The sequence below is a fragment of the Bos indicus genome, chromosome 2 (assembly GCF_029378745.1).
Source record: "Bos indicus isolate NIAB-ARS_2022 breed Sahiwal x Tharparkar chromosome 2, NIAB-ARS_B.indTharparkar_mat_pri_1.0, whole genome shotgun sequence".
Taxonomy (NCBI): domain Eukaryota; kingdom Metazoa; phylum Chordata; class Mammalia; order Artiodactyla; family Bovidae; genus Bos; species Bos indicus.
This window is the reverse complement of record NC_091761.1, coordinates 37,018,336-37,551,596: the sequence shown is the minus strand read 5'-3', so window position 1 is coordinate 37,551,596 and position 533,261 is coordinate 37,018,336. Positions and strand designations below refer to the sequence as shown.

At 41.8% G+C, this 533,261-nt stretch overlaps 3 protein-coding genes and 1 non-coding gene across 16 annotated transcripts; 3 read left to right on the top strand and 1 right to left on the bottom strand.

Annotated features, from left to right (window-relative positions):
• The first annotated feature begins 65,378 nt into the window (after nucleotides 1–65,378).
• DAPL1 (death associated protein like 1) lies at nucleotides 65,379–92,181 on the top strand. Its single transcript, XM_019985162.2, has 4 exons — nucleotides 65,379–65,486; nucleotides 75,700–75,787; nucleotides 79,911–79,971; nucleotides 91,905–92,181. The coding sequence occupies exons 1-4, from the start codon at nucleotides 65,429–65,431 to the stop codon at nucleotides 92,019–92,021; spliced, it is 324 nt and encodes a 107-aa protein (XP_019840721.1). The 5' UTR covers nucleotides 65,379–65,428; the 3' UTR covers nucleotides 92,022–92,181.
• A 49,635-nt stretch (nucleotides 92,182–141,816) lies between these two features.
• On the top strand, nucleotides 141,817–141,888 carry TRNAY-GUA (transfer RNA tyrosine (anticodon GUA)). The gene has a single exon. It is a non-coding gene; the product is annotated as a tRNA-Tyr (tRNA).
• A 53,112-nt stretch (nucleotides 141,889–195,000) lies between these two features.
• Nucleotides 195,001–447,861, top strand: TANC1 (tetratricopeptide repeat, ankyrin repeat and coiled-coil containing 1). Of its 7 annotated transcripts, none has more exons than XM_070799215.1 (27): nucleotides 195,001–195,164; nucleotides 255,579–255,688; nucleotides 278,175–278,254; nucleotides 308,799–308,999; nucleotides 352,884–352,988; nucleotides 369,265–369,392; nucleotides 370,416–370,602; nucleotides 384,533–384,796; nucleotides 390,392–390,514; nucleotides 391,607–391,888; nucleotides 392,631–392,785; nucleotides 395,522–395,753; nucleotides 397,116–397,282; nucleotides 399,037–399,644; nucleotides 404,483–404,591; nucleotides 405,854–405,976; nucleotides 416,068–416,304; nucleotides 418,092–418,277; nucleotides 420,695–420,773; nucleotides 433,942–434,075; nucleotides 435,605–435,728; nucleotides 436,072–436,247; nucleotides 439,109–439,241; nucleotides 441,016–441,107; nucleotides 442,779–442,925; nucleotides 443,824–443,924; nucleotides 444,535–447,861. In XM_070799215.1, the coding sequence occupies exons 3-27, from the start codon at nucleotides 278,194–278,196 to the stop codon at nucleotides 445,928–445,930; spliced, it is 5,550 nt and encodes a 1,849-aa protein (XP_070655316.1). In that variant the 5' UTR covers nucleotides 195,001–195,164; nucleotides 255,579–255,688; nucleotides 278,175–278,193; the 3' UTR covers nucleotides 445,931–447,861. The 7 variants fall into 7 exon arrangements, with proteins under 7 accessions (XP_070655316.1, XP_070655326.1, XP_070655319.1 ...); XM_070799225.1 differs by having other exon boundaries at nucleotides 195,002–195,164; nucleotides 390,392–390,493; XM_070799218.1 differs by having other exon boundaries at nucleotides 195,002–195,164; nucleotides 369,262–369,392; nucleotides 390,392–390,493.
• A 1,839-nt stretch (nucleotides 447,862–449,700) lies between these two features.
• WDSUB1 (WD repeat, sterile alpha motif and U-box domain containing 1) lies at nucleotides 449,701–518,472 on the bottom strand. Of its 7 annotated transcripts, none has more exons than XR_011569469.1 (12): nucleotides 518,294–518,471; nucleotides 515,837–516,284; nucleotides 513,965–514,149; nucleotides 504,680–504,772; nucleotides 500,983–501,076; nucleotides 489,009–489,042; nucleotides 487,694–487,734; nucleotides 487,507–487,613; nucleotides 486,377–486,553; nucleotides 477,008–477,148; nucleotides 452,769–452,912; nucleotides 449,801–449,984 (listed from the first exon to the last, which is right to left on the bottom strand). XR_011569469.1 is itself a non-coding variant. In XM_070799407.1 (12 exons), the coding sequence occupies exons 2-12, from the start codon at nucleotides 516,232–516,234 to the stop codon at nucleotides 449,969–449,971; spliced, it is 1,401 nt and encodes a 466-aa protein (XP_070655508.1). In that variant the 5' UTR covers nucleotides 516,235–516,284; nucleotides 518,294–518,472; the 3' UTR covers nucleotides 449,801–449,968. The 7 variants fall into 7 exon arrangements, 6 of the variants coding, with proteins under 6 accessions (XP_070655494.1, XP_070655500.1, XP_070655505.1 ...); XM_070799407.1 differs by lacking the exon at nucleotides 452,769–452,912 and adding an exon at nucleotides 476,020–476,134 and having other exon boundaries at nucleotides 518,294–518,472; XM_070799393.1 differs by lacking the exon at nucleotides 452,769–452,912 and having other exon boundaries at nucleotides 449,701–449,984; nucleotides 518,294–518,469.
• Nucleotides 518,473–533,261: the final 14,789 nt, after the last annotated feature.

Here is a 533,261-nt window from a genome sequence, read left to right as displayed (position 1 = left end):
CCCACACAGCTGTGTGACAGAGGAGAGACAAGTGAAACTGACTTGGGCTCAAGAGTGATATGCTGCTTGCTCCGTTGTCTGCAGTACTGGATTGCTTTATTATCTAGGTCATTATCAGGTCTGTTCCTGGCTGGGTTTGCATGTGTGCCTGTTAATTGTTTGTGTAAATAAGAATGACCCTGGATGGTAAGAGGAGCTGCCCCCTCTTCATCTTCCTGGCACAGGGCTCTGCGTTCCAGGTTGATGGCCTTTGTCCTGGTCTCCTGCTCACTCCAGCACTTGCTGAGAACATACAGGCTTGAAAAGGGGAGGGAAAAAACCCACTCCAGGAGCTGAGCAGACTGAATATGTTCTTCAGCTTCTACCACTGTGTTCTGGAAGTGCCACGGCTAACCCTCTCTTGGGAGAAACAATGGCCCCTGTGAACAGGGCCCTTTATTGGGAAGCTCACGTTACCTCTCTCTCCTAGGGCTCACATTACCTCTGTCTCCTCCAGGAAAAGGCCGTGGCCGGTCCTCAGGTAGATACGATGCCCTCCTCCCTGTTGTCATCAAGACGATCGAAGCCCTGACATCGTTAGGTTGACTCTAGAAGGGTTGAGATGTGGGGGTTGTTTTTCGGCTTCAGTGAGGAGTAGCTTATTTGTAAACTCTACCCTGCTTCTGAACTGAACCTTGAAACTCAATTTGCTGAGGAAACTGCCTCTTTTCAGAGTATTTATTACGGTGTGTGCGCCACCTAGTGGCTGCTGTCTGAAAATCAGACAGTCCGGCCACCAATCTTTCGTCTCATTTTTCCGTGTCAAACAAAAGACCTTAGGAAACCTGTCTTTGCTGAGTAAACTCCGTTTTCCTTCTACCCCCTCGCAGATGACTCTCTGTGATCCCAAACTCTCCTCTCGTGGAGCTCTCGTCCTAAGAGAAGCCTGGACGTCTTCCCGGGACTTTCCAGTGTCTGTCAAAAGAATTTTACAGGCTGCCTTGAGACTTCAGAAAGCTTCTCAAGAAAGAATAGATGAGCTTTCCTGCTTATGTCCCAGAGCTTCACAAGTTCCCTCGGTGCCAGCGGCACCCTGAGTGGCGCTCTGGCTGGGTTCCTGCACGTGGGATTCAGTCACCCAGGACTGAAGGGTGACTAGGGGGCCTCTTACCCTTCTTCCTGGGACCACACCAGCCACACAGCATGGAGTATGAGCTGTCCCTGGGGATGGACATTATGTTCAGGGAACCATAGCGAATATTTTATTGAAGTCATTGCTGTTTATTTTGTTTTATTGTGGCAAAATATACATATCATAAAATTTACATTTTTGACCACATCTAAGTGTACAGTTCAGGGGCATTAAATACAAGCACATTGTCGTGCAGCTCTCATCAACTGTGCATCTCCAGAGCTTTTTTGTCATTCCCTACCAAAAACTTTCACACTCTCCACACAATCGCTCCCCGTTCCTCCCTGCTGCCTGCCCCTGCTTAGGATGATCCTGCTTTCTGTGAATTTGCCTCATCGAATTAGATACCTTATATACATGGAATTATACAATTTTTGCTGTTCTGTGTCTGGCTTAGTCAAATATTTTTAGTTGTGGCTGTTTTACTTGGGCTGTAGAGACCTTTCTTTTCTGTTTTCTCTGGAGGAGAAACGGGAAAGAAGTCAGCAAAATGAACTTAAACCTTGCCCTTGAGCCCACGCCAGCCCTGGATGTGCTCTGCGGCTGGGTGTGCCTCTGAAAACTGCTGTGGTGTCAAGCAAAGGAGGAGCCACCACTGAAATCTCTCAAAACAAACAAGGAAGAGTCCATTGTTCAGTGGCTTAGGCGAATCAGGTCTCGCCTGGCATTTCCTGGCCCAGGTTTACAGGGACCCTAAGGAGGCAGTTACTGTGAAGTCTGACGCCAGGGGCTGTCACTGCAGAGCCTGTGGGGACCTGGAGGGTCTGACCCTGAGGGTTTGTGGCCAGGCAGGCAAGAGGCAGCTCTGAGTGTCTGGACTTGGTGGTGCAGTGGCTTTGGGGTTTGTGTGACTGGAGGTAACCTGAGGATTCAAGGGGGTTTGTGTCTATACTTCTTTCTTCCTCCATTCTGTAGGAACAGATTGTTTACCTATTGAACAGAAAGGACCCTTTGGTAGAAATGGCTGTTATAATGTGCGTAGGTTTCAACTCTGTTATGGAACTATAATTCTGAAAATGACACTTTCCAGGGAAAAAGGGTTTGGAGCGCCAGAGTGAGTCATTGTACTGGTAACAACTAACATTTACACAGCATTTAAATGGCTTATAAAGCACTTTTCACTCACATGATCTCATTTTTCATCCCAAAGAACAGAAAGAGGCAAGAAGCATCTTTAAATGGCACCAGGAAATGGTGTTTCATTTATTGGTGTCAATTAATTGGTGGTTATCGCAGATCTGCCCATGGGCTTCAACTCTTTTCCTTGGCTGAAAAGAGGGATTCACTAGGAAGTTCTCCCAGAAACAAGGACTCTTGGCCTCTAGGCCAAGGTCTTTTAGTTGATAAGCGGGACCTGTTGAGTTCAATAGTAACTTATTTCTTTGCGGAACTTCTCAGAGCCTTTAACATGTTAGTGTGCATTGGGACTTTCCCAAGGTGGGGTAGAGTATATGTTTCTCACACATATTTTATAATGGAAAAGTGTTTGAGGCTAACGTTCCTTGGGACACAGTTTGGGAAGTACTGACTCAAGAGGGTGGGTCCCTTGGACCAGGGCTACCAAAAAACTGGAACCAAAGAGCTTTGCAGAGAGGTAAGAAAGCTGCAGATCTAAGCAGAATGGTCAGAACCCCATAGAAGGAGAGCACGTGGTGAGGGGCTCGCTCTTGGAGTAAGGGTAGAATAAGTCTGAAGGCAGGATGTCCAGCCACAGAACTTCCCATGGCTATCCAACTCGTTTGAGCAAGATCGGTGCAGCATCTGCCCTTCCAGTCTCTACCAGGTGGACAGCAGTGGGATATGGAAGAACCTGCATCCACTCAGGTTCAAGGGGAGTCCCTCAAAATGGTCAGGCCCTCTCACAGAGGAATTGAAGGATACCTGCGTCATTTAATCCTGTGGGGATCGCACTTAACAGGAGCCATCAGCACAGGTTTGGAGACCCCTCAGTCATGCCTTTTGAATGACACATTTATTTCAATGGGGTTTGATTTTTATCATGGACAAGCATAGAAGTTGTAGAAATATTGCTTTCCCAGCCTCTTAAATCATAGGTACGGCAATAGCTGCCCTTTGGAGGGCTTTCACTGTAACACACACTGTCCTGAGCATTCTACATCGACATTTTTACCTGACTCACAACAAACCTCTGCAAGAGGTTTTATTACTTTCTTCATTTTATAGATGAGGAAATTGTATCTTAGAAATATTTGGTGTCTTGTTGTTGATCACTCATCTATAGCTCAGACATTAACCCAAGTAACGTTGTAGTCTCTATGTTTAACCAATGATACTTGACTGCCTCATCACATGTAGAAAAGATTGCTGGTTGCCCTACCTGCCTAGTCATTCTCCCCATCTAATTTTCCAGAAGGGTCAAATTTATTCCAAAAACTCAAGACTATTTCCCAGCTTCCTTTTCAGCCTGTCCACTGAGATGTGAGCAGAAGTTGTTGGGTGTTGTTTCTGGGAAGGCTACTTAAAGGGCTAATATACACCCTGTTGACCTTTTCCTGATTTTTGTGCATGCTAAGTCGCTTCAGTCGTGTTTGACTCTTTGCGACCCCATGGACTTGTAGCACCCCAGCTCCTCTGTCCATGGGATTCTCCAGGCAAGAATACTGGAGCGGGTTGCCATGCCCTTCTCCAGGGGATCATCCTGACCTAGGGATCGAATCCTGTCTCTTAAGTCCCCTGCATTGGCAGGCAGGTTCTTTACCGCTAGCGCCGCCTTTCCCTGATTCCACCTGCCTAAATCTTGGAGGTGGTGGCAAGAGTTCCAGCAGCCATCTCGGACCACTAGGTGTCCTTGATTCTAATGATGACAAAGCAGGAAGGTAGATGTCTCTGCCAACCATGGAATCAACACACCCACTATTGAATCCATACCATCAGAGATAAATTAGCCTTTATTGTTTTTAAACCACTGTTAGATTTTCTTTCAGTTCTGTTAAATGAAACAAATTCTGACAGATACACCAAGCCATATTTCAAATTGTGCTTCCTGGTGTGAATTTCTGCCTGCCCATCAATGAATAATTTCCTCCATTAAGCCGTTTCCCTTCCACGCCCCAGGGAAGCATGTTCCCTCCCTGTCTGATTCAAGTCCTAAGTCCCAGTGACCTTTTCCACACCCACCCAGCCTCTTCCTTTCTAAATCCAGCAATTAATACCATTCCCATACACATCTGGCCCTGCATTTTTCTCAGCACCATTCAAAATAATATTAGGAATGTTTTATACCAACAACTGTTTGGGGAGAAGCACGGTTTAGTGTAAAAAGCACTGACGTGGTAGAAAAATAAGGGGGTGACTTGCCCCTTTGCAAACAGCAAGGTTGTAAAGGGAGAGCTGGTAGGTGATCGCTTCCTCCACATGAGCCTGAGACCCCCTGACTCGGCCAGTAATGACTTTTCCATTTTATGGGAAGCAGATGGGATTTTAATGGACTGTGACTATTGTCTATTTTCTTTAAGCAACATACACCGAGATCTCTGTGCCCCTTCCAGGCACGAGGAAGCATAGTCACAAAAAAGGAGGTAATGTTTGCAAGTTCCTACTTAAACCCTTTCCTTTAGAAATCATGCTGCTTTTTTTTAAATTTCCTATAAATAAGAGGAGACCCCAGCCCTCTGTTTCCTAGATGAAGCAAAAGAGTTGTGATTAGGTAGTACCCCAGTGCCACTTTTTTTAACCCTGAAGAAAACAAACAAAAAAAATGGGTCATTTCTTGATACAATAAATATGAGGATACTCTTAGCAGGGGCTTCCGGGGGGGCGCAAGTGGTAAAGAATCTGCCTGCCATGCAGCAACCATAGGGGAAAGACTGGGTAGAATTTGGGGAGAGCAGTGGAGAGGGGTCCTGGGAAGGCTGGCAAAATTCTGCCTTCTAACAAAAGAACTGATTATGAGAGTTTTCACTCCATAGTAACTTATGAAGCTTACATTTGTTTTATGGCACTCTCTGTGTTTGGTAGCTTAGCTGGTAAAGAATCCACCTGCAGTGTAGGAGACCTGGTTCAATTCCTGGTTCTGGAAGATCCCCTGGAGAAGGGATGGGCTACCCACTCCAGCATTCTTGGGCTTCCCTGTGGCTCAGCTGGTAAAGAATCTACCTGCAATGCGGGAGCCCTGGGTTCGGAAGATCCCCTGTAGAAGGGAACAGCTACCCACTCCAGTATTCTGGCCTGGAGAATTCCACAGACTATATAGTCCCTGGAGTCACAAAGAGTCGGACACGACAGAGCAACTTTCACTTTTTTTTCTGTTTATTATATTTAACATAAAAGGTTTTAAAAAGGGGAGAAGAAGAGATCACATCCTCCCATTAGAACTGTCTCTTAGTCATGTTCATATGCAAGTATCAGGGTTCTTTAACCCCCTCATTGCCAAGGAAGCAGTGCAGGCTCCAGAAAATAGAAGAATCCCATTTCTGTAGAGAAGGTGTGACAATAATAATTGTCCAGCTGGTTGCAGCTAAAAGAGTATTATATAATTTTTTCTCTTCTGATCTTTAGTGTGACCCCATAAGACATGCTTTAACAGTTTTTTATTTTATATTGGAGTATAGTTGATTTACAATGTTGTGTTTCAGATATACAGCAAATGAATCAGTTACACATACACATTCTTTTTAAGATTCTTTTCTCATGTAGGTAATTACAGAATATTGAGTAGAATTCCCTGTGCTATGCAAAAGGTCCTTGCTGATTATTTTATATATACTAGTATGTCTGTGTTATCCCAAACTCCTAATTATCCCCACCTCCCCCCAGTTGCTTTCCCCTTTAGTAACCATAGTTCTTTTTCAAAGTCTATAAGTCTGTTTCCAAATAGGAAAAGGAGTTCGTCAAGGCTGCATATTGTCACCCTGCTTATTTAACTTATATGCAGAGTACATCATGAGAAACGCTGGACTGGAAGAAACACAAGCTGGAATCAAGATTGCCGGGAGAAATATCAATAACCTCAGATATGCAGATGACACCACCCTTATGGCAGAAAGTGAAGAGGAACTGAAGAGCCTCTTGATGAAAGTGAAAGTGGAGAGTGAAAAGTTTGGCTTAAAGCTCAACATTCAGAAAACGAAGATCATGGCATCCAGTCCCACCACTTCATGGGGAAATAGATGGGGAAACAGTGGAAAGAGTGTCAGACTTTATTTTTGGGGGCTCCAAAATCACTACAGATGGTGACTGCAGACATGAAATTAAAAGACGCTTACTCCTTGGAAGGAAAGTTATGACCAACCTAGATAGCAAATTCAAAAGCAGAGACATTACTTTGCCAACAAAGGTTCATCTAGTCAAGGCTATGGTTTTTCCTGTGGTCATGTATGAATGTGAGAGTTGGACTGTGAAGAAGGCTGAGTGCAGAAGAATTGATGCTTTTGAACTGTGGTGTTGGAGAAGACTCTTGAGAGTCCCTTGGACTGCAAGAAGATCCAACCAGTCCATTCTGAAGGAGATCAGCCCAGGGATTTCTTTGGAAGGAATGATGCTAAAGCTGAAACTCCAGTACTTTGGCCACCTCGTGGGAAGAGTTGACTCATTGGAAAAGACTCTGATGCTGGGAGGGATTGGGGGCAGGAGGAAAAGGGGACGACAGAGGATGAGATGGCTGGATGGCATCACTGACTTGATGGACGTGAGTCTCAGTGAACTCTGGGAATTGGTGATGGACAGGGAGGCCTGGCGTGCTGCGATTCATGGGGTCGCAAGGAGTCGGACACGACTGAGCGACTGATCTGTTCTGATAAGTGTTTTGTAGATAAGTTCATTTGTATCATTTTTTCTAGATTCCATGTATAAAGGCTTTGTCTCTGTCTGATTTACTGCACTTAGTATGATAATCTCTAGGTCCAACCATGTTGCTGCAAATGATATTATTTCATTCCTTTTGTGGCTGAGTAATATTTCATTGTATATACGTTCCATGTCTCTTTTATCCCTTCCTCTGTTGATGGACATTGAGTTGCTTCCATGTCTTGGCTATTGTAAATAGTGCTGTACTGAATATTGGGGCACATGTATCTTTTTGAATTATGGCTTCCTCTGGATATAGGCACAGGAGTGGGATTGCTGCATCATACCGTAGTTCTATTTTTAGTTGTTTTTTTTTTCAACAAGTCTCCTGCTAGTGGTAAAGAATCCGCCTGCCAATGCAGGAGACATAAGAGACATAGGTTCAATCCCTGGGTCAGGAGGATCCCCTGGAGAAGGGCATGGCAACCCAGTATTCTGGCCTGGAGAACCCCATGGACAGAGGAGCCTTGCAGGCTACAGTCAATGTGGTTGCAAAGAGTCGGACACAGCTGAGCAACTTAGCATGCATGCACATGCACACCATTTTCCATAGTGGCTGCGCCAACTTACATTCCCACCAACAGTCTAGGAGGGTTCCCTTTCCTCCACACTCTCTTCAGCAGTTTTTGTTTGTAGACTTTTTGATGATGGCCATTTTGAGCTGTGTGAGGTGATTCTTCACTGTAGGTTTTTTTTCACAAGTCAAAAGACATACTTTTTTTTTCTTAACAGTTGTCTTACAAAGGAAGAAGCTGGGGCACCAAGGGGTTGAGTTAACTTGTAGTTAGGAAGTGCCCAGGTGGGAACTCAAATGCAGGCAGTCTGGGTTTTCCTCACCACCTCTTTGGGGGATGGGAAGTGGGGTAGAACCTTTTCTCTCTGGGTGTCTTACATTTCTTCCATCTCATTTAAATGAAAATAAAACAGGATCTTACCAGAGAGAGATGCTTCTAATTTTGGCATGGCTAGCATTAGCCAGTTTGGTTGTGCCAACAAGCAGGCCCAAGCTCCCGTTCCCTTCTCAGTGTTGCAAGTCATCCCAACGTACCCAGGTCTGAGAGGTGTCCTCACACACAGGACTCTTGGTGCTAAAAGAAGGAAAATCCCAGGCACCCTGGGAGAGTTGCCCTCCCTGAATGGGCCCCTGCCTCAGAGGGATGCAGGGACAGTCTCCCCAGAACAAAGCTCAGGTGACAGAGGGATGCTATGAGGCATCCATGAGCCACAGACCCCACTGGCAAACACAGCAAGCAGGGAGATGTGGCGCTGCAGACTGAGTCAGCTTCCTAACGTGGAAGGCTGAGTTAAGCCTGACACCTAGAGAAGGAAAAAAAAATCGATGATAGCATAGGAATGGTTTGAATGAGAGCAAAATTTGCATTTCTTTGTATTGGGCCATAAATCCCTTTTGGACTTCCCGTGAGTCTAGACCTTGTTTAATTCTGTCAGTCACTCTAGCCGGGCACTGTGGTCTTCAGATGAGGATTTGTGCATGCTGCTATAATCCCTTGCCACAGAACAGGGCTCAGGGCATCCACAAATGTCACGGTCGCCTCTGCAGCTCTTAAGTGATGGACTCGTTGTCAGAGGGGATGTGATTCAGCAGAGGCCACACAGCTTGCCAGCAGCATCCTTTTCCTTGGGTCATGTCATGGACAGGAGAGGCAGACATGGAATTGTAGAGTCACCGCAGTGGAAGGGACATGGGAGGAGATGTGTAGCTGAGGCCTGGGGGAGGGGTGGTACTGCCATAGGTGGTCGGGGCTGGTGAGGGAGCAAGGACATTAAACATGATCACCCTGTGACTTCCTTTCATGCATATTCCTCACTATATTGCTTTTAATATTAATTCAACAATATTTGTTAAGCATCCAGTGAGTGTTTATTCTAGGCTTTGGGGATCAGCACCAAGTGTCATGGGTGAAGTCTGTGTCCTCGTGGCATTATGTTCTGGTAGGGGAACTGACCTTCTGGAAGAGCTTATACTCCTAGGCCTGGGTCTCACAGTCTTGCTGCCTTTGCTGCCTGTCCCCTGTAGATCTTACACATGGAGTGCCAACGTGTTACCTTTAAGGATCTGTTGCGAAGGTACCCATTTTGAAAAACACGCTCGAGAAGGGTTGGTACAGCTGCTCCCCACGTCCCCAGTGAACATCTCTAATCCAATCTTAGGAACCCCGCGGACAGTCATACAGGTTGCGCTCTGCACAATGTCATAGGGCACCATACACTTAGATCCGCCTTGACCAGCACCAGCTTAGGTGATACCCCTGCCCCACCATCAACCTCAGGCAGAAACCTTATCATCTCATCCTGCCACAGGAGGAGGCCTTTGAATTTATCCCTACAAATGAGTTTACCCTACTTGACTTCCAGCTCTAAAATCTTGACCTGTCTTTGTTTCTTCTAAAATGAAAATTGATCTTATTACTCTATTCAAATCCTTCTTAATTCAGTGGCTTTCAAACTTCAGTGAACTGCATCTTACATTATGACCCAGTGTATATTTACGTGCATGCATTGCTGCTACTGCTAAGTCACTTCAGTTGTGTCCGACTCTGTGCGACCCCATACACAGCAGCCCACCAGGTTCCCCTGTCCCTGGGATTCTCCAGGCAAGAACACTGGAGTGGGTTGCCATTTCCTTCTCCAATGCATGAAAGTGAAAAGTGAAAGTGAAGCCACTCGGTTATGTCCAACCCTTAGCGACCCCATGGACTGCAGCCTACCAGGCTCCTCCATCCATGGGATTTTCCAGGCAAGAGTACTGGAGTGGGGTGCCATTGCCTTCTCCGACGTGCATGCATACCTATACACAAACAGATAGACAGACAACTAAAACCTTCCCCTCAGCTACTTACATTGTGTTCTCTTTCCTACTGAGAAAAGTACAGTGGTTCAGAGTGGCCAGGATCTGGTTTTCCATCTCAGTTCCTCAGTTATTAGCCGTGTTAACAAAGCAGCACAACCTGAGTGGTTTTAAACGGAAAATATTTATTCTATGACAGCTCTGGAGGCTATAAAATCTCAAATCCAGGTGTCAGCAGGGTAGACTCCTCCTGAGAGCTTGTGAGGGAGGATCTGTTCATGCCTCCCTCCTGGCTTCGGTGCCAGCCACCCATCCTGGCCGTCCTTGGTTTGTAGACCCATCACTCTCCTCTCCTCCTCCATCTTTACATGGTGCTCTCCCTGTGTCCCTGACTTCACATAGTCTTCTTCTGATATCAACACCAGCCATGTTGGATTAGGGGCCACTCTGCTCCAGTATGACCTCATCTTAACTCATGATATCTATAACACCTTATTTCCAAATAAAGACCCATTCTGAGATGGTGGGGATTCCCCCTGGTGGCTCAGTTCAGTGCAATTCAGTTGCTCAGTCATATCCAACTCTTTGCAACCCTATGAACTGCAGTATGCCAGGCCACCTTGTCCCTCACCAACTCCCGGAGCTTGTTCAAATTCATGTCCATTGAGTCGGTGATGCCATCTAACCATCTCATCCTCTGCCATCCCCTTCTCCTCGTGCCTTCAATCTTCCCCAGCATCAGGGTCTTTTCCAATGAGTCAGTTCTTTGCATCAGATGGCCAAAGTATTGGAGCTTCAGCATCAGTCCTTCCAATGAATATTCAGGACCAATTTCCTTTAGGATGGACTGGTTGGATCTCCTTGCAGTCCAAGGGACTCTCAAGAGTCTTCTCCAACACCACAGTTCAAAAGCATCAACTTTTCAGTGCTCAGCCTTCTTTATTGTCCAACTCTCACATTCACACATGAACTACTGGAAAAACCATACCTTTGACTAGATGGACTTTTGTCAGCAAATGTCTCTGCTTTTTAACATGCTGTCTAGGTTTGTCATAGTTTTTCTTCCTAGGAGCAAGCTTCTTTTAATTTCATGGCTGCAATCACCATCTGCAGTGATTTTGGAGCCCAAGAAAATAAAGTCTCTCACTGCCATGAAGTGATGGTACTGGATGCCATGATCTTCATTTTTTGAATGTTGAGTTTTAAGTCAGCTTTTTTACTCTCCTCTTTCACTTTTATAAAGGGGCTCTTTAGTTCCTCTTTGCTTTCTGCCATAAGGGTGGTGCCATCTTGATATTCCTCCTGGCAATCTTGATTCCAGCTTGTGCTTCATCCAGCCCAGCATTTCACATGATGTACTCTGCATACAAGTTAAACAAGCAGGGTGACAATATACAGCCTTGATGTACTCCTTTTCCTATTTGGAACCAGTTTGTTGTCCCATGTCCAGTTCTAACTGTTGCTTTTTGACCTGCATATAGATTTTTCAGGAGGCAGGTAAGGTGGTCTTGTATTCCCATCTCTTTCAGAATTTTCCACAGTTTGTTGTGATCCATACAGTCAAAGGTTTTGGCATAGTCAATAAAGCAGAAATAGATGTTTTTCTGGAACTCTCTTGCTTTTTCGATGACCCAGCAGATGTTGGCAATTTGATCTCTGGTTCCTCTGCCTTTTTTAAATCCAGCTTGAACATCTGGAAGTTCTCAATTCATGTACTGTTGAAGCCTTGCTTGGAAAATTTTGAGCATTAATTTGCCAGCATGTGAGATGAGTTCAATTGTGCGGTAGTTTGAACATTCTTTGGCATTGCCTTTCTTTGGGATTGGAATGAAAACTGGTGGCTCAGTCAGTAAAGAATCCATCTGCAAAGTGTGAGACCTGGGTTCAGTCCCTGGGTCGGGAAGATCCCCTGGAGAAGGGAATGGCAATCTACTCCAATATTCCTGCCTGGGAAATCCCATGGACAGAGGAGCCTGGAAAGATACAGTGCATGGGGTCACAAGAGTTGGACACAGCTTAGTGACTAAACCACCGCCTGAGATGGTGGGAGTTAGCCCTGTAGCATGTTTGTTTTGAGGGGGACACAATTCAAGACGTAACAGACCTTAGACAAGTACTTCAGCTTCCTCATCTGCAAAATGGAGATAAAAATGGAACCAACATCTGAGGATCAGAGTTAACAGTGATACATGAAACTCTCAGAGAAGTGCTGTGATAGACTATAGTAATTACTACTTAACTCACCATTATTTTTATATGTGGGTTATGAACTACTGTGTTGATTTCATACCCACATTTTGAAGATCATTGCTCTCAATGTACTTGACCCATTGCTGTCAGAATAGAATCTCAACTCCCCCACATGGTTTCCATGGGCTTTGTGATTGGCCCCTATTACCCACCCAGCCAACTCTATCTCAGTCTCCCCTCCCAGGGTGAACTTCTCTCCACTTCCTGAATATACTATAATCACTCTTGCTCCCAGGGCTCTCATGCAAGCTCTCATTCTACTACTACCGCTAATCATCTGGAAAATGCCTATTTTATCTCAAAGAGCAACTCCTCCAGAACTCTTCCCTTGCCACCAATCATGGGTCACTGCCATACAGTTCTTTCTGCATAGCACCTACACACGATACTGTTAATGCCAGTTTACTTGTCTGTGACCTCTCATACAAGCTCCCCAGGAATGGTGTCTGTCTTAACTACTGTTGTGTCCCTGCGTGCTCAGTCGCTTGTGCTAAGTTGCTTCAGTCGTGTCCAACTGTTTGGGACCCCATAGACTGTAGCCTGACAGGCTCCTCTGTCCATGGGGTTCTGCAGGCAAGAATACTGGAGTGGGTTGCCATGCCCTCCTCTAGGCTTAACTACCGTATGCTCAACACCAACTACAGTGCCTAGAAAATACCCTTGGTTGCCTGCCAAAAGCGATTTATTCCCTTCTGTCTTTACCTAATTGATTTTTTTCTGGCATCAACAATTCTGGAAAACTAAGGGACATCTCACAGTCGCTCCCGTGCCATGCAGCCACTGCTTATGCATCAGTTCCAAATCAGGAAAGGAGTATGTCAAGGCTGTATATTGTCACCCTGCTTATTTAACTTATATGCAGAGTACATCATGAGAAACACTGGGCTGGATGAAGCACAAGCTGGAATCAAGATTGCCAGGAGAAGTATCAATAACCTCAGATATGCAGATGACACCACCCTTATGGCAGAAAGCGAAGAAGAACTAAAGAGCCTCTTGATGAAAGTGAAAGAGGAGAGTGAAAAAGTTGGCTTAAAACTCAACATTCAGAAAACAAAGATCATGGAATCTGATCCCTTTACTTCATGGCAAATAGATGGGAAACAGTGGAAACAGTGACAGACTTTATTTTGGGGGGCTCAAAATCACTGCAGATGGTGACTGCAGCCATGAAATTAAAAGACACTTGCTCCTTGGAAGAAAAGCTATGACCAACCTAGATAGCATATTCAAAAGCAGAGACATTACTTTGCCAACAAAGGTCTATCTCGTCAAGGCTATGGTGTTTCCAGTGGTCATGTATGGATGTGAGAGTTGGACTATAAAAAAAAACCTGAGCACCGAAGAATTGATGCTTTTGAACTGTGGTGTTGGAGAAGACTCTTGAGAGTCCCTTGGACTGCAAGGAGATCCAACCAGTCCATCCTAAAGGAAATCAGTCCTGAGTGTTCTTTGGAAGGACTGATGCTGAAGCTGAAACGCCAGTACTTTGGCCACCTGATGTGAAGAACTGACTGACTCATTGGAAAATACCCTGATGCTGGGAAAGACTGAAGGTAGGAGGAGAAGAGGACAACAGAGGATGAGATGGTTGGATGGCATCACTGACTCAATGGACACAAGTTTGAGTAAACTCCGGGAGTTGGTGATGGACAGGAAGGCCTGGCATGCTGCAGTCCATAGGGTCGCAGAGGCAGACACGACTGAGCTGAACTGAACTGAAGGGACATCTCAGGGTGGATGACAACTGGTCCATTCCCATCACAGAAGCTCATTCATCTCACCAGGAACTGATTCAGGGAGGAGCAAAGTAAGCCACTTTTGGTCCATGAGACATGAGATAAGGTCTGTTGGGGCAACTTCTGGAAAACAGTTCTAGGAGAATTCTGAAGAGTTGCGTGAGAGGAAAGAGCCCAGGCCCACTTCCAGGAGAGTGAGGAGCCGCTGTTCTACAGCCTTGGAGAGAGAGGCACCGGGACAGACATAAACTTGCTGAGGACGACGGAGCTAAAGTAGCAAAGGAGTCAAGTCCTTGGTAATTGTGCTGAGACTCCACAGTAACCCACCCTAGAACTGCCCTGCCCAGACCAGGGATTGAACCCAGATCTCAGGCAGGTTCTTCCCTGAGCCACCAGGGAAGCCCAACGAGATAATACCTTTTCCTTATTGTTTACTGCCATTTAGGTGAGGTTTTCTGTCACTTGCAATTGAAAGCAACCTAACTGATACAGGTACTCAGGAAATATTCTTGAATGAGTAAGTGTTAATAAGCTAGACTTGCTAAAGAGGGAGAAGAGAGGAGAGAACTAGAATATTCACTGTCTACAAAGAGCCACGTAGGAGAGCACTCTCACGCACATTATGCTATTTACTCTTCATAGCCAGCTGGTAGCCATGATAGTTTTCCCCATATTAGAGATGAGGAAAGAGTTTCAGAGAAACTGTGTATCCAGCCCAAGGTCACAGAGTTGGTAGGTGCTGGAGCTGGGCAACATTTCCAGACTGTCTTATGAGGACTTAGTTCAACATCTGAGCTGAGAGTTCTCATTGATAGTACAGGTTTTTTTGTTTCTAATTCCTTTTTTTTCTTCCTTCATTTTCACTTATAGTTGAATTTTTGTCTGCTACTTTAGAAGTTAAGCAATCTAATTTTGACCTCTAAAAGGCCACTTCTGACTTTTGACCTACACTCATGCTTACTCACCCCACTTAACTTTCCCATCCCATCACTATCTCCATGTTCCCCTCCAGAATAGTGTCTCATCACCCCTTCATCTGAAATCAGGGCCCGAGGGCCCCAATCCAAGGGACAATCCTAACACCTCTCGACCTCGCATCAGGTTACTGTTGGAGTTTCTCCAGGGTTGCCAGCAGCCCTCTTGACAGGAAGCTTGGGAAAGGGAAATGAATCCCATATAGACCTAATTCCACACTTTATTTATACTATACCATGAAGCCTGCTAGACACATGTAGCCCACCAGCATATTCTACTAGTAATCTCAGGAACAACAAAAATCATTTGTCCAACTTTCTGCAGCCCTTTTCTTCTCCCTGGGCTGGGACTACGCGAGAGAAACAGAGAATGCGGTCTTTCCTTTGCCCGCCAGAATGTCTGCTTCTCGCAGCCAACATTTCACAGATGAATGCCGTAGAAAATGCCTTAGCTGCATCCTGGGAATTTCAACTGCTTTCCTCCTGTTTCTGAGGGAAAACAAACAAACAAACAGAAACTGTCCTTTCTATAGCAAAGCCCCAGGAATTGGCTGTTGGCTGTGCAGAGGGCCTTATGAGCTGGCAATCATGTGCCCTCTTGTGGTCATCTGGAGGAAGTCCCACCAGATGGCCCTGTCTGCAGAAAATCTGCAGGGAGTGTGGGATTCAAAAACAGAATGCCTCAGAACACTTTAATGATAAACTTTATGGTGGAAAGTCAATTGCTTTAGAGTTTTATGTTAAGTACCAAGTACAGGTCGTGGGTAAAAAGGGACATCCAAGCCGTCAAATCCTGGCAGGTTTCACTGACGTTGCCCTGGGACTGGCCTCCCAGCCTGAGCCCCTAAGGATTGGATGGGTTCCCAAAGCAAGAACTCCCCCGGGGAAGAAAAGGCTGTTTCTGATAGGAAAATATTTGATAAGAATCTGAGGCCTGAGTGGACACAATGGTTCTGGCTACACCCTGGGGGAGGACCTCTTTTATTTTTAAAATTGCAGCCTAAGAAAGGGAAGATGAAAAGAACAAATGGAAAAATAAGAAAGCCAGGTGAGAGAAGGCTGGCCACACCTTCATGTGTAAGCGTCCCTGGACTTGCCCCCCCACAATCCCATCAAGATTTCAGAGTAGTCTGTAAGGCCCACTGGTGAGTCAGGGGTCCTTTGGGGGCATCTCAAAAGGGGACTAAACTCTTCATCAGAGTCAGTGCAAAAGTGAAACCAGCAGGTGGGCACAGAAGTGGGGAGGCCTGGAGAAGCACAAGAAAGGAAGCCTGATGAGCCCACAGGTATCAGGGGAAGGGATTGGGGCATAATTATCCAGATCTAACAAGATTTCTGTGGGGCACTCTGGAAGGTAAAGCCACACAACTTAAACTTGGTTAAAGCAGATGTTCAGGCTTTGGTGTTCAGAGACAACTACCTATCTTAACAGCAACTCTAGCCTGAAGGCCGAAATTCATATCATACTAACAACAGCAGGATAGCTTTTACAACAGTCCATCTGAACTCAGAAATGAAGACTGTGACATTAGGGTTCAAGAACAAAGCCTTTGATCTCAGAATGGTGTAATAAGCTGTTGAAATGCCTCCAGATTTACTTATTCAAATTCCTCAAGATAGGGATGTGACGGGAAAGATAGACCCCAGTGAGCACCCCAGGTCCAGAGACTTGTCCATTGGAATATGACTAATGAGTAGCAAAACTGGGACTCAAACCCAGGACTTTAATTGCAAATCTCACCTTCTTATCCTAAGTTGCCTCTCCCATACATAAAGGCCTTTTTTATTATTTTTTTTAATGGTGAAAGAACTTCAACTGAGAAAATCTCAATAGTCAGATCCTTCTCCCTGACCTAATCTACTGCCTTTCTATTGGTGCTAGAAAAATAAGTATTATAATAGCCCTAAAACTGCCAACACATCTGAAAAATATTTAGCTCTTTGTCAAAGGATGGGACCCACCCGACAAAATAAAACCAAAATAAAGCACCTCTAACTGCTCTTCCCCACATCTGTCATGTGTGCCTATAAACAAATGTTATATTCCCTTCCATGGAGATTTCTTTCCTCCGAAGTAATCCAGATGTGTGGCTTCTTAACGTGCTTCATCTTACACAGGGATACACTGGGAACAGGATGTGACCTGATTTATGTTTGCTTTCCTAGGGCCTAGCACGTTCTGATGCCTTTTGATAAATGGAAAGTGGACAAATGCTCTGAAGTGGGTGGCAGGAGCAGGAATGCTAAAGCTCTTCCAATTTTACAGTGACAAACAAGGGAGAAGAAAGGGCTAAGTCACGCAGGGGCACACATTCACCTCGTCACTAGGCAAGAGCGTTTCGTGCCAGAGTCAGTTTCCCCAGAAGGCTTACATTTATTGCATGATGATTCATATATGCACCTCTAAGAGCTCTTTTCATCCTCCAAACTTACTTGTTCAGGCAAGATAAAGCAAAGACAATTTGGAGTCATTTACTTTGTTTCTCCAATAAAAGATGTGGATTTACACAGGCTCTCTTCTCCAAAGAGCTCAGCATGCTTGCCCATCTGGTGTCTCATTTGTCTTCATTGGAAGGCTTTTTGTATGTCAGGGCAGACCAGGACAGGTGAGACTGCGTGAGTGCTCAGTGACTCAGTGTTTGTGACCCTTTAGACTGTGGCCCTCCAGGCTCCTGTGTCCATGGGATTTTTCAGGCAAGGATGCTGGTTTGTAGGTTTATTTCTGCTCGCCACAGGAGGGAGCCCATGAGCCCTTCAGTCACACATTTAGGCTTCAGACACCTATTGCAAACCCGAGGGGCCAGCACTTCTCTGCAGGTACCAAGGGATCTCTGCCCACAAGCAACCTCAGCCTGGCAAGTCTAACGATGGAAAGAGATGTGCAAGCACAGAATAACAGTATAGAATTACAATATAGTGTGATTAAGGGCAGTGCTGCAGGAATGGATCAGGTACGGGTATGGAGAGTCTGGAGGGGGCATAAAAGGGAAGAAATTATTGAAGGGTTTAAAAAGTAAAGCTGCAGGGGCTTCATTGGTGGCTCAGTGGCAAGGAATCCACCTGCCGATGCAGGAGACAGGAATTCAATCCCTAAACCAGGAAGATCCCACATTCCACAGAGCAACTAAGCCAGTGCACCACAGCTATTGACCCTGTGTTCTAGAGCCTGGGGACCACAGCCACTGAGCCCCGTGCACCGTAGAGCCCATGCTCCACAACAAGAGAAGCTCCCACAATGGGAAGCCCAAGCACTGCAGTGAGAGTAGCCCCCGCTCTCCACAACTAGAGAAAAGCCCATGCAGCAAAAAAGACCCAGCACAGCCAAAAAGAAGCAAAATTAGTTTTAAAAGGCCCACATCAACATAGTAAAGCTTCAGCATAAGTCATAGTAAATGAAATAACTGGAAAGGTGGTATTCAATTCTAATTAAATTAATTAGCCTGTCCATTCTCCAAAATGATTGCCTTCTATGTTTTCTATGCTTGATTGGAAAATTCGGCTTAAAGAACTAAATGATGCTTCACATAATAATCACAAAGTAAATAGAAAAACTATTCCCCTGTTTTTTAAAAAAGTAAAGCTTCAAATAGCAAGTGTTAATGAGGATGTGGAGAAGTTGGAACCCTTGTGCATTGCTGGTTTGAATGCAAAATAGTTCAGCTGTTGTGGAAACACTTTGGCAGTTCCTCAAGAAGTTAAACATAGAATTACCATATGACCAAGTAAATCCACTCTTAGATATATATACAAAAGAACTGAACACTCAAACAAATCTCTGTACTCGCATGTTTATAGCAACACTATTCCCGTAGCAGCACCATCCACAATAGCAGGAACAAGCCAAACGTCCATCAGTGGATGAAATGATAGACGAATTCTGGTGCATCCATGCAGTGAAATAGTACTCAGCTATAAAAATGACTGAAGTGAATTAGCACTGTGTACTTTGTACTACAACTTCAGTGAGCCTGGAAAACATTATGCTGAATGAGAGAAGCCAGACCCAAAAGGCCACATCTTGTGTGATTCCATTCATATGAAATATCCAAGACTTGCAAATCCATAGAGACAGAATGTGGACTGGTTGCCAGGGGCTGGGAGAGTGTTGAAAGAGGAGCAACTGTTGAATGAGTATTAAGTTTTATTTTGGAATGCTGGGAATGTTTTGGAACTAGACAGAGATGTTGGTTGCATAACATTGTGAATGTACTGGATGCCATGAAACTGCTCGCTCTAGAATGATTCATTTTGTGTTATATGAATTTCAACCTTAATAATTTTTTAATTAAATTTTTAAAAATTAAATAATTTTTTAAATTTAAATTACTTTAAGTTTTTTAAAAGTAAAGCTTGAGCCAAGAGGTGAAGGGGAACAGGAGGATAGCAGGATTTTGACAGATGGCTGGGAGGAGGGCGTTTGAGTCAAAGCATCACGTGTAAGAGAGAAGCAGCGTGAAACAGAGGGTGTGGGCGGCGTGTCTGGATGGGGGAAGCAGTGTCGTGTGCTGGGTGGAGATCCCCGTGGGGAGGAAGGCTTGAAGAAGGCCGTACCCAGGAATCGAGAATGAGACGGCACTTCGTTCACAGGTATATTGCCATCAGTCTCTGTGTCTTGTCGCAGGCATTTCCAGTTCGTAGACAAATGACTGAGGAGTGTAGGAGTTGGCCCAGCCTGGAGCAGGGGCCTGGGGTGGTGGTACCCCAGCACTACATAGAGCACTCCAGGTCTCACCTGAGGCCAGGACAAGAGTTTCCTCAGAAACTATCAGCTCTCGGTCTGTCTTGAACCACTACGGGAATGAATGAAGGATAGAGGCCCCGGGCTCGGAATCCACAGGGCAGGGCTGCAGCTGTTTTCACTAGGGAGCCTTCTCAGACCTGTAAGTTACAGCCCGGGGCAGAGGTTCCTAAGCTTTACTATGCCACGGAACTCTGGGTGCTCCTTAGCTAACAGAAACTGTGCAATAACATAATCCAGAGGCAGTTCTAATAATTATGCTGCTGCTGTTGTTCAGTTGCTAAGTTGTGACTGACTCTTCGTGACCCCATGGACTGCCACACACCAGGCTTCCCTGTCCTTCACTATCTCACTGAGTTTGCTCAAACTCATGTCCATTGAGTCAGTGATGCCATCCAACCATCTCATCCTCTGTTGCCCCCTTCTCCTCCTGCCCTCAATCTTTCCCAGCATCCGGGTCTTTTCCAGTGAGTTGGCCCTTTGCATCAGGTGGCCAAAGTATTGGAGCTTCAGCTTCAGCATCGGTCCTTCCAATGAATATTCAGGACTGATTTCCTTTGAGACTGACTGGTTTGATCTCTTTGCAGTCCAAGGGACTCTCAAGAGTCTTCTCCAGCACCATACTTTGAAAGTGTCAGTTCTTCGGCACTCAGCCTTCTTTATGGTCCAACTCTCACATCCGTACGTGACTACTGGAAAAACCAAAGCTTCAACTATAGATATGTCAAAACTTTGTCAACAGCATGGTGTCTCTGTTTTTAGTGATAACTATAAATGAAATTCTGAGGGTCCACAACATCTAAAATGTGATAGAAAAATACCCATGATTTCTCCTGCTGAAAAGACACGGGAGTTAATGACTGAGGTGGTGGTTGTCTCTATTCATGACTGAAGGAGATACTGAATGTCAATGAGAGGCTGATGAAAACAAAGATGTGTTTCACAGATTCCAGCTAAGATCCTTGGCATTACAAACCAGAAGGGAGATTGTGAAGCAGAGGCTAAAAGCTCCCCTCCTCAAACTGTTGGGTTGTCACTGGTGTCTAACAAAAAGAATTGAGGTATTATATACAACCTGGTTGGCTTGAATCTGTTCTCATCAAGGTTAGCGTTAGGGGAGAGGTGATGAGCTGAAGGAGCGAGGGGTGGGTAGGAAAATGCCAGGGAGGGAGAGATTTCCAAGGGCAGGGTCAGTGGGAGGGAGACATCAAGGCAGCCTGAGGCTTCCTGCCTGCACAGGTGGTGGCGTCTGTCTGCACTTCCCTCTCTGTAGAACTGGTTGAGTGAGTTGTGCTCAGTGAGGTATGTGTACTTCCAACTGAGCAGGGCTTAGTAATGACACCTTTGCTCAAGCAGCTGTGTGTGTGTGTTTAAGGGTGAGACATATGTAGAAAAAGTTCCCCAGAAATTGCCTTTTTTTGGCAAATGGTAGAAGAGGGAGGGAGAACTCAGTGCAGTGTGCCTTTCATTCTACTCTAATGACCAAAATGTAAGCCAGCCCCCTGTTTTAAAGTCCCTCATTCCCTTGTGGGGCACCTGGAAGACAAGGCTATTACACCTGTGTCCTTCCCTCCATCCTGATTGCAGCTTCTGCCTCAGAGCACCCCCAGCTCTGTTCTGCCCCCAGAACCTCTGTGCTCCCTGCCTATATGTCATCACCATTCAACTTGGCCTCCAAAGCCCGACGTGAACTGGGACCAGTGACCTCCTCCCCTCAGCCTCCTTAATCATTCTCTCCACCCTCACTGGAGCACCCAGCAGGACCGGGCCGCCAGGCTCTCTCATTTCCAGACCCTTCTCTCCTGCTCTGGCCCCTCCCAGGTCTGTCTCCACCACCCAGTGATGAAAGGGACTGTGTCTCCTTTACAAGACTTGGGCTTCAGTGTCAGGAGATAGTCAGTGCCTATTTGTTGAGTGAATGAACATTTGAGTGACAAATTAATACTCACTAAATACAACAGAATGTAGCTGTTTGGGTCTCATATTAGTCTGCTCAGGCTGCCATGAGAAAATATGACTGTTTTAGTGGCTTCAACACAGAGAAGCCACAGTTATTTTCTCACAGTTCTGGAGGCCGGAAGTCCAAGATCACACCGTGGGCAGGTTTGGTTTCTCCTAAGGCCTCTCCCCTAGGCTTGCAGATGGCCGCCTTCTCACCGTGCCCTCTCCTGCTTTTCTTTGTGTGTGCACGTCCCTGAGACCTCCCCTCTCTTCTCATAAAGACAGTAGTCCTGTCAGATCAGGGCTCACACTATCAGATTAGGGCTTGCCTCATTTCCACTTAATTATCTCTTTAGATATAATTAGGAAATACTGTATTTGGAAATGCAGTATTTCCAAATAGTCACCTTCTGATGTACCGAGGGTTGGGGTTTCAAAAGATGAATTTAGAGGTGGGGGCATAATCCATAACAAGTCTGGAGCAATTTATTGAGCAGGGTAGATTGCCCTGAGGCAATATAATGGATTTGCACCCCTCAGAAGAGGTGTGCAATATAATGCAATATAATGTGTGCAATATAATGGATTTGCGTTCCTCTATTTCCTATGCTACCATCTAAATATCTTAATAAACATAAAGCCCACTAACTGAGACTGAGCTCCAGCCTTTGTCTTCCAGGACAGTAGCCTCCTTAGCAGACTTCTCCCTCGAGGAGCTGGAGCTATGGTGGGTGGGGGTGGGGGGGGGTAGGGAGAAACTCTCACAATCACACTTTCTTAAATGCAAAGAAAGGCTCTTACAAAACTTTCAAAACAAGTTTAAAATAACGAAACAGGTACTAATCTCCAAATCAGAGGTACATTTTGTCTTCATATTTACTGGAGACCTACTCAGAACACAAGATCCAGAGGACCTTTGGAGAATCACTGGTAGCCTTTGGTCCCTCCAAAGGCAGATTCTTTACTACTGAGCCCAGGAAGCCCCTTAGACAGCAAGGAGCTAATGTGGGTTTTTGAGCAGAGATAGATTATGAGCAGATTTGTGATTCAGTAAGATCCCTCTGCAAGTTAAATGGAATCATTAAACCATGAATCCCTGAATGGCAGAAGTGTCTCCAGTACATAATAGTAGTTAGTAAATATTTATTGAATCAGGAGATAATGACAGACTCAATAGAGGCAGTAGCAGTGGGACGAGAGAAAAGGGAGACATTTTGAAAAACATTTTGGAGCTAGAATCAACAGGACTTAACAATTAGTGAGGAAAAAAATTAAGAATGATTTAAGTGGTTTCTCTCTAGAATGACTAGATGGGTAGAAACAAGAAACAAGACAGGTTTCCAGGTGAAGATGTTAGCCTCACTTTGAACAAATTAGACGTGGGCCTGAATTGCAGGGTGAACTTTTTGGAAGGAAGTTGGTTTAACAAACTAGGAGCTCAAGAAAGTGGTCAGGGCAAAAGATGGGAGGGCCTGGAAGTCATCATCCCAAAGAGGCAGCTCAGAAGAGGGAGTCTTAGTTGAGAGAAAATTGCTTCTGAAATGCTAGAAATTAGTCAAATTATGATCGTCCAAAAGAATTAAGAACAGCAAGACTCGCCTAGTCCCCAAACCCCCAAACAATGGTGGCAAGTGCCCCTGCACTACAGCAGGGATAAAACAAGGAAGACTCCAGAAATTTGACTACTTGGCACGTCTGGGCCACAAACCAACCGACCGTAGATTTCTGGAGATTCTGGCTGGCAGCTGATGTTGGCCCATTCATGAGAAAAAGCACCAGCCTCCGCTGACCCAGACAACATTCAAAGTCCTGCCAACACTTGGATGATCACAGAGCCTGGAGGCCATTGGATTTTCCTGCCAAACTGGCTACATGCTCACTCTCCCTCGCCAGGAGTCCTTGCCTGAGCCTCCACAGGCACTTGATAAGATGCCATGGTCCTTGCGGTGGACACACAAGGAGCATGGGGGCAAGCAGCAGCGGGAGCCAACAGCCCAGGGCCAGTTGTACCAGTGACACTCAGCTAAACACTCTGGATGAGCTGAGGTTCAGAACCTGATTTAAATATGAATCTATAATACTGTCAGAAAGTAGATTACTTATTGTGATTATATCCAGATGAGTTGACATCAAAGGGTATCTATTCTATAAAGTGGATTGTATGGCCATATAATAATATGACCTGAAAGTATTAATTGCTCAGTCATGTCCAACTCTTTGTGGCCCTATGGACTATAGCCTGCCAGGCTCCTCTGTCCATGGGATTCTCTCCAGGCCAGAATACTGGAGTGCGTAGCCATTCCCTTCTCCAGGGGATCTTCCCTGACCCTGGGAGCAGACCCAGTTCTCCTGCATTGTAGGCAGATTCTTTACCATCTAAGCCACCAGGGAAGCCCAATATGGCCTGGGTTTTATATATTTGTGCTTCCCTGGTAGCTCAGACGGTAAAGTGTCTGCCTGCAATGTGGGAGACCTGGGTTCGATCCCTGGGTCGGGAAGGTCCCCTGGAGAAGGAAATGGCAACCCACTCCAGTACTCTTGCCTGGAAAATTCCATGGATGGAGGAGCCTGGTAGGCTACAGTCCATGGGATTGTGAAGAGTCAGACATGACTGAGCAATACAACTTCACTGTGTATACATATATGTGTGTGTGTGTGTGTGTGTGTGTGTGTGTGTATACGCAGAATATGCCTGAAAGAATATATCCCCAGCACTGGAAGCTAGGATGAGGGAATGCAGAACTTTTTATTGTTTCATATAGTTTGCCTTTTTTTTTTTTTTTTAAAAAAGTTAATTTTCAAATAAAGCTTTTTTCAAAAAGCATCAAACATTTAAATCAATCATAGAAGGACAGCCCGATGTTGAATAGATTTCCAAGGTCTGCGTGCGAGCATGCATCACTGAACATCGTGGTTTCCTAGCGATGCTCTTAGCCGAGTCAGGACAAGTCTCAGATGACTGACTGAAGGAGCAGGTGGCCTCCTGTCCCTGGAATCCTCCCTGTTGGTCTCCCTCCATCTCGCCCAGGTCAGGTAAGAACTTGTCTGAAGAACACGTGTAGGAGAAGGGAGTTACCATGATGGTACCTGTGAGAGTCACTAGCTGCAAGGACTCCCATGAAACAAGACCAGGCGCTGGATGACTTACTGCAAGTTCATGGGGAATTTAACACTCTTGGTCCAAACCAACCCAGGCTTATCATCCCCAATCTAAGCTAACATGAAATTCATAATCAGTCAATGATCACACCTAAAGCTAGTTTGTTCCTGGCTTCAAGGCAGGTGGATACTTGTTCTGGGCTGACTTCTTTCCCTTGGCAAGACCTCAATTCCTGACTGATTAAGGTACCTTCCTTGCCAGCCTGGGGAAAAGCCATTTGGAGCATAAATCCTGAGATCCTTTTCAGAAAAATCAGAATAAACCACGAGGAATCAGGATGAACTACCTCAGAAACACTTCATAAGGGCAGATATTTTTTTAAAAATTCTCATTTGGGGAATCTAAAAAATTAAGTAAAATTAAAGAAACATAAAAATCAACTTGGAAAATAATATACAGGCATACCTCAGAGGTATGTTTGGTTCCAGATCACTGCAATAAAGACAAGTCACACAAATGTTTTGGTTTCCCCGTGTGTGTGAAAGTTATATTCATTCTATACTGTAGTCTATTAAGTGTGCAATAGTGTTGTCAAAATAACAATGTCTATACCTTAAATTAAATATACCAAACAAAAAACAGTTACAATAGTAACATCAAAGACCATGATAAATGTAATAATGATTTTAAAAGTTGGAAATATTGCAAGAATTATGAAGTGTGACACAGATCACTAAGTGAGCAATCACTGTTAAAAAATGACACCAATAGACTTGTTCAAGATGGGATTGTCACAAAGCTTCCACTTGTAAAAACACAATTATTTGTGAACCACAATAAATTGAGGTATGCCTATACTCTCTATTCATTTTTGATGCTCTTCAAATATTAGGAAATTGAAAATTTGACCATCAATGACAAAAAAAATTTGACACCCCAAATAGGGAAGAGGGTTTCTTTGCATCTTGCAACATCGCCAATGACTCCATTGCAAGAGCCCCACCTGACCAAGGGCTCCCCTGGTGGGTGGCTTATTTGGTAAAGAATCCTCCTGCCATGTAGGAGAGCTGAGTTTGATCCCTGGGTCAGGAAGATCCCCTGGAGAAGGAAATGGTAACCCACTCCAGTATTCTTGCCTGGAAAATTCCATAGACAGAGGATCCTGGCAGGCTACAGTCCACAGAGTTGCAAGAGTCAGACATGTCTGAAAGACTAAGCCACCACTACCTGCCCAAGGCAGGGGGAGACTGCTAGGAAGACAGCTTGAGAAGCTTCCTCTCTGCTCACTCAGCTCCCCATTCCCTGCACCCTCTACAGCCCCCATCACAGGGTTTGCTTGACTATTCCTACCACTGCCACAGAATGTCCTCATCCTCCACTCTCTCTCTCTCTCCTATTTTATGTTTGTCCATATATTTCTTTAAAATAATCCATTTCTATGCCAGGCTCAGGTAACAGAAGGGCTTTCTGAGTAGTTTACATTGTCTAGACCCAAAGTCCGCTCCGCAGTCTGGAATGAAGTGAAAATGACAACTTTCTAAAGAGAAGTTGGAAATTCTAAGCCAGTAAGTTAAGCTACTTCTTTCTCTGGGAGCAGGGATGAGTTATGTGTCTGGCCACAAAGCCACCATTCAAAGGTATAACCAAGAAAAGAGGGAGCAGATCACAAAAAAAAACAGATCAGCCATGGGATATACCATGTTACAGTACAGCGACCATAATTCAAATTACCTGCACTCAAAGGTGACCTACAAAATCTTTGTAAGGTACACGCACCATCCAAAGTGAGGTCACTGCCGTTGGTAACGCGGTAGTTTTCTAACCTATGTCGCACTTAAGAGACATCAAAAAAGGCTTTTATAGATGCAGAGAAATTAGAACCCTTATGCATTGCTGGTAGGAATATAAAATGGTGTATCCACTGTGGAAAACAGTAGGTAATTCCTCAAAAAATTAAACAGAATTAACATATAGCCCAACAATTCCACCTCTGTGTTTACAACCAAAATAAGTCAAACTAGGACTCAAAACAGGTATTTGTACACCTCTGTTTATAGCCGCATTATTCACAATAACCAAAAGGCAGAAACAACCTAAGCTGTCGATTGGGTAAACAAAAGGTATTAGGTACACACAATGGAGTATTAATCAACTTAAGAAGGAATTCTGACAAAGGCTACAACATGAACGAACATTGAGGACATTATAGGAAGTGAAATAAACCAGTCATAAAAGAATAAATATTGTGTGATTCTGCTTATGTGAGGTGGCTAAAGTAATCAAATTAATACCAGCAGAAAGGAGAAGGGGAGTTGCCAGAGCCTGGGAGAGGGATGGAATGGGGAGTTGGTGTTAAATGGATACGGAATTTGAGTCTGAGAAGGTGAAAAAGTTCTGGGGGGTGAATGATGGTGACAGTTGCCCAACAGTGCAAATGTACTTAATGCAGATGAACGGTATACTAAGAAATGGCTAAAATGGTGAACTTTTAATCTTTAATAATTGTAATAAAATAATAGCTGTAATTATTATTTACAATAATTGTAAAAAGACTGTTCTTAGGCCACAGAGAATAGCATTAAGTTCAAGGCTTGTTAACCCATGTTCAGGTAGATCCATTTCCACTTCAGGAACTTGGCTTATGTTTCTGGTTATGGTATCAGAAGTCATCAGGTTTTCCCTGATGGTATCACCTGGTTCATAATTTTCCATCTTGAGCTGTATGCTCCCCTTTTCTCCGCAGCTGGCCACTCCCCTGGTCCTTCTGCCACGCCCAGCGCCCTCTGATCCAGGCACAGCCATCTTTGGCTATCCTCATTCTTCCGCATTTTAACCCCACAGGCCTGCCCTGACTTCTAGTTTTATCAGCACTCACTATTAGCATCATCTAAAACTCCCGAAGCCTGCCAACCGGCTCTATACAGAGCAGATAAAAGGCCTACTTCTCATCCTGGAGATAGCATTCTAAAGATGACAATGAGTTGAAGAGGTCAGGAATTCTTTCTTAGGTTGTGTTTTTGAAATTCTTAGTGGAAGGAGTCTGGCCCATGTGAATTTAGAAATGTAGCCTAGAGGTGATAATTTCTCATGGTTTTATCTCATCTCTTGCCTCTTCACTCTATTTTCTCCCTCCCTGTGCAAAAACAAACAAACAAACACAACTCTACTCATCTCAGGTAGAGTATGAGTGTTCACTTCCTTCTTTGAAATACTAGAATCTCACCTTCATTCCTAAGCAGACTTATCAGAAAGTTCTTTTCAAATAAGGACTTTAAATATATTTTGGTAAATAAAAAGTAAAAATTTCCACCTACTTATAAATATCTCATACACATCTTACAATTAATTATATACTGTTTTGGAGCTGGCCACCTACTTTAACAAGCATGATCTGATTGATCTTGCCAAGAACCCTGGGAGGAAGGCAGGATTATCAAGCCTCCATGTTGCAAATGAGGAAACTGAGGCCCAGAGAGGTTGTGTGTAGCCTAAAGTTAGAGGTGACCAATCAAGAAAACCAAGATTCATTCCAAGTCTGCTTCTTATTCAACGACTATGTGTGGCCAAAGCAATTAGCCTAACACCGCCAGCAGCCACCACATGGCTTCCTTCTGCGTACGGGATTTGGAGCTGACCCTAGCGTACCAAAATTTAGTCCCTGCCATCAATGGATAGATCAGTGAGAAAAGAAGAATTTAGTCAATAAAATGTGGCATGTGCCAAACACCAAATATGCCCTGGAGGCAGTAAATGCAACAAGCAAAGTGTCCTACACCTTCTAACGCATGAATGGGCCAGACCTACGTGGAATAGTACTGACACCCTGGCAGGACCTGTGAAGGCAGTCTGAGAAATCTAAGACCCTCTAGAAAAGGGGTACCAGTGTATGGTTCAAACCCCTTTCCAGGCACTGACTGAGTTGGTCTAAGCCAATTGTTTTGTCTGGCATGGTTATACCTGGGCCTTTCCTACCCTTTCCTGTGGGAGACCCCAAAAATGACTCACCTCCTTCTCCAATCTTGCTACATGCTCAGGTGGGCTGACGAACCTGGCCTAGAGCCTCAGATACCCTTGCTCTCATTTCTGCCTCCAGGCCGTATACCCATACATAATTGCTGCTCCTCCTCTGGAACCACTGCTGGAATATTTTTGTTTATTTGTTTCAATTTACTTTTTTTTTTTTTTTCAAGTGATTTTTTTTTAAATTTTATTTTATTTTTAAACTTTACGTAATTGTATTAGTTTTGTCAAATATCAAAATGAATCCGCCACAGGTATACATGTGTTCCCCATCCTGAACCCTCCTCCCTCCTCCCTCCCCATACCTCAATTTACTTTTTAATTTTTAAAAATTTCTGTTTTATGTTGGAGTAGAGTTGATTAACAATGTTGTGTTAGCTTCAGGTGTAAAGCACAGTGATTCAGTTATACATATACATGTATCTACTTTGTTTCAAATTCCTTTTCCATTTAGTTTATAACAGAATATTGGGCAAAGTTCCCCATGCTATACCACAGATTCTTGTTGGTTATCTATTTTAAATATAGTAATGTGTATATGTCAATCGCAAACTCCCAATTTATCCCTCCCTGCCAATGGCACCCCACTCCAGTACTCTTGCCTGGAAAATCCCATGGATGGAGGACCCTGGAGGGCTGCAGTCCATGGGGTCGCTGAGGGTCGGACACGACTGAGCGACTTCACTTTCACTTTTCACTTTCATGCATTGGAGAAGGAAATGGCAACCCACTCCAGTGTTCTTGCCTGGAGAATCCCAGGGACGGGGGAGCCTGGTGGGCTGCCGTCTATGGGGTCGCACAGAGTCGGACACGACTGAAGTGACTTAGCATAGCATAGCATAGCCACCTTTCCCCATTTAGTAACCATTAATTTGTTTTCTAAGTCAGTGAGTCTGTTTCTGCTTTGTAAATAAGTTCATTCATATAATTTTTTTTAGATTCTACATACAAGCAATATGTATTTGTCTTTGTCTGACTTCATTTAGTGTGATAATCTCCATGTCTATCTATGTTGCTGCAAATGGCACTATTTCACACTTTTTAATGGCTGGGTAATATTCCACTGTTTATATGTATCACATCTTCTTTAGCCATTTATCTGTAAGTTAATGTTTAGGTGCTTCTATGTCTTGGCTATTGTAAACAGTGCTTTCTACAATGAACGCTGAGGTGCATGCATCCTTTCAAACTATGTTTTTCTCTGGATATATGCCCAGAAGTGGGGTTGCTGGTTCATATGGTAGTTATTTTCTTAGATTTTTATGGACCTTCCATACTGTTCACCATAGTGGCTGTACCAATTTACATTCCTACCAATAGTTCAGAGAGTTCTTTTTTGTGCACACCCTTTCTAGCACCTCTTGCTTGTAGATTTTTTGATGATGGCCATTCTGACTCCATTCTGCAAGGAGATCCAACCAGTCCATGCTAAAGGAAATCAGTCCTAAATATTCATTGGAAGGACTGATGCTGAAGCTGAAACTCCAATACTTTGGCCACCTGATGTGAAGAGCTGACTCATTGGAAAAGACCCTGATGCTGGAAAAGATGGAAGGGGACAACAGAGGATGAGATGGTTGGATGGCATCACCAACTCAAGGGGCATGAGTTTGAGTAAACTCTGGGAGTTGGTGATGGACAGGGAGGCCTGGTGTGCTGCAGTCCATGGGGTTGCAAAGAGTCGGACATGACTGAGTAACTGTACTGAACTGAACTGATTCTGACTTATGTGAAGTGATATCTCATTGTATTCATAGTTTTGATTTGCATTTCTCAACTAATTAATGATATTGAGCATCTTTTCATGTGCCTAATAGCCATCTGTATATATTCTTTGAAGAAATGTCTATTTAGGTCTTTTGTCCATTTTTTGATTGGGTTGTTTGGTTTTTGGATATTGAGCTTTATGAGCTGTTTATAAATTTGGGTGATTAATCTGTTGGGTGTATTATAAATATTTTCTCCCATTCTATGGGTTGTTTTTTCATTTTGATTATGGTTTCCTTTGCAGTACAAAAGCTTTTGAGTTTAATTAGGTCCCATTTGTTTATTTTTGTTTTTATTTCCATTACTGTAGAAGATGGATGGAAAAAGATATCGCTACCATTTATGTCACAGAATGTTTTGCTTAAGTTTTCCTGTAAGAGTTTTATAGTATCTGGTCTTACATTTAGGTCTTCAATCCATTTTGAGTTTATTTTTGTGTATGGTATTAAAGGATGTTCAAATTTCTTTTTTTTTAATATGTAGTTGTCCAGTTTTCCCAGCACCATTTATTGAAGAGACTGTCTTTTCTCCTGCAATATTAGCACCCTTCCTGTCCCTGTAATTTAAGAGAGCAAAATACTTGGGTAAAGTCTAGAAAAGACTACTTTAGCCAACAAGCATCTATTTAGCAAAACATTTATGCAAAACATTTATGACTTTAAGCAATCAGCAGCCATCAATTACATTAATAATTAACCAAACATTTATGTCTATAATTTACCCTGCATGTAGGTAGAATAGGTAGCCAGTGGAAACTGCCAAAAGCTTGCCCAATTTATCTTCCAGTGAGACTGCCTATTGGAATTTGCAGGGAAATCTGCAAAACCTGACACACCTAATTGCTACCGCTCAATAGACTCTTGTTGATTCTTTCTGGATCCATTAGCCGTCTTGTGATATTAGCTGAAAGATGGTCTCAGAGGGACACTAGAATAGGACAGTTTATAGGGGCAGAGAAAATGGAAACTCTGAAGCATAAAACATTGGCCAATCAAGGCTGGTCTAAGGGATAAACAACAGTGAGTGGCCTTGGACAACCAAGGTTTAATGAGGACACAGAGCATCAGGGGAAGGATATCTAAAAGACAAAAGAGAGGAAGGAGAGCACTGGAGAGGGAGCAGCCTCCCCCAGGGGGGCCCTGGGCCAGCCCTGAGCACAGCTAAAGGAAGCCTGTGGAAAAAGAGACACCGCCTCTCATGCCTCCAGCCTCACCTCTGCCTGGGAGAGAGCAGACAGAGAATGCCGAGGCTGGAATTGAGTGTGCTCTCCCATACTCTGCAGTCTCCCAAAACCAAAGAGGCCTCTTCTTCAGAAGCTCTCAAGCTAATGTTTCTCTGAGGCAGCTACTCTGTCAAGAAGACAAGGCTGTATGTAGGACTTCAAGATGCACAGCTCCTTGGAATCTTCTCGGTAGAATGGAATCTTGCTCTTAAGTTTTCCAATCCATCCAATTCTGTGGCCAAATGATTTTGTACAAAACATTAAGTCTGCGACTGTCCTCCCTTTGGTGGGCTGCCATATTGTTAATGTGCTAGAAAACAGCTGAAATTAAAGCTGAATGGAGCCGAGGGAGATAGGCTGTAATGAGCATTAATAAGCACCAAGTGTGAAACTATTAGTGGGATTGTTACTGGGATAAATCACCTTTTTAAATGGCATGGATTACTTTGTAGCCCATGGATTCCAGCCATCTGTTCCTGATACTTTATCAAACTCAGGAAAGCATTCAGTGTTCAACCAATTCTCCTGGACATTCTTCCACTGTAGCTATGAGAAACTGAAACTGTATCTATGATGGGAATTTTAAGAACAAAATTTTATAGTGGTTTCAGTTTTAAATAAATCTGAATATAGTGATATTTTGTAACTGTTTACTTTTCCATGACTTTCTCTTTTTTGTACTTGTAAATATAAGAACCAGTCTACTAGGGAGTCATTAACATTATAATTTAATTTAATATTAGAATTTTAATAATTTTCTTAAACTGTACAAACTATGATTTCTCCCTTTTGGGTATTTTAGTGGGGATATGTACAGTGTGAACCATGTTTCCCAGAATCTCCTTATGGTTCCAGATAGAGTTGGCCAAAAGAGAAATTTAAGGTTTAGAAAGCAGGAGGAATACATGTTCATTGTTCTTCACAGGTGACAGACAGAGGTGTGGGCAACTTCCATGCTTCCTCATTTTCTCCTGCTCTGGATCTAGCTCTTCCAAACTGCCAGCACTACTGACAGAAAGCCCCCCACCTGAAGCTCGGCTGCAGGCTTTGAGAAGCAATAGTTATGAAGAAATCACATCTTTCATCAGGTCTCCATGATCCTACTCTGGCAATTAGATGTGTCTGGTTTCCCAGGTAGATTCTCCTGCAAGTTCCATACTGCCCGCCATACCATCAGATCAATGACTTTTCTCTGATCCTCCAGCTCCCACTTTCAGGCCCGCACCTCCCCAACATCTCCCACAGCTGTGTAATGAATCCCTTCCTCCCTGATACACCCAGTAGTTCTTCTTCCCTGATTAAGTCCTGACTGAGTCCTCTGCCTCACCATGTTGGAAGCAGTCAATCAGCCAAAAAGGTTTCACAGGGTTAAAGAGTTGCTTCCAACACTCATTCATACAGAAAGGTGTCCAAAGCTAAGCTCAATATCCATTAATGATTCTCAACAGAAATTGACATGAAGCATGTAAAGCTGTAATATTCTATGTAAATCCTCCTTCTTGTGATCTAAAATGAAGATCCAGCCTTTAAGGGAACTAAGAAGTTAGTTTTAAAATTGTCCTTTGTGGATTTCAAAGATAGTGCTAAGATGAGTGTCAGCTTTCTGACTCATCTTAAGGCCCCAATTTTACCTTCTTGTTCACAACAATGTACAAAGGAAAAGGGAATTGGAATCTGTGGTTTTTATGCTGTTTAAACTGTAAGGCTCCCATCTTTAGTCATGAGCTGGGTACAGCAACAATGCAGCAACAATAATCATAAATATTTTTCCACCTTCTGAAAGTATATTACACAGGAGATCTCCCAAGCACTAAGACTCCTTTATTATTCAGATATTTCACCCTCTTACTTACCCCCAAGGGTCTCATCTCAGTCTCTGCCAAATGCAGCTTCTCTTGATTATCTTAGGAATTCCTCCATGAGCCATAAGCAACTCTTGTCTGTCTCCTTGCTTTCTCTGCACTTCCTTAGGTGCCCAAGAGACCATCCAAGCCCCCAATCCTTTATCTGCTGGGACTTAAGAATATTCTGCCATGTGGTGTTAAGTGTCATGAGAGGACCCACACACAGTATCACATACATTATCAGAATGTCACACACACACATAGGGAAATAACAATTTAGGAAAACCTGATAAGTCACCAGAGAGGCATCTGGCCATGGTAGAGAGATGTATGCAGTTCAGTGGGCAAGATAAGGAGCTGGAATAAAAATAATACTAAACAGCAAGTAACAGGAAACTTGGGAGAGCTGGCTTCTATCCGGTTCTGACTCTATACTAACAGGTGTGTAACTGTTAATCACACGTATCTGTTGGTTCAGAAAGTACTAGTTTTGCTGCAATAGAACGTCCATAGTTTATCTGAGCACGTGGCAGCCAGAAACAGAGACTCAATTTTCTAGCCTTGTTTGCAGTTAGGTGTAGCCATGTGACGAAGTTCTGGTCAATGGGCTGTAAAAGGAACAATTACATGGAAGTTTCCAGAAATTTCCTTAAGAGAAAACTGAGACTTGTGCTCTTGGCTTTATCACCCCTTCTTCTTCTTCAGATGTGGCAATATAGAAAGAATTCTATCTTGGAACACGATGACATGAGACATGCTCTAGTGACTCTGAAGTCAAAAGGGAGAAATAGCTTGAGTTGCCAATGACTGGTGAATCCCTACACCAGACTTTCATGTGATAGAAAAATTAATTTCTGTGTTGTTTAAGCCAGTTTTTCAGATTTCTGTTACAGTGAGAGCTAATCCCAACAAAGGTGTATGTCATTATTTTTTCAATTGTATTTAGATGTTGTTAAAATTAATAAGATAAATAACCAATTGAAACATTACTGCATTATATACATATTTAAATTTCTTTGGCTGTACTGGGTCTTAGCTGTGGTAAGCAGGATCTTCCATCTTCATTGCAGCAGGCGGGATTTTTTGCTGTGGCCTGTGGACTCCTAGCTGTGGCATGTGGGGTCTAGTTCTCCAGCCAGGGACTGAACCCAGACCCCCTGCACTGGAAGCGCAGAGTCTTGGCCACTGGATCACCAGAAATTCCCTAGATATTCTTGATACTATGTGTTTTTAATCAGTAGAAGCAGCTGCTATTGCAGTTTTTCTGGAGACCTTTGATGTTAAAAAATCTTTATTCTCACGAATTTGGGACACTCTGCTCTGGACGTTGGGAAGAAGTTGGAAGTGAAGAGAGGAAGGAGCAGGAGTAGAAGACAAGTCATGCAAGCTGCCTTTTTCCACTTAGCAAATTTACACGGTTGACCTACTGGGCATAACTGGAGAAAGAAAAGTAACAGCGGATGGAGGAAAATAGCGCATGGCTTCTCCAAAGCTCAGTAGGGTAATCGACAGTATAGCTGGGGTTTGTCCCCAGGGTCCCAACTGGGGGCCCTAGCTGGGCCCTTAGCTGGGCCTCTTTGCCATGTTGCTCAGGGCTTGTGGTGTGAGCTGCACAAGTCTTCAGTGATGGGGGAATGTCTGTTTCACTTGTCCCTTTCCTTGCTATCCTCTGCCATTCCATGTCTGCACTTGAGCTAGCATCGTGATGGAGCTTCCTGCCCAAATTCTATCTAGAATTCTAGCTCTTTCTCTCTTCCCTTCTTGTTCCTCACGTCATCAGTTTCACTCTCCCAGAGCTGTAGTCTCCTTTCCCCTCACCTCTCCTGCCTCTCTGCTAGGATGTGCAATATGTACATTTTTATTAGAAAAGAACCTCCACTGGTCAGCCATCCCTCATCCAGATGTTTTAACTACACCTTGGTCCTTGTCAACTTGGAAGCAGAATGCAGACCCTTCACTGATTATCACAGGAACCTCATTATTGCAAGCACTTTTTCTTTATTTTCTGGTCTTTACCGAATCTCTGTGGATATTAAAGGGAGATCAAGTCAAGCAGCACATTAGATATTTCCCATTTCCAGGATCGTTGTCACCAGAGTAGTTTTCTCTCCAAGGTTTCCCATCCTCCCACGCCTCCCACCCTTCTGGCTTCTCCCGCCTTAATTTCTCCCTCCATACTCCCTATTCCTTTTTCTGTAAAGAGCACTTGAGTCCATTTTTCATAGCCTGTCTCTGCAGATTCAGACTCTCCAAGGTGCTTAAACAAATACCTGTGAATTGACAGAAACCCTCTTAGGAAGAAAATTTACCCATTTCCTCTTATTACCTGACTTTGCCCCTGGGGCCTCACCTTTCTCTCAAGCTTATCACAAGTATTTCTTCCAAACAAATATAATGCCCTTCTCAAGGGAAAATCTACCAGCAGATGAGAGAATAAAATGTCTCTATTTGTTTCTGCCTTATGGATTTCCATGGAACCAATAATCTAACCTTGGTATATCCTCAATTAACACTTCACAGTTTGTTAATTTCATGAGTTCATTGAAAACTATGTAGCTCTTTCCCTTTTGCTTTATTTTTTTTCTTAAAATTACTTTTCACTGTGAGCATGAGCTACAGCAGTTCTGCATATGCACTTAAAGTCAACCATGCATTATCCTTCTAGAAGCGTAGTTCCTCTTAGGTTTTAATATTTGCTAAAGAATATTTCTAAAGAAACTACATGTACATATAGCAGAAGGGACAACACTAACTTTATCCTGAGAAATTCAAAACAGAATTTAGTGAGTTGACCCTTAGCTCTGGGCCTGGGATGGGTGTGTGTTCAGTTGCTAAGTCCTGTCTGACTCTTTGAGACCCCATGGACTGTAGCCCCCAGGCTCCTCTGTTCATGGGATTTTCCAGGCAATAATAGTGGAGTGGGCTGCCATTTCCTTTCCCAGGGGATCTTCCTGACCCAGGGATTGCACCTGCATCTCCTGCATTGGCAGGTGGATTCTTTACCACTGAGCCACCAGGGAAGCCCAGCTCTGGGCCTTACACCATGCGTATAATTTCCAGAAGATGGATTCACTTCTATAGCATAAGGAAAAAGCATAATTCATTAGTAGGGCATATGACCATTTCATTTGCTGAGGACAGTCCTGGCATGAGTATAAATATTAGCCCTTTTCATTCTCAAAAATGTCCTATTTTGGACAATAATCCATATGGGCACACACAGAGTCTGGAGCCCAGCACAGTGACTATCTTCAGTAGAAGTGGTGCCTGTGGAGCTTAAGGGTATGGGTTCTGGGGTCCAACTGCCTGGGTCAAGTTCTGGCTTCTCCACCGGAGTGCCCGAATCAGTTAGGGCTCTTAACTATGAGTGCAGAAACTAACTGCCTGGTTTAGGCAGAAAATGAATTGATTAGGATTGGGAGTGGCTCATCCAACATTGCCAGGAAGGCTGGAGAACCATGCTTGAAGCTAGGTACCTGGGTAAGATCCGAAATCACAGGGCAGAAGAGGTGTGACGGTGGCTTCCACCACTGGGCCCTTGAGCAGCGGCTGACGACAGTGCAAGGCCAGCACTACCCTGAGAGGGCTTTCCACGCCCCTACTTTAGGAGGCAAGACAGTCACACAGTGGAGCCCCGGGTCACCCCTGCTTTAGGTCATTTGCATACACTTCTTGAACATTCAATTTTACTTTGCTCTTGTGGACTCTCATCTGCCTTGGAGCTCTTGGGTCTCTGATTTTAACACATGGGATTATTCTGTCCCAATATTTGTAAGAACATGTAAGTTAATAAGCACGAAACAGGCTCTAAGCCATCACTATAGATAAAGAAGAAACAGGTAATACAAAAATCTTCTGTTTAACCTAGAAATATTAGAGGGGTATATTCAGACTTTATTTTGAAAAACAGTACATACTGACAAAAAATTTATCTATCACTAAATCTATCCCCACAGTAGACTCTGATACACCTTGGCTTTTTTATGGCTCACCTTGAGCAACTTTTTTAGACTCTGTCCAGCTCCTCAGGACAATGCACAAGCTGGGATTTATGCGTTAGCTACTGGCCTTGCTAAATCAGCAGGTGGTTATCTCTGAGTCCTGTGCCTTTGAGCTCTCTGGAGAGGTCATGGATACGAAACACTCTCCAGTCCCATTCAGATTTATCCTAATGGTTTGGCAAAGATGTCCAGGCAGATGAATCTATGGGAAGACAGAGCACAGAGTCAGCATTAAATGCAGAGGCAGACGCTGTTTATGCTGGTCTCCCCAAAGCTGGCGTTCCCATCCCCAGTGAGCAACCAAAATACTGTCCCTGCTTGCCAAACTCTAGAATTTGAGAGCTGAGCCTGGGCTACTGTTGTCCCATGAATTTAATGGACAATGACGAGATTTTAAGGTGATTCAAATGTGTTCAGCACTCAGTCATGCTCTTGGGAAAGGACGTGCCTATTGTGGTAGATGGAATTTTCTGTTTTAATTACAAACTACTGGTGAATTATGTTTGAAATTTCTCAAATAATAAGCAAGTCCAGGTCTCAATCTTCGCCTCACAGTTGGATGCTGTGAGAAAATAGGGCAATCATTGTTCCTTCTAGATTTTCATATGCTGAGCCTCTGAGGCGCTTGTGAAACCAGTAAGAAAGGGAAGGCAGGAAGCCTGGCTAAGTCACTTATCTGGATCCTAATTCATCTGAGACATAGCATAAACTTGCTTTGCATCCTTCCTCTGAACCTTGAAATTTTACAGAAAATAAACTATGACGGTGATGCTGTTTCTGCTAAAAGAAAGATTAAGTCCTTTTTAAAAACATAAATAAATAAAAGAGATAATGTAGTGTATGCATGGATATAAGCACAGAACAGAATTGGGGGGAAAAATCTATGTTCAGTACAGCAAATGTCTGTGAATAAATAAGAAGTTGACTTCATGGTACTTCAGCTAGCTTGTAGAGCAACTTGTACAAGTTAGAAAAAGGCAGCCCCTTTTGGGAGGCTGAAAGGGAAACAGGTCTGTGCATTAAGACAAAAGAAGGCATACCCCAGGGTGCTTGGCATGGTGAGCATCCTGGTTGGACTTGGTGAGGGTCATCCAGAGACCTGAGCCTCAGGTCAGTTTCTTGATGGGCTCTTCTTGTCCTGCACTAAAAGCAGAGTGTAGAGGTATAAAGGCTGGGGCTGTAATAGGTTGAATTATGTCCCCACCAAAATATGTAGACAGTCCAGCCCAAAGTACCTGTGAATATGGTCTTCTTTGAAAACAGGGTCTCTACCAAAAATCAAGTTAACATGAGGTCATTAGGGTGGGCTGTTATCCAATGTGTGTGTGTGCTCAGTCATGTCCAACTCTTTGTGACCCCATGGACTGTGGCCCACCAGGCTCCTCAGTCCATGGAATTTTCCAGACAGGAATACTGGAGTGGGCTCCCATTAACTTCTGCAGGGATCTTTTCCAATGCAGAGATCAAACCCACGTCTTTTGGGTCTCCTGCATTGGCAGGCAGATTCTTTACCACTGAGCAACCTCCTTATTAAAAGGAGAAATTTGGACGCAGAGAGAGACACACAGATGGAACCGAATGTAAAGACACAGGGAAAAGAAGGTCACCGACAAGCCAAGAGCGTCCTAGGCCACCAGCAGCCAGGAGAGCGACCTGGAGCCAGTCACTCCCTCTTATCATCAGGGAGACAGAGCCTAGTCCTACTGACAGCTTGACGTTGGACTTCTGACCACAAGAATTGTGAGCTGATTAATCTCTGTTGTTTAAGCCACCAAGTTCGTGGCACTTTCCTACAGCAGCCCTCGGAACTCAGGCAGGGACCGACAGTAGGGTGCAATGGAAAGAAGTCTCCAAGGGAGTCCTGTGATTCAACAACCCCAAGTTGTCTCCAGGGCTATGGAAACCATGTAGCTGAGACCAAAAGTGAGCTTTGGGAAGGGCTGTAGAACTGCTAGCCTACATGGGAGAATGGAGCCGAGCTCTGCAGGAACATGTAGGGTGGACAAAATCCTGGTCTGAGTTGTGCAGCTGCCACTATAGGCCTGTGGGGAGAACGTCAGCAGACACCTCCCCTATAAGACAGGAGTAAGACGATGGTGTGATCACTGACCTAGAGCCAGACATCCTGGAATGTGAAGTCAAGTGGGCCTTAGAAAGCGTCACTACGAACAAAGCTAGTGGAGGTAATGGAATTCCAGTTGAGCTATTTCAAATCCTGAAAGATGATGCTGTGAAAGTGCTGCACTCAATATGCCAGCAAATACGGAAAACTCAGCAGTGGCCACAGGACTGGAAAAGGTCAGTTTTCATTCCAATCCCAAAGAAAGGCAATGCCAAAGAATGCTCAGACTACCATACAATTGCACTCATCTCACACGCTAGTAAAGTAATGCTCAAAATTCTCCAAGCCAGGTTTCAGCAATACGTGAACCGCGAACTTCCTGATGTTCAAGCTGGTTTTAGAAAAGGCAGAGGAACCAGAGATCAAATTGCCAACATCCGCTGGATCATGGAAAAAGCAAGAGAGTTCCAGAAAAACATCTATTTCTGCTTTATTGACTATGCCAAAGCCTTTGACTGTGTGGATCACAATAAACTGTGGAAAATTCTGAAAGAGATGGGAATACCAGACCACCTGACCTGCCTCTTGAGAAACCTGTATGCAGGTCAGGAAGCAACAGTTAGAACTGGACATGGAACAACAGATTGGCTCCAAATAGGAAAAGGAGTACGTCAAGGCTGTATATTGTCACCCTGCTTATTTAACTTCTATGCAGAGTACATCATGAGAAACGCTGGGCTGAATGAAGCACAAGCTGGAATCAAGATTGCTGGGAGAAATATCAATAACCTCAGATATGCAGATGATACCACCCTTATGGCAGAAAGTGAAGAGGAACTAAAAAGCCTCTTGATGAAAGTGAAAGAGCAGAGTGAAAAAGTTGGCTTAAAGCTCAACGAAAACGAAGATCATGGCATCCGGTCCCATCACTTCATGGGAAATAGATGGGGAAACAGTGGAAACAGTGGCTGACTTTATTTTTCTGGGCTCCAAAATCACTACAGATGGTGACTGCAGACATGAAATTAAAAGACGCTTACTCCTTGGATGGAAAGTTATGACCAACCTAGATAGCATATTCAAAAGCAGAGACATTACTTTGCCAACAAAGATCCGTCTAGTCAAGGCTGTGGTTTTTTCTGTGGTCACGTATGGATGTGAGAGTTAGACTGTGAAGAAGGCTGAGCGCCAAAGAATTGATGCTTTTGAACTGTGGTGTTGGAGAAGACTCTTGAGAGTCCCATGGACTGCAAGGAGATCCAACCAGTCCATTCTGAAGGAGATCAGCCCTGGGGTTTCTTTGGAAGGAATGATGCTAAATCTGAAACTCCAGTACTTTGGCCACCTCATGCGAAGAGCTGACTCATTGGAAAAGACTCTGATGCTGGGAGGAATTGGGGGCAGGAGGAGAAGGGGACGACAGAGGATGAGATGGCTGGATGGCATCACTGACTCGATGGACATGCATTTGAGTGAACTCCAGGAGTTGGTGATGGACAGGGAAGCCTGGTGTGCTGCAATTCATGGGGTCGCAAAGAGTCGGACACAACTGAGCGACTGAACTGAACTGAACTGAAGATGAAAGTGCCAGACCTCAGGCCTACAGAATAAAGAGGACAAGGCCTCAGGCAGAGCTTGGGGGTTCAGAAAAGCATATTTGGAGCCAGGAAACTTGAGCCATTTGGAAATGAAAAGAGAGGTTCCTGACCACAGTCAAAGCAATTGGGCTGGGAAAAAAAAAAAAAACACAACAGGAAAAAAGAGTGCTTCAAAAATAACAATGCCTTTATAATATGTTGCTTTTACTTCCATGAAAATAAACAAGATACAAAATTAAAATGTGTGTTAGTCATTACTGGCAGGTCTGTATTCCTTACTGTCTACAGAAACCAAGGGAATTCTTGCCACTGGAGGAATTTCGGCTCCGGCCAGAGAGGGATACCCCAGGTCTGCATGATTGCACCACATTGAGACTGTAATTGGCTCCTTTAGGCTGCATTGCTGAATGTTTTCTATTGACATTTCCTGCAGATAAACATCAAGTCATAAATCGAGTGTTTGATCCAACAGAAATACCGAAGCAGTTGCCAGTTCAGAAAAAATAACCTTTGATGGCCTAGGAGGGAATTAACTGAGTCTCGTGTTACATTTGTGAAACATCCAGAACTGAATTGAGTCTGCAAGTGAAAGGCAAGTCAGCGTTTCAGAACAAAAATAGAATAATGCATGAACTCTACCCACTCTTGATCACATCTGAGTACAGGCAGAAGCGCTGGGTTTCCTTTCTGTTCGTCATTCTTGTCTTACCCACACATAAATGAACTAGCTAAGTAAGGTATAATCATAGTGTCCCAAATGGCTCCATTTTCCTAGACAGTTTCAAATCATCTCATAACCACATTCAATTCAATATGCTCTCCCTTAACCCATAAAAGGGATGTTACCTTCCTCTGCCACACAAAATATGAACATTATCCACATCTCCAAACAAGCAGGAGACTGCCCAGATGTGTGTTATTCTGAATCCTTCAATTCGAAGAAAAACTGGGAATCTTTTTTCTTCTGAAGAAAACTGTCTCCATCTCTTAGAAGAAAGGACCATAAATATATCACATATTCACAGCAAAACTATCTATAAAATCTTTGGAAATACAAATAATGATGGCAATGCTGTTTTTCAGCTCTGTTTGCTGTAGCAGCTGAGATCAATGCCTGTGGATGTGGCATTTACTTTACATTATATGACAGCAGTGAAATGCTGCCATATGACACCAAGCAAATAATCTCGGAAGAGCGTTCCCTGGAACTTAATTTTATTATCTCCTGGAGCTCTTTAAGGGAGGAGGTCAAAGGTCATTTGTTAAATATCATTTGATATTGTTTCACCAGGTTAAAAATAGCTTTGCAGGGAGTTCCCTGGTGGCCTAGTGGTTAGGACTCCAGGCTTTCACTGCCATGGTCCAGGTTCAATCCCTGATTGAGGAACTGAGATTCCATAAGCCAAACTGTGAAGCCAAAAAAAAAAAAGAGCTTTACAAAAAATGCAATAACTATGTAAGGTCACAGAATCATCCAGTTGGGGAACATTTTAATCAGTAATTAGACTCAACTACTAATCAGTCTAATCTTGGTGATAAAAATGATCAGAAATACTTAACTGACCATTTTTTAATCTGCTGTGTTCATTGTGTGAAGACACTGAGAGGAAGATATACACACACAAACCATGCACACGAAACCCGACCAGTGCGATGATTGCACTAGAATCTTTCTATCTAATGGGAATTACAATAATAGAGTGGCAACTGCCACACTCCCTCGAGGACCTATTATGTCCTGGATGGTGTGCTTATTAGGCTTTACCTGCAGCATTTCCGTCATTCTTTCAAGGCTTGGAGGCAGATATTAGTAACTCCATTTTACAGAAAAGGAAACTGAGGTGTAATGAAGTACTTGCCAAGCATCTTACTGTCACTAGGAAGGGTTTGAGATTTTATTCTACTTGCCAGCTAGTAACTTAGCCTGCACCATTTTCATGCATGATGGTAGAAGACACAAAACTCCTGGGTCAAAGACTTCAGAAAACTGTATTTTCCTGGCGTAGCAGACAGCAGGAGTTTCTTGTACACATCAGTTTCCTACTTAATTGGAGTGACCAACCATCCCACAGTTTACACAGGACTGTTTTAGTTTTAGCATTGAAAGCCTGGGGCAAACCAGGACGTTGGTCACTGTAATGCCCCCTGGCCCCCAAGTCTGATGAAGGGACTGAGAAGCAGCCCAGATGTAATGACTCAGAGCTGAGGAACCCCAAGGTTAGGATATTCCCACTCTTAGAAAGAAGCTGTTAGTAAGCTTGCCCACCGTTTTGCCCCCAAAGTGACATTATTTTTATTATTTTGGATAGCAAACAAATCTGCCTCCTGCCCCAGAGGGAGACACTGTATATTCTAAGACTATTCACTATACAAACATCCTAGGAAAGATTATCTGATACAAAAGCTGTAACCAGTGCAGAAATGTGAGAGACTCATAGAGAACTATCTCCCAACTCCCAGGCAGTCTTCAAATTCAGCTTCTTCAGCTGTTAAAGCCCATGTGCTATCCTGCATCTCAAATTATTATGCTCAGATTTAGAGAGTTAAGTTCAAAAGAGCGGGAGTTTTTCTTTCAGTGGAAGGTTTGAACTCTTAGTTTTGATGATGAAAATTCAGCCTCTGTACATTGGTGCTGAATTGAATCTTGGAAACAGGTTTGGGTGAAGTTAGAATAGCTTTATTGCTTTGCCAGGCAAAAGGGGACACAACAAGCTTGTGCCCTAAAAAACTGTGTCCCAACCTGGGGCAGGATTGGGGAAATTTAGTGAAGAGTTTTATACCGGTGATTCAAGGGTGGAGTTGCTGATAAGGATCAGGATGTGTGTGCAGGGCCTGCACTGCTTTAATCTGGCCTCAAGTGGTCTCCTGGTGAGCTTTTTTGGTTCTCAACATTGTCAAATTGTGATCATCTCTGGAATGAAGAATGATTAATCAAGGAGTTAACATCTTCCATTTTTGGGGGGGGTTTAGTCCTGTTGTCGTTGTTCAGTTGCTCAGTCATGTCTGACTCTTTGCGACCCCATGGACTGCAGCATGCCAGGCTTTCCTGTCTTTCACCATCTCCTGAAGCTTGTTCAAACTCATGTCCATTGAGTCGGTGATGCCATCCAACCATCTCATCTTCTGACAACCCCTTCTCCTCCTGCCTTCAATCTTTCCCAGCATAATGGTCTTTTCTAATGATTTGGCTCTTCAAATCAGGTGGCCAAAGTATTGGAGCTTCAGCTTCAGCATCAATCCTTCCAGTGAAAATTCAAGGTTGATTTCCTTTAAGAATGACCAGTTTGATCTCCTTTAGTTCTGTTGTTGTTCAGTTGCTCAGTGGTGTCTAACTCTTTGTGATGGACTGCAGCTGCCAGGCTTCTCTATCCTTCACCAACTACCAGAGCTTGCTCAAACTCATGTCCATAGAGTCGGTGATGCCATCCAACCATCTCATCCTCTGTCATCCCCTTCTCCTCCTGCCTTCAATCTTTCCCAGAATCAGCTTTAGGATTGACTGGTTTGATCTTGCAGTCCAAGGGATTCTCAAGAGTCTTCTTCAATACCACAGTTCAAAAGCATCAATTCTTCAGTACTCAGCCTTCCTTATGGTCCAACTCTAAACATCCATACACGACCACTAAAAAAAACATAGCCTCGACTATATGGACCTTTGTTGGCAAAGTGATGCCTCTGCTTTTTAATATGCTGTCTAGGTTTGTCATGACTTTTCTTCCAAGGAGAAAGTGTCTTTTAATTTCATGGCTGCAGTCATCATCTGCAGTGATTTTGGAGCCCAAGAAAATAAAGTCTCTCACTGTTTCCCCATCTATTTGCCATGAAGTGATGGGACCAGATGCCATGATCTTTAGTTTTTGAATGTTGAGTTTTAAGCCAGCTTGTTCACTCTCCTCTTTGCCTTCATCAAGAGGCTCTTTAGTTCCTCTTTGCTTTCTGCCATAAAGGCGGTGTCATCTGCATATCTGAGGTTATTGATATTTCTCCCGGCAATCTTGATTCCAGCTTATGCTTCATCCAGCCAGGCATTTTGCATGACATACTCTGCATATAAGTTAAATAAGCAGGGTGACAATATACGGTTTGACATTCTCCTTTCCCAATTTGGAACTAGTCTATTGTTCCATGTCCAGTTCTAACTGTTGCTTCTTGACCCGCACACAGGTTTCATAGGAGGCAGGTAAGTTGGTCTGGTATTCCAATCTTTTTAAGAATTTTCTGGGGTTTGTTGTGATCATATAGTCAAAGGCTTTAACGTAGTCAATGAAGCAGTAGTAGTTGTTTTTCTGGAATTCTCTTGCTTTTTCTATGATCCAACACACGTTGGCAATTTGATCTCTGCTTCCTCTGCCTTTTCAATTCTGTAGAAGACGTCAAAGATACTGTTCTGTGTATCTCTTAAGTCTGAACCAGCGTCCCAAGGCTGCACTATTGTTTCTTGACTCCTTCTCACTAGTCTCTGCATCCCCTCCCTTCCCTGATTAGCAACTGTTCGAATCTGCCCTTTGGAACTCAGGGAAGGTCATGGAGACTGGAGTCTATTTCCTATAAGAAACAGGGAACACATAAAGGCTTCTGTGCCCAGGAGCCCCATAGGCACTGCTCAGTTTCAGTTATATTTAAAAAAAAAAAATGGCATGTTCAATCTTGAGTGAATGCTATGTTCAATCTTGAGTGAATTTACAGACTATAAGTTTGGCAATATTCTAGAAGTGACACAGTAATCCAAAATAAAGTTAAACGAGTTGGTTAAGCTACTTGACTCCTGCCCTGAGAGTCTATTATTTTCCTCCCACTTTATTACTACTTGCTATTTTCTTTCCTCTTGTTGTGATGAATGCCTTACATAAAATTGTATTCTTCTGCCTCATTTTGAATCCAGGCAAAATTTCAGCAACAGAACTAGTATATGTTCTGTTACCAGAGTAATTAAAAAACAAGTTCGATTATAAAAAGAAAAACAAATAAGATTATAACATAGGAGCTCACTTTTTCAAAAACAGATTTTCATTAATCGTACAGTGGTAACCACAGCATCAAACAGATGTGAATTTTTTTTAGGCAGACAGAGTTTAAAGTATATTTTTTCTCTAATATTCAGATCAAATTTCCTTTCTCTTTTTTTTAACCTGAGGTGCTAGTAGGGGAGGATATTACTGTATGTTTTAAAAGGTGATTTTGATTTCCTTTCTGGATAGAGCTAGTTCTTCTGTCTATTGCCGTCTAAAGATCAAAGAAAGATGAAAAGAAACAAGTAAGCAGAGAACAAAAGACCTGTGATAAGTTTCTATATTGCCTGAGTCATAGTTTGCACAAAAGTTAAGCAAAGTATGAAAAAGTTGATAGGAACAACTCCTCCTTCTAAGAGGTAGCTGGTGATTAAGGTGCCCTCAAGCATGGTCACATCATACAGAAACCACATGGATTAGCCTGCAGGAACAATATGGTTCCCGTTCTGGGATCTCAAGCCTGCTGGGGGACTATGTAGATTAGCAGTCAGGATCCAGGGGTCCTTTCAGTGAAGGGAAATCACTTACTCCCCCAGCAGGGATCCTCAAGAGCCAGACCATCCATCCAAATGCATGAAGCAGAAGCAACACCTTAGGGAATGGTGTAGCTTTTGGCAGACTAGAGAGCACTTGTCCCCCCTGAAAATGTTCAAATTCAACTTTAACAAAATGGCCCAAATAGAGGAGCTTCCCAGTTGGCACTGATGGTAAAGAACCTGCCTGCCAACACAGAGACATAAGAGATGCAGGTTCTGTCTCTGGTTCGGAAGATCCTCTGGGGGAGAACATGGCAACCCACACCAGTATTCTTGCCTGGAGAATCCCCATGGACAGAGGATCCTGGCAGGCTACGGTCCATGGGGTTGCAAAGAGTTGGACATGACTGAAGTGACTTAGCAACAGCAGCAGCCCATATAGAGAATTCCCTGACAGTCCAGTTATTATGACTCTGTATTTCACTGCTGGGGGCCCAGTTTCAATTCCTGGTCAGGGAAAAAAGATCCTGCAAGCTGTGAAATGGCCAAATAATAATTAAATAATGGGATGGCATGGCCAAAGAATAATTAAATAAGTAAAAAACTTTTTTTTGTTTTTTGCAGTACCACGTTTTTGTTGCATGCAGGATCTTTAGTGAACTCTTAGTTGTGGCATGTGGGATCTAGCTCCCTGACCAGGGATCAAACCTGGGTGCCTTGCTTTGGGAGCTCAGCATCCTAACCACTGGACCAGGAGGGAAGTCCCATAAGTAAATTTTTTTTTAAAAAAACTCTGCCCATATAGACTCTGAGTTATTTTGCACCATCAGAGGACCAAACTGCAACTCTGCCTCCCAGCTAACTCAGACACAATTTGCCGTAATTTTAGCAGCAGTGAGAAAATGCCCATAAAAAGCTTTGGTCCACACATCTGATGAAGTTAAAATATGACTTGCTTATAAAATGCAGTCTGGCTGATAAATCTTTCAGAACACAGAGTCCATGAGATAGAAAAGAATGAAAGGGATACTTAGAATGGGATTGGTTTTCTCTCCAAATGAAGCAGAATCTGGCATGCAAAGAAAAAAACCAGAATGCATTTGGATTGTGGAAGAAAATTTAATAAAATTTGTTTTCAGGAGGCTTATTTTGAGAATAAATACTCCTTTGAGACCTAAGGCCTCTGTTTTCTACTCCCCAACACAAAGCATGAAGACACTGCAGTTTGGGAAGTACAGGCACACAGCCTTATTGATATTGCCACTGCTCACCTGAATGGGGGCAACAGAGGATATTGTGCTTTTCCAGGCATTTCCTGCTGGCTTAAGAGCACAGAATTCTGGCATTTAAGTAGGGTCCAGGTACCTCCATAGATTCGCTCTTGAAATCAGCTCCCCTCCCCTGACTGATACCAACACATCACCACACAATTGCCATTTTATACAAAATACTCTTTACATCTTCTTTTTACTTGCTTCCCTCTCTTGTGCCCGATTTTTGACATTTCCATTCTTTGCCTGCTACCTTGGCTCTTTTCTGACCATTCCCACAGTTCACAGGCTTAAGATTCTTTTTTTGTCATTTCTATTTTCATGGAATACATATTGGTCACAGAGGAGAACCCTTAACATGACCATTTATTACACCTGTTTGTCATATTGTCTTCCAAATGCTTCAGTAAGATTGTTTGGTGATCTGGTATAGCAGTCCCCCCTTATCCATGGGGGATATGTTTTAAGATTCCCAGTGGATGCCTGAAACTGAGGATAATACTGATGCTGAAAACTTGGCCTCTGCACATTGGTGTTGAATCAAGTCTTAAGAACAGAGTTTTGGGTGCAGTATGTAAGAATAGCTTTATTGCTTAACCAGGCAAAGGGGGACACAACAGGCTCATGCCCTCAAAAACTGTGCATTCCAATCCAGGAGGATTTGGTAAGGACTTTTATAGCAACAGGGCTTCCCTGGTGGCTCAGAGGTTAAAGCATCTGCCTGCAATGCAGGAGGCCCAGGTTCGATCCCTGGGTCTGGAAGATCCCCTGGAGAAGAAAGTGGCAACCCACTCCAGTGTTGCTGATAAGTATCAGGGTGTGTACAGGGCCTGAATTCCTTTAATCTGGCCTCTGGTGATCTCCTGATGAGTTCCTCTGGTTCTCAAGGTTGTCAAACTGTGACCTTCTCTGGAGTGAAGACTGTTTCATCAAGTAGTTAACATCGTCCATTTGTTGGGATTTTAGTTCTGTAGTTGGGATTTTAGTTCTGTAGTTGGCATCACCAACTCAATGGACATGAGTCTGAGCAAGTTCCAAGAGTTGGTGATGGACAGGGAAGCCTGGCATGCTGCAGTCCATGCAGTCACAAAGAATCAGACACGAATGAGTGAGTGAACTGAACTAGTTCTGTAGAAGAGCTCAAAGATATTGTTATGTGTGTCCCTTGAGGCGGAACCAGGATCCTATCCCAAGGTTTCTTGGCTTTTCCTCCCATGTCTCTGCATCTCCTCCCTTTCCTACTAGCAACTGTTTGAAAGGCTTCCGTGCCCAGGAGCTCCATGGGGCCCTGCTCGGCTTCAGTACTGAATCCTCTACATACTATGCTTTTTACCTATGCACACAGACCTAAGATAAAGTTTAATTTATAATTGGGCACAATAAGAGATTAACAACAATAAAATAGAGCAATTGTAACAATATATTGTAATATAAGTTTTGTGACTGTAGTCTCTATCTCATATCTTATTGTACTGTGCTCATCCTTCTTATGACGATGTGAGATGATAAAGTGCGTATGTGATGACGAAGTGAGGTAAATGATAAAGGCATTGTGGCGTGGCATTAGGCTACTAATGACCTTCTAAGCACACATCAGAAAGAGGGTCATCTACTTCTGGTGATCCTGGATCATCAGGCTGTGACACTGTCAATGGCTGGAAATCCTGGACAAGACAGACTGGGACAGCACGAGATTTCATCACCCTACTCTAGGAATTGCTTATTTCTGGAATTTTCCATTTAATATTTTCAGACTATGGTTGACCACAGCTAACTGAAACCACAGAAAATGAAACTGTAGATCAGGAGGGATGACTGTATACTCAGCATCAGTAACATGTTTATTTTGCCATGAGTTGCCACATGCCATGAGATCTAAATAACAGATTCCACTCTCCTAAGTCCCATCCCCACCACTTCCAAGCATATGCAAAGATAAAAATGTTGAGGTTGTTGGAGAAGGAAATGGCAACCCACTGCAGTATTCTTGCCTGAGAAACCCCATGGACAGAGAAGCCAAAAAAAAAGAAAAGAAAAAAAAATGTTGAGGTTGTAAATGTGTATCAACAGATGAATGGGTAAAGAAGATGTGGTATATATACAATGGAATATTACTCAGCCATTAAAAAGAATGAGATAATACCATCTGCGGCAACATGGTTAGACCTGGAGGTTATTCTTCTAAGGGAGGTAAATTAGAGAAGGACCAATATCATATGGTATTGCTTACATGCTGAGTCTAAAAGAAAAATGACACAGATGAACCTGTTTGCAAAACAGAAACAGGCTCACAGACTTGGAGATTAACTTACAACTGGAGGCAGCGGGGAGGGACGGAAGGAAGGGTAGATTGGGAGTTTGGGATTTACACATACACACTGCTATATTTAAAATAAATTCCCTTCCATGAAAAAAAAAATGCTGAGGTTGCAAGTCAGCTCCTGTTAAAATCCATGCATGGGCTGAAGAGGCCCAGAATCCTGAGTTGATTTTTGTCCTAACTGTTCTGCATCATGAAATCCATGGCTTTGTATGTACCACACCTACACAGAGACATAGGATTTCGAATAGTATACAACCCAAGCGAAGAAAAGAAAACAAAGGGACTATTTTTTAAAATCTCTTTTGTTATCATCATGTAAGATAAAAAGGAATTATGTTATCATTACTTACCTTGAAAAGGTATTATATTCAGAAACCAGAGTATTGGGTGATATAATTCACTAAATTTATTGATATACTATGAGAATTTTAGTATAATATATACATGTGTGTCTTATTTTTTTTAATCTCCAACCAAAGCTATAAAAGAGCAGATGATTTTTGGAAAGTAGATATTCTCTCACAACTTCTCTTTAGGAACAGTTGAAATCAGAATTCTGTCAGTCTCTTCAGATTTTCATGAACTTTTCCATTTCTGAAGCACATCAATCACCATATACATCCACAGCACAATATCCAAGGGAGAGCAAAGAACATGTGCCTCCTTCTCAAGCCTGCCCACACCCCAGCCCGCACAAACATACATCTTTTGCTACAGGCAGGTTATTGTAGTTTCTTTCATACATGCAAGAAAGAGAAGGCCCAAAGCATGGGCATCTGTAGAAATCTTTCAAAGAAGACATTTTGCTTCTAATTTCATCAGTTTATCATGTTTCATATCACAGCATAGCCGTAAGATATATTTAGAAAAGTCATTTTTAATGGTTTAAATGGAATTAGCTAATAGGATTGAGAGAATTATAAAAAAACCATTCAGAAAATAGGATTATTCACTGTTGTGTTTCTATTATCTTATTAAAAAAAATATTTTTACACGGGAGCATGGTTGATTAACAGTGTTAGTTCCAGGTGTACAGAAACTGATTCTATTATACATATACACGTCTATCCATTTTCAAATTATTTTCCCATTGAGGTTATTGCAGAATATTGAGCAGCATTCTCTGAGCTACATAGTAGCTCCTTGTTGGTTATCTATTTTAAATATACCATTGTGTATCTATTCATCCAAAATTCTCAATTTATGGCTTTTCCTACCTTTCCCGCTTGGTAACCATAAATTTGTTTTCTGTGTCTATGAGTCTACTTTTGTTTTGTCAATAAGTTCACTTGTATCATTTTTTACAGTCCATATATAAGCAATATCATATGATTTTTCTTTTTCTGACTTACTTCACTAAGTATGATAATCTCTAGGTCTATCCATGTTGCTGCAAGTGGCATTATTTCAATATTTTTAATGACTGAGTAATATTCCATTGTGCATATGTATCACATCTTCTTTATCCATTGATCTGTAGATGGGGATTTAGGTTGCTTCCATGTCCTAGCTATTGTAAACAGTGCTGCAATAAACACTGAGGTGTATGTGTCCCTTCGAACTATGTTTTTATCTGAATATATGCCCAAGAGTGGGGTTACTGGGTCACATGGTAGCTCTGTTTTTAGCTTTTAAGGAATCTTCATACTGTTCTCCATAGTGACTGTGCCCATTTACATTCCTGCCAATAGTGTAGGAGGGTTCCCTTGTTTGCACACCCTCTCCAGCATTTATTGTTTGTAGAGTTTTTGATGATGGTCACTCTGCCTTGTGTGAAGCGATAACATCTTTGTAGATTTGATTTGCATTTCTCTAATAATTAATGATGTTGAGCACCTTTTCATGTGCCTGCTGGCCATCTGTATGTCTTGTTTGGAGAAATGTCTAGGTCTTCTTCTGCCCATTTTTTGATTATGTTGTTTGTTTTTCGGATATTAAACCACAGGAGCTGTTTGTAAACTCGAGAGTATTTCAATGTCAGTCTCATCATTTATAAATATTTTTCCTGTTCTTTGGGTTGTCTTTTCATTTTGTTTATGGTTTCTTTTTCTTTGCAAATGGTTTTGACTTTATTTAGGTCACATTTATTTTATTTTTATTTCCATTACTCTAGGAGATGCGTTGGAAAATGTATTGCTGTAATTTATGCCAAAGAGTGTTCTGCCTATGTTTTCCTCTAAGAGTTTTATAGTATCTGGCCTTACATTTAGGTTTTTAATGAATTTTGAATTTATTTTTGAGTTAAAGATTGTTCTAATTTTTTTTTTTTTTTACACATAGCTGTCCAGTTTTCCCAGTACCATTTTTGAAGAGACTATCTTTCCTTCATTGTATAGTCTTGCCTCCTTTGTCATAGATTAATTGACCACAGGTGCATGGGGTTATTTCTGGGCTTTTTATCCTGTTCCATTGGTCTATATTTCTGTTTTTGTTTCAGTGAAAGTTAGTTGCTCAGTCATGTTTGACTCTTTGCAACCCTGTGGACTACAGCCTGCCAGGCTCCTCTGTCCATGGAATTCTCCAAGCAAGAGTACTACAGTGGATTGCCATTTCCTTCTCCAGGGGAGCTTCCCAACCCAGGGTTTGAACCCAGGTCTCCCACACTGCAGGTGGACTTTTTACTGTCTGAGCCATGAGGGAAGCCTTTTGTTTCAGTACCATACTGTTTTGATGACTAATTTTGTAGTATAGTCTAAAGTCAGGGAGCCTGATTCCCCCAGCTCCATTTTTCTTTCTCATGATTGCTTTGACTACTTGAGATCTTTTGTGTCTCCATACTCTATTATGTTATTTGAATAATAGAGAAATATCTTTTACCCAAGATGATCATGAAGTTGATATTCACTTCACCTAAACATGTAAGCACTTAGAAACAGATATTGTAGAGTGGCATTGGAAAAAGTGATTTTCCATTGAGATACCACAGAGGCTAATTGTCCTAAAGAAAATGCAATTTTTAAAGTAGCATAAAACAAAGACACTCAATTGCCTTCAAACAAGTACTTCTTGAGGACCTTCAGGTTGGTCATATCTAGGATACAATGAAATTCTCTTTCATCAAACCCATAGAGCATTATGGATGTGGGAGTGGGATGATTGTAGGAACATCGAACAGACTGATGGAATCAGGGAAGGCTGTGGGTCAACCAGAGCAGGGAGCTGTAGAGAGAAAGGAAAGTGAAAGCTCAGAAGCGAGGAAGACAGGGTGAGCAATAGACATTCAGACACTTTTTAGGAAACTGAAAGCCATTGTGATCACAGCTCAGACCTCAGACATCAAGTCTTTTGGGGAAGACATTTTCCAAGCCCCCTAACCTTTTATTAACATTTTAGAGGCAGAAGCATTTTAAAAAGTGAGATATAAAAAGCAAGATAAGGACATTTTTATTCCAAGTTAAATGAAAAGAAAAAGAAACAGAAAAATGCCTGAAATACTTCGTTCGACACAATGAGCCTTCAAATACCTGAATGTTGAACTAAAAGAATGGTTTTCTTCTGAGGCTTTCACTATATTAAACATGAGAGCTCTTGACATCACGTGTTCTTTCCTCCCAAAATGAAGGGGTGCATTTCTCCTTTGGCACTTCATTTTCTATAGAGAGATAAGTTTTGTTTTCACTCTCTAATAGCATTTTTAAAAAGCAATGTCAGTAAAACTGACAGACAACCTCAACATCACACAGAGAGAGACAGCCAGACTTTGTGGGCCTCTTGACATGATTCAGGAGGACGTGCACGATAGCCCCCATCAAGTATACTTATCCCCACCCCCCCACCAAATAATAATAAACCTGAATCTGATCAAGTCTCTAGATCTAAACACCAGTTTGCAGGAAATACAGTCAGCAGGAAAACATGGTAAACACAATATGACAAATCCAGCAAAATGTAGAATGTGGCAAGTTCCACTGGACTATAGACCCAACTTCTTCAACATATAAAAACAAGAAAGAAACCAAGGGAAGGGAACCTGTAGATTTAAGAAAAGTTAACAGACATATGTCCACCAAATGCAATATGTGTACTGGTTTGAGCAAACCATCTATAAACAAAAATTTAGGAGAGAATCAGGCAAATTTGAATACTGACCAAAGATCTGATGAAATTAAAGAATGCCTACTGATTTTGTTTAGGAGTCTAATAGTACTATTTTAAAATAAGAGAAGCCATTGTGATGAAATTGTTTACCACCAGGGATTTTGCATCTAAACAGCTCAAGGTGCAAGGGAATTTTTGTGTGTGAGGGTGAGGTTGTGGGTGTGAGGGAAGGTTACATTTGAAATAAGATTGGCCATGTGTTGATGATTGCTGAAGCTGGATAACAGGTACATGGTTGTTTGTCGCATTGTTCTCTGTTCTTCTGTATATGATTGAAAATATCAGTAATAAAAGGGTTTTATTTAATGACTAAAAAATAATTCTTTTAGAGAAGACTTCTGACATACACATCAATAATCTATATGTACTTTCTAATTTACACAAGAAAATTATCAGTGTTGTTTGCTATACTCATAAAAGTGTACAAAAGCTTCTAAAAAGTAATAAGAAAAATGACCAAAATACCAACAAACCAATAGAAGAATCAAAGTAATTTATGAATAAATGATTCATAACACATCAATGGAAAATACCACTGTTAAACATTAAAAGATATTCAACTTTACTCATACTAAGAGAAGTGCAGATAAAAATAAAATACTGTATTTCACCTCTCAGCTGACAAATATCGAAAGTTGGCATATTGGCAATACCATAGGAGGAAAGAAGAAAGAGAAGTTGCTCAGTCATGTCTGACTCTTTGCAACCCTATTGACTGTAGCAGGCTCCTCCATCCATAGGATTTTCCAGGAAAGAGTACTGGAGTGGGTTGCCATTTCCTTCTCCAGGGGATCTTCCCAACCCAGGGATCAAACCCAGGTCTCCCGCATTGCAGGCAGATGCCTTACTGTCTGAGCCACCAGGGAAGCCAAAGGAAAGGCACTCATATGTTTCTGGTGAGAATTGCCCTCCAAATTTTATGGAGGACAATTTGGCAATATCAGTATTATAAACACATGTGCCTTTTGATACAGCCGTCTACTTCTAGGAATTTATCTTACAGATAAACTGGCACACACAGGCAGTACTGCATTTGTACAAGATTATTCACTGTAACATTATTTGGAATAATAAATGGCTAGAAACAACTTAAATCTTCATCAGAAAGGTACTAGTAAAGTAAACTGTGATATATCCAAACAACAGAGGGTTATAAAGTCACTAAACAACAGCAAAAATTTTATGTCTAATTAGAAAACTATGTTCAAGATATACTGTAAGTGAAAAATGTTAGGTATATAATATATACACATATGACCATATGTGTTATAAAAAGAAATACACACACACACAAACACACCCCTATAATTTCTTAGGAAAATTGATAACCTTGGTTGCTCCCAGAGACCTGGAAGATGGAGAAAGGTGGGCAAGGATTGGGGAACAAGTGCATATAGATTCACTATATATGCTTTTGTATCTTTTGAGTTTTGAATTATAGGAATATGTTATTTATTCAATAAGTAAAAATGTAAAACTCTTTGGAGATGTTAAGTTAGATGACTAATTTGTAGGAGACCTAAGACAGGTCTTTGTCAGTACAGAGATATATAATAAATACTTGCAAGGACTCAGAAATCACGTGAAGTAATCCCCAGGCTCAGAAATTCATTCCCTACTCCATGTGGCACCGAGAGAAGGCTGCCATAGACAAGTATGTCTTGGCCTTTAAGCCAAAGGACCAAGTGAACACTTTCTCCATAGAATCACCCCCATATGCCAACATCTTGCCTAGAGTACATTTCATGGGGAAACAACAGAGAAAATATTGAATGAAATTAAAAGAGAAAACAAAGATCCAGGCTAAAGATGAAAATTACAGCAAAGTCTATGAATTTCCAGCTCTGGTTTTCCCTCTAACAGGAAAGGCACGAGCACCTTGGGCAGGAGAAGAAAGCCACGGGCAGAGCAGATAGTCAAACACTGGCCCACAAAAATCTGGTGCCCGGCAACCCTGCAAGGCATCTCTTTCCCATGGCTAGTCTGGCCATGGTTAGAACTTTGTTCAGAATCTTTGGTACCTGGGACTTTCTAACACATCGACATATAACCTGGTATTAGCGTCTGCCGCTCGGAGAATAATGCTGCTCTTAGACTGTTTTCTTATCAGTGTGCAATACAGATTCCCAGTAGAACTTTTCAGGTGTTTGATAGTTGTCAAGCACCTGGACAATAATACAGATTAGGCCAACAATGGCTCAGTAGCAGCTTCCAATCATTTCTCTGCCATTTTATAATATTTAACAACTAGTTTGCCTCTCTTTAGGTCATACCTGAATGGTCTAGTGGTTTTCCCTACTTTCTTCAATTTAAGTCTGAATTTGGCAATAAGGAGTTCATGATCTGAGCCACAGTCAGCTCCTGGTCTTGTTTTTGTGGACTGTATAGAGCTTCTCCATCTTCTAAATCAAATCCCTTATGATTATACAGTGGAGTGAGAAATAGATTTAAGGGACTAGATCTGATAGATAGAGTGCCTGATGAACTATGGACTGAGGTTCCTGACATTGTACAGGAGACACGGATCAAGACCATCCCCATGGAAAAGAAATGCAAAAAAGCAAAATGGCTATCTGGGGAGGGCTTACAAATAGCTGTGAAAAGAAGAGAAGCAAAAAACAAAGGAGAAAAGGAAAGATATAAGCATCTGAATGCAGAGTTCCAAGGAATAGCAAGAAGAGATAAGAAAGCCTTCCTCAGTGATCAATGCAAAGAAATAGAGGAAAACAACAGAATGGGAAAGACTAGAGATCTCTTCAAGAAAATTAGAGATACCAAGGGAACATTTCATGCAAAGATGGGCTCCATAAAGGACAGAAATGGTATGGACCTAACAGAAGCAGAAAATATTAAGAAGAGGTGGCAAGAATACACAGACAACTGTAGAAAAAAGATCTTCACGACCCAGATAATCATGATGATGTGATCACTCACCTACAGCCAGACATCCTGGAATGTGAAGTCAAGTGGGCCTTAGAAAGCATCACTACGAACAAAGCTAGTGGAGGTGATGGAATTCCAGTTGAGCTATTTCAAATCCTGAAAGATGATGCTGTGAAAGTGCTGCACTCAATATGCCAACAAATTTGGAAAACTCAGCAGTGGCCACAGGACTGGAAAAGGTCAGTTTTCATTCCAATCCCAAAGAAAGGCAATGCCAAAGAATGCTCAAACTACCACACAATTGCACTCATCTCACACGCTAGTAAAGTAATGCTCAAAATTCTCCAAGCCAGGCTTCAGCAATACATGAACTGTGAACTTCCAGATGTTCATGCTGGTTTTAGAACCAAATTGCCAACATCCTCTGGATCATTGAAAAAGCAAGAGCATTTCAGAAAAACATCTATTCCTGCTTTATTGACTATGCCAAAGCCTTTGACTGTGTGGATCACAATCAACTGTGGAACATTCTTCAAGAGATGGGAATACCAGACCACCTGACCTGCCTCTTGAGAAACCTGTATGAAGGTCAGGAAGCAACAGTTAGAACTGGACATGGAACAACAGACTGGTTCCAAATAGGAAAAGGAGTACGTCAAGGCTGTATATTGTCACCCTGCTTATTTAACTTACATGCAGAGTACATCATGAGAAACACAGGGCTGGAAGAAGCACAAGCTGGAATCAAGATTGCCAAGAGAAATATCAATAACCTCAGATATGCAGATGACACCACCCTTATGGCAGAAAGTGAAGAGGAACTAAAAACCCTCTTGATGAAAGTGAAAGGGGAGAGTGAAAAAGTTGGCTTAAAACTCAACATTCAGAAAACGAAGATCATGGCATCTGGTCCCATCACTTCATGGGAAATAGATGGGGAAACAGTGGAAACAGTGGCTGACTTTATTTTTTGGGGCTCCAAAATCACTGCAGATGGTGACTGCAGCCATGAAATTAAAAGACGCTTACTCCTTGGAAGGAAAGTTATGACCAACCTAGATAGCATATTCAAAAGCAGAGACATTACTTTGCCAACGAAGGTCCATCTAGTCAAGGCTATGGTTTTTCCTGTGGTCATGTATGGATGTGAGAGTTGGACTATGAAGAAGGCTGAGTGCCGAAGAATTGATGCTTTTGAACTGTGGTGTTGGAGAAGACTCTTGAGAGTCCCTTGGACTGCAAGGAGATCCAACCAGTCCATTCTGAAGGAGATCAGCCCTGGGATTTCTTTGGAAGGACTGATGCTAAAGCTGAAACTCCAGTACTTTGGCCACTTCATGTGTAGAGTTGACTCATTGGGAAAGACTCTGATACTGGGAGGGATTGGGGTCAGGAGGAGAAGGGGACGGCAGAGGATGAGATGGCTGGATGGCATCACTGACTTGATGGACATGAGTCTGAGTGAACTCCGGGAGTTGGTGATGGACAGGAAGGCCTGGTGTGCTGCGATTCATGGGGTCGCAAAGAGTCGGACACGACTGAGCGACTGAACTGAACTGAACTGAACTTACCTCTCTTTATCTCTTTATGGCCGTTTTCCATCCATAAAATGGGCTGACTACATTTTACCTTTTCAGCATTGGGGACGTTTGGGTATTGCAGAAATTGGTGTCTTCACTTATCTTCTCAAGTGTGCTTCTGTAAATAAGTGGCGATTATTGTCTCGTAATGAAGACTATCCACCCCTTTGTCCTAACACCCAAGGCCCAAGGCAAGAGTATGCTCTTCACTGTTTACCTTATTAGGGCTTTCCAGGTGGTGTTTGTGGCAAAGAACACACCTGCCAGTACAGGAGACAAAAGAGAGACAGGTTCAGTCCCTGGTCAGGAAGAGCCCCTTGAGAAAGACATGGCCACCCATTCTAGTATTCTTACCTGGAGAATCCCGTGGATGGAGGAGCCTGGCAGGCTACAGTCCATAGGGCCGCAAGTCGACTTGCTTCAGGACTATGCCTCTATGCCATCCTGCACACAGAACAAGCCTTGTTTTGTTGCTGGGGAAATCCCCCATTTGCACAGGCATATGTATGTGTGACAATTCAGAAACAACATCCCTACATACGTCTCTGAATTATTCACAGATTCTTTGTTTGGGGACCAGCAAGTGGACAGAGAAAATAGCACAAGCTTGCTGCTAAAGAACACTAGAAATTAAAAATGTGCCTGGAGGAGAGGAAACATCCAGCGTTTTGGAGAGACGGCAGCAGTTAGGGAGTGGGGGAAAGAGGGGCGGGGGCGAAGGAGTGCTACTTCTGCAAAACAGACAAAGGAAGCTGGTGAACCCAGGGGGCAGGCAGGTGCTGGAAGCTCAGAGACATCTTTCAAAACAAGGCACAGGGCCCCTTGCAGGGGGCCTTCCCACTAAGCCACCTTCTCATGTGAAAGTCACCACCTTCCTGGTTAGCTTTCTTGAAGATCGTTCCTGACATAGATTTCTCATACTTTCAGAACTGGGGATTAGATGCAGTGTATAACTAATATAATGCAAAGAAGTAGATGAAAACAATAGAATGAGAAAGACTAGAGATTTCTTCAAGAAAACTGGAGATATTAAGGGAACATTTCATGCAAGGATGGGCACAATAAAGGACAGAAACAGTAAGGACCTAACAGAAGCAGAAGAGATTAAAAAGAGGTGACAAGAAACACAGAAGAACTATATAAAAAAGGTCTCAATGACTGAGATAACCACAATAGTATGGTCACTCACCTAGAGCCAGACATCCTGGAGTGTGAAGTCAAGTGGGCCTTAGGAAGCATCACTACGAACAAGGCTGGTGGAGGTGATAGAATTCCAGCTGAGCTGTTAAAATCCTAAAAGATGGTGGTATTAAAGTGCTGCACTCAGTAAGTCAGTAAATTTAGAAAACTCAGCAGAGGCCATTGGATTGAAAAAGATCAGTTTTCATTCCAATCCCAAAGAAGGGCAGTGCCAAAGAATGTTCAAACTACCAGACAATTGTATTCTTTTCACATGCTAGTAAGGTTGTGCTCAAAATCCTTCAAGCTAGGCTTCAGCAGTAGGTGAACTGAGAACTTCCAGGTGTACAAGCTGGTTTTAGAAAAGGCGACCAACCAGAGGTCAAATTGCCAACATTCATTGAATCATAACAAAAGCAAGAGAATTCCAGAAAAACATCTGCTTCATTGACTGTACTAAAGCCTTTGACTGTGTGGATCACAGCAAACTATGAAAAATTCAAGAGATGGGAGTACCAGATTATTTTACCTGTCTCCTGAGAAACCTGTATGTGGGTCAAGAAGCAACAGTTATAACCTTACATGGAACAACTGACTGGTTCAAAATTGGGAAAGGAGTACAACAAAGTTGTATATTGTCACTTTGTTTATTTAAGTTAAATGCAGAGTGGATGCAAAATGCCAGGCTGGATGAAGCCCAAGCTGGAATCAAGATTGCCAGGAGAAATATCAACAACCTCAGATATGCATATGACATCACTCTAATGGCAGAAAGTGAAGAGGAACTAAAGAGCTTCTTGATGATGGTGAGAGGAAAGTGAAAAATCTGACTTGAAGCTCAACATTCAAACAACTAAGATCATGGCATCTGGTCCCATCACTTCATGGCAAACAGATAGGGAAAAAGTGAAATCAGGGGCAGATTTTATTTTGGGGGGCTCCAAAATCACTCCAAAACTACAGCCATGAAATCAAAAGACTCTTGTTCCTGGGAAGGAAACCTATAACAAACCTAGACAGTGTATTAAAAAGCAAAGACAAATGTCCATATAGTCAAACCTATGGTTTTTCCTCACACGTACAGGTGTGAGGGTTGGACCATAAGAAGGCTGAGTGCCGAAGGCTGATGCTTTTGAACTGTGGTGTTGGAGAAGACTCTTGAGAGTCCCTTGGACTGCAAGGAGATCCAACTAGTCCATCCTGAAGAATATCAACCCTGAATATTCATTGCAAGGACTGATGCTGAAGCTGAAGCTCCAATACTTTGGCCACCTGATGAGAAGAGCCGACTCATTGGAAAAAACCCTGATGCTGGGAAGATTGAAGGCAAAAAGAGAAGAGGGTGACAGAGGATACGATGGTTAGATAACATCACCGACTCAATGGACATGGATTTGAGCAAACTCCAGGAATTAGTGAAGGACAGGGAAGACTGGCGTGGTGCAGTCCTGGGGTCACAGAGAGTCAGACATGACTTAGCGACTGAGCAACAACAAATAACTTATATTAAAAGGAAAAAGTAAAATACAAGCATGAGAAGCAGACTACAAAGCTGCACGTGCATGAGGAGGTAAAATCACGGCTCCCCACACACAGATTAAAAGAAGAAAGTACTACGATGAAAGTGTTGTATAAATTTAAAATATTATTCATGCCTTTAATATTATATTGTCCTTTCATTTAAAAAGACAAAAAGCTCCCTGGCAACCTCAGTGTCCAGAGAAGCCATTTTACTAGGCTTTTAGCATTACAAAGCACGATCCCAAATACTTTGGTCCTAGCATGAACTACTCTCTCCCTGCAGTTAACTAGACTAATGCCTCTCTTAAAATGAGGTTTACAAGCCTATTTAAAGGGTAATAACATACTGCTTTTCTGGGATGAGACTTTCATGCTGATGAAGGCTCTAGTATATCTCCAAAGTAAATGATCAGGCTCGGCTCACCTCACTGGATGCAAAACGAGTCTGGGCTTTTAGTCACTAATATAAGACAGGGCGGGGGAGGGGCTGAGGGGCTACCCCGTGTGGTGCACATGCACCAGAAGTGTCAGAATTGTGTGGAAGCAGATGGTGGCAGAGTGGGGAGGAATGCGCTAGAAGCGGCCACAAAGGAGGAAAACTGTGGCGGCCTCATCTTTCCTTCTCCCCTTCCTCTACTGGCATTTCTGCAGTAAGACAGGTTGTTTGTCTCATAAGAAATCATGCTGCTATCTCATATATTCTCATTTATAGTCCTGGTATTAACTTACAGATATTTTCCATGTTAGAAACAACAAAATAAGTTGAGCCTATTATCTATTATTCTATGATGTTTATGCTCAGTGTGTAGCGTTGGGGGGAGGATAAAGGATACTCTGTGGATTCTAACCAATTCTTCCTATTTCCTTGGTTATTTGTTTGTCACAATCACCTCCTGAACACCATCACTCCCGTCACCTCGGATTAGAGTTTTCCTACTTGAGTTTCAAGAGCAGTAACTCTAAGAGTTTTCATCCAGGGCCATTAGAACAAAGAAACCTGAAAAGAACTCTGAGTTGCCTACTAACTCTCCCTATGGAGGTTCACGACATACATCCACCGTGGAAAGTTCTGCATGTAAATGAGGTGAAAAGGAGAGTTATTTAATATGACTTCATGGTTACATAAAGCAACACGTGCTCAGAAGATGTCTTCCCCTCTTGAGCATGCATTATGTTTTAGTCCTTATTAATAGTTGGTCTGTCCTTTGCACAGACTCCTAAGGGGATGGTTGCCCTTTGATGTTCTCCTTATCTTCTGCAACCTGTAGATGCAGAGAGTAATCCATGAGATCTGGGCGAGAATCACATGTCTAACTTTTATGCTACCACCCTGTGCCATTCAGAACAGTAGCCACAAGCCACTTGTAGCTATTTACATTGGACTGGACAAAAAGTTCGTTTGTTGGCACAGAAAAAAAGATGGTGCAGAAAAACCCAAATAAACTTTTCTGGCTAACCAAATATTTAAATTATTTAATTGTTATTAAAATTAAAAATTCAGTTCCTCAGGGGCACCAGCTGCATTTCAAGTGCCCGCATCACATATGGTTGTGGCTACCATTTCGGTCACAGCAGAAGCAGAAATTTCTGTCTGACCTTGCTGCTGCTGTCACTCATATAAGGAATCCTCTTAGCCTTTTTCTCATATCATCTTCCACATCCCCCATGAGCCTGTTAATTTCTCTGAAAGCATGGATGGGGTTGTGTGACCTCTGATACCCAGCCCCTAGTCCAGGGCACTTTAGGGAAGGTCACTCACAAAATATTTGCCAATAATATGGATGATCCCTTCTCTTTGCTCCTACAGCATGTGACTACTTGGGTCAATGCTATAGCACACTCCCCTCCCCCAAACCCCACCAATTTTTATAATTGGTTTTCATTAATTTTAAAACCAACACACACACACACACACAAAAACTGAGAAAAGATAATAAAACTCAACAGGCAATACTCTCACCTGTAGACAACCACTCAAAATTCTGTAACATTTTCATCCATTTAACAAATAGATATTTTTATGTACTGAGGTATAATTTACATGTAGTATAATTCACCATTTTCATCTAACATGTGTATGATGTGTGTAATCACCACTATAATCAAGATATAGAACATTTCTATCAGCCTCCAAAAGTCCCATCTCCTGCTTCTTCATGATCAAACTTCTCTTCTCGCCTCCTCCTCTGGCAGTCACTGGTCTGATCTCTGTTCGGTAATTTTGACTTTTCAGGAAGATCATATAACTAGCCTTGTCTAAGTGGCTTTTTCTGTCTCACTTCTTCCACTTAGCACAATGCTTTTTAGATTCACCCATGTTGTTGCAAATATCTTTTCCTTTCTTTTATTGCTGATTAATATTTTATTCTATGGCTATGCCACTGTTTATCCCTTCTACACTTGGTGGACTTTGTGGTTGTTTCTGACTTTGGGCAATTATAGAATAGAGCTGTTATAAAAATTTACACACATGTTTTTATGGGTACATATGTTTTCATTTCTCTTAGGAAAATTTCAAGGAATTCGATTGTTAGTCATGTAATAAGTATATGTTTAATTTTATAAGAAATACCAGACCTGGCCTTGCCAGTTTGTATTCCCACCAGCCAGGTATGAGATCTTCACTATGATACTATATTTTCCATTTTTCTTGGATGAATCATTCTAATACATATGTGATGTAGCTCATTGTGGTTTTAATTTGCATTTCCTTAATAATTAATGATGTGGAGCATCTTTATATTTTGTCAATATCTCTATTTGCAGAGTTTCTGTTTGAATCTTTTCCCCATTTTTAAATGGGTTTTTTGTACTCCTTTTATCGAGGCGTGCTGCGATTCATGGGGTCGCAAAGAGTCGGACACGACTGAGCGACCAAACTGAACTGAAGAGTTCTTTATATAGTCTAGATGCCAGTATTGACAGAAATGTATTCTACCAATATTTTCTCACAGTTTGGGGCTGGTCTTCACTTCCTTAACAATATCTTATAAAGAGAGGACATTTTTAATTGTGTGGAAGAACAAAGAGACATTTCTAACTATCGGCAATATGCTGAGCTTTGATCAGCACTGGAAATATAATAACGCCTCAGCTTACATTTGTACTTTTTCTTTTTAGCAAAATAGGCATCTGTTGGTTTACAGCCTCCTTTTTCACTGTCATATCATGACTATTTTCCACATCATTAAATATTATTCAAAAACAGGATAATGTATACAGAGTACTCTCATGGATATTTCTTAATTTATTTAACTATCCCTCTCTATTTTGGGGGTACTTGGGCTTCCCTGGTAGCTCAGTTGGTAAATAATCCACCTGCAATGCAGGCGACCCCAGTTCTATTCCTTGGTTGGGACAATCTGCTGGAGAAGGGATAGGCTACCCACTCCAGGATTCTGGCCTGGAGAATTCCATGGACAGGAGCCTGGCAGACTACAGTCCATGAGGCTGCAAAGAGTCGGACACGACTCTGTGACTTTCACTTTCAAAAAATAAGAGAGAGAAATATATGATTACCACCCTTTGCAGAAATCTCTGTGAATATCCTCAATTATTTTCTTAGTATGAATGCTTACAGTTGCAAAGACTGAGACAAAGACACAACACTTTGTTTCCTAATTGCCTCTGAAGAAAGACAGCTGATGTCTTGAAGATCTCATCTTGCCCTCTTTGTCATGCCAGTACACAACAGAGAGCCTGTCACATTGTAAGTGCATCGCACATACTTGGTGGATAAATAAATAGTTGGAGAGAAAAAGAATTCCCCTGAGCTTGATCCTTTCCCCTTCCTCCTGTGAAAGAAAGTAAGAGTACCCTTCACCTCTCAGATGAAGGGAATAAGAAGAAAGCATTCTTCTAAGAGAGAACTGGTCAAAGAGATGTAGGTTCCCAGAAAAGCTAGGTGCTAAGCCCTGTTGCTGCTCAGCAAAGCCCTTAAGGGGCCCCACCCCCAGCCCATATAAAGCCAGGGTGCAGTGGGGCGGCTGCAGCAGCTGGCACTCAGCCTCCAGAGCACCGGCACTGCCACTGGCCTTGGCACACACTATGGCAAATGAAGTGCAAGTCCAGCTCTCCCCACTGAAAGGGGGGCATCCTCCTGCAGGTAGGCTGCCCACCCACCCTCTGCCCTGCAGATAGCAAGGCCCCACTGCTGCTGCCCCTGCCCCGCTTCCATCAGTGCCTTCAACAGAGGTACCCCAAGAGAGCCAAGGCTCTGTCTCCCGTGTTAGTTTAACTTCCTGCAAACTGATTTCCTCTTCTGTCTTTGACCCTTTTAGGCTTATGTATAAAAACCACCTGGGGACTTAACAGGCCCCGGTTTGGTTGAATTAAAGCCTAATGTTCTATGAGAGCACAAGGGATTGGGCACTGGTGGAAAGGAACAGGTGGAGAGCTTGGATCTTCCCTCTCTGGCTGTAGGTTTGTAACGACCAGTCCACACTCAAGAGGTGATTTCCTACTCATGGAAACCTTCCTCCCTAGAGGTTCCAGCTTCTAGACTCAGTCTCCCCAAGACGCCTACACATTATCTGACTTGGTGCCCAGGCAAACCAGCTTCTGCACAGAAGACAGAAATGCAGTTTCTCTCGCCCTCCTCAGGTGTGGGGTTGGCAGTGTTATCAGTAATCTCTTTTGTCTGTCACCAAGCTGAGGAGCACTTTTTTTAAAAATTTTATTTTATTTTTTAACTTTACAATATTGTATTGGTTTTGCCATATGTCGAAATGTACGAGGAGCACTTTTAAAAAAGGATACAGGCCTGGCAGAGGCTAACTGGAAAAGGTAGCTATCGAAGTATTTTACAAAGGATCCACAGTTCTTTTTTTTTTTTAAGTATGCTATTTATATCAATTCTCTGGAATATGGAAATTATTTTTATTGTACTTAACCATATGTTCATATAGATTGGCTGAGGCACTCAGGCCTATTTTTAGCCAGTTTGATGTTCTTTCTACTGTCTTTCTCTTTTTTTCCTTGAGAATGATCTCACGAGCTCAACTGCTTTGTTCTTGCCTTTCTCCAAATAACCAAATTTATTTGTTGGTATCATTCTTTGGCTCTTCTAAGCCAAGGTTGTTTCAGTCATCTTTGCTGCAGAGGACAATGGCAGGTATAACCTTCACAAAGCATCAAAAGCTGACACAAGGCTCAGTGGCTTTCTGGTGGGCAGCCCAGCCAAAAAAGAGTCAGAATTTTTACACTAATTCTGAGTTTACACGTCTTGGCACCCTGTCATGGTCTCTTGTGGCAGACTCCTGACTTTTTATATTTGTCATTGGATTTAAGAATAATTAACATTATCTACATGTAAAGTTAATGATGCTAACTAATGATCAAGAACTATTGATGTCAATTATTAGAAGCTTGTGAAAGTGAAAGTGAAATCGCTCAGTTGTGTGTGACTCTTTGCATCTATAGCCTACCAGGCTCCTCTGTCCATGGGATTTTCCAGGCAAGAATACTGGAGTGGGTTGCCATTTCCTTCTCCAGGAGATCTTCCTGGCCCAGGGATTGAACCTGGGTCTCCCTCATTGTAGACAGACGCTTTACAGTCTGAGCCACCAGAAAGTCCTACCTGGAAGGACTAATTTAGAAGTTTCTACCTAAGGACAAAAGAAGACATCATTATCTTCCTGCAGCTTCCATCCCAATCGTTCATAAAACAGTTCAGCTAATGCCTGATTTGCTAAATGACATTTATACACAAAGAACACAGAGATAAACTCAAGCAAATAAAAATGTGAATGAAACCACCAGGAACTTTTTGTCCCCACTGCTAATGATTGCTAATTACTCTGTGTACATAGCACACCATGACGCCATCAAGCATGTCACAATGCCTCTGGCATGACAATTAATTATTATGAACTGTGACACTTCAGATAAGAGGTTTGGGATAATTAGAATGGAGATGAAGGCAGACTTTTGCCTCCCCGCTGAGAACAAGGGAACAAGAAAGCCTCATCCTTCAGCTTGTCTATTACATAGTTTAACTCTGAACCAGATTGCTAACCACACAAAATTTTATTTATAGAACAAAAATAATTCATTGCCAGAATTCCATTAAATTTCACCTGAGTTTTATAAGCAATAGATAGGCCCCAGAAAGTAGGATGCAGACATGATAAGGTGGAAAGGTCTGACATGGCCTTTGGAACCAGTCAGTCCTAGAATAAAACCCTGCCTCCCTTCCACATCGCTGAGCCTCAGTTTTCTTATCTCTAAAACAGGAGGGGGTGTGCATGCATGCTCAGTCATGTCTGACTCTTTGTGGCCCCATGGACTGTAGCCCACCAGATTCCTCTGTCCATGGAAGCGGTAATAAATAACATTGATATTGTAAGGTTGTTATGACTGTTAAAAGAGATAACCTGTGTAAGGTACCCAGACATGAATGTTAATCCCTGTAAAGTACAGGCCTGGGAAAACACATAGCTGTCACAAAAAATGATTTTCTTCCATGGCAAGACCTCCTGATGTTTGAGGGAGGCATTAGAAACTACTGCAATCATCAGAACAGAAGGAAATTGCAATGGGAAAGAACCATGTGCCTGCCCCATCACAGTTAAAAGTGAAACCACTCAAAAGTCAGCCAGCTGTAACTCTTTCCCACCTACGCGGCAAGTGTGTCGTGGTTTTTTCTTTCATGTATGTTGTATAATATATGGCACCTCTGTGAGCCCTGCTTATTTATGTTGTGAAACAAGACTACATTAAACATGAGGTGGCCTGGGCTCTAGGAAGCTTAGCTTTTGGTTTTCTGCTGTTTTGATTTGCTTCACTCTCAGTTTTATAAGACCTCCATTACATGAACAGCCGAAATTGTGCGAGTAGGAAGTAATCTAAGGAAGCTAAGGGCATACATATTGAATGAGAAAGAGCAGCATTCATGAGTTTTCTGTATCCCTCACACTTTTTTATTTGGCGTAAGACAAACGAATCAGAGCCATCAAAGGGGCCACTGCTGAACCCCCAGAGAAAATCGTTTACTGACTCATTCAAGAGAGAGGGAAGTCTAGGGAATGTATCCCCTGCATGAGTGAGTGTTTAGTCACTAAGTCATGTCTGACTCTTATAACTCCATGGACTGTAGCCCACCAGGCTCCTCTATCCATGGGATTCTCCAGGCACCTCTGTACAGGGGATTTCCCAGGCAAGAATATTGAAATAGTTTGCCATTTCCTCCTCCAGGAAATCTTCCCAACCCAGGGATTGAACCCCAGTCTCCTGCATTGCAGACAGATTCTTTACCATCTGAGCTACCAGGGAAGCTCCGTGTATCCCCTAGGGTTAAATTAATGCAGAAAAGGGGGAAGAAATCATAGTTGCAGAAGGGCCAGTATGATTTTTTTTTAAAGCAAACACTAGAGGTTTAATTCTATCGACTCCATTCTGTTCATGTCAACTTCTGGGAGTTGATTTGTGAGGTTTGACAGAGAGATTTGCGAGACCACTACCCCACACGCACAGCACAGGGGTTTGATGACAAGAACAGCTGCTTTTCACTTAACCCTGTGTGCTGGCACTCCACGGAGCCTTCTAGACATGAAACCAACCCTGCAGACCAATAATAGAGGAGCAAACTGAAAGTTAGCAAGGTCAAGGGATATGCTCAGCACCACACAGCTGGAGAGCAGGGGTGCAGAGATGGACAGTCAGGTGGACCCATGCCAAGCCCTCTCTCCTTGCTTCACAAGCTATTCCTCATGCGGCTCTTTTGACGGATAGTTTAGAATTTACCAAAAACTCAACTGTGAAAGCAAAGAAAGTGTTTTGCAAACATCTGACTTTTCAAGTAAAATGTGCAAATGAAAGTTCTAAGTCACAAGGCAGAGTTTGCCCAAACCTTCATGGTGGTCATCTTGTTCACACATGTTCTCCACTGATTATTGAAGGAAAGAAGCTCAATTTTTCTTGGAGGTTTGTCTTTCTTTATCTTAACCACCCTCTACCAAACAAGATGCAAAATGCTTGAAAAATCTTAATTGGAAAATTATTGTATAGCATTCTAAACTCAAGGGTCCACTTTTGAAAACTACAAAATCCATAAACTACAAAAGTGACCACAGAAGTATAGCACCTAGTCATAGATGGGAAATCAAAGTTTTGTTTTCTCCACATCATTGTAGGTTTTCTAATGAAACTATTAAAAAAAAAATCAGCTCTCTCACATTCTTTAAAAATCTCTAGTTCATTTTGCTTATTAAAAGGACCTGCAGTCTTGTATTTGAATATATTTGTATTCAAATCCTGTTAAAATATTAAATCAGTTCATTTTGTACTTTGCCCAATTCTAGTTGGTTGTTCTACAAAGGTTCAAAAGGCAATATAGTCCCAAACATGGAATTACATGAATAATTACAAATTTAATTGACCTAATTTAGTTATAGTGAGACTTTGAGGTCCCATGAGTTAGACCAACTAGTTTAAACAAAACTGGCAGGAATCTGATTGCAAATGTTGGTTGCAAATGTTTTTTTTTAATGGCTTGTTTAGGGAATTGCTTGGTGGTCCAGTGGTTAGAACTCTGAGCTTTCACTGCTGAGGTTGTGGGTTCAATTCCTGGTTGGGGAACTAAGTTCCAGCAAGCCACACTGCTGCTGCTGCTGCTAAGTTGCTTCAGTCGTGTCCGACTCTGTGCGACCCCATAGATGGCAGCCCAACAGGCTCCCCCATCCCTGGGATTCTCCAGGCAAGAACACTGGAGTGGGCTGCCATTTCCTTCTCCAATGCATGAAAGTGAAAAGTGAAAGTGAAGTCACTCCGTCGTGTCCGACTCTTGGCAACACCATGGACTGCAGCCTACCAAGCTCCTCCGTGCATGGGATTTTCCAGGCAAGAGTACTGGATTGGGTTGCCATTGCCTTCTCCAGCAAGCCGCACAGCTCAACCAAAAAGAAAATGAACAAAAATAAAAAGCAATAACATAAAAAAAAAAAAAAAGGCTTGTCTAAATCCAGGGATATCCAGGAGATAAGTGTCAACAGTATTCCCTGCAAAATTTTGAAGATGACCCTCCCACAAGGTTCCATCTGGTTCAATCACCCCTGTGTAGTGAGAGCCTTACTCTATATCTCGGTGTATCCATCTATAGTGTGGAGGGATCCTCCTCTGCTCCTTTCTACTGTACTTTGCTGACCAAGTGAGATTACTTATCAGAACAAGTTTGGTACAAGAACTATACTCTGAAAATTCAAGGTGTGGTTGACTTGTGCTTCCTAAATCACTCAGAGCCCGCAGCCCTGGATAGATTCAAAGACTCCTGGATGAAAGTAAGAATCTTGTGAGAAGAATTTTTTCAAATTGGGTACAGCTGCTTTGCAAATTGTGTTAGTTGCTGCTGTACAGCGAAGTGAATCAGCCGTATGTATACATATGTCCCTTCCCTCTTGGATCTGCCTCCCTGCCCCACCCCACTGTACCCCACCCCAGCCCACCCTCACCCCTCCAGGTCATCACAGAGCACCAAGCTGCACCCCCTGCACTATACCGCAGGTCCCCACTATCTGTTTTACACACGACAGTGCACCTATATCAACATCCGTTTCCCAATTCATCCCCTTTCCGCCCGCTGTGTCCAAACATCTGTTCTTTACGTTTGCATCTCTATTCTTGCTCTACAGAGAGGTTCCTCTATACCACTTTTCTAGATCCCTTATATATTCATTAATATACAATATTGGATTTTCTCTTTCTGACTTACTTCACTCTGTGTGACAAACTCTAGGGTCTGTCATGAGAGGATTTTTAATTTCCCCTCAAATGTCTCTGTTTTATTGTTCTGAAGAATGAAGAACTCCTAGGTGTGCATTCTCTTTACTTTTTTTTTTTCTTTTTCTTTTTTTTGCCATTTACTTTTCTAAGTGCACTGTACTCTTTCGAAAGGGAGGGAATATGATAGATTTTCTTTTGTAGGTAGATGGGAATAGTTAGACTCACATTAAAGACGTTACAATAAAAACCATCTAGTTAACTTCTACTGAGTTCCCCAAAACCCTTCTAAAATATTCATGACAGATACACTTCTTTTCAGCACACTGTGGGGCCGGAGAATATACTATTGTACTATGCAGTCTACTTCACTTTGAATAACAGTTATATGCAGCCAGGCTCTGCCTTTCAGGAACTTTTGCTCTTTGGTTTTCATTCTCTCCTCTGGAAAAACAAATGTAAATAATAATAACTACTAATTATTAAGTGCCTCCCGTGTATCCAGGTGCTTCTGTTACCTCTATTTTCTAGGACAACTCACACAATCAGTATTATTCCCTTTGAAGGATGCAAAAACTGTGCCACAGAGGAGTTTAAGTATTTTGCCCAAGGTCACAGAGCTTGGGCAGGGCAGAGCTCTCTGACCCTAATAACATCTCCTTACCTGGAAACCAGGCCTCCTCCATAAGACAGCCTCTAAAATCCTTGAAAATGACACCAGAAGCTTCCCTTGTGCCTCTGCTTCCTCAGAAGTGGTCTTTCCAGTGTGACACGGCTTCTTCTCCTCTCTGGTCACTCTCCTCTGGACATTGTCTAGACTGTCCACGTCCTTTCAAACGAGCAGCACAGACCTCAACATTCCAAAATTCTTCTCACTTTAAACTGGTGCTCATTTTAACTATAACAAGTGTGCTTCTGTAGTTGGCAGTAATAATCAGTGGAAGAAAACATGTGAAAACCATAAGAGAGAAAACAAAAGGAATACTAATAGGAAAGTAATTACAGCACTCCATGTTTGAAAAGCATTTGTCGTAAGAAGAATGAAGGATACTACTGAAGGGTTCTGAAGACCCAGGCTCTAGCTCTGGAGCTACTGTGATCTGATTCTTCTTGGCAGAAGGGAGAGCGGTGCTGTGAGCAACACCCTTCATACAGAGGCATACTCTCCTCAAGCGGTCTCCAGAAAAGGGCGCCCCTCGGTTATTTTCATCTCTATTTCCCACGGCTATTCAAAAGATGTTTCCACATCATTTCCATTTCTGTTGCTGATTATTTTGTATGCTGTGTGTGTATATGTGTGTGAATTTAAAGCAGAGCCTAGTGGCTCAGATGGTACAGAATCCACCTCAATGCAGGATACCCAGATTCAATCCTGGTTTGGGAAGATTTCCCCTGGAGGAGGGAATGACAACCCACTCCAGTGTTCTTGCTATGGACAGAGGAGCCTGGTGGGCTACACAGTCCATCGGGTTGCAAAGAGTAGGACACAAGTGAGTGACTAACACACACACACGTGTGTGTGTAAACACAGGACTTTTTCCCCCCCTGGACTATATCTAGTATTATAAAAGTATAGTGATATGCTTTTATTATCAATAGAAAAACTTGGTTATTCAAAATGACCAAGAAGAGTTTATTCCATGAACACAAGAATGGTTTGATAGTAAAATATTCATTAATATATACTTACAAAACTTTTATCTATTAACATAATTAACCACATTAAGGAGGAAAACCATATGATCATATACATTAATTATAAAAGAGCATCTAGTCAAATTCAACATGTGTTTGTAATTTTTTAAGCCAATGAAACAGTAATAGAAGGATATTTCCTTAATACAGTAAAAGAAATGCATTTGAATAGATATATATATTACAGATATGTGTTTGTGTGTATATCCAACTAAGTACACATTATACTTAATGGGAAAACACTAAAAGCAATCCCCTAAAAAATTAAGATGACAAAGATGTCCTTCATGACCACTATTTAATATTATTCTAGAGGAAGTAATATTCTATTGTTTGCAGATTATATAATTTTTAACCTGGAAAATAAAAGGGAATCAACAAAAATACTATAAACAATAAGAGATTTCAATAAGATCTGGATATAAAATCAATGATATTAATATAAGAACAACAATCCGTGAGAGCTATAATGGAAGAATAGACCCTCTTTACAATTGCAACAACAACAACAAAGAGAAAATGCTTAGGGAATAAACCTAATAATAAATGTGTGAGATTCATGTGAACAAGTTACTAAAGGACCCAAAAGAGGATGTAAAAAAGGAAAAGCATACCATGGTCTTGACAAGAGAGCAGCCAGGATATGAAGATATGAATTTTCCCTTTAAAAATAATCTAAGGGCTTCCCAATGGTGAAGTGCCTGTCGATGCAGGAGACACGAGTTTGATCCCTGATCCAGGAAGCTCCCACAGGCCATGGAGCTGACTAAGCCCACGCACCACAGCTATTGAGCCTCTGCTCTAGAGCAAGTGCCCCTCAACAATGAGAAGCCTGCACACCACAATCAAAGCGTAGCCCCCTCTTGCCACACTAGAGAAAAGCCCACACTGCAAGGAAGACCCAGCACAACCAAAAATGAATAAATAAGATTTTTTAAAAATCTATAAATCTAAAGCAAGACCATTAAAAGACTACCAGCAGGATATTTTTGGTGGGAATTGACAAAATGGTTCAAAAGTTCATATGGAAAAATAAATAAGAATAGCTAATAAAATTCTGCAAAGTAAATACAGCAAAGGAAGACTATCAATTAAAATATAAAGCTACAATCATTAAAATTAAGTTGTAACAGCATATAAAAAGATAAAATTTAAACAGTCTTTAAAAAGAAAAGACAACTGCCTTCTGAAACAGAAATAAGCTCAACTTTTAATAAAATAGAAGAAATGCAAATTACCTTTCTTTTTCTTATTGGTTAATGAAACCAAATATTTTCTAGTTCACATTGTTGCTTGAGGTGTAGGGAAACAATCACTGTCATTGTAGCTAGTGAGATTGTAAACTAATGCAACTTCTGTGAAGGATAATTTGACAAGATTGAACAAAATTACAAATGCACATACTCTTAAGAATTAACAAGATCACTTCTAGGAATTTATCCCATGGATATACTTGCACTTGGGCAAAATTATGTACATGAAAAGGATATTCATTACAGCATTGTAGAATGCTGTAATGTCCATATTATAGAACGTCCATATAATGAAATTTTAAAGCAGATGTCAAAAAAAAAAAAGACATTCTCTTTTTACATATATTCTTTTTTTTACATATATATTTTTACATATATATGTGATACATATATACATATATATCTCTTTTTACACACAGATAGGGAACTTACTCCAAAGTGCATGACTGAATGAAAAATATAAATAAACAAGATGTAGAACAATGTCTGCTGCCATTAAAAAATATATAGGTATGTGTATAGAATGTCTATGGATGAATACATAGGAAACTTGTTAACGTTAGCAGTATTTAGGGAGGTGAACTGGAGACCTAAAAATAATTGTAGAAGAGACCTTTCCATGTTTTTTGAATTGTGTGCTTTATGAATGTATATTACATAGTCAAAAAATTAATAGTTTTAAAAGAAAAATGAAGTCAATTCACGAGGGCATTGAGAAAGAGAAGAGGTTTTCTTATTTTTCGCTTTATTGAAGGCAGTTTTAGAAAATTGCCAATCTAACATTTCCATAAAGAGAATTAACAGGCTCAAACAAATCAATGTCCATTTAGCTTTTAATCATTTGAGCTTGTCAGATTTCAAATGTGCAAATTTCCTGGGAACAGAAAAAAGTATTTGCTTTGACTTGCAATATGAAATGGGTTGTTCCTTTTCAAGTTGATTTCATCTGACATTGTTAAACACTTGAATTGCTGTTAGGTCATCTGTAGCCTAATTAACACTAATTGATCTCTTGAACGGCAGGATTATTAATGCATTTTAATTACTCATTAGAACATCTGAGCTTCTCCAACATCGGAGGTTTGAGGTCTGGGATGGAAGGTAGGTATCTGGTGGGATCAGAAGCATCTCTCTTGAATTAAGTGCCTGTTATCACCACTGCCCTGACTTTTGGCTCATTCTCCAATCTAGCTTTTGAAAGCTTCGGTTGGATTAAAAAATTTGCAAGCCTTGCACTTTAATCTTGTGGGAAAACAGGAGGGTCACACTGTAATTGTCAGTTGCTATCATGAAGAATGTAATTGGTTTGATAATAAGAAAAAATGTTTTTCAGTGAAATGCCTAAGGGAGTGCATTGTTATCTCCTCCCAAATCAAAGGTATAAACACCACTGCCTTTTTTAGCCTTAGTTCCCCCTCTCTGAACACAAACAGGCAAAAACCTCAGCCCTTCTCTCCTTCCCACTTTGATTGAATTTTTTTTTCTTCTGTAACATTAGCTCAAGGTACTTTTTTTATTATGTTGTTTTAGAAAAAAGTTCAGCTCTTCAAAAAGTTCTGAAATTCTTCAAATGTCAATTCATACCTTGAATAATAAAACTAACTTTCTCTTGCTGCCCTAACCATGTCTCCTGTGCTGATTCTTCTTTGTTTATAGTAAAAGCTGGAGGAAAGCGAATTTCCAAAAAACAGGAAATTGGCATCTTGGAGAGACACACCAAGAAAACAGGGTTAGAGAAAACAAGGTAGGAGACTGCTTCATTTCTTTTCCTTCGTCATCTCGAGTTTTAGATAACTCTGCTGCCAGAAGTCAGAGGCGTTGCTGTATCTTAGGGCAAACCAAGGCTCCCCAGGCACTGGCTAACCAGAGTTAGAGGCAGCAGGTGGGGTGGGGTGGGGTGGGATGGGGTAGGTGATGGGGGTCAAGATAGGAGGGGAAAGCAGTGGGGGGAGGTAACTACCCTCTGGAGACTCTCTCTGCCCAACCTCCTCCTCTCTGCAGACAGCCTAACTGCCTGCTATTAAAAAACACAGTCCTAAATGCATCAAAACTGGACTCAACATTTCTTTTTCACCTTAGCCTTTAAAGTACTATGGTCTTGTTTTTGTAATATGCTTTCTGCTGAAGCAAATCTCCTGAATTAAAAATAAATGCTTTCTTGTTTGTTTATTTCAAATTCCTCACTCAATTATTTAGAAAATAATGGCCACTATATTTGGCACAGCCAAAAGGCATTTGGATACTGAGGTTGTTTTCTCCCTGAATTCCTTCCCGGATAACCTTGACACAGTGTGCTTTTCTCAGAGCTAAGCAAAGAGCCATGGGCTGGATCTCTTGTACAAATGGCCCAGCCCTCTATGCCTGGGGTAAGGAAAATGGTGCCTTCAAAAAGAAGCATATAAAGTTAGCTCCTCCAAATAGGGGCATTTCAGAGACTAATTTCAGGGTAATTTTCATAGGTGAGTACACGAGTAATTCAAAAGGAGTAAATTAGAAGATGCTCAGATATGTCCTTAACACTTAAAATGGTAACAGTTTCAGAAAGAACATGTGAAAGGAAATAGGCTACAGAATTTCTCAGATTTTTTTTTCCATATAAAATTACTTTTTAGATCACTTTAAAAGTTTTCTTTCTTCTGGAAAGAATTTTTGTTGAGGGTTTTTCTACTTTAAAATGAAATACTCTATCTCATACATAGAGAATTCATACAATTCAGTAGCCAAAAAGCAAACACACCAGTTTTAAAACGGACAGATTTGAGCAGACATTTTCCCAAAGAAGAATCAGATAACCAACAGGTACATGAAAAGATGCTCAACATTATTAATTATCAGGGAGAAGATGCAAATCAAAACTACAATGAAATATCACCTTATATCTGTCAGAATGGCTATTACCATGAAGTCAAAAAATAACAAACTGTGGCAAGGATGTGGAGAAAAGGGAACATTTGTGCATTCTTAGTTTCTAATATAACCACTATGGAAAGTAGAATGGCGTTTCCTCCAAAATTAAAACTAGAACTGCCATATGACCCAGCTATTCTACTTCTGAATATTTACCTGAGGAAAATGGAAACACTAACTTGAAAAGATACACACATTCCCACATTTATTGCAGCATTATTATAGTAGCCAAGATATGGAAGAAACCCAAGTGTCCATTAATGGATGAACGGATTTTTTAAAATGTGATACCTACATACATACACATATGTGCACACGCACACCCACACACTCACACAGAGGAACATTTTTCAGCCATATAAAAGAAGGAAATCCTAGCACTTGTAACAATATGGATGGACCTGGAAGGCATTATACTAAATGACATAAGTCAAACAGAAAAAGACAATTAACATGTGATCTATCTTGTATGAGAAATCTAAGAAGAAAAAACCCCAGGACAACAGCAGCAAAAATCTCAAGCTCTTAGATACAGAAAGCAGATTAGTAGTTGCAAAAGCTGGCGGGGGTTGGGGGGGGCGGGGGTGGGGAGGGGGGTTGGTGACGGGTAGAAAATGGGTGAAGGGGATCATCAGGTACAAACTTCCAGTTATAAAGTAAATAAGCCATGCGGATGCAGTGTACAGCATACTGACTATGGTTAATGATTTTGCTGTTGTTCAGTCGCTCAGTCGTGTCCGACTCTGTGTGACCCCATGGACTGCAGCACACCAGACTTCCCTGTCCTTCACCTTCTCCCACCATGACCCCTCCATCTTGGGTGGCCCTATGTGGCATGGCTCAATATTTCATTGAATTAGACAAGGATTGTTAGTGATACTGTATTGTATATTTGTAAGTTGCTAAGAGAATAAACCTTAAAACTTCTCATTATAAGAAAAAATATTTAACTATATATGGTGAGAAATATTAACTAGACTTATTGTGATCATTTTGCAGTATTCACAATATCAAATAATTATGTTGTACACCTGAAACTAATGGAATCTTTATGTCAGTGATAGCTCAATTTTTAAAAAATTTGCCCATTTGGCATTGAGTGTTTGTTTCTTCTGAATCACAAAATAATCACCACATAGTGAAAGCAAAGCTCTAAGCCCTCAAGAGTGAGAGTCACATATTATTTATCTCCTGACCCAGCATCTAGGACAGTTCCTAGAATAGAGAAAGTACTCTGTAAATGACATCAGACTGTCATTGAATTGTCAGCTGGTTAACTTTGAAAGCCTATCCTGATGTTAAAATCTGACTCAAGCATAAGCTCTGTTTATTGTGACACTCGTTATCATGCCTAGGCCAGGGACTCAGGAACTAAAGAGTCATAACTTGAAAATGGCCTTCTATGTTGGCAGCCTTCTATGAAAATGGCCCTGGTGCACTGGGACGACCCAGAGGGATGGTATGGGGAGGGAGGAGGGAGGAGGGTTCAGGATGGATTTTCTTTTAAAAATTTAAAGAGAATTAAAAATAAAAAAAAAAAAAAAAAGAAAATGGCCTTTTAGTTGGCAGCCAGTGGACAAGTCATTTTTCTCTATACCTCAGCAAGTGGGACTTACTGTTAATCCGAACATCAAGTGAACATTATAAGGAGTTGCCTAGACAGTTATAAAGTGGTGAGTGGAACCCTCTTTAAAAATGCAATTATTTGCTGCTGCTGCTGCTGCTAAGTCGCTTCAGTCGTGTCCGGCTCTGTGCGACCCCATAGACGGCAGCCCACCAGGCTCCCCTGTCCCTGGGATTATCCAGGCAAGAACACTGGAGTGGGTTGCCATTTCCTTCTCCAATGCAGGAAAGTGAAAAGTGAAAGTGAAGTCGTTCAGTCACGTCAGACTCTTAGCGACCCCGTGGACTACAGCCCACCTGGCTCCTCTGTCCATGGGATTCTCCAGGCAAGAGTACTGGAGTGGGGTGCCATTGCCTTCTCCGAATTGTTTTCTAATAGTCATTAAAAGATGAGAATTGGACAACTGCAGAACCTAAACAGCTAGAAGTAGCTTTCTTGCGATATTTACTGGGGATAGATATAGGTATGTGGGACTCGAAGCTTACAGAATTGGGAGGCTGTTTTAAGGAAAGACAGTATAAAATTATAAATATGAGATGGTTAGGGCCCCCTTGGAAGGAGACTGCACAATGAGAGGCCCTGGAGCTTCCCCAGCTTCCCCATGAAGTCACCTCTGTTCTTCATATCCGCTTCATGTTTGCACGGATATGATTGCTTCCTTTTCATGGACAAATATCTCTCCTTATATATTCTAGGAAAACAGCTTCTGAAAAATATATCATAGAAAATAAATTCCTAAGCATCTTCAAATTTATTTTCCTTTCCTAATAACTTCTACTAACCAACCCACACATACACAAAATAGGCCAAGAGCAGAGTTCCTTCAAGAAATTACACTGGAAGCTCGTCCCTCGTTGAAACTCTGCTACAAAATAACTTGGCCTGAGAAAAGAAGTCAGACACAGAAGAGTACCTGCTATGTGGTGCATTTTACTATGTACAAACAAAGTCAAAACTAATATATGGGGCAGTAAGGCAGGGTAGTGATTATCCTTAGGGGCAGCCAGTTTGACTAGTGCTACAGGTCTGTCTGTAAATATTCACCAACCTATATGTTGATAATATGTGCACTTTTCTGCATGTATACTCTACTTTGAAGAAAAAATTTTTAAATATTAATAAATATTATTATAATTAAAATTATAATAACTTGGCCTGCAAAGCTTGTAGTTCATGGTCACACAGAGCAGGGTTTTGTGGGTTTTTTTAATCTTCCAGAAGTAGCCAAGCAGCATGAAAGCTTAAAGACCAAGTAGAAAACCATCTATACAGATCATTTAGCGTCTTTAGTGGGAAAGTTGCTGTTTCTATATGAGGTTTCTTTTCATCTTCACAGTGCCACTGCAAATGTTGCCAAAATACAGACGATGGATGCCCTGAATGACACGCTGGAGAAGGTGAGCCATGGGTGAGGCAGATCACATGATACTCCTAGCCAGTTTTCACCTAGCTGATCATGCTACATGGGTGAATGAGCTGATGACTGGAATTTTTTTCCATCTCAGAGGTTTGATGTCCCTGTGAAAGAATCTGCTTTCAGTTCAAGGAACACAGAGCCGTTTTGATGGGAAGAGCTGATGCTCCCGAATTCCTAGCATCTATTTAAGAAATCATTTCAAAAATAAGATAGGAAATTAATCAGAAATCATGATGCCAAATTGGCAGAACTTTACGTTGCCATCCATTTATTTCCTGGAGACCTTGGCATGTTGCTCAAATAAGGCAAACTGTGTGCTAGGAATTCAGCCCTTTTTGACCTTCCTCCCCACCACTGCTTTCCCATATGGAAATGTTTGATCTGAGGCCAGGATGGGTGGAGGGTTGCCCAATTTAAGACTGGAGGAAGGCTGGGCACTGGCTGGCTTTATCTAATAGAGTCTATTTATAAAGGTGGTCGACCATTACTATTTTTATTTCTGTGTCTTGAATTCTTTCTTAGTAGCTCAGGAAACTCAGAAAATTCTTCCTGAATAGACAGTGGTTTAATTTTGGGTTCAATAGTTTGTTTTTAAATGTTGTAAGTGATCCGAGTGAGGATCTTTATTCTACTCCTAGGGAGGGGGCAGATACACTGAATTCAGGCATTGAAGAACCACCATTTCTGTTACCCCAACATATATTGAAGGTACAGGACTGGGTGTCCTTTGTAGAAGGAAGACTTGCTGTTATTGCCAACATCAGGGGTCTGAAATATTAATAGATTAGAATGGAAATTGTGCAGCTAAACTTCTGGGACCTCTCTTTGGTACTGGCTTCTCCTCTTACTGTCTTTAAAGCCTTGAGCAAGTTATTGATCTTGCACCTCTGATTTGCCATTTGTAAGATGAGGATAAGGAAGAAATGGTTGTTGTGTGGAATCAATGAGATTCACACACAGGAATCTCTTAGAACAGTGCCTGACACATGGAAACCTGTCTGCACTCTCTGCTCTGATTAGTAGCATCCATTTTATGACAGTGCAATGGAAAGTTATGTCTGAAGCCCCTGAGGCAGGCAGTAGTACCAGATGAGATCTTGACAATAGACCATAGCTACAGAGCCTTCTCACATGGTGGGGTGTGGTTCTCCCATCAGGTAGATCAGCGGGCAGGTCATAAATGACTGTTTGCCTTCCTGACTTTAGAAGAAGGGAAGGGGTGGATGGTGATCTGCCTCTTGCATTCTCTGGCTCCTGCTGTCCAAACACCTCATCCTCAGGGGCAAAAGATATCCACAGTAAGTGGAACTGAGTGGAATAGATACATTCCTCTAAAATATGTTAACCCAAAATAAAGTGTTTAAAAAGAGTGGTCAGTAAAGGTCAATTATGCTGTACTTTAGGTATGATGCTGGAGTCTTCACTGTTTTTTAATAGACACATGTGTATATGTCTATGGCATAAAGGACTCTTTCCCTGCCAGTTAAAAATAGCACCTCTGTATTTCAAAGATAAAATAATCAAATAGCAACAACAATAAGTTATATTTTGAAATCATAAGAAAACACAGATGGTGTGCTGTTACAAATATTTTTAACAGTAACTATTCTATATTTTAAAAACCCTTTAACACTTAGCTCAATGTGTACTGTGTGGGACTGTGTATATTACTAATTATGACAGTTTCTGGCATCAGATGTCAGGTACCTGGGTCCTGTGCCGGCTCTGTCACTTGGTAGCTGTGTGTCTTTAGTCAGGTTGCTTCACTTTTCTGTGCTTCTATTTCCTTACCTGTAAATAGGAATGTGATTCACAGAATCCACTTCACAGAGATGTGAAAATAAAATGAGGTTATATAACATGTGCAAAGGACTCAGCACAGTGCCAGACACACTTAGCCCTCGGGACGGGTTAGCTTCTATTCCCCGGGGGAGATGTCCTACAGAGCATCACTTGGAATCCAGGCAAAGAATAAGAGACCAGTCATAGAGTCCCAAGATTACTCTAAGTCACTGTATTGAATATGGAGGTTTGTGGGATCCACGTGTTCCCTTACAGCTGAGTAAAATTTTCCATAAATCCATAATTCAACCTGAAGTGTAACAGGATTTCATAATAAAGGTCAACCTGAGGTGGAAAGAACAATGCCTTTTAAAAAATAGATCTGCTGAGATCAGTGGTTGCCAGAGAGTAGGAGGAGGAGTTGACCACAAAGTGGCAGGAGGGAATTTTGAAGAGTGATAGAAAGGTTCTATATTTTGATTGTGGTGTTGGTCACAGACTGTATGTGCTTAAGAAAATCCATAGAACTGAACACTGAGGAGGGCATATATTTTACTGTGGATAAATTATTCTGTAATTTTAAATGTAAAAATTGTATGATTATTAATAAACAGTGTAATACAAAAAAAAGATGTAAAATACAGAGATGTAGATTTTTGCTCATAAATTTCCATCTGCATTATGATGACTCCCCCAACAATACATATTGTCATGAAGCTCTAACCATATATAATTGGCCTGAAGAAATATTGTAGCAGTAATGAGGGTCATAGACTCTGCATTTATTAGCATTCATTCATGCTCTCAGCTAGAATTATATCTAGTTAGTAGAACCCATGTTAATTCTCATGCCAGTTTAAGAACTTAAGAGTCCAAAACAGTGAGAGTTACAGCCCTACTCATAGGATCTCATTAACAGTTCAACCATGGCAGGAAATTTCTATCCATATACTATTCATGTCTGTATACCCTTTTAAAACCAACCTAGATTTAAGATTTGGGAGAATGAAAAACAATTCCCCAAAGGTTGGAATTGTACAAATCTAAGTGGAAGGGAGGGCTTCCCTGGTGGCTCAGTGGTAAGAACCCACCTGCCAATGCAGGAGACGTGGGTTCAATCCCTGAGTCAGGAAGATCCCCTGGAGAAGGAAGTGGCAACCCACTCCAGTATTCTTGCCTGTAAAATCCCATGGTCAGAAGACCCTGGAAGGCAACAGTCCATGGGGTCTCAAGAGTCAGATACACCTTAGTGACTAAACAATAACAGAATGGAAAACAACCTAAAATTTCCTGTCCCATTATTTCACCCACTCATCCCCACACAGACCTCATGACCAACTACCTTCCTCCTACTCTCCCTTCCTCTCTTGCCAATCCTTCCTACCTGTTTCAGCCATAAATAATGAAAGAATTCATGTTGCCCAGTGATGGGCCATGCAACGTGTTTATTCTTGCAGAAGATGGGTTATATAAGCTCTCCAAGCTAAAAATTTGGGAGATCTGGTCTTAGACCAAGTTCCACCTACTCCCTAGAGGTTTTTGACCTTTTAGAAGCCACATAGCTCTTCTGAGATTTATGATTGCTCATTTACTTGATTATTTTAAGGCAAAGAATAAGAGAGAATGGTACTGCCAAATATGTTAATTCTCTGGATAGTCACAGAAGTATGTTTGGCAATAGTTGTGAAGCTTCTCCCAACAGAAAAGTATCCAGTTAAGCCATTAGTAATGGGGTTGGGTTATAGTGTGGATGTGGGTGGAATGTTGAAGCCTGGTTAAATTGGGGCCACTTTTCAAGCTGCCAGCTGTGTCACCAGGCTCACAGTGAGACGTATGTGAAATGGGATCCTGGGGAAGAGGAAGCCATCAAAGGCATCTGCAAATCTAAAAAGGTTTCTCTTGTTCTGTGGATTAACATCACCATAGGAGAATCCTTGAATTTCATCGACTGAATGTTTTGTTTTAAGCACTTTGCGTAATGGGGTGTAGAAATTTAAGTGCCAACATTCAAGTTGGAAGTTAACACCCTGGAAAGATGAATGGAAGAGCTGCCAGTCTGCTAATACCACCTGACTTCAGGCTCTAAAACAAAACCTGCCACTGAGTTTCTTTCACAGCTCTAATCATAAAGACTTTTTAATATACTTCTTTGACTTTTTCTCTGAAATGAAAAATACCGGTTCTGAGGTCACAACTACCCGAGAGGAAGGTACATTCTCAATGTGGAAGTTTCTATTAATCTGCTTTTCAAGTCCAATGTTTTGCCCCTTATGGGACGGAGTTGCAGCCAGGCAGAATCCTTACACACATACTGGCCTTGAATTCTTTCTCTTATGGAGTTACCATGGTTTATTTTATCTTTTTTTTTTTTAATTAATTTTATTTTATTTTTAAACTTTACATAATTGTCTTAGTTTTGCCAAATATCAAAATGAATCCACCACAGGTATACATGTGTTCCCCATCCTGAACCCTCCTCCCTCCTCCCTCCCCATACCATCCCTCTGGGTCGTCCCAGTGCACCAGCCCCAAGCATCCAGTATCGTGCATTGAACCTGGACTGGCATCTCGTTTCATACATGACATTTTACATGTTTCAATGCCATTCTCCCAAATCTTCCCACCCTCTCCCTCTCCCACAGAGTCCATAAGACTGTTCTATACATCAGTGTCTCTTTTGCTGTCTTGTATACAGGGTTATCATTACCATCTTTCTAAATTCCATATATATGTGTTAGTATACTGTATTGGTGTTTTTCCTTCTGGCTTACTTCACTCTGTATAATAGGCTCCAGTTTCATCCACCTCATTAGAACTGATTCAAATGTATTCTTTTTAATGGCTGAGTAATACTCCATTGTGTATATATACCACAGCTTTCTTATCCATTCATCTGCTGATGGACATCTAGGTTGCTTCCATGTCCTGGCTATTATAAACAGTGCTGCGATGAACATTGGGGTACACGTGTCTCTTTCCCTTCTGGTTTCCTCAGTGTGTATGCCCAGCAGTGGGATTGCTGGATCATAAGGCAGTTCTATTTCCAGTTTTTAAGGAATCTCCACACTGTTCTCCATAGTGGCTGTACTAGTTTGCATTCCCACCAACAGTGTAAGAGGGTTCCCTTTTCTCCACACCCTCTCCAGCATTTATTATTTGTAGACTTTTGGATCGCAGCCATTCTGACTGGTGTGAAATGGTACCTCATAGTGGTTTTGATTTGCATTTCTCTGATAATGAGTGATGTTGAGCATCTTTTCATGTGTTTGTTAGCCATCTGTATGTCTTCTTTGGAGAAATGTCTATTTAGATCTTTGGCCCATTTTTTGATTGGGTCATTTATTTTTCTGGAGTTGAGCTGTAGGAGTTGCTTGTATATTTTTGAGATTAGTTGTTTGTCGGTTGCTTCATTTGCTATTATTTTCTCCCATTCTGAAGGCTGTCTTTTCACCTTGCTAATAGTTTCCTTTGATGTGCAGAAGCTTTTAAGTTTAATTAGGTCCCATTTGTTTATTTTTGCTTTTATTTCCAATATTCTGGGAGGTGGGTCATAGAGGATCCTGCTGTGATGTATGTCAGAGAGTGTTTTGCCTATGTTCTCCTCTAGGAGTTTTATAGTTTCTGGTCTTACGTTTAGATCTTTAATCCATTTTGAGTTTATTTTTGTATATGGTGTTAGAAAGTGTTCTAGTTTCATTCTTTTACAAGTGGTTGACCAGATTTCCCAGCACCACTTGTTAAAGAGATTGTCTTTAATCCATTGTATATTCTTGCCTCCTTTGTCAAAGATAAGGTGTCCATATGTGCGTGGATTTATCTCTGGGCTTTCTATTTTGTTCCATTGATCTATATTTCTGTCTTTGTGCCAGTACCATACTGTCTTGATAACTGTGGCTTTGTAGTAGAGCCTGAAGTCAGGTAGGTTGATTCCTCCAGTTCCATTTTTCTTTCTCAAGATCACTTTGGCTATTCGAGGTTTTTTGTATTTCCATGCAAATTGTGAAATTATTTGTTCTAGCTCTGTGAAGAATACTGTTGGTAGCTTGATAGGGATTGCATTGAATCTATAAATTGCTTTGGGTAGTATACTCATTTTCACTATATTGATTTTTCCAATCCATGAACATGGTATATTTTTCCATCTATTAGTGTCCTCTTTTATTTCTTTCACCAGTGTTTTATAGTTTTCTATATATAGGTCTTTAGTTTCTTTAGGTAGATATATTCCTAAGTATTTTATTCTTTTCGTTGCAATGGTGAATGGAATTGTTTCCTTAATTTCTCTTTCTGTTTTCTCATTATTAGTGTATAGGAATGCAAGGGATTTCTGTGTGTTGATTTTATATCCTGCAACTTTACTATAATCATTGATTAGTTCTAGTAATTTTCTGGTGGAGTCTTTAGGGTTTTCTATGTAGAGGATCATGTCATCTGCAAATAGTGAGAGTTTTACTTCTTCTTTTCCAATTTGGATTCCTTTTATTTCTTTTTTGGCTCTGATTGCTGTGGCCAAAACTATGTTGAATAGTAATGGTGAAAGTGGGCACCCTTGTCTTGTTCCTGACTTTAGAGGAAATGCTTTCAATTTTTCACCATTGAGGATAATGTTTGCTGTGGGTTTGTCATATATAGCTTTTATTATGTTGAGGTATGTTCCTTCTATTCCTGCTTTCTGGAGAGTTTTTATCATAAATGGGTGTTGAATTTTGTCAAAGGCTTTCTCTGCATCTATTGAGATAATCATATGGTTTTTATTTTTCAATTTGTTAATGTGGTGTATTACATTGATTGATTTGCGGATATTGAAGAATCCTTGCATCCCTGGGATAAAGCCCACTTGGTCATGGTGTATGATCTTTTTAATGTGTTGTTGGATTCTGATTGCTAGAATTTTGTTTAGGATTTTTGCCTCTATGTTCATCAGTGATATTGGCCTGTAGTTTTCTTTTTTTGTGGCATCTTTGTCAGGTTTTGGTATTAGGGTGATGCTGGCCTCATAGAATGAGTTTGGAAGTTTACCTTCCTCTGCAATTTTCTGGAAGAGTTTGAGTAGGATAGGTGTTAGCTCTTCTCTAAATTTTTGGTAGAATTCAGCTGTGAAGCCGTCTGGACCTGGGCTTTTGTTTGCTGGAAGATTTTGGATTACAGTTTCAATTTCCGTGCTTGTGATGGGTCTGTTAAGGTTTTGTATTTCTTCCTGGTCCAGTTTTGGAAAGTTGTACTTTTCTAAGAATTTGTCCATTTCTTCCTCGTTGTCCATTTTATTGGCATATAATTGTTGATAATAGTCTCTTATGATCCTTTGTATTTCTGTGTTGTCTGTTGTGATCTCTTCATTTTCGTTTCTAATTTTATTGATTTGATTTTTCTCCCTTTGTTTCTTGATGAGTCTGGCTAATGGTTTGTCAATTTTATTTATCCTTTCAAAGAACCAGCTTTTGGCTTTGTTGATTTTTGCTATGGTCTCTTTTGTTTCTTTTGCATTTATTTCTGCCCTAATTTTTAAGATTTCTTTCCTTCTACTAACCCTGGGGTTCTTCATTTCTTCCTTTTCTAGTTGCTTTAGGTGTAGAGTTAGGTTATTTATTTGACTTTTTTCTTGTTTCTTGAGGTGTGCCTGTATTGCTATGAACTTTCCCCTTAGGACTGCTTTTACTGTGTCCCACAGGTTTTGGGTTGTTGTGTTTTCATTTTCATTCGTTTCTATGCAAATTTTGATTTCTTTTTTGATTTCTTCTGTGCTTTGTTGGTTATTCAGCAGCGTGTTGTTCAGCCTCCATATGTTGGAATTTTTAATAGTTTTTCTCCTGTAATTGAGATCTAATCTTACTGCATTGTGGTCAGAAAAGATGCTTGGAATGATTTCTATTTTTTTGAATTTACCAAGGCTAGATTTATGGCCCAGGATGTGATCTATCCTGGAGAAGGTTCCATGTGCGCTTGAGAAAAAGGTGAAATTCATTGTTTTGGGATGAGTCAGACAAACACCTTTCATTCTACATATTCTATCATTTTACAAAGACTAATAATGAAAAATCCAAAACAACTCCAAAGTTAAGATGCCAGACTAAAGCTCAGCTGTTTGTAGGTTGGAAAGCTATTCCTACTTATTTTTGGTTAAGACTTGAATACAAAAATGTTCCTATCTCCATTGATATAAAATTTACAACAAATTAGGGCATTTAAGGGTTGATTACTTACCATTTCATCAGTTCTGAAGGTAGACCCTTTATAGGCTCTCTACTAACAACCTGCAAGTCTTTCTACTTTATTTTATTTATTTATTATTTTTTTAAGTTTTTCTACTTTAGAGTGCCCCTGATCGAGGGGGTGAAGTATTTGAGAAAAAGAACTCAGCTCTCTTGTATTTTCATGCATTGCTATAAAGCCCTGACCCTCCCAAACTTGTACAGTTGTAATTTAATAATCATGAGTGGTTCCTCTAAGGTTATTATCCTTGGCAGAATTATTTCCACTATATTCTCAGTCCTGTTGATTTTTTTCCCCTCTAAAATTTACCAGGTCAGTTCACAGATGGCTAACAGCCCCCAGGGGCAGTCTCCCTTTCATTCTGACCTCTGTCATTCCTCTGTGGGGAAGCCATTCAGCAGAGCTCTTAGAACCTCAGTTAAATGCCTTAGTTAAAAGGTAACCCCTAACCAGTGGGAATAAAAAATGGAAGAGCCACTATGGAAAACAATATGATAGTATCTTAAAAAATTAAATATAGAATTACCGTGTGATCTAATAATTTCACTTCTCAATATATACCCGAAAGAACTGGAAGTAGAGATTTGAAGAGAAATTTGTGCAACAGTATTCATAGCAACATTATTCACAATAGCCAAAAGGTGGAAGCCACCCAAGTGTCCATCAACCTATAAATGTATAAACAAAATGTGGTCTATAGACATACAATGGAATATTATTCAACCTTTAAAAGGAAAGAAATTCTAACACATACTACAACATGGATAAACCTTGAAGGCATTACGCTAAATGAAATAAACCAGACACAAAAGAACAAGTATTGCATGCTAAGTCACTTCAGTCGTATCCGGCTCTTTGAGACCCCGTGGACTGTAGCCCACCAGGCTCCTCTGTCTGTGGGATTCTCCAGGCAAGAATACTGGAGTGAGTTGCCATGCCTTCTTCCAGGGGATCTTCCCATCTCAGGGATATTGCATGGTTCCACATACATGAGATACTTGGGGTGGTCAAATTCACGGAGATAGAAGGTAGAATGATGGTGGCCAGAGGCTGGAGGAGGAGATAATAAGGAATTATTCTTTAATGGGTACGAAATTTCAGTTTGGTATGATGGATAAGTTCTGGAAATGGATGGTAGTGATGTCCATGTTAGCACAAGTTCGTGTACCTGACACACAGTGAATCCAAACATGCCAAAACATCAGAGTTTAGAGCAGAGATTATTGCAGGATCATGCAAGGACACAAGTGACTCACGCCCTAAAAAAGCCCTGAGCTCCCCAAAGGTTTTGGCAAAGCATTTTTAAAAGCCAGGTTTGGGGGTGGAATCTCAAGGTATTGATCAGCTCTGCACAGTTCTCTGGTCAGCTGATGGTGAGGTAGCAAGGTGACGTCACAGGGTTAACATTATCTGTCCTTAAACTCCAGGAAGCCTGGGGCTATGTACTTGTGGTCATCAAGTAGTTAACATCAAGTCTTCCATTTGGTGGAGGGGTTTTCACATCTGTAAAATACCTCAGGAAATGTGCATCAAATACTATTATCTAGGTACTTCAGAGAGTAGCTAAAGCAGAGGATAAGGGGGAAGGCCTATCCTGGGAAAGTCCCATAGGGTCATCCTCAGTTTTAGTTACGTAACAATGTAAGTGTACTTAATGCTGTACTTAAAATGGATGAAATGGTAAATTTTATGTTATATGTATTTTATCACAATTTTTTAAATTACAAAAGAAATGTAGCCCCTGAACTGTGGAGATAACCCTGGAAATGATCAAATAATGAGTTAGTGCCAAATTAAGCAATAGGCGTGTCATTACCACTGTTCTCCTCTCCCCTTTCCTTTTGCACCTCCACCCATCATCCGTCTTGACACCGTAAGAACAACAGTCACACTGTGGCTGTCTCTCTTCTGTCTCAACTTGTCATCTTGCTCCATCTCACCTTGGCTAATTGCCCAGACTTCTGTTCTATCAGAGCTACTCGTTCATTTCCTTTCTCACCCTCCTTTACCTTATATTTGACTTTAAGTACTACATCTTCCTACCTATAATCTCTTGAATGTGATTTAGAGCTAACCTGAAATAATCCATCTGTTTTAGTTGACACTAAAGACACCTAATCTGAAAGAAAACTACTGAAGTCAGTGACTTCTTAAGTTTCCTTTTGGTTCTAACCTTAAAAACAAAATAAGACATTCTGCTGTTACCACACTATAACATGTATGTCATGAGGCCCAATGTTAATTAATCTGACCCTCCAAAATTACCAGCTCTTTTTTAAGTTCTAAAGCAATATTTATAACCAATACCTCAATTATGTTTCTTCCTTTCTACTAGAATGTCAGCATAGACCATCCCTGGGTTTAATTATTAAATAACTTGTAGCTTCTCATTGTAAAAAAAACACTTTGAGCAAAACAAAGGCAAAGTAAAGAAAAAGACTAGGAATTGCCCATAATTGTATCCCTCAGAGATAAACAGTGTTAACACTTCAGTGTATATTCTTCCAGTGTGTTTAATTTTTTAAGACCAAGAAGAAAGAGCTTTCCGGAGTATGAAAGGGAGTGCTGTGTGCCCAGGGATATTTAAGAAGACATGTAAGGCACTTATGTTTCCCTGGCTTAGAAGAGCCCAAACAAGCCATAAACAGTGTGATGTTTGGGGTCATGAACAGTTTATCTCCCCTTTTATTTGACTTGAGTGTCAAGGCAAGGGCATCTAAGTTCAATAGAAATAAATTAAATTCCTAGTCAGCTGAGACATCCCTTCCTTGCTGGCTGAGGAAGGTGTCCTTAGGTTCCTTTATATTGAGTCAGTGGGCTGGAAAACCAACAAGTGGAATGGGCCCAACAGGCCACTGAGTCTAAATTCTCCTCCTAGGAAAAGCGTGTTTGAAATTGTCCCGGCATTGGGCATCCTTTATGATCTCATGCTGCCCTTGATGTAAACTCCATAAGGTCTCTTTGTCCCATAGGAACTTCCTCTTATTGTCGAAGTCTCAGTCTGTGTTAGTTTAGGCTCATTTCCTCACAAATGTCTTCTGGAGGGATGACTCAGTTCAGTTCAGTTCAGTCACTCAGTCGTGTCCGACTCTTTGCGACCCCAAGAATCGCAGCACGCCAGGCCTCCCTGTCCATCACCAACTCCCGGAGTTCACTCAGACTCAACGTCCATCCAGTCAGTGATGCCATCCAGCCATCTCATCCTCTGTCGTCCCCTTCTCCTCCTGCCCCCAATCCCTCCCAGCATCAGAGTCTTTTCCAATGAGTCAACTCTTCTCATGAGGTGACTAGTGAGCTAATAAGTCACTCCTTAGCCTTCTCTTTACAATGATGGTTAGGTTGGACCATACAAAACAGCCAGTATTTGGCCATTTTTTTACCTACAAAAATAGAAATTTCACATGCTTCAATCTTAAAAATAATAACCCTAAGTTTTCCTAACTTCCTTCAGAGGCTCTTTATTTCTGATCTTTTGACATCTGAGGGGTTCCTTCTCCCCACCCCAGGCCCTCTCCAATGTGCCCGTAGCCTTCTTAGCGTATTGTATTTTGTATGGTGCATAGTGGTGCCAGAATAATGATCAATATTGGAGAACTGATGAAGAAGACACGGTTAACCATTTCTATCTTTAAAAATATCACTTCAAAATATATAGATGCACATATATATATTATTTATATATTACATATAAAATATTTTATAGTTAAAAAAATTAAAAACATACTAGTGAGGGAAAACCCAGGTTAACACATATACTCATGGGTACAGAGCTAGAGGTGGTATGGAAAAGAGGTTATATCAAAGAGCTAAACAGAACTGTGAAATTCCTCTGCCCAGCTGTTTTGCTTTCTACTACGTTAACACTTTACGACCCAAAAGATCCAATATGCTTATTTTTTTTTCTTTCCTTCTCACCTCTAGCTCAGCCATAAATTTCCAGCAGTAGCGCACATGGCACATCAAAAACCCAGACCTGCTCTGGAGAAGGTCACTCCACTGAAAAGGATCTACATTATTCAGCAGCCTCGAAAATGTTAAGCTGGGACATAAAACAGCCGTCTAGCCAACTGCCTCGAATGTCTGAGAGCTTAGCAAAAAGGACCACACTTTGCATAGGCCTAGTGTACTTGCTTGGTAAATAAAACAGCTTTTATATCTTCTTTTTGACTTCAGATAATAAAACATTCAAATTTGCAAATCCAATGCATCCTTGGACCTAGTTAGCATCCTACTGATGTTTACTGCATGCGTAATTTTGTTGAATAAATGGAGAAGATAGAAGGACTATTCCACTCCACCCCTGTGGATAAGCTCTTTTCTTCTTGATGCTGACCCTGAGTGGTTCCACCCACAGCAAGTTCTCCTTGAGGGCAAAGGTTAGAGAGCAGTCCACTGACCTTTGCAAGGAGAACATTCTGTGCAAAGCTGAGCAGTGATTCTTTTTGATACGTTTGTCTTAAGATGCTCAAGTTTTCACTTAAGGTGAAACGTCTTTTCTAATTTCCCACATAAATGTGTAGTTCGTCTTGACGTTTTGTTGAGAGGAAACGAAAATATTAATTTCAGACATGTTCTCTTCTACAAAGCAATCAGGTTTAGAAGGTATTAATAGAATTCTACTTTTAGTGGCACATTTGCTCAGGGCCTCTGCAAAGTTCGTGCTCTGGAACTGGGGGCTCCTGATGCTCAGGGCATTGTGGTTGGGGTACAGAAGTTGGTTTTCACTGGAGGCAAAGCTGAGAGGGAAAGTGTTGCTGTAGTTAAACCTACTCTAGCTCTCTTGCCCTCCAACACACACTTCATATACTCACAAATGAATGGCCAAAGACATCCCTAGGTGACAGTAGGGGACAACCACATTTTCCCCCACAGAGGTTGGCTGCCACGCATAGTTCACCATTCTGTACCTCTAATTAACGATGCTATCCAGCATTCAGTATTTCTCTTTACCCAGGGAAGGGGTCAGTACTTCACTCCATCACTTTATAGGTTGACAACACTTGGAGTATGACTTGATGCCAAGACTGTCTCTGATTTCTGGAAATCCAAAGGCACCTGGCGAAGGCCCAGAAGTCATGATGACACACCCCACTGGCTCCCCTTCATTGTTTGGTTCTTCTTCAGAATTAGGAGATCTGTTTGAGGCAATATCAAGCTTCTGGTCAGCGCCAGCATGAATCAACACAACAGTAATAACCACCCCACATTGGCTTAGCTCAGTACCTGGTCCTCTGGGAGTATGGTCAGAAAGATGAGTGTTGCAATTCAAATAGATGCTCAGATGTTCAAAGTCAGCACCACTTCCCCAGGGACAGTAGCAAGGTATAAACCAGATGGTGAGTGCTTGGTGTGGTGGTGGACTTCAATTAGGAGACTGGGGTTCTACTTCTGACCCTTACTAGGTCGTAAGCCTCAAGCAAGCCACTCAACTTTTCTGATCCTGATCATATGAGCATAAGAACATCTGACTCCTCAGTTTAAGCCCCGCAGTGGCATCCTGGGAAGAAGAAAAAATGGATACTTGGATTTATAATAAGCCATTTAAAGATTATTGAGAGCGATGTGGTACCAGGATGATTGTTCAAGAAGCTCCCAGAACTATAGTAATTGGAGAGAACTATGAGAGCTGGTATAAACTGAACCTTGGATAGGAAATTCAAGAAAAAGCTGAAGATTTGCGCTAGATGACAGCAGGGAGGAACCTGGGGAGATTGATAAGATACGTGGGAAGCAAGGAAGGCAGCACTGCACATTTGGCTTTCCTGAGTGCGATCTGAAGGCCAACCACCCAAAGGAAGTGCAAAGGGAAGACGGTGCCATTCTCTCTGTCCCGAAACAGAAGGTGAATTGCAGGGGAAGAGAGGCTGCTCAAAGGGACACTAGGCAGTGAGGACCCCACATTAACCGAGGCCCACCATGGCCATCACAGAATCACAGGAAGTAAGAAGTTTGATGTGAACTCCAGATCTGAAAGGAAACCAGAATGATCTTAGAGAATGTCTTGGAATGGCTGAAAATGTCTTGAAGAGGAACTAGGCTGGTAAGAGAAAGTTGTGATGGAAAGCCGCAGGGGCTGTTCCCTCTCCCTCCTGAGGAACAAAGCCTGCACCAATGGGCTGTGGCCCCCTGTGGTTAGAGGCCCCTAAGATACAGTCTAAGGCCCAGTAAAAGCCACCACAGCGGGGGAGGGGCCATCAGCCAGTGCAGACCCAGGGTTTACTGATGGATAATTTAGCTCATTTCATCCCAGTTCAACAGGATCTATGCTGGGCACAATCAAGGGGATTAAGACACTAGCCCTTGCCCACTAGAAGCTCTTAGGACAAAGGGAAATTGGCGAGCCAACTAACCAATGTGGAAAGTCTAGAAATGGCTCAGTGAGTGATGAGGGATGTACTGGTGATAAAGTCATGTATAGTAAAAAAAAAAAAAACAAAAGGAGAAGAAATACGTTAACTGTGGAGATTAGTGACTCCCATGCAGATCTTTAATATTTTGAGCTTTTTATTATGGAAATTCTCAAGTATATAAAAAAGTTGAGTGAATAATATATTGAACCCTCAGGTACCAATTGCAGAGCTTCAACCATGCAGCCAATTTTGTTTGATTTATAATAGCGAGCAACCCCCTCTGCCCCCACTACCACTTCTTCCTCTCCCTTCTGTTTTTCTGGATTATTTTAGAGCAAATTCCAAACCTTAAATAATCTTATCTAGAAATACTTCAGTATGTTATCTCCAAGAGATAAGTGCTCCTGTGTGTGCACATACTCTCCCCCACTCTCAACTGAATTTTACAAATATTGTGGAGCAAAAGGAGTATTTATGCAAACCATCCAAGAATGCTTCACCATAAAAGGGAGACTGGGATTGTTAGACTAGCCACAAAAGCCAGAAACCAAAACAAAACCACACACACACACACACACACACACGAAGAACAGAGGCAGTAACAGCCACAGAAATGACTACTGCGGAATCTGGGAAAACAGAAGTGGACTTCTGGAGAGGAAGTAGAAAATGAAGATGACTTTCAAGTGGAAAGAAAGAAAAAGGTAAACATGCCCTTGTCAGGGCAAACAAGAGGTGTGGTAAATACCTCCTGTTGAGGAAAAGGATAAAGAGAACACTTAAAATAATTCTGAGGTCACTCAGAGGGAAAAAAAAAAAAGTCGGTTGAGGTAGGAATAAAGAAGGGCAAATTAATGGTAGTAGAACATGAAAATGATTTATTCAACAATTATTAAGTTCCTCCTGTACAATAGGCTTTCTTTAGATGGAACTCAAGTCCAAGGAGAGTATAGCATCTTGACTCCATGTCCTTAGGGAGTCACCTTACCCCAACATAGTCTCCCTGCCTCCAGCAAGGCTGGTGCCAATTCTTCAGGATCTCAACATTTTCATCCAAATAGGATAGAATGCATGAATGATCAATCAATAGTTAATTAGAGAAAGCAGTGACAGAGAACCTGAGCCAAGAAAAATGAAGAGCCAAAGGAAATAGAGGAAAAATTTCAGAGGAAATATCAGAAGACTAAAAGAAAATACACACACACATGTTAAGATAAGCAAAACTTCATCTAAATGATTTGCATACAGTATTTCATGACATCTTCACAACAATCGTGAGAGATGATAGCTGTCATTCCATTTTACAGATGAGAGAATTAAACCTCACAGAAGTTAAGAGATTCTCCCAAGGCTTTATAGCTTGTTAATTGGTGAAGTTTCTCTGGGAATCTTTTAATATCAAATATAGAGCTGTCTCCATTATCCCATAAGAACGCAGACTGGAGATTAAGCTTAGAAATCTCCAGAAAGATACTGAGGATATGAACGTAACTTGGGCTTAAGAAATAGAGCTGAATTTGAAGAGAGAAATCTATGTATGAAAGGACTGCTTTGGGACTAATCAAATTCCTCAATGGGAAAAGAGCCACCCAAGTTCAGATTTCCAGATTTTTGTTTAAAAGTTTGGAAAGATCATGGAAGCGAACAGGTTGAGAGGAAAGATGCAATTTTTATACCTGAACCCTCAAAAGGAAGAGTGCACGCAGAAAAAGGAAAATGTGCACAGGATGCCTCTCCTGTGTCCAGCAAAAGGCATGAGTCTGGGGGAGAAGTCAAGTGCATCTTAGGAAAGGAGCTGCGGCCAGGGATAAACAAACGCTGACCCCTTCAGTGAAGTATTTGTTATCACCCTGGAAGATGTAGATACAAAAATGTGAATGTTTTCTATTAGAGCTTTCCAAATCAATCTGAATAATTGCAAAAGCCTATCTGGATGACCTGTATGCACAGTTTATCAGCAGGTATGGAACAAAACCTCAGGCTCAAGTTTGTGCTAGTCTTTTCAACCCTGGTCTCATTGGGGTCAACCATACCGCTACTATAATTATCCAAAAGCTGTGAAAAAAGAAGAAAGGAGGGCTGACCACATAAATGTTCTTTGTGAACAGAAGTTTCAGAGTAGTTTGAAAAGAATGTGAGAGAACTGAGTCTGCTAAGGCTTTCAGAGTCAGGAAACTGCCCATATTAGCCAGAACCACATCTGTATTAAAACAACAATTTATCATAAATAAAATAATTTTGGTCAATACTGTGTGTCCAGATTTTTTTTCCTTTTTTTTTTTTTTTTTAAAGTCTATCAATTATTCAAGTTTAAAATTCGCTAGATTGGAGAGAGGGATATTTATTTAGCTGTCTGTGCTAGATAGCCATTTGAATGCAGTACTTTGAGAGTCTCACAAGCAAAAGTGCTACAGGTCATAACATTTAAAGCGAAACGTTTTATCATTTCTATTCATGCATTGGTAGAGATTGAAATTAATTTCTTAAAACATAGGGAATTGGGTAGAGAAGCGAAGAACCAAAGTCATGCTCCCCCTTAAAGATTTCAGAAAAATGAAACATTTTTTTTTTAATAACATAAAAAGAGTTCTCTCCCCAGAAATATAGCCAAACGCTTTTAGGAATAAAATAGGTATTGTCACAAAAGGGAGAGCACAGACAGATAAAACCAAGGTGAAGACACTGGGGAAGAAATAGTGAAATCAAAGAACAGATGAAACAGAATGGAGATGATGAGAGCACAAAAGGGTCACAGAAGAGCAGAAACACTCCCTCCAAAAGCTAAAGAAGAGAGAACTGCTGCAAGATTAAAATGGGCAGAAAAAGGCACCAAAAGAGGGAGCCTAGAGATAATGGAAGGGTTTAACCAAAGACATCAAGTGCAAGGAAAGATTGAGTGATGAGCTCGACTGTGGACTAATGAAGAAATAAGCCATCTGACAGTGGACATCATGGGTCAAGTGATTCTAAAGGAGCCGAATTTCAAAGCAAGTATGCACTCCTGGGTCTGGTGGACATGCTGCTTAGTTCTTCCAGGCTTTTAAAAATCCAGTCAACTGCACTTTTCCATGGCAGACACTTATGAGGAAGGTGAAGTGACCTATAGAGTGAAACGAGGAGCTAGTGATCATTTAAAAATGAAAGAGGGCGGATGTTGGGAACTAGACACCACTATCTTTTTAAGGACAGATTAGGGGACTTTTGTAGGAAATTTTCTATTGCATACAACATTTGTTCAATGCTCAAAAAAGTAAAAAAAAAAATTTCAGCCATTATTTCTACAAATAAAATTTATGCCCCTTTCTTCTTCAGGGTGTCTTATAATGCAAGTGTTAGCTCATTTGATGTTGTCTCATATGTTCTCTAAGCTATCTTCAATTTTTAAATTCTTTTTTCTTTTTGCTACTCTGATTAGATGAGTCCCATCTCTTGTCTTCAAGTTCACTGATTCTTTATTCTTCACTTTATCTGCTTTTGAACCCCTCTAGTGTAGGAAAGTTATGACCAACCTAGACAGCATATCAAAAGCAAAGATATTACTTTGCCAACAAAGGTCCATCTAGTCAAGGCTATGGTTTTTCCAGTAGTCATGTGTGGATGTGAGAGTTGGAGCATAAAGAAAGCTGAGCACTGAAGAATTGATGCTTTTGAACTGTGGTGTTGGAGAAGACTCTTGAGAGTCCCTTGGACTGACTGCAAGGAGATCCAACCAGTCCATCCTAAAGAAGATCAGTCCTGAGTGTTCATGGGAAGGACTGGTGTTGAAGCTGAAACTCCAATACTTTGGCCACCTGATGCGAAGAGCTGACTCGTTTGAAAAGACCCTGATGCTGGGAAAGATTGAAGATGGGAGAAGAAGGGGATGACAGAGGATGAGATAGTTGGTTGCCATCACTGACTCAATGGACATGGGTTTGGGTAAACTCTGGGAGTTGATGATGGACAAGGAGGCCTGGCGTGCTGTGGTCAATAGGGTCGCAAAGAGTCAGACATGACTGACTGACTGAACTGAACTGAGTGTATTTTTCAGTTCTATTATTGTCTTCTCTGTGACTTCTACTGGTACTTTCTTATAGTTTCAATGTCTTTGTTCTATCACTGTGTTCATTTATTCTTCTCCCCAGTTCAGTGACTAATTTAATGACTGCTACCTTGAACCCTATCAGGGTAAATGAAATCTGATTCATTGAGGTTTTTTCTGAAGTCATATCTTGTTCTTTCATTTGGAAGATAGTCTTCTGTTTCTTCATTTCGCTTGACTCTCTGTTGCTTTCTATGCAGTAGATAAAAAACAAAAACAAAACACCACTTGCAGTCTTGAAGGAGTGGCCTCCTGTAGGAGATGAACTTTGTCATTCAGTCCTGCCCTAGTTTATCATAGTTGTCTCTTAGACTTTTGTGACTATTAAAGCAGCTATATTCAATATTTAGTAATTGAGGATGTACCAAGACTTCAGTGTTAAAGGTAGGGAGGCTCTTTGTACCTACATTTGGACTGATTGAAAGCCAGACCTTCAGCGAGCAGCTTTTAAAATTATGCAAAAATATATACTCCTGTAAGACCACAAGCATAAGCCCTTCAGGCCACCACAACCAGGCAATCTGGAGATATCCTCTGGGCAGCAGCTACAAATTTAAGGGTTCCAGACAAGCATATAAATTCTTCTTTGGGAGATACTAGCAAGCTGGAATCACAAAACACAAGATAACATCTACAGTCCACATACTTTGAGAGCAGCTCTGTAGGCTACTAGATGCATGCCCAATACAAAGCCGGCTCCTCAGCCCAGAGCTCCAGGACAAGCAAAAGACCTCGTTCACAGAAGGATGGTGGTGGGTGCCCCAGTCTGCTATCTGTGCAGTATTCTGGGGGTGGTAGCCTGCCAAGAGTCATCACTCCAATTGCCCGCAGGACCCAGGAATGCAAGCCCCCTTCTCCCCCTGTCACCAGAGCTAGACATCAAAGCAGCATTCCCTGGGAAACATGCACAAAACTGGGGGCACCAGACATAAAAATCAGAGTGCCAGATGCATGCAAAGCTCTCTTGAGGGGACACTGGCACTCTGGAGCATGCCAGAGGGAGAATGCAAAGATAGCACCTGCCTCTATGTCCTCTCTGGAAAAGGAAATGGCAACCCACTCCAGTATTCTTTCCTGGAAAATCCCATGGATGGAGAAGCCTGGTAGGGTACAGTCCATGGGGTCTCAAAGAGTCCGACACGACTGAGCAACTTCACTTTCCCTTTCCCTATGGCCTCTGGAAAGGATTATAGTCAGCCCCTAGATGCATGTTAATTAGAAGCCTGACCCTCCGGCCACAGCTATTATAGTTAGCTAACAGGCAGCCTTCGCAGAAAGACCAAGCTGCTGGATTGTGACCATGAAGACACATGAGTACCTAGTACAGGTGGGGAAATGGCAAACAGCTCAGTGTCACTAGAGTTCAAGGCAGGGAATAACAGAAAATGTGGCTGGAAATTGGGAGATTCTTATATCGTCTGTCAAGGAGCCGAGACTTGACTCTGGGCGATTGTTAAAAGAAGGAGCTCTGGCATGTTCGCCTTGTAGAAGGTTCATCTTCCTCTTGGCTTTGGTGTGGAGGGTGGTTTGGAGGAGGGGATCAATCCACAGGCAGAGAGATATAGGGATAGAGAAGAGGAGGCGTACTTGAAAAAGATTTGGACAGCAAATTATGCAGGGTCTTATGGTTATTGGTTGTGGGTGGGAGGAGGCCAGAAAGACCCATGGGTTCTGATCTGTGTGATTCAAGGAATGGTGGTTCCATTAAATGAATCAGGGAAACACAGAAGGTGGAGGGAGGTAGTGATGAATTCTGTTTGGGTCATGCTAAATTGAAGATAGGAGGCGGATTGCTATGACTGGTGGTCAGAGGAGAGTTCTGATAGTAGACATATAGATTTGAGCATTGTATTATCACAAAACTTGGGGAGCCTGGTGGGCTGCAGTCCATGGGGTCGCTAAGAGTCGGACACAACTGAGCAACTTCACTTTCACTTTTCACTTTCCTGCATTGGAGAAGGAAATGGCAACCCACTCCAGTGTTCTTGCCTGGAGAATCCCAGGGACAGGGGAGCCTGGTGGGCTGCCATCTGTGGGGTCACACAGAGTCAGACACGACTGAAGCGACTTAGCAGCAGCAGCAGCAGTGACTTAATAAAAATATAGTCTCTTCTAGTTTTAGCAGTTAGAGGTCTAATATCAGTCTCACTGAGCTAAAGCCAAGATGTCAGCAGGGAGGTCCCTCCTGGAGGCTCTAGGGGAGAATCTTTTCCTTGCCTTTACCTGCAGGGGCCACTGACATTTCTTGGCTGGTGGCCCTTCCTTCATCTTCAAAGCCACCAGTGTAGCATCTTGTTTCTGTGATCACATTGCTTTCTTCTCTGTCCCCATGCTTCCTTTTATAAGGACACTTGTGGTTACATTGGGCCCACACAGATGACCCATGATAATCTTTGCATCATAAGATCCCTTTTGCCAAAGAAGGTAGCAGTCACAGGTTCTAAAAGTTAGAACCTGGATATATTTGGAGGCCATTATTTAGCCTACTATAGGTGTTGTTGGCATGAAGTTCACGAGAGTACGTACAGTCAGCAGGGTGGATGTGTGTGGAGAGAAGAGCATTAGATCAAAGTCAAAAACGTTAAGGGAGTGAGCACTGGAAGAAGGAACCCAAAGAAGATGGAGAAGAGAGTCTGGCCAGGAAGGGGAGAACAGGAAAGAGCTGGTGTCAGGAAATAGGGAGCGGGTAAGAGCTGCAGGTGAAACTGGGTAAACCCTCTGGAGGTTCCTGGGGATCTTCTCCATCCATGGAGTACAGGGATAGAAAACCCACGGCAGAGGATAGCAGTAATGGGCAATGAGGAAGAGTGGACTCCTTTTGACAAGTTGTCCAGAAAGAAAAGAAAAAACTAGTAGCGACTAGAAAGCAATGCAGACTCAATGGAAGCTATTTTATTTTGCTTTGTTTCTTAAAAGATGTGAGTCTAGAGCATGCTTCTGGGCCGAACAGAAAGAGCCCATGGATGGGAGAGGCTAAATGTTTGTGCAGGAGAGGGAATCCCTGATAGAATGAAGTCTCAAAATAGGGTAATGAATATGAACTCCAGGAGCACAGATAAACAAAATTTGAAATAGGCCTATGGTAGCTCAGAGGATAAAACATCTGCCTGCAATGCAGGAGACCCGGGTTCGATCCCTGGGTTGGGAAGATCCCCTGAAGAAGGAACTGGCAACCCACTCCAGTATTCTTGCCTGGAGAATCCCATGGACAGACGAGCCTGGCAGGCTACAGTCCACGGGGTCGCAAAGAGTCGGACATGACTGAGCGACTTCATTTCACTTTATCCTTTGATCCAGCTTCTAGGGATTTATCTTACAAAAAAAAATCTTGTGAAAATACTCACATAAGAGGGGAAAATGTACAAGACTCTTAAAAGGCAGAAGGTGTACAAGAGTGTTCAGGGCAACATTGCTTCTAACAGGAAAAACTGGAAGCAACTGTCTTGTCTATCAGCAAAGGATTAGTTAACCTCTGAAGTTGAGAATAGCTTTAAAATCCTAGAGTATAAAGGTTTCCCTGTGTATGATATGATTTATAAACATCATAAAGGAAGATATTACAGAATTGATAATAAAACATACAGTTCCTATAGACCCCATAAACACATAAAGACTTGAAAGAAAACATTTCTAGTCTACCTAGTATTTAAAGAATTCTTTCAACTGCATTTTTAAATGACAACCTAACAGGAAAATGACCAGAAGCTGTAAACTAGCATTTCAGAGAAGAAAAAAATCAAATAGCTTATAAATATATATTTTTAGTAATCAATGTCATTAGAGATGAGAGATATACAATAAGATACCAACATTTTGTTTATAAGATCAACAAAAATTAGAAATATTGATATCTGTTATTGGTAAGTTTATGAAGAAAAAGACATTCTCAAACAGGGTGAATGGAATTTAAATATATACAAGTTTTATAGTTTTTATAGAGAAGTTTGGTAGTATTTATTAAAATGCTTCATATACCTGACTCTTAACAATTTCACTTCTAAAAATCTATCTTATAGAAATACTGTACATATGCACATGAAATTTTGAACAAGTATGTGTTTTATTGGTTCATACTTTGTTATTTGCCAAAATTGTGAAAGTCTGGACATGACCTGAATGTCTAATACACGAAAAGCAGTTAAATACACTCCGTAAGGAATACTGGGCAGCGATTCAGAAGAAAGAATTAGATCTAGATGTAATAAATGATACAGAAGTAGGTTTATAATAAGTAAACAAGCAAAAAAGATAGCTAAATTCCAGGTATAGCATAATCTCACTTTTGGAAACAAAAACATTTCCATGTACTTGACAAAATAAGGACTTGATAATACATCAATATGGATGAATTGCAGATGCATTATGCTAAATGAATGAAGCCACATTCAAAAGACTGCACACTGTCTATTCTATTTATATGACCCTCTGGAAAAAGCAAAACCATAGGAACAGAAAATAGGTCAATGGTTGCCATGGTGGGTGTTGAGAAGGTCATTATAGAGGGGCATGAGGGGTTTTTTGTGTGTGTGAGTAGGAATGAAAATATGCCATATCTCAACGACAGTGATAGTTCCACAACCATATGCATTTGTATGCTACAAAAGGTGAATTTTACTGTATGTGAATTATGCTCCAGTAAATCTAACTTTTAAAAATTCATAAAGGTTCCCAGCAAGTTGTTACTAATAGTTAGCTCTTGGAGAATGGGACAGGGGAAGTATAGAAAGGAAAGAATCTTTCATTTTTTACACTTCAGTATAATTTGGATTATTTTTAGTAGGCATACACTACTTTTGGAATTTTGGAAAAAGTTTGAGTAAACATGGCATACTCAAATAGCAGAATGCTATACAGCCATTAGAAGCAGATTTACATGTACTGACACATAAATGCATTCATAAGCATTGTTAAGTAGAAAAATGCAAATGACACAAAAATAAACAATCATAGTTTTGGAAAAATATAATAAAATTTTGTGTATATGTATATGTTTAGGTATATATGAGGATGTGTATGTCTGTCTGTGTGTATGTGTGCAAATCAGGATTTCTTTCAAATATTTAACAGTAATTTAACAGTACTTACTTTTGAGGAGTAGTATCATTGTGGGTTTGTGGAGGGGATTACTGTTATTTTCAACTCTGCCTGAATGGTTATGAGAGTATATCATTTCTATAATTATAAAAAAAATTATGTTTTTGAAATAGCATAACTGAAGAGGTCGGAGAAGGCAATGGCACCCCACTCCAGTACTCTTGCCTGGAAAAGCCCATGGACGGAGGAGCCTGGAAGGCTGCAGTCCATGGGGTCGCTGAGGGTCGGACACGACTGAGCGACTTCACTTTCACTTTTCACTTTCATGCATTGGAGAAGGAAATGGCAACCCACTCCAGTGCTCTTGCCTGGAGAATCCCAGGGACGGCAGAGCCTGGTGGGCTGCCATCTATGGGGTCACACAGAGTCGGACACGACTGAAGCAACTTAGCAGCAGCAGCAGCAGCAACAACTGAAGAGGTTGCTTTGTCTAAAAGGAGGACTGTTCATTCTCTGCGAGTGGAAGCAAGATCTGGACAGTTATAGGAAATTTTGTAGACTGGACAATAGAAGAGTCAGTCATTTTGGTCTCAGTTTTGTCAGTAAAATGGGTCATCTAGGGAATGAATCCCCACTCCAGTACTCTTGCCTGGAAAATCCCATGGATGGAGGAGGCTGGAAGGCTGCAGTCCATGGGGTTGCTGAGGGTCGGACAAGACTGAGCGACTTCACTTTCACTTTTCACTTTCATGCATTGGAGAAGGAAATGGCAACCCACTCCAGTGTTCTTGCCTGGAGAATCCCAGGGACAGCGGAGCTTGGTGGGCTGCCGTCTATGGGGTTGCACAGAGTCGGACACGACTGAAGCGACTTAGCAGCAGCAGCAGGGAATGAATGTTGGGGAGGGGAAGGAGTTAAAGGAAGTGCTAAGATCTGGAATAACTTTTAAGGGGCTTGCTGAGGAAGGACACTGAGAGTAAATGAAAAGTATTGTTGAGGATGGTGGTTACAAATGTCCTTAGCGGCTGGGTCATGAGGTAAATGTGGGAGGCGCACCAGGAAAGGGCTTCAACAAACCGAGGCGGGCAGGATCATCCAAAATGGGTCCTGGTGACTGTCACAGCCCAGGTCCACCAAGACCCCAAGAGAAGGCAGAAATACAACTTTTTAGGTGAACTCATCCAATTGAAAACACTGGCAACTAGTTACATGTTACTTCAAATGCTGTCCAGACCGAATGAAACCTGACAGCCCTTGGCAGGGGGTGTTCGTATGTGTTATGTATTTTTTTGTTCCTATATTTTTTATAGCTCAGCATCTTTTAACTCAGCTTGTTTCAGGGAGAGGTGAGATGAAATTCAGAACAATATAAAAAAAAATCATTGCTCAGTTGTGATGCTCAAAACAGACCTTTTTAAAAAAAACATAACAAACAGTAGATTCAAGCTTTTATTGCCAAGAGCCCCGTTCCTGAGGATGAGAAAAGGCTTTCAATCTTCTAAAAACTTCCTCTTAAATATTGAGAACAAGAGCCTGGGTCTCTCAGGATCCATAGAAGAAGGAATTCTAGAAGATGTAGGAGCAGTTTTCCTTCAAGGAAAGATCTTGACTTCTGGATTGGCAGGAGCAATAGGAGACAAGAGGAGGATTATTAGACAGGAGATGACTAATAAATCCCCAGAGAGTTCTGGCCTTGGTAGGGGGGCAATTATGACCCATTTCCCTCCTGAACCCCTGAAAAGAGGTGGCCTCTTCCAAGCCCTTTGCCCACACTGGGCAGCTGTATTTGAGTAGCAACCTCAGTAGGATGGATCTAGGCAGTAAGATGGACTGCGTTAGCCTCTCTGACCCTCAGGAGGCCTAATGGTACCAGAATTTCCCAGAGGCCTCGGAGGAGGAGATGGAGAAAATGAGCTGAGAGGGCTGACCTGCAAGCCAAGGGGTCACCATGGTGAGGGCTGAAATGGCCCTGTAACTGAAGACTTTGGGGTGGACTGTCCAAGTCCCAGCAATCCTCAGGGAGGTCTGAGGATGGCCAGTGGGTGCTGAGGTGGGCTGTTGACCCCAACTCATTTGTATCAAGTGATAATAACAAGCATTTCTGTGATTCTCAGGTACACTGAAGTTGGAGCACGACTGAACGAATGTTGGATTTCACCTGGCTGGACACTAGAACAAGTGAGCAGTAAGGATGAAGGTATTTGTAAAAGAATGACTCCAATTACCCAATGAACAGAATAAATCCATGCTTGAGGTACCAGCTATGCAAGGGTGCACAGAAATGAAAAAAACAAAAAAGGTTTAAGAGTATTTTATTCTCCCCCCAACCCTACCACTTCCTCTTCACCTCTTCTCCAAAACAAACAACTGGGGAGAAAAAAAAAAAATCACCCTAAGAAACAAATCAGAAATTGAATTTCTTTATACTTTTTGAATTTTATCTAGGACAAGCGCACCATTGCATTTTCAGTTTTCAGTGCCTGGGGCATCTAATCTAGCCCTGATTTTCAGGTGAGTGACAGGAATCCTTTCTAGATGAGCTAAGGAGCAAAAGGTGCTGACAACAGGAAGAAAAGAGTCTCAAGGGTTCAGAGTCTCTGTGGGGTCAGAGAGCTGGCAGGAGGGGAGACAATAGGAAGGGTGTGGTCAGAGCACCCTTGAGGGTCAAGGAGGCAGGCGGCTAAGTGTTGCTGGAGAAGGGAATGAGGTTACTGAAAATGTCGCCGGGATAAACAGGGTTATAGGACGGAGAAGAGGCCCACAGGTCCCCGTGCCAGCCTCAGTGAAGCCAGAGAATAACCCAGTGCTGAGTGGATGCCAAATGCAGTCGGCTCACTGAATGTAACTGGTTAGCCACACGTTTCCACAACTGGACCTTCATCTAATACAGCCTCGTAGGCTCTTGCCTGGAAAATCCCATGGATGGAGGAGCCTGGTGGGCTGTAGTCCATGGGGACGCTAAGAGTCGGACACGACTGAGCGACTTCCCTTTCACTTTTCACTTTCATGCATTGGAGAAGCAAATGGCAACCCATGCATTGGAGAAGGAAATGGCAACCCACTCCAGTGTTCTTGCCTGGAGAATCCCAGGGACAGGGGAGCCTGGTGGACTTCCGTCTATGGGGTCACACAGAGTCAGACACGACTGAAGCTACTTAGCAGCAGCAGCAGCAGCAGGCTAGTTACACTGAGTAACAGGTTTACATGGAATACTGATATAATTACACACTGATTAATAACATTGAATATGTTTCTCACATTTGTCAGATTTTAGCAAAATTAGGCTCTGATATGCAACATTAATTTCATATACTGCTTACTTTGTTTCCTATTAAACACACATATAAACTTCTTCCCAGTTTTTCCCTTGACAAAAGGAAATATATTATCTTCTGGAAATTTTGTTTTTAAGCAGTTTTATTTGGATTCAAGCTGCCAAGGGAGACTGTTCTGTACATTTTTACTTGACACTCAGAATGAGCTTGTAGAGAAAGCTTTCTATTCAACGTAAATGCTGCTTTTCTTATTTAAGTCTCCAGAGAAAAATTACTACCCAGGAATGATTTTTTTCAACTTGTTTTCATTTTCCCTATGCCAGACTAAGTATTCCTGAGAGAAAACAGACCTTTTCAAGAACCCAGACTCAGTGCCATGATATCCCATTCTGAGTGAATTAACATTTTTTCCCACTGAGATGAGTTGAAAACAGACTATAAGAGAACCTGTTGACTCCTAGTTAATCTTTTGTTTTACAACAGCATTAGGCTGTCTTTTCTCCTTAATGATTTAAGCATCTGATACTCGGCTTTCTTGTCAGATAAATGAAAAATCTGGCTTTATTCTGTCTTGAAGTTTGTAGCTAAATATTTATCTCTGGCTGAAGAAAGAGAAAGAAGGTCAGTTGTTGGTGGTAGAATGTATTTCTGCATACATCCTCTGAAATTGTGCAAGATGGTAACATAATTACTGCTGTTGTAAACGCTCGGGTCTGCTGAGTAAAGGAGGTTCTTTTTGTCTTCCCAACAATGTTCACTTAATGTTCTCTTATTTTCCTTTGCTAATCAAGACTTCTGTAAGATCTAAGGTGGCATTGGCTCTAATCCAGGAAATTTGTGGGGTGTGAGGAGTCCTTTCAAAATGAAAGCAAAAATTTTACATCCTTGATATGATGGAGTAGGAGGCTTCCCAGGCGGTGCTATGATAAAGAACCCACCCGCCAATGCAGGAGACGTAAGAAATGCAGGTTCAGTCCTTGGGTTGGGAAGCTCTCCTGGAGAAGGGTATGGCAACCCATGCTAGTATTCTTGTCCAGAGAATCCCATGGACAAAGGGGCCTGGCAGGCTATTGTCCATAGCGTCGCACAGAGTCAGACACAACTGAAGCAACTTAGCAATCATGTCTGCAGGTGACGGAGTAAGTACTCAATTATTCATTTAGATGGAGAGGGGATATTTAGGAAAATAGAATAGATGATATAAAAATCTTTGTTATTTAGTGTGGCCTTTCCAGATATACCACAGAGTAATGTGCTGTGTTTGCAAATTGCTCACAGGTTCTGGAGGGAGATACTGTCAAACTTGCTTTCCTATCTCCTTGGAATCTTCAGAATGGGTACAGAGGGGTCTTTTGTGATGTAGAGACTCTTTAGGAAAAACTCTGAGAACTACTAGGGTTTCCTCAGTAGGAACGTTTGTGTTACACTTTAAACCAGGTGCGTTGTTTTCCTATTGATTCTGTAACAAATTACCACCAACACAGTGGCTTTGAAAAAACAGGTTAACTATCTTAAGTCCTGGTGATCAGACGTCCAAAATCTGTCTCACCTTGTGGGTTAAATCAAGACGTCAACAGGGCTGTGTATCTTTTTGGAGGCTCTAGAGGAGAATCCATTTTCTTGTCTTTCCCAGCTTCTATCGGTTACTTGCCTCCATCCATTTACAAAACACATCACTCCACCTTTGGCTTCTGTGGTCACATCTCCTTTTTCTGACTTTGATTCTCTTGCTTCCCTCTTGTAAGAACCCAGTACATTGAGCCCACCTGGATAATCCTGTGTCAACTTAAAAAATATTCACAACCTGAAAGTGGAGAGTTATATTTTATTTGGTGAGCATTTTGGGGACTTCAAGCCCAGTAGACAGCATCTCAAGTAACCCTGAGAGAACTGCTATAAGGAGGCGAGGGGAGGAGTCAGGTTATATAGAAGTTTCACCACAAAGGGCAGGTAGCCTGAATATCAAAAAATTATTGTTAATTAAGGAAAACCAGATATCCCAGGTTAAGGAATTTAGCACGTTTCTATGTACGGGAAGATGCAAGAGTCTGGGCACACTGAAATCATCCCTTTCATATGCATGTCAGCTCTCCTGGGATAGTAACCTGTGTTTTTCACATCCTGAGCTCCCTTGGGGCTCACCGTAGAGGGTGGCTGCAGCCTGATGGCTGCTAGAGCAGCCATCTCCTTCCTGAGTGCCCTCAAGGCTCACTGGCTTACATTAGAGGGCTGAAATCACTGATGACTGTGACCTCCTTGTTTACTAACATGATGGGAAGGATTCCATTTCTCACCAGGTTAATCTTCACATCTCGAAATCTTAGTCTCATCAGCACAGTCCTTTTTGCCTTGTAAGGTAGCATGTGTATGGGTTTCAGGAATTAGGATGAAGTTGTTCAGCCTGAACCACCAGGGTGGCCCATGTCTCCTCAGATCGGGGACTAAGCCTGTCTTCAGTCACAGCAAGCTGAACCACACAGTCAGTGTACCTTCTGCTGGATCCTCCCCCACTCCACCACCCACTTCTAATTCATCCAGGAGCATCCAGGACATAGTTGAACAGCTGTGGAGAAGAACTCTCCAGTCAGTGCAGAAAACCCAAAACAGTGTTTCAACCCAGAAGAAAAGGATATGGTGAATGAGCACGAATGATGATATGATCAAAATGTACTTCTATTCTTGCCTTCCATGGCCTTTTCAAGATTTGTTCAGAGAAGAGGTGATCCTGCCTCCATGCCTGTGTCTCAACCAAGGCACTGTTAGCATTCCAAGCAGAATGATTTTTGGAATATTTAGCATTCCAGTCCTTGCCCTCTGAATGCCAGTGGCCTCCCCACTAACCATCATGACAATCAAAACACACTCTCACACATTTCCTCTGATCCCTAGGGAGGGGGATAACCCAAAAACTCATTACCCATACCCAGGCAGGCATGGGACTCATCTGCTGACTCCCAGGGCCTCAGGGAGAAATTGCCTTATGGTCCTTTTTGGTCTCACACAGTCTCTATTCAGTAATTAGGATGCCTGATCAATACAAAAATTAAAAGTCAGATAGATTTAGGGCTGCTGCTGGAGAAATCTGCTTCCCCTTATCCCTCTCAGGGCCCCAACTTGCTAACTTAAGTGGAGAAGGATCGGGAAAAGCGGGTGAGAGAAGTTTCCAAGTTACTTGCTAAAAATCACAACTGATTTTTCCTTTTGTGGGTTTTTCAGAGAGTCCCGTCATTGGAAATTTCTGGTACAACTCTCAGGAAGTATAGAGTGCATTCCATTCTCAGGGCCACACCCTCTCCATCCCTGCCCTGGTACTGGCCTCCCCACCTTCCCCCGTCCTTTGATTTCCCCCTCGCTGCCCCAGGACTCACCTCCCTCTGGGGTAAAGGATCATGAATTAGAAAACTGTTCTCCATTCTGCAAACAGTCACCATGATGGGGCCTCCACTCGGAATGTCACATCTATGGCATCTTAGTATTTAGTCGACACTTCCATTGTAACATCCCGTTATGGGAAGGAATTAAGAATGTTATCTCAAAACAAGTCAATAAAGCTGATTCTTCAATGACTAGAGAACCTCTGGGTCTCTGAGTTTCTGCAACATGGTAAAATACATACAGTTATTTTTTGTAATCCAATACCTTTTCAAGTTGAATTTTGAAGATAATATCTAAAATGCTCTTTGTCTGGAAGAGGGTTTAGGAGATTTTTTTCTCCTCCCTCCCATTAAAATGCTATTCTTCTCCTTCCTACTAAATCTTAAAGCTTTTATTTTTGCTGCTTTATACTCCAGTCCCTTCAGAATGGAGGTTTGGGACCCACAGATCACTTCTCATTCTTATTCTTTTTTTTTTTTTAATTTAAGGAATACCTGGAACACAGAGGAGTGACTGATGCAAATAAGATGAAAATAAAATAACCTGTATCATAGTAACAACTAGTGATGTAGCACTTCCCAGCTTATGAAGTTGTCTTTATACAGTGTTTCTCCTTTGATTCTTGTGAGGTAAGGATGAGGCAAGTCTGGTTTTACAGATGAAATACGTGAAGCCCAGCAGAAACGGAAGGGGAACTAACATGTAGCGAATACTGTTATGTACTAGGTGATTTTTTTCTGATACATTTATCATCTCATTTGGGCTTCCCTTATAGCTCAGTTGGGAAAGAATCTGCCTGCAATGCAGGAGACCCGGGTTTGATTCCTAGGTCGGGAAGATCCCCTGGAGAAGGAAATGGCAACCCACTCCAGTATTCTTGCCTGGAGAATCTCACGGAGACAGGAGCCTGGCAGGCTACAGTCCATGGGGTCGCATAAGTCAGACACAATGTAGCAACTAAACCACCACCACCATCATCATCTCATTTAGCGTCCCTAGTGAACACATAGGATAGATATTATCATCATCCTCGGGAAATTGAGGCTTAGAAAACTTAAGCTCCCCCAAATCATACAGCAGGTACCTTTGTCTTTTTGCTGTACCATATATTTAATCTGCTTTTTTGAACTAGAACTTGATCAGTTACCCATAAAATGCCTTTGATATTCACTCAAAACCAGAAAAAAAAAGTGTCTAGGAGTGTTTTTGTCTGTTTTATTGGATTCTAATGCCAGCAGAAAGTCAGATGGCCAAAAGAGCTGACTTTTATGGCTCCCAATTTTGGCATTTAAAAGGGAATGAAAAGGAACGTGAGTTTGAGGAAATAGCAGTGCAAGCCATCGCACTTTATAAAACAATTCCTTTGAGACTAATCAAACCAAGACGAACACTGAATCATTTCAAGTGAGACAAACCCAATCCCATCTCCACGTTGCACATGAGGAGCCCAGAGCTCAAAGCTCACAGGACTGGTGGGAGAAGGCTACATGCTGGAGCACCCTGTAAACATTTCCAGGACCTTCTTTGCCCTTTGTCAGCCGTACATTAAACAGCTTCCTCAGCCCGTGGGGCCTTCTCTTTTGCAGGCCTCCTACTGGCCAGGGCCTTGCACCCATGATTTCTCTCTTTACCTGTCATTCTGGGAAAGCCCTGATCCCTCCCTCTGCTGCAGAGTTCTGTTCAGCCCTGAGTACTTGGGCTTTCCTGAACCCTTTGTCCCCTGAAGTTTCATAGCTCTTGCTGACTCTTCTACCCAGCATAGCACTTCCTAACGTATGGTATTCTTTGCTGTTATGTAAGTTCAAGTATTACAACAATCAAGCCTTTATAAATCATTGAGCTGTGGCAAAGAACTGTGTAATGCAAGTTCAGATGTTGATATTTTATTGAACATGGGAAATCCTTAAAAAAACAAAGAGCATAAATATTTAGCAGCAGTCAGGTGGCTACCCATACAATAGTACCCTATCTAGGAGAGTCTGGCTCGTACTGCACAGAGGACCCTGTCTAAGAGGATGAGGTGGTGATTATATGTAAATAATGGGGGAGAATTAAGAAAAGGACAAGACAAGCCTCAAAACTGAATGGCTCCCCAGAAGGAGACCTCTCTTCTCTGAACTTTATAACCTCACTTCAAAGCAGTTTTACGGTGCCAAGAACTCTATGGCTGGTCAGTATGAGCATAAGGAACTTCTTGCTTTTAGAGCAATCGATGATGGAATAGAGCGCACGGGATCAAGCTGGGAACTCATCTGTGTCTATTTAGCATCAAAGTGGTTAAAGCACATTGTGGGTTTTCAGAAACGGGTCTGCACTGTCTAGGGATAGAGTTCACGACTGCCCGAGGGAGGTTCTTTCAGATGGTCAGGAAAAAAGGCTCAGATGTCTTGACTTCAAGGACAGGTTTTTGGTTGTTTTTTTTTTTTTTTTTTTAACCTTACAACAATCTCATTATTGATAACTTTCTTGGATCTAAACTCTACTTCCCACATCATATAACATCCAGGTCAATTCTATAAGCTTCTGATGCTCATAACTTTCAGTATTGTTTTACATTCTCCTATTTTTTTGTCTTAACTTTATTATTTTATTGCACTTTTCAAATTATGTAAGTTTGGTATGTACAACATTTATTCCTACTTCTGTGTTCCTTACAACATGCTCACCACCACCAATTTACTTTCCGTCTGTCACCGTACAGTTGATCCCCTTTCCTCTACATACCACCCCTCCCTCTGCTCCCTCCCCTCCCCTAACCACTATTCTGGTCTCTGTAAAGATGCAGCTTTGTGTAAAACAGAAGAATAAAGCCATGTAGCTAGACCCTCAGGCTCTGAAGTCAGACTAAGTAATTCAAATTCAGCCCGTCATATCCTTGAACTGTGTGTAAATTGTTTAACCTCTCTCAGCACTGATTTTGTCATCTGTAAAATGGAAAGATGAATATCTAACTTACAAAAGTTTGAAAATAAATAAAATAACACTGGTAAAGCACTTAATACTATGTCTGGTACTCAAAACAGTGTGCGTTCTTTCATCAAAGAAATCACTAAGAAAATGAATAGGCAAGCTACTGACTGGAAAAACACATATAGCATATTTATCTGGAAAAGTATTCATATCCAGAATACATGAAGAACTGCTACAAGTCAAAAATAGATGAACCACTCAGGTTGTTTTTTTTTTTAATGGGAAAATAGGTCACAAAAAAAAAGAAATACAAATACATGAAAAAGCATTCAACATCATTAATCCTCAGGGAACTGCATATTAAAGCTACAATGAAATACCCTTTCCACCCAAAAGAGTGGTTAAAATGAAAAAGACTGATGATACTGAATGTTGACAATGATACAGAGCAACTAGAATTCTCATCTGTGGCTATTAGGAGGGCAAAATGGTACCATCACTTTGGAAAACAGTTTTACACTTTCTCATAAATGTAAGTGTACATTAATCCTATGATCCAGAACCAAGGAAAATTAGAATACATATCCACTGAAAGAGTTGAGCATGTATCTCTTATAACAGCCTCTTCTCTTTGGCTCAAACTGGAAATAATCCAAACGTTCATCAACAGGAGTAAAGATAAATTTTAGCACATTCCTGCCATGGAATTCTACTTAGCCATGAAAGGAAACCAACTATTGATACTCACAACCACATGGATTACTCTCCAAAGAAATGAAAGAAGTCGGACCCAAGATTTCTTGTGGGGACAAAGAAGGGGACATAACATCTGAAGCACAAGAAGAGGCACATTAGTCTATGGAGCTCTGGTATAAGAAGAGTTGACTAGAAAGGGGTGCAAGAGAACTTTCTGGGGTCATGAAAATGTTCCATCAAGTTTTGGTTGGTCGTGACGATTTTCAAAATTTGCAGAACTGAGCATTTCAGATCTGTGGATATAAGTGTGTTAGATTGAACCTCTGAAAAAGATAAATAAATGTTGCTTATTACTTTGTTATTATTATAACCAATCCTCTCACCAGCAACACTGCAAGCTAGGTGGAGAACTGAACACTATGAGCCTCAGCGCAGGATGCTCCCACAACTCGGCGGCTCCAACATTGTACGGTCCATTCAAACCGAGCATCTGATGTTCCCTGGTGACTTGGCACACTCATGACTCTGATCCTCTCTCAAGTCTCTAGCTGTTTCTACTGCTGCCTCCGTCTTTACTTCTCTTGGCTTCTGACTTTTCCTATTTCCCTCTCTTATCCCCAGAATGAATAAGATTGTCAACATGCTGTCTGACACCCCTGTTGGTCTGTTTCTCGTGTCCCACCGCTTCAGAAGCCTCTGCTTTCCTTATGTCTAACATATAGAGTTGCCGTTGTTAGACCCTGTTTCTGCCCTTTTTCCAGTTTCTGAAGACATAATTGATATATAGCACTGTGTGAGTTTAGGGTGTATGGCACAATGACTTGACTACATGTATTGTGGAATGATGACCACAATCAGTTTCGTTCACAGCCATCATCTCATACAGATACAAAAAGAAAAAGAAAGAAAGAAAATTGTGTTTTTCCTTGTTACGAGAACTCTTAAGTTCACTCTCTTGACAACTTTCAAACATACTATGCGGCATGGCTGGCTATCGTCTCCATGTTGTCCTTTACGTTCCCAGTCTTGGGCTTTCCTGGTGGCTCAGTGGTAAAGAATCCACCTGCTAATACAGGAGTTGTGGTTTTGATCCCTCGATTGGGAATATCCCCTGGAGAAGGAAATGGCATCCCACTCCAGTATTCTTGCCTGGGAAATCCCATGGACAGAGGAGCCTGGAGGACTATAGTCCATGAGGTCACAAAAGAGTTGGACATGACTTAGCAACTAAACAGCAACTCATTTATCTTATAACTAGAAGTTTGTACCTATTGACTACCTTCATCCAATTCCCCATTGTCTGCTTCTGGTGACCACAAATATGATCTCCTTTTCTTTTCTTAAAAAAATATGTTTTTAATCTCCTTGTCTACGAGTTATGGGGGAAATGTCTTTTATTTTTTAAATTCTAGATTCAAATATTTTTACCCATAATCAATCCTTCCACAATTCCTCCATCTTCACCCCTAGGTAACTTACCATTCTACTCTCTATTTTTATACATTCTTTTTTTTTTTTTTTTTGGTTTCATGTGTAAATTAGATCATACACTGTCTGACTGTGTCATTTAGTATAATCCCCTCAGGGTTCATCCATGTTGTTGCAAATAGCAGGATTTCCTTCTTTTTATGGCTAAATAATATCCCACTGTGTACATGTGTATATACCACAACTTCTTTATCCTTTCATCTGTTGACAGCTGGTTAGGTTGTTCTCATATCTTAACTGATGTCAGTATTGCTGCTGTGAACATAGGAGTGAAGATGTCTCTTTGACATAGTGTTTTTACTTGTCAGAACCTAATTTCTGGTCCAGTCTGTTTGGCCAGGTTGGCAGGGTCTCATGACACACTTCATGGCAGCTTGGGTGGAAGTCAGGAACTCAAGGGGCTGTGGATGGCGGGCATTTGAAGGTCCAGGAGCCAGTCATTGTAATAACTTTGTCCCATCACACACAGTGTCACTGGGCCCCCCAGTTTATAAACTTCTGGCTCTAGTTTTGAGGCACATCAGGAAAGATCCAAATGCATGTTTTATACCAGTAAGGCTATACTAAGACTTGGTCGTCTTACTGACAAATTCACAATGCTACCATGATACATAGTTAAATATATGCTTGATGTCAACTGTTAACTTCTCCCATACCACCAGAAAAAAAACCTGTTGATGAGCATCACCATACAGGGCAGGATAATTTTAGGTTTTCAGGGCCTGAGCTGAGTGATTTTTCAGGCAGCTCTTGCAAGATGAGGAACTGGCTGGAATTAGGCAGAGTTTACAGCACAATAGTTGTGCATTTGTGGATTCAGTGAGGCAGAGGTCTTAAGGGGCATCTTTATGAGCAAGTTGTTATTCTTTTATTTTAATATTTATTTGTCTGTGCCGAGTCTTCACTGTGGCATGCTGGATCCCATGCAGCATATGGGATCTATTCTCTGACTAGGGATCGAACTTAGGCACCCTGCATTGGGAGCATAGAGTCTTAGCCACTGAACTACCAGGGATGTCCCACAGTTGTTATTCTTGACTGGGAAGATATTTAGTTGGATCGTACTCTTCTCTTCCAAGAGTAAGAATTTTTTGGAACAGGCAGCTAACTTATTTCTGTCTGACCCAGCATCAGTTAACCGACAGAGAGCTCTGATTTTCAGTTCTCACAGGCTGACTTGTAAATTTTTAAAGCCATTTCTCACATATTCTACTTTAATCTTCTGCCTTCAAATCTGTCAATCACAAAACGAAGTTTTAGTGTAAGTTGTAGCTGCTGTAGACCTTGGTCCATGAAAGCAGGTCATGATGGTGTGGTTTTTGTTTCTCAAATTCCTATGAGACAGTTGGATGCTTTTTACATTCTACTCATTGTTTTCATTCTATTAAGTGGATCCAGTGCACTCCTCAATTTCTTCATTTGTAAAATAGGGATGATAACTGTATCTTTGTTCAGTCACTCAGTTGTGTCTGACTCTTTGTGACCTCATGGACTGCAGCATGCCAGGCTTCCCTGTCCATCGCCATCTCCTGGAGCTTGCTCAAACTCATGTCCATTTAGTCAGTGATACCATCCAACCATCTCTTCCTCTGTTTCCCCCTTCTCCTACTGCCTTCAATCTTTCCTAGCGTTCTTTCCGATGAGTCCGTTCTTTGCATCAGGTGGCCAAAGTATTGAAGTTTCAGCCTCAGCATCAGTCCTTTCAATGAATATTCAGGACTGACTTCCTTTAGGATTGACTGGTTTGATCTCCTTGCAGTCAAAGGGACTCTCAAGAGTCTTCTCCAGCACCACAGTTTAAAAGCATCAATTTTTCAGCACTCGGCCTTCTTTATGGTCCAGCTCTCCCTTCCATACATGACTACTGGAAAAGCCATAGCTTTGATTATATGGACCTTTGTCAGGAAAGTAATGTCTCTGTTTTTTAATATGCTGTCTAGGTTTGTCATTAGCTTTTCTTCCAAGGAACAAGTGTCTTTTAATTTCATGGCTGCAGTCACCATCTGCAGTGATTTTGGAACCCAAGAAAACAAAGTCTGTCACTCTTTCCATTGTTTTCCCATCTTTTTGCCATGAAATGATTGGATGCCATGATCTTCATTTTTTTTTTATCTTTATTTTTTTAATGTTAAGCTTTAAGCCAACTTTTTCACTCTCCTCTTTCACCTTCATCAAGAGGCTCTTTAGCTCTTCTTTGCTTTCTGCCATAAGGGTGGTGTCATTTGTATCTACCCCCATGCAAATGTGGTGAGAATTAAAAGAGTTAGGTAAGTGTGAAGATCTTGAAAATGACTATCATTATGATCTCCTCTTTTCCCCAGCCCCAACCCTGCAGCCATCTGTTATGGCATAAACATATATATCCTGACAAGTCCTTCTGTAGCACCTGCCCCAGGTCTCGTGATCCTCACCTCTCACCCTCAGTAACCAGGTGCACCAGGATGGCCACAGGAATTATTTAAAATATTGAGAACCTCCCATCTGAGTGTACCTGTGCCTGGATTTCTGCCTCGCCACACCACTACCACCTCTTCCTTGGGATAGTTGCTTTTCTCTGTCAAGCAGCCAAAGTGTAAGTACCTTTACTGGGCTCCCAAAAAGGGCTCCAGACCCTGCTTAGCCCAGTTCTCCCTCTACTCCTGCCTCCGCTCTCGGTTTCAGCCCTTACACCCTTTTCCTCCTTCCTTTCCTAGTATTAATAATATGCAGCTTTCTCAAAACTATCTCCATAAGCCATGGGGAGACATACACGGTTATAAGGAATGAATCTCATTAAGTTCATCACTTGAGTTTAATTCCATTTAGGAATCTAGTTCTACCAGAGCCAATGTTATGCTGGCTACTGAACAAAGGATTCTTCTCAAATGCTCAGCTAGAAAGTGTTCTCAGCTGGTAAGATTAATGCTACATGAGCCCCAAGGCTGAGATCCAAGAGATCATCTCAGCCTCTGGGGTTCAGCCGACTCCCTGGCCCTCTGCCTGTTCCTACAGGATTTGGTAGCAACCTTAGGGCTGATTCTGATGCATTATCCTGGAATTCAGCCACTACCAGATTAAAGCATTTCTCTTCCATGGGTATTCACCTTTGCTTTGCACCTAAATGCCTGGTCCCTCCTGCTTTTCTCAAGATGTGAGGCTGTTGGAGGGATCAGAGACATTCTTGTTTACCTACTGATTTTTCCAGTCTTGTGGTGCATGTGGAAGCTGAAGACATCACGTGGCCTGCACAGGCAGACTCGCCTGAGATGGGAGTTGGGGTGGGAAGCATTCACCATAGACCTCCCTTGTTCTTAGCTTTTTCCACTGTTTCAAATATCAGTAGCAGAAGTTCAGCTGCCTCAGGAGTGGGAGGAGGCACAGCCTGTGTGAGAAGGAACAGATGGCTGCAGTGGGGTGGGGGCCCAGCCACTCTCCATGCCCCGCCCGGCTTGTCCTGGCATGTTCACTGACTAGCACAGCCTGGTATTGCCCAGGCCACCCCTGCTCTCTCCCACTGCCTTTTGTCCTCCACTGGAGCCAGCGTTGTCTTCAGCAAGAAGTCCTGTTATGCTCTGCTCCACAGCCTTTGTTGATTTTGCAGGCTCCCGGATAAAATGCCAAGTTTTTAGCTTGACCCATTCTCCACTAATCACAGTGTTCCTGTCAGACATGACTGCTTTCTCAGTCATATCTGACTCTTTGCGATCCCATGGACTGTAGCCCACCAGATTCCTCTGTCCATGGGATTCTCCAGGCAAGAATCCTGGAGAAGGCTGCCATGCTCTTCTCTAGGGGGTTGCCCTTCCCCAGGGGGTTGCCATGCCCTTCTCCAGGGTATCTTTCCAACCCAGGGATTGAACCTATATCTCTTAAGTCTCCTGCATTGGCAGGCGGATTCTTTACCACTTCGCCACCCAGGAAGCTCATACCCTCTCATCATTCCTAAAGTTATTCTACCCGCAGCCACTCCCTAGACTGCCACAGGACAAGGCAATTTCTTCCACCTAGAATTCCTAAAATTGTCACAATCATCCCACCTGCCAAACTCCTATTCACCTTACAGTACCCACTCTGACATCTCTTCCTCTGGAAACAGCTTTCCCAAAGGCCTCTGTGGGAAATAGTTGTTCCTCTTCAGAGTCCCTTAGCCCTGGATTCATACATCTAATACCACAAATTTCAGGTTTTATTATAATTTATCTGTTTATGTCTCTCTCTCTCACTAGGCTATAAGATCCTTAAGGACAGTATCCTTGTCATAAGTTGATGTTCAATATATTTGATGAATAAATTATTTAAAGCCTAATTCACACTGTGTCCCTACAGTTCCTTCTTAAGCTTTAAGGGGCTTCTCAGTGTTACCAGTATCTTTTGTCTCCCCCTTTTGCCTTCCCTTTCACCCTTCCTGGGGCTTAGGGGAATTTATGGTGACTGTGAAGTGGGACACCTATGTCTCTGGAACCTTCTACCTGCTCTTTTGTGATGCCCCTTTGTGAACTCTCTCCTCCTCCAGATGCCCAGAGGGAGAACAAAGCAAAACCCCATTAGTGAGCAGCTGTGGGCGAGTCATTCATTCAACATTCTAGACAGCAGGTCCTCATCCGTGAAATGGGAGGTTTGAACAGGCAAAGGCTAAAAAAGTTATCAGTAGTTCTGACAATCCATAAGTCATAAAGAAAGCAACTGGGACTCTAGGCATCCTCAACTAATAGGACGATCAGTTCTGTACAGAGGGCCTTTTCCGTGTCCCATATGACATCCGTCTAAGTGTTTATCTGTGAATGAGGCCAACTTGGGTGGCATCTTCCTGTCCTGGCACATCGCCGCCCACCACTTCTGACTCAGAGCCGCCTCCTGAGTTGCCAGCGAGGCCCCTTGGGAGCCTTCATTTTTGGCTTATTCATGTTCATGTGACAGCATTTTCAGCCACTGCCACCTGTAGAGTCCAAACTCTCCATATCCAACATTGCTTGTATTCTTCCATCTCCTGAAGTTCCAAAGGCCACCACTCACACCGTGGACTCTTTGCAGAGCGTCTCAGAAGAGTGGGGAGGCCAGAGCCCTTGCCTTCCGTGGAGCTCTTAGCTGGGGATTCTTTGAATGACTCTGCATAGCACAGGGCACAATTCCATGGGGCACTCTTACTGCTGAGATCCTTGTGGACTTGTTCCTGCAGGAGAATCACTTTCTGGCTGATGGTGTCTGCCGGATGGTGTCTAGCAAGGTGTCTGAGGAAAAGATGCCTTTTCTTACTTGCACAAAGGTGCTTTGGGGGGTTGCTCGCCCCTCCCCCCTTTTTAAGGAAACTGTGCCACAGTAGGGTTATGCAAATAGTAGTGATCATCAATGTTTCCATGTAACAAATTGATGTTTTTTTAAATTGTGGTAAAATATAAGTATAAAATATAAAATGTACCTTCTTGCTGCTGCTGCTAAGTCGCTTCAGTCGTGTCCGACTCTGAGCGACCCCAAAGACGACAGCCCATCAGGCTCTACTTTCCCTGGGATTCTCCAGGCAAGAACACTGGAGTGGGTTGCCATTTCCTTCTCCAATGTATGAAAGTGAAAAGTGAAAGTGAAGTCACTCTGTCTTTGACTTAGCGACCCCATGGACTGCAGCCTACCAGGCTCCTCTGTCCATGGGATTTTCCAGGCAAGAGTACTGGAGTGGGGTGCCATTGCCTTCTTAACCACTTTTAATTGTTAAATTCAGTATTCTTTTAAGTTTAGAGGTATTAAGTATATTCACACTGTTATACAGCCAATCTCCAGAACTCTTTATCTTGCAAAACTGAAATTCTCTATCTACACTCATTGAGCAACAATGGCCACTTGTTCCCCCCCCAGCCTCTGGGAACCACCATCCTACTTCCTGTCCCTATGAATCTGAGTGCTCTAGGAACCTCATATAAGCGGAATCATCATAAAGCATTTGTCTTTTTGTGACAGATTGACCTACTTCACTTAGTATAATGTCCTCAGAGTCCCTCTGTGTTGTAACATGTGACAGGATTTCCTTCCTTTTTAAGGCAGAGTAATATTTCCTTGTATGTGTAGACCAGATTTTCTTTATCCATTTATATATTGGCAGACACTTGGGTTGCCTCCACCTTTTGACTACCATGAATAATGCTGCTGTGAACATAAGGATGCATAATTAATATTTTTAACATACCAAAAGGGTTGCATGGTAAGTAACTCCCTTGGGCCTTTGAGAGTGCCTATGGGGTTACTTGTATAAACCCCATTTCCTTTTGTAGGTATAAGGATAAGATTCTACTACTCCCACCCCACACACTGCAGGGTCTTTTTACATAATTGCTCTCCCAGGCCTCCCTCACATAACCAGGACAGAACACTTTTAACACTCCTCCTCCAAACAGCAAAAGTACTTTCAGAAATAACTATGCAATAAAATAAATAATAGTGATGGCCAGAAAAAAAAATGCAGACAGTGCTCATTGTGCTTTATTGAACTTCGCATATATTGAAAACTGGAACTGACTACAGTTTAATGTCTGCATTAACATAACTTTACTCCTGTAAATTTACCAGAAAATCCTTGACCAGGAAGGTTAAGTTGAATTTTCTGAGAAATCAATTTATCCAAACAAAGACTGTCAATTTGCCCTTGGTAGGGTGTCTTAATTTGGATTGTTGTAAAAAAAAAAAAAATGCTGTAGTCTACAGCATTGGTGGCTAAAACAAAAGATATTTAATTTCTCACAGTTCTGGAGGCTGGGAAGTCCAAGATCAAGGTGCTGATAGATTAGGGTCTTGGCAAGGGTGCTCTTCCTGGCTTGTGGACAGCCGCCTTCTTGCTGTGCATTCGTGTGGCCTTTCCTTAGTGCATGCCCATGAGAAAGAGAAAACTCTGGTGTCTCTTCTTCCTCTTATAAGAACACTAATCCCATTATGGGGTTCTACTCTCTTGACCTTATTTAAACCCAAGTACTTTCCAAAAGCCCCACCTTCAGATATCATCAGACCGAGGTTTAGGACTTTATCACATGAATTTTTGGGGGGGATTCACTCAGTCCATGACACTAGGTAAATAGTTGCTGAGCTACTTCTCAAAGCAATAGTTAACTGTACTTTGCAAGTGATTGTTTACTTTTTATTTACTTATTGTTTACACTTCAAAATCCTAACTGTATCCACCAATATTAAATTATTATATCTTGAACTTTATCCAGTCCCAGTCAAGCCTGACATTGAAAGAGCCTAAACACCTTATAAACAGCCCACATCTGACCTGCCTCTTCAGAGAGACTTTGTTGTTGCTCAGTTGCTAAGTCGTGCCCAGTGCTTTGCACCTTCATGGACTGCAGCACGCCAGGCTCCTCTGTCCTTCACCATGCCCCAAAGTTTGCTCAAATTCATGTCCATTGAGTGAGTGATGCTATATAACCATCTCATCTCTGTCCTTCAGTGTTTCCTGGAGTTTGCTGAAATTCATGTCCATTGAATCGATGATGCTATCTAACCATTTTATCCTCTGTGGCCCTCTTCACCGTTTGCCTTCAGTCTATTCAAGCATCAGAGTCTTTTCCAACAAGTCAGCTCCTTGAATCAGGTGACCCAAGTATTAGACCTTATCAAGATAGTGACCTCCACAGGACATCAGCAGTCATCAGTATAATGAAGTCAGTAAAAAAAATTTTTAATAAAAAACAAATATTATAGGACACAAAAGAAAACATGTAATGGATTTTTGAAAAGTCAACTAAAACTTATTCATACATTTGGTGTGTTACAGAAATGAATAACATTAGTTTCTATTTTTGAGCTTTCACTTCTGCAAATTTGTCAGTGATCATTGAAATCAATCTTCTTCACATGTTTAATAGACAGTATAGCAGTCTCCACTCAAATTAAACAAAACACTTTTAATTATTTTAATTTTGACAGTCTTTTTCCAAATGAGGCAATACATATAAAAAGAGCAAAAAACTATAAGGATGAGACTTGCAGAGATCTCCAATAATCCTATTTCACAGAAAATCCCAGAGATTGCAATATTGTCCAAGTCTTTGTTCCCTCAGGACGTATAGTAACAGTTTTCAAATGTCTCTGTAGTCAAAAAAAAAAAAATCCCCTAATATATATTCACCAGAAAAATTCATCATAAATTTCTACCTTATTTGGTTATGCTTCCTAAAGTTTTCCTTTGCAAAAGTCAGAGTGAAAGTAAACGCTGACTGTATCTGATCTTTTGCTTTAGAATGAGGCTCCCATTCTTGGTCAAAATGATGGAAGCATCAAACATGGTCCTCTCGAATGCTTCTGGCAGTGTAAGACCAGCATCTTTTGCTACTTGTCCTAACTTGCTTCTTCATAATGTCCATTTCCCTTACGCTTTGTTTTTGCAGAGTTACCACTTTTCTCCACAATTTGTATGTGCCAGTCTTCAATGAACATTCCTAAAGCTCAGCATTTCCCTGTTCATTGTTCTAGTCAATTCTGGTTACAGGGAATGACAGAATGAAAGTTACTCGAATTCTGTTAGTCTTTATAATCACTATGTTATCACTGATTCTTTCAAATCTGTAGTTTAGACTCAGGAAAATGTGGTTCAACTGTGCCCAAATTTAGGTCTAATGATTCCGATTTATCATGAATTTACTCCTGAAAAAAAATGTGTATAGCTGAGTCTGCATGTGTCATAGGCCAACTGTATAACTGGAAGTTCTCCAAATAAATTTCTGTGATATGGAACACAATGTTTATGAAAGGATAAGTAACACAACTGTGTTAATTAGAAACATATGCATGTTATTAAAACTAAACAGAAACCATAGTTGTTTAGAATTCAGACCAGGATAAGTATTTCAGGGGGGAATATGTTATCACTGTCATTGTTTAGAATTTCCAGCTGATGACCATGTGATAATAAAAAGCAAGCCCTTTTTAGGTTGGTTTTAGTATTGTTTTTAATTTCCTTTAGACAGTGCATCTCTTATGCCTGCAAAAAAAAAGGCTGTTCCTACTGCCCTCTTGTCTGTAGGCTACCACCTCCTAAGGTCAGCCAGGGATGGAGATTGGGAGACAAGAGAGATTAAGTAAGACTGTGATGTACTTAAGTATCAGGGCTTCTTCCTCCTAAACAGAACACCAGGGGAGGGGACCACCAGGAGAATATACTGGTTAATCTAAGATTTTATGTTTATTCAGTTCCCCTTGCCTGAATTGGTTTAGGCATGTTGAAATTATAACCTTTAAGCATGTTGAAATTGTGGAAATTATAGCCAAAGAGCCTTGAAGAGAAGTCTGTTGTGAGGCTTTCAAATCCATCAGTGTACCTCAAGCATTGTCTATAACTAAGACTTACACATAAACTATAAATAAATAACATACACGAATGGGCATTTTTACATGTATGTGAAAGTACATATGGGCTTCCCCGATGCTCAGTGGTAAAGCATTCACCTGCCAGTGCAGGAGACACGGGTTTGATCCCTGGGTCAGGAAGAGCCCCTGGAGTAGAAAATGGCAACCCACTCCAGTATTCTTGCCTAGAGAATTCCATGGACAGAGGAGCCTGGCAGGCTGCAAACACGGAGCCACAAAGAGTCTGAGCACTCACACCTAACCTAACTGCTTTATGTTTCAAAGGAATTCTTTTTTTGTTTGTTTGTTTTAAATGTATTTATTTTTTAATTGAAGGATAATTGCTTTACAGACAATGTTCTTTCTTGGTCATCAAATAGCTCAGTTCAGTCTCTCAGTCATGTCCGACTCTTTGAATCCCCATGGACAGCAGCATGCCAGGCTTCCCTGTCCATCACCAGCTCCTGGAGCTTGCTCAAACTCATGTCCATTGGCTCAGTGATACCATCCAACCATCTCATCCTTTGTCGTTCCCTTCTCCTCCCGCCTTCAATCTTTCCCAGCATCAGGGTATTTTCCATTGAGTCTGTTCTTTGCATAAGGTGGCCAAAGTATTGGAGTTTCAGCTTCAGGATCATTCCTTCAGGACTATGAATGAATATTCAGGACTGATTTCCTTTAGAATAGACTGGTTTGATCTCCTTGCAGTCCAAGGGACTCTCAAGAGTCTTCTTCAACACCACAGTTCAAAAGCATCAATTCTTTGGTGCTCGGCTTTCTTTATGGTCCAACTCACACATTCATACATGACTACTTGAAAAACCATAGCTTTGACTATACAGACCTTTGTTAGCAAAGTAACATCTCTGTTTTTTAATATGCTGTCTAGGTTGGTCATAGCTTTTCTTCCAAGGAGCAAGCATCTTTTAATTTCATGGCTGCAGTCACCATCCACAGTGATTTTGGAGCCCAAGAAAATAAAGTATCTCACTGTTTCCATTGTTTCCCCATCTATTTGCCACGAAGTGATGGGACCAGATGCCATGATCTTCGTTTTGAGTGTTGAGTTTTAAGTCAGCTTGTTCACTCTCCTCTTTCACTTTCATCAAGAGGCTTTTTAGTTCCTCTTCACTTTCTGCCATAAGAGTGGTGTCATCTGCATATCTGAGGTAATTGTTATTTCTCCCATCAATCTTGATTCCAGCTTGTGCTTCATCCAGCCGGCATTTCACATGATGTACTCTGCATATAAGTTAAATAAGCAGAGTGACAATATACAGCCTTGACGTACTCCTTTTCCTATTTGGAACCAGTCTGTTGTTCCATGTCCAGTTATGTTGCTTCCTGACCTGCATACAGATTTCTCAGGAGGTAGGTAAAGTGGTCTTGTATCCCCATCGCTTTAAGAATTTCCCAGTTTGTTGTAGTCAAAGGCTTTAGCATATACCAACCACTAGAGGGCAGTATAAACCAACAAAAAGTCCCACCATCCAGCCTGCTGCAGAATAATCCTGAGACAACCTAAACAGGCTGTTTATCAGTCATTTCGTTAGAATAACCAATTTAGGCAAAATAATTCAGCTAACATTGTTTAACAATCCAAAATGAAAATACTTTTACTAATTCCCATAAGAAATATGTATATTCTAAGCAGTTGGACAACCTTAGGCGTAAGTATTCAGAGTCTAGGGTCAGAGTGACCAGGTTTAAATCTGTCCTACACATACCCTTAATAGCACTGTGACCTTGGGGACGTTTTTTCTGCTTCTTTATTTCCTTATCAATAAAATGATAGTAATAGTGCGGTTAGAACAGTGCCTTCCTAGTGCACAGTGAGCATGCTCTGTAAGTGTTAGTTCTCATCAGAGGTTAAGCTCTCAGGCTCTAGAGTTACACTGCCTGGATTCAATTGCTAGATCGATCAAGTTAAATAAATAACTTGGCTAATTTTGAGCGAGTTATTTTTCTTAGTCTCAGTGTCCTCGTCTGTAAAAAGGTGGTAATAACACCACCCCTGAGATAAGTGCTTGAGGAGTAAATGCTTGAGCACTTAGTATAGTGCCTGGCATGTAGTAAAATGTAATAAATGCTTATTTTAGTATTACTTTTAATATTCTTTTTATAATCACTTGCAATATTATTATTAGGCTTGTAATGAAAACTTTGGCAGTGGTCCTCACGCATGTTTGAGAAAGAGCAGCATGGAGCACATTTCCTGATTCTTGCTGAAGTCAGCCAGGTTCCAGACCTGTTCCAAAGCTTTGCCTCTACCAGAAAACCAAATGGAAACTCGTACAGTTAAGTGGAGAATTTGATCTTTGTCAACAGACAGTGTATATAGTTGAGTGCCCCTTTAAAACCTACTTTCTTTTTGAAAGGAGATATTTTCCTTGGGTTGTTCAAAAACTTGGAGTTTCTGTACAAGGTGTCAGCCTTTGTGCATTTCTAGAGAGGCTTTTACAGATCAAAGTGGGCATCATTTTTAGTTTTTCCCTAAGGGGGTGTATGCTGGTGTTTACTGTCACTGAGCAAGGATGGCTTGGCATTGGCACCTTGGCATCTTTCTATCTCCATGGAGAAACTTGCCTTTTCAAAAATCATACTTCAAAATGGTATAAAACATCACCAGTCATTTTAGTATATCTGCCAGAAGAATTTGATGATGTTGGACTATTGCTTAGCATATAGACCTTTTAGTAGTCAAAAAACAATTGTTAATAATGGCAACAACAACAAATTGATTTCAGGAGTTTACCAATAGTATTTGAAGATTTATACTTTGTCAGGCTTCCCTGGTGGCTCAGTGGTAAGGAATCTGCCTGCCAATGAAGGAGACACGGGTTTGATCCCTGATCTGGGAAGATCCCACACACCACAGAGCAACAAAGCCTGTGTGCCACAACTGTTGAATTTGTGCTCTGGAGCCCAGGAGCCACAACTACTGAAGCCCCTGTGCCCTGCTCGTGCTCTGCAACAAGAGAAACCACTGCAACGAGAAGACCGCACATCGCAACTGGAGAGCAGCCCCCGATCCGTGCAACTAGAGCCTGCGTTGCAACGAAGTCCCGGCACAGCCATAAATAAATAATTTTTTAAAAAGATTTTTAGTTTGTCAAAATGAACCAAAAAAGCAAAACTGTATTGCCTAGTCTAAAAATCCTGGAGATGCCAGCCCATCTGGTCAATGTGGGGCAGTGAATTGGCTTCCCTGTCAGTTTTGCTCAGTCTCAACTCTGAACTTCCTGTTTCACTGATCACCATCGCTGTTCAAATTGTGATATCTCGGAAAGATGGAGAAAATGGCTGTCTTGGACTGTTCTAAGTGCTGGATCACTTCCAGAAGACAGCTTCCCCACGCGAGCCAAGGAATCTGTTTTCACCAAGTTAAAAGTTCAAAAGACTTGCCCCCAAAGTCAGAGCTTCTGTAGCCAGACAACTGGTGTTCCAGTGTGATCATGTCTGCCCTTTCAATGTAAAAACTAAAGCACTTTGTAAAACCTGAAAACAGTTTAAGACACTAAAAAGAGAGACGCCTCCCCTCCCCAAAAAAAGGAATTTTCATGCACTATAGAAACCATTCAGAGGCAAAACATCACGTCCTAGTGGATATAATAGGGTCTTGCATCCCCCTCTTATTTGAACACAACTCTCATTGACTTAAAAGTGACATTTCCAAATGGGCTGCAAGAATGATTTGTCCTCTAGACAAAGCAGGCTGCATTTGTTCTGGTAGAATGGCTTCTCTTCTTTGTCTCCAGATAATTTGATACAGCATTCATTCATTCAAGTGTGACTCTCATTTGAAAATTTTCTCAATGAGACCATTTAAAAAATATTTTTTAATCTGGAGCTTTCATGACTTAGTCTAAGGCTTCTTTCAGCCTTTTTAGCCTTGTCCCTGTTAGCTTAATAGTACTGGCAAACATTGATCTTCAGAAATAAAACTCTTCACAGTAAATCTCAACTTAAATCCGATCATTTTCCCCTAAGACTTTGTTTGGGCTATACAGGTGCAGTGTCTGTCTACAGTTTTAGAACTAGGGATTTTCTAATGGCTTCAGAATTTTTTCCCCAGATAAAATGAGAGGTTATCAGCCTTCAAACTTGGAAGGGAAGGGAAATCACTTAAATGACATCTAGTGTCTTCCACATGCCTGCGGTTATTTCAAGAGGAGTAACAAATCTTTGCAAGTTGAAAAATCTACAGCTGTGAGTGATATTGTTTTCTCTCCTGGGAAATGTGCCCCACCAGGGGCCAATCTCCCTTCTACCCACCTTCTTCAGTCTCCTGCACTTCCTGGCCCTTCAGGTCAGAATTCCAATAAATTTCAGGGTCTGCCATTTTCTCAGGGCAGAGGTGAGATGGGGAAGAGGAGACTACAAAATCACATCTTCATTAACTCAAACAAAACAGCCTTTCAGGGTTTACATTTTCAGCCTATGAATCTTCTTCGTGATGGTTCCCATGTCTCCTGAAATAAACAATGTAGAAAGAAAAATGTTATGGTCTCTATTTGCAGCATTTGGTTCTGAAAATAACTGCAGGAGAGGTGACCTAGTGAAACATGCCTGAGCAAATCTCTGTGGCAGCACTTTCACAGCTGCCTCTCTCTAATCAACAACCAGTGTCCCAGGTACTGCAATACCTGTGTGTGAACACGTAAGCCAAAATTAGAAGGTCTCCTTAATGCTAAAGGTGAGACGCCAGTTAAATTTAGAACCAACCAGGAGGCAATCTGGTTAGTGGTTGTGCTGTGCATTCAACTTCTGCTTTTAGCTTATGACTAGGGTTTAAATGAATAATCAGTATTTAAAGTCAGGGTGGCCCTTTAAAACATAAATAACAGAGACCATCAATGCGATTGTTAAATATCAAAGAGGTTACTACTACTTCCTAAATTTCCCCTTGAGTGAGAAGTGAGTGATCAAATTCAGAAACACTTCATTTGATAAAAACTAAATGCAGTCCTTCTTCTCACTAATCTCCTCCCAAGAGTTTGCTCTTCACCAGAGCAAATTAACTGAGGGTGAACGATGATCAAAAGAACAACTTATGAAGAGCCAACTCCATAAATCGCTGGTGAGACTGAAAGACAGATCAGAAAAAAATCTTTCTTTAGTCTGAGATCAGAAGCAAAAGGCCCAGATATAAGCATGAGATAACTGCTATAAATAAATGGAGAGAAAAGAGCAAGCAGGGTCCAGCCGTGATCACCAGAGGACTTGCTGGTGCCTGGCAGCTCCTCACAGCCCTCTTCCCGCACCTTGCCCGTCGGGTAGAGCCGAAATCACAAGGAGCTCCCAACTCGCAACCTCCACACACCCACCCATTCCTCCACACGCGCTACACACACACACACACACCACCTCCCTATACAGTGCCCTCACCCACATACACAAAACACACAACACCCCACATAACCCAATACCCGCTCCCACATGTAACACCCCCAGACACAGCATGCCCCAACAATACTCCTATACACATACCACCACACACACACCATCTCATACACACACAAAAACACACCACCTTCCCATACACGTACATCAGCCTCCAAACACACAATACCCACCAAAACCACCTCACACAGACACAAAAATATACAGTAGCTTATACAATATCTCACATACACACAGCACCTACACTCACACACACCATACAACACATACAACACCACACACACACACCATTGTCCCTATATACATACCACTCCCACACACATATATCACCCACACACAACACCCACACACACACCACAAACACGCATACCATCCTCCCTACACACACACACCCCTACACACACAACACCACCTCCCCCCAACACAACACACCAGCACATACACATGTACGCAAACACACACACCATCCTACACCCACACACCTCACACACTGATTTTCTTCTTTATGAGTGGGGTTTACACAAGCCCTTTGAGTTTAGTGGAAATGAACAGAGGGAATTTACACAGGAGTTAAGGAAGTCCATACTTTAAGAAATAGTCGTCTGAAAATCATTTCTGGAATATATCCTACCAAGACAACCGCACACATACCAAAGGACTTGCGTACAAGGTTATTAACTGTAGTGTTCAATACACAGAAATCATTGGAAATAAGCTGCTCCTCATCCCCACAATAGAACCACGTCACTATAAAGAGAATACCATCTGAGAATGCTCTTCAGGATATATTAGTGCTGAACAGTGTACATATATTATTTGTAGTATAAGAATGGAGACGACATAGAATATGTATTTATATTTACTGAAACTCTGGAAGGAAACACAAGTTAATGAAAGTATTCTCTAACAGGTTAATGGAGACAAAGATGGGTACATTCTGATGAATGAATTTTTTTTAACTTTTTTAAAAATAGATTTTTTTTAATGTGTACCATTTTTTAAGTCTTTATTGAATCTGTTACAATGTTGCTTCTATTGTTTATTTTCTGATGTTTTGGCAGCAAGACATGTGGGATCTTAGCTTCTTGACCAGAGATTGAGCCCATATTCCCTGCATTGGAAAGCAGAGTCTCAACCACTGGACTGCCAGGGAACTCCCAGTGAATGACTTTTTAAGTCACTTTTGGTTTTTCAACCATGTGAATGTATTATCTATTCAGAATATTTTATTTAAAACAACGACACTACAACTCAATAAATAAAACAAGCCAATTTTTTAAAACGGGCAACAAATTTGGATACTTCACCAAAGAAAAGAGATGGATAGTAACTAAGCACCAAAAAAGGATGCTCAGCATCATTAGTTATTAGAGAAATGCAAATTAAAGCCAGAATGACTCAAATAAAGACCCCAAGAATACCAAGTGCTAAGAGGGATGTGAAGCAACTGGAATTCACACAACTGAAATGTTTAATATCAGTTCAATTCAGACACTCAGTCGTGTCCAACTCTTTTGTGACCCCATGGACTGCAGCATACCAGGCTTCCCTGTCCATCACCAACTCCCGAAGCCTACTCAAATTCATGTCCATCGCATTGGTGATGCCATCCAACCATCTCATCCTCTGTCGTCCCCTTCTCCTCTTGCCTTCAATCTTTCCCAGCATCAGGGTCTTTTCCAATGAGTCAGTTCTTCGCATCAGGTGGCCAAAGTATTGGAGTTTCAACTTCAGAATCAGTCCTTCCAGTGTTTAATATACATTTACCATACTATCGGGGCTTCCCAGGTGGCTCAGTGGTAAAGAATCCGCCTGCCAAGCAGGAGATGCAGGTTCAATCCTTGGGTCAGGAAGATCCCCTGGAGAAGGAAATGGCAACTCTCTCCAATATCTTGCCTATTCATCTTTGACAAGAGCAAAGACTATCAGATAGTTCTATTCCTAATTCTACCATAAATTACCTGCAGAGTCTCTAAGTGCATGCTAAGGACTGGAATAATAATATAGAAACTGGAGAACGGGAGACCAAGAATCCTTTTGTTGTTTATCCTAGAAATTAAAAAAGAAAGAATCGATCCAGTCAAGGTCTTCTCAAGCAGGAAGGGCTAATTTGAAAGAAAATGCTTCCCACTGTAGAAGGACAACAGCAGAAAGTTGAAATTCTGTTACTTGTATTTTTTGGTCAACATAAAATGGCCTAACAAGGAAAGGAGGGGAAAATGGAAATGTATTCTATTAATTAATATATAATCATTATAATTTATTCATATTGGTTTTTTAAATCTATAAAGTTCATTTCCCATGCACATGTATTTTCTGTTGACTGATTGTGGACTGACAAGTGACTGCCCATTAGCCTAGCTTAGGCATTCCTGGCTGTACCACTAACATGTTGAATCCAGTTTGGATCTAACAGTTTAAAGCAGGGCATTTGTCTTTGTTCGCCTCACCTCAGTTTACAGTCATTTGCTCAAAGCAGCTAAACCAAATCCTAGAATGTCATGTGAAGTTCAACAGAATATCCTTTAGGTTTGTGCCAGTAAAATCCCTTTATGATGAAGGTGAAAACAATAAAGAATTGCAATAGAGGCCAAAACTGCTAGGTAAAACCTCTCATATTATCTTACATATACGCATACACACATACACATGCACAAATATATTCTGATTATAAAAATAATACAAAAGGCTGTAAAACATTTTAGAAAATCCTCCCCAATTCCACTTCCCAGCTATGCAATGTTAGTTTTTCGCTAAATATTCCTCTAGAGTGTTTTCTATAGAACTACATGTTTATTTTAAGAGCATTGCTTATACAAAGATAATTTAAAGAAATTCAAGCCAAGATACACAGATTGGATATTAATACTTCTATCCTGATTAGAAAAAGGAAATTATGTGAGAGGATATATATAAATATCTCAAAAGAATATGTCTGGATAATTCATTAACTTTTAAAGTATTAATCTAGGGCTGTTCCCTTTGATGATTATTAAGAGAAGGTAATAGAAACTGTATGTAAAAAGAGTAAAATAAAATTACAGAATCGTCTGATTCTACATTAAAATTCTTAGCAGCAGTATTTCACAAAGAGTTAGTACATTTAATTTTTGACAGTTAAGAACATGCTACCCCCCAAATATGGCGCCTTAGCACACTGAATATTTTAAGCTGAAGGAATTTGAGAAATGGCAGGTGTGGGAAGGACTCTCTGATCTTCCCTTCTCCCTGGAAGAAGGTCAAAAGACCATCCTCTGAGAAGTGGTCTCCCTCTCTCCAGAGAAAAGGGGGGACACTGAAAGGAATCTGAACAAACAGGCCTCCTTGCTAGGTTGCCCTCGATTTCGCACTCTCCGCTCTCACCCTTTTGTCCCATCACGTTTCTCTGTGACTTTGCATTCTTCATCAAAGCTAGTATAAAAACACTCAGGTTTAACTGTTTCCTGGGGGTCTTCATTTCCTTATGAAGACTCTTGTGTCACATAAAACTTATACTGAATAAATTTGAATGCTTTTCCCTTGTTAATCTGTCTTTTGTTACAGAGCCCCAACAGAGAACTTAGAAGAGTAGGAGGAAAAAAAAATTTTCTTCATCCCATACAATAAAAAATATTTTACTGATAGGAATATTTAATATAATATAATAAAGTACATGCCCTAATGCATTTAGCCATTTGAATTAGGTATTTGAATTAAGGGAAAACAGTGATTAATAACTAGAGGTAATTAACATCAAGATATCTTAACTGTCTCAGTTCAGTTCAGTTCAATTGCTCAGTTGTGTCCGACTCTTTGTGACCCCATGGACTGTAGCACACCAGACCTCCCTGCCCATCACCAGCTCCCGGAGTTTACTCAAACTCATGTCCATTGAGTCTGTGATGCCATCCAACCATCTCATCCTCTGTCGTCCCCTTCTCCTCCTGCCCTCAATCTTTCCCAGCATCAGGGTCTTTTCCAATGAGTCAGTTCTTTGCATCAGGTGGCCAAACTATTAGAGTTTCAGCTTCAACATCAGTCCTTCCAATGAATATGCAGGACTGATTGTCCTTAGGATGGACTGGTTGGATCTCACTGGAGTCCAAGGGACTCTCAAGAGTCTTCTCCAACACCACAGATCAAAAGCATCAATTCTTTGGCGCTCAGCTTTCTTTATAGTCCAACTCTCACATTCATACATGACCACTGGAAAAACCATAGCCTTGACTAGATGGACCTTTGTTGGCAAAGTAATGTCTCTGCTTTTTAATATGCTGTCTAGGTTGGTCATAACTTAACTGTCTAGACCCAGCCTATTCCAGAAAGATTAAGAAAACCTTTAAGATAAGTGTTTTATATTACCATATATACAATTCATTTGGGTCATAAAAATATGTTTGGCAATCAAAAATATACCCAGCCAAGGTTTGAAATGTCAAATACTTACAACATTTAAAGTAATAAACAAACAAACAACAAAACAATACTCAGCCCCAGAAGTAGATTCCTTGAAGGCAGAGGCAACTTCTAATCCAGTTAGCAGTTTTTCTTCTTATATTTAACTCCATAGTTTTACTAATAACTTCATGCAATTTTAGACATTATCTACTCATTTCCTACTATGGAAGAATTTTTCTTGCAGAATTTTGGAGACACTGCTGCAATAGCTTGTAACTACTAGTGTTGTTGAGAGTCTAATGCTATTCTAGTTCCTTGTGGCCTTTCTTTTTCTTTCTGGAAACTTTTAGATTCTTACTCTCCCTAATGATGGAGGGTTTTTCAGTGATGTGCCTTGATATGGATCATCTTCATTTCTCATTCTCATTTGGACCTGTCATATTTTTATTCTGGAATATGCTCCTGTATCATGTCTAGGATGGTGAACTTTATGTGTCAGCTTGACAGGGCCATAGGGTGCCCAAATAGCTGGGTAAACATTACTCTTGGTGTGCCTGAGTGTTTCTAGATGAGATTAACATTTGAATCAGTGAGTAAAGCAATTGTCCTCCAGTGCGGGTAGGCCTCTTTCAATTCACTGAAACCCTGAATAGAAAAAAAAAAGGCTGAGTAAGAGAGAATTCACTTTCTCTGCTAGTCTGCCATATGGGAAATCAGTCTTCTGCCTTTGGACTCAGGCTTGAACTGCAAATACACCATTGACTTTCCTGGGTCTCCAGCTTACTGATTGCAGATCTGGGTACGTGCTGGCCTTCATAATCAACAAGTAAACTGATTCCTTATAATAAATACATTGAATTTATATAAATAGAAATATATACACCATTGATTATGTTTCTCCGGAGAATCCAGACTGATACAATACCTGACAATTTCTGCTGCTTTTGTTTTATTTCTGAAATCCCTATTAATCAGATACTGAATCTCTTAAACTGCTCTAGTTTTCTTTCTTTTTCTAGTTTTTTTTTTTTTTGTCGTTGTTGCTGCTCTTCTGCTTTTCAGGGATTCTTCACCTTTGTCTTTTAACCCTCTATTGAATTTTTTACTTAAGTCAACATATTTTTAATTTCAAAAGCTTTTCTTGTTCTTTATATATTCCATTGTCTTATCATCCTGTTTTCATTTCAAGGATGTGGTATCATCACTTATCTTTCAGAGGATGTTAGTCATTTGGAGTTTCCTTCTGTTCTTTGCACTGTCTTTATTCTTCTGAGTTCCTTTTCTCTTGTCATTTTGTCCCCATTTTTTCATGTCACAGGCTTTCCTCAAAAAGTCTGCCAGTTCATATTAAACACGAGGTGCTAAAAGGCTGATTGAAAGCTCTAGGAACATGAATGGGGCTTGCTGAATGGTGAGTTTCACTGTAGGGTAATCAAGTGGAACTTGGACATTTTACTGGACAACCCTAAATGTCAACAGGTCTTTTTTCTTGGACCTTCTCCAAGGAAAAATTATCCAGTCTACTGACGGAGGGGTATAAATGTCCTTGCCAGCATTCTGGGGACTGAGGTGGGGAGAAGGCGTGGGTTTCACTGTGCAGTGTGTAATCTTTCTCTCAATCCCACTATTTTCTGTCTGGTGCCTCATCCCCTTCAGTTGTGCCTGTCATCATCCCTGAGGCCAGAGTCTCTTTGGTGTCATCTCCTCCTGGATCAAGCCTCCCATTTCCGGATGAGGTGGAGGGTGGGGGTGCTATAATCCGTGGACATCAGGGGTGGGATAGAAATTCAAGGGGTCTGCTTGCTCCTTGTGCAAACTCTCAACTAATTTTCCTATGTTTGCCTCACATCTTGCCCCTCCTGAAAGTACATGGTGTCTCTAATTTCTGAGTCTCTTGGGTATTCTGGGCCATAAATCAGTTTGCTTCTCATGGGTGACTACTTCTGCAGAAACATAAGCTTCAGTTTTCACCATCCTGATAATTCAGTTACTGCTTATCCTCCACTTTAACCTTCCAAAATTCTGCTGATATCGCTAATCCTCTTCATGCTTTCTCTGGTCTATTGGCCCTGTGTTACCTCTTAATGTCTTTACTGTCATTTGGGTGACATTTTAGGAAAAAACATTGCTGTTGTTGTTTAGTTGCTGCTGCTGCTGCTCCTAAGTCGCTTCAGTCGTGTCCGACTCTATGCGACCCCATAGACGGCAGCCCACCAGGTTCCCCTGTCCCTGGGATTCTCCAGGCAAGAACACTGGAGTGGGCTGCCATTGCCTTCTTCAATGCGTCATGTCAAATTCTTGCAACCCCATGGATTGTAGCCTGCCAGGCTCTTCTGTCCATGGGATTTCCCAGGCAAGAATACTGGAATGAGTTGCCATTTCCTTTTCCAGGGCATCTTCCTGACCCAGGGATTGAACCCACATCTCCTGCATTGACAGGTGGATTCAGCCACCAGGGGACCCCCAGGAAAAAAGCATAGATGAACTCAAAACACATGTTGCAATAGATCCTTTGCATTAAATATAGAGAACAAAACCCCAAAACACCATTCTTCCAAGCCCTCCTTTCTCCCAAGGCAGTATCTGTCTGTGGTCTGGTATACACACCCTCCCCAGGTTAATTCTTGATGATTATACATACACAAACTATTTGATTGTCCTGTATTTTTTTGTTCTAGCCTTGGTTTCATCACTTAATAAAATGTCTTGGAGCTATTTCCATATTAGTACCTGTAGTCCTAACTCATTCTTTCTAATAACTATATAATATTCAATAGTATAAATTTATCATAATTTATTTAAATACTCTTTTAAACTTTATACACATAGACATATATATATATACATACACATTTATCTTCCTGAAAGGTAAGTAAATTAAGTGACTAGAATTGCATAAACATCAAATAATCATCTTTGACATTTGATATGTAAGGGAGAAATCAAAAGGACCATGTTATATACATAGAAATCTTCACTGTTGAGTTATGTCTAATACTGGATGAATAGAACCATCTCCAGTGCCTCCAGAATCTGAGACATTAGGATTCAACTCCGTTTAAAGATGCACCAGAGTGAAGCTAAAGCATCCTTGAAGCTATGCAAGCCCACAGACACACCAATATAAAGCTATGTTCTGTAACTCTGTGGTTCAGTTTGCAGTTTATCTTTTTACAAAGCATGAGATGTATCCTCCTCTAATCAGAACCACTTTGTGTCAAAGTCCTGACGGGAAACAGATGGCACTTTCAAGTGGGGGAACTGAGGTGAATTTAATGAAGGGACCATTTTCAGTGGTGTGAGGGTTAAGGGAAACCAAAAAGGCGAGGTACTAAGGGCTTGCAACACAGAGAGCGATGACCACCTTTAAGCCCCAAGATCAGAAAAGAGAACAGTCACTGGCCCCAGAGAGCAACTCTAGCTGTAAGCCAGGGCACCTGTGGGAGCCATGCCTTGGCAGAGTGACACAGCCAAGCTTCTACAACCACAAAGGGAAAACACCTGACCTCACTCTTCATGGGTTTCTGTTTGCTGAAGCTGGCACCCTAGGTGAGGAGAAGAATAGAGTCAGTCTGGAGGGGCAAAGGGAAACTAGTTCTCCTATATGAAAGAGGTACATCTGTGTCCTACTTTTCTCATTATTAGTCACGTTTGCAGACCTCAGGGCAAAGCCTTTCACCAAGAACCACAGATGATATATTTATCCAATCATAGGGTACCCACGCTCATGAGCGCATGCTCATTTGCATTCGACTCTTTGTGACACCATGGACTGTAGCACACCAGGCTCCACTGTCCATGGAATTTTCCAGGCAAGAATACTGGAGTGGGGTGCCATTTCCTACTCCAGGGGATCTTCTCAGCCCAGGGATGGAAACAGAGTCTCCTGTCTCTTGCACTGGAAGGCAGATTCTTCATCACTGAGCCACGAGAGAAGCCCTTAGCCAATCATGTGTGTGCCTGTGCTCGGTTGCTAAGTCACATCTGACCCTTTGTGACCCCATAGTGATGAATTAATTGACATCTCTGAAAATCGCCCACACCTCGGGTTTTCATTCTAATTATATAGAAAAGAGACTACATATAAGAAGAGTCAATAGTAAACCATCCTCTACCTTCCCCCTCCATCAGTATTTAGTTTCCTTATTATTCCAGGCTCGGGCTCTGCAGATAACATATGCCATCAGTACTGAATGGGATGTCTCTGTCCAGGCTCTAGGAGAAAAATTCCATCACGGCTGAAGGCTAAGCCCACCAGAGAGTGCAAGAGGGGAGTAAAGGATGGGAGCCATCCTTATGTCTGTAATAAATAGTAATCCATGACAGAAACAACATAAAGAATATGGACGGGGTCCATAAGGAAGCAGAGTCTTCCACAAATCAATATAGTTAAATAGTATTCTGGCAATTCCAAAGCAGCAATCTTCTTTAAGAATAAAGTTTGTTTTAATTTATAAGCAATAGAAAAAAAAAATGGAGATGGGAATATCTGCAGATAGTCTTACCCTAAAAGAGTAAATCTGGTTAGTTGGAAAAACAGAGCCCAGAAGAAGCAGTGAGATTTTATAGATTTGAAAATTACTTTCCCCTAAAAAAGTTTTATTTAACTTTGAAATGAGTTTGGTTTATTCCATTTCCACAGTTCACTTTGCTGCTGCTGCTGCTAAGTCGCTTCAGTCGTGTCCGACTCTGTGCGACCCCATAGACGGCAGCCCACCAGGCCCCGCCATCCCTGGGATTCTCCAGGTGAACTACCAAAGCATGACATTTTTAGTAGTTTAAAATGTCATACTTTTTCTTATGAAATTTGTTTTCTAAAAAAGTACTGAAGAGGAAAATGATTAAGGTTCTACCTTTGGCTCAACAGCTGTAAAAGAGTTTGAACTCATTTTAAATGATGGGCTGCTGTGTTCACCTTGATGCCTGGGTGAGTCCAAGGTTTCCAAATGGTGACTTTCACAGAACAAATGACACCTGGGATGGAGCACTCTTTATATCTCTCTATGTGACAAATTTTTTCAATAATACTTATGGAAAAAAGATGAAATTTTTTGAACTTTCTAAAAATAATTTCAGTAAAAAACAATTACAGTATAAAAGGACTGAATTGTTTACCTTAAAGTGTTTTCTTTTTTTTTTTTTTAAGCTGGAGAACACATAAAGAAAGGTTTCTAAAATCTAACCCCATAAGATATGACTATATGGGGATGGCTCATGGATTTTTGCAGTGATAGAATAATTCCATATCTTGATTGTGATGACGGTTACACAAAACTGGGCTTCCCTGATAGCTCAGGTGGTAAAGAATCTGTCTGCAATGCAGGGGACCCCAATTCGATTCCTGGGTCGGGAAGATTCTCTGGAGAAGGGATAGGCTACCCACTCCAGTATTCTGGCCTAGAGAATTCCATGGACTGTATGGTCCGTGGGGTCACAAAGAGTTGGACACAACTGAGTGACTTTCACTTTCACTTTACAAAACCACACACAGATAAAATTGAATAGAACTGTACAGGTACCCACCAATGAGTGAATGTTAAATTGATGAACATGGAATGAGGGCTATGGAGTGTATCAAGGTCAGTCTCCTGGTTTTGATATTGCACTGTAGTTATGTAAGATGTCAGCCTTTGGGGTGACTGGCTGGAGTGTACCAGGACCTCTCTGTACTATTTTTGCAACTTTCTGTGAATCTGTAATTAACCACAACCCTCCCCCAATCTTTTAAAGGTTACAAACTGTGTGATGCCATTTATTTGACATTCTTGAAAAGACAAAAGCATAGCAACAGACAACAAATCATTGGTTGCCAGGGGCAGAAGAAGGATGTGACTACAAAGGAGTCACTCAAGGAGATTTGGGGGGAGAAGGGAGGGACAATTCTATATCCCGATTGTTATTGTGGTTAGGAGAATCTATACACGTGTTAAAACTCTTAGAACTGTATACCATGAAAATGTCAATTTTACTGTATATTAATTATTTTAAAAAAGTTGTCATTATCTTACATATTTAAAAAAAATACTGCTGAAAGCTTTGGATCAGACTTTCATTTGAATTTTGCAATAGGGAATTCCTTGGCGGTCCAGTAGTTAGCACTCTGCGCTCTCGCTGCCAAGGGCCTGATACAGGAATTCAGATCTCTCAAGCCACTGGGTGAGACAAAAAAAAAAAAAAAAAAAAAGGGCTATTGGGCAAGTTAAGTTCCAGTTATCCAATCTATGAAATAGTAATGATAATATCCATCTAATGATGATGTATGCAAAACTTAGCACATTGCGTAGCACTGAGTAAATAGCATCACTTATTTTAATCTTTTTTTTTTAAATTTTGGAAATCCAATCTGTAAGGAAATTTAGAATAAGGAAAAGAGCTTAATGGATATTTCTAATGGAAACTGAATTGTCTAGAACACACCCTTTGCTTTATCATTTCTAACCTTTTGCTGACTTTGAGCTATTTCATAACTCTGAATTTGTAGATATTTGATAGTAATACAAAATAATTTTTATAGTGTCATACAAATAAATTCCTTGGTGGAATTGTGGTGTGGTGGTTTAAACTGACTTTCTCCACATCGCTGAACCACCCTGCCCCGCCACATCCTAGTGAAAAATTCCCATTTTGCGTCCTTTTTGTAAATGAACTTCAACATTCCTTTATTCCATATGAAATGGTGGTTCTTTTGATTTCTTCTTTTAACCAGTTATAATGTATTTCCAGTTTCATCACTGAATAATGAGTTAAGTAAAATCTTTAACATATGCTTATTTTATATCTGCATGAGAGGCATGATTTTACCTCTTGGAGGGAAATCTACCCTTTAACAATTTTATAGCTGGAAAATGCTCAGCGGCAATGGGAAATTGTAACAAAAATCACTAAACACAGCATTCTAGATACTAAGTTGTTTTGGCTGTTTTGAATTATCTGAAATTTTAGTGTCTTTTAAATCAATAGTCCTGATGATCATATAAAGTTTTTGTTACTCTTGTTAATAGTGCTTTGAACAGACTAGGTCCTTAATTAATATTTGCTAAATGCATCAATCAAATTATTATTTTATCTGAGATTGCACAATTGGATGGAAAAACAGACTTAATTTTTGTCCTCACAGGTTGAGGCAAAAGTCCACAGGGCTCATTATTACTTATTTATAGTTGTTTCAAATTATATGGCTAGAGGGGCTAGATTATACCAGATAGCTCCCAAACCTTAGTGGCTTACCATAAGGAAAGTTGATTTTTCCCTAATCATTGCAGTGAGGGGGGTCTTTTAATGATTGTGACTCAAGGACTTAGGCTCTGGAGACTCTGCTGTGTGCTGTGCTGAGTTGCTTCAGTTGCATCCAACTCTGCAACGCTATGGGCCGCAGTCTGCCAGGCTTCTCTGTCCAAGGGATTCTCCAGGCGAGAATACTGGAGTGGGTTACCCTGCCCTCCTCCAGGGGATCTTCCTGAACCAGGCATTGGCAGGCAGGTTCTTTGCCACTAGCAGCACCTGGGAAGCAGTGGAGATTCTATTTAACACTTACTTCCCTGGTGGCTCAGACGGTAAAGCATCTGCCTGTAATGCAGGTGACCCAGGTTTGATCCCTGGGTTGGGAAGATCCCCTGGAGAAGGAATGGCAACCCACTCCAGTATTCTTGCCTGGAGAATTCCGTGGACTGAGGAGCCTGGTAGGCTACAGTCCATGGGGTCACAAAAATTCGGACACGACTTTGCGACTTCGCTTTGCTTTGCTTTTTGCTCTATAACCACTGCAGCAGCAGGATGGGAATCTGAGACATACACATAGGCTTTTAAAGTTTTCCCTGGGAAATGATGGGGTTTCCCTCATAGGTCAGTTGGTAAAGGATCCACAGTGCAGGAGACCCTAGTTCAATTCCTGGGTCGGTCAGATCTGCTGGAGAAGGGATAGGCTACCCATTCCAGTATTCTTGGGCTTCCCTTGTAGCTCAGCTGGTAAAGAATCTGCCTGCAATGTGGGAGACCTGGGTTCAATCCCTGGGTTGGGAAGATCCCCTGGAGAAGGAAAAGGCCACCCACTCCAGTATTCTGGCCTGGAGAATTCCATGGACTGTATAGGTCACAAAGAGTCAGACACTTTGTGACTGAGCGACCTTCACTTCACTTCACACTTCACTGGGAAATGATATGTTACCTCTCACATTCCGCTGGCCAAAGCAAGTCTCACAGTCTCACCTTACTTTGAAAGGGGCAGGGAAGCACAGCCCTTGCCTTGTGCCAGGAGGAAAGAAAGACCAAAATGGCATTAATGAATCCCACATCAATATGCTCAGAGATAAAATAAGCACAAAAGGATGAGGTGCCCCACAGGAGACTTCTGATCATTGTTAATATAAACTGTAGAGATGTTAGAAATGTACTTGGCACCTTCTCCTCTCACGAAAACATTTCCATGCCATGGCCCCACAAAATATCCTTTGTGATTGTTTTTGTTGTTGTTAGAGTTTCAGAGAGAAAAGAAAACTTTCCTTTTTATTATCACCACCAGAAAATCACTGAGGTCCCTGGCAGAGGTGAAGAGAAGCTGGGGGCATTCATTTAAGAAAAGGAATAATTTGAATATCCAAGGGAAAAACATAAAAATAATCAAAATAAAATGTCAAGTGAAGAAGCAAAATAAGAGTGAAAAAAGTTTTTATCAGGTAAAAGAATATTTTTCAAAAAGTAGATCAAGAGTCTGATAAAGTACTTACCTGATAATCTACAGCCAGGGTGGGTGCAGAGCCCTGGTTGATTTTTGTATACTCTTGGTGAAGACAAGAGTGGTTATGCCCTGGCACAGTTTTAGAACAGGAAGAATGAAGGTTTTAAATCACTGTTTTATTGAAGGAAAAAAAGTAGCCTGCACCAGAGGACTCAAAAAACCCAGGAAGTAAAGTGTAGCCAACGACTGCCCGGGGGCACAGGGTGGGGGGATCTGTACTTGGATCCAGACCAAGTGTGTTTCAAGTTTATTTGATTGAGAATTTCACTTTGAAAAGAGTACTTCATGGGGACCTTTGGGAGCTGTCAAACTCTGCCCTGAGGCAGAAGATTAACGGCTCTGTGGACCAGCAGGGAGAAGCCCAGTAAATCAGAAGCCCCTTGTCTGTGGGCCTGTGGCTTACAGGTGGCAATGTAACAGGCTGTGCCTCTCTGCGGGGGCCTCAGGGACTTCACAGTTAATGGGTCAGAACTAGCCGTGTGGATGGAGGACAGCCTCTGAATATGTTCTCCAAACTGCTGATTGAAAAATGGGCTTGAAAGAGCCTCCGAAAGAATTACCTATCTTCTGGAAGGATCCCCAGGAAGCTGGTAACAGTGGTGTCCTCTGGGGAAGGGACCAGCCTTTTGTGTCTTATGAGGGGGGCGGTCAAGTGTAGTGGTTAAGAGGGTGACCCTGGAAACTTTGGCCTGTCCTTTAGTAGTTGTATGGGTTTTCAACCTTAAAGGGTCTCAGCTATAAAATGGGGATTATAATAAGGATTAAATGAGTTTATTATTCAAAAAACGGGACAATGAACATAGTGCTATGCAACTTTTGGCTTTTCCCATGTATTTGCATATATTTACCTATTGAAAAAATTATTTTATTCTATTTTATTTTATTGAAGTATAGTTGATTTCCGAGGCTTCCCAGGTGGCGGTAGTGGTAAAGAATGGTAGTGGTAAAGAATCCATTTGCCAGCACAGGAGAGGCAAGAGACATGGGTTCAATCCCTGGGCCAGAAAGATTCCCCTGTAGGACAGCATGGCAGTGCACTCCAGTATTCTTGCCTGGGCAAGAAGAGTCTGGCAGGCTATATATATAGTCCATGGGGTCACGAAGAGTCAGACACACCTGAGCATGCACACAAGCTGATTTGCAATGTTGTGCCATGAAAAAAAAATAATTTTATGTTTTCATAAAGCATTAGAAATATTTCTATAGAGCAAATAATTGTCTCATAATATGCTTTCTTGGATTTTATATTTGTAAGTGAAATTTTCTTACAGTTAGACACAACTATAATTCTCCTTCCTCTGCCCATCTCCCTTGTTTGCATTTCTTTTCCATGATCTGGTCCTGCATTTGGCTATGTGGTAGCCTGGAAGTGTGAGGGGTCATTTCTATCAGTGGCCCCCATAGCCCAGTTCTCTGGTGATCACCTAAATATTTGCTCCCCAGATAGCTTTTCAATAGCAAGGAAAGGAAATAATATTTACCACTCCTGCACCTCATACAGTCCCCAAAGAGGGGTGATGCTCTCTTCCCGCGTTTTATTTGGCAGTTATGAAGCCAAGGGTATGTCTTCTCAAATAGATGTTTAAAGGCATGGATGTTCAGAGAGAATTACCATCCTCCAGTTTTGTTTTGTTTTTGTTTTTTTAAATTTCAAATATACACAAAGGTAGACGGAATAGTGGAACAAACCCTCATGTATCCAGCACCCAGGTTTAACAATGTTAACTCTGCCATATTTGCTCCTTTTTTCTCTTAGTTGTTTTAAGCAAAATTGTAGAGCATGACTTTGTTTTCCCCTTTTTTCCCTCCTTTGTAAATACAGCTTTATTTATACAGTTGGATGGCATCACCGACCCAATGGACATGAGTTTGGGTGAACTCCAGGAGTTGGTGATGGACAGGGAGGCCTGGCATGCTGCAGTCCATGGGGTTGCAGAGTTGGACACAACTGAGCAACTGCAATGAACTGAAGTCATGCCATACAATTCACCCATTTAGAGTGCACAATTCAATGTTTTTAGTATATTCACAGATATGTGTAACCCATTACCACAATCAATTTTAAAATGTTTTTATCATTCCAAAAGATAAACTTGAATCCTTAAGCTGTTAACCCCACTTCCTTCTACATCCCCAGCCCTAGGCAACCACTAATCTACTTTCTGTGTTTTTTAATACATTTGCCTATTCTAGACGTTTTACGTAAGAGGAATCATACAACATGTAGCCTTTTGTGATTGGCGTCTTTCATTTAGCATATTTTCAAGGTTCATCCATGTTGTGGCATGAGTCAATACTTTATGTCTGGATAATATCCCATCATGTAGATATTCCATATTTTATTTATCCATTCATCATAATTGACAGACTTTTAGGCTGTTCCTATTTTTTTAACTAGTATGAGTAAGGCTGCTATGAATATTGGTCTATAAGTAACCTGACATTTTATCTCTAATTTTTTAATATTCATATCTAAGAGATAAGGGCATTTTCCCACAATATCATCCAAATTAGAAATCCTCTAATGACCTAATCATGGCATCTGGTCCCATCACTTCATGGGAAATAGATGGGGAAACAGTGGAAACAGTGTCAGACTTTATTTTTGGGGGCTCCAAAATCACTGCAGATGGTGATTGCAGCCATGAAATTAAAAGATGCTTACTCCTTGGAAGGAAAGTTATGACCAACCCAGATAGCATATTCAAAAGCAGAGACATTACTTTGCCAACAAAGATCCATCTAGTCAAGGCTATAGTTTTTCCAGTAGTCATGTATGGATGTGAGAGTTGGACTGTGAAGAAAGCTGAGCGCCAAAGAATTGATGCTTTTGAACTGTGGTGTTGGAGGAGACTCTTGAGAGTCCCTTGGACTGCAAGGAGATCCAACCAGTCCATTCTAAAGGAGATCAGTCCTGGGTGTTCTTTGGAAAGAATGATGCTAAAGCTGAAACTCCAGTACTTTGGCCACCTCATGCGAAGAGTTGACTCATTGGAAAAAAACTCTGATGCTGGGAGGGATTGGGGGCAGGAGGAGAAGGGGACAACAGAGGATGAGATGGCTGGATGGCATCACCAACTCAATGGATTTGAGTTTGAGTGAACTCCGGGAATTGGTGATGGACAGGGAGGCCTGGTGTGCTGCGATTCATGGGGTTGCAAAGATTCGGACACAACAGAGTGACTGAACTGAACTGAACTGAATGACCTAATCAAGATACAAATTTCACTAATTTTTCTCAAAATCTCCTGTTATGGTTTATTTGTTCCAATCAAGACCCAATCAATACAACTTTTCAATATACTATATTTGGTTGTCATGTCACTCGAGTACCTTCTAAGTAGAAGAGTGTTATTGGGAGGCGGTCCTAAGATGGTGGAGGAGTAGGACAGGGAGACCACTTTGTCTCCCACAAATTCATCAAAACAACATTTGAACGCTGAGTAAATTCCACAAAACAACTTCTGAATGCCAGCAGAAGACATCATGCACCCAGCCCATTGACTTCAAAAGGAGGTAGGAAAAAATATAAAAGATAAAAAGAGAGACAAAAGAGATAGGGACGGAGATCCGTCCCGGGAAGGGAGTCTTTAAAAAGAGAGAAGTTTCCAAACACCAGGAAACACTGTCACTGGTGAGTCTGTGGCAAGCCTTGGAACCTCAGAGGGCAACATAACCGGGAGGAAAAATAAATATATAATTAAAATCCACAGATTACATGCCCAACAGTAACTCCCAGTGGAGAAGCAGCACAGACACTTGCATCCGCCACTAGCAAGCAGGGGCTGGGCAGGGAGGTGCAGGCTGCATTGCTTAGAGTAAGGACTGGGCCTGAATGCCCCAAGGGCAATCTGAGGGAACTAACTTGAGATAGCAAACCAGACTGGGATAGCTACCCTGAGAAAAGCCCTAATGTAAGACATTGCCAGGCCCGCTCACAGAACAAAGGACTGAGCAGAGCTAGCCGGCTGTGGACCAGCCCATCCCCCGTCAGAGACAGGCGGGTGAGGGCAGCCAGAGCCGAAAGAGGGCAATCATGGCCCCAGAGAGGCACCATCTACCAAACTGCAAGCAGGCTTTGTTGCTAACCAAGACTTCTTGGGATTCTGGACGGTTGACATCCGCCTGAGAAGGTGCACCGATTATACACCCAGAAAACTGAGCGGCAGGGACGGGAGAGGTGATAAGTCGCAGCTACCACGCTCGCCAAACACCTAGTCACCTGAGCTGCTCGGACCTGCTTTTCCTGCTGCTGCTAAGTTGCTTCAGTCGTGTCTGACTCCGTGTGACCCCAGAGACAGCAGCCCACCAGGCTCCCCCATCCCTGGGATTCTCCAGGCAAGAGTACTGGAGTGGGGTGCCATTGCCTTCTCCGCTCAGACCTGGGAAGGGCACAAAATGCAGGCCCAACCGAGTCTGCGCCTCTGAGGACTACCCAAGTGCCTGAACCTGAGCAGCTTAGACCTGGGAGGTGCATGCAGCCCAGGGCCAGCCTCAGATGGTTCCTGGCGGAGCAACATAGAGCCTAAGCAGTGTAGACTGGGAAAGCACACACACTGTGAGCGGGGGCAAACCCTGTGCAGCCGAGACACTGGGATCACTCCCCACAGATGCCAGTGTTATTTGTTTGCAGTGTTCCTCCCTCCCCACAGCACAACTGAACAAGTGAGCCTAAAAAATGTCCACCACCGCCCCCGTGTGTCAGGGTGGAAATTAGACACTGAAGAGACCAGCAAATTAGACACAGAAGAAGCAAAAACAGAGGGAACTGCTTTGGAAGTGATGGGAGCAATAGATTAAAACCCTGTAGTTAGCATCAACTACATAGGAAGGGACCTATAGATCTTGATAAGTATAAGCCAGATCAAGGAACTATCTGAAAGTGAAGTATAGATGGAGAAGTCTTGAGGCTACTGTAAGATTAAGACTGAAAACCAGTTGCAAGAGGCTTAAGTCCAAATCCTGAGAACACCAGAGAACTCCTGACTCCAGGGAACATTAATGGATAGAAGCTCATCAAACGCCTCCATACCTACACTGAAACCAAGCACCACCCAAAGGCCAACAAGTTCCAGAGCAAGACATACCACGCAAATTCTCCAGCAACACAGGAACATAGCCCTGAGCTTCAATATACAGACTGCCCAAAGTCACTCCAAACACATTGACATCTCATAACTCATTACTGGACACTTCATTACACTTCCAAAGAGAAGAAATCCAGCTCCACCCACCAGAACACCGACACAAGCTTCCCTAACCAGGAAACATTGACAAGCTACTCGTCCAACCCCACCCACAGTGAGGAAACTCCACAATAAAGAGAACTCCACAAACTGCCAGAATACGGAAAGGCCACCCCAAACACAGCAATATAAACAAGATGAAGAGGCAGAGAAGTACCCAGAAGGTAAAGGAACAGGATAAATGCCCATCAAACCAAACAAAAGAGGAAGAAATAGGGAATCTACCTGATAAAGAATTCCAAATAATGATAGTGAAAATGATCCAAAATCTTGAAAACAAAATGGAGTTACAGATAAGTAGCCTGGAGACAAGGATTTTTGAGAAGATGCAAGAAAGTTTTAACAAGGATCTAGAAGAAATAAAAAAGAGTCAATATGTAATGAATAATGCAATAAATGAGATCAAAAACACTCTGGAGGGAACCAACAGTAGAATAACGGAGGCAGAAGATAGGATAAGTGAGGTTTATGATCAAATGGTAGAAATAAATGAAACAGAGAGGAAAAAAGAAAAACGAATTAAAAGAATTGAGGACAACATCAGAAACCTCTGGGACAATGTTAAACACCCCAACATTAGAATCATAGGAGTCCCAGAAGGAGAAGATTAAAAAAAAGACCATGAGAAAATACTTGAGGAGATAATAGTTGAAAACTTCCCTAAAATGGGGAAGGAAATAGTCACCCAAGTCCAAGAAACCCAGAGAGTTCCAAACAGGATAAACCCAAGGCAAAACACCTGAAGACACATATTAATCAAATTAACAAAGATCAAACACAAAGAACAAATATTAAAAGCAGCAAGGGAAAAACAACAAATAACACACAAGGGGATTCCCATAAGGATAACAGCTGATCTTTCAATAGAAACTCTTCAGGCCAGGAGGGAATGGCAGGACATACTTAAAGTGATGAAAGAAAATAACCTACAGCCCAGATTACTGTACCCAGCAAGGATCTCATTCAAATATGAAGGAGAAATCAAAAGCTTTACAGACAAGCAAAAGCTGAGAAAATTCAGCACCACCAAACCAGTGCTCCAACAAATGCAAAAGGATCTTCTCTAGACAGGAAACACAGAAAGGGTGTATAAACTCAAACCCAAAACAATAAAGTAAATGGCAACAGGATCATACTTATCAATAAATACCTTAAATGTAAATGGGTTGAATGTCCCAACCAAAAGACAAAGACTGGCTGAACAGATACAAAAACAAGACCCCTATATATGTTGTCTACAAGAGACCCACCTTGAAACAAGGGACATATACAGACTGAAAGTGAAGGGCTGGAAAAAGATATTCCATGCAAATAGAGACCAAAAGAAAGCAGGAGTAGCAATACTCAAATCAGATAAAATAGACTTTAAAACAAAGGCTGTGAAAAGAGACAAAGAAGGACACTACATAATGATCAAAGGATCAATCAAAGAAGAAGATATAACAATTATATATATATATGCACCCAACGTAGGAGCACTGCAATATGTAAGACAAATGCTAACAAGTATGAAAGGGGAAATTAACAATAACACAATAATAGTGGGAGACTTTAATACTCCTTTCACACCTATGGATAGATCAACTAAACAGAAAATTAACAAGGAAACACAAACTTTAAATGATACAATAGACCAGTTAGACCTAATTGATATCTATAGGACATTCCACCCCAAAACAATGAATTTCACCTTTTTCTCAAGTGCACACGGAACCTTCTCCAGGATAGATCACATCCTGGGCCATAAATCTAGCCTTGGTAAATTCAAAAAAATTGAAATCATTCCAATCATCTTTTCTGACCACAATGCAGTAAGATTAGATCTCAATTACAGGAGAAAAACTATTTAAAATTCCAACATGTGGAGGCTGAACAGCACGCTGCTGAATAACCAACAAATCACAGAAGAAATCAAAAAAGAAATCAAAATATGCATAGAAATGAATGAAAATGAAAACACAACAACCAAAACCTGTGGGACACTGTAAAAGCAATGCTAAGGAGAAGGTTCATAGCAATACAGGCATACTTCAAGAAACAAGAAAAAAGTCAAATAAATAACCTAACTCTACACCTAAAGCAACTAGAGAAGGAAGAAATGAAGAACCCCAGGGTTAGTAGAAGGAAAGAAATCTTAAAAATTAGAGCAGAAATAAATGCAAAAGAAACAAAAGAGACCATAGCAAAAATCAACAAAGCCAAAAGCTGGTTCTTTGAGAGGATAAATAAAATTAACAAACCATTAGCCAGACTCATCAAGAAACAAAGGGAGAAAAATCAAATCAATAAAATTAGAAATGAAAATGGAGAAATCACAACAGACAACACAGAAATACAAAGGATCATAAGAGAGTACTATCAGCAATTATATGCCAATAAAATGGACAATGTGGAAGAAATGGACAAATTCTTAGAAAAGTACACTTTCTAAAACTGAACCAGGAAGAAATAGAAAATCTTAATAGACCCATCACAAGCACGGAAATTGAAACTGTAATCAGAAGTCTTCCAGCAAACAAAAGCCCAGGTCCAGACGGCTTCACAGCTGAATTTTACCAAAAATTTAGAGAAGAGCTAACACCTATCCTACTCAAACTCTTCCAGAAAATTGCAGAGGAAGGTAAACTTCCAAACTCATTCTATGAGGCCAGCATCACCCTAATACCCAAACCTGACAAAGATGCCACAAAAAAAGAAAACTACAGGCCGATATCACTGATGAACATAGATGCAAAAATCCTTAAGAAATTCTAGCAATCAGAATCCAACAACACATTAAAAAGATCATACATCATGACCAAGAGGGCTTTATCCCAGGGATGCAAGGCTTCTTCAATATCTGCAAATCAATCAATGTAATACACCACATTAACAAATTGAAAAATAAAAGCCATATCATTATCTTAATAGATGCAGAGAAGGCCTTTGACAAAATTCAACATCCATTTATGATAAAAACCCTCCAGAAAGCAAGAATAGAAGGGACATAACTCAATATAATAAGAGCTATATATGACAAACCCACAGCAAACATTATCCTCAATGGTGAAAAATTGAAAGCATTTCCCCTAAAGTCAGGAACAAGACAAGGGTGCCCACTCTCACCACTACTATTTAACATAGTTTTGGAAGTTTTGGCCACAGCAGTCAGAGCAGAAAAAGAAATAAAAGGAATCCAAATTGGAAAAGAAGAAGTAAAACTCTCACTGTTTGCAGATGACATGATCCTCTACATAGAAAAGCCTAAAGACTCCACCAGAAAATTACTAGAGCTAATCAATGAATATAGTAAAGTTTCAGGATATAAAATCAACATACAGAAATCCATTGCATTCCTATACACTAATAATGAGAAAATAGAAAGAGAAATTAAGGAAACAATTCCATTCACCATTGCAACGAAAAGAATAAAATACTTAGGAATTTATCTACCTAAAGAAACTAAAGACCTATATATATAAAACTATAAAACACTGGTGAAAGAAATCAAAGAGGACACTAATAGATGGAGAAATATACCGTGTTCATGGATCGGAAGAATCAATATAGTGTAAATGAGTGTACTTCCCAAAGCAATCTATAGATTCAGTGTAATCCTTATCAAGCTACCAATGGTATTTTTCACAGAGCTAGAACAAATAATTTCACAATTTGTATGGAAATACAAAAAACCTCGAATAGCCAAAGTAATCTTGAGAAAGAAGAATGGAACTGACTTCAGGCCCTACAACAAAGCCATAGTCATCAAGACAGTATGGTACTGGCACAAAGACAGAAATATAGATCAATGGAACAAAACAGAAAGCCCAAAGATAAATCCATGCACCTATGGACACCTTATCTTTGACAAAGGAGGCAAGAATATACAATGGAAAAAAAGACAATCTCTTTAACAAGTGGTGCTGGGAAAACTGGTCAACCACTTGTAAAAGAATAAAACTAGAACACTTTCTAACACCATACACAAAAATAAACTCAAAATGGATTAAAGATCTAAACATAAGACCAGAAACTATAAAACTCCTAGAGGAGAACATAGGCAAAACACTCTCTGACATAAATCACAGCAGGATCCTCTATGACCAACCTCCCAGCATATTGGAAATAAAAGCAAAAATAAACAAATGGGACTTAATTAAAATTAAAAGCTTCTGCACAACAAAGGAAACTATAAGCAAGGTGAAAAGACAGCCTTCAGAACGGGAGAAAATAATAGCAAATGAAGCAACTGACAAAGAATTAATCTCAAAAATATACAAGCAACTCCTGCAGTTCAATTCCAGAAAAATAAACGACCCAATCAAAAAATGGGCCAAAGAACGAAACAGACATTTCTCCAAAGAAGACATACAGATGGCTAACAAACACATGAAAAGATGCTCAACATCACTCATTATCAGAGAAATGCAAATCAAAACCACAATGAGGTACCATGTCACACCAGTCAGAATGGCTGCTATCCAAAAGTCTACAAGCAATAAATGCTGGAGAAGGTGTGGAGAAAGGGAACCCTCTTACACTATTGGTGGGAATGCAAACTAGTATAGCCACTATGGAGAACAGTGTGGAGATTCCTTAAAAAACTGGAAATAGAACTGCCATACGACTCAGCAATCCCACTTCTGGGCATGCACACCGAGGAAACCAGAATTGAAAGAGACACATGTACCCCAATGTTCATCGCAGCACTGTTTACAATACCCAGGGCATGGAAGCAACCTAGATGTCCATCAGCAGATGAATGGATAAGAAAGCTGTGGTACATATACACAATGGAGTATTACTCAGCTATTAAAAAGAATACATTTGAATCAGTTCTAATGAGGTGGATGAAACTGGAGCCTATTATACAGAGTGAAGTAAGCCAGAAAGAAAAACACCAATACAGAATAATAACGTATATATATGGAATTTAGAAAGATGGTAACGATAACCCTGTATGCGAGACAGCAAGAGAGACACAGATGTATAGAACAGTCTTTTGGACTCTGTGGGAGAGGGCGAGGGTGGGATGATTTGGGAGAATGGCATTGAAACATGTATATTATCACATGTGAAACGAATTGCCAGTCCAGGTTCGATGCATGATACAGGATGCTCAGGGCTGGTGCACAGGGATGACCCAGAGGGATGGGATGGGGAGGGAGGTGGGAGGCGGGTTCAGGATGGGGAACACATGTATACCCATGGCGGATTCATGTCAATGTATGGCAAAACCAGTACAATATTGTAAAGTAATTAGCCTCCTATTAAAATAAATAAATTTATATTTAAAAAAAAAAAAAAGAGTGTTGTTGTTGTTATTCAGTTGCTCAGTCGTGCCTGACTTATTGTGACCCCATGAACTGCAGCATGCCAGGCTTCCCTGTCCTTCACCAAATCCCAGAGCTTGTTCAAACTCATGTCCTTTGAGTCAGTGATGCCATCCAACCATCTCGTCCTCTGTCATCCCCTTCAGTCTTTCCCAGCATCAGGGTCTTTTCTGATGAGTCAGCTCTTCACATCAGGTGGCCAGAGAAGAATGCTATACTTCCCCCTTTTTCCCTCGAGATTGACTTGTTGAAAAGTTACCATCCTCCTTTAGATCATCTTCTGACAGCCTATGAGAAAACAGCAGATAGGGTTTACACAAACCTCATTTCTAGCATGTTCATCACTCTTTTAATAATGATTTTGAAACTCAGTCCACTAAATAAATGTAACTTTCTTTACCAATACAGAATTTTGAGCTCTGCCCTATTCTACCAAATGAATCTTAATCATGATCTAGATTGGGGTTTCATCTTTCCCCAGGGTGGCATCCAAGTTGCTGGGGGTTTATAGAATGTGGACATGTGTAGAGGGGTGGTCTTGGGTGCCTCAGTGCCATCTCTCATGGCATCCACTGAAGCATTCCGATGGCCTTCTGTCCACTCAGTCCATGCAGAGAAGTGCTAGATTGTATTCCACTCAGCCTGAATCATACCAAATCAAGTCCGACTGCTCACCACTCAAAATCAATACTCAAGAGGCCAGTGTTGGTAGAAAAGAAAGATGCTTTTAATCAGATTGCCAGCAATCTGGGGAGATGGTGGACTCAGTGTCTCCTCAAAACTATCTCTGAAGATTCTGTAGCCATGAAAGTTTTTAAAGGGTAAAAAGGAAGAAATCTTAGTTAATCATTGAGATAGTGGGTCAGAGTCATCACCATCCCCCACTGTGTGTTGGCTTATGAGCAGCTTGTCGAAACTTCTTATGAGTTTTCTTTAGATGATATCTTATTCCCACAGTTTGTTCTTGAAATTACTGAAGAGGAATCCAGGGAAGAGATCTGGTAAACTGTTAATTATTTATTCTTCATTTCTATTTCTTTGATGTACAGAAAGAACCAACAGGTTAGGCAAGGTATTGTGTGATCAAAAGATTTGAAAAGTGTGCTAGAGCTGGAGATGAATAGAGCATGGTGTTAGAGGGGGGAGCTGGTTTTAGGTTAGTGGAAAGACAAAAGGGACCTCCTGCAGAGAAGTTTTCCTTCAAAAGAGCTTTTTCCTGTCGGAAACTGATTATAAAACAAGATCTCCTTAGGTCACCCGGCTTGGTCCTTGTCTATGATACTCGAGCATACAAGAAACTTTTTATGGCTCCCGTTCTCAGCTATGGGATTCAGCAGTCCATGGGGCCATTTTCGTCTGTCTTGACCTGTGCTATTTGGCAGTCTCAAGCCACAGGTGGCTGCTGAACATTTCACTGAAATATGATTAATAAAAACTGAGGTGTGCTGTGACGATAAAGTACACATTAGACTTCAAAACCTTAGTACAGGGACTTCCCTGGAGGTTCAGTGGTGAAGACTCCATGGATCCAATGCAGAGGGCATAGGTTTGATCCCTGGTCAGGGAACTAAGATTCCACGTGCTGTGTGGCAGGGCCAAAACCCAAAAACTTTAGCACAGAAAAATGCAAAATATCTCATTAATAATTTCTCTATTGATTACATGTTGAAATGATAATATTTAGGCATATGAGGTTAAATAAAATAATGTATTAAAATTAATTTCACCAGTTTCTTTTTACATTCTTTAATGTGGCTACTTATTAGAACATATAATAAGACAGAAGGGTTAGTTACTTAGTTGTGTCTGACTCTTTGTGACCCCATGGACTGTAGCCCGCCAGGCTCCTCTGTCTTAGGGATTCTCCAGGCAAGAGTGGGCTGTTGTTGTGGCTGTTGTTCAATTGGTCAGTTGTGTCCGACTCTGTGACCCCACGGACTGCAGCATGCCAGGCTTTCCTGTCCTTCACCATCTTCCAGAGCTTACTCAAACTCATGTCCATTGAATCAGTGATGCCATCCAACCATCTGATCCTCTGTTGTCCCCTTCTCCTGCCTTCAATCTTTCCCAGCATCAGTCTTTTCTAATGAGTTGGCTCTTCGCATCAGGTGGCCAAAGTATTGGAGCTTCAGCTTCAGCATCAGTCCTTCCAATGAATATTCAGGACTGATTTCCTTTGACTGGTTATATCTCCTTGCAGTCCAAGGGACTCTCAAGAGTCTTCTCCAGCACCACAGTTCAAAAGCATCAATTCTTCAGCACTCAGCCTTCTTTATGGTCCAACTTTCACATCCATACATGACTACTGGAAAAGTGGATAGCCATTCCCTTCTCCAGGCAATCTTCCCGACCCAGAGATTGAACCCGGGTCTCCGGCATTGTCAGATGGATTCTTTACTGTCTGAGCCACCAGGGAAGCCGACTTACTAGAACACTCAAAATTACATATGTAGCTCAAATTACATCTCTATTGGACACTGTGCTGGTCTAAATTTTCCGTGAGGCCATTTCTTTCCCACTATGCCATTTCCTCTCCTTTGTTACATCAAGGTAGGGGAATTCTGGTGATTTACCTACTCCACAAACTAGTCTGGAATGGGATTCAGTAGGGTGGGAGGTAGCCTAGTCCCCTTTCATAGGAACACTCACTGCTATCTCACTTCTTTACTTTTCCTCAGCTTTCCTTTCTCCTTCACATTTAGTCAGGGAGTAGGTAATACAGCTCTTCTGTCTGTCTTCCAAAACTGTTGTTTATACCCCACCTGAAAGTGACTTTTGAAAGTCAAAAGCCAAGAATTTGACTCTGGTTCTACTGTGTTATTCTTAGCCCGAGGCAATCTGTGCATAAAACACTCTCATTACTGCCAGAATGGGGTAGATGTTACAGAGAAGCAGGAAATACTGGGAATGAAAGCTGCATTAGTTGCTACAGCAAAGCCTCACCCATCATTCTAGAAACACGTGTTGTGCAGTGATTCTCTCAAATGCTGTGCTAGGGTTTGGGAACCCTGAGATGAAGGTGACCCAGGCTCTACTGTCAAAGAGGACAGGCCTAGTGAGTGGTTTAAGTGTATAAATCCATAGGTGCAATGAAATTTTAGAGGCACTGCGGCTGAAATACCTTCAGGACACAATACGGCACAAGAAAAAGGCTGACTGGCTAATTCTCCTGCAGGGTTGGGGCAGAGCAACCAGGAAACTCAAGCCAAAGCACTATGGGTACCAAACAGTTTGTTATGAACTCTTTGTGCCTCAGGAAAGTCACTTTCTAAGCCTTGGTTTCCTCATCTAAGAATATTGTGGATTATTTCTTCTATCTCAAATCACTGCCACGAAGGAGAAAAGTTCATGCCGTAAATATACTAAATTCTTAGCATGGTTTGGCACTGGGTGGTAGGTAAGATTATGGGTGACTATTGTTTTGTTCTTAATGTTCTGTATTTCCCAGTTCTTTTTTTTTTAATAATAAACAAGTATTACTTTTATAATCAGTTCAAAAAAAGAACAATTTGATTTTAAATTTTGCCTTTGCTGCCAAACTTCTTGAACTAGTGATCTATACTGGCTCCCTCCTGCACTTCCTCCCCATTCTCTGAATCCAGCCATTGTAATCTGGCTTCCATTCCCTCATCCAAAGGTCTCCAGTGGCCTCCCACTTGCCAAGGCCAATGACCTCTTTTCAACCCTTGTCCAACTTGATTTTGCCATATCATTAACACAGCTTCTTAAACTTTCTGAAAATCACTGTTTAAACTATGGAAATAATGTACCTGTAATACACACACACACACAGACACACATATACACACACAAGCCCATCATCTACAATGTTACCACCATAATACTACCAAAGTCATTTTGATATTTTTCCTGCTAGTCTTTTTAAGTATTTTTCACATCATTATAGCATGACTATAAATCCAGTTTTGAATTTACCACCTCTTTCTTGAAACTCTTCTTATTTCCATAAAACAATAATTTTTTGAGTTTTCAATAATTTACCCATTTTTAAAACTTGTACTACTTTACGTAAAATTTCTAAAGTGCTTGTTAATGTGTAAATCCCTGGACCCTACTCTACCCCATCTCAAATATTCTATTTCATTACTATTGGTTTGGGCCAAGAGCCTGTTTCCTGTTTTCTATTGCGAGAGGTCCAGAAATTCTGCTGAGAAATATTTCTACAGACTCACCCCTCTACAGCAACCAGCTAACCAACCGAGGACCAAAAACAACTTCGGAAACCCAAACCAGTGCTTCCTAATCATGAGATTCCCTACGGGTTGGGTTTGAGTATCTGCCTATTTTTTAATCCCTTCTCATGATTTTTTTTTAATATTTATTTGGCTGCAATTTTTGTTGGAGCATGTGAACTCTTAGTTGTGGCATATGGGATCTAGTTCCTTGACCAGGGATTGAACCCAGGCCTCTTGCATTGGAGAGCATGGAGTCTTAGCCACTGGACCACCAGGGAAGTCCCTCTTCTCTTGATTCTGATGAGCCATGACCTTAACTGAAACTACACTATTCTATTTGCATTTTTCACTTTCAAGTCCCAGGGCCTTTGTGCTATTCCCTTTGCCTGGGTTTCCATTCCTTCTCACATTCATCCTTGAAGCACAGCTCACATGTGGCCTCCTCTGTCAGATTTCACAGTTGCTGTTGTTGTTCAGTCACTCAGTTGTGTCTGACTCTTTGCTACTTCATGGACTGCAGCACACCAGGCTTCCCAGTCCTTCACCATCTTCTAGAGCTTGCCCAAACTTCTGTCCATTGATTTGATGATGCCATCCAACCAGAGGCTTTTCTATGTCCTCTTTCTTTCCCACTCACAAATTAGTCATTTAAGTGTCTACGACTTTAGGCTGGGCAATGAGCTACTTGAGAGCGAGTATAGTGCATGTATTTGCTACCTATTCCTGGGTAACAAATTTCCTCAAAACTTAATGTTTAAAACTCACAGACCTTACAACATCTGCAGTTCAAGGATTCAGAACCGGCTTAGTTGGATGGCTCAGGCTTGAATCTCTCATGAAGTAGTCAAGGTGTTGGGTAGGGCTATAGTCCCCTGAAGGTTTGACTGGGGCTGAAAAATCCACTTTCCAGATGGCAAACTTAAGTGGCCAGCAAATCAGTATCAGCTGTTGGCAGAGGGCCTCTGTTATTCTTTATGTGGATCTTTTCATAGGGCTGCTTGGGCATCCTTACAACATGGTGGCTGCCTTTCTTCAGAGCAGGCATTCTGAGAGCAAGAATAAGACTACAATTTCTTTTATGACCTAGCCTTCAAAGTCACCCACCATCACTTCTATAGGGTTCTATTGATCACACAAGACAACCATAATACAGTGTGGAAAATTATGCACGGATATAAGTAAGGATCATTTGGGGTCATCTTTGAGGTTGGCTACCACAGAGAATATCTACTTTTTTATTTTATCTATCCATCACTCTTTGTAGGAAACACATTTCATGTTATACAACCAGGTTGAACCTTCCTCAGCTGAGGGTGAAGCATATAACCTAAGCCTGGCCAACTTGATATTCCATTGCCCTGGTCAGAGTGGTCAGTTAAATGGGCTTGTGACCAACTAGAGATAATCAGAATCTTCCTTTACTTTTGATATACGGATTCTAAGGAAGAGAGGGTCTCTATTCTGCTATTTTGAGATCTAAGAATGATCTTAGCTGGAGTTTCTAAAGGCCATTTGTTCAGGTCAAATTGGAGGAAGCTATCTTTAGTAAGAAAAAATGAGGCCAACTCACAAAGAGAGGTAAAAACGAGTAGAGATGAATAGAGAAAAAAAAGAGCCCTGATGAAATAATTTGAGCTCCCTTGATCCAGTCAAGCCTGAAATTAATACAGACTTTTTAGTTACATGGGTCAATATATTTCCTTTTTTATTTAAGCTAGTTTAAGTTGGACTCCTATCACCGGCAACAAAAACAACTCCAACACATTAGCAGGGTCTGTATCTTACTCCTCTTGAGTTTCCAACATTGGGTTCTAAGTACTCAACTCAAGTTGGATGAATTTATTGTTGTTGTTCCTGTTCGGTCACTAAGTCCTGTCTTTACTCTGCAATCCCATGGACTGCAGCATGCCAGGCTGCTCTGTTCTTCACTACCTCCTGGAGTTTGCTCAAATTCATGTCCATTGAGTCAGTGATGCTATCTACCCATCTTATCTTTTGCCGCCAGTCTTTTCCAATGAGCAAGCTCTTCACATCTGGTGGCCAAACTATTGGAGCTTCAGCTTAAGTGTCAGTACTTCCAATGAATATTCAGGGTTGATTTTCTGTAGGATTGACTGGTTTGATCTCCTTGTGGTCCAAGGGACTCAAGAATCTTCTCCAGGACCACAGTTTGAAAGCATCAGTTCTTCAGTGCTCACCCTTTTTTATGGTTCAACTCTCACATCCATACATGACTACTGGAAAAACCACAGCTTTAACTATACGGACCTTTGTTGGCAAAGTGATGTCTCTGCTTCTTAATATGATGTCTAGGTTTGTTGTAGCTTTCCTTCCAAGGACAAGCATATATTAATTACGTGGTTGCAGCCACAGTCTGAATTTATTTTGGAGCCCAAGAAAATAAAATCTGTCACTGTCTCTACTTTTTCCCATATATTTGCCATGAAATAATGAGACTGGACAACAAAAGAGTCCGAAATGCAGTACTTGGATGCAATCTCAAAAACGACAGAATGATCTCTGTTTGTTTCCAAGGCAAACCATTCAATATCACAGTAATCCAAGTCTATGCCGCAACCAGTAACGCTGAAGAAGCTGAAGTTGAATGGTTCTATGAAGACCTACAAGACCTTTTAGAACTAACACCCAAAAAAGATGTCCTTTTCATTATAGGGGACTGGAATGCAAAAGTAGGAAGTCAAGAAACACCTGGAGTAACAGGCAAATTTGGCCTTGGAATACGGAATGAAGCAGGGCAAAGACTAATAGAGTTTTGCCAAGAAAATGCACTGGTCATAACAAAAACCCTCTTCCAACAACACAAGAGAAGACTCTATACATGGACATCACCAGATGGTCAACACTGAAATCAGATTGATTATATTCTTTGCAGCCAAAGATGGAGAAGCTCTATACAATCAGCAAAAACAAGACCAGGAGCTGACTGTGGCTCAGACCATGAACTCCTTATTGCCAAATTCAGACTTATATTGAAGAAAGTAGGGAAAACCACTAGACCATTCAGGTATGACCTAAATCAAATCCCTTATGATTATACAGTGGAAGTGAGAAATAGATTTAAGGGCCTAGATCTGATAGATAGAATGCCTGATGAACTATGGAATGAGGTTCATGACATTGTACAGGAGACAGGGATCAAGACCATTCCCATGGAAAAGAAATGCAAAAAAGCAAAATGGCTGTCTGGGGAGACCTTACAAATAGCTGTGAAAAGAAGAGAAGCGAAAAGCAAAGGAGAAAAGGAAAGATATAAACATCTGAATGCAGAGTTCCAAAGAATAGCAAGAAGAGATAAGAAAGCCTTCCTCAGCGATCAATGCAAAGAAATAGGGGAAAACAACAGAATGGGAAAGACTAGGGATCTCTTCAAGAAAATCAGAGATACCAAGGGAACATTTCATGCAAAGATGGGCTCGATAAAGGACACAAATGGTATGGACCTAACAGAAGCAGAAGATATTAAGAAGAGGTGGCAAGAATACACAGAACTGTACAAAAAAGATCTTCACAACCCAGATAACCACGATGGTGTGATCACTGACCTAGAGCCAGACATCTGGAATGTGAAGTCAAGTGGGACTTAGAAAGCATCACTACGAACAAAGCTAGTGGAGGTGATGAAATTCCAGTTGAGCTATTCCAAATCCTGAAAGATGATGCTGTGAAAGTGCTTCACTCAATATGCCAGCAAATTTGGAAAACTCCACAGTGGCCACAGGACTGGAAAAGGTCAGTTTTCATTCCAATCCCAAAGAAAGGCAATGCCAAAGAATGCTCAAACTACCACACAATTGCACTCATCTCACACGCTAGTAAAGTAATGCTCAAAATTCTCCAAGCCAAGCTTCAGCAATATGTGAACCATGAACTTCCAGATGTTAAAGCTGGTTTTAGAAAAGGCAGAGGAACAAGAGATCAAATTGCCAACATCTGCTGGATCATAGAAAAAGCAAGAGAGTTCCAGAAAAACATTTATTTCTGCTTTATTGACTATGCCAAAGCCTTTGACTGTGTGGATCACAATCAACTGTGGAAAATTCTGAAAGAGATGGGAATACCAGACCACCTGATCTGCCTCTTGAGAAATTTGTATGCAGGTCAGGAAGCAACAGTTAGAACTGAACATGGAACAACAGACTGGTTCCAAATAGGAAAAGGAGTTCATCAAGGTTGTATATTGTCACCCTGTTTATTTAACTTATATGCAGAGTACATCATGAAAAACGCTGGACTAGAAGAAACACAAGCTGGAATCAAGATTGCCGGGAGAAATATCAATAACCTCAGATATGCAGATGACACCACCCTTATGGCAGAAAGTGAAGAGGAACTAAAAAGCCTCTTGATGAAAGTGACAATGGAGAGTGAAAAAGTTGGCTTAAAGCTCAACATTCAGAAAACGAAGATCATGGCATCCGGTCCCATTACTTCATGGGAAATAGATGGGGAAACAGTGGAAACAGTGTCAGACTTTATTTTCTTGGGCTCCAAAATCACTGCATATGGTGACTGCAGCCATGAAATTAAAAGACGCTTACTCCTTGGAAGGAAAGTTATGACCAACCTAGATAGCATATTCAAAAGCAGAGACATTACTTTGCCAACAAAGGTTCGTCTAGTCAAGGCTATGGTTTTTCCTGTGGTCATGTATGGATGTGAGAGTTGGACTGTGAAGAAGGCTGAGTGCCGAAGAATTGATGCTTTTGAACTGTGGTGTTAGAGAAGACTCTTGAGAGTCCCTTGGACTGCAAGGAGATCCAACCAATCCATTCTGAAGGAGATCAGCCCTGGGATTTCTTTGGAAGGAATGATGCTAAAGCTGAAACTCCAGTACTTTGGCCACCTCATGCGAAGAGTTGACTCATTGGAAAAGACTCTGATGCTGGGAGGGATTGGGGGCAGGAGGAGAAGGGGACGACAGAGGATGAGATGGCTGGATGGCATCACTGACTCCATGGACATGAGTCTCAGTGAACTCCGAGAGTTGGTGACAGACAGGGAGGCCTGGCGTGCTGTGATTCATGGGGTCGCAAAGAGTCGGACACGACTGAGCTACTGATCTGATCTGAATGAGACTGGATGCCATGATCTTCATTTTTTGAATGTTGAGTTTCAAGCCTGCTTTTCCACTCTCCTCTCTCACCCTCATCAAGAGGCTCTTCAGTTCCTTTTTGATTTCTGTCATTAGAGTGGTAATATCTGCATATCTGAAGTTGTTGATATTTCTCCTGGTAATCTTGATTCCAGCTTGTGTTTCATCCAGCCTGGCATTTCACATGTACTCTGCATCTAAGCTAAAGAAGCAGGGTGACAATATACTGCCTTGATGTACTCCTTTCCCAATTTTGAACCAATTCATTGTTCCATGTCTGTTCTAACTGTAGGTTTTTGACCTGCATACAAGTTTCTCGAGAGACAGGTAAGATGGTCTGTTACCTCCATCTCTTTAAGAATTTTCCACAGTTTGTTGTAATCCACACAGTCAAAGGCTTTAGCACAGTTAATGAAACAGATGTTTATCTGGAACTCCCTTGCTTTCTCTGTGATCCAACGAATGTTGGCAATTTAATCTCTGATTCCTCTGCCTCTTCAAAACCCGGCTTCTACATCTGCAAGTTCTTGGTTCATGTACTGCTAAAGCCTAGTGTGAAGGATTTTGAGCATAGCCTTGCTAGCTTGTGAAATGAGCACAATTGTATTAACATTCTTTCATGTGACCCTTCTTTGGGATTGGAATGAAAACTGACTTTTTCCAGTCCTGTGACCACTGCTGAGTTTTCCAAATTTGCTGACATACTGAGTGTATCACTTTAACAGCATCATCTTTGGGGATTTGAAATAGCTTAGCTGAAATTCCATCACCTCTACTAGCTTTGTTTGTAGTGAAAGTGAAAGTTGCTCAGTCATGTCCAACTCTTTGTGACCCCATGGACTATAGAGTCCATGGAATTCTCCAGGTCAGAATACTGGAGCCTGCAGCCTTTTCCTTCTCCAGGGAGATCTTCCGAACCCAGGTCTCCTGCATTGAAGGCCAATTTTTTACCAGCTGAGCCACAAGGGAAGCCCAAGAATATTGGAGTGGGTAGCCTATCCCTTCTCCAGGGGATCTTCTCGACCCAGGAATTGAACTGGGGTCTCCTGCATTGCAGGCAGATTCTTTACCAACTGAGCTATCAGGGAAGCCCTCAAGCATTGTTTGTAGTAATGCCTCCTAAAGACCACTTCATCTCACATACCAGGATGTCTGGCTCTAGGTGAATACCATCATGATTATCTGGGTCATTAAGACCTTTTTTGCATAATTCTTTAATGTATTCTTGCCACCTCTTCTTAATCTCTTCTGCTTCTGTTAGGTCCTTACCATTTCTGACCTTTATCATGTCCGTCCTTGCATGAAATCTTCCCTTGATATCTCCAGTTTTCTTGAAGAAATCTCTAGTCTTTCCCATTCTATAGTTTTCTTCTATTTCTTGGCACTTTTCATTTAAGAAGACCTTCTCATCTCTCCTTGCTATTGTCTGAAACCCTGCATTCAGTTGGGTATATCTTTCCCTTTCTTCCTTGCCTTTCTCTTCTCTTCTTTTCTCTGTTATTTATACAGACTTCTCAGACAGCCACTTTGCCTTCTTGCACTTCTTTTTCTTTGGGATGTTTTTGGTCCCTGCTTCCTGTACAATGTTACAAACCTCTGTCTGTAGTTCTTCAGATACTTTATCTACCAGATCTGATCTCTTGAATCTATTCATCCATCACCTCCACTGTATAATCATAAGAGATTTGATTTAGGTCATACCTGAATGGCCTACTGTTTTTTCCTACTTCTTCCAGTTAAGCCTGAATTTTGTAATAAGGAGCTCATGATCTGAGCCACAGTCAGCTCCAGTTTTTGTTTTTACTGACTGTATACTGTTTCTCCATCTTTGGTTGCACAGAACATAATAATTTGATTCCGTTGTTGACCATCTGGTAAAGTTCATGTGTAAACTCATCTCTTGGGTTGTTGAAAAAGGGTGTTTGCTATGACCAGTGTGTTCTTTTGACAAAGCTCTGCCCCAACCACTGATGCTGAAGAAGCTGAAGTTGCACAATTCTATGAGGTTGGATTAAAACCTTAATTATGTTTTTACATAAAAGTAATCTGATATATGTAAATGTTGGGGATTATTTTTTAAAGAATTGGCAACTTACCAAGTAAGTAACAGTTATGAGAACACTAAAAATCCTAGGACTTTGAAAAGTTTGGGAATCTGGAAGCCTACAGAGCCATTGTGTTGGTCAGCTGTGCTCAGTTCCTTGCAGTTCTGGGTGATGCAGTTGAGTGAGTGGTTGACCAGCATCCTGAGAACATGCAGAAAGTGGCTGAGGAAAGGGGCACCGTGGGAGAGGCACAGCAGGTTGCTGTGGTGACAGGAAATGGAAGAAGGTGCGAAGTGCACCTCCCCACATCTGGGTAACACTTGAGTAATATGATATCACAGGAATTAGGATGAGTAAACCAACCACAGACATCCACAGGATGCTGGCTGGGGGTGGTGGGGTTTTGGTCTCTCTAAGAATCATGTCCATAGAGGAATTTGCAATAGCAAGATGCACCATCAGATTTATAGCTTCAGGTAAAGAGTTCACCAAATAGCTGGACTAGTAATCAGATTATCCCAACTCTTGCCCAGGCTGAGGGACTGCAAGGACCAGAGGAGTATATGGCTTCATAAAGGAATGTTTGCTGTGACATAGATGAGTAGTATCACACGTGTGAGTGGTTGTTCTGATCTAGAATGATATAGGGAGATATAAAAGGAAGGAAGCCAAATACGGGAAAGAGAAACAGATTGTCTGCTGCCTGCCTTTCTCATCAAAGTCTTCTGATACTCACCAGTCCTGTTGTGTCTAGGAAAACCGTTATACACATCATCAACCAAGTGACAGGTCTTTATTTTTAGTTCATTACAGAAACCCTGCTACCCAAATGATGCCTGACAGAAAAATCTCCTGTTGGTAAGGACCTTTTCTCAAGCCAAGGTAAACCTCGGAATTCCTGAGTTATCCCCTGGGCTTGTACAGCAAGTCAGTTTTCTTTAATTCCATAAACTCCTATGACTCTTAGTTACATACCAACCACTGTTTTTCAGAAAGGAAACTAGTGTCTATACCAATAAGAGCCTAGATTCTGGAGTTAGACTGGCTGTGTTCAAATCACGGCTTCCTCACTCAGTTGGCCTATATCATGTAGGACAAGTCATCCGTTGTGCTCAGTTTCCGTGCCAGTAAAATGGGGTTAACAATATGATAGTAGTATCTCCTCATAGAGATGTGACAAGTACTAATTGAATACGTGTGTGTGTGCATAGAGAGAGTTTAGAACAGTGCCTAACACACAGTAACCCCTTTATAATTTTTTGATATTATTATTATATAGACAAAATTGCATTTCTCTCTATGAAACTTCCTCAAATCTTCGTCACTATACACAGATCTCATTAGATGCATCTCATTAATGAGAACTATTTGTGGATCAAATGTTGTTAACTGGCTTAAGCCACTTTGGTGTACAATTGTCAGTGTCTTGGTGGGGCCTCTGCCAATTTGTCCCCTTAGAGTCTGGTGTCCATGAGCTCAAACCTCCTGACCAGAACCCCTTGAGAAAACTGAACCAGATGTCATGATGTCACAGAGCCAGATCCAGCCATGCTTCTCATCTGGTCAGGTGACAGAATCCTACACTAAGTAGCAAGCATGGGACGAAAGAAACACCCAGGCCTAGAGCACCATTCTGGGCTCACACAGAACTGATGCCCCGTTCATTTAAGGGTAAGATGCCCGTGCATCACACATCCCTCAGTAATCATCCATGTCACCAATAAATTGTTAAGCTATTTCTAGCACCTCTTATGCTAAAGAATAAGGGAAACTCATATTCCCCATTAGAGCACTTCAAGTGTTCATTAACAACTTGTACTTCCTAGGTGGTGCAGTGGTAAAGAATACACCTGCCAAGGCAGGAGACACAGAAAACGAGGTTTGGATCCCTGGTTCAGGAAGATCCCCTGGAGAAGGAAATGGTAACCCACTCCAGTACTGCTGCCTGGGAATCCCATGGACAGAGGAGCCTGGCGGGCTACAGTCCATGGGGTCGCAAAGAGATACGACTGAGCACTCATGCACAGGGTGAATATTAAAACTATTTTTTAAAGCACACTTATCTTGCTATGTTGAAGTATTTCAATTATGACAATAATCACCTAATGTCAGTAGAACTCTCAGACAAAAAAAACATGGTTTTTTTGTTAGGTGACAGCCTACCTATTGACCCTGATTTTTGAAGATGTTCATAGATTCCTCATTAAAAGCGAATAATTAAAATAATGTCAGCTGATAAATGCTCTCTTTGCAAGGACCCTTCATAGCTCCTGACTTGATAATCACCAAAAAATGTGTTTTCAGCTATGTGGGTGGGTTGGAAGTGATTCTTCATGTGACTCAGGCACTAACTAGATCTCCTTAATTCCAGGATTATCAGTGGGAAATGGCTTTCAAAGAAATAGATTTTTGATGAAGCAAATGGAATTTCAGAACTTAAATATCAATGTACTGACATAGAACATCTTTTTAACTCTTGCAATCTGTAGAAAACCACTTTAATTTACAGTACAAAAGTCATGCAGTCAATATGGTGGGACAGAATTCACTGACATGTTTATTTAGGGCACACCTCACCCCTTTGCTTTTGACACTGAACCAAAAGTAGGTCACGGTAGGCAAAATATTAAAAGAAAATAAAGATATTTTTAGTGTCTTTCATGGTACATATATTTGTCTCTCACTAATTGCACAGAGGGCAGCAGGAGGGCGCAGATTTTCTGCAGGATAAGGGAGAGAAGGAAGAAGGAAGGAAGATTAAGAAGGCCAATTGCTGAAGACAAGCTTCATCTAATTGGAAGTGTCTGGTATATCACTAAAACCCTGAACCAAAAATTGTTTTGCTTTTTGTTGTTGTGTTAGGGGAAATGAAGGAACCTTATGATTATTCAGTCAGTTCAGTCGCTCAGTCATGTCTGACTCTTTGCGACACCATGGACTGCAGCAAGCCAGGCCTTCCTGTCCTTCACCAACTCCTGGAGCTTGCTCAAACTCAAGTCTATCTAGTCGGTGATGCCATCCAATCATCTCATCCTCTGTCGTCCCCTTCTCCTCCTGCCTTCAATCTTTCCCAGCATCAAGGTCTTTTCAAATGAATCAGTTCTTTGCATCAGGTGGCCCAAGTATTGGAGCTTCAGCTTCAGCATCAGTCCTTCCAATGAATATTTAGGATTGATTTCCTTTAGGATTGACTGGTTTGATCTCCTTGCAGTTCAAGGGACTCTCAAGAATCTTCTCCAACACCACAGTTCAAAAGCATCAATTTTTCCATGCTCAGCTTTCTTTTTATGGTCCAACCCTCACATCCATACATGACTACTGGAAAAACCATAGCTTTGACTAGACAGACCTTTGTCAACAAGTAATGTCTCTGTTTTTTAATATGCTGTCTAGGTTATGATTATTAAGGCATAGCAATTCATGGGGGTGTAAACACGAAACTGTTTAACTGTCCCCAGCCCCGTCTGGTATAATCCCTCTTTTCTCAGGTCAGTGAACCCTCTTATCTTTACGATGTCTCCTTCTAATTCCACAATCTCCCAGTCTCATCTTTAATGCTCAGCTCTGTTCATTTCCAAACTTCAATCTGAAAACCAAAACAATATAAAACTTCAATGTCCACGTAGTGGGAGTGGGGATGGGAGATGTGTCTACTATTATACCCACATCTTCTCCCTCTTTTCCAGATAAGAGCACCCTAGGTCTGGAGGATGGAATGAGAATCTCCTTCCCTGGCTCCTTTGGATGGGGGTGGGGGTAGAGAGTGCGGAAGGTGGTGGTGGGGAAGGTGCTACCACTGAGGCTGCTGCTGCTTCTCTAACGCCAACAGATTTTCTTTCCCCTCTTGACTTGCCAGTGTTGGCTTTTCCTGAGTCACATGTCCCAGCCCACAGCCTCCTGACAGAGAATCTGGCTCAAGCTCAGCCTCTTCTCTCCCTCAGCCCAAGTGGTCCTCTTGTCTGTGAAACTGACAAGATGGCTCAAGCTCAGCTACTTTGTCTGCTCCACTTACAGGAAATCCTATCCTTGCAGTACAAATTGGGGAAATGCAGTCTGGAGCCTCATTAAGAGTGAATTAGAAAGAAAAAAAAAAAGAGTGAATTAGAGCACTTTGTAGGAGACCAGGGGAACAATAGAAAACAATCTGTCATTAACTTAAAGGCAAGGCAGTGTTCCTGGAAGTAATGAGATTCCAAGTTGAGTGGAGCCGATAGAGTAAGCCACCAATCCATCTCCTAGCTCCAAACATTACTTTAATGCCCAGAACACAAATAAAGAATACATCAGGTGCTTTAATTGGTAAGACAGATACGAAGTTTGATTTTAGCTAATAGAGAAGAGATAACAGTTCTACTTAAGCCACACCCGTTTCCTCTCACACTTGTGGTGGAAGCTAATACCTTCAGAGCCCCCTCCCCTCCCAGTGCTCTAAATCTAACCCTAATAGTGCTTTCATCCTATCCATCCTAAATCACTTTAGTCCTGTCTAACTCTTTGGGACCCTATGGACTATAGCTCACCAGGCTTTTATGTCCACGGGATTCTCCAGGCAAGAATACTGGAGTGGGTTGCCATTTCCTTCTCCAGGAGATCTTCCCCACCCAGGGATTGAACCCGAGTCTCTTATGTCTCCTGCATTAACAGGTGCATTCTTTACCACTAGTGCCACCTGGGAAGTGCTTTCACCTGATATAATGTGGTCACTGAAAATGAGTTTTGATGTCTTCTTCCTGAAAGAAGTGAAAGAAGAAAGTGAAGTCGTTCAATCGTGTCCAACTCTTTGCGACCCCATGGACTGCAGCCTGCCAGGCTCCTCCATCCATGAGACTTTCTAGGCAAGAATACTGGAGTGGGTTACCATTTCCTTCTCCAAGGGATCTTCCCAACCCAGGGATTAAACCCTGGTCTCGCACACTGTAGGCAGACTCTTTACCGTCTGAGCCACCAGGATGAGACCCACTCCAAACACCTTCCTTGTTTTCTTACTCACTAAACTTAATTGATGAGCTCTATCTTCTCAACACCCATATTTTCTGTACTCTTTGGGGGGTCAAGGGACAATTCTGGGACTCAAATCCATAGACTATTTTTTTAAACTTTTTATTATGGAGATTTCCAAACAGTAATAAAAGTGGAAAAATAATATAATAAACACATATACTTACCACCCGGTTCAATTATCAACTCATGACTAAGTTGTACCTCCACCTACCTTCTCTTCCTTCTGGACCGTGTGTCCCAAAGAAAAGAAATCTTTTTGTTTTAAACCTAACTGTAATATTATCAACACACCTAAAAAATAAACAGTAATTTTTTTTTTTTTTGGTAATTCTTAATTATCATTAAGTATCTAGTCTATACTCAAATTTCTACAGTGGGGTCATAAACTGGAATCCTAACAAGGTTTATCTTTTAGGCTTATTTGATGGAAACATTCCTTGCATAAATCAGATTACATTAAGGTTATGCTATGGTGGCAAACAACTCGAAAATCACAATGGCTTATGACAGGTTGGGTTTCTTTCCTGCTCACGTGAATTTCTGTTAGTCAGCTCTGCATCCTCTTCACTCTTGGCCAGAAGCTGAAGAAACAGTCCCTATTTGGGATACACCCACTTCCTGGCAGATGGAAATGAGAAATGGTCGAAACACAATGACTTTTAAAACTTCTGCTCAGAAGTAACAACCATCACATCTGCTCACATTTCATTTGTCAAAGAAAATCACATGGCCAAAGCTGATGTCAGAGGGGGAGAAGGGAAGACTAACTCTCTCACAGGAGAGGTCAGCAAATACTGGGAGTAATACAATCTATCAAAGCTTGTAAATCTCTCTTGATTTATAGATTCCCTTTCTCATGTTTTTACTTCCTTTTTTTTTTCAACTTACTTCGGAGAAGGCAATGGCAACCCACTCCAGTGTTCTTGCCTGGAGATCCCAGGGATGGGGGAGCCTGGTGGGCTGCCGTCTATGGGGTTGCACAGTCAGACACGACTGAAGCAACTTAGAAGTAGCAGCAGCAGCTGAAGAAATGGGGTCATTTATGCTATAGAATTTCCTATTTTCTGGATTTTGCTAATTGCATCCCTTTGCACACTTATTCAACATGGTGTTTTGCCACCTCTACTTGTTCTAAACTTGTGTTTATATACAGAGGCATAATCAGATGCAGGTTTTTGGCCAAGGATACTTTCTAAATGGTCATGAGTGTTCTGTTAATTATCTCTTTTCTAACCAATCATCCCCAAATTTGGTGACTTAAAACAATAATCATGTATTATCTCATGGTTTCTGTGGATAAGGGATTCAGACAGGGCACAGAGGAATGGTTTGTCTCTAGTTTATGATTTCTGGGGTCTAGCTGGAAAGTGGAAACGCTGGAGGGCTAAATCATCTGAAGGCTTGACTGAGACAGAAGTTTGTTCAAGGTGGCTTATTTACTTGTTTAGCAAGTTGGCATTGGTAAATTGGTCTTTTCTCTGCTGAGGTGCTGGCCTGTCCACAGAGCTGCTTGAGCATCCTCACAACATGGTGACTGACTTCCCCCAGAGTGACTGATCCAAAGGACCAACACTGAAGCTGCAGTCTCTTTTTTGACCTAGCTTATTATTACAAATTCATACCCTGACACTTTAGTTACAAAAGCAGCCCTCATTCATTGTAGAATGTCTACTCAAAGGCATGGGTACCAAGAGAGAAGGTTCACTGAGGGCCATCGTGGGGTCTGGCTACTGTATGTATCAAGTGGTTTTCATGTTAAAACAATAAGTAAGGACAATCTACATCATGTTGTGTGAGACAGTGGTCTCTAGCATTTGTGATGTCATGGTCCAGTAGGATTTCAGAGGGAAAAATAGGGCCTAAGTGAAACTATTTAATCTGTATTTCACAATGTAAAGCTACTTAAAAGATGTATCCTGGTAAAGCTACCATTATCATTGTTACCATTTTTTTAAAAGGGCTTTATTACTGAAAAGTACACTGTCTCAAAATGAAGAATAATCATTTTATTTTATTATTCATTTATCTAATTTTGGTTGCACCATGTGGCTTGTGAGATCTTAGTTCCCCAACCAGGGATTGAACCTGGGCCCACAGCAGTGAAAGTGCTGATTTCTAAGCACTAGACCACCAGGGAATTCCCAAGAATGATCATTTTAGGTGTGGAGCATGGAGAACTCTCCTCAACTGTGGTGGGAATGGACCTTGGGAATCCACTTGGAAAACACTCTGTAGTCTAGTTGAGAACCACATACTCTATCCTAGGTACATTCCTAGGTACATGCCTTAAAGAAATGTTGTAGACACACACCAGGAATCATGTACAAGAATGTTTATAGCAGCACATTAATAATAGCTGGAAACAAAATTAATAATAGCTGGAAACAAACAGCCCATCAACAGCATAGATAGACAAATTGATGTATATTCATACTGTATTATTCCACTTGTATCAATTTCCCAGAAAAGCAATAGTGAAGTACAGTGCTTTGGGGTGCATGCTTAGTTGAAAAAAATTTTTTAAAAAAAGGACCAAGAGTATATTATTATAAAGGTCAAGTCATGGTTACCTTTTAGGGGAGAAAGGGTTTTCTGATTTTGAACAGTCACAGTTGGAGACTGTTAGGGTGCTGGCAATGTTTTATTTATTGATCTGAGTGATAGTTACACAGATATTGCCTTGATAACTCAATAAGTGGTGCACTTAATGTTTTTTCTTCTGTTTGTGTGCTATATTTAACCATAAAAAAGGGGAGTTTTAAGAAGGAAAAATAATAGTCTTTTTAATTAAAAATTTTAGATTTAGGAGAAACTTAAAAAAAAAAAAAAGACCATCTGTTCTTTCTCAGCTCCATCATCCCTTTCTCACCCCTTTTTCCATACGGGGTGTCAGCAGGATCTCTGCTGGTTCCAGTACTGGCAGCTTCATGAGAGACACTCTCACATGTCCCTGACTCAGTGGAGCAGGAATGGATGTGGTTACACACACACACACAACCCCGAAACTTCCCTCCCTGTGCTTCAGAAAGAGGAAGTACCTTTGCTCCTCTTCCCAGGTTGGTGAGAAGAGGGAATAGCCTCCCCTCAAGAACTCTGAAGCCCCCACCCCTGGCCAGAAGTTCCCCATTTCTTGCTCCCAGGGCTTCTGGGCAGGCCTGACAGTCGACTTGTTGGCTCTTCTGACGTGCAGTGTCAGCATGTCCTGCCAGCAGCCCCAGTGCCTGGAAGCGCCCTGGACTAAGGCTGAGTGGTACTTCGTGCTGTGGTTCTAAGCAGTGGGCCTGAGCAGACCATTTTAGTACTGGGCACTTCACAGCATCCTGTTCCATCTCAGTTGATGGAACATCTAGTATATGCTAGAGTTTTTGCTAGTTGTTTTACTTCATGCAGTGCTTTATAATTTACAATATTTTATTTCATTCTGATAACAGTCCTATGTAACAGATGGAAGATATCTAATTATTTCTGCTTTTCAAATTGGTCATTGAGTCTCTCAGGTTTGAGTGTCTTAGGCAAAATCATTATAAAAGGCTAGTCATACCTCTGAATACTTGCCAAACCCACAGCCTCATGGTAGAAAAGTAGGCCTGGGTGCTTCCTCAGACCACCCTGTTTAATGGCATCTCCTGACGCATTCCCACCCCTAGCCCACAGCCAGTTTTGCCAGAAGGGGTTGCTTCATTCAAGGGCAGCCAAGCTATAGGGCCAAGATATATAGGATAGCCTGGAGAAACAAATCTGCCCAAACAGGAATAATAATGATTAGACAGATAATTAGATAATCTCAGAAATATTTCATGAGAAAGACAAATTAGATATTAGAAAAGCTAAAAGATACCAGAGATGAGAAAGTTTTGCACAGATACCATAGGCAGTAGGAATCATCAATAAACAGAGGGTGTGAGTAATGTAACTGTGCACAGAAAATATACTTTTGAAGGGCAATTTGATAGTACCTATCATAATAGTAAAAGCAGAAATGTTTTGATACAATAATTCCATTTATAAGAAAGTAACTTACATAAATACTTAAATAAGCAGGCAATGTCTTATGTACCAGCATATTTACTGTAAATATTCATAGTAGCAAAAAAATGTGGGCAACCTAAATGTATATCTTTGGGGAAATGATTAAATAAATTATGTTTTTAGTATCTAATGAAATGCTATGCAGCTATTAAAAAAAACAAACTATGTGTTAACAGGAGAAGTGGTGTCCTTAACATATTATTTAATGAATAAGAGTTTGCAAAATAATGTTCATAGCATTTTCTAAGAATTTTGTAAACAACTATAAATATATGTAAAACATGTATATGGAATAGATATATATTCATATGTACCTCATATGTATTTGTATTTGCATAGAAAAAGGTCCAGAAAGTTTTGAACCAATATATTAATAGTGATGAGCCTTTAAAGAACAGGATCACTATGGTGGTTTTAAAGTATGTCTACAAGTTTTTCAGTACTCTTCTGTCCAAAAAGTGAGGCCCAATTTCCCTCCCCTTGACTGTGGGCTTGCTTAATGTGTATCTGTGTGTGACTTTTGAGATTAGGACACATAAGATTTTCAGTTGCCTCCTTGCTCTGTCTTTTGGATCATTCTCTCTGGGCATAGCTAGCTTCCACCTTGTGAAAACAGCTAGCCACCCTGTGGTGAGGTCTGTGTGGTAAAGAACTGAGACCTCCTGCCAACAAGCAGCACTAACTTGCCAGGCACGTGGGTGGACCCTACCTTGTTAGTAGATCTTTCAACCCCAGTCAAGCTTTCAGATGACTGCAATCCCTGTTGGCACCATGACTGCAACTTGTGAAAGACTCTGACCCAAGACCCACCCAGCTAAGCTACTTTAGATTACTGACCCGCAGAAGCTGTGTGAGATAATAGATGTTAATTGTTTGGGGCCACGATATTTTGGGGATAATTTTTTATATGGCAACAGACAACTAAAATGAGTATGAAGAAGAAAAGGATCAAGTTTTTAGAACAATTCACTCTAAAAACTTTTAAAAATTTATACTCCATTGTTTACATTTTTATAATGATTTTTATTTTATCTTTTTTTGTGTGTGAAATTTGAACAAAATCTGTACTTAAGTTAATAAAACTGCATCACTTGTTAATTTTCTGGTTTTTTTTTTTTTACAACATGATATTTCATTCTATTCTCAGAATTGGATTAGAATTTTCAAGTCTCATTCAAATTTTTTTAAATCACTAAGACAAGTTTTCTAGACTTTCAGCAATAATACTCGACATTTATGATTTATAAATTAAAAAAATTTTATGTTGAAAAGGACAATCTTTAAGAAAAAGTAATAGCTCATTTGGAAGGTCTAGCTCATCAATAAACCTAGAAAGAATAATACATATTTCAAAAAACATGTGAGAAACTCAATGACTAGTCGTGGTGACTATATACAGAGAAACAAGCCAAAACATAAAATTTCTGCTCCCAGTGATATAAAACATAAGACATTGCCAGTCATCGATCATTATGTTTTTCTGACTAAATATTACCCAGTCATCCCTGACTTGGAAAGGAGAAAACCACAGAAGGGCATTTCTCTCTGTTGAACAAATATTTATGTTTGTGTTAACAAAGGACAAAGAACCCCTTTCTGATTTTTTTTTCGCTTAAAGAACCAGTACTTAAATATGCAGTTTTGATTAATGGTAATGTCACTAGTTAAGACACCAGTTAAAGAAGTTAAGTGTTTAACATCTGTTTCTTTCTCAACTCCACAACTCCACATTCGTTAGGTTGTACCCATTAGAATTTCAGTTTTTGTCTTTTATTTACATTCTTTCTTCTCTTCTACCCAATTATTTTATCTCTGCGGTCCTTGGGCAAAGCCAGAAAATCAGTCTAGCCAGGTTGCAAAGTAAGGACTTCCTAAAAAAAATACCATTGACTTCACAGCTTCCCCTGTTCATAGTTACATTTAATTCTTTTTGAGGTAATGGTACCAGGGGACTGATGTCTGCGTCCTGAGCGAATATTCTCATAATTTCTTCCTTTCCATGTAAAAACATTCCTTAGCTCTTTCAAAAGTTAAAGGTCTCCGAGATTTTTATGGAAGTATTGTATGTGCTGTTATATGGATTTTATTCATGTTCCAGATTTTTTTTAAAGTAAATATTAATCTTGCCTGTTATATAAACGAAACATCTGCAATATTCCATATGTAATGATACCATCAAGGGAGGAAGGAGTTTAAGAGAAGAAGGGGAAAAGTCATTAAAAACAGAATGTTAGGCTAAGACAAAGGAATCTAGCTAGACCTGGACCATCAGTCTCTGAAAAGTTAAAGTAATTGTTTAACTTGAATTACATCATCAGCCCAAGTTGGGGTGTTCAGGGCCATTCCAGTTATGGCCATTTCGGCTAACCACCCACATAGTATAAAATCTACTCTCAACCTGTTCTTATTCATTTTTAGTATCCAGGCTTAATTAGTGTTCAGACAGGAGCTTGACACTTACTTGACTCATTTAAAATATGTTAGTAAAATAACTGTCCGAACATCCTTTGCTAGTCACCTTTGCTAATACAACCCAAGCACCCACTGTAGCATTCCCCAGAGAGTCCAGATCCATACTGTTTTGACTATGGAAGGCAGGTCTTTTGGGTACCATTTTATGGTCTCATTTGGATTATGGTGGGCAAATAAGAGTGAGATAAAGTCCAAATAAACTGGCTCTCAAATTCCCATGTTTGTGTGGATTTATTTGGTTCTTTGATGTCTTTTTTGTTTCTCTGTTGGAATGTTTCAAATATGCACTTAGGTCACCCATAGAAAAGGCTGCTAATGTAAATGGACGTGTGTTTAGAATGGGCTGTCATCTTAACCCTCCCAGAGATGCAAAACCCATAAAACACAAGGGGTCAATTGGAATTACCTCTTCTGTTTCTTCTTTTAAATATGAGAGGTTGCAGAGTTCAGATTGCCCTTTCCTTCTTGTCTCTCTGTTTATTCAGGTGACTTAAATTTTGGCTGTTATAAGGAGGGGTTGACCCTCAACACTAGGACATTCCTGTTAAAATTGAGTTTTGACTTCCATGCATTACTGATTATTTTAAGAGTACTATTTGAGTCTTTGATATGCTATCTTCACAGTAATTTCCATCCAAAAAATAATAATATAGAACTGTGTTATCTGCAGTATTTGAACTCTTATTGTAAATGCTCTTTTCAAGTTTAAAATATATTTTGTCATAAAAGTGTTATAAAAGTAACATTAAAGAAAAATTGAGAAGCAGGAAGTGAGAAATAACCTCTGATCTATAACCCACACACATATTGCTAAAATAGACCTAATCAGAGGTGAGGTGGGCTTTGACCCATGCATGCACCTCCAGGTTGGTATATTGAAGTTGGTGAGACTTGGCTGCCTAGCAGTCTAGAACCAATGGCGCCATAAATGTGTAAGGACTGCCTTTTACATGTAACATTACATCACAAGCATTTTTAAAGTATAAGTCTTCACAAGAGGAGAAATTATATGGCTCCAAGTTTAGATTTTTTTTTTTAGTGTGTACTTAGAGAAATCAAAATCTAGCTATATTACATCCACATTTTCAACTTTAAAAACATTTTTAAAAAGTTATCTATTTTTTGCTGCATGGAGTCTTTGTTGCTGCACAGCTTTCTCTAGTTGCAGAGAGCAAGGAGTCCTCTTTGTTGCCGTGTGCAGGCTTCTCCTTGCACTGGCTTCTCTTGTTGCAGAGCACAGGCTCTAGAGCACAGGCTCCGTGGTTGTGGCGCTTGGGCTTAGCTGCCCTGAGACATGCGGAATCTTCCCAGACCAAGGATTGAACCTGTGTCCCCTGCATTGGCAGGCAGATTCACAACCACTGGGCCACCAGAGAAGTCCCACATCTTCAACTTTGGTTGAATACTGGTCTTGCCATTATGTAGTAGAAATGAGACCCAGTGAAAAAAACTATTCTAAAAGCTTAAAGTATCATTCTCTCTGTACTGAAAATTACATCCCTTTTTGAGGCAGGTCAATAGTATACAACTGTGCTCTGCTTGAGACTTCTAGATAGAAACCTTCTCGCTGGCATCCTTGAGTACACACTTCAAGTCAAAATGTGAATCCCTGTCAGAACTTGTATATTCAGAGCAATAATATGAAATATATACATAATGCTTTAAATGAACTTCCCAAAATTGTAAATAATCTTATGGATTAAGGGTGAGAATAACGGAACAACCAAGAGAGCTCTTGAAAGCAACGGGGCTTCACCCTGAGTAATAGGCACTCTGAAGGGATCACGCGAAGGCTTTTGAGAAACAGAAATAGCATAATGCTGCCTCTCAACTTGATAACACTGTCTGTCTGACCCATTTGGCAGGCTTGGTATCTCCTTTAGCATAGTCTCATTTTAGTCACTTTTTGTCTCTGTTCGGTGGGGTTAGGTTTTGGATTCTTGGTTAGGTTACTTTGGTTGGTCCCCTCATGATACTAATGAGGCCACAGAAATATGGACCCTTAGGTTTTGTAGAGAAAAGCATTTCTTAATAAACCCTTCTTTCCATTCCCTACCCCGTCTTTTACTTGATCACCCCCAGATTGTGAGGCTGTGAGCAGCTGAACATTGTACTAGGTGGCTTCGGGAAATAATGGGAAAAGCACAGATTTTGGAATCAGATGAAATCCAGCTACATATTAGCTGGAACTCTTGAAGAAATTACTTGACGTAGGCCTCAAATCTCTCACTTGAAAATTAAAGTTAATATCAAAACTTGTTATGAGAATTAGATAACACAAGTGCTGTGACACAGAGCTGGTACATAACAGGCACTCAGTGATGCTACTTCTCTAATAGTGCAATTTGCCAACTCTTTCTGGAGCTCCCCTTCCCAGTACACAGTAGGATTGCCCCTCATGGCCCATTTTTGGTTGCTGGAGTTAAGGGACTGGTTCTAGCTGTTGACTTTTGTTGAGCAAAAGTGATACGTATTTGAAGCTGCCGGTGCAAGTTTCATTCTTTTGACATAGTGACTGGCAGCATTCAAGGTGCTGGCTTCTCTCAGCTTGTGTTCAACAACTGAGGAGCATGTCCTGCTGACCCATGGAGGCTGAAGAGAAAGAACAAGGAACACAGTTTGGTATCGTTAGCCCCTGAGGTTTTAGTATTGTGACTGCAGCATGACCCAACCTACTCTCTTGCTCTCCTCTACTTTTTATAACAATAAAGTATAAAAATGGAGGACATAGAACCATGACTTAATTAGTGGATTGCGGAGACATCTGAGAGCTTCTCCAGTTTCATCCTGGTCAGTGTGGTGAAGTTACATTTCCAGATGGAAGCTATTAATAGAAATAGCTTTTCTGATGTTGAGGATGAATCCAAGTAGTTGCAGTCCAAGTAGAGGAGCTAGGGGAAACCAAGATATGAGGGCAAGCTATTTATGGTGTCATTCTCACTAACTCTTGAGAAAGTCTTGACAAATCTCCTAGGGCTTTTAAGTAAATTTCAGACCAACTCTCAGATGAATCAACAACATTCTTCCTACCCCCACTACCAGTCTTACTTAGAAAGCATTAAAATGTTCTTGAGTTCCAAAGAAGCTAATCTACTATAAATAAAGAAAATAAAGAAAACATCTCTTAGAAACGAACATTTCTTTACACCAAACAAGACAAACATTCATCAAAATATTTCAACGTCTCATTCCCTTCCCCCTCAGATGTTTTCTAGACTTATCAGTAAATAACCTCCTTAGAGGACTCGTTGAATATAACCTAGCAGCACTTTTAAAGAATGACAATACAATGTCAAATTCTATTTAAACAAATATTATTACAACTAGTGTCTCTAATGAGAATGTTTACCAGCTGTAGTTGACAATGGATTACTTTATGCACTATTTACCATAACTAAATTCCAGAACAATAATTGTGAATCTCCCATAGTGTTCATTGCAATGACAGCTGACTTATAATCATGATGCTTTATAGAAAAATGAAAAGTAACCTTTATTATTACTCTTGGCAGGCAGTATGCTGAGTGCTTAGGTCAGGATTTCATTCAGCTGCATTTAACAGAAACCTGACCCCAGTAGCTTAGCCAAATGAAGTTCATTTTTCTCATCTAACAAGAAGTTAGGAGATAGGTAGACCAGTCCTGGTACAGCTGCTTGAGAAAGTCATCAAGGCAGGTTCCTTCTAACTTTCTGATCTACCATTCTTAGCATAGAGCTTGTGTTGTCTTAGTTGCAAGATAGCTGCTTTTCTTCCAGGTAGCCCCATTCTATACAGAATGAAACAGAAAGGGCAAAGAGCAAAATACCCATGCCAACTGGCTCTGTCCCCCCCTTTTTTTAAATCAGAAACCATTGCTTTCTTGGAAGCCCCTCCCTGTAGAACAGAATCAGATGGTCACCATAGCTATACAGGAGTCTGGGGATGGAGTACTTTAGCTGGGCACATTGCCACCTCAAACAAAATTGTGTTTCTGTAATAAAAAAGAAAGTAGGATGTGGATCTTGTGTAGATAACTAGCAAGATCCTCCATTAGGCCTTGAGGGCATTATCCCTGATCTTTGCAACAAAACTATGAAGCAACTACTGCCATTTCCTGTTACTTCCCTATTTTATACATTAGGAAACCAAGGCATGGAGACTGAAATAACTTATCTAGGGTCACATAGATGGTAGGTGGAGAAAACGGAACAAAGTTAGACACCCTTTGAAATGTAATTCTCAAGCAATCACAAAAGGCAAAAATGACAAGCTGATCAAGCTGGGAACTTGGTTCTCCTGGAAGGCCTCTGACTGCTTAATCAATCACACAGAAAGCCAACCCAGGGCATGGCCAAGGTCTCTTGGGCAATCTGCCAGCAGGTCCCTATGGGAGGCAGTTACGCTGTCATTCTTTCCTTGCTGTAACCACATAGTCTCAGACTCCAAAGAGTCTTGAGGCAGCTGTGACAAGCATCTGCACGAGCCTGTTAATGAGGCAGAGTTCATGAGTGCAAAATACACGGAACATCAAGTTTCTGGGAAGCAACGTGGGTTGGGGGAGGGGTGAATCCAAGGTGTGGCCTTTCTGCTCTCTGGGTTTAGGGAATTTTGTTTCAGGCAGGGTATAAGGCACTTCAGGCTTGAGGGGTATGGGGGTGGGGGAAGGACAACAGACCATTTTGAGTCATTAACATGCTAATAGCTAATGATTTTTTTGGGGGTGGGTATTTGTTTTTTACTCAACCTGTTATCTTTATTCATTGCTTTAGTTAACTTTAACAGCTTCTGGCCTGTAGCAAAATGCATGAAATATTTTATAGCAACAAGAAGAAAGGCTCAGCTTGGGGCAGGAGAGCAGACGCACTCAGAGCCAGCCAGTGTTCTCAGGTTGTAAAATAAAATCTCTAGACCAATTGGACACTGGCCTCAGGCCATGGCAGTGATTAATGCCAGAGTTGTAAAAAGTGCTATGGTGGGAATGGTTAGCCAGGTTGTATTTTGTGTGTGTGTCTGTGTGTTGGTTTTTTCTTCAAAGCAGCTTAACATGAAACATACTTTTTAGTTAGTTTGGAATCTAAAAATACAATTAAAGCCATTTACTTTTCTTTTTTAATTAAGAATTTAAGCAACTTTATAGAAGAAAGGAAGCCTGAGAAACATGAACCTCTAGACGAGCTCCATTTCTTCCAGTCTCCCCTGATCTTTGTTAATCTAATTTTATACATTTTTACACAATTGTAATAATTATAGTACACTTACAATTCTAGGTTCTACTTTTTTCTTTAAATTTCTTTTATGTGAACATTTTCATACTTATTTGAAATACAGGGTGTGTTTTTTAAGCTTTAAGAGTATTTTATTACATCCTTTTGCCATAATTTGCTCAATTGTCTCCCTACTGTTGAGGGTATGGGCTGTTTCTCTGGTTTTGCCATTATAAATGAGGCTACTTTCAACAACTTGGTATACGTTTTTTCTTTTTTGCCTTTATTTCTTTCAATTATGTTCCTCTAAGTGGAACTGTTTAGTCAATGAGTATGAAGAGTTTCTTATCAGTAGCTGTGCTCTGACTCAGTGTTATCAGCAATGTTGAAGTATACCTGCTTCTCTAAATCACTGGGTGTGTTGACTGTTTACCTGCTGTCTCTGAGCTCCACATCAACCCTTCTACAATCTGCTTTGAAATGTTGGGGCTAAGAGCCCGGAAACTGCATTTCCCAGGCTTCCTTTCTAGCTGGCTTCCTGTTAAGTTCTGCTAGTAGAAGGTGCCAGCAGAGAATTAGAAGGCATTAGAGGAACAGAGGGGAGAAGTCATAATTCGCCTTTTTTTTTTTTTTTTTCTGTTTCTGGCAGTATCTTTAGAAGTGACCGTTTCAGATGCCCTGTTGCCGGTGTTCGCAGCATCCCGTGTAGCGCTTCCAGGGACACAGTAAGAGGTGCAGCCCTGAGCTAGCACAGTGCTGTCTCCTCCTGTTTGTTTTCCCACCTATTTTCTTTCTGTCCTCCTGGAGAAAGGGATGCAACCAACTCAAGTATTCTTGCCTGGGTAATCCCATGGACAGAGGAGCCTGTCCATGGGAATTCCTCTTTGAGATTCAGGCAGTTGCAAAGAGCCAGACATGACTGAGTGACCAACACTTTCTGTCCTATGAATCTCAGGGTTACCTACCCCTCCCTCTGTGACCTTTCCACTCTCCCAGCAATATAGGTTCCTGTATGCAATGCTGATGCTGGGAGGGATTGGGGGCAGGAGGAGAAGGGGACGACAGAGGATGAGATGGCTGGATGGCATCACTGACTCGATGGACGTAAGTCTCAGTGAACTCCGGGAGTTGGTGATGGACAGGGAGGCCTGGCGTGCTGCGATTCATGGGGTCGCAAAGAGTCGGACACGACTGAGCGACTGATCTGATCTGATCTGATGCAATGCTCACTCTGAAATACCTAGTTTGCTTTCTATTTTCCTGACTAGACCCTGACTTATAAACTGAGTTTTATAATTCAAATATATATTTTATTAAGGTAATGTATGTATGATGGCTCCCCAAAGCTTTATTTTGCATTAAAAAGTACTACTGGAAATGGATATTACCCATTTGTCATCAACCTAAGTGCTCTGTGTATTTTTAAGTATCAGTTCAGTTCAGTCGCTCAGTCGTGTCCGACTCTTTGCGACCCCATGAATCACAGCATGCCAGGCCTCCCTGTCCATCACCAACTCCCAGAGTTCACTCAGACTCCCATCCATTGAGTCAGTGATGCCATCCAGCCATCTCATCCTCTGTCGTCCCCTTCTCCTCCTGCCCCCAATCCCTCCCAGCATCAGAGTCTTTTCCAATGAGTCCAGTCTTCGCATGAGGTGGCCAAAGTACTGGAGTTTCAGATTTAGCATCATTCCTTCCAAAGAACACCCAGGGCTGATCTCCTTCAGAATGGACTGGTTGGATCTCCTTGCAGTCCAAGGGACTCTCAACAGTCTTCTCCAACACCACAGTTTAAAAGCATCAATTCTTCAGTGCTCAGCTTTCTTTATAGTCCAAACCTCACGTCCATACATGACCACAGGAAAAACCATAGCCTTGACTAGACGAACCTTTGTTGGCAAAGTAATGTCTCTGCTTTTGAATATGCTATCTAGGTTGGTCATAACTTTCCTTCCAAGGAGTAAGCGTCTTTTAATTTCATAGCTGCAGTCACCATCTGCAGTGATTTTGGAGCCCAAGAAAATAAAGTCTGACACTGTTTCCACTGTTTCCCCATCTATTTCCCATGAAGTGATGGGACCGGATGCCATGATCTTCGTTTTCTGAATGTTGAGCTTTAAGCCAACTTTTTCACTCTCCACTTTCACTTTCATCAAGAGGCTTTTGAGTTCCTCTTCACTTTCTGCCATAAGGGTGGTGTCATCTGCATATCTGAGGTTATTGATATTTCTCCCGGCAATCTTGATTCCAGCTTGTGTTTCTTCCAGTCCAGCGTTTCTCATGTGATAGACATTTCTAGATGATAACATATATGTGCATTCATTTTATACAAAAATTATTTGTATTAAAAAGAAAAAATAAAAATAAACACTTCGTTAGCAAATGTGATTGATTTGTAAATATTTAAATCTAGTATTAGGTTCCTTATACCATTTGGTTAGCTTAGTTTTCTTTTTTAACAAATACTTTAGTAGGTTGAATGGCTGCCTGATGAAAAGGTATGTCCATGTCCAAATAGGGCTTCCCAGGTGGTGCTAGTGGTGAGGGATCCGTCTGCCAATGCAGGACACATAAGAGGTACAGGTTCGATACCTGGGTTGGGAAGATCCCCTGGAATAGAAAATGGCACCCCACTCCAGTATTCTTGCTTGGAAAACACCATGGACAGATGAGCCTGGTGGGGTACAGTCCACGCGGTTGCAAACAGTCAGACATGACTGAGCATCTGAGCACAGCACAGCATGTCCAAATACCTAGAACTTGTGAATGTTACCTTTTTGGGGGAAAAAAGGTCTCTGTGGATGTAATTAAATTACGGGTATTGAGATTAGATCATCCTGGACTATCTAGGTAGAGGCCCTAAATCCAATGACAGGCATATTTATGAGAAAAACGCAGAGAAAGATTTGAGACAGAAGAGAAGAGGCAGACACACAGAAGGCCATCAAAGGTGGAGGCAGACACTGGAGTTATGCAGCCACGGCCAAGAAATGCTTGAGGCCCTTCGGGACTAGAAGAAGTAAGTTAGGATTCTCCCCCAGAGGCTTCGGACAGAGCGGAGAGCATTTTCCTACTGCTGATACCTGGCTTCCAGAACTGGGAGAGAGTAAATTTCTGTTGTTTGAAGCCCCCAAGTTTGTGGGCAGTTTGTGGCTACAGCTGCAGGAAACTAATATAAATATCATATAATTTCAATATTTGTTAACTCTTTTTTTTATTCCATTTGTAGTATTCAAAACATTTATACATTAAAAAGGGAACAGATCACATAAATATTGCCATTAGATAATTAGGTTTCAGTGCTTCTTTACTTGCAGCCAGCCCTATTTAGTATTGTTCCCACCTTTTTTAGGTGAGATTTATTACAAATTGTTCTGTTCTTTTCTGTTCCATTTTGCTGATGACTCTAATAAGCCTTATAATTAGGCCTCTGTGTCATTTATGTTCAAAAAAAAACCTATTAGCTTCTTCTTGAGACAAGATTCTTACAATTAAGTTATCTTTGCCTAAAACCACTACAATATTGTAATTAGCCTCCAATTAAAATAAATAAATTAATTTTTAAAGTTATCTTTGCTTATGTTTTTTTCTGTCCAATCCTTCTGTTTTCATTTTTAATCCATATATTATCCTTTTCTCTTCTCTTTGCTTTTTTTTTTTCTTGTTATATTTGTGCTTCCCAACTTGTTTTTCTTTTTAATTGTGGTTAAAAAACATATAACTTTGTTTTAATCACCAAAGGTTCCCTTGGTTATTTCCCCTCATAGAGGTGATAATTTGAAGGATTTTTGTCTGTTATCCATATTTGTCAATTATAGTGGATGTTGTTGGTTTGCTTCTTTCTTATGTGATATTCTTTGGGGAACTTACCTTTTCCTGGTACTGCCTACATATTTCAAGGCAAACTAACAACCTCCTCTTCTAACACCAGAGAGATCACACCAGAGATAGGCCGTGATTGACTCAGGCCAATCAGCACATTTCCACCTCTGTCCACTGACACTGATTTATAAGTGTACATTGGACCTCAGATGATTCAATAAAGGTGGCTTGTACTCTTGCTTATAATATTGGGACAAGAATATGCATTTTCTCCTACTGGACGCAAACAGGGAAACATAGCCCAGTTGCAGTTGGAAGCCACATTCCATTGTCAAGGGGAATCGGTGCCCAGATGAAGGATGACGCTCACATGGAACATAACTGGGCAGAGGGTGGAAAGAAAAGCAGTCTCTGATGACCTTGTTGAGTTGCTGGATCATCCAATTTTGAAGCCTACTCTACCTGTGACTTTGCCACTTAAATGAGCCTGAAACACACGATTATTGGTTAAGCCCTTTAAAACCGAGTTTTCTCTGATATCCTTAACTGGTATAGCAAGAATAATTAATTAGTGGTTTTTATTAAGACATATAACGTTTGGATTTTTAAAAATAATTGTATTTATTTTTGAGCTCTGCTGGATCTTCACTGCTGCTCTGATTTTCCTCCAGGCGTGGAGAGTGGGGGTTACTCTCTATTTGAACTGTGAGGTCTTCTCAATGTGGTGGCCTCTCTTGCGGCCGAACACTGGCTCTAGGGCTCATGGGCGTCAGTAGCTGTGCCTGGGCTTAGTAGTTGCGGCTCCTGAGCTCTAGAGCACAGGCTTAATAGTTGTGCATGGGCTTTGCTGCTCCATGGCATGCGGATTCCTCCCAGACCGTGTCTCCTGCTTTGGCAGGCAGGCTCTTTACCACTGAGTCCCAGTGGGGACCAAAATTTGAATTTTTGATCAACAACTATAATATCTGCTACTATTTATTGAATATCTACTTGATGCCATTACATTGGAAACTGATTGTAATCATTGTCATTAAAGTATAATTTGTGTGTCAGCTGCAGAGGGAGAAAGAATGGCACTGAAGGACACACAGAAGCAATGTTACCATAAACAATTTCAATTTAAAAATAGGCGTTCTATCATTATTAAAATGCTCTTTAGCCGCTCCATTGAAGGGACCTTCCCAGGGCAGTGGAGTCGGGGGTGGTCACTCATACACTGCTTTGTCCCTTTGGCTATCTTACGTTTCTTCTTACCTCCCCGCTCAGAAACAGACACAAATTCCTCTCCTTGTCACACTCAGAGCTGTCTGGCCCTTGTCTATGATGCCTTGCCACTCAACTTACACTCAGGTTCAAAGGTCTCCCCTCTGACCCAACAAATATTTTCCTAATAAATACCTTCAAAAAGGTGAATTCTAATGCCAGTTATTAAGATAACAGTTTCACCTTGGGTTGCAGAAAAGGGGGAACTGGACTGTGAAATGCAAGTCTGCGTGTCTCTGAAGCCCAAGGCCTTTTTATTACACCACAGCCACTCCCAACAAGAGCAATAAAGGTTATTGTGTGACTGCTGTGTCTGGGTTAGAAAGGGCCACGCACCTTCTACAGTTGCTCTTGGGGACACAGCTGTGAACCCTCAGCTGCCCATGTGAGAGGCTGACTATGCTGGGCCACCAAGTGGAGACAGATAGAGATGCCTAAGGAATCTCAGCTCTTCTGTATCTTCTCAGTCCAGTACCAGACATATTCTGACTGCAAGCTGGATGGGAACTGCCTAAATGAGCCCAGTGAAATCCTAAATCACTATCCTACAAAGACTGAGTTTAGGATGGGTTAGTACACAACAACAGATAACTGGGGAAAACCGACAATTTATATTAGTTCAATCATGCAACATCCTCGTCCTTATGGAGCTCACATTCTAGTTGGGAAAAGCTGTCAGAGTCACTATGAGCAGGCTTTAAACTGCTTTGCCATTTGAACATCAGCATTATTTATTGTGATGCAGTGGTAAAGAATCCACCTGCCAATGCAGGAGACCCAGGAGACACAGGTTGGATCCTGGGTCAGGAAGATCCCCTGAAGTAGGAAATGGCAAGCCAATCCAGTATCTTACCTGGAAAATTCAGAGGATCCTGGCTGGTAGGCTACTGTGCATGGTGTCACAAAGAGTTGGAAGCAAATGAGCATGCACACACATTATTTATTGTACGTATCACTGTTCTCAAGGGCCTCTGGATGTTATGCTTTAGTCAACACGTGGAGACAGTCTGCTTTTGATATGTTTGTCATTCTCAGTGATGATACAAAGGACCTTTTGTTTAATGACAATTTTTTTCTATTAATATTTTGGTTTTCATCTTCTTGAGTATTTTTTGCCATCTGATTTTAAAAATTAAACTTTCTGTCTTGAGATCACTATTTATAACACATGCAGTAATAAGAACTAATGTAGAGCTCTCCTGTCCCCTTTACTCAGTTTATCACAAACAGTAATATCTTGCAAAACTATAGAATGTTTTCACAAGGATATTGACATCGACATAGTAAAGAAACAGAACATTTCTATCACTACAAAGATCTCTTCTGTTGTCCTTTTAAGCCCTCCTCTCCCTTGCACCAGGGCTTCCCTGATGGCTCAGATGGTAAAGAATCTGCCTTCAATGCAGGAGATGCAGGTTCAATCCCTGGGTCAGGAAGATTCTTGGAGAGGGAATGGCTACCCATTCTAGTACTCTTGCCTGGAGAATTCCATGGACGGAGGAGCCTGCCTGGCTACAGTCCATGGGGTCACAAAGAGCTGGACACCACTGAGTGACTAACACTTTCACTTTTCTCCCTTGTACCAATGTTGACTCCTGGCAACCAATAATCTCTTTCATTTCATAATTTTGTCATTTCAAGCATTTTATATAAATGGATCATACAGTATGTAACCTTTTAGAATTAGCTTTTTTTTCATTCAGCATAATCCCCTGGAGACTCATCCAAGTTGTGTGCAATAGTTTATTCCATTTAACTGCTGTGTTAGTATTCCAGGGCATGGAGAGACCAGTTTGATGATCTATCTCTGCAGGATGTCTGGGTTGTTTCTACGCTTTGTTATTGCAAATAAAACTTCTATGAACATTTGTGTATAGGTTTTCATGTGAAATGCAAGTCTTCATTTCTCTGGGATAAATATCCAGGAGTGCAATTTCTGGGTCATGTGGCAGTTACATACTTAGTTTTTATTTTTTTAATTAAAAATTTTTTTATGTATGTACGTATTTGTTTCTTTGTTTTTGGCTGCCCTGGGTCTTTGTTGCTGCATGCAGGCTTTCTCTCGTTGTAGCGAGAGGGGCTCTCTTCATTGCGGCGCACAGGCTTCTCATTCTGGAGGCTTCTCTTGTTGCGGAGCACAGGCCTGGAGTTCACTAGCTGCAGTAATTGTGGTGCATGGTCTTAATTACTCTGTGGCATGTGGGATCTTCCTCAACCAGGGATCAGACCCGTATCCCCTGCATCGGCAAGCCAATTCTTAACCACGGGAACACGAGGGAACGTTTCCCAGAGTGGCTGTATCATTTTATGTTTCCACCAGTGATGTATGAGTGATCCAGTTTCTCTGCATGTCACCTGATTTTGGGACGCTAAATATAGCTTCCCAGATAAATATTAGGACAGTTTTTTTTTTTTTTTTTAATTTTCGGTACTAATTCTTTGTCAACAAGATTTAGGCCTCTAGCATTCTGGTTGGCTCCTGGGGGTAGGGTGAGGGCATGGAGAATTAGAAAGAGGATGAAGAGCCTAAGAGGACATCATCTACTTTTAACCCCCAGTGATCGCTGTCTTATTTTGGGCTTCTGATGTCTTGTTTTAACCTGTTTCTATTGTAATTGTATCAGTAATCTCTTTCCCTTCAGGTGGTCTTTTCAAAGGCACAGAAAATCTTGAAGACTGAGAGGAACTAGATTAACTGTAAAAGCTAGAAGAGCTTTGAATTCACTGAAAGATAACAGGGCTTTAGGAACAACTCACTAGGTAGTCAAATCAATCTTTACTAAGTAGCTGGTTTTTAAAGCAAATTCTCTAGGTAAGGAGTGACTCCTCTAATGAAGCCCAGAGATAATTACATCATGCCCTATTTTCTCTTAGGCAGATATGATTCCTGTTAAAGCCATTGAAACATTTAGACATGACATACACCAAGATCTAGAGTGCAAATGTGTAGATTGAAAGATTTCTGCCCCAACTCTAAAGATTTTTAATAGACTGTTTTAGACAGAACTTCTAATTATTTTTTAAAATTATTTATTTATTTTTTAATCTATTTATGTATGGCTGTGCTGGGTCTTCATTGCTACACATAGATTTTCTCTAATCATCATAAGCTGGGATTACTCATCGTGATGTGGGAGCTTCTCATTGTGGCGGCTTCCCTTGTTGTGGGGTGCAGGCTCTAGATTGCACAGGCTTCAGTAGTTGTGGTGCGCAGAGCTTCGTTGCCCCAAGGCATGTGGGATCTTCCGGGACCAGGGATCGAACCCGTGGCTGCTGCACTGGCAGGCAGATTCTTAACCACTGGACCATCACGGGAGTCCTAGAACTTCTATTTATTGTATTAAATCCCAAGACTAGTTTTAAAAAAACAGTTTTTTAAATGGGGGAATTCTGCTATATGCACATTTGGCTTGGAAGTTGCCTCTGTCTATTCTGCATTGTCCTTTAGTGGAGAAATCACTCTCTGTTCTAGGAAATCAATTATCATCATCATCAATGGTATCCATATTCCCCATCCTTCTGGATTAGATTGTTTGATCATCAAAGGGGAAACAGCAAACTGATTTTTAAACAAAACCAAACGTTCAGTTTGGGCTAGACTCTCCATATTTATGCCTCCTGCTCCCTGCCCTTTGAACCAAATGTTGTGGTAGGTGCTGGTCTATGATTTATATTTCTTCAAGTAAATATGCAACTGCAAAGGAGTTTGACTAGTGCCTGGTATTACAAAAAAATGTTTATATGGGTTCAAGCTCATAATCTCCTTAGTGCATCAGTACTGTTTCACAGAATTGACAGGATGATTATTAGTCATTAATAATGTAAATAAGATGGTAGTGGCACTGGCAAAGAATCTCAGCAAGAATTCTTTAAAAGGAAACATTTCGTTGTAATCAATATGCTGTGTAATTAAGGGTTTCCATGTTGATTTGCATAAAGTGAGGTCCACCTGTATTGTAAACATACTACAATTTTTCCTCCTTAACATTAACACACAAGAAAAACATAAATGGCTCCTGTAAAAATATAACAGTAAGTGTCTCCTGACTGCTACTGTTTGAGACAAGAACTGCCAATTTAGCCCCAGATGAGCCTCTGAGAGTTTGATTTGTGTTATTATCTACTACTAAATCATCGTTCAGGCTCTTTCCTTCTCACATTTGGCAAACGTGGGCCCTCTGGGCTGCTCTGATCGAGTTTCTAGGTTGTTATTCCAATCAAAGCGGACCCAGGTAATGGGGAGGAAAATCATAGCTTATTGTTTATTAAATAAAAATTAACAATTGTAAAGCATTTTCTAATTTATTAAATGCTTTTCACCTTATTTCATTTAATCTTCTCAACAAAACTGGGAAGCAGAAATTCCAGGCTATCTTCCTTATTTCAAAGATGAGGGATCGGAGGTTCAAAAAAACTAAGTGAATTGCTGGGAATCACAAACAATAACTGCCAAAGTCAGAACTCTAGAGTCTAAATATTATTCCTGTAATGTCCAGACTTTTTGTGCAACTTACTCAGAAGAAGGAAGGCACCCCTCCCATGGTGGGGAACATTAAAATGCATGTGTTACACTGAAACTTAGCAACACATTTCTCCTTTCTTTTTAAGCCATCTTAACCAGACTTAACATTTATTGGAGGGATTATTACCTGATTGCGTTACCTCATTCTTCCTGAACATAGGAAATGTCTATTTCTCCTGACAGACCATTTCACCATCACAAGATAGGGCTAAATCTATATTTAAAATGTTCGTCAGATGGCATGCCATCTTAGCAGATTCTCCCAGGATTTTAGTTACTCCTATACTGTCATAAGGAAATGTGAGTCCCTGAATCTACCTTCCTACTTTCTTCCCTCAGTGGATTCCTTATCAGTTTAAATAATTCACTGCCTGGCCCCTATTGGATGAGTTTCTACAATACTGGCAGGCCATGTGCTTGATCTGCAGAGGGGTTCATATGTCACTTTAGATGACTCTTTCAACTGCCTGAATAACTGTGTACAAGTATGGCTTCTGATATCCCTGGATGGATGTCTGCCATTATCCCACATCTGACCATGTGTTGGTATATGTACATGACCATGGATTATTACACATGTGCTAAGGGTATGTAATTTCTTTGTTTTTCCTAATTGATTTCTAACTATAACCCAATTTATTTCATCACTTCCCAGGTTTTTTTTTTTTTGCCCCCAGGTTTAAAAATTTTGTTTCCTCTCCACAGAGTTAAAAGGGAAAGGAAGAATGAATGAATCAAAGGAGAATGAATTCTGTAAACATTAAAAAAATATTCCAAAGTAGGCAAAAAATGTTTGTGGGCTCAATTATTTTGAGTCTGGATTGCCTACCTTACCTTTTTTTTAAAGTCCTGTCTCACTTTTTGCATTTAATTACTATACTGTTTTAAACATTTCACTTCTCACTATGTCTTCTATACTCCACTTATCATAATAAACACTGGCTATGATCCTAACTTAGGCTTGCTTTAAAATAGATGTACTTAAGAATCTGAGCAAGGGAAAAAACCATGCTAACACTCACAAGGCACATTCTTTTCTCACGCCTTCCTCAGCCTATTGCCCAGGGCAGTAAATTGCAGGGTAAAATAACCGGTTTATTATTTGCTGTTTTCTTTCACTCTGTTGAGAAAAGCTACATTGCTGGCAAACTGACAGAAAATTTAAAAATAGAATCCAGTGTATTGTATGCATGCTTGGTGCAAATGCTCAATGTATAATATTCATGTGAGCTATATTTTAAAAAATTTTTTTGTACTGGAATCTACAAAAATGTAATGAGTGAGTTTTTTAAACTGGGTAGGGTAAGCAGAAAGACCATAAGAAAAGCAGGCAATGATTTTTGCCTTCCCTTCCTCCTAAAAACACAAATAAGTCCTCACCTAACAACTAACCAAAAGCATTTTTATTTTTTTGAGGGAAAAGCAGAGTTTTAAAAAGCATTGATTTTTTTTGAATCTGTGTTCCACTAATACCAGCGTTATTTAGCTGCTTAGAAAATGCTCAAAATTTTTTCTTACAGTCTAGCTCTTAATGAATCTTCCTTTTTTCTCACCCATGAATTTTCATTACTCTGTGCTTTTGGCCTTGTCTTCTATAAAATGTACCATTTTCACTCACAGTTTAAGACAGGTTTTGATGTTCTTAGTATGACATACTGTATGTAATGTTAGCTGTTTAAAGCTGGAGATCAGATTGTGCATAATAACATATGTAGTTTGGATTATATAAACACTACAGGAAGAACGGGAGACAGGGCCCTTCTGTGTACAAATTTCAGATTGCTAGCTGTATGCCTGTTTAGAATGTTAAACACTCCTAACTAGGCAGTGATGAAGTTATTTCTTTAATGACTGTGACTTCTGAAGCTATAAAGACAAAAAATTTACAGCTAAAAATAAAGATGCTGCTGCTAATTAATATATTTACGTTATGTGATCTTCTGCTTGCTACTTAGGGAGTTTTGAGGAGGAGGGAAAATGAATTTTGTTGTCTTCAAAGCTCAATCCAACTGAGCAATTTCTTAAAAAACTTGGAGAACATAGCTTAGAAGGGCCAGAGACAGAAGAGCCAATGCAAATTGTACATTTCACCCATTATAAAGAAGTTGGAGTCAGGGAACTCTACTAGTCTATTTCCCTAGGATTCTTTCTTTTGTATCCTAACATTTCAGATTAGTTAGACTAGCCTGTGTGTGGATATTTTTTTTCTTTCTATTGTGTCATTCTTTTATTATTAACGTTGTTGTCCTGCTTTTTCATCTGTTGTTGAAAGACTGGTAACTTTCATGCATTTCAAGAGAAATTAAAACGTATTACCATATTTTTCAGCAATGGGACATTTCAGAGTGAAGAAATAAGTCACAGTTCTTCTGGTTTAGTAAGTTTACATTTTATTTTAAATATTCATATCCTGCTTTATTTCAGGAAAACTTCAAGGTCGCTGGTATGTTTACTGCTCAAGTATCAACATAGTAATAATCAGAACTTTGAAACTGTGGGTGAAAAATCCAGCAAATTTCAGTCATCTTTTATTTATGTAAGGAGATTGTGTGGCATCTTACTTCCTGTCCCTTTTCACAGGAACTTTAAACATGGACGCTTCTCTCCCGGGGTATCTTTATATTGGGAAGCTCTGCGTGAGGTTGAAGTTTTTATGGGGGAACTTGTTTAAAAGACAGTTGTCTTTAAAGACGTATTTGGCTCAGCAAGGTTAGGGGTTGCCAATAAATCCATTTATAGCAACTTCTGTATTCCCTGCTCTAAGACACATGATTGGGGTGACCCGTGTATGATTCCCGCAGGCCATGCAAGGCAGCGACGGTCCTAAGTAGATCGCTCTTAGACCAAGGCTGGTCTAACGGGCTTCGGGTGTGGAGTGGGTTGCGCCCTGCGGGCTGAATTGCCTGCCTGGGAACCCAGGGTTCCCGAATCCATAAGCCCTACCCCAGCTTTCACTCTACTGTGGAATGACAAAACATTTTGGGAACTCGGGAACTTAATTTACTGCTGCTGACGGAAACAATAATAGCATCTTTGTGTATTTCCTGCCTCCATACCTCCCTCCTCCCACGATACAAGCATGACGTTAGCACTCCATGTGTGTGCGCACAAAACACAGGGCCACCCGTGTGTGTGTGTGTGTGTGTGTGTGTCTGTGTGCGTGCGTGCAGACAACACAGGGCCAGCCCGGAGCGGTGGGAGGAGGCTGCGGGGACAGGGCCCCGGGGACGTCCGAGGCAATCACCGGTCCCTGAACTTAATTCGAGTTCGGGAAAGAAAAAGACACAGCAGGCGAGATGCCCTTTACACCTCCCATCTGCTTTAGCTCATTCTTGCCCTAGAAAGTGAGTGTGTGTAGTTAAGTGAGGCAGAGAAAATTTAAGAAAGCCACACAAGTCACCCTAAAGGATCCACCAAAACTTCAGCTTGCTTAATTGCTCCCAGATGTCCTCCTCGGCTGTTTTCAACAAGCAGCAAGGAGGGAAGGCCAGGCCACTTCACTGATTTTTAGAGGTTGAAGAAAAAAAATGCAATCACACATTTTGATCCAATCCTGGAAGGGCCCAAACGCAGCCTCAGGGACTAGGCCCCCTGAGCGAAGCTAGAGTCCCTGCAGAAAGTTCGCGCGCCGCGTCCCACTGGTTCCGGGAGCAGCCGCAGCCCGGGGCGGGAAGGGACGCGGGAGGCGCGGCCCGGGCGGGCGCGCGAGAGGAAGGTGCCTTCGGGAACACGCCCAAGGGCGGGGATTCGCGCTGCCAATGAGGCCCCGGTGTGCGAGGCGGGGGGACGGGCCGGAGCGCAGCCTTAGCAGTGGCTGCTGCAGGAGCAGCGGCCGCCTTGGGAGCCGGAGGAGAGGCAGCTGCGGAGCGCTGAGCTGGCCGCGCCCCGAGGCCCGGCCCTGGGGGTGGGTAACCGCGCCGAGGAGCTGGAAACTTTCCCGGCAGGTAACTCCCGCCGCCCTGGCGCCGCCGCCGGCCTCCGCGAGTCCCGAGCCGCGCCAGCTGCTGCAGTGCAGAGGGGAGCAGGGGTCTGGGGAGAGGAGAGGGCGATGGGGAGAGTGGAAAGGCATGTGGGAAAGTTTCTGGAGCTTCCCTGCCCCCCTTCGTTGGGCACACCCGGGAGCTTTCCGGAGATAGGCACGGACATGTTGTGCGCTCCGGGCCTTGATCCTGGCGGCTCCGGAGGGTCGGTGCCTTCCCTTCGCCTGCCCTCCTCGCCGGACCAATCTGGCCCCGGGCAGAGCTGAGGTTCGGGGGCACCGGGATCTTGTGGCCGCACACTTGAGTTTCGGGACCACCCCCGCCTGGCGCGCCTCCGCGCTCCCCTTTCCGCCTCCTCTGTAGCTTTCGGGCTTGGCAAGGGCCTGGGCTGCGCCTGGTACCTGGGGCGGGGGAGGCGGGAGAGAGGCGCGCCTGGCACGGCGGGGTCCAGAGTACCCCCGAAGTGTAGATGAGCGCGGGTCGCGAAGTTGGCGGGTTGAACTTAAGCCTCTGGGGGAGTGTAGTGCCCCACTCTGGGTCGAAAGTATTGTTCGCTTCCGAGAACACTGCGATGAGTATATCCACGTTCTTTTGGGGGTGGGGTGAGGGGGGTGAGCAAGGATTAGACATTGAGGGAGAGTTCGAGATCAGGATTGTGTTCTTGGAGAATGAAGGTGCTCAGTTCTTTTGGGGGACTTATGTCAGGGCGCACGTTCTTTCTGGGAGACTTTGGGGTGCGGGCGCGCTGCTTTGGGGGTGTGAGGGGCTCCCGGCTTTGGCGCGGCAGCTTTCCGGAACGGCTGGCAAGGAAGGAAGCCCCAAGGCATTATGCGCCGTGTTTGCAGACAGAAACGGCTCTGAACCGGCGTTTTCAAAACTTGGTTTACTTATTGTGTAAGGCTCCGGGAGGAAATGCGGCGGTGGTCAGGTAGAATCCCGGCGCCGCGGCCAGGGTTTCAGAGGACAACGGGCTCGGCGACGGTCTTCCCCTCCCAGCCCCCTCCGGCCCACTTCTGACAGCCCCAGATCCCTGTTCCTCGAAGGATGGGACTCGTCTAGGTAGCTCTGTTCCCTGCAGTGGAGTCGGCTCCTGGAGGTTAGGAGGGTACCTTCATCTTGAACTTGACCCCAGGAGCATCGCCGTCTGGGCGAGATACAAGGAAAAAGGAAGCTGAATCTTCCCTGGGGATGGGCCTCGAACTCTGGCAAGGAAAGGAAGAGCTTGGTTTAGAATCTTTGAGGAATGGGCTTAGGACTGCTGAGGTCATTAACTCCAAATGCCAGGCCATCAGACTGTAGAAGTTAATGTGTTTGGAGGGGGTGGGAATGGGAGAAGAAAGGAGACACCTGGTTAGTTGGTGCGGAGTTGGTATTTCTCTGTAGTGGAAATGAAGGGAGTCTGCCTCTCTGCTTTCGCCAGAGCCGCTACTCACTCACTCTCTTTTTTCCTTTCCTGGGTCTTTTTTCCCTTCCCTTATTCCTGCCAGCTTGGCACTCCTGGGGAGAGGCTGGGGGAGGAGAGAAGAAAGCAGTTGGGAACCTTCCCTGGCCAACTTGGAGGTATTTAAGATCTGCTACTAGGAAGATTCCAGGATTTTAACAGCTGCTTCTTGATTGCTGGGAATGAAAGAATTTATGAGCCACTGAGAGCTGTTCATTATAGTGGTAGTCTGAATGTTTTACTCATCTAAGCTACTTAAAGACCTCACAAGGGACCTTCCCTAGGGATGCCAGTTTCTGCAAAATTCGTGTCAGCCAGAATGCTTGGTGGGTGTCAGTGAGAACTCATTGTAAGTGTATCTTGGCGGTATTAAGATGAAAAGTATGTGGGAGTAAAGGAAATATGGTATCTGACATCCTCAGGACTTCCTCCTAGGGTTGCTCCTGTTACCTGCCAAGTGAATTCGGTCCAGGCTTCCGGATTGTTGTGATTTGACAATAAGAGGTGGGAAATAGTGTCATCGATTTTAGTGGAGGCAGGAAAGTCCAGAAATAAATTTAAGGTCACTTTTCATGACCCTGTCTTTCAGCTGTGAGTCTGCAAAGTTAAGTTTTGCTGGGATGTGGAAGCCATGGTTTTCCTGCTTTTTTGGTTTAGCCACCAGAATGTCTAAATTATCATAATTTATGTCCAGTGTGGAACTAAAACATAACTGATTCATAGTCAGCCTTTTTCTACTTCCCATAACAGCCTGTAGAAAAGAACATTTTGTCTCTTTAACCACACACAATTTATTTGGTGCCATAGTGGGTTTTTGATATTGGGTGATTGAGGGCACAAATTTAAAGACAGTGGAATTTTCTCGATTAAACTGTTCATTTTTAGGCAACATCCCCTTCTGAGTTGCTGATTAATTCTTTATCTCCCAGGAACATTAAAATCAGTATCCCTGGGCTGGTAGAATTGTAATCCATATTATAATGATGCCTGCCGGCATAGCTGGACGTTTGTGTTATGTCGATATTTCCATCAGGCGTTTCTAACCCAGTTGTAAAGGTTTCTGTCTGGGTTGGGTTGCAAGTAGGCTGAGGGTCTCATAGTCAGAGAGATGGCTTTGTTTTTTACCTTTCTGATGAAAAGTTTAACTTGTTACAGGAATAAAGTTTATACAAACAAAATAAAGCAGAAGAAATATATGTATTGCTGGGGAGGGATTTGTATTAGTTCGCAGGATAGCTTTGTTTTGAACCATCTTTTAAAATGCATATTTCAATAGAGGAAAAACTAGAACCTCTTCCTAACCCCCTACCAGTTTACAGATGTTGTCAGTATACTAGGTTCTTTAGCCTTTCTGGGCCTTAGTTTTCTCATTATCATTCCTAAAATGAGATTATCTTTCAACTATAAAGTTCTGTGACTGTCCAATAGTTGGAGAAATGTAGGTATTCTGGAGCTAGTTCTGTAATATTAAAGTAGTACTTTGGTGTTTATAAAGTGCTTTACTTACATATTATTTTCTTAAACCCTTAGTTAAGTAAACTGAGGCTGGGCAAATTAGATCAGTTTGCTTAATATCATCTGTAAACAGTGGAGGTGAGCTTGAACCTAGGTCTTTTGATTCTTTATATTCCAACCCCCATATCTCTATTTATGAAGTCACAAGTGAATTGGCTACAACTTGGCAGACAGACTTAAGTTACTATGTGGCATTTTCTCATAATATTTCATTTATGAGTTACTTGGGTTTCAGAACCCCAGGGTTAACATCTATGTTTTGATGTCAGAGATTAAAAACAGTTCAGTAATAATGGTAATAGAACATTCTCCCCAAGAGAGTTTCAGAAATTCATATACCTTAAATTAATCATTTGTTTATTTCCAACTTATTTTTTTATTAAGTAGACTTCAGGATCTGGTGTGATTTATAATTCCCATTTGTAACCCAGACAGCATTCTTAAGGAAATCACTTCTCAAATCTGTGCATCTTTTTAAAAATAAGTAATAAATATATCATTTGCTTTTCATCTTGGTATCTCTCAGCTGAATTACAAAGCCTGGATAAATGTCCCATTTTTGGTGAAATTGTTCTTGGGCTCTTTTTACTGCTATCTGGATTAGTCTGATTTTGCACCACTTGCTGTGCAAAAAAGAAAAAAAAATTCTTCTGTTATGCTATTGGTTTAATGGTAACGAAGTGGTAGGCTGCAAGTGACCCATTTTCACGGACTCTAAATGTTTATACTGTGCCCTGCTTGCCTATTTAAGAGTACTGAGTGCAACTTGACACTCATTTGGAAGCTGGTATGGATTTTCTTTAAGGGTTCTAAAATAAATTATGTGCTATTATAGACTCTTTTATGTCTGAGCAACTTGTCCTTCTTCAGCTTCTTAAACTTATACTCAGAAGACCATCTTTTCAAAATAACTAAGCAATTAATGAGTACCCGTTGTTGTTCAGTTGCTAAGTTGTGCCCCCACTCTTTGCAGCCCCGTGGACTGCAGCACGCCATGCTTCCCTGTCCTTCACTATCTTCTGAAGTTTGCTCAAACTCATGTCCCTTGAGTCAGTGATACTGTGTAACCATCCCATCCCCCTTCTCCTCCTGCCTTCAGTCTTTCCCAGAATCAGGGTCTTTTCTAATGAGTCACATCTTCACATCAGGTGGCCAAAGTATTGCAGCTTCAGCATCAGTCCTTCCAGTGAATATTCAGAGTTGATTTTCTTTAGGATTGACTGGTTTGATCTCCTTGAAGTCCAAGGGACTCTCAAGAGTCTTCTCTAGTATCACAACTCTAAAGCATCAGTTCTTTGGTGTTCAGCCTTCCTTATGGTCCAGTGGCCATTCTGACTGGTGTGAGGTGATTGTAGCTTTGATTTGCGTTTCTCTAATAATGAGTGATGTTGAACATCTTTTCAGGTGTTTATTAGCTATCTGTATATGTTCTTTGGATAAGTGTTTGTTAGGTCTTCTGCCTACTTTTTGATTGGGTTGCTTGTTTTTCTGGTATTGAGCTGCATGAGCTGCTTGTATATTTTGGAGATTAATCTGTTTCATTTGCTGTTATTTTCTCCCACTCTGAGGGACCTTTTCCCTGGTGCCTCAGACAATAAAGAATCTGCCTGCAATGCAGGTGATCAGGGTTTGATCCCTGGTTTGGGGATCCCTGCCATTGAGAAGAGAATGGCAACCCACTCCAGTATTTTTGCCTGGGAAATCCCATGGACAGAAGAGCCTGGTGGGCTATAGACCATGGGGTCGCAAAGACACTACTGAGTGACTAACACTTTCACATCCATACATGACTACTGGAAAAACCATAGCTTTGACTGTATGGGCCTTTGGCTGACTGTAAAAAGGCTGCCATTTCCAGGTATGTGTGTGGAGAGAGAGAGTTATGAAGCAGTAATAAAGTTGGGAGAAGAGTTACCAGTGTGCAGAAGGGGACAAGAGCAGCAAAGCAGAAGAATGGCTTCTGGTTTTTATTATAGGGGAATAGATTTTGAAGGATAGGAGAGGATTTAGATAAAGAAGGCTCTCGAGAAACATCTTGTACAGCATAGAACAGGTTCTGGTTTGGGTTGGGTTTCCATGTTACTGATGGAAGTAACCCTCCTAGGATAGATGTCCTCTTTAGGGGTTCCCAAAGGTGTGTGTGATCAAGGAGAATATTCTGGAAAGAAGAGTCGCATAGGTAGAAATGTCAAGGACAAGAAAAGCATTGCAAAGGGATGGCATAGTCCCTGGATTTTAGTCCCCACAGATTTCACCACTACCATGAGGGAATTTATTAGTAGAAATCTTCCAGTCACAACTATATGTAGATGTGAACCCAAGATGTTCAGCTGTATAGCCCAGAGCCACGGTGACTCACCACCCTCCCTTGCATACCCAGAAGAGACTTAATACCTCTGTGAGTTGGGGTTGGATTTGGGGAAGTCTCTAAGCAACACTTGGATGTGATCTTCTCATGCATATATACTCATGCGAAAGTAGGATTGTATATTACACGAACTTTTAAAGAAATTCGAAAAAGATTTGACATACAAAGGTACATATAATGTATTTGCACAGAGTACAGTGTATGCTTATGTGATATGCTCCCTCTGCTCCACCCCTGTTATATCAATACATTCTTTAGCACAGCTTTAATGGCTGTTTTGTAAATTCATTACATACATTATTATAATTTGTTTAACCAACCCATTTTGACATTTAGGTGTTTGGAAAGAAATCTCTTAGGCTATCAGAGCCCTTTGTCTCAGGATGTGATTTACTCATCATTAAATCATAGGACCCAATAAAAAATAAAGTAAAAAAAAAAGTCAGAGAGCCCAGCACATAGGGATACCTGGCGGCTGGTAGCTTCAGAACCTCACATCATCAAGAAACTGACTCTGAGGAAGTTGAGGGGGCAGTGGGAAGGGATGGACTTGTACGCATTGCTATATTTAAAATGGATAACCAGCAAGGACCTACTGTAGAGTACAGGGAACTCTGCTCAATGTTTTGTGACACCCTGAATGGGAAGGGAGTTTGGGAGAGAGTGGATTCATATGTATGTATGGCTGAGTCACTTTGCTGTCTACCTGAAACTATCACAGCATTATTAATCAGCTATACTCCCAATATAAAATAAAAATATAAAAAAACCCAAAAAAACAAAACTGAATCTTTGTTCTCAGTTCCAATTTGGGAAAACCCTGGAGAGAGCTCAGATTGGCTTGATGCCAGCCAACAGAGAGTTACAGTTGGCAAGTCTCCTTAGGTCCACAAGATGGGACTGTGGGGAGACAAAGTATCCCACACAGAAGGGGGTTATTTTTAATGGAAGAGGGAGTGAACGTGGCTCAGTCGTGTCCGACTCTGTGACCCCATGGACTGTATAGTGCATGGGATTCTCTAGGCCAGAATACTGGAATGGGTAGCCTTTTCTTTCTCGAGGACCCGACCTTGGGATTGAACCCCGGTCTCTCACATTGAGGGAGCTGCGTAAACAAAAAGGGCTTGTTGCCTAATGCAGGATAGGTTTCCAGAAGTGGTATTGCTGGTTATAACTCCATACCAATATGTGGAAGAATATGAACCTTTTTAATGCTTCTGTGATATATACACTGTAGTCTTGAGAGTAGTAGACTTTTCCACATTCTGTGGGTATCTGAATGGCTGCATGCTCAGGCACTTGGGTAATAGGGTATTGAATTACTGCAAAAAAAAAAAAAAAGAGTTGGTCATTATTCCCATGTAACCCATTATACTCCCTTCTGTCTGCCATGCTTTATTCTAAATTACTGGGGATTAGTAACATCAATTATTAATGTTTATTGAGTGCTTGTTGACTCTGAGCTAGATGACTGAATTTAAAAAATTACGTGGGAATGAAACAGTGTTGTTCTTTCTTCATCCATTGGCCTACATACACAAAGCGCTGTGGCAGAGGTAGTCTCTTGCCCATACCACAGCATTCCCCTTCCTGGTCCTCCCTTCCTTCTTGTGGCTTAAACCAGCAACCCTTTATTTGCTTGGAATTCAGAAACTGGAGCTGAGTTCTGCTGGGTGGTTTTTCTGCCTGGGTCTGGGCTCACTCAGGCTCTGGTGGTTGCATGATTCATTGCAGGGGCCATTGCTGTAATAATTTACCATGTTGCTTGATAATATGACCCTGCTTTTGGTTAGTTTTCCATTGCCCATGTGTTTCAGGGTAAGTTGGGTGTATTTTCTGCCCCAGGTAGTGAATCTTGATTAAGCCAAGTCAACTTTAGTAATACCATACCTGTTGCTAGTGACTGGTTAATGAGTAAGGGTGTGACCAACTATATTTCCTACTATACTGGGAGCCCAATATTGTCAGCAAAATAAAACAGGTTGAAAGTCTGAAAATCATAAAGATGTAAGGGGCCTACGACCATGGTGACTTTTTTTTTTAGCTGCAGAATTAACCAACCCTGAAACCACTGTGACTCAGAACTTCTTATGTGGGGAATTTTTTTTTATTATTGTTTGAAGCAGTGATTCCCCAAGTAGAGTGTGCCAGACCATCCAACATGGGAAGAAATATTAGAAGTTTGTTGAGAAAAAAGCTTTACTAATATTTAACAGATGAGTTGACACTAGTTGGTATATCTGAGAGTCTTCTGTACTTAGGTTATACAAGGTCACCTGAGGGCAGAGGAGGCATTTTACAACCTGCTGGAATTGACAATGGCACTCTCATTCCTATTCTTGCCTTTGGTGAACTCTATCCATGTAAACAGATTTATGGGTTATATCATCTAGTTTTAAGTAAATTGGCTCCTACAAAATAGGCAAGTGGTTTAAAAAAGAGTCTTTCAAAGAAAGTTAAATGATAATGATGTAAATCTAAAATCCATAGGAATAAGAAAATGTCTTATTTGAGATTAGGGAATGACTTTTAAATCAAATTTAATGAGTTGGCACCAACATTGTGTATAGAGGTATATTAACAAATACAAATAAAGTTGGGAATACTGTTTGAATCATTCTCATCCTTTAAAGAGTTTTTAATGGATGTTTTATCACGTATGGGTTTCCCTGGTAATTGATAACTCTAGGGCTTCCTTTGTGGCTCAGCTGGTAAAGAATTCACCTGCAGTGCAGGAGACCTGGGTTCAGTCCCTGGGTTGGGAAGGTTCCCTGGAGAAGGGAAAGGCTACTTATCCACTCCAGTATTCTGGCCTGGAGAATTCCACGGACTGTGTAGTGCATAGGGTCGCAAAGAGTCAGACATGACTGAGTGACTTGAAGAAGAAGAAGAAGAAGTGTTTTAATTTCATATAAACTATTGGGGGATATAGGTTTCCTTTTTTTTTTTTTTTTTTACTGTTAGGGCTACATGATCAAAAGGTTTTGAGACCACAGTTTAAGTCACTTGTTGTCCCTTATTTTCATGTACTTGTGTTACTTAAAGCCAAAAACACCATGGTTAATGTAAGGACAGGTAAGACCCCTGGTAGTTCCCATCTAGGTTTCAAGATTCTCTGTGATATGATTTGTAACTTTCTTTACCAGACCCAGTTGCCCTCTCTGTTTGTCTGCCACTGCGCCCCTGCTGGGTCCATTGATAACCTACATCTTTTCAATTTTGCCTCGGAGGACCTGTTCTCCCCTCCTCCTACCACTGAAATTTTCATTGTCCTTAACGGCTTAGTTCAAGTAAATAGTGCTTTCTCATTCACATTTTTCTGATTTCCCCCTTCTGCCTCTAAATGGTTCCTTCTCTTTCACCTCCCTAGCACATTGCTTGTACATTGATTATAATGTTTTTCTCTGTTGGCCTTTTTATTGAAAAGTCATTTGCCTGCTTGCTTTGCCTATGGGTCGTAGGCTTCTTGGTGGTTGGGGTCCGGCTTGCCGTAGTCATTTTACAAAATTGCTTGTTTCCCCTTCAGAGGGAAAGGGAGGCAGGCAGAGAACTCACAGCTGTTAAATCCCCTTCTGTGCTGATTACCATGGGGAGGGCGTCTTTCCTCCAGCTCCCTGCAACCTTAGGAGGTAGAAAGCGCCGTATACCTGTGAGGGATCTGAGAGCAGGGAGCACACACAGTCAAGACAGGAGGATCCGGGATCCAAACCACGGTCACTTTATTTCAAAACTGCCCTCATACATGTTGCCTGCAGTTACATGTTGTCCTTCTTTCACGTGGGAACACTGGCATGAGTGAAAATGGAAAACTCCATGGGATGTTGCTACAAAAATATTCCTGGACCATCCTGGGCAGGTATGGTGCGTTCAAAGGAGTCTGCTCTCCTTGTGCAATAATAGGAAAGGCCTGGAGGATTTTATGTGTGTAGATCTAAATGCCTATGGACAGTTAGCTGTCTGCAAGTACCCTCAGGCAAAATCATGGGCAATAAAATAAGTCCCTACAATAGGGTCTGGCCTAAGAGTCCCAGTTGAGAGACAAGTGGTGAGGCTCTCTACTCTGCTCAGCTGAATCAAATTGTTTATGCCTATATTCTCTCTGGTGAGGATAATTGAGGGTTGATAGGTTGTCAGCTTTCAAGTTGAACCATGTTAGATATATGCTATCATGATGGAAAACAGGCGTCTCTCCAGGGTTTTGAGGGTCAGATGACGGAATGTATATGAAAGGGTTTTGAATGTTGTAAATTGCCTCCTAGATGCAAAGGAGACATCAGATTTGATTCTTTCCTTGTCGTAGTGACTTCTAGCTTAGATTTCTTTGTTAGCCGTTTTTGTTCTCTTTTAAGTGAATTACCAAAGGATTTTTTTTAAGTGTTGGGGTTCTTAAATGGAATAGGATGCAGTTTTTCTAAACAAACAAGCAAACAAAGACCCAAAACCAAACTACAGATATTAGTTCACAGTTTGCTATAAAACTTTTAGCTGTGGAGTAAGTAGAGTTTGTGGTAAAGTGAATTTATCTTGGGATTTAGTTGTTCAGATACCCATAGAATCCACTTATAAGAATGGAACCACTTCTGATGCATAAAGATGGGGGTCTTTGAGGTGAGTTCCTGGGAATCCTTAAGTACCATCAATGGTTGAAGAGGTTTGACTTGGGGTTATATTTTGTTTTGTGTTTTGTTTCTGGGAAGCCAGTAACTTATTTTGAGGAGTCATTGCAGAGAATTTAGGGAGGGACCCTTCAAAATATCTCTAGGGAGTTTTGAAAGTGAAACTCAGTGTGGTTTGAAACTTAAGAATTTGAAATCTATTCCAATGAAGATTTACAAGAAAGTGGATGTGAATAACTAAAATTTTGCAGTGGCTATTTTCATATTACAGAGCGTGACATAAATTAAAACATGTTAATTTAACAAGTAAGTTACCAGAGAAGGAACTGGTGATCCACACCAGTATTCTTGCCTGAGAGATCCCATGGGCAGAGGAGCCTGGTGGGCTGCAGTCCATAGGGTTGCAAAGAGTCGGACATGACTTAGTGACTAGACCACCACTACCACCATGATAATAACTTTCAGACTCAAAAGACAGAAAAAGTGCTGGTTCCTACGTTGCGAATAGATGCAGTTGTGAATATTTGATTATTCAGGGTTCTTGAAGCACGCATGTGACTTGAGAACCTTACCTCAGAGTGGTGTATGTCTATAAGGCAGCACTTCCCAAGGTGGGTTCCAGAGAAACTGATTCTCAGAAAGTTAATAGATATTATGCAGGGAAACAAGGTTTCTGTTTAAGTGGGAAAATCAGGGTTAATCAAAGTAAAACAGGTATTTACAGAACTTTTGACCATCTTTATTTCTAATACTCATTCTCAATCTCCTTGAAGGGAAACAGGATTTAGTATTTCTCAAATGGATTAAATTGTATAAACATTTGCTAAGCATCTTTTAACCAACAGACAATGTTGGATTGCTTAATTTGCTTAAATTATTTTAAAGCAAATCCAAGACAGTTTATAATTCACCTGATGAACTTTAGTATGCATTTCTAACTAAGGACTTAAGGACGAAAAATCACCACCTCTTTATCACTTTAAAGAAAATTAACTGATTTCTTACGTTATCTAATTGTTCCCCGAATGTCATCTGTCACCATTTCTCATTTTGGGAATCAGGATTAGGTCGGGGTTTATGTACTGCACTGTGGGTTGTTGCTTTTGTCCCTGTTGCTTTTTTAAATATAGAAAAAGACTATCTGGCCACCTCCTCCCTCCCTCTCCTGACCTTCAGAAGAGAGCTTGTAGGATGTACATGTCTGGACTTGTTTCCTTGTGGTGGTGTTTATCTTGTTCCTCTGTCCCCTATATTTCCTCTAAACTAGAAGTTTTCCTTTAATCTCAAGGCAAGTTTAGATTCAGGTTAAATATTTTTTGCAAGAATATGTCCTAGACTATGCTTATGATTTGAGAATAGGCAATTTAATTTAGAATTCTTAAGTTACTTTTTAAAATAGTAAGTATGACTTACAGTTTGTTTGGAAATTTATGAGTATATCAGGGGAGGGATGCAAGTTTGATTTATTCCAGTTGTGGTTGAAAACACGGTGGTATTCTGAGTAGCTGGCCTGGTTAAATGGGTATACGTTTTTAGCGTATCTTAAGATTATAAACCATGTGACTCGGGTAAAATGGCTTGAGTGTGAAATGTTGCCGGTGGTGGAATTTTATTCAGAATGACAAGTTATCTGAATTATAATGGTAAAACATGGTTCTATAAAGATTTATTTCTAAACACATTAATTTAGAAATATGCATTAATTCTACCTACACTCGATAAATTTTAACAGTATTTTTCTGATAAATGCTTATGCTAATTTGAAGTATAGCCACAAATCTACATACACCCTCAGGGTGATAATTTTATATGTACATTGTCTTAGAAATTCAGACATGTAAATAAAAATTCATATTATAACTGACTTTGCTAACTTAATTTTATATTTAAGTTTTTTCCCTTGATAGCTTTCCAAGTGCTTGTTTTATGTCTGGGAAAAATTAAAGGAGCTTTGTGTGTATTAATGAAGACTAGTATGGTATATATAAAGTAGCTTTGATGGAGGGATGAAAGCTATTGTTGGCAAATCCCAGCATAGTCTTATGTTTAACCCCTTAGTGGGCAGCAATACTATTTCATATATTACAGTTTGCCTTTTGTGAATAATAAGGTGCCTTGGATAGAGCAGTGCTTTGTAACTAAACAACACAGCTTTTTTTCTCCTCCTTAAAAAAAAAAAACTAATCTGTAGGAGGATGGGGCTTTCCTGGTGGCTCAGTGGTGAAGAATCCGCCTGCAATGCAGGAGACATGGGTTTGATCCCTGGGTGGGGAAGATGCCCTGGAGTAGGAAATGACAATCCACTCCAGTATTCTTGCCTGGAAAAGCCCATGGACAGAGGACTCTGACGGGCTACAGTCCATGGGGTTGCAGAAGAGTCAGACATGACTTAGCAACTGAAGAACAACAACAAATATATAGGAGATAGTGAAAAAAGCATGATCTTTGAAGCTAGAGGAATCATAGGTGGTTTACTGGATTCCTGTATCGTAGGGTTCATGCCAAGACTAAAGGTGAGAACCTATACAAAATAATTGGCACTGTGCTTGGCTAATAGATATGCAGATGACACCAGCCTTATGGCAGAAAGTGAAGAGGAACTAAAAAACCTCTTGATGAAAGTGATAGAGGAGAGTGAAAAACTTGGCTTAAAGCTCAACATTCAGAAAATGAAGATCATGGCATCCGGTCCCATCACTTCATGGGAAATAGATGGGGAAACAATGGAAACAGTGACAGACTTTATTTTTTTGGGCTCCAAAATCAATGCAGATGGAGATTGCAGCCATGAAATTAAAAGACACTTACTCCTTGGAAGGAAAGTTATGACCAACCTAGATAGCATATTCAAAAGCAGAGACATTACTTTGCCAACAAAGGTCTGTCTAGTCAAGGCTATGGTTTTTCCAGTGGTCATGTATGGATGTGAGAGTTGGACTGTGAAGAAAGCTGAGCGCCGAAGAATTGATGCTTTTGAACTGTGGTGTTGGAGAAGACTCTTGAGAGTCCCTTGGACTGCAAGGAGATCCAACCAGTCCATTCTAAAGGAGATCGGTCCTGGGTGTTCTTTGGAAGGAATAACGCTAAAGCTGAAACTCCAGTACTTTGGCCACCTCATGCAAAGAGTTGACTCATTGGAAAAGACTCTGATGCTGGGAGCAGGAGGAGAAGGGGATGACAGAGGATGAGATGGCTGGATGGCATCACCGACTCGATGGACGTGAGTTTGACCTCCGGGAGTTGGTGATGGACGGGGAGGCCTGGCGTGCTGCGATTCATGGGGTCGCAAAGAGTTGGATGTGACCGAGCGACTGAATTTGCCTAATAGGTGCCCAAAACAGGTCCTTTTCTTCCTTCTTCTCTTAACTCTATTTTTAAATTCAACTTCTGGAGCAGTAAATGAATGAAAATTTTCATTTGTTCTGAATGTTTTAGAAATTGCTAATTTTAAAATGCTTGTTATAGAAGTCCAGATAAGAATTTGATTTCTTTTTTTAATTTTTATTTTTAATTGGAGGATAATTGCTTTACCCTATTGCCTTAGTTTCTGCCATACATCAACACGGACTAGCCATAGGTATACAAGAACTTGATTTCAAGATAACTTTTACGTGTGGTTTGTCAGTCACTTATATTAAAACAACTAGACAGATGTCTATATGAAATGTTTTGAACAAACAAGTGAGACATTTTTAGATGGTAATATATAAAGGAGAAGGAACCAGAGAATAAAACGGATATTCTATTATTGCCATGAGGTTATTGCTAACAAACCGCCTGGTTTTAATGAAAGTCAGTATGTTAAAAAGTCCATTTATTTACTAAGTCTGTGAGACCGTGAGCTACTTCAAAGACTTTCAGTTGAGTTTTGGTGGAGTGCGGTTTACAATAATAAACTTTATTTTATTTAGATGGTGTAAGTCTGCAGTGCCACTCTCCAGTCATAGGTGTGTGTTTATGAACAGGATTGTTGCTAACTAAGAGTACAGGCTTCCTGCAGAGGAGAGGCATCAATGCTACTCCAATGGGCCCCGGATCCTCCTCAGTGGGGAGGACTCTCTTTACTGGCTTGTGCCCTATTAATGACTCACGGAAAGGGAGAATTAATATATCCATGGTGCTAGTGATAAAGAGCCTGCCTGCCAGTGCAGGAGACTTAAGAGAAGCAGGTTTGATCCCTGGGTTGGGAAGATCCCTTGGAAGAGGGCATGGCAACCCACTGCAGTTTTCTTGCCTGGAAAATCCCATGGACAGAGAAGCCTGGTGGGCTACACAGTCCATGGGGTTGCAAAGAGTCAGACACGAATGAGCGACTTAGCATGCATGCACACATGTTTTGAACAGCAGAAGTCCAGGAACAGTTTGGAGGCTACTTAAGTAGGCATATATTGGTGAAGAAAGACATGTTTTCTTTTACCCAGCTGTTTGTAAGTCCTGGGGCATTTGGCTTTGCTACTGGCTTGTGCAAAGAAAGGTCTCAGGAAGATGGAGTCTCTTGCTGCTCCCTGCCCAGGTACTACGGTACCTATTTCCTGTGAATGACCTAGATTCCTTAAGGGTGCTCAAGTCCAGCTGCACTGGAGTATTTTTACACTTTTTTTTTTTTCTACCATGAAGTCACAGTTTGTTTATCTCTTCCTTTCTGTAATGTTCTGTTTAAGCAAGAAGGACTCTTTAGACTGTCCTGCTTAGCAGCAGCGGCAGCTTTTCCTACCAAAGTCAAGCCAGGAGGACTCAAAAGGGCATGATTTCCCCCTCCCATCATGGAAAGAGTGAAGAGACACCATTTCTAGAGGGCTAGTGATTGAGTTCTAAGCTGATGGGATTTATAGACATTTGACCCTGACATGGCTTCTTTTTTTGCTTTCTTAACAGCAGTCTTAGCTGGCTCAACTGAATATAATATCCTTAAAGAGTTCTAGAAGTAAAAATTTACCATGAAGGTGCTAACTGTTTGACAAATTAGAAACTTTCCACTTGTCAAAGGTGGAAGCCTTGCATTAATTTCCCCAAGAGTATTTATTGAGGGCTGTCATTGTGCCCTTCTGAGTTTGAGGCCCAGCTCTGTGTCTCAGTCTGAGGAGATAAGTCTTGCAGAGTACAAGTGTGTGCAGCAGGAGAGAAGAGGAAGAAGGAAGGAAGGAGGAGGGGGAGGCAGGAGAGGTGGAGCTGGTAGCTGGCGTGGGGGTGGGGCTTCAGAGAGGAGATGGAAGATACCTAGCACTTGGCCAGGTGGGAGAGAGGGTGAGGGGCTTTCTCTGACAAGAGCACGCTCAGCAGAGGCTGGGACGCATGAAAATGCAAGTCGTGTTTGGGGTGCTGTTACTAGAACAGATGGTGCCTGGCATTTGGGTGCAGTGGCAGGGAGGGGGAGAGCCAGATTGCAAAAGGCCTTGCTTGCCAGGCTAAGAAGTATGGACTTGATCCTGTAAAGCAAGTGATAGCTGTCAAAGGTTTTAAAGCAGGGAGATGATGTAATCAGAGCCGCACGTTGGAGGAAAGCTTTGGCGGCTGTGATGTGGAGGGGAGGCTGACGTGGGGACAGATGGATGGCAGGTTCGCTGCGATGAGGCTTTTGAAGTAGGTCAGGTGAGAGCTGATGTTTGAGGCCTGAGTTAGTGGGAGGAAGAGAATGAAAGTCAGTTGAACTCCTTTTATCGTGGATTTAGGGTGCATTAGCTCCTATCACGTTCGCAGAAACTTTGCAGAGTGCTGTTGTTCTTATCCTCGTTTTGCAGAGAAGGAAATGGGCTCAGCCAAGCTTTGAACGCAAGTTGCCAGTCCTGTGTTACCAGGCTTTTATTTTTATTTATTTATGTAATTGTTTGTTTATTTTTGGCTGTGCTGGGTCTTCGATGCTGCTCCGGCTTTGCTCTAGTTGTGGCGAGGGAGGGTTACTCTCTAGTTGCAGTGCATGGGCTTCTTGTTGCAGTGGCTTCATTGCGGAGCACATGGTCTAGGATGTGTGGGATCAGTAGTTTGTGGCAAATAGGCTGAGTAGTTGCAGCTCCTGGGTTCTAGAGTGCAAGCTCAATAGTTGTGGTGCATGGGCTTAGTTGCTCCGGGGCATGTGGGATCTTCCTGGACCAGAGATCAAACCCTCATCTCCTGCATTGGCAGTCAGATTCTTTACCACTGAGCCACTTGGGAAGACCTCAACAGGCTTTCAGAACAGAGGGATGAAAACACCAAAAAGTGTGTATGGGAAGATGAGTTTTGCAGTGGAGTAGATGCTGCTTCCAGAAAAGAAAAGGGATACATGGCAGCAGACTGAAGGCAGAGAGCAAGGCTGCTTCCAGGCTGGGCAGCAAGCGAGGGATGGTGAGTGTTATCAGGAAACGAAAACTCTCGGGACAGGAAGGGCAGTTCGAGGCCCCTTTGGGATACGCAGCTGGGAATGCTCGGTGGGCAGGAGGAAATAGGGTTTCTCAAGCGGCATCCCCACTTCCCTGTGGAAACTCCTTCACGTCCTCTGGATGGGCTTGGAGTAGAACTTCCATAGGAGGGGATGGATAACAGCCCTTGCTCCTGTAGCCTCTAGTTCCAGAGCAGAATTGTGCATGCAGGAATCACCTGGGCTCTTACTCTGCTTGCACATTTCCAGGCCTGCCTGAAGGTGGTGTTTCAGTTGGTATGGAGTGGGGTTTGGCAGCTATGCTTCTATCAGAATCTTGGGGTGAGTGAGGAAGGGTGCAACCAGATCCTGCTTTTGAGGGTGTTTGACTCTGAATGGCCTAACCTGGCCTTTCATTTTACTTCTGTTATGAAGCTTTTGAGAGCTCCTTGAACAACATGGCTTTGATCTCTGGTGAAAAGGAACACCTAGGAGAATTGCTTGTTTTTTTTTTAGGAACTTACTATGTACATTCATATTTAGTTCTGCCAAGGATGCTTTTTAGTTATTTGGATTCACACACAAAAGTAGCAAGCCCTCAAAATTAGGTTTGTTTTTTTTTTTGGCCTTTTAAACGGACCTTTGGCAAGAAGTTTCTAGTGAAATTAGATTCTGACTATTTTTCTTGTTTATGAAAAAGAGGTTGGAGGAGGGAACCTGGGATGTGGAGAGTGAGGAATAATATCATAGGGCTCTTGGTTTGCCTGGGAGTGGCCTAGGTTGTCACAGATGAAAAAGTCGCCCAGTGGGGATCTGATGTACAGCTTGGTGACTACCATTAATGATGCTGTATTACAGACTTGATCATTAACAATGCTGTATTATAGATTTGATCATTAATGATGCTGTATTATAGATCTCAAAGTTGTTGAGAAAGTTGGTCTTAAAATGTTATCACCACAGAGACACAAGTGGTAATATTGTAAGTGATGGAGGTATGAACCAACCTTACAGTGGTAGTTGTTTTGCACTGTGTATCTGTGTCAAATCACCATGTCATACGCCTTAAACTTACACATATGTCAACAACATCTCAGTAAATCCCGGGAAAAAAGACACTGAAAAGGACTCAACTCTTTGAAGTCTAGGTTTTAAGTCCAGTCAGCCTACTGGTTATTACACCATTTGCTTTGTTATTAGTCTTGAACCCAGCCTAGATTCTTCTCCCCTTCCTCTCTGTCAGTTGGGTCTTTTTTCTTCTATTGAGATAGAATTGACATGTAACATTAGTTTCAGGCTTGTAATGTAATGATCCAGCATTTGTAGATACTGTGAAATGACCACCACAGTAAGTCTCGTTAACATCCATCACCACACATGGCTACAATTTTTTCCCCTTGAAATGAGAACTTCTAAGCTCTATTCTCTTGGTAACTTTATACAATACAATATCATTGGGATTTCCCTGTTGATCCAGTGGTGAAGACTCTGTGCTTCTAATTTAGGGGATGTGGGTGTGATTCCTGGTTGGGGAACTAAGATCCACATGCCTCGAGGCATGACCAAACCAGAACAAAAAATAAGCCCCCACCCAGCTGGTAGAGAATCCGCCTGCAATGTGGGAGACCTGGGTTTAATCCCTGGGTGGAAGATCCCCTGAAGAAGGGAAAGGCTACCCACTCCAGTATTTTGGCCTGGAGAATTCCATGGACTGTATAGCGACTTTTACCAAACAGTACAGTATCATTAACTAGTCACCATGATGTACGTGACATACCCAGGAACTCTTATTTCATAACTAGAAGTTTTACCTTTTGACCGCCTTCACCCACTTCACCCTCCACCCCTGCCACCCCACCCCAGCCAGGTCTTTTGTTGGTACAGGAGACTTTGAAGCCAGTTCAGGTCACAGCTTAGCCCCTCTGCATCACTGTGACCCTGGGAGGTTTACCCAGCCTTCTTGAGCTGGTTTTCTGTGATTTGGAATGCTTTTGAAGGCTGTTTTGGGAGTTGAGTGACATAACACTGCACCTAAACCCAGCCACACTCCCTGGTCACGGCAGGGAGGGCGGGGCCTGGAGCCGCGCTTCACTCTGCACACCTCCAGTGCCTCCTCACTGCACTGGGCGGGTGTTCAGGGCTCACCGCTCAGTGCCTGTCTTCACAGCCCTTATCCCACTTTTTTTCTCCAGAGTTGGGAGGCTTTCTTGTCTCCATGGCCCGTAATAGGGGAGAAAGGGTTTTTCGGGTTTTGTTTTCAGCCTGTGTATCTTTTCTGTTGGTATCCTGTTACTCTTGGGCTAGGTTTTGCTTCTTTGTCTCCTCCAGTGAACAGGTATGGGTTCATTGACTGCTGCTGATTGGTTCACAGTTCTTCTGTGTGGGAGGGAGGAGCCGCAGCCTCTGGTTTTCCCACCTTTGCTAAATGCCATTTACTACTTCCTGTGTTAATTATGGGGCTTCCCAGCTGCCTTTCCTTGGTCTCCATCCTGTGGAGGGAACGGGAGGGGTCCGCCTGCCCTGTGGTTCGTTAGTTCAGTCACTGGAGACAGGCCAGTGAGCCCTCACTTGGTGCCAGCTCTGTGCTAAGTGCTTCTTAAATTACCTACTTGCATTCTCTTTAAGCCCCTAAAAGGAAGTAGGTATTATTCCTAGGCCCAGTTTGTGGATGAGTTGGGGGGGTGCCTGTGCCCAGCCCTGGGTCTCAGAGAAGGTCCACAGACCCGGGTACCAACTTCTGCAATGCTGCCCTTCTGTCCCACCTCTCGCCCTTAGTGGGGGTAGTTATCTGCCAGAGCAGAAGCAGTGAAATTTAAAATCCTTTAGGAGTGCAGGTGCAAATGTCCGTTTCAGTGAGTGGCCTGGGTACTGTAGAAGGTGCAGAGTTAGGGGGCTGGGAGGGAAACTTGGGACGAAACTAGCTGTGCGTGATCACAGGGGGGGCAAGGAGTTAGTGGGGTTGCAAAGAGTCGGACACTACTGAGCGACACACACACACACACACACACACACACACAACCCCCGCGCCCACCTTCTTACCTCTGCTTGTTCTCATTTTGAATGGCTCCTGAAAGACTCTGCCTTCCAGTGTGCTAATTAAGTGCATATTTGTGGATGCTATAGACAAGATTTACTTCTCATAACCTTTTTGTTCTTTCCCATTTTAGTCCTACATTACAGATTGCTTTTGGCTGACTTTTTTTGGGGAGGAGGACTACAGTGCCCTTAGGTTATCCACAGTGTTAATGAACACATCTTACCTTTCAGGACTCTTTGTTTCACCTCCTCACTTAACTCCCAGCATCCAGATATGTAGAAGAAAAGCATAATGGAGAGATCAAAGATTTGGAGTAAAGTAGACTTGGTTTCAAATTTCAGCTCTTCTTTATACCCTTGGACAGGTTTCTTAACATCAGGGCCCTCAGTTTCTTCATCTGTAATATGGGAATCATTGTACCCGGGGAGAAATACTGTTTGTCCAGCACTTCTTCCTAGGGCTTTGCACCTAAGAGGTGTTCAGAAGTTTCATTATTCATTTCAAGCTTGATTCAATGGATATTAAATATAGTTAGTGTACTAGACTTTGTACTGAATTTTGGCAGTTACAAAGATTATTTAGAGATGGTTTCTGTCCTGGGGAGCTTAAATTCTGGTGGTCAGGGCTGACGCATACACATTCATCATGAGGAGGTGAGGAGGTGCCAAGACCCAAGCTGTGGCAGGAACCACGAACAAAGCGTTTCCTGTGCCCTCAGGGCTGGGAGATCTTTCCTTCCTGAAGGAGGTTATGCCCAAACCCCGTGTTAAAGCACTGAGTGAGAATTAACCAAAGAAAGGAAGGTGGGATGGGTGGCTGCCTATTAGCAGCACGAGCTATGGACGGACGGTCAATCTGGGAGAAGTGTGTGCAGCCTGGTTTCAGCTAGAAGCTGAAACAGGGAAAGGAACCCTGAATCCTGGTATCTATGAAGGTGTTGGTAGGCCTGGAATGCTGGCTGAAGAGCTTAGAAGATGTAATATTTTCTAGGATGGAGGATCAAAATGTTAGGGAAAAGACTTATGTAAGTAGTGCTTAATAGTTTTGTCAGGCATTTTCTTAGTGCAGAGTCTGATTAAATAAATTCTGGTGCGTCCATGCAAGAGAGTGATCTGCAGATGTTAAGAGAACGAGGTAGGTTTATTTGTGCTCTTAAGGAAAAACTTCCAAGAATATTTTTAAATGAAAAAAAATTCGTAGGGTATCTTTGGGAGTATGTATACAAGAAACTACACAGCAATTGCCTGTGCAGGGGGACTGGCATAGATGACAGTCTTCATTTTACTGCAGACCGTTTTGTGCTGTTGGGCCATTTTTCCATACGCATGCCTTTCTTTACAAAAAAGAAAATACTGTAAAGAAATGACGAATGTTGTACATTATCAGGTGAGCCGGAAACCAAGTGATGGAATATAAAAATAACTTGTGTTAGCGCACTGTAACGCCATTATGCGGAATGTTAGATTATTTCATCCTCTGACAATAATACCATTCATGGGGGGTTTTAGAGTTTCCCACTTTCACATACATTATTTCAGTCAGAATTAATCACTTCCATCTGTGCTCTCATAGCAATTAAAATATTTTAAGAATTATAAATGTTAAATGATGCTCTGTAAAGTTTGGGAAAGGGGAGAAAAGAATGATATTACGTGTTTAATGCAACATCCGTGAATTTATCCCCTTTCTTTCTTTGCATATGGCTTTGTAAAAAATGTAATTGTGACTAAAATATACATTTACTTAGAGGCTTTTCTGTTCAGTGTGATTTCATGCGTCTTCCCAGGTGTGCATCTGTGTTCTTGTCTTTTTGGATGGCTGCTATTTTGTGAAACCAGCTACCCCTTCACCAGGGGCCCCTTGAATCACTCACACTCCTGTGCACTCTCTTAGCTGTGCTGGTTGTCTGGATTGATGTTCACCCCTTCCTAGACCCTTGGAACTGGGATGGATGGCCTGTGTGTCACTGAAGCACAGGGCACAGAGAAAGGGCTATTGTTGATGGAATAGAGGTTCCTTTGGGGCTTTGCAGCAACATTTGGAGATAGAAATGGTACATACGTGTAGCTTACAGCCAAGGAAAGAGACTAAGGGTAAGCAGTCACACAGTAGCTATCCGTAAGTGGCTGAATTCAACCTTGAATTCTCCTAACCCCAGCCCAGCAGCCTTTCTCACTGTTCATGAAATCAGAATTTTAAAATCAGAATTTTAAAAGCCTTTCCCCAGGCTTTGCTGGGGAAAGAGATTGTTGGGTTCCATTGAGAGTGAGTGAACAGGTTTTTGACCTTCCTGAGAAATTTCCTACTGTGTGTTCTGGTGATGAGTGAACTGGGTTCAAACCCCAGTAGCATCTTTGACACAATTGTGTGGCCTTAGGTAAGTTCACTTAGCATACTCGGGCAGTAGTTTCCCATCAGTTAGAGTGGTGTATGTGGGACCTGCCTCTACAAGGCTGTCCTAATACATGTGAGGCATATGGCACATGCTGGCAGCTCACTTTATGCTAATATAACTTTTTCCCATGATGGTTTGATGAAAAAGAATACCAGTGTTGGTAAGGGTGGTGGTGAAACTGAGTACTCACGCAGTGTTGAGGGAATGAATGGGCACAACCCTTCTGGAGGGTAACCTGTCAGTGTGCTAATTTAAAGCATGACAGCTCTTTGACCTAGAAATTCCAGCTCTAGAAATTTATAGTAAGGAAATAATTGTACAAACACATAAAATTGTTTTTATTGCAGCATTGCTTAATAGCCAAAAGTAGGGAAATCAAATGTTTACCTCAAAAGGAGCTTGGTGAAAAACTTGGTCACCTATACAATGGAATAACGAGCCCTTTTGTACTTGGTTGGGGAGAGCTAAGTGGAGTGGTGTGGAAAGATGTCTTCAGTCTACTGTTGAAAAATAGGCTACAGAAGAGTATAATGTATGCTCTAATCACATTTGTGCTATTTTCCCCTCAAAGTTTGTATTAGGTAACTTTAAAACATTTAAGGGTCTACCATGTAGAGGTTCCAAGCTAAGGTTTGGCAGTGACACTCCAGACATCTACAGTGTGTATTTGACAGTATCACTCCAAAGCATCTTAAGAGTGGTTAAGAAATTAAATCACTGTAATACGGAAAGCTTTTTAGATGGTTTGGGCAAAGTAACTCTCGTACTCCTGATATACTTGGTTTTAACTTTCTAGGGGGATTTCTGTCTCAGGACCATGGAGATTAAACTATCAATGGGCCCTAACCTTTTATAGTTCATGGTTTATAGATCACAGAATAGAATTTTGGTTTTGCAGTTAATGGTAGAAAGAGAACCTTTCTTTGTGGGGAGGGGAGAGTAAGTGGAAGGGGCGGAGAAGACATACAGAGAGGAAGAGGGTAGTACATTTTAGAATACAAACTTGATTAGTCTTCACTGAGAATGAAAAAGGTCAGTCTGGATGATCCTGTCTCAATTTGAGAAGTATTCATATTGTGATAAAGTTGAGTTTTTAATATTTTAGACTTGTAATCATTTTTTTAAAAAATGTTATAATATTTGTAATGTTATAGTTTGTAATACTTTGCAAAATCATAAATGTTTATTCCATTGGGGCTTGAAAATATGCTTTAGATTTTTAAATTGAATTCCTGGCATCATATATGAATTATAACTATTTTGAGAAAAAACTGATTAGATACCTCTTTTTTTTTTTTTTAAACCAGTGATACTAAAGGTATGTTTAAGTCTGCTTTTGAAGTTTGTTGAAACACATGATATCATTCCAAGTGAAAGATAACAGGCTTAAAGCTGGATGGAGCTGAGTGTGAATTAAAGTTTTGCCATTTCCAAATTGAGTGGCCATTTACAAGACTAATCCTTGTCTTGCTGGTTGGGAAGACTAAGAGATAACTTGTGTAAAACATCTGCTGCCTTGTCTAGTTAAATGTTAACAAACACTTGTTCCTCCTGAGCTCTTAGTGTTGAGAAGTGGATTCTCTAGGGGTGTTGCCCCTGTGTTTGTAGAACGTTGTCCTGTAGCTGTCTTTGTATTTACCGCTGTGTGTGATCTGGCCCTGGGGGTAGCTGGCTGGTGTGCTTGGAAAAGTTGTGACAAGCTGAAAGCTGGTCATTGTTGCCATCGACCTTTTCAGTGTAATGGATGGTTACCATGTGTGTGTGTGTGTTCTACAGTAACAAGCACTTTTTATAGGGATGGGCTTCCCTGGTGGCTCAGATGATTAATGAATCTGTCTGCAAATGTGGGAGACCCAGGTTCAAGCCCTGGGTTGGGAAGATCCCCTGGAGAAGGGAATGGCTACCCACTCCAGTGTTGCCTGGACAATTACATGGACAGAGGAGCCTAGCGAGCTCAGTTCATGGGGTAGCAAAGAGTCGAATGTGACTAAGCGACTCACAGTTTTATAGGGATACAGTATAAATACCAATGTAAAAATGTTAATCTTTGAAAACCAGAGCTAGTCCAGTTATCAGCCAGTTGAGTTTATCCAGTCTGCTACAGGCTGACCAGATCCTATTCGGTAATCCTGCCCCAATCCCCACAAGCCCTTTGTCAAGAGGGTGGGACACTTTAAACTGAAGCTCTCCCTGTGGCTGTCACTGCTTAAAATCTTCCTTGGGTTTTTATGGAATGGGATGAAAAAACTTCCAGGTGGATGGAAATACTGCTTACTGCTTGTATCCATTCATGCTGCCTCCTTCCTTTGAGATCTCTCCTGTCCTTGAAGGCTCTGTCCAAGCCCCGCATCTCTCAGATGCTTCCCAGACAGCTCTCCATTCTGCTCCTGTATTTTCTTCTGTAATGGATGTATTATCACAGGCACCACATCCTCACCTTTTTAATGTTAGTCTCAGATTACAGCTGACCTGAAGGCACTCCCCAGCTGTGCTTTTTGCTTGGTTTTCTTTGGTCCTTACCTGGATGTGGAGCTCCAGTACGTAACTTGTGATTCTGTTTCTTCCTCTTTCCCTGGTCCAACACAGTCTTCTGTCTTTTAGTTTTAATTAAAATAGAAGACAGGAGCTTAAAAAAATAATTTTTTGGTGCGTTTCCTTCCTTCAGTGTTTTCTTTCGCAGGTGTACATATATATATATGTTAAGTGATATGCTGTACTTTTTGTATAGTTTGCTTTCTTTATGTACACACATAACGTGCATATTGTCTCATGTTAGTGTGTTTTACAAATGATTTCTAATGACTCCATGTAATTCAAATTCCAGCCTATTGGTATACTTTTTAAACTGTCTACTTAATATTTAAATAACCCTGCAATGAACATTCTCCCTCAATAGTTTTATTGAAAGATCTCCAGCAATTAAACTGTTATAATCAACTTAACATAGTAGTTAAAATTTTCATTTGTATAATCTGTTCATTTTATTAGTATCTAGGTAATCACTCTGGTTCAGAACTATTCTAGGTGTTCTGAGGTACACTCAGAAATAAGTACTAAAGTACTAGGGATAAAATAAAACATGTATACCAATAGAAAGTGATGTCTAGTATTTAAATAGACTGTTCAGATAAAATAGGTACTAAATAACTTAGGCAGACCACTTATTTCCATCAGTGGATGATGGACTAAAAAAGTTGGTTGTATATGTACAATAGAATACTATTCAGCCTTAAGAAAGAAGGAAATTTTCTTACTTGTGGGAACATAGTTGAACCTGGAGGGCATTATGCTAAGTGAAATAAGCCCGATAGAGAAAGACAAACACTGCATGGTATCATTTATATGTGGAATCATTAAAAAAACAAAAACAAACCTTGAGTTGGTAGAAACAGAGTAGAAAAGTGGTTGCTGGGAGATGAGGGAAATAGAGTTTTGTAGAGGAGTACAAACTTTGAGTTATAAAATGAATAAAGTCTGAGGATCCAATATATAACATGGGGACTATAGTTGATAACACTGTATTGTATAATTGAAATCGCTAAGAGAGTAGAACTTACACGTATTCTCAAGGGGTGAGTGAGGGAGGCAAAGGTGTTAATTTGGAGGGGGGAAATTCTTTCACAAAGTATGTGCACCTCAAAACATCACTTGTGCACTTTAGCTTATAATTGTATTTGTCGATTATGGCCCAGTAAAACTGGAAAAGAAAAAGAACTGTATGTAAGAAATGTATACAAATTAAAACCAAAAAACCAGTGTGCATGTGGGTGTGTATTCCCAGGTGAATGCAGACTTTGACATGAGACTCTCTGTGTCACAGTCGTTTCGCATAACCTCACTGAAAGGGTTGAGGACAAAAAGGCATGAGACCAAGTAACTTTGGACAGTGGTATTTTGCTTAGACACTGTAAGGCTAAATACAAAAGGACTGCACGTTAACAAGGTACTCTAGTTGGTAAGGTGGTTTCTCATGGGAGTACGGGTTAACAATTCTGAAAAATGTATTTAGAGGTCCAACAAATAAATGGATGGTGGATGGTGGGAGACAGCTTTCCCACTGTTGGAGAGAGAATTTAAAGTTAAGCAAGGGCAGAAGACTGCAGTGAATCACATGGTACTGGATTAGAGTTGGAGACATCCTTATGTTTAGCTTAATACAGATAGGTGATTGTGCATATCTGGGTTGGTGTACATATATGTATTTTCTAGATCTGTCTAGAAAATCTAGATTGAGAGCTTGGAAGCAGTGACACCCTAGTAGCAACAACGTCCCCAGGTCTTGGTTTCTAAATATCGTTCTTCAATAAAAGTAATCTGGGCTTTTGGAGAAATGGATAATTATAGGTCTAGAGCATCTCATATTATCAGAAAATAAGGAAATGCTCAGAAAACAAAGGAAGGGGGCTTGCCAAAGGACATAGGAGCCAACATCAATGACCTCCTAAGAGCCAAAGCCAGAACACTTTGAGCAAAAAAAATAGAGTGGTACTGCTTTATAGCCCAGATTAAAATAAATGTATATAAGCTTATGTAGGGAAAAGAGTTGTCCTTCTTGTTGAGGAATTCCAAATGGTTTATGTAGATACTTACCCCTTCAGGAATGGGAGGCTTAATTTCCCCCAGCTCTTGAGTGTGGACTGAATTTGGTGACTTGCTTCTAAAAAAAGAGATTATAGAAAGTGTGAAAAGGTAAATTTACAGTAGAGAAAACCCATAAACACTGACCTTAACCAGATAATCAAGGTTGGCATCACTGGTGGTCATGCTGTGAGCATGTCCTCTTAATATGATGTGATGAGGACACCTTGCCTCCATGGTTCCCCCTTCAGAACCAATCGTCCCAGGTTAACTGTGAGAAAAACGGTCAGACAGATCCCACCTGAGGGTTGTAATACACAGAACCTGCCCAGCAGTCTTCAGAATTGTCAGGGTCATGGGAGACAGAGAAAGGGTGACCAGAGGCGTCTAGGGAGATAAGACGGGCAATTTGCAAAGTGGGATCCTGGCTATGGATCCTGAAATGGAAAGACAACACTAGTGGGAGCTGATGAAACCCAAATATAGTCTGGAATTTAGTAGAGTTTTCTAAAAAGTACTGTGCCAGGGTCCAGCCCTGGCTGATCCAGGGTATTCGAAGGGGAGACGGCATCGGCAACTATTTAAATATTCATCAAAGATATAAAGAGTAATAGAATGAGGATAGCTCAGTAGGAAAATTCAGTGGAGAAAAGAGGCTGAGTAGCTTGGTTTACGCGGGAGACCAATAAAACTTCAAGACAAGAAGCTTGCACCACTTAAGTAGGGCGCAGGCGTCCTTCCATTCTCCCGAAGGAGAGGAGACACTGAAGCCTCCCCAGTCGGATCTTAGAAACCCAGGCATAATTAGTAAGCATGGCGGGCTCCGTGCTCCAGATGGAGACTCAGCCAGAGTTTGAGAGAGCGACATGGGGAGACCAGTATTTCGAGAAACTGATCCCAATTCTTTATTTTCCAGGGTCTGTTTTTATACACTGAGATGTTATGCAAAAGTCACGCAGGGACAGCAGTCCTTACTTTTATTATAAAAGTCAGGTGCTTCATACAAATGTATACAGAGGTCTTAGGGGTATTACATCATCTTCTGGCCAGGGGGGCCTGCTGACAATTTATGACCCTCTCCTTGTGACAGCGGTCAGTCAACCAGAACACTTATTTCTCCAGGGGTGATTATTTTTGAAACAGACGCCACCCAAATAAAGTTACATTCCTATAGGGTGAGGGTGTAGTGGGTTTTAGTTAAGGAAAGAATTTACTTAGCCTAAGGTCTAACGTGATTAGTATCAAAGGTTAATACTTATTTCTTCTATATATTCATTAATGTGTATAAGGGCAGGGGATGTGGAGACTTAGCAGTAAACATTGGCTCAACAAATGAAAAACCCTTCACCAATACAATTTCTAATCAGCCCACTATACTTATACTAATAGTTTTCTAACTTCTCTAAAGAACCTGTTTTTAGAAGGTTTAAAGCATCTTGTGCATGGTTGGGAGGCTGTGAGCAATCACATGTGGCCGGACAAGCCTGTTTGTAAGTTTGGAACACTCTTGTCATGCCCAGGAATTATTATTAACTGGAGCTCTAAGTTAACTCCTTCTCTGAAAGAGGTGGTGGGGGACAGCTCCCTGTAAAGTCAGAGATGTAGGTGAGAGCACAAAGTAGTAAAGTAGGCAGGCTCTGGTTATGGGGGTAGATGCTCGAGGATTTCCAGGGGGACTCCTGAGGCTCAATCCCGCCTTTGCCTGTGTCGAGCCTCCTTCCTCATGACCTTTGCCATGGACGGAGGTCCTCCCGCCGGCTCCCCGCAGTACTGAACGCATTTCCCCTGAACGTTTAATTCAGAAAATACTCAAATGCAAAGAGAAGCTGAAAGAAATGTATAGTGAACGTACCCACCATGTAGATTCTACAATTAGGAATTTGTGGTCTTTGCTCTATTACATACCTGTCACTCCTTTTTATTCTTAAAAATATTTCAAAGTAAATTGTAAAGATCAGTACGTGAAACCCCCTCTCCCTTAACAACAATGAAAAACAAAACCAAACCTGTTTAAAGTGTAATTTCTTCCAAGGTTATGGCCCTGTGCCTACTGGGCACTCACAGTTGATATTATGTCTGTGGTTGTGCCCTGTGGAGAATGAGACTGATGGAAAGTTGGGAGGATGTAGGTTACTAGTATGCACTTTAAGAGGTGATCACGGATGTGGGTGATTAGGGGACCATGCTTGACTGAAGTAGATCTGTGCTGGTGGGCACTGGGGTGTTGGGGGGTCTGGTCTGTGAACATCCAGAAAAAGCAGCTGGTTTCCTGCCATGAGTTTCCAGTACTTCAAATGGTATTAACCAGTGTGGGCAGCTTTTGGGATGGATGGAAGGGATGGTGAGTCTGGACTGGGACGGTGGAATGTGTGGTGCCTGAGCATTTATTTCTGTGGGGGGAGCCCAGGGCTGCCCTCCCCATGCCATTCTCCCCTCCTGATGGTCCCTGGGAAAATAAATAGAGCAGGGAAGAGCGAGGTTTTAGTTCTGGCTGGGGGTGGGAGGATTGATCAGCGCATCAATCAGGAGAGTGTGTAATTATGCAGAAAGGACAGAAATCACTCCCTGAAGACCACAGACTTGGGGATGTGCCCAGAAAAGGACCTTACAGCTGCTAACAGTAGCCCTATTCAGCTCGGGTGCATAATGATTTTAAAACTAATCAGGAACTGAGGCCAGAGCTGGAGACAAACACAAATATCTTGTTGACAGAGCAAACATCTAGATTTTGTTGGATAGGAAGTTGCGGAGGAAGGTCAGAGTGATGTAATGGTGTGCGCCAAGCTTTTCTCCTCAAACAGATGGGCCCCGGAGGAACCATCTGCAGCGTCCCCGGGGTCTTCAAAATCACTCCCTATAAATTAAATCATCATAAGTGTTGAGAAATTAGTATGGAAGGCCTACCTGAAGTGAAACTAGACGAAGGAAATTTCCACTGGAGTTCCTGCTTCCTTTTCCTCCCTTGCGCTGTAATAGAGCCGAGGCTTATTATTTCAGGCAACTCTCGTGTTTAGTACTTGAGTCTCATCGCCTCCCCCAAATAGCGGTCGAGAATAAACTTTCGAGAATAAACTTCCCTTTCTCTTCTTAAGCTTGGACAACTGCACTTACTCCTACCTAAGCCAGCGTCAACTGGATACTTTTAATAAACTGTCTTGCTATTTTGGGTTTTCTGTTTTGGTTGAGAAGGAAGTAGTGTTTTGTTTCTGGTCTTTCTTTCATCAAAGGAATATTTGTTCTGGGCAGGCGGGGGGAGGGGGCGCTTCTCAGTTTAGAGAGAAAGAAAATATATGGCATCATATGTAAGTGACTGTTGACAGATCTTAATTGGTGATGTTTCTAATAAAACATTCAATAAAACACTTAAGAGCAAAAGCAGGATTTGTTGCCTATATCCTTTGGTTTCTTCAGCAGTTACTGCAACCCCTGTGTGCCAGGCACTTAGGGTTTGCAGTGGACCGTGTAGCCTCTGTGTTAGGGAGAGACAAAGAAGAAATGGCAAAGTGAAGTTTGTTGAGGCGTGTGTGTGTGGAATAGTCAGGGCTTTCCTGGTGGCTAGTGGTAAAGAGCCCACCTGCCAGTACAGGAGACAGCCGGTTCCCTGGGTTGGAAAGATCGCCTGAAGAAGGAAATGGCAACCCAATCCAGTACTCTTGCTTGGGAAATCCCAAGGACAGAGGAACCTGGCAGGCTACAGTCCATGAGGTTGAAAACAGTCAGATGTAACTTAGCGACTGAGCATGCACACAGGTCAAGGGAGTAGCCAGTTGAAGTGGGGTTGAGTGTAGAGGACAGGAGCTGACCTGTGGAAGGTAAACAGTGTGCTGTAGAGGGGAACAAAGTGGGTAAGTGTGAGGTAGGTGGAGTGCAGGAGTGCGTGTGTAGGAGAGGCCAGTGGAAATAGGAGTGAAGGGGAAAGGCCGGGGAAGTGCGTGTGCATACATCGGTGGATGGAGAACCGGGGCAGGAATTTGGAGTGTTAGTGCAGTTAGTCTGCTGGCTTCGGGTTTCTGGGTGAAGTGGGAGGAAAGCTAGAGTGGGGTCAAGGAGAATGGTGATAAAAGTTTGAGATAGTCGTGAGGGGACTGGGAGGGGCTTTTCTTTGGGGACTCTAAGGCATGGGGCATTAGGGTGGGCTTTTTTAGGACACTGGGGGCCTTTTGGGGTGGAGCTATTCAAGTGGAGTGGCATGTCTTCATGGGGACTCTTAGCTCAGGGCGTAGGTGTGGGGAAGCTAAGTGGTGGTGTGGATTCCCATGGGTGCAGCCAAAGAAGAGAGGTGCAGATCATCCAGGGTGCTGGCAAAGGGGGTGGGTCAAAGGATCACCCTCAGTGAGGAAAGGGGCGCGCCCAGGGACATTGGAGAGCAAGTCCTCTGGGGGTGAGGGGGAGGCAGGTAAGAGCTGGAGGCACAGAAGTTGTGGTCACCAGCAAGAGCAAGGAATTGTGCCCTCTGACTCTAAGGTGTGGCCCTGGGGATGGCATGGACTGGAGTCCAGAGCCAAGGATCAGAGGCTCAAGTGCAGTGATCATGACAGGAAGTGCTGTCACTTCCTAATGCTGTGTGCTGGGCAGTGCTCGAAGTGCCATGAACTAATTCAACAACCTCATGATGAGGAGTTATTATTCCCATGTGTAGACGAGCAACTAAAAGCCCATAGAGGTTAAGCAGTGACTCAAGGTCACACAGTTGATAAATAGCAAAATGAAGTTCGAAAAGTGTGTGGGCTATCAGAGGAGTTGGAAGAAGAGTAGTGCAGGGGGACTTCCTGGAAGAGGTGATCTTTGAGCTACATCTCAAGGGAGTAGCTTGGAGAGGTGGAGGCTGGTGGTGGGGACAGGGTTTATTTGGAAGGTAAGCTGTGTGGTGTTTGGGGGGTAACAAAGTGGGTAAATGTGAGGTAGGTGAATCCAATCCAGGTTGTAAAAGCACCTCCCCCACCCCCAACACGTCCGCTCCCGTTCATTCCTTTGGGAACTGACTGCTGAAGAGAAGATTGTGAACTAAGCCCCTTCCCTTCCTTTCCTGGTGAAGGAGGAGAAGTTACCAAAAATAGATAGGTGACAGCTGAGAATTGGAGTGGAGGGTGGTATAGCTGTGAGTGCTGAGAGTCTCAAAGGAGGATAGATATTTTACACGGGGTTGGAAGAGAAGGGCTCAGCCAACACCTCCCTGTGGAGAGAGCTTGTCCAAGGTGGGGAGGAGGGAATGGGGAGTGAGTGTCTAATGGATACAGAGTTTTTAGTTTGGGAAGCAGAGAAGGTTCTAGAGATGGATGGTTGTGAAGGCTGCACAGCAGCATGAATGTATTTAGTGTCACTGAAGTGTACACTTAAAAGTAGCTGAAATAGTAAATTTCATGTTGTGTATATTTTACCACCATAAAAAAAATTAAAAAGATGGTAGAGGGAGAAAATGATCCTCTCTACCATTGATGATTTTCTGGTTACAAAATGGGCTCTTATTTCATATTTGGAAGTATATGGGTATTTTGCTAAACGCTTTATACGTAGTGAATCGTTTAATCCTCACTTTCAGAAATAGGTAAACCCTGCTGTACCGATGACAAGTCTCGGGTTTGAAGAGATTAAGCATCTTGCCATCCAGAAACTGGCAGAGGCTGGGCACTGCCAAATCTCCTGACTCTATAACCCTTGCCAGTAACCCCGGGGGAATTTACCAAGGGAAGGAAGGTTGTAGAGACTGAGTGAAGAGGGAGAGGGAAGGGGTTGTAGGAAACTCAGTAGGGAAAAAGCTGGATGAGGAAAGGAGGGTGGTGGGGGATGGGAGAGAGGACCACAGGGATGAGAGGTCAGATGGAAGGATGCAAGGATTTGCGTGTCCATGTCTAGATCAGGCGTGAGCTGTGATGAACTGATGGGAAGTCCAGGTAGCGCTGATGTGGTCTCAGAAGGGGGTTGAGGACTACAGAGAAGCATAAGGGCCTAGTGTTGGGGGAGGAGCCTGCCATCTACAGAATTGTAGGCAGAAGATTCTTCCCAGATTGAGACCTGCTGTGGGAGGAGCTGGAGATATGGACAGTATAGATTGTGGCTCAGCCTGTACCTCTGTTCTTGATCCCTCCCTCCCTCGTTTTTTCCCCTCCCTCCCTACAGTGTTTCCTGTTGAGTCTAAGTTCTGCAACCTGATGTTGAATTTTGGTGCATGAATTTGGGGAGGAGGGCACGGAGGGGTGAGGAGGGTTGCCTGTGTTCTGATGCTGACAGAGCAAATACCAAGTGTGAGGTCAAATCATAGCCAACTACCTGACTCTAGCTGACCAGGAGACTGCAAACGTGCTGCAGATTTTTTCTTTTTAATAGAATGGGCTGAAACGTATATATTGATAGACTGTATGTAACTCCTCAGGAAGTCTTTTGAGGGTGTAACCTAAACCCTCTAAGGCGTATCCTGCCTTCAGTGGTGGCCGATGACATTTGTGACACCAGATGGAGATGGGGGGGGGCCTACTTCAGATATTTGGATTTAGCGAGGTGTTTGTGAAGTGATCTAAGCTGTTTATAAGGGAACTGCTCTCCGGAGAGTTCCTGTTATCATTTTACTTCACGTATTTACTTTGGATTGAGCAGAATTCTTTTATTCTCCTGCCGGTGGTTTTCGATTCTGTGCTGAAAGACAGGCTGCTTTCTGTGTATGGTGACTGTGGTGAGCATGGCCTGTGATTATGTAATAATTCTGAACAAATAAAGAGATGTTCTCATGGCAGGCTTTGTAAGGGCAGCTTGAAAGCTGGCATCATTAGGGATTAAATTTCTCTGTAGTTAAAATTTGCAGCTTGTCAGAGGTGCAGCAGCACGTCAGCTGTAACCTCCAGGTGTAAATAGACCTTCATCAGCATCATTGCAAAGTCCTGGGAGGAGCCAAATCGCAGTGGGATGCTATCCATCAAAAGTTGTTTGCAGAATCTTGTTCCTGGCAGCAGTCTGTTGTATCCCCAGTAGCTGGTGGTATCTGTAGCACTTTACAACAGTTCTTTCCCAGGAAATGTAGAGTTTATATGCTCGGTGGTGCCAGATTCTGATGAATCATTTAACTGTCCCCCTTTCTGCCCTTTTTCTCTTGCTAAGAAGCATTTGGACCTAGGTAAAATAAAGCAAATAGGATTTTATTTTAACGTGAAGATAGGACTAAGATAATGATTACTAAGGTGACACTTAATTTTGAGAGCTAATGATGGCTAACATGATGTACCGTTATCTTCTGGGCCAGGGGCCATCTAAGTATTACCTAATAAGCTCCTTGAGAACACAATCTTGTCTTTTGTTCACAAATGTATCCCCCAGCCCAGAACAGTGTCTGGCACAGAGTAGGTGCTGTAGTGAATGAACTTAATGCAGAAGAAGGTTCTGCATCACAGAGTAATTGTTGCCTGCCCAAGGCCACACCACTAATAACTGGGGTTCCTTGACAATAGGTCAGTGAAGAGACTGAAAGGCACGGGGAGTAATGGTTGGAACTGTTTCACTGAAAATATTACTAACTAGAGGTGTCTTGAGTTTTCTAAAAGATAATTTCTCCATCTCTTATAGTAATTTTTGTAATTTTATTAAAAATATATACGACATAATTTTGTAATTCTAATAATGTTATTAGGGCTTCCCCTGTGGCTCAGCTGGTAAAGAATCTGCCTGCAGTGTGGGAGACCTGGGTTCGATCCCTGGGTTGGAAAGATCCCCTGGAGAAGGGAAAGGCTACCCACTCCAGTATTCTGGCTTGGAGAACTTCTTGGACTGTATAGTCCATGGGGTTGCATAAGAGTTGGACACGACTGAGTGACTTTCACTCACTATGAGGATTAAATGAGAAAGAACTTAGAACAGTGCATGTACTTTTGCTCATTTACTTGGTTTTAATTTTTTTAATTATTTTTAAATTAAAGGATAATTGCTTTACAGAATCGTGTTTGTTTCTGCCAAATATCAACATAAATCAGTCATAGATATACATGTGTCCCCTCCCTCTTGAGCCTCCGTCCCACTTCCCTCCCCATCCCACCCTCTAGGTTGTTACAAAGCCCCAGTTTGAGTTCCCTGAACCATACAGCAAATTCCCATTGGTTATCTATTTTACACGTGGTAATATAAGTTTCCATGTTACTCTCTCCATAGATCCCAGCCTGTCCTCCCTTCCCCCACTCCGTGTCCATCAGTCTGTTCTCTGTGTCTGTGTCTCCACTGCTACCCTGCAAATAATTTAATCAATACCATCTTTCTAGATTTCATATGTTAGTATACGATATTTGTTTTTCTCTTTCTGACTTACTTTGCTCTGTATAATAGGCTCTAGGTTCATCCACCTCGTTAGAACTGACTCAAATGTGTTCCTTTTTATGGCTGAGTAATAGGGCGTTCTGTATATGTACCACAGCTTCTTTCTCCGTTCATCTGTTGATGGACATCTAGCTTGCTTCCATGTTCTAGCTACTGTAAATAGTGCTGTAGTGAACATTGGGGTACATGTGTCTTTTTCAATTTTGGTTTCCTCAGGGTATATGCCTAATAATGGGCTTGCTGGGTCATATAGTGGTTTTATTAAGGGATTTTTAGTTAAAAATTTCTAGTTTTTTAAAGGAATCTCCATAGTGTTCTCCACAGTGAGAGAATGTATCAATTTACATCCCCACCAACAGTGCAAGAGGATTTATCAGTTTACATTCCTACCAACAGTGCAAGAGGGTTCCCTTTTCTCCACACCCTCTCCAGCATTTATTGTTTGTAGACTTTTTGTTGATGTCCATTATGACTGGTGTGAAGTGATATCTCTTAATACTTTTGATTTGCATTTCTCTGATAATGAGTGATGTTGAGCATCTTTTCATGTGTTTGTTAGCCATCTGAGTGTCTTTTTTGGAGAAATGTCTGTTTAGGTCTTTTTCCCACTTTTTGATTGGGTTGTATGTTTTTCTGGCCTTGAGTTATATGAGCTGCTTGTATATTTTGGAAATTAATCCTTTGTCAGTTGTTTCATTTGCTATTATTTTCTCCCATTCTGAGGGTCGTCTTTTCACCTTGTTTATAGTTCCTTTGCTGTGCAAAAGCTTTTAGGTTTAATTAGGTCCCACTTGTTTTTTTTTATGTTTATTTCCATTACTCTAGGAAGTGGATCACAGAGGATCTTGCTGTGATTAGTATCATCGCATGTTCTACCTATGTTTTCCTCTAACAGTTCTACAGTTTCTGGTCTTACATTTAGGTCTTTAATGCATTTTGAGTATATCTTTGTGTATGGTGTTAGGAAGTGTTCTAATTTCAGTCTTTTACACACAGCTGTCCAGTTTTCCCCGCACCACTTATTGAAGAGGCTGTCTTTGCCCTATTGTATATTCTTGCCTCCTTTGTCAAAAATAAAGTACCTATAGGTGTGTGGGTTTATCTCTGGGCCTTCTATCTTGTTCCATTGGTCTGTGTTTTTGTGCCAGTACCATACTGTCTTGATGACCGTAAATTTGTAATACAGTCTGAAGTCAGAAAGGTTGATTCGTCTGCCTCCATTATTTCTCAAGAGTGCTTTGGCTATTCGGGGTCTTTCATGTTTCCATATGAATTGTGAAGTTTTTTGTTCTAGTTCTGTGAAAAATGCCATTGGTAATTTGAAAGGGATCTTAGAAAGAACTTAGAACAGTGCCTTTTTAAAGTTCTTTTAAAGAACTTAGAACAGTGTACTTTTTAAAGTGCCATCTGTGTGAAAATTTGCCTTGAATGTTGTTTGTCTTTTAAAGGATGTTTGCTCATTTACTTAATTTTTATCTCTACTTAAAAATTAAAACTTTTAACTATGGAGACTGTCTTTAAGAGTACACCTGAATGAGAAAATATGATTCAGAGATCTAATAGGAAAGCCAAGAGTGAGGTCTGATTTTAGTAATGAGAATATTGTTACCATCTAAATATACATGAATAGAAAATGTTTTATTAGATAACTAGAATGCAACATTTTTGGAGGAGTTGTCCTTAGAGCACCAAGACTTGTATTATAAAAAAGTGTTATTCTTTAGCCCAGTAGTCAAAACATCTTTGATATAGCAGTTCTATCAATAAAATACTTCTCATACCTGCAACATTTGTATATTTCTGAATTAAAACCATGATTAAATCCATAAAAATAGAAATAAAGGAATGAGAAAAGTAAATGTGGTTAGATATTCTAGTATCTTTTTTCTATATCCAGGCAATCACCTTGCACCCTCTACTTTTGATCTGGTTGAGAAGGACCAAAAGTCATCTAGAAAAGAGAAAGTACGTGTGTGTTTTGAAGGAGGGGTTGCTAGATTTTTGGAGTGGTAGGTGGATGAGAAATTGACAGAGAGGTACACTGTCAGGCAGATTGCGTGTAGGATGTTTTGGGGAGTAAACCAGAAAGCTATCCTTAGCCATCTGCTTGAAAATGTTGGTGAGGTGGTCATAAACCAAACTTATAAGGATTACAGTGTTCCCATTAGGATGGTCACATCACTTCCTCATAATGGATTATGCTGGGCATGCTGGACTAGAGGTGAAAAATACAGTTCATACACAAGAATTTGTGCGTATGAAAGCCTTATACACAATATTTGCAGAATTGCTTGTAAATTTGAAAAGTATTTCATCTATTTGAGGGGAATAGACTTGAATGGGGTGGCAAAAAAGGCAAGCTAATCATTTGGAAGTGAGAAAGTGGAAATAATGTTGCTGAACCACAGGTTCTTACACCCCAGGCACAGAGAGGCCCAACAAACCAAAATGTCAGAGTTTGGAGCAGAGGAAGGTTTTTTGCAGGGCCGATCAAGGAGAACTGGCGGCTCATGGTCAAAGCCTCCAAACTCTCAGGTGGTTTTTGGGGAAGAGTTTTTATGGACAAAATTTGGGGTGAGGAGACTGTTTCTTGGCTGCTCCTCCTTTGTTTCTACATTTCCTCCCTTCCCTGATTAGCAGCTGTTTTGAATCTGCCTCTTGGAACTCAGGCAAGGTCAAGGAGGATGAATGAAGCCCATTTCCTATACACAAGAAATGGGGGTGGGGTGGGGCATGGAAAGGGTTTATTCTGGGGAGGGCCCCACAGGATCCTGCTCCATTTCAGTCAGATGAAATCACTGGGTTTGACTTTGGCAGGAGGGCTGGGTGGGTAGAAAGGTTAGAGGGGTGACTGATGACATGCTGGTCAGCCCCTGGGAGAGACCAGCCAGGAGGCTGCTGTCGTTTCTGAAAGGGCAGGCGCAGAGCTAGAATGGGACCCTTCTTGTCTTTGTTGTGGAATATTTGTAGGTAAATTAGTCTTAGTTTACTCACAAATACTTCCTAAGATTGTCAAATCTTAGAAACCTATTTCTGAACTTAAAAGATGGTGGGAAGGGAGACTGTCGAGTTCAAGACTATTGTTTGTTTTGTCAAATCTTAGAAACCTATTTCTGAACTTAAAAGATGGTGGGAAGGGAGACTGTCGAGTTCAAGCCTATTGTTTGCGTACCTGGGCAGAGTGCTGTAGCATAGCTCCAAGGTACAGCTCCTCAGCGACAACAGGTGGTAATGAATATGAATTTGTTGGGATGATGGTTGGGGTAGACTGGTCATCTACGATTTTCTATTGATCTCTTGCACTGGCTTTAACTACTATGATAAGTTGGGAATTTCAGACAGATTTAGAATTCGAACGATTATTTCTTGAAGAACTAAAAGCAGACTGAAGAAATAACTGATAGATTGCCCAAAGCTTCATTTCCATTTGAGGATGCACAAAACTGTGTACTTAGTACTGAATGGAAAGTTGAATTTAATATCGTTTCAACAGTGACGAAGTTTATTGATTACCTGCAAATTAAATACTTGAGTGCTATTGGAGTATTTTTAGCGGAAGTGTTTCACAAGAGAGAGAAAAAGGTCTCTTCTGGAAGTAGATGGAGCAGATATTAAAGAACCAGAAGAAAAAGGAAATATGGGCCATTGGTAGGTACTCCCCTTTCCTTCGAAACTGCCTTGAAAAATGGGATAGATAAAAGGACCCAGTCTTTGGCAGCATTCATATCTGAAGAAGTTTTCTTAAATGGTAGTCATAATATCATTCAGAAGACACTAGCAGTAAGTATTCCTGTCCTTAATTTTATATAAAAAAAAAAGCTTAGTCACTCTCATAAATTATTGGTTGATGTGTTTGTAGCTTAGATGGGAAAATTGAGAAACTGTGATAGCTGGCAAATGCTTAGAAATGACAGAAATAGACTGAGAAACTGATAAAATAAGGATTTTGGGTTGCTGGGAGCCCTTGAGAACAGTGACCTCACTCAAAGAATGAATCAAGGAAGAGTTATGCTGATTCCAGAAACATGACTCATTAGGGGAATGCAGCCGTGCCCTTCCCTGCTCTTTCAATGAAAAGGCGTGGGAGCATCCGGTGAAGGGCCTGGGCCTAAGGGCCAGCCTGCCCATAAACCCTGCGAGTCTTCCTCTTGGCCTTCTTTGTAAGGTAAAAAAAGATCCGATACTAACACGTGGCTCTAGTGTACAGATTCAGTTCAGTTCATTTCAGTTGCTCAGTCGTGTCCGACTCTTTGCAACCCCATGCTGCAGCACGCCAGGCTTCCCTGTCCATCACCAACTCCTGGAGCCTACTCAAACTCATGTCCATCGTGTCGGTGATGGCATCCAATCATCTCATCCTCTGTTGACCCCTTCTCCTCCCGCCTTCAATCTTTCCCAGCATCAGGATCTTTTCCAATGAGTGGGTCCTTCACATCAGGTGGCCCAGGTATTGGAATTTCAGCTTCAGCATCAGTCCTTCCAATGAATATTCAGGACTGATTTCCTTTAGGATTGACTGTTTGGATCTCCTTACGGTCCAGGGGTCTCTCAAGAGTCTTCTCCAACACCACAGTTCAAAAGCATTAATTCCTCGGTGCTCAGCTTTCTTCACAGTCCAACTCTCACATCCGTACATGACTGCTGGAAAAACCATAGCTTTGACTATATGGACCTTTGTTGATAAAGTAATGTCTCTGCTTTTTAACATGCTGTCTAGGTTGGTTTTCCTTTCTTCCAGATTATAATCTGCCAAATCCTATTTCAAGAATGTGGAAAGTGGATAACATTCAGAAGTAAGTGTTTAGAGAATTGAATGAAGAGCTTTAGAAATTTTTCTCTGGTCTCAATTTCCTCATCTAAAAATAAAAGAAAGGTTTATTGGAATAATTTTCTAAAGCCCTTTCTGGTTTTCAGTGAGTGTGTCTATTTTGAAGAGATGAAGCAGGGAGGTGACATGTAATACTACCAACCTTGTACGTTCTGGGTGCTTTATGTACAGTAATTCTTTTTATCCTCATTTCATTCACTCTATAAATTATACCCATGAGATAGGGATATCACTATTCTCATTTTATAAACAAGTGTGAGTAACGTGGATAAGTACACTCGGCTACCACTACTCACTGGCTGAACTGGAATACAGAGAGATGGTCATAATAATAGTAACGGTGATTCATCGTTAGTTTTGAATGAAATGGAAAAAAGTCAGTGTTTGGGATGTTAGACTTGTTCTATTTTTTCACAGGTTACTAGAAGTAAAATAAACTTTAGAAAGAGAGTCAAATCTCAAATTTTATCCCTCAAACAGGGAAACTCATTCTTTAGATTGTTGGGATTTGAGAGAAGGGCACTTTTAAGGACAGTCCACTTTTTCCTGTCAATCTGAGTTCTGAACCAGTTCTCAGACGGACAGTAGAAAGACAGTATCAGGAATTCAAATGGTACTTTGTTTTTTTAAACTGATGGAACTCATGTTGGAGAGTGTGATGTAAACGTTTGTCAACCGTGAGCTTCCTAATTGACTTCCACACAGTCATTAGGCTTGTCTGGGTGCTCATGTGGTGCTGTCCTCATAGAGCCAAGATGTTTAAGAAGACTTAATTTTTTAATTGTTTTTTTTAATTGTTTTAAATATTTTGGCCACACCACATGGCATGTGGGATCTTAGTTCCACAACCAGGGATTGAACTTATGCCTCCTGCATTGCAAGTGTCCAGTCTTAACCACTGGACTGCCAGGGAAGTCTCAAGAAGACTTCAATACGTGCCTCCAGAGAGTAGCTTGGCATCTAGGAAGAAGGTGGAGGCGCTTCTTCCCTATCAACCCCCCCACCCCAGTTTCTGTTCCCGACCTTCAAGGATGAGCTCTGTCACCAGGGCTTCTAGGAAGGGGTGAGTGTGGGGCCGGGATCGTAAGCTGGAGGCCTGTTCTCCACCTAAAAGGAGACAAGAGCATCACGTATACCCTACTTCCCAGCTCCACCCAGTAATAAATGCTATTCTGTTTTCCATGGCCAACAGCATTCTGGATATAAGTTTCATTCTACTCCAGATCCTTTTGTGAAAGTGAAGCTGGATTTAGAAATAAAACAAAACCATATCGGATGCTGAGGCCAAAGCTGCTGCTGTTTCCATTTTAGTAGATGTCAAAGTAGAATCTTCTGGTTTATAATATTCATTTGATGTTCTAAGAAAGTCACTCTGATTGTGCTAATAGTAATGTCTTTCAGAAACTGAATTTAAACATATGCCTTTGGAACTGTAAAGTACCTTGGTATTTGCATTTTTTCCCCCCACTTTGGTGAGGTGGGGTGTGAATAGCTGGAAAACTTCAGATAAACAAAACTACCCCTTTCCATATGGCTGTTAATGTCCATGCCGTGCTGGAGACCGAGTTTTAAAGTTGCTCTCTCCCATCCCAGGCTATTTTTTCCTAAGAGTAATGGAAGATGTTCAGACTGAAAATTATTGTGGGCAACTGGCCTGTCATTTTCTAAAGTAACATTTTTATTCAACAAGTAAAACAAATTTGCCCAACTAAATTATTCATAGGAATTACAAAACTTGTCATTTAGACTGGATGTTGGGATATTCAGGTCATTTAGAAGACTGTGGTTAAAAATAAAATGACCTAAATATATAGCTCTACTTTTTTTTTTTTAAGGAAAGTTGAAGCTTTTAATTTTTTTTGACATTGGTCCTGATTCCGTTTCTGTTGGGACTGTAAGTTAGCTGCTCATTCAGTGTTCTAAATAAAGACAATTCCTTCTTCTCTTCTTGTTGGTTGTTTTTCATATTGTGTATGGCTCTGTTTTAGTCAGGTTGTAAAGGTTCTGTATCCTTTCTGATGCATGAGGGTATATATGTGAGTGGCAGAGAAAATGGAGAAGGTGGCAAGCAAACAACTCCTCCAAGAAAAATTGCAGAGACTTTGTTAATTGTTCTGATCACTCCTTTTGTCCTTGGAAGGAAGGAGCATTTAAAATGTGAACTTGTCCCAATCTGCTTTGGGGCAGTAATTGGAGCATAAAATGTTGAAAATCAATTATGTATTTAGGGAGATAAACCAGGCTGACATATTGAAGGCATATTGTATTCTGTTTGGTGGCCAAAAGCAGGCCAGTTACGTCATATTCCTGCAGTAAAATTGTGTCCCAAAGGGGTGAGACCCAGAGGATGACACATCTTGATGCATCCAGACTTCACAGAACATGAGAGTATTTATGCAGTCTTTGCCATTTGTCCTGAGAAAAACAATCCTATCTTAAAAGTGACTCTGCTTTTTGGGTTGTTGGCTGGTAAGTATAGAGTTTGATTTTTAAAAAAATACATTCCCGGTCCTGATTTATAGTGGTGTGGTCAATTTGCAACGCATTGTACATTCCCTATGCCAATTAGGTGGTTAAGATCTTTGCAGGAGAGGGTGGAAAGAGTTTTAGATTTCTTCTGTAACCCACTGTGCCTTACAGTGCTGACTGCTACATAGCTGTTTGTAGATTTGCAGGATATTTGCAAGGGTATTGTTTTCTGTGCACCTGATAGGAAAGGTCCCCAAGGACTGGGTTGTGTTGAATCTGAGGTTGTATGATTGGTAAACAGCTGTTAAGGCTGCCAGAACAGTTCCACAGACAAGGTGGCTTAAACTACAGAGATGTATTGTCTCAGGGTTCTGGAGGCTGGAGGTCCAAGAGCAAGGTGTTGGCAGGGCTGGTTCCATCTGAAACCTGAGAAGGAAGGATATGTGTTAGACTCTTCTCCTTGGGAGTTATTAGATAACTGTCTTCACATCATCTGCTCTCTAGGCATGTCTGACTCTGTTTAAATTTCTCCTTTTTATAAGGACACTAGTCATATTGGATGAGGGCCCTCCCAAAGGTCTTGTTTTAACTTCATTACTTAAGTATAAAGACTGTCTCCAAATACCGTCACATTTGGAGGTCTGGGAGTTAGGTCTTCAACAAGAAGCTTTTTAAGTAAGGGTGGGGAGAGGGTGGACAGTTCAGGCCATAACAACAGTGAAACTGAGGTCACACACTCTTTTTGTCTCCTAATTCAGCAACTTTCCCAGCCCTATTTAATAAAGATTTGTTACTTGGTTTATATGCAGCTTTGACAGAGAAGGCCACACTTTCTACTCACAAAAATACCAACTCCTCTGCTCACTGATTCCTGGCTGGTAAATTGAAGCCATTTCTTATGTGGAGACAGTTTTGTTTGAGGCTGTTTTTTAGGGGGTTTTAAAAACATTTATCTTCTCCCCTTTAATCCCAGGAGTATAAAAATACTCATCATTTGATGCACACATTGGTTTTGAAGAGATACATAATGTGGACTTAGCCTGTGATTTTTTTCCCCTTTTTGTCTTTTTGGTCCTTGCAGGGGAAAATGATCATCAGTGTTTGAGGGTTTATATATAGGATATACAGCCGCCTGGGTAGTTAGTCTCTTAACTCTCAGGCAGCTTTAGAAATCAGAACCAGAAGTAGAACCAGGTAGTTCTCCCAGTCCAAGTTTAAAGTGTAGTATTTAAAAGATGAAATATATTCTATCACTTTGATTTTTCAGTAATATATAGGAGATCTTTCCTGCCAAACAACTTGGTACCAAAAATGCATCAGTTTATTTAAGAAATTTCCAAGTGCAGTACAGTTTCTTCTTAGAGCTAGTGCAGTTTGTTTGGCTCAGGTTTGTAAATTTGTAGGGGGTGGCTCTGTATATGTTAGGGAATAAATATTTGTAGTGGTTCTCATGGCTTAGACAATAAAGAATCTGCCAGCAATGCAGGAGACTTGAGTTCTATACCTGCATTGGGAAGATCCCCTGGAGAAGGGAATGGCTAACCACTCTAGTATTCTTGCCTGGTGAATCCCATGGACAGAGGAGCCTGGGGGCTACATTCCATAGGGTTGCAAAGAATCGGTCACGACTGAGCAACTAACACTGAGTTGGAAGACTGCAGATACATACTGGATATCATGTGTGTGTATTTCTCAGGCTAAATGCAGTTTTCAGGTTTTACATTTGCTTATATTTTACATCCTTTCTTTTTTTTTTAAATGAAGGACAGACACCACAACATATGGAAATTTAAAAGTCAGACCTTGGTTGAAGTGGTTTGGGACAGTGCCTTCTACGTGTTGGTTTGTAGCCTGGCAGGACTCTTTTTTTTTTTTTTTTAATTTAAATTTATTTATTTTAATTGGAGGCTAATTAGTTTACAATATTGTATTGGTTTTGCCATACATCAACATGAATCCTCCACAGGTGTTCATGTGTTCCCCATCCTGAACCCCCCCCCTCACCTCCCTCCCCGTACCATCCCTCTGGGTCATCCCAGTGCACCAGCCCCAAGCATCCTGTATCCTGCATCGAACCTGGACTGGCGATCTGTTTCTTATATGATATTATACATGTTTCAATGCCATTCTCCCAAATCATCCCACCTTCTCCCTCTCCCACAGAGCCCAAAAGACTGTTCTATTCAAATGTGTCTCTTTTGCTGTCTCAGACTCTTGTTATGTTGGATGCTGTTGTGAAACAGGCATGGAAATGAAAACCTCTTGTCGCTGTTGCCTGGCATCTCCCAGTTCAAAGGCAGCCAGTTACATAGTACTTGGCAGGAAGCTGCCCATTTTGTCTCTTTTTGAGAGAAAAGAGGGAATGAGGTGTCTCTGTGGAGCATTTGATAATTAAGGAAGAACAGCCCAACCTCTGTAGATGGATATGAAAAGGCAATCCCCCTGGCCTCGTAACTGTATCTGCTGAAGTCTCATCCCCACAAGCCTCCAGATGGAGAGAAAGCCGTGCTGCACAGCCGTTAGATAGTTAACACAGTTCTTCCTAAACTGTTAGGGGAAATGCAGTAGTTGGCTTTTGAGAACATGAATGTGTACTGTATTTGGGGTCTTAGGGATCATTAACCACTTAATTCTAGCAAACAGCAGCAGGCCAAATTATGTCTGCTCTAGTCATTCATTTTTCAAAAATGGTTTTAAAGTATCAGTTCGGTCTCTCAGTCGTGTTCGACTCTTTGCGACCCCATGGACTGCAGCACACCAGGCTTCCCCGTCCTTCACCATCTCCTGGAGCTTGCTCAAACTCATGTCCATTCAGTCGCTGATGCCAACCAACCATCTCATCCTCTGTCGTCCCCTTCTCCTCCTGCCCTCAATCTTTCCCAGCATCAGGGTCTTTTCCAATGAGTCAGTTCTTCACATGAGGTGGGCAAAGAATTGGAGCTTCTTCAACATCAGTCCTTCCTTTAAAGTATACATAAACAAAATTTACATTTTAATCATTTTTAAGTGTATAGTTCAGTGGCGCTAATTACATTCCAGTGGTTGTGCAGTCAGCATACATCCATCCCCAGTACTTTTTCATCTTGACCCCAGGAGAAACTCTATACCCATTAGATACTAACTGCCCATTCTCCACTTCTCCCTGCCTATCTAACCTCTATTCTACTTTCTGTCTCAGTGATTTTTGCTTCTTCTAGGTACCTCGTATATGTGAAATCATAGAATATTTGTCCTTTGTAAGTGGGAGGTGTCATAATTCTTTACTTTTATTTTTTGGCTGCACTTTGTGGCTTGTGGGATTGTAGTTCCCCGGCCAGGGATTGAACTTGTGCCCCTGCAGTGGAAGCATGGAATCTTTTCTGGACTGCCAGTAAAGTCCCTCATAATTCTTAAGTTGTGTCTGAACAGCTTTCACCATATGCCTTTTTCTTTTTGATCATAATTTAGTAGGCAACTTTAGAATATTTAAGCTCTAGGACAGAAGTTTGACACTAACATGCCCTCAGGGGCCAGAGAGTAGTAACATCTAATATTTATAGAGCAGTTGCTATGCATGAGGCGCTTTGCAGGTAGCGACACATTTCCCCTCACACCAGCCCTATGAGGTAAATACTATTAATATCAGAGTTTGCAGATGGGAAGCTAAGAGATGAATTACTTGCCTAAGATAATGACAAGACTGGTATGTGGCAGAGTGGAGGTGCCAGCTCGGGAGGTCTCTGCTTCAGAGCTTGAGCTCTGGCAAAGCTCTGTGCTTATGCACAGGTAGAGGGGGCAGAGGCAGATGGGATCATGAGCCAGCGAGGGAGTGAGCTGATGGCGAAGGCTGAGCCCCACTGCTGGGGTTAATTATGGGGAGCAGTGGAGGTGGAGGGGCTGCACCGCTGTGGGGGCAGGGTGTCACAGAGTGGGAACTCGGGCTCAGTGCTGCTGGCACTTGCGAACTTCCGAGAGGCTGGACCATTATTTAGGGATGACCTTTTGATTTCTGAGAGTTGGCAACCTAACTCAATTAGAAACTACAACAAAGCATGTGGGCCAGACAGAGTATGCCACACTACTTTTAAGACATTTTTCTGGAGGTTTCAGGAGAGCCTTATTCTGATATATCCAAGACCCTTCACCACTTTGCACCCCTGGGACTCTGGTCACTTGCCGTTTTTTGGACCCGGAGGCAGGGTCTCGCCGATCTTTGCTTACCCAGCTGCAATTTTGATACAGCAGTTTTCATTAAATGTCTGCAGAGCCAGTGATCCTGACAGCACTCATGATTTCCTCCCTCTTGCTGCCAAGAGTTCACTGAAAGTCTAATTCAAAACAAAACAAAGCCAGTCAATTTTGAGAGGCTCATATCCTTTCATGTAGAGCTTCATAATTTATTGTTTAATTTGGGGATCCTTTGATTTAACAATGCTGATTAAAATAGGACTTTAAAGTGTGTGTGTGTGTTTTCGTTTAGAAAATCCCACCAAAGAAATTCAAATATACGCTATGTTCAACACATACAGACCTGAGCCGCCTTATTTTAATAACAGCCAACAGAAGTGTGTGGGCATTCTAGCCACTGTATTAAGGATTTTACATGCCTTATTTCTTTTAATTTGGAGTTAATCAAGCGTTTGTGGATTTAAACTGAATTGTAGTATGGGAAGGGTTTCCCTGATGTCTCAGATGGTGATGAATCCGCCGGCAACGCAGGAGACCCAGGTTCGATCCGTGGGTCGGGAAGATCCCCTGGAGAAGGAAATGGCTACCCACTCCAGTATTCTTGCCTGGAGAATTCCATGGACAGAGGAACCTGGTGGGCTGCAGTCTATGGAGTCACAAAGAGTCAGACACAACTGAGTGACTAACACTTTCACTAGTATCAGGAAGGCTTGAACACAGCTAATTCAGCTTGCTAACTTTGCCTATGAAGCTATTCAGGGCCAGCAAATTAAAGAGACTGGTTCAGTGTCATACATCTGTTGTATGGTATGGCCAGAACCCTTTGGACAAACACATCTGTTGAGTGGTATAGATGTAACCTTCTCCAATATGTAACTATTGTGTGGCATAGCCAACACAGCTCCCCCTCCCTGGCCCCACCCTGCCCACACTGGCATCCTGTCCAGTAGTCCTTTTCTAGACACCACAGTGCTTCTTTTTATCTTTTTACCAACTGTGGGAACACACTGGGCTTATTAGGTTAAAGTGTAATAATTTGTTACCACTCCTATAGATAGCTTCTGAGCTATGGATCATTACCAGGGTATTTAAAATTGTTTGCTAGTATAAGTGCGGTTTTAGAGCACCTACACGACTGAGTGACTTCACTTTCACTTTTCACTTTCATGCATTGGAGAAGGAAATGGCAACCCACTCCAGTGTTCTTGCCTGGAGAATCCCAGGGATGGGGGAGCCTGGTGGGCTGCCGTCTATGGGGTCGCACAGAGTCGGATGTATCTGAAGCGACTTAGCAGCAGCAGCAGCAGCAGCATTGTGCCTTTGTTGAACCAGCCGTAGTCTGGAGTTACAGGAAGCTAAGAGACTAAGTCCTTACTTAATTAGCCCAGGACTCCAAACTAAAAGATCTGATCATCTTACAGATAAATACTGTAAATGAGAATGCAAGGTTAATGGTTTACTTAAAACAGGTAATTTACTTATGAATGACATAGTAATCACTGTATTTCTCTAATATTTGACCCTTTGCCTACATTTTGGTAGATGCCAGTGGTTTTCAAATCCAATTTAAGACATAGGGCAGGGTTGGGGCCCTTTTCTCATTCAACTGAAACTAATCAAGGCTTTTTTTTTTTTTTTTAAGTTATTTTCCCATTGACAGAAGTAATCTATGCTTTGGTAAAGATTTCTTTAAAAGTACTGAAAAGTAATTTTACCATTCAGAAATTTACTACAGACATTTAAAATAAAATAGTAAGTGTTTGTTTAAATTGAACAGACTATAACTGAAATTAAAACTGAAGGAATGGCTGAAATTAAGATTTCCACCCCCCCCCCAAAGTTACTATCTCCCTGCACACACCTGAAGAAGATTGCTCTAAAATTCAAAAAAGATCTGAAAAATACTGACAAGCTAGCACAAGAATCCAGATTACTTTCAGATTTCCTATCTTTTGTACTTTACCATTTTGTCCACACACTGGAGAAGGATGAACAATATAGAATGGCATGTAATTCAGGGTTAGAGTGTGAGATGTAGGTTCATACTGTAAGTTTAAGGGTTGGAGAGATGATTTGTAAACTCCCATTTAAACAATTAAAAACTAAATACAGTTGAGGACTTCCCCAGTAGTCCAGTGGTAAAGAATTTGCCTGCCAATGCAGGGGACATGGGTTCAATCCCTGGTCTGGGAAGATTCTAGACAACTAAGGGGGGACAGCTAAACCCGTACTCCACAACTACTGAGCCCGGGGTGCCCTAGAACCTCTGCCCCGCAACAAGAGAGTTATGGCAATGAGAAGTCTAAACCGCAACTAGAGAATAGCCCCTGCCCACTGCAACTAGAGAAAGCCCACACACAGCAGTGAAGACCCAGTGCAGCCAGACATTATGCCATAATAATAAAAAAACTTAAAAAAAATGACAGCTATAAGTTTTCCTGGAGAAAGTACTAGAGAGATCTGTATCTTTTTCATCATTTTGAAATTGTACAAGAAAAAAGTTTTGCTCTTTAAACATAGGTTTTAAAGCCCTGGATATACATTTATTTTGCTTCCTCACGTCAGCCTGTGGTGGGTGGTGTTCCAGTTCTGATCGTCAGAGTCTTGAAGGCTGATGGAGAAGTGACTTGATTCCCATGAGGTGATGCTGCTAGTCAGGGGAGTGGCCAGGACGCCAGTCTTTCTCAGCTGGTGTTCCTTCCAGTGTGTTGGTTAGGCAGGAGATGGAGGTATTGCACAGGTACAGTTACGTATTACCCGACAGTCTTATCTTGAACAACTTTGGAACCGAGCAGGCAGGCCCGCTGAGCAGTCCAGAATAAACGGCACACGTGTGTTCTGTGTACCTTTCTTCAGAGCGTGTGCCTGGGGGGTCTCTGTTTTCTTTTATCTGGAGGCCATTTGACCTGTGAACATTGGTGTATGTTCAGGGGTTCTGTCCATAAGAAATAACAATTTGGAAGTTAGAAGTGGAGGCAGGCTGTAGAAGTCAGCTTGCTTGACTGTGCAAGGACGTGAGCTGGGGAAGAACCCAGGCTGTGCAGCCTGACAGACCTTTCTGAGATTCTTTGCTGCAGGACAGCAGCTGGGTTTTTGTGATGACTCCAGGTTAGGCCTTGTTAAATTCCTCTGTATTTATCAGTACTTACTGTTCCCATATCATCATATGATGATAAACAAACTTGGGTTCTTTTCCTAATGTCTGGGGGGCTGCTGTTTGCATATGCAAATACATGACAGTGTGAGGGGCACACCTCAGAGATGAACGGGATATAGTGGGAGCACGGGGGGATTGAAGACTGTAACTGTACTGTACTCTGTACTGAGTGAAAGGAAGAGGGTGGGGTCTTGGGAAGTGAATCGGAGCTGTCTATGTGAAATAAAAGGACATTCTGGATAGAGAACCTGTGTATGACAATGAGGTAGCTGGATTCTAGTAAATAAATGTTGAAATGTTACTCCAAATGGGTGATGTAGGGCTTTAAAAAGTCACCATAGAAATTGTCAAAGGCATGCAAGTAGTGAGGTAATATGTGCCACTGTATACCCATGCAGTCTGCACAGATATCAATGTCTGCCAGTCTTGTCTGATTAATTACGATTGTTTTTTAATGTGGTTAGAAAATTTTGAAGCAATTTCCAGGCTTTATGTGTTGCTGGTAAAGACTTCAGTGTGCATCTTCAATTGATTAAGATCCACCCCCCAGGCCATTTCACACAATAAAATAAAGATAATACTTTATTTAATACTGTGAGTGACCAGTACTCACAGTACTCTCTCCTGTCTGGAGTCCTTGAGAAACCTTTTTTTTTGTTCATGTATATTTTCTGTGCTTTATTACAGAACTTTATCATAGTACTTTTAGCTTTACGCTAATGCCATACTGTTTCTGACCATGTGCTTAATAACTCTGAGAATTATTTTGAGAGAAGTCCCCCCCACTGCCCCGCCAATAAAAGCAAACCAAGGAACCCAACAACGGAAAAACTCAGACTTTTATTTACTGGTCACTCACAGCATTAAATAAAGTATTTAATGAGTATTAATACTCATTCAGAACAAAGTCCATAGGCAGGTTTCCTTTATTAACTCGTTTGATACTTAAAGGGAGCTATTTCATTGTCTAAAAGATTTATTGATATTTGCTCAGCATACTTTTTTAGGAATGTTGTATAATTGGGGCATTACTCTAAAGCCACGTTTTTATTCTTTTGTTTATTTTTTATTTTTTAATTTTATTTTTTAACTTTACAATATTGTATTGGTTTTGCCATATTAGTAGTATTGTATACCTTGTCTTATTTTTGATTGTTTTAACTCATAGTGAACCTAGTGGAGGGCCATGCCCTGTAACTATTTATAATACTTGTCAATGTTCAGTCGCTAAGTTGTGTCCGACTGTGACCCCACGAATTGCAACACACCAGGCTTCCCTGTTCTTCACTATCTCCCTGAGTTTGCTCAGACTCATGTTCATTGAGTCAGTGATGCCATCCAGCCATCTCATCCTGTTGCTTGCTTCTCCTATAGCAAGGCCTTTTCCAGGATTTGACAAGCACTCAAAACTGGGAGGGCTAGATTATAAATGGCATAAGGTACTCTGACCAGTTCCTTTGGTTTGCTTCAGTTTTTAGCTCTCTGTGTTTAGCTCATGAGTTGGAAGTGTGAAGTTTGTTCTGTATATTGCTACCCTGTGGCCACTGAAAGCAGTTTCCTCACATGCCTTCTTGGTTTGGACCAGCCAAGTGTCTGTAGTCAGATGTCAGGCTTGTTGAAGTCCCCATGGGCTCAGCTTCACCTTCAGGGGCCGGCTTAGGTTGCCCTTTACTTTGAGGCTTTCCTCGGTGACTTCAGCCTTCTTTGCCTCCCTGTCCCCTCTCCTTTCCTCCTACCCTGCACTTTAGCCCATAATTATATGCTTATCTACATTGTTTATACTTTGCCTGCAAGTAGGCTGTATGAAGCAGTAGAAGGGATGGGAACTTTGAAGCCAGCATAATCTGAATTCCTGAGCCTGTTTCCTCACTGTTAAAAAATTGTGGTTTAAAAAAAAAGACTTAAAAGTTAAAATTTAAGTGCACAGTACACTATTGTTAGCTCTAAGCATAATGTATAGCAGATCCGTATAACTTTTTCATCTTAAATCACTGAGACTTGAATCGCAACACTCCATTTCCCATCTCCTCTCCCTGTCCCCCCACAATCCTTTCCCCAGCCCCTGGCAACCACCATATTCTACTTTCTGCTTCTAGGACCCTGACTGCTTTAGACACCTCATATGAGTTAGAATCATGCAGTATTTGTTCTCCTGAGATTGGCTTATTTCATCAAGCAAGCTTAATGTCCTCAAGTTTCATCTATGTGGTAGCATATGACAGGATTTTCTTTTTTTAAGGCCGAATAATACTCTATTGTATGGATATGTCACATTTTCTTTGTCTATTCACCTGCTGATGGACATTTAGGGTGCTTCCAGTCTTAGTTATTGTGAATCAGGCTATAGTGGACGTGGGAGTGCAGATAGCTCTTCGAGATCCTGATTTCAGTTCTTTTGGATAAAAACTCAGAAGTGGGCTTGCTGGGTCACATGCCTCTTTTTTTTTTTTAAAGGTTTGTAATACCTTAAAGAACTTGTGTGGCAGGTAATGCCTGGCACACAGAGTGGGTTCTCTCCTGTCTGGAGTCCTTGAGAAACCTTTTTTTTTTGTTCATGTATATTTTCTGTGCTTTATTACAGAACTTTATCACAGTACTTTTAGCTTTACGCTAATGCCATACTGTTTCTGACCATGTGCTTAATAACTCTGAGAATTATTTTGAGAGAAGTCATTATCCCCCCTCCCCCCCCCCCCCCCCCCCCCCCCAATAAAAGCAGACCAAGAAACCCAACAACAGAAAAACTCAGACTTTTATTCACTGGTCGCTCACAGCAGCTATGTCATTGAGGAAGTGTTGACACTGCTTTTGGTTTTTAAATGACTGTGTGTTTTTCCTTCCCAGGACTGAAAAAATTGCAAGGTTGGAATTTTCAGGATTGTTAACAAGATCAAAAAGCAAAGATACAAAGCCAAGAGGGAAAAGTCTTTCTGCAAAATAGTGGTAGAAAGCAGAAAATGGTAGAATTCTGTAGAAAATGATAGGTGTTGCAAAAATAAGCTTTGACCAGAAAATGAAGGTTGCTGTTTTTCAAGTTATTTTGAAGTGAAAGAGAGTTTAGCCAGCCAGTTTTTAATGTCTGATTTTTTTTTAAGGCTATGGATAAAAATGTACTTATAAACTTAGCTTTGTTAATGAGATATTAGAAGATGATTTGATTTCTAGCAGAGAATAATTATCTAGTCATTCTCATATTTTATATTCAGTAGCCGGCTTTCTCCATGGCTCAGCTAGTAAAGAACCTGCCTGTCAATGCAGGAGACACAAGAGACCCGGGTTTGATCCCTGGGTCAGGAAGATCCCCTTGAGAAGGAAATGGTAACCCCCCGCCAGTATTCTTGCCTGGGAAATTCCATGGACAGAGCAGCCTGGTGGGCTATAATCCTTGGGATTGCAAAGAGTTGGACAGGACTGGGTGCGCATGCTTGCACATTAAGTAGCCATGGGTATTAGCTTTGAAGTGGTTTATAAGAAGTCCTCTGACTTCAGCACCCACAGCGTGGGGGTGTTAAATGCTCAAGGAAAAGATTCATCCCACATTTTCTCTTGCTTTGTTGATGTTTTTGTTGCTGAGGTTTTCATTTCTGATATGTTGAGATTCAGATAGGTTAAGCAGCTGAAGCCCAGTGGGTTCAGGTTAGACCGCCAGTACCCTGGAAGATGATCAAGTACTATGCAGCATCTCAGAGCCCAGGGACCTACAGGTTATCCAGCTAGGGCCTCAGGCTGTTACCAGAACTGAACGAGAGGGTGACCCAGGCCTGTGGAATGCAGGAGAGAGAAGCCCAGTTGTTAGACACAGCAAGGTCAGGGTTGGTTAAGCAGCAAGAACAACTTGGCTCAAGCTGTTTGAATCTCTGTTCTAGAAATTCCTGCTGGATGGAGCCAGGGAGGGGAGGGTGGGGGCATGGGTCAAGAGGCTTCAGCTGTGGGGAAGGAAGGACGGGCTGTGGAAGCTGAAGCACAGGCCTGGCCTGGAAGGCCTGCACAGCTCAGACGTGATGAGATAAGGTTTCGGTACCCGGTGACGCATGGTAGCCTGCTTGTAAATGGACAGGTCTTAGAGTTAAGTGGCATATTAAACAATGAACTTGAAACAATACTGAGAGTTACTTTTGTGAATCTGAAAAAAGAGTTTCTAACTCAGTTTACAGAAAAAAAAAATCCTTGAGCCAAGTGTAAATCATAACCGTATGATTATAGAACTACCAGTTAGATTCATTACTTTCTTTACTAAAGCAAATTGTTACTTGAATGCTGCTACTTATCAAGATATAAATATGAAATTATCCAACAATTAGTTCTGAATAGATGTACGATTGAAGCCACTGGAGGTTAGCTTTCCTTTAGGTCAAGGATAAACTCACCGTAAATGTGCAGTTTCAGATGGGCACATGCAGTTTGGCCCAGAATTTATGCTGCTGCTGCTGCTGCTGCTGCTGCTGCTAAGTCGCTTCAGTCGTGTCCGACTCTGTGTGACCCCATAGATGGCAGCCCACCAGGCTCCCACGTCCCTGGGATTTTCCAGGCAAGAACACTGGAGTGGGTTGCCATTTCCTTCTCCAATGCATGAAAGTGAAAAAATAAAGTGAAGTCACTCAGTCATATCCGACTCCTAGCGACCCCATGGACTGCAGCCCACCAGGCCCCTCCGTCCTTGGGATTTTCCAGGCAAGAGTACTGGAGTGGGTTGCCATTGCCTTCTCCGGCCAGAATTTATGCCTGGGCTCTACATGGCAACCCACTCCAGTATTCTTGCCTGAAGAATCCCATGGACGGAGGGCTTACACGGACAGCTGGGTACAGTCCATAGGGTCACACAAAGTTGGACACAACTGAGGTGACTTAGCACTCTGTCCCGTACAGACTAGATTGGAAGATGATAAATTGAGGCTTGTCTCACTGATCACAGGATCCTAAGGTGAACCTGTGTTTTTAAAAATGCTATCAGAAAGCATGAAAATCTATCTTTAAAGACTATAGAAATCTTCAGGCTACTTTAAAACACTCATTTAAATACCTCCTTCCTTAAGATCAGCTGGCTGCAGGGCTTCTGGATAGGGTTAGTAGATATCAGCTGTGAGATGCAGAGATGAGGGGGCATGGTGTTCATACAAAGGTGCAGTCCCTCTGCTCAAGGAAGTTTATGATCCAGAGAGCAGCTTTACTCAGAAATAGCATAAGAAAAGATAGGTGGAAAGTGATGAGCAGATGGCAGGTGTGGGCGTAGCCAGAAGAAAGGTTCCCCATCAGAACGGCCACGCTGAGGGAAAGTCTGTCTGGGTGGTCGCTGGTTTGGGACAAACATAGGGACATCGCATTGCAGTGGGACACAGTGGCCATTGCTGTTTCTGAGAACACTTGATTCTTAGCCCCTGAGGTCACTCACTGTGGGCATCTTCTCTCCTGAATGTAGTGACTGGAGACACAATCCCCCCAGAAGGAGATAACCTTTACTTCGTGCCTGGGGTGATCTCTTAGAGCCGCTACTGGTGCTGTATTGAAATGCTTTGTTTAGGTGTTCTTGGACTCTTTGGGGGACTGAAAGCCTATTTAAACTGTGACTGCCTGTAATCATTTCTCAGGACTGTTCGTTGTGCCTTGATCTAGCAGTCACCCTCCACTTTCTTCATTTATGGTGACCGGGGAAAACAAATATTTCCCTGTTAGTATTTTATCTAAAAAAGGAGTAAACCTAGCTCTCAGGGAGTGCCTGGGAAAAGAGGTGTGGCATAAAAAGGAGAAATTGGGACATTCTCTTCTAAATTGTACATGAGTTTATTTGATTTTGGCAGCTTCAAAGACTAAGTAGATCTTCTTGGTTTCTAGCTGTTGTTGGCTGGAGAGTTGAGGTTGCTGACTTGTTTCTTTCGCCCCTCCTCACTCTTTCCCCAGTAGCATGTTAATTTTTCTCCCACCCTTGCCTGAAACAATTCGTTTTGGAAAGGAGAGATCAAAAAGTTTTCTCAGGGAGAAGAGAAGAAGGTGAATGAAGGAAAACCTGGGGCTGAAGCAGGAGCTTGGTCTGTTAGTCAACCACTGCTCTGGAAACCCAAGATATACTTTGCCCTGTGGAAGACTCAGAGGGATGATGTGGACCCTGCCTTCAAGAAGCTTGAGGTTTAGTTGAGAGAGGAAAAGAGCTAACAGATCGGAACTCCACAGCTGAAAGTGCTAGAGAAGTTTTGCATCTGATGTGAGTTCAGAGAGGTGTGACATGAGTCAGGAGCTTTGAGCCAGCAGTGCTGGGGTCCAAGAGGTATTTGAATGAAAGGCCATGTAGTGTACTTTGAGGAGACCAGATACCTTGAGAGACCAAGAGGGAGGGTGAGTTAATGAAAGCCCAGGTAGGAAGTGGCAGAGGTTATGGAGGGATTTAGCAGCACACCTGATAAATCCATTTCCAAGGAGGAGTTGGTGAGAGTTTATGATGGGTTCACAGGCCGTTGTGCCTGTATGGTTGATTAAAATGCAGACTCGTGGGCTGTACTCCAGGTATTTTGATTGCCTTCTTATGCTGTCTGGGGTGTCTAGAAATGGCCCAGGTGTATCTGGTACAGATGGCCTGCACCGTAATTTACTTCGGGCAGCACTGGTAAAGGATGGATAAAGTAAAACTGATTAATTCCTCCATGAGAGACTGAAATTGGGAAGGAGGTACCCAGCTGAACAGCCTGCTTTTTGTCCCTCTGTTACAGGACAGGTAGAGAGCAGGTAACCCTGTGGACTAAGGAAAATGAAGTGAGGATGGAATTAGCTCTCAGCTGGAGACAATGTTCTCGCAGTCCTCACCCTTCCTAGGTATCCAGCTTCTCTCTCTTATCCACATGCTGCCACATCTGAGAACACCATGATGGTAATTGAATCAGGTTTGGAGTCAGCTCTCATATGAGCCTAGGAAAGCTTTGTTCTTTGGACATTGTAACTCCAGACAGTTAGCCTATAATGAGTATGTGCTTTGTCAGAGTTAGTGAGCAAGAAAATATGGGTTATCAGTTAAAAAACCTGTTAGTACTATTATTAGAAGAACCAAGAGAAATCACAATGATAAATACAGTTCTTCACATCTGAAAACCAGTGTTATAATAATCACTTCTCACATAGCAAACACTTGACACCAGGATGTTCTTTACTGATGAGCTTTGAATTGTTCTTTCTTATCAACTCCATGACAAGGTCCATCCAGGCCTTACTTAGGGAATGACCTGGTTTTTCCCCACCCCTGTCCTTCCGGGAGTGTGCACCACCAGGCCCCACCTTGCACCCACCCTGGTGATCAGCCCCTGCACAGTGTTACTCACTCCAGCTTCCTTTGGCTCTCTACCTGTCAATTTGTGTTTCTCCTCCCACTCCCTTTGTTTTGGGTGTAAATATTTGCTGCTCCCCAACCGCCAAGACGGAAAACACAATGGCAACCCACTCCAGTACTCTTGACTGGAAAATCCCATGGGCGGAGGAGCCTGGTAGGCTGCAGTCCATGGGTTTGGTAAGAGTCAGACACGACTGAGTGACTTCACTTTCACTTTTCACTTTCATGCATTGGAGAAGGAAATGGCAACCCACTCCAGTGTTCTTGCCTGGAGAATCCCAGGGATGGGGGAGCCTGGTGGGCTGCCATCTATGGGGTCGCACAGAGTCGGACACGACTGAAGCGACTTAGCAGCAGCAGCAACCACCAAGACAGAAAAAAACACCCTGAGGATAGGTTAGAGCAGAGGTTCCAAGTCCTGGCTTTGCATTAGAATCAGCTGGTCAGCTTTAAAAAGTAACCACATTTGGGTCCCTAGACGTTCTGTTCTAACTCTCTTGGGTATCAGAATTTTTAAAGCTCCTTAGGAGATTCTGATGGGTGGTGAAGGATCTAAATTGCCTCAGTGGACAGTTTAACGGTACTCGTAGTAAACTTGTGTTAAGGAAAATGGAAACTGCAAGATTTGAAATGGAAGCAAGTAGTTTTATATAATGCCTGTTGCAGCTCAGGTCACAGATGCATGCTGAGTCTCCAGAGTTTCCCTTCTTCCTATTTTCTTGCCTTTGTTTAAACTTGCTTTCTATTAAGCACCAGCATTCAAAATGAAGCAAAACAAAAACAAGAGCTTTCTTTCACTGGCTTCAGAATTTCAGTGGTGTTGTTTTCCATTGTGCTGCACGAGCTCTCGGATACAGTGGGGTGTGACTTGGTGAAGGCTGCAGGCTTTGTCTCGCTGGTCACCCTCTCTGGGCCTCACACTGTGAGGAGCAGTATTCAGTGCAGCGGGACCCAGTGCCACCGGAGGACTCGGACAGTTACACGGGATCACTGGCCACACACTTTGGACGGCAAACATTCCCTCATCTTTGTTTTGTGGTCTGCAGATGCCCAGTGCTAGCTTTTGGGAAGGATGCTTAAGAGAAAAAAGCTTATTTCTGTTGGATAAACAACTTTAAAGTCTCTTTGTTCATCTTTGAAACAGAATGAGGGCCAGGAGGTAAACCCTAATAATTCTCTTCGAAAGGCTTTTTTAAGTTTTATTTTTAGGAGCCAACTGGAAATTAGATCCATGAAAATAAAAAGCTAGTGATTTGGCAGTTGAATGTCATCACCCACCTGGTCTCTAAACTCCTGTATTTTAGGTTCCATAAAAAGTTCCTTCAGTAAGTGTACTTTTTGAAGTTTACATGAGAATATTATATAGCAAAATGCTTGTTTTTCAAAACTTGCTTGGGCCCAAATTTTGGACTGTGTGTTGAAAATGGAGCCCTTGTAGTGGTCATGCTAAGTTGCTTCAGTCGTGTCTGACTCTTTGTGACCCCATGGACTGTAACCTGCCAGGCTCCTCTGACCATAGGATTTTGCAGGCAAGAATACTGGAGTGGGTTGCCATTTCCTTCTCCAGGGGATCTTCCTGACCCAGGGACTGAACCCACATCTCTCTGTCTCCTGCATTGGCAGGCGGTTTCTTTACCATTAGTGCCACCTGGGAAGTTTTAGTGGAGGAATGCTAAAACAAGAAAATATAAAAAGTAAAAAGGTCCATTTTTTCCTTGACTAACATAGATTTTTAAAGGACAGTTGAAAACTCGAGGGGTAGTTTCTCTTCTGAGTCTGGTGGATGAGTGATCTAACCGTAGTTATAAGTAACTCCTCAAACACCACTCAGAGTTCCTCTGGTCTCCACCTCCCTTTTTCCTTTCTGTAATTACTGAATGTGGCCCTTAAAACCCATGTAGGACCAAATGCAGAATCTAGACTCTGTGATCGCATCACCACAAATCAGGCTGTAGGGACAGTCCTTCTTTGCAGAAAGTTGCCTCCTCTTTGGGACCTCTGTAATTTACAGAGCTCTGTTTGTCATCGTGAACTCAGAAAGGACTGCCTGCCCCCCGCCATCACAGAAGTAGTAAATGGGTTGCTGTGAGTGGAGAAGAGGCCAGAGAGAGAGCACGAGGTGTATGATCACCTGTTAGTGGTGAGAGTGCTCACATGTCCGTGGTTCCTCTGGGCTGAGGGTCTGTGCGACAGTGGGCAGCTGTGGTGGATACTCTTATTCTTGTCTGGCAGTTGTGGTTGGGACCGTTGAGATGCCCGCCTCTGCTGCTGAGGTGTTTTGTGCGAGGAGGTTGGCTGATGTCCTCGCAGCAGGTGTGAGATGGACTCCTTCCCTGGCTGCCAGACTCTCGGCAATGAGGCAGGTGATTGCCTTACGAGTGAACCCTAGGAGGATGCCTCGGATATTTGAGCTGTGGTTCACCAGGTGGTGCTCTGCTGCAGTGAATGCGTCAGTACTACCAGCGAGGTCAGCAACCTAGGGAAGCAGAACCCGGCGGGTGGTGGTGGTGGGGGGGGCGGCGCTCAGAAGCCTGGGCAGCTTTGGGGGCTGTTGCTGAATGTGAGGTGAGATTTGATGTCAGGGGACCACCTGGACCGGGTAGGTTTCTCCTCCATGTTCTGCTTGAATGAGATCTTAGCTCTCTCTGAGGTGGAGGTGGTGAGCACCGGGCCTGTCCCCTGCCTCCGTCCCTGGTTTCCTCCCAGAGAAGAGCTCCCGTGCTCCATTTTCATCTCTGAAGTTCATGTGGGTTGTGATTAGTGGTGGTGGGGGGATGGAGGCGTGGCATGTCTTATAGAGCTCCTCATCAAACAGACTTAACGGAGAAAGAGGTCTCTGCCCAGCCTTTGCATGCACGAACCTATTACACTCCGGGGCCCTGCCAAGGTGGTTTCATTGGCCCCAGCGTGACTACACATGATCCATCCTCTTTGGCAGTGATGCCCGGCAGCCTTGCTGTGAGGGGACTGAGTTGGGCAAGAGCCCGGTTGTCGCTGTGTTGGAGCTTGGATAGCACTCTTGAAAAAGAACATCTTCCAGGACCAGAGTAGCAGTAAGAAGAATATTTCCCAGGGAAATGGACTCCGAGTCAGTCACAGAGAACCTCTTGTTGGAAATCCTTCAAGGAACAAACATGCCTTGGCATGTGCCTCTCCTTGTGAGAAGAACAGGAGGGTGGTGGTGGGGCCAGCTGGGGAGGAGGGGCGGGGTCAAGGCAGAGGGAAGCAGGCGCTAGGACACAGGTGCCTGCGAGGGGCTTTGTGTGCAGAGGCGAGGTGCTGTGGGGGTAGGCCGGGCATGCAGGGGGTACTTGAGCTGTGTTTGGAGGATGACTAATCTCCGGAGTGGGGGCGGTGTCTCCGGATGAGGGAACAGGGAGAGCAAAGGTGTGAGATTAGGCGGTGTGTTCGGAAACGGTGAGTCGTTTAAAGAACCGGGACCTGTGAGGAGTGAGGCAGGAAATATGGGAAGAAAATATTCTGGAGAACTTCAGCACCATGAGTGCCTTAGTAAGGTTCTGGGCTCATTGTCTGAAACCTTTGAGACGCTTGTGTTGGGCTGCAAACTTACTAGTATCAGCTGAAGAGAAAACCCAAGCTAGAGAAGGTAGTTTGAATGCTGCAGTACCTTGCTCAAGACGAGGCTTTCAGTGACAGTCCCTGGTCAGCCTGGGCAGAGGTTGTCAGGAGGAGGAATGAGTTTTCTTGGTTTGCCAGCCCATCACCTTGTTCCCCTGTTTAAAGTATGTATATACTGATGGCTTTTCCTGTCCATCATGGCTTTTTCTGAAGTCCTGGTTGTAGCTGGTTTTATGAACTCTGTGCTTCTGGTGTCATAGGACGAGTATACTGACTGGTTTTTCTTTTTTCAGTTCTCGTTCCATCTTGCTGTAGTCGCCTGATCCAGAGGAACGTTCGGGGTTTCCCCCGAGTGAGACAGCTGCTCTCTGTTGCCAGCAAGTGGAGTCTGGGGTGAGGCAAGGTGAGTGAGACCCAGGGAAAAGCTGTATTTCTACAAAGTATACAAGTTTTCCACAGTATGTTATTTTCTGAAAAATTCTGTGGCTTTTGAAGGTAAATTGGTTTTTTATTCAAAGAAATTTAAGAAGAATTGGAAAAAAAAAAAAATCCATGACTTAATTACTATGTTGAAGAACTCTTAGTAATAGGGATGTGTTGATAACATTCTTTAAAAATCTTTCTGATCTTTTTTGGTGCCCATTTCAGGGTTTGGGGGGGCACCAAAAATATTGTATCAGTAGAACTGATAAAAATTTTTAGATTTTTAATGGTGTCAGCCTGCTGTCTGTTTTTGATATATTTTAAAAATTGAGTTGTAGTTGACATGTAGCGTTAGTTTTAGGTGTACAACAGAATGATTCAATAGATGAATATATTGTGATGTTTACTTCTTTATCATTTTTCTCGTCCCCAATTCTTTGAATAGCTTTTGAAGTTTAATAATTAATATGAACTTCCCCATAGTTACCAGGAGACAAATAAAGGGACGTTTACACCTACCTTACCCAGACGTCTTCCCAGGCTGCCTTTTTAGTGCCATACCAGTTACAACAGCTTGGGTTCCATCTCTCATCTGCTCTACATGCTGTCTTGTTAACCTGTTTGGAGTTACTCCCCTCCTGGGTTTCAGGGAGGCTTCTTGTGGCCTTAAGAACTTTAAACACGTTGCTGAACATCTCCTGGACTGTGGTTTTCCTGTACTGCTATCTTACATGTAAATCGTGAAACAAAAGTACCTAATGCAAGGTGTTTGAGACTGGAGGTTCCTGATGGGTAAGATTTTTGGTCTGTACGCCTTTTCATTTGTATTTGCTGTCTCCAGTGTGTAGCGTGTAGTAGGACTCAAGTATTCCCTCTTTCCTTTAAGGAGAGAGAACTGACTGAGAACGGAGTCTCCAGTCCCATCCTGAGTGGGCACAGCTTGGAGGACTGTTGTTATTCATGCTCCGATGCTCTCAGTTGAGGCTGTGGATCAGAAGTCCCCAGGAGGCCCAGGACAGAACTGTTGACTCGGGGAATGAAGGCTTTGCCCTGGATCTCTTCTCTGTGGGTGTTGGAAACACTCTTCCCTAGGAGGCGGGGTCAGGGTTAAAGCTGCTTCCAGCCTGAGTGTTCTTGAGACGTCCATGCGATGTGCAGATGCACTCTGCCATCTGTCCAGTGTGGCTTGCTCGCAGGACTTCATATTCTGCAGTCACCTTTCTGACTGTGTCTTGCTCGTCCATGAGGCAGTGGACAGTTGCCATCCCCCCTGTCTGCCCCACCTTGCTTTGGCGGATCCTGCCAAAACATAAAAGCTTCTCAACAGGAGCATGTCAGGGGAGGACACATAATAATCTCCCTTGAGGTTTTAAAAATTAAGATACTGGGACTCGCCCTAGGCCTACTGAACTGGAAATAGGGGGATGGAGAGAGTGTCCCTGCTGTGTATATACCTACCTACCTACCCACTTACCTAGACTTCCCTGGTGGCTCAGTTATAAAGAATCCACCTGTCAATGCAGGAGATGTGGGTTTGATTCCTGGGTTGGGAAGATCCTCTGGAAGAGGAGATGGCAACCCACTCCAGTATTCTTGACTGGAAAATCCCATGGACAAAGCAGCCTGGTGGGCTGTAGCTCATGGGGCCACAAGAGTTGGACACAACTTAGATTTGTTGTTGTTCACTTGCTATCTATCTGTGTGTGTGTGTGTGTGTGTGTGCACGCGTGCACGCGTTTTAAGCTTCTCAAGAGGTGATGGTGTATAAATTCTTGTATGTGGAGTAGACTTAAAAAAAACCAAAAACTTCTTTCTAGCCTAAGCAGATGTTTTGGGGGAATAATTTTTGAAGTCTGCTAACTAGTTTTACCAGTTTATACTGCCAAGCCAAACAGTCCCTTGTAGTGCTATAATTTGCATCATAGAACCATTTTATAACTTTTATTTAAAATTGCCTAGGAAAGCACTTTCTACAGTTATAAGTATACAATTAATGAAGAAAATGATGTTGAGGAACAATCTACTAAATTTAACAAGAGCTCAGGCTTATTTAGAAATCCAGGTGGGACTCTGCTTAAATGGAATTTTACCAAAGTATGCAGGGATTTGCATATTGAAACCAAAGTCTCTCCCGACTTGTGGCAACACATTTCTCTAGGTAATGTTGAAATAGCAATTTATATGCATTGCCCTTGGAGAATTATTGGACAGGAAATTTATCTAGTAAGTTAGACCCTTTTTTCCCTCCTCCAGTTTTTGGGTGGTAGAGAATTAAGCTAATTTTTCTTTTCTCTCTCCTTGAGGACCAGCTTCAAGGAAATAGATAGGAGCTTAATAGCAAAGATCATGTTAACTGGCTTTTGTGGTTTTTGACTGGGTCTCTTTTGCAAATTTCCCTTGCTCTGAGGGGAAAAAAAAACACCTTGTAATCAGTTGTTTGAGGTTTTAATATTTTGTGGGTTTGGAGAACAGTGAGTTTCTATTTTGAAATCAAAGAATTTCACCATTTAGGCAGAGATCTTACCGACGACCTGTCATCTGGTTTCCATCACCTCAACCTCACAGAAACTGCTCCTAAGGTTACAGATGGCCTCTAAGAGGACTTGTGACAAGACTTTTCTGTAGCTCTTGACCTACTGATCACTCCCATTCCTCGTTTGAAACTTTCTCCTTTGGGTTCCTTTGCATTTTTCCTACTTTTCTCCCTTTCATTTCTTCCTAGGTCCTACTGTGCCTGCCAGTAAGTGTGCACACTCCCTGGGCTTGCATCCTTGGTACTTTGCTTTTAGTCTGCTAAGCTTCTTTGGGTGACTTCTGTATTTCCATGGCTTTAGCCACCACCCACATGCTAATGACCCCCAGGTCTTTCTCCAAGTTCACCCTGTCTCAAACAATCTTTTGGAAAGTTCTACTTGGATGACTCATATGTACTTTTGAGATATCCAAACTGAACTCATTTTCCTCCTAATTGTTGCCTGCTTTCCACTCTCCACCTCCCCAAGTCCCCTCACCCCCAGCTTCTGTCTGCTTTTCCCACTGTGGTCATTGGCACTATTCAAGGCAAAAACGTGTGACTCATCCTTCACCCTCCCTCAGTCAGCTCTGATTGTTATTGGCGATAAAGCCCTATCATTTTAATATCCTAAACAGAAAAAGGGAAAGCCCATTCCACTGACATTTAATTGGGCTTTAGAAGTTGTAGTTGGGCTGATATAATATGCAGATGGAATAACATGAGACCGTCACAACCACCTGTGTAGTGTGTATTTCTTGCTAGGCGTAGTTCTAGGCACTTGTCATGTTTAAAATTAAGATTTTAATTCTTAAAGTTACTTTGTGGTATGTCATCTCTGTTACGAATTAGGATTCTAAGATTTAGAGTGTTTAAGTTTCAGACCCAGGATCATAGGAAAGGTGAAGCATAGTAGAGTTAGGGTTTGGGGATTTTAAACCCATGGATTGGTCTCCGTGGCTCCAAAACCTTCACCATCATGCCACTCTGACTTGTTCTGTTCGCATGATGCCACAGATTTAGACTTCTGTCTGGTGAGTAGGATGGCTGTGTTCAGGGCAGGAACTGGGTTTTACTCAAAATCGTGTTGCTCTTGTTCAGTTGCTAAGTCGTGTTTGACTCTTTGTGACCCCGTGGGCGGCAGGTAGCACGCCAGGCTCCCCCATCCTTCACTATCACCTGGAGTTTGCTCAGACTTATGTCCTTTGAGTCAGTGATGCCATCCAACCATCTCATCCCGTCTCCCTCTTCTTCTGCCCTTAGTCTTTCCCAGCATCAGGGACTTTTCCAAATTTGTGTATCACCATATATGTATGTGTGTATTTTTTTTTTTTACATAGTAGGCGATAAAGACAAGACCCTTAAATGGAAAAACCATGGTCTGTGTCTTCTGTGGCTTTATCTGGTTTCAACCCCTGATTTTTTTTATTAGCTGCATATTGGCTAAGTAGCCCGAGCTTAGGACGGTGGGGTCATGCTCCTTACCCTCGAAGGGTTTTTATGGGAAGGTGCTTTAAAATTCAGTGACACTTTTAAGAAATTCTGTTTGGAAAAATTGAAGGAGTTGTGGAAGTTGATAACTGGCTAGCTCAGATGAGCCTCTCTTTTTTAGGTTATAAATAACAACATGTGAAAATATAAACTCTTCTGGACCTTTGATCATGTTGATTGAATCATTCATGTGCTTAAAGTAGTAAAGGCAGAAAAGACCCAAGTAAAAACCTTGATAATGAGGATAGTATATGCAGATCTGATTTTTGCTATTATTAATAGTTCTGAATGTAACTGTTTTGGAGTAGATGAAGATATCATCTATGAAGCCTACATATTTAAGACTAGGCAGGTGAATTAAAGCAGAGTTCTAATGAGGTTTATTGTTCTGTTTAACTGATCTTGGAGGATGGACTTGGACACAGTCCTGGCACAGACAGTTCTGTATTTTGTTTTCCTATAGGTCTCTCCTTTTGCCCTGTTCCAAGAAGGAAATGTTCTTTGTTTTCCATCATAGTTCTCCTTTTTGGTAACGAGTTTCTCTAAGGGGAGGGTCCGCTTTAGTGAAAGTTGAATGGTTTCTAAATTCCACAGAAACAATTAGTTTTATATGTCCTATCTTTAGGTCCTATGCTGTGCCACAGAGGCTGGTTTTATGCATCATTTAATCTTGGGGTCCAAGGCTCAGGATACCAAAAGTGAGGGTCTAGTGTTCTTTCTGCCAAGGAGTGCTATGTTGAGAAGGAAAGTGTGGGATGAATTGAGAGAGTAGCATTGAAATATATACATTAATATATGTAAAATAGATACAAGTGGAAATTGGCTGTATGACACAGGGAGCTCAAACCCAGTCTCTGTGACAACCTAGAGGGGCGGGATGGGCCTTGAGGTGGGAGGGAGGCTCACGAGGGAGGGGACGTACGTAAACCTGTGGCCGATTCAAGTTGATATTTGGCAGAAACCAACACAATATTGTAAAGCAATTATCCTCCAATTAAAAATAATTTTTTTTTTTTAAAAGAGGGAAGGTGTGGCTAGGGGCAGGCTGTGAAGTTTCTCTGACCCTTAATTTCTTTATCTGTCAGCACAATTGCAGTTCCGACCTCCTCATTGTGAGGACTAAACCAGATTATTCACAGTGAAAGACATAACCATACTTACTATGGGGTGCATTTGTGTTCCCACCTTGGCTGTTATTTTTATGGTGGTCTGTTGGATTTGTGGAGTAAAGGCCTTTTGTTTGTTACAGATTTACAGTATTGATAAGAAGAGATAATTGCAAAAAAAATCATAACGTAAGTCTGAGTTGGAGATGAATGGCTTTGTGGTTTTCAGTGAATTATCAGTACATTGAAATATGGGCTTTATTAGGTTTCTGAGGAGGCAGAAGGGAGTCAGCTTGGGAAGTTGGATTACATAAAGACAAGGGACAGATATTTATTATTTTATATCCAGCTCTGTTGCAGACTCATATTTTGCTGTGGCAGAAAGATGTTTTAGTAAGACCATGACAACTTGTAACATCTGTGCAACATCTTCGTTTTATCTAAAACAGTTTTGTATCCACTGTCTTTAATTCAGAGTCATTCAAGAAAAGTGTTCCAGTTTTCCACTGGGTTCTAATGAAGCTGTTTTTCCTTAAAGAAGGCATTGGGACCACACACTTATATTTAGAAAATAATTTGATAGCTGTGTTCATGTACTGTGTCTAAGGAACCTTTTCAGTTTGGAAGCTGTAGTTTCTGCAACTCATTTCCCTGTGCCCGCCCCCGTCCTCCCGACTTGAAAGGAGCATGATCTCTGTGTATATGTATGTGTGGTTTCCACGCCACTTCACAATACTGATTTTGTTCCTTAGGTCTGAGATATGTTTCATACTGTCTGTATGTGTTGAGAGGTGGTGACAGAATCTTTGATCAAAGGCTTCCCTGCAGAGTTAAGGGCTTTAATTGAACCTTTCACTGTGTTTTAGAGAGAAAAAATCTGATGTTCATATATGGCATGTCACATAACTTCAAGTGTGCTTGAACTTTATAGGTTTGATTAAAGTTTTATCTGACTCCTAAAAGTAATGTTTGTAATCTCCATGCATAGGAATTATCCTGTAATTCAGAATTTAGGTAATGTATCTTTTGCTGTTGGGTTGGGTTTGAATGCCTCTGGTTTAGCTCAGAGCTCCCATCCCAGATCTTCTGGAAACCATACAGGGCTTGCATCTTTCTGGGAAGTTTGGCTGCTGCCACAGCTGAAACAGTGAGCCAGATTTAGGTAATTTTATTAGTCTAGAAAAAGTATTACACTTTTGCAGCTGTTGTTTGTAGGTCCTAACCATGAAAACAAAAACCGTCTCAGTTACCCAGGATCCATGAGAAACTGGCAGTGGCCCAGTGTGAGTCCGTGTATTTTGGACTCTGAGTGATATTTATCTTCTTAGGGCATCCCCCATGAAGGTACGCATCTGGTGAGTGGCCTGGTTGTATGAAGCAGTGGGGGCGGAAGAGGCCACGCCTTGGGTACCAGTCTCACGTGGAAGCCTGGTCCAATTCATGGGAAGGCCATACATATTAGAGCTTAAATACTTTTTAAAAGGATAAGAAGAGAATTCAAGAAAATAAAACCAATATAAAACACACTTGTCCCTAATATTCACCCTGACTTTCATGCTTTTGTATGTTGTCTCACACTAAATTTCCATAGGTATCTCTCTTGTGATGCCAGGCTAGCTGTTGTTAGTAATTTGGTGGTGATGGACTTTCTTGTTAAATAGAACTTTTACAGACTACTGTGAAAATTAACCATGGAACTTGGCATATAATTGTTAGGGGTGATGTCTTTGTGGAGTTCCCAATCCTGCTAATATGTGCCAATCAGTAAATTACCATTTAATTTCCTGTATTTCAGTGGTTCCAGGAGTGGGATAAAAGTGAGCTACTGTTTCTCTAGAAACTCCTGGGCTATTTGCAGAGCTTTTGGCAAGTCAGAGTAATTGTTCTGTTGGGTCTGATCCTGATTCTCTGGGTAAGGGTCCCAAACTCTTAGGGTCATTGGATGCACTGCAGAGGGTCTCTGAACTTCGATGAGTGGAGAAAAATGCAAATTTAGCTATACTGTAGCCAAAATGTAGTTTTTCCTTTAATCATGAAAGGGAGAATAAACTATGGAATAAGAGTAGCACCTGTGGCTTTGGCACATAGAAATTATAGACTTTTGTATCATTTTGAGGGAGGTAGTTTAAGCTATCAATTATGCCTATCACCACTCAGGAAGCTACAGTAGCTCTTAGACCTGCTGCTGTGTCATGTTATTTATGCGTTAAGAAGCACACATTACTATTATCACAGATTTGCTTTTTAAATGTTTTGATGTCTGCTTCAGTATAATTGATTTTCTCTGTAATTGCATTTTCTGTGTCAAAATCACTCAGAAACATTCTGATTAGAGGCTCTAGATTGCTGAGGCAGCCCATGGCACTTAAAAGGTCAGATACTCCTGACTTGGATGGCACCCTTGTGTCTTTCCTTTCTTCCTTTGAGCCTGGATTTGTTAATATTAAAAAAAAGAAAAAATGGTCTCCTCTACATGTTTGGCTTTTGTTTCCTAGCATGAGTTGTCTTTGAATTTTATCATCTGGAACTCTGGTATTCCCCCATTTGGGGGCGGTTGGAGTGGATTAAAAAATAAAGCCAATGCCCATTCTCACATGGGGCTTCCCTGGTGGCTCAGTGGTAAAGAATCCAGCTGCAATGCAAGAAATACAGGTTTAATCCCTGGTTGGGAGGATCCCTGGAGGAGGGCATGGCAACTCCGGTATTCTTGCCTGGAGAATCCCATGGACAGAGGATCCTGATGGGCTCTAGTCCATAGAGTCATAAAGAGCCTGACTGGAGCGGCTGAGCGCACATTCCCACATGACCTTTCTCATGGGCCCTGTGGCAGTCGCAGTTTGAGACTGTGTACTGCAATCAGTATTCATTGGAAGGACTGATGCTGAAGCTGAAACTCCAATACTTGGGCCACCTGATGTGAAGAACCGACTTATTGGAAAAAATCCTGTGTGGGGAAAGATTGAAGGCAGGAGGAGAAGGGGACGACAGAGGATGAGATGGTTGGATGGCATCACCGACTCGATGGACATGAGTTTGAGTAGGCTCCAGGAGTTGGTGGTGGACAGGGAAGCCTGGCGTGCTGCAGTCCATGGTGTCACAAAGAGTCAGACATGACTGAGTGACTGAACTGAATTGCAACCAAATGTTTATGGCCCAGAATGGTTTTCCTTACAAATTTCAGATAAGAGCCCCTTGATCCGTGTGTTGATATACTTGCCTTAGCTGTGGGAAGAGAGAATGCTCATATGATGCACAAGTGTGACACCTGTGTATTTGATTTGGCTCGCTACTGCATTGTCACCGGCATTGCCTAATTTATTTTAGAACTTTGATATCCAAGGTTAAGACCATGTTACATTAACTGGACTGTGTAAAACTGTCCAGAGGAGAACTTGGGCACAAGGCCATTCCTTGCCCCAGCCGATCACTTTTTAACAAGCTTCATTCTGTTCATTCTAGTGAGAATGGGGAGATGTTTTTTGAGTTCCTCTTGAATAGCATAGTTTCTTATTTCTGGGTAAGTGTTTGGAATGGGGGAAGCATTGCCTATGTGACACGGAGGTCTCTGCCCCAAAGTATCTTCTTCATCAACAGCATGGCCCATCTCCCAGTATTTTCCACCTGTGAGCTTGAGTGTGCTCATTTTGTTGCATGTATCTTGTGTGATGCTTCCAGATCATACATATCAACCACACGGTAGTTTGAAATAACTCTGATTGGGTGCCTAGCAGAACTTGAGGGAGTGGACAGTAGGTGTCTTTTTCAAGATAAGGGATAGAGATAGATTTTCTTTTCCAAGAAAGATTTGAGGCATGGGATGGGGGTGGCAGGTATGTGTGTGTCACCACCTCACCAGGCCCCTGGGAGCTACTCTCTCGCTTTTATCCAAAAAGGAGGCATGGGATAGGACTACATGGTCAGGCTCTGGAGCCCAACTGCCTGGATGGGCCCTCATGAGCTTCATGACTCTGGGCAAGTTCCAGCTTCTCTGTGCCCCAGTAGAATGGAGATACTGATAGCACCTTCTGTAGAGGGCTGGTGTGAGGATTAAATGACTATATATATAAAGTGCTTAGAGCAGGGCCTGAAATATAATTAGTCCTAAATGCGTGTTGCTGGCTGTACATCAGAATCACCTGGGGGAGTCTGGGGAAAAAAAAAAAAAAAAAGCAAACTACACGGGTATTGAGAATCCCTAATCTAATGAAATTAAGTCCTGGGGAGGTTATAACCTTGTTCAGAGCATCATAGCAAGCTCTGACAGAAGCGGAGGAGGGATTTTGACATCTTATATTCTGAAGCTTTAAGTGAAAGATCCGTCTGTCAGCGCCATAAGCAAGAAATCTTGGTGTAATGAATAGCTGCCTTTCACAGGGCATCTTTGAAGTTGTCTGACCTTTTTCGCTTTGAGGCCAGATGCAGTGCAATTTAAAAAATTTAATTTCTTTAGATTTATAATACCAGGCTTCATTCAGCTGGCACTGATTGATTGAGTGCCTGTTAACACTTTTTGGGAAAAAATGGACTTCCTGACATGTCTTCAGGATCGCTTCTCCTTTCATACTCAAGACTTATCATCAGCCCATGCCATAGACTCCTTAGAGGAGTTCCTTTTTCATCTGTGGTGATGGTTTATCAGCTGCTGTGATTACAGTGGCCCTGTGAACAAGAAATAAAGCTCCCCCTTTGCAATGATAGCACCTAGAGGTGGAAGAGACTTGATATTACCCTGTCAAACGGGAAGGGAAGCGGTGTTTCCGTTAGACGGATGAGCCAGTGAAAGGCAAAATAACTTGCCCAAGGTCATCTAGTTAATAACGCGAGGCCTCCTACCTTTACTCAGGGAGCTGTCATTGTCACACATCAAGAAGGTGGCCCATGTGAGTTGCGGTTCATAACTCTGTTGTATGATATAAGTGGAAAACTTCACAGGAAGGAGAAGGGAAAAGAGAAGATGTAATCAGGGCGGCTGTTAAGGAGCTAATCGCCTTTATGAGGATTGGGACTGGGGTCTCCAGTTGCTGTGAACCTTACATAGGACAGTGTCCTGTGGTCTGGTCACCCCCTCCGTGGAGCTGTGTGAGAAAGGGTGGGACCACATGCAGAGACTGAGCTTCATAGCCACAGCCTAGGTGGTGCTGCACGGGCTTTGGCCTCATGGCTACTGTGGCCTGGCATTGGCTTTTTCCCCAGCTCTCCTCAGCTGGATCCATAACAGCTGTACTTTGTCACCCTCATGCAAAAGCCACTTTGTCTTTGAGACTTGTATTCTGTGTTTTCCGGGTCACCTTCCTAGCTCCCCTCTCCCTGGTTCATTGAGGACTTGGGAGGTAGCAATTCAGAGCCTGAGCTTTCAAGTCAGAGCTGGGTTCAAGTCCCAGCTTCGCCTTTATGAATTGTGTAACCTTGGGGAAGTTGTTCATTTCTTTAAGCCTTTCTTTGTGTTCTTATTTATAAAAAAGAATCAGTGAGACTGTCCCATAAATGATTTTTTAAAGATTTTAAAAATGAGGTTGCTGAAGAATATAAAACTCTTCCACTTAACTGATAGACAGTAAAGAAAGGAAAGTGGAAGTCACTCAGTCGTGTCTGACTCTTTGCAACCCCATGGGCTGTAGCCTGCCAGGCTCCTCTGTCCATGGAATTCTCCAGGCCAGAATACTGGAGTGGGTAGCCATTCCCTTCTCCAGGGGATCTTCCCAACTCAGAAATCGAACCAATGCAGGGTCTCCTGCATTGCAGGCAGCTTCTTTACCAGCTAAGCTACCAGGGAAACCCGATATATGGTAAAGACTTTGGTAAATACTGGCTGTTAGAGTGGTGGCTGATATCCTTAACCTTGCCTCCCTTACTGCAGGGAGCATCTGAATGACCCTTTCCCAGGCCAAGATTCAAGTTCCTTGACTTCTTTGCTTCCGATCCTCACTTGAGGACGTTCCACTTCAGTGAACCATGCTGTTGGCAGTCATGTGGGCTTTAACAGTGTCTGGAATTGTTCCATATCCAAGAATTTAAAATTAAGAGGATCAGACAGCCTCTGTTTAGCTTCTTCATTCACTTACCCCTCTGTATTTGCTCTTTGATCTCTCTGAAACACCATCCCTGTTCTCTCTGGCTGTGCTTCTTCTCAGGGCTCCAGTTGCTTCCTGTCCAGCCTCACTTCATGGCACACCACTCTGGGTACTCTTGTACAAGCACCCCAACCACTCCTGTTGCACCTGCGCTGCCAACACCCGATGGCCGATCAAACCTCTTGTCCTCTGGATGGTTCTTCCTTGGGGCTGAGCATCGCAGGATGGAATTGCACACTTTCATTGTGTCTTGCTCTTGGTTGGGCAATCAGAACTGTTGAGCTGCCCTTTTAATCTTGTGCTTGCCTTCCTCTTCTCTACAGGGGCTACTCTGAACCATCTCTGCTCCTCTCAGACTTCAGTTTCACTTTACAGAGAAAAGGGAGGCCTGGACTTGTGGCTTCCTGCCCATGTTTGTTGATGATGTTGTCTTCCTCCTCCAACATATTATACTTTGTGCCCCTCTTTGATTGGCACAGAGTGGAGACTCAGGAATGTGTGCAGAATGAAACACCTAGCCCAGTGCTTATTCTGTAATTGGAAAATCGGGTTGTAACCTTGTCTTAGGAGAGTCAGGACAAGTTCCTCTGATGCTCAGGGTCTTGCATTTTAAACAAGGAGGTTACATTTACTTAAATAGGCTGGCAATGTGTTTTGAGGTACAGTTTTTCCCTTTGAGAATTAGAGATGGATTAAGATTGTGTTCCTCTCTGATATATCCATTGATATTGAAGTGAGAAAACTGTGCTGGTGAAGCTTGGCAGGGTCTGACCATTCAGAGGCCCACAGCCTAGTGGAGGAGGCAGGTGGACAAGCAATTAAAATAAGAGCAGGAAGGCTTCTAAGAGGAAGCTTTTGAAATAGATTTTTTAAGTGAGCTTGTGAAATGCCTTTTCTTTCTCTAATAAATATCTATGGCCATCTAGATGGTGGTGGTGATGGTAATAATGTCACAGTTATTTTGTTCTCTAGTTAGGTAGCATGCTGTTAGGTTGGGAGGCAGGTGCCTGGTTGGGGAGCACCTGTGTGAAGCTTCTAGATGAGCAGGGGCTTTCTGCAAGGCTGGTGCTCCATCCTGTATGAGAACCATTGACCTGGGAGGCATAATGATAATTGCCAGGAACTCTGCACTTGGTTCGGAGAAGGCAATGGCAACCCACTTCAGTACTCTTGCCTGGAAAATCCCATGGATGGAGGGGCCTGGTAGGCTGCAGTCCATGGGATCACGAAGAGTTGGACATGACTGAGTGACTTCACTTTCACTTTTCACTGTCATGCATTGGAGAAGGAAATGGCAACCCACTCCAGTGTTCTTGCCTGGAGAATCCTGGGGATGTCAGAGCCTGGTGGGCTGCCGTCTATGGGGTCGCACAGTCGAACACGACTGAAGCGACTTAGCAGCAGCAGCAGCAGCAGCTGGACTTGGTTATTTCCCTATCTGAGCCTTTCCTGGTTTGAGGCAGAATGTATTGATTTCAGGTTTTGGCTTCTCTGTTGTTGTACTTATCCCTTCTGTGTGTGTATTTAAAATCCCAAAATAAAACCTACCTGCAGCTGGTACTTCTGAAAGCCTGATAACACAGCAGATCCTGCCATGGGAATGTGCTGTTCATCGTGTGTAAGTCAAATAACTTTGTCCATAAACTTGGAAATTAGTACTTGGTAACAGAAGAATTCTTACATTATTAGCCCAAATCTGTTGTGGGAGAGAATTGCAATTGATTTTCATTTCCCCTCCATAACAACCCCACTATTCTTTCATTTAAGGAGACTTACTAGGTGTTTGTTACATGTAAGGGACATTTTTAGGTGCCATGGGAGATTTGTAGAGTTCAACGTTTTTCACTGTGATTTTTATTGATAGTACAAAGTGAGGTGTGGAATTAAAGGTACCTTCTGACTATCATGGCCTGGGAAGGTTTTATGAAGGGGATGGTATTCCAAGTTGAATGAAACAAATCTCTTCACAATATAGGAAAATGGATCTTGTAGCCAGAAGCAGGTAACTTCTTCATATTTTCTTCCAAAAGTAAAATTTCTCTTCTGCCAAGTATTATCAAAATGAAAACTTCTTTAAACAAACTTATATGTAGTAATTTTTTAGCAACATGAAATACTAGCTTAGGAGACTCAGATTTTTAAAGACATGTTTCTCAAAACAACTTGTGTATCTTTCTACAGAATATTTTAAATAGGGGTTGAAAATGACTTCGATCTAATAGGGAATTTGCACTGAATTTGGGGCATCAGAACTTAAGCATCTGAGTTCAAATTTCATGCCCAGAACTCTGTTTGTCCCCTCCCCCCCCAGAACTCTTTTAAATTCACATTACTTGTGACTGTAAATTTTACTTTCCTTTTAATAACTCAAACTGGGCATCTTTTTGCCTAAGACAAACCTGATTTTAAAGAACAGCAGAATTAAAGGTAGAGTTTGTAGAATGACTTCAAATAAGGAGGACCAAATGGTTAGGTCTGTTGTGTCCTAGGGCATCATTCGCCTGTGCTTTATCTCCTTTTCCCCAGCTCTGCATGTTAAGCCGTATGAAAGGCCACTATTTTAACTTATCATCACAATTGCTTTCTGATTTCTTGATCAATAACCCCTTCTCTTGCAACTTTCCTGGACGAAGCATCTGCATCCTAGAGACGTCTAGTGGCCTGTTTCCTGTCACAATGCCAGGGTCGGGTCTCCTGACTCCTAGGTTTTCTCTACTAGCCAGGATGGGGGAAAATGTGAGAGAGACCGCCTGGAATTTCAAGTATTCATCAAGGGTTGGTTTTTCTCCCAGCCTCCTGGGAACTCTAAAAGAATGTCCTCAAGATATGGCTCTTGCTTTCAGGAAGCTTCTATTAACAGTACAGTTTTCCATGAGTTTCAGCAGCAGCCAGCGCCCCCTCTAGCAGAGCTCTTTGTTTCCTTTTGTGGTCTCTATTCGACTTTGTTTTCTCTAGCTTGCTCCCTTCCGTATTATTTATCCTATAGGCTGCTTTAGACACCATCACCCCATCACCACTGTCACCCATTTCCTTTCTTTTGATAAATAGTAAAAGTTGCCAGTGCAAAGGAAAGTTCTAAAGGCAGTCCTGCAAATGTCATGACTATTGTGTTAGGTGAGTCTTAAATCTTATTAGGTTGAAAATCTTTTGAGTCCCTAAAATTGAGGATATTTTTGATGTCTCTCTTCTCTGAAATAAAAAAAAAATTTTTTTTTTCGTAATGAGTATGCGTGTCTTACTGTCCAGTGTTTTTCACTCGTAAATATTGCTACTCTGGCTTGCTTTATTTCTTTTTACAAATTAAGTAGGTTATTTTTATTTATTTATTTATTTTTTGAAGTATAATTGACATACAATACTATATTTGTTTTGATGTAAGATACAATGATTTGACAAATTTATACATTGTGAAATGATCACAGGAAGTTTAGTTACCATTTTTCACCATACACTGTTGCCATCACCTTTCTTTTGATGAGAACTTTCAATATTTACTTAGCAACTTTCCAACTTATAATACAATGTTATTGATTATTATCACCATGCTATACATTACATCCCCTTTTTAAAAATTTTATTTTATTTTATTTATTGGAGGCTAATTACAATATTGTATTGGTTTTGCCATACATTGACATAAATCTGCCACGGGTGTACATGTGTTCCCCATCCTGAACTCCCCTCCCACCTCCCTCCCCATCCCATCCCTCTGGGTCATCCCAGTGCACCAGCCCTGAGCACCCTGTCTCATGCATCGAACCTGGATTGGCGATCTATTTCACATATGATAATATACATGTTTCAATGACTGAAGAATGGAGTCACCTTCTGAGACTGCTTTGCTGTGAGGTCAGGTAGATGGTTTGATGCAAGGAGTTCCTTTCCATAGAGTGAGCAAAGAGCATATGTTTAGGTGTGCAGGATAACTGGATAAGGTTTTATTATCTTGAGATTTTTAAGGCTGACTCAGGTGAGGACATGACAGGGTACTGTAAAATGCAGCATTTTCCTCCCAAGTATCTCATGGATTTAACTGAGTTTTTTTGCATTCTTTGCAAATGAAAATATATAGGAATGTTCTTTGTAATTTATAAACTGCTATAAATGTTGTTTAATTGCTTGATTTGGAGGAAATAGCTCATCTGTGTTCATTGCAGCCTAGTTAAATCTGTCAACAAATACTGAGAACAGAGTGGGTGCGAAGACTGTGTTCCGGCTTCTGTTTGTATCTGTTCAAGAATAAACAGTCCCTGCCTCATGGATTCCACTTGAAATAATGTAAATAGGCAGTAAGGCACTCCAGAAGAGGAAGGTTTGAAGGCTGGTATTACTTTGTGATTTCACACAAAGTGGTCATGTTTATGATACTGCCATTGGGATTGCAGACTGAAATAGGTTTTTGTCTTGTTTTGAAATCATCTCAGTGTTTAATCTAGGATAACTTTTGTTATATTTTATATACCATTGTAATCACTATGCAGAATGCTTATTTAACATATAACATGGAGACATTATGCCTATCTCCAAAGAGTTTATGTGTTAAAGGAGAAATCTGAGAAGTAAAAGTAAACTAAATAGTTGATTTAACTTCCTGAGTTTTAAAAGGAAGAATTTGTGGCATTTGGGAAACTTTGATGTTGAAGGATAGTAGAAAAACAAGAAAATCTGGGTGACTTCAGATCATTGAAGATAATGTCACATGCTCATTTTATTTTCTTTTAAATGAACATTATAGGAAATTTTCTCTCATTAGATAATTTCAGTTGTTGTGACCTAGAGGCTGGTCTTTTCTCTCTTCCTCAAAAAATATATAAAGAAATGAGGACCAAAATTCTCCACTTTTTCCAATATTTATTTTTAAATATTTATATCCAACCATATGTTTATACTACTTGTGTGGTAGAAGCCAAGGTTTTTATGTGGCAGACATTGAGGAATTCTATTTGGCCAGTGTTTATTTTTGTTATACCTGTGACTCTTGATCTGTAATATGGTAAAGTGAAAAAGGACAGTATTTCTTATTTTATCCTATCATGCTTGTTTTTAAGTACATCCTTACATGTATGATCTTTTAATTTAGCAGGAACTTGATAACTTCTTTTTTGTACAGTTCTTCTGTGTATTCTTGCCACCTCTTCTTAATATCTTCTGCTTCTCTTAGGTCCATACCATTTCTGTCCTTTATGGAGCCCATCTTTGCATGAAATGTCCCCATGGTATCTCTAATGTTCTTGAAGAGATCTCTAGTCTTTCCCATTCTGTTGTTTTCCTCTATTTCTTTGCATTGATCACTGAGGAAGGCTTTCTTATCTCTTCTTGCTATTCTTTGGAACTCTGCATTCAGATGCTTATATCTTTCCTTTTCTCCTTTGCTTTTCGCTTCTCTTCTTTTCGCAGCTATTTGTAAGGCCTCCTCAGATAGCCATTTTGCTTTTTTGCATTTCTTTTCCATGGGGATGGTCTTGATCCCTGTCTCCTATGCAATGTCACGAACCTCTGTCTATAGTTCATCAGGCACTCTATCAGATCTAGTCTCTTAAATCTATTTCTCATTTCCACTGTGTAATCATAAGGGATTTGATTTAGGTCATACCTGAATGGTCTAGTGGTTTTCCCTACTTTCTTCAATTTCAGTCTAAATTTGGCAATAAGGAGTTCATGATCTGAGCCACAGTCAGCTCCCGGTCTTGTTTTTGCTGACTGTATAGAGCTTCTCCATCTTTGGCTGCAAAGAATATAATCAATCTGATTTTGGTGTTGACCATCTGGTGATGTCCATGTATAGAGTCTTCTCTTGTGCTGTTGGAAGAGGGTGTTTGCTATGACCAGTGTGTTCTCTTGGCAAAACTCTATTAGCCTTTGCCCTGCTTCATTCTGTACTCCAAGGCCAAATTTGCTTGTTACTCCAGGTGTTTCTTGACTTCCTACTTTTGCATTCCAGTCCTCTATAATGAAAGAACATCTTTTTTTGGGTGTTAGTTCTAAAAGGTCTTGTAGGTCTTCATAGAACCATTCAACTTCAGCTTCTTCAGTGTTACTGGTTGGGGTATAGACTTGGATTACCATGATATTGAATGATTTGCCTTGGAAACGAACAGAGATCATTCTGTCTTTGAGATTGCATCCAAGTACTGTATTTCGGACTCTTGTTGACCGTGATGGCTACTCCATTTCTTCTAAGGGATTCCTGCCCGCAGTAGTAGATATAATGGTCATCTGAGTTAAATTCACCCATTCCAGTCCATTTTAGTTCATGACGCAGATAATCACGATGGTGTGATCACTCACCTAGAGCCAGACATCCTGGAATGTGAAGTCAAGTGGGCCTGAGGAAGCATCACTATGAACAAAGCTAGTGGAGGTGATGGAATTCCAGTTGAGCTGTTTCAAATCCTGAAAGATGATACTGTAGAAGTGCTGCACTCAATATGGCAGCAAATTTGGAAAACTCAGCAGTGGCCACAGGACTGGAAAAGGTCAGTTTTCATTCCAATCCCAAAGAAAGGCAATGCCAAAGAATGCCCAGACTACCGCACAATTGTACTCATCTCACACGCTAGTAAGGTAATGCTCAAAATTCTCCAAGCTAGGCTTCAACAGTATGTGAACCATGAACTTCCAGATGTTCAAGCTAGTTTTAGAAAAGGCAGAGGAACTAGCGATCAAATTGCCAACATCTGCTGGATCATGGAAAAAGCAAGAGAGTTCCAGAAAGACATCTACTTCTGCTTTATTGACTATGCCAAAGCCTTTGACTATGTGGATCACAATAAACTGTGGAAATTCTGAAAGAGATGGGAATACCAGACCACCTGACCTGCCTTTTGAGAAACCTATATGCAGGTCAGGTAGAAACAGAACTGGACATGGAACAACAGACTGGTTCCAAATAGGAAAAGGAGTACGTCAAGGCTGTATATTGTCACCCTGCTTATTTAACTTATATGCAGAGTACATCATGAGAAACTCTGGGCTGGAAGAAGCACAAGCTGGAATCAAGATTGCCGGGAGAAATATCAATAACCTCAGATATGCAGATGACACCACCCTTATGGCAGAAAGTGAAGAGGAACTAAAAAGCCTCTGGATGAAAGTGAAAGAGGAGAGTGAAAAAGTTGGCTTAAAACTCAACATTCAGAAAACTAAGATCATGGCATCTGGTCCCATCACTTCATAGCAAATAGATGGGGAAACAGTGGAAACAGTGTCAAACTTTATTTTTTGGAGCTCCAAAATCATTGCAGATGGTGATTGCAGCCATGAAATTAAAAGACGCCTACTCCTTGGAAGGAAAGTTATGACCAACTTAGCATATTCAAAAGCAGAGACATTACTTTGCCATCAAAGGTCCGTCTAGTCAAGGCTATGGTTTTTCTAGTGGTCACGTATGGATGTAAGAGTTGGACTGTGAAGAAAGCTGAGTGCCAAGGAATTGATGCTTTTGAACTGTGGTGTTGGAGAAGACTCTTGAGGGTCCCTTGGACCGCAAGGAGATCCAACCAGTCCATCCTAAAGGAGATCAGTGCTGGGTCTTCATTGGAAGGACTAATGCTAAAGCTGAAACTCCAGTACTTTGGCCACCTCATGCGAAGAGTTGACTCATTGGAAAAGACTCTGATGCTGGGAGGGATTGGTGGCAGGAGGAGAAGGGGACGACAGAGGATGAGATGGCTGGATGGCATCACTGACTCGATGGACATGAGTCTCAGTGAACTTCGGGAGTTGATGATGGACAGGGAGGCTTGGCATGCTGCGATTCATGGGGTCGCAAAGAGTCGGACGCGACTGAACAACTGAACTGAACTGATAACTTCTGGCGTCTCTTTGTTTTCTGGCAATTTCTTTTCTGGGTGTCGGGCTTATTATTTAATCATTTGGGTCTGAATTACTGTGCCTGGAAGGCTGGTTTGCATAGTTTCTGTCTGATTCACTTGTGTAGCAGGCAGTGCTCACCCTTTTTAGATGAACAGTGACAGTAGTTGAAGCTGCTACAGGAAGGGAGGTGATGCAGAAGGCGTCATTCAGGAGGAGTCCTGCAGCTGCTCTCAGAAGACTGCTTCACGGTGGCATTTGCATTCGAGAATTTACCACTTTTTTTTTTTTTTTTAGTCCTCTAATTGGAATCAGAAACTTAATATTCTTTATGTCTTAAATAGATGGTACTTGGCAAAGTGACTCCCTTTGGCAGAACTCTTTCTCATGAGAGCTTTTGTTTCAAGCCAGAACACCAGTTTATTAATTTATTCCCAGAGTCATATCTGCCAACAAGCTAGGCAATTGTGTTGGGTTGACCAGAGCCAGCACACTCTCCTCCTCCGTTGTTAGGTTAAAAAGTCAGGTTATGAGGCCCTGCTCAGTGAGAACAGAATCAGAAGAAGGGAAAGTAGTTATGATGCCAGTGTTAAATAGCACTGGGTACCATAGCCTAGAGGGTCTGTTTCTGGATGCGGGGGGTATGCACTTATGAATTCATAGATTCTATCAGGTGTGCAGAGAATCTTCTCTGGATGATACTGCTAATGTGGACCCCACCAGCTTATTACTGCTCTTGCTGTTTCTGACCACCTTGCTTCAGATGGGCTCAGTGTTTAAATGGTCTGTTGATGTATGTCAAGTTCCAGTTACATCTTTTGGGCCATGACTAAGTGGGACTTTGCATAGCTCTACTCTGATCTGTGTTAATTTCAGAATTTAGCCCACAGGGAGCAGTCTTCCTTTTTTCCTTTCCAGCTTATGTGTGTATGGGGGCTGGGAGGGGTCCTTAATTTTTTACTCAGATACAATCATTTAAGGGGGGGCCTCCCAGATGGCACAGTGGTCAAGAATCTGCTTGCCAATGCAAGAGACATGGTTTCAATCCCTGGGTTAGGAAGATCTCCTGGAGTAGGAAATGGCAATCCATTCCAGTATTCTTGCTTGGAAATTTTCATGGACAGAGGAGTCTGGAGGGCTACAGTCCATGGGGTCGCAGAGTTGGACACAGCCGAGTGACTGAGCATGCACACACACATAATCAAAATTTCTCCATGTTGCAGTTTGAATATCATTTAAAATATAAATATAGGTTCTTTCCATTGAGTTACTATTTAGTGGGGGAAGCAAGAAATGGGAGAAAAACTTATAGCAGATATTTGATAGCCTCTTCATTGGAGACCACTGATATGGAAAATGTGACTTTCCTGAAAACAGCTGATCTCCTTGAAATAGGTATCTAAGGTACCTGAGATGAGATGCCCACCTCCACGTCTGCCAGTCCTTAGCCTGTGGGACATGTATTCCAAAAGGTGTGTAGATCTGTTGTCGATTGGTGGAGACCTGGGTGGTTAATCAGGGGTAGCTTCACCACCACTATGGGGCCTGAGCTGTTCAGTGATCCAGGAAAACACAGGGAAAAGTTCCATGAGGGCCTTGGCCAAGCTCTGCTGGCAAGGCTCCATCGATAATTGTCTTTGTCTTATTTCTTTAGTATGTAGTCTTTGCTAAATGACAAACCTTGAAGTTTGGTTGATTGGTTTTTTAATTTGAAAAAGAAAATGTCTGTGCTTACCAGGCATGTATTTATTATCTAATTTTGCCTACCCCCCCTTTTTTTAAATGCCACAACATTTTGCATTGTTTCCTTCAAGCATGACTGTCAAGAGAAGTCTGTGCTTCCACGGTTCCCCTATGGAAGCACACTGTGGCCCACTTCCAAATTCAGAGCTTGCACGTCATGAAACCCATGTCTTTTCACAAGGGTCCATTCAAGTAGCTTTTTAAAAAAGAATTAGGCTCTAAGCCATGCCCCTTTTGTGTGTAAATACTTTTTTTCTGTAAGATGATTTAACCCTCAGTAAGTTTCACTGTGGCTTTCTCCAAATTCTGCTTAAGATATTTTCTTCTAGTATCTTTCAGGTTGGTTGGTTAGTTGTTAATTTTTTTTGCTAGTTTGATTGCTGTTGTCCAAAGCTTTCATTGCATGGAGCAGAGAGGCCAGCGCCTTGGAAGGAGGGGGACCCTTGCTGGGAGTCTGCTGTTTAGATTCTGGCCCTACTGTTAATTAGCGTGTGTGACCCCTGGGCGAGTTGGCCTCCCAGGGTCTCTGTTTCTTCATCAAGAAAACAAAAGGCTTGGAAAGATAAATACAGGCCCAGACCCAATGATAAGAAAGGTCACCCTGTGCGCTTATGTTGTACATGGCCGCACTTTGGGACTCTTCCTCCCTCTCAGTGGAAAACCTTGAATCAACTCTGGGGTGGTGTGTGCTTGTGTTGGGTGTTATACCGAGGCCTTTGGAAGCATTGGTGCTCACGAGGCAAGTTTTTCTGCAGAAGAGTTGTCTGTCCCCTCTGTGCTTTCTCTTCAGCAGCAAGCTGCTCGCCTTCTTCTACCTGTCTCTCCTTAGCGTGTTAACAAAGGTGTGATGGTAACACAACCCATTCAGATTTGTTACTGTTTGGGGTTGTCTGGCCATCTCATCTGAGTTAGTGGAGGGAAGAGAGCTAAAGAAGCCTAACTGACAAAATAATGGTCCTTTTGTCTGTCTCTTGCTTGAGGGGTGGTTTTATGTTTCATCTTAGGCCTGGACCATTGTGTTGTTTTTATGTGCTCAATATAACCCTGCTTAAAAAATACAGCTCATTATTGAAGGGATTCAGCCACAGGCCTGTTCTCCTTACCTCACCACCCCCACCTCCAAAGCCCTGACTATATGTGGTAAAAACCCATTGCAGTGTGTGCTATTTGATCAGATCCCCTGACATCAGGGTTGAAAAGTGTTCCCACTGTATTTATTTTCCAAATGTTTTTCAGTTACGTTTTATTCTGATTAGCCTTCCAAAATGTTTTCCTTATGGTTGTATAATCAGTAGCACCTGTAAAACATGCCGTTAACCATGTAGCTTCCTTCTTAACTGTTATCTTTTTGATTCTGTCTTAATGTTTTCTTTTCATGAACCGGGGGAGACCCACATTCCTATGCCAGACATCTTACAGTAATGTGTCCAGATTTAGCCTCATAACCTTAATTAGATGTGGAATGCTGAGAATGCACCATTGTGTTTTTTTTTCCTACTTTTATAAAAAGACAGTGACCTTCTGATCACTTCATTGTGTTATAAAACACTCTGTCTTTAGCTTTTAGTTCCCCATGTTAGTTTATTCACAGAAAATTAATGTAAAACTCAAGTTACCTTTATCCTAAGTGATCTGTTTGTTTGAAGACAAGTTGCCTTTTGTGTCAGTATGCAAGTTCAGTTCCAGTTTATAATTTTTAATTCCTCTTCCTTCCCCTCCTCTTCTCTTTAGAAGCAAAGGAGTGTTGAAAATGTTAAAGGCTGTGCTGAAGAAGAGCCGAGAGGGAGGAAAGGGAAGCAAGAAGGAAACAGGTATGTGTCCAAGATGGAGTTGAACTGAGCAAGCATGGTCGTTCTTGAGTCCGAAAGGCCCTGCTTAATCCAGGCTGCTATTGTCTTGGGAATGGATCAGAGAACTGATACGGGTTAGAACAAACAGCGTCCAGGAGGCCATGAGAACCTGAATGTATTTCTGTGCTTTCTTCTGGGAGGGGACTTTGAAAATTGAGTTTGGGTTCTGAACCAAATCCTTTCCCTAAAGACTTGTAAGGGTCATAATTTTATCATTTCATTCAGATCCAGAGGCAGAGTTATAGACATTTAGGGAGAGCAGGTGTGCCTAGGAATTTGGTTTCTAGAAAGCCCTTTCTCTTTTCCCACACACGCTTGCATTTTATGTTTGACCAACTGCTGGCTGACTGGTCCTCATCTTTTGAGTATCAGATTTTCCCCCTAACAGGTGTAGCCCCGCTGATTGCCAGGCTGCTAGTTTTCATTATGATGAGAGCTACTTAATTTGGCTTGGATTTCTCTCCCGTTTGTACTAGAGTTCTGGTGCGTATGCGGTTATTGTATGATTCTACACTGCATTCTGTGTGGTAAAGTCCTATAAGGTTATTTTGGTGACCACTCACCAGAAAATCTACGTTATCTGCCTGTGTTGCACAATAAAAATCTGTTAGCATGGATTGATTGCCCTGAAATGTACCATTTCACTCTGTAAACTCATGTTAATCCAGGGTCGGAGAATGGCTGGTTTTCTGAGTTACTGTATATTGAATAACAGTTTAGTTTTAATTTCTATTAAGATATAAATAAGTTGAATTATAGTTAACTCTAATTCGAAAGATCTTGTAATGCCTTCTGGTAATATTGTTATGTTGTTTCTGTAAAAGAATAAGTGAACTTATAAAATTTTGTTTATATGGAACCTAGATGGATTTTCTGTTATTAATTTCCCTTTAACCAAGTAGAGACTTTGTTGTGAAGTTGCTGAAAAATTCTATTAAAAGCTTCTCATTAATGCCTGGCTAAGCAGATGCAAAGAAGAGACCAGTCTTTGATAATGGAAACAGGAGACCATAGTTAGCTCTTAACTTTAGAAAATCAACTTCCAGCTTTGAATAATTAATTAGGATTGTTACTATGGAGAATTTTCAGTTCACATAATTTCTATGGGGCGGGCGGGTGGTTCTTCATCCTCTGCTGGGTCAAGACCAAAACCACCTCCTCTCGAGTTTTCCAAAAGCTGTCTAAAACAAAAAATTTTTAACCAGTTCCAGCTCAGCTGACACTCATCCTAGGAGCTGTGTTATTTGCTTCTTTAGATGCCTTTGTAATTTCCAGGATAAAGTTAGATCCTAAAGCTGTCTGTTAGGCTAGAGCTGCCAACCAGTGGGTTATTTTTCTCAGAGCCAGGGTCTCCAAGCCAAAACTCCCTATGAAGTAATGGAGTCTTTCACAACAGGCCGTACCATCCTCTGTGACCCATGCCGGGCTCATGTGAAATTACAGTATATTAATGATTTTCAGCACCCTGCCTTTCAGATGGGCCAGACAGTGAACATTGTTTGTGTCTGAAACTTTTCTAATTGTAGAGCGTATGATTTGGGGTTTATTTTCCCCTTTGGTCTTTAAAGAACAACTACTGTGTTTTCTGAATCATTTCTTCATAATAATTCCCACATTTTGGTTTTTCACTAATGCAAACCAACTTGAAAAAGCAATGGGAACTTTTCTCATAAAACATCTGTATGGTGTATGCCTTTTTCTTCCTAACTAGAACCTGGTTGTATTCCACTGGGGAACAAAGCAAATGGAATTTTAAATCTTGATGGTTATGTCACAAGATGATTGGGGAAAATACTTGGAATTTGACCATTCCTATGTTGAACGCTGTGCCAACTCTCATTATAGAAGTAAATCACAGCTAAGTTTCCCTGTAAATTAAAGCTGGCTAATCTACTGAGACTGCTCTGAAATTTGGGAAATAATATCTGCTGCAATATGGAAAATTTTTGCTCTGCTGTTTTCAGTTAAACCAGTATTTGTTGCACACACAAAATAAAATTCATCTTTACATGCTTGAACTCACAGTCACAGAAATTTAGAAAATATTTGTCTAAAATACTGAGTTCAGCTTTTCATATCCTTTGTAGTTTTTTTTTTTTTAACAGACAATCTTGAACTACACTTTTATGTTGAACCTGTTTTGAAAATTTGGAAAATCTCTCAGTTAAATTTAGTATTCTTCAAAAGAAAACAAATATATTTTCAGAGGTATTGAAAAGTCCTTAAACTATTGGTAAAATTTTGGCAGGTGTTGAAATTTAAGTTATATGTATATAAGGCTATTTCAAGTATTACATGTGGTGAGATATGAAGTTATTGAAAGTCATTGAGTCAACTCTAAAAATAGTAAAATTCTTTTTCAATTGTTTTTCTTTTAAACCTAGGAAATGCTTATAGCTGAGCAAAAAGTGTTTTCTGGAGGCTATAGAATTACTTGGAGAATGCAGTATTAAAAACTTTAAAATGCTTTTTGGGAAGGAACATTTACCTTGTCCCCACTAGGCCACCAGTGCAAAGGAACACTGAGTTTCTCTTGACCTTGAGTCAGGCCCATGGGAGCAAAAATCAATATTAAACCGTAAGGTGGAGAGGGCCAGATGAGGACATCTATTTTTTCTTTCCCTGCTCTTATGTTAGAACCTTGATCTAAAACAAGCAAATGAGGTGTTATCTTTATTTTGAAGCTCTCTAGAGATAGGTCTGCAGCCTCTTGCCTCACATCTAAGTGACCTTTGCTGTCAGAAATCTATCATGTCACTATCATTAATGTTTCTTAATTTAAGAATAATTACTGAACTCTTAATATTTAAGAGTATTGGTATCAAACCTGGACCTAATAGTTTAGAGAGATTATAAGAGCAGAATTCCGTAGTGGCTCAGATGATAAAGAGTCTGCCCACAACAGAGGAGGCCCAGGTTCAATCCCTGGGTCGGGAAGATCCCCGGGAGAAGGAAATGGTAACCCACTCCAGTGTTCTTGCCTGGAAAATTCCATGGACAGAGGAGCCTAGTGGGCTACAGTCCATGGGATCACAGGAGTCGGGAGATCACAAGAGACTGAGTGACTACACTTTCACTTTTTCTTTCAAGACCAGGATAGGAAATTAATATCTTTTCTGTACAGCAGAACTGACAATGAATAGGAAAAGAGGCCCATTTTATAATAGAAACAGGAACTTTAAATATCAACCTAAGAGGAAATGTACAGGTTTTATATTGAAGAAAATACTAAAGCTTTGTTGGGGGACTTAAAAGAAGATCTGAATAAATGGCAAGAAATACTGTATTCCCTAATGGGTAGATTTCTTACTATTACTGATATTGCTACTACTGCTATTATTTGGCTGCACTGCATGGCATGCGGGATCTTAGTTCCCTGACCAGGGATTGAACCCATGCCCCCTGCGTTGGAAGAGTGGAGTCTTAACCACTGGACCACCAGGGAAGTCCTCAGATTTATTGTTTTAAACTGACTTGCTCTTACAAAATTATACCTATGATTTAATCCCTAGTGAAATCCCATCTATTTTCTTTTTAAAGACGTACGTTTTTTTAGAGCCAGTTTTCGGTTCACAGCAAAATTGAGAGGAAGGCGCAGAGATTTTCTGTATACCCATGCCTCCACTCATTCTTAGCTCCCCATTGTCAGTGTTCTCCCATTAGGGAGGTACACTTGTTACAATCGATGAACCTCCATTGATACATCATCATTACCCAAAGTCCATAGTTTACATTCGGGGTCACTCTTGGTGTTGGGCATTCTGTGGATTTGGCCAAGTATATAATAACATGTACCCAGCATTATTTTGGTTGTGACACGTTGATTTGAAAACTCATCTAGAAGCGAGAATGCTTGAGAATAGTCAAGGAGAAATTGCAAGTGTGGGGCAGATAGGGAGAATGGATATATATATTAATAAACGCATAGCTGAGTCCCTTTGCTGTTCACCTGAAGCTATCACAACGCTGTTAATCGGCTATTTCCCAATACAAAATAAAAAGTTAAAAAAATACAGTATGAAAATAATGTAATAATAGACTCTCTCCAGACCTGTATTTTTCAGTGAACAAGAAAAAGATTGTCACTAAAAAAAGACAGAGGCTGAACCTGGTTCCCATGCCTGTGTTCTAGCTGTAAGGGAGACTAAACAAGTGTATATTTGGACTTCTTAGCTTCTCTAGGGCAAGGTGGACTTCCTTCCACCAAGACATACGCTGGGGAGGATTCTTGGTCATAGACATTTGCAGGCCCCCTCCACTTCAAAAGCTAACTAACACGGATATCTAGTGCAGCTCACTACAACATAATAGCTTCTGCCTCCACAGAGTGAGTACATGGCATGGCTAGTGTTCTGGACTGTTTTTCTACTGGTCTCCGAGTTAGGAAACCTGATTTTTAAAAAGTGATTTATCCATCTATTTTGGGCTGTGCTGGGCCTTCACTGCTGTGCAAGCTTTTCTCTAGTATCAGTGAGCAGGGACTACTCTCTGGCTGTGGTGTGTGGGCTTCTCATCGCGGTGGCTTCTTGTTGCAGAGCCCGGGCTCTAGGCCACATGGGCTTCAGCTGTTGTGGCATGTGGACTCAGAGGAGTTGTGGCTCCTGGGATCTAGAGCTCCAGCTCAATAGTTGTGGAGCATGGACTTAGTTTCTCTAAGGCATGTGGGATCTTCCCGGATCAGGGATCGAATTCATGTCTCCTGCATTGGTAGGTGGATTCTTTACCACTGAGCCACCAGGGAAGCCCTCTGAAACTTAATATTAATGAACATCTATAATATAATCTAATCTCACTGTTGATAGTGGATCCCCCCCCCCCCCCCACTTTTAATGCTGGAGATAATGGCATCAATCTAGAAGCATTAGATGGGGAAGGCCTCCTGCCCTCCTAGAAAAGGCTAACCCCTCTCCCTGTCTGGCCCTTCTGACCTCTGCCAGACTTGAAACCATAGTCTCTTGCGCTATCCAACTTCCCAACTTTCTCTGTATTGGTGTGGAAGTAGTTCCAAGTTGAGGCAGAAGAGCAGTGTGGTGAACCTTTAATTGTAGTGCTGCCTCTATTAAAATATAGACTGATGAAGGAAAAGTTACTTAATATGCCAAAAGAATCATTTACTAGGCTTTTCCTTTCTGTTTGATTATTGGTGGTTTTTTTCAGCAGGGGATCTTACTTTGAAATAATTTATTTAAAAGTTTTGACCTTCACCTCTTCATCATTAAAACCCAGCTAAATACACTTGTAATTAATAGAGTTAATTAAGGCATTGGATAGTCCCTAAGTTTGTATGTGTGCTGAATCTATGAGTTTTGCCTCTAATCCTTCACTTTGAATTTGTAGTAAAAGGAAGCTGTTTGCCTCTAAAGTTTAAAAGTCATTGATGTGATTGTTAAATGTGGTATTTTAAGCCATTCCAGGCTGCAGTCTGGTTTTCAGTGGTACCTTCTAAAAATGCCTGAGTACAAACGATGCTTTGTTTTATCCGGAAAATATGAAGCTGCTTTTGATTATTCTCTGCTGCATTGCCCATTTTTTTGTGGTTGTGGACTATTATTTAGGAATTTAGTACAGTGACTGTCTTGCTGAGCTATGGATATTTGGTATCTTGTTGTTAAGTGACTCCAAAAATGTTTCCCAAGCAACAAAATAAGCAGAAATAATTCAGTTCTAAAGGTACTGTATTTCTGTTTACAAGAGTGTTTAAGTAAATTTGTTTTAAAATGTTAGGATAGGACTTAAACACAGACTGGAACAGGCTGGTTATCAGTAGGAGTGGGACTGCTCTTCTGTCTGGTTTGATTGGTTCCTTCATCAGGTTTTCTGTTTGTTGTCGCTCATCTATCAACAGGATATAGAAAAAGCACAGACTTGGGAATCAGAAGATGCAAATTCAAATTCTAGCTTGTTTACTTCCCTGATAACTTGACCTTGGACAAATTTCTTTGTTAACTTACTTCTAGTTAAGTTAACTTGCAGGCGTGTTGTCCAGTTAAATAAGATAACCTGTCTACAAAAGTGCCTTGCTTGACATCTGGTTTCTGCTAGATGTTCAGTGCATCTTTTCTTTGTAGAGACACTGGGTAGTACTTTAAAGAACAAACAAAACCCTTCTAAAACATCATGTTCCTTCCTGGTTGATCTCAGGCAAGAAACTTATGTTCTAGAAGCTTCTTTCCATGACTTCCTCTCTGCAAATACTGATTCTGCCATTGACTTTGGATACTAAAGGCTCTTCTGCCATCTTTAGTTAGTTAGTTCAGTTGCTCAGTCGTGTCCAACTCTTTGTGACCCCATGAATCACAGCATGCCAGGCCTCCCTGTCTATCACCAACTCCCGGAGTTAACTCAGACTCATGTGCATCGAGTCGGTGATGCCATCCAGCCACCTCATCCTCTGTCGTCGCCTTCTTCTCCTGCCCCTAGTCCCTCCCAGCATCAGAGTCTTTTCCAATGAGTCAACTCTTCGCATGAGGTGGCCAGAGGACTGGAGTTTCAGCTTCAGCATCAGTCCTTCCAATGAACACCCAGGACTGATCTCCTTTAGAATGGACTGGTTGGATCTCCTTGCAGTCCAAGGGACTCTCAAGAGTCTTCTCCAACATCACAGTTCAAAAGCATCAATTCTTCAGTATTCAGCTTTCTTCACAGTCCAACTGTCACATCCATACATGACCACAGGAAGAACCATAGCCTTGACTAGATGGACCTTTGTTGGCAGAGTAATGTCTCTGCTTTTGAATATGCTATCTAGGTTAGTCATAACTTTCCTTCCAAGGAGTAAGCGTCTTTTAATTTCATGGCTGCAGTCACCATCTGCAGTGATTTTGGAGCCCCCAGAAAATAAAGTCTGACACTGTTTCCACTGTTTCCCCATCTATTTGCCATGAAGTGATGGGACCAGATGCCATGATCTTCGTTTTCTGAATGTTGAGCTTTAAGCCAACTTTTTCACTCTCCACTTTCACCTTCATCAAGAGGCTTTTTAGTTTCTCTTCACTTTCTGCCGTAAGGGTGGTGTCATCTGCATATCTGAGGTTATTGATATTTCTCGAGGCAATCTTGATTCTGTCTTGTGCTTCTTCCAGCCCAGTGTTTCTCATGATGTACTCTGCATATAAGTTAAATAAGCAGGGTGACAATATACAGCCTTAACATACTCCTTTTCCTATTTGGAACCAGTCTGTTGTTCCATGTCCAGTTCTAACTGTTGCTTCCTGACCTGCATACAGATTTCTCAAGAGGCAGGTCAGGTGGTCTGGTATTCCCATCTCTTTCAGAATTTTCCACAGTTTATTGTGATCTACACAGTCAAAGGCTTTGGCATAGTCAATAAAGCAGAAATAGATGTTTTTCTGGAACTCTCTTGCTTTTTCCATGATCCAGCAGATGTTGGCAATTTGATCTTTGGTTCCTCTGCCTTTTCTAAAACCAGCTTGAACATGAGGAAGTTCACAGTTCATGTATTGCTGAAGCCTGGCTTGGAGAATTTTGAGTATTACTTTGCTAGCATGTGAGATGAGTGCAATTGTGCTGTAGTTTGAGCATTGTTTGGCATTGCCTTTCTTTGGGATTGGGATTTTCATTCCAATCTGTCTAGTCAAGGCTATGGTTTTTCCAGGGGTCATGTATGGATGTGAGAGTTGGACTGTGAAGAAAGCTGAGCGCCGAAGAATTTTTGAACTGTGGTGTTGGAGAAGACTCTTGAGAGTCCCTTGGACTGCAAGGAGATCCAACCAGTCCATCCTAAAGGAGACCAGTCCTGGGTGTTCACTGGAGGGACCTTTTAGCCTTCCCCTTATGATGAGGCTGGGGCCACTCTGAGTCGTTTGTCTATTGTATGGTGATTTATACTTTGGAAATAACTCATTTTACCTTTTAGCTTATATCATGTCACTTGCATTTTATGCTTTTTCTTTGTGAAGTTAAACTGAGATGCTTTCCCCCTTGCTAAAGAAATTTCAGGAGTTAGCGGGCAGCTTTAACAATAGATTTATTTTTTTTCTTAAAAACATTTATTTAATTGGCTGTGCCAGGTCTTAGTTGTGGCATGTGCACTCTCAGCTGTAGCTTGTGAGATCTGGTTCCCTGACCGGGGATGAACCCAACCTCTGCGTTGGAGCTCAGAGTCTTGGCCGTTCGATCACCAGGCACGTCCCAGGAATAGATTTCAAAGTACAGTTTTTGTCAAGTTGCTGAGATATTTCACCTCAGCATATCCTTAATTAGTGGAAGTCTTATATATGGAAGGCTCTATCGCCCATCCTCTTTATAGCTTCCTTGTATGTTTTAGGGTTAGGGTTATCAATAACCTCAGATCTACAACTGACACCACCCTTATGGGAGAAGAGCCTCTTGATGAAAGTGAAAGAGGAGAGTGAAAAAGTTGGCTTAAAGCTCAACCTTCAGAAAACAAAGATCATGGCATCCAGTCCCATCACTTCATGGCAAATAGATGAGGAAACTGAGGAAACAGTGGCTGACTTTATTTTGGGGGGCTCCAAAATCACTGCAGATGGTGACTGCAGCCATGAAATCAAAAGATGTTTGCTCCTTGGAAGGAAAGTTATGACCAACCTAGACAGCATATTAAAAAGCAGAAACATTACTTTGCCAACAAAGGTCTGTCTAGTCAAGGCTTTGGTTTTTCCAGTAGTCATGTATGGATGTGAGAGTTGGACTGTGAAGAAAGCTGAGCGCTGAAGAATTGATGGTTTTGAACTGTGATGTTGGAGGAGATTGAGGGCAGAAGGAGAAGGGGATGACAAAGGATGAGATGGTTGGATGGCATCACTGACTCAATGGACATGAATTTGGTTAAGCTCTGGGAGTTGGTGATGGACAGCAAGGTCTGGTGTGCTGTGGTCCATGGGGTTGCAAAGAGTCAGACAGGACTGAGCGACTGAACTGACTTACTGACTGACACTAAATTTTTTCTCTTAAGGGAATTAGGGCTTTGACCTTACACTTGTCTTGCAGTTTTTGGATGGCAATGAGGGATAAGCAGTTGGGTTGCCCTAGCCCAGGTATAGAGCATTAAACTGAGAAGCCCTTATTCATATCTGAAATCACTGAGTTGGAAAGTAGGATCTGGGTCTGTCTCTCACCTGCCCCTCGATCTTTCGTGGCAGACTTTTTACAACACATCAGCTGTCTGTAGTGCCAGTGTAGAATCAGAGATTCTTGTCTGTGTTCTGATGCCCACAGCACTGTCATGGAGGTCAAGATGAAACAAGACTTTGGAGCTGATATTTATTTCTTTGCTTTCAAAAATTTGTCAGCGAATTGCCCATTTTTAAGGGAGTTAGGAGGGCTTTCCTTGTGGCTCAGATGGTAAAGAATTTGCCTGCAGTGCAGGATACCCAGATTTGATCCCTGGGTTGGGAAGATCCCCTGAAGGAGGCCATGGCAACCCGCTCCAGTGTTCTTGCCTGGAGAATCCAATGGACAGAGGAGGCTGGTGGGCTATAGTTAGTGGGGTTGCAAAGAGTCGGACATGCTTGAATGACTGAGAACAATGGAGTTTGGAAGCATCATTCTGCTGCATTTGGTACATGATGACATTCTTTGTGCCCAGAGGCTGTCCCAGAGCACAGACTACTCGGTAATAATAATGGCTCTAGATATAGACATGCACATAGGTGCCTATAATGGTTTGGACAGTTGTCTGGAGTTTTTATAGACCGTGGAACTGGCTGGTAGCAGAGGTTAAAAGGATGCACACTTCTGGCTGAGGCTGGAGGAGCGCCACCTGTGTACTGCTGACTTCCTGACGATCTTACTCTTATTCAGTTCTCAAAATCAAGCAATTTGTATGTTAATGCCTCGTAGCTTTTGAGGGCTTTTTTGTCCCCACCTCACCAGCCCTCTCCAAGCAAGCTTTCTCAATAACTTTAAAGTTATGTATAAAACTTTTTTCCAAGTACCAGATTTTAAGAATACTTTGACTTATGATGTTAAATTTTCTTGTTGTCGATGGGCAGCCATAACATAATACTTTTTATACAGTTCATAAGGTTCGCATGCCAAGTATACTGGGGTGGTTTGCCATTCCCTCCTCCAGTGGGCCATGTTTTGTCAGAACTCTCTGTTGTGACCCATCCATCTTGGGTGCCCCCACATGGAATGGCTCATAGCTTCACCGAGTTACACAAGCTCCTTCGCCATGACAAGGCAGTGATCCATGAAGGGGTGACAGATTTCCTCTTCTTGGGCTCAAAAGTCATTGCAGATGGTGTGCAGCCATGAAATCAGAAGATAGTGGCTTCTTGGCAAGAAAGTTATGACAAACCTAGACAGTGTGTTGAAAAGCAGAGACATAACTCTACCAACAAAGGTACATAAGTCAAGGCTATGGTCTCCCCAGTGATCAGGTACAGTTGTGAGAGCTCAACTGTGAAGAAGGCAGAGTGCCAAAGAAATCGATGCCTTAGAACTCTGGTGCTGGAAAAGACTCCTGAGAGTCCCTCGGACAACAAGGAGATCAAACCAGTCAATCTTAAGAGAGATCAACCCTGAATACTCATTGGAAGGACTTACGCTGAAGCCGAAGCTTCAGTGTTTTGGTTTTCTGATGTGAAAAGCCAACTCTTTGGAAAAGTCCCTATGCTGGGAAAGACTGAGGGCAGGAGGAGAAGAGGGCATCAGAGGATGAGATGGCTGGATGGCATCACCGATGCAATGGACATGAACTTGGGCATACTTCGGGAGATGGTGAGGGACAGGGAGCCCTGGTGCACTGCAGTCCATGGTGTCGCAAAGAGTCAGACACGACTGGCTGACTGAACAACAACAACATAACATCAAAGACTGTGTGGCTTAAACAAGTCTTTTTCCTCACAATTCTAAAGACTAAAAATCTGAGCTCAAGGTGCCAGCATCATCAGGTTCTGGTTGAAGGTCCTCTTTCTGGCTTGCAGATGGTGCCTTAAATGTGCATCCTCATGCTGTTAAAGACAGAAAGCTCTCCAGTGTCCCCTCTTATAAGGATGTAACTTTCATTATAAGGGCCCCACATCATGACCTCATGTAAACCTAATTATCTTGCTAAGGCCTTTTCTCTAAATGCCATCAATGCTGGGGGTTAGGGCTTCAACATGTGGATTTGAGATAACACTGTTCAGCCCATAACACTTGTCTTTACTGTTCTGATTATCAGTGTAAACACAGTACTTCATTTATTATAAAACACACCATTATTTTGGGTACTACTAAGGAAGAAAGAACTGCTATCAATTTAATTGACATACTTTATTACTTAAAATGATATACTTGAGATTTCCTTTCTTTAGAAAGATACTTTACGTATATCAATCTTGTTTATAAAATGAGAAGAGAATGAGATAAATTGGTTAAGGTATTTGACGTTTATATTCAGAACCTGATTCTTCTAAATCATTTTTTTCACCTAGTTGTCAGTATTCATTTTTCTCCATATGACGTCATCATCTCCACCATTAAGAGCATTGATGTTGCAGCATATTTTGAGTCTTTTTTACTGTTTTTTTTCCAGGACTTTCTTCCCAGTTACAGACATTCATTCTACGAGTTTGATTTCATTCTTTCATGATCTCAAAAGGAGGTTTTAATGGAAGGCTTTCAGATAAAATCCAGGGCTCTTATTCCTTCCACAGTGGACTTTAAATAGTCTGTTGACTGAAACCTGGAGGAGGTTATAATTGTCCAGATGTAATAACATAGGTTTGCACAGTCAGGGCCTGCCACATTCTAACCATTCCCTGGCTGATAGCAATTTTAAGATGCCATCAGCTATTAAATCCATTCTGGTTTTGGAAAAGTTAAAGTGAGAATAAACTTGGGCCTTTATTTATTTACTTATTTTTTAATATTATTTTATTTTTAAACTTTATAATATTGTATTGGTTTTGCCAAATATCAAAATGAATCTGCCACATGTATACATGTGTTCCCCATCCTGAACCCTCCTCCCTCCTCCCTCCCCATACCATCCCTCTGGGTCGTCCCAGTGCACCAGCCCCAAGCATCCCGTATCATGCATCAAACCTGGACTGGCGACTCGTTCCATATATGATATTATACCTATTTCAATGCCATTCTCCCATATCATCCCACCGTCTCCCTCTCCCACAGAGTCCAGAAGACTGTTCTATACATCAGTGTCTCTTTTGCTATCTCGTATACAGGGTTATTGTTACCATCTTTCTAAATTCCATATATATGCGTTACTATACTGTATTGGTGTTTTTCTTTCTGGCTTACTTCACTCTGTATAATAGGCTCCAGTTTCATCCACCTCATTAGAACTGATTCAAATGTATTCTTTTTAATGGCTGAATAATACTCCATTATGTATATGTACCACAGCTTTCTTATCCATTCATCTGCTGATGGACATCTAGGTTGCTTCCATGTCCTGGCTATTATAAACAGTGCTGCGGTGAACATTGGGGTAAAACTTGGGCCTTTAAATCAATGTCCAGTATAGCATATGCTCATTGTAGAAAATTTGGAAAATACTGATGAAAAATACCCTGTTTTTTTTCATCATGCTTATGTTTTCTTCTATCCTTTTAAATGTTACCAGTCTTGGAAAATGTCTAACATTTTATTATACCAGTATCCCATGGTTTCGTTTACGTGCATTTTGTTTACATATTTCTTTCATTCATTAAAAAAACCCTCTGGAATAATGCATATCTTGGTACAAATATCTGATTATTTTAGTAGAATTTTTCTAAACAAGGATTAATAGTAAAAAGAAATGAACTTTTCAGAGGCTCACGGTTCAGTTCAGTTCAGTCGCTCAATCGTGTCCAACTCTTCACTACCCAGTGGACTACAGCATGCCAGGCCTCCCTGTCCATTGCCAACTCCCGGAGTTTACTCAAACTCATGTCCATTGAGTCAGTGATGCCATCCAACCATCTCATCCTCTGTTGTCCCCTTCTCCTCTCGCCTTCAATCTTTCCCAGTATCAGGGTCTTTCCCAGTGAGTCAGCTCTTCGCATCAGGTGGCCAAAGTATTGGAGCTTCAGCTTCAACATCAGCCCTTCCAATGACCATTCAGGACTGATCTCCTTTAGGATGGATTGGTTAGATCTTGGAGTCCAAGGGACTCTCAAGAGTCTTCTCCAATACCACAGTTCAAAAGCATCAATTTTTCTGTGCTCAGCTTTCTTCACAGTCCAACTCTCACATTCATACATGACCACTGGAAAAACCATAGCCTTGACTAGATGGACCTTTGTTGGCAGAGTAATGTCTCTGCTTTTTAATATGCTGTCTAGGTTGGTCATAACTTTTCTTCCAAGGAGTAAGTGTCATGGGCTCATGGTATCTCTTATCAAATTGTTCTTCAGAAAGAAGGACTATTTTGCTCACCGCCTGTGTAAGCAGTGTGTGTGTGCCTGCTTGCATGGCTCTGTCTAGTACTGGGTATTTGCTTTTTATTTCCTAGTACATGTTTTCTGTTGGGAATGTGAGAGACTCTTTAGTTTGGTTCTTTCCTTTTCCAAATGTGGCCCATGATGTGTAGTAGGGGGATTTCCTTATAAAGTTATTTGTAGGGGAATTTTCCTTGAAGTTGCTGAAAGTCACATTGCTTGTCTTCGATGGATAAAAGTGTCTCCTCCATTATTAAAAATTTCATGTTTGTGATAAAGCTAGAGAGCTGCTAGTATGATTGACTTATATTTAAGAAGTTCATAGAGAAACCAAAATAAAGACATAAAACCAACACAAATGAGTCATCAGGTTTTTCTGTGGTACCTGATAACATTCTGCCTGTGTACACAGTCAGCATGTCTGAGTGCTTTCTGTTCCCCGGATGTGCCGGGAGCCCAAGTCCTGTGAGTTCCTGAAAGCAGGCAGGGATCGTTGCAGATAGGTGAACATCTCCTTAATACGACTTTGTCCATGGCTCATATTCTCGGGTTATTATGTACAAGGATTCTCATTTATTTGGCTGTGCTGGGTCTCATTTGTGGCACACAGGATCTTTAGTTGCGGCACGTGAACTCATAAGTTGCGGCATACGGGATCTGACCAGGAATCGGATCCAGTCCCCCTGCGCTGGGGACACTGAATTGTAGGCACTGGACCCCCAGGGAAGTCCCCAGAGATGCTTTTTTAAACCAAGTTAATGAAGTAAAAGGTTTTAAATATAGGAGGATCTTAGAAATTGAATTCCGTGTCTTCAGTTTTTGAGAAATAAATTGGAAAACTTTGAGCAGCTGTCCAAGGTCACATAGCTAGTTAAAGCAAAGATGGGCTCCAGGCATAGTTTTTGACTCCAGACTAGTTCTGTTTCTACTATGTCTCTGGCTGGTTCCCTTATTTTTATCTCTGGTGCTGAGTAAACATAAAGAAAAACACATCTTCAAGATAGACGGTGGTAAATTATAATTTCTCTCTCCAGGGATATTTTTTCCTCCCTTCTTGAAGTGTTTCCCCTTCCTGCCCCAGGTTTATTTCAGATTCTTAGATGGTCTTAATCTAGATTTAATAGCACTGTAATATCTTTCTTTTTCTATATCTGAAAGTCCATTTCTGCTTAATGTCCTTGAGATGGTTATAACTTCACCTTTTTTTTGTAAAATCACTCAAACACCATGAATGTAATATTTAATATACAGTCATTGTAAAACTACACAGTGATTTTCAAAGTAAAGATACCCCACCAGTTGTTTTCTGCTTCCCTTTTTGTTCCCAAAAGGAATGTTAACAGTTTTTTAAATCTTTCTAGATACTGTCTATGCATGTATGTGTGTAGGCATGCATATACGTGCATATACGTCTTTAAGAAAACCTACACAGACTTCATAGTGTGTTTTATTCTGTAAATTACCATGTTGACTGAATGAATTTTTAGACACATTTTCATATTAGCACACGCTAATATATAGACTTTTAAAAAGTTGTTCAATATTACATTGGACAAATATTCTGTAACTTGTTTTATTATTTTCCTATTGATGGTTTCATCTTGTTTTGTTGTTGTCATTACAATCAATGCTAGAATAAATCTCCTTGTGCCTAACTCCCTGTCCTCTCATAAAAATAGTTGTAAGAAAGATTGTTGATTAACAAGTTCATTCATTTATAATTTTTCTAAATTTTGTCAAATTGCCCTTCAAAAATGTGACATTAAATTTACAGTTCCACCTTCAATATGTGAGAATGATTATAACCTCTGCTGATAAGCATGTGAATAAACAAATGAACGATTTAATCTTTTCCAGTAAGCTTTAATTATGCAGTTCTTTGAATGAATCAAACACATTTAAATATGTCTGTTAGCCATTTGAATCCACATTGCCTGGATTTGTAGCCTGGCTCCATAGTTTACCAGCTGTGTGAACTTGAGCAAATTAAACTTTCTGTGCCTCATGGGTTACTTCTGAGGATTACATGAGTTAATATTTATAAACTACTTGAATCCACGCTTGGCAGATAGTATATAACTATTTGACAACAAAATTTGCATTTCTTTCCTTTCCTGCCTGTTCATTTACCTGATTTTCTGTTGAGTTCAATAGGTGTTTTAATATTTTGGTAAGTGGTGTTAACCATTGATGGTTTAGTAGCCAGAGTTCTAAGCAAGTGAAACATGTCATGTTTAATTTTGAATTATAAAACTTAAAAAGATTCATCTAACTCAGACTCCATTTTTGACAGGATTAAGGGAAGGATTTTGTTTTAATTCTGTAAGTTCAGTATTGAAAACTGACTGAGGTTATAAGTCATTATTTCAGGGAGATCGGCTTTCTTTCCCTGCTTCATGTGAGAGTTTTGATGCTGCTAATCTGATTAAATCTCTTAGAGCTATATACTTAGCTCTGAGAGTCTGAAGATTAGAAATTCTGGTTTCCACCCCCACCCCCTACCCTGACTATCCATTAAATTGTTACCATGGCTATTGGGCTCCCAAACAGTCCTCAGATCTCTTCTGATTTATGGAAGCAGCATCTTAAAGATGGATAAGCACAGGTTTGGCTTCAGGAAGCTTAGGTAAGAGTTCCAGTTTGAATGTACCATCTAGTTCTCTTTGAACAAATTGCTTCGTTTTTCTGAACCTCAGTTTTCTTGCCTATAAAATGAAGGTAACAATCTCTATCGGTGTAATAGAATAATTATGAAAGTCAAATGAAATGAAGATTTTTTTTTAAAACAGGCATCATGATGAAGGACATTTGTTTTTGTTTTCACATTTGTTTCTGGTTTTGGAAAATGCCTATTAAGCAAGGAAATAAAATACACAGGTATTTAAATTTATATAATGATTTTTTTTTGATACTCAGATGTTGTGAGGGAGTGGTGAGATATTTTTCTTCTTCAATACTGAAAAAAACTAGGAAGTGAGCCCCTTGGGGTAAAATATGGCAGTACTAATAAAGGTTGCTTTTTGAATGTTTAACTGTGTATTAGACAGTGTGACAAACTCCTGTAAACAGTAACTTATCAGTAGAGATAAAATAACTAGGTTAAGACTGCACAGTTGCTAAGTGAAGGAGCTAGGATTTGAATCCAGTTTGTCTCCAGAACTTTGTGTTCAGTGCAGTATAGGAGCCGGTTGCATAGGTTCAGCTCCCAGGTCAGGTTGCTTAACCTCGCTGTTTACATTTTTGCATCTGCAAAATGGGCATGATTACAGCATCTGCCTCAGAGGGTTGTTGATCATCCTGAGAATTCCGTGAGTTAATACTTGGAACAGTGTCTGGACCACTGTAAGCATTTTGTAAATGGTGGCTCTTATTATAATTTATGGTAATTTCTACACTTCTGGCTTCTTTGTTTCTGCCCCTTGACTTTCTCCTTTTGGCATTAGTAAACAAGGCGTCTCAGATTATTTTTGTCTTCTCCATTCCCTTATCTGTGTGGCAGACATGGCCCTGGCCGTTCCATCTGGTGCAGGAGGAGAGAGCTGTGTAGCAGTCCTGGCCCTGGTGGAGTGCTCTGGGTCAGTTGCTGCAAACGTCTGGGATGGCATGTGTTTGCTAGGAGGGAGAAGGGGGAGGAATGTGAGATCTGAACAGCAAGGATCTGCCACCAGCATTCTGCGAAGAGAATCTGTGTGCTCTCGAAGGGTTCTTCTACCTAAGAGATTGCATATTCTCCTCAGATTTGGCAGAGAAGGCCCTAACGTGGGGATTTCTAAACCTGGCTAGTTCATTGAGGGCACTTGTGATTTAAATTCCCACCAGACCTAGTCAATCACTCACCAGCAGTGGGACCCAAGCTTCTGTAATATTTTTAAAGTGGTTTTTGAATGGTCAGCCAGGCTTGGGAGCCACTGGCATGCCATTTGTTCCTGTGTCTCTGCAGAGCCAGCCCCAGCCAGCCATGACAGAAGTATGTGTTTGTGACTTTGAAAATTCCTAGGAAAAGGAGCTCCTCTGTTATCTAGTAAACTGCTCTTGACAGCCCTATAAAAATGAATTTGAAATATAGATAAACAGATGAGTGAAAGGATTCCATTACAGAAATAACAAGGCAAAGTAATTTGTCAGTATGGCCCTTGAGTTTATGCCAGTTACTCATCAAATCGGATCGGATCAGATCAGTTGCTCAGTTGTGTCCGACTCTTTGCGACCCCATGAATTGCAGCATGCCAGGCCTCCCTGTCCATCACCAACTCCCGGAGTTCACTCAGACTCACGTCCATCGAGTCAGTGATGCCATCCAGCCATCTCATCCTCTGTCGTCCCCTTCTCCTCCTGCCCCCAATCCCTCCCAGCATCAGAGTCTTTTCCAATGAGTCAACTCTTCGCATGAGGTGGCCAAAGTACTGGAGTTTCAGCTTTAGCATCAGTCCTTCCAAAGAAATCCCAGGGCTGATCTCCTTCAGAATGGACTGGTTGGATCTCCTTGCAGTCCAAGGGACTTTCAAGAGTCTTCTCCAACACCACAGATCAAAAGCATCAATTCTTCGGCACTCAGCCTTCTTCACAGTCCAACTCTCACATCCATACATGACCACAGGAAAAACCATAGCCTGGACTAGCCGGACCTTTGTTGGCAAAGTAATGTCTCTGCTTTTGAATATGCTATCTAGGTTGGTCATAACTTTCCCTCCAAGGAGTAAGTGTCTTTTAATTTCAACCCTTGCTTATTGTCATACTTGCAAGTTAGATACACAAAATTGAATAGCATTGAATATAATTTTGATGTTGAATTATTTTTAATTGAAGTATGGTTGATTTATAATGTGTTAATTTCTGCTGTACATATTAATATATATATACACATTCTCTTTTATATTCTTTTCCATTATGGTTTATCCCAGGATAGACAGACATTTATTTGAATTGATTGTTACAGTTGATTTACAATGTTGTGTTCATTTTTCATGCAGCTTTATTAAAATTGTTAGAAAACTGTTCACCCCCCGCCCCTGCCCAGAGTGATATTCAGAGAATGAATGAAGTAGATAATGCACATTCCATTTTATATTTGAGAAATCATGATTAGAGTGAAATGTTAATATGGTTGGCTGTGGTGAGACAATATTGACATTGTTGCTAAGATATTTTACCAGACATGTCATTGAGGCTGCTGCTTCAAAAACTGAGCAATGCTTTTTTCTCTTTCTTTCTTTCTTTTTTGTCGTGGTTTTGTTGATGGTGCTAATGATGCAGCAGGAAGACAGCAAATAAAATGACAGAGGCAGAGAGTGAAAAGTCATCTCATTCTCTCCCCTATTCCCTGTGCCCCAATACAGGCCTGAAAGGGATCTTGATAAATAGCCACACATACGCAATTGATTTATTCTGCTGCTTTCTAGAATTTGTACTGAGTTGGTTGCATTGTATTTTTAATCTGTTTGTGGGGGAGAAAGTTTAAATGCTGCCTGGAAACTTTGAGGCATTTTCCCCCAAATGTTTATAGATCCCACTTTCCTTGTAAGGAGTTGAAGCAGGATGCATGGTACTGCTCTCTCTACTCTCCCTTGCTCTTGTAATGAGGGCTGTTGGCAGACAGCTCTGCTGACAGGGGACCGCCAGGGTTTGGATTTGAGTAGTCAGTGAGGGGGTGGTGTACTGGTTATGGTATTGTTCTAAAAGTCTTTTCCCCTCCACTTTTTTTTCCACCCCCAAAATGTCAGCATGTCCAATCTGACAGAATGTTCCTGATGATTATCATTCAGAGGAACATGACTTGCTAAACTGTCAGGGGATGATAGTCAGAATCTCTTAAGCACCGAACAGCGCACCATGCTCAGTCTGCAGCTTGGTCAGGGTATCTGCAGGGGGTGGGGAGGCAGGCCAGGGCAATGCTGTGCTTGAGGATTCTGTGTGCTCAGTCTGCCTGGGTTCACGTCTGAATCTGCCACTTACAGACAACCTACTTAGCCTCCCTAAGCCTTAGTTTCCTCATCTGTAACTGGGGATGATGACAGCATTTACTTCCAATGGAATAGGTTGAATAAATTAGCCAATGGGTATAAAATGCTTAGCAGGGGGTCTGGTACATCAAGTAAGATCTTAATAATAGCTAGCTTAATCATCTTCATCATTAAGCAGATACATTCAGTGAACACCAACACACAGAATTAAAACAGAAAACTTAACATAAATACTGATGTGTTGTCTGGGTACTTAACACGGCGCTTTAGGGTAAGCGAATTCCAGTAGTTACCACAGTACAAGGTGTGTAACTGAGGTGGAGAATGGCTTTAGGAATTGCTCCAGTGTGCCAGGGCAGTCCCAGGGCTGCCTTCTGGCACAGTTCCGGGGTGCTGTCACACAGATGTGGGACGTGGAGGTGGTGGTCTTACCCTCATCATTCTTCGGTCACAGCCCCCCAACTCCCTCAAGAAAGTTCTGTGTATAAAGCAGAGTTCTCCATGTCTTCACAAATAAGAGGGTATATTCAGGTTGCAGTTTTATGCAAAGGGAAGGATTCATTGGTTGGAACTTGGGAGTTAAAAGCAGAGAAAGGTATAAACAGAGCCAGCACCTTGAGGTTCCTTTTGACTACTTTAAAGTATACAGTTGACCTCTGAACAGCCTGGAAGGGTGCTGTCATGACCCTCTTTGATGTTGTAATTCTGCATGTAGCTTACAGTTAGCCCTCCATCTACATGGTTCCTCTGTATATGCAGTTTCTCATCCATGCATTCAGCCAACCACACATTGCATAATACTGAGATTATACTGCTGAAAAAAAAATCTGTAAGTGAACCCATTCAGTTCAACCAACATTATTTAAAGGTCAACTGTATAGGGGTCAGGAACTGGATCTTGGACAACATGAGGACTGGTACAGGAAGCTGGTCCAGAACTTCACCGTGGGAACTGTCAACAAGGAGGACCATCCCCATCGGTAAAACCTGGGAGAATGATGACTGTGGGCAGTTTGGGCAGGTCAGCCCGGTGGGTTAAGTAAAACCAGTGGACATGGTTAGAAGAGGCTGGATAAAGGAAAAGTGAGCTTTCCTTCTTGAAGAAAGGAACTCATGAGGACAGAGGCTTGACAGGTATCCAGTGGAGGGGCTTTTTGCTGGGAAAACTCTGTAAGTAAAAGAAGATAGATACAAATTTATATTTCACATAAATGTTTACTGGAAAAGTGTGTTTTTTCTTCAAAAACATTCTAATTATAAAAATGTCAGAACATACATCAACCTTAAAATGTAAAAGGAAGGGGGAAAAACATCGATACTTCTCACTCTCTTAGGAGTAACCACCATCAACATTTTATTAAATTTACTTCTCATTTTTGGTGGCACATATTATTTTCCTATTGTCATCATATGACATATACAAAATTGTGTACACTAGCTTAAATGTTTATGCCAGGTGTTTGAAAAAATGATCACATGATAAACTTATATTTTTCTTTTTTTGTAATCTCAGTTCCTTGGCAACGGAAGTGGTCATGGTGGTGTTCTGTGACACTCTTCTTGTTTGGGGTAGGGTATTGGTGGGGAGCAGTAAAGAGAGCTTTCTCTGCCCAGTGTCACTATCATGTAAAAAATGTTAGCCATTGTTAGCCAGTGCTGGCACAAGGCACTATTGTTTTAAGAGGTCACTGGATAAAGTAAGAGATTTCTTTCTGCACCATGGGTTGAAGGATATGGTTCGAGAAACACATTTCCTGCATGAAAAGGGAATGGAAGCTGAAGAGGGATAGTCGACTGAAGTGTTTGAAGGTTGGGCTTGAGTTATAGTTTATTGCTTTTTTCCTGCCAGTCATAATATCCCCACTGTTGAGTAGTTGATTTTTAAATTACTTCTTCCTCAAAAAGGATAAATGGGCTGTGCGTTTTCTGAGCCTTTGACAGGTATCTGAGAATTTGTTTGGTTGATACTATACTTAATAGAAAACTTGGTTTGGCTTTATGAGGTTTGGTCATGCTCTTTGCTCCCTCAGGATTAAAAGCTACTACTTTTTTGGCTTATTGGCTCTTGGTATTGGAGAAGAGAATTGAAATTGTGTCCCTTTGAAAAGCAAATGTTGAAGTCCTAAACTTGATAGCTGTGAAAGTGGCCTTATTTGGAAGTAGGGTCTTTGTTAGTTCAGTTCAGTTCAGTCCAGTCGCTCAGTCATGTTCGACTCTTTGCGACCCCATGAACCGCAGCACGCCAGGCCTCCCTGTCCATCACCAACTCCCGGAGTCCACCCAAACCCATGTCTATCAAGTTGGTGATGCCATCCAGCCATCTCATCCTCTGTCGTCCCCTTCTCCTCCTGCCCCCAATCCCTCCCAGCATCAGAGTCTTTTCCAATGAGTCAACTCTTCGCATGAGGTGGCCAGCGTACTGGAGTTTCAGCTTTAGCATCATTCCTTCCAAAGAAATCCCAGGGCTGATCTCCTTCAGAATGGACTGGTTGGATCTCCTTGCAGTCCAAGGCAATCAAATTAAATTGAGGTCATACTAGATTAGGGCTTCTGTGGTGGCTCAGTCGTAAAAAATCTGCCTGCAATGCAGGAGACCCAGGTTGGGAAGATCCCTGGAGAAGGAATTTGTGCTTTTCCTGCCTGTGTCCTGCCTCCACCCAATTCCGCTCTTCCTTTTACCTCTGTGTTCTTTGGTCCTGTCCTGCCTCATTCCTTTCCTGTTTTAGCCTCTGCTTATTCCCCTACCCTCCATCTAACAGACCCCCAAGTCTTCCTTCCCCTCATCCTGCCCTATCCCTGGCAGACCTCATGTTTCCCTGTTGTTGTTATTTAGTCACTCAGTCATTTCTCTTTGCAACCCCATGGACTGTAGCCCGCCAGGATTCTCCAGGCAAGAATACTGGAGTGGATTGCTGTTTCCTTCTCCAGGGGATCATCCCGGACCAGGGGTCAAACCTGTGGTTCTTGCATTTGCAGGCGGGTTCTTTACCACTGAGCCACCTGGGAAGACCAATGTTTCCCTAGGGCTTTGGATTATCCTGTGAGCTGCATCCACGAGCGTGCCCACACTCCACCCTCAGCAGCAGAGATGACTAGGACATGGAGTAGCCAGGGTGGAGGATGAGGAGAGAGGAGACATGTGCTACATGATGGGAGCTTCCAAGAATCCAACTCCCTCTGGGGCAGGGCATAGGGCTCTCCTTACTCTGCTGTCCTGCATCCACCTCTGACCTGTCAAGCACATACACTGTCACTTTGAACAGCCTTTTGGGACGAAACTTCATCTCTCCCACTTGCCAGGTTAAGCTGTGGTGCGTGGCCCCGTTAGACTTAAAATCATCATATCCACCCCTGTCTCTATCCTAAGGATGCAAATTTAAAATACTTAGAGGAAGCATATGCACATAGAAAAAAAATATAAACCAGTTAAAAGTGTGTTTACCTCCCATCCGGGCTCCCAGCTGGGCAGTTCCTGTTCCCAGAGCATCCACTGCACTTGGTTCCTGTAGAGACCTTCCATGCGTGTACAAGTATGTATGTTTACATTATATACACGTGTATATCTATGTAAACATACATTGTGTGCATGCACATGTATGTGTGCACACAGGTATGTGCATATGTATACACACACACACACACACACTCTCTGAAGGATACACATTGTAAATAATGGGAACCTTTATTTAATCATCCGCATGATGGAATATTCCCTCGAGTTTGTTTTCCTCTTCATTTCCCCCCACGCCCCACCGTCTTGTAACAGGAGCACAAACTGTTCAGATCTTTTTGTCTCCTTTCTTGTGGTCTCTCAGGCTTTGGTGGTTGTCCCTCCTGCGTGCACCTGAGAATCATGTGGGGGGCTTTTGCTTGCCGGCGTGCGCTGTACCCCTGGCCACTCACCGTGGCCGCCTCGTGAGGGCCTGGGCTCCCCTCTGTGAGGCACCGAGGAGAGCTGGGAACTGCTGCTCCAGTTGTGTGCAGTGGGCCTGGCAAATCTCAGAATCCAAGTGTGGAGTTTTAGACAGGCCCCGTGGGGAATGCTGGAGATGTAGAATAATGCATCCATGCAGGTTTAAGATGAACCCAGAACCCAGACTGCTTTTGGCCACAACCGCCCCACTGCCCCCTTCATCACCTGGCCTGGCAGAGTGGCAGGATTCTGTGTCCTGTGCGGTGGGAATGGCAGTCAGTGCCTCCATCCTGGGCAGAGACTGCAGGCCCAAAGGCTACAAGATTTAATGCATTTACAGTACGGAGTGAAATGAGAAGAAACTGTTTAGGGTGCGTGATGACTAACATCTCTCTCGGATCCACTTTGCCTGTACAGTAACAGCATAAGGTGTGACTGAAAGGAAATTAATGATGCCTGGGCCTGGGAGCCTCCCAAATGGAGTGTTCCGGGACTGCTGGAGCTAATTAAACAGCCAGCACGAAGAGTGAAAATAGATGAAGGGACGGATTTCTTCTCACCGTGGCCCGGCACTGCGTGTAGACCTACATAGACTATTTTTGGCTTTTCCTGTTAAGCCTTTCCACCGTGTGTTGTTTAGTGTACTTATCTCAATAGCCTTTTCTTAGGGGAACAGGACCAAGAGAAGGGACTCTGGGTTGCACTGCCTGGCTTCAGACCCGACTCTGCCGTGTGATGGTGTCCTTGATCGAGATTCTTGATTCTTTCTAAGCCTCAGTTTCCTTGTTGAAGGATGGACGTAACACTAGCAGCTCCTTTCTGCTGGAGACGGTTTAGTCACCAAGTCATGTCCAACTCTTTTGCAACCCCATGGGCTGTAGCACGCCCGGCTTCTCCGTCTGTGTGGTTTTCCAGGCAAACATAGTGGAGTGGGTTGCCATGCCCTCCTCTAGGGAATCTTTCCAACCCAGGGATTGAACCTGGGTCTCCTGCATTGCAGGTGGATTCTTTACCACTGAGCCACCAGGGCAGCCCGCACCTGCTTCCTGAGGTGGTTACAGTGATGTAAAGTGCCTGAAACCTTGTCCTAAAACATCAGATCAGATCAGATCAGTCGCTCAGTCGTGTCCGACTCTTTGTGACCCCATGAATTGCAGCACGCCAGGCCTCTCTGTCCATCACCAACTCCTGGAGTTCACTCAGACTCACGTCCATCAAGTCAGTGATGCCATCCAGCCATCTCATCCTCTGTCGTCCCCTTCTCCTCCTGCCCCCATATCTAAAAAAGTACTTATTCTGTTACAGTGCACCCCTCTGGGGCTTGCGAGTGGAAGTGTTTCTGAGGTCATATACGTATTCTTAAAGTTCAAACTCCCTTGCAGGGTGACATGCCTGCCTTGAAGGGAGAACTTTGACAATTTGAGAGGAAATACTGGTCTGTTACTCATCTGTTTCTGGATAAAGTACATTTGGTTCTGTAACCCTCAAGTATTAAGAATAAAGCTGTGAGGATAGTCCTCAATGAGCTCTCTTCAGAACCCTCTGGAGTTTTGAAGACAAAAGGATAAACTTGTCCTATTGACCAGATTTTTCTGTGCTCTGGGGTGAGTGGCTTTGTTGCCTTTTAGCGGTATTGTTTGAGAATTAGTCATGACTGTGTGAAGAATGTTTTGGAAAATTGCTTTCTTGAATACATTAATCTTTCTTTTTGAAGATGCACACGAACAGTCAGCTCTGGCTAGATCCTTGGGAGATCCTATGAGATGTAAAATGGTTTAAAGAGCTTTCAGAGAGTGCCTTCTCAAGGTTCCAGAAATGATATTGGATCTTGTGGGATGAAATCTTTTCCAATTTTCTAGGTTTCTTTAAATATACATGAGTTATAGGATACAAAGCCTTATGATGGAAGATATGGTTAGGAAACATGAGTGCACTCCTGGGCGGGAACTGCACAAAAGATGCCCTAACACATTTAATGCCCTAGTTAAATGTATTGCACCAGTCCTGTTTTCTGGAACTGGATAAACAGAACATCTTTTCTGTTTTCTATTCTAAGCTTCCATTCCCTCCTCCTCCAGCTTGCCACTTCAATGGCACAATAAATGGAAATCTGATTTCCTGCATCTGCAGACCTCTTTACCTGAATGTCTAAGCTCACCCTTGCCTTTCTCAGGTCTTCTCTTTTCAGAAATGCACTTTTACTTTCATCTCCCTGGCTTTGTTGCCCTCATTTTTTTAAAGCCTTCCCTAATCCTGCACTCCATGTACTTTAATCTCTGGTGCTGGACATGGCCATGCTGCACAGCCGCCTTTAAACATTCATCATCTCCCAGGTTTGCGTTTTCTTCCATTATGAGTTTAAATCCTTTTTCACAGTCTGTAATAGTGGAAAAAAATTAAAGAACTATTATCAAAAGCTATTTCTGCCAATTAAGAAAGCCTTATTGGATGACTTTATCCCCTTTGATAATTCTGTTATCTTTGCGAACTCTGACTTGGATTTAGTTTTCATGTGTGAAAGAATATATGTGTTGTATTTGCTTTTATTTACTACATATATATATGTATATTTGCTTTTATGTATTACAAACAGGAAGAACCTTATAACCTCATGCCCTTTCTGGTCTTTTATTTTTGAAACTCAGAGTTGGTGATTTTAAAATAAGAAAAGGGGTGTGTGTGTGTGTGTGTGTGTGTGTGTGTATGTGTGTATGAATGGCCGAGACTGTATGTGACTTGCAAAGCCTAAACTTCTGTTGCAGAAAATATGCTAACCCTGTATAGAATAAACTCATTTAAAACTATGTCTATTTTGAGTACTTCCTTTTTTTTAAAAGTTTAAGTTCTTAAATATGTAGAGTAGTGAGTATGTTAGAGCATGAGACAGCCACTTGGGGGCACTTTGGGAGTTCTAGGAATCAACATTGTCAGGAGATCAATAACCTCAGATATGCAGATGACACCACCCTTATGGCAGAAAGTGAAGAAGAACTAAAGAGCCTCTTGATGAAAATGAAAGAGGAGAGTGAAAAAAGTTGGCTTAAAGCTCAACATTCAGAAAACGAAGATCATGGCATCTGGTCCCATCACTTCATGGCAAATAGATGGGGAAACAGTGGAAACAGTGGCTGACTTTATTTTTCTGGGCTCCAAAATCACTGCAGATGGTGACTGCAGCCATGAAATTAAAAGATGCTTACTCCTTGGAAGGAAAGTTATGACCAACCTGGACAGCATATAGAGTGAAGTAAGCCAGAAGGAAAAACACCAATACAGTATACTAACGCATATATATGGAATTTAGAAAGATGGTAACAATAACCCTGTGTACGAGACAGCAAAAGAGACACTGATGTATAGAACAGTCTTATGGACTCTGTGGGAGAGGGAGAGGGTGGGAAGATTTGGGAGAATGGCATTGAAACATGTAAAATATCATGTATGAAACGAGATGCCAGTCCAGGTTCGATGCATGATACTGGATGCTTGGGGCTAGTGCACTGGCACGACCCAGAGGGATGGTATGGGGAGGGAGGAGGGAGGAGGGTTCAGGATGGGGAACACATGTATACCTGTGGTGGATTCATTTTGATATTTGGCAAAACTAATACAATTATGTAAAGTTTAAAAATAAAATTTAAAAAAATAATAAAGGAAAAACAAAAAAAAAAGCAGAGACATTACTTTGCCAACAAAGGTTCGTCTAGTCAAGGCTATGGTTTTTCCAGTAGTCATGTATGGATTTGAGAGTTGGACTGTGAAGAAAGCTGAGTGCCGAAGAATTGATGCTTTTGAACTGTGGTGTTGGAGGAGACTCTTGAGAGTCCCTTGGACTGCAAGGAGATCCAACCAGTCCATTCTAAAGAAGATCAGTCCTGAATGGTCATTGGAAGGACTGATTTTGAAGCTGAAACCCCAATCCTTTGGCCACCTGATGCGAAGAGCTGACTCTTTGGAAAAGACCCTGATGCTGGGAAAGATTGAGGGCAGGAGGAGAAGGGGACGACAGAGGATGAGATGGTTGGATGGCATCACCAACTTGATAGACATGGGTTTGGGTGGACTCCGGGAGTTGGTGATGGACAGGGAGGCCTGGCGTGCTGCGGTTCATGGGGTCACAAAGAGTCGGACACGACTGAGCGACTGAACTGAACTGAGCCTTGACCTTGCTTTTTACGGTTAACCCCCACACCCTGGCTTCTTGTCTGTGAATTCATGTGGTTGGATTAGATGCTCTCTGAGAGTGAAAGCATGTTGGGGTGGATGTGAGTGTCCATGGTGAATAAATGGGAAACACCTGCCAGGGGAACTGGAGGAGGGCTGATAAGTCACGGGTGGTTGATCATATGGGTTTCCTACCCTGGAGAGGATGCATCAAACTACCTGGCCTGGGCATTCCTGCTTCAGCAAGAGGAAGGGGGATTGAGGTGTGCTTCCTGTCACTTAATTGAGGTACGGAATAAAATAGGTCACAGTTGAAAGAAAAACATCTTTTCAAGGCTAAAAAGAAACATGCCAGCCATACTGGTTGTTGCAGTGAAATGTTTTTAATTCCTCTTAAACCTCTTTAAACATCTGCTGGGGAATGTTAAATCAACCGGAAAATTTCTGGTGTCATGTTGCCTAGAACCAGTATTGTATAGTCCTGTGGATGCCCCTAAGAGACTTTCTCTTTCTGGCACTGGCGTCGGCATCCTTGTGATGCTCTTGGACTGCCTTTGACCTGAACCCCTTGTCTGATGCAGTTAAAGCACCAGACTCTGGAGCGCTGTCTCCAGCCTCTTAGCCAATGGATCACCCACTTCTTTGTGCCTCCTGTTCATACATAAAGCTGCTTTCTCTGCTTTATGCTTTTGTGATGAAAGGAAGCTGGAAGTTAGGGATCTTTAATTGTGTCTTAAAAACAAACCAACAGAACGGCATGTTTGGGACTGATGTTATGGTGAGATGTCAAAGTAAACTTGAAATAGAAACCTTCCCTCCCCCAGCCCCATCGCTAAGTCCCGTTTTATTGCAGACCACATAAAATCAAAGTACTGGAGCACAGCTGCTCGGAAGGCCGAAGGTCCTCATGGTTATGGCTTTCTTTGGAAACCCATCCCCACCAGACTTGCAGTTAATGAAAATATTTGCTTTGCTTGATACAAACAAAGTTTATGGGCAGAATTTGTAATTAGGAAACGCTTTAATTCTCTTTCACCCCTCAATCTCCAATTTCTTCATGTATCACATTGAAGAATTCTAAGTATTTAAGAAAATAAATGCTTTCTCAGTAATCAGCTTACGGTTTTGTTTCTGGTGTTGTAATAGATGCGTTTCTCCCTCATTTGTGTCCTCATCCAGATGAGATGACTTGAAATCTGGGGTTTGTTTTCGGTCAGAGATACTTGTGTGTGAGTAGGAAGAGACAGTGCCTGCTCCCATCAGGCCACCCCATAGCCATTTGAGTATCCAGGCTGGTGGTCTTGGCAGTGCAAGGACAGTCCCAGGGCAGGGTAGCTCTCTTCAAACCTCATGGAAAACCAGTGTTGCCTCTTCAAGACCCTCCACATTCTATATATGTAACTCCCTGGGCTGTGTGTGGCCTTCGTGCTTGCCATGTTCTTGTCTGTCTTCTGGGGTTTCTGGCCAAACCAGGAATCAGGTGACCAGGTATCATTCTTGAAGGCACAGCACCTGTTTGCTTTCCTAAGATGAGACCAATGTGGTGGGGGAACTGATCATGCGAGCCTGATATTGGACCAGAGCAAACAGCTGTCCCTTCAAGTCTCAGCATGGTGAACCTTCAGCCCCAGGGGGAGCTGGTGTTATGGCGTATCTCCTGTTCTGCCTTAAGATCTGTTTCATCACCAGACTGTTGAAGGGGAGGCAACTGGGAAGCTTCATGCCCTGGCTTAAGACGTCAAGGAGGTGGTTTTGAAAGATTTCTTGCTTTTCTGTGTTGGTGTGAGACTAGCTCCTGGGTCACGGGAACTGGTGCTGGTGGTATCTTACAGTGCAGACTCCGGAAGCAGGGTGGGCAGGGCGTGTAAGAGGAGGGGGTATTGGCCTTCGTTGGGACTTAGGAGGTAAGGATCTCCATTAACTCCGGCCTGCATGCCTACCTTCCTCACGGACAAGAACGTTATTTGTCTTACATGTTTGCATAATGTTCTTGTTTTTGAAAATCCTTGTGAGAGTCTCCTGGTCACTCTTGTCATTTCTTCAAATATAGGTCGTTTGGATATTTAGTTCCCCAACTTTATTAAAACCCTTTCAAGCATAGCTAGCCCAGCTGAGACTGAAATTACTTTCTGATGGTGCCAACTTACGCCTTGTGGAACCTGTGGCTTTTCTGTTCACAGCCCTGCTGGTTTTGAGTTGCCTTTGAAAGCAGTGCTTGAGCATGTTTGCCCTTTTTCAACTCTTCCCCTCCCTACTCCCTCCTGGTCTGTGGGGGGAGTAACTCTGCTTCATCATGCCTCCTAACGTGAAACACAAGTACAGTGAGGCCTTTGGGGACTTGACAGTTAGCATTGCATCCTTTTTGAGTGCTGTATGTAAAGATCTGCAAGAATTGAGTTCCCTCCTGGCTAAATAAATGGTGTAAGTTCAAATCCAGGCTTTGGTTTTTGAAGTCAGGAAGGCATGGTAAGGACCAGTTGGATAACTTCTGTCAGAGAGACAAGTTAGCTTGTGGAAAACTTTCTGTACCTTTCCAGTTTTGCTGTATATAATTCAGAGCTTGAAGATGCTCTTTTAATCATCAGGAAAATTATTTATCTCTTCTTCTTGCACCATCTCAGTTGCTTCTCTGTATATGCCTGGGGTCGAGGAGGAAAGCGTAACATCTGCATCCTTGAGGACTGGCTGTGTTTTGTTCAGAGGTTCTGGTTCTAGCCGACATATTCCCTTCCCTGTGTTCTCTTTTTAATTGCATTCTCTGCGTTTTTAAAAATATATGTGCCTTAAAATGTTTAATTTCTTCATAGTAAGCTTGTCTATCCTTAAGTTCATTAAGGGGCTGAATATTAAGGAGAACCTGCTTCATCAATGAGCCACGGTTCCAGTTTCATGACTTAAGGGTTTGGGCTGGTTGAGATGTAGGATGGTGGACTCTGCCCTGGGGAGTGCGAAGTGGATGGGATGAGAGGAGAATCCTTTTAAAAAAAAAATCATAAAAAAAAAAAAATACTCAATACACACATATGGCATATGTGAATTCTAAGAATGTAGTTCTTAGGAATTAAACTCACATCTGTGGCTTAACCTAAGGTTTTCTCTCTCCACTCCAGGAGGTGACTTTGGTCCAGAGACTTCCCCTCCAGTCCTGCCCCCTGGCCATGGCGGTGAGTTTTCTGTGAGCAGCCTTCCAGTGGCAGAGGATGCCTACAGGGTGAGCTTGGCTAAAGGCGTCTCCATGTCTCTGCCTTCATCACCTCTGCTGCCCCGACAGTCTCACTCTGTGCCGTCAAGGTCAACTAAAAAGTCCCCAGGTAAACGAGTCCCCTACCTGGCTTCTTGATTATATAAGTAGTGAGTGTGTTGGAATTAGGCAAAGCTAGTGTCTACAAGAAATCTTCCAGCAGAATGCTTTTATTCTTTGTTATGGTAACTTCTGGAAGGAGATCTTTAAAAAAAAAGAAAGAAAAAGATGATTTGGATAGATTGATTTCTTTAGTTTAACCTATCTATGAGCCATATTGATTGCCCAAACTAGACTTTTACAAAGATTCATGTTATCAATATTAACATTAACCCACAGTTTTGTTTTCTTGTTCACAAATTAGAGAAACGCTATAATCTAAACTTGCTGTGGTATGTTTACAAGGTTATGGATTTTGGCAAGTGTAATCTGACAACAGTCTGTTTATTACTGCTTAGCATTATATATTGATGTATTTTCCTTGATTACATCATCCAGCATTTGAACAGCTATAAAATTTAATTGTTGGTGAAAATTCAGACTTTGAAGTGGTAGGACAAGGGACTCATATAGATTATTTGAAGTATTTTGGCTTCACTTTTTATTAGTAACTTTGCATTTTCCTTTACCAGTAAAAACCCAAATGTTACCTAACTTTAATCAGATGTGAGGAAAGCCTTGCCAAAGTGCTGATACCTGGAGTTATAAAAGTTCTTTGATCTTCTTTTAGGTTTTCTGAGTATTTGTTTACTGAGGGCAAGATAAACTGGGGCCTTATTGATCAGATGCCAGTGTAAGAATAATTTACATTTACACAATAGACATGTTTGGAGTTGATGTGCCCTGGGACTGTGAAGTTGGCGTCTGTTTTTCTAATTTCCTCAATATGTTATATGCATTATTTCTAAGTCATGTAGTGGATATTTGCAGTTTGAAGGGGGGTGTAAAATTAAGGTAAACCTTAAGCTCTGAATGTTAGCATTGGTGCTGTGAGTTGGTGATTGTCCAAAAATCTTTTGTTGTTATAGAACTTTCTTATTTTGGACAACATTGTTTACAATCCAGTCATTAGCTGGAACTTGGAAACCTTTTGGTATGAAGTGATTTCCTGTGCCAAGGAATTTGACCTGTTTATCAGTATTTGGGGAAATTCCTGGAATGTCCTTTCTTGCTTCTCTTTGCCCTCCCCCCGCTGCTGTATCTCTTTGTCAGATTTCTTCGCTTGTTTCAAATCCCAGTTCCCACACTGTCCCTTTTGCCAGTTACCCCATTGGAATTAACTGCTTTTTACAAATTGTACACAGCATTTTGCCTTTATTCTTATTAGCTTCATCATTTGTCCTTTTTCCTTGAATTAGTGTATGTATGCTTCTTACGTCTGATGATTGAAGGCAGGCATGATGTCTTCTCCAAGTGTACCTCATCTATAGAAGCCAGGTTCTAGAGGTTTCCCTCCTGTAGTCTGTGCTGCTGCAAATGAATTGATGCCTCTTGAGCCCCAAGATTGGTGAACACCTGAGAAACTGGGGCATACTATATTTCAGAAATATTATTATTGATTAAAAAATCAAGGTTAGTTTTAATGGGACTTTAAAATGTTTTTTTCCCAGCTTTTTTGAAATATAATTGACCCATAACATTGTAAGTTTAAGGTATATAATGTAGTGATTTGATATATATTACAAAATTATGACCACAACAAGGTTAGCGAACACATTCATCATTTCACAGTTACTGTTTACTTACCTTGTGGCATTTTCATGGGACATCAGGTAACAATGAATGGCATGACAAGCTGGGCAGTGTGGCAAGAACGCTCAGACCCAGAAAGAACGGTCAGACCCAGAAGGGTCTCACTGAGGCTACAGGCAAACCTGCAGAGAAATCCCTGACAAGACTTTGTCTCCTGTGTCCTGACCAAATTAGCTGTCTTTGGCTTTGAGAAAATATCTCAAAGTTTGTTTTTTCTCTATAGGAATAAATTCATTTATGCTAATATGTTCTCTGCAAGGCCTTACAAATGGAAGGGAATAACTAATTCTGCAAAATTCAACCTTTTAATGGAATGAAGGAAATATTCTCCATATTAGATGCTTTTGGTTCAAATGATAATTACACTAAGCTCATTCTTCTCTGGTGGGGTGGTGTTTGATGATTGCCTAAATGTGAACAGCAAACTTAAGTCACAGTGGTCATTTGGTTTCATTATCTTGGTAATTTTAATTCAAAAAGGAAAGTCAAGGGCAGAGATGCTTGCTTAAAAGTGGCAGTGACTCAGAATACATCAGACAGTAAACAACATTTTTCCAGTGTTAAACACACACACAAACTTCTGTTTAAACCATATTGTTGGAAAATTATCCAGAGCCCTAATGTTCTACCTACCTATAAAAATAGTTGACATATGGTTGTGAACGTGCACTGGATTTTAAAAATAGCCATCTATTTGAAAAGTCAGCACTGTTGTTGCTAATGATACAGTAAGTACAGTGTGTGAGCAGGGCCCATAGGTAGAGAACCGCCCCCCGCCACCTACTCTGTCCCCTCTGTTTTCCCTTCCCAGCTGTGCTTCAAGAGCACATAATCTTTCAGACCCAGCTCTGAACTTACCTCCATGACTTCTCTTCTCATTTGTAAGATTAGCTGCCCTTCTCTTTCTTCTGTTTAAGGCAAAACCAAAACAAAAAAATACCCAACCAAAAACCAAACTTGTTTTACTTGTTTAGACAGAAAAGCTTCACTAATTGATGCTAATCAAGAAACTACTGGACTGGAACTATTATTCTAGCAAAACTCAAATACTAGAAACTCCTGTCACAGGCACTCCACACAGCCTGTATCAGTAATGAAGGTGTGAATATGAGTACATTTGGTGATCAGCTCCTAGGTCATGAGAACCCTGGACCTGAGAAAATGTCATTAACTTTGAAGTAATGGGACCCTGCACTTCATGTGGTTGAATTTATGTCCCAATTCTATTGCCAGTTATTTTTATTTACTCCTCTGTCATGTTGCTGTACAGTATTTATATTTTTTCACTGCTAGTTGGAAGATTCAGTTTCCCGAGTACTGTTTAAAAGTTTTTGTTTTTGCTAAATGAGAAGTAAATTTTCTGGTGATGAAAACAAGGATCCGTATCCATTAAAGTAGTTCTGTGGTGTTGCAAGCCTTTTTGGATTAAGAATTCATTAATATTTGTAATGCATGCTTTTGTCTCTCAGAGAAGAGCAAAGCCCGTTTCCTGTGGATTGTTTATTAGTAATATCTTTTGTGACTTTATATTTGGATTACATTTTCCCAGATCACTTTGGGCCCATTATGAATAAATAGTCAGAAGGAGGCAGGGAGGGACCTTTTAAGCTACTGTGAATGGGGTAAAACAGCAGATCGTGAAAAGTAGGTGATATTGCTTTTCTAATCCTCACATATATGGGGAGACTGGGTAGTGCTGATTATAGTCATTGCCCCTTATTTGTGGCTTCTTTTTCTGTGGTTTCAGTTATTTCTGGTTAGTGGGTGTCCAAAAATATTAAATGGAAAATTCCAGAAGTAAACAATTCATAATTTTTAAATTGTGCGCCATCGCATCATGAAATCTTGCTCTGTCCTGCCGGGGACGTGAATCGACTCTCTGTTCTGTGTGTCTGCCCATGAGTCACTGCATAGTCCCCTTGGTCATCAGATCTGCTGTTTTGATATTGCAGTACTTGGGTTCGAGCAGCCCTTATTTTACTTAATAATGGACCTGGAGCTCAAGAGTAGTGATGCTGACTGTTCAGACACGCTGCAGAGAAGCTGTGCAGTGTTTCCTTTAAGTGCAAAGGTTCTCGACTTAATAAGAGAAGAAAAAAATAATTTGCTGAAGTAGCTAAGATCTACAGTAAGAATGAATTTTCTATACGTGATATTGTGAGGAAGGAGAAAAACTTGTGCTAGTTTTGCTCCGACACATCAAACTGCACAAGTTACAACCACAGCATGTGATGAGTGCTTTAGGTAAGAGGGGAAACACATTAAATTTGTACAATAAAATACTTTGAGACCTCATTCTATTTGTTATTGTCATTAATCTTGTATTTTGCCTAATTTATAAATTAAACTTTATCATAGATATGTGTGCATAGGAAAAACACAGTGTATATAGGGTTCAGTATGCTCTGTGATTTCAGGCGTCCACTGGGGGTCCTGGCACATATGGGGGTGCTGCTGCACTTGCACCTCTGCTGTCTCCAGTCCCAGTTCTGTCTCAGTCGACAGAGCTGATGTAGCAGTTCTGAAAACCCCTCAGGCTGTCTGTTTCTTTAAGGGAAAACCTCAAAGCTGACGGGCTGTAAAGTGGAAGTCATTCTGCCCTTTGATTCTTGGACCATGAGTTAATGTCTACCAAGGCCCTCCTTCTCTCTCCTCGCTGGAGTGTTTATTGTAGAAAATTTGGAAATCCCAGTGGAGAGACAGGATCATTCTTAGGGTTTTGATTTTCTAGCTTTTTTTTTTTTTAAATTGCTTCTTCCTAAACCCAGTACCACATCTGCTCTGTCATTTTCCTGAATATTATATCATGAGTGCATTCCAGTGTGCCTGAAGAACTTGATATTTGATGTTCATTGTTTCAGTATTCTATAATTGATTTTTAACTAATTTCTTACTGTTAGATATTTATATTATTTTTAAGTTTTTTTTTTAAAAATTGAGTCAGGATGTTTTATTTTGTTTTTTTGCTATTAAATGCCTATAGATCTTTAATTGTGATAAAATACATATTACAAGTTCCCATCTTAACCATTTTTAAGGGTACAAGTTGGTCATACACTGACAGTGTTGTGCATCCAGTCTCCAGAACTTCCAGTGTGAATATTTTTGTTAAGTAATTTTTTATATACATCTGATTTCTCAAGAGTGACAGGTTCCCAGAAGTGAAAGTATTGAATTAAATGGACTGCATTTTTAAAAATTCTTGGTCCGTACTACCCCGTCACTTTACAAAACGCTGCATTGACTTCACATTACCTCTAGCATTCTTTGAGAGGCTTCCTTCTGAAGTCGGCATCTTCTGAAAACAGTCTTGAGTGGATGGTGCTACGCATTGCTTTGTCAGGCCCCGCTGCGGACCACTAATTAGCAAGAGGAGGCTGAGAGGAGTCATTCTGTAACCCTCCTCTTTTGAACTTCCCTTGTGTCTGCACTTCTCAATTTCTATTTTCTTTCTTCCTATGGTACTGTGACAGAGGAATTATCACAGCTGAGTCAGATCAAGGTCATAGGCAGAGCTAACACTCTTCTGGCTTCCAGGTTTATCGACAGTCATGCTCTCTGTTGTGTGCGTGAATCATGGGGGATGGCAGGCAGGTGAGGGTTGGCAAGGCACGACTAGTCAGACCTCTTTGCAGATACAGATGCAGAGGCTCTTCTGTAGGGAACTTACCCCAGTGTGCGAGTTGTTGGTAGAGGTTGGCCTCAGTCCAGCTCCCACCCCAGCATAATCTCCCATGCTGGTGCCAGTCTGCATTGTTCTGTCTGCGCCTTGTTGACACATGAGCTGCAGATGACGTGGCTCTGAGCTCTGGTGGCAGGCACGGGGGAGGCGGCAGGCTGGAGGTTGTGCACACGTGCATCTGAGAGGCCCCTTCCCAGGGAGGTGGAGAGCAGCACAGGGAATAACACAGTCTGAGTGCAGAACCAGCTAGTCTAAGCCCTGCCAGCACCTCTGAGTGGTCGGGTCACAGTCGGGGCTCTGACGCACAGCACGATGTTCCCTCCTGCTGCAGTGAACTGGACAGCACTCTGTTTCCTCCTGCAGGCTCGTTTTATGATCACCTCCTCCAAGGAGCTGGCGGCCTGCCTGTGTCTTACCGCTGCATGTAGCCTGACTAGAACACACACACACTTTGTTCTGTGCTCACACACGGACCTGTGTGTGTTTGGTTTGTTCCACTGTGAACTTAAGGACCTTTGAGTGTTGTTTATTCTCCTGCCTGTGAGTCCTGGTCCACCCATACACAATCTGGCTGTACCACTCGATCATACCCAGGGATTTTAAAGGAGAACGCCGACTGAGTCCTGCTTTCAGAAATTCTGATTTAATGCCTATGAGGTATTAGGATTTTAAAATATCTTCCCAGGTGGTTCTAATATGTAGCAAAGTGTGAGAACCACTGGTAAAGAATACATGATCATCTTATAAAATTCCTTTTCAAAGAAGGTAAATACAGGAATAACTTGTTTATTTTCTGAATTTTGGAAAGAATAGTTGTGGATGAAAATTCATTACAAAAATATACAATATAAAGATACAATAAGTTTCGGTACTCCCACCCCACCCCTAGAAAGACAACCACTTCTGAAAATGGGTCGAATGTCTTTCCTGCCTTGTTTTCTATAGTAAATAAACGATAGTGATGTATTTGCCCACTCCCCCAGCTTCATATGTGTAAGACAATCCCAGTTCCCTAATAAACAACAGTGGAAGAACATTCTTGTTCATTAATATTTAAAGGTATCTCTGATATTTCCATTGGATAGACTATAAAAGTGTGACTACTAGGTGACACTTTTTTTATTAATGTTAAGAATGGATTATTATATACTTATTGGTCATTTGTACTTTTTTCTTTGAGGATTCTTGTGGTATCTGTCTTCTGTTCTACTAGGGCAATACAGTTCTTACTGAATTATCACAACTTTTTGTTGTTTGTTTTAAGGCCATCAGTCATGTATATAATTCAAAAATGTTCCCAGTTCATGGTTTTCCATTTAATTAGGTTTACAGTGTTTTATGATACACAAAATTCTTTTGTTTTCTCAATTCAAATTTACATATTTTTCCATTATAATCTATCCCATTGCATTAAAAAAAAACAACTTTATTGGGATGCTTTGCATATTGTATAATTCATCCATCTAAAGTTTATAGTTCAGTGTTTTTTAGCATTTTCACAGGGTTGTGCAACCGTTGCCACAATCTAATTTTAGAACATTTTAATCTCCCTTAAAAAAAATTCATTTACATTAGCAATTACTCCACATCCCTCCCTCTCCAAGTCCCTTCCAGCCCCACACCCTACAGCCCTAAGCAAACACCACTCTGCTTTTTTTCCTCTATGGATTTGCCTGTTTGGGGGATTTTGTATAAATAGAATTATACGATATATGTTCTTTTGTGACTGGCTTTTTTATATGCATGCATATGCTGCATGTTTTAGTCCATTTTTTAGTTGATGGACGTCTGAGTTATTTCCGCTTTTTGGCTATTATGAATAATGCTGCTGCGAACATGTGTATCCTTTTTTGTGGGGATGTGTCTTTTGTTTTTTTGCAGGGTACATACGAGGGAGTGAAATTGCTGAAATTATATGATAACTCTGTTTAACCTTTTGAAGTACTGCCAAACTGTTTTCCAAGATGACTGCAGCATTTTGGATTCCTAGTTTCATAGTATAAGGTTTCCAGTTTCTCCAAATCCTTGGTAACTCTTGTTGTTATCTATCTGCTACCTATTACCTTGGCTATGATCAAAACGATAGATAACTTTGTAGTACATGTGAATTAGTATCTTATTATAGTTTTATTAAGTTTTAAGAATTCTTTGTATATTCTAAATACAAATTATGCAATATGAAAATATTTTCTTCCATTTTGTGCTCTTGATACTATTGTTCTAAGCACAGAAGTTTCAAATTTTAATGTAGACCAGTTAAATTATTATTTTGCCACTACTCTTTTGATGTCATATCCAGGAAACTATTGCCTACTCAAAGGTCACAGAGATTTTTATATTGGGGTCTAGGCTCCTTTTTGAGTCCGATTTTTGTGAATGGTGTGAGGTAGGGGTCGTCTTCATTTTTTCACATGATGAAGGATATCCAGTTGCCCCAGCACCATTTATTGACAAGTGAATTCTTTTCCCACTGAATGAATTTTGAGTCCAAGCCACTGTTGTGCCCAAACCAGCCCTTCTGTTCCACTTCCCCTTTGCTTGCTCTTTTCCCTGTGTCCTAGGTCGCAACTTTCTCTTTTCAAGTTGAGCCCAGCTGTGGCTCACCTCTGTTGCTTCATCCAGTCTTCCTTCATGTCTCTCCTTTTCCCTATGTAAGAAGAAACTTCTTTCCAAAAACCTGCTAGCAATGTGCTTCCTCCATTCTCTGCACCACCTATGATGGCATTTCTCCGCCATGACATTTTTTGAACTCCTGGTCTTTGCTTCCCCTTGGAAGCCTTGGAAACAGGATCTAATCACTTCCTTCAAACAGTCACCTGGGTGATGGGTACTGGGAGGTACCTATTAAAATGAATTGAATTGAAGTAGTCTACTTTCATAAGCGCCATGTGATTGACTGAAGATACTAATGGACACATAAGCAATTTAAATGTCATAGTACCTTACATTTGTAAAGCCGGGAACATACCTTTCCCCATATCTGAGAGAACTACTACTTAATTAAGGTCCGGCCTCTCTCAGGATTTTGCTATCAGGAGCATGCTTTAAGTTGGGCTGTCAGCAGCCTTCTCATCCCTCCTTTTCTGTGCTCCTGACACTCTATTTTCTCAGGCTTCCTGCGTTTTTGTTTTTGTTTTCCTTTGCTGTGTGTTTCCTACCACCTTCACTTAATGATGACTGGAGGTTTTATCCAGTCACTCTGTACAGCAGTGTCAGAAGGCGGCTGGAATAAACCTGGTGCCATGCTCGGAAATGAGGGTTTTTACCTCAAGAAAATAGTCAGGGGCAGTGGTGGTGGGAATCTCTTCTTTTTGGTCATTTTTGATGCACAGAGAAACTGGGATATCACAGAAGCTATTGCACCCATATCTAACATTAACGAATGTTAGTGTGAGGTTGAAACCGACAGGAAGGAAGCACTGACGTTCCAGCCTGAGTCCTCAGGTTTGTAGTGAAGCAAGCCTGTGGTTGGGTCAGCAGGAGTGGCTGCTGGGGTTCCAGGCAGAGGCATAAAGGTACACAGATCCTGGAGTTCAGAAGAGAAAGTGGACACAGGATGGTGATCTCTAAAAGAGTAGTCAGCAAGAGCTGGAGTGTCCTACAAAAGAAAAACCGCGATCATTGGGAAAAATTTTACTATTTGGGCCTGGAGTGTTGAAACCAGTAAGTTTTGTCTCGGGGTGGTTATCTAGAGTCACTAGCTAACAGTTACAAATGGAGCCCTTCTCTGAGCACAGGTTCTGAGAAATAAAATTTAGGAAACTCTTCCAGGGAGATGTGATTTTCTTGTCACTTCTGTCACCAACCAAAGGCTCCTTTATTGGCCAGAGATCCTAAGTAGCAGTTAAGGAGCCCCCCTTTTTTAAAAAAAATGAATTTAATAAGAGGAGTTTTAGATTCACTTCAAAACTGAATGGAAGGTACAGAGATTCCCCATTTACCCCTGTCCCCAAATGTTCATAGCCTCCTTGGCGTCAGCATCACCTACTAGAGGGTGCATCTGTTAAGGTTGATGCTTCTGCATTGACTCATCTTTATCACCCAGAGTCCAAAGTTTACATTACAGTGTTAGATTTTCTCTTCAGTTCAGTTCAGTTGCTCAGTCATGTCTGACCCTTTGTGACCCCAAATCACAGCACGCCAGGGCTCCCTGTCCATCACCAACTCCTGGAGCTCACCCAGACTCACGTCCATCGAGTCAGTGATGCCATCCAGCCATCTCATCCTCTGTCGTCCCCTTCTCCTCCTGCCCCCAGTCCCTCCCAGCATCAGAGTCTTTTCCAGTGAGTCAACTCTTCACATGAGGTGGCCAAAGTACTGGAGTTTCAGCTTCAGCATCATTCCTTCCAAAGAAATCCCAGGGCTTATCTCCTTCAGAATGGACTGGTTGGATCTCCTTGCAGTCCAAGGGATTCCAGTTCAAGAGTCTTCTCCAGCACCACAGTTCAAAAGCATCAATTCTTTGTTTGGACAAATGTATAATGACATGTATCCATCATTGTCGTATCATACAGAGTATTTTCACTGCCCTAAAAATCCTCTGTGCTTTTTACCTAGTTGTCCCTCCCTCCCCCATCCCATCTCAAATCCCTGATTTTTTTTTACTATTTCCATAGTTTTGCCTTTCCCAGAATGTCATGTAGTTGAAATTATACAGTGTGTAGCCTTTTCAGATTCAGTTCAGTCACTCAGTTGTGTCTGACTCTTTGCAACCCCATGGACTGCAGCACACCAGGGTTCCCTGTCCATCACCAACTCCTGGAATTTACTCAAACCTATGTCCATTGAGTTGGTGATGCCATCCAACCATCATCCTCTGTCATCCCCTTCTCCTCCTGCCTTCAGTCTTTGCCAGCAGCAGGGTCTTTTCCAATGAGTCAGTTCGTTGCATCAGGTGGCCAAAGTATTGGAGATTCAGCTTCAGTATCAGTCCTTCAATGAATATTCAGGATTGACTTCCTTTAGGATGGGCTGGTTGGATCTCCTTGCAGTCCAAGGGACTCTCAAGAGTTTTCTCCAACACCACAGTTCAAAAGCATCAATTCTTTGGTGCTCAGCTTTCTTTATAGTCCACCTCTCACATCCATACATGACTGCTGGAAAAACCATAGCTTTAACTAGATGGACCTTTGTTGGCAAAGTAATATCTCTGCTTTTTAATATGCTGTCTAGATTGATCATAACTTTTCATCCAGATTTTTCAGATTGGCTTTTTCATTTAGTAATAGGCATTTTAGTTTCCTTCACGTCTTTTCATGTTTTTTTTTTTTTTGTAAAGTTTTACTGTAATACATTCATATTCATCATTTACATGTTGTCTATGATTGCTCTCTATTTACAATAGCTTTGAGTAGTTGTAACAGAGACCATGTAGTCTATAAGTGAAAATATTTGCTCCTTGGCTCTTTCCAGAGTTTCCCAGTCCCAATTCCTGAATAAACAATAAAAAAAATAACTATTATGATAGTGATAGCTCAATTTTCTTTCTTCTTTTTTTTTTAAGGTATCATTTTTTAAAATTTTATTTTATTTTTAAACTTTACAATATTGTATTGGTTCTGCCATATATTGAAATGAATCCGCCACAGGCATACACGTGTTCCCCATCCTGAACCTTCCTCCCTCCTCCCTCCCCATACCATCCCTCTGGGTCGTCCCAGTGCACCAGCCCCAAGCATCCAGTATCGTGCATTGAACCTGGACTGGCGACTCGTTTCATATATGATATTATATATATTTCAATGCCATTCTCCCAAATCATCTCACCCTCTCCCTCTCCCACAGAGTCCAAAAGACTGTTCTATACATCAGTGTCTCTTTTGCTGTCTTGTATACAGGGTTATTGTTACCATCTTTCTAAATTCCATATATATGCGTTAGTATACTGTATTGGTGTTTTTCTTTCTGGCTTACTTCACTCTGTATAATAGGCTCCGGTTTCATCCACCTCATTAGAACTGATTCAAATGTATTCTTTTTGATGGCTGAGTAATACTCCATTGTATATATGTACCATAGCTTTCTTATCCATTCATCTGCTGAGGGACATCTAGGTTGCTTCCATGTCCTGGCTATTATAAACGGTGCTGCGATGAACACTGGGGTACATGTGTCTCTTTCCCTTCTGGTTTCCTCAGTGTGAATGCCCAGCAGTGGGGTTGCTGGATCATAAGGCAGTTCTATTCCCAGTTTTTTAAGGAATCTCCACACTGTTCTCCATAGTGGCTGTACTAGTTTGCATTCCCACCAACAGTGTAAGAGGGTTCCCTTTTCTCCACATCCTCTCCAGCATTTATTACTTGTAGACTTTTGGATCGCAGCCATTCTGACTGGCGTGAAATGCTACCTCATAGTGGTTTTGATTTGCATTTCTCTGATAATGAGTGATGTTGAGCATCTTTTCATGTGTTTGTTAGGCATCTGTATGTCTTCTTTGGAGAAATGTCTATTTAGTTCTCTGGACCATTTTTTGATTGGGTCATTTATTTTTCTGGAATTCAGCTGTAGGAGTTGCTTGTATATTTTTGAGATTAGTTGTTTGTCCGTCGCTTCATTTGCTATTATTTTCTCCCATTCTGAAGGCTGTCTTTTCACCTTGCTTATAGTTTCCTTTGATGCGCAGAAGCTTTTAAGTTTAATTAGGTCCCATTTGTTTATTTTTGCTTTTATTTCCAATATTCTGGGAGATGGGTCATAGAGGATCCTGCTGTGATGTATGTCAGAGAGTGTTTTGCCTATGTTGTCCTCTAGGAGTTTTATAGTTTCTGGTCTTATGTTTAGATCTTTAATCCATTTTGAGTCTTTTCGTGTTTTGATAGCTTTTTAATGCTGAGTAAGTCTCCATTGTCTGGACTGTACCATGGTGATTTACTCATTCATCTATTGAAGTACATCTTAGTTGCTTTAGGTTTTGGCAGTTATGAATAAAGCTGCTGTAAACATCTGTGTGCAGGGTTTTGTGTGGACATCAGTTTTCAAGTCCTTTAGGTAATACCAAGAAGCATGATTGCTGACTTGTATGGTAAGAATGTTTGTTTCAGAAGAACCCACCATCTTCTGAAGCTGCTGTACCCATTTTGTATTCCCACAAGCAATGGATGAGAGTTCTGGTGGCTCCACAACTTGCTAGCATTTGGTGGTGTTAGTGTTTTGGATTTTGACCTTTCTAATAGTTGTTGGGTGGTGCCTTACTGTTTTATTTGGCGTTTCCTTGATGACATATGTTGTGAAACATCTTTTTGTATGTTTATTTGCCATCCATATATCTTTTCTGGTGAGTTATCTGTTAAGATTTGGTCCATTTTAAAAATTGAGTTTTCTTATTGCCTAGTTTTAAGAGTTCTTTGAGTTTTGAGAGTTCTTGCGGGTAACAGTCCTTTATCAGATATATCTTTTGCAAATATTTTCTCACTGTCTGTGGCTAATCCTCTCATTCTCTTGACGTTGTCTTTCTCAGAGCAGAAGTTTTTAGTTTTAATGACGTCTAGCCTGTCAGTTGGAGCAGGTGATGGCACCCCCACTCCAGTACTTTGCCTGGAAAATCCCATGGACAGAGGTGCCTGGTAGGCTGTAGTCCATGGGGTCGCTGAGGGTTGGACATTACTGAGCGACTTCACTTTCACTTTTTGCTTTCATGCATTGGAGAAGGAAATGGCAACCCACTCCAGTGTTCTTGCCTAGAGAATCCCAGGGACAGGGGAGCCTGGTGGGCTGCCGTCTATGGGGTCGCACAGAGTCGGACACGACTGAAGTGACTTAGCAGCAGCAGCATCCTGTCAGTAATTTCTCCCATGAATTGTGTCTTTGGTATTATATCTGAAATGTTCTTGCTATACTCAAGATCATATAAGTTTTCTTTTATCTTCTGAAAGTTTTATAGTTTTGTTTTAGGTCTATGATACATATTTAGTTAAATTTGATGAAAGACATAAGGTTTGTGTCTAGACTCATTTTTTTGCATGTGGATGTCCAGTTATTCCAATACCATTTGTTGGAAAGAGACTTTGTACCATTGTATTGCCTTTGTTCCTTTGTTAAAGATCAGTTGATTGTATTTATGTGGATCTATTTCTGGGTTGTCTATTTGTCTATTGACAAATTGATTTGATTCCATTGATCTATTTGTCTATTCTTTGCCAATACCACACTGTCTTGATTACTTTAGCTTTATAATAAGTGTTGAAGTCCAGTAGAATAACTTTGTTCTACTCTTTCAATGTTATATTGGGTAGTCTGGATATTTTTTGCCTTTCCATATAGACTTTAGAATCAGTTTGTCAGTATTTACAGAATAACTTGCTAGGACATTGATTGAGATTATATTGAATCTATTGATCAGGTGGGGAAGAGCTGACATCTTGACAGTATTGAGTCTTCCCATCCATGAACATGGAACATCTCTACATTTTGTTAGTTCTTTGATTTCTTTCTTCTGCCTTTTGTAGCTTTCTTCACATAGATCCTGTATGTATTTTGTTATTTATACCTAAATATTTCATTTTGAAAGGAATGCTAATGTAAATGGTATCATATTTTAAATTCAAATTCCACTTGTTTATTGCTGGCGTATAGAAAATTGATTGACTTATGTATGTTAATCTTGTATCTTAGAACTTTGCTATAATCCCTTATGTCCATGAGTTTTTGATCAGTCCTTTTAGATTTCCTACATACATAGTCATGTCATTTGCAAAAAAAGACAGTTTGATTTCTTCCTTCCCAATCTGTAGACCTGTTTTCTTTTTCTGCCTAGTTGCATTAGTTTGGACTGCTAGTACAATATTGAAAAGGAGTAGAGATATTCTTATCTTGTTCCTGATCTCGATGGGAAAGTTTTTGTTTCCACCATTAAGTGTGATATTAGCTTTAAAGTTTCTACAGACATTTTTTGACGAGTTGAGGAAGTGCCCCACTATTCCTAATTTTCTGAGAGTTTTGATCAAGAATAGGTGTTAGACTTTGTCATATATGTGTTCTGTATCTGTTAATATGACCATGTGATTTTGCTTTTTAGCCAATTAATGTGATAGATTACATTAATTGATTTCCTAATACTGAACCAGCCTTGCAGACCTGGGTTAAGTCCCACTTGCTCATGATGTATAATTTTTTTATATATTCTTAGATTCAGTTTGCTAGTATTTTGTCAAGAATTTTTCCATCTATGCTCATGAGAGATACTGTTCTGTAAACTTCTTGTAATGTTTTTGTTTGGTTTTGGTATTAGAGTCATGTTGGCTTCACAGAATATGTTAGGAAGTATTCCTTCTCCTTCTGTCTTCTCAAAGAGAATTAGTCTTAATTTCTTCCTTACATGTTTAGTAGAATCTACCAGTGAACCTATCTGGTCTTGGTGCTTTCAGTTTTGGAAAGTTATCGATGTTAATTATTTATTCAGTTTCTTTAATAGATACAGGCCTAGTCAGATTGAGTTCACTTTCAGAAAAGCCTGGGAGAATAAGTTTTCCTCCATAAGTTAGGGACTTGGGAGTCTCTGGTGTTAGCAAAGTGAGTTGTTACTGATCCTTATAGGTGCAGGTCTCCATCCACTCCAGTCTTGGGCAGGTTGGGACTGTGTTCATCTTCCACTTGGTGTGTTTGGTTAAATTATAGGCGTTTCTTCATAGGTGATGGGCGTAATAATGGTGTTTCTCTTACAGGGTAAAGTGAGATTGCGATGTAGACTGTAAAGTGTAGGCCTGATACACAAGCTCTCCTTTGGCGCTTGCTATTTCTCTGTGACTGTCTGCCTTAGAGCCCATCTTCAGCTTCCTTCATCTAACTCAGTGGCTGATTCTCACAAAGTCGGTCCTCTTGATGCCTTATCTTCAGCCGTATGCTTTCCACTGGAATGTCACCCTCAGGTCTCTGTGCTTTCTGACAAGCATATGTCTTCTTGATGTGCAGCGGGCTTTGTTCCCTGTGAATAGGACATGAAAACAGCATAACACAGTGACTGACTGACTGTCTGGATTCCAGTTCCAGCTCTGCCGTCAGCTCCTTGTGTTATTCATCATCTTTTGGTTTGCACGTGATTCGTGTGAAGTAATTAAAATTATGTCTGTAAAATTACACTATAACGGAAGCCAGCTGTTAGAACTAGTGATAAAAGTGCAAAGGTTTAAGAAAGCATTAGTTCTTAACAGAAAAGACAGATAAAGAAAAAAGGTCAGATTCCTGGTGGTGCCCTGCCTGAATAATCTGTGAAGTTCCTATGAGCTCTTCATGGAAGTGAGAAGTAGTGATTCATGAAGCTGATAGAGAGTAAGTGCTCCAGATGGTTCAGTGTGTTCACCAGACAGTGAGATCAAAACTCCAATGAAAGTTGAGCAGACAGTGAGTTACTGTCTGAAGCTGAGTGTGAAAACAGGGTTACAAAGTTGCTCCTACACAGGTAAAGGAAAAAGTCAGAATGTAAGGCAGAAACCTTTGCATCAGGTTGCCCTTAAGCATCCCTCAAATTGCTCATAAATTCCACATGCAGACGCAACATCTCTGGATGATACCACCATTTTTCTTCTGTCATTGGCAGATTGTTACAGGGTTTTTGTGGGGATAAGCACCAGGTGAAGTAGAAAGTTTGTACTTGGGACTGCATTGTACCAGAAATACCTACATTATACACCAGAATCCCACTATGTGAGAAGCCCATATGGGCTGAGGGAGCAGCAGATGTGTGTCTCTTTGCCTCCAGAACCATCCCTCGTCTTGCAGAGCACATGTAGTTGAATGCAAGTGAGGTGTCTGTGCCCAGGTCACGACTCTGCTCTATCTCGGAGGAGAGTGGCATCTGAGAGTGAAGGAAGTGTATGGACTCTTCTGTCTTGTGCATTTTGATGTTTTACAAGGTCTCTGGATGTTGGCAGTCTTCAGTAATCAAGAGAAAATACATGCCTGTTGTACGCATCCTAGAGTCTAGTGTTAATATTTTATATGGAAATTAGAGGTCTTAAGGTGAGGCGTACAGGCTACGAATCTCCTGCTGTGTCAGCCAAACAAAGATTGTCAACTTTGAGCTCTTTAGTAAAAACTCAATAGAGATTTCCTATATTAAAGACAGTTTATTTTTCTAAAATAATTTACAACCTCCCCCCCGTCATTTCTATAGTTCGTGTTAGAGCCAAATGTGTGTGCTCCTAAGATTTGAATGAATGTGTATGTATTTATACCTATACACATATATATATACACACATTAAAATATGAGTGTATGCATGTGAAAGATGTGCAGAGTCCATGATTTGTTTGTTTGGTTTTTTGCTTGTTTTAGAAGTTGTGTGGTTCAAGCAGGTCTTACCTGCATTAGATAAGTTTGAACTTTTATATACACCCCCCTCTCCCTCACTGCCTTCTAGATGGAGGAATTCTACCCAGGCCATGCAGTATTGTGGGAAATCTCTGGCTCTAAGACAGACAGACGTGGATTCAAATCCTGAGTCCCTGTTCGCAGTAGCTCTGTGTCCTTGGAAATTACTTCACAACTTCTCTCATCTGGGAATGAGAATAAATTATCTACTGTATAAGTGCCTGGCTCCTGAAATGCCCACAAGAAATGCTGCTGCTGCTTCTGATTTCCAAGAGCAGGTGATCTGCCCCCTCTCTCCCACTTCTTCTTTAGTGACTTTGGTCTGGTTCTCTGGCATGGACCACCAGGGAAGGGTCTGCTGCTTCAGCACAGGGACCTCCGAGGTCTGGTTGTTGGTATCCAGATTTGGGTTCACTAGCTCTGGGTGTGGCTTTCTGGAGGAGCTGGACACATCCATGGCCTCCATGGAAGGGTCTTCTCGGATGTTTCACTGGTCTTCATCTCCTGACATCTGTGTTGCTCCTGACCAAGGGCCTTGTTTGTTTATTCTTGGTCCTGTTGTAGTTCTTATCAAAAGTGATAAAGATCAACCTGTAAGAATGCAAGTGACTGTGTTTTGGAGGAGTGTGGAAGAAACCATTGCTAAAGATGTTGGGGGTGAGAGTATGGAAACCACCTAGCATCCGTATGTTGTCTTGAGGTGCGGTGTCCCTCTGAATACGATGCCTCAGAATGGCCACCTGAGTTCTTCAAGACTCCCGGTCAGGAAGAAATGATGTCTTAGGCCAGGCCAAGGCAGCACACGTTAAACAATCTCTGAGGACTTGACTTTTACTCAGCATTAGGTTTCACTGCATGTTTTTCTTAAGTTTGTGGTGTTTTAATAAGCAGTTAAGGGATAACACATCCTTTTAAGGCAGGAATAATTCAACCATAGCCTGATACCTGCCAGTCACTGTGACTGGGTCATACTATTGCTTGTAGATTTCTCCATGATACCCAGAAAGGAACAAAGAGAGATGGGGTGAGTCCCACGTGTTTTCCCTAAAATAAGAAAGGAACATCCTAGCAGACTGCTTAAAATAATCACGTTTTAATTTGCATAATTTGCACCTTTTCATAATTTTTTTTTTGTGATTACCATTCCACGTTTCTTCCTTTCACACTGAAAAATCTTAGCCTGTTTGTGCTTCAGCCTTTAGAAACAGCCCCCTTTTACATACTGGAGCTCTTCTGAGCTCCCTTTCCCCAGGTCTCCTGGACTTATTGGCAGCCAAGTTGGCAAGAGACTTTTCCAGGCTTCCTTCTAAAGAAGATTCTGTGGTGTGGATGGCACTTCTTTTGGTGTTAACCTTAATTTTTCCAAATGGCCTCAGAGGCACTCTGAGTTACTTCCATCTTTCCTTTACTCAGTGATTTCATGAGGTTCCATGAACATCGGTTTTGTACGGATTTACTGAGTGTGAGCTACGTGTTGGGCTCTGTGCTAGAGATGAGGTGAATAGAAATGTAAGTACATACTTGGCCATAAGCTTTGGGGGCCTTCCAATTGAGTGAGGGATGACGACTAAGACACTGTGGTGTTTACAAAGTGCTGTGGCCACACGGAGGAGCCTAAGAATCTCTTCGGAGGAGCTGGCAAGGTTCCGAGTACAGATGACATTGTAGGGTGCTCTTCAAACATGCATTAGGGGTTATGTGGCAGACAGGGGTGGGGTTTGTGGGAAGGCTACCCCCTAGGGAAAGAAGAGCCTTACATGAAGTCTGGACTGACACTCAGTGGCTGGTCTCACACGGCCTTAGAGGGGCAGGTTGCATTTCAGACAAGGATGGAGATAATGGGGCGGGGGTGCTGCGCAGGGAGGATTTAATTCTTCTGGCAGTGGTGTCTTAGTCTTTTGACTTTTTTTTAATTAGAGGATAATTTACAATATTGCTTTGGTCTCTGCCATATATTAGCATGACTCAGCCATAGGTATATATATGTACCTGAACCTCGCTTCCGTTTCCCTTCCCATCCCACCCCCTCTGTATTGTCACAGAGCCCTGGGTTGCGCTCCCTGTGTCACACAGCAAGTTCCCACTGGCTATCTATTTTACATATGGTAACGTATAGGTTTCCACGCTACTCTCTCAGCTCCTCTCTCTCTCTCCTTCCCTCCCCGCCGTGTCCACAAGTCTCTTCTCTCTGTCTGCGTCTCCATTGCTGCCCTGCAAATAGGTTCATCAGTATCATCTTTCCAGATTCCATACGCATGCATTAATGTGCACTATTTGACTGTTTTTAAAGGTAGAAAGATTGGGACTTCCCAGGTGGTCCAGTGATTAAGAATCTGCCTTCCAGTGCAGGGGATGCTGGTTTGATTCTTAGTTGGGGAACTAAGATCCCACATGCCGTGGGGCAACTAAACCCTCATGCTGCAGCTAGAGAAAGCCCATACACCACAGCCAAGAGCCCACACACTGCAGGGAAGACCCAGTGCACCCAAGAAGTGAATAAGTATAAAGTAGAGGGACTAAATAATAGATTTTGGTTGGGATAGTGAGTATTTTGTTCAGGCCATCTTGGTGTAGAGGAGACTGGTTGGGAGACTAATGACTCAAAGGATGTGTAGTGGCTGAAACCTTGGCAGTGACAGAGGAGGAGGATATAGGGAGGTGGAGGTCCATTTGAGAAAATTTTAGGAAAAGGAGTCTATAGAGAAGGAAGAAAAGTACAAAATGGCCCAAGGCCAGCACTTGTGAGCCCTTTTCATATCATGGCACACACAGGAAATACTTGTCCAGCCACGAGGTAAATGGACTGTCCCCTGGAGTACTGCCCCAAACTGCCCTGTAGTCAGAGAGCCGGGGGATCCACGTTTTAGCACATTCTGTAACAAATTCTTTTCACCACAATTGGGAAGCTTCCTTGGGTTGCTAAGATAGATATAGAGGCAAAAAATTCTTGTTGCACTCATGGCTTTATTTACATTTTCTCCATATTTAATTGTTATGGGGTCTCCAAGGGAATCATTATTCTCATATTGTAGGTAAGGCTCTGACAGGTGGAATTTCAACCCCAGTCCTGGGATTCTGAGTCATGAGATTTCCGTTGTAGCCACAGGCATAGGTGCCAGTGTAATTAACTGCAGTGTGGAATGCAGAAGCAGGCTGGCCAGTGGGGTGTGACTTTGAATATCTCAAAGCTTGTATGTTTCGGGAAGAGTCTTGCTTGTGAGGGGAGAAGGCAATGGCACCCCACTCCAGTACTCTTGCCTGGAAAATCCCCTGGACGGAGGAGCCTGGTAGGCTGCAGTCCATGTGGTCACTAAGAGTCGGACACGACTGAGCAACTTCACTTTCACTTTTCACTTTCATGCATCGGAGAAGGAAATGGCAACCCACTCCAGTGTTCTTGCCTGGAGAATCCCAGGGACAGGGAAGCCTGGTGGGCAGCCGTCTATGGGGTTGGCACAGAGTCGGACACGACTTAAGTGACTTAGCAGCAACAGCAGCTGACTTGTGAGGAGCACCAGGGAGTTGGAAATGCAGAGCCTGAGCTCAGACTGCTGGCCTCCAGGGAGGAAGAAGGATCTCAAGACATGACATCTGTGGCAGATGCTGGGAAGTTCAGGTATGATAAGGAATGACAAGTGTCTGTCAGCTTTTGGAAATAGGGTAATTGACGACAGAGCGGAATCAACAAGCTCCATTAAAGGCCAGATAGCAAGTATTTTAGGCTTTGAGGGCCGTACGGTCTGTATTGTAACCACTCACCTCTCGCTGTAGCACAGCTCAGCCATAGACAGTCCTTTCATGAATATTCATGGCCATGTTCCAACATTTTATTTATAAAAGCATGCAGTGGGTCAGATTTACTCCCAGACCATAGTCTGCCAACCGGACTTTTGCCTTAGAGGAAAGGAAGGGCAGAATGGAAACTTAATATTTATTCAGTACGCACCATGTACTCGACCCTTGGTAAACATTTTTAACCCTGAAGTGTAGGCACCAATCCCACTTACAGTTGATAGAAAGACCTCAGGGGTTAGATAACTTGCCAGAAGGTTGCTCAGCTCCTTAATGACTAGCTGGAGCTTGCACTTCAGTCAGCCTGAGCCCAAAGTCCAGGTCATCTCCACTTCACTTAGTTGCTGCCCAGAACCAGCAGCCTATGTTAGATCCCTCTCAGAAGGTACCCTCGGCACAGAAGCCACCAAGCTCTGTATGCTCATTTATGTCCTTCCTTGACCTTCAGGGAAGCAGTGCTTTTCTGCTTCACCTTTGTATTAGGTGGCTAGGGCTGCCATGAAAAGTACCACAGAGTGGGTGGCTTAAACAACAGAAATTAGTTTCCTCATAGGTCTGGAGGCTGTAAGCCTGAGATCAGAGTGCTGGCAGATTTGGTTTCTCCTGCAGCTTCTGTCCTTGGCTCCCAGATGGCCAACTTCTCCCTGTGTCCTTGTGTGGCCTTTCCTGTGTGTGCACCCCTGGTGTCTCTTTGTCCACGTTTTCTCTTGCAAGGACAGCACTCAGATTGAATTAGGGTCTACCTCAGTGGCCTCATTTTACCTTAATCACCTCTCTAAAGGTTCGATCTCCAAATACAGTCACATGCTGGAGTACATTGGGATTCACCATATGAAATTTGGGGGAACACCCTTCAGGCTGTAACTACTCGCCTCCTCTTTGGTGGATGTCAAGGGATTGTTGAGAACACAGCCTAAGTTACTTAATACAGAAGCTGAAGGCATTCTCCTGTGTGTGAAGACTTCTCTTAGTTACCATTTGAGCCTTAGGAAAAAAAGTTTATGAAAATTATTTTGGAATCATTTTTGATTTATAGAAAAGTTGTAAAGCTAATTCAGAGTTCCTGTATACCACCACATGCCCACTTTCTTTTATCATTAGCATAGTATAATAGTATGATATACTGTCACAGCTAATGATCTTATGAAAGTGTCAGTCACTCATTCGTGTCTGACTCATTGAGACCCCATGGACTATAGCCCTCCAGGCTCCTCCATCCATGGAATTCTCCAGGCAAGAATATTGGCGTGGGTTGCCATTTCCTTCTACAGGGGATCTTCCTGACCCAGGGGTCAAACCCAGGTCCTCCCACATTGCAGGCAGATCTTTTACCATTTGATCCACCTCTCATGCTACTGCCGCTGCTGCTAAGTCGCCTCAGTTGTGTCCGACTCTGTGCGACCCCATAGATGGCAGCCCACCAGGCTCCCCCATCCCTGGGAGTCTCCAGGCAAGAACACTGGAGTGGGTTGCCATTTCCTTCTCCAATGTGGGAAAGTGAAAAGTGAAAGTGAAGTCACTCAGTCGTGTCCGACTCCTAGTGACCCCATGGACTGCAGCCCACCAGGCCCCTCCGTCCATGGGATTTCCCAGGCAAGAGTAATGGAGTGGGGTGCCATTGCCTTCTCCGCCACCTCTCATACTTATATATTATTATTAATAGGCTTTTTTGGGCTGCGCTGGTCTTCCTTGCTGCACTTGGACTTCCTGTAGTTGCGGGAGTGGGGGCTGCTCTGATTGTGATGTGATTCTCCTCGCTGTGGCTTCTCTTGTTGCAGACATGGGCTCTAGGCACTCGGGCTTCAGTAGCTGTGGCACATGGGCTCAGCACTGCGGCGTGCGAGCTTAGTTGCCCCGCAGCATGTGGGATCTTCCCAGACCAAGGACTGAACCTGTGTCCCCTGCTTGGCAGGTTGGATTCTTAACCACCAGGGAAGTCCCTGACACATTATTATTAACTGAAGTCTATACTTCATATTTCCTTAGTTTATAAATAATATCCAGGATCTTGTTCAAGGATACCATATGACACTTATCCTGTCTCCTTAGGCTCCATTGGCTCTGACAGTTTCCCAGACGTTCCTTGGTTTTGATGACCATGGCAGTTCTGAGCCTACTGTTCCTGTTTCGTAGGATGCCCTTCTTTCGGGATTTGTCTGATGCTCCTCATGATTAGACTGAAGTTATGGGGTTTAAGGGAGGAGGCCCACAGAGGTAAAGTGCCCTTCTTATCATGTTGTGTTGACATTTCAACATGACTTAGCAGGGTTTTCGTTAACTTTGGTCACCTGGCCAAGGCAGCTGTGGCCAGGTTTCTCTACAGTCAAAGTACTTTTCTTACATCCTTCCCCATCCTCTACCCTCTGGAAGGAAGTTGCTGTGTGAGCCTTCCATGAAGGGTGGGGAGTTAGGCTCCCCTCTTTGTGAGAGGAATACTAACATAAATTATTTGGAGTTTTTCTGCCTGGACGGCTCTTGTCCTCTTCCTCACTTACTTATTTATGTCAGTATAGATTCATGGGCAGATGACATTCAGTGTTGCACTGTGAGGCACCTTACTCAGGCACTCAGACCTTCCGCCACACATGTTACCTTGTTGGCTGTTAGACTGATCAGTCTTAGCCAAGCGAAAGTGTCAGAATGCTGTTAGGTCCAGTCTAAAATGGGGGCAGAGTTGCTGCCTGAGCGGTTTTAATTTCTCCATATAGACTGTTAACCATACGTATGTTACCTGAAACCTTAAACACTTTTTTTCAGACCTGAAGCTCCTAACTCCTAAGGGGTGCAAGCATTACTTTCTTGCTGGTGAAGAAACACCCTTCTGGATTTTATCTGAAATTAGCATTGAAGTAGCGCCACCGTGTGGTAAATGCAGAAGGATTCCTGTGTTCTAGAAACAACTGGGGAATTCTGTGTTTCTTTCATGATACCTAGTAGCTGAACTACTTTAGGGGTTTCCCAGGTTGCGCTACTGGTAAGGAATTTGCCTGCCAGTTCAGGAGTCAGGAAGCGTGGGTTTGATCCCTGGGTTGGGAAGATCCCCTGGAGTAGGAATTGGCAACCCACTCCAGTATTCTTGCCTGGGAAATCCCATGGACAGAGGAGCCTCGAGGGCTACAGTCCCCGGGGTCACAAAGAGTTGGACAGGACTTGAATACATGCATGGACACATATATAAAGTACTTTAAATTATTTTAAGTTCTTTTAAAAAGAGGCTGCTTTCTGACTTTGCCTTTGTACACGATTGGGTTTACATAAAAAGTGAACACTTAAAAGTTAAAATTTCTAGTAAGCTATTATTATTTTTGGGCATACTGTTAACTTTTAATTTGTATCTTTAAGCTTCCCCCCCGATTATTCAAAATTAATAAAAATTAATTATTAATTAATGTGCATATTGCTTGTAAAGGTATAAATGTACAACAGGTTGAAACTCTGAACTTCTGGAGCTTTTATCTTTGACTTGAGGCAGGTTAGGGACTTGTTGCATTCTTCTTTGGCCAAATGTTTTAAGAATTTCGAGGCTATGTGGAAGGTGGCCCAGGGACTCTGAGAGTGCACCCCATGTTGAGTGGGAATGTGGGTGGGACTAGCAGCTCTCTGCCTCCTGGAATGTTCACATCCACAGGAGTTGTCTTTGAAATAGGGGCGGGGAGGGTTAGTGGGATAATTTAGTATGGCCTGTGGTTGACTTGGGTAATGGTTAGCAAGTGCTAAGCTGGAGATTAGTGTGACAGCCTGTTAGAGTTAGTTCTAAAGAAAATCAAACAGTCACTCTTTTTATTGTATTAAATCAGTGTGTCATAGGAATTCCAAATTTAACGTTAAACAGGTTTTGAGAATGAGGTGAAATTGTCGTTGCTGATGGACAAGGGAAATACATGAAGAATTGGATGTAACCGACTTAATGTGGAAGCCCTTCCCTCTGCCGTGTCCTGAACCCAAGACACTGACTAGTAGGAAGATGAACGTTGGAGCTGAGAGGGCTGTGACTGTTTCCACCATTACCGGGGGTGGCAGCTGTGTCGGAAGGGAAGGAACTCTGCCTGTGACTCTTCATCTGGCTCCTCGGCAGTGATGTCATGGGTTACCTATGTCCTCTGTGAGTGCAACTTGTCCTGGGCAAACTTGAAAGAGATAATAGCTGAGCCCCCAAATGTCACTTAGCTGCTGCCCTCTTAGGTTCCTGATGTTTTCAAGAGGTATTTCAGATAATGGGAACCACATGCATTCAAGTGTGAGCTCCTCAGCACAGAGGTCAGAGAAGGACATTTGCCTCAAGCTCAGAAACCTTGCCTGTCCTGGCTCTCCGGGACTGTTAGAGGCCACTCGTGTGTGGCTGACATACCGGCCTCTGACCAGGCACAGCAAGATGGCAGGCTGCTCCTGACCTCATAGGGTCTCAGAGCAGAGTGTCTCCTCTGTACAGAAGTCAGGAACATGGAAGAGTTCCCTGCAGATCCTGACAGGTACGACAACCATGACAGTGAGGACTGTGGTGACTCATGGAAGGTTCTAGAATTCAGCTGGGGAATCAGAAATGAATGATAGCTAGCTTTGTTGGCCAGCTGGGGGCTGTGGGTGGCTTGTGGTGGACTTGGAGTTAAGGGAATTCTTTTTTCTCTTTCTCTCTCTCCCCCTCTTTCCTTCCTTCCATCTTGAATTCCTTCCAGTGAACATTTTGAAAGTGAGAGACTATTTTATACACTGGAGAGCCCATTATTAAAAGGAGGCTTTTGATGTCTGAGAACAGCACTTTCTGTACAGATGATGAAAGTTTCAAATTACTGTTCAATATACTGTAGTTAATAATTTTAAACATGGCTTTTCATAGCCTTTAAATTCAACTTATAAATCTTATGTTTATAATCTAATTTAAAACCATACATATAAAACAGCTTATATAACTCAATATCAAAAAAAATCAACTCAGTAAAAAATGGGCAGAAGACCTGAAAAGATATTCTTCCAAAGAAGATATACATATGGTCAACAGGCACATGAAAAGATGTTCAACGTCCATGGGATTTTCCAGGCAAGAGTACTGGAGTGGGGTGCCATTGCCTTCTCCGTCACTAATTATTAGAGAAATGCAAATCAAAACCACAATGTGGTATTGTCACCTGTCAGAATGACTATCATCAAAAAGTCTGCAAATAATAAATGCTGGAGAGGGTGTGGAGAAAAGGGAGCCTTCATACATTGTTGGTGGGAATGTAAATTGGTGCAGACACTATGGAAAGCAGTATGAAAGTTCCTTACAAAACTAAAAATAGAGCTACCATATGATCCAGTAATTCCACTCCTGGGCATATATACCTGGAAGAAGCAAAAAATGCCATTTGAAAAGGTACAGGCACCCTGATGTTCACAGAAGCGCTATTTACAATAGCCAAGCCTGGAAACAATCCTGTTACCTACCAAGAGATGACTGGCTTAAGATGTCACACACACACACACACAGACACACACACACAGGAATATTCCTGTGTAGTGCAGGAATATTACTCAGCCAGAAAAAAAGAATGAAATACGACCATTTGCAGAAATGTGGACGGATCTAGATAATATTATCCTTAGTGAAATGTCAGAGAAAGATAAATACTGTGTGAAATCTCTTACATGTGGAATCTAAATGACACAAATGAATCTATATACAAGGCAGAAACAGACTCACAGGCATAGACAACAAACGTATGGTTACTGCACGGGAAAGGAGTGAGGAAGAGGGATAAAGTAGGGATAAATTAAATTATGGGACACAAACTACTATACATAAAAATAGATCAGCAACAAAGATTTAATGTATACACAGGAACTATATTCTATCCCTGGTGACTCAGACAATAAAGACCGCCTGTAGTGCAGAAAACATGGGTTCGATTCCTGGGTTGGGAAGATCCTCCAGAGAAGGAAATGGCAATCCACTGCAATATTTTTGCCTGGAAAATCCCATGGATGGCCCATGGGGTCACAAAAGAGATGGAGATAATAACCTAAAATGCGATACAGTCGACAAAAAAAACTGAATTACTATGCTATACACCTGAAACAAGCATGGTATTATAAATCAGCTGTACTCCAATTTAAGAAGTAATAAAAATAAAAACTATAGTAAAAAAGTAAATTTGACTTACAACTGAAAGCTACCTGTTTCAAATAGGAATCACAAAGTTAGTCAGATACTCTGATATGCCACTCTGATATGCCAATAAAAAATTTTCAACTAGACATATTCCCTGATTATGCCCAGTGGTGCAAACTTAATCTTAACAGTAACGCAGTTGTACTGATACTCAGACGCAGTTGAGTTTGGCATTTTTCAAGTCTTCATTTAATTCTCAACCTTACTCAGATTGCGGGACAACCAATATAATGGATCAACTGGGGCAAGGTGAGGCTGGGGCCATGAACTCATGATCCCAGTATGTCACCGTGTATTAGGATTAAGTTTGACTTCAAGAAAAAAAAATCAAATACCTAATAGCTTAAACAGATAGATAAATAGATAAAAGTGTATTTTAAATAGATAAAGGTGCATTTCTCTCGTTAGTTAACGGTCCAGAAGGACGTGGCACTGGGCCTTGGTGAGTTCAAGTTGTCTTCAGGGTACCAGTCTCCCAGCTTGGTGTGGCTGCTGCAACAAGTTACCACCAGCCTGGTGGCTTAGGACAACAGCAATTGCTTATCCCACACTTCTGGAGGCTGAAAGTCAGAAATCAAGCTATCAGCAGAACTGCAGCCCCTGTGGAGGCTCTGGGGAGAATCTTGTCCCTGCCTCTTCCAGCTTCTGATGCTGTCCGTGTTCCTGGGTTGGGCTGTATCCAATTCCATTCTGCCTCCGTCTCCGTCTCACGTGGCCTTCTCTTGTGATGGTCTGATCCCCCTTCACCTTTCTTTTGTAAAGATACTTGTGAATGCATTTGGGGCCCGCCCCACATGGGATAATACAAAATGATGCTTTCATCTCAGAATCATTAACCACAGCCACATGCACCATTCTTCCGAATGAAGTAACGTGTGCAGTTTGTAGCAGTTGGGGCTTGGACCCAGCTTTGGGGGCTGTTAACGCCCTCTTATCACAGAGTGAGTGAAGTCGCTCAGTCGTGTCTGACTGTTTGTGATCCCATGGACTGTAGCCTACCAGGCTTCTCCGTCCATGGGATTTTCCAGGCAAGGGTACTGGAGTGGGTTGCCATTTCCTTCTCCAGGGGATCTTCCCGACCCAGGAATCGAACCCAGGTCTCCTGCATTGCAGGCAGACGCTTTACCCTCTGAACCACCAGGGAAGCCTCTTATCACAAGGTCATCTCAAAGTCCAGTAGGGTTGCTGAGTACTAGCAGACATGTCAGCCTTTCTGCCAAGAGGAGGAAAGAGAAGAGCAAAAAGGGGGCTTCTCCCAGCTGGGTCAGCTCCCATTAAACAGTCTTTCTTGAAACACCACCCAACACTCGCTTTCCTCTCAGTGGCTGCCAAGGAGGCTAGAAAATGCAGCCTTTTATTCATTTAATATGCTGTGCTGCTCAAGTATAACTTTCAAAAAGGCAAAAATACAACATGCAAGCATCAAAAGGCCCTATGTCAACAGTTTTATTTAGCTCATTTATTAAGGCAGGAACAAGCACGACGTTAAGACCAGTTTAAATGAGAATCTGGATTAAAGAGATTTATGATCTCTGCAAGACAAAATTCATTTGCATTGCTCTCAGTTTTTTTGCAATTTGCAGAGCTGGAAACTAGTCCAGATGAGAGGAAGTCAATCATGAGTACACACGTATGTAATCAGATAGTCTGGAGAGTCTAAACAGCCCCCAGCACCCTGCTGAAGCAATCCCCTGTGATCTCTTCTGTTTTTTTTTTTAACAGGTATTAGGTACTTTTTAGAACAATGACCAGTTAAAAATCAGGTCTCTCTTACCAAGATGGGAGAGGATGACAGATGCTAGGGTTGGCCTCTGCCTAATTCTCTCTCTCAGTGAGTCAGAACTGTTCACCCAGAGTGGAGATTTCAAGCAGTTTTAGTCACTCCCCTACACAGAATGATACCCTCAGTCAGGCCCCCTCTACTTTAATTTTTTTTTTTGCTTATTTTTTTTTATTTACGTAGAATAAAATTATTTTTGCTCTGTGAGCTTTGGCAAATACATAGAGTTGTGAAAGCACCACCAGTATCAAGCACAGAACAGTTCCCTCATCCCCAAATACTTCCTCATTCTTCCCCTTTGTAGTAACTCCTTCTGCCTGGGAACCACTGATGGTCTCCAAACCTATAGTTTTGTCTTTTCCAGAATGTTGTATCAGTAGAAGCATGCATTTATCCTGCCTTTTGAATCTGACTTCTTCATTAAGTATAATACTTTTGAAATTCATCCATGTTGTAGTGTGGGTATCAAAACCTCTTTTTTCAGTTTATTTTTATTGAAGCATAGTTGATTTACAATTTTGTGTCTTACCTCTTTACTTTTTATTGGTATTAATAATACTTAGTTGTCCAATTAATAATTGCTGAGTATTAATTTACTGCATGGATATACCATAGTTTATCCATTTATCAACTGAAGGACATTTGAATAGCTTTCAGGGGGTTTTTGTTGTTGTTGTTTATGAGTAAATTGCTATAAATATGTGCATACAGATTTTTCAGTAAATATATGTTTTCATTTATCTTGAGTCAATACCTAGTCATGGAATTGCTTCATGACTTGTTAAGTGTATTACGTTTAATTTTATATGAAAATACCAGCTGTTTTCCAAAGTGGTTGTACCATTTTGCATTCCCGCCAGCAGTGTAGGAGGGTTCCTATTGATCTGCATCCTCATGAGCAGGTCTTAATCATCAAATTACAAAAAAATTTTTTAGCTATTCTACCAGGTGTGTCCCTGGTTGCTTAGTGGTAAAGAACCTGCCTGCCAATGCAGGAGATGGAGGTTCATCTGGGCCGGGAATACCCCTGAGAGAAGGAAATGGCAACCCACTCTAGTATTCTTGCCCAGGAAATCCCATGGACAGAAGGAACCCAGCAGGCTACAGTCCATGGGATCATAAACAATTTGGACATGACTTAGCAACTAAACAACACCAGCAACTAGGTGTGTGCTGGTAGCTCACTGATCTCTTAATGGTTTCAGTATAAGCTAGTGAGGTTGTAACTCACATCTAAGGATAATCTTTTAACCTAGTCTAACTAAACTCATAAAGTTTCTTATCCAGGGCAGATCTTTCTGCCTGATCTTCTTATTTGATTGGAAGCTGCCTCAAGGCAAGGATAAGTTCTTATGTAATTAACCCAAATTCTTGTATAATTTGGTTTTCAAACAAAAGCATCAGAATTAGATCACCTGAGGTAGAGTTGAGAGTTTGCATTTCTAACAAGATCCTAGGTGATGCTGTTGCTGTTGGTCCAGGGACCACACTTTGAACACGACTGCTTGAGAGTGGGAAGCAGTCAGAAACCCTCAGGGAAAGAAAGTTCATGAGGACCCTGCCTCCCTGTTTCTGGAGTCTTAATACTATCATGCAGCCCAGGGCTCATCTCCTGCTAATGTGAATATGAGGAGAACCCCCTTCCCCTTATGGGCTCCTTTCCTAGTTCCTTCAGTTCAGTTCGGTTGCTCAGTCATGTCCCACTCTTTGCGACCCCGTGGACTGTGGCATACCAGGCCTCCCTGTCTGTCACCAACTCCTGGAGTTTACTCAAACTCGTGTCCATTGAGTCAGTGATGCCATCTAACCATGTCATCCTCTGTCGTCTCCTCCTCCTCCCACCTTCAATCTTTCCCAGCATCGGGGTCTTTTCAAATGTGTCAGTTCTTTGAATCAATTGAAGTTTCAACTTCAGCATCAGTCCTTCCTATGAATATTCAGGACTGGTTTCCTTTAGGATGGACTGGTTGGATCTCCTTGGAGTCCAAGGGACTCTCAAGAGTCTTCTCCAACACCATAGTTAAAAGCATCAACTCTTCAGCACTCAGCTTTCTTTATAGTCCAACTCTCACATCCATATATGACTACTGGAAAAATCATAGCTTTGACTAGAGGGACCTTTGTTGGCAAAGTAATGTCTCTGCTTTTGAATATGCTGTCTAGGTTGGTCATAACTTTACTTCCAAGGAGTAAGCGTCTTTTAATTTCATGGTTGCAGTCACCATCTGCAGTGATTTTGAAGCCCCCAAAATAAAGTCTCTCACTGTTTCCCCATCTATTTGCCATGAAGTGATGGGACCAGACGTCATGATCTTCGTTTTCTGAACGTTGAGTTTTAAGTCATCTTTTTCATTCACCTCTTTCACTTTCATCAAGAGGTTCTTTAGTTCTTTGCTTTCTGCCATAAGTGTGGTGTCATCTGCATATCTGAGGTTATTGATATTTCTCCTGGCACTCTTGATTCCAGCTTGTGCTTCATCCAGTCCAGCATTTCACATGATGTACTCTGCATGTAAGTTAAATAAGCAGGGTGACAATATACAGCCTTGGAGTAACTCCTTTCCTGATTTGGAACTAGTCTGTTGTTCCATGTCCAGTTCTAACTGTTGCTTCTTGACCCGCATACAGATTTCTCAGGAGACAGGTCAGGTGATCTGGTATTCCCATCTCTTTAAGAATTTTCCACAGTTTGTGATGATCCACACAGTCTAAGGCTTTGGCATAGTCCATAAAGCAGAAGTAGATATATTTCTGGAACTCTCTTGCTTTTTCGATGATCCAGCGGACGTTAGCAATTTGATCTCTTGTTCCTATGCCTTTTCTAAATCCAACTTGAAAATCTGGAAGTTCATGGTTCATGTACTGTTGAAGCCTAGCTTGGAGAATTTTGAGCATCACATTGCTAACGTGTGAGATGAGTGCAATTGTGTGGTCGTTTGAACATTCTTTGGCATTGCCTTTCTTTGGGATCAAAATGAAAACTGACCTTTTCCAGTCCTGTGGCCATTGCTGAGTTTTCCACATTTGCTGGCATATTGAGTGCAGCACTTTCACAGCATCATCTTCCAGGATTTGAAATAGCTCAACCGGAATTCCATCACCTCCACTAGCTTTGTTCATAGTGATGCTTCCTAAGGCTCGCTTGACTTCACATTCTAGGATGTCTGGGTCTAGCTGAGTGATCACACCATCATGATTATCTGGGTCGTGAAGATCATTTTTGTATAGTTCTTCTGTGTATTCTTGCCACCTCTTCTTAATATCTTCTGCTTCTGTTAGGGCCATACCATTTCTGTCCTTTATTGGGCCCATCTTTGCATGAAATGTTCCCTTGGTATCTCTAATTTTCTTGGAGGAAAAAAAAAAAGGAAAATTTTCTTTCCCATCCTGTTGTTTTCCTCTATTTCTTTGCATTGATCACTGAGGAAGGCTTTCTCATCTCTCCTTGCTATTCTTTGGAACTCTGCATTCAAATGGGTGTATCTTCCCTTTTCTCCTTTGCCTTTCACTTCTCTTCTTTTCATAGCTATTTGTAAGGCCTCCTTAGACAACCATTTTGCCTTTTTGCATTTCTTTTTCTTGGGTATGGTCTTGATCACTGCCTCCTATACCATGTCACGAAATTTCCTAGTTCCTTAGAGAAGTTGAAACTGTCACTCCAGGAAAGACTCAGATCTTTCTCCAGGGACACCTTAAAACCAAGATTTGTGGTTAATCATTTATTTGGGACGATTTGGTTAATGATTCTTATCAGCATTCAGGGGTTTAGATTCTTTATGGTAAGTTATAATTGCAACCAGTAGTTATAGGAGGTGGTGGTGGTGTTCATTCGCTGAGTCATGTCAGACTCTTTGTGACCCCGTGGACTGCAGCCTGCCAGGCTTCCCTGTTCTTCACTATATCCTGGAGTTTGCTCAAACTCGTGTCTCTTGAGTTGGTGATGCCACTCAACTATTTAATTCCTATGTTGCCCCCTTCTCCTCCTGGTTCAATCTTTCCCAGCATCAGGGTCTTTTCCAATGAGTCGGCTCTTCGTGTCAGGTGGCCAAAGTAAAGGTGAGGGCAACAGATTTCCTCATTATAAACTCACTGAGGTATGAATGAAAACAAGGCCCAGGTGGCATTCTGCCCATTTATAGGTTTATTAGCAGGCTGGCACAGTGCAGTCATACAGTCTGTTTCATACGCCTAATAAAGTTCCAGCTCTGTCCTTTGGGGGAGGGGGTAGTGTTCTGGTGGCACTTTGCATTCAGTGTTTACCTGTAGCAAGTATTCCAGCATTTTGTGGATAATATGTTAGTTTTCTACTAGTGCCTTTAGAAATTACTACAAACGCAGCAGCTTAAAACAAATTATCTCACAGTTCTGTAGGTTAGAAGTCCAGGCACCACCTGGCACGGTTGTATCTCTGGTCTGGGTTTCCCAAGGCACAGTGGAAGATGCTGGTGGGCCTGCGTTCCTTTCTGGGGCTCAGAAGATGAAGTATTCCCAAGCTCATTCAGGTTGGCTGAGTTCAGTGCCATATGGCTGTAACACTGAGGTCCTCCTTTGCTTGCTGGCTCTTCGCTGGGGGTCCATCTAAATGTCTCAAGGCTGGCTGCATTCCTTTGTTCGTGGCCCCCTCCCTACATCTTCAAAACCAGCCTCATGCCCTGTCCAGAGGGGTTGAATCCTTCTCATGCTCTGAGTCTCTCTGACCATCTCCACCGCTTCGGCCCTATCTCCCCTCATCCTCTAACTCAGGTTGCACTGACTTGCTACCCTTCTCTCCTTACACAAGGCTCCAAGCCCTTGTAAAAAGTTTCTGACATCCCCTCCTGGGACACATCACAAGTGTTCTTGAGATGAAGACTGAGTTCAGTCTTCCTCTTCTACTTTTAAGGGTTTATGTGATTACATGGGGCCCATCCAGCAATCCAGAATGATCTCTCTAGTTTAAGGTCAGCTGGTTAGTAACCTTAATTCTTTATTTAAAAGCAAAAAACAACATTTTATTTTGTATTGGAATATAAGGAGCCTGGCAGGCTACAGTCCATGGGGCTGCAAAGAGTCAGACACGACTGAGCAAGTGAGCACAGCATAGCTGATTAACACTGTTGTGACAGTTTCAGGCGGATAGCAAAGAGACAGCCTAACAATGTTGTGACAGTTTCAGGCTGATAGCAAAGGGATTCAGCCATACATACACATGTATCCATTCTCCCCCAAACTCAAATCAGACGGCCACATAACACTGAACAGAGTTCCCTCTGCTAGTCCCTCTGCTAATTCCCTCCCTGTCCTTGTTAGTGACCTTAATTCTTAATCCCACCTGCAGAACCCCTTCATAGCAATACCTGAAGAGTGTTTGATTCAATCATTAAGGCCTGGGAATATTTGGAGTTCTACCTCCCACAGACAGAATTTCTTATGACATTTTGACTCTGGGGCCAAATAATTTCCTAGAATCAGCAGCTGGACCTCCAACCACTTACCAATCAAGCCAGTGCACATCTGTGGACCTGCCTGGGTCACACATGGGCCAGAGTATTTCTGTGATAGTTCTTTTCAGTCCTCATACTTCAAATACCATGAATTCACCACTGAAGAGAGATTTCCAACAGCCATAGTACCAATTAACGAAGTCAGTGATTTAAGCTGTGTGAAAGTCCATTTCTGACCGTCAGTGTGCTAATTACCATGGTGCTGGTTGCTGATAAGGACAGCTAGCTGACCGACTAGGACTTGCGGTGACCTTAGCTGTTGTGTGTGTGGCCTTTGATTAGAAGCTAGTTAACTACTCCAGGAGTCTGTATTATAGATTAAGACAATTAATTGACCTCAGGCAGGAGATTAAAGCCAACAGACACACATTTATATTGCACTGTTTATGTTGAAGTGTTTTGAAATAAAATTCAGATGATGTGATAAAGACTCTTGTCCCCTCAACTGAGGGCTTTGGGGGAGTCCTGTCACATCTTATTGTCACCTCATGCCTGGCACAGTGGTTGTGCAACAGATACTTGTTGAGTAAATAGGTTGCTGCTATTGCTGCTAAGTCGCTTCAGTCATGTCCGACTCTGTATGACCCCATAGATGGCAGCCCACCAGGCTCCCCTGTCCCTGGGATTCTCCAGGCAAGACCACTGGAGTGGGTTGCCATTTCCTTCTCCAATGCAGGAAAGTGAAAAGGGAAAGTGAAGTCGCTCAGTCGTGTCCAACTCCTAGTGACCCCATAGACTGCAGCCTACCAGGCTCCTCCATCCATGGGGTTTTCCAGGCAAGAGTACTGGAGTGGGTTGCCATTGCCTTCTCTGAGTAAATAGGTGAATCAATACATTTCCATGCTGTAATACACCAGAGCTTCCCTGGTGGCTCAGATGGTAAAGAATCTGCCTGCAGTGCAGAAGACCTGAGTTTGAACCCTGGGTTGGGAAGATCCCATGGAGAAGAGAATGGCAACCCACTGCAGTATTCTTGCCTGGAGAGTTCCATGGACTGAGGAGCCTGGTGGAGTACAGTCCATAGGGTCTCCAAGAGTCTGACATGACTGAGCGATTAAGACTTTCACTTTTCACTTTCATGCTGTAATACATGAAAAGTCAGGTACATTACAAGAACAGTATGGCAGACAAAGTGAGCTGGGAGAAAGTGGGAACGTGGCTCAGGGTGCTTTGTTGAACTGGGAATGTATTATATTCATAATACTATAAACATGCACACTGCAAGCTGAGACTTGCAAATCTTTGCCAACATTTATTTCAAGAATGCTTTATTGAAAGGGGGGTAGCTCCGTTTTGATAGCTTATTTTCCTGCTAGATTTCAGTGCCCTAGTGGCAGTGCACATTCCCATTGCACAGCCCCTGTGCACTGCATGAGTGAATAAAGGCTGTCTACCCATCTCAACGTTGGTATCATTGTTCAGTCCCTAGGTCGTGTCACTCTTACAAAAAAATGTTATTCGAAAGAGAATGGAGGCTTACTAAGAGAGTGTCAGGTAACTGTTGTATTTCATTCACTGTCAGCAGACTGCCCATTTTTTCCCTCTTGCCTTGTGTTTTTTCTTCCTTAGAATGAACAGTCTGAATTTCCACAGACCTCGCTTGTCTTTGGGTCCGATGAGGTTACAGCACTAATAACTCGTTTCACTGACTTGTTGCCCACCTCTCCTTACACAAGGCCCCAGGCCCTTGTTAAAATGTCTCTGGAAGTTTTAGAACATTCCCCAGGGCCACGGCATGTGCTCCTGGCCAGGAAAGTTCCGGATGCCGGGGTAGCTGGCTCTTCTCTCCTGGAGCCCCACATTAGCCCCTGGCACCCAGGTGGCATTCCCTGGAGCTGAGTCCTCTCAGGTAGCAGTTTGGGGTTTTATTTGTAGCCTCTACCCTGCTTCTCATAGGAGAAATCCAATGATAGGATGACACTCTGTGCTTGAAATTGCTGTCCCCTTGGGCCGAGGCTTTCTGACCCAGTCATTTGATCAGCCGGCTCCTTCCTTAAAGGAAGTCCTCCCAAGAGACTCAGCCCCAGTAGGCAGTCCTGCAAGTTCACCTGCCCAGCCTCAACACTGTGCGAAGCAGATGGAGGTAAAGCCAGGTTCCCTCCACTCTGTCGACTTGGGCCAAGTCTTCCCTTTCTCAGTCCCGAAGTGCATTTCTCTCCCCTCCCCCTGCCCCGCCATGATGCTTTCTTGTGGGGGTACAGGAGAGAGAGGGGCCAGACTTTGGAAGCTCAGTATAGGTATTGTGCTCTTTAAAAGTCCAAGACTGTAATTTCAGAGTTTACTGTTTCTTGCTGACTTGATTTATGACATTTGCTTTGGTGATAAAGGCCCCCCTCACCCTCACCCTCTCTGCCCTGCCAAAGAAATGCTCTTCCTCACCCTTTTTATTTTTCTCTTCTTGTTGTGAACATTTCCTAATGTGAGATGAAAACCCAGATCAGGTAAAAGTGACAGGAACCTTTACTGTGAAAGTTCAGGATGCTAAAAAACAAAAGAAAACGAAAATGATTGATAACACAGGAGAGTCACTTTTCATAGTGTCCAGATGTCGTGAAAAAATGTAAGATCTACCTTAAATGCAGTAAGTACCCTCAGGTGTTCTGTGTCCCAAATATGACTTTCAAATATATATATAATTATTTTTAACTGAACCATTCAGAAATGAGAAGTAACCCCTGCCCTTCTCTCTTGCGCTGCCTGGAGATAAAGCCCAGTTTGGTTTATTTCTGCCTTTCCTTTTTTAAAAATATTCCTTATATGGTCGTTTCTAAGCAGCAAAATAGCTGTGTGATTAAAATGTCAAAAGGAGTAGGAAAACTGGCCTCTGGGAAAAGTGTACTTGGAGATTTACATAGAGGCAGGAGAGGGATGGGGAGAAGGCTGTGTTCCAGGTTGTGGACGGAGATGACTGAGGGAGATGCCCCCACCCAACCCCGCTGCCCGCCACTGACGCAAGCCCCTGGACAGTGTAAGGAGCTGGCGGGAGCTCTCCTGTGCAGGCTGCCTACTGGGTGTCTGTGTAACCACTCTGGGGCACATTTCCTGTTTCTCTTCATCCTAAGAGCCCTTTGTCTCTACGTTGGAGAGCCCCCTTTCCTCTGTATCACGGAGCAGAGGATGGGGGGCAGAGGAAGCTGGGGAAATCGAGATGAGAAGAGATCCAGAGCTGTTATGAACTGGGTGTAGTTTATGATCGAGAACAATCCCTGTTCATCATAAACCTTGTAAACTGGACAGACTGGTGCCCCACTCATGGCTGGAGACCCTGCTCAGACCCTGACAGAAGAGAGGCCTTCCTTAGAGGGGCGCCCACAGTGGGCTGTGTTCTGCGTACTTGATACCAAAGTATGGCCCGTGGTTCCCACCATACCTGGTAACCTCATCAGAAGCTGCATCTTAAAGAGCCCCCCATGGTATCCTTATGCCCAGTTAAGCTTGAAAAGTGCTTTACACCAGTGTCTTAGGTGCCCAGGAGTGATAGGGAGGGAAGTCCGCTGCAGCAGGGAAGCACACTAGCTTCTGGATGAGCACCTTTTTAAGCTAATACCTGACAGTCTTGTTTTTCAGAGCCTCTTGTCTTAAACAGGAGCCAGCAAGCTGTGCTTTGTGGGTAATTGTTATTATAGTATTAGATTCTGGTTAATTTGGGGGGATTAACTTGATAGTGCTTGTTTTACATGAAGGGGTGAAGTTATTTTACTTTTTTAGGTAGTTTATGCTTGTGTGTGTGTAGGGCGGGAGTCCACTTGAATACTGGAGTGGGTTGCCATTCCTTTCTCCAGGGGATCTTCCCAACCCAGAGATTGTACCCACATCTCCTGTGTTTCCTGCATTGCAGGCGGACTTGGGAATGTTGAATATGTCATTGTAAACAAAAAGCTGTGGGTAGAAATGTGCTGGGCAGTCGTTTCCCCTGAGTAAGGGTCAGGTGTTAGGGAAATGTGTTTTTCGGTTTTGATCTCTGTTGATGATGGATTTGGCCACTTCATTTAGAAGTTTTCCATTTCAGTGGCATAGAACTCAGTGTCACTGTGGCTTAATAGATGGCAGTTTAGTGTAAGAGCCAGTGATTACAGTGGCTCCTAACTGGTGTGGCCTCTGGTCGTCCCTTCCTGTGGTCAGTCTGGTCAGCTGCCCACATCACAGACCCTGAATGCCCCTTGTCACAGAACACCGTGTGTAATGGAAACAGTAGCTCTTATCTTTCTGGAGGGTATGTACCTCCTATTAACTCTGATTCCTCAAGATTCCTTCTTCAACCTGTTATTGGTGTTTTCTGTTAGAGTAGGATCTTTCCTTGAGTTTCTGATGATTTTAGTTTGTAAGTACAAGGTACTAAAAAGCTGACTAAATGGTAGAGAGGTGTGTGTGTGTGTGTGTGTGTGTGTGTGTGTGTGTGTGTGTGTGTGTGTTTCTGTGTAGGGAAGGCTTTGTGGTAGAGTGATGGGTCAGGGACCCACCATTTCTTTGGGGGCTTGGCTTCAACTGTGATTATGTATAGGTCTTTTCTCCTCCCAGGGAGGAATCTAATCCAGGGATCCCTAACCTGTAGGATATAATGCCAGATGGTCTGAGGTGGGGCTGATGCAATAATAATAAAAATAAGGTGCACAATAAATGTAATGGCACTTGAATCATCTCCAGACCATCTCTCCCAGCCCCACCCCACCCCACCCCCAACCTTGGTCCATGCAAAAATTTTTGTCTTCCACGAAACCTGTCCCTGGTACCAAAAAAGGTTCCTCCTTGGTGTGCAAGCTTGTTGTCAGCATTTTCATAGCAGACAGCTGGGGTAGAGGGTGTGGAGAGATGCATCTGGGTGGGGCCCACCAATCCACATGGAGAATTTTTCTCGATCCCTGATTTAGTGTAGCACTGAAGAGTTGAGCTCTTGAATCTCCAAGGTCTGGGAATTCAGCCTTTCCAGGGAAGACTTCTGCATCCAGGATGAAGGAGGGAATGCTTCCTGGTTTGGGAAACGGTTCTGGAGGGGTCTTACTTGCCTTTCAGTAGATTTCCAACCCACACTTCTGCATTCAACCCTGCCATGCCCCTGCCTTCAGAGGGGTCTGCTGTCTGTGAGGCTGAGCCCTCCCTCCCCCGCACGCCCTTTCCCCTCCCCAATCCTAACCTTTCCTGCTGTGCTCCGTCCATGCTCCTTGGCAGTCTGTTTCCACTTCCGGAAGTTTGGTTTCTTGCCTGTGGTTGTCTTCCTTCCCCCCTGGTCTCTCTTAAATCCCTTTACTGCAGCTTTAATGGTGTTTTGAAAGGGAGTGAGGGCAAACGAGCGTTCATCTGCTGTGTTTAATGGAAAGTGCCCAAAGAGTCTCTAACGAGCAATTGAGGGGGGAGAGAAGAAAACCTCTGAGTTATAAATTTATCCGGTTTTATAGCATTTGAGGTTCAGCTGTTTGTGAAAAGCAATTTAAATAAAAGGATCAGGTTGGAGAACTGTGGTTTATATTCACTTCATATTTCAACTCCTAGTAAAAGAGGAGATCAGAAACAAGGGTGTATGAATAAAAGATTTGCTGAATGTATAGCCAAGACCTAGGGTTGGGTGGTGGAAGGCCCTACTGCCCTGGCCTTTTCTAGGATTGCCTATTTAAGCTAGATTTCCTAGTTTTTATAAGGGCTGAATGGCGATTTAATACACGGGCTTCAAACCTGCACACACCTCAAAACTGTGTGAGTTCCTTCTTTACCGTGTGTTGGCCTTGAGCAAATTGTTTCATAGATTTGAGCCTCAGCTTCCTGACCTAAAAATGGGGGAAATAGTGTTTTTCCTCCAAAGTTATTAGAACTGGATGAATTAATGTATGTAAGCCCTTACCCTTGTGTGGCCACTGACTGCAGTTTTACTGACTTTGTTACATTCTAGGTCTCTTTTCCAGCCTCACTGTTCACTGTGGCAGGCACTGTGCCAAGCCAGGGAGCCAGAGACACTTGACCTCTGCTCTCAGGATATTCCCCTAAGAGCTGAAGCCTCCCTCATTCTTCTTTTAGCTCTGGGGTGTACTGAAGTTTGAGTTGGACAGGGACGGAGACCATCTTTAAACCTAGGTCTGCCCAGCTCTAAACGCTCTGCTCTTTGACAAAACAACAACAACAAAAAAACTAATTGATTTACAATGTTGTGTTAGTTTCTTCTGGACAGCACAGTGAATCAATTCAGAGGCTTTGAACCATTCAGAGGCTCTGCTCTTAACACCATCTCCTTAGTGTTGAATATCTCTTACAGTGAGGGATTGACCTCTGAATAGAACACAGTTACAGGCAAACGGATGGGCACAGATGCTTTCCAAAGGCTCTGGGTGATGTTGAGGTTCATATTCCAACCATTCCTAACAGTCGTTGTTCATCCACGTGCAGGAGAACGTTTTGGAAGGATGTATGGGATAGGTGGATTGCTGGGAAGTAGGTCTCTGTAAGTTATTACTATTCTCCAAGGAGTTAAGGTGAACAGAAACTTACAGGTACTCCATGAGTAGAGCCTGGTTGCTGTTTTGGGTAACTTGAATCATTGGAAAATAATAAAAAAAAGGCTTTAGCTCCCTTGAGTTCTGTAAATGGAGAAGAGTGGATGAAGAGAGAAAGGTGCTCTTGATCTCTTTTACTATAAGGAGTGGTTTGGGAACCCACAGTGTAGAAAATCTCTTGCAGTTGTCCTGGGTCTGTTTCTGCCTGCCCCGTTCAGGTTTTTCCTAGTTGCTGTCTCCTTCACAGCCAAAGCCTTTGACTGTGTGGATCACAATAAACTGTGGAAAATTCTTCAAGAGATGGAAATACCAGACCACCTGATCTGCCTCTTGAGAAATTTGTATGCAGGTCAGGAAGCAACAGTTAGAACTGGACGTGGAACAACAGACTGGTTCCAAATAGGAAAAGGAGTTCGTCAAGGCTGTATATTGTCACCCTGTTTATTTAACTTATATGCAGAGTACATCATGAGAAACGCTGGATTGGAAGAAACACAAGCTGGAATCAAGATTGCCAGGAGAAATATCAATAACCTCAGATATGCAGATGACACCACCCTTATGGAAGAAAGTGAAGAGGAACTCAAAAGCCTCTTGATGAAAGTGAAAGTGGAGAGTGAAAAAGTTGGCTTAAAACTCAACATTCAGAAAACGAAGATCATGGCATCCGGTCCCACCACTTCATGGGAAATAGATGGGGAAACAGTGGAAACAGTGTCAGACTTTATTTTTCTGGGCTCCAAAATCACTACAGATGGTGACTGCAACCATGAAATTAAAAGACACTTACTCCTTGGAAGGAAAGTTATGACCAACCTAGATAGCATATTCAAAAGCAGAGATATTACTTTGCCAACAAAGGTCCGTCTAGTCAAGGCTATGGTTTTTCCTGTGGTCATGTATGGATGTGAGAGTTGGACTGTGAAGAAGGCTGAGCGCCAAAGAATTGATGCTTTTGAACTGTGGTGTTGGAGAAGACTCTTGAGAGTCCCTTGGACTGCAAGAGATCCAACCAGTCCATTCTGAAGGAGATCAGCCCTGGGATTTCTTTGGAAGGAATGATGCTGAAGCTGAAACTCCAGTACTTTGGCCACCTCATGCAAAGAGTTGACTCATTGGAAAAGACTCTGATGCTGGGAGGGATTGGGGGCAGGAGGAGAAGGGGAAGACAGAGGATGAGATGGCTGGATGGCATCACTGACTCGATGGACATGAGTCTCAGTGAACTCTGGGAATTGGTGATGGACAGGGAGGCCTGGCATGCTGCGATTCATGGGGTCGCAAAGAGTCAGACACGACTGAGCGACTGATCTGATCTGATCTGATCACAGCAAATATCTTTGTTTCCCCTCTCCTCCTCAGTCTTTCCCTTCATGCATATTTATATATGGATAGATGTGTATTCTTAATAAAATCTGAATTGTATTTTGTGTACCGTTGTATAGCTGACATTTTCCACTTACTTTCCTTCTGCCCATCCGCAGTAACCATTCCATTTCAACCTTTAAAAACAGTCCTTTTCTGGGACTTCCCTGCCAGTCTAGTGGTTAAGAATCTGCCTTCCAACGCAGGGGAATGCAGGTTCCATCCCAGGTTGGGGAACTAAGATCCCGCATGCCCCAGGGCAGCTAAGCCAGCATGCCACAAGGAAAGATCCCACAGGCCTCCGCTGAGACCCAGTGCAGCCAAATAAATAAATTAATTAAAAAACTCCCTTTCTAACAGGGTTAAATCAATCATGAAGACAGCCATATGGTTAACTACTACTTTAGTCATTTTGGAATCATGATTTCTAAAGTCTGAAATGATATCCTATTTGTGAAGCTCTATAAGCTTCTTTGATCTTGTAGCCTATTTTCGGTTGTGGTACGTTATAACTGGCTGGGAATTAGATTATTTTTATAGTAGTGTAGACACTTTTGCAGTAAACCTTTAGGTGGCAGCATGTCTCACCATAAACCACATTCTGAATAGAATTTCTCAGATGCATGAGACGTTTGACACAGGAGGATTTCAGAATCTGCCTGACTCCCCCGTCAGTGTGCAGTGCGGAGGCTGAGGTCCTGGGAGGGGCCGGGTTGTGTCTGAGGGCTGAACAGGAGAGAGAACTGTAGACCCCTGTCTGTGACTCATCCTCCACCTTCTCTTAGTGATGTGAAATGTTTATTAAAAGCACACTTTAAGTATAAGGCAACCAAGGAAAACAAGAGTCAAGTGGATGATTCTGGACCAAAGTGTCGTGGGATGTTTGAAAGGACTGGACAGAATAGGCAGTGTTTTTTGTGTTTTTTTTTTTAAAGCAGCTTCATTTAGATATAATTCACATACCATACAATCCACTCATTTGAAGTGTACACTGCAGCAGTTTTTAGTATATTCACAAGGTTTTGTGCCATCACCACAACCCAATTTTAGATTAATTTTATCACTCCAGACTCCCTAGCCATCACCCCACAAGCCTGCACATGGTTACCCATGCCCTGGTAACCATTCATACTCTGTTTCTGTAAATTTGCCTCTTCTGGACATTCCATTTGAATGGAATCATATATTATGTGGTCTTTGGGGACTAGCTTCTTTTACTGAGCAAAATATTTTCAGGCTTTGCCCATGTTTAGCATGAATCAGTACTTCCTTTTTATTGCCCCGTGATAAGTATATCACATTTTGTTGTCATCAGTTGATGGACATTTGGCTGTTAATGAGTAATGTTACTAAGAGTATCCATGTACAGATTTTTGTCTGAATGTATATTTACACAGAAGTGGGTTTATTGGACCATATGTGTAACCTTCTTGGAAACTGCCAAGCTGTTTTCCAAAGTGACTGTGCGTGTACATTACCACCAGCAATGTGTGATGGTTTCATGTAGCCTAATTCAGAATTCCAGATTATCTGATGATAAGTTGGGGTTGAAGAGGTGGTGAGAGGGATGATTAACAGGCTCTCTGTGTCCCGAATTGCATGCCGGACTGACTGCTCTGCCTTCCCTCTTCTATGTCAGCTGACAAGAAAGCAGCCGTCTTTTCTGCCCGGCACAATTGCCATGTGTCACCAGGCTGATCAAACGCCTGCGTTCCATGGCTGCGCAGAGCATGTTGATGTTACAGCCTGGCGGCTTATGATCCTTGCCTCCTGACTTTGGGGAGGTACCAGGCAACCTGATCGTCTTGGTCCCAGTTAGAGACAAATTCCAAGTTAAAAAAATCCTTCACCACGAGCCGCCCAGGTCCGAACATGTCAAAATCACTTCCGTGACATATACCAAAGACAGCTGTAGAGGCTGCATAGCAGAAGAGCTGCTTTTGTTTTTGTCAGAGTTTACATTCTGCGAGCCGAGCTTCCACCCATCTCTTTGGCAGCCCAGTCTGGACGTTGCTGCGTCTGTACTGAAATGACCGTGTGTGTGTTCACGGGAGGGGAAGGGGCTGGCTCTTTAGGCATCTCTGGGTTCTGGTAAGGACATGCACTGTACATTCTGAAGCTTTGTTTGCAGCTGGAAAAAATTAGACACACTCAGATCTTTCCCTGCTACAGGTCCTGTCAGGAAGCCCAAGTATGTGGAAAGCCCCAGAGTGCCTGGAGATGCAGTCATAATCCCGTTCCGAGACGTGCCCAAGCCAGCAGAGCCCAGTGAGAATGGTAAGGATATGTTTGCCATGATTTCCCCCCCTAAAGATTTTACACTGTGACACTCCACTTTTGAGGGAAACTTGAGTGCCTCTTGTAGGAATCCTTCGCTAAACTGAATATATCTGGGAAGTGGTTTTCCTTGGGCAGTTAGAGAGATCTGTTTAGCTACTGTGAATTCTTTAGATTGTATACAGTGTAGGAACAATGGTGCATATGCATTGTTTGTGGATTGAGACTTATTTCCCATCAATTTTGACCTCCCCAGTATGGGGGGATATAAAAAGCCAGCCAGCAGACTGTTTCCTATATATATATATATATATATATATATATATATATTTTTTTTTTTTTTAGTTCTCCATCATTTTAGAATATTTTAACAACAGGCTTTGGCTGAAAAGCTGAAACTGTAGCTGGACAAAGCTTATAATACCTAGCTTTCGTAAAAGCACTTGGTAGCTTTTGAAAGCTGCTTATTTTTTTAACATCAAAAGTTTTTCTTTAGAGAATGTTGAAGTAGAGACCAAAAAACCCTCCAAATTGATTAATACCTTTTCATAAAGACACTTTATATTTTGCTTTTTTCCTTCTATCTGAAAATACATGTAACAGACAAAAGCTCTAGCATTTTGTAGATATATTAATAGCACTTTATTTATTTTAATTGAATCAAGAATGGACCTGTTCGTTCCTGTCAGTGGGGGTGTTTCCCCAACTCACAACTCTAAAGTCTTTGTGTGTTTTGAGTTTATATCCTATTTTGCTGCAGAAACACATGATTAAGAATTCTGAGGAATGTGGAGAAGCCTATTGTACCTCCAATATGGACACAAGTTTATGTAGTAATGATGAAAGAGAAAAGTCACCCGTATCTCCACCTTAGAAGAAATGGCATCCTTGTTTCTCTAATTGTGGGTGGGAAAGAGTACAGCTCTCCTTTTATTTTCTGCCACCGTGTGTGCATTTCATGTGTTGGCCAGGGCATGGTGGGGAGTGGGTATGAAGTGTAAAATGTGATAGGAACATGGAGTGGGGTGGTGGTGGTGACAGTAAAGTTAAAAATAAGCTGAGTGAAGGGTTGGCAGAAAATGAAAATCAGAAAGAGGTGTTCGGGGCGGGTGGGGGCCGAGGTGGGACCAGCAGCCCCACCGTTTTTCCTTCTGTCCAGGCATGCAGTCATTTGGCTTCTGTGAGAGACTCACACTAGGATTTGTGCTGGGGAGGGGCAGGGCGCCAGGGGTGTGGTCTTGCAGAGGGGAGGATCCGTGGTGCTGCCTGGTTAGAACAGCCAGAGAACCTACAAACATGAGGACCCTCCTGGTTGTGAATTCACATGTGCCCAGTGTCTGTGGGCTGATCTGTTCTCTCACTTCTATTCTGGGTATCAAAAAGAAAATGGAAACGTGTTCCTCTGAAGTGAATATCAATAATCTGAGTTTGTGAGCTGTCTGCCCATTTCAGACTAAGCCTGCCAACCCCTGCCCTTGTCCCCATTTGCCTGTGGAGTCCTGGTTGGTTACGCCCCTGGCATTTGACTGGTGTAGACTGCCTGATAGGACCCCTTGTTCCATGGGCGGGAGTCCTGTTGAGGTCCTGTCTAGTGTTTAGGACTCCCTCTGGGGTAAGAATGAGGACAAATAGGATTTTTGTTGGGCAAAGAAATGAGGTTATAAATAGTTCCCACTGTCAACTCTTCTCCCCTTGTTCAAGGCAGAATTGACTTTCTTAGGGGAGAAGGTGTTCTTGTGCTTGGCTGCCAGCTGAGCTAAATTCAAGCACAGTGATTGATGTTGCTGGTGTAGCCAGCAGTCTGCAGACACGCTTACTCCTGAGACCCTTGCTCTTGGATTTAGGCTCATCCTTCTCAATGGGGACTGACATTGTGACATACCTGGGCTGCGAATACATACCAGGGATTTCCAGAAGTTTGCCTAGAATTAAGAAGCAGGGTACATTTCCTCTTTTTTTAGGTGTCTGGGAAAGGGATGTAGTTCATGCTTGTGGGCATGTAGTTTTTCATGGGTTGCCATGGTGCTGGTGGGATCCCCATCAGAGTTATCTGTTGGTAGATAAAGAGGTGGTTGCCTAACAAAATTTAGCTTGATAATTAGTAAAGGATGGCATGTTTTGTAATTCCCCACAGACTCCTTTACATTTCTGTGGGGTTAATGAAGTTTGCCATATTAAAGTATAAATTTTATGTCCAGGTCATTGAATCTGGAGCAAACGGAAACTAATTGAGTCTGAGTATTCATCCAAACATGTACAGATGCATGATGAGCTAAATCCTAATTTCTAGGCTTTCAGAGCAGTAGTATCACTGAAGTTTTAATTTAAACCTTGGGCGTATACTTCACATACTTCTTTTGGGCATTTTTTTAAAAAAGTCTCTAAGACACTCTTCTGGATGCTGTCAGTAATAGCATTTTGGTATTCACCAGTCTGACGAACTATTGAAAACAGCCCCTTGTGAAATGCTTTTGAAATTTTTCATGGATTTGTGAAATATCAGGTTATTCCTAGATGTTTGAAATTCCCTTCCCAGACTAAACTGCCTTGCTTTATGGTTGTGTGGCTCCATAAATCCTTGACTCTTAGCTTTCTGAAATTTAAAGTAAAACAAAAACAGTGAGCACTTGAAATTTATTCATTTATTTATAAACAGTTGTATTTGTAATCTGCATATTTTAGCCATCTGGGAAGTGGGAAATATGATATGGCAGGTGAACATTTTTGTTACAAGCAAAGAACCTGTTTATTAAAGTTTACACTAACCTGCAAACCTTTTTATGGAAAGATTCTACTTTATTCAGTATTTTTAAATGTATTGGAAAAACAGCATTTTTTCTTAGTCCTCAAACAAAATATAATCCCCTTTTTCCTGTCAAATGATCCTAATAAGCTTATATATAAAGTAAGTTCTTCACAAATAAGCTTCCTATTATTAGGCCAACATATTGTTTATGGGGAAAATGCCACCCACAGAACAATACCTCTGCTTTAAGGGAAAACTAAAAAAACAGATAAATTAGGGAGGATTATTTAACTGTAATAGGATTCACAGCTATGTTTTTCTTGAATTCGGGGCAGCCATAATCTGTTTAGGTTTGCTTCGATCTATCCTTGCTCCTTGAGCAAGCTTTGATGGGAAAGGGTGAGAAAGTTTTAGTCTTATGAGTCATTATTTGATGAAGATCAATCCAAAATATGATACAACTTTTTTTCTAGCCATCTGGTTAGCAAATAGAACTAACATATGAAACAGAAAAATAATGAAATGCAGAACTATCTTACTGGGAGGAGTGAATCCTTTTTTAGATATATTTCAGTAAATATTGATACCTTACGTTTTTGATGACTATTTTAGACATTCAGAAAGATGTAGAGAATGAAAAAGGTATGAAGAATATGATACCTGTCTAACCACTACTCAGTTTAAGAAAGAAAACATGACTTTTTTTCCTCCTGATTACACTGCTCTTGCTTTCCCAAGAGGCAACATTGCTCCTGCTAATTTAAATTCCGGCTTCTTAGAATGGTGTTGTGCTACTTGACCAATGGTTGAATAAGGTTTTAGCTCGATAGAAGCATAGAAGGGGAAACATCCCTGGTATGTGTGCAGTGGAACAGAGACTAGAGTAGAATAGCCATTCGTTCTGCATTTCTTTGAATAAAAAATTCTTGTGCTGTGAAAAGAATTGTGTTGGATGCTATTTGAGATAGCTTTTCAAGCATAGATCCTTTTCTCTTGGAGCCTTAGAGTCTGGGCAGGGATTAGAGATTTATATATACAGAGTAGCTATAGTATGGGGGCGGAGGAATAGTGTTGACTAATCTAAGCTGTGTGACAAATCCAGTGCAGATGGAGATGCTGTGCCAGGAAAGACTTGCTTGGAGTCCTGTGCATTAAGATTCACCTGTCAGCAAAGTTTAGGATGGAGTGGGGGCAGGAAGGGGACTGCAGTCATAGAGAATGGTTAGAAAATGATTTCAATAGTTACGTGAGAGACTAAGATCTCAAATTATCCATAGAACACGATCAGGAAAGAAGTGAGGGGTAGGAAGATTCCCGAGAGATTGCAAGGACATGGAAGCTGTAAGAGACAAAGATGATGACTTCAGAGTTTTGAGACTACATTAAATGGACACTGGAAGAGAAGTACCTGTCCATTTTGGTTTGAGTTTGGTTTCAGGCGTGTTGAGTTTGAGGTTTGGAAACATCCAGGCAAAGATGTCCTCTGAATAGCTGGAAAAATAAAACTGGGGCTTAAGAGTTCAGGAGGAAACCTGGGTAGCCTTTTGCCTAGAGTGGATGTGATGAGACAAGGTGTATTACACTATGGAAATCAGTCCTGAGTATTCATTGAAAGGACTGAGGCTGAAGCTGAAACTCCAATACTTTGGCCACCTGATGCGAAGAACTGACTCATTAGAAAAGACCCTGATGCTGGGAAAGATTGAAGGTGGGAGGAGACAGGGATGACGACAGAGGATGAGATGGTTGGATCGCATCACCGTCTCAATGGATATGAGTTTGTGTAAGCTCTGGGAGTTAGTGATGGACAGGGAAACCTGGAGTGCTGCAGTCCATGGGGTCTCAAAGAGTTGGACACACAATTGAGCGACTGAACACTAGGAAAAAGGTCACTGAAAGAAGAGCCCTAAAAACCTTTGATATTTTATTCTTGAGCTGTGAATAACATGGAAGAAGCACAGCTTAAAGGGTAGAAAAACCAACAAGACCACACAGTATCCGTAAGTTTCCCTTCTATCTGATGTGAAAGTTGTTCCTTCCTTCCTTGGAGGACAGAATAGGTGCCAAGGTCAAAAATACACAGGAGGCTTCCGGTTCAAGATGGTGGAGTAGAAGGACAGGCATTTACATCCTCCTGCGAGAGCACCAAAGTTGCAACTAGCTGTTGAACAGCCATTGACGGGAGGACACTGGAACCCACCAAAAAAAGATACCCTATGTCCAAAGACAAAGAAGAAGCTGCAGCAAGAGGTAGGAAGAGCGTAATCATGATAAAATCAAATCCCGTATCCACCAGGTGGGTGACACACAGACTGGAGAAAAATGCCAAAGAAGTTCTCACACTATTGTGAAGGTTCTGAACCCAACATCAGGCTTCCCAGCCTGGGGATCCTAAAAAGGGACTGGCAATCCCCAGGGAATATGACCTTAAGGACCAGCAGGATTTGATAATAAGCTTTCCAGAGGACTGAGGGAAATAGAGATGCCAGTCTTGGAGAGCACAAACAAAATTTTGCATGCACTAAGACCCAGAGGAGGGAAGCAGTGACCCCCCAGGAGACTGAACCAAAAACCTGCTAATGTTGGAGGGCCTCCTGTAGAGGTGTGGGTCGGCAGGGGCAGAGGCATGGGTCAGACAGGGGCATTGGAAGGTCCCCCTTGGTGTATACCCTGTTGGTATTAGCCATTAACCCTACCATAGAGCCTGTAGACCCCAGGGCTGGGGAAAAACTCAGTCCAAACAACTACCAGGGAGGGAGCCCAATCCCACTCTTTAGCAGATAATTGGATTAAAGCTTTACTGAGCAAGGCCCTGCCCACCAGAGCAAGACCCAGTTTTCCCCATCTCCAGTGCCTCCCATCAAGAAGCTTACACAAGCCTCCTTAGTCTCCTTTATCAGAGGGCAGACAGAAGCAGCAAGAAGCACAGTCTCACAGCAGCTAAAACAAAAACCGTATTACAGAAAGCTAGTCATGATGAAAAAGAAGGAAGTTATGTCCCAGATGGAGAGACAAGATAAAATCCCAGAGAAACAACTAAATGAAGTAAAGATAGGCAACTCTCTAGAAAAAGAATTCAGAATAATGATAGTGAAGATGATCCAGGATCTTGGGAAAAGAATGGAGGCAAAGATTGAGAAGATGCAAGAAATGTTTACCAAAGGCCTAGAAGAACTAAGGAACAAACAAGCAGAGATGGATCATAAACTAGAAGGCATCAGTAGAAGAATAACTAAGGCAGAAGAACAGATAAATGACCTGGAGAACAGAATGGTGGAAATCACTGCCACAGAACAGAATATAGAAAAAAGAATGAAAAGAAATGAAGACAGCTTAAGAGACCTCTGGGACAGCATTAAATGCACCAACATTCACATTATAGGGGTCCTAGAAGGAGAATAGAGCGAGAAAGGACCTGAGGAAATACTTGAAAATAGCTGAAAAATTTTTAAACATGGGAAAGGAGAAATATTCAACTGAGTCCAGGAAGCACAGAGAGTCCCAGGAAGGATAAACCCAAGGAGGAACACACAGAGACACATAGTCATCAAACTGACAAAAATTAAAGACAGAATATTAAAACAAGGGAAAATGACAAATAACATACAAGAGAACTCCCTTAAGGCTATCAGCTGACTTCTCAACAGAAACTCTGCGTGCCAGAGGAAGTGGCATGATATATGTAAAGTAATGAAAGAACCTACAACCAAGAATACTCTACCCAGCAACACTCTCCTTCAGATTTGATGGAGAAATCAAAAGCTTTCCAGACAAGCAAAAGTTAAGAGAATTCAGCACCACCAAATCAGCTTTAGAACAAATGCTAAAGGACCTTCTCTAGGCAGAAAGCACAAGAGAAGGAAAAGACCTACAGAAAGTAAGCCCAAAATAAGGAAACGGTAATAGGATCATACATATTGATAATTACCTTAAATATAAATAGATTAAATGCACCAACCAAAAGACGTAGACTGAGTGGGTGGATGAAAACATGCAATAACCTGGTGTACGAGACAGCAAAAGAGACGCTGATGTATGGAAGAGTCTTATGGACTCTGTGGGAGAGGGAGAGGGTGGGAAGATTTGGGAGAGTGACATTGAAACATGTAGAATATCATGCGGGAAACGAGTTGCCAGTCCAGGTTCGATGCGGGATACTGGATGCTTGGGGCTGGAGCACTGGGACGACCCAGAGGGATGGTGTGGGGAGGGAGGAGGGAGGAGGGTTCAGGATGGGGAACACATGTATGCCTGTGGCGGATTCATTTTGGTATTTGGCAAAACTAATACAATTATGTAAAGTTTAAAAATAAAATAAAATTAAAAAAAAAAAAGTGAAAAAAAAAAAAAAGAAAACATGTGTACTTACACTTACATCACTCTGCTTGACACCCCCCAAATTGTATGTAATTATTTTATATTGTTAAGCTAGTCATATTCCCATTATGGCTTGCAATTGTAATTATCTTTTATTTTTTGTCTGGCCATTGATTGTGAGAACTGATAAACATTTTTTACTTTTGTGATGATGTAACTATTACTCATTTAATACCATTGTATCATGATTGGTCAACAGAAAAATAATAGACCTCTATCTCACCAAAGCTAGGGTCTAATAGAAAAACCCATATCACTTTTAAAAATCCAGATGTGTATCACAATTATCTTGAAATTTTTTGAAAAATACAAATGCTCAGGTATGCTTTTTTCTCCAGAGCTCCAGATATGTTTCTAGTGAGCAGTTATGTTTAAAAACATCTGGACTGTGTGATTATCTTTTACTTTTATCTAGTTTGTTTCACTTTTCTATTTCATATTCAGTGCTACCATTTCATTTAGTTTATGTTCTCAGTTTCTCCATCTCTTTTTTTTTAATGTTTTCTTAAGCCTTTATCAAGTGTAGTAGAAAAACTTTTGTATAAGTATCTATAATATATATATCTTAGAAAACTTAACGAATTTTTGCCTAAACTAAAAAATTATGATATTTTGATACCATTTGTTTGACTTAGTATGAGTAGAATGCTAGATTTCTAATTAAAAAATAGATATGCAACAAGCAACAGAGGTTTACTGTATAGCATAGGGAACTATAGTCAATATCTTGTAATAACCTATAATGGAAAATAATTTCAAAAATTATGTGTATTTGTATAACTGAATCACCTTGTTGCACACCTGAACCATTGTTTAAGTCAACTATACTTCAGTTAAAAAATATATACATATATACACACACATACACAGGGAAGTCAAAAAAGGAGATGGACCATTAAAAAAAGTTACTGTGCCTAATATGGCCATCTCAGGAGCCTTGGGCAAGTGAATGAGTTTAAGTTGTGGGTATGTGATTAAAAAAATAGAATTGGTGAGGGTAAACCACATCTCTTTTACCCCAAAAGAGTTGAGAAAGTAATGGAAGATCAGAGATCAGTTAGTAGGATGAGGGTATATGCAATTATGATTTTATTTGTTATTTTAAAGAAAGAGAATTTAGTACAGTTCAACATTTAAAGACTGCAAGTGTGGTACATGGACTTCTAGGCATCCCCAAGACCCTTTCAGGGGTCTGTGAAGTCACCGCTCTTTTCATAATAACACTTGATATTTCCATTTCTTTTACATTGATATTTGTGATGGTGCAAGAGCAATTGTTGGTAAAACTTCCAATGCCTTAGCACATGTCAGGGTAGGGGCACCTGCTATTATTCTAGGGCTGCATGTGGGCTTTTTTTTTTTTTTTTTTACCACCACCCACTTGCATCAGAAATAATAGTTAACTGAAAAATGTCCTTGATGAAGCCCCCAAAATGATGAATTTTAAGCCCTGACCCTTGAATACCCACCTTTTAAATATCTGGTGAGATGAAATTGGAAGTCTGCAGAAAGTGTGTCTACTGTGTGCTGAAGTATGATGGCTGTCTGAAGGGAAAGCACATGTGTGATTGAATTGCAAGCTGAACTAGCCATTCAAATAAAAAACGGGGAACATCATTTTTACTTGAAAGTACTCCTGACAAATCTTAGTTACTCCAAATTGGCTAGTTTGCATATATTTTCTCAAAAAGGAACAAAATGAGCATGTCACTTCTATGAAAAAACAAAAAAACAAAAAAAACAACAACACACCTGGCAGGGTTTAGTTCCAGTGACAAAAATTGACCTTTTGAGTGAAAATTAGGTTTGGGGGAATTTGCACCTGTCACAGTGAGTGTGATGGTTTCTCAGGATTTTTCTGTTGAGATCTGTGGTGATGTTAATGAATGTGATATTTTGGTGTTGTATAATAAAATGTGTCAACACTTGCAAGAGCTGCAAAACCAGTATTTTCCAAATGACCCAATACATGGTGTTACAAAATCTTGCATGGGTAAAATCCATTTGAAGCATAAAACACACCATTGGATTTTCTTTTAACAGAGCACAGAAAGTTCATTGATTCAGATTCAGAGTCAACACTGGAACTAACCTTTAAGAAATTGCTACTTGTCAAGTTTTGGGGTGATATCAAAGACGAATATCTGTAATTAACTGGAGAGGTTCCTCCCTTTGCCAAAGAAAGCCCTCTGAAGCCACAGTTCTTCACACGCTTCAACCCAAAGAACCTATCGCAACAGATTGAATCCAGAAGTAGACATTAGAATCCAACTGTCTTCTACTAAATCAGATGTTAAAAAGAATTTGCAAAAATTTAAACAATGCCATTCTTAAGTAACTTTTTAAATTGAAAATATGGTTGTTATTCTAAAAGTGTTATTTGTTAATGTAATTTTTAACTTAAAATGGATTAACATAGATTTTTAAATTCCTAGTTTTAATTTCTAACATGATGAATATCATAGACATAATCCACATAAGCCTAAACACTTTGGAGTCCTTAATTTTTAAAGGTGAGCTCTGACACCAGAAATTTGAGAACCACCAGCTTAGAGAAGGAGAAAATAAAAATAGATGACAAAATTGATTCAGAGTCTAATTGTTATCTAGACTGAAGAGGATGAGGACCAGAGAGAAAAAGGCTAATTCAGGAAACATTTTGAAAGAGGAAATGGTAAGATTTGGTGACAGTTTCAGTATGGGATGCATGAGATGAAAAACTTAAAGATAACTTATATGATAATGTCTCTTCAGGAAAATTAGAGATACCAAGGGAACATTTCATGCAAAAGATGGACACAATAAAAGACAGAAATGGTATGGATCTAGAAGCAGAAGATACTAAGAAGAGGTGGCAAAAATATACAGAAGAACTGTACAAAAAAAGATCTTAATGATCCAGATAACCACAATGGTGTGATCATTCACCTAGAGCCAGACATCCTGGAGTGCAAAGTCAAGTGGGCCTTATGATGGAATTCCAGCTGATCTATTTCAAGTCCTAAAAGATGATGCTGTTCTAGTGCTGTACTCAATATGCCAGCAGATTTGGAAAACTCAACAGTGGCCACAGGACTGGAAAAGGTCAGTTTTCATTCCAATCCCAAAGAAGGGCAATGCCAAAGAATGGTTAAACTATCGCACAGTTGCACTCATTTCACATGCTAGCAAGGTCATGTTCAAAAAAAGCTAGGCCTCAATAGTTCATGAGCTGAGAACTTCCAGATGTTCGAGCTGGATTTAGAAAAGGCAAAGGAACCAGAGATCAAATCACCAGCATCCGTTGGATCATAGAAAAAGCAAGGGAATTCCAGAAAAACATCTACTGCTGCTTCGTTGACTATGCTAAAGCCTTTGACTATGTGGATCACAACAAACTGTGGAAAATTCTTGAAGAGATGGGAATACCAGACCACCTTACCTGCCTCCTGAGAAATCTATATGCAGGTCAAGAAGCAACAGTTAGGACCGGACCTGGAACAATGGACTGGTTCCAAATTTGGAAAGGAGTACATCAAGGCTGTATATTGTCACCCTGCTTATTCAACTTATATGGAGAGTACATCATGTGAAATGCTGGGCTGGATGAAGCACAAGCTGGAATCAAGATTGCTGGGAGAAATATCAATTACCTCAGATATGCAAATGATACCACTCTTATGGCAGAAAGTGAAGAGGAAGTAAAGGGACTCTTGATGAAGGCAAAAGAGGAGAGTGAAAGAATGCACACGGATTCAAAACTCAGCATTCAAAAAACTAAGACCATGGCGTCTGGTTCCATCACTTCATGGCAAATAGATGGGGAAACAATGGAAACAGTGACAGACTTTATTTTCTTGGGCTCCAAAATCACTGTGGATGGTGACTGCAGCCATAAAATTAAAAGACACTTGTTCCTTTGAAGAAAAGCTATGACAAATCTAGACATTGTATTAAAAAGCAGAGACATTACTTTGCCAACAAAGGTCTGTCTAGTCAAAGCTATGGTTTTTCCAGTAGTCATGTATGGACGTGAGAGTTGAATCATGAAGGCTGAGTGCTAAAGAATTGATGCTTTTGAATAGTTGTGCTTGAGAAGACTCTTGAGAGTCCCTGGGACTACAAGAAGATCAAACCAGTCCATGTTAAAGGAAATCAGTCCTGAATATTCATTGGAAGGCCTGATGCTGAAGCTGAATCTCCAGTACTTTGGCCACCTGATGTGAAGAACCGACTCATTAGAAAAGACCCTGATGCTGGGAAAGATTGAGGGCAGGAGGAGAAAGGGACGACAGAGGATGAAATGGTGGGATGGCATCACTAACTCGATGGACATGAGTTTGAGCAAGCACCAGGAGTTGGTGAAGGACAGGGAAGCCTGGTGTGCTGCAGTCCATGAGGATGAAAAGAGTCGGACACTACTGAGCAACTGGACAACAATATGATAACTGTGTTTTCATATGGCAGACTAGAAACCCGTTATTGACAGAACCAGATCAGGTGCCTAGAGAGATGCTCCTCTATAAATAATATTTTTGGAAATTCAAGGAGGTGGGACTGGTGATGGCTTAGGAGAGGGAGCAACCAGAAAGAAACTGGAAAAGGTTTGTGGAGAAGGCAAGGACAGCAACAGGTTTAGCACAAAGCAGGTCCTGGACGGGTAGAGGCAGAGAGGGAGGTATTTAACATCAGTCAAGGCTGTGTGGCAGTTAATAGACTGGATCAGAAGTACTGTCTTGGAAGCTGATGTTAAGTCAGTGGTTCTAGACTACGTGCTAGTGAATGGCCAGACATCATCAACAACACTCAGTGCTCTGTTGAGTTTGAGGAGGAGGAGGAGAGTGGAGAAATGGCTTCTCTTGGTGGCATGATCGTTGGTAATCCTGAAGGACCTCTGCAGTTCTAGTAGAGTCCGGCTTTAAGAAGAGGGAACTGTTAGATAGGAAATGAGCAGTAGATGTGGGCCAAGTTGGAACAGTTTGATACTCAGCCAAAGGAGGGAATTTGTTGTTTTGAAAGGATAGTGAGTTCAGAAACAGTTAAATTAAGGCAGGAAAATTCTAAATAGAAAAGTATTTTTATGTAAGAGAAACATGTACACATTAAATATAAATAGGGAGCCACGGGCTTCCCTAGTGGCTCCTATGGTAAAGTCTTCACCTGCAATGCGGGAGACCTGGGTTCGATGCCTGGGTAGGGAGATCCCCTGTAGGAGGGCATGGCAACCCACTCCAGTATTCTTGCCTGGAGAATCCCATAGACAGAGGAGCCTGAAAGGCTGCAGTCCACGGGGTTGCAAAGAGTCGGACACGACTGAGCAGTTGACTAAGCACAGCACATGAAAACAGAAAGTGAAGTAATAATAGTGAGAAAGTGGGCTCTTAGTGTTAAATTTGGTAGAAATAATGATCACCTTTGATACGGTGTCTTATTTCAGAGATGTTTGGTTTATTAGGTGTTTCTCATATTTGTTTTGAACTTCACAATCAAAAAGAAATGGATGATGGCCACTTCCAAGATAAGGAAATTGAGGTTTGGAGAGGCTCACCCACTAAGGAGTCCAGAATAGCTTTAGTGTACAGTCCTTTCCTCTGAGCCTGTGGAGGGAAAGAAGAGGGAATGGTTATAAGGGGCACACACAGGTTTGAAGTTAGGATGGCGGTAACTGGGGGCATAGTCACTTTGTGGACCATACCTGGATGTTGGTGCCCCTAAATGTGATCCAATAAGTGTGAATAGTTAGAAGGAGCCAGGCAGGGAGTGATTGAAGCAATCTCCTTTGCTTTTTTCCACATGATTATTCCACAATGGTTTGAAAGCAAGGATTGCCTGAGTACATTATTGGGAGGACAATCACTGTCAGCTTACCTATGGGATCCTAGGGAGTGTGAGGCTGATTACTCTCTCAGCTTCAGATACAGCCATCATAAATGTGTTGGATATTTATTGGGTTGATCAAAAAGTTCGTTTGGATTTTCCGTAAGATGCTACAGAAAAACCTGAACAAATTTTTTGGCCAACCCAAAACATGTATGAGATAGCAGAGCATTGCTAAGAGATGAGGTCTTTCTCTCCAGTCCTCAGCCCATTTGTATTGGGTAAGGTAACCCATAATTGATAAGTGATTTAGTATTAACCACATGGATAGAAATAGACCATCTAGAGGTATCCCATTTGGATTTTGGTGTGGAAGTCATTTTGGAATTGTTAGCTCAAAGAAAATTCTTTCTGACTGTTCAGATCTCAGTATTTGGTGACTGACTATGAAAGGAGAAATCCATTTCCATTTCACAGTCACGTGTCACATCAGAGTGTTTTCCCGGGCAGCTCATCTTCCCCAAAACGGCCCTGTCATACTTCACCCAGGAGTCCTTCTGCCAGAATGAAAAGTTCAGCAAGAGAGGGCCCTGTGCATTAGGGAAGGAAAGACGAAGACAGCTTGACGTGGATTAAGGAATTCAGACTGAAGGGGACTTCTGAGGAGAAGGTCGCTAGGATGACATTTTAGTAGAAAGAGTAAGATGAAAAGACAGTTGGAAAGCTTTTGGAAGAAAGAAAATTGCAGTGGCTTAATGGATGCCAAAACTACAGTACAGAACATCTGTTCGTTCATCCAAAACCCGGGTAGAGTTTTGGAGCTTTGGTAACAACAAAGTTCAGGTTGAACAGTTAAGAGAACAAGTTAATGATGAATTTGGATGTCCTTTGTGTATCTGGGCAACTGCGATGGCCACTGCTCCCCAACTTGCCTGAAGGGGGATAGTTTGGATGACTAGTTGTCTTTGAATTTGTGTGTGGACACGCCCACGTGCACACACACACACACACACCCCCCACACCCACCCCCCCACCCTCCCACCCCCCCCCACACACACACTTAAACTGAAAACCTTGACAGTCTGGTGTGAATCTGCTATCCTAACCCACCCCGCTGCAGGACCTACATAGGATGCTGGTCTCAAAGGTCCTGTTTGTCAACAGAGTGAATTTTGTGACAGCAGCTGCCAACTGGGAGCCACTTCTGGCTCTTTCCTCAGAGTGTTTCAAGTTGAACCAGAAGGTAGACATTCTGGGGCAAGTCACAATTGGGTCACAGTGTAGAGACTGTTGAAAAGAAAGAGGGGTGTGGAGTAGGGAAATGGCTGAGTTCTGGCCCCTCACCCACTTCTTCCCCTTTGCAGCTGCATCCTGTTCTCCCTCCAGTCCAGCTGCCACCTAAGATAAAGTGGCTGCTCTGCTCGAGCCTAAGGGCAAGGAGGGCAGCATGGATCCTGTTCTGAAGTGGCCCAGCCCTTGGGTGTGCCTGGACTATGCTGATTTGGTTGGGTTCCTGCTTTCCTTTCACCAGTGCCCATGTATCTTAAGAGTCAAAATGTGGTTGGAGACCTGTGGTGGGAAGGAATCTTCTGTAGGGTGGCTTTGAGGGTGTGGTTGGCCCGCCCTGGGGTGGCTCCCTTACCCCTGTCATTGGCTTGGGGCCACTGCTCTTTCATGTTAAGAATTTATCGCAAATGATCCAGAAACATCAGGGCTCTTTCAACCCACAACAATCAAGTCTTGGTTAATTTTACCCCTGCAGTATGCTACAGCAACTGAAAAATATCCAGGCTGGGAAACAGCTGTTCTCACCCTAAACATTGGGAGCTTTTGAGAGCAGGCAAGGGCGGGGGTACTTTTCCTTCCTTGAGGATACAACTGATTTAACTTCCCTTGTAGCTACCATCCTGCAAGCATGACTTAGCAAAACTGATAATGTGGGTGAGAATAATAAAGATGGTCTTTCTCAGCTCTGCTTATGTTGTCTTTTGTATTTTCTTACAAAAGGCAAAGTTAGCATTGAACTTTGGTGATGATCCTGTATGTCAAAGATAATATCTCAGATTTTATTTTTCCTCATTTTATGTTTCTATAACCTATTACCCATTATCTGCAGATTTCCACATCCAGGGACATTGGTTCATGAATGTATGGGTCTAGGTACCTAGACAATTAACAAAAACCAACAAAACATGAAGAGGAATGACTGTTGCAGGTTGCTTGTTGTTCTTAAGTTCTAACTGTGTAAGCACAGTTTGCGTTATACATTATTTCATTCCCTGATGGAAGCTGAGCTGTCTTAAAACTCTAAGAGAGGTGTTGGAATGAAGTGAATATCATCTTGTCGACCATCATTAAGTTCCCTTAGAGTTTGGATACAAGATTAATCTACAGCTCAACACTTAAATCCAACAATAAAATTCTCTTGAGTGCACAAAGCATGATGACCAACCTTAAGGAGACCAGAGGAAGGCATGGCTTCCAAACATGCCCTGTGACTGTCAGATGGAACATGCTTCCAGCATTACTATGGAGTGTGCTGAAAGCACATCCAGTTTTTCTACGTCTCCTCGTGGACAGCAGGGTGTACTCCTGGGTCCTGTCTCTTGGGACACAGTTTACTGGGGCTTAAGATCTTTGTTTCAGCATGGATCCCTGATGACTGACCCTTGCGTTTGAATCCTGGTTTTTTTTTTTTTTTTTTTTTTACAAGAAACTACAGTTTTTATTTTGCTTTACAATAAGCAAAGAGCTCTGTATAAAAGCAGAACTTACAGTAGTGCCAAATAAACCAAATATTTACAGTGTTGCTATTAAAGTCTTACCTCTAAAGGAAGATTCAGTGTATTGGATGCAAATCACTCCTATGGAGTGTGCACAGACTGACGTGGTTGTGCCCCTGCCTTGTTTGATGAGAGCTTGCATTTCAGTTTCCCCCCAGCATCCAGGTAACTCTGCCAGCATGCCACTTGGGTTTTCCTTTATTTCAGCCTTCTGTGGGCATTGGACACATGGTGCCCTTCAAGCATGAGGCCTTTTTCTGCCTTTGGTGTCTCAGGTACCATTCCTCATGATATGGAAATAGGACTTGCTACAGATAATGATACTGTACCTTTGGATTCAGGTCAACAGTTTCACCCTGTGCATTTGGTTTTTCCCTTTTACTGTTTTCTTAACCTGTCACAGTCTCTTAATTAGAATGTATTGCTAGGGGACAGGCAGCACTGTCAAACTTTGTGCATTTTATAAAAATACACAAAAGCACCAGACAAACAGCTGTAATGCCAAGTCCTCCAGATTCGATACTGAAATTCCTGAGAGGGGTGTCTTCATTGTTTTCTTTCTTTGTTCCAGAAGCAAAGGCCGATAATGAACCGAGCTGTTCGCCGGCAGCTCAAGAACTGTTGACAAGACTGGGATTTTTACTGGGAGAAGGGATCCCAAGTGCCACACACATAACCATTGAAGAAAAAAATGAAACCATGGTAATGCCCGAGGAAGATACTGCATGTCATATCTGCTCGGAGGATGAATGACGGCATAATCGTCTTGCCTCCTCCCTGAGTAGGGAAGTTGTTGTTCAGACCAGATGAGTCTGGGCCATTGTGTATTGAAATTAAATTTCAACAGTTTGTTTGTGAACCTTTGTAGTAGGGAGTGGGGAGAAGCAGAGGGTGCAGACCTTACAAAAATGTCCACATTAACCTTCTGGTCACCACCCAGAGAAGAGTAACTGAATTGAAGTGGCCGAGAGAATTCCTTAGGAATGATACTACTTTTATCTTTATAGCACCATTCTTTTCATCCGGCTGCTTTGGTATGCACTTTCCTGTGCTTTTTTTAATTGGTTTAGACTTTGGAGGGTCAGTGGGGTGAGGAAAAGATTTATAGAAGATGAGTGGAAACAAAATAAAATAAGATCAAAAGGTTCATCTTCGGAAGAGCACTCCCCTTCCTAGGGAACGGCAGCCTGCCACCTCCGAGATGAGAAGTGTACTTCCGAATAGCAATGAGGGGCCGGAGCCTCTGCCCCTTCGAGGGTCTCTGCGAGGGTGTCAGGCGTGGATTGAGATCACAGTGGCCACCAGTCTCCTTCCCTGGATCGCAGAGCCCATAAATCTTCCAAAAATTGAATCAGGTTGTGGTGCTCGTGATACATTACAAAAACAGAGTTCCCAGATTTTCCACACAGAGGTCAAAGAACCCATTTGTCTTCTGCAGAGTTTAAATGAAAGGAAGTCTGCCTGTTTGCTGTTTCTGCTTTACAAATGTTCATTCCCACTAAATTATTTCCAAGACTGCCCTCTTAAGAAAAAAGATCACAGGGAGGCGAACAGAACTAAGGGAGATTTCTCTTTTTAAATTTTGGAAGACCGTATATATTAAGATCCCTGGATTGTAAAAAAGAAAACCTGTTTTCCATTTTCTTGTTTGTTTTTCATGCTAAAACCATGAAGCTACAAAAGGGTGTGTAGACGCGCTAACTCCTCCTTCCGTTCGTCTTGCAGTGCACAGCTCTGAGCCAAGGCATCAGCCCTTGCTCCACTCTTACGAGCAGCACCGCCTCTCCTAGCACCGATAGCCCCTGCTCAACCTTGAATAGCTGTGTCAGCAAGACGGCAGCCAACAAAAGTCCCTGTGAGACCATTAGCAGCCCTAGCTCCACCCTGGAAAGCAAGGACAGTGGAATTATAGGTAAGACGCTCACTGCTCGGTCATGTGATGGCTCCATGCATTTCAGCCAGAGCGTTCACCAGGCTCTTCTTAAGAGGGTTTTAGCGTGTGCGGTCTGTGAAGGTCAGACTGCCCGGACTACCCTGTCCTTTGCAGATAGAACTTCCACGGACAGCTGAGCGGTTGAAACATTGGCTTTTATATTCCTTCGTGTTTATTTGATAACCCTGGACGCATGTGGTAAAAAATTTTCCACATCAGGTCTGGCCTATGACATTAAAAAAATCTTCCCTTGTCACTAATCCACTTGATGGGTATTGGGTATGTATAGGACACACCACAGGACAATGAAGTCCCTGCATATTGAGAAGTCTTCCCAGCCAGATCTCAAGGTCACTGATTTTCCCACTTATGCCTATGTATTTGTTCTTTTGTTTCTTCTAATGGCATCTGACCACTGTCTGGAGGCCTGGAGGTTCTAAGTCCACCCCCCCAACACCCACACCCATGCCTGCAAAGTACATGTGGATGTGCTGAGCTGATTGTCTGGAGACGCAGAGTATAGTCGTGACTCTTAGGCTGGTTGGCTAGGTGACGCGAATGTTTAATTGAGTTCTTTGCGTACTTCTTCTGAGGAAATCGTAAGTAAGGCTTCTGATGAGTTCAGTAGTTTCTTAGTCCCAGGTGCACAATAGAATCAACCAGGGAATTTAAGAGCCCTTGTTTTTACCTCCCATCCCAGAAGGAACGTGTTTGCATTTCTGCAGGTGGGCCTGGGTGGCTGTGCGTCCTGGTCTACAGCCTGCTCCCTTGGGGGTGGGCTGCTCCGGCTTCCTGTGCTCTCAGGCCATGCTGCTGCCTGACCCTGGTGCCCTCCTGCAGCTCAGCCCTTTCCCTGCTGCTGAGTGATGCACATGTTTTTGAGGAATATTTTATGTTTTATTATTGGAAGGAGCCCCACTTCCTTCCACGTTAATATGTAACCAAATGCAGTGACATTTGAGCTCTTTGTTCTCTTCAGTCACCTGCAATTTCCTTCATATGTAATTTGAAAAACCAAACTGCAGGCTCATCCAGTTTGTCTTTTGGAGATTGCCTCAGAAGATACGTGAGATACCTGGACTGGGTTGTGAAGTTCTTGATGTCGCCCCCTTAACAGCTCTTGTGAGGGGCCCCGCAGCAAGAGGAAGGCAAGCCTGTTCCCTGTTTTCTCTTGGATCAGGATTTTCAATGGATTTTTGTTTCATTTTTAATTGTCTCATTGAGATATAATTTCCATGCCACAGTATCATCCGTTTAAACTTTTGAGTGGCTTGTGTTTATTCAGAATTGTGCAACCATCACCACAACCTGATTTTGGAATATTTTTACCACTTCAAAAAGAAACTCTGTACTCTTAGAAGTCACACCTCATTTCCCTGCATACACCAGACCTACTCACTGGGCAATCTACTTTCTGTCTCTGCAGACTAACTGCATGTGACTGGTTTTTGTAGCAGGTCTGAATTTTCTTCACTCCACTTCAAGCCCTTCCAGTGAGCTTATTCTTCCAATTCCCTTTTAACTCTGCTTCCCCACCTGTATTCTGTCTAACAGATTTTCCCCAGTGTTACTCCTGTTTTCATGTCCCATCTGTCTCTGAAGTGTCGACCATTGATGGATCTCTGGTATTGATTCTGTGATGGCCAGATGACTTCCTTTACAGTGTTCTTAGCTCTTCTGCAATGCCCTTTTTTCCTCAGAGTTTGTCTTCTTTCAGGAAATTGGCCAGTGCTACAGATCTTTTAAAAAATTATTTGTTTTTGACTGCGCTGGGTCTTCATTGCTACACAAAGGCTTTCTCTCGTTGCGGCCGTTGGGGCTGCTCTGCATCGTGGCGTGCAGGCTTCTCATTGTAGTGGTTTCTCTTGTTGCGGCGCATAGGCTCTGGGCTCACAGGCTTTCGTAGCTGCCGCACACAGGTAGCTGCGACTCGCAGGCTCTAAAGCACAGGTTCAGTGGTTGTGGCGCATGGGTTAGTTGCTTCACAGCATGTGGAATCTTCCCAGACCAGAGATTGAACCTGTTTTCTCAGCATTGGCAGGCACATTCTTATCCAGTGCACTACCAGAGAAGTCCTAGTTTTTTATTATTATTTTTCTAATAGGTTTTTTCTCTTCATTCTGTCTTGTGGCATTGACATCGCAGCTTCTGGTTATAACCAAGCCAGTTTGTTGTTTTGACAGAAAACTTTTCAGTGACAGAAAACGACCCACGTTCATTCTCTGACTCTTTCTCTTTCTCATTAAGAGATATTGCTGCAGTTTTAAAGGTGTCTTAAAGAGGGAAAAGTTGCTGGTTTGTTTTTTGTATTATCATTGAATGATTGAGTTGCAGGAATATGAAGGCTCTCAATTAGTACTTGATTTAATATAGTCCCTGCTGAACCCAGAATAGTTCGTGCCCTTACAAGGTGCAGTCTGTATACCTCAATATTTTCAGTTTACTTATTCTTGTTTTGTTGTTTACTGTTGTCTCCAGTATTCTGGCCTAGAGAGTTCCATGGACCATACAGTCCATGGGGTCACAAAGAGTCGGATACGACTGAGCGGCTTTCACTTGCCACATGGTTAGGGGGGTCTCATCTATCTTAGTTCTGCTATCTACTGGGCTCCTAGCATGGCGTTGGGAATGAGAAATTAAGGAAAGAGAATTATGGCTACTGTCAAGTTTCACTGAAGGAGGGAATGGTTTAGATGGTTTCTAGAGAAGCTGTGTGGGATTCCCATTCCCAGTCGGCATCGTCAGGTCTTTTCGTGCCATCTGTACTGTAAGCTGTGTCTTGTCGTGAAGCAGCTCATTTCATATCATTGAGGATGTCTTTCATTCCTTGACTCAGGTCAACGTGTTCTCTTAACTCAGCTGAACTTGAAAAATGGTGACGATTGAGATGAAAGTGGGAGGAAGTGGGAGGTGGTGGCTAAGTCCTTCTTTCAGCGAAGACCCCCTGCTGCGGGAGTTTGTGCTTCCTGCCTGGTTCCCTGAGCTCCTTTAGGGAGCCAGGACCGTAGGTGGCTGAGATGGAGAGACGCTGTGCTGGCGACAAGGTTCCTCTGTCCTCTCTCCTTCAGACCTGCACAACTAGAGCCTGTTGCCGGGGACACGTTGGAGGTGTGATAGGGAGAGGGAAAAAAACACCTTTCCTCTCCAGCAGACCTAGCCACAGCTCTTTGAAAAGGTGGGCGTGGTTGGGCCAGAGGAGGAAAGAGCTTCCTCCTGAATTGATAACAGGGTATGCAGGTTCTGTCGCCTCTCTGGGAGCAGGCATCTGTGACTCAGTTGTGGTTTGGTGATTGCTGGGGGTGGAGCGTGAAGAACATGTCTGTCTTTATAAGGTGTAGCCTGGGAATGACAACCTTTGGGCATCTTAACTGTTCAACGGAGTGAAATAGTCAAGAACACAGCGATCCCAGTGGGCAGAGATGAAAGCGAGATATCTTGGCTTCCTGCTTTGGGAGGCCCGGCAGCTGCTTGTCAAACAGGCTGGTTAAGATTCATGTTCCAAGTTACACAGGGCCTAGAGAAGGGCGGAAGAGGCTTTCCACTTAATCTTCCATTTGAAGTTGTTTAAGACTCGTCAACCTATGGAGCTCAGGCTAGAATAGCAAAGGCTTGGGGGTGGGCTGGCGTAAAGAGTGCACAGCTGTCATGGCATTACAAGCTTTGCGGAAGTTGTAGGCTCCCATCCAGGGCTCAGACCTGAGTTCCATGTATAGCATTAGCACAGTTTATTTAGAGGAAACTTCTAACAGTGCTAAGCCATCCTTAAAAATTCCCAAACCTCCCCCTTAACCTCCCCCTTATTTAAGCCAACTTCAGTCATGCTGATACTATTCAGTCTAAATATTTTTGACCAACAGATGCTGTGAAGGGAAACTTGTGTTCCCACATGCCCAGACAGCCTTCTCAGGCTGCCACAGGGTGCCCGGCCTGGGTTCTGTTTCTACTGGTTTTGATATACTGCAGATGAAGAGAATTTCTTTTTGGAATTGCTTAGTAGGAGAAAGGGCAGGCCAATGACCAGTAGAGGAATTTATTGGACCCCTTCCCGTCTCTTGGAAAAGACCCTGATGCTGGGAAAGATTGAGGGCAGGAGGAGAAGGGGATGACAGAGGATGAGATGGTTGGATGGCATCACCAGCTCAATGGACATGAGTTTGAGCCGACTCCAGGAGATTGTTGGTGAAGAACAGGGAAGCCTGGCATGTTGCAGTCCATGGGGTCGCCAAGAGTCAGACACAACTTAGTGGCTTAAAAACAACATCTCCAGTCTCTTAGATCCCCTGGAGAAGGCAATGGCAACCCACTCCAGTATCCTTGCCTGGGAAATCTCATGGACAGAGGAGCCTGGCAGGCTGCAGTCCATGTTTGCAGAAGAGTCGGACACGATTGAGCAACTACACAGCCGCAGACTGTGGAGGCCAGGGCTCAGCAGAACCCTCCCACCTCCTGTCCCACCCTCACTGTGTCGTGCAGTTTCGCTTTATCCTATTTCAGGACCTCCAGGTTCTCCCAACATAAACTTCTTTAGACGCTTAATAATTCTGTCATGTAGAAATACTGTCTAAGCTAGATGAGATTAGCTGAATTCCCTACAATATCTTTTTTTTGTCCCTAAGGTAAAATTCCTTATTCTTAACATATTAAAATTATTGACATTACCTACGAGTTAGTGTCTGATTTTCAAACCTGCAATGTGAGAACCTCTAAATGTGTCACCAGCTGTACTCATTCACTTGAAGCAGCTTTTCAATTACTTGCTTTGAAAAGGAAGACTTTATAAAGAAGTTGCTTTTAAAGGTATTTCCTCCATGACTGGAAGAACATTTTTTTCTTAGTGACACTCTCTTGAATATAACTGGCTTCCAACTGTTACAAATGGAAAGTCATAAACTATGAACCCCAGCTTAGAAAAAAGTGAGGTACGGGCTGACCTTGGGAATATTGCAGGCTTGATTCCCATCTGCCATAGTGGAGTGAATGTTGCAATAAAACAAGTCACTGAACTCTTGTCGGTTTCGTAATGAGTGTAAAAGTTGTTTACGCTGTACTGTAGTCTGTTAAGTGTGCAATAGCATTACACTTAAGAAAAGGTACATACTTTTATTAAAAGATACCTTATTCTTAAAAAATCTGACCATCACCTGTGCCTTCAGCGAGTTGTTATCTTTTTTGCTGGTAGAGGGTTTGAAATATTTTGAGTTACCAAAATGTGATCCAGAGATATGAAGTGAGCACATGCTGTTGGAAAAATGGCATGCTTGGATTTACTCAATGCAGGGTTACCACACAGCTTCAATTTGAAAAACACCAGTTTCTGCAAAGTCCAGTGAAGTATAATATGCCTGTATGTGTACTCATTCGAATCTGTGTAAAAACCCATCTGATTTTAAAAAGTCACTGAAAATAATGACTTAAAGCATTATTTGCTTTAAATGTATTGTTTGATTTTTATGTATGTTCATATGATCAGTATTTTATGTTTGTGTGTATTTATTTCAAAGAAATGGGCTATTTCAAAAGAAAGAGGATGGATATTGGATGAAGAGAAAGACACAAAACTCAGTTTTCCTATCAAGATTTAAAATGTTAATAAATCCTTCCTATCGATTAATGATAGAGGTGCTCAGGAGAAGGATTTCCAGGTAGCAGTTTAAAGCATTCTGGCAGAAAGAGAGGCCTTTAGAAGTTAATCATTCCTTCCATTTGCTTTCTCTGCCATCTGCTTCTACCTGCTGCCACTTATAATCTCCAGATGACTTTGGTGGCGTGTTGGATTTGTTGAGACTGGTGTTAGAACAGCCCCATGAAGGGAGGGGAGAGGAGGGCATCCCACGTGGAAGATGGCCTGACCTCGTATCTCGCCTCTCACCCCACCATCTCCCCACCTCCTCCTGCCCTGCTCCCAGACAACTGAGCCACCACATTCCACCAGGCCAGATAGCTTTCAGGATGATTAAGTTCTCAGAATTTGAAAAGGGTGAAGCAAGAACTCGGACTCTGCCTTTCCCCTTTCTCTAGGGGGTGGGGGAGGGAGCTTACATTTGTTCCCCACCCTACTCGCTTTGAAGCGGGGAGGCAGGTATACATTTAGGCAGGGGAATATCTTCACAGAAACATTGCTCCTACACAAGTGGCTTGTGGTGAAATACTGACACTTGATTACGATGCTGCTGTTCCTTGCTAGAGTTTGATAATATTTGTTTTTCTGCCCAGTTGCTTAGGACATAAAGAAAAGTGACTGTGGGCTGACTTTTATCTTCCTGCGTCTCTCTTCTCTGCTCTCCTAGGCCTGTAAAATCAGAGTAGTGCCAGAGGAAGCGTTAGACCTTTCATTTCCTGAACTTTGGGCCCCAGGGGAGGTGATCAGATGCAGAAGGAGGCACACAAAGAGGAATTAATTGTACTTTATTTTCATTTTTAACTTGTTGTAAATCCTGCCCTTTTGATTTTATGCTAATACTGCTTTGTTGACACCTGTATTGCCCTGCTTGCTACTAAATTGAAATGCTTTGAAATTGATTTGGTAATAACTATTTAGAGTGTTTCAAATCTGTGTTAATATTCATTTTGCTACACTGCCTGCAATTTAAAAAATCATCCTTAATTATACAAGCTCTTTAATCTCTTGGGTGAAGGAGGAGACTTTGCCTTTACATATATTATTCAGTAAGGCACTTAATGGGAAAGAAGTCCTTAGTGGTGGTGTGAATCAACAAAGCGCCCGCTGCCCTTGTATTCAGACCATGGTTGGAGTTTCCAGGCTGTTTTGTCTGAAGCATTTATGGGCACCAACTGCACACCAGGAGCACATTTATTGAACGCTGGGACGCTAGAGATAGTTACAGTACTGCTTTAAAACTTGTCTCCCTGTGGAATGAAAGAATGGTCTCCTACCGTTGAAGACTTGGGCAAGTTGTCAATTGCTGAAAAGGGTGTAAGACACGGCAGTGCCCTGCAAGGGCAGGTGCTTCCCGTGGATAATACCAACCACTAATAGTGAGTGCCTTATGCTCTTTCCTGGAAGAGTCTGGAACTCTGTGGAGTCAGTGGACTAAATCAGAAGTCCCGTTGTCTAGGCCTTCAGTGCTGAGGGTCTGTGTAGCTGAACTGGTACACAGGGACATGTGCTATTGCCGAAAAACTTCATGTTGTTCCAGTCTGCAGGCTTCTTTGTGGAGGCTGCTACCCGCCCTTTCAGACAGAGTCTGGAGCCAGTGGGCGAGGCTGAGGCTGGCCGGTGTGGCCTGCCCGCCCTCCCCTGTGCCCTGCCCCAGCTGCCCCTTCAGGTGTCTCTGCCTCAGAGGCTGGCTGAGCACTGCTGGGACCACATGGCTGTGACTCGAGTCCCGGCCTAGCCCCTGGCACAGCAGAGCGCCTTGTGCAACGTGGTGGGCGCTCAGTGGAGGTTTGGAGCAGAGACCTGCCTGTCACAGGACCCTCGGCGGTTCCCCAGGGCTGTCCAGAGGAGCCTCATGCTTCTGTCCAGGCAGAGTGGCAGGAAGAGAAGCCAGAAAGCCCCGTGGAGCCAGAGGTAACTCAGGGCCCCCTGCCTGCATCGTGCCAGGTGAGCGCGCATCAGCCCGAGTGCCTTCACTGGAAGCTGTGCCTGCCAGGCTGTTGGGGGGTGAGAACGTCATCCAGGCTGACGAGCCTCAGACTTTGTTCCTGTGGTTTGTTAGTGTGTGGGCGGGGCGGAGGGAGAAGCCCTGGCTGGCATTTCTGGGAGGTTTCCTGCAGACTGGGTTCATCTTTGCAGTCTTCCCCGGTGTCTGCTGGGGAGATCCAGTGTGTGGCCTGGCAGCCTGAGCGTGCAAGGTGTGAGTGCACAGCAGAGGAGGGCAAGCTGCTGTCGGGTCCGGAGCAGCAGGGAGTGGGCATGTGGCTTCTTGGACCTGTCACCTTGATCTTTCCCTGGTCTTGATCTCGGTTAGACGGTGTTCCCCTCCCAGAGTTGCTAGTGATCTTCATCCGGTTGGGTCCAAGAAGGCGGTGTCTGCACTAGCTGGATTTTCCTTTTTTATTCACTTCTTTTCTTCTCTTTCATAAGCAACCAGTCACTTTTTTTGTTTGATCTTTAATTCACTGGTCCCTTATTTTAACTTTTAAACTCTTCCTCTCAACCATTAAACTGGATATAGAAGTTGAAAGATGTTTGTCTGGGTTTTGTTAGTGGTATTTTATTTTTCTTCAGTTGAAAGGGGGAGGACAGCATTCTCATGATATAGGAGGCACCTGATGTGTGCCCTTCTATCTGCTTTTTCTCCACCACCTACGGAGAGACAAAGGGCTGTCTTCATAGATCCCTGGCTTTGAAAATGGAAAATGCAGGACAACCTATGGGATGCTTAAAAACTTTTTTTCAATTTGGGGGTGTTTAAAAATCTTTTCAAAATGTATGTTTTGTGTATGTTTCATATTATAATAAATTAGTATAGTCCGTGAACATAATTTATAAATACATGTATGCAAGATGTGTGCACAAGTTTTTCTAATCCTGTGATTGGAATAGTGCAGAGCATCATTCTGGAGCCCAGTGAGGCTCCAGGTGTTCTAGGGCTTTCTTGCCCATGGGACTGTTAGAAGTACTGAGTGAGATATGACGGAGGTTTAGAATAGGGCCTGTGTACCGTAAGCACTATTATAATATTCACGTTAACCACTATTATTGTTCTTATTTCCTAGGGATACTTATTTATTTATAGTCCGTTCCTCCCTAGTGGATTTGAAATGCTCATATGCTATGCTATGCTAAGTCACTTCAGTCGTGTCCGACTCTGCGTGACCCCACAGACGGCAGCCCACCAGGCTCCCCCATCCCTGGGATTCTCCAGGCAAGAGTACTGGAGTGGGGTGCCATTGCCTTCTCCGGAAATGCTCATAGGCATTTACTAAATTGAGATTTTTCTTTTTCAAAGAAGGTATGGGTGGAGGAGGGCTTCCCCTGTGACTCAGCAGTAAATAATTCTCCTGCCAAGGCAAGAGATGCAGGTTTCAATCCCTGTGTCGGGAAGATCCTCTGGAGGAGGAAATGGCAACTCGCTCCAGTATTCTTGCCTGGAAAATCCCATGGACAGAGGAGCCTGGCAGGCTACAGTCCATGGGGTTGCAAAGAATGGGACACAATTTAGCGATTAAACAACAACCGCAGCATGAGTTGGGGAAAAAGAGAAAAGATGAAGTCAGAAGTCAGGTTGATAGATTTTATTAATCTTGCTTTAAAATGGGCAGAAAGTTTTACTCAGGACTTGGAGCCAGTGTAAAGAGGGAAACACAAACTTACACAATTATGTCTGGAAGGTAAAGACAAACACGTGCCCATTCCTAGTAGTGGACCCAGAGAGAGAGCCTCTTGTGGGTCCTTAAAAAGTTGAGAAGCCAGAGTTTGAACCCATGCCCCTTGCATTTTTCACCTCTTGTCTTTTCCTGAGCTCAGAGAGAGAAGAATTCAACTCTGCCTATGTATACGTTTGATACCAATGGCCCTTAGTTCCTAAACAATTCTGGACTGATGCCATGGTCAGACTATTTCCTGGTGTTCTTTTAAACCTACAACTTGATTTAGATCCCACCAAACTACTTTTTGGGCCCTGAACTTTACTGTTTATTTTTTGAAATTCTGTTTTAAGTGAACATTAACATAGAAAGAACCTTCAATAGGCAAAGAGGGGATGAGGGGAAGGCTGGGAAGGAGAAGGAGGGAATTGTTTTATTGCAGTGCCATATAGAGCACAATGTTTAATGACCGAGTGGGTCCCTGTCTCTGCTTCCCCCACCTCCCAGGCAGCCTCCCAGCCTTCCCTGACTCTCCCTCCTGGCTCCCTCGTGACTGGCCTTTCTCCACTAGCCGCTGCCCGGGAGCTATTTTTAACAAGGCAGGTTTCATGAACTGCAAAATACTTTTTAGCCACAAATACTTCTTTTTTAAAATTAATTTATTTATTTTAATTGGAGGCTAATTACTTTACAATATAGCCACAGATACTCTTACAGAACTCCTTTTACATGATGAGAACTGTGCAAGGCAAAGGGAGTTTTAACACACACTGCATGTGCAGTCAGAGGGTAATGGGAATAGCACTAACTTGTGTGTGTGTCAGTTTGGTTAGTTTTTCCCCAGTGTGTTTCCATATCTATAAAGTCGTGTTGATGGTTCTCAGCCTTTCCACGTCTTCTCACATGTTGTGGTGATCATGTATGTGTCTTAGCATGATTTGAAGGTGCTTTGGAGGTGGTACAGCCGTGTGCATGAGTGAAAAGTGAAAGTGAAGTTGCTCGGTCGTGTCCAACTCTTTGCAACCCCATGGACAGTAGCCTGCACCAGGCTCCTCTGTCCATGGGATTTTCTAGGCCAGAGTACTGGAGTGGGTTGCCATTTCCTTCTCCAGGGAAGCTTCCCGACCCAGGGATTGAACCCAGCTCTCCCACATTGTAGACAGACACTTTACCATCTGAGCCACCAGGGAAGGCCTGGGTAAATGTGCTGTTACTTCTGAGGAAGATGACCCACTGTCCCTACCTAAAAGGAGTTTTCAGGTTACATGGAGAGTTAGAAGTAGTATCACATGTGAGTAAATGAGCAAATCTAATTTAATATTAACTTACAAGGCACAGCCTAACCTCGTAGCTTGATAAAACATAACGCCTAATAAGTCACTCGTTTTACAGAATCCTGCCTATTTGCAGAGTGACTGAGACCCAGCCTGAGTGATGATGAAAGTGAAGTGAAAGTGGCCAGACTTAATTGACGAACACTGGCATCTATATTGGGCTTCACTGGTGGCTCAGATGGTAAAGAATCCACCTGCAATACAGGAGAACCTGGGTTCTATCCCTGGGTCAGGAAGATCCCCTGGAGAAGAACGTGGCAACCCACTCCAGTATTCTTGCCTGGAGAGTTCCACGGACAGAGGAGCCTGGGGACCATGGGGTCACAAAGAGTTGGACTCAACTGAGTGACTTTCACTTTCTTGGCATCTGTACTACTTAAAGGAACAAGATGATAGAATTTTTTGGTTGTTAAGGGGCTTTTCAAGATTATCCAGGCTCTGGAAAATGTCAAATAGCCCTTATTTTTCGGAGTCTTTTATTTTAATCATCATATTTAGGGTGTTGCCCTGTGTGGTCAACTTGAGGGTGACTGTGTTAGTTTAATCAGAAGTATATTCCTGTTAGCCTGGAAGAACAGGTGTTTTTGAGTAGCAGGTCATTTGTTTTAAGAGCTGCTTTCCCTTTCTTGGAGGCTGTGGAGTTGTCCTATGTGTTGTGCTTCTTAGGTTGGATGGGGAAACTGGGGCCTTGTCTGCCCCCCCAGATCTATCTCAGTGCTTCATCATATCTGAACCGAGATGAAAGTTCACTGCCTGGGCTGCCAGGTGGCAGCCTGACCTGGGATCCCAGGGAAGAAGGCTGTGAAGTGGGGCAGTCTTAGTGGAGTGTCTTTGCGGGAGGGGCCTGGCTTCAGAGCGTCTCACCTGCCTTCCTTGCACCAGGGGCGAAGGTGGATGCTGGAATGCATCTCTTAGGTGAACTTCATAAGGGTGGTGGGAGAGTCTCCTACTTACAGACATAAAGGTATATAATATTCTCCTTTTGAAATTGCGGCCCCATCTAGGACCTCTCTTCCCAGCTGCTATTCCCAGCTGGGAACCTTTCTCCTCCACAACACCCCCCCCACCCTCCCCCCACCGTTCCCTCCCTCTCCCTGACCTGAATGATGCCACTTGTCAGGGCCTGGGCACTTGTGGCCGAGCTGACAGGACTGGGTCTTCAGCCTGTCCCTGCAGTCCACGAGCCCTGACCAGACTGTCCTTGCCTGGCTGCTGCTGGGGCCCCTGAAGTCCTGCTTCTGCTGCTGTCATTTGTAACATGAAGTAAGGAGTCCCTGTTCCCACTGCTTAAGGTCTGAGACAGAGGTTTGATTCAGAAGTGCATGGCACTCAGGAAGAGCAAATGAAGAAGAACATCACTTGGACCTTGTTTTTCACCTTAAGAATATGATCCCTCAAATAAAACAACCACAACCTAAAAACCAGATCAGTCACCTCCACCCTGGAACTGTAACTTAGATGTTGGGGTTGTCTTGGAACCCCGCTAATTACAACCTGCCTGCAGGAAAAGCATTTTGAGTCCTGAGCATTGGACTTCTAAATGAAAGTTTGTGACACAATCATAGCTTATTAAGAGATTATCATTAGCAACTAATTATGATTGAGGCAATAATCTCATTAATAAATTAAGGTAATCCTATGAAACCCTTAGCACAATCCCTGATATACAGTAACCTTCAGGAGATACTAGCTACTGTTATTACTAGCACCACTTATTTTTAAGGCGGAAAGAGTCACACTTAATAAACGGATGTTCATATGAATGGCCCATTTAAAAAACACGCACAATGAAGACTGATCGATTCCAAATAGATGGAGAAATTAGTAGTAATCCTCCTGCTAGAATACTTGGAAATGCTGGGAGTCCCCTAAGGGTGTGACGGGCCCATCCCAAATCAGCTTACACTTTGGTTAGAGACTAAATGCCCGCAATCCTGAACCAGCAACAGTGAGAATAAATGTCCTGTTTCTGTAGTTTGAGCTCATCCATTGAATAAGCAAACATTTACTGAGCACTGAGTATGGGCCAGGCCCTGGGCTGTGCAGAAAAGGAAGGGATCAGCTAATGGTAAATCCTCTAAGGAGGCTTTAGCACATAGGAGGGATTTTTAAACAAGGAGGGAGCAGTGGATGGTAAGTCCAGGAGCAAAGACAGTTTTAAAATTGTGGTAGGATACCCTGCAGTCACATCACAGGAGGAAATTGTTTTGTCTTTATTTCCAAACCATAAAGAGCATTGTAAAAATAAAACCGCTTCAGACCCTTTGATCCCAGATAACAGACTCTGTTGGAGCTAATTCACCAGCCTGCTGATAAAGTGTGTATGTGATGAAGCAGCTTAATCCAGGCGTCTGGGTCCTGAATACACTCTCACCCAGTGTGCTCCCATTGAAGTCTTGCAGTTAAGGGCCTGGGCCACTGGGATCCGAATAGAGATCAGGAGACCTGGCCTCTGTTCTCAAGGACACAAGCCAGTGTTGGGCCTATGGCGGGACCTGTGTTTGCAAGTGGATCACACATGGCTCAGTATCTTTAAGTCGGAAGTGGCTGTTTGTAGATTTATAGAGTGGATGTTGCCCTATTTCTCCTTTTTTGCCAAGATGCTTTCCATCCTGGTTTTCTTGGAAGAGGTTAAATATTAATTCTGTCGTCAAGTATCCCCTCCCATGCTTATGTATTCCTGTCCCTGGTTTCCTCAAGGTTTCCATCCTAGGCTGCTAAAGAATTAAAGTCAAGTTGGCGTCTCTGGATGTCTTGAACAGATGTTATAGTGTTTGAAGTCTAAGGATTAAACTTCTGTCTGATTTTATCATTGGATTTTGTTTTATAGATTTTCCTCCTACATCATTCCTGCATTAACCATTGTACTGCCCTGCCCCTTCTCTCTGTGCACAAATGTTATTAATTTGGGAAAAATACTTAAAGGTTCAAAGGAATTTAATGAGATTTGAATTCTTCTGTGAGCAATTCATCTTTGTTAAAAGGCAGGATATATCATTTCCAAACTACATAGATTTGCTCTTAGCTCTCAGATACTCTTAGACAGTTTTTTCATTATCTTCTTATCAGAGTTTTCTTTTCCCTCCCCTGTAGAATGATTTAGCAGTTTATTTCCCCTGATAAGCACCATTCTTCTAACTCACGAGAATACACTGTATGAAACAGAGTTCGATAACAATCTGCACAGACCAGAAAACCATTGATCATGCGGACGGTGTGTGTGTGTCTGTGTGTCTGTGTGAGCTCTCAAGAGCCCCAGCTATTCCTGGCTTCCTTCAAAGTATTTTGGTCTCTCATTTCAGCCACAATTACAAGTTCATCGGAAAATGATGACCGGAGTGGCTCCAGTTTGGAATGGAATAAGGACGGAAGCCTAAGGTTAGGGGTACAGAAGGGAGTGCTCCATGACCGCAGGGCAGATAATTGCTCCCCAGTGGCAGAAGAGGAGCCCCCTGGGCCAGCGGAGAGCGTGCTGCCCAAAGCCGAAGCCTCAGTTGGAGATGGTCCGGTCCCTTATTCTCAGAGCTCCAGCTCGCTAATAATGCCACGGCCCAACTCAGTTGCAGGTAAGGCCACGCCTCTCCCTGGAAGGGTGACCTCGCTGGGTCTGAGGTGCCCACTGCTCACTTTCTTCATGTGGGAATCTAATCCAGACACAAGCCACCCTTGTGATAATGGGTCAGGCACTTAACTTTTGCAGGCCTTACTGTACCCATCTGTAAGCATGATGGTAAACCCATATGTAAACATAAAGCTGCATTTAATGGTCATTAAGTGACCTTTCCCCTCTAGAATTCTTTAAATTTAATACTTAGACTATATCGGTCTTTGTATATGAGGGAAGAAAGGACCAAAAACTCTGTCCTTGTTTTTTTTTTTAATTGAAGGATAATGCTTTACATAATTTTGTTGTTTTCTGTCAGATTATTTTAAGCCTGAGTTAATGCAGGATTTACAGCTTAATCAAGGGAAATCATTGTTTAGAATGAATTTGTTAATATCACCTCAAAGAATTTCTTTTTTTGTGCCATTCCCCTGAATTTTCATTACAGTTTACTTTTAATTTTTAATTGGAGGATAATTGCTTTACAATGTTGTATTGGTTTCTGCTGTACAATGTGAATCAGCCAAATGTACGTGTATATCCCCTCCCTCTTGAACCTCCCTTCCACCCACCCCTCAAAAGAATTTCTAATCCAGCTTTCGAACTAATTTTCTATAGTTGAGGCTCATCATATAGATGGGAGATCCAGTTTTGTATAATTCTGTTTTAAGGGAGCTCACGGTTTAAAACATGAGCAGCAGAAAAGCAAGTTCTCTCTCAAGGAAATGGAAACAGGCCAGACAGTCATGTCTCAGCAAGATGAGGCAGCTGGAGCTGAGAAGAGAATGTGAAAGGGGTGACTGGTGCTGGCTGACTGGTCAGTGGGTGCTAGTTCACAGTGGGCGGGGAAGGGAACCCTACGTCTGACCTGCTGGGCCTGCTTCAAGGTCCCAGATTTCTACACTCGGTGCTCTTCTGTTGAATTTAGAAGAGGAACTTGTTTTGATCATTGTTTGTTACCAATGAGATGCTTACGATTTCTCCTCTGCCAAGGGCTGGACCCAGGATCTCTCTTCCCACATCAAAAGGTTTCTCTGTGACTCTGTACTGCCCCTTTGGGATGGGCCAGGCTACTCTGATTGTCGCTGGGTGTGTTTTACAGTGGATCTCCGAAGTGGCTGATAAATATACGGTTCTAATGGAAGAATTCTGAGACACAACTCTAAATTCACTTTCAAAGCAAGTAAAATGGCCTTGTTCCAGAAGAGGGATTTGGTGTGCCTGCCAGAAGGAAGTACTGAGAGCTTTATGTGTATTAAATGTATTGAACAAAGGTTCTTCCAGAAGGCAGTGTGTCCGCCCACCACCGTTTCACCATCTACGGCATAATATGTTGCACCCATGGCATTTTAGACCCTTTTTACCTGGATATGATGAAAGGTTCATTTGTATTATCCCAGGACTTCATAGCTATATTGACTTCAACAAAATGGCAGACTTGTATTCAATTTAATGCAGCTATTTTAAAATTAGGAAACACATTAATAAATTAATTTAACAGTGTTAAAAGGACCCCTTTCGGGTTATGTTTTCTGCTTGATGTTCTTTTATGTGGTTTCCTGCCATGTGAAGTGATAGTGGGTGTGAGCTGAGCATTTCCAGGAGACTGCAGTGATTATAGAACAGGGCTTTCTGATTTCTGCTGTGCTCATTCATTAGCTTCTACGGATGCACTTGAACCGGACCTCCTGTGGAATTGGGAGGGTTTTATCTCTGGGCTTGAGCAGTGACTGCTTAGCCTAATGGGTTTGCTCATTTCTCCCATGTTGCATATTTTATAAACTAAAAGCATATTTTGGAAGGAAATAGGAAAGTGCCTTACATTATACTATCTGCTAACAAGCTAGGAGTCTGGTAGATTCTTCATTGCCTACCCTTTTACCCCTAAAGCTGAACTTTAGTTAGGTGGGAATGGTGGAACTCCCCTGGTGATCTAGTGGCTAAGACTTTTCACTTCCAGTGCAGAGGGGCTAGGTTCCATTCCTGGTCAGGAAACTAGATCCCTCAAACTACAACTAAGAGTTCTCATGCCAAAAAGATCCCTCATGCTGCAACTTAAGATTCGGTGCAGCCAAATAAGTAGATTTTTTTTTTAAAGAGGGAATGGCAAGATTTTTCAAATATCATTGAAAAGAATAAAAGACTCATGTTATAGACTATATGCAGTGCTGTTTATCTAGGGATTAGAAGGCAGGTTGCTACAAACAGAGCAGTAGGCAACACTTGGTGGTGGACTGAAGTAAGGTGGGAAGGACCGTATACTGAAATCTCTTGAAAGTGTTTGCATGTCAAGATCCATGTAAACACAGAGAAACTGCCATTTGATAGGAAAGGTGTTTTGGTATGTGAAACAGAATAAGGACTAAACAAGGGAAAGACAGGTGATGCCAGCTTCCCCAAGGGGCATAGTTTCCCTGGGGGGTGAGGATATGGAAACAAGTTCCAAAGGCTGCCTGCCTTTATTGTCACTAAGCCTGTTACAGAGAACTGGAGCTGTTGCTTCATTCTTAACTGTCTCATACAGTGGAATTTTTTGGTCAAAGGTTATAAAAGTAAGTTGGCTAGGTTTGGTGATTGTTTGCTATACAGAGATTTTCTTTGGCAAAGCATTTGTTGAAGTAGAATTGATTTAGAAAGCTGCAGTCTCATTATTATTGTATATACCACATCAAAATACATAACATAGACACTTTATTCCTTCATTAAAAAGCAGAATGAGAAGCCTTTAAAATGATACCTTGGATAATCAAGAAGTTGGATAATTGAGCTCTACCTTTTTGGACTACTGTTTTTTTTTTTTTTTTGTCTTTTGTCTTTTGAAATACTTTCTAAGTAAATCGCAGAACACTGGTTAGTTTAGGAAACCAACAAACAGAATTACCAGTCAGTTTTCTTGAGACTCTGACTGGTAATTGCCTTGGACTTAATGGCACTTACCTTTGGTAGGTTAATCCATGGGGTTTTAGTAGATGTTCCCTTTGCTCAGCTTAGACAAGTCTCCCTCTGCTTCTCCATCTACCCATTCCACCCCCACCAAAAAACCCTCTTTCCTGCAGCATCTTAAAATGTACTTCTCACCCAGATGTTAGACACAATGTATGTATGCCATGAGTGTATAATTAATTTAATTGTAGAGGTATTAGCAGTAGATTTATTGCAGCACGAAATTATTGCTTTCCCTCTGATTTTTCTGGGCCCTGAATAGTTCAGGCTTTTGAAAGCATTCATTATTTAAATACCAGAAGTGAGCTAATTTTTGTAGCGTCTGAGAATTCCTAGGGGTGTGTGAAAGGACAGCATGTTGTCGTCCTAGGGTGTCGCCTGGGCGTGGGACTGAACACCTGCGGCGGCACGGCTGCCCCTCTCCCATCACTCTCAGTGGCTGTGATGACACTTTATACAGTGGAGGGAGCCAGCAGCTGGTGGCTTGCAGCCCTGATGAGCAGCGGTCCATTTCGAAGCAACGTGTTCATGTTTAGCATAGACCTCTGGAGTTGCTGGGCTGCTCTCTCCCCTACTTTGGAACTGAAACTGTAGTCACTGAAAATCTGCAAAGAGGTATTTCAAACCTCGTATCTCCTGCCTCTGTGTCAGACTTGGGCTTTTTTGCAGTCCTTTCGTTGAAGCACTCTTTATAGTCTCTTCTTCTTAAGCCTTTGGTTGTCAAAAAGTTCTGAACTGAATGTCATGTTTTAAGGGGTCAGGATAAGGAGGTAAGTGGAAAGCCTTTGGAGGTTATAGGCGTCTCTGTGCCCTCTGGGGTTGAGGCAGCAGGTCAGACAGTCTGGGCTCTCCCAGCTCTGAACCGAACCAGCCTGTGGCCAGAATATAGCTGGGGTTACTCGTTCTGTCTCAGCCTTCAACATGTAAGTGTGTTCACAAGGAGGTGTGCCGAAGAGGGGTCATTTGCAGAGCCCCGAGTCAGAGTCCCAGGTCCCAGGTGGGAGCCTGGAAATGCGTTCTAAGCAGTGTGACTATAGGGAGTCAGGGACATGGGTGTGGTCCCGCTGGCCATCTGGGGAGTTTCCTGTGCCCTGGTTGTGAAGGACCTGGAGAGAAGCTAGATGTTGCCTTGGAGTCCCAAACCTTAGGCTCACTTGGAAGTCCTGCATAGGGAATTAGTTGTATCCTTCTAAGAGGAAAGATCTGTGTGGAGTATTGACGTACTGTGTGCAGCACATGTGAACAGGCTGTGGATATGCACTGAAGAAGCGTCAGTGTGTGCTGCCGTAGGGTCGAGCTGTCTGAGGTTTCTCTGTGGCCTCAGACATTGAGCAGGGCCAGTTGGCCTCTGGAGACAGCAGCAGAGTGGATGCACTGTCACAGAGCCAGGCCATGAGCCACCCATGTGCCTGCTGAATGGAGGAGTGAGAGGAGCTAGTGCCAAAAGTGCGGAAGAAAAGGACCGAGGCCTTAGGAGGGGCAGTAGGAAGGGCCCAGACCAGGCAGATGGTGCTGGCCGGCGGTCGGCTGCTGCATCCGAGCCCATGGGGTAGCCAGAGGGTTTTCAGCAAGCAGATGGCCCAGCTTGACTTCTGTCCTTCGAAATTCTGTCACACTGATGATCTCACCACTCTTAGAAGCTTTAGCCCTGGAAATAGGAACTCCCTCTCCCTCATTGTTCCCCCTCAAGTGATGTCTGTATCTCTGTAAGATAATCATATGTCTAGGATCGTCATTATTTTTATAATGGGCTCCTTAACCCCCAAACCAGATTGGGTTTGATTTTATGTAGATTTTTTTCATTGTGACCTAGAATATATAAATAGGAGAAGGTTCCTTTTTTAAGATGGAAACATGAACTGTGTATTTGCTTTAAAAATTTGCTAAGATGTAACAAAATTGTTTTGTACCGATTATTTTTATAATTCACCTTATATGTGCTTGACTAGATCTGTAAAACTTTTTTAACATGTAACTGTGTGCTGTGACTCTTACTTATTTGATCAGAGGAAAATGTGATTACTTATTTTTAGAAGTGAAAAAATACATAAACATAATATAGTATAATATATAATCTATAATGTATACATAAAAATTTGGAGCTTTCTGATAAAGTCCACTTGGTTACTTTTACTGCCAAGAGCTGACTTTTAGGGTTCTGAGCCCTGGGGAATTGTCCAGGCAGAATGTGCTCACCTAGTTAGCAGAGCTGGAATTCTAGTGACAGCGTAAGACTCTCTCGAGCTGCAGAGATGAAAAGTCACTGTGCTGTGTGTTTGCAGTCAGTACTGAAGCATTACTGAGTTTCACTTGATTCAGGTTTCTTCTAAAAATTTCTGGTGAGGTCTGTCTCTTTCCTGGAGTAATGGAGATTCTGGCAACTGTATCAACATGACTTTGGCTCAAGAATGAGGAGCTCTTGGTTTTGTCCACTTCTTAATTAACAACACTGACAGAAAAATAAATGGGGGCGGGCAAACCAAACCAAAGTCAGTCTGAAGTAAATTTTGTTGAAAGCCTGAAGTGAATGGCTTTGTAATTTATAATTTTTTGTAGTTTGGGTATGATATTAAACTCAACTTTGAAGAGACTAAACTTCGGTTTAATATTGCAGCAACGAGCTCAACCAAATTGGAAGACCTGAGTTATTTGGACGGACAGAGAAATGCTCCCCTTCGGACATCAATTAGGTTACCGTGGCACAATACAGCTGGAGGTAGGGCACAGGAAGTTAAAGGTATTTATTTATCTTTGCATCTGCTGTGATTATGGCTGTGATGAGCTCATTCGCTAAACATGGAAAGTCTGTGGTAACCAGCATTCAAGCCAGCTGTTTTTAAAACATGATATGAAGTGTATGTGTGCAAGAAGTTTGTATCTCTAAGGTGTGCTAGGAAGTCATCCTTAAGACTTTTGGAGCCTCTTCCTTACGTTATGTAATTAACTTGCTTCTGGAGTTGAAAAATTATTCTTCAATATGTTATTTTGAAGTGAAGGGTCATGACTCACTATAGTTTTTGGTCACCAACAAAGAATCAGCTTTGTTCCAGTTCCTTAGTCTCTGGGGGCCACCTCCTGCTTCTGGCTGAAGTGCACAGTTGAATGGCCAAAAACCTCACAATAAGGGTCAAAGTATCACCACACCCCGATAAGAGCTGGGACACTGTCTTCAGGGGAAATGCATTTCTGTTTTTTCCTACAGAAGTGGAAGAAACAGGTCTTAGGTACTATTTCAGATAAACTGATGAGACATTATCTGGCCCCTTCATCACTTTCTCTAATCCTCTGTGTATCTATCTTGAGTCATGTGAATAACTTAGAAGTATGAAAGGGCTAGAGTCATGTTAATAGGACCCTTTGTAAGACCAATAAGGTATGATAAATGAGGTATTAGGAAGTATTATCGGAGAAGGCGAAGGCACCCCACTCCAGCACTCTTGGCTGGAAAATCCCATGGATAGAGGAGCCTGGTGGGCTGCAGCCCATGGGGTCGTGAAGAGTCGGACACGACTGAGCAACTTCACTTTCACTTTTCACTTTCATGCATTGGAGAAGGAAATGGCAACCCACTCCAGTGTTCTTGCCTGGAGAATCCCAGGGACGGGGGAGCCTGGTGGGCTGCCGTCTATGGGGTCACACAGAGTCAGACATGACTGAAGTGACTTAGCAGCAGCAGCAGCAGCAGCAGGAAGTATTATAAGAACCATGCTGGAAATACTTGCAGATAGATCCCTTGTATTGTAAAATCATACAAGCAACGATAAACTGAGTTTTTTAGTGTATAAAATTATGACATTCTTCTAAAATAATGATTTTTTTTTCCCCTAAGCACGATTTGCTCCCTACAAGCCACAAGACATTTTGTTGAAACCATTATTGTTTGAAGTACCAAGCATAACCACAGACTCTGTGTTTGTGGGAAGGGATTGGCTCTTTCACCAGATAGAAGAAAACTTGAGGAACACAGAACTGACAGAAAACAGAGGCGCGGTGGTTGTTGGAAACGTGGGCTTTGGGAAGACGGCTATCATTTCTAAGTTGGTGGCACTGAGCTGCCATGGAAGCCGCATGAGGCAGATCGCTTCCAACAGCCCCAGCTCATCAACGAAAAGTATGTCTGTGTTTAACTGCTGGTCCCGTTTATTGCATGAACATAAGAAAGGTGGAGGGAATTGCTGTTTGGATAGACGTAAATTCCCCGTTTTCCTCATGTTCCAGCTGCTGTGTCAGGTTTGTGACCACGTGCTGGAGAATTCTCTGTCTTTCACAGTCTTCTGTAGGTGTGACCTGGGGTGAGGCCGGCCCTCCCTCGCATTCTCCCAGCTGGCAGGCCCGTCACCCTCCTGATGTGGGCAGTGAGGCCTGATCAGGTGCTCTGAGGAATTCAGGGTCCTAAAATTCAGGATCAGTCTTCTAGCAGAAGAAGCCAGAAGGAGTCTGTGCAGAATTCTTTTGGATCCTGTTTTTCACAGCCTTTGTCTTCTATGCTGGACTTAACAAAATTATAAAAACTAACTTCAACTGGGAAGGAGTGGCAAATTTGACAACCCACAGCTTATTTTATGTGTAATAAAACAAAGTGTTTCTAACAGGGTGAACAGGAAGAGGGAGCCAGGAAAGATTTTTTTTTTTTTTAACCAAAAATAATGAAGCCAGGAACAGCGGTTCTCCTGGGAGGGCACCTGGGTAGTGGGAGACAGGGCTGAGAGGGAGCCTGTATTCCCATTTGGGCCTTTGCATTTGGTACCATGTTCACTCATTAGCTGTTAAAATACTCTCCAGGTCCAACCAAGAAGTATGTTCAGCATCCCACACTATCCTTGTAAATAATGAAACTGGTCTCTTCACTGCAGCTTCAGATTCCTCCCAGGATGTTCCTTTCACTCCACTGCTTTCACCAACTTCTTCTACAAGTGGTTCTGGTGCGGCTAAATCCCCCCCAGTGTCTGGATCTGATCCTGAGAACCAGAGACCACGAGAGGATTCCGTGAAATACCTGGCTTCTAAGGTAACCTGCTCCTGTCCTATGGGAGCCTCCCAGAGAGAGAGATTTGCTAGTGTGGCTTTTGAGAAATGAATTTAAAAAGGGATCTTAACATGGAGACAAGAGTTGCTTAACTTAAAAATACAGCTTTTGATAAAATTGTGATGGAGTACTTCAAATAAAAGGTACTCATGAAAATTAATATCTTAGGACACTGGCGGTGGACTTTTATTCATCTTAAATGATGAATTGAAAGAGTTCCTCAAAGCCGTCATAGATATCATTGCACTCACCACAAACTCACTCTTGTAAGCATATGCCCTCCTTCATTTTTCATTTGGTATAAAAGCAGGAGGTTGGGAGCCTTTACCATGCCCCAGGCCTCCTTCCCCACCTGTACTCTCTTGCTAGGGCCCTTGGTTTCAAGTGTCTTTCTGTCAGAGGTTTCTTGTGATGTTGTAAAGAGACTTGGCTGACTTTCCCTTCCTAGGACCTGATCATCAGGGTCCTTCTGAAATTTTCAATCTGCTCAACAACCAGCACAGGTTCATAAGCTGCCCTCCTGCACAGCAGCACTTACCACTCCCATTCCTCGTGAGCCACTTGGGTCTCCCAGGGCAGAAGGGGCATGAGCTGGTGATGCTGGAGAACCACCACAGGTGGACAGTGGTGAGAAGCATCTGTGAGGAGCCCCTCGGGTGAGGTTGGTGCAGGGGAACTGAAACGGATGTTCCGCAGCCCCAGATCCTGCTCCTTGCTTCTGCTTTCCCGTTGAAGGCTATTCCTCACCCAGCCTGGACAGTCCCAACACCCTGACCACTGATTTGGGGCAGTCCTCTGGCCATGAACGGGTGATCTGAGATGAGGGATATGGTGCAGACTTCACAGCCACCCTGTGACAGTGGCTTTTAAAACCAGTTTGGGACCCACAATAAGAAATACATGTGATACTAAACATCTGGTGTTCACACACATCATCACACACACAACTGAAGCAAAAACATATACTTATTCTTACATCTATAAAGTTCACTGTATTAAATTAAAAAAAAAAAAAAAGACTTTATGGCTCCAAATTGATTTCATGCCCCACTCTTGGATTGCCAGACTTCCTATTATCAAACACCATGCTAGGTGGACTGTGGTGCTGGCTCACTGGTAGTTTGCACAAGCTCACAGGTCCCCGTGCGTTGCTTCTAAGCTCTGTCCAGTTGAGAATGGAAGAGCAGGTCTCTTCCCTCTGAGTGTGCATGATGCGTATTCAGTCGATTCAGTCATGTCCGACTCTTTGCGACCCCGTGGACTGTAGCCCACTGTATACTCCAAGCAAGAATACTAGAGTGAGTTGCCATTTCCTTCTCCAGTGTCCATGATAGATGTAATCAAAAACAGAAGTCACGTGGGTTCCAAATTGGCCACACCTGTCTTGCCACCTGCTTTGTGAGAGTCTATAGATCTGGAATCAGACCCAAGATCTTCCATTGACTGACTGTCACCCTGGCAGGGCATTAACCTGTGTGTCTGCTGCCCTCAGCTCTGATCCATAGCCAGTGGTTCTTGTCCTGCCTCTGCAGGGCTTGTAGGCCTGAGTGGGACAGCAGTGACACAGACCCTTCTGAAAAACATAGGGCACTTCACATGAATGTGTTTTGACCTTTTTCACCTTCCTTACCTTGTACTTAGGGTTTCCCTGGTGGCTCAGTGGTAACGAACCCTCCAGCCAATGCAGGAGACACCTGCCAATGCAGTTCGATCCCTGGATCAGAAACATCCCCTGGAGAAAGGAAATGGCAACCCACTTCAGTATTCTTGCCTGGGAAGTCTCATGGACAGAGGCGCCTTGTGGGCTATCATCCATAGGGTAGCAAGAGAGTCAGACACGACTTAGCGACTAAACCACCACCACCACCAGCACCAGCTTGTGCTTACATTCCTCCATTCATCCTCATTGGGAAAGTCACATATTTTTCATTTGTCTGCAGTATGCCCCCCACTTTCAAGACAGAGCCACATCTGGCACTTTCCTTGGGGGTCTCTCTAATGAATAGCCTGCTGCCACTTCAAATCCATCCCAACAAAAAGGATCCTCTCAGCGCTTGGGCAGGAGCCTCCCTTCTCCTGTGTGTCCCTTCACATGATAGGCAGGATTTTGGTAGTGTCTGCTGTTGATCCTTCAAACAGTGCTGCTGTTGAACTTCTCCATGGTGTTGCTGGAAGTGTGGGGAGGAGGCTGAGGGCCTGAGCCGGGCTGCCTTGCCCTCTTGCCACCAAGAGGAAGCAGCAGTGACTTGACAGCCTGGCTTTCATTGCCACCAATTTTATCTGCTTTTTGAATGCTGGAAATGAGTTTCCCAAGGAGATGCTGCTCTATTTGAAAACAGACATGTACTGACTATGGTTCTAGTGGATATCAAGACTGTCCAGACGGCTCGAAATTGTTGTAAGCCAGAGTAGACTTTTCATTTCCTGAATAACTTTTATTCTTTTATATTCAACACAGAGGGAGTAACTTGTGGTGATCTTAGGGGCAGTCATGACAGACTTGTGGCTACAACTTAAAGTCTGCCTAGAATTCAGCAAATTTTAGCATTCTTCCAAAGTGGAGGAATGACTGAGTCCATTAAGCTAAATGGTGACTCAGTCCTGGGGAATAGAAGGAACTCGTCTTGTTAGAGAATGGGAGCACTGCATCCTGTTGGAGAGCGTGGAAGGAGCCGTGTGGAGAGGACAGGCGATGCTGACGGCTCTGCTTCCCCGCAGGTCGTGGCCTACCACTACTGCCAGGCCGACAACACCTACACGTGCCTGGTGCCCGAGTTCGTGCACAGCATCGCGGCCCTGCTCTGCCGCTCCCACCAGCTGGCCGCCTACCGGGACCTGCTGATAAGGGAGCCCCAGCTCCAGAGCATGCTGAGCCTCAGGTCCTGTGTGCAGGACCCGGTGGCCGCCTTCAAGCGGGGCGTGCTGGAGCCACTCACAAGCCTGAGAAACGGTACCTCCCAGCGGCCAGCCATGTCCTCCCCCTCCCTGGGATGGTCCTCAGAATGGGGGTGGGCGTCTGCTAGGCCCTGGGGGAGGGAGCGAAGTGGGCACAGGGAGGATGTAGGGGTGCATGTCTCCTCCCCTTCCTCAGAATCCTCTGTCCAGGGCCCCACCTTGTCCCCCTCCAAATAGTGTCCTTAAAAATGGAATACCTCCAATAAGCATTAGCTCCCCAGTTGAACATTTCCAAAGTAGCTAATTTGTAACCAGAGGTTATTTAGATGACTTGCTCCCTAGAAACTGCTGCCTGCATATTTTGCACTCCTCAGTAGCAAGGGAGTACATTGGGAGCACGTTGATTGTTTGGGAAACTTGCCAGCATGTTTTTCCAGGGGCCTCTGTTCCCTGGTGGCTCAGACCCTAAATCTGCTTGCAGTGCAGAAGACCTGGGTTCGATCCCTGGGTTGGGAAGATCTCCTGGAGAAGGGAATGGCAACCCACTCAAGTACTCTTGCCTGGAGAATCCCATGGACAGAGGAGCCTGGTGGGCTACAGTCCAAGGGGTCACAAAGAGTCGGACATAACCGAACGGACACACTTTCACTGTTCAGTTGAAGCTAAAGTCATTTCTTGAGGTGGCCATTTGGGTTTTTTTGCCCTTGACCATCTCAGTAGGGACATTAGTGATATTCTGAGCCTTTGTCTATTCATCCTTCCTGCCCCTTGCTCCTTACCTTTTGAGCTAGTCTACCTGTCTCCATAGCAGTTCTGCCGTTTGATGCCAGGGAGAGGGGAGTGAAGCAGATGGGCCATCACTGCTCCTCATCGCCGGGCAGGAAGCTGGCACCAGTGAATAGAAAGCTAGGTGCAGGCTTGGAGGTTTCTGTGTAGCAGAGTTCTCGCCTCCACTGGCTGTGTGCCTTCGGTGGGATGCTCTGACCTTCCAGGGTCAGCTTGCCCTCCCAGAGTCCATCAGGGGAGCTCTGTGGGGCGGGGTCGGGGCAGGACCTAGAGTCTTTTGCAGGTTTGATCTCAGTGTGTGCTGGCTGTCTTTGCTGTCACTCACTCCAGTGACAGGAGTTCTTGAAGAGCTAACTGTAATCATGCACGTGGGTGAGATCCTGCTAATGCGTGTGATGCCGAATGTTTCTGAAAACTGTTTGGTGGGAATTGATCTTCTTTTGGCTCTGCACTCCGGTTTTCATTACAAATTTAATAGAAAATATGCTTCTGTGAAAACCACTTATTCTGCCATATGTAAACCTTTTTAGTTTTCCCAAACACTTTAAATTGTGCATTAAAATACACTGGGTGGTGCTGTCTTATAGAAATGTAGAATTTCTTAATTAAAAAAAATCATTTTATCTTTTAGAGCAGAAAATTCCTGAAGAAGAATACATTATTTTGATAGATGGCTTAAATGAAGCTGAGTTTCATAAACCTGATTATGGAGATACGCTTTCTTCCTTTATTACCAAGATTATTTCTAAATTCCCTGCTTGGTTGAAGTTGATTGTGACTGTAAGAGCCAATTTCCAGGTAAAAAAAGAATTCTCAAATCTCTTTCCAAGACCTTATGCCCCAATTTTGAAATTTTTATCATTATAATTTTAGGTTAACATTAACAACCTAAACTGTTGTAAATCATTTAGCTGCTGAATTGAAAAGTGTATTAGAACTTTGAAATATTAGTGTACAGGGCCCTAAACAGGCAAAGCTCTAACCTTTTTACCCTCAAGGCACATTGGTCAAGGTGTCAGGTAAGTTCCCTACTTTCATTAAGCTACATTGGTGCTTCCAAAACGGAAGTGTCTCGCCCCAGTTCTTCGCAACGCAGTTTGCGGGGCTGTTTTAGGTGCCTGGCCAATAAGCCTACTAGGATTTCAAGTTATTCTTGCTGGTAGTTATTTGTATGGGTTTGCAGTGAATTTTTTTCTTTTTTTCAATGAAGAGATAAGGGAGAGATAAAGGAGGAAGATTTTTAAAGCCAATTCTGAAAAAAAGGTCCAGTTTTTCCTAAAACTTAAACGTGAGATAACACTTGCAGCAAAATGAAGAGTGTATGTGTTTTTCTATTCCTCAGCTGTCCCCTCATTTGAACTCTGTAATTACATCTTAACAACCATTGACTCCTTACATCTACCCCTATCCATTTTTAGTAATGATGCAAGACATGGATTTTTATTTTTTTCCCTTTTTGGATGATATTTATTTAAAAATAGCATTTGGGTCCTTCTTTTCCCCTTTAAAAGTAGAATTGGACCTCATTTGCACTTGCGTTTGTTTTTATAGACCTCTGATCATACACTTTTCAGTCACTTTTCACAGTGAGCAGAGTGTGGCAGTCAGCAGCACGGGAGCAGGAATCCTGTGCTCTACATTCGAGCTGTGTTGAGTTTTCAGAGGCTCAGTTAGCATCATTGTGGGGTGACAGTCCTCAGCCTGCCTCCTACAGCTGTCACATTCAGTGAGGACATGCTACAGAAATGATGGTGGGACGTTTAAACAAAAAAAAAGACAAAATTCACCTCTACTGTTAAGTGTCATCCCACAGGTGCTTACCCTGTGGGATGGCAAAGGGACGGGGTGTCTGGAGCTGGTAATACTCTGTGTCTCCCGGCTGGTCCCACAGGTGTATTGGGCTTTGCGAAAGTGAATGACACAATGAAATTAGGATTTGTGCACCTCTGTATGTCACACTTCAATTTAAAAGTTTACAAAAGAAAAAAAAAAAAAAACTAACAACAACAAAAAAATAGTGGGCTGTATGCACGTCTGACAGCTTCGTTACAGCAGTCTGCGGGGCCCAGCCTGGGGGCGGTTTCAGATGCCCTGGCTGGGAATCTTGACGCACAGTGAAGAATGCCTCTGATCCCAGTGTTTGGCCATGGCCTTAGATGCACAGTGGTGGTGGGTGTCTGTGCTTGTTGAATCACCAGTTGCACAGTGTAAAGATTATGGGTATATCAGGTCACCTGGGGTCTCAGTGCCCCATTGCTGGTGCAGCCAGGTTGTCACTGTCAGCTCAAGGCTCTTCCATCTCACTTGGCTCTGCATCCTCAGATAAGGGCCTCAGGAAAGCCTTTTCTGATTTAATCTTGCATCAGGCATTTCTTTCACATAAGCTTTTTATCTTCAATTTATCCTATTACATGTTTTAAGATAAAACAATGAGTCCCTGTAATCCATGAAAATCCTCCTTGAAAGAAAATTCGGGGATCTGGTTTGAAGTGCAGCTGACATGAAAAAGAAATCTCCGTGGAGTGACACTGTGGGGCCCTGTTCCTTTGCAGGAAATTGTCAGCGAGCTGCCATTTGTCAAGCTGTCCTTGGATGACTTTCCAGACAATAAGGACATCCACAGCGACCTGCACGCCTACGTCCAGCACAGGGTCCACAGCAGCCAGGACATCCTCAGCAACATCTCCCTGAACGGCAAGGCTGATGCTGCCCTCATCGGCAAAGTGAGCAGCCACTTGGTTCTGCGAAGCCTTGGCTCCTACCTGTACCTCAAGCTCACCTTGGACCTCTTCCAAAGGGGACACCTGGTCATCAAGAGTGCCAGCTACAAGGTGGTGCCTGTGTCTCTGTCTGAGCTCTACCTGCTGCAGTGCAACATGAAGTTCATGACCCAGTCTGCTTTTGAGAGAGCACTTCCCATTTTAAATGTGGCCCTGGCGTCCCTCCACCCCATGACGGATGAGCAGATCTTTCAGGCGATCAACGCCGGCCACGTCCAAGGGGAGCAGGGCTGGGAGGACTTCCAGCAGAGGATGGATGCCCTCTCCTGCTTCCTCATCAAGCGTCGAGACAAAACCCGCATGTTCTGCCACCCATCCTTCAGGGAGTGGCTCGTGTGGAGAGCAGATGGCGAGAACACAGCCTTCCTGTGTGAACCCAGGTATGACAGGCCGCTTACCCAGCAGCTCTGTGCAGGAAGCCTGATGCCTGGCTGGCGAAGGGATCACAAACACGATTCATGTTCTTTTGCAGAAAGACAATACAGCATGAATGATACAGTGCAAGTCGCTCAGTCCTGTCCAGCTCTTTGTGACCATATGGACCGTAGCCCGCCAGGCTTCTCTGTCCATGGGATTCTCCAGGCAAGACTACTGGAGTGGGTTGCCAATCCCTTCTCCAGGGGATCTTCCCGACACAGGGATTGAACCTGGGTCTCCTGAGTTGCAGGCAGATTCTTTACTGCCTGAACCACCAGGGAAGCCCTCAAACAAAAACTTGTTTTTTTCCAAACTTTTTATTTTGTATTGGGGTATAGTCAGTTAACCAGCTTCCCAGGTGGCACTATTGGTAAAGAATCTGCCTGCCAATGCAGGAGACATGGGTTCAATCCCTGGATTGGGAAGATCCCCTGGAGAAGGGAATCAACTCACTCCAGTATTCTTGCCTGGAGAATTCCATGGACAGAGGAGCCTGGCGGGCTGTAGTCTGTGGAGTCATAAAGAGTCAAACACGACTGAGCACATAACCAATTAACAGTGTTGTGGTCATTTCAGGTGAACAGTGGAGGGACCCAGCCTTATATATACATGTATCCATTCTCCCCAAACCTCCCTCCCATTCAGGCTGCCACATCGCATTGAGTAGAGTTCCATGTGAAAGCTTCCTTCCTTTAATTGCTAGTAATGTAGGACTCCTTAGTATATCTGGATGAAGGAGAGGCTGGTGGTGCCCGGGCAGTGTTTCTTTGTGATTCTCTTCTAGGTCCCAGTCCCCTCTCTCAGGGACACGTGCAGGAGAGTGTGGGACCAGCTGCAGGGAACAGCTGGCTTCCCTCAAGCCTGTTCATGGCTCTGTTCCTTTGCGGGGTGGGGAATCTGCACACTGCCTCTCAGTGCCTTTCTGCCACCTCTTGAGCTTGTGGTGTCTCGTCCTGGGGATCTGAGGCATCTGTGGCCCCAGAGGGGAACGCAGCCATCACTTCCAGCCACCTCATTTTGCACTTGTGTCCTGCAGGGATAGCAAATTGGGGTTTGGGGTTGGGAGGAATCGGGTTCAGAGTTCAGGTGCCTCATTTGCGGTGGGGCGGCTGCATCCGAGGAGTCAGAGGTCCACTGAGGCTTTGTAGCAGAGCTGGGCCAGGACACAGCTCTCCCCACTGTCCAGGGGAGGAGGTAGGAGGGAAGCCTGCCCACCCTGCAGCGTGGTGTTAGTCAGGGTGAGAGACTGAGGAATTTGAAGCGCAAATGTTCTTCGATAAGGGTGGGTTCACTTCCAGCATCATTGCTCCTGCCTTCTCTGATTCAGAATTGCTCCCGGCCCTGTGTAAGAGGTCTGATAAGCTTCTCAGCTGTCTCCTTTGGGCTGCCCTGGCCGTTTAATCCAATGCTAAGGCCCGGAAATGAAATGAATAAGCACTTGTGAGCCACATACTCCCTTTCTCCCATGAATATATTTTTAATTTATTGTTTTAACTGGAGGATAATTGCTTTACAATATTGTGTTTATTTCTGCCATACATCAACATGAATCAGCCCTAGGTATACATATGTCCCTTCCCTCTGGAACCTCCCTCCCACCTCCCACCCCACCCCACCCCTCTAGGTTGTCGCAGAGCACCTGATTTGAGCTTTCTGTGTCTCACAGTAAATTCCCACTGGTTATCTATTTTACATATGGTAACGTATATGTTTCTTCCATGAATATTGACTTACCGTTGACTATCTTGGTCTAGCTGCTCTTTTATGTTGTAAATAGGGTGTTTTCTTAGGTGACACTGGGCTAAGAGTTGATTGTCTTTTGAAAGTGCTTTGGGACAATAAACTAACTCCCAGGTTATTTAGCCAGTCAGTAAAAACTAGGTGACAGATGTTCTATGATATATTTAGCCAAGTCAGACCATTTTACAGGAAGATAGTGAAGTGGAGAGCAGCCTTGCTAGCATGAGGTAGGTGGGCCTGGCTTGGCCTACAGGCAGAGTTGAGCAGAAGGAGGTGCTGTGTATGGATGACTCTGAGGTGTTATGCTTCAGAAACGAGGGATGGCATTGCTCTTAGGGCAGGTCAGAGAGGCAGAGGCACGGAGCTCGCTTTGTTAGGCAGGAGCTGCTTTGGAGTTTAGCAGTGTGAGCTCATGGGGTTGGTGGTGGGGTTCCAAAGCAGGTGGGGTCTAACAATTGGAAGAGAGGTTGGAGTTAAAGATCTGGCATCGTTGATGGAGAGGCAATGGTGGGACATGGTGAGGAAGTGCGGTTGGGGGAGAGGGAATGCTGGACTTCTGGGACAGGGAGAAGGATTTCTGGGAAGGAGGGGAAGGAAGTAGGTGCTGCTGAGAAGTGAAGGGAGCTGAGGGTTCAGAGGAAGCCATTGGCTTTTTGTTGCAGGAGGAGGGTCCTAGATCTTCAGGAGATTCCTTCCTTTGGGTTGTGAGGAGTGAAAGAGGAGAGCCAGCATCCTGGCATGGAAAGTAAAAGGGTGGAGAGGTTTGGGGTTGAGGGTGGGGAAAAGTTTTGGTTTATGTTTTAAACAACACAAGGGATTGGGATGTTGTTGGAAGCATCCTTGAGACAGCATGTTCATGGAAACACAATCCGTGAAGGGAGAGAAATTGGAAACTCGAGGGAATGGGGTCAGCGAGTCTCCTCTTTGCCTCTGCAGCATCCATTCACGGCACGATTCTAGCTTGATTTTGTCTTGTTTACGGGTCTCCAGTCCAGCTGCTGAGAGCTCCTCAGGGCAAGGACCTCACGTTGTTCCCCATGAGATCCCCAGTATCAAACAAGGTGCTGGTTCTAGGGGGATGTTAATGCACAAATGATTGGATAAGTCAGGTTATGCTGAGGAAGAGCACAGGGGCTCTTATTACGTAGACTGTGGTCACGCTCTACTCAGTCGTCATCACCTGTTTGGGCCCATCATTTCCTGTACAGGCCTCTGTTTCCCCCAAGCACACCAGTTTGGAATCATGATACTTCATGATTCACAGGGTCAAACAGGTTAATAAAATAACTTAGTTACTTTTTCTGCATCTGGCACGTGATAAAAGGCTGGATATGTGTAAGCTTTGGGAAATGGACAGTAAGTGTGGGTAGACTTGGAAGGAGGCATGTGATCTTAGGAAGGAAGGATGTAAAGGTATATTCAGTGTAGAGGAGCTCGGGTACCCAATGACTGTGTGGTGAATTGTTTCCTCAGAGAGGTGGGAAGCCACACGCTTAGCTGAGTGCACCGGACACCTTTGGCCCAACCACTGAAGGGTGGGTGGTCATCACCCACCAGGGCCAGCCAACCACAGTACTTAGCAGGTTTTGTGGTGGTTGCAGCTGGCATGGCCACAGAGCTAGCAGACTGGGAGACTGAGGGTGGCTGAGCCGGTGGTGGGGAGACTGGCCCTGATCAGAGTCATGTGGGACTAGCCCATTGATGTCGGCCAGGGAGGGCATGGCGCACTGGGAGACGGCAGAGAGGGGTTTCCCTGGGGGCAGGGGAGGTGCTCCTGTGAGAAGGGGAGCCGAAGCGTGAGGTCTGGGAGGTGGTGTGTGCAAGGGAGCACAGGGCACGTGCTCCAGACCCTTACAAGACAGTAAGTGGGAGACTCAGCGGCAGTGGGTGGTTACGTGTCACACCTTCTCCTGTAGGATGAAAAAGAGTCCTGTGGTTTCCACCTGCCCTGGTTTCCTCATCTGTAACATGATGTATAATTGAGAAACAGGCAAGCATCTGGATAGATAAATATGATTTAAGTGATGCATGCTTTTAATCCTCTAGATCAGCAACGACTAGGAAACACATTTAGAAGAATGCTTTTCTTTTTCACAGTGTTTATCTTTTTCTCTACAACTAGCTGCCTTTTCTCAGCAGAACAAAATTTCACAGGTGTCAGGTTAATAGAAATGAAAATGATTCACCTCGTGCAGCAGTCACTGCTGCTGGAGTAAGCAGCCCTTAGCATGTTTTCCAGACTGGCCTAGAGGAAGGCATGGAGTCCATGGGAGACGGAATAAGTTCTACAGACATGGAGGGGAAAGTGGATAAGTGGCTCCTTCATGAGAGGGCTGGTAGGGGATTAATTGGTGGCGCCAGTTGATGTCCGCCCTGTGCCCAGACATGGCAAACACACTTACACAGCTTAGCTTTCTTACCCCTACAAGGAGCTGTGTTCCTTTCGAGCCTAAAATGCTAGTTGTTTTCTGATTATGAGCTATTTCTGCGTGCAGCCTGGTTTTGCTTTCCCTCCCATGGTAAGGTCTTGTCCTTTGGCCCAGGTCTGCCCTCAGTGGTGATTGTACTGACAGGAGGCCTAGGGTCAGGTCCAGTATGGTTCTGCTCCATCTGTCCATTTGCACATATCTGTCCTTCATCTGTCCATCCATCCAAGAAATGCATATTTGGGTTCTTACTGAGTCTTGGGCATTTGCTAGGTATTGTGACCAAGCTGTGACTTAGACAAGACCCTTAGTCTCGTGGAGTTTGTGTTTTTGTGAAAGACTTAAATGAGAGTGATGGCCGATGAACACAGAGTGGGTGGTTCCACAAAGACTTGCCCTGTCCTGGGGCTTCTCTCTGAGTCACTCCACAGAGATAGGGGAGTCCCGAGAAGATGATGTAAGGAGTAAACAACATTGGTATCCTCTGTGAAAAAGCAGCTTTCCACCCATCTCATACGGTGATGCTGAGACACCAGCAGGAGAGTTCAGGGGTCGTTTGGTGATGTTCACCCCAAGGGCCTGCAGGGAGGTGCACTGGGGTCTTTGGTTACCAGCCTTTGTGTTTCTCGTCCTAGGAACGGGCACGCTCTGCTGGCGTTCATGTTCTCGCGACAGGAGGGCAAGCTGAACCGCCAGCAGACCATGGAGCTTGGCCATCACATCCTGAAGGCACACATTTTCAAGGTGAGCCCCACACCGCTGGAGGGAGGGTTTCATTGGTGCCGCATTGAGGTTTTGGTCCTGGAGACAACTTTGTGAGCCCCATTCCAGACACGGCCCCTGCCTGAAAGTAACCATTGTTCTCACATTTCCACCCTCTAAATCAAGTTTCCACTTCATTCATTCTCCTTTGTTTCCTTGTTAAATAGTTATGGAAGAGGCTAAGTTATGTGACCTCTGCAGTTTCCTACCACCTGGATTTTCTGATGGTGTGCTTGTTTCTTGTGGCCTAGTTTAACTTGTTCCTTTTTCCTCTGGATTTTTTATTCTTTGGTAGTTATTTTGAGCAGTTTAATCAGGTTCAGGTTTGATTCCTCCCTTACCACTCCCCCTGCATATCATAATTACTTTATACAGGTAAACCTGTTATGCTGCATTTTTGCTTTATTGTGCTTTGCAAATAATTGTATTTTTTCTTACAAATTGAAGGTTTGTGCCACCCCTGCATTGAACTAGACTTTTGGCACCATTTTTCCAATAGCATTTGCTTACTTCATGTCTCTGTGTCATATTTTGGAAAATTCTTGCAATATTTCAGACTTCTGCTTTGTTACTGCTTATGGTGTTCTGTGATTGGCAATCTTTGATGTTACTAGTACAACTTATTGAAGTCTCAGATGTTGGTTGGCATTTTTTAGCAATAAAATATTTTACAATTAAGGTATGTATTAATACATTTTTTTAGACAGTGCTATTGCACACTGAATAGACTACAGTATCATGTAAACATAAAGCTTTCAAGTGCACCAGGAAACCAGAAAAATTGCATGATTCATGTTGTTGCTGTGGTCTGGAACCAAACCTGCAGTATCTTTGAGGTCTGCCTGGAGAGTTAAAATGCTCTGTGAGTCTGTATGAGGTTTTTGGGGTCAGAACACCTCGTGCGCTTGGTGGGAGGCCATCAGCCATGACTGGCCTCTTCCTTCGTTAAGGACTATAAATGGTGATATTCTAACATTTATTCTTCCTTTAATTGATTAGAGAACCTCTATAAAGAGAAACTTTTCCCTCAACTGCCATCCTTTCCGCCAGGCAGACAGTTACTGTAGCAAAGGCAGGCTGGTTCCTTGACCCTTGGTTTTAGGACGGGAATGCTTACAGGTCCGAGCCTTTTTCTGGGCACACAGCCTTTGCCTCGTGTTCAGTGGGGATGTTCACCCGCTTCAGACCCATGCTGCATGTGGGAGAGGAGATGTTAAAGCTGATTTGCTGCTGTTTTTTCCCAGGGCCTTAGCAAGAAGACAGGAATCTCTTCAAGCCACCTCCAGGCCCTGTGGATCGGGTACAGCACCGAGGGGCTGTCCGCGGCCCTGGCCTCTCTCAGGAATCTCTACACCCCCAATGTGAAGGTGAGCTGCCCTCTGCCCAGGGAGCCAGAGTCCCTGCCTGACCACTGTTGCATCAATGGTCCTGCTCTCCCCTGCCCTGGGTTGTGGGCAAAGGAGGCTGGGATGCTTCTAAAGAGGCGGTTTTCTGGGTGTGAAGCACATGGACGTGACTGCTCCATTGCCGGTTCTCTTCCACAAGTCTGGCTTTTGCTGAGGCAGCAAGATGTGGGTGGTCAGGAGCTGCTATGTGAGCTCATGGTGACTGTTTCAGAGTAGATGAGATAAGGGAAACAGTTCACAAAGGAAAGCAGAGGTCAGAGGGGAATTTCCAGGGAAAATGGACTTTTAAAGCATCCTAGCTTCTAATCTGGACTATCTCTTTATGGTTCTTAGGAAATTAAGCCCTGATGAGAGGCAAAGGGTTGGTCACTCTAAAGAGGAAAACTTTATTAAAGATTTGTACACACATGTATTTATGACCTCGGAAAGTATATCAGGGTCTGCCTGCTGCTGAACCAAGGGCTTCCTCACTCCCCATCAGTGGCTAATATTTCACAGTATTTTGCTGAGCTTTTCAGAGTAGATTTTTCCCTCCTCCGTTAATGCAGTCTAAGAATCTAAAGCACACAGAGGCCAAGTTTCTGCTTAAGGCAGCAAAGAGGGGTTAACTCCCATGGCGTGTGGGAACTCCTGACTTAACATTATAGCTGTTTATAACCATCTTCCCCAGTGCAAAGTAAGATGAGATTGTAATTGTCTTCACATTTATATTTCTTACCTGCTTGATGTAGCTGCTAGACTCCAGGCCTTTGAGCCCCAGGCCCTGATGTGTTGGCTGCCTTCAAAAGCTCTGACATCGTTTCCCAGGTAGCCAGGTTCTCCCCTTCAGTCACTGCTATGAAAAGTCATACCTGTTCTCTTGTTAGTAGCCCAAGGATGGCCTAACATTGTCACCAGGTGGTCAAGGGTATCCCTAGAATTTTCCAAGAATCTTTTTCTTCTCCTCACTTTGGTTCATTGAACCCACATGCCCCTGAGATGGTGCCATGGAAGAGTCTTGTCCCCACACCCTCTCCAGGCCCGGGGGAACCTCTATGTCTCTTCTCCCCTATTGTCAACATGTCCCACCCTCAGCACCCCACCTTGCACGTGTGTCTGGGGATCGAGGCCTTGCAGAGCACTGCCCCCTCTTCTCCCTTCCCTGCTTTCCTGATGTATAATAGTCCCTTGGATTCATTCCAGGTCCTTCCACAGACACCTCAATCCAAGGATGCTCAAGTCCCATATATAAGGGCACAGTATTTGAATATAACCTACGCATATCCTCCCATATACTTTAGATCATCTCTAGAGTGCTTCTAATATCTAATATAATACAAAGACTATATAAAGAGTTGCACACAGCAAATTCAAGTTTTGCTTTTTTGCAACTTTATGGAAAGTTTTATTTTCAAATAGTTTTAATCTGTGGTTGGTTGAATTCACAGATACAGAACCTACTAATACAGAGAGCAGGCTGTATTTCCTTATTTTTTTTTTCTCTCTTTTTTCAACGGAAGTATAGTTGATGTAGATTTTAGATGAACAGCCTAATGATGTGATACTTGTTTTTATAGCACAAAAGGTCTCGTTAACAAATATCACCACATGTGGTTATAAATTTTTTCTTACAGTGAAAACTTCAGATCTACTGTCTTAGAAACTTTGAAATAAACTAAATTACTATTGGCTTTGGTCCCGTGGGGTACATGACATCCCTCCTTGCTGGTCTTTAGAAGTGGAGAGTGTAACAAAGGAGCCTGGGTGTCAGGAAGGACCCAGCAGGGCTCTGACCCTGGAGCGGCTCGCCCACAGGCCTACCGCCCAGTACAGAGCTTGGGTATTGGTTAGAGAAAGGCCACCACCCCCCTGGTGGATTCAGACAAGGTCTTTACAAATGCAAAAGTGTAGGTGGACTCAGTGCTGTTAGGGCTCCAGTCTTGAGAGGCAGAGGGCCTATTGGATTTCGGCTGGGCTCACCCCTGGACAGGGCGTCTGGAAGCAGAGCAGCCCTGGAGAACTGCTCCCAGGAACCCCTGTGTCCAACCTGCGCTCTGCAGAGTGGTAGACTTGAGGGTTGTGTCCTGACTGAAGCCATGTGCAAGTTTCATGGGGTGAAGACAGGGAAGCCGCTTTTGTAATTAAGGAGCACTAGCTCTAAGCTCGGAGAAGGCAATGGCACCCCACTCCAGTACTCTTGCCTGGAAAATCCCATGGACGGAGGAGCCCGGTAGGCTATAGTCCATGGGGTCGCTCACAGTCGGACAGGACTGAGCGACTTCACTTTCACTTTTCACCTTCATGCATTGGAGAAGGAAATGGCAACCCACTCCAGTGTTCTTGCCTGGAGAGTCCTAGGGACAGGGGAGCCTGGTGGGCTGCTGTCTATGGGGTCGCACAGAGTTGGACACGACTGAAGTGACTTAGCAGCAGCTCTAAGCTGCTGCTTCTAGTCAAAAGGAGCACTTCCTTTCTAGATAGAGTTACTCTGAAAAAAGAGAATGTGCCAAGGACATATTTCACGTGATGAAGAAATTGTGTTTCGAGTTTTTGTTTTACTTGTTATAGAAACTGGAACTGAGTTTATTGTAATAGTTTGATCTCTTATTTCAGCTGAAAGTATATCTTTTGGCTTCTCCATAATTAGTAAAATTCTGTAATGATGGCAAGGAACAAAGAAAGAAAAATTAAAATGGAAGTATCTGTTTTCACTGTTTTAATGAATTATGGGCACAAAAGTTATTTTAATGTGGAGAAAAGTAAATGGGAAACGTTATACTCTGTTGAATATGAGTTTTTAAGACAATAAATTAAAAGGTACCATGTAATAGTGTAATGAGCTTGACCCGCCTGGGATTATAAACTTTCCTCTTTAACATATTTTCAATTTTAAAAGTTATTCATCTTTACTTTGTTTTATAAAATTCCAGTGTAGTCTACATCTAACATTATCCCCCCAAATTGTATAACTTAGTCACAGAACTTTAAGACTTTCTATTATCCTTCTGTTTCTTTTGTCTTTCAAAAAAAGGTGGGGGTGATTTTTCACAGAATCTTGAACAAATTACAGTAATTTAAAATTATGCATGCAATTAAGGAATTTTTTTTCAGAGAGTATTAAATGTTGTCATACAGGAAAGGATGTCATTTTGAGCAATAATTGCAGTTTGCCACTTTGGTAAATTAAAGCTACTTGCTCTGGAGTAATTACTTGGTAGTTGAATTTTAATTTTGGTGGCATGCCCGTGATTTCTAACAATGTGATCTACCATAGCCAGGCCAGGCTGATGCCAGCCTGAGCTCTGGCTGGCCCTCTGGGGTCCTTGCCACCAGGGCCCCCAGGCTTCGGTTCAGTTGGTTGTTTTGCTCACATAGTTCCATTGGGCTGGCTGCCAGCCACAGGCTTCCTAAGGCTGTGGACTCAAGGGAATTAAGATTGTGATTCTTCTCACAGCTGGAGGCAGGGAGGGGAGGAGACAGGAGTTAGGTGTGGACCTTGGCCTAACTTCCCTGGCTGAAAGGATGCAGTTGTATTCTGCATAATTATTGGGAAACACGCATTTATTTACACCAGTTGTACTGATGAAAAGCTCCAGTGAGAAAACCGAGCCTCCCACTTTACCACATGCTGGACAGAACCTCTTCTGTTCTTCATGATCACATCATTTTACCTACCACCCTACTCTTTTTCATTTTCTTGCATTCATCCGATCCAGAGGTGTGTATAGGTAATATTGCCATTTCCAGTTGTTAAAGGGAGAGCTTCATGGTGGTGGTGACCAGAAGATTTCCATGTAGTTGGGAAAAAATATACAGAAAGAACCATTTTTCTGTTTCCCCGAATGCCGAGTAGTCTTAGCCAGAGCTGCTGCTTCAGCTGCTGGACTGTGATAAGATAGTAGTTAGTGTTGTGCCCGGGGCTAATCTCTGCCTTACCTGCTCTGAGCCTCAGTTTGCTCACCTGTGAAGTGAAGGTCACTAAAGAACCTGCATCGTAGAGTGAGGGGACACCTCACTGAGATGTTGAAGCTCTTGGGAGAAGACTTGGCATTTATTATATGGTCAAGTGAGTTATTTTTAGTTGCTTTTCACCTTCTTTCTGGACACTGAGATTCTCCGGAAAGCACTTGAGAACTTGTGCATGTGCCTGGTGGTGGTGGTGAAGGGGAGCTGCCCACAGGCTCTGATGGGCCACACCTGCCCTCAGAGGAGCGTGAGGTCTCCTTGCTGCCTGTGCTGATGAGCAGCCCTGGCGCCGTGGGGGCAGAGGGACAGGCCCTCTGGGTCAGCCAGTTTCTGGGGCAGAGCGCCCTCCTGTGCCTTCTGAGGGTCAGAGACTGGGGCCCTTGTCTCTTTTAAAGATCCGTTAATCTTCCCTGGTTGCTCAGATGGTAAAGAATCTGCCTACAATACAGGATACCTGGTTTCAATCCCTGGGTTGGGGAGATCCCCTGGAGCAGGAAATTGCAACCCACTCCAGTATTCTTGCCTAGAGAATCCCAGGAACAGGGGAACCTGGCGGGCTACAGTCCACAGGGTCTCAGAGTCGGACACGACCAAGAGACTAACACTTTCATTTTTTCCCCCCCCAAAAGTGATTATAACAATAGCAAGTAATATTTATTCAGCACTTACAGGATGCTCAGGGCTGTGCTAAGTGCTTTGTGTGTGTGGCATGTTCATTTTTAATCTTCACAACAACCCAAGGAAGTGCAACTGTTTTTATTTTCACCTTTCGGGTGAGGGTAGTGATAGGTGCCCAGATCCCACGGCGGGAAGAGTGCCTGGCACGGAGCAAGCCCACGCTGCCTCCACAGGTGCGCTCCTCACCTGGTGTGTTTACAGCCGCGGCTGCCAGCTGGAACCACCTGGGAGCCCCAGGCCCCAGCCTAGTCAGAATCTCCAAGGGTGGGGCAGGTGCTTTGGAAACTTGCAAGCTCCCTGGTGGTTTCACCGAGCAGCAGGGTTCAGAAGCATGGGTTTGGAGAAGATCACAGACTGTTGAGGGAGGGTAAGTGGTAAAAATACCCACAGCATCGCACCAGCAAAGGAAATGTTTTTCCCAAGAAGCAAATAGAGAATTGATAACAAATGCCTTTAGGAAAGTTCTGCCTCTGTGCACAGACCTTCCATAAGACTTTTCTTACATAGTATTATGCAAGACATCACTGAGGCGACACCTTCCAACGTTCTTAGAAGAGTTTCTGTCCAGTAGAATGGGGTAGTGTACTGTCATCTCCTGAGACAGCACCTGAATCACAGAGAGGTTGAGTAATTTTCTGAAAATCACACAGCAAGTTAGTTAAGAGGCTGATTGAGAACTCAGACTCTTTAATCCATCATCTTGTTCTTTTAGGCCTATGAATCTCAAGAGGGAATGGGATTGATGGGAGAGGGGAGAGAGAGGGTAACTAACTGGTGATCAAAGTCACCCTGCGAATTTACAAGCAGTTTCTGCCTGTCCTTTGGTGACCAGAGTCCAGTGGGCCCATCAGTGTTATTGTGTGTGTGTGTGTTTTAAATCTTTTTTATTTCTGTGATGTTGGTAAATGATGCCCCCGCTTTGATCTTGTTTAATATTTAGTTTGTTTTGGCTGCGTCAGATCTTGGTTGCGGCAGCGTGTGCTCTTCGTTCTGGTGTGCAGGCTTCTCTCTGGTTGTGATGCACGGGCTCAGTAGTTAGTTGCAGGTGGGCTTAGCGCCCCCCGGCTTGCAGGATCTTAGTTCTCTGACCAGAGATCGAACTCAGTCCCCTGCATTGGAAGATGGATTCTTAACCATTAGACCAGCAGTGAAGGCCCTGGTGTGTGTATTTTGAAAATTTTGAAAAGCTGTTCAGGTTCTGCTCTGTATTATTCTCACCTAAGAACTCATTTCTTGGGCCTCAATAAAACCCCTACTGTGCCAGCAGCATTGTCGTATTCCTGCCACACTGTTGGTGGTTACTCAGAGGGAAGTCATTTTCTCAAAAACCCCGACTTTTGTTGGGCACTTACCCTTTTAAAATGCTTTAAAGTCCTGCTTGAGTCTGGTGCTGTTTTTAGGAGCAAACCGCTTAAGGCTGTAGAGCAGGCTCGGTGGGGATGGGTTTGCCCAAGGTTGTGTCCTGTGTCACTGTGGGGACAGGGACACCTCTCCTGATTTCTCCTCTCTGTATTTTCTGCCCTTCTGTCCACATGTGCTGGTTGGCAGCTGGGGGCTGGGTTGTTGTTGACCTGGTGAGATTGGAAGATTGTCCTCCCCTGTGACTCTGTGAATGATGAGATGGGTCTAGTTGCTTGGGCACAAGTGTGCTCTTTTTTGTTTTTGGAAGTATTGATTTATACTGTTGCGTTAGTTTCAGATGCACGACAAAGTGGTTCAGTTTACACACACACACACACACACACATACACACACACACACATTCTTCTCCCTTCAGTTCAGTTCAGTTCCTCAGTTGTGTCTGACTCTTTGCGACCCCATGAATCGCAGCACGCCAGGCCTCCCTGTCCATCACCAACTCCTGGAGTTCACTCAGACTCATGTCCATCGAGTCGGTGATGCCATCCAGCCATCTCATCCTCTGTCTTCCCCTTCTCCTCCTGCCCCCAATCCCTCCCAGCATCAGAGTCTTTTCCAATGAGTCAACTCCTCGAATGAGATAGCCAAAGTACTGGAGTTTCAGCTTTAGCATCATTCCTTCCAAAGAAATCCCAGGGCTGATCTCCTTCAGAATGGACTGGTTGGATCTCCTTGCAGTCCAAGGGACTCTCAAGAGTCTTCTCCAACACCACAGTTCAAAAGCATCAATTCTTCAGTGCTCAGCTTTCTTCACAGTCCAACTCTCACATCCATACATGACCACTGGAAAAACCGTAGCCTTGACTAGACGGACCTTACACACACACAAACACACACACATTTTTTAGATTCTCCCTTACAGATAGTTTCAGAGGCACAGCAGAGTGGTTCAGTTTACACACACACTCCCTTAGACACACACACACACACATTCTTTTTTAGATTCTTCTCCCTTAGAGATAGTTTCAGATGCACAGCAAAGTGGTTCAGTTTACACACACATACTCCTTTACACACACACACACACACACACACACACACACACACTCTTTTTTAGATTCTTCTCCCTTACAGATAGTTTCAGATGCACAGCAAAGTGGTTCAGTTTACACACACACACTCCCTTACACACACACACTCCCTTACACACACACACACACACACACACACACACACTCCTTTTTAGATTCTTCTCCCTTACAGATAATTTCAGATGCACAGCAAAGTGGTTCAGTTTATACACACACACTCCCTTACACACACACACACTCTTTTTTAGATTCTTCTCCCTTACAGGTTGTTCCAAAATATTGAGTGTGGTTCCCTGTGCTGTGCAGTACAGGTCCTGTTGTTGATCTGTTTTATATATAGTAATGTATATCTGCTCACCCCAGATTCCTAATTTATCTCCCACTTGAAGAGGTCCTTCCTTAATTATAAGTGATGGTCCTAATAGTGGGAAGGAACTGACTTGTGGGCCATCCTCACCCATAGAGGGGCTTTGTTTACCCCTCTTATCTGTGAACTTCTGTGTCTTAGAACCAGTGTCTTGTGCCGTAGGCCAAATGGGAAATGGAGTGTGCGGGGTAGATGGTGGTGCTCAGGGTTGGTGTGTGTGGATGATGTGGGGGTGTGTGCATAGGGGAGGGCTGGGAGCATTCTGTATAGACTGGGGGCACTTCTCCCCGGTGTCCTGGCGTTGAAGCAGGCACTCAGTGAAGTGATCCTTTGTCATGTGTATCTATGGAAAGGGAATTTATTCCTGGCAGAGGGATCTATACGGGAGAGAGGGGAAGACCCGGAGGTGGGGTCCTGCCTGCCCTTGTTACGGGACAAGCATTAGACCCAGTGTGGTCACCTTTGAGGGGTAGTGGGGTGGTCGGTAAGTGAGGGAAGAGTGCTGGTAGAGGAGGTCAGAGAAGCAGCTGAAGGGCTGGGTCACCCAAGGCTCAAGCTTCAGTGGCAGCCAGCGAGTCTGCAGGTTTTACACTCTGGGTTCTAACCAGTCTGTATGGTATCACTGTTCTGAGGTGTGGTGTCACCACCAGAATAATAATTTATCACTTTGTAAATATTCTGTTAGCTACTCTTGTGGGCACCGTATCATTGAAATGCCTCACATTTTATATTCCTTGTCATCTTTCTCTATCCTCTAATGATCCCATGTGTCTCTGGTCAGATAAGAGATGCAGTCTCTGTGGTTTTCATACCTAATGGGCAGCCGGAGGCGGCCAGAGTCTGTCAGGGGGTGATTGATGTGACCAGGACCATTGAAAGGGACTGTTTGAAGAAACGCAGTGGGCATCTTAATAGGTGTTAATGGAGTGTCGTTTTTCCAATGATCTGGAGATTTGAAGAAAATATTAGTATAGCTATAACTCACATAAAGTATTCAATGATTTTATTTTAAAACCTATAGATAATGAATTTCCTTTTATATCTGGATCCAAGGCGTTCAGTGGGTGGTGGATATGTACCAATTAGTCAGAAAAGCAGATGCTTTTCTAGGAGTTTTGTGCTGCTGACAGTCCCAGCATATGAGCATTTTTACGTATTCTGCTCTTTCTTGCAAGTACAATTCATTATAAAGAAAAAACTGTATGCTCTTATTTTTGGCTTTATTATCTCACTGTTAATTATTTAATCCCGTGATGATTATTTCATTGTCCCCCAAAATGAATTTTCTGTTTTTATTTGGATCAGACAGTGGTTTTCAAAATGTGATCCCTAGACCAACAGCATCTCTATCACCTGGGGGGAATTCAGTAAACAGGCACACTCTTAGACCGCACTCCCACTGCCGCCAGACCTACTGAATCCAGAGGTCTGAGTCCAGAGAATAGACATTTCTAAATTTTTGTTTTTTAATTGTGATAAAACACATCATAAAATGTATCATCTTAACTATTTTTAAAGGTAGAAATCGGTGTTAAATATATTCATATTATTGTGCAATAATAAAACTCTACAATAAAACTAAATCTCCACACCTATTAAACAGGTCTTGTTTCCCCCGCCTTCTCCCAGGCCCTGGAAGCCACCATTCTACTTTCTATCTTTGTGAGTTTGACTACTCTATGTCCCTTATATTTAGTGAAGTCATACAGCATTTGTCTCTTTATGGTTGGCTTATGGGCTTCCCTGGTGGCTCAGAGGGTAAAGCGTCTGCCTACAATGTGGGAGACCCGGGTTCGATCCCTGGGTTGGGAAGGTTCCCTGGAGAAGGAAATGGCAACCCACTCCAGTCCCTTGCCTGGAAAATCCCAAGGACTGAGAAGCCTGGTAGGCTACAGTCCATGGGGTCGCAAAGAGTCGGACACGACTGAGCGATTTCACTTTCACTTTCAATGTTCTCAATAGCTTCTCTGGTGACTCAGTGGTAAAAAATCTACCTGCCAATGCAGGAGATGCAGGTGTGATCTCTGGGCCTGGCAGATCCCCTGGTGCAGGAAATGGCAACCCACCCTGGTATTCTCTCCTGGAAAATTCCATGGACAGAGGAGCCCGGTGGGCTATGGTCTGTGGAGTCACAGAGAGTCAGACGTGATTGAGTGAGCCGTGTTCTCAGGGTTCATCTGTGTTGTCACATGGGGCAGGATTTCCTTCCTTTTGAAAGCTGAGTGATATGCCAGTGTATGTACATACCACTTTTGTCTGTCCACTCATCTGTTGACCTTTTAGTTTGCCTGCAGCTCTTAGCGATTGTGAATAGTGCTTCCATCACACAGCAGTGCGGGTATCTCACTGAGATTCTGATCTCATTTCCTCTGGACGTGTACCTGGAGTGGGATGGCTGGGTCCTGAGAAGCCTCCACACTGTTTCCCGAGGCAGCTGTGCCATTCTGCATTCTCACCAGCGAGAATGTGCATCTTCAGTGCCTGTGAGGTCATACCAGTGCACACTCATGTTTGAGAACCACTGGACTAAGGATACCACCCTTCTCCACAAACATTGTTATGATCGCCAACTTCATGAGAAATTAATCTTGTTGGGGGACATTCTCCAACAGGTGAGCCGTCTCCTGATTTTAGGAGGGGCCAACGTGAACTACAGGACCGAAGTGTTAAATAACGCCCCGATCCTGTGCGTCCAGTCTCACCTCGGCCACGAGGAAGTGGTCACTCTGCTTCTGGAATTCGGCGCCTGCCTGGATGGCATGTCGGAGAACGGCATGACTGCCCTCTGCTACGCGGCCGCTGCAGGTCACATGAAGCTGGTGTGTCTGCTGGCCAAGAAGGGGGCGAGGGTAAGCGACAGCCTTCCCCGAAGAGGGCTGAAGGGGGCCACAGAGGTGGGAAGTGTCTCCCATTGCTGGTAGAGTTCTCATTGGCTGGGCCAGGCTCCCTTCTGCCTCTACTTTGTCAAGTTGCAACGAACATAAACAGAAAGGGTGGAGCTACAGTGTGGGATGTGCCCTGATGTGGGTATGTGTGATAGGAGTATATTGTCTTCGAGAGGGAGAGGGGGCCGTGTGTTTTGTTCAAACCCCTTATTCTGCTTAATCCTGCCCGAGGGGAGGCTCCTGGTCATTAGAGGCCCAAGTAAGGCCATCCTGTAAAAAGCCTGCAAGTGTTGCCTTGGAACTTGTCACAGAATTTAACTCTGCACTGGATGAGTTGAAGTTTTAAATGTGATTTTTTTTTTCTCCTTTCTTTTTATTTCATGTTATGTCTTCTTTTAAAATAATAATAATAAATGAATTCTGTGGGTCTTGGAAGTCATGTGCCTAAAACAATGCGAAGTAACTATATTATTAACAAGTTTCTCAAGGACTGTCAGTGTTAATAGGTTGAATGAGAACAGTGCCAAGTTTACAGTAAACTCTGTTTATTTTAAGCACTTTGTTGGGGAAGGGAGAATGTACTTCTACTTGTACAGCAATAGAAATAAATTGCTGGTATTTGTTTTTCTTCTTTATAGTTAGGCTTTTTGAAGTTCAACAAAAGATGTTAGACTTATAGTAACTATGGGAGTCTTTTTGCTTTTTTCTCTTGAAAATACAGCATTTTGGCCCCATCCCACTGCAGATGTATGGGGTTCGTGTCCCAGTGTATCTCTCTGGAGAGTCTCTGTCTGAATTATTGCAACTGATGCACTGTTCCAGGCCTAGAGTTCCCTCTGTAGATCTAGTGATCACAAGGCATCCTCTTCATGCCCTTTGTCTCCCTAGGAAGTGAACTGGAGCTTCCAGTTCTCTGGGGAGCAGGTATGAGGGCAGACAAAACCTGTTCTTCCCAACCCTGGTCACTTGGGTGCAGTATCCTTAATCTGTGGCAAGCTATGATTTGGGGGGCAGAACAGTTCTTTAGTCACTGAAACAGGAAAGCCAGCAAAAGGGAGGGATCTGGAAAACCCAGCTCTGAACAAGGAAGGGCAGGAAGGGACTCCAAGCGGCATTTTACTGGGGAAGGCAGGTGACCCAGGTCGTGCCAGCATGCCAAGTGTGGCCACAAAGCCAGGAAGGCTGGTCAGCCACAAAGGGGCAGTGACCAAGGGCTGCATACCCGTAATGGTCCAAGAGGCAGCAGATAAGACTTCATGCCCTGTCTAAGCCTGGGAGTCTTGGGCTGGGAGAGGACTTAGGGTCCAGCCTCACTTGTAAATTCTGAAGATGCTCTGCACCTCGACCCAGAGGCTCTGCCTACATAAGCCACCTGTATGATTCCATCCCCTCCTACAGAGCTCGCAGCTAGCCTCCGAATAAAGCCAGCCCACGGTCTGGAGGTGGAAATGGAGGGGCAGTGTGAGCAGGAATGAATCCACTAGGAAGGTTTAACAGGAGCACTTCCCTTCTTCCATGAACGGCATGAAGAGGATGCCTTGTGATCACTAGATCTACAGAGGGAACTCCAGGCCTGGAACAGTGCATCAGTTGCAATAATTCAGACAGAGACTCTCCAGAGAGACACACTGGGACACGAACCCTGTACATCTGCAGTGGGGTAGGGTTTGTTCACAGCACATGTGGGTCACTGTGACAAAGTGATGCTCAGCTGCGACCTTCCCCTGCTCCTGCCCCCGCTCCCCACCCAGGTGGACCACTTGGATAAGAAAGGCCAGTGCGCGCTGGTCCACAGCGCACTGAGGGGCCACGGCGACGTTCTCCGCTACCTCCTGACCTGCGAGTGGTCGTTGGGCCCGCCCCAGCCCGGCGCGCTGAGGAAGAGCCAAGCTTTGCAGCAGGCACTGACGGCGGCTGCCAGCATGGGCCACGGCTCGGTGAGTGGGGCCTTTCCCAGGGCATTCCCTGGGAAAACGGGAGCCGGGGGTCTGGGCCCTTCCCACTCACCTTCTTCCAAGTCACCTGCTTGTGATGCACTGAAGGAATGAAGGAAATGAGGGTTTCCAAACAGAGCCGTTGGTCTCACCACGTGTAAAGGTGTTCTGTGGTTACCACAGCCTTCCTGCGAGTGGAAGGAGCCCCTCCAGGGCACGCACTCTCTGCCCCGCCTTGCTGCTGCTTGTCTTCCCTCCTTGTTCTGTTTTTACCTTCTAGTCCTGCTCTCCTCTCCTTTTCCCGCTTTGATTCATCCTCTTGTCCTTGTGGTCTTTGAACAATAATCACATAGAATCCTAATTCTAAACTTGTTCTTGAGTATTCCAAGGATTTTTAAAAATAGAGGTGTTTAAAATAGAACAGGCTCTGGTAGCATGTAAGCATGCTTGTCATCTACGGTTCCTGCACTGAAGGAGAACTTCAGGCAGTAGTTACATCCAGCACTTACTTCTGGCCGGTGTCAGTATTCCTCGATTTGCAGATTTTGTAGTCATCTTCTGACCCGTGTGTCTGTGAAGTTAATAATATTTTACCCTTTTTCTTCTGTGTATTTCTCACTCTGTAGTGTCTTCAGGCAATTAGAGTTGCCAATGTTTCTAAGATTCTTCCCCACAATGACTTTGTACCAAAGTAAATGTGCCAAATGTAAATGTACCAAATGTAAAATGTAAATGTACCAAAGTAAATTTGGGTACAAAGCTGGCTGGCTGACTTTTACCATTTAAGACACTGGAGCAGATACACACATACACGAAGCTAGCTGGCTTATTGTTGGCATTTAGAATGTCAAAAATGCACATGTACACTATTTCAACCAAGACAATATATTGCAGCAAGTTGAATACAGAAGCGTATAAGAAAAAGAAGCTATCTTCTCTTAGGACAGACATAAAAGAAATTTATAGAACTGTATAACAATGCTAGTCAAGTTAACTATGTTTTAGTTTTGGAGAAAATACTCTTTTTCATAAAAAATGAACAAAGCGCACATTTCATAAAAATGTATTAAACATTACCAGATAGTGGGTTTATTTTTTTTTAGATTAAAAATACAAAGAAATATTTTTAAAGACCCGTTTACATAGACACAGAGGGAACATGTTAAATCGACATATTTGAATGTGGATGCTTTTCCTTTTTAAACTGTTCCCTAAATCTGCATGGGTCCAGAAGGTGAAAAATCATCTTAGGAAGGACAGCGAAGCCACATTGGATGTGACCTTGGTCTCAGGCTGTTGTGAAACTGGCTGTGAGGAGCCGTGGGAAAGCAGCTGCATAGCCAGCCACTGCTTCATGGCAGAGGACAGGGCTCCTTCACCACAGGCCTTGAGGGGCGTGTTAGTTTCCGCATGCTGTCGTAGTAAGTGACCGCAGGCTTCAGTGGCTTGAAGCAGCCTGTTCTGGAGGTCAGAAGGCTGAAATTTAGTTGGGTCAGGAAGCCGGTGTTTCTTTTGGAGGCTTCAGAGAAGAGTGTTTTCTCTTTTTTTCCTCTAGCTTCTAGAAGCCACCTCACTCCTTGGCTTAAGGCCCTGCCTCTGTCTTCAGAGTGTGCTTCCTGTCATCTCACCTCATCCTTCCCTTGGCCCTGGTTCCTCCTGTCCCTCTTATAAACAGCTGTGATCGTATCAAGTATGTATACAATATATGCTGTGATAATTCAGGATAATCATCCCATTTCAAGATTCGCAGTCACATCTACAAATCCCCTCTTCCCATGTAAGGTAACATTCACGGGTTTTCTGACTAGGATGTGGGGCCCTTATTGTGAGTGGATTGGGGAGCTGGAAGATGGCTGCCGGTGAGCAGGGTGGATGCTGGAGAGCAGGGTGGATCTGACGCTGGTTAAGGGCTCAGATACTTCTGGCTCCCTGCCCCCACCCCTGTGACCCACCCTGCTGTTTGACAGAGGGGAAAGAATAATGTGAGTGGAAAAAGCATTTGAAGCAGCATTATTTTATTGAAAGGTATATACATCACCTTATTTTCCTTCCTTGTGAAGAAAGGGATTCACCATCTTCTGGCGATTTATGCAGAAGCTGCACTCTGTATGATCTCCCCTGTCCTTTGTTGATGAGGCTGGCATATTTGGGTCATGTTGGAATTCATTAGAATTCTGAGTACCTAGTAATCCTGAACAGTGTTGCCGAAATTCACTTTTTTTTTTTCTTCTTCTTCTCAAAGTGAAAGTGTGAATAGCATACGAATTATGCTGGAAAACCATTTTCATTATATTCTCTCTCCTTGTGCAGCATGAGATAATCATGGTTAAAAAACAACACGTTCTCTCCTTTGATACACAGGATATAATAAGCGCATATGGCTTTGAAAACTCATTAAATCACCTTGCCACTTGTGACAGGTGCTCCAGTGCTTGCTGGAACTGGAAAAGGAACATGAAATAGACGTCAATGGCACCGACACGCTGTGGGGAGAAACAGGTAATTACGGTTCCCCTGCTTGTAGTTGGGGCCAAGTAGCTGCTTGATGTCCTCGCCGCCATTTTGGCCTAGTTGTCTTAAGAATGACATGGGATGCATCTGGGCCTATTGTTATCACAAAGCGTTTGAAGTTAAGAGCTTTTGAAACTTCGCAAATGATGAGTAAAACTTTTCTAGAAGCAAGTGCAATTTGAATCATTTTGAATTAGACCAGCAGTTCCTGTGCCTCTGATGAATGTCAGCTAGAAATACCCAGACAAGGCGGTGCTTTCCACCTCGCTGAGTGTTCTCATGTCCTGAGCAACCTGGTCGTCCTGTGACTGCACCGTGAGCAGCGCAGAATTTGCAGCCCAGTATTCAGCTGAATCCAAGGTGCTCAGCGAGGAAGGCTCTGGCCTGCCTTCTCCAGAGTAGGACTCAGTCCTCATGGAGCCTGCGCAACAGACTGAATACCAGCTACAGAGTCCATTTCCTTTGGTGTGGGGTGTGTGTATTGAACTGTAGTAAATCTTCAGGAAGATCTGAGTTGGCTACTTGTCAGGTTAATAATAATATAAATAAGGCTGCTTTGAAATTTTCCATTTGACTGAATTGGTTTTAGAAGTGTGAGACTTTATCAGTTGCTGTTTACCAAATGTAACCAATGGTGTTTAACATGCATTTCCAGGCTGTGTCCTGTGTATGACTTCAATGTCTCCTGCACAGATTTATCTCCAACTGCTTCTCAATTATTTCCTAACAAACCAAACGGTGGTGTGTAGAGTCCCTCAGCTAACTCATACTTAAGAAAAGCCTCAGAGAGTTTCTTGATGGGTAGCACAGGTGCTCGCCCCCCAACTCCCTCCCCACTGCCCTTTCTCCGCTGTCAACCCCCCAACCCAACTCCCCTGTAGATGCTGCCAGGCGCATGCATGGGGCTTATAGTGCTAGTTGTGGTGATGTGGGTGGTGGGCTGGCGGCAGGGGGGTGGTGGTAAAGGGCGAGAGTGGTGGCGTGTCCGCTAGGTTCAGGGAGAGTGCAGGACTCACAGACGGGTTTAGATTGTGCTTGGGGTCCATGTGTGTAGATGTAAATATTGGCTTTAATTCCTTATGGAGTCTTTTCCCCAGTCATTTCAACAGTATGGGCTACTCCATATTTGGTGAAAGTGTCCACCACTTCCTGTTGTGCTGTGGGCCTCAAGGTAGCCCACAGGCCAGCACATGGCTTTCTTTGCGCTTCTTCAGAGGGCCAGGTCCCTGTCCTCTGGGGCCTGGAGGCAGGGTCTTTGCCTCTTTGTCAAATGAGGTAAATAATCCTACTTTCTAGGGTCTGGTGAAGACTGAATGAGATGTGACAGTCTTGGCCAGGTGTTCCCTATGGTCAGAACCCCTGGGGCAGTTGGGCCTAGAAATTGCTTCATGAGGGTGTGTGACTTGACACACACACAGGTATGTGCTCAGGCTCAGTCCAGTAATTATGTCTGACTCCTTGTGACCCCATGGACTGTTGGCTGCCAGGCTCCTCTGTCCAAGGGATTCTCCAGGCAAGAATACTGGAGTGGGTTGCCATGCCCATCTCCAGGAGATCTTCCTGATCCAGGGATCAAACCCGCGTCTCTTGCGTCTCCTGCACTGGCAGGCAGATTCTTTACCACTGCGCCACCTGGGAAGGATAGGACACTCCTTTCCTAAACGTCCACCCAGGTGATTTCAGGGGCCCTGTGGCCTCGGGACAAATAGAGAATCACCGTAAGCAGCTGTCTAAGTGCCGGCCTCACAGGGACACTAATGAGAGGAGCCATGATGACGATGGGGGTCAGTGCCAGTACCTGTAACACCCCTCACTTAGCTCAATAAGAATCTCTGATCTTTAATATTAGAAGGGTGTTTTCTTTCTGGGCAAAAAAATCCAGAGAAGGCTTTCATTTGAGAGCTCTGTTTGTGTGGTCTGTTTTTTCTCGAGATGACCAGTCCTGAGTTTCAGTAAGCACCTTCCTTCCTTCCCTCTTGAGAATCTGCCAGGTCGTAGGCTAAAGAAGCATGGAAGAGAAACTACAGGCTCCCATCAGCCTCAGTGAAAGGATGACTAATGGTTCAGCTTCTGCCTTGCAAAGCCTTGTGTATAACCTTCAGACCACTCTGCAGCCTGAGAAGCAGGTCATAGCTTTCCTCTGCAGGCAGTAAACGTGAATTTCCTCAGCCGAGAGTGTGAGAGGCTTTGGGAAAAATTTAAACCAAGAGAAAGCTAAGCACTATTTCTCAGGCATAGAGGCCCCTGCTGTACTCTGTGGCTGCATGTCAGTAAAACCAGTCTTGCCTGCTCTGCATTTTTCTGTGTGATATTTTTCTCCTGTGTTCTTTCAGAAATGTCCACCCATGTCTGCCACTACAGACCGTCCTGATTTCCGGAGGAAATCAGGTTGTCAGTGGTTGTCAGAGGAGCACTTGGAAATCTTGCAAAGGAAGTTTTAGGTGAGGGAACATCTGCATATATGGGGCTTTGCATAGATGTGTACTGCCTTGCCCAGATTGTGAGGTCTGTGTTTGGGATTCAGCCACACAGGGTCCACATTACCTGACCTCAAATGCCTCCTGGAAGAGACGGCCCCAGTGATGACAGCCTGAGTCGATGGGGCAGCTCGCGGTCCTTGTTCTCAGCAAGCAGTGACCTGGTGGTCCCCCAGCCTGGGTGGGTTGCATGCTCTGTGCGCTGCTTCTAATTGCTAAAGACTCGCAGAATGAAAGCAGTTGCTCTCCTTCCTGGTTTGATCCTCATTCCTGGGTGTAGTCAATGGTGCTTTGTGCCTAAATCACTCTAGAATGGAACTTCTCTGTCTCCGGCCGCAGCTTGAGGGTAGGATCCCAAGAGTTCATTCAAGTCTATGCAGTGTAGATTAGCTATGAACAACTTGGATTTAAAATACCAGCTGATGGGGTTCCTGCAGGGCCTCCATGGTCTGTTCTTGGCTCGCCTGCCCAGCTTTGATGGTGTCCATGCAGCGCTATGCCGCCCTTGGAGCTCAGCTACCTGTATCTCTCCTGGTTTTGGAGAGCAGAGAGCCTGATTTGTGTAAGTTTCCCTTTCCACCAGCCTCTGGAGCCCTTTGCTTTTTATGTCTGTTTGGTCTGTTTGGTTTTTAGATCCAGCCCTTCAAAATCAGTCCTGTAGCTCTTCAGCACTTTCCCTTGTTCTCACGCAAATAAAGAGTGTGACACTCACTCCAGTGGAAGAAGAGTGAGGAGAAAGCTTGGAGCTCCTGGAGTGGGCTTGGGGTACGTCTCCACCCAGCAGCTCTGCCTGTGTGGCTGCCGAGGCCACCTGCCCGTTCACACAAACAGCCTTGTTCAAACAGCCTTGATCCTGTAGTTGCTGGGCAGCCTGAACCATGACAAGAACCCATCAGATGCTCAAGTTGTCTGCTTCAGGCATTCCACAGTCATGACAAACAAGTGCTGGCTCCCACGAAGTCTTGTCCTAAGTGAGTTACTGTTCCCTTATCAGTGTTCGATGGGAATCAGCCTGATGAAATGATCAGAAATGCTTAACTGGTGACCTCATGCTGCTGTGAATTGTCAGAGCAACTGTGCTCCCAAACTCCAGGCCTCTCTCAAGTCTGTGAGCCTGCTGTCTGTCTCTAGTCAGAACCTCTTGCTCTTTAGGGGAATAGAAACGCTTTTATTTCAGCGAATACGCCTGTTTTGTAAGCAAAGCGTTCCCAGCCCTGACTCCTTGGGGTCACGTTACAGTTCCCTGCTTAGTACTTACTGCTTATAAATTTGACTGTTGATGTTGCTTATCTGATGAAAGCTTATTGTGCCTACATTATGGGTTTCAGGAGGGCAGAACTCTCCAAGTCTCCTGTGCTCTTCTTTCTATAATCACTGTGTCTGGTCTCATGTTGTCCTGTAGAACTTTCTGTGATGATGGAAATGCTTGCCTTGCTATCTGTACGTCCAGCCTGGTAGCCACTAGCCACTGGTCTTGTCTGGTGCTGGGTACATAGCTGTTGACTGAGCGGACAGGTGGGTTTAAAGAAAACAAAGTAACTTTTAGGGTAGGTAACACTCACCTTGCAGAATAATTTGGGAGAAGCTGTGTTGTTGGAGGGAAGAGGTCAGGAGCCCATTGCTCACTGGGACCGTGTCCTCTGTGTCTTCTTGTCTGTCATAGCGCAGGTCACGTGCTGCTGGACTCCGGGCTGGCTTAGAAGCCCTCGACCCAGTCATCTATGTGGCTGGGTGCTGTACTGCATCTTTTGAAACACCGAGCTGTTAGCAACTACCCACGGCATGGACATGACCGACAGGCCAAGATGGCCAGTGCCAGCCCCATCTTTGTGTGCATAAATCTCCCTCCCCACACCGCCAGCCCGACTGCCAGCCCCCATGTGCCGTGCCCTGTGGTCCCTTGGAAATCCTTCTCACTGCTCCTAGTTGGTAGCAGCAGGCTTGGAGCCCTGGCTTCACACATGGGTAGGACGCCATCCCGCCCGTTAGCCACCCGCTCCCAAGGACTGCCCTTCCCTAAGTTCTGAACTGAGATGCCTGTCAGAGGTCGTTAGATGTCTCACTGAATGTTTCATGTCAAGTATTCTTTCGTGTTGTTCATGCTTTTTTAGTTGGTAAATACTTTCCAAAGAAACTTAATCGTTGTAAATATTGTTTTTATTGCTAAAGCTGTTAAGAGCAACGTATTTTCCTCAGTTTCCAAGAAGGGTCGAATTTTCTCCCCAGCAAATCAAATGGGATTTTTAGCTGCATAACCTTCATTATCATCGTTTGTGGAGGCAGTTTAGTCCAGCATGTATGCAAGTCATGGGTCACTCTTCTCTAATTCTGCGTGGAATTCTAGATGGGACTTGAGTCTCAGCACAGCCCCTCAGCTGGGTGTGGGACGTTTCCAGACCAGTTTGGGGGGAGGGTCCTCACACCTGTTTCCTTGTGGGACCAGGAAGCCAGAATATGAGTTGTATTTCATCTTTGCTGTTTTAAAAGTTTCTCTCTTTTCTCTTGTCTCCATTCAGCTGCTTCAGTTTCCACTCTGGGACTCTGCCTGTCCTTCTGGGGGGGCGGGGGGTGAGGTGTCCTTCAGCTCTCACTGCAGGGACCGTGGACGGCTGAGCTGATCACACCCAAAGCCACCCCAGAACTCTGTACGTGCACATCAGGCAATAGGATGCCTGGTGGTTGATTTAAAAGAACCCTCTGTTCTTTCAGATTTTACCTTAGGTTTTTTTTAGACAGAGTAGGGCTTTTATTTGTTAAGAATTTAAAGGAAATTTGAGACATCTGGGTTGAGTTTGGCCTTCACACCGGTTAGGGGCCTCTCAAGGCAGGATCCAGGTGAGAGACTAGAAAGAAAAGAACTGGTCTCTTGCTTGTTGGGACATGTGGAGGATTTACCTGAAGGAATTTGCTTTGTAGAGACAAGCAAGTGACTTCTGTTGTATAGTTTTTGGAGGTCCCGGGGAGGTCTCATCAGTACTGCTGGGAAGTCCTTGTTCAGGCATTCCTTCCTCTGCTAGGGTTTGCTTTAGAAAAGAGCAGTAAGATGGGTGGAAATCCAGATTTCTGTCCATTCTGAACAAGGTAGAAGTTTTGGCTGTCCTAAGCATAAAAGCATGAAAGAGGGGGTAACCCAGGACCTTAGAGAGTGTGAGAGAGGGGATAACCTAGAAGGGAGGTGATCTAACATTCTGGATGGAGGGGGCAACCCAGGCCCTAGGAAGGGAGGGGAAGGTGGGTAACCCAGAACCCTGGAAAGGATGGGAGGGGATAACTCAGGACCCTAAAGGGAGGGAAATGGGGGGGGTGGGTAACCCAGGACTATGAGAGGGGAGGAACAGAGTGGACTAATGTAGGCACTGGAGGAGGGGGTAGCTCAGGCTCTGGAAGGAGCTGAAGATGGGCATGGGGTCACTCTAACAATAGAGGGGATTGGGGTGAGAAGGAGAGGGACGGGGTGCGTCCACAGACTTCCCCTTTCTGCCCTAGAAGACACCCGGGGCTTGCCCCTGACATGGGGACCTGTCCTCTGCTGAGAGGACAGCAGGAATCCACTGACTGTGTGTCCTGGTCCTGCAGGGCAGGTGAGGGGCAAGGAGGGCGCCCGTGGAGGCCCACAGGGGCATCTTGGCTGCATATGGACTGGTGGCTTGACCGCTTACCAAGACCCGTGCCCCACCTCCATTGTGCTGCTTTTGCTGTGCACAGAGGCTTTGTTGTAGTGAGTGCCTTCCTTTTGATTAAAAAACACAGCCTGGGCTTCCAACATAAAGACATGCACTCATATGCATTTTGGTAGCTTAGAGCATCTTTACTCACAAACATGGCTGCTTGTTGTTTTGGACATTCCCTCCTAGCTCAGGAGGTTCACCTGCTCTCCTGTTGAAAGTCACCTTGATTGTTTAAAATTATTGTTGAAATATATTTGGATTCTTTCTGTTTTTGAGGCTGGGCACTAGTAGTAAAGAATCTGCCTGCCAGTGCGGGAGATGCAAGAGACACAGTCTTGATCCCTGGGTCTGGAAGAGGAGAAGGAAATGGCCACCCACTCCCGTATTTATGCCTGGGAAACCCCATGGACAGAGGAGCCTAGTGGGCTACAGACTGTGGGGTCTCAAAGAGTCAGATGCAACTGAGCACGCACACACTTGTGTAGTATGGTTTTGTCAGAAGGCCCCCCTTTTGCATTGATCCCTCATGTGGGGTCCTGCATTTAACTCTGCTCTCCTCGGCTCACATGTATCCCTTCGAGGAGAGGAGGGAACAGCACAATGTACATGCTTTAAATAATGCGGTGTGTAAGAGGATCTACCCAAAATGTGAGCATTCTCAGCACGCTTTAGAAGTGACAGCTGGTCAGAGCTGCAGTCTTCTGATAGATTTTTGGCACAAAGTCTGTATGGAACGTGATTTATGTCATCCCATATTTTAGGAAATTGTTTTTAAACTGAATTTGTGTTATTTATAGCACACATTATCCCTCAAAGGACTTGAAGAGGCTTCTTTGAAATAAAATATATAAGAAAAGGAAAAAAAGGTCAGAAACAGGACACGAGGAACAGCGTGGATATTTCTGCCGTAATGTCCTGTGTGCTTGCCAGGTTGAACTACTGTTTTGGCCTTAGGATGCCTTTTGACCAGAGTGAGAAGGGAGCACACTCATTAAGGATTATTCTTACTGTCTGTGGGAGGAAGCTTAACAATTCTTCAGGAGAAGAAAAGTATTTTCTGGTACCCTTGTTCTAGAACAACATTCTTAGTCTGATTGATTGAATATTTTTTAAAAGAGATTCTTTAGGGGCCAAAGTGTGAGAGTTAAGAACTCAGACTCCAGCTGGACTCGCTGGCATCACATGCTTTCGTGCCTTCCACTAGCTGTGTGGCCTTAGGTGAGTTGTTTTAACTTCTCTGGGCCATATTTTCCACATCAGTAAAACCAGGATGAGTGGTACTTGTCTCATAGAAGTTAGCTGTGTATTAAATAAATTGGTGGATTTGAAGGACCATCAAGTGTCCTGTAGGAAGTACTTCACAAATATCAGAGTATATTATTAAAATGTCAGAATCTTCTTATTTTCCTCCTGAGAGGAGATGAGCTCAAGGTCCTTCTAACTCTGCCATCTTGTCTGGTAATCTCACATTGCACTGTTTTCTTATCCTTTTTTAAAAGTTCTAAAAACCTAGGTTCCTTAGAATCACAAAGCGCATCGTCGCAAGAGACTATAAGGGACAAAGAAGTTTGGTCACACGTGAAGTCCCGTAGCAGTTGCATATTTTATTTCTTTCAAACAATTCCTTGGCAACTTGAGGTTCGTGTTTAATCTGTGTACAGAGACGGACGGCGTGTTTTCACTCTAGAACTGGTCGCACATCAGGAGTGTCTGGGTTCCTCCCATCTGGCTCCTGTCTTGCTTTATAAATAGTTCACTGGGAAATGGGCTGATGCAGCGGGGGAGGCAACATTTTCACGTGCCGCTGGGTTGCTGCCTGTTGCCTTGTAACAGAGGTTCCCTCTCCTTGACCCCACTGAGGCCTGCAGCTTCAGGCCCTCCTGGGAGACTTGTGCCACATGCTGACCATAAGGAAGGGGCAGAACAATGAGGAAGGTGTTCCAAACAGCCACTTGTGTGCTTCAGGGAGCGTGTGGGCAGGACTGGCTTCCCGTTCGTAAGGTCACCCTCCAGCATGGGCGTCCGCCAAGGCCAGGGGTGCCGGGCGCTCCTGGGAGTCGGTCTCCCAGAGCAATGGCATTTTCCGGTCAGAGCAGTCTTCATTGTGTATCGTTTTATCCTTTGCATTGTTGAGGGTTCAGGTCTTTGTGGAGATGAAGAATTTATAGCTGTTGGGAAGTTTATTCTTTTCATGGAAGCTTCCCCCTCCCTCAGCCAGGAAGGAAATGCCTCACAGAACAAGGCTATGAGCTTGGGTTTTTTATAAATGCAGTCTGTAGAAGGTGGAGGAGCGGGTGTCCCCTGGCTTTCCGGGAGGGGTCAGAGCGCTACTTGTGTTCAGTCAGGGGCCTTTGGGACCAGCCTGTCCGAGTGGCAGCCCTGCCCGGACCCACAGGGACAGCAAAGCGAAACACAGGCTGAGTGACCTCTGCGGTAGCAACTTCTCCAGAGGCCAGTTATTAGAAAGTGCAGGGGGAGGGGCTGCCACTCCCAAAGAGGTTTAAAAAACTGTGAAATCCCAAGTTATTTTTCTGAGCGTCGTAGTCTAGATAAGAGAGCTGAGAGATTCCCAGCGTTCCATGATGCCTTTCACCTTCGTTCTCCCAGCCGAGGCTCCAGCTTCACTGCCTTTGTCACGGCTAATGGTCTCCATCTTGGTCGCAACCCTGCTGCTTACCGCAGTTCATTTTCCATTCATTTTTCTGAGAGATGGGAAAAACCAGTATGTTAGGAAATAAAGTGCACCGGTAAGCACAAGCACAGAAGCCAAGCTGAGCCCCCTGGCCCGCCTCCGTCCCTCTTGGGGCCGTCTCAGCCGGCAGGAAGTGCTTCTGTGGCTGCAGCTGGCTCCTGTGCTCAGCTCGCGCCTGGCAGGGCGGCCTGGGTCATCAGTGTATGAGGTAAGAGAAGGTCAGTGTCCAGAAGCAGGGAACTGCCTGTGTGTGCTCCGACCTGTCACCCGTCTAAGGACAGAAGCGTGTCGGGGCGACAGTCGTCGTTGAAACCCCTAGGCCTGTTAAGCCACACATCCCTGTGTGTGTGAGAGAGAGAGACAGACCTGGCGTAAAATGTCATAAACAGCCCTGTTTATGGAATGACTATGTTCCAGGCGAGTTGACAGTTGAGTTTTTGTAAATCGCGTCTTTGCCCAGAGAACTTTAGTTCGTATAAGATTCCTGCAAACGATCCATTTATGCAAGAATCATCTCTCCCTGATGTTTTTCAGTGAAGGTTTCGTATTGCTGAGTGTGAATTGGGTTTTCTTAAAATGAACATCTGCCACGACAAATCTCCCCATGCTCTGAAGACAGAAGACTATATTCCTGCGGAAAAATTTTAGTCAGAAAATGATCTATGCCTTCATGGGAATTTAGCTACAAAAATGCCATCTTGTTGAGGATTTTGCTAGTAGGAGAAATGATGTTCAGTGTGGGTCTTGAGAAGTGCCGTGAGCTCACACTGATATTTAGAGCCCGCCGCCTTTTCATACCAAGTCCTTTTCCTCCTTCCTCGTCAAATTCCCTTGGCCAGAAGCCAAGGCCTTGCCACACCATCAGGTGCTTTCTCTCCTGTCCTGCTCCCTCCCCCTTCTTCTCTGGCCAGGCCGAGTGCAGTGACCCTTGTCAGAGGCTGGTGGTCAGCCTGCAGGACAGCGTTCTTCCAGCAGAATAGCTGGGATTCCTGGGCAGAACTCTGCTGTGGTTTTGTTTGTTTAAGCATGTGGTTCACTGCCTTCAGTCTCCCTTGTTTCCGAATATGGTATCCTCACATCCTTGTGGCTGGTGGAACTTGAGATGCCCGCCCCCTCCACCAGCCTCAGGGGTCCTGATGACACCAAAGATTGAATCTGAGTTGAAAAGGGGAAACACAGGTCCCGCTGTTTGGGGTGTCATTTGAAAGTGAGAGCCTGGTTAAGAATTTGTGATCCCTGTTAGGCCAACTTTGTGGGACTCCAGCCTGTGCTGAGAGGCATTTTCCCATCTCAAAGGCAGGCTGATCACCGGAAGTGCAGCCAGTCCAGCTGGAAGGGAAGACAAGGGAATCCAGCCCGGTCTCCAGCGGCAGTCTTCTCCGACTTCAGCTGCTCTAACTCCTGGCTCTTCTGGCGCCTTCCTCAAACACAGGGTCCTATTTTTAGTGCTGGGCTGTCATTTTTGATGTGCTGTTGTTGCCAAAAAAAAAAAAAAATCAGTGGCAGCTGCAAAAGAAATCTTGGTGTAAAGGCCCCGTTTATAATGCAGATAGAACTTGTTTACCAAATAAGAGAGACTGGAATGTCACGGTGGATCAGCTGCGCATCAGATGGAAGAGCCTTGAGTTTGTTCCTTCCATGCCGTCCTGCCCACATCTGGCCACGTGCAGCGCGGGTGCCTGCTTTGTGCCATAGTCAGCTCCCTGCAGAGGAGGGGCTCCCTAACTGCAGGGAGGTCTCCGAGGAGTCGCAGGCCCAGGTAGTAACTCACATCCTCCGTGTCACCAGCCAGCCCCGGGTGTTCAGATCCGTCTGAACCTAAACCAGTATATATATATTATACCTGCTGCTGCTGCTGCTACTAAGTCGCTTCAGTCGTGTCCGACTCTGTGCCACCCCAGAGACGGCAGCCCACCGGGCTCCCCCGTCCCTGGTATTCTCCAGGCAAGAACACTGGAGTGGGTTGCCATTTCCTTCTCCCAATGCATGAAAATGAAAAGTGAAAGTGAAGTCGCTCAGTCGAGTCCAGCTCTTGGCGACCCCATGGACTGCCGCCTACCAGGCTCCTCTGTCCATGGGATTTTCCAGGCAAGAGTACTGGAGTGGGTTGCCATTGCCTTCTCTAATATATATACCTAAACCAGTATAAATACTAGTCTGTTTACAGTATTTATATTTAATTTATTTATAAACTTAGACGTGTGACGGGTGGTGATGAGCCCGTTGGTATAACACAGGTTGGAATGGCACCTGGGGTCAAGACCCTTGGTAGCTTCCACTTCATCCATCCGTGGTTTGTTCTGGTTTTCCCCATCTTCAGAAAACTGGTAAAGCAGACAGGATTTCTTTGTCCCTCTAAGGGAGATGGGGCCCCTATGTCACATTTATGTCCTTTGCTGTATGTGTTCCTGGGAGTTAAGCCATGGCCAGGCTAAGACAGTTGGAGTAGGAATACTGTCTGTCCTAAGAGGTGTCTGGAGAGGACGCACGGACCCTGCACTGCTGAGCCCCCAGTTCCCCACTTCAGCTGTCTGGGTGCTGGGGGACCCCTGGCTTCACAGGGGAGCTGGGCCCCGCCCTCTTGGAAAGGGGGCAGCTGGGGCCTGTCCTGCAACTGCCCAGGAGCGCTCAGTTCCAAACTGTTACCCTGTTTTGTTTTATTCCTCGGAATCAGTGTTAAATCTGGGAGACTGACCCATTGCACTGCACTGCGCTGTGTAGCGTTTATTGTGGTTGCTGTATAGTGTTACCACCGTGATCTGTTGATGGTCCACGCCAGCTGGGCTGCTGCAGCTCAGGGCTGTGACGAGTGCACATCTCTCTGTGCTCCATAGGCACCTCCGCTCCGGGGCACCTCCAGGCTAAACATCCTGTGTTCCAGGGGCACCTCCGGGTGCATGTCTGCACCTGGGTTGCTGGGTGGAGGGATGTGAACGTCTTCAGCCAGCACTGGGTCTCGTTTTTGCGGTTGCTTGGACTACTAGTGAGGTTGGGCGCTTTTCATGAGTTACTGGCCTTTGGTCTTCACCTTTTGTGAACGGCCTATTTCTGTGTTTTCCCAGTTTTTATACTGAGGCATCTGACTGATTTGTAGGAATGCCAGGAGTTTGTAGGGGTGAGGCTGTATTTAAAGAAGAATTGCCCCAGGACTAGAGCTGCAGCGTCAGGCTCGAGCTTCTCCTTCCTTCTCTGCATTGGAGACAGCTTTCCTGCCGTGTCTCTTTCCCACCCTCACGCCTTCCTGTCCTCTGCCGAAGAGCGTCGTCCTGGCCAGGGGGACAACCACAACCTCCCACTGTCCTTCCCTCTAGACAGTGGTTCACATGCCATAGCTGAAGTCTCCTCTTCTAACTGAACCCCTTTTCTACTCATAATCCACCCCCTCCCCCCGCCATTAGGTGTCATGACCTGGGAGTGGAGAGGAGCAGCAGCTGCCATGAGGTGGTCCTGAGGGTTCCTGCCCTGTATTCTTGCCCTTCACATAGTTCCTGCTTTGTCCTTGGCTGCCTCCCTGCAGAGAGTCCCCTGCCAGCAGCAGCTGCCTGCCTCAGGGCCAAACTGGGCTGTTCGCCTGGGCACACAAATCCCTCCACAGTCTGCTCGTCCTTTTTTTTTTTTTGCTTTCTCAACATCCTTAGTCCAGGATCTGGACTTGTTACAGAGATTCTAAGCTCCATGCAGGCAGGGATGATATGATACACTCTCACTGTCTCAGTATTTATTAGTTCTTTTGGACTGAAATGTATGACTTTAAGGGAAGAAGAGAGGCTGGACAGTAATACTGATCTCTGTGTTTGTGTTGCCCCATACTGTTGTTGTCTCATACTGTGAAAAAAAATGACAATAAAACACACGCTTTGTGGCTCCTGAATCTGCATTTGGGTGGGGCTTGTAGAGAAGGTTCTCATAGATGGCGCTGCCGTGATAGAGTGGCTTGGTGGAGTCTGGGGCTCCATTTCCAGTATGGCACACGCATGTGGTGGCCGGGGTTGCTGGCTCTGTACTGGGACGTCAGCCACATACAGCTTCTCCCAGGGGCCTCATCTCAAGAGTGCTTGGGCTTCCTCACAGCATGGCATCTGGTTCCAAGGTGTGTTCCAAGGAATTGAAAGCTGCCCTCAGGGCCTGGGCCCACACACTGGTGCAGCATCATTTCTGCTGTATTCTGTTGGTCTGAGGTGTCACAGAGCCCACCCAGATTCAGTGGGGGCAAAGTGCGTGGTCCCCTTCCTCTCAGTGGGAGGGGTGTCAGAGGATCTGTGGCCTCCTTTGGCTACCACCCTGTGGCCATCATGCTAACAGTCTCCTCCTCCCTGTAGCCCTCACGGCCGCTGCTGGACGAGGCAAGCTGGAGGTCTGTGAGCTGCTGTTGGAGCGTGGAGCTGCCGTGTCTCGGACTAACAGGAGAGGGGTCCCTCCATTGTTCTGCGCGGCACGCCAGGGGCATTGGCAGGTACCCAGGGGACCCCGGAGGCTTCAGAAACAGTGGTTGGGAAAAGTGCCCATCGCCGCTGCTGGACCCCATCTTTCTCACATTCTTGGCTTCTGCTTGTATGGGGAGTCCTGCAGCATCAGGGCGGACATCTGACCGGCTGGCATAGTCAGCCGTGTGGGCTGGTAACCAGGTCAGAGACCCATAGCCACTTCCTTTTAACTGAGGAAGGGAGTGGAGCTGGTGAAGCCCATCATGTCATCAGGAGATTTGCTGTAACAGAGTTGTTGTCACACCAGGATGACCCATTTGTCCAGCGCACTTGGGAGAGGAGTGGTCCTGCTGTGCTCTTTGGGAAATGAAGTGTCTCCCTCTGGTCCTGCACTGTGACTCAGGCTGCTTTCTTTTACTGGGAGTGATGTGCTGCTGCTCGTAATTAAGGGATCCCTGAGAGCAGCGGTTTAGTCTTGCATTCCTTCATTTTGTAAACACTGACCATGTATCTACCGCATGCCTGGCACCAGGTTACACACAGCTGCATAAAAACAAACAGCTCTCACCACATCCTTTATAGGAAGAATTTTCTAGACCCCAGTTTACATCATAGAGTCGTGACCCTTCTGATTCCTGCCAGCTCTGTCAGTAGGAGCCTTGAGGGCTCCGCACCAAGGTTCTGGCTTTTCTCCTTTCCGGTTCTAAAAGCTTGGTTTGCCCCGTCCGTTCCCTGTTACTCTCACAGCTCCCTGCGATGTCCTAGCTGATCCTCTCTCCTGGTCTTAGTGTCCCCTAAGTGGTGAGGAAGTTTGGAAGCATTTGTTGGTGGGTCCAGAATGAGAAAGCAGTGGGAACATGCCCCCTTCTTGTGGTGGCATTAGAACAAATGTGGTCCTGGAGGGAGAGAAGCTGCACCACTGCCCCCTAGGACCACTGCCTCTCCCACTGGGAGGGCATTGCAGGAGATGCCACTGCCCCCTAGGCAGAGCAGCTCCCGCTGGGAGCGCATTGCAGGAGATGCTTGTCTGGTGTTTTCGCTCCCCCTTTCACCATGTACTGTTTAAAGGCATAACTTTGAGGCAGAGACTCTTGTCCAGGAAGCTTTGGTAAAATCCCCCTGGTGTGAAGGTCCAGCTGTCCCTGGAAGCAGACGGCTGAGGGGAGAGGGTAGGTGTTTCCCCACCAGCAACGTGGCATCAGTGCCCTGTGGGGCGCTGGCTCACTCCCTTAGTTCTGCTCAGCTGCTCCATAGTGGCTCATAGCGGCTGAGCCTGACTGTGCTCCGGATCCCCCTCTCCTGCAAACTGCTGCCTTGCGTGTGCCTGTGTTATGGATAGAGTAATGAATTGGGCATGTTAAAAAGAGCATATATTTGAAAGAAGAGTCTGTTCAAAGAAATAAAATATAAAGATTTTACAAGCCCCCTGGATCACATAACATAGAGGGGTTTTTGAAGAGTCCTTTCACTCCTCTTAGAGGTGGAACAACCAGCCCGAGCAGAGAGCATGTGATTTCAGATGCAGCGGCAGGTGTGTGATCCCTAGTGTTTCTTTCAGATTGTTAGGTTGCTCTTGGACCACGGCTGTGACGTGAACCTAAGTGACAAGCAGGGCCGGACGCCCCTCATGGTGGCTGCTTGCGAAGGGCACCTGAGCACCGTGGAATTTCTCCTTTCAAAAGGTAGCGGCACTCTCCCCCTGTGAGGGCTTCTCTTGGGTGGACAAAGAAAAGAGCTTTGGCAGACCCATTTAGTACTTTCTGATTCAGTTTTTTTTTTTTTTAATCTCTTTATTAAGTGTATTATTTATGGATGTTTTCTGCCTTGCACACAAGTAGAGGGTTTAGGGGTGCATCCCATGTACCCATTGCTCAGCCACAGCAGGGACGATCATTTCACCCATCAGCTACAGATTTCACCAGCCTGGTGGCCACATTCTGCAAGCCAGGCCCCTATGGATGCGGAAGGGTTTGCTCAGGTCTGGCCTTTCCGAAGTCACATTTATTGAATGGGCTTCTCTTTCAGGTGCCACCCTTTCTTCTCTGGACAAGGAGGGTCTGTCGGCATTAAGCTGGGCATGTCTGAAAGGTCACAGGGCTGTTGTCCAGTTCCTAGTGGAGGAGGGAGCCGAGATCGACCAGACGGACAAGAACGGCCGCAGCCCCCTGGACCTGGCCGCCTTCTACGGCGACGCGGAGACCGTAGGTACCGCGGTGGCTGTGCTCCCCACCCGCGCCAGGCGGGCCGGGCCGCCTACTGATCTGGGATCCGAGCCATCCCCAAGTGTGTGTGACGCCGCCCCAGCGTGGCCGGGCTGTTTGCGTGTGCCGTGGGGTGGCTTTCGTTTTCTGCTAGTTCTGTGGCATGCGGTCTGTTTCAGAACTGGAGTCAAGATTTTGATAGATTCGTAAAAGCTTAAAATTCCATGATGACAGACTGCACTCACATACGTGGATGCAACACGCATCCGTGAGTATGTGTACGCACCCGCATATGTAGCTTTATTTTCTTACAATTTTCATAGAAATAGAATTCCTGTGTAGTTCATTGAAAAATCACTTATATATGTGAGAAATTACTGCTCAAATAATTAGTTGGTTTGCTTTTAAATCAATGCAGCTTTGTCTTGAAATAATATAAAATGCTTTGGGCACTGTCTTTATCTTTGTCAAATGCCTGAGTCCCTAACTGAGGAATGAAGGGATAAAACCTTAATAAATGAAAAACCACAAAATGTCTTTCAGGGAAAAACCCACATCTTTGTCAGTCTCTACATCCCATGTACCAAGCAGGTGTTGGAGGAATGTTCAGCTCCTTGAGAATGGTCATTTATGAATAGTTACGTGTGTCTAACATGAGAATTAGACAGACAGGTACTGTGTTGCTGGGAGCTGTGGACCTTGGGGCGGAAGCGATCCTGCACATCTGTGCCTGATGGTTTTAAAAGGCAATGATATTGGAATTAAGTGGTCTCAATTTCCTGGACATTATAAATTGTACATAAGTGTCAATTTCCCCAAAACAGCTATTTAACTAAACCTCACATCTCCACACTTGTCTTTCTCCGTTTTTGTTACCTTACCAGATCCTCTAGTTTATCAACATTAGGGAAGAGTGAAGGAGCTTAGTATTCTGTCATTAAAAAAAAAAAAAAAAATTGGGTATAAACACATAACATAAAATTTACCATCGTAACCATTCCTACATGAAGACTTCAGTAATGCTACACACACGTCACGATGCTGTGCAGCCAGAGCCCAGGCTCCTTTTCTGTCGGGTAAGACTGAAACAGCGCCCACTGAACAGTAAGCCCTTGTTACCACCCCTCACCCCCAGCCTCCGGCAGCCGTCTTTCTATCAGTACTTCTCTTTCTCTGAATGACAGCGTTTGGTCCTTCATACAAGTGGAATCATACAATATTTGTCTTCTTGTGACTGACTGATTTCACTCAGCATTGTGTCTTCTGGGTTTGTCCATGTCATAGCACATGTCAGGATGTCCTCAAGGCTGAGTAATATTCCGCTTATGTATTTGCCTCATGTTGTTAATCCATTCATCCACTCGGTGGGCATGTGCACTGCTTCCGCCTCTTGGCTATTAGGAATAGTGCTGTTACGAACATGGGTATGCAAATATTTCACCGAGATCCTGCAAAGTCTTGGAGATCTATCATTCTCTTGAGTAGATACCCAGAAGTAAGAGTGCTGAGTCAAGCGGTAATACTGTCTTAATTTTTTGAGGAACCTTCATACTGTGTGCATAGTGGTCACATCCTATCAGCAATGCGCATGGGTAACTATTTCTCCATATCCTCTCTAACACTTGCTTTCTGTTTCATTCTGTCCTTTTTAACAGTTCAGTTCAGTTGCTCAGTCGTGTCCGACTCTTTGCAACCCCATGAATTGCAGCACCCCAGGCCTCCCTGTCCATTTAACAGTAGACATCCTAATAGTTAATAACTTGTTTTGTGTCTTTGATTTGCTGTTCCCTAGTGATGAACATTTTCTCACATGTTTATTGGCCATCTGTATGTCATCTTTGGAAAAATGTCTGTTCAGATACTTTGCCTATTTTTTCACTTTTATTGAAGTATAGTTGATTTACAGTGTGCTAACTTCTGTGCAGAACGACCCAGTTATACATATATATATATACCTTTTAATATTCTTTCCATTATGGCTTATCACAGCTTTGCCTGTTTTTAAATTGGGTTATTTGAGGCTTTTGTTGTTGGGTTGTAGGAGTTCTTTACATATCCTGGATATTAATCCCTCTAGTGTGTTATTTTGTGAACAGCTGGTATACTGATAAGATGTATCAGATCCACATGAAACTCTAAGCAGTCTACAGACTTTCCCAGTGAGTGGCTCAGTTTTCCTGGCAATTTCTGTTTCTGTCAAACCACAGTGTGGTTTTCCCACTTGTTCTCTGTTTAGCCCAAGTGATAGCTGTTTTATCACATCAAGTCAGTAAGTCAGTCTTGGTAGCATGCTCTTAAGCTTTCCATCTTTACAGTCTCTGTATTCAAATCTCTTTCCTATGCCTTAAAAGTGAATTATTATTGGGTCTGGCAGATTCCAACCTTTTCAGGTTCTGTATCCAGGCTGTGTGGATCTGAGTATTTCTGGAGTGCCTGTTGCCATGACCTGGTAGCTAGTTGGAGCTATGGCAGAAGCCTGCCTCCTAATAAGTAATTGGAGATGAAAAAGTGACTGTATCTTATCTCTGTGGCCTGGGAAGTAGGATGCGAAGACAGGTGAAGGCGTGCGTGTACCTGTCTGTGGTCTGGGTGACGGACACACTCCCCACCTGCTTCCGGAGCATCTGCCTGCCTTCCTCATTGCCAACATCACAGTCACTTTAGCAGAGCAGGTTTGAGCTGTGGATTGCAATTTCTCTGCTTTGTTCTGTGTCAACTTTATTTCCATTCTAGGATCCCATTAGGCCAGAGGCATCTGAGATCAGAGTAAGATCGCCAGCTTCTTTCTACACCAGCTGCGGCCTCGGGTAGGCGAGGGCTCCTCTGCCTGCGCCCTCAGGGCCTGTGCACTCTCTCTGCAGGTGCTGTATCTGGTGGACAAGGGGGCTGTGATTGAGCACGTGGACCACAGCGGTATGCGGCCCTTGGACAGAGCCATTGGTTGTCGGAACACATCTGTAGTGGTTACGCTGCTGAGAAAAGGAGCCAAATTAGGTCAGTGAACAAACACCTCAGTGCAGCAACAAGGGGAAGGGTAGCTTCAGATTTTAGAGCTCGTGAGGGACTACATTCATCTGCTCCCAGGTTAAGGAGTAAGAGGTCAGGTGTATGGAGGGGTTTTTTTTTTTTTTTTTTTTTGGTCCGTCTCTGCTGCTGCTGCTGCTGCTAAGTCACTTCAGTCGTGTCTGACTCTGTGCGACCCCATAGACGGCAGCCCACCAGGCTCCCCCATCCCTGGGATTCTCCAGGCAAGAACACTGGAGTGGGTTGCCATTTCCTTCTCCAATGCATGAAAGTGAAAAGTGAAAGTGATGTCACTCAGTCGTGTCCTACTCTGTGTGACCCCATAGACAGCAGCCAACCAGGCTTCCCGTCCCTGGAATTCTCCAGGCAAGAACACTGGAGTGGGTTGCCATTTCCTTCTCCAATGCATGAAAGTGAAGTCTCTCAGTCGTGTCCGACTCCTAGCGACCCCATGGACTGCAGCCCACTAGGCTCCTCCATCCATGGGATTTTCCAGGCAAGAGTACTGGAGTGGGGTGCCATTGCCTTCTCCGTCGGTCCCTCTCTAAGACTCAGTTAATCACAGTCATTCAGAGTGTTTAAAAGAGGAGAAAGCAGAGGCCAGTGTTGAGGGATAGCCCAGCACTGGGAGGTGTCGGGGGTGTGTGGGAGCCACAATGGAAGCAGTTCTGGGGGGCTCCATGGGAGGGGCTAAGGGTGGATGGACAAGAGCTGGTGGGTGGTTGTCATGAGCAGGTGAGTATGAGTACCACTGTTTGGGAGGCGGCGTCTGGTCTGCTAGGAAGGGCAGTGGCAACCCCAGCACACGTTCTGGGAGAGAAAGTTCTCAGGATTTACGGAGACAAGATGGGTGACTTAAGGATATCGAGGGTGAGAGCTCTGAGAGGTAGGACCTTGGCACACAGTTCAGAGTGTGGGGAAGGGCACCCAGACCACACTGGTTTTTTTCTGGTTTCATGTCAGACCTTTGGCTGCCAGCAGTTCTGGGGAGGGGACTGCGATGAAGGTGAAATATCATTAAGCAGCTCACGGTATCAGGAACTATTGTGAGCAGTTTCATGTTTTACTTTATTTCATTGTCACCTGCCATATGAGAGGGGAATGAGCATATAGCATCACGTCACAGAGGAGGAACCCAGCTGAGGTAGTGAATAGCTCCCTGAGGTCATGGTGAGCGGCAGGCCACTGTGAACCTGAGTCTGACTCCTGAGTCTGCCCTTAAGTGCTGCTCCCTGTGCGTGTTGGCAAGAGGCTTAGCAGAGCTTGTGGCTGTGCTGGCCACAGGGCGAGAGACGGGGACACAGGCGGAGGCAGGGAGGCTGGGGGCAGCAGGGCCAGAGCTCGCGTCTCAGCGCGGACTTGGTTGTGACTCTGAGGCGAGTGTGAGAGATTCTGTGAACACTGGCCTGCTTCACCTGTCTGTGGTCCTGACAGCACTGCAGGGAGCTAAGGAGATGATTTGGAAGCAGATCTCCACAGGAGGGAGGGTGGCTCATGATCCCACTGATGCCTTCGTGTCCCAGTGCTTTTTTCCATCGCAATGACAGTGTGTGCGGGGTGCAGCTCCCTGCTAAGCACTCTCTTCTCTTCCTTGTATTGTTATCCAGGGTCTGCAGGACATGCTGCAGGGTGCTCTGAGGCTGGGTGCTCTGCTGTGTGCAGGCTTAGCTGTGGTGTATTAAAGTATGGAACTCCTTGCCTCCAAGCCCGCCCGAGTGCCTCTGAACACATGTTTATTTTGCAGGAAATGCTGCCTGGGCGATGGCTACTTCCAAACCTGATATTTTGATTATACTTTTACAGAAATTGATGGAGGAAGGAAACGTGATGTACAAAGTAAGTGGTATCGCCCTTTCTGGGACGCCATGACAGCCTGCAAGCAGCCTTAGTCGGGGGTGTAATGGATATAGCTGTGCTGCTGCACAGGATGCACGGAGCTCAGCGAGCAGACGTTCCGGGAGGTGCCATCCTGGCCTCAAGCCCGGGCTTTGATATCTTAACAGCAGAATCTTCCAGGTGGAACGCACTCCTCTTTGTGTCTGGGAACCATTATTTCTGAACAAATCCTTGTGGCTGTAACTATGATTTACAGCCTGTAGCTTTGCTATGGAGGCAGAGTAGCTTCTAGTTTAACGGGCACGTCCTACAGGAAATTCTTTGGCGCCTGGAATCATGAGACGTGGGAAAGGAACACTCAGGAGACATTTTCATAAGAAAAGAATCATGCAATCTCCCAAGCCTTTATTATCTTCATTTTAGTATCTATAAGCCTCTCGAATTTGAAACTGTTTCTGGAGAGATTTTTACTTAAAATAGTCAATAATATATAATACTCAGGAGGCAAATTAATTTTTTTCTCATTTTCCCTTTGAAATGCAAAGACAATTTAAAGAGTAGTGATTTTGACTTGAACAAATTTCACACTAAGACGTCCAGTTTAGATCGGGGGTCAGTACACTTTGCCTGGAGAGAGGAGGGGAGGAACTATGGTAGGCTTTGCTCTGTGGTTCTTGTCACACACACCACACACCCCGCACCCCACCCCCACCCCAAACTGTGCTCTTGTGGCACAGACTCAGCCACAATGACACACAGAGGAGCCAGGCCAGGTTCCAAACCGTGTTTGCAGAAATAGCAGGCCAGGTTTGGCCCAGAAACTGTAGTTTGCAAACCCTGAGTTTAGAGAAATAGGCCATTTCCATAGATCATCATTCTTTCCAGGTCTCTGATTAGAAAGAATTAAAAGATTATGAAAACAAAAAACTATCAATACATCATGACCGTTTTAATCCTTTTTGCCATGAAGCAGCTGCACTTGCTGTGTTTTCCTTTTCTTTCTTTCTTTTTTTTTAAATAATAACAAATAAATAGGCGTATAGCATGACCCAGCAGGGTTCCTGGCTTGGAATCAGTTTGAAATTGAGTTCAGAGTGTGTATTGTTGTGGCTTTGAAGTGGTTTTAATATGAATTTTGGTTGGCAATTATGTTAGAAATACTAAGCCATTTCAACAGACTTCATACCTGCTGCGAGACAGACCCGACAGAGCAAATGGATTTCTTTAGCCTTGAAAATGATGTGCGGTGCTGCGTGGGGTTTTAAAGCCCGTGTTTTAGTTTTTCTTAAAAGAAAAATTATTATTCTCCAGCAAGCTCTAGGTTTATCCACAAGACTCTACTTGCCTTGAGAACGCCATCATTTTTCCATCTGATTTCTGTTAACGCTTTGCATGAAAGTGTCCTTACATGAGAGATCATTCATGAAATGTTTGTTGAAAATATGTAATGGGGATGATAGTCCAGTGTTTTAAGACTGATAGCTATGGGTTTGGCGATTTACGGATCCCTCCCTATAACCGGGTTCTGGTCACAGACATCTATGTGGGCAGTGAGGCCACGTGGCCCTGCCGGTTTGTGGACTGGTTCTGGCCACAGCCCGTCCTCATCAGGGTCCTTATTCATCTTGCAGCCTCTGAAAAAGATAAATTTCTCTGGTTTTTTATTCCTAGAAAGGGAAGATGAAAGAAGCAGCCCAGAGGTACCAGTACGCCTTAAGGAAGTTTCCTCGAGAAGGATTCGGAGAGGACATGAGACCATTCAATGAGCTAAGAGTTTCCCTCTATCTCAATTTGTCTCGCTGCCGAAGAAAAACAAACGTAAGCCCCTTATTCCAGTCTTTCAGCCATAGACTGTTCTCCTGGTGGAGGAGGCCTGCCCTTCCACGCCCTAGTCCTGAGACTGCCTGTCTTGTGTTTGCACTTTTCTACGAGCTTGGTACACGGGGAGCTGCTTGCCTGGGGTGACTGTCATTAGGTCACGGCGCCCGCCCCCACCCCCCACGGTGTGGAGAGGAGAGCACGTGGGTATGGTTTCTGTGTCTCAGTGATGATGAGCACATGCAAACCGCTCCTCCACCTCTGCCCAGCTGCATGTGGCCAGAGCTGTCATGAGTGGTCTGTCCCCAGGTTCAGAAGGAAAGGGCATCGTTATAAAATGCAACACAAATGCGTTACATACAGTCTGCCTAGTGTTTATTATGTTTGCTTAAAAGGTAAGCCAGGAACTGGTTAGTTCATAATTAATTAACCGTAGTTAACTCACAGTTAACTTATAACTGGATTTGTTTCAGTACCACTTTCTTTCTTTTTAACTGCATCCTGCCTCAAGCAAGCCTGTGACCTTCCTGCTTCTGCGCCCACATACTCTTCCGCCTTCCTGAGGCATCTGTGCCCCCCAAGGCTCCCTCCTCTCCCCGCCCCACCCCTGGGTGCCGGCTCTCATTGGCCTTCACTTTGCTCCACTGCTTCCAACACTGTTCTCTCTCCAGAGTTCAACGATTTTTGCTTCTCTGTTGGATTCTTCCCATAAGAACATTAATACACTTTAGCTGTCACCCAACTCTACAACAAAAAACCTGACTTGCCTTCCGCTTCACCTTGCTCCAACTGTGTCCCAGTTCTCTGTCAACCTCTAGAGCAAAACTTCTGTTAAAACGTTGGCTGTCATCATGTTTCGGTGCTGCTTCTGACTTGTGTATTTAAATATTGATGCCAGGACTTCGGCATGGCGGAAGAATTTGCTTCCAAGGCCCTTGAGTTGAAACCAAAGTCCTACGAAGCCTTTTATGCCAGGGCGAGAGCCAAGAGAAGTAGCAGGTACCGTCTGGGGTTAGATGGGAGGCTAGTGAAGCCTTCTTGTCTTGCTCTGGCTTCAAAGCTTTGGGGGCTTCTGATCCATGAGCACCACTCAGTGCCTCTCCTCCTCTTTGTTTCTGAGTAGGTAGCTTCCAGAAGGCACAGCAGTGGAAATGATTAGCAATGGCTGAGCTTTTACTTTCTCTAGACGTCTCATAACGGTTCCTCCCCTCCACCAGTTGACCTCTACTGCAACATCAAGTTCCTAGCTTAGTCCGTGTTACCAGTCAGCCAGCCAGCCAGAGACACGTGGGGAAGGGGGGCGGAGTCAATAGGACGAGTTGCTTGGGGTGGGATGGGGGAGGTGATGTGAAGAGGATTCTAACTCCCCTGCTTTATGCTGAGCTCACCCCCACCATCTGGTCTTTGTAGAGATGCTGGGGCCCTGGAACTGCATGGGTCTGGGTTAGAATTTGGCGCTCCCACTTAGCTGAGTGAGTCTAAGCTAGTTCCATGGGTTCCATCCACACAGAACCCGCACAGAACTCACTCGGCTACCTTTTCAGAGCTGCTTTATGAACAGTTGCATTCAGAGTTCTTTCTTACGTGACTTGTATCTTTTAAAATAAAGGCAGTTCGTGGCTGCCCTGGCTGACTTGCGGGAAGCAGTGAAGCTCTGTCCCGCCAACCAGGAGATCAGGCGGCTCCTGGCCCGCGTGGAAGAGGAGTGCAAGCAGCTCCAGAGGAGCCAGCAGCAGAAGCAGCAGGCCCCGCCGCCTGCCCCACCCACCGACTCGGACAACGAGGAGTATGCCCCGACGCCCGGCCTGAACGACCACTTTCACCTTGAGGGGGCTGAAGAGGAGGAGACGTCGCCACCGGAAGAAGCCGTTTCCCTCGCTCCCAGACCCCCGCCATCCTCGTCCGCACCCTCCCCGTACATCCGAAACCTTCAGGAAGGGCTCCAGCCCAAGATAAGGCCCGTGTCGCCGCTGCAGAGTCGGCCGGGGGCCGGCAAGGCCCTGAGGGAGGCGGTGGCTCAGCCGGGGCTGACGGTGCAGCCCACCAAGCAGGCGCAGATCGTGAAGACCAGCCAGCACCTGGGCTCTGGACCGGCGGGTGTGAGAAACAGCAGCTCGAAGACGCAGGTCTCTCCTCTGAATCCTCCCCCGAGCCCCATGCCCGGAAGACTGCCCACTGCCCCCGCCGGTAGCAGAAGCCTGCATCTGGAGGGAGCAGCCTCTGGCCCCTTCGGCGATCGGCTGGGGCCCAGCCCCGCAGTCCACCTGCAGCACAGTGAGGGCGACGCTGCGTATCCTTTACCAAGCAAGATAAAAAGTGCAGAGAGGCTTCTGTCTCATGCTGCCGTGGCTGTGGACGTGGTGCCTCTAAACCCAGGGGGGCCAGTGAGCTGCAGCGACACCCGACACCCGACTTCCCTCAGTAGTTCAGGGTCTTCCGGTTCTCCATCGAGCAGCATCAAGATGTCAAGCTCCACCAGTAGTTTGGCTTCAAGCAGCAGTTTCTCGGATGGCTTCAAAGTCCAAGGACCAGATGCTCGAATTAAAGACAAGGTTGGTAGCCAGGTTCCGAGTGGCACAGCTGAGCACAGACCTCGCAATACTCCATTCATGGGCATCATGGATAAGACCGCGAGGTTCCAGCAGCAGAACCACCCCCCTGGCCGCACCTGGCACTGTGCGGTGTCAGAGGGGCTGCTGACAGGCACACCTTCTGCAGCTGGCCTGCAGGCCTCGAACTCTGAGAAGCCCTCTCTCAAGCAAGCCAAAGCCTGCCCTGGGTCTACCCTGGGTGGAGGTGTCCACAACGGGGCCCAGGTGAAGGAGCCAGAAGAAAAGAAGTGCCAAATGCCAGTCCACTGTCAGGACAGCAGGGTAACTAAGACCATTTCACATCTGTATCAGGAAAGTATGTCTAAACAGCAGTCTCATATCAGCAGTGAAGCCCACAGGAGTCACCTCCCTTCAGCAAAACCAAAGCGATCATTCATAGAATCAAATGTGTGAGCCTTAAGAGAGACCCATTTGTAGTATTTGGAAGACAATGTGTTGGTGCCTGGTAATAATTAAATGGTTGTACATGAGAAAAATTACTTTTTAGCCATATATTTTTTCCCCTCTGGAGTGGATCAGATGCCATTGATACACTGAAAGTGTCAGATTAAGTTTCTTTAGTAAACTAGAAGTCACCAGAAATAAGAATGCTAACCAGAATTGGAAAACTGCAACTAGCTATGCCTATTCAGTTAAAAATTTAAGACAGCCAGGAAGACATTAACGCATATGCTTTTCTCTTACGAAATTGTTTGGTTTTTATCACTTTTCTCCTAGCATTTGCTATGTAGTTAAGATCACATTATTTCTTAGATAATGTAAGTATCTAGTAATAGTTTAACTCATGACATAATATCCAGGTGATATGTTGTGGAAAAGAGGAAATTTTCAAGTAACAGTTCCAATAAGTCAAATCTTTATATATATATGTATGTATACATAGGTTGACCCTTAAACAATGTAGGGGTTAGGGCCGCCAACCTCTATAGTCAAAAATCCATGTATAACTTTACAGTTGGGTCCTCTGGAGAGTTCCACATCCTTGTATTCAACCATCCGTGGATCATGTAGTACTTAGTACGTAGTGACTGAAAAAAAAGTGGGCCTGGACAGTTCAAACCCCTGTTGTTCAAGGGTCAGAGTGTGTATATGTATATATATATGGATATAAAAGACCTGAGTAATTTCTATCTGAATATAAATGTGACTTTACATATTATACAGCTGGTTTGTTTTTTTAAGCAAACTACAAGAACATCCAGGTAATGTTCTCTTCATAGCAGTTCCCTTAAAAAGATCAACTTCTGTGTTACAGTTCTCATTAAAATATTTTTATAGCACCTTTTTTTGAAACTACATTCCTGCTTCAGTGTATTTTTAATATTTGAAAATGATATAAACCATTTGGAGTCATGACTGGTAGTTAAGTTGAATTTGGACTAAAACACTAAGTTTTAGTAGTAGTAGTCTGTATTCTTATACAGCATTCTTGGTGACATGTAAATTAGCTCTCAACTGATTCCCAAACTGCTTTTATCAATGACAGCACTCCTGGAACAAGCCTTCCAAGGTCCTCTAAGGACAGTATTTAATTTGGATACTTAAGGTATGGTTGGCTAGGGCTTTTATTATATTCATTACTTTAGAGCTATACATTGTATATATGAATAGCTAAAGTTGTATTCAGACTTGTAAATATAACTATTTCAAGTAATCTGGAAGTCATGTATTTGCATGTGCTTTTTAAGCTTCACCCATGCTGTTTATTGCACTGAGCGATATATAGGGCATGTTAACAGTATCCAAGTAACGGCACTTTATCTCATTTATATGAACACCTCTGAGGTGCTACAAGTCCAAACTGATGTATTATTCATTTGTAAAGATAAGGTACAGGAATGATCCTTGAGTTAAAGGTATTTTTATATGAAAATGATATGCTATTGGAGGATGTTAAAATGCTAGTTTTCAGAGAGGTGGGAGTGCTTTGTTTTATATGTTGGGATGTGAAATTATTTTCTAGAATTGGAGAGAAGGAAGTTCTATATTTACAGAATGTTTTAAAAATGAAGAGTTGTAATGAAGTCCCTGTAAGCACCATTGTGGTCTTGTACGAACAGGAATCTTCTGGCATCATTCTTCAGCATTGGTTCCTGTGTGCAGTGTACTCTGTATAGTTTCATTGTGTTTTTTTTAAGAGGCTCTTCATGAGGTTCTGCTATACCTACTATGGCTTATTTATTGTTTTCTTTAATGTTGTGGAAGTCTTACTCTTGCATTATGTAGTTTTGTTTCTGCACAACTACTGTACTTGTCCGTCTGGAATAAAGACAATAGTTTGTTTTGCATTAAATGAAACAGTGGCTCAGTAGAGAAGATCTTGATGTCAGCTATGTGTCTCACTTTAATCCTGGGTGATCGTGTCCCTAAAAAAAGGCGAATAGCCTGATTTTCAGCAATACTACAAATGCATGTTTACTTTTATTTCATTTTAGAACAAGGATAATGGCATCTAGAAATCCCAATATTTCAAGGTCAAAATTAGTCTTTTTGCCTGAAATGAGCATGCATGAGGAGCCTTCTAAACATCTGTTCCAGAAATCCTGGCGTCTGTTTTTATTGGCAACACGGTATCTTCAGTTTTTAGCTCTCACTTTGGCGATACACTGAACACCGTGCTAATGTGAAATTTTGTTCTTCACATGTGTACTGATCTCTGAGTTAAACGTGTTTATACCCACATATTTCAGTTTCAAAGTCTTATGAATGAGTGTGAACATTAAACTGTTGTGTTAAAATATCCTGACTTGGAATCTTAAGCCTAAACAACTTCAGGTTATTGTATGGTTACTGCTATTATTAGCAAGGCTTAAGGGAAAGTATTTTCAGTCCTTATTTAAAGTCATATATTTAAACTCAAGGTCAAAAAACAAAACTGGGTAGGAGGGGAAAATCTAGTAGCAGATAAATGCTTATTGGATGACTTTTCCTGTGATGCTGCCAGTATGACTATTAGAATTTACTGTGATGGATTCTGAGTAAATGTATTTGGTCCAGTAGTTCCAGGAAGTGCTGTCTCCTTGGGAAGCTGTTGGTGGGAGCTGAGGCCCAAGGAGCGAGTCCTGCAGGGACAATGGCCCCTAGTGCGGTGTGGAGGGCCAGGCGGTATCCTTTCCTATGGATGGTTTTAGATTTGATTTTTTGTTTGCCTGTGCTTTGTGGGGAGGAGTAGTTAGCTTTGGTTTGTTTGTAGAGAAAAACAGAACACTTCACTTTGGTAAACTGGCATCTTAGTTTTCAGTCACTTAACTAGAAACTATCCTAGTGAAATGTAGGAAAAGAAAATCACCTTCTTTAAAACATTTAAAAAATAACATCTTTTATTGTGTTTTCTGTCAGTGACTTCAATAATTTTTAGTAATTTTTATGTGAAAACCAGCTAGCCCTTTTGAAAAATAAGTATTATTTTATCAAAACACAAGATATCTGGTCCAATGGTGAGAGCACTACCGATTTTAACAAGTCTTTTGATGGAATATATCCTTATATTGCTTTTTATTTGTGTTTTCAAATTTCAGAACAATTACAGTGAGGGTTTGGGGGTAAGTACCGAGTCCTGGTCCCTCCGTGCCCTTAGAGTTTATTTAGTTTTAGCAAGCTTTGCACTAATGGCTTCCATTCTGGTGAACAACTTGTGAGAGGGAGGGAGAGGCAGTGTAACCTCCACTTACGGGACCTGAAGTCTTCTGAGCAAATGTTGGTCAGGGTGCTTGTATTAGCTATCAGCCTACTGTGTACAAATGTATAGTCACCTTAGCTTAAACTATGATGTGAGAACTTTAAGAACTCTATATTCTAAAAGGAGGCTAGTTTGCCACTTTATATGTTTCAGCAAAGTCAACTTAATGTATCTGTGATAATTTATGCTATCTAACTTGTACCTAGGTTTGGACAATGGGGAAAAAAATCATTACTACCTTGCAAACTTCGAAGCTAAAAAACTGCTAGTAAATATATCAAAGTGACTTTCTCAATGTATTCGTAAACAAATCTATAATTATTTTGCTAAAAAACTCTTTAGAAGGATTCCAGAGAGTTATCAAATGAAATGTTATTAACTAGGATTATGTTCTAGTCTAGATTATTCTGATCTTTGGTTATAATGGAATATGATCTATAACCAGAATAAACTTGAGCATTGCAATTTGAAGTCAAAGTAAAACTTTCTCTATAGGTTAAGATTTTATTCACTATTATATGAAAAGGTAGGTAACTAAGTTTACAAAGTTTACCTTTAAATCACTCAAGTGAGATCACAGAAAATATAAATAACACAATATACAGTTTTATTTTTGATGTGTCTCACTTAGCCATCGATCGATGGCCATTTTCAGAGTCCTATTTGGTGTAAGTATCACTGAAGAAAGAACAAGATTTGTCATGGGACTGGTACGTTTCTTTTTGCTGATCCAATTTTCCATTGCTTCCTTTTCATATGAGTAGCCATCTAAAAAAAAGAAAAAAGCCACATACACAAATTATTTGCAATGTAGGAAAAGGGAAGTTAGGATCACTAAAATGGTTATAAAAATTCCACTGCCAAGGCCTTTACTATGATTTAAGTGGTATTCTTGTCTTGCACCATTGCTCCCAAAATATTTCTGCAATGACATCCTAAATTCTACCATGTAAGATACACTGATTGCACAAATTACCTTGAACAGTGTCCCAAAAAAACTGGAAAAGGGGCCTTCTGTTAAAAATTCAGATGTAGCACCAAGGAAGAAAGGAAATGAATCAGGTAGGAGAGAGGCGAGTGGTGGTAAAGCTGCAAGGTCCGGCTGTGCCGCCAGATCTGTGCATCAGTTACTGTGGCTACAGACGGGAGCAAAGAGTTCCAGGGAAGACTCGGCCTAACTTTCCAACATACGGAAAAGTCAGGGAAACAAGATGCCAAGAGGTTATAGAGCGCACCCTACCCTACTATGGACTTGATAGAAAAGGCATTTACACTGCCAAAAGAAAAAAAAGATCCACTGGCTAAGGATTTTAATACCATGTTCTTACAAACTTATTTGTACCTGTAAAGGTTGGAGGTTTTGCCTCACTATTTTTATACTTGTAGCTCTTTCAAACAGAAAATCTTAGTTTCTAATTACATTTACACTGTAACCTATTTGTTTTAATCTGCAATGCATAAAACCGTTGCAAACTAACAATGCCAATGTGTTACTAACAAAAAACTGTTAAAGATTCTGAAGATTTCTTTCTGTCACTGTGATAGATGGACTTGTTTAGTCACTAAGTCGTGTCCAACTCTTTTTGTGACCCCATGGACTGTACCTGCCCCAGACTTCTCAGTCCATGGGATTCTCCAGGCAAGAATACTGGAGTGGGTAGCCTATTCCTTCTCCAGGGGATCTTCCTGGATCAGGAATCGAACCTGTGTGTCCTGCACTGGCAGGTCAATTCTTTACCACTGAGCCACAAGGGAAGCCCCAATTGATCCACGACGGTTGTCTAACTGAAATTGTATTTCAGAATCACTTGAAAAAATTTTTTTCTGATTGTTACTGGACATATAATGTGGTTCATTTACTTCCCTTTTTATCCTCCCAATTATTAGAGACTGGTTTGCTTTTCATGATGTATAAACATTTAAGGGTCTTCAAAGTAAAACTGTAAGAACAAGTCACATCAAGAAAAGTCTGTATCTGTCCAACCCATGTAACCTCTCTTCCCATGCAGGTAACCAGGTAAGTTATCGTTTACCTTTTCCTTTTGAAAATATAAGCAAATGTATGTGTGCACACACATACATATATCCTTACACATATCCTTATTCCTCTATATTCCTACATAAAATTTACCATGCTCCATACTATTCTATACCCGATTGGCTTTTTTATTCCCCCACATTCCTGTATGGATGTATTAATGAACATCTGGGTTATTTCCAGTACCTTTTACAAATAGTGCTGCAATGAACAGTCTTATCATTTGGGAGGGAATTCTAGCAGTAGGATTTGCTGCACTGAAGAATACATATAATTTTGCCAGAAATGCTTGTACTTTCATAGGAATTATACCATTTTTCACCACTAGCAACACTGACTAGAGTGCCTGAATCTTCCCTAGAGCCCAGCCAAGAGACTATGTTGTCAAACTGAGTTTTTACCAGTTTCTCATGAGCATTTTAAGGGAGCTAGAACATTCTTTCTTCTGTTTAAGAACCATTTGCTTTGCTTTTTCCTGTGAACTGACCATATTTTTTACTAATTTTTCTACTAGATTGCTCTTTCTTAATTTCAGATTTATTTTTGAGATATAACTGACATAAGCTTCAGGTATGCAACATACTTATTGGTGTTCTTGTTTCTTAAGATTGCTTTGGTTATTTGGAGTCACTTGTTGCTTAATACACATTTAAAAATTGTTCTATTTCAATGAAAAATGCCATTGCAATTTTGTTAGAGATTGCACTGAAATCTGCAGATTGCTTAGGTAGTATGGACAGTTTATGGTACTATCCATGAGCACAGAGTATCTTTCCATTTATTTGTGTCTTCAATTACCTTAATGTCTTGTAGATTTCAGTGTATAGATCTCTTACCTCCTGAGTTAAATTCTTAGGTATTTCATTCTTTTTGATGCAATTGCAAATAGCACTGTTTTCTTAATTTCTCTGATTGCTTGTTACTAGTATACGGAAACACAACTGATTTTTACATGGTGACTGGGTAAACTCACTTTATTGAATTGGTTGATTAGTTACAATAGATTTTTTAGGAACTCTCTAGGGTTTTCTATGTATGTCATCTTCAAATTTTACTTCTTTTCCAATTTGGATGCCTTTTCTTTTTCTTGACTAAATGCACTGGCAAGGCCCTCCAGTCCTGTGTTGAATAAAAGTGGTAAGAGTCTGCACCCTTGTCCCACATCTTTAAAGGAAGCCATTTCAGCTTTTTACCATTGAGTATGAGATGAGTCATATGTAACCTTTATGATTTTAAGGTAATGGCTCTCTATGCCTACTTTATTGAAAGTTTTTATCATAAGTGGATATTAAATTTGGGAGATACTTTTCTGCATCTATTGAGATGTTCATGATTTTTATCCTTCATTGTCTTAATGAGATGCATCACATTGATTTACAGATGCTGAATAATTCTTGCATCCTTAGACTAAATCCACTTGATCATGGTGTATGATTCTTTTAATGTATTGTTGAATTCGGCTTGCTGATATTTTGTTGAGGATTTTTACATCTATGGTTATCAAGGATATTGACCTGAAATTTCCTTTTCCTGTGTGCTCTCATCTGATTTTGTTATCAGGGTAATGCTGGCTCATAAAATGAGTTTGTAAGTTTTCTCTCTTCTGTTGTTTGGACGAGTTTGACAGCGATTGATATTTTTCTTGAAGTGTTCATATTCTGTGGATGAAATAAAGATTTAAATTTTTATACTTCTTTTGGCTTTTGAATCCAGGTTAGAAGTATTCCTATTCCCAGGTTATCAAGGAGTTAACCTTCACTTTCTTCTGTAAATGTAAAAGGACCTGTAAAGGTTTCATTTTTTTAATATATGTCTGATTCATTTGGAATTTAATGTGTAGTATGACAGATTGGGCTAGTTTTATCCTTTCCATAGGACTAGCTGTCAGAATACCACTTGTTTAAATTCTTTATTTTTCCCACTGATTTAAAATTTCATTTTTATCATTCACTAAACTTCTGGATTTTAAAAAATTATTTTCCATTAGTCTGTCTACTCATGTGCTGATACCACACTGTTCTTTACAGAGACTGTATAACATGTTCTAGTATCTGATAGGGCACGTCATTATGTCTTCTTTGCCTTGGAACCTACTAGTCACCTGCTATATATTTCTTGGAAGAAGCCTAATAGTGACATCCTGCTGACAATGAATCGTCCTACATTGGTGTGCTAATAAGCTTCCCATGTTTTCCAGTGTAGCCTTCCATTGCAGGGATGTTTTATGGTTTTCTTCATGCTGGTTTGCCTATTTCTATGCCTATTTCTAATATCCAGTGTTTTGGTTTTGTTTTTTTAAATTAAGCCTCCATCATACCTTTTAACTGCTTTCTGTTTGCACACACAGGCACGCGTATGACATGAAGGCTGTATTATTGAGTCCTCGCTGATTTAACTCACTAAATGCGGATTACGCCCACTGGCTCCTTGTTAAACTCTCTAAGATTCCTCTAGAAGGAGACAAAAAAAGGTTGAAGGCCTGTCAGTGTTGTGGCTAGTTGTGGACCTTTATCTGGTAGGGGTATACTCTCCAAATTTTTTTCGTTGCTTCATTGTAGGTACTGCTCAAATTTGTCTTGCCTTCTTCCCTTTAGAGAGGACACCAGCTGGGTAGTTCCTCCTCCTTAGAAGCCAGAGTTCTGAGAGACAGTATGAGGTTTTAATAACCTCAACTTATTCCCTCTGTTTTCTGAGTCCAAGAGGACATAATGCTTTCTGCAGATATTGTTACCACCTTTTGTTTTTGAGATATAATCCACATACCATAAAATCCACCCTTTTAAGTATATACAATTCAGGGGTTCTTAGTGTAATTCACAGTTATGCAACCACCACTATCTCATTTCACAGTTTCATCACTCCAGAAAGCAAGCTTAGCTCTTTGTAGAGTCATGGACCTCTGAACCATATTAGCAATCACTCCTCTCCCCCAGTGACTACTATTTTCTGTCTGGATTTGCCTATTCTGGACATTTCTTATAAAAAGAATCATAACATGGTATTTGTTATCTGGCACATCCTTGCCATCTTCCATCTTTTTAAAATCATCCTAGTGGATATGAAGGTGGTATCTCATTGTGGTTTTGGTGTTCACTTCCCTAATGATGCTGAGCACCTTTTCCAGTGGCTGTTGGCCATTTGTATATCTTCTATGGGGAAAGGTCTATTCAAATCCTTTGCCTGTTTTTATCAGTTGGGATGTCTTACTATTGAGTTGTAAAAACTGTTTGCATAGGAAAATATACTCAATTTTTATTTATCAAAAGCTGATATACAAACTTATGTATCACACTGGTCTGTCACTGATAAATGATGTGTGTGTTAGTATTACTCTGAAATACTGTGACTTGAGCTACAGCCAGTTCATTTGCCACCAGGCTAGATACTAGGATAACAGCATGTTTTAAATCTTCCAGGTGAAAGGGGCCCAGTTTTGTTACTAATTTCTTACATTCCATTGTGGTGACACAATGCTGTTTTTGTTATTTCTGGTGATACATTCAAAAAGAAAGTATACTTCCTATTTTGGACTGAGAGGTATGATCAAGTCTCTTACCATGCTGTATTTCTCCTTACTTTGTTTGTAGTTTCTGCTCTGTGAAAACTGTTGCTGTGTTTGGGGCTGCGCCTAATGGCGGTTAGCCTCATGGAGACTCGCCATCTCCAGTGTCCTATATCATCCTGTGTGTGTCATTTTAACTTTTTGGGGTCTGAACTCTTTCACTGGCAACTGTATAACCCCTTTATTTTTAGTTGGAACTATCTCATTTCTGTCTGTCCTTTTATTTCTAACCTCTCTGAATCCTTGTTTTAGGTTGAACTGTGCTTTGTGAACTAACCTCAAATCTTGACTCTCTTTAGGGATGACTTAAGCCAAATTGTTATTATCAGTATGTTTGGTAATAGTTCTATCATTCTTTATTTTCATACATCACTTATATAAATTCCTTCACTATAGGAGCTGTTTTCTTCCGTTTTGATGCTTAGGGAGGTGTGTACTTTTCATCTACTAGTTTACTTTTACACTAGTATCTCTTTAAAAAGATGAGACCAAGAGTATTATCAGTACCTATTAATTCTTTACTGTAATATTCAAATTAGATAGATAGTGGGCTTTTAATCAGTGAGCTTCTTCAACTTTTCATACTCTGCACTCTCACTTTCATAGTTGTATGATATCTACATTTTTAAGAGCACATTATCATAATAGTACTTTACTCATTTAAAAACAGAGCTGAATTAAAGGTAATAATTTTTCCTTGCCTGCTCGTGACTTTTCAGTTTCTTGGGTGGTAGCAGTGAATAATGGAGAAGGCAATGGCACCCCACTCCAGTGTTCTTGCCTGGAGAACCCAGGGATGGGGGAGCCTGGTGGGCTGCCGTCTATGGGGTCGCACAGGGTTGGACACGACTGAAGTGACCTAGCAGCAGCGGTGAATAAAATGTCAACCCATTCACTCTATGGAGGTACACACTTCCTGCTATAGGGAAGTCAGTTACACTGGTCACAGCTAACCCTGAAGTTGAATGTAAACTTTCTGTGACATTATAAATAGTGATTGGAATAATCAACAGTTCTCTACTGGTAACAAATATAATCCCCTGAAACATCTGTTTAACAAAGGAAGCAAGAATTCTGAGTAGATCTGCAGCATTGCTAATTATGTTAGCTTTCAAACTCTCCTACCGAGGTTCATCTCAAAGCAGTAAAAAGGATTATCAGAGCTACACAGCAAGGACCACTTCCTCACCCCCGCAGACATAGCCTGTCATGTATAATTTTAAAAGCAACTAGAGTTAGCTTATTTGAAATCAAACATCATTAGAGGAAAAAACTGACCATTTAAAAAAAAGGAAATACAAAGTGAACATTTACATTCAGTATAAACTAACTTTGCTTGTTTTCATTTTAAAATTGACCTAAGGATTTTAAAGTTTTTAATATTAAAATTATTTTCACCCAGGAAGTATCATCTGACTCTCACTATAAACCCAGATACTGAGCTGACAAAAGCTATAGCAGATAGTCCTCAGTTCAGTAATGATACTTATTCATTTTATACACTTCTAGTAACAAAGATTAAGTTAACCCCCAAATTTCTTCCATTTAGAAACAGTGACTAAAAGAAGCATATTTTAATATGGGTTCAAATGACTTTTTGCTGTATTGAATACTAGCTCACAGGCCTGGGCTCTGAAATTTTAATACATCTGCTGTCCCAGTTCTTAGCCCACTGCCGCCCACCACCGCTTTGGAGCTATATGCCCTATCCCTGTACACCTACTGTACACCTACAGGTAATACTTGACTGAAGATGAGCATGCAGAAACAAAAGTATTAGGATTGCACAAACCTTAGAAAGAAGATAGATACAACCAGTGAGTATTCCTAAAATGGGGATGAATTGAAGAAACAATGTACTATGAAAATGATTACCTAATACACAGCTAATTGTGTATCATCAGAGTGTTCCAAGAGGAGAGCCAGGCAGGCTATGGTCCATAGGGTCGCCAAGAGTTGGACATGACTGAAGTTGACTTACCATGCACCACACAGACTGTTCCAGGGCACTGTTACCTATATTATCTAATCTGTACAATTTTAAGAATTAACTCACACAAGGCCTGAATAACTTTCCAACGTCACAAAAATACAGAAAGACAGAGGTGAGATTTAAATCCAAGCAATTTGGGTCAAGAATCTATGCCTCTTAATCTACACGCTAAATCAAACTTCCAGAATGACAAATATAACTATTGGAATTTTGAAGAAAAAAAAAAAACCTCTCATGAAAAGGTTACAGCATTAAGACAAGGCAGAATAGATGACGGCTAAGCAGGTAGGAGAAGCTATATACAATGAGAATAGCAAAGTTTTCCAGAATTGATAAAAGGCACAGAATTCATTCAAGAAGTAGTGGATCCTGAACAAGAGAAATAAAAATAGACATCTGTCTATAACAAAATATCAGAAACTGACATTATGTTTATACTTAACAGTAACAGACGCCAAAGAATGTACTCTCTATAGATAACTGAGATAAAATGCTGATTTTTCTCAATGTCACAAAAGTGCTTAACATTTATTAGGTTTTTACTAAAAATTAACATATTTAAATGTTCAGAGTAGACAGAAAACCCTGACTATTGCAAAGCTGTTATTCCTACTCATTCCATCCCCAAATTAAGTTTTTAAAGTCTCTGTAATTGTAATAAAAATGTCAATGAGATTGTCTTTTGAGGCACAACAAGTAATTCTAAAATTTATTTGGAGGTCAAAATGGACAAAAATTGGACATGACAATATTTAAAAATAAAGGTGAAGTTGCTCAGTCGTGTCTGACTCTTTGCAACCCCATGGACTGTAGCCCACCAGACTCCTCCATCCATGGAATTTTCCAGGTAAGAGTACCGGAGTGGGTTGCCATTTCCTTCTCCAGGGGATCTTCCCGACCTGGGTATTGAACCCGGGTCTCCCACATTGTAGACAGACGCTTTACTGTCTGAGCCAAATAAAGGTAAGCATAATTAAAACTAAAAAATGGCAGTGTCTGTAAGCATGAAGAATGAATCCAACAGAAATATTTAAACAAATACATATAACAATATGCCTGTGGATGTTTATAGAATAAATGGAGAACTGTCTTAACAGAGTAAGTTAATTTATGCAACATTCATACCATAAGATACTGTCTTGCAGTTGAGAATGAAGTAGTTCTGAATATACTAACAAGGGAATGCTATCTGATATATATTAAGTAAATTTAAAAATATCATTGTATGTGTTATACAACAAAATTATAAATGAACAGAAAAATATCTGCAAGGATATACTGCAGTATGGAAGAGGACCACATTTTAAAAACATTTATGCTGCTTAAGTGTTTTTCATCACTGCATGCATAATTTAAAAGGACAGATGAAAAAATACTGTAAGAATGCTGAAATATAGGCAGAAACGGGTCATATATTTTTTTTCTGAAGACAGTTAACAGATGTAAGGTACAGGTTGTCCAAAATACCATGGTGGGGGCGGAGGACACATGATCAATCCAGGAAAGAAGAGTGAAAGGTGAACTAGGAGACAAAAAAATTGTTCGATTCTATTAAAGATATTCTTGGGCTTCCCTTGTGACTCAGCTGGTGAATGTGCCTGCAATGCAGGAAATGGGTTCACGATCCCCTGAAGAAGGGAAAGGCTACCCACTCCAGTATTCTTGCCTGGAGAATTCCATGGGTTGTATAGTCCATGGGGTTGCAAAGAGTTGGACAGGACTGAATGACTTTTTACTTCACTTTCATTAAAGACACAGTTAAATTAATTTAAAAACTTCAGTCCTAATCTTTTCCACAGGAACACTTCTAAAACAAAGTAACACAGGAAAGCTAAAAATAAACTGATGGTGACTTGCTAGGGATTATGTTATTCAGGAAAAAACTAATCCCCAAAGGTTACTGTGTAACTCCATCCATATAAGAATATGAAATGACAAAGTGTTAGAAATAGGACAGACTGGGGTGGAGGTGAGAAGAGAGCAAGTCAGGTAATGTATGTAGTTATAAAAAGGTATTAAGAAGGGTCCTTGTGGGATTAACTGTTTTGTCATGACTTGGTGGTTGATACTCAAAGCCTCCAACAGGGGCGAAACTGTATACAACTTAATACACATCTGGGGAAAGCTAAGAATTGTGAATTGCATCAGTGTTAATAGCTTCGTTGTAATATTATAGTGTCATCTGCAAAATGCTGCCAGTGAAGGAACTGGGAAAAGTGCAAGATATCTCTTATTTCTTAAGGAATGTGAATCTACAATTGCGTCAATAAAAATAGTAATGTTTAAAAATACATGGTACCACAACAGTTAAAATGAAAAACAAAGGCAATACTAAATGTATGGAAAGCTGTGGAGCAACTGGAATCCTTATTTACTGCTAGTAGAAGTATAAACTGATTCAACCACTCTTGATAACTATATATCCATTCCTAGGAATACACCCAATAGAAATGCATATGTATAATCACTCAAAAAATGATGAAAGGTTCATGGCAGCACTTGTATAACAGCCAACAATGACTACCAACAGTAGCATGAATAAACAAACTGTATATTCACACGAGAATGAACAGATTACTGCTTTGTGCAACAACATGATCATACAAACATGATACTTAAAGCAGCTAGACCCCAAAGAGATGTGCTTCTCAGCAAACAAACTAAAAATGAAAATATTTATAGACTGTGAGAAAATATTTGCAAATGATGTGATTGACAAGGGCTTAAGTTCTAAGATACACAAACAGCTCATACACCTCAATCAGTAACTTAAAATCCAATCAAAAAATGGGCAGAAGACATACAGATAGCCAGTAGGCATCTGAAAAGATGATCAACATCACTAATTACTAGAGAAATACAAATAAAAATTACAATGAGGTATCTCCTCACACCAGTCAGAATGGCCATCATCAAAAAGTCTACAAATAATGCTGGATGGAGTGTAGAGAAAAAGGAATCCTTCTACACTGTTGGTGGGAATGTGAACTGGTGCAGATACTATAGAAAGCAATACTGGGGTTCCTCAAACTAAAAATGGAACTACTATATAAGCCAGCAATCCTATTCCTGGGCATATATCCAGATAAAACTATAATTCAAAAAGATATACACACCCCATGTTAATAGCAACAATATTTTACAATATTCAAGACATGGAAACAACCTAAATGTCCACTGACAGATGAATGGACAAAGAAGATAAGGTACATATATACAATGGACTGTTACCCCAAAAAATGAAATGTCGTTTATAGCGGCATGTAAAAAATACAGTATCACTTACATGTAGAATCTAGAATAATACATAAATGAATATATCTACAAACAAAAATAGACTTACATGTGGTTGTCAAGAGGGAGGGAATGATGGGGAGTTTGGAATTAGCATATGTAAACATATATAGGATGGACAAACAACAAGATCCTGCTATATAGTACAAGGAACTATCTATATTCAACCACCTGTGATAAGCCATAATGGAAAAGAATATGAAAACGTTTATGTAGTTATAAGAATCACTTTTCTGTACAGTAGAAATTAACACTGTAAATCAACTGTACTTCATAGACTACACTTCTTGACTTTTCATTATGTGAAAGTTCAAGATGTACACTTATGTTTATTTTAAATACATAAAATGAAAGAAGTATACCATGGAGCTATTAAGAAAACAAGAGAGCCAAGACTGAAATGAATGAGACAAAATTCGAGACAACATACATTAAGTGATTCCAGTAAGAATATTTTAAGATGATAAAAAATTCAAATCTAGCAACATGTAAAGAAGGTAATTCAGATTCCCAGCCATCACCCCCATACACACACACACAACAAATTTAACAAAGTTGCAGGATACAAACTTAAAATATAAAAGTTGTGTATAGAGGGGACATCTCAACATAAAAGTCTATTTATGAAAAACAACAGTTAACATCATACACAGTGGATAAAAGCTGAAAGCCTTTCCTCTAAAATCAAGAGAGAAGGATGTCCACACTCCTGCCACATCTATTTAACCCAGTATTAGAAGTCCTAGCCACAGCAATCTGACAAGAAAAGAAAAGGCAACCAAACTGCCAGGGAAGAAGGAAAACCCACATCTGCAGATGACAGGATACTATATATAGCATAACCCTAAAGTCTCCACCAAAAAATTAGAATAAAATAAGCCTACAGGATATAGAAATCTGTTGCCTTTCTACATGTTAATAACAAGCTATCAGAAAAAGCACAAAAACAAACCTATTTAAAATTTCATCAAGAAGGATCACAACATGATCAAGTGGGATATATCCTGAGCATGAATACACACAAATCAATCAATGTGAGACAAAAAATAAGAAACTGAAAGATAAAAACTATATGGTAATCTCAATAGATGCAGGAAAAGCTTTCATCAAAATTCAACAACTATATATGATAAAAACTCACCAGAAATTAGGCATGGAAGGAACCTAACTCAACATAATAAAGGCCGCTCAATGGTGAAAACTGAAAGTATTTCCTCTGAGATCAGGAACAAGAAAGGGTGCTCACTCTTGCCACTATTATTGGAAGTCCTAGTCAGGCAAGCAGAGAAGAAACGTAACAGGAATCCAGATTGGAAAAGAAAGAAAACTCTTGACTGCAGATGACAGTATACTATGCCTGCCCGTTCTTTCTGTCCATGGAATTCTCCAGGCAAGAATACTGGAGTGGGTAGCCATTTCCTTCTCCAGGGGCTCTTCCCAACACAGGCGTCAAACTCGGGTCACCTGCATTGCAGGCATTTTTTTTTTTTTTAACCTGTCTGAGCCACCAGGGAAGCCCAATACTGTACACAGAAAATTTAGTAAAGTTGCAGGATACAAAATTAATATATAGAAATCCCTTGCATTCTGATACACAAACAACAAAAAATCAGAGAAATTAAGGAAACAATCCCACTCACCACTGCAACAGAAAGAATAAAATATCTGGGAATAAACCTACCCATAGAGACAAAAGACATGTATGCAGAAAATAAGACACTGATGAGAGAAATCAAAGACGACACAATGGAGAATATACTATATTCTTGGATTGAAAGAATCAATACTGTGAAAATAACTACCCTAAGCAATCTGCAGATTGAATGCAATCCCTATTGAATTACCAAGGGCATTTTTCACAAAACTAGAATAAAAATTTTTACTATTTGTATGGAAACAAAAAGACCCTGAATACCTAAAGCAACCTTGAGAAGAAAAATGGAGCTGGAGGAATCAACCTTCCTGACTTTAGACTATACTACAAAACAACAGTTATCACGACAGTATGGTACTGGCACAAAAATAGAAACACGGATCAATGGAACAAGATGGAAAGCCCAGAGATAAACTCATGCACCTGTGGGCATCTTAAATTTGACAAAGGAGGAAAGAACATACAATGGAGAAAAGAAATCCTCATCAGTAAGTGGTGTTGGGAAAGCTGAACAGCCATATGTAAAAGAATGAAATCAGAACACTTCCTAACACCATACACAAAGATAAACACAAAATGGAGTAAAGGCCTAAATATAAGACTAGGAAATATAAAACTCCTAGAGGACAACATTGGCAGAACACTCTGAAATAAACTGCAGCAAGATCTTTGATCCACTTCCTAGAGTAATGGAAATAAATACAAAAATAAATGGGACCTAATTAAACTTAAAAGCTTTTGCACACCAAAAGTAATCATTAGCAAGATAAAAAACCCTCAAAATGGGAGAAAATATTTGCAAATGAAGCAACTGACAAAGGATTAATCTCCAAAATATGCAAGGAGCTTATATAGCTCAATACCAGATAAACAGGCAACCCAATCAAAAAGTGGGCAGAAGACATAAACAGACATTTCTCCAAAGAAAATATACAGAAAACCACCAAACACATGAAAAGATGCTCAACATTGCTCATTATTAGAAAAATGCATATCAAAACTACATTGAACTATCACCTCACACTGATAGGAATGGCCATCGTCAAATCTACAAAAAATAAATGCTGGAGAGGATGTGGAGAAAGGGGAAACCTCAGTGTGTATGCCCAGCAGTGGGATTGCTGGATCATAAGGCAGTTCTATTTCCAGATTTTTAAGGAATCTCCACACTGTTCTCCATAGTGGCTGTACTAGTTTGCATTCCCACCAACAGTGTTAAGAGGGTTCCCTTTTCTCCACATCCTCTTAACCCTGTATACGAGACAGCAAAAGAGACACTGATGTATAGAACAGTCTTTTGGACTCTGTGGGAGAGGGAGAGGGTGGGATGATTTGGGAGAATGGCATTGAAATATGTATATCATCATATATGAAATGAGTCGCCAGTCCAGATTCGATGCACGATACTGGATGCTTGGGGCTGGTGCACCAGAGGGATGGTACGGGGAGGGAGGAGGGTTCAGGATGGGGAACACATGTATGCCTGTGGCGGATTCATTTCGATATATGGCAGAACCAATACAATATTGTAAAGTTTAAAAATAAAATTTGAAAAGAAAAAAAGGGGAAACCTCTTGCACTGTTGGTGGGAATATAAAGTGATAACAGCCACGAAGGAGAACAGTATGGACTTTCCTTAAAAAAAGACAATATTATATGGACTGAGCAATCCCACTGTATGTACCCAGTGTTCACTGTAGCACTATTTACAATAGCCAGGACACGGAAGCAAACTAGATGTCCACTGACAGATGAATGGATGAAGAAGTTGTGGTACATATATACCATGGAATATCATTCCATGGCCATAAAAAGGAAAGCAACTGGGTCATTTGTAGTGATGTGCATGAATCTAGAATCAGTCATACAGTAAAGTCAAGCCAGAAAAACTAACAGTGCATATTAACACTTCTGTGTGTATTCTAGAAAAATGGTACTAATGAACCTATTTGCAGGGCAAAAGAATAGCGATGCAGACATAGAGAATGGACTTGTGGACACAGCAGGGGAAGGAGAGGGTGGGGTGAACTGAGAGAGCAGCACGAACATATATATACTACCATTTATAAAATAAATAGCTAGTGGGAAGCTGCTATATTACACCAGGAGCTCAGCTGGGTGCTCTGTGATGATCTAGTAGGGTGGGATGGTGGGGGTAAAATAGAGGCTCAAGAGGGAGCAAATATAGGTACACTTACAGCTGAGTCACAATATTGTACAGCAGAAACTAACACAACATTGTAAGGCAATTATGCTCCAATTAAAAACTACTAACATTAAAAAATACCTAGGAATAAGCCTACCAAAGGAGTGAAAAGACCTGTATACAGAAAACTCTTAAGACACAGATGAGAGAAAGCAATGACACAAACAGATGGAGAGATATACTACGATCTTCAATTGTAAGAATCAATATTGTGGAAATGACTATACTACCCAAAGCAATGTACAGATGCAATGTAATTCCTATCAAATTACCAAGTGTATTTTTCACAAAGATAAAACAAAAAATTTTACAATCTGTATGGAAACATGAAAGACCAGAAATAACCACAGCAATCTTGAGAAAGAAAAATGGTGTTGGAGGAATCAAGCTTCCTGACCTCAGACTACACTACAAAGCTACAGTAATCAAGACAGTATGGTACTGTCACAAAAACAGATCTATAGATCAATGGAACTGGACAGAAGCCCAGAGATGAACCCACGCACCTGTGGTCCCCTAATCTATGACAGAGGATTCAAATACACAATGGAGAAAAGACAGCCTTGTCAGTAAATAGTGTTGGGAAAACTAGGCAGCTACATGTAAAAGAATGAAACTAGACCACTCTCTAACCATATACACAAAAATAAATTCAAAATGGATTAAAGATCTGAATGCAGGGCCAGACACGAAAACTCTCAGAGGAAAACATAGGAAGAACACTCCTCCTAGTGTAATGGAAACAAAAATAAACAATTGGACCTAATTAAATGTAGCAATGGAAACCATAAAGATGACAAAAAGAAAACCCTCTGAATGGAAGAAAATAATAGCAAATGAAGTAACTATCAAAGGATTACTCTCCACAAGATACATAAGCAGTTCATGCAACTCAAATCAATAAACAACCCAATCAAAACGTGGGCATAAGACACCAAAACAAACACTTCTCCAAAGGAGACATACACAAGACCACCAACCACATGCAAAGATGTTCAACACCACTCATTATTAGAGCAATGCAAATTAAAACCACTATGAGGTATCACCTCACACCAGTCAGAGTGACCAGCATCAAAAATAAATCTACAGGGCTTCCCTGGTGTGTCCGTGGTAATGAATCTGCCTGACAATGCAGGAGACAAGGGTTCAATCCCCATCCTAGAAAATCCCACATGCCACTGGGCAACTAAGGCCACGAGCCACAGTTACTGACTGAGCCTGTGCTCTGAGCCCAGGAGCCGCAACTACTGAGCCCACCTGCTGCACCTACGGAGGCCTGCGCATCCTGGAACCTGTGCTCTGCAAGAGCAGCCACCATAATGAGAAGCCCATGCTCCATAACTAGAGAAGCCCCTTCCCCCTACTCATCACAATTAGAGAAAAGCCTGAAGAGCAACAAGACCCAGCATGGACCAAACTGAATACATAAATCATTGTTAAAAAAAAATCTACATACAATAAACACTGGAGAGAGTATGAAGAAAAGGGAACCCTCATGCACTGCTGGTGGGAGTGTAAACTGATATAGCCACTATGGAAAACAGTACAAAGTTTTCTTAAAAACTAAAAAAAGAACTCCCATATGACCCAGGCATCTCACTACTGGGCATATACTCAGAGAAAATCATAATTCAAAGATATATGCACCCCAGTGTTCACATCAGCACTGTTTACAACAGCCAAGACATGGAAGTAACTTAAATGTCCATGAACACAGAAATGGATAAATAAGATGTGGTATATATATACAATGGAATCTTACTCAGCCATAAAAAGTAACAAAATTGAGTCATTTGTAGAGACATGGAGGGACCTAAAGAATATCGCACAGAGTGAAGTCAGAGAAAAACAAGTATCATAAATTAACATATATGGAGCCTAGAAAAATGGTACAGATAATCTTACTTGCAAGGTAGAAATAGACACAGATGTAGAGAACAAAAATAGGGATACCAAGGGGCAAAGAGGTGGTGGGACTGGAGATTGGGATTGACACATATACACTATTGATACTATAACAACAAAGAAACTCAGCCATACTAATGAGAACATACTGTATAGCAGAGGGAACTCATACTTAAGGCTCTGTGATGACCTGAATCAGAAGAAAGTCCAAAAGGGAGTAGATATCTGTATATGTATAGCTGATTGATTTTGCTCTACAGCAGAAAAAGCAACTGTATTTCAATAAAAATTTTTTCTAAATCATCAAAAATAAGTAACTAGGAATATTTATTATTTGGTTTGTACCCCTTTTTTGGAAACTGTCTCTCCACCTCTATCCTCCATATGATGTGCCCCCATTGATATAAAATCTTACTCTCCATAGTTAGATAAATCTCAGTACCACACCTCATTCCTGAAGAGACTACCACTGGGATAGGCTGCTAGCTCAGATTTGAAGCCTCAGGGATTTTTGGAGTTGACACTAGAAAGAAACGTCAGAATGGTCTCTCTCTGGTTGCTGAAATTGTAAAACGTAAAATTTGGGACCTACCGATGTTCTTGTTTTTCTACCACATGGAAAAGGCATACTGAATATCACAGAAGGTGAATATTCAGAAGCCTCTGAATAGATAAGAAACAGTACCACGACTACATTCAAGTTTCCGGTGCAAGTGTTTCAAGAGACACACTTACAATAACTTTTTAATAAATTAATTACCATTTCTGTTTAACCTAATTCAAATTGAGTTTCTTTCAACTGCAAATAAAGGTTCTGATATACTAAAGCCAAAAAAATACAACCATTACTATGCTCATAGAACATTTCATTCTTGTTGTTGTTCAGTTGCTCATTAGTGTCTGACTCTGTGACCCCATGGACTGCAGCAAGTCAGACTTCCCGTCCTTCACCATCGCCTGGAATTTTGCTCAAACTTACTGATGTTGATTGAGTGCTGGTCTTGTAAAGTACTTAACATGCATTAACTCATTTGATGCTTATAAGAATTCATGAGATTAAGTGCTAGCATCCTATTTTGTACATGAGGAAAAATATATAGTCCTCCATGAGGTAACGCAGCAAGTAAAGTAACGAAATAAATTCAGAACCAGGCAGTCTGGATCTTCAGTGCGTGTGCTCAACTATTAGATCATACTGCCTCCTATAAGAATATTTCTTATTAAATAATAAAAACTAAAAATAATGGAACTAAATTGAATTAAATGCTCATGAAAGAGAGTCAAATAAGAAATTATAAATGACTAAAAACATTTAAAATGTTCAAACTCAATATAATACAAAGAAATACAAACTGAGATTACTTTTCACTTATTAGAATGACAAAGTTTAAAAGATTGCTAATACTGAGTATAAGCAAAGATATGGGAACTAGGGACCCCATATGATGTTGAAAGGATACTTTGTCAGTATCTTTCTTCAGTAATTGAAGTTTTAGGTAATTTCTTTCAACAGAAACATTCACATTAAGACTAAGAGGACAAGATAAATTTAAACAATGTTGTTCCCTAACACATTTATAGTAATAAAGAATCAACAGGGAATGAAATAGAGGACACTAATACACCTGAATACTAATCAGTCTTTAAAAAGAGTGAAGTGTCAATAGATAACATTATGCCTTCCTCTTTCCATGGGAACTAAATCAAGAAAAATTAAAACAGCATTTAGGGATGACTACATACTGAGAAGTAGGCAAACGTTCATGAACATTTCAGCAACAAAAGAAAAAAGACGTGATAGAGAACAGTATAAAGTCCAGTTGTGTAAAAATATATTGATTACATTGGTATCTAAAATTAAGAATACACAGAAAAAATATCTAGAATTATATGCTGAACTGGTATTAGTTCTTGTCTTTTGTACCTGGGACATCAGACCAGATGGATGAGATGACTCACTTTATAAAATCCTCATTGGATTAAAAATTTTTAAATACAGGTATATGTCACTTTATATACGTATACCTGTATTTAAAAAATTTTAGTCCAATGAGGATATTTTACAATTAAAAAAGAATATCTGCAGAAAATAGAAAGATATGCTCTGGTTCAATCATACCTCAGAGCAAACATAAAATCCCAAATGCAAGAGAACTAAGCATTTTTTAAAAACTAGAAGAAACTGTTTATACTTGTATAAATAAAAATGCTTCTGCCTACAAAAGTTCAGAGTAAGTAGAAGCCATCAAATATATTAAAACGATACTAACAAAATAAGATTCCATGTGATTAGTTTCACTAATAATGCAGACAAAAAATATAAGGGCAATATTTAAGTTCTTAAGGTAATTTATATTGTTTACCAAGTCATATTTAAATGGTAACCTGTCATGTAGAAAAAAGTATTGCCTCCCTAGCAATAAGAGTAGGTTTCAAACAACTATTAAATTTACAAAAATAAATGAGTTCTAAAACTCAATGATCGCAAAACCAGAAAAACAGGTACACTTAAATACATTTCTGGTAGCACTCTAAAATTTGTTTTCTAGGAAACAATCTAATAACAAATCTGACAAGAACTATCAAAACTGTTCTTTTTAATGATTATAAGATATTCTCTGATAGGTTAACTCTGCTTTGGGGCATACATGCCATGAAAACACCACTGAATAATTGGTAACACGATGAAAGGACTACCACGACAGCTGTGCTGTACTTAGTCGTTCAGTCATGTCGGACTCTTTGTGACCCCACGGGCTGTAGCCCACCAGGCTCCTCTGTCCATGCGCATTCACCAGGCAATACTGGAGTAGGCTGCCATCCCCTTCTCCAGAGGTTCTTCCTAACCCAGGGATTGAACCCAGGTCTCCACACTGCAGGAGGACTCTTTATCATCTGAGCCACCCCGGAAGCCTGAGCAGTGCATGGCTATTCACAATATAAAGCTTCTCAAACATATACATACACCAAATAGTGGAAGAGTTTAATTGTAGCACTAAGCCATAATGGAATAAAGTTATTAAAAATGAAAATTATGTAGACTAAGTCAATATTCAGAATAGTCAAACAAAAATGAAAGCACAACTTAATACAGATCTGCTGATTATAATTACATAAAGTATGTATGTCTACGTTCATTGACAAAGACTAGGAAACCATGTAGAAGGATGTAACTTTGTGATCTCTAAATTCTTATTTCTGTAAAGGTTTTTAAATTCATGATAGACAAATGACAGATCTCAAGAATCTCTCTCAGAAAACATTTTGATGTTACATTCCAGTAACAAAATACATATTCCACAAGTTTTAGTTAAGTTTGTAAAATGTATTCCTTTTTCTCTAATCTTATCCAAACCTGCTCTATCCAATTTTATTCATTAAGAAATATATGACATTTGCAAGGAGCCCTGGGATGAGAGACACCCAGGTGCCCCAGTGCAAAGGTTTCTCCCTTCAGACTCGTCTGTAAGGACTTGGCTCACAACACCTATAATGCAATCTCTAATGCTCTAGGGACTCGTTAATCCCCTCTAGTCAGGGTCACAGGGTAATGGCACCTCACCCCAAAGGTTCAAACAGGCACTTCCTTCAAGATGCCCGAGTAGGAGGATGCAGAGCTTGCAGCTCATCACAACTAGGGCACCTACAAGGTGCCGGTGGGGGGCTTTGAACACCTAAGGAGATGGGCGAATCCCTGAGTAACCAGGGTCTTGGCTCTCAGGCCAGGGTTGGGTCTGAGCTCCTGTGGTAGGAGCACCAAATTCAAACCACTGTACTAACAGAGAACTTCAGACCCCAGAGAATATTAATCAGCAACAGATCCCCCAGAGGTCCCCATCTTGATACCAATACCTAGTTCCACCCAACTGCCTTCGAACTCCAGTGCTGGATGCCTTAGGCCAAACAATGAGCAAGACAGAAATATAGACCACACCCTGATCAAAAAAAAAAGAGACATCCAAAAATATGGTACAGATGAAGGAGCAATAACCAAAGACCAAATTAATGAAGAGGAAATAGCCAACCTACCTGAAAAGGAATTCAGAGTACTGACAGTAAAGATGATCCAAAATCTCAGAAACAGAATGGGGGCATGGATCAAGAAAACAGAAGAAATGTTTAACAAGGACCTAGAAGAACTAAAGGACACACAGACAGTGATGAACAACACAATAACTGAAATGAAAAATATGCCAGACAAATCAACAGAATAACTGAAGCAGAACAAGTGAGTGAGCCGGAAGATAGAATGATGGTAATAACTACTGAGGGGCAGAATAAAGGAAAAGAATGAAACGAGGACAGTCTCAGAGACCTCTGGGACAACATTAAATGCACTAACATTTGTTTCATAGGGGTCTCAGAAGAAAAAGAGAAAGATAAAGGGTCTGAGAAAATATTTGAAAGATTATAGTCAAAAACTTAGCTAACATGGGAAAGGAAATAGTCACTCAAGTGCAGGAAGCACAGTTTCCCACACAGGATAAACCCAAGGAGAAACACACAGAGACATAGTAATCAAACTAACAAAAATTACATTCAAAGAAAAAATATTAAAAGCAGCAAGGAAAAAGCAACAAACAACATGCAAGAGAATCCCCATAAGGTTATCAGCTGATTTTTCACCAGAAACTGTAGGCCAGAATACTCTGCGAGGGTATACGTAAAGTGATGAAAGGCAAGGCCGACAAAGAACACGTGTATACCTGTGGCGGATTCATGTTGATATATGGCAAAACCAATACAATATTGTAAAGTTAAAAATAAAATAAAATAATAAAAAAAAGAAAAAAGAATACTCTACCCAGAACGGAACAGAGAAATCAAAAGTTTTACAGACAAACAAAAGCTAAGAGAATTCAGTATGATCAACCAGCTTTAAAGCAAATGCCAAATGAACTTCTCTATGCGCAAAATAAGAAAAAGACCTACAAAAACCCAAAATAATTAAGAAAATGGTAATAGGAACATACATATCAATCATTACCATAAATGGATCTGGATTACATGCTCCCACCAAAAGATACAAAATGGTTGAATGGATACAAAAACAAGACCCTTATATATGCTGTCTACAAGTGACCCACTTCAGATCTAGGGACACATACAGATTGGAAGTGAGGCAATGGAAACAGATATTATATGCAAATGGAAATCAAAATAAAGCTAGAGTAGCATACTCATATCAGAAAAAAACAGACTTTAAAGACTACCAGAAAAAGGAAGGACACTGCATAATGATCAAGGGATCAATCCAAGAAGAAAATAAAACAATTTTAAATATTATGCACCCAACACAGGAGCAGCTCAAAACAAAAAGCAAATGTTAACAGCCATAAAAGGGGAAATTAACAGTAACCCAGTAATAGTGGGGTACTTTTTAACACTCCACTTTCACCAATGGACAGATCATCCAGATAGAAAATTAATAAGGAAAAACAAGCCTTAAATGAAACATTACATCAGCTAGACATACTGATATACATAGGACATTCCATCCAAAACCAGCAGAATACACTTTCTTCTCAAGTGCACATGGAACATTCTCCAGGATAGATCACATCTTGGGTTATAAATGAAGCCTCAGTAAACTTAAGAAAATTGGAATTATATCAAGCATCTTTTTTTACCACAACAGTATGAGACTGGAAATCAATTACAGGGGGGAAAAAAAAAAAACTACAAAAAACACAAACACGTTTGTTTAGTACTAAATACTCAAAAATTCGGAGAAGAAATTCAAGAGGAAATTTTAAAAAATAGATAGCAACAAATGACAACATAAACACAACCAATTATCACCTCAAGAAACAAGAAAAATCTACTATAAACAACCTAATGTTACACGTAAAACAACTAGAGAAAGAAGACCTGAAAAACTCCAGTTAGATCAGAGAAGAAATAAATGAAACAGAAATGAAGAAAACAACAGTAAAGACCAAGAAAACTAAAGCTGATTTTTTGAGAAGATTAAAGGTTTATACCTTTAGCCAAACTCATCAAGAAAAAAAGGAAGAAGATTCAAATCAATAATATTAAATATGAAAAAGGAGAAGTTACAACTGACACTATAGAAATACAAAGGATTATTAAGAGACTACTACAAGCAACTGCATGCAAATAATATGGACAACCCAGAAGAAATGGACAAATTCTGAGAAAGGTACAACCCACCAAGACTGAAGCATGAAGAAACAGAAAATATCAATGGACTAATCTCAAGTCATAACATTGAAACCATAATTAAAAACCCTCCAACAAACAAAAGTTCAGGACCAGATGGCGTCATAGGTGAGTTCTATCAAATTTTTAGAGACCAGTTAGCACCTATTCTTCTCAAACACTTCCAAAAAACTGCAGAGGGAGGAATACTCCCAAACTCATTCTATGAGGCCACCATCCCCTGATACCAAAATTAAACAAAGATATCAAAAAGAAAATTACAGACTAATAACAGTGATGAACACAGACACAAAAATCCTCAAAAAATACTAGCAAACAGAATCCAATAACACATAAAAAGGATCATACACTATGATCAAGTTAAGTTTATCCCAAGGATGCGTGGATTCTTCAATATACACAAATCAATGTGATATACCACATTACCAAATTGAAAGATAAAAATCATATGATAATCTCAAAGAATGCAGAAGAAGCTTCTGACAGACTTCATCACCTATTTATGGAAAAAACTCTTCAGAAAATTGGTATGAAAGGAACCTACCTCAACACAATAAAGGCCATATAAAACAGACCAACAACAAATATTCTCAATGGTGAAAAACTGAAAGTACTTCCTCTAAGGTCTAATAAGACAAGGGTGTGCATTCTCACCATTATTATTCAATTTAGTTTGGAAGTCCTAGTCATATCAATCAGAGAAGAAAAAGAAATGAGAGGAATCCAGATTGAAAAAGAAGTAAAACTGTCACTGTCTGCAGACAACACGATACTATACATAGAAAACCCTGAAGATAACATCTGAAAATTACTAGAGCTATTCAGTGAATGTAGTAAAGTCACAAGATACAAAATCAATACACAGAAATCCCTTGAATTCCTATAAACTAACTACCAAAAAATAAGAAAGAGAAATTAAGGAAACAATCCCACTTACCACTGCAACAAAGAGTATAAAATACCTCGGAATAAACCTACCTATGGAGACAAAAGCCTGTATGCAGAAAGCTGTAAGACACTGATGAAAGAAATCAAAGATGACACAGAGAGATATAATATGTTCTTGGATTGAAAGAATCAATATTGAAAAAATGACTAGACTACCCTAAACAATCTGCAGATTTAATGCAATCCTCATCACATTACCAAGGGCATTTCTCACAGAACCAGTACAAAAATTTAAAATATTTGTATGGAAACAAAAAGACGCCAATTAGCCAAAGCAATCTTGAGAAAGAAAAATAGAGCTGGAAGAATCAACCTTCCTGGCTTCAATTAAATGAAGTAGAGATAGGTAACCTTCCAGAAAAAGAATTTTGAATAATGATAGTGAAGATGATCCAGGATCTCGGGAAAACAATGGAGAAGATACAAGAAATGTTTATCAAAACCTAGAAAAACTAAAGAACAAACAAACAGAGATGAATAATACACTAGAAGGATTCAGTAATAGAGTAACTGAGGCAGAAGGAAGAGAGAGGGAGGAAGGACCTGAGATAATATTTGATGAGATAGCTGAAAAATTCCCAAACAGTGGAAGGGAAATAGTCAACCAAGTCCAGGAGCACAGAGAATCCCAGGCAGAAAAAACCCAAGGAGGAACATACCGAGACACAAAGTAATCAAACTGACAAAAATTAAAGACAAAGATAAAATATTAAAAACAACATAGGGGAAAAATTACAAATAACATACAAGGGAACTCCCAACAGGCTATCAGCTGATTTCTCAACAAAAACTCTACAAGCCAGAAGGGAATGGCATGATATATTTAAAGTGATGAAAGGGAAGAACCTACAATCAAAATATTCTATCCAGCAATACTCTCATTCAGATTTGATTGAGAAATCAATTAGATGGCCAATAAACCCAGGAAAAGATGCTCAGCATCACTAGTTATTAGGGAAATGCAGATCAAAACTACAATGATTTATCACTGGTCAGAATGGTCATCATCATAAAATCTACAAACAATAAATGCTGAAGAGGATGTGGATAAAAGGGAACCCTCTTGCACTGTTGGTGGAAATGTAAATTGATACAGCCACTATGGAAAACAGTTTGGAGGTTTCTTAAAAAACTGAAAATATAACTACCATATGACTCAATAACCCCACTACTGCACATATACCCTGAGAAAATCATAATTCAAAAAGACTTATGTACCCCAATGTTCACTGTAGGACTATTTATGATAACCAGGGGACGGAAGCAATCTAAATGTTCATTGTCATGTGAATTGATAAATATGTGATATATATATACATACACACACACACACAATGAATATTACTCAGCTATAAAAATGAATGAAATTGGGTCATTTGTAGAGATACACATGGACCTAGAGTATGCCATATAGAGTGAAATAAGTCAGAAAGGAAAATATTATACATTAATGCATATATACGAAATCTAGGAACAGTATACATAGATGAACAGAGACCTAGATGGAAACAATGGATATGTCGACATGGCGGGGAGCGGAGGGTGAGACAAATTGGGAAAGCAGCGTTGACATATATACACTACCACGTGTAAAACAGATAGCTAGTGAGAAGTTATAGGGAGCATAGGGAAAGATGACCTAGAGAGACGGGAGGGGAGGTTCGGGAGGGAGCTGATACATGTAAACATATAGCTGACTCACTTTGTTGTACAGCAGAAATGAACACAACATTGTAAAGCAATTATACTCCAATAAAATAAACTGAAAAAAAAAGACAACCTATGAAATAGAAGTAAACTTCTATAAATCATATACCTGATAAGGGATTAATATCCAGAATATGCAAAGAACTGCTACAAGTCAACAATAAAAAAATCAAATAACCCATTTAAAAAATGTCCAAAGGAACTGGAAAGACATTTCTCCAAAAATGATATACCAATGCCATTAAACATGTGACAAGATATTTAACATCTTTAACCATTTAAGAAATTCAAATAAAAACCACAAGGAGACACTGTGAATACAAATATTCACAATCAAAACAACAGAAAATAACAAGTGTTGATAAGGATATGGAGAAATCTGAACTCTTGTGGGGAGTTTGGTGAGATTGTAAAATTGTAAAAGGGTGTAACTTGTATGGAAAACATTATAGAGGTTCCTCAAAAAAAAAATCACAAACACAACTACTGTATGATATAGCCATTTCACTTCTTGGCATATATCCAAAAGAAATGAATGCAGGGTCTCAGAGACATCTGCACACTCATATTCAAAACAGCACTATTCACATAGCCAGGAAGTGAAAGCAACCCTAATCTCCATCAGTGGATAAACGAATAAACAAAATGTGGTATACACACACCATGAATATTATTTAGTCTTCAAAAAGGAAATCCCACAACATGGATAAAATTTGAAGTTATTATGTTAAGCCAGTCACAAAAAGATAAATGTATGATTCAACTTTATCTGAGTTCTCTAAAGTAGTCAAATTCATAGAATCAGAAAGTAGAACGGTAGTTACCAGAGGCTGGTTGCTGCTGCTGCTAACTCGCTTCAGTCGTGTCTGACTCTGTGCGACCCCAGAGACGGCAGCCCACCGGGCTCCCCCGTCCCTGGGATTCTCTAGGCAAGAACACTGGAGTGGGTTGCCATTTCCTTCTCCAATGTGGGAAAGTGAAAAGTGAAAGTGAAGTCAATCAGTTGTGTCTGACTCCTAGCAACCCCATGGACCGCAGCCTACCAGGCGCCTCCATCCATGGGATTTGCCAGGCAAGAGTACTGGATTGGGTTGCCATTGCCTTCTCTGACCAGAGGCTGGAGAGAGAGGGAAAAGGGAAGTTGTTTACATGGGCACAGAGTTTCAGTTTTATAAGATGAAAAGTGTTGGCAATCTATTTCTGTTTCACAATAATGTGAATATACTTAACACTACCGAACTGTATCCTTAAATATGATTAAGATCGTAAATTTTGGAGAAGGAAATGGCAACCCACTCCAGTATTCTTGCCTGGAAAAGTCCATGGACAGAAGAGCCTGGCAGGCTGCAGTCCAAGGGGTTACATGACTGAGCATGTGTGCATGAGGGTGGAGGATCACGGGTTGGTAGCAATAAACTGGTAGAACTAAAAAAAAAAAAAAAAAAAGATCGTAAATTTTATGTTAGGTGACTGTTTTTATAAAAAAAAGTGGAAAAAAAAAAGACATTAACTGCACCACTATTTACAACATCCAGGATGTGGAAGCAACCTGAATGTCCAATGACACGAGTGGATAAAGAAGTTACGGTATGTGTGTGTGTATACACACACACACAGAGGAATATTATTCAGCCAGAAAAATGAATGAAATTGGGTCATTTGCAGAGAAGCAGATGGACCTAGAGTCTGTTGTACAGAGTGAAGTAAGTCAAAAAGAGAAAAACAAGTATCGTATATTAATGCGTACATGTGGAATCCAGGAAAAAATGCTACAGATGAACTATTTTGCAGGGCAGGAAAAGAGACGTAGATTAAGAGAATGGACATGCGGACACAGTGCGAGGAAGGGGAGAGCGGGATGAACTGAGAGATCAGGATTGACACACACACACACACGCACACTATCGGGAAGCTGCTGTATAGCACAGGGAGCTCAACTTGGCACCTGTGATGACCTAGAGGGTAGGATTGGAGAGTGGTGAAGGGAGGTTCAGAGGGAGGGGATATATGTAATATGTATACATATAACTGATTCACTTTGTTGTACAGCAGAAACTAATACAACATTGTAAAGCAATTACACTCCAATTTAAAAAAAAGAAATACACAGTGTTCAACAGTTCACCTCAGATCTAAGGAATTTTTAAAAAGAATAAAACAACTACTTGTCTCACTACTTGTGAGAAATGTAATGATAATTTTGAAAATTTTCCACATTTAAACAAACTTCTGTGGTCCACACTATCTACTCACTTAGGACATAATACACCCTGAAACTTAGAATAGCATCACACATACCTGATGCGATGATAGGATCTTTCATAAGCTCCCTAGTTATTGGACATATAAATTCATCAGGAATTTCAGAAGAAAGGGTTTTCACCTTTGTCCTCAGTTCTTCAATTTTCCTTAGAACTTTACTACGCAGCCCTAGAGATTCTGAAAAGAAATTAGAAAATTCTGTTAGGGCTGGAGAACTATCTATAAGCTTCATGCAAGTCTTCAGCAGAGTAAAATTTTATCTACTATAACCAAAAATCTTCAGAAATACTGTTTTACCACATGGAACCTTTTCTTTACAAATTCTTTAATGAATCTTTGTAGTACAGAATAAAGTGTGATTAAAACAATTCATCAATAGAAAGATTATTCTAAGTAACTTTAGATTCTGAAAGCTCAAGAATTTCAGATTACCCAAACACTAATATACTACACAAAATTAGAAAAGCCTATTATATGTTAATTTAGAGAACAAAGTCTCCTAAAAATCATTTATAAAGATTTTCAGTTTAATATAAAAATTCCATCTTGTATTTTTAAACCTTATGAAACTTGGTTTATTATCTGCTAATTCATATACAATGGGAATACCAGACCACCTGACCTGCCTCTTGAGAAATCTGTATGCAGGTCAGGAAGCAACAGTTAGAACTGGACATGGAACAACAGATTGGTTCTAAATAGGAAAAGGAGTACGTCAAGGCTGTATATTGTCACCCTGTTTATTTAACTTATATGCAAAATACATCATGAGAAACACTGGTCTGGATGAAGCACCAGCTGGAATCAAGACTGCTGGGAGAAATATCAATAACCTCAGATATGCAGATGACACCACCCTTATGGCAGAAAGTGAAGAAGAACTAAAGAGCCTCTTGATGAAAGTGAAAGAGGAGAGTGAAAAAGCTGGCTTAAAGCTCAACATTCAGAAAACTAAGATCATGGCATCTGGTCCCATCACTTCATGGCAAATAGATGGGGAAACTGGAAACAGCGATTGACTATTTTTTTGGGCTCCAAAATCGCCGCAGATGGTGACTGCAGCCATGAAATTAAAAGACACTTACTCCTTGGAAGAAAAGTTATGGCCAACCTAGACAGCATATTAAAAAGCAGAGACATTACTTTGCCAACAAAGGTCTGTCTAGTCAAAGCTTTGGTTTTTCCAGTAGTCATGTATGGATGTGAGAGCTGGGCCATAAAGAAGGCTGAGCAGTGAAGAATTGATGCTTTTGAACTGTGGTGTTGGAGAAAACTCTTGGGAGTCCCTTGGACAGCAAGGAGATCCAACCAGTCTATCCTAAAGGAAACCAGTCCTGAATATTCATTGGAAGGACTGATGCTAAAACTGAAACTCCGTAACTCTGGCCACCTGATGCAAAGAACTGACTCATTTGAAATCAAGACCCTGATGTTGGGAAAGATTGAAGGCAGGAGGAGAAAGGGACGACAGAATATGAGATGGTTGGATGGCATCACTGACTTGATGGACATAAGTCTGAGTAAACTCCAGGAGTTGGCAATGGACAGGAAGGCCTGGCATGCTGCAGTCCTTGGGGTTGCAAAGAGTCGGACACAACTGAGCGACTGAAGTGAACTGATACAAAGCACAGTATCAAGTAAAACTCATCTGTTTGTCCAAAACTGTACATGTAAGCTTCATTCACCTATAGTTTAACTTTTATCTCATTTCAAGAATTAATTTTTAGTTTCAGGAAGATAAATATAGTTAAGTTTAGGAAGAGCAGTGTTATTTAGTTGTTTGTATTTTTATCAGCTGACAGTTCTATTTTAGGCTGAGGTTTTTTCTGGGTGGGGTGGTGGGTAAATGGAAAAGAACTACGTTTCAGAATGCCTCATAGTTTTCATAAAAAGCCACATCAACTTGCTGATTGGAAGGTAATTCTCCATATAGTGTTTAAACACACTTTTACAACATCTTTTATCTGGCAATCTTTTCAAGGATGTCTGCAAACTTCCTTGGAAGCTAATGTCTCCCTCCTAGTCAAAGGGCAGGTTTGTGTTCTAAGACCTACAAAGATAACGTCTTCCTCTTGGACTACTTTGCTGCTGCTGCTGCTAAGTCGCTTCAGTCGTGTCCGACTCTGTGCGACCCCAGAGAAGGCAGCCCACCAGACTCCCCCGTCCCTGGGAGTCTCCAGGCAAGAACACTGGAGTGGGTTGCCATTTCCTTCTCCAATGCATGAACGTGAAAAGTGAAAGTGAAGTCGCTCAGTCATGTCCAGCTCTTCGAGACCCCATGGACTGCAGCCCACCAGGCTCCTCCGTCCACGGGATTTTCCAGGCAGGAGTACTGGAGTGGGGTGCCATTGCCTTCTCCAGACTACTTTGCTAGGAGTCCCCTTATCATATTGGGGGGGATCATAAATTCAGGGTTCCTCAGCTATGGCACTATCACAGATTGCCTTCACAAGACTTAGTGGCAGAGGGGAACCAATCTGAGCATGAAGCTCATGCTGCTTGCTGTCCCATGAGTAACAAACTGTTTACATCTATTTGGATTCACTGACTGTTATCTATGAAAGTGTGGGAAGTCAACCCCGCAACTGCCTGCATCTTAAGGGACGTCCTTCCTATGGAATTCACTGAAACCAAACTGAAGATTTTTTAAATAATTTTTTAAAAAAAAATCACAACACATTTATAATTAGTGATCATCTCATTTAAAGGGATATTACATGTAATAAGAATATAGAGGTATTTAATATTCTAAAAAACATACATATTTTTTCCTGTCAAAAATAATACACATGTGTGCTATTATGTAGAATGCTTATTAGTAGACGGTGTGAAGTGAAGTGAAAGTTGCTCAGTCGTGTCCGACTCTTTGTGACGCCATGGACTATATAGCACAAAATTCTCCTATGTAGTACAGTATACTACAGAATACTGGTGTGGGTAGCTCTCCTCCAGGGGATTTTCCCAACCCAGGGATCAAACCCAGGTCTCCCGCACTGCAAGCGGATTCTTTACCAGCTGAGCTAGAAGGGAAGCCCAAGAATACTGGAGCAGGTAGCCTATCCCTTTCTCCAGCAAATCTTCCCCAACTAGGAATCGACCCGGGGTCTCCTGCATTGCAGGCAGATTCTTTACCAACTGAGCTATCAGGGAATCCTAATAGAGTGTGTAGAAACCCTATTTCAAAATGTACTATAAAAGGTTAAATTGTGTGTTATCCTGCCCAATTTTAATGTTGTTTAAAAATGCCCTCATTTACCAGCAGTTACCAAATCATATCCACAGAACTTAGCCAGAGGGAAAACACATCCTTTTGTGATAGGGGGTTGAAAGTCAGTGTTATTAAACTTAATTGCTCAGAAAGAAAAGACCCTTATCAGGTGAGGGCTAGCAAACCCTCAGTGTGAGTTAATGGGCAATATTTCACTATATTTGCTATAACTCTGAAAAGGCATCTGGTTCTTAGTAGATGACAAGTTAAATAGGCCATCAAACTCTGTCCCGCTTCTCCACCCCTTCCCAATGCTGGAAATGCTGCATAATTGAATTGATGGTGCCAAGAGACAATCATTAAAGATACAAAATTCTAAAAACCCTCAAGAAAACAGAAGTAACTGAGTTCCAGAGTAAAGGATGGGACATAGTTTAAAGCAGAGATTTGTATACACAAATGGAAGAAACACCTTTCTACTTGTAGCCATCTTTCCCCCCAACTTTGTCCTGTAAATATCATCGCCAAAGCAGCAACGCCAGCACTAGCTGGAGGCAGAGTAACAGGAAAGTGCTACTGCCTGGAGCTAACCAACCATCACAGCCCATGAGGCTGGTCACAGAGTCACCTCTGTACTGCCCTGAGACAGAAGAGGATCAACAGCTGGTCTCTTGGAGAAAAAACATTGAATTCTTCATTATTTAAAAATAAATTTTATTAAACAAATTCTGACTAGAATGATCAAGAGAAAACAAGACATAAAAAGGAACACAAGGATTTTTTTAAAGGATTTGGAAAAGATGATGATAGGAGCGATGTAATTTTTATATTTCTCTGAATCCCTTCATGAAAAGCAACGCGACTAGATAGCAAAATCAAATTCCACGGGCCTTTACAACAAAACAAGGTAGCAAAGTATCTTCATGAGCTCCACAACATATTAATAAGTGGGAGAAGATAATCCACCAACATCCGTAAGATCTGTAATTGATATCAGTGGGGAAGCAACAGGACATTGATAGGCCTGAAAAAAAGAGACTTCAAAATGCCCCACAAGTACTCACTGCAAAGTGGGGAGGTCAATTTAAGAGCAGTTGCTGACCTGGAAGGGTATGTCCACTCCAAAAGCCTGTGAGTACACAGGCCCACACATTTAAAAGGTCAATGTCACATAAGTTGTATATACAGAAAAAAATGGTAAGTTTTATTACTTAACAGTATACGCAGTTAGGCACCGAGAGAAAATCTACATGAGGAAGTATTACCAGGAATTGAAACATGCAACTTCCAAAATCTGAGGGCGTTAAGAAAGTTCGTGCATAAGGTCTTAAAAAGCATTTGACAAAATAATTTGATATTATAATTTTTAAATAAAAAATGATAAAAATGTCTCACGTGATTTCATGGTTTCTTGGAAAGACAAGAGCAAAAGGAAGGGGGACCTCTTGGAAAAACGTCATTCCCAATTAAGAATCTATGATTGATAATTAGTTGAATATAAGGCTAAGAACTGACACAATATACAACAGTTCCTTGTCATCTGTCATTTCATGCTTTTACCATTATATCATCCACAGCAATTCCACACTCCAAGATGGGTCGCGATTTACAATATCCTGGAGGCCGAGGTATAAACAGAGGCCACACTGCAGTGAAAGTCACGTGGCTAGTCAATGGACTTACTGCTTGCCTAGTATCAGATCTCAGACTTTCTTGCTCTTCATCTTTCATACTTTATGCTTTTTGGTTGCAATATTAAAGGCTTTAGTAGAGTTCACAAATTCATGGATTCACAAATGTCTTAAGACATATCTCTCTTAGTATCAAGGATCTCTTATATCAGTAATCCCTTTCTGGACATTCTTGATGCAAATGTAGTAATACATATAGGGAGTTATTTTCTACCTAAAACTGTCTCTATTTTTATTAACACAATCCCAGAAAAGAACTATTACTCTAGGATAAAAGCGACAGATTCCAACAGATACTCAAATCTACAGAAAGTTCCTTTACTGTACATTTACAAAAGGTTCACTGAAAAAAGATGTGACAGACTATGCTACGTCACTTCAGTTGTGTCCGACTCTGTGCGACCCCATAGACGGCAGCCCACCAGGCTCCCCCGTCCCTGGGATTCTCCAGGCAAGAACATTGGAGTGGGTTGCCATTTCCTTCTCCAATGCATGAAAGTGAAAAGTGAAAGTGAAGTCGCTCAGTTGTGTCCGACTCTTAGCGACCCCATGGATTGCAGCCTACCAGGCTCCTCCATCCATGGGATTTTCTAGGCAAGAGTACTAGAGTGGGGTGCCATTGCCTTCTCCGTGTGACAGACTGCTTGACTCCTTAAAAATAATTTTTAAGTGTCAGACATAAAAGATAATATCACTTTGTTTCCTAACACCCCAATCAATACACTTTACTGCAAAATTAACTTTCTTTGTATGATGCTGCTACTGCTAAGTCACTTCAGTCGTGTCCGACTCTGTGCGACCCTATGGACAGCAGCCCACCAGGCTCCTCTGTCCACAGGATCTCTAGGCAAGAATACTAGAGTGGGTTGTCATTTCCTTCTCCATCTTATGTATGATGAATGTTGAACAAATTCATATTTATTCACATTCAAGTAGGAACTGCTTTAACAGTTGTACCACAAAAGTAAATGCAAGTAAAATAGTTATGCATTACAAGAGTAAAATTCATTATCGCATGCTCAATTGGCCTCTTAAATCACTTTTTTCTAGACTCAATTTCGATTCTCTATTACTCCAATTAACTGTTTTGAGGATGAGTCTGCTTTTTTCTTAAAGCTCAAGACTAACAGAAATTCACTGTAGCTTAAAGTAGCACTTGTAGAAGATTAATGTTAGCCCCTTAATCCTTTCTAATTTTGCAAAAACTAAAGTACTTTAGAATGATGCAGAAAAAATTTAATCTATTTACTTACTAATTTATTCTGCAATTTCTTTAATTCACTAACTTTCCAAATCTTAAACGGAAATGCAAAGCCAATTCCTTACTTACTAGAGAGTATGCAACATTTGTTTCCATTTACAATAATGGTCTTCCTCAGCTTTTAGACCACAGAAATTAAATTACATTTCAATTTTAGCTTGAGCCTGATAGTTACAAAACTTACTTAATTGAAATTCAAAATTATCATAACTACTAAGTCCAAGACTCACCTTTTCAAAAATTATTTCAGGCCACTGACTGAATCCTGTAAGAGTTTCTTATACTTTATTTATCCGGCTATCACAGAACAGAATTCTATTCCTATTGTTTTTACTATGCTCTTATTTTTTGCAACATTCTTTGTTGAAATCTAAAATTATTATTTTATATTGTCATGTGCTTCTCTGTGATAACGTATTGTTAAATTTTACTGTGAGAAAGGAATGATAAGATTCAAAATTCACCAGAATTTTCAGGAAGAAAGAGTAAATTACAAATTATAAAGGAAATAAGTTACTAGAGATACAAAAACAACTTTCACAGTATTGTCTGAGTACAAAACCATCTGATTCTAAGTATTTTCACAAAGTCATCATTCTGTTAACTTTTTAAAAAACTTCCAAGACATTTAAATAGGTACACATACTGTAATTACTGTGTAATGAACGTATACACCTATATTTTAAAATGGTTTTCTATAGCAACACTTTTTTGTTATTTGACTCTTCATTAACAATAAATTCCCTATGGACATCCTATTTCCTATGCTTATTAATTTTAAGATTTTACTATGGCATACTGATAATAATGTCGGGGGACACTATTAGAGCACAACACTAAGACTTCAAACTGTTTTTGATAAGGATGTAGTATTCAAAACACATGAACAACTCTTACAATTCAACAACAAACAGAGAAACCAATTTTAAAGGGGGAAAGTTCAAAGAAGATATATAACCAATAAGCACTTGAAACTATGCTCCATATCATTAGGTAAATGCAAATCAAAACCACAATGAAATACCACTTCACATCTATCGAACACCTATAATCAAGAAGATAGCTAGAAAACAGTGTTGACAAAGAGGTGAAGAAATTGGAAACCTCATACATTGCTTGTGGGAATGTAAAATAGTACAGCTGCTTTGGAAAACAGTCTGGCAGTTCCTCAAAATAGTGAACAGTAAAAAAAAATTCTTTTAATCATATACCCAAGGCAAATAAAAAGATACACAAAATCTCATACATACATATTCATAGCAACATTATTGATAATAGCCAAAAAGTAGAAACAACCCAAATGTCCATCAATTGATGCATGAACAAACAAAATGTGTTTCAGCCATACAATGGGATATTATTCAGCCATAAAAAGGAATGAAGTACTTGTACATACAAAAACCCTGAGGTTAAATAAAAGAAACCAGATACAAAAGGCCACGTCGTTTAGTTTCACTTACAAAAAAATGTCCAAAATAGATAAATCTCATTTCTACAAGAGATAGATTAGTGGTCGCCAAAAGGCTAGAATGAGAAATGAATGGGGTTCTTTGGGGAAGACAAAAATGTTCTGAAATTATATAGTGGGTATACAATTTATACAATTCTATGACTATATGAAAAAGCACTGAATTACACAGTTTAAAAAAATGACTTATACACTGAAAATTACAAAGCACTTTTGAAACAAATTAAGAAGATCTGAAAACATGACAATAATCTCCAATCTGATATATAAATGGGTAACAGGCACATGGAAAACTGTGCAACATCACTAGACATCAGAAAAACGCCCATCAAAACCACAGTGAGGGGCTTCCTTGGTGGTCCGGTAGTTAAGAATCTGCCTACCAATGCAGGGGACACGGCTTCATTGCTGGTCTGGGAATACCCCACATGCCACAAGGCAACTAAGCCCATGTGCCACAACTACTGAAGCCTGAGTACCCTAGAGCCCATCCTCTGCAACAGGAGAAGCCACTGCGATGAGAAGCGCGTGCACTGCAACTAAAGAGTAGTCCCTGCTCAGTGCAGCTAGGAAAGCCTGTGTGCAGCCAATAAAGACCTAGTACAGCCAAAAATAAATTTTTTAAAGAAAGAGATTACTTAAAAAAAAAAAAAGCCCAGTTGCTTTAGAAAACAATCTTGACAGTTCTTCAAATGCAAGCATAGAGCTACCATAAGACCCACCAATTCCACTTGAACAAGTTTTATATTTTTGATGCTATTTGTATCTAGACTACATCAATTCTCAAATACACAACATTTCCAGGACTAGGGGAGGAATAGGGAACAGAGTACAGGAGCTGATGGCCTATTTAATTTGTCACCTTAAGAGTCAGATGCTTTTTCAGAGTTAAAGCATATATAGTCAAATATTGCCCGTTACACACACCAAGGGTTTAGCTGGTAAGGGTCTTTTCTTTCTAAGCAAAGAAATTTAATAACACTCACTCCCAGCCCCCAATTACAAAAGACTACGTCTTCTTCTGGTTAAGTTCTGTGGATATAAATCAGTAACATCCAAGAAAACGGAAAATAGATGCCCACATAAAACTTGTACATGAATGTTCAAAGTAGCATAATTTAAAAAACCTTAAAAATGAGAACAATCTAAATTCAATCAACTGATGAATGGATGAGTAAAAGGTGATAACTCATATAATGAAATATTCAGCTATAAAAATGAAGTACTAATATATACGACAACATTTATGAATCTTTGAGAGCATGCTAAGCAAAGAGGCCAGGCACAGAAGACCTTGACATTATATGAAATGTCAAGAACAGGCAAATCCTTAGAAGACAAAAAGTAGATTAGTGGTTGCTGGGAGCTAGAGAGAAAGGAAATAGGAATGACTGCTAATGGGCATGGGGTTTCTTTCTGAAGTGGTAAAATTGTTATGGAATTAAGACAGTTGTGATGGCTGTACAAATCGGTGAATAGTATACTAAGAGTCACTTATTACACTACTGTATACTTGTAAAAGGGTGCATTATATTGCAACTTAAAAAACATGTTTTAAAAATTAGTTACATGGTGGCTTTAATTACCTAAAAAATAGTATGTAACATCTCTTTTCTATAATCTACTAAAAACATACTCTCCTTTATACAAAAGCATATTCCAGAATAACTAATGTGCTAGAATAAGAATACTAAGAGGAAACCATTAATGCAATTAAAACCAATCTCATAGTAAATTATTAAAAGTTGTTTTTAAGACTTTCTTTCACTAGTCTTACCTATTTTCAAATCATCAGCTAGACTTTCTTTTGTAAGATTCAATAATTCTCTTCCATCAATGTTATTCATTTTGAAAATATCAACGAGGTCTTCTAAACCTTCGGCACAAAGCCAGTTTGAGACATCATCCTCTGACCAATTTTCAGTAAATTGCTTTGGTTGATCTGGGATCTTTGCTTAAAAAACAAAAGAATACTCATAAACAAAAAGATAAGTGAAATAATAAGCAAAAGTATATCCTTTAAAAAGATTCTCCTGCATGTGTACTAAATGGCTTCAGTCATGTCCAATTCTTTGTGACCCTATGGACTGTAGCCCTCCAGGCTCCTCTGTCCAAGGGACTCTCTGGGCAAGAATACTGGAGTGAGTTGCCATGCCCTCCTCCAGGGGACCTTCCAGACCCAGGGATTGAACCCACATCTCTTTAAGTCTCCTGCACTGGCAGGTGGGTTCTTTACCCCAGCGCCACCTGGGAAGCCCAACATAAGGATTCTCACTTTGTACTAAAAAGTAAACAAAATGTTCTTAAATCTGTGTTTTCTACTTTAACATCTTCAAAAAAAAATTTTTTAAGTCAAACACTACATATAATTAAAGCATTATTTAATTAAATGCTACTCTTTTGGAGCTTTTTTCACTCCAGAAAAAGTTCATCATTATATAAAACTGGCATTGGCAGAAGTATTATATTTTATCTGTCATCTGCATATCAGCACCACTAGTTAGCTAATTTTGACAGTGATAAAAATAAAACTTCGAAATTGTGTCAATGCTGCTTAATCAAACTAAAAATGAAACCACTGGGATAAAACAATCATTTCTACTTTGTCCTAGGCTATATTTATTAATATCTGAAAAATCAGTACAGAGTGTAAATAAAGAGCTTACAAAACTATGGGAGGTATGATGTAACCGAGTGTGCACCCAAAAGCATTTACCAATAGTTTTAACACAGACGACTGGGTTAACTTTAACACTGGGTTCTCTAAAATTACTTTCAAGTTATATTAACTTTGGATATATGCTTTATATTGAAAAAAGCAACATGAATAATTTGTCAAAAAATTACTGAGTTTCTGATTTTAATGGTGAATGGTGGTGATGTTGTTAACATGATATCCTTACTAACCTTGGCAAAGTGTTTCCGTGTCAAATTGCCAGATGTTCACTGTTTTGTCCATTGAACCAGTAGCAAGTAAAAGGATATTGGGTGCAAAGGCACAAGTTGTGACATACCTAGTTAATAAAAACAACTATTAAATATCCTTATACCAATTTTTTAATTACATTAATACAAATCAAGGTTAAGTTCAGACCTGGTGTGCTGAGTCAGGGTGTGAAGTATATTCTCAGTATTCTGAAAAAATAACAGAACAAACAGCTTTATATTTACTCAGGCAAGAATCAAGTTACTAACAAAGTCTTGCTTGACCTGAATGGTTTATATATTCTATGTATTCCAATAATATTGAGTCATTAATATAAGCTGAAACTTATCCAATGAATAGATAATAGCATTTATAACTAATATCATCAAGTACTTATTTTATTCTTTCTCAATTATTACTAGTGCTGTCTGCTAAAATTTTTAGGTTAATATAGTCCTGGCTGATTTGTCTTAACTAACAGTAACCATGAAATAATTTGTATTTTTGTTAGGGCATTTGACTTGTACCCACTGCAGACCAGTGAGTAGAAATTAATCACTTCAATTCTGAGTGCACTTAGCTGACAATCCAGTATCTAGATGTATTTATATACATATTTTATGGAGGAAATTTAATGTTTTAGCTGTTTCTGTGAAACTTTTCATGAAAGCTTCCTGAGAAACAGTAAGGATCTATTTCACATTTGAGTACTCTTTCCCATTTCCTGCCAGAACTCTCAGTGATTGGAACTTCCATGAGCAGGACTAGCTTATTAGCTTCCTTACTTGCCACACACTCATTTTGATGATTCACATCTCTATTTCATTTGCTGGCATAGCCACAACCTAAATTCAACCACTGTAAGGGTCCACGTAACATTGATTTCTCTCAGAGAATATTTTCACAGTATATTAAACATTCATTTTCTTCCACCCGGTCTTTAGTAACATGCATCTAACAAAAAGTCCCATTTCTCCAAATCCATTATAACCTACTCTTCCTTATACTAGTCTCTAAATCCAGCTGCAACTCTAAAGCAGTGGGTCACTTTCAGCTTTCAGCTATGCCCTACCAAAACCCTCCAATATACAGTAACAAACTATTAGAAATGATACCTAGAAGTATAGTCTTACCCTCCAGTAAATAATCCTTTGTTGTTATGAAATCCTGGTGTAAGAGTTTAAGAATAATTGATTTAAAGTGATTTTTTGGATACTGGTGCTCTTTAAATTGGTATTTTCTTTTATCAGAAAATATCTATCTTAAAACCATTATTGAAATATTTCAGGGCTTGACCCAGAACCAATACCTTACTTACATAACTATTTTAGCATTTCTGAAATGTACATATTATCTTTTAAGGCACCCTAAACAAAAAAATATATATACACATTTTCCTTATCCTGCCTAACTCAACTTGAAATTCAGCAGCCTAACAAGCAAATGTAATTTACAAAGATCACACAAGATGTGAAGTACTTACAGTATCATACACTATAACTGACTTATCCACTGATCTTTAAGAGAAAAAAAAAAGGATCATGGGTGAAAAGTTCTACAAAAATGAAGTACAGTATTTGTATATTTAAATCATTTTAATAACTTTTTAAGGCTGGAATTTTGATATGCACACATTCAGAATACAGTCTATTTTTCATTGTATAAACTTATTTTAAAAAACTATATACCATATACCAAATTTGTCAGAAAGTTATAAACTTTATTAAACACCAGCACATGTTATTTATACTATATAGCCCTAAACAGAGTAAGCGTTTATAATGAATAAGACACAATTTCATGTGACGTTAATAACTCAAAGGGAAAAACCACTACAAGAGAAACCTATCAGTTGCTACTTGATTTTTATTCTGGATAGCATTGTTCTTTATTATTGATATGGCTGTGCTTTAATTCCTAGTCAATATGTATGTGACTCATTTTTTAAAACTGTAATTCTAAACTTTATTTAGTCCCTACATGATTTCTTTCAATGTTATAAAAATTAAAACAACTATCTGGGATTATTCTAGTGGTGAAAAAAATTATCATACAAAAAAAAAACAATACTGTAACAAATTACATAATCAAAACAACAGATAAATGTGTTTGTATGTGGTATTTTCCCCTCTTTGGATACAGTTGTTATGCCTCCATATGTTGCAAAGTGAGAAAACATAATGAGTGTTACTGCTCTCTGTAACAGCACTTTTATTATTATTAAAAGTAGCTGATTATAGTCTGACCACAGGAGTCACACCTATTATAAGGCTTAATATTTCTTTGAAAATTCCTTATTTAGTAGTCTCTATAGCATTGGTAATGGATTTTGACAATAGAATCTTTGTCATAAGTTCAAAATAGAAATTAAGGCTTTGTTCAAACATAATTGAAACACAAGTTGAAACACAAGTGAGAAGCATATAGATGCATTCTGGATGGTAAAAAACAGAATTAGAGCATTAAATGCTAAATCAAAAACAGCCAAAAACACTGAAAATATTAGCAGCTAATACGCATAGCCAGACATGATTTATAGACACTCTTGTGTGCCTGTGAGCTAAGACACTTTAGTTGCATCCAACTCTGAGACGCGATGGACCGTAGCTTGCCAGTCTCCTCTTTTCATGGGCTTCTCCAGCAAGAATACTGTAGTGGGTTGCCATTTCCTTCTCCATGGGATCTTCCCAAGCCAGGGATCAAACCTGTGTCTCTTACATTTCCTGCCCTGGCAGGCAGGTTCTTTACCACTAGCATCACCCGGGAAGCCCCACAGACACTCTTGTTGTTGTTGTTGCTAAGTCACTTCAGTCGTGTCCGACTCTGTGCGACCCCATAGACGGCAGCCCACCAGGGTCCCCCGTCCCTGGGATTCTCCAAGCAAGAACACTGGAGTGGGTTGCCACTTCCTTCTCCAATGCATGAAAGTGAGAAGTGAAAGAGAAGTCGCTCAGTCATGTCCGACTCTTAGCGACCCCATGGACTGCAGCCCAGCAGGCTCATCCATCCATGGGATTTTCCAGGCAAGAGTACTGGAGTGGGGTGCCATTGCCTTCTCCTCAGACATTCTATGTAGTCCTAAATTCTTCATGGTATAAGGTATCACTGGAATATCTAAAATTCTTAGGGAAAACTTTATTACTTCTTACCATCCTTAAACAGAAAGGAAATTCTATCCTCTGAGATTACCACTAGTGCAATTAAAACTAACTCATCCCAATGATGTATATCACTTGAGAAGCTAGATGATCAGTAAACGATCCTGTAGGCAACAGATAGACAGACATGATAAAAATGAAACAGGTTCACTTGCTGATGAAGAATAAAAATGAATCTGAGAAGCAAAAGGCCAAGTATGAACAACTCTTTGAGTCTACAGAATCTGAACAAGAATAGAGATTATGGGCAGAGACCTGCAGACCCTTAGGGACTAAAAGGATTTTAAACTTACCTCCTATTCAAAAGAGGTGTAATGAAATTTGATAACTGATTAGATTTGGAGGAAAGGAGATTACTATTATAGAAAAATAGTTTTCAGTTTTTGAGATTTGGGTTTCAAAGACAAAGAAAATAATTATAACCACTATAAACAGACATAAAATACCTTGAAATTATTAAATATAAAACCTCGAACTATTCCCTGAATAGAACCTGCACCAATATCAAATAAATGCTTTAAATATCTGGTGCCCCAGTCTATACATATCCTGCCTTTGCTACACAGAACTCTTTCAGGACTCACCTTCCACCACAATCTGCCCTGTCACCCTGACCCCACTTTCTCCCTTATGAAGGGTGCATTAGTTGCCAAGTCTTTTGTTACTCCTTTCCCATTTTATGGCACTCTAAAACTTCAACTCTGCTCAGAGAAAAGAGAAACTAAAGAACAAACAAACAGATATGAATCACTAAAAGGAATCAACAGCAAATAACTGAGACAGAAGAAAGGATAAATAATCTAGAGGACATAATGGTGGAAGTCACTGTCACAGAACATAAAAATGAAGACAGCTTAAGAGACCTCTGGGACAACACTAAAATGCACCAACATTTGAACTATAGGGGTCCCAGAAGGAGAAGAGAGAAAGAAAGGACATGAGGAATTATTTGAAGAGGTAATAGCTGAAAACTTCCTGAACATGGGAAAGGAAGTAGTCAACCAAGTCCAGGAAGGACAGAGAGTCCCAGGAAGGATAAGCCCAAGGAGGAACACACCGAGATACATAGTAATAAAAGTGACAAAAATTAAAGAGAGAAAATATTAACAGCAACAAGGGAAAAAATGACAACATACAAGGGAGCTCCCATCAAGCTATTAGCTGATTTCTCAACAGGAACTCTACAAACCAGAAAGGAATGGCATGATATATTTAAAGTGATGAGAGGGAAGAACCTACAACCAAGAATACTCTACCCAGCAAGACTCTCCTTCAGCTTTGATGGAGAAATCAAAAGCTTTCCAGACAAGCAAAAGTTAAGAGAATTCAGGACCACCAAATCAGCTTTACAACAAATGATAAAGGACTGTTTCTAGATAGGAAACACAAGAGAAGGAAAAGACCCACAGAAAGTAAACTCGTGTACCCCAATGTTCACCGCAGCACTGTTTATAATAGCCAGGACATGGAAGCAACCTAGATGTCCATCAGCAGATGAATGGATAAGAAAGCTGTGGTACATATACACAATGGAGTATTACTCAGCCATTAAAAAGAATACATTTGAATCAGTTCTAATGAGGTGGATGAAACTGGAGCCTATTATACAGAGTGAAGTAAGCCAGAAGGAAAAACATAAATACAGTATACTAACGCATATATATGGAATTTAGAAAGATGGTAACAATAACCTGGTGTACGAGACAGCAAAAGAGACACTGATGTATAGAACAGTCTTATGGACTCTGTGGGAGAGGGAGAGGGTGGGAAGATTTGGGAGAGTGACATTGAAACATGTAGAATATCACGTAAGAAACGAGTTGCCAGTCCAGGTTCGATGCGCGATACTGGATTCTTGGGGCTGGTGCACTGGGACGACCCAGAGGGATGGTGTGGGGAGGGAGGAGGGAGGAAGGTTCAGGATGGGGAACACATGTGTGCCTGTGGCGGATTCATTTTGATATTTGGCAAAACTAATACAATTATGTAAAGTTTAAAAATAAAATAAAATTAAAAAAAAAAAAGAATCTAAAAAAAAAAAAAAAAGAAAGTAAACCCAAAACAGTTAAGAAAATGGTAACAGGATCATACATATCAATAATTATCTAAAATGTAAATGGATTAAATGCACCAAAAAACACAGACTAGCTGGGTGGATGAAAACATGTGCATATATGTACACTTACCACTGACCCCTTGAATCGTATGTAATTATTTTATACAGTTAGGTTAATCATGTTCCCATTATGGCTTGCAACTGTACTTTTAATTTTTATCTGGCTATTGATTTGTGAAAACTGACAAATATCTTTTACTATTGTGATTATGTAACTATTACTCACTTAATACCACTGTATCATGATTGGTCAACAGAAAAATAATAGACCTCTATCTCACCAAAGCTAGGATCTAATAGAAAAACCTGTAATCACTTTTTAAAATCAAGATAATACTAGAATTATCTTGAAATTTTTTAAAAAATACAAATGCTCAGGTATTGCTTTTCTCCAAAGCTTCAGGTGTTTCTAATGAGCAGTCATGTTTAAAAGCAACTGGACTATATGATAGTCTTTTACTTTTATCTAGTCTGTTTCACTTTTTCTATTTCACATTCAGTGCTCTCATTTCATTTAGCTTATGTTCTCAATTTCTCCATCTCTTTTTTTCATGTTCTTTCTCAAGCCTTCAGCAAGTGTAGTAGAAAAGTTTTTGTATACATATATATATAAATATGTATAATATAAATATTTTAGAAAAGTTATGAATTTTTGCCTAACAAAATATTATGACATTTTGATTCCATTTGTCTGACTTAGTGTGAATAGAATGGTAGATTTCTAATTAAAAATAGATATGCAACAAAAATTTACTGTATAGCATAGGGAATTATAGTCAATATCTTATAGTAACCTATGATGGAAAATAATTTCAAAAATAATATGTGTTTTGTATAACTGAATCAACCTTGCTGTGAACCTGAAACATTGTAAGCCAACTATACTTCAATAAAATATATATATTTTTAAAAAGATTAGTATTCAAAATAGATGTCACAACATAAGAGTCCACTTTGCTATTAAAGGGCTGCAAATCTGTTTCTGAGTTTCTTCAACAGCAATTCAAAAAAGGAAACACCATCTGTTATACAGTTTAAGATAGAAACACAAACCCAATGCTCGGGAAAGGGACGTCAGTTGTTTAGACTGACATCTATAGGAATTATTTCCCCTAAGGTCTTTATAGAGATGATTCCATGAAACATAATCACATGGTAAGTTTCAAACAGCTGTTTTATAATGCTCCTCAATATAGATCAACAGCTAAAACTTAACCCAGAAAAAGCGGAAGTCAGAAAATCAGGGGATAAACTAATGTTACATGTTATACACACGTCCAATGCTCTGGATTACAAAAAATAATACATAAAAATAATTGGGAAAAGAGTATATCAAGGATGTACATTGTCACCCTGCCTATTTAACTTATATGCAAAGTGCATCATGCAAAATGGCGGCCTGGATGAATCACATGCTGGAATCAAGATTGCAGGGAGAAATATCAACAACCTCAGATATGCAAATGATACCACTCTAATGGCAAAAAGCAAAGAGAAACTAAATAGCCTCTTGATGAAAGTGAAAGAGTGAAAAAGTTGGCTTAAAACTCAATGTTCAAAAAACTAAGGTCATGGCATCCAGTCCCATCATTCCATGGAAAATAGATGGAGTAACAAATGGAAACAGTGACAGATTTTATTTTCTTGGGCTCCAATGTCACTGCAAATGGTGACTGCAGCCATGAAATTAAATATGCTTGCTCCTTGGAAGTAAAGTTATGACAAACTGAACAGCATATTAAAAAAACAGACACATCACTTTGCCAACAAAGTTCCGTACAGTCAAAGCTATGGTTTTTCCAGTAGTCAGGTACAGATTTAACAGTTGGACAATAAAGAAGGCTGAGCACCAAAGAATTGATGCTTTCAAACTGTGATGCTAGAGAAGACTCTTGAGAGTCCCTTAGACAGCAAGGAGATCAAACCAGTCTACCCTAAAGGAAATCAACCTTGAATATTCATTGGAAGGACTGATATTGAAGCTGAAGCTCCAACACTGTGGCCACCTGATGTGAAGAGCCGACTTGCTGGATAAGTCCCTGATGCTGGGAAAAATTAAGGGCAGGAGGAGAAGGGGGCAACAGAGGATGAGATGGCTGGATGGCATCATTGACACAATGGACATGAATTTGAGCAAGCTCCAGGAGATAGTGAAGGACAGGGAAGCCTGGTGAGCTGCATTCCCTGGGGTCACAAAGAGTCATACATGACTTAGAGACTGAACAACAATATCATTGGGACATATATTTAATATACCTAGACTGAGCAATTATTGTGCCCCAAATATAATAAATGCTTTGCCTGCATTTTCTTAGTTAAGCTTCATAACAATCTTATGAGGAAAGTATTCTGATTTCCCCCATTTTATAATTTAGAAAAATGAAGCTGAGAGAAGATATGGAACTACACTTGTTCAAGGTTGCACTGCTAGTACATGGCAGGGCTGGGATTAAAACTCAGTACCATGTTTCTGGATTTTACACTTCCTAGAACATCTCCTATGAATGTATTAAAATTAAAACTGATCCATACTGAGTACACACCTTGACAGTTTTAGCCTAAAAACTTATAAAAAATAGATGGCATGGTTATTCACATTTCACTACAGTTTTCATAAGACATCTGTTTTTCAAGTCATGTAATATCTGATAACCCTCATGATAAACTAATGTGGGCTCTGTCCAGCTAACTAACTTGTTCAACAGTTTTGTTAACAATGTTGTAGAGAGTACAGAGAAATAAATGACAATTTGAGTTTTGGAAAGGTGACCTTAAGCCTTCTCACAATATTCATTGCTGAGTGAGAGAGGGTGGTTGTTAAGCTACTACTAATTTATGACAATAAAACTCTGTTTTCTACATTTATAAAAGAAAAAAACATAAATAAGCATTTTGTCGAGAAGAGGGGAACATTTACTTCCCACTCTTTCAGGAATAAGATTTCTGGTCTGTATTCTCCCTTCTTTGCTTAGCAGAAAAGGAATGACATGTGACTGTAAAGTCTGGGGAAGACACTGGGCCATGTGGCTCAGCCTCTCCTGGATTTTCCTTTTTTCTGATCTGCCCTTGCAGGCAAAGTATGAAGCGGTACATTCCACCCAAGAGCAGGTGAGCAAGTTGACTGCAGTTCTACAGTCCTCTTATCTAGTGTGTCTACTCAGTATTTCTCTTATTAGTTTTCCACTCAAGAAGAAAAAAGGGTGTTCTTTTTGAACTCAACTTTTAACAATGATGGCCATTCTCCAACTGATTTCCAAAGAATTCTAACTACTAGAACAGAGAATTTTTGGAAAGAGGCAGCCTCCATTTGGATTACAAAGACAGACTCTTCCTGCTGGAATAGAAGCTAATTCATAAAATATTAATTTTATCTGGCTGGATCAAGAGAAGCAAGCAGGAAACAAAATACAAATTCTGCTAAGGGACTAGAGGAAAATGAACAGAGGAGAGATGTGGAGGAAGATGGAGAGAAAAAGTTCCTACACATTTTGCTGGATGACATATGATTCTATCAGAGCCCTGAGAGCTAATGAAATGTGTGAAACAGATACGAGAATCTATGTACTTTCCACTAATCCAATATCAAAGAGATATTCGTAAATGTAAAAGAATGCCACTTTTCTATGTTTGGTTTTATTTCTTCTAAGGAAAATGATCTGTTAATATGCAATGAGTTTATTATTATTGTTTTTAAATAAATTAAAAATGTTTTAGAATCTCCTTAGCTTTATTTTCTGTAAATAGCAATATATGTAACCCTTACATGTTGAGCAAAAGCTCTTTGGAGGAGTCCTCAATAACTTAAGAGGGTCAAGGAATCCTAGGACCAAAAAGCAGTGAGAACTACTGTCCTAAATGAGGATTCAATGTCTTTACTTCACCCATTTTCCATAGCCAAGAAATGTGTTAGACATGCTTTAAAAGTTTCAATAGTTCTCCTAAATCTACGACATGAAAATTGTAATGATATCCTCTATCATCTCTTCCCTGGTGACTGAGCTGGTAAAGAATCCACCTGCAATGTGGGAGACCTGGGTTCAATCCCTGGATTGGGAAGATCCCCTGGAGAAGGGAAAGGCTACGCACACCAGTATTCTGGCCTGGAGAATATACAGATATAATATCTGTATATACAAATTCTAAACTGCTTTTTACATGGTTAGCCCAAATCTATACCCTATACAACTTCCTTTCTGTCCTACACTGTCCAACACTTTCTGTCCTACAATCCTATTCTGTTCATTTATTTTTTTCTTGTCTAGTCACTTATACTCACATGTATTTTTACCCTAATCGCTTTTTCCCACTGACTCCCTCTTTATCATATGTATCCATTCTATCTTACCAATGACTTTTAGTCACAAATGGAATCTCTCTATCATTGACCAGCTAACTGGTTATCTATCCATTAATCAAGTATGATTTAAGCATCTCTCAATTCTAAAAATTAAATGTTTATACTTCACTAATTTACATTTCCAACCCAGTCGCCTGCTTATATATTTATCCAAATAAACTAAAAATAAAAACATCCAGAAGAATATTTGAATGTGGCCTAGAACAGCACCACATTCCAAAAGCAGTTAATAATGTAAAACTCCACTTATCCAGAATGACTTGGGAAAGGTACATTATTCTAGTTGATATAATGGGTTAATTAAAATTCACATATACAGGGCTTCGCTGGTGGTCCAGTGGTTAAGAATCCACCTTGCAAAGCAGGGGACACCGGTTTGATCCCTGGATCAGAAAGCTCCCACATGCTGTGGAGCAACTAAGCCTGTGTGCTGCAAATACCAAAGCCCTCAATGTGATCTGAGACAAGAGAAGCCACTGCTATGAGAAGCCCTGTGCACTCTAACCAGACAGTAGCCCCCGATTGCCAAAATTAGACAAAACCTACACGCAGCAATGCTGCTGCTGCTGCTGCTAAGTCACTTCAGTCGTGTCCGACTCTGTGCGACCCCATAGACAGCAGCCCACCAGGCTCCTCTGTCCTTGGGATTCTCCAAGCAAGAATACTGGAGTGGGCTGCCATTTCCTTCTCCACATGCAGCAATGAAGCACAGCCAAAAACTAAAAACAATTTTTTTAAAGATTCATATATGTACACAAGTTAATAAAAAACAGGAATGCTATAAAGTGAACTTAACACAGAAACATTATTGAGCATCACTTGACACTTCTGTAATTCAGAGGATAAGGGCACATTAAGATCTTGCAGTGTTTATCACTATGAACATCAAAAATCAGAACAGAGAAGTAAAACAACTTCAAGGGCACAAACACTGTCTTATAGTTCCTTTTATATGCTCTATTGCAAGTGGCAGAGAACTAGGCATATAAGAAAGCCATAAACACTTGAATTTCATACATAACCAATTTGTTATTAACTTCTTAAGAAAGAATGCAAAATGTATCTTCCAAAAACAGTAAGAGGAAATTCAACTTTGCAGTAATTTCAATCCTAGGCTAAGGGAGAATTTTTAAAAATACTTTTTGATGATGAACTATCAATATTTTCATGAGTTTTTCACATTAAAATAATGGCAATATATCTAATTAGGTGGCTGATTATTTGTCAAGGATTGGAACATATGGAGGAAAGAACTATCAGGCTTGGTCCAGAACACTTCAAGTACAGGTTAGAAGCTTAAATATCTTGGCTGGAGCCAAAACTGCTGCAAAGAGACATGAATGAGGGTTTGAATGCTACGGCCTATGTGATCAAACTGGAAAGATCAGAATAATGCTGCTGTGTACTAAACCAATAGCTTCACAAATTAAAGCTTTGAAAAATAAAAGCCAAGACAAAATTTTCAACAGAGACCTAGAAATCATAACTGACATGGCATACCTGAAAAATAACCAAATAAAAATTCTAGAATCAAAAAATAACCAAAAATCAACAATTCTTCAATGGACCACTTTAATAGAACATTAGATAAAACTAAGGAGTGAATAAGTAAAGATGAAACCATTCAGAACAAAGCTCAAGCAAAAGAATAAAAAAATACAGAAGAGAGAACAAGAGACAAGTTTACAGTGAGAAGGTATTTTGTGCATTTAGAGTGCCAGAATTGGAGAGAAAAGGACAGAGGCAATATTGGAAGAGATAATGAATAAGAATTTCTCCCCAAAGTGATAGTCTACGAGTTTAAGAAGTTCATTAAATTCTAAGCAAACTAAGCAAAAAGAAACCCATATCTAGATACAAAGTAAATGTGCAGAAAACTACAAGATAAAATGTGTGAGCAGCCAGTGAAAAAAATATGAATTACCTCCAGAAAGCTACAGTTAGTTAGAATAAAACTGACTTCTCTATAGCAATACAAAAAAACAGTATGTCCTAAGTTGTATTTATCCCAACAAAGCAAGACTGGTTTAACATGTATAAACCAGATTTATAAAAATCAGCATAATTTATGACACTAATAGGATAAAGAAGAAAAATCATATGATCTCAAAAGATGCATGAAAAATCATTTGATGAACTATAATACCTATTAATGAAAAAAAAATCTTACAAACTAGAAGAAACAGAAGAGCTAATAAAGCTTATCTCCTAAAACCTACAGTGATCACACTTAATGAAAGCTTTCCCTCTGCAAAATACGTCAGACAAGGTTTGCTATATCACTGTTTTCATTATCCTGGCAGTGTTAGCCAGTTCAGCAAAGTGAAGTGAAGTCAGTCGTTCAGTCACTATGCAGTCCATGGAATTCTCTAGGCCAGAAAACTGATGTGGGTAGCCTTTCCCTTCTCTAGGGGATCTTCCCAACCCAGGGATCAAACCCAGGTCTCCTGCATTGCAGGTGGATTCTTTACCAGCTGAGCCACAAGGGAAGGCAAGAATCAAAAAGGAAGAGACAAAAACATCATTAACAGAGGGTATGATTTTAGATACAAAAAATTCAAAATTAGAATCTTCACAGAAAACTCAATTGTCTTTCCATATATATTTCCCTATATTAGCCACATCTTTTATAATAGCAACAAAAAAGAGCCTGGAATAAATCTAACAAAAGATGAGGAAGATCTCTCAGTTCAGTCGCTCAGTCATGTCTGACTCTTTGCAACCCCATGAATCACTGCACACCAGGCCTCCCTGTCCATCACCAACTCCCGGAGTTCACCCAAACTCATGTGCATCGAGTCGGTAATGCCATCCAGCCATCTCATCCTCTGTTGTCCCCTTCTCCTCCTGCCCCCAATCCTTCCCAGCATCAGGGTCTCTACAGAGGGTGACAAATAAACTATCTTCTACTGAGAGATATTATCAAGAGAAGTCAAGAGACAAGTGAAAAAATATGCCACATTCATGGGTTGGAGACTCAATACCATAAAAGACATCAATTCTCCCCAAATTTATCAAACTCAATACAATTCCAGTCAAACTCCAAACAGGTTTTTTGTGTAGCAGGAGGAACTGGAGAGACAGTATGACAAACTAACTCTAAAACTCACATGAAAGTGTCAAATGTCAGGAAAAGTCAAGTTATAAAGCCTCAAAAATACAGAAAGATATTAGAGCAAGGGTAAACAGAACAGAATAATAGGTTGTGAAAAATACCCACACATATATGATCACTGACTTCTGACAAGGTGGGATATTAAAATGGTGAAGAAAAGATTATCTTTTCACTTTGTACTGGGACAACTGGATACCCATATGGAAAGAAATTAAATTGGATTCCTATCACATACCATTGGAGGAGGAACTGGCAACCCACTCCTGTATTATTACCTGGAGAATCCCATGGACAGAGGAGCCCGGCGGGCTGCTGTCCACAGGATCACAAAGAGTTAGACATGACTGAAGCAAATGAGCACAACCACTTCACATACCATACACATCAGAGTCACTCAACCACTTGGAAAACAAACATAATAGTGAGTAAAGGAAGCCAGACACAAAATAATTCATATTGTGTGATTGGTTTTAGATCAATTCAAAAGGAAAAGGCAATGCTGCACATGACCTAAGGCACTGTCATCAGAAAGCAGACTTGGAAGAAGAGGAATTCGAGGGAAACCAACAATGTTCTATTTCTTGACCTGGGTAAGCAGCTCCAAGTTTGCAGTACAGTGATTTATCAAGCTATTCTCTTACGTTTTATGTACTTTTCTGTAAGTCTACTGTATTTCATACCTAAATGGTTTAAGGGAATTAAACAGCTTACCCTGAAACTAACATCTGCCCATCATGAGAAAAAGCACAAGCCAGAACAGGAGCACAGTGTCCAGTCAGCGTACTTTTATATTTTAATTCAAAACCTGCAAATAACAAGGTGAGAAAAATTAGCAAGCTGATTGTGCTCAGAATTTATTTTTAAGTAAAAACTATTTTATTTGTTCAATAAAATCTTGGAATGGTTAAAGGACACAAAGATGGAAAAAAAAAAAATCCTGCACTGTGATTAAGTGGTTTCAAAAGTTCAGTAACAGGTAAAGAAAATGGTGGGGTCAGCAAACACTAGATAGGATTTAAATCAAATTATTTTTAAATTAAAAAATTCTAAACTCTATAAAATACATAAGATTTTAAACGAATCAAAATTTTAAACTATACTTCAATCTTAGTATCTTAAACACACTGCACACCAATTGCCCAAATGCCTAAAAAGAATCAAATGCCTGTAGTTTGAAATATCTGGATTAAGATATCTTTTCACTTCATAAATTAAAAATAGTAATTTATATATCTTAAAACTCCAATATATCCTATAAAGTCCCAACAAAGTATGGTAGCAAAAAATGCTTTTTATGTTTTCCATAATTACTGAAAAGGAAAAATCACAACTCTTTCAAAGATAAGCCAAGGGAATTCAATGTATTTTAGTGACTATATAAAAAATTAATCACTAAGAAGTTGATCTGGGGATAAAAGGAATTAAGTGAAATCTGTAATTTTCTTTGATAAGACCTAATAAGAACTTTGAAGTGTTAATGGCTCTTGGATAGACAGCATTTAACTAAACAAAAATGTCATGGAACAGGTAAAAGCTTCAATAAAAAATGTTTATCTCACTTTATTATTAAATATATATTTTATTTCTATTCAAAATAGATTATGTTTTTACTCAGGAGAACAGATGTAGGCATTCAAGGCACTGAACAATAATTAGGCACATACAGATTAGTGAATATACACAATCAAAAAAAATATTAACAAATTGCAAAACAACTGAAGATTTAATAAAATAAACTTGCAATAAGATCCTACGAACTGGTCACATTCTCAAGTATAAGACCCATTTGTCTTATCTACTCTTCCCTACAAACAAGCAATTAAGATTGGGTGCAAATGCTAAATGTTTTATTAAAAGGCTCTAACTGCATGTTTATAAACTGTTTTTCATAGAGTCGGTGTAAAAACATTTTCCAGACAATGTAGGAGAAGCTTTATTTCTGAACAATTACTAAAGATATGTTGTACTGAGAACATCCACATACATGACTATATTTATGGTTCTTTATAGAGAATTTTTACTTTGATATTAAAAGAGGTAGGATAAACCAGAGAAGTAACAGAACTCTTCTTAGCAGCTGTCACTGAAAACATTAAAAGAATTACTGTATGTACTCTAATAGGCAATAAAGTAACCAATTTCCACAAAAAGAAATGTATTTCCTGGTAACAGACCCTTCTCTATACACGAGCAAAATGACAAAGATTCTCTTGACCAAACTACCCTTGGCTCTTCTAAGTGGCCTCCTGGATCAGGCCCTGACCTGGGCCAACAAAGACTTAAATTAACATGGTGTCTAACAGTTTAAGGCTGCATTCCTAGCATGATCCCAGTCCCCTTAAAGTTGGGGACTAGGAAAATTCAAGGCTGCCAAAAGAATTTACTGTTTATTCCAGCCAATCCCTGAAGATAAAGCTTCTGTCTCCCTGCTTCTGTGAGAGGGGAGGAGCCTAACTTTCCTAAGCGCCCATTAGCAAATCCAGACGAGTTTCACATGGATCAATTCCCAGATTCCTGCTTTTTATAATTTTGTCATTTGCTAGATGCTACACAGGTCCCATTTACCTGCTCTTTATTCCCTCTTTAAAATACAGTCACCTCTGTATAAACTGAAGTTGAGTTCAGTTCATGCTGGACTTTCTTCCCTACTGCAATAGTACATTACTGATTATAATCTGGCCCACCACTTTAACTAATGTTCAACTTGATCTGACAGTGACTTTATAAACAATGAAACACAATGCATGATTTAGTTGCCACTTATTAGGTGACAATATTTTTAGGCATCTGAAGCAAGATGGCCAACTGATCATATAATTTCAGAGTTCCCGTAAAAAGATAATGAAAGAATTAATAAAAACATAAATTCACATCAATGAAGAAAAGGGGAAGGGGGGGAAATGTCATCAGGAAATGAGAAACTGAAACCAATTTTGGGAAGGCAGATGCAAATTAATCAATGAGGAAGTATAGAGAAGTAACACAGAGTGCAAAATTGAGGGGGCTACAGTCAAGAAGCAAGCCAGCTTTCTCTAGAAAACCCCAAAAGACTTAGAATTATTTACAGAAAACCCCAAAAGACTTAGGACTTATTAGCAGTCAAGGAAAAGGAAAGTCAGAATGATACAGACATGAAAACATAAAAAATTTACTGAAGGTCTGTTTATGAAACATTAACTATCTCCCATCCCTCTCTGACCACCTCACCCATAGTATGCTGCATGAAAGCCAGATGCTTCTCCCCAGAAGAAGTAAAACAATGACTAGGGAGCTCCCCGGTACCTCCAGGGCAACACAGACACCCACATCCTCCAATCCCCAACCCTCTCCCAATAAGGGCCAAGAGTCCGCCTCTTTATCCGAAAGGGAAACCAGCAAAAACAAAACACCACCGTGTGTACAGAGGCTCTAAAGTTCTTATTGTTTAATTCTTGAAAGTAAATGGGATACTAAGGATCATCAAGCAGTTAAAGAAGGTAACCACATGAAAGAGATCAGGATAAACAAAAAAGGGCCCAAGAGCAAACAAAGTTGATCAGGAAACAAAAGAGAAATTAAAACCAAAACAAAAAGCCTCTAATTGGTATCCTGAGAATTTGGAGAGGATCCTGCATTCATAAAGTAAATGGAGGACACTAAGAAAAGGAAATAAAAAAGATAAGTTTTTTGAAACTGAAAGTATTATTGATGGGATTAAAATTTTCAAAAAAAGGTTAAAAGATAAAGCTAAGGAATTTTCTCCTATGATAGGAAAAAGACAGAGATAAATGTGGGAGCGGGGGGGAAAGACATAGGAAATCAAGTCAGGAGCCTACCACTCAACTAATGGGAATATAAAAAGAGAAGTGGAGAAGAAATTAAAGAATTAGCATAAATGAATACCAAATTAGCATAAAGAAATACCAAAAATGAAAGACATAAGCTTTCTGATGGTAGAATCACCCGAAATAAAATTACAGTGCAATTCATGTTGATATTTGACAAAAAACAACAAAAGTCTGTAATTATATTTCAATTAAAAAGAAAAAAAGGTACAGTGCATAGTGGAAACACCCACACAAGTTCCAAAAACTAACTACACTGAGTAAATTTAAAACACAGTATAAGAAATATTTATGGACATGGAAAACCATCAAAAAAAAAAAAAACTGAAAACAGAACAAGTACAAAGTGGAATTTCTTCTGGTTGAGCAGGAATGTGTGTAGTGGTAATGACAAGGTCATTATCGGTAGTGTGCATACAATTTCTAAATCATGTGTATGTATTACTTTAATTAAAAGTTCTTAAAATATATTTTTATAATCCCATTTTGATATCTAGGGTACCTAAAGTTAAAAAATTAATTTAAACAGAAACTTTACCTGCATCACAAAATTCAGTTTAGAGAACTACTAGGTGAATACATACCTAAGATATGGATAAAAGAAATAACCCAAATTTTGATCTGGCAATCTTGACCACATGATGCCAACTGAAAGAACTGAAGACCTCGTTCTCCACCTAAAAATGTAAATTTGTTAAAATAAATGTACAAGAATTGATAAAACATTTTAACCAAAAAATTTTCAACTTTAGACTGAGATCTGTTAATATATTCATTTAACCATATTCACAAGCAATATTAAATATATTAATTAATTTATACCATAAACTGAAATGTCAAAGAATATCTTTTAAACAAGATTCTTCAAAAGATTATGACTCTAGCCCCTGAAGTTGTGACAACAAAACATCTTTTTATTTACCTTCCACTAAAGATATAACAAAGCTAGTGGAGGTGATAGAATTCCAGTGGAGCTATTTAGAATCCTGAAAGATGATGCTATGAAAGTGCTGCACTCAATATGCCAGCAAATTTGGAAAACTCAGCAGTGGCCACAAGACTGGAAAAGGTCAGTTTTCATTCCAATCCCTAAGAAAGGCAATGCCAAAGAATGCTCAAACTACCGCACAATTGCACTCATCCCACACACTAGTAAAGTAATGCTCAAAATTCTCCAAGCCAGGCTTCAGCAATACATGAACCATGAAATTCCAGATGTTCAAGTTGGTTTTAGAAAGGCAGAGGAACCAGAGATCAAATTGCCAACATCCACTGGATCATCAAAAAAGCAGGAGTTCCAGAAAAACATCTATTTCTGCTTTATTGACTATGCCAAAGCCTTTGACTGTGTGGATTACCACAAACTCTGGAAAATTATGAAAGAGATGGGAATACCAGACCACCTGACCTGCCTCTTGTGAAACCTGTATGCAGGTCAGGAAGCAACAGTTAGAACTGGACATGGAACAACAGACTGGTTCCAAATAGGAAAAGGAGTACGTCAAGGCTGTATATTGTCACCCTGCTTATTTAACTTATCATGAGAAATACTGGGCTGGATGAAGCACAAGCTGATATCAAGATTACTGGGAGAAATATCAATAACTTCAGATATGCAGATGACACCACCCTTATGGCAGAAAGTGAAAAGGAACTAAAAAGCCTCTTGATGAAAGTGAAAGAGGAGAGTGAAAAAGTTGGCTTAAAGTTCAACATTCAGAAAAAGTCCCTTGGACTACAAGATCATGGCATCTGGTCCCATCACTTCATGGCAAATAGATGGGGAAAACAGTGGAAACTGGCTGACTTTATTTTTCTGGGCTCCAAAATTACTGCAGATGGTGACAGCAGCCATGAAATTAAAAAATGCTTACTTCTTGGAAGGAAAGTTATGGCCAACCTAGACAGCATATTAAAAAGCAGAGACATTACTTTGCCAACAAAGGTCCGTGTAGTCAAGGCTATGGTTTTTCCAGTAGTCATGTACGGATGTGAGAGCTGGACTATAAAGAAAGCTGACACGGAAGAATTGATGCTTTTGAACTGTGCTGTTAGATAAGACTCTTGAGAGTCCCTTGGACTACAAGGAGATCCAACCAGTCCATCCTAAAGGAGATCAGTCCTGGGTGTTCATTGGAAGGACTGATGTTGAAGCTGAAACTCCAATACTTGGGCCACCTGACACGAAGAGCTGACTCACTGGAAAAGACCCTGATGCTGGGAAAGACTGAGGGCAGGAGGAGAAGGGGACGACAGAGGATGACATGGTTGGATGGCATCACTGACTCAATGGACATGAGTTAGGGTAAACTCTGGGAGTTGGTGATGGACAGGGAGGCCTGGTGTGTTGCAGTTCATGGGGCTGCAAAGTCAAACACAACTGAGCATTTGAACTGAAAGATATAACTCAATGCTGAAAAGGCCAATATTGAGCCACTAAGCCTAGTGCACCCTCCAACCCAACTTTAAATACTGAGGCTAGCAATGATGTAAAAAATTTAAAATGTTAGTTATGGTATGTGTTAAATGCTTAATTACTCCCAAGTTAACTTTTTCTAGGATATATTCACTTGTTAAAAGCCTAGTCTATAGTTTATTTAGAATATTGAGAGACTGTTTTCCCATCTGATTAATCAAGACAAAGGCTAAAATTACACATGTGGTGCTAGTAGTAAAGAGCCCACCTGCCAATGCAAGAGACTTAAGAGATGTGGGTTCAATCCTATGTGGGGAAAAGCCCCTGGAGGAGAGATGGCAACCCACTCCAGTATTCTTGCCTGGAGAATCCCATGGACAGAGGAGCCTGGCAGGCTACCGTCCATGGGGTTACAGAGTTGGACATGACTGAAGCAACTTAGCACCATGCATGCACACAAAATATCATCAATTCAGTCCAAAAGATTTGGTGAAACATATTTCTCAAGTCAAGTGGGCCTTAGGAAGCATCACTTCAAACAAAGCTAGTGGAGGTGATGGAATTCCAGGTGAGCTGTTTCAAGTCCTAAAAGATGATGCTGTGAAAAAGCTGCACTCAATATGCCAGCAAATTTGGAAAACTCAGCAGTGGCCACAGGACTGGAAAAAGTCATTTTTCATTCCAATGCCAAAGAATGCTCAAACTACCGCACAACTGCACTCATCCCACAAGCTAGCAAAGTAATGCTCAAAATTCTCCAAGCTAGGCTTCAACACTATGTGACCTGAGAACTTCCAGACGTTCAAGATGGATTTAGAAAAGGCAGAGGACCAGAGATCAAATTGCCAACACCCGCTGGATCACAGAAAAAGCAAGAGAATTCCAGAAAAACATCTGCTTCTGGTTTATTGACTATGCCAAAGCCTTTGTGTGGATCACAATAAACTGGAAAATTCTGGAAGAGATTGGAATAGCAGACCACCTACCTGCCTCCTAAGAAACCTGTATGCAAGTCAAGAAGCAACAGCTAGAACCAGACATGGAACAACAGACTGGTTTGAAATTGGGAAAGAAGTAGGTCAAGGCTGCATATTGTCACCCTGCTTATTTTACTTGTATGCTTAGTTCAGTTCAGTTGCTCAGTCATGTCCGACTCTTTGTGACCCCATGGGCTGCAGCACACCAGGCTCCCCTGTCCATCACCAACTCCCAGAGTTTACTCAAACTTATGTACATCATGCAAAATGCCAGGATGGATGAAGCACAGCTGGAATCAAGATTGCCATTATCAATAACCTCAGATATGCAGATGACTCCACACTTATGGCAGAAAGGTAAAAGGAACTAAAGAGCATTTTGATAAAGGTGAAAGAGGAGAGTGAAAAAGTTGGCTTAAAACTTAACATTCAAAAAACTTGAGATCACAGCATCCGGTCCCATCACTTCATGGCAAATAGATGGGGAAACACTGGCAACAGTGACAGATTTTATTTTGGGGGCCTCCAAAATCACTGCAGATGGTGACTGCACCCATGAAATTAAAGGATGCTTGCTCCTTGGAAGAAAAGCTATGAAACCTAGACAATGTATTAAAAAGCAGAGACATTACTTTGCTGACAAAGGTCCATCTAGTCAAAGTTATGGTTTTTCCAGTAGTCATGTATGGATGTGAGAGCTGGACCATAAAGAAGGCTGAGCACCAAAGAACTGATGCTTTTGAACTGTGGTGTTGGAGAAGACTTTGGAGAATTCCTTGAACTGAGGAGATCAAACCAGTCAATCCAAAGGGTAATCAACCCTGAATATTCATTGGAGGGACTGATGTTGAAGCTGAAGCTCCAATACTTTGGCCATCTGATACGTAAGAGCCGACTCACTGGAAAAGACTCCGATCCTGGGAAAGACTGAAGGCAGGAGAAGGGGACGACAGAAGATGAGATGGTGGATGGCATCACCAACTCGATGGACATGAGTTTGAGCAAGCTCCAGGAGTTGGTGATGGACAGGGAAGCCTGACCTGCTGCAGTCCATGGGGTCACAGAGTTGGATATGACTTAGCAACTGAACTGAACTGATTACATAAGTAGGTCCTTCCAATGGAAAAGAATCAGGCTCAGTGGTAAAGAACCTGCCTACAATGCAGGAGAGGTGGCTTCAATCCCTGGGTTGGGAAGAACCCCTGGAGAAGGTAATGGCAATCCACTCCAGTATTCTTGCCTGGGAAATCCTATGGACAGAGAAGCCTGGTGCAGTACAGTTCAGGAGGTCACAAGAGTTGGACACAATTTAGGGAGTAAACAAAAACAATTACACAACTTAGGCAAAGTTATCAGTTAAATGTAGTGTTACCAAAAAAAAACAAAGAACAAAAAACCCCACTAGTTGTTATCCTATTGAGACAGAGTATCACTATCTACTCACTAGATAAGTTCCTAAATACTTGTGGGTAATGTAAATATTGATATCACCTACTTGATTTTTAAAGAATACTATCAAGTGTTTATTAGGTACTTGTTTGCATCTTTCTGTTAAGCATTTGACAGATATGACCTCTAACTCTTTACAGTTAGTCCTACAAGGCAGCAAACATGACCATCCCAAGTTCACAGTTGAGAGCTAAGGCCCAGAGAGGAAAAGCAAGGTACCTCAGGTCACACAGCAGGAAAAGGGTGAAACTGACAATCTTATCTATGTGGCATGTGGTACCTCACGCCCTTCACTGATACATTAAACATATATCTTGAGGGCCACTGTGTTCCAAGCACTGGTTTAATTGGAGGCTGGTGATTCTGATCTGAGAAAAGGTTGAATAGTTGAATCTGGCTTCTTCTGCAGTGAGTGCCTTGCCCTATTTACAGTCCCCTGGATAGCAGACACTTGCTGAAGGGCCCAAAGACCATGCCTCTAGCAGAGGAAATATGAGTTTATAATCAGTCAGGGAAGATAAGGGGCTCCAAGGGCAGGAACTGGGGAAAGGCAAAAAGATGAGATTTGGGACTTCCCTGGTCATCCAGTTCACCAACTCAATTTTACATGAATTCCACCTAATATCACAAGTCAAAGGAAATTTTAGCACTCATATACAATAAAACTCAATTAAGAAACCTGAATACCTATCTTAAGATTGCACTCTGGTTTTGCAAATATTTAGTATGTGGTATTTAGTTCATACACCTAGGTATGTAAACTTTCCCTGTGGACTCCCTGTTTTATTGGAAGCACATATACTTTAAGATACAACAAATTAAATTTTCTTTCTCACTGAAAGTTTTTCTAACTGTAAGAGACTTTTCCACATTTCAATAGCATTTTTGTTTTTGTAGCACAGGTTCAGCCAAAGGGCATCCTTTCTCAGAGATCTTGATGGATGTAAGTAATTCTCCATAATCTCTATAATCATTTAATGTTTTTAAGGCCAAAAAATGTACCCCAAAATCGCTGAGTAAAATATTTATGTGCTAGACCCAATTAAGAAAACTTTCCCCCATCGTTTCTAGACTAAATAAGATCCTTTGATGCTGATGCTGAAGTGTCTTTCAACAGTGAGAATTCAGCTAGAACACTGTAAAATTATAAAGTTTAAAATATGTCTGTGCTCAAGATCTAAATATTTTAAAATAGACTTTTCTTCAGGAAAAATATTTAAACTGTAATAATAATCTAACCCAAACTCTATCACTTAAAAACTGGAGAGAACTGAATATTTATCCTCTAGCACACAAACTATTATTTTTCCATATTTGAGCAAAATGTCACAAAGGCAGAAGACTCAATTTGTCATAAGCATTTACAGATATTAACAGATACCAAATTAGGCAATAATAAGTTAAAAATTACATCTTCTGTCTTTTAAGAAAATACAATAGTTTCCACAAATTCCTCTAATAGTCACTTTAAAGCATATGTTGATCTGTTTCAGGGAATTTACACATAAGGTTAATATCCACTTTAACAGAAGTTAAACTAAAGAAATTACAGAAGGGACATATCAGAACTATATTGAGAAATATACTTTGAAATATACTCTAAAGGCACAGTAGGGATGTGGGTAATATACTTACTTTAGAATCTCACCTAGAATTTTTGGCCTAGTGTAGTGAACCTTTCCAGAACCTGTCAGCTGCAAGCCCTCTGAAGACAGAAGAAGGATGTCCTTAACGTTAATAGCATTTAAAAAATGGGATTTTAATGAAAAATCTTTTCAGATAATTAGAATCAAAAAGGAAATCTAAATCTCCTGATGTTGATATAATCCAAAGATTCATTGAATGCCTATATGATTTTGGAGAAGGGGTCACAGAATGAAAGAAATGGTTCTTGCCTGTTACAAGCTGATCTTCTTAGAATAAAACATCATAAAACAATATGTTAAAAAATAAATCATCACAATTAAATTAGGTAGGGAGTTCAGTATAAGAATAGATTCATGAAAAGAAAACTGTTAATCTGCCATATGATATTAAAAAGGAAACAGAAACAAGAAAGTTCAACAAATCAATAAAAGGAATCTTTCATTTCAATCACCTAAATTTATGACAAAGAAGGCAAGACTATACAAAGGAGAAAAGACAGCCTTTTCAATTAGTAGTGCTGGAAAAACTGGACAGCTACATGTAAAGAATGAAATTAGAACATTTCCTAGCACCATACACAAAAATAAACTCAAAATGGATTAAAGACCTAAGGCCAGACACTAAAATAAAAAACTCTTTAGTGGAAAACACAGGCAGAACAGGATCTTTTTTGATCCACCTCTTAGAGTAATGAAAATAAAGACAAAAATTAACAAATGGGACCTAATTAAACTTTAAGTCTTTTGCACAGCAAAGGAAACCATAAATAAGATGAAAAGACAACCCTCAAAATGGGAGAAAATATTTGCGAATGAAGCAACTGATAAAGGATTAATCAGAAAAATATACAAACAGGGGACTTTCTTGGTGGTTCAGTGGCTAAGACTCCACACTCTCAATGCAGGGGGCACAGATTTAAGCCCTGGCCAGGGAATTAGACTCCACACGGTGCAAGTAAAAGGCCCTGCATGGCACAGCTAAAGATCTGACCCTGTGTGCCGCAACTGAGACCCTGCTCAGGCAAATACATAGTTTAAAAAACAAAACATACACACAGCTCATGTAGCTCAATTAAAAAAACAAAAGTACAACCCAATCAAAAAATGGGCAGAAGACAGACGTTATCCCAAGAAAACATACAGATAGCCAATAAACACATGAAAATATGCTCAACATCACTATTAGAGATATGCAAATCAAAACTACAATGAGGTACCACCTCACACCAGTCAGAATGGCCATCAATAAAAAAATCTACAAACGATAAATGCTGAAGAGGATGTGCAGAAAAGGGAACACCCCTATATTGGTGGGAGTGTAAATTTGTACAGCCACTATGGAGAAGAGTATGGAGATTCCTTAAAAAACTAAAAATAGAACTATCTTATGACTCGAGCATCCCACTACTGGGCATATACCCTGAGAAAACTATAATTCAAAGACACATGCACCCCAGTGTTCACTGCAGCACTAGGAACAATAGCCAGGACACAGAAACAACCTAAATGCCCATCAACAAAGGAATGGATAAAAAAGATATAACATGTGTGTACACACACACACAATGGAATATTATGCACTCACAAAAAAGGAATAAATCTGGATGATTTGTAGAGACGTGGATGGACTTAGAGACTATCATACAGAGCGAAGTCAGAAAAACAAGTATCATATTAATGCATATATGTGGAATCTAGAAAAATGATATAATCTTATTTGCAAAGAGAAAGAGACAGAAATGAAACATATGGACACCAAGTGGGGAACGGGGTTAAGAGGAGGGTAGAATGAATTAGGAGATTGGGATTGACATATACACACTACTGATGCCATGGATAAAACAGGTAACTAATACTGTATGGCTCAGAGAACCCTACTCATTGCTCAGTTGTGACCTAAAGGAGAAGGAATTCCAAAAAAAGAGGGGTATATAGCTGATTCACTTTGCTGTATAGAAATGAACACTACATTATAAAGCAACTATATTCCAATTTTAAAAATTCTGCTTTTCAAAGCCTATTACACACCAGGCACTGTAAATAAAATACATACAGGCCCAGCCTATGGAGCTTACAATCTCACAGGAAAAACACGATTAAACATAATTCATGTAGATAACTATTTAATAAAACTTGTGATACTTCACTAAGTCCTACAAAAGAAAAATAAAGCATGTAATACTAAAGGACTATATCAAAATACTTCAGACCAAGTACAGGAGGTTAAGAGCAGAGGAAGCTCTTCTGAAGTGATTTTTTTTTTTAACCTGAAATCTAAAGGATGAATAAAAGTGAACCAGGTAAAGGGTCCACATGTAAAACCCTCGGAAACATCTTACAGACATTCAAGAAATGAAAGGAGGCCAGTGAGGCAAGCGAATGCATGAGGCCAAGTGTGACTTGTAATGAGACAGGGAAACAGAATATGGAAGGTACTTAAAGGCTGTGTGTTTGAAACTTGGTATTTTATCTTACCTTAATCATATTTTAACATGTCACTGATGGCTTTGAAACAGGGGAGTACCAAAGCCTGAGCTATCACAAGATAGTGTTAAGAACTTGCTGCATAAGCCCACTGAACAGCTGAAGCACGACCAGCACCAACTGCAATGGGACACAACATCCACCCCAGATTTCAAAGCCTTCATAACCCCCGTAAAATATCTTATTAATAATTTTAGGATCTTGAAATATTTCAGGTATATTGGGTAAAGTAAAATACATTACTAAAACTAATTTCATCTACTACTAGAAATTTTCAAATTTACACATGTAGCTCACATTATATCACTATAAGACAGCACTTGTCTGGAAGTAAGATTGAAGTAGCCAGAAGTAGAACGTCGATCCTAACACAGAAGATGAAAATAAAAGAAGCCAAATTCCCAATTCACTGTATTTATTGAAAACTAGGAGTCTACAGTCAAGAGTTGTTCTCTTCTTTTTCTAAAAACTGATCTACTAACAAATGCTTTTTTAAGGTTACCTTTTGAAAGATTAAATAGTAAATGAAAAATGAAACTTGTTTTCAATTTTTATACTTCACATTTCTATTTGAATAAAAACATACAATGTTTCAAAAATCACAATGAAACCAATAGGTTTAAGGCCTCTACATTAGCAAACTCCAGGAATTCAGATCTACTGTCTCAAGTTGTGTTAGCCCCTATGTATTTTCCCGAAGAATCTGGTTTTCCCAAAAAATATTTGTGATTTCATTTTGATCAAAAACATAAAGCAGAAGGATGAGTCCTTGAAGGGAATAAATTAAAAGATCTTGTTGTTTTACTAATGATGAAGTGAAAATGAGTAAATGAATGAAAAGTCACATATAAACTGCAAACAGGAATTACTAGTGCTTACAAGAGTAAAATAACTAACCAGGAACTGGTTGTGAAGAAAAGTCACAGCAGGTAATTCCAAGATCATGTGCTTTTTCACTGTGCAGACACCTCATTTTATCATCCCACACTGTTAAATCACCACATGAGGAGCCAGTGACAAAGAGGTTTCCAGGAGGAGAAAACGCACAGGCCACTAAGGAGCCATCCTTAACACTAGCACATCTGAAATAAAAGCAAAAGAAAGGGGAATTTTCATTTCAGAGCATCTTTTACTTTATATTACAGTCTCTAAAAGCAGCTTGATATAGTAAAAGAAAAGGATAAATGGCTAGAACTAGAGAGAAAGGGCAGTAGATGCCTATAGAAATAAAATATCCTTTATATTCTATAATGGAGAAGGAAATGGCAACCCACTCCAGTGTTCTTGCCTGGAGAATCCCAGGGACAGGGGAGCCTGGTGGGCTGCCGTCTGTGGGGTCACACAGAGTCGCACACGACTGAAGTGACAGCAGCATATGCTATAAACGGAGATAGGCTTGCTAAAAGTAAGAGAATTTAAACATTATCCTAACCAAATCAAAGTCTATTTATCATCATACTCTTTTCATTAAAATATACAAAGTTTAACAAAATAGCAACACCAACAATATCAATTGAGTTCCAATTTTTTAAAAGATACAACTATTTTTTATTGAAAATCATGTTATTGGGGGTGAAAAGCACATCCAACATTTGTATTAAAATCACCTAGAAACAACAGTAAGGACTTTCATCTCACCTTCAGTTATAAACTCTTTATGTAAAGAAAATCCTGTGAACAACTTAAAATTATCTAGGGAAGATTAGGAAGCACTGGGCTAACAATAATTCATTATTTTATCAATTAGGAAAAATAACCTGTTAAAAATCCAACAACCCATGCAGTGTCCTATCCAGCACTTAAATCGACTGCAGTGTATCATTTTCACATAATTACATATAGTAGAAAAATAATGTTAGGGAGACAATTTACCAATTGGTTAACTGAAAAAGATTTCTTGGCCGACAGCTAAATTTCATTCACACAAAACAACTTAAAGGCATTCCATTCTCTGTGTCTTCACTTTAAACTGTTTATTAACGCCACTTAAAACATACTTTCTTCAACACAAAGACCAAAAATCTAAATGAACCATAGTTGTTTACCAGCTACCATCTGTGCTCTGAGTGTTGTTGGTGAGAGGTAGGGTGGGGGGGAAGGCACATTAAGCTATTTTAATTGGCGATGTTTAAAAGTTTACAGTTTTTAATGTGATTAATGTCACTGAATTGTACACTTTAAATTTGTTAAAATATTATATTTTAGCATACTATATGTTTACAAATACATGATTTTAATACTAGGGAGTTGCAACACAACATTACCAGTGTAAATTCATTGATGTATTTTTATCCAAAAGCAGTTTTTCAGGTGATGTTTTTAAAGAAGTGGTAACACACAACACCATACTAATCACAAGGTTCCCTCTTCTGGGCTTGGTCAGTAATCCCAGTCAGGAAAGAGATGTGCAGGTGAGACTCACCTACAATTATTTTATTACTGAGAACACCTGAGCCATGCGTGACCAAAAAGCGAAAAATTACTAAGTTTTATTCAAAAAACTTTTTTTTTTTGCCTATTAAAAAAAAATCCATAAAGTTCTAACAAGATTAACCCTTTTACAAAAGAAAAAGTGGACATTTAAAAGACTCAGAGCCAAGCAAATCTACTTCAAGAATCATATTAAATATCTGTTTTATGACCTTCAGGAGACAGAGATCAAAGTATTTTTCCTTGAGATGTCTGAATTATCTACTTCAAGTCATCAAAAAAAAATTTTTGTAAACCTGGTAATAGGATTAAAAACGGAAAGGGTTTAAACATTCTTACCTATGTAACTTGTATGACTGTGCATTCCACAAAACAACAGTTCCATCAGATGCCCCTGATACCAAACAAGTGGAGTCTGGGGAAAATCGGCAAACTCTCACAGGGCTACCACTGGGCTGTTCCATCACTGCCAAAATCTGCCCGTTTTGAGTATCCCATAGGACAGTGGTACCATCTGTTGAACATGAAGCCAAAATATGTCCTGAAGGGGAGAAACAGCAGCAGTGGACAGCATAGGTGTGAAACTTCAATGGAGAGTATGGTACTTCGGTAAAGTCACTCAGGAAATATAGGCGAATTGTTTTGTCCAAGGCACAAGTAGCCAAGAGGGAAGAGGAGAAGGCACAGCAGTTGACATCATCATTATGATCTGCTAATGTGTGAATTAGTTCCACCATGTTCTTTACTGGAAAATATCCTGCAGTTTTTAGATAAATGTTACTTCATCCTAGGAATCAAATAAATACAACTCAAATCAATACAGAAGAGCCAAAATCAATTAAAAAACTTGCTCAACAAAAGCTTCTACATTCACATTTTTTAAAGACAATAAATTATACCTGGGCTAAGAATATTTGGAGAGAAATAAAGCATGTTAAGACTATAATCGCTGATGATAAACACACTCACCAGTGCCATACCAATAAAGTTCCGGAACTCCTGAGAAAGAACCTGGTCAAGTAACTTCAAACTGATTCGACAGAATTCTGGGTATTTATTTCACCTTTGAAGACTTTCCCTTTATGAACTGCTACTCAACACTGCCTCATTCCAGATTTGCTAATTTCAAAAAGATTTTTCACTACTTTAACAAACTCTCGCTGCTTCTTCCATAGAATGGAGCCAGAAGTACTGCTCACCTTTAAGATGTAGAACTATTAAAGTTAATTCATAAACCAAACAAAAGGTTTCCTTGTCAATTTAAGTGGTAGTGTTGAAAGCTATCATGTCATGGTACGCCATCTTGTATGACAAAGAATAAAAAGATATAAAGACTTGATGTGAAGAATTAATAAATCAAGGAAATTCAAAGAAGGAGTGCCCCCCCCCCCCACCAAAAGTGGACTTAGCTGGTCTGCACCTAAGACCAAATTTCTAAATTTAGAATAAAATCCAAACTCCTCACCAAGACTTACCAACCCTATATGATCTGGCTCTTGCCTATCTACTTCTCAGACCCCAACTACTTCCCCTTTTCTTCTCCCTCCCTTCTTTCCAGCCTCCCTAGTCAAAATGGTAAATTTCAATTTCAGTGTCCTTTTTCAGTGACTTTCCTAATCTAAAGTAGCTCTCTATAGGCTAGCACATCACCCGATTTTAATCATCAGTGTAGCAACTGCCACCAGCTGACACTATTCATGGGTCTCCCCTACTAAAATGTAAGCGCCAAAGCTGTTTCTCTTATTTCTGTATTCACAGCATGTAGAAGTGTTTGCACCTATTATGGTTAAATATTTGTTGAATTAACATTTTCCCCCATATCTAGTTGAGTTCTAACCGCCTTCAAACAGTATTTATGAATATAATATGAAATAACCAGAGAACTGTTAATAAAAATAAAGGTACTAACACTGAAAAAAAAAAAAGTGGAAAAATGATGTAAAACGAGGCAATAATCAGCCCTGAGGAACAGGTGTAACCTTGAATTGTAAAATTAATCTATTATTCTAATCTTATTTACAGAAATCTTTACAAATAAATGAAACAAGCCTTTCCCAACATTTCTGATGTCAAAAGTTCGGCCTCTTTTTCAAACTCCAACGAAGTCTAAAAAACAGACAGACCATCAAAACCCCTGGTATTTGCAGTGAAAACAAACCCAATCAGGTGGTCTTCTGGAGAAGTCCCAAATCTCAACTGTGCAAGTGCACAAAGATAATTTCCCAAACTTTTGCTTCCTCACCCTTCTGCCACTCAGCTTTCTGTGAAGTTCAAGGTCCTAGAATCTGAAGAGCAGGAACGCAATCAGCTGAAGTTCGTTTGGCTTGGGGGTGTGGGCGTCCACTGAGACCTCTGCCGACCCGCCAATCTCCCGGCAAACTCAATGAACTCGCCAGTGGGAACACTCGCATCCCTGTCTATCGCAAAGCCAACCCGAAATGTGCCAAGAATCCTACATAAAACCAGCGAGCGACTCCCCCACATCTACCTGGGGACCGAGGATTTGCTCAACTCCGAGAGCCGGTTGGGCTTCACTGGACCGAGCGACCCGCTGCAGGAACGCGGCCGGCGGGAAGCGCGGCCTTCCGGGGCGCGGGCACCGGCGCAAGGGATTGGGGGAAACTGGGACTTCCACTTCACGCCGTGAGGCGCCCCCGGCTCCCGGGCGGAGGCCGCACAACAGTATCTCGCTCTGGTCAGTATCCTAGCCGGTCCCGGTCGCGCGCTTCGAACCAAACGCCGGGAAACCAAGGGTTTAGACACCCCGGCGGGCTGACCCGAGCCGCACTCCCGTACCTGCCACCGCTGCTGCTAAACTGGCCCTTGGGCACTGGTCCTTTCACGTCGAAGACCCAAAACGCCAGGGATCCGCCCTCAGGTGCGCTAAGAGCGCTAGGGGACACGTGACGCGCAGGTGAGGCGGGCGTGGTTGGCGCCCGCGGCCGCCCAGAGGCAAAAGGACAGACCCCGCCCACCGGGGGGCGGACCGCGTCGCGGCGCATGCGCGCCCTTCCGCCCTGTGATGAGGCGGTCTGAATTCTGGCTCTAGAACTCATTGGGGAAGACTCTGATGCTGGGAGGGATTGGGGGCAGGAGGAGAAGGGGACGACAGAGGATGAGATGGCTGGATGGCATCACTGACTCGATGGACGTGAGTCTCAGTGAACTCCAGGAGTTGGTGATGGACAGGGAGGCCTGGCGTGCTGCGATTTATGGGGTCGCAAAGAGTCGGACACGACTGAGCGACTGAACTTAACTGATACTGGGAAAGAACCTTTGAAAAAGAAAGTGAAGTCACTGAGTCGTGTCCGACACTTTGCGACCCCGTGGACTGTAGCCTACCAGGCTCTTCCGTCCACAGGCTTTTCCAGGCAAGAGTACTGGAGTGGGTTGCCATTTCCTTCTCCAGGGGATCTTCCCAACCCAGGGATCGAACCAGGTCTCCCGCATTATAGGCAGACGCTGGAGAAGGAAATGGCAACCCACTCCAGTGTTCTTGCCTGGAGAATCCCAGGGACGGTGGAGCCTGATGGGCTGCCGTCTATGGGGTCGCACAGAGTCGGACACGACTGAAGCGACTTAGCAGCAGCAGCAGCAGCAGAGTCGGACACCACTGAAGCGACTTAGTAGCAGCAGCAGCAGTTACCGTCTGAGCCACTCGTTGAAATTTTTTTCTAGTTGTGGAAGCTGAGGTCCCAAGGTCTAGCGAGTCCAGAAATGTGATTGTAAAAGGGACAGTTACTACAGCTGTTTTTGAGCGTCCTGGAAAGTGAAAGTGTTAGTCACTCAGTCGTGTCCGACCCTTTGTGACCCCGTGGACAGATGGAATTCTCCAGGAAAGAGTACTGAAGTGGATTGCCATTTCCTTCTCCAAGGTATCTTCCTGATCAAGGAATTGAATCCAGGTCTTCCGCATTGCAGGCAGACTCTTTACTGACTTGAGCCACCCTCCTTACTTTGCTGTATTTATCTTGCTTCTGTCCTCTGATCTCCCTGATCGGTCTTTTCTTTTTAAGCCAGCTCTAACCTCAGCAGTCCCTGACTCCTGCCATCGCCTTTGTGGTCAAATATGTTTTTCCAAGGCAGAATGCTGAAAAGGATATCCAGGCTATTCTGGTATCACGTGAACCCAATATACATTTTTTCTAGCGTTTCCGAGCGTCTCCTAAACTCACATGGAGCTTACACCGTGGTTTCCACGTGTAATTGATTACAAAATGGTCTTGCCAACCCCTTTTGAGATTAAAAAATTGACCAGAAAAAAGCTCCTAGGCGTACTAAGTACATGTCACGGTATAGGACCATGTTCAGATTAAAATAAAAAGTGTAGCGTTTTCTTCAGCGAGGAAACTAGTAGTATTTGACAAGTAATAAAGGGCTTCCCAAGTGGCTCAGTGGTGGGGGGAAAATTTTTTTGCCTGTCAATGCAGGAGACGCAGAAGGTAGAGATTTTATCCCTGGGTCAGGAAGATCCCCTGGAGTGGGAAATGGCAACCCATTCCTGTATTCTTACCTGGAAAATTCCATGGACAGGAGCTGGAGGGCTGCAGTCCATGCACAGAGTCGAGGCGACTAAGCATACACAAACTAAAACACTCAAATTTAAACAGAAAACTGAGATTGCTGGAAAAGATTTGTAATAAAATAGACAAAAGGAGAAATAAAAATTCATGATTTGAGACACTCTTGTGATTTTTAACGAATGCATTATCATTGAGACTTTGAAACCTGATTACATGCCAAAGTACTGCCAAAACAGTATTTATCTGAAAATAACTTTTTTCATTGTATAAATAATAGAGCTCTCTGTAGGAAACATAAAAACTATAAATAATGAAAATAACTAATAATTGCAGCACTCAAAAATCAGCCAGTCTTTCATGAATAATACCAATAATTTTACAAAAAGACCTGTAAACTACCTTTTTCAACTTAGATTTGTATCCTGAGCATTTTCCTTGTCTAAAATATCTTAGTAGTGTAATCATTTTTTCTGCCTAATGGTCCACAGCCCCAGAAACATAATTTATTTAACATTTTCCCAGTTGTTTCAATATTTTTGTGCTTATTGTAAATAATACTGGATTCAATGACTTTGTACATAATTACTTCAGTGACATTTGCTGAGTAAATTGATGGAAATGGAATTACTCGCCATCAGGGTGTAAATAGTTGCTATCTCGCTTTTCAGAGAGGTTGTACGGTTTTAACTCTCAGAAACATATGGAGGTCCCTGTCTCTCCACATTATTGAGATTAATTTTTTTTAAGTTTTCACTAATTTGATAGGTAAGGTTGATTATAACATTCTTCAAGTAAAATATGTGAAAGAAACCTCTGATACACAGGCCAGTAACTTAGCATGGAGACCTCAAGCCCAATATGGTCTGAAAGAAAAAGGAATTTCAAAGAGGGAAGCTTTATTGTGGCTGGTCTCTAGTCCACAGGTTTACAATTTGGGAGATGTTAACTAACATTTCTTGGCAATATACTAGAAAAACAATGTTAAGAATTTACAGAGATCTTTGATCACATGAGTGAATTGGTTATCTTACCCTGTAGGACTAACAGTTGGAACTTTGACTTGGAATATTAAAGATTTGAATATTTTATATATTTTTTGCTCCAATTATTAATATGTAACTGTGGTCAATAATCCTATTTTATTATTAATTTCTAGTTTGTTCTTTGTAATAATAATGCTATTTGGGGAATACAGTAAACAATTTTAAATGATACATTTAAAGGAAAGTTAACTTTCCAATTAAATAGTAAGCAATACATGCTCTCAAAATATGACTCAGTGGGAAAAGAACAGGTGTGAATCAGTTAGTGAGTCAGGATTACTCAAATATTTAGTTGAGAGTAACCAAGAACTCAGAGAGAGAGAGATGATAGGAACTGAAGTAATTAGAAAAAGTGGTTGGATGAATGGGTCTTAAACAGGCTTGAAATGTTGGCCAGCTGAGCGATGAACTTGGGAAATACCCATTTCACAGTAAATATTCAGGAATGTATTTGTTGCTCTGCTTTGCAGGCAAACTGAGACCAGTTCAGTTCAGTTCACTCACTCAGTCGTGTCTGACTCTGCAACCCCATGAACCGCAGCACGCCAGGCCTCCCTGTCCATCACCAACTACCAGAGTTTACCCAAATCCATGTCCATTGAGTCGGTGATGCCACCCAACCATCTCATCCTCTGTCATCCCCTAATCCTCCTGCCCTCAATCTTTCCCAGCATCAGAGTCTTTTCAAATGAGTCAGCTCTTTGCATCAGGTGGCCAAGTATTGGAGTTTCAGCTTCAACATCAGAGTTTCCAGAAAAATCAGGCAAGGGAGAGTACAAGTTGTAAAAAACACCCTGGAAGTGTTCAGTTTGCAAAAAATGGATCAAGCTCAATATATGATACAAGCATTTATGTGTAGTGTATATTAAACTTTTAAAAAATTGTTTAAAATACCTATGAGAACAGGCCAGGGAGTCTCTCATACAAATGCAATTATTCACTTCCCACACCTGGTATTACCCACAGTAGAGAACGCTGAGAATCTGAGAAGCTAGAACTAGGAGCAAGCTATGTTATCTTCTGCATTATGGAATAGTCTCTGAGTTCCCCTTATCCTTTGTCATTATATAAACTTTACACCCTCTAGCTGGCAATGTTTTCATTAATCCACCCATAGTCCTGGGTGCCAACCAAGTAATAAAAGTTGAATAGAGTTCTTTGAGTTGCTGTTCTATACAAATAAAAGAAAGGCCCAAGGGCTGCCAAATGAAGAGGATGAGGAAAGCTCATATTGGGCTTTCCTGCTGTTAGAAAATGTCCTTGGAGCTGGAAATAAGACCAGAAAGAAATGTGATGATCCTTCGCATCTGTACATACTAAAGAAATGTTGCAGTTCCATCTATTCCCTTTTTTCCTCTTTCGTATGAGAAACATTTTTCTTGTTTATGGATTTTTAAATTTCAACTTCCTATAATTAAAAAATATTTATTGTCTCATCTTGTCAAATTCTTTATTTTTTACTATCTTCTTACTAATGCTCCAGAAGAGAACTCAAGATTTTAAATGTTTTTGAAAAAGAAACCCACATTTTTAGTTTGATTCATGGCTTTTTTATAACATATGATAGACACTGTACATCAAATTCACTTCACAATAGGCCAACTTACAGAATTCTTATTCAACCTCTTTGTCATAGGTCTATTTAGATATTCTGTTTCTTCTTGATACAGTTGCAGTAGTTTGTATCTTATAGGAATTTGTCCATTATCACCCAAGTTATCTATTTGGTTAGCATTCACTTGTTCACAATATTCATTTAAAATCCCTTTTTATTTCTGTAAAGTCAGTAGCAATGTCCCCTCTTTCATTCCTGACTGTAATAATTTCAGTTTTCTTTTTTCTCAGTTGATTCAGCAAAAGTTTTGTCAATTTTGTTGGTCTTTTCAAAGAACCAATTTTTATTTTCTCTATTCTCTTTTTCATTAATTTCCACTCTATAATCATTAGTTCCTTCCTCCTGCTTGCTTAAGGTCTAGTTTGTTCTTTTTCTACTGAAAGTTTAGGTTATTGAGTTATGTTTTTTTCTATGTATAGTATTTACAACTATAAATATCCCTTTAATCACTGCTTTGGTTAAAGCCCTGTAATTCTTTGTATTAATAAAATCTACCAGTCTTCTTTAGGTAGATCATATTTTGGATCTCCGTAACAGCATAAAGCATGGTCTACATAAATCCATAGCAATTCAGAATTTCTTTGGGTCAAAATGTACCCCAGCCCCTCCATTTTCTTATTCTTGTGTTTTTCATCATGAGGTTTCTCAAAAGCAGTGTCTCCCCTCTGAACCTAAGGTAAAACACATAAACAGTCTTTCCTGACCATGACAGATTACTACAGCTCAGTCTACTTATTTTTCCAAGACCCTCTTACTCTTTTATCACACTTTTAATTGTGCATTTTCGTTCTTTTCCAGGACCCCTTCATAAGTGGTGGGATATAGAGAGGTAAGACATTAAGCCCTACTGGGCCTATTTTTTTTCCTTCTAATCCAATGGTTAAGTAGCCAGGTCTGTGAGTATCAGGATAGACTAGGATATGGCGCAACTACAATGAATCCCAATATTTCAGTGACTTAAAACAAGCAAGGATTATTTCTTGCTTATGTTGTGTTCACTGTGAATTGGTAGAGAATTATGTTCAACGAAGTTAGTCAGGGGCCTGGGCTAACAGAACGTGAACCATTTTGAGTGTTAATAGTAGCTATGCCAGAGTGAAAAGAGAGGCATTAAATACTTAGCCAACAAGATGTACAACGATCCTTACATTCAGCTCTCCTTGGCCAGAACTAGCTTGTCAAATGGTCTCACTTAACCACAAGGGGTATAGGAAATAAAATTCTATCGTGTGCCTAGGAAGATGGAAAGCTAGAAGTCTTTGATTTTATGGTTTTAATGACTATACCAGATGGTATATGCTGTCCCCTTAGAAAGGAAATGAGATCAAAGTCAGAGTCCCCTTGAAAGGGAACGAGATCAAAGCTAGATACCACAGGAAAGCAATCTGGAGAATTACAAAGAATTTCACTTTGTGTCAGATAATCCATTCTTTTTGACCTCTTTAGTTCACCTGGGACCTCTAAGGCCTTTTATTATAGGCATGAGCCTCTTTAACACATCCCAGGAAGCAGCTGTACTCTATCCGTAGGCTTCAACATAGAATTATAAAGTAATACAACTACATATTTCAGGAAATATAATCCAACATATACAGGCAATAAGAGCTATCCTTTTCAAAGGAATCAGTGTGGAAATTCAAACATTTTTTCTAGCATAGCTGCTACCTAAAAGATACTTAGAACTGGATTTTGGCATTGTTTTCAGACAGTGTGGCTCATTCCTTTGAATATCTTCCTTAATGGGAAGGCTTTACTGACAAAGTCTTATTGGTTACTTTAATATATCAGGCATCATACTAGATACTGGGTGTTTAAAAATGTGTAAGACACAATCTCTTGAGGAACCGTTTCAGGTGAGAGTGGGAGATACCCAGTCCATAACAGCAATACCCTTAGTAATTGAAGATTTGAATTCTAGCTGTTAATGGAATTTTGAGTGAAGGAGTAAGAAGACCAATTAAGGGATTTCCCTGGTGGTCCATGGCTAAGACTCCATGCTCCTTCTAATGCGGGAGACCTGGGTTCAATCTCTGCTTGGGGAACTAGATCCCATATGCCACAACTAAGAGTTTATATGCCACAACTAAAGATCCCACATGCTGTAAGACCCAGCACAGCCAGGTAATTAAATAGTGAAAAAGAGAGCCAGTTAAGTCCATACATAATGGGCTTAACATACATAATCTGTTCATCTAATAAGAGCATGTTAGACACATGACTCATGAAACATGTAGAATTCTTATCAGATGGCTAGAAATAATTTGAAATAGGCAGAACTAGAAAAAGTAATAATTTAAAAAGCTGAGATACTTCAGTTTCTCCAGAACAAAAAACGGAGATAAGTATGATGAAACAGGGTAAAAGGGGAGTTTGAGGGGTAAAATATGAGGTTTAGTATATATTGTCCAGGAACGAACCCAGAAGTTTTCAGCAGGAGATCCCACTGTGGTTTGCTGTGTTGTGAAGAAAGGCTGATTCTCCTGCCCTTGCCAAGCCTGGATAAAACACTCCCAACTAAACATATCATTCTCATTGGGTTGACTCTATATGCTCACCTAGTATATGTCAGATAATTCAGACTTTTTCTTAGGTATCATGACACTAGAAACCTGGATGTGGTACTGCGGTTAGTACTGATAGAAAGGAATTTCTCCCATTATAATTTAGTTGATATTCTGGCTTATGCTTTACTTAGTGAGATATTCTGGTTTAGGCTTTACTTACATGGGCAACTCTGTGTCTGATCAACTTTGGAGGCTGTGATAAAATCATGTTCAGGCCTAAAAGAAAGTAGGTTAATCAGCATACCCTATTGTATTTCACTAACCACCTTTCTTTCTTTAGTGTCTTCATAGCTTAGTGATCACAGCATGGCTCATGGCCAGATGACTATGAGTTTGGAATCCTAGTTCTGACAACTAGTTAGCTGTGTAACCAAACATTTCTAAGCCTTGGTTTCGTCATATGTCACATGTCTCACAGGACTGTTCTGAAGATTAATGAAATGCACATGCAATATCTAGCCTTATGTTGTATACATGTTAACACCACTTTCTCTGTGCAGTTGCAATAGGGGTGATATCTCTGGGCAAGGCGAGCACAAAGAAATTATTCTTTGAAAGGCCATCAAGAAGCTCAGCTTTTACTGGGTAGGAGCAGGTATGCATATCTAATTTGTTATGATATGATGCGATAATGACTCTGATAGTAACAAAATTCTATAGGAGTAAAAAGTAACTGCCATGTGTGGGTGGAGGGTGGGAAAGAATAAAGGAAGGTGCAGATAGAATTTAGTAGATGTTGTGTAGGTATATATTATGTTCTGGAGTGATTCTGTGGGATGAGTAGACAATGTAGGGAAGAGAGAATGGGGTTATGATAGGGAGAAAGACTAAGAATAGGTTGAGTCTAGCTCTGCAGAGCCTTTAATGCTACATAAATACATTTTTAGCAAGGGATTAACGGAATCAGATTTCAGTTCAAGATAGCAGAGTGGTGGACAAAAAGGGGGTGACTAGACGGATTTCAAAACTTGCTATAGCAATGGAAAAGAAGAGAGCGCCCCAAAACAAACCCTACTGTATACAGTCAAATGATTTTCAACAAGGTTGTCAAGACTATTAAATGGGGAAAGAAGTTTTTTCAACAAATATTAAAGTAAAAACTGGATGTCCACATTCAAGATAATGAAGGTGGACATATACCAAATGCCATGTATAAAAATTAGGTAAAAATAGATCAAAGACCTAAGTATAAGAGCTAAAACTATTAGAAGAAAACATAGAATGATTATGACATTGTATTTGCAATGATTTCTTGCATAGGCAACAAAAACATAGACAAAAGAAAAAATAGATAAATTGGACTATTACAAAATTAGAAATCTTTGTGCCTCAAAGAACATAATTAACAGAGTGAAAAGGCACTCCATGGAATGGAAGAAACTGTTTGTAAATCAATTTGTATCTTATAAGGGTTATAAATATTTAGAATATACAAAAAACTCTTGTAACTCAACAACAAAACAATTTGACTTTAAAATGGTCAAAAGACTTGATATTTCTCCAAAGATGTGCAGAAGGCCAACAAGCACATGAAAAGATACCTAACATCACTAATCATCAGGGAAATGCAAATCAGAACCGCAATGAGGACCACATCCCACTTGTTATGATGCTATTATCAAAAAGCAGGAACAACCAAAACAAGTGCTGGCCGAGACGTGGAGGAACTGGAAGCTGTGTGCTACTGGAGGGGATGCACAGCGGTGTAGGCGCTATAAAAATGTCGTGGCGGTTCCTTAAGAAGTTAAAAACGATTGCCATATGATTCAGAAATTCCACTTCCAGGTATATATCCAAAATAATTGAAAGCAGGGTCTCAAAGAGATATTTGTACATCCACATTCAGGCAGCATCATGCACAATAGCAACCCAAATGTCCATCAGTAGAAAAATAGAGAAATAAAATGTGGTCTATACATATACAATATTATCCAGACTTTAAAAGGCAGGAAATTCTGATGCATGGTACCACATGGATGAATTTTGAAAGACATGTTAGGTAAAATAAACCAGGCCCAGAAAGACAAATACTGTAAGATACCACTTACATGAGGTACATAGTCAAATTTATAAAGATGGAAAGAATTAATAGAGTGATGGTTGCCAGGGGCTGGGAGGAAGAGGGAATGAGGAGGTATTGTTTAATGGATATGAGTTTCAAGATGGGATATTGTGTAATGGATATAGAGTTTTGCAAGATGAAGAGTTCTGGAGTGGATAGTGGTGATGGATGTGCAACAACATGGATGTAGTGAATACCATTGAACTGTATGCTTGAAAATGATTAAGATGGTGTACAGTTAACCACATTTTTTTTTTTTTTAAGGCGAATGACTAGGAAAAATGAGATACTGAAACTTAACAAATGATGAGGCCTAAACCAATCTAGACAGTGGGGATGAAAGACTGGAAATAAATGTACATCGTAGGAATTTTAGAGGAAGATTCTTCAGGATGTCACGGAGGGATGGGTAAAGTGAGAAGTCCAAAGGAATTCTGAAGTTTCCTACATTTGGCAGCTAGATGTATGTTGTTTCTGTTAACCATGGTATGGAATACAGGAGACAGAGCAAGTGTGAAAAGCAGGGTGACAATGAGATCAAATATAGATGAGTTGATTTTGTGTTATCTGTGTCATGTCCTAAAATCAGAGTTTGAGGTCAAAAGAAAGATACAGCGTATATTTACTGATACTGGAATCACTGATGATAAGTAAGCCTGAGGTTTTCCAACTTCTAAAAGACTTATAACTAAGGGTTTTTTTTTAATGCTATTTTAATTATCCAAATAGTCTCAAGTGAATAGTATGTGTGCCTATAATTATGATGCATAAGGTACTATTTTTAAAAATGCCATTGCTTTGTAAATAAATCTCTTCAAGCATGGCAACATGGAAATTACAACAACAATAGATATACTTAATAGTGAAAAGATTGGGAACCACTACAGAGGTAATCCTGGAGTCTACATGAAGATAAGTAAGGAATACAACTTTTATTCCCAGTTCACATAAGGCATTGATCTCTTATAGCCAAAGATGGGTTATTCCACATTGTAAAAAAAAGTTATTTTCCACTTATCTTTCATATAATAGGACTCTTAACTTACCTTAAGGATTTAGACATATTTTATGCCATCATAGCACCAGTTCCATATTGAAAAACATCAACACCAAAAGAAAGAACTGCAATGAAAATCTTCTACCTGTGGAGGATACCTCATCACATGCTATAAGTCCTGAATAAATAAAAATAATGGATAAGATAAAATTAAGACTGCATATCTAGATACTAATCTTTAGCTAGGGTAATTGTAAGGCCAGTTTCCTTTCTAACTCCTATTTAAGGAATTAGAATCTTGTAGTCTAATGTTTAAAAACATTTGTTTCGTATATTTTGTTGTCCGATTGCTTACTGCAGGAAGCTAAAGATAATTCCAGTTCTTTCCTCAAGTACAGAAGTGAAGTTAGTGTTTAATATTTTTAATTGATTCCAAAGCAATGAAACTATTTCTAATAAACTAGAATGCATTAATCTCTCATCTTGATATTATTCCATAGTGCTGCCAATGTTCTAATTAGTTTTAGAATATTGGTGGGAAAAATGCACTAGAATAATGTTCAAAGTAGTCAAGAAAATCAGTCTTATCAAGTTCTGAGGAATTCTATTTGAAGGCCAAAGAGAAGTGAGTTCCAACTGAAGTCTAAGTTTGGTGCCAATGAGTAAATTACTCGACTGATTTGGTACTGCTTTTCTCATCTGTAAAATGTGTTTGTGTGTGTGTTAGTCACTTAGTCGTGTCTGACTCTTGGCAACCCCATGGACTGTAGCCTGCCAGGCTCCTTTGTCCATGGAATTCTCCAGGCAAGAATACTACAGTGGGTTGTCATTCTCTTCTCCAGAGGATCTTCTTGACCCAGGAATTGAATCTGGATCTCCTGCATTGCAGGCAGGTTCTTTACCATCTGAACTACCAGGGAAGCCCCAAATGGGCTATATCCTGATCTATATGAATGGAATCAAGTACATTAAATATATTTTTAACAGAATTACTATACATTCTATACTATAGCCAGCCTTTTCACTTAATTTACCAATATTAACATAGATTTCCAGGATAATTTTTACTGGCTGAATAGAATCTTTTTTTTTTTTAAGTCACTTCTATACTCACAACAATTGAGACTTACTATAATGAAGTTACTCAGAAAAGCAATATTGAAAAAGGAGTTGTAAACATGTTTGGAGAACTGTAAGAATCACTAGAATGAGTACAAACCTTTCAAAGCCTTGCAGGCTCCTTTGTGATCCTGCCATGTAAATGTCTCATTAGCCTTTGGTCACCTAATGACCTTGCTGAGTTTTTCTTTCATCTCAGCACAAGATTTATTCCCAACTGGCTGTAAGCCTTAGGTCTCTCATTCACTGCTGATTTCCACCACATTCTTTGATATCCATTACCATGACTATTAGGGCTCTTTTTAAAATTAAAGGACAAGGTATGGAGTTTGTACAGGGAGAATAGGGCACTCTTAGAAGTCCACTTAACAGTTAAAAATTTTTTTTTAATTTCAAGAATGGACTACATACATCTGGTAGTATATCCCACCATGCTTTTATTTAGTCATCCAAATGAGAACAAGCCAAATGATCTTCACGTGTATGGTCAGGGTAGAGAAAGTACAAATAGATATTAATTTTGCTACTACTACTCTGCGGATATAATGTTAAGGTGCAAAATTCTCTGCTACTGAATGTCCAAAGGATCCAAATCACCTTTTCTTTTAATCCTGCATTTAGCCAATTCATTACCCATTATACTACCATGGACTGTTTTTGCTACAGTAACTCTTAAGTCTATATAAGCCCCACAAATACCTGAGAACTCTCGATATTTTCTACTCACCTCCATTTAGGTGAGCTTTTGCCTGCTCATGTCCTGAATGTTCGGTCTCCTGAATATCACTGGCTGAAAATGAAACGTAGGGCAGTTTTATAGTCCCTAAAAAGCTGACAGCTAGATATGGCATCTACATAAAACAAAAACCACAAAAAGTCAAGTCAAAGTTGAAGCTGCTAATCAGATTAGAGAAACTGCTCCATACTCAAAATATGGTATTCAGATTCAAAATCTATAATAAATTTTTAGTGAAAAATAATCCAAACAAATACTGAATACTGGGTGAGCAGTGTGGGAAGAATTCTTTTCTACTGCTAGGGAAGTAAACCGGCACAGTCATCTGGAGGGTGGTATGCCAAGAGCATGGAGAGTAGGCGTGCACCTCCCTAACAACTCGGGCTTCTCCGCTACGTACAGACCCTGGAGAAACTCTCACAGTCTGTTAACTGTTTTTGTTGTTGTTGTTATCTGTTGCTGTGTAACAAATCACTCTAAGCTGTGTGGCTTAAAACAATACTAAACATTTATTATTCCACAGTTGCTGTGGGTCAGCAATTCCAGAGGGTATCAGGGTCTCTTGTGAAGCTGCAGTCCAAAAGCTGGCTGGGGCTCCTGTCATTTGTTTAACTGGAGCTGAAGGATCCTTTTAAGAAACTGCTGTCAAATGGGTCTCACGTTGGCATTAGTTGTTTGCTGTCCCAAAGGGCTGCTACGGTGTCCTCACAGTACAGTAGATGGCTTTACCAGAAGTAAGTGATCCGAGAGAACAAGGTGGAAACAGCAGGGTATTTATGACCTAGTCTGGGAATTCACACATCACTCTGCCATATTATGTTGGTCACACAGGTGAAACCTGATACAGTGTGGGAAGGGATTACACAAGGGCATGAATCATTTAGGACTGTCTAGTTAACAGGCTCGCACACATGGGTCCACAGAAGGCACATATGACAACATTCACTGCAGTAGTATTTGCAGTGACAAGAATCGCAGGCAACTTGTGTGTTCATTCTGAGAGAAATCTTAAAGTCAAATGTGGTATATGCCTTGTGATGGAATACCGCATAGCAATCAAATGTAATGAACTGGATTTATGTCTTTTTTCAACTCAAAAGAAACAAAATTAGAAAAAAAGAATGAGATGTATAGCATAATGCAACTGATACAAGTTTAAAAACACTGTATATATTTATTTATTTCCACATTATATATTTTTAAAGATGTATGTGTTGCTAAATACATATAAAAAAGGCTGACTGGAAAGACATGTGGTTGCATATAGGAGAGAAGGAAATTGAAGAGGAGCTGAAGGAATAAGTAAGAGAATCAAACAAAAGAGGGGGCTTTGCAAGAAAAATGTGAACAGTGTCTCATGAATCAAGGAGAGGAATTATCTCAATTCTATGTAGTTGAGGTTTTAAAAAAATTTTGTTAAGGTAGAGTTGTAACGTGGTTCAAGTGGGCCTAAGAGACCTAATTGAGGCAAAATCCCTAATAGGTAAGGTTCTACTAGTTTCCTTGTGTTGTGTTTTTTATGTCATATTCCTGTGGAAGAAAAATTTCAATTATCTTAAAATACCTCTCTTATCTCCTTGTTGGAATGAATTTGTCCCCCCCCGCCCCACCCTTTTCTTTTGTTGGCCTTGCTGTGCCGCATTTAGGATCTTAGTTCCTTGACCAGGGATCAAAGTCTAAACCACTTGGACCACCAGAGCAGTTCCTGGAATGAAATTCTCTAACAGAACACAAACTTTCATTTCTCAAATGCAAATAACCTTGAGAGATAGCCTGTAAATACAATTTATATAAAAGAGTAAGTCATTGACATCAGATTTCCTTGTTAAGGATGTGTTTCATGGGAGACTAAATGAACAGGATTTTAAATTTCTTGAAAAGGTATCGAAGTGGAGAGATGGAAAAGAGAAGGAGCACTGCTGCTGCTGCTGCTGTTAGTCGCTTCAGTCGTGTCCGACTCTGTGCGACCCCATAGACGGCAGCCCACCAGGCTCCCCCGTCCCTGGGATTCTCCAGGCAAGAACACTGGAGTGGGTTGTCATTTCCTTCTCCAATGCAGGAAAGTGAAAGTGAAGTCATGTCCAACTCTTAGCGACCCCATGGACTGCAGCCTACCAGGCTTCTCCGTCCATGGGATTTTCCAGGCAAGAGTACCGGAGTGGGATGCCATTGCCTTCTACTAGAAGGAGCACAGAGGGTGCATTTAGGTACCGATGACAGATCAAATCCCTCATGATTTTGATTAAAACTAGTGCTTTTAACAAAGTTCCTTTTAGGATTGAAGTAAGAAAAAGAGATCACCTTCCATTTATGGTAATCTAGTTTATTTTTAGTTCAAGGTACACCGATAAATAAATTTTCAATTTTGTTTAATTTTCACCATGGTTAACAACTAAATAAATATATTAACTTACTCTCTAGGTGTTGTTTCAAACTGATGACTACTTTTGGGGTTTAGCAGTAGTGGATTGATTGGTTTATCCTTAGGATAAATCAAAATCTAAACTTGAGGGAAGGTCAGTTTTTTATCATTTATGGAGCAATCAGGACTAAAAATGGAGAAGGTTCAGGTTAAAGCCTAATTTATCTTAGTGAAAGACACGTATACTGTAACAATTTTTCCAGAGATCAATTGTGACCTTTTGGGGACCACAGCCACTACTTCTGGTATTATAGAACAGCTGTTTCTTCTGAGTAACAACAGAAGCTACCAGTCCAAAGTAGACAATATTTACCAAGCTTTCTTTTTTTTTTAGGGATATCTTATTTTTAAAAGAATATTATCACTCTTGAAAAATTCTTCTTTGTGTGAGTGTATTTTATTTTTCATTTGTCCCTCGGACATCAGACACGTTAATATCAAGCCCTTATATGCCATCTAATGTAAAGTAATATAAGCACATATGATCTTTAAGCATGTATGATCCCTTAGGCAAAATACTCCCATGAAGACAACTCCCCATGGAGCATCTTGACAGCCAATTCTATAAACACAAAAACCACATACTTAATTCACAGCCCCACCTTGTTCTCTGTTCCACATGGTATTTTTGATTGAGCACCAGCTCCTTAAGGCATCATTGTAATATTTGGTTAACAGTAACT

Excerpts from the sequence above, each read along its gene's own strand:
- TANC1 (XM_070799207.1), top strand. The coding sequence starts at position 278,194 with ATGTTAAAGGCTGTGCTGAAGAAGAGCCGAGAGGGAGGAAAGGGAAGC. Across the intron at positions 278,255-308,798 it reads GGGAAGCAAGAAGGAAACAG|GAGGTGACTTTGGTCCAGAG; the intron begins GTATGTGTCCAA and ends TCTCCACTCCAG. Across the intron at positions 309,000-352,883 it reads GTCAACTAAAAAGTCCCCAG|GTCCTGTCAGGAAGCCCAAG; the intron begins GTAAACGAGTCC and ends TCCCTGCTACAG.
- WDSUB1 (XM_070799393.1), bottom strand. The coding sequence starts at position 516,234 with ATGGTGGAACTAATTCACACATTAGCAGATCATAATGATGATGTCAAC. Across the intron at positions 514,150-515,836 it reads CAGTCATACAAGTTACATAG|ATGTGCTAGTGTTAAGGATG; the intron begins GTAAGAATGTTT and ends CTTTTATTTCAG. Across the intron at positions 489,043-500,982 it reads GGGCAGATGTTAGTTTCAGG|ATCAGTGGATAAGTCAGTTA; the intron begins GTAAGCTGTTTA and ends TTTCTCTTAAAG.
- DAPL1 (XM_019985162.2), top strand. The coding sequence starts at position 65,429 with ATGGCAAATGAAGTGCAAGTCCAGCTCTCCCCACTGAAAGGGGGGCAT. Across the intron at positions 75,788-79,910 it reads ACAGGGTTAGAGAAAACAAG|TGCCACTGCAAATGTTGCCA; the intron begins GTAGGAGACTGC and ends TCATCTTCACAG. Across the intron at positions 79,972-91,904 it reads TGAATGACACGCTGGAGAAG|CTCAGCCATAAATTTCCAGC; the intron begins GTGAGCCATGGG and ends TCTCACCTCTAG.